Source organism: Eubalaena glacialis, chromosome 2, assembly GCF_028564815.1.
Source record: "Eubalaena glacialis isolate mEubGla1 chromosome 2, mEubGla1.1.hap2.+ XY, whole genome shotgun sequence".
Taxonomy (NCBI): domain Eukaryota; kingdom Metazoa; phylum Chordata; class Mammalia; order Artiodactyla; family Balaenidae; genus Eubalaena; species Eubalaena glacialis.
This window is the reverse complement of record NC_083717.1, coordinates 35,663,162-36,239,877: the sequence shown is the minus strand read 5'-3', so window position 1 is coordinate 36,239,877 and position 576,716 is coordinate 35,663,162. Positions and strand designations below refer to the sequence as shown.

The window sequence follows — 576,716 nt, the reverse complement described above, 5'->3', positions numbered from 1 at the left end:
AGACAAATAACCAGCACAGATTCTGAGCAGCAAACTGTTCAGATTAGAACAACCTAAAATAATGCGAAAACTGTAATGCTCATTCTATTGCCAATTCTGGGTCAGTGTGGCGTGTTGGTCAGCTCGCTGGTCTCTCTCTCTGATGTCCCAGGGCCTCAGCAGGGGCTGTGTCCAAGCTGAGGCTAGTGGAGGCCAGTGTTGCTGACTAGGGAAGGAGGCTTTGGGGCAGTGTTTGCTCTTTGTTTTGTGTCTGATTATTTTCCGAAGTCAAGTTGAATTAGTTTGGGATGTATATGCACTTTTGAGGTCAAAGCCAGAAGTCGTAACATGGGAGATTTTTTTGTAGCCTCTGCTCTTATCACCTGGGAAGTTGGTGCTGTCTGGACATTGGGCAAGGGAGGAGCAGGTGCAGAGGGAAGGAGGGACATGATGAGCTCAGTAGGGGGCATTTGGATGGGGACATTCAGGAAGCGGCTGGATATGTGGATCTGCAACTCAGGGCAGTGATTTGGGGCTAAAGATAATAATTTGGGTGCTTGATGGTAAGTGAAGCTTTTGAGAGTGTATGTAATTTCCCAGGAGAGAATGCAGGGGAGTGAGAAGAGATGAGGGAAGAGTTGAAAGCAGACCTTGGAGGACCCCTAACATTTTCAAAGTGAGAGGAGTCTGCAGAAGCTCCTAATAGAAAGCTCTTCTTTTGACCTGATTAGGTGCTTGCAACTTTCATCCCAGGTGTTACTTACAGTAAGTCCCCTACATATGAACGAGTTCCGTTCCAAGAACATGTTCATAAGTCAAATCTGTTCATTAAGTCCAACAAAGTTAGCCTAGGTACCCAACTAACACAATCGGCTCTCTAGTACGGTACTGGAATAGGTTTAGAATACTTTTCACACAAATAATACATAAAAAACAAACACACACAAATAATAAAGAAAAGATTTTGACTCTTACAGTACAGTACCTTGAAAAGTACAGTAGTACAGAAAAACAGCTGGCATCCAGGGGCTGGCATCTAGTGAACAGGCAAGAAGAGTTACTGACTGGAGGAGGGAAAGGAGGTGGGAGATGGTAGAGCTGAAGGATCGTCAGCAATAGGAGATGGAGGGCGAGCTGCAATTTCACTCACGCCTGATGTTGCTGGTACAGGTTCTGGTTCCTTGCTGGAACCAGACGCACGTTCGTATCTTTGAAAGTTTGCAACTTGAAGGTTTGTATGTAGGGAACTTACTGTATTTGCCCTGTAGTAGAACGTGCCTTCAACAACCGTGATGTAAGTTGGAGGTGCAGATCCCAAAGTGTTGGTTTTTAGGGACAGTCTCCTCAAATGACGTCTTCCACAAAAGTGATGTGGGCAGTCAGTCCACACTCCTCCGGTCCCTTCGCTGCAGGGCTGGTGGAGGAAGATGCAGGCCTTTGCTGTCCTCATTTCTGCAAGTTTCTTGGACCTGCCTTAGGCATTGCATATGCTTTGTGATCACACTAATGTCGCTGCCTTAATTTGGTTCTGAAATTGAGTTTGATCCATTGATTTTCTTTCCTTGCTTTGTCATTATAGCTGCTTTTTTTTAAAAATTAATTAATTAATTTATTTTTGGCTGTGTTGGGTCTTCGTTTCTGTGCGAGGGCTTTCTCTAGTTGTGGCAAGCGGGGGCCACTCTTCATCACGGTGCGCGGGCCTCTCACTATCGCGGCCTCTCTTGTTGCGGAGCACAGGCTCCAGACGCGCAGGCTCAGTAGTTGTGGCTCACGGGCCTAGTTGCTCCGTGGCATGTGGGATCTTCCCAGACCAGGGCTCGAACCTGTGTCCCCTGCATTAGCAGGCAGACTCTCAACCACTGCTCCACCAGGGAAGCCCCAAGCTGCTTTTTAAAAAGCAAAATTACTAAATTTTCTGAGTCAATAATTTCAGTTTGGCAAAGAAGGGACAGAATATGTGCAGGCTCTGAAATCTGCTTTGAGATCACAGAAAGGTCTTTTCCTGATTAAGGTATCCAATAAAACCTCCTGTGTGACTGTAGGAAAAAGTCTGTGTGGGCAAGAGCAAGTACAATTGAAAAAAATATTATGACTATGGATAAAATAAATAAGCTTCAAAGATATATTGTACAGCACAGGGAATATAGCCAATATTTTATAATAACTTTAAATGGGGTATAATCTTATAAAACATTTGAATCACTGTGTTGTACACAACTGTTTGTGCTAGTTGTTGTAAATCAACTATACCCCAATTTAAAAAACAAAGAAATAAAAGGGCAAAATAGAAAAAAAATTTAAAAAGCCTAAATAGTTACCTTTTTTTCCTAAACCATAGAGGTGGTCCACATTTTGGGAACAGCAGATATTCCCAAAGTTGAATTTATATGACAAATAGATATAAGGGTGATCTTTACATCATTAGGACCCTTTCATTTTGCTAAAGGATTCTTTGATGATGCCTTTAAGTAAACAAGCTTCAAAAGTGAATTAAAAATATGTTTTGAGTTATGAAAAACAGATTTACACACAATTTTTCAGGGATAAACCCCAGAAAGGAAGTATCATTGTGAAGTGTTGAGCAAGGTCATGAAAGTTTTCATGGGAAGGAAAAGAATGTAACATTCCTTTTTACCTTTTCTTTTCCCCTTATCAGCATCTCAAAATAGACCAACTGTACATTGTATTGTTACTATTTATTTGCTACAGTATCAATGACGTCTCACTTGATTTTAGTCCTTTAGCCTTGAGCTCAAATGACACTGTGGAAACAAGTGGGTACTTTAAGACATCCTGAGAAGAGTTTGGAAGGGCAGGGTTGTGCGGGAGGGTTTGTTAAGGAAGCGCAGGGTGGGCGCCCAGGAGGAGAGTGGAGGCTCTTTGGAGAAGAACGGAGAAGGTCCTGAGTTGCATCTCCCAGGAACCTGCCCGAGACCAGCTTTTCTTATATGAGGGAACAGTATTGAAGGGGGCAGGGGTGGTGGACCCAAGCCATTACAAGCAACACTGAGGCTTTCTCACCTTAATTTTTGAATTGTGACTGAGTTCACATTAGCAGTTTTTTTGTGTTCCTTGTGGCCAGGCTTGGGGAGCTTTTATGAAATCTGGCCCTCAGCTCTAGATACGGACCCAACCTTGACTTAAGCATCTGGTGTGATCTCAAGTACTTGGGTTTATTTTGTTTTGTTTTGGTTTTGCTGTTATCCTTATCTCTCAATGGCCTCCAATCTCCAAAACCAACTGAATGTGAAATCAGCGAGGATTCTTCTCCCTGAGGCCCATGTGTTGGCAAAAGCAACAACTACCCCAGCAATCACCAAAACCTTCCAATGAATGGGGAAGTTCATATTGGGTGTTCAGCAGTGTTAAATTTAACCAAACAGCTAAGGCCAAAGGATGTGACGGCTACAGAAAGGGATTATACTATATAAGGTGATTTCTTCTCCACCTGTTTTGAAGTTTCACATAAGTCTGGCTCTTGTTGGAGTATGGGGGAGTGAGTAAGGTCAGCATGAGAGGACGTGACAGTGGATCGTGTGCACAGTTAGGGAGATCTGCTGAGCCTTTGTGGCCCTGGAGGTTTTTATTTGCAACATGGTAGGTGAATCAGACTTTTCTCCTAAAAGCTTCAACACTTACAAGTTGCTGATCTATTGGCTTAAAAAAGTCTAAATACTGTATTCTTTGTTGTTTTTTCATGAAAGAGATATCTTCCCATTTCCAAAGAGAAGTCATATAGATTCATGCTTTTTACTTGTAACTTTCTGTTCAGCTGTTTTATTTTTATAGGAGGATTTTTTTTTAACTTTCTGAGATTATATTCCACATAACTCTTGTAAAGTGACCCAGACAAAATCATAAGTTACTAATTTTTTTTTCTTATCTTGACGTTACTAAACAGGTTTGCTTTCCTTCAATTAATCATCATGCTTTTCTTTTCTATTATTGCCATATAACAACTGTATGATGAGAATTTTTTTTTAAATCTTCTTAACTTAACTGAAGGTCAGGAGATCACAGGCCAGGAGATCACATGGTTAGAGATATTATGATTATTTCCTTGCTATCATTCAGGACCAAATTTTACTGGACTTTTATTGGAGAAAAGTGTCACCAATAGAAATTCAAACAATATCCTTAACGTGTCCACAGATTATTTCAGTGACCCTTCAGTACATTTTGTGGGGGCAGTTATTGGCCAGGAGGCCTACTATTTGGTATGCACTGTGCTAGTGCTGGGGATGCCATCATGAGTAGGATGGACAAGATCCTTTTCCCAAGGATCTCACAGGACACTGCAGGAGGCTGGTGGACAGTGCAGCGTGATAAGTGCTGTGTTAGCACTTACTGTGTTAAGGGGACCTGCAGGAGAGTCACCCAACTATGTCTCAGGGTCAGGCCGGACATCCTAGTGACACTTGAGCTGAGCCATGAAGCAATTATTAGGGGTTAGCTAGATGGGAAAAGCCTTCCAAGGGAATGGGAATAGCATGTACCAAGGCTGGAAAGAACAGGATGCTTCGAGGAACTAAAAATTTAGGAATGGAGGCATGTGTAATGCTTATCAAGAGGGGCAGAGAATGAGGCTGGAGAGCCATGAGGCAGCCAGATCACAGAGGGTGTGGTACACTGTGTTAAGGAGTATACGTTGGTTTTTTTAAAAATTAATTAATTAATTAACTTATTTTTGGCTGTGTTGGGTCTTCATTGCTGCTCGCAGGCTTTCTCTAGTTGCGGCGAGCAGGGGCTACTCTTCGTTGCGGTGCGGGCTTCTCATTGCGATGGCTTCTCTTGTTGTGGAGCACGGGCTTTAAGTGCATGGGCTTCTGTAGTTGTGGCACATGGGCTCAGTAGTTGTGGCTTGCGGCCTCTAGAGCACAGGCTCAGTAGTTGTGGTGCATGGGCTTAGTTGCTCCGCGGCATGTGGGATCTTCCCAGACCAGGGCTCGAACCCGTGGGCTCGAATCCACTGCATTGGCAGGTGGATTCTTAGCCACTGTGCCACCAGGGAAGCACCAAGTATGTGTTTTATTTTAAAGGCAACAGGGAGATGCTGAATCAGTGCGGGGAATGACATTATTCATTTGACATTTTGGATACCTCCCTGGCAGCAGTGTGGAGGAGGGATTGGAGGAGCCCATCTGGGAGGCACTTAGAGTAGTTCAGGGGTGAGATGATGGTGGCCTGAACTGAGGGTGTGTTAATAGAAATGGAGAGAAGGAAATGGAATCAAGAGATATTTGGGATGTATAGGATGGATAGGACTTAGTGGCTGATGAATTGGGGGTGGGGAGGGGAGGAGTGCGTGTGGGATGAGAAAAAGAAATTACAAAGGTAATTAAGGAGTGTCCAGGGAGGAAGGGGAAGAGACTTAGGTCCCACAGGCCAAGAAAAGAGGTACTTTGAGAAAGAGGTTGGTCAATAGAGTCAACATGCCCAGAGAGCCCATGTAAGTGAAGAGCTAAGATTTATTTTGGGGATTTAGAAATTAAAAGGTCATTGGTGAGAGCAGTTTGAATGGAGCCAGTTAAGGTGTATCAATTATAAGGTACATCAATTAGGAATGAGTCTGGCTGCAATTATTTGTAGCTGTATACAGATCTGGGCTTATTTTACTCATATAACCCAAAGTCCAGAGGTAGGAGGCTGTCAGTGTGTGTTCAACAGCTTAATGTATCTCTGCAGTTCTTGAAGCCTTTTCCTTACAGTCTCAAGTTGGCTGTGCAACCTTATACATCACGGTCATTTCAGAGGGACCCTTCCCAGAAATCCCCAGCCCCCAGCCAACTTCTACTTGGGTCTCATTGGCCATAATGAGTCACATGACTACAGTAGTTGTGAGGAATGCTAGGAAAACAAGGGATGGGACTACCACTTCTGGAAGAGTGATCTTGCCTGGACCGGGCACATTGCCATCTGAGAAAAATCTGGGTACTATTAGCAAGACTCGGAGATTGTATTGAGTAGGCAGCCAACAGTGCTGGCCCAACATGGCTTGAGAAGTGAAGGAAAGTGAGAAAATGGAGACAGTCTGTGTGTATGGCTCCAGGAAAGAAGGGAAGGTTACATTTTGGAAGGTGAAAGCCTTGAGCACATGTCAGTGTTGATTCCAGGGAGTGGGTGAGGTTGAAGATTCATCAGAGGTTTTCTCACCCTGGCCAATACCCAGTGAAAGGTGAGATGTGGGCTGTGCTTTTCTTTTGTAAAGTGACAGAAGGTGGGTTACAGATTCAGGAGCCTTCTCAGGCAAATCGGTGGTGGGAAAGAGTACATACAGAGGTTGAGAATCTGGAAACTGAATCCCTTAAAACTGTCCACATGCAATCTCCACAAGTTCCCAAGTTTGAAGACTACTGCCTTAAATCATGTAACACAGCCTCAATCCAGCCATTGGAATTTCCAGGTCCACGTGATTATCACAACTCAAGTGATGACTGGAGTTAATCTTCTCCCTTCCCCAGCTGGGGCAGGACTCAGGCAGGCCACTGCCTTCGAGGACAGTTTGTGCTTGCATTTTTCTCTCATTGAGTCACCTGCCCTAGAGCAGCTGGCCCTTGGGGTTTGGAGTGTGGGGCGGGAGGAGGGGAAAGCGGGGCAGGGAAGCTTCTACTTGTTTGGTGACTGTGCAGGTGACTCTTCTTGGATCCTGGTAGGTATTCAGAGCTGACTTCCTCACAGGTGCTTCATTTCCTCCCGGGGCCTCTCTGGTTAACATTTGCTTGATTGGTGCAATGAATGTACTTTAAAAATTTCTGGTGGCACTAAACTTCCTTTTTAGGATCCTCTTGGGGAGGGTCCCCTTAATACCTAGGGCCCTACTTCTGGTCCCTGGGTTTTCTGACCTTTGATCTGCCCTGAGTTTGAGGGTGCAATTACTTCTCAGAGCAGCAGTATCTCTCTTCTTCTCTCTCTCTTCCTCCTATTAACTTAAACCAAAAGACTCTGGTCCTTTTCTTCTGTCTATAGATTTCAAAAAAATTCACAGACCTGTTGACCTGTTTGTCCAACTTATAGGGGCTCCATGTAGACCAAGAAAAACGAATGAGGAAAAAACACTTGACTTTATAAAGTAGATAGTAAATTTTTTTCTAAGATGAAGACTCCTAAAAATAAATGTGTCCGAAAAAAGTTACCAAAAATTCATCTCTCAGACTTTCCTTAGCAACATTAAACAGTGAATTTGCAATGTCTCCAAAGTACTGAGGAGGGAATAGATTAACACCCAAATACTATATTTAGCTTGGTGCCTAGAGGTCAGAATGCAAAGGTCTCTTCTCTGGGGGTGGTTGCAGATAAATATGTATAACCTATTGTCAGTTTTGTAAAGTGACAGGGAATAGGGGGAACCATTGCTTCTCAATTTTTATAATTAAGTCGAAATTTTAATAAGATTTGGTAATATTTTACATTTTGTATTTTTCATTTTTTTTCAATTTTATAAAGTACCATCTATATAAAAGAAAAAAGCTATCACAGGTCAAGGCTTGGTTCTACAATTTTTTATTTAAAACAAGGGGTCCCTGCTTATTCATTTAAAAAACTCAGGTATATCATCTGTGTTAGAACTCTCTTTAGACTGGTATTTATTGGTGAGCATTAGGAATAAAACATTCTCAGTGTCAACTTCCTACCTCCTTTTGAAGGTGGTGAAATTTTCCTAGGATGGGTAGGATGGCTTAAGGAGAATGAAGTACATTTTCTTAGCTAAATTGGGTCTTATAATTTAAAGCTCATTTTCTCATTTTCTCATCTGATCTTTTGTAACTTGACTTGAGCTACTTGATACTTAGCAGATCTTTGCCTACCTAGGTCAATGAAAAGGGTACCCAACAGAACAAATCCCACAATGGAAGAAAGGAAAAGAGTAACTCCTCCCAAATCCCAGTGAATCCTTGGGTTCCCACGCTGTCCTGTCTGACCTGCATGCACGAGTGGGTTCTGGGAACAAAGTTTCCCAGAGGAAGCGTGACTTTCATGATTAATTGCATTCCCTGAAAGACTCTGCCTTAACCATGCAGGGTCTTCTACAAAGAAAATTTTACATTTTACTATGAAAGGATCAAACAGATAATACCAGTTAGAATCAAATTTTTTAAAAGGTCAGATTCATAGAAGCCTGCAACTAATAATTATTGACTTGAGTACATGTTGGCAAACTTTTAAAGAAACGTAGAGAAGTTTATGGGGAAAAATGTTAACCTCATCTATCAACCCTAATTGAAAATGGCCAGAGGAATATAAAAACGGATGGAAGCCAGCATTAGTGCTGAAAATTAGAGAAGTCTTCACCCGCATGCCACCAACTTGGAGGAAGTTCTGCCCGATATAGTGCAAACTGCAGGAGGCTACCTTGGCCAAATCACAGGTATCCTTTTTTCAGAAAAAGCTAGGGTGTGCAAAAAGTAAGTAGAAGAGATTTAACTAGTCCCCACCGTCAGTAATAACCTCCAATTTCCAGGCGTGAGAGCTGAGAGGGGTCCGCCTCTGTGCAGACTGGGAATATTTACTCTACTTGTAACCCCTTTTCCCAGAGTGGATCCACAATTCAGAATCAGCTCCTGCAGGAAGCCCAAGACCAAGCTGGGCCTGAGGACAGCAGGCCTTCCTGATGCAGTGGTGGGGCATCCAGAAGGTGGGTGTCTGGGCCAAGAGAGGGTTGGGTCAAACCTCTTTCTACTTCTCATTTTTTTTTTTTTTTCTGTAGATTCTAGGACATTTCCTCAACTCTGTCTTCTCAATAAGCAATTCATATTTCAGTTGTGTCCATGAAATGCTCACACTTTTTTATTAAGCTTTTTTTCCCTTCTGACGGCTCCTTTTTCGTTGTAGCTTTTTCTTGTTTTATGCATACAGTATCTTCTCAAGTGTATCTGTGAGCATTAATGAGAACTTCTAGAAGTTCCCCTCTATAACTTGATTATCTCTATTTTCTTTGGATCATTTTAAAGTTTCATCTTTGATGTTTGCTCTCATGCTCCTACTTTTCCTCAAATTTCTGTGATTCCTGGTTGTCAGTCAATGAGAATGAAGGACTGGGCCTGGCTCAGTAGGTAGGTAGCTTGCTTAGGTTTTTTGTTTCCCTAAGAGTCTTCCCTTCTTACTGAAAGGAGTGGGTGTGCGGGTGGGTGTGGGGACTGGTGGGTTTTACAATAGGGAGAGTGGCCATGGGGGACAAGACTGGGAGGTTGTTGGGATGTTTGGAAGGTTCTCTGGCTTCTCTGAGACTTTCATACCCACTCTGGGGCCCATCTGATTAGAGTAGTTCACTCTCTTTAGAGTGTGGGTGCAGGACACACACCCTAGCTGCTTGTTGGTCAGTTGATAATATTAATGGTTAATATTTAATGGGGCTTAACAGTGTCAGATGCTGTTCTAAATGCTTTCCATATATTAACCCTAATATATGGGTTATAAGCCATGTATATCTAATAGCCCTTATATCTCTACATTTTGCAGATAAGGAATTGGAGGCACAGAGAGCTTCAGTGATTTGCCCAGTTACTTCTCTAATCAGCAGTAGGGCAGGGGTTTGAACTAAAATGGAGTAACTGCAGAACCTGCCTTCGGAAATAGATGTGGGAACAGGGATGGGGCTGGAGGGTTTCCATTGATCCTTGTTGCTTTCTATATAGTTATTTTATCAAGTCTCCTGATGAGTCCCTGGGGGCTCACTCTGTTCTTTCTATGTTCACTTTATTTAGATTTGGAATTTCTCTGTATTAATTTTTATCTTGGGAGCAGTTTTCTACCTTGTCTATATTGGTCTATTTCTTCAGTTCTCTGATCCCATCTGCTTTCTGTCTTCTAGGAATTTCTCACCAGTTCTGATCTGCTGCTGGCACCCTTTGTGTTTTTCAGCACTGTTATGGATGTGTCATACGCTTCTCTTTCTCTCTCTGTCTCGATATATATATAACACACACACATATATATATATATATATTCAGGTTTATTTAAAGGTATTTGGTACAGCGGAGAGGAAGATGTGTGTATTCAAGCCACCATCTTGATTCAATGTCTGCAGTATTTTCTGTGTATATTTATCTATCTAATTTCTCTTCTTGACATTAATTAATTTCTTCATCCTGCTGCTGTAATGATTAAACTTGAAGTAACATTTAGGGTACAGGGAACACAGTCACCATTTAATAACCCCCAGGCTTTTTGTTCTTTTGAATATAGATTATTTAATTTTGTATGGTTTAGTCACAATTCTACTGAACAGAGACTTCCAGACATGGATAATCAGACATGAACTTTATTTCTACTATTCAGACAAAGGAGGAAGAAGTGGACCAGCATTGTTTGTTAAGCTTCCTTGTAGATAAATAAATCATGATAATATGATATATGCAAATATTGACAACACTAGATGCAGGGCTCATGGGAGGGTGAGTTAAACATTTTCTTATTGAAATAAAATATGTATACAGGGAACTGACAGATCATACATACATAGCTTGATGTATTTTAACAACGTGAACACATCCACAAAACCAGTTCCCAATATAGAACATGACCAGCTCCCTGGAAGGCTCTCTGTAACCCAAAATTAAGGGTAACCACTACATTTACTTCTATCATCATGGGTTAGTTTTTCCTGTTTTTAAATTTTATGTGAATGGAATAACACAGTATGTTTACTTTTATTTTTGAACTTTATATAATTAGAATCACACAGCATGAGCTTCTTTCATTTAATGTTATATCTGAAATCTACCTATGTTGTTGCATGTGGCAGGTGTATCTTTTTTAATTGCCGTACAGTATTGCATTATAGAAATAGCCATGATGTAGTTTTCATTCTACTACTAATAGACCTTTGAGTTGTTACCAGTTTTGGATTATTACGAATAATGCTGCTTGTACATGAATTTTGGTGTGCATATGAAGAATTTCTGCTGGGTGTTTACCTAGGAACGGAATTACTGAGTCTTAGGGTATGGCTATTTATATATTCAGTTTTAGTAGATTCTGCCAAACTGTTTTCCAAAGTAGTTGTACCAATGTATACTCCCACCAACAGTGTATGAGGGTTCCAGTTGCTCCATTAATCGCTGGAAGCATTTATATTGTTGTTTTAAAATAATTTTAGCCATTCTGGTAGAGATGTAGTGGCATCTCACTGAGGTTTAATTTGTATTTCTGTGATGATAATGAGGTGAAAATATTTCCACATGCTTTTTATCTATTTGGATATCCCCTTTTTGTGAAGTTACCTCCACAAGGATTTTGCCTATTCTAAAAAATATTGAGCGTGTTGCTTTTCTTTTAATGTAGGAATTCTTTTAAATATCTGAATGTGTTTTTTTGTCAGATGAATGTATTGAAAATATCTTCTACTCTATGGCTTGATGTTCCACTCTCTCAGTCTTCTCTTATTTTTAATGAATTTTGACATATCAATCTTTTTCTTTATATATAGTTAGTATTTGGGGAACTGGTTGAGATATCTCTTATCCCAAGGTTATGTTAATGCTTAGAATATTTAGTTTTACCTTTGACATTTATTTTAAGATCAATGAGGGATCGTTTTTGATGTATGGCATGTGGTAGGGGTCCTAAATTATTTTTAAAAATATAAGGGAATTCTGAAATCAAAGAGTTTGAGAACTGATGACTTAAAGAGCTGTTCTTCTCTGAGAACACCTGTAGTTACATCCCACAAACTTAGATATATCTGTATATTTGGTATTATTTATTTAAAAATATTTTCTAACACCCATCATGATTTCATCTTTGATTCGGGTTATTTAGATGTGTTGCTTAATTTCCAAATATTTGGAAAATTTTCAGGTATTGATTTCCATATTAATATCACTGTGGTCAGAGAACATATTCTGAATGGTTTTAGACTTTGAAATTGTTGGAGACTTGCTTTATGATTCAGCATATGGTCCGTTTTGGTAAATGTTCCATGTTTACTTGAAAACAATCTTTATTCTGTCATGTTTGCTGCAATTTTCTACAAAAGTAAATTAGATTATTCAAGTCAAGCATTTTCTGGATGGTTTCCTTGGCTGTGCAGAAACTTTTTAGTTTAATGTAGTGCCATTTGTTTATTTTTGCTTTTGCTTCCCTTGCCTTAGGAGTCATACCTAGAAATATATTGCTAAGGCCAATGTCAAAGAGTGTATTGCCTATGCTTTCTTCTAGGAGTTTCATGGTTTCAGGTCTTACATTAAAGTCTTTAATCCATTTTGAGTTCATTTTTGTGTATGGTGTGAGATAGTGGTTTAGTTTCTTTTTTGTGTGTCTGTGTGGCTGTCCAGTTTTCCCAACACCATTTATTGAAATGATTATCTTTTCTCCACTGTATACTCTTTGCTCCTTTGTCTCATATTAGTTGTCTATATATGCGTGGGTTTATTTCTGGGCTCTCAATTCTGTTCCACTGATCTATGTATTTCTTTTTCTGCCAGTACCATGCTGTTTCGATTACTATGGCTTTGTAATATAGTTTAAAATCAGGGCATGTGATACCTCCAGCTTTGTACTTTTTCCTCAAGATTGCTTTGGCTATTTGGGGTCTTTTGTGGTTCCATATAAATTTTAGAAATTTTCATTCTATTTCTGTGAAAAATGTCCTTGGGATTTTTATAGGGATTGCATTGAATCTGTAGATTGCTTTAGGCAATATGGACATTTTAACAATGTTAATTCTTCCAATCCATGTGTACAGAATATCATTCCATTTATTTGTGTCTTCAATTTCTTTCATCAAGTCTTATAGTTTTCAGTGTACAGATCTTTCACCTCCTTGGTTAAATTTATTCCTAGGTATTTTATTTCTTTTTGTTGCGATTGTAAATGGGATTGTTTTCTTTGTATTTTTTTAAACATCTTTACTGGAGTATAATTGCTTTACAATGTTGTGTTAGTTTCTGCTGTATAACAAAGTGAATCAGCTATATGTATACATATATCCCCATATCCCCTCCCTCTTGCGTCTCCCTCCCACCCTCCCTATCCCACCCCTCTAGGTGGTCAAAAAGCTCTGAGCTGATCTCCCTGTGCTATGCAGCTGCTTCCCACTGGCTATCTATTTTACATTTGGTAGTGTATATATGTCAATGCTACTCTCTCACTTTGTCCCAGCTTACCCTTTCCCCCTCTTCCCCGTGTCCTCAAGTCCATTCTCTACGTCTGCACCTTAATATCTGTCCTGCCCCTAGGTTCATCAGAACCATTATTTTCTTTCTTTCTTTTTTTTTTTAGATTCCATATATATGTGTTAGCATACGGTATTTGTTTTTCTCTTTCTGACTTACTTCACTCTGTATGACAGACTCTAGGTCTGTATGTGTCCCTAGATCTGAAGTGGGTCTCTTGTAGACAGCATATATATGAGTCTTATTTTTGTATCCATTCAGCAAGCCTGTGTCTTTTGGTTGGAGCATTTAATCCATTTACATTTAAGGTAATTATCGATATGTATGTTCCTATTCCCATTTTCTTAATTGTTTGGGTTTGTTATTGTAGGTCTTTTCCTTCTCTTGTGTTTCCTGCCTAGAGAAGTTCCTTTAGCATTTGTTGTAAAGCTGGTTTGGTGGTGCTGAATTCTCTTAACTTTTGCTTGTCTGTTAAGGTTTTAATTTCTCTGTCGAATCTGAATGAGATCCTTGCTGGGTAGAGTAATCTTGGTTGTAGCTTTTTGCCTTTCATCACTCTAAATATGTCCTGCCACTCCCTTCTGGCTTGCAGAGTTTCTGCTGCAAAATCAGCTGTTAACCTTATGGGGATTCCCTTGTATGTTATTTGTTGCTTTTCCCTTGCTGCTTTTAAGATTTTTTCTTTGTATTTAATTTTTGATAGTTTGATTAATATGTGTCTTGGCATGTTTCTCCTTGGATTTATCCTGTATGGGACTCTCTGTGCTTCCTGGACTTGATTGACTATTTCCTTTCCCATGTTAGGGAACTTTTCAACTGTAGTCTCTTCAAATATTTTCTCAGACCCTTCTTTTTCTCTTCTTCTTCTGGGACCCCTATAATTCAAATGTTGGTATGTTTAATGTTGTCCCATAGGTCTCTGAGACTGTCCTCAGTTCTTCGCATTCTTTTTTTTTTATTCTGCTCTACGGTAGTTATTTCCACTATTTTATCTTCCAGGTCACTTATCTGTTCTTGTGCCTCAGTTATTCTGCTACTGATTCCTTCCAGAGAATTTTTAATTTCATTTATTGTATTGTTCATCATTGTTTGTTTGCTGTATCGTTCTATAAGGTCCTTGTTAAATGTTTCTTCTGTTTTCTCCATTCTATTTCCAAGATTTTGGATCATCTTTACTATCATTACTCTGAATTCTTTTTCAGGTAGACTGCCTATTTCCTCTTCATTTGCTTGGTCTGGTGGCTTTTTACCTTGCTCCTTCATCTGCTGTAAATTTCTCTGTCTTCTCATTTTGCTTAACTTACTGTGTTTGGGGTCTCCACTTCACAGGCTGCAGGTTCATAGTTCCCATTGTTTTTGGTGTCTGCCCCCAGTGAGTGAGGTTGGTTCAGTGGTCTGTGTAGGCTTCCTGGTGGAGGGGACTGGTGCCTGTGTTCTGGTGGGTGGGGCTGGAGCTTGTCTTTCTGGTGGGCAGGGCTGTGTCTGGTGGTGTGTTTTGGGGTGTCTGTGAACTTAGTATGATTTTAGGAAGCCTCTTTGCTAATGGGTGAGGTTGTGTTCCTGTCTTACTAGTTGTTTGGCATGGGGCGTCCAGCACTGGAGCCTGCTGGCCGTTGGGTGGAGCTGGGTCTTAGTGTTGAGACAGAGATATCTGGAAGAGCTCTAGCCTATTGCTACTACGTGGGGCTGGGAGGTCTCTGGTGGTCCAGTGTCCTGAACTCAGCTCTCCCACCTCAGAGGCTCAGGCCTGACACCTGGCTGGAGCACCAGGACCCTGTCAGCCACACAGCTCAGAAGAAAAGGGAGAAAAAAAGAAAGAAAAAAAATTAACATAAAAAATAATAAATAAATAAAAAAGAGAGTACCCAAACAAATCCACCAATGATAACAAGCGCTAAAAACTAAACTAAGATAAACATAAATATCAGAAACAAATCAGTCACAGACAGCAAACCCCAAGTCTACAGTTGCTCCCAAAGTTCACTGCCTCAATTTTGGGACTATTCATTGTCTATTCAGGTGTTCCACAGATGCAGGGTACATCAGGTTGATTGTGGGGATTTAATCCGCTGCTCCTGAGGCTGCTGGGAGAAATTTCCCTTTCTCTTCTTTGTTCGCACAGCTCCCAGGGTTCAGCTTTGGATTTGGCCCCACCTCTGTGTGTAGGTCACCCTCAGGCATCTGTTCCCTGCCCAGACCGGAGGGGGTTAAAGCAGTGGCTGATTAGAGGGCTCTGGCTCACTCAGGCTGTGGAGAGGGACGAGTACGGTAGTCATAATTGGAATGTGCGGTGAGCCTGTGGCGGTAGAGGCCGCTGTGGCGTTGCAACACCCTGTGTATTCTCCCAAGGAAGTTGTCCCTGGATCACAGGACCCTGGCAGTGGTGGGCTGCACAGGCTTCCGGTGGGGAGTGTGGATAGTGACCCATGCTTGCACACAGGATTCTTGGTGGCTGCAGCAGCAGTGTTAGTGGTTCATGCCCATCTCTTGGGTCCAAGCTGATAGCCACGGCTTGCGCCCGTCTCTGGAGCTCGTTTAGGCAGTGCTCTGCCTTCTGTGGGCAGATGGGGAAGGAATCCCCTCTCCTCATGCACCCCAAAACAATGGTCTCTTGCCTCTTCGGCAGGTCCAGACTTTTTCCCGGACTCCCTCCCGCTAGCTGTGGTGCACTAGCTCCCTCAGGCTGTCTTCACGCAGCCCACCCCAGTCCTCTCCCTGGGGTCTGACCTCCGAAGCCGGAGCCTCAGCTCCCAGCCCCCACCCGCCCCAGCAGATGAGCAGACAAGCCTCTCAGGCTGGTGAGTGCTGGCTGGCACTGATTCTCTGTGTGGGAATCTCTCCGCTTTGCCTTCTACACCCCTGTTGCTGCGCTCTCCTCCATGGCTCCAAAGCTTCCCCCCTGCCCACCCGCCGTCTCCGCTGAAGGGGCTTCCTAGTGTGTGGAAACTTTTCCTCCTTCACAGCTCCCTCCCAGAGGTACAGGTCACATCCCTATTCTTTTGTCTCTGTTTTTTCTTTTCTCTTTTGCCCTACCAAGGTACATGGGGATTTTCTTGACTTTCGGGAAGTCTGAGGTCTTCTGCCAGTGTTCAGTAGGTGTTCTGTAGGAGTTGTTCCACATGTAGATGTATTTTTGATGTATTTGTGGGGAGGAAGGTGATCTCCACGTCTTACTCCTCTGCCATCTTGAAGGTCCCCTGGGATTGTTTTCTTAATTTCTTTTTCTGTTGGCTTGTGGTTAGCATATAGAAACACAACAGTTTTTTTTATGTTGATAATATACCCTGCAACTTTACTGTGTTTGTTTATTATTTCTAATAGTTTTTAAGTGAAATCTTTAGGGTTTTCTATATATAAAATTGTGCCATCAGCAAATTGTGACAGTTTTACTTCTTCCTTTCCAATATGGATGCCTTTTATTTCTTTTCTTTGCCTAATTGCTCTGGTTAGGCCTTCCAATACCATGTTGAATAAGAGTGGGGAGAGTGGGCATCCTTGTCTTGTTCCTAATTTAGAGGGATAGCTTTCCGTTTTTGACAACTGAGTATGATGTTAGCTGTGGGTTTGTTAATCATAGCTGTCTTAAAGATAGTTTTGATGTCAGTATTGGGATTGCCTATTGGATTTTATTTTTTCTTAATTTTCAGTTGTTTGGTTCGGTCTTCTGGCATGCTAGATGATTTTTTATTTTAATGGCAGATACTATATGTGAAGATTTCCTCCAGAGAGAAATTTTATTCTGGCACATAATGAGGGTAAAGGTCAAGAATCTTGATGCAAACAGGGATTGTAATGATTCAAGTTTACGTATCACGCTTTGTGAATCATTGTAATGATTCAAGTTTATGTATCACGCTTTCTACCTTGCAGTTAGTCCTGGGCCTTAGGCCTTCAGGGTTTGAACCAAAAACCCATTTACTGAGGTTCCTCGTTATTGGGCATCCTGAACTCTAATTTTGTCTCTTGATCACTGTGATAATGCAGAAATCCCTTCTTAGATCTTTAGCCTTCTAGCAGCCTCTTTGTATTGGTAGCTTAGCATCTTGCTTTGTGCATATACAGCTTAAGAATTATCAAAAGCCTTGAGAGGAAATTGCACAGGGCCAGTCGGGTTTACTTCTTTATGTTTCCTTATTTTCCTGGAATTTTGGCCTCTTTTATCCTGGTTTCCTAGGTTACAGCACACTTCAATTTTCCTCTCCCCAGCCCAGTGAGACTGCTGCAGGTTCTAGGCTGATGCTTTCTGTTCAGATTTTTTACTTCGTGTGTTGCAAGGCAGGAATTTCCCCAAAGGGGAAAAGCAGCTGTGAATGTATGGCTCTTCTCGGTGCATTTCCCTTCTTCATGATTTTGGCCCCTCAGATCCTGATTGCCTTGGTTGCTCTCTGAAGCCTTCAGAGATTTTTTAAAAATTTTATATTTTGAAATAATTTTAGACTTACAGAAAAGTTGCAAAACTGGTACAGAGAGCTCACAAATACCTTGTGCTCATCTCCTAATGTTATCAACTTACAAGTCTCCTTAATTATTTTTATTTATACTTGAGTATTGCCATATTTTCCAAGCTGAAAGGAGCAGAGCATAGCTACTAAGTGGTTGAAAGAAAAAAAAAAAAAAAGGACTAGTAGAGAAGGTGAAATTTTTTGTTCAGGGCTTCTCAGAATCTCCGCTGAGATTTTTCCTCGTATGAGACATCTCCCATGACCACATAAGGGTGGGAAATGCTCTATCTTATATGCACCCCCTTGGAAATCTGCAATGCCCATTTACATTTTAAAGTCTCTGAAAAGTGTTTTAGTAAAGAAATCTGCTTAATTTTGTTTATCCCCATGTTTCCAAACTTATATGGTGAAGGAGCTGTTCTTTTGTCTGACCTTTGTTCATATCCTGTGCAGCTAGGGTTTTGTGGTACACATACTGGAAAATACTGTTCTAGAGCACATTCTAAAATCCTGAGGTATAAAATTTGCGTTTTTACATTTTCTCCTAGGTTCTGGCTTTCTTGCTATTTACTTTCTTGCTTCATAAAAGGGTAGAAGGTAGAGAAGCCAAGGTTTCTTTGAAAACAGATTTTTGCACAAGAATAAGGCCAAGACTGTGTTAACATTTACCACTAAAACCCCAGCACATCTAGATGAAAAGCCAAATGCAAAAGCTTCATGTCCCCCAGATAAATTTCTTTTATATCACTGCTTGATTGTAGTCTTTGAAAATGGTTTTTATTTTCCTGTTATTGACGAAATTGGAGCCTACCAAGAAGTAGATGGTGAATGAAGATTTATCTCTGATTATAGCAACACGCAATCCTGGGATAGGTCTAATTTGCAGCATAATCCTCTTTCTCACCAGGGGAAGATCACACGAGACACATTCCCTTAGCTATGTGTATTTTAGATTCGCAACTTCCATCTAGTAAGCCCAGGTCAGAGGCAATGTTTGGGCATGGAGAAGCTGAATAGGTGAGGGCGACTTGTGTTTAAAGTTGAAGAAGATAGGAGAGTTTTAGAGTGAAATTTGGACACTATTCCCCAGTCTACCTCTTCATCTTGTGTGTGTCCCTTCTTATCTTCCAGTGGATCTCCTTTTCCACCTTCTGGTTCCCCTGCAGTGCATTCTCCCATGGACCATTCAGGTAATATTCCTGAAATGCAGACCCAGTCATATCACTCACCTGCTTAAAAATCCATTGCCCACAGGATTAAATTCAGCCTCATAATCTGACCTCTGCCTATATGCTTGTATGTTCATTTTCATTTGGGGTCAGATTTCCATGTTCATTATCTTTATTGTATTGTTATGCTGTTTCCTAAGTGCCTTCATATATATATATTTTTTTAAATTAATTTATTTATTTTTGGCTGCTTTGGGTCTTCGTTGCTGTGCGTGGGCTTTCTCTAGTTGCAGCGAGCGGGGGCTACTCTTCCTGGCGGTGTGCGGACTTCTCATTGCAGTGTCTTCTCGTTGCAGAGCCCGGGCTCTAGGCGCGCGGGCTTCAGTAGTTGTGGCGCATGGGCTCAGTACTTGTGGCTCACGGGCTCTAGAGTGCAAGCTCAGTAGTGTGGCGCATGGGCTTAGTTGCTCCGCGGCATGTGGGATCTTCCCGGACCAGGGCTCGAACCCATGTCCCCTGCATTGGCAGGCAGATTCTTAACGACTACACCATCAGGGAAGCCCATATATATATATATTTAATAAGGTATGCCTTTGCCTATGCTATTCTCTCTGCCAGAAATGCCACTTCTTCTCTAGTCTCCTTGGTGCACTCCATATATCCTTCTAGGCTCATTTCTGGAAATTTCTTGGCATCTTTTCATCCATTTAATTTGCTTTCTTCCATCTGGGTTTGAACAGCAAATTCTGCATCTCTGTTATCTGCATCTCATTGTGTTGTGGCCATTTACTTTTGCTTCTCAATGGGCCTGTAAGTGGCTGGAATGTAGATTGATTGATCTTTGTATCTCCAGCATATTGACCTAGTTGGTAGACTTTTCAGATGTTTGTTGAATTAGATTGAATATGTGTCAGTTTGAAACACTGAGGTGGTTTTTTAAAAAAATGAATTTGAAGTAATACACTGCTTTCTAAACACTGCTTTTACTGCATCTCACAGGTTTTGACATATAGTATTTTTATTGTTATTATTATTATTTTGCTAATTCCTCTTAGGATTTCCTTTTAAACTCATCGTAATTTAGGACTGAATTCTAAAATTTTATACCTACATAGTTATTTATATTGTAGATTTCTAATTTAATTGCATTATGGTTAAAAATATGTTCTATGTGGTACTGACTGATTTGTGACCTAGTAAATGGTCAGTGTTTCTAATGTTCTATCTATACTTGCAAAGACTATACATTGTCTGTTTATTGACCGGAGGGATATATGTATTTGTGCATATTTGATTAGGGTTATTAATTTGATCATTAAAACCATATATATCCCTTCCAAGTGTTTTTTTTTTTTTAATCTGTCAGTTTTCTGATAGAGTTGTGTTAAAATCCCCATAATGATTGTGGATTTGTTAGTTTCAGTTATTTCTTTCAGTTTTTGCTTTACTTTTTTTTTTTTTTTTCTGAAGTTATGCTGTTAGGTGGATTATATTATAACAGAATTTTGGTGGATTGCTCCTTTTATTATTAGGTTAAGTCTCTATCCTTATTAATGCTTTGCCTTAAAGTCTTTTTTGTTTGGTATTATTGTTGACTGGGTTTAGTTTGATTAGTATGTATAATTTATCTATTTTCACTCTTTCTGTGTGTTGTGTTTTAGGTGTGTCTCTTAAAAGCTCTATATAGCTGGATTTAAAAAATCTACTCAATTATCCTTTCATGGGTTGAATTGATTTACGTAGCTAATGATTACTAATTTATTTGGACTTCTGATTACTGTCTTATTTTGTAGTTTCCACTGGTCATCTTTTATGTTCCCCTCCATATCCTTTGCCTTTGTTTTCTTTTGGATTGGAAAACACTGATTTTCCAAATGTGCTGGTATGGATACTATGTTATAACCCACATAGTATTATATGTATATTATTGTTTTGTGCTTTTAATAGTTACCATTAATTATATAAAGCAGATACTTCTCATACATTATTATAACAATGTTACAGTTATGCCCATTTCCCACCTCCTCCTGAACACAGACAAACCTTAGCTTGTTCAAAATATCCACCGAACACCCTTCCCACTCTTTATGTTATTATTGCTTAAGGATTTAATTTTACCTTTTGCTTGTTTGTTTTTTAATCAGTAGTTACATTTACCACCATAGTTTTTCAATTCCTGTTCTCACCATTGTTTCTTGTGATCCATACTTTCCATTTTGGTTCAATTTTTATTTCCTTGATGAAGTATTTTAGCATTACTTTTATTAGTGACTGTGATAGTCTGTATATATCTTTATTTTGTTCTCTTTATTTTGTTCTCTTTATTAAACAACAGTTTAGGGAGACATAAAATTCTAGATTTTCACTTATTTCTTCTCAGCACTTTGAAGCTTTACCTCCATTGTATCCTGGCGTCTATTCTTGCCAAAGAGAAATCTGTCATTTTTATTGTTGCTTTGGTTGGTTGTTTGTTTTTCCCCCTGTGGTAGTTTTAGAAATTTTTATTCTTGAGATCTTGATGTGTCTAGGTATGAGTTAATATTTATCTTGCTTAGCACTTGAGTGCACTTTCAAACTGTAGACTCATATTTTCCTTTAATTGTAGGAAAAATAGAGCTATTAAATCAAAATATTGATTCTCTCATATGATGTCATTTTTTCTGGAATGCCTATCAGGTATATCTTGGAGCCTCTCACTTATGCTCCATATTCACTGACATTTCATATTAAAAAAGTAAAGTTTCTTTGTCCTTTAAAATTTTTTGTTCTTTGATAAGTTTCCTTAGTAATATTTTCCAGTTTGCCAGTTCTCTGATTATGCCCAGTCTGGAGTTTATATCATCTCTTGAATTTTTCATTTTCATGACTATCTATTTTTTTATTTCCAAGATTTCTAATTTTATAGAGCTATTTAAGAATCCCCTCCTTTTGTGTAATTACTTGCTCTTTATTAATAGAAGTTATTCCTTCATTTATCATATTGGTAATGTCTAAACATATAAAGTCTTTGTCAGATTGTTTCATAAAAGTATTTTCACCAGGAGTAAATTCATGTTGTGATCTGTGATTTTGTTGGCTATCTTACTTGGTGTTATGTTGATTCATGTGCCTTAGAATTTAGATTTAGAGGCTTACTTTTAATTGGGGAGGGGGTCTTTTTGTCACTTGTAATTCCTCTGTGCACCTTTCTATCTAGTGGTTGTGATTTCTTCCACCTCGCTTCCTAAGGCCCAGATGCTGAATGATGGTTTCTGTTCTATGGTGATATTGGGGATATCTCAATCTAGCCACAGAGCTGGTGGGGGGTGGAGGTGGTAACTTGATTGGTTCTTTGCTCTGCAGTCTCCATGAGCCTGAAGATTCCCAAACATACTAACCTCGGACAGTGGTTTGCATCTGGATATTTTTTCCAGCCTCCTTTCCTTCCCATCCCCTGGCTTTGAGCAGAGCTTGATTCCAGGCTCTCGTCTCATGGAACACTTTAGATCCCTTTTTACCCAAAAGGAACCAGACTGCTGGCTGCCAGAGCCTGTGGCAGACAAGAAGCTCAGCAAGACTGAGGCTTCAACCCTGCTCACCATATTGTGTTTCTGTTCCTTTTCTTGTCCGCACAAAAACTTTATTCTCTTTTTAAGCGTTGCTTATCTTTTTGGTTTTCTCTTTTGATACTTAATCTTTCATTGCTATGTATTGAGAGCATAGGCCATGTATCATAGTTGAGTTTATCTAGTCATTTTGACCAGAAGTAGAAGCTTCAGTATTTATATATAGCTTCCAACACTTAAAAGAAATAGGACTGCAGTTTCTGTAACTCTGGAATGAGGTCAGGAGCCCTGTAGTGATCACCCCTGTCTTTCTCATCTTTATGTCTCCCTATCACATAGTAGATGCTCAACAATATTTTTTGAATGATGAAGAATTAAATATCGTCAAGTGGTCTAAAGAGCTAATACCATGCGTCTATTTATACTTACTTTTCAAAACAGCTGAACATCACTGGGGAATTCAGGAAAAACAGAGGAATGATCATGACTCTTAACCATGACTCCTGTTGAAAAAAATCCCATATTGGTGTCTCCTTCCAAATAAGAAACAAATATTAATCTCATTAGTTTCTGTTCTTAAAAGTGGGAACACTCCTTCTATTAGACACTCTGATTTCTAAAAATAAGACAAGTATAACCTGAACAAGTGAGAACTGATTCAGGCTGGGTAGGTTTCAGGTCTAACTCTCAATCCTAGAAGGATTTTCAAAGGGATATTTTAAAACAAGGATATATGCATGGGCTTCTGTGGTTCCAGTAGCCCTCTAAAATTGCAGGTAATTGTATCAGTCAGTTTTGCTGTGTAACAAACCACCCCCAAACATAGTGACTTAAAACAAAACCCATTTATTTATTTATTATTATTTTTAAAAACGGAAATCTCTTTATTTGACTTGATATCAACAAGGCATACAGGAAATGGTCAGAAGATATCCGAGGAACCCCATCCATGTGTGACCACAGAGCAGTTTCAGTTCTACATTATAGAACAGACTTCAGCTGTGGACTCTTTTTTTTTTTTTCTCATTTTTTTGTTTATTTATTTTTGGCTGCTTTGGGTCTTCATTGCTGTGCGCGGGCTTTCTCTAGTTGCAGCGAGCAGGGGCTACACTTCGTTGCGGTGCGCGGGCTTCTCATTGTGGTGGCCTCTCTTGTTGCGGAGCACGGGCTGTAGGCACGCGGGCTTCAGTAGTTGTGGCACGTGGGCTCAGTAGTTGTGGCTCGCGGGCTCTAGAGCACAGGCTCAGTAGTTGTGGCGCACGGGCTTAGTTGCTCCGTGGCATGTGGGATCTTCCCGGACCAGGGATCGAACCCGTGTCCCCTGCATTGGCAGGCGGATTCCCAACCACTGTACCACCAGGGAAGCCCAAAACCCATTTATTTAGTTCACAACTCTGTAGGTCAGCAATTTGAGCTGGGATTTACTGGGTGGGTCTGTTGGTCTGGCTGATCTTAGCTGGGCTCAGGCTCACTGACCCCTTGATGGTCAGTGGTCAGGTGAGCTGTGGTTTTGGTGCTCTGAGATGGCTCAGCTGGGATGGCTATCTCTGTTCCAAGTGGTCTTTCATTCTCTAGCAGGCAAGCTCAGGCTTATTCACATGGAGATGGTCACAGTGGACCTCAGAGAGTGAGACGTATCTACCAAGTCTCTTTATAGCTATAATGTATCTATAAGGTCCAAAGTCAATACTCACACAGGGTTGTTTACATTCTATTCAATTGACTAAAGCAAGTCATGGGTGGAGAAATAAAATCCATATCTTGATGGGAGGAACTGCAAAGCATTATGGCCACTTTTGCAATTTACCATGCAATAGAATGTGGAGGGTTTTTCCTGGGGTGTGGTTGTGTAATTTTCATTAGATTTTCAGAAAATTGTCTCCAAAGTTAAGAACCAATATTTTAAATGATTTCACTACTAACAAAAAGAGATTTGGGGGACTTAATTGATGGATATCTGTTTCAAACACTGCTTGGTGTATGGCAATGGGATTCTCAGTTGTTCTTGTTGAAGGTTACCCCTGGTATCAAGGCATTAGAATAATCCTCTCTGACTTCAATACTGAGCCTGAAAACAAAAACTATTGTCTTAGTGTATCTGTCAGCTTCTATTGAGTAACAAAGTGCTCCAACATTTAGTGGTCTAGAACAATGACCATGTAAATGACCCATGCTTCCATGGGTCAGCAGATTATGTTGGTATCAGCTGGGCTTTCACAGTGTCTGCAGTCAGCTGCAGGTCAAACTAAAGAGCTCTGGTTTGGGGAATTAACTGGTTGTCCTGACTGAAGGTGTTGGGGCCACTTGTCTCTCACCACCTAGTAAATTATCTCAGGCTTGTTCACATGGTGGCAGCAGGGTTTCAAGAGAACGAGTGAAAGCACACAAGATCTTGTAGAGCCTAGGCTTGTTTTTATGGGTCAAAACAAGTCACATGCCCAGCTTGATTCATTAGGGTGGAAATAGACTCCAGCTCTGTCTAGGAGGGATGGCAAAGACATAGAAACAGGGAAGATGGGGAGTTGTAGCCTTTTTTTGGTAATCTTTCATCTCTCTTCAAGTAATTCCCTCTCACACCTCAAATTTAAGTTAAATACTGCCTGCATGTATATTCTTCCTATTAAACAGTAATACTGTATGTCTGATAGTAGTAGTGTAAGTAGTAGCAGAAAACCACACTTAACATTTAAAACAACCTACAATTTTTTTTTTTTACCATTAATTGGTGGTACCCACCTCCCTTTACTACTGAGTTTTATATTCATGTAAGTATTTTAAAGGTGTAAACAAATCCTGTAGATGTGTACTTTTCTAAAGAAAGTGACTTAACATATTTTCTACTGCTAATCCAGTCTCCTTGTTTTCTAATCCAACCCATACTGGAGCCAAAGTTGGTTTTCTAAAAGGTTTTCCAACTGCATTGTTTGATGAAGAAACTCTAGGGACTTCTCAATCATATTCTTTACCTTGGCATTTGAGAATCTGTGTGGTCTGGCCTCTGCCTACCTTTCAGCTTTTATTTTCCTTCATTCTCCCTTGAGTACCATTCATTACAGTTAAACCAAATTTCTTGCTCTTTCTTGAGCACACTTGGTCCTATACCAGTAGTTCTCAACTGTCCGGAGACATTGTTGGTTTTCACAATGGGGTTGTGTGTGCTGCTGGTTTCTAGTAGGTAGAGGCCAGGGATGCTGTTAAACATCCCACAATGCACAGGACAGTCTTCTCAGCAAAGAATGATCTCATCTGAATATCAGAGTGCCAAGGTTGAGAAACTGCCCTACAAATTGCTGCCTCTGGGTCTTTTTTCACGCTGCCTCACACCAGAAGGCCTTCCTTCAGTCCTGACTGTTGAAATGTCCCCTGTCCTTAAAAAGCCAGTTCAGATGCCAAGCCTTCTAGGAAACAAATCCTGGATGATCCCCACCCTTACCCTTTACACTGTAGGTTCGCAGAATCCTTTCTATGAATCACTGAAATGCTTATCACTTAAGATGTTTACAATAATTTGTGTTCTGTACTATTATTTTGTATTGTTCTTATTGTTTCTCCCTTGTATTTTATAAATTTATTTATTTATTTTTGGCTGTGTTGGGTCTTCGTTGCTGCGCACAGTCTTTCTCTAGTTGCAGCGAGCAGGGGCTACTCTTCGTTGAGGTGCGTGGGCTTCTCATTGCGGTGGTTTCTCTTGTTGTGGAGCCCAGGTTCTAGGCGCGTGGGCTTCAGTAGCTGTGGTGTGTGGGCTCAGTAGTTGTGGCTTGCGGGCTCAGTAGTTGTGGCTTGCGGGCTCTAGAGCGCAGGCTCAGTAGCTGTGGTGCACGGGCTTAGCTGCTCCACAGCATGTGGGATCTTCCCGGACCAGGGCTCGAACCCGTGTCCCCTGCATTGGCAGGTGGATTCTTAACCACTGTGCCATCAGGGAAGCCCTCTCCCTTGTATTTTAGTTGACTGTTGGTATATGAGCTCTTTTGCTGAACTGTGGGTTCCTGGATGACCAGGATTAATCTTATTTATGTTTCTACTAGAGCAACTACCATGTGTTTTACATATAGTAGGTGCATAATAAATATCTGTTGAATGAGTGAGGAATGTGTATCTTCCCATGTTCTTAGCTATGGTTACTCCTTCCAACAATTTTCTTAAAGGACTTAATTCAAAAAAATCCAACAAGCTGAACCTGAGATTTTTGTTTTTGTTTGTAATAATTTGGGTCAAATACTGTGATAACAAATGATTGTACAGTACAATTGTGTTTATTTCTACAGCTGTTTAGTGAAAAAATAAGTGGCGTTGAAGGAACGAAACTAGATGATGAATTTCTTGACATGGAAAGGGTAAGAGAACATTTTAATGTAAATTATCTTATAAATTTGACTTTCATTGTGATATGAGATATACTGATACTGTAAAGGATATTAGAGTGGGGATCTAGGATGTTTGAATTCAGGTGTGGATTATAGAATCCAAAAGGAAGTTCTTTCATACTTCAGGGTCCAAATAAAGACCCTGGACCTTGGGAGATGGGATATGGCTAACTGGTTCCCTCTAGTGGACAAGAGTCAGAATGCTCAAAAGATGGTCCATCTTGGCAAACAGTTTAGGCCAAAGTGATTGTGATTTAATATCTTGGAGAGTCGAAATGTATTACTGGGAGGAGGCTCTTCGAATATATAAATATTGATTTAATGTGTGGAAGACTCTGACCCTGTTCCCACGTGTTGCAGCAGCTGCATAACAAGTAATTTTTATCCACTGGAACCAGCCATGTCAATCAACTTGGATAAGCTGGTTTCAGACTTTCCTGACGGGTGACACAAGGATGATAATGTGTGCTCTGCTTGCCTCGTGTGGATGTTTCGAGAATTATGCAGAAAAATTAACGTGTATGAAAGCATTTAAAAAATACAATGAGCACGTTACAGACGTGATTGGTAACACATGACAAAGGAAGACTGTAGAGTCTCGGTCCCTGAACAAGCTTCCTGGTCAACTGTGTGAAGTAGTTTAGGTGGAGGCAGAAGTGGGACCATCACTAATTATCAGCTTCCTCAGGTCCTTTCCCCTTTGTTTAGGGACCTTTAAACATAGCCTAGTTTTAATAATTAGAGTCCCCAGATGAGAGAGGGCAGAGAGAAAGCAAAGCATCTTTCCTCAGGTGTAACATAGAGGATACAGGTTATAGTGGGTAGTAGAGCTTTCAGCAGATTCTGGGGAAGGAAGTCCAGCCCCAGACTGTGCCTTGGGGGTGTAGGGGTTACTGTCTTCAGGATACCCTGGACCTGGCCACACTGTCCTCCAGGGAGCTTCTTATTTTCTGGGTGAGCACAATTAATTTTCTAGAAATGTTAAGGCCTTGATAGAAAGCTTATTTTGTTTTGCTTTTGGAAAAAGTTAGTTTCTGAAGACTGAAAAACAAAGAACATTTAAACATCATTGGCATACCTAAAATTACTTTAAAAATCTCTTGATAAATAAAGATATTTGTGTAACTTTATTACTAATAAAATGATTCAGTTGAGATGTTAAGTTTAAAAGTACATTTCAATAATTTTAGTTTCGGTTGTTGGACTGAGACCCCTCTTGTTTACTTCCTTTCCCTCCCAAAACCTGAATGAGTGACAGAAGAAATACAAAAAGAAAATCTATTATCTGTTTTATTACAGCAGTGAAAAGCATGGAAATATTTCATAGGTCAAGAAGTTTTAAGGACTTTCTAGAAGAGGTGAATTAGGTAAAATATGAGGCCACTAAAAGGAAAAAGAAGGTTTTAAAAAATTATAGAAAGATGTATCATGTAATCTATCAGGAAATTATACCAGTTATGAACAATTATGCATCATTTAACATGGCATCTGAATATGTAAGGTAAAAGCTGTCAATGCATAGAGAACTGACAAAAATCAGAGTAGAAGATTTTGCATACCTTTCTCATAAAATAACAGATAATTAAATAATAGATAGGCTCATAGAGAATTTTCATAAAATATGACTATTAACTTTGATTGTAAATAATATAGATATCTGCATTCCTCAAATTGAGAATTCATTTCAAATTTCTTTAAAACAATTTCAATAATGAATTATTTATTGGGCTATGGGGAAAAAAACTCAACACATTTCTCAAAGTAAAATCATAGAACACAAGGATTACAAGGAAGGTATAGTTGCCAAATTCTGGATGTTTGGAAATGGAAGAACATGTAAAAATAATTCTTGTTTCAAGAGGAAATGAAAAGTAAAATTAAAGATCACTTAGTCATGAGAACTCTATATGTCAAAACCGGTGATATATGGCTAAGTCTTCAATGCATTTAATAGAAAATAAATGTTGGAAGAGAGTGAATAAGTCATTCAAGCCAAAAGCTAGGAAGATAACAGCAAAGTAAATCACTCTAGGTGGAAGGAAGAAATCAATACAGATAAATGAGAAATTAATAAAATATAAAACAATAATAACAAAAAGGTAGAATCAATAAATAAAACCAAGAACTCTTTTTTTTTTTTTTTGAAAGACCACCTCTACTAAGTGTGAGCAAGAGAGGGAAAAGGGAAAACACAAATAAACTACATAAGGAATAAGAAAGATATAATGACACATGTGGATTCTCTTTTTTTTTTTGTATTTTTGAATTTTATTTTATTTATTTTTTTATACAGCAGGTTCTTATTAGTTATCCATTTTATACCTATTAGTGTATATATGTCAATCCCAATCTCCCGATTCTTTAAATTAAAAAAAAAAAGAGATTATTATAAACAGGTGTCAGAAATCAGGGCTGCCAGCAGCTCTCTAACTTAAGGGCTGAGGTCTGGGAGTGTCAGTGGCACAGGCTTTGGGCATCTCAGGGGTAGGGTACCAACACAAATGGAAATTCCAGATTTAATCTACCAACAAAGACGCCCTCACACCAGGTAGACTTTACAAAAATAATTTTCACCTCTCTGCTTTCCCCTGTTTGTCCTAATGGTTTGCTGAGATATTTGCATTGCATTTTCTTAACCTGAACACACACACCCACCCCCCGATGTCCCCAGTTATTCTAGAAGGGAGGTTTTGTTTTAAATTTTTTTGTTTTTAAACTACGTGAGTTATTTTTTTCAGCGTTCAACTTGATTGCCTATTTTTGCCAACATGTTTAATGGCATCCTCTTTAATTTGTAAAGGGTTTATTCTTTGTATTGATTCCTGGGCTGTCCTGGAAGCACCACCAGTATGTGTACATCAAGGCCTGTGAGTTTTCAGCCATTTGTTTCTTGACATTTTTTTCCCAAAAGAAATAGAAGAGTCTAAGTAGAAAGTATTCCTGCCTCTACCTCCTCTCATCCTCACCCCTCAGAGGTGACTCCTAGATACCTGGTGGCTTTTCATGTCCAAAGAGGGTTGTATACATGGAATGACCACTCTACGTTGTGTTTTAATTAATATTGAATATATATAAATTTATAAATCTAAAACCTAGTTTTTTTCTTTTTCTTTTTTTAAAATTAATTTTTATTGGAGTATAGTTGCTTTACAATGTTGTGTTAGTTTCTGCTGTACAGCAAAGTGAATCAGTCGTATGTATACATATATCCCCTTTTTTTTGCATTTCCTTCCCATTTAGGTCACCACAGAGCACTGAGTAGAGTTCCCTGTGCTACACAGCAGGTTCTCATTAGTTATCTGTTTTATACATAGTAGTGTATATATGTCAATCCCAATCTCCCAGTTCATCCCACCCTCCCTTCCCCCCTTGGTAACCATAAGTTTGTTCTCTACATCTGTGACTCTATTTCTGCTTTGCAGATAAGTTCATCTGTACCATTTTTCTCGATTCCACATATAAGCGATGTTATACGATAAAAAACCTAGTTCTTCTTAAGCCTTAAACTGCACATATGGATTTTATTTATAAATTTAGTAATTTCAGTATAAAAATGTTGATCATTTTTAGTTAATCTTCATTTTAGTTTCCATTAAGTCATAAGCTGAACAGATGAAATCCTTATACATTTGTCACCAACTAGTTACATAATTAAGCAAATTCCCTTAATGCAAATTCCTGCAATACAAATGCAGTGCATAGGAGTCCCTCAAACTTAACATCAAATCTAAAACAGGATTTTCCTATGCACTTACATTTCTTGTATCTCTAATAAAATATAAACATTAAGTTATCAAATTTTCTTAAACATTTCAAAGATCTTCATAAACAATTGAACATACTGAAGAGAGTTCAGAGTTTACAAAACTCGTTACCAGGTCAAGTACACATACACACAGGCACATTCCCACACACACAGCTAGCACACGTGTATCAGTAATATGGGTTTGATTCATTTCTTCATTTCTGTACTGTCTTTTTAAACCTTCCTGGGGCCCCAAATTTAAGCATTCAGCTAAGGGGAACAAATACAATTTCAGGTTGGATGAGAGTGCTTCGTCGAAAGCGTCTGACCCTGAACAGATCATAGATTTTTAAATGACAAAAATGAGTTTTTTTGTATTAGAAATCACTCCCAGCTTGCTTTTTTCCTTAGCAACGCACAGTGGACGTCTTCCCAGTACATATAGATCTTCTGCGTATTTCCCCCCTGTGATTAAAGGGTATTCTTTATTTGGATGTTTTACAATTTATCAAGTCAATCTCCTATTGATTGTAATTTAAGTTGTTTTCAGTTTTTATGACTATGTAAAATGGTCTAAGAAACATCTTTTTACCTCCCTGCAGTTTACTGGTATGTTTCTAGATGCTAAGCCCCTGGAAGTATGATAGATGGTACATTAATAGGTACTTCACCTTGATCTCAAAAAGATTGTATCATTTAGCGCTCCTATTGTATATGAAAGGGCCCATTACTCCACACCTGTATAATACCTTATATGGGGTCTAGTCAATTAAAAAAGATTTTTGGGGGGTCAATCTGGTGAGTGGAAAGTATCTCCTTTTAATTTATAATTTTCCTGAATATTTTGTCAAATGTTTATAAGCAACTTGTATTTCTCTTCTTTTGTGGATTGCCTTCTTTCTAGTCGGGTTGCTTTTTTTTTTAATGGGAGTACGGCGTATAATAGATACTAACCCTTTATTTTTTTGCATTTTAGTTTCTGTTCACCACTTTTATCGAACTTCATGTATTGTGTCTTTTCACCGTTACATTTGAAATTTTATGGAGTCAGAATTTTGGTCTTTTCATCTATGATGCTTGGATTTCAGTGATACCTGGAATATCCTTTCCACCCCCGTATTTCAAAATATTCTTCTGCATAGTTTAGTACTTTTACAGTTTGTTTTTAGGTCCATATTTTTAATCCTGTATGTAGTGTGATGTATGAATCTAACTTTATTATTAATTTGCCAAGTTTTAACAAAAAAAAGAAAAAATTGAAAGTGTGATAGGCTTTGAATTACTTTTACATGGTAATTGGGGGAGGATTTACATCTTTCCAAAACTGAATTTTCCCATCTAGGAATGTGGCTTTTCAAGTATGTATTGTACATTTCTCATAATATTTCTTCCTCGTTATTGCTTATTTTTTAATTGCTGCTCTTATGAGCGAGATCTCCTGTTCCTTTAAAACATTTTCTTTTGGGCTATTGATGGTATAAAGTAAAGCTATTGAAATGTGCATAGTTAACTTTTATTGTATATTCTCACATTCGTTTTCTGGTTAACCAACAGCCAGAGTATCCAGGAATGGTTTTGAGGAAGGAAAGATTCAGTCTTAACCTGGCAGGGAAACCTTTGTTGTTAGCATCTTCTGCCCACAGAACAGAAGAATATGTATTTCAGTGATAATATTGATACTAGTGATGATGATTCTTTTGTTGTTGGCTTACTGAGGTAGTTTCTCATATGAATCCTTATTATGGCATCCTTATACAAGTACAGAAATTCAAGTTCACCCAGCAAATAAGGAAAGTTTGGCTCAGAAATGTCTAGTCTTGGTTTTGAGAGACCTTCAAGCACAACCAATAATCTAGTGGAGCATAATAACTTGTCCAAGTTTCCTAAATATTACATTAATATTCATTTTAATGTTGAATAATTAGTGTTCTTAACCATCATTGGGAGGAGCAATTATTGGAAGGATGTCCCAGAATCAAAAAGTTAAGAAAATATTACCTCTTTCAAAAATGTTGAAAATGTCCATTTGGATTAAAATCATTATAATGGTGTTATAAATATTAAATTGATCAAATTTATTTCTCTGTTTGTTTTTCTGTAGAATTCATTGTTTGTCATTTACCAATATCTTCATGTGTTTCTCTTTTTTAAAGAAAATAGACATTACCAATAAAGCTGTTGCAGAAATTCTTTCAAAAGCCACAGAATATCTTCAGCCGAATCCAGGTAAAGTTAGAAAATGTCTTGAAATATTCAATTGTTCATTCGCTGTCACAGATTCTAATAACCCAGGCTTACTGAGCGTATGGTTGACGTGATCTAGAAACAATGTCCTGTGTCCAAATAATGAAATTCAGTTTTTTTAAGTTGAGTGACTAAAGGTAGTTGCAGTGAATCCTAGCTGATGACAAACAGAGCAGACAATTCTGTGAACTATGGTGACGTTATTTGGGTGGAGTCTTGGTCTTAGCAGCAAGACACTGCTAAGCAAAGACATTTTTTATGAGATGCTTCGGAAACCCACTAAATATTTTGTCCATGTTTTCTTATTCAGCTGTTTCCTCATTTTTTTTTTTTTTTTTTTAATTTCTGCCATCCTGTTCTAACGGTGCCTGTGACTTTGAAATGGCTTTCACTTCATGGCTTAAATGCTGATGAAGTGAGGTAAGAGAAACACGAGAAACATGAGAAGGTCCAGTGTTACCGCAGCTTCTGGACAGGAAGTCTTTCACTCCTAGGTATTGAAGCAGCATCCCTTGATGAAGTTTTCCTAAGTTCCAAACTATAGAAACCAATAGAGGGCGTCCAAGCTTTGAATTCTGTGGCTTTCCAAATCTGCCTTTACTTTGTATGAATTTATTATTTGCACATAATTATCGTGATTCCCTCGGCTGTAGGGATCAGCACACATCCAACCATCTGAAAATCTAGAAAATAAATTTAAAAACATACATTGAATAAAATATTATGTCCAGGCAGGATGGCAGGTATAGAATTCTTTAAAACTGTACAGCTGATTATAGTTTTAAAAAGCATAATTATGTATCTCTTCCTGGGCCTCGTCAGTGATTGAACCACACAAGTCCCTTTTCCTGATGAATCAGTCAACACATATTTAGCAAATGCTCCCTCTAGGCATGGGACTTTCCTGGGTCCTGGGATATACGGTTGAGTTGGAAGGGAACCTGCCCTCAATGAACTGACACTGGAATAAGGTAGGGAAGTATTGGCCAACAATGAAAGTGTCCACTTGGCCAGACACCTCTGGTTATTCCTGGAGAAGAGGAAGGGAGGCCTAGCAGCCTCTCATTCCATTTAGTGGCCCTCAGTCACAGGACTGCTGCATCCCACATCCTGCCCTGATGGTGGGGAAGAGGAGCAGAGTGTGTGTGTGTGTGTGTGTGTATGTGTCTGTGTGGCAGGAGAGTGAAGCCTGTGTGCCTGGGCACCAGGAGGATAAGTGCTTCGAGGATGAGGTGGGCAAGATTCAAAAAGACTGGCACCGTGAGTGTCTAAAGCTTTGCTACTCGAAGTGTGGTCCATGGCCCAGGAGGATCGGCATCCCCTGAGAGACTGTGGGAAATGCTGAAACTTGGGCTCATCCCAGACTGACTGCATCAGACTCTACATTTTAACAGGATCCTTGGGTGCTTTGCATGCACATTAAAGTTTGAGAAGCACTAGTCTAGAATACTTTAAAATAAATGTGTAATTATTAAAATAAAAGACAATAAAAATTTACCCCTTTACAACCTAAAATTATCTCAAACACCACCTAGCCAACAGAATAAATTCCCAAATCCTTAGCTTGGTGTTCAGTTCATAGTCACATTTCCCCCTAGGTATTTCGTGATTTGTCCTGTATTAATTTCTTCTTTGGTCAAAGCAGCCTACTCTTTATCTGTTGGTTATAAACCATAATAAGCATTCCCCCTTCTGCATCTTACACTATTTCTGCACTTTTGGGGGGGCATCTTTCCATCTTTATTCAGTGTATTGTTACATTTTCCTTTCTGTACACCACATCAGACTTTATTTGCATAATTACATCTTGTATTTTCTGCCTTCCAGTAACTAGAGTGTGAGCTCCTTGAGGTCAGAGGCTGCCTTAGGTCTCTCTGGAGTCCCAGTAATTAGCGTGGTGTGTCACACAGAGCTGGGATTAGTGAACACTCATGGCCTAAGTCAGAGAAAGGACTTAGTGGCCACCTATCATTTCCCTTGGGTCCAGGAGTGGAGCTGCACCTGAGGGACCATCAACACAGACTCCGGTTCCCCATGGGGGCATCTGTCTCCTATTGGTTAGGCTTCCTAGACAGGAGTGTGCAGCGCAGTGGCCCTGTACCATGAAGTTATATATCATCAGTCTGGATACACTCTTGGGGGTGGGGGGCTGTTAACCACCAGTTGGTTTGAAACATCCACCTCAGCAATTCTATTCTTAGTTTGCATTTGGTCCCCAGGAAAATTTGTCTGCCCAGGTGTCAGCATCTGACTCAGTGAGTAAGCTGTGGGTGGGGTAATGAAAGCCCCGGTTACTATTATTTGGGAGTCAACAGTGTGTGCCATAATTTCTATTTTTCATCATGTTTGTGCAACAGTGCCCTTAGCACCCACCCTGGTTAAGAATCTAGAAAACCATGCGAGTAACTTGGTCACGCAAGTTACCTTCCTGTCTCAGGGCTCTGACATTTTGTCTAGGGCGATCTTGATTTCTCTAGCCCCGTTTGTTACATGCTATGTACCTGTCACTCCGCCGTGCCATTTTAAGGAATTACAAATGATAATGTTTTTAAGCATACAGAGCTAAGCTAGGAATGCTGAACACTGTGTCGAAGATCCGAGGACAGGTGAAAACCACGGGGTACCCACAGACGGAAGGCTTGCTGGGCGACTGCATGCTGAAATACGGGAAGGAGCTCGGGGAAGGCTCCACTTTTGGTGAGTACTCCCACATCACCTGGGAGAGCTGAGAACACATCCTTTGTCGATTTTAGGTTATGCACAAAACCTCCATTTTAACAACGCTTGTTATTTTTTTCATATTATCAAAGCAATACATGTTCGGGAATTCCCTGGCTGTCCAGTGGTTAAGACCCCGCTGCTTCCAATGCAGGGGGCACAGGTTCGATCCCTGGTTGGGGAACTAAGGTCCTGCATGCCGAGTGGCGCAGCCAAAAAATAAATAAATAAATAAAAATTAAAAGAAAAGTAATACATGTTTATCGCAGGAAGTTTAGAAAACATAGGCAAGTAAAATAAAGGAAAATGCCAGCATCACCCATAGTTACCTACCCAGTGATGGGCCCAATTACACACTTTGCTGTATATCCTTTATACCTTTTGTTTATTCTTATATATATTCACACACACCTTTAAAAAAATTAAAATGGGGTTATAATATACATACCCTAATTCCCTTTTGTAATCTGCTTATTCCCACTGGCTATAGCATGGTCCATGTCATAAGACAGTCTTCTACCATATTGTTTTTAAAGGCTGCATAATATTCCATGTATCCACAGTTTGTTCAATCAATCCTATTTAGGATATTTAGATTTTTCTTCTTTATGTGAAAAAAAAATTACATAGCATTTACGATAGCCACTTTCATGGATAAAGCTTTGGGAATATCCAAGATTATGTTCTTAGATGAAATTCCTGGTAGTGAAGTTGCTGAGTCAAGAGTATGCCCTATTTTTCAGGTTTTCGAAGCATAGTCCCAAATGACCCTCCAGAAAGGTTATACCATTTTGACACTCCTGCCAGGAAGGTATGAGAGTGTGTTTCTCAGCACAGGTACTAACTCTGGGAATTATCTTTTTAGTTTCCTTTTAAATAACTGATAATTTGATTTATAGCAAATAAAACTGATATCTGGGCGCTGTTTTAACTTTATTTTTTGGATTATGTGTGAGGTAGATTTTTTTTTTCACGTTTGTTATCATCTTTGTGAATTGTATATTTATGTCCTTTGCCTATTTTTCTATTAAGGTGTTCTTTTTTTTTTTTTCTTACTGGTTTATGAGCTTTTTCAGTGGTCAGGATACTTGCTTTTTGTCTGTCTCATATGTTGATGAAGTTTTGCCCCAGGTAGGCATATACCTTCTGATGTTGTAGGTGGAGGTCATTTTAATGGAACAAGATTTTTGCTTTTTATTTAGTGGGGCTCATTGGTCTTTTATGGTTTATGGCTTTGGTATCATGTTTAGAAAAAATTTTCCGCTCCTCCCCGCTTCACTAATAAGCTGTGTGAATGTTTATTTATACTTTATTTTCATACATATGTTTTCTTTTCTTACCTTTAAATTCCCAAGCTCCTGAATTTAATGGACGAGTACTGTGCAATAGGGTTTTAATTTTGTGTTCTCACAAATACATAGCTAGTTGCCCTAACACTTTATTGAAAAGTTCAACCTTTCTCTGCTGATTTTCTATAACATTTTTGTTATAAAATTTTATATATTTTAAGTTTGTTTCTGGTCTTTCTCTTATGTTTTCTTGATCTGTACCCTGTTTTGATCAAGTGTCACGTTTTAAATATTGTCATTTAAAAATATATTTTAATATATTTAACTAAAATTTCCCCTAGATGTTATAAGCATTTCATGGACATACTCATCTGTTTTATTTTTCCAGGTGAAACTTAGAGTCATTTTAAGTCCCCTGTACTAAAAAACAAGAAACTTATTAATTTTTTTTTTTTTGCCATGCCACATGGCTTGTAGGATCTTAGTTCCCCGACCTGGGATTGAACTCAGGCCCTTGGTAGTGAAAGCGCTGAGTCCTAGCTACTGGACCCTCAGGGAATCCCCAAAAAACTTATTAAATTTTGATTGAGATTACTTTAAATTGATAAATTATATTGGGTGTGAATCGAATTTGATGTGTTAAATCTTCCGGGAGAATTTGGCACGTTTGCTACTCATGTAGTGGTAGCAAAGCAAGATATGGAAATTGAGGATTAGGCCATAGTCATTCATCTAGGAAAGTGGGGGGAAAGTCTTTTGAAAACTTAAAAAAAAAAAATCCCATATGTTAAAACACTAGTTAGTCACAGAGGGTAACAGTATCCTTCAGAGCAGTATAATGTGAATTTTATTTTATTTCCTGGGTGAATGGGGCCAAGATGGCCTATTCCTTGTCCTGAAGGCTGACCAGTGGAGGGAACAGGAGAGACAGCCAGGCAGGCCCTGACATCCATGGACAGTCCTGCAGTGCGTCTGGTCAGGTGACAGGGCAGGGGATTTGAAGGGCAGACAATTTGGTAGCTTCCTAGGTGCCCAGCGAGAGAGAGCTGACATCAGGAGGGCATTAGGAACAGAGGGGTTGCTTGCTGTTCTGAGGAAAAGACTGTGCTGTCGGATGCTTTCTTCTTGGGGCCACACAGAAACTTCCTCAAGTGCAGAGACCTCCACTGGTGGAGGCTGAGTCCCACGTCCTCGTGGAATTGGAATCCTGAGCAAGGAGAAGGGATATCAAACCCATGGAGGTGACAGCTAATATTCAGAATGTCACCTTTGGCGCCTTCTAAGAAACATATTTGGAAATGTTTTTGTCAAAGCTAAATTAACTGACATTCTGGGGTGGGGGCACTGGTGACAGAGCGAGCAGTGGGGTCAGAAGCCATATCCTCCATTTCTGACCAGCTGGGCAGGAAAGAGTCCCCAGGCCAGGAAAGGACGTTCTCATCTCCATCTCAGAATGAGTTAGAACCAGACTCTGGGGAGTTAGTTAAGGAGACATAGCCTCCCAGGAGGAACAAAGCTACCCATGCACCAGAACGGAGTCTCGGTCAGCTGTGGTTTGGAGTAATGGTTTCCACTTACATTTTGCAAGGTCCTATAACATACACTATCTAGGCTATTTCTTAAAAAAAATAAAAAGTGAGGTGAGGTGATATTGCTATCCCTGTTTTACAGATGAATAAACTGTACATGCCTATGACTCGTAGGTGAAACAACTTGAAGGTCGGAATTAGCTAGAAATGCAAATTCTTGGGCTGGGATTTCAGGTCTTCTTCAAGCCTGGGAGTTGAGAGACCCCAAGCTCTAACTTTTTATGAGATTGATTTGGAAAACCCCAACTACAGGAAAAAGAGTTCAGTTTAGTGCGGCATTTCCCAGAGATGTCTTCTAGAAAACCTGCAACCCTCATAGTGCTCAGCTACCAGGATGCCTGCTTGCAAATTACTGCAGGTTAGCTGGTGCCAAATACCAGGATTTAATCCAGCTAAAGCTGCCCATTGCTGCCCAAGTCTGGCATGGCTGGCCTGGACCTCACTGCGAGAGCAGACCCTTCCCACCCTGCTGAAAGGCTGTCCTGTGTGACGCTGCCAGACTTTCTTTGACATCAGAAAGGGTAGGGAAATTTAGAACCATCTCAAGAATACAAGGAGTGGCCTCAAGAAGACCTAGCAGCTAGAAGCTGAGATGAGGTTTTATTCATTTATTTCTATTGTAATCTTTATTGGTTAATATTTAACCCCTGATGAATGAATCCTTTTATTGTTTACAAAGACGGATTTTGTTCTTGCGCCTGTAAGGAACCCTTGGTGCCAGTTCACAAAACTACCAGTTTAAAAAAAGAAGCTTTAACCCCATCTAGTGGCTGATACGGTAAGTGCCTCAGTCTGTCTGAGCCTCAGAGTTTTATTCTATGCGGTGGAGAAAGTGCAGAAGTAGTGAGGAAAATGTGGAAAATATTTAGAAAGACTTTCTCGTTTTTACATTTTCTTTTCTCTGGGTCAAAATTCAAAGGTCCCAGAGTTGAGGACCTTGTTACACACCATTGATCATCACAAACTTTTGGTAAAAAATTAAATAAATATCACTGTTAACTTAGAATTAGGTCTGCTAAAGAACCTTTTTTATTTGTATTTTCTATTGAAGGCAATGCACTGATAGAAGTTGGTGAATCCATGAAGCTAATGGCTGAGGTGAAAGACTCTCTTGATATTAATGTAAAGCAGACTTTTATTGATCCACTTCAGTTACTACAAGACAAAGATTTAAAAGAGATTGGGGTAAGTTTTCTAGGCTATAAATCTGCCTGTTGCTATTTAGTATGATGTTTATACTATTTAAAATCATTAGAACATTTCTATAGCGACTCAGTGGAAGCATCATCTTATTGTGGGTGGTAAAAAAATAACTCAGTTATGTTTACCTGGCTCATTGGGAAAGAGTCCCAGGATCAATTAGCCCTTTGTTTTGTACCTTATTGAAGCCAGCTAGAAGCCAAGCTCAAGATACATATTTCTACAGTCATTTCTCACATAACAAAATGACTGCATAACTTTTTACTGGATTTTTTTAAAAGCAATCTTTATTTATTTTTTAATACCTTTTTTTTTGCCACACCCCACGGCTTGTGGGATCTTAATTCCCCGACCAGGGATCGAACCCGGACCATTGGCAGTGAAAGCACAGAGTCCTAACCACTGGACTGCCGGCGAACTCCGTGTATTGGATTTTTGATTATCAAAATCATACCATACTAGCTGCATCTTTTTTTTTTTAACATCTTTATTGGAGTATAATTGCTTTACAATGATGTGTTGGTTTCTGCTGTATAACAAAGTGAATCAGCTATACATATACATGTATCCCCATATCTCCTCCCTCTTGTGTCTCCCTCCCACCCTCCCTATCCCACCCCTCTAGGTGGTCACAAAGCACCGAGCTGATCTCCCTGTGCTATGCGGCTGCTTCCCACTAGCTATCTATTTTACATTTGGTAGTATTTATAAGTCCCTGCCACTCTTTCACTTCATTCCAGCTTACCCTTCCCCCTCCCTGTGTCCTCAAGTCCATTCTCTATGTCTACGTCTTTATTCCTGTCCTGCCCCTAGGTTCTTCAGAACCTTTTTTTTTTTTTTTTTTTTTTAGATTCCACATATATGTGTTAGCATATCATATTTGTTTTTCTCTTTCTGACTTACTTCACTCTGTTTGACAGACTCTAGGTCCATACACCTCACTACAAATAACTCAATTGCGTTTCTTTTTATGGCTGAGTAATATTCCATTGTACATGTGCCACATTTTCTTTATCCATTCATCTGTCGATGGACACTTAGGTTGCTTCCACGTCCTGGCTATTACTGGACAGCTACATGAAATTAGAACACTCCCTAGCTGCGTCTTTTGATACGTTGCACTAGTGATCGTTATTTTCCATTACTTCTTAAGGAAATCAGTACCTAGGAATCAACATTTTGTATCTGGAAAATGTTAAAAATGGCCCTCCAGAGCATACATGGGAGCTTTCAGGGACCTGTAGGTAATCACATGCCACTTGCTTGGTGGTGCTTTTGCAGATATGCAAAAACAATCTTGAGACTTCTACCCTGCCAGGGACTTCTACTCTGGAGGGACAGGCTGCATCGAGACCTTGTTCGGGCACCCCCTTGAGAAGCTGCCCAGAAAACCTTCCTGGTGGTGCCTTGAGGAGTGATCTGAATGCAGCCTGGGCCAGCTTGGAAGTCATCCAAGCCTGGGGGATGTCCCCTTTTCCTTTCTTCAGGCCCAGATTCTCATGGTGTGGTCCCTGAGCAGCATCAGCTTCACATGTTAGAAATGCAAATACTTGGGCCCTATTCCAGAGCTTCCTGATGGAAAGTCCTGGATGCCCGTATAGGCATTTAGAATTTACACCAAAACCAAAGGCTATGGAGGGGAATTCGGGAAGGTTGAAAGAAAAATGAAAGCAACCGTTCAGGAACTCCCAGGACATCCTGCTACCCGGCCCTCCACCCAGCCCCCCCCCCAGCACCCTCCTCAGCTCCTTACTCCCATTGCCCTCTTCCCCTCAGGCCAGTCCTCCACTGGGCCCCAGAGTCCATTATCCTCATCTCCTCAGGGCCTTTGCCACATCTGGCATCCTCTCTCCGGAATCTCCCTTCTTCCCCTTTCTCTCTGTCGGCTTCTTCGGGTTAACGTTTAAACACATCAGCACAGCAGCCCTTGACTCCCGGCTTCACATCTCGGCCCCTCCTGTCCACTCTCCACACCACAGCCAGAGTCTTCCGAAGGTACAAGCCCCCAGTAGCTGCCCACTGACTTTGGGGGTAAAGATCCAGCACCGTAGTCCCTATTCCTGGCCCCTCCTTCTCTCTACGGGTTGATCGCTCACCCCTTCCCACTTGAACTCTCTGCCCGGCCTCAATGAATTACTTACAGTCCCCAGGGGATGTTTTGCTTTGTGCTCTCTTTTTATTCTTTGTCTTTCTCCTTTTCCACCTTCTCCTGGCTAAGTCATCTCACGTTGCAGATCTCAGCTCAGATGGTCGGTCCTTTGGGAAGCTCTTGTTCTCTCCCCGGCTTAATCAGGTGCTCCTTCTGTGCTCCCTGTGCTGTGAGCATCACTGCTTCTCTTTTTCTATTGTTTGGCAGCAAGTGCTTTGGAGTAAGGAGGCATGTTTTGTTCACTTTTGCATGACTAGCGCAGCCTTTGTGCTCACAAATTATTATTGAACAGATGATTCTAGAGAAGAGACATTCTGTGTTGTGGGGATGCCAAAACATCTTTCCCAAATGCAGAACCTTAGAACCAAATACCTCCTTTGCTGAAATACATAATATGCCTTTTCTTCTTGTGCTGCTGACCTTGAAGAAAGCTGTACAGAAAGTCCACTGGACGACATTGCTCTTCCACTTGACCTGGTTCAGTAGGGTAGCTAGTCATGGACACAAATGTGGATCCTGAGCAGTGAGCGGGAGAAATGTACAAAATACACATATCCTTAAATGTTTCTCCCTATGCAAAAAAATAATATTCTAAATGGTGTCTCTTGTTCTTCAACTCTGGTTTGATAGAGAAACTGTATAAATTTAAACTTAAATCCTATAGATGATCAAGAATTAAGAGTCTAATATTCAGAAGGCTTTTCATAGTCTCAACTGTGCTCTATATATCTTGGACATCTGGAGTGGAGAGCCTGTTCATTTAACACATGACTGACATATCTGTAAAAGGCCTTGTGGACTCAGAGTGCTTCTATAAATGTTTCGTCACCCATAAGTAGCCAGACTAAGCCTGGTTGTGCCCGTTTACAACCACATATGTGGAGGCACAGAGGGATTCAGAGACTTGCCCAGAGTCAGAAGAACATGTCAGAAGAGAGATGATTCTGACTTTTTGTCCCATATACTCTTTTCACCCAGTCATTATGGAGGTTAGAACCAGTGCTTCCCACTAAAAAGAATAGTCAAGTTACCCACATGCTTCAGTGGGACAATCTGTTTTCACATAGACTTTCAATATCAAATATCTGTTTTCCAGGGGTTATGGTCATAAACTCCCTTGCCCTGTGCGGTTATCCCTTCTATAGTATTTCTGACATGGGATCCCTCTATTTGAACACAAACTGTGATGGGGAACTTACTACCACACAAGGCACTACATTCCACGAATGGACACCTCTAATATTTATAATTGTTGTACTTTGTTAAAGAGATCATATTTTAAAAAAGAAATTCCATCATTTCAGAGGTTGCCTGTGAGCATCTGTCCTCTATATCACATTCATCGAGGGCATTTATTCAACTTGTTCTGTAATTGTTTGGGAACTTTATGGAAGATGCATAAGTATTCTAGAGGATACTAGAAATTTGTGTTTTTATAATCTACTTCTTAGTGAGGAGTTGACAATAGTACCAAAGGAAACATACTTTTTTTGGGTATAGTTAATTTGGTTGGAAATTATCTGGACATTAATGGAGCCTAAGTGAGGGGTCATATAGGGAACCTTGGAAAATTAATCTGCATACTGATACTGCATCCTTATGTTCCATATAGACACTCATTCATTCTGTCTTCCATCCATCCATCCATCCATCCATCTACCCATTCATTCATTCCACAAATATCCCTTGTAGACCGGCAGTGAAGGGAGCCTCTAATAGATGCTGAGTGCATGCAAAAGAAGTGTAAGGTGGGATCCTGCCCCCCAGAATTTATGCCAAGAAAAAGCAACGACTATTTTCACAGAAATGCTGAATATTTCTTTGTGCTGTGTTTGAGCATAACAGTTCTCTGAAGGACCCCTTTGTCTCTTAGCACCACCTGAAAAAGCTGGAAGGCCGCCGCCTGGATTACGATTATAAAAAGAAGCGAGTAGGTAAGATACCAGATGAAGAAGTCAGACAAGCAGTAGAAAAATTTGAAGAGTCAAAGGAGTTGGCTGAAAGAAGCATGTTTAATTTTTTAGAAAATGATGTAAGTATTTAAACCAAACAGGAGACTTTAATGTGAATGAAAACATTGACTGTATGACTAGGGTCAGCATGTTGAGAAGCTCTGGAGCCTTAGTTGTTACAAAGTTTCTGGAATTTTCCATAACCGTTATCTCCTGCCTAAGAAATAGCTTCAGATATCCAGCAAGTCCTGACTCAAATCTCAGAACTGGAGAAGTCCTGTTGATCCTGGAATTGCTTCAAAGATGTGCTCAGGTTGGCCCTGGGGAGGTAAGGTTGTCTTAGGTGAAGTGTGTCGTAGACCAGCCTTTGTATTTGAGGCCATAGCATTGGTGGTTTTGCAGGAGAATAGAAAGCCCAAGTCATGTGGTAATTTGCAGTTTTGCTAAGACTGTGAAGAGCGCTCAGTGAGGCAGATGCTTGAGGAGGAGCAGCTCTCTTGGCTAGTGGGAGAGCCTCACTCATCACCCAGCTGTCTGATGCCTTTACTTGTCATAGTGAACCTTTGGGATATAAAAGCATGACCTAAGTTTTTCAGCTGTACCATAGTGGTGCTTGTGAACTTGGGGGTTGTGAAGGTCTTGACACATACCCCTCAGAAATGCTAACATCCTATTGTACCGTGACTCCTGCCACCAGCTCTTATTTTATTTGTCCAAGTAAAGTTAGATTAAATGGAACTAAAGAGGATGGTAACCCCCAAGTGGGCACCGTGAAGGCTGAAGGCCACCCTTCTTTGCCTTGGCAATGAGAAGTCATTTGGCATTTTTTACTGCCTGATGGGAAGAGCCCTTGGCCACCTGCCCCGTTCGGAGTTCCCACCCTAAGTCCAGCTTCTGTGATGCCATGAGCCACCTCAGCCCAGCATTAGCTTTGGACCTATTTGTTGGACTTTCAAACCTGTTGGAACAAGTCAGAGGGTTTATTTTTCTGCAACACTGCGTTCTACTTCTAATAATTGATTAAAAGGTACATTGAGGTCTTGCATCTTTCAAGTCAAGTCAAACCAAATGTACTGAGCACCTTTTATCTGCCATGGTGCTGTGGGGGAATTATGTCCACTGTTGACAAGACATTAACCCTGGAGGAAACAATGTGAAATCCCCATGTCCATTAAACCTCAGTACCAAAAAGTGCATTCTATTATGCTTCTCCTTTAAATATCGTATCAGGTTTTTTTCTTTTACATCTTATGAGAAATGGGAAGAGGTATAACAGTTTTCCCTGTTTTTCTTTGTTGTTTTCTTTCCCTTAAAAATAGAAATTTCCTTGAAATTATCCCCTAGCAATAGACCATTTGGTTTGGTTTTGTCTTGGATTGCCGTATTTGATTTTTTGAAGTGTGAGGTATCAGATGCATGTATTCCTTATCAGGCTGCAGCAAACGTTGCCCTTCCAGTCCTGGGTCCTTTAGAGGTTGGTTTAAACTCTGAGGTTGAATCTCATGTGTCAGACGTGCTGTCTAACCCATGTGTTTTATTCATGACCTTTATTCATGATCTGTGATGAGCTATTGCAAAGTACTCCATTAGGGAGGCCTGTCTCAGTTGCTCTGGTCTTGGCAGTTGACCCAAGAGACCTCAGTTTCCCTTCAGTATCAGTCAAAATCAGAAATGATCCCTTCCTTATAAGAACTCAGTCATTTGTCCATTTGTTGACAGTGTTCTGCTTGTCACAAATGAGTTAACCCCTGCCCACCCCACCCTGGGAGAAGTAAGAGCTAGCTTATAACTCAAGCCCCACGCATGTCCTGGTGTTGGCCCTGCAGAGGCATGAATTGCAGTGTTTCCCCTAAAGTTTCCTGGGGTGGGTGGGGGGGTGCCTTCATTCAGCTCTGAGGAGCATGGGCTGCTCCCTCATTTTAGGGCCTGGGTCCACATCTTCACTGGCAGCCATGGAAACTGGCCATTGAGATGGGAGGAGATCAGAATAATGAAACGGTGGAGGACTTTCAAAGGCTGCCTTGGAAACAGGCTCAACCTCTTTCTCTTCCCACCTTTCCTAGTGCCATTTTTAACTGTAGTGGTTACCCTGCGTGCTATGGTTGCTGATTCTCAAGATAATGGCAGTGCTAAGGAGACTGATGGTGGTGAGATGATGATGACAGTGACGAAAGCTACCATTTACTGAGTGACTTATGATAGGGAGGCTGCTCTTACCTTTGCCCCTCCCAGGTTTATAGTTGAGGAGACTCACACGTTATCGTGGTAGCTCCAGAAGACTGCCTTCTGTCTCTTCTTGGGGTAACAGCAAGTAGACCTAGAAAGGGACAACCTTGTCTTTTCCCGTGACAGTGTCTGGCCATATCCAGGTGGTCTGGCAGTCCTGTTGATGAGGCGAGGTCTAGAAAATGTTCTCCAGTTCCCCTTGGACCTGACATGCTAATACTGAAACTGCCTGGTGCTTGGGGATAAATAGTGGGTGTGACTTATTGGGGGAAAGACAAAGAAGCAATACATGGTGGGATGAGGCATGCTTTGAACCCTCAGGCCTGTCCTTGGCCCTTCTCCAGCAACCAGGCCAGGCCCAGTGGCTCTGCAGCTCGCAGAACCCTGACTTCCTGCTCCCTCTGGGTCACCAACCTCATGTCCGTCCTTCGTCACGCAGACTTTTATATCCATGTCTGCTTCTTTTCATGGTGAGGAAGCTCTGAATGAAGAGCTGTGCTTCAGGATGGCTGGTGATGGCTGGGTTTTCTTCCAGGAACTAAAGATGGCTGGGATCTGTCTAATTCCCAGATTAAACACAGTGGGTGTGCAGGCCCTGCCTTTGCCCAATGGATTGGACATTCCACCTGACCTGGTACCTGCTAGAGACCAGGTATATGCCTGCTTCTTGAGGACAGACTCTGTCAAACACGTGGCCTCAGGGACATGGTGGCAGGCAGCAGAGGCCCTGGCACTTTCTCCAAACACAAGTGGGACATGCTTATCTTATTGTGGGTTATAGGTGTGGGGTATCCGTCAAAACTGATCATCCTTTTGCGTTCTGACTGATTGAGGAATTGACACAAAAACCAGATTGGAATCAAGGGGAAGCCCTTTTAACTGATGAGAACACCCAATGACTGTAAGATACAGACCTCCTGGTCACCTGTGTTGGAGGGGATGGCATGGCCAACCCATGTTCCGATTGCGCTCTCTGCTCATTGCACCCTCATTGGCAAAAGCCTCCCCGGTGCAGAGCCAGCCTGACTCTCACACCCAGACACAGGCTGAGACCCATGGCCTCTGGCCATGCAGAGCAGAGAACCCATCCTACTACTTAAGGAACATTCCTCGATCTCATCCACAGGGGGAGGAGTGAAGCTGGGCTGGGGAAAGGGCTTGCAAGTGTTCCCTCCAAAGAGAAAGTGAAAAGCAGAGTAGCGTGAAGGAAGGGAGACCATCTGAGGTGACGTGTCTGGAGCTCTGGGGCCACCTGCCCATCTCTGTCTGGCACTAACAATGCAAACCCCAAAGTCTCGCTCTCCAGGGAACAGGCGGTATCTTCTCCAGCCCTCATGTCCTATAGCCCTGGCTAAGACACGATAAAAGCTTCACCAGATACTGCCTACAAAATCTGTCTGCCAAAGATCTGTCTGATGTGAGGAGAACTCCAACCGGAACTAACAGGTCTTTCCCTGGTCAAAAAGAAAGACCCTGGTCTTTCCTGGGTCTCCAAATGCAGATCATGCAACTCTTCCTAGGATTTTCTGGAGGTTTCCAGGACGTGGTTGCTCATCTGTCCTCACATCTGCATTCTCCCAACTGAGAGACAAACAGGGCAGCCAAACAAGGGTGACAAACCAGCCTCCTGCCTAGAGGACAGGACTGTCTGGAAAATCGAGTGGGCAGCTTGGGCCCGGGTCCACACGGGCCTCCAACTACTTACCCCAGACCTCGTCTAGACCTTAGAGCCACCTTCAGGGAGAGTGAGGTGGGCAGAGCAGAAAAGCTGCTTCACAAACCCACTTTCTTCAAGAATACAGACCCCAGGGCCAGGCCCCTCTTGCCTTTCCAGCACAGGGTCCAGTCGCCCTGGGTGTCAGGGTCCCCTAATCTCATCAGTCAGATGGATCACTCCTCCTCCTATCACATGGAAAGAAGGAAGGGGTGGTGAGAAGGCCCTGAGTTGTTCACTCCAACATTCGTTCCTAAGGGAAAGTGGCAACTGTTTTTCTACCTATTTTTGGCAGAGTTGGGAATGGGGTAATCAAAGAGAAGAGTCTCCTTTGGCGCCATGCTGTCGTCCTTGGGGGTCTTGTCAGTAAGTGCTGGATTGGAGCCCTTGAGCATCACCTCACCTCTTGGCCAGAGCTGAGTAGCTTCCTATTCTACACGCAGATGCAAGCCAGGAGGTGTTTTGGTCCGTGAGATTTCCCAGGAGCCCAGAGGGGCAGGTCTAGGGCTGGTTCTTTCTGCTGTGCCAGGCTGGGATGAGGCACCCAGAGCAGTCCTCCCCTAGGAGAGGGACCCCTGTGTCCCCCACAGTTAGCTCTGAGGTGGGGGTACAGGATATTCAGCAGTTGGTTCCCAGTCTCCACCGCCATTTCTTGGGAATGCTAAATCGCCCCTAGGCCTGTTAACGCTCTCCTCTTCTGTCTTCGCAGAGAAGTTTATTCCTCACGACGCGACATAATGGAATGTAGGTCTTTGACATTGGCAGGGGCCAGAAATATCACACAGAAGATGCCATTTCAGTCAGATGAGGCCAGGCACCTGCAATATTCTCTAAGCTCTCCTGATACAAATCCCCAGCCTGGGGACCCTCCCTCTGTCCATGGGCTCCCAGAACAAGTGGAATTACTAGATTCCAGATTCCTGGGTTCTTTCCATTGGTCTAGAGTGGTGTTTCCCAAAATTCATTCCATGGGATGTAGTGTGTGTTGCATGAATAATGTCTTTATGGTCAAATAAGTTTGGGAAAGCCTGGGTTAACCAAAACGAAACAGGTTTGCTTTATCACAAGACTTTTCAGAGTCTTTATATGAATATATGAGAAATTAATCTCCAAGAGATTCCTAAAAGAGGATACACAAGGCAGTTTCTCAAACTTATTTGACCATAGAACTCTTCCACACCACTATTATTATTATTATTCTATTATTGACAAATCAAGGGACTTGTGATGTATCGAATAAGGCATTTAGGAAGTATTGGACTAGTAGAAAAAAAGCACTCCCGACAAAGAGTGAAAGACCTGAAATCTGGTTGTGGTTTTGCCTCTGTTCAGCTATATGCCCCTAGAAAGTCACTTTCACCTTTACAGTGTCAGGCAAATGAACCCCTGCATGCAAGAAATTCTTTAGAAGTATAAAGTGGAGAATAAGAGTGTAGAGGATTATTATCCATGTTATTAATTTAATACGAATTTAATGGCCTGACTCAGACTTTCTCAGCAACTCTAAATAAAGGCCTTTGCCTTATTGGAAAAGGCATCTGTTTATGACCAGACTGCAAAATTCCTGAGAAATTTTCCTCCAGCTTCTCTGAGGAATCCAAAAAGAGTGGAGTCTTTGATATGACAGAGCCAGAAATCAGTTGGATTATCACAATTCACATCGAAGGTGGCCTCCACTGGAAGTACGTCATTTCACTTGTGAAAGGGGACAGCTTGCCAGGTCCCAGGAGATGCACATTTCTGCATTCATGCATGCTGTGTGGACTGTATATTCCAAGGATCTGGGCGGGGCATTACCTATTCACGTCAAGTTCTCTCTGTTCTCGCAGTGGTCTTCCGAGTGTGCCTCTGTGCCCATTTACCTGGCTGCCGACCAGTCCCTTGGTAACTGATTGTTGGAGGGTCTGAGGAGATTTCACAGCCCTGCTCCTTCTCTGCCACCCCAATTTCCATATCCCTGTTGCAGAGAGTTGATCTTAGAGGGCCTTTACTATGTAGTCCTTTGAGCCATTCTTCCTTTGGTACAGCCAAAGTTCCACAAGCCCCCTCAATGGCTGTTGGTCCACAGGCTCCCCCAGTGGCTCAGATCCCACCCAAGTGTCCCTGGACACTTTCCACAGCTCCTGGGAACTTCTCCCGCTCTTAGTCTCTGCCCCCATCCCCAGGGCTAAGGTACTTACTTCCAAGAGCCTCAGTGGGTTCAGTAGCCCCATGAGTTTGGTTCCTATGAGTCTCAAGGTAACAACTCCCATCCCCCATAAACAGGGGTCCCTGACCAGAGCTAGTCCCATTGTTAGATTTTGCTTCATTTGAGAATAGGCCAAAGCAGCTTTGAAATGGCAGTGTCCTATTGCTGCTGAATCATCACAGATCTGTGGCTTAAAACAACACAAATCTATTATCTTAAAGACTGCAGGTTGGAAGTCCTGAAATCAAGGTATTGGCAGGCTGAGTTCCTCCTGGAGGCTGTAGGGAAGAACCCATTTCTTTGTCTTTTCCAACTTCTAGAGGCCACCTGCATCCCTTGGTTCATAGCCTCTTCCTCCACTTCAAAGCCAGCAGTGAAGCCTCTTCAAATCTCTCACTCTGGTTCTGCTTCCACTGACGCATCTCCTTTTCTTACTCTAACCCTCCTGCCTTCCTCTTAAAGCACCCTGGAATTATTTTGGGCCCACCCAGATGATGCAGGTAATCTCCTAATCCCAGATCCTTTACATAAATCACATCTGCAAAGCCCCTCTTGCCATCTAGTAATATATTCACAGATTTGGAGAAATAGGACTTGGACGTCTTTGGGGGCCACTTTTCTGTCCAGCAAAAGCTCCTTCTGGTTTCATGGTTCCATGTACCTCCCAGGTAGTGTCACAGTCCTCACCCCGCCCGTTTGTCAGCCAGCACCGCCTTTGTCTGGCCTCTGCCTCCTTCACCTCTAGCTGCCCCATAGGGAAGTCTGTTTGCATCATGAGTTTCTCACTTGAGGCGTCTGAGCTGGGTGTGACCTCATCTGTAACAGCAAGTGCACTTTACTTTCAGAGACCGAAGCTAATTCTCTGGTAATTCTGTTCCACTGTGTGTGTCACGGGAGCCCTTCCGGGGTGTGAGGTCACACTTTACTCTCAAGACGGCACCAGCCAAGTGGCAGCACAGGTCTCAGGTGGCAGTGGAATTAAGTTTTTCTTCTCATCCCAGGTGACATCTCCTGCTTCAATAGGTGAATTTGCCAAATTGAGTGGTGTGGCCAGTGGAAGAAATGTTTTACCTTCTGGACAGGTTTTGACTCTTGCAAGGCCTGGGTTTATTGCAACCTTGATTCTGCCAGTTCAGGTATTGAATTCTCATTGGGATTTGGGAAGCAGAGGCCACCTGCATGCAGCTCACTGCTCATGGCCCGGGGACAGCTGGAAGCTTCCATTTTTCTGGCAGGGAAAGGCAGATAATCCACTTGGGGCACCACATGGCTTCACTGTCAACAAGAGACTTATAGCTTCATAACCACCTCTTCAGCAGTTGCATTGAGCACCTACTATGTGCAGGCGCTGTACAGCACTGCTGTTGTCTTCCAGGTATTAAGGGACCCCAAGATCCATTTCCTTCCCAAAGTCAGCCATCCAATGAATCCAAATGCCTCTCCGGAATACATAATCTAGTATTTTAGCCACATCAGAGATGATAGCTGGTGATCCCCCCTCCCAACACCACGTGTGTTTCAAGGAATATTCATTCAACTACCTTTCACTGTTCCCTTAAAAATTATAAGATGTCAAGCATATTTCAAAGTGGGTATTAATATATAAATTAACTTTACTAAAGATAGAGAAGTGTGGTGCAGATTTTAACCAGCACACAGCTCTTACACTGTAAGGAATCCATAGCAGATTCTACTGTGATCCTGTTAGGCTGTGGTGCTGGACTTATTTAAAAGTATGTGTAAAAGCCAAAGAGGTGAAACTTAAGAAATCCTTAGGATTTTGTAGGGGCCAGGCTGTCTTTGTTTTGTTTATTGAGTTTTTGGAAATTTAAGGCTAGGCTTGTTGCTCTTCCAGCCACAGAGTGTGGTAAAGTAAATGTAATGCGGTGGGATTTCATCGTGCAGACGCTGATCACAGTATGGCCCAAGTGGAAGTCCATGTATATCTTACATGAACATGAACCCGTGTTTAAAATGGTGTACATGGGCAAGGAAAATGAAAGTATAGACAGCTAAAGCACAGTCAATAATAGCAAATGAAAATAGCTTGGATCTTTGAAGGCAAAGGAGTCCATGATTGGTTTTGCAGGGTGAGGGTGTAAGGGTGAATAAACAGGCAGACTTTCCCCTAAGCTGATTAGCAAATGAAGTAAGGAGGTGATGCATAGACTATGGGGAAGCTTAGGAAAGAGGGGGATTGATTTTGATTTGTGCCTTTGTCTGGTTCTGGAGTTCACGGGATTCATGCTGCCTCCCACCCCCTCCCCGTCCCATCACCTCAACCCAGTGGTCCTGCCTCTGAGGCTTGTGGAAATCAGCTTAATGAATCATTCTTTTCTGTAGCAGCCCCTCAAACACGTAGGGAAGCAGGGAAGGGAGCTCCAGTGCCCTACTGGAGATGGCTCTTCCTCAAATTATGCATCCCCAGGCCTTCCAGGCTTTTTTATGTAACATAACTTTTTCATTTTATTTTTTTACATCCACTGTAATTTGGTCACTAATTTCATGAATGTCTTGGTTCATGGGAAAGAGAGCTGCCAGAGTCTTTCTAGTTCATTCCTTTGGGCTGTTTTTTTCAGGGAAATGATTTTGTGCTGATAGCAACAAAAACATATAGGGGGCTGGCAAGTCTTGGCCTGGTGCGTGCCCTGCTTCCTGGCTTCCCTTCTTATCCGAGAACAGCTTAATTTACTTAGTTTCTTGATGTGACTTAGCTAGAAAGTGCCCATAGAGACACTTCGCTAAGGAAGCAGTTCATTTACTAAACCTTGGCTTCAGTTGTAATTGGAAAAGCTTTATCTCTCCGTTTTCAGATCCATGAACTTTATAGCATAAACATCTCCTGAGAAGATCATCTAATTGGAAAAGTAGACTTTTTTTTTATTGAGTTAAATCAACTTCATAATCACAAATAAATTTAAACATGTTTTTCTAGCATTTATAGCTTTATACCATGACCTGTGTGATCATTACTTCGCAATGAAATGAAATGAAATAGACCAGAGCCCAGGCAAACAGGGTGCTTCCCTGCAAAGCTGAGTCTTTGTTGCTGGTCTCTTCTCTTTCTGAACATTACACAGGCGCTGGCCTCCATGGAGTAATTTTCCACTTCTGCTGCAGGTAGAACAAGTCAGCCAGTTGGCCGTGTTTATAGAGGCAGCTTTAGACTATCACAGACAGTCCACAGAGATTCTGCAGGAGCTACAGAGCAAGCTACAGATGCGGTAAGAGCCTTCACATTCATTACAAGCCTAGGGCTGCAGAGTTAAAATCAATCGAAATCAGTCTCTCTCTCTTTCTCTCCATCTCCCCCTTCCCACTGCCCCGTTCTGTTTTGAATTTTCTTTAGCTGGCTTTCATAGTTGGGTGTGGGATAGCACTGAGATAATAAATACATGGCTTTGGCCAATAGGACAGAACTGGGAAAAGGGATCTGGCAGCTTTTCTCCTTTTTATTTTCACTCAAGCCCTTACTCATGACCTGTGTTTAGGGCAACCAAAGTTGGTCACTTGCCTTCGAATTCAGCCCTTACAGAGCTGTCCTGGTTTCACTGCTGACTTGATGAGAGTTTAGCTGAGGGTGGGATGGCATATACTCCCTCCCCAACATCTAGGGATGTGGAGAGGAGTGAGATGATATTCAGATAGTATGTAAATGTCTCGAAAAAGATGTGTTTTTACTTCACCAGCACAAATACCAGCTCATGTTCATAACATTGACTCTGAGAGATATTGAAAGAGTCAAAAATACCCTCTGAATGGTCAAAGAAACATTGCTGGGTTCCCTGTGACTTTACTGATAAGCGTATTCTCTACTTTTCTGAAAATTAGTGATATATGTAGTGTGCATGGCAAACCTATTAATTAAAATACTGGGTTAAAAAACTACCCTAATTTTTGACCAGGTTTGATAACAGAAAATTGTTTTACACAGGATGATTATAATGAATAAATTTGGAGGGATTTTTGCTTAAATCAATGCAGTAATTATAGAGGGAAGACAAAAGGTGTGTACAGTCTCTGAACCATCCACTTTTGTAGGCAGGCAGTTCATCTACTGCTCACATGAGCATCGTTTCTTAATTCTATCTTTCTATGAGGAAAAAGAGGAGGAAGCTAACATTGTTGAGTGCCCAGTTCATCCCTGGTACTTGTTAGATGCCTCAGAGACTTTATGAGAGACAAATACTTTACAAATATAGGCATACCTAGGAGAGATTGGGAATTTGGTTCCAGACTACCACAGTAAAGCAAATATTGCAATAAAGTGAGTCACACAGAGTTTTTGGTTTCCCAGTGCATATAAAAGTTATGTTTACACTAAACTGTAGTCTGGTAAGTGTGCAATAGCATTGTGTCTAAAAAAAAACAACAATGTATATACCCTAATTTAAAAATACTTTATTGCTAAAAAATGCTAACCATCACCTGAGCCTTCAGCGAGTCCTAATCTTTTTGCTGGTGGAGGGTCTTGCCTCGATGTTGGTGGCTGCTGACTAGTCAGGGTGGTGGCTGCTGAAGGCTGGGAGGCTGTGACAACTTCTTAAAATAAGACAACAGTGAAGTTTGCTGCATCGGTTGACTCTGCCTTTCACGAACGATTTCTCTGTAACGTGCAGTGCTGTTGGATAGCATTTTACCCACAGTAGAACTTCTTTCAAAGTTGGAGTCAATCCTCTCAAACCCTGCTGCTGCTTTATCAACTAAGTTTTATAATATTCTAAATCCTTTGTTGCCATTCCAACAATCTTCACATCTTCACCAGGAGTAGATTCCATCTCAAGAAACCACTTTCTTTGCTCATCCATAAGAAGCAACTCCTCATCTGTTAAAGTTTAATCATGAGATTGCAGTAATTCAGTCACATCTTCAGGCTGCACTTCTAATTCCAGTTCTCTTGCTATTTCCACCACATCTGCAGTTACTTCCTCCACTGATGTCTTGAATCCCTCAAAGTCATACATGAGGGTTGGAATTCTTCTTCCAAACTCCTGATAATGTAGATATTCTGACCTCTTCCCATAAACATAAATGTTCTTAATGGCATTTAGACTGATGAATCCTTTCCAGAAGGCTTTCAACTTACTTTGCCCAGATCCATAAGAGGAACCACTATCTATGGCAACTAGAGCCTTACAAAATGTATTTCTTCGAGAATAAGATTTGAAAGTCGACACCACTCCTTGATCCATGGGCTGCAGAATGGATGTTGTGTTACCAGGCATGAAACAACACTGATCTCATTGTACATCTCCATCAGAGCTCTTGGATGACCAGGTGCATTGTCAATGAGCAGTAATATTTTGAAAGGAATCTTTTTTTCTGAGCAGTACGTCTCAGCAGTGGCCTTAAAATATTCAGTCAGCCATGCTGTGAACAGATGTGTTATCATCCAGGCTTTGCTATTCCATTTCTGGAGCACAGGCAGAGTAGATTCAGCATAATTCTTAAGGGCCCTAGGATTTTCAGGATGGTAAATGGGCATTGGCTTCAACTGAAAGTCATCAGCTGCATTAGCCTCTAACAAGAGAGTCAGCCTGTCCTTTGAAGCTTTGAAACCAGACATTGACTTCTCCTCTGTAGCTATGAAAGTCCTAGATGGCATCTTCCAATAGAAGGCTGTTTCATCTACATTGAAAATCGGTTGTTTAGTGTAACCACCTTCATTAATGATCTTAGCTTGATCTTCTAGATAACTTGCTGCAGCTTCTACATTAGCACTTGCACTTTTATGTTATGGAGGTGACTTCTTTCCTTAAACCTCCTGAACCAACAGCTTCTAGCTTCATACTTTTCTTCTGCAGCTTCCTCACCTCTCTCAGACTTTGCTGAATTGAAGAGAGTTAAGGCCTTGCTCTGGATTAGGCTTTGGCTTAAGGGAATGTTGTAGCTGGTTTGATCTTCTACCCAGATCACTACAACTTTCTCCATATCAGCAATAAGGCTGTTTCACCTTCTTACCATTTGTGTGTTCATTGGAGTAGCACTTTTAATTTCCTTCAAGAATGTTTCCTTTGCATTCACAACTTGGCTGTTTGGTGCAAGAAGCCTAGCTTTTGGCCTATCTTGGCTTTGGACATCCCTTCCTCACTCAGCATAATCATTTCTAGCTTTTGATTTAAAGTGAGCAATATGAGACCCTTTCACTTGAAGACTTAGAGGCCATTATAGGGTTATTAATTGGCCTAATTTCTATTTTACTGTGTCTTAGGGAATGGGGAGGCCTGAGGAGAGAGAGAGAGAGAGATGGGGGAACAGCTGGAGGTGGTAGCTGCAGCAGTCAGAACACACACATTTATCAGTTAAGATTGCCGTCTTACATGGCGCAGTTTGTGGGGCCCATAATAATTACAAGAGTAACATCAAAGATCACTGATCACAGATCACCACAACAAATATAATAATAAAGAAAAAGTTTGAAATATTTCGAGAATTACCAAAATGTGACAGAGATACAAAGTGAGCAAATGCTGTTGGAAGAATGGCACCTATAGTACACAGGATTGCCACAAACCTTCAATTTATAAAAAACGCAATATCTGCAAAGTGCAATAAAACGAGGTATATCTGCATATAGTTGAAAAACTACATTCGGGATATCAAAGCTATCACTTTGGGCTACTCACGAATCAACGTGTAAAAATCACCCCCTTCACGACCATCACCTAGGACCTAAATTTGTAGGCTTATCACAGCAGAGCAAACGTAGGCTTGGAGGCTTTGCTTTCTTCATCAGCTATCTGACTGACCTTCAAATCTGTATTACAGAATATCGGCTGCATCCAACATCCCCAAACGAGAATACAAGCCACGGCCCATAAAAAGGAGTCCTAGTGAGCTCAATGGGGTATCCACCACCTCTTCAGCAAAGACAACAGGTGAGATGACCATTCTGTGGGTGCTGTGTGCCCTTCCATACGGCTCTGCTGGAAGCGTTTGCTTACTGCTTATTGCTGTATTCTGTGTGATTACCTTGAGACCTCGGATTTCTCTCTTAGGTTATTTGGTGAATTCCCTTTTCCCCCTAGTAATGCCCCTTTTTCTACTTCCTTGTTTCGAGTACTTATATCAAGGAAGAATTTCATCACTTTACTTATTGCCTTCTAATGTGTCAAACCTTGGCCATAGAAACATCATGCTACATTATCCTTTATATTTACATTTTTAACACTTTCCAAATATTTTACTAATTTTAAAAAAGTTTGAATTAGCATATGTTGAGCACCTGCTATATAGTAGGCACTGCCTTAAGTGCTGCATCATCATTTTTTAATTAGACAAATGGAACAAATATATTCCTAAATAAAACGGTCAAACTGAGAAAAATAAAATTCAAGTGGTATAAATCATGCTCTAGTTTCCTATGATCACCCACTCCATCCCAAGCCCCTCTCTAAAAGTAGCCATTGTTAAAAATTTGGTATGAACACTGTCATATCTATTTATGTGCATAGATAGATACACGATACACACACTGTTTTAGATTTTTTGCTGTTTTTTAAATGCAAGATCATACTAGATGTATTGTTCTGTGGTTAGCTTTTATAAATGTATCACTATTTCTTGGAGTTATTTCCATGTCATGCATATAGATCTATCCCACTATTTTTAAAAAAATTTTATTGGAGTATAGTTGATTTACAATGTTGTGTTAGTTTCAGGTGTATAGCAGAGTGAATCAGTTATACATATATATACATTCACTGTTTTTTAGATTCTTTTCCCATATAGGTCATTACAGAGTATTGAGTAGAGTTCCCTGTGCTATACAGTAGGTCCTTGTTAGTTATCTGTTTTATATATAGTAGTGTGTATATGTCAATCCCAATCTCCCATTTTATCCCTCCCCCGCCTTCTTCCCCCTGGTAACCATAAGTTTGTTTTCTACATTTGTGACTCTATTTCTATTCTGTAAAAAGTTCATTTGTACCAGTTTTTTTAGGTCCCACATATAAGTGATATCATATGATATTTGTCTTTGTCTGACTTACTTCACTCAGTATGACAATCTCTAGGTCCATCCATGTTGCTGCAAATGACATTATTTCATTCTTCTTCATGGCTGACTAATAGTTCATTGTATATATGTTATCCCACTATTTTTTAATGGCTTCATAGTTTTCCATTATATATACCATTTCCCCATTAATGGACATTAAGGTTGTTTCCAGTTATTTGCTAAAAAGAATGTCCTTTACCTGCCTCCACATGCTGATGGGCAAGTCTTTCTTGGAAATGAAATTACTGAGTTAGAGTGAATGCATTTAAGTGATTGTAGATATTGCCAAATTACCTGCTAAGATGGGTACACTACCATGAATGGAGCAATACATGCTTCCCCATACCTGTGTCATTAGACTTCAATTTTTGCCAAGCATTAATGGATAAACAATGATTCTTGGTTCTGTGCACAACTGTTAATTTGAGATTCCATGTTAGTTTGCCTATGGTGCTATCACTGCTGCCTATTTTCCATGGTTTTGAGGGATTAGGGATGCTCCGCTGGGTGAGGTGCACTGGTTTCTAGTTGTCTGGCTGGTTGCATTCCTCATGGCACTGTTTCAGGTCCCTGCACTCAATACTCCTTCCTGGAGGCAGACGCCTGGGCTCCCAGGTACTTGGTACAAAGCCAGGATGGGAGGACTTACCAAGCTGCTCTTTTCCCAGAATGCCAGCCAGTCATCCAGCTCCCAAAACCGCTTACTCTGAGTTTTGGGCATCCTCCAAATCCACTTTTGTTGCATCTCTCTTTGGGAACCATTTTGAGCTTCATTTCCTCCATCTGCTGCTTTCCATCTTTCAGATATTCTTTATATTCCTCATAATTTATGGTCTACCAACAGTGTTCATTCTTGTTCATTCATTGTTTGGAATTAAAGACATACCTATTTTATAATCGTTAGTCATTCGATACATGAAAGGAAGGCTGCGATCTTGCACTCAATCTGCTGGATTAATGCAAACTTCAAGTCATTCAGTGTCATATGTCCCACTGGCTGCATCTCTCTGCTGTTTGTTACCCAAGATGGCTTTAGGTGCTAAATGGATATAGAGCTAGAGAACCTTGAATCACATCATGAGAAAATTATTCTTTTCAATTCTCTTTTAGTCATTCTGATTTCAAGGAGATAAAGCTACAGCTTTGTGCTGGAATATTTTTATGTCCAGTTTTAACAGAGAAGATAGACCTCAGGCTAAAAGTCTTTTGCAGGCAAAAGTACCTACCTTGAATTTAATAAAATTGTCCATTTTTCATCATAATTAATGGTCACCGTTACAGTCTCTTTATAGCATGTAGTACTGCTTTTCAATTTACATTTTGATGTAAAGTTTTATTTAAAGTTATTTGAATAAAATTGATTTCATTAAAATATTATCAAGAGGATACTCAGGTACAGTTCTCTGGGAAGTTCTTTTGTATTGTATTAGGGTAACACTAGTTTCTGTTTAAAAAAGAAGAGACACCCAAAGTGCAACGAACGATCAACAAAGTAAGACTTTCTCACTCATGCAACAATCCAGGGAGGATATTCCAAGGGGATGGGTGGTTCTCGTCCGTGGAGTCACTCAGGAGACACAGCTGATGGTAGCTCTGCCATCTTCATCATCCTGTGGCTTCCAAGTTGTCCTAGTTGTTGCCACTCCAGCCAGAAGGAAGGGGAGAAAGAACAGAAGGTGAGGCTAGACATTTCCTCTTAAGCCAGTGAGGCAGGAATGATACACTCACATTCCAGGGATGAGAATTCAGATCCAATGACCACAGGTCGTGGCAAAGCAAGTTGGGAAGTGCAGTCTCTAGCTGGGCAGCCATACCTAGTTACATCAGGAAATACAAAGCAGGCACTAGTCTATAAAAATGATGGAATTCTGCCGGACAGGAATGGCAAGGACTGTGCCAGTGAAAGAAGATTAGACCCTGGTTCTGCTCCCTTGGAAGGTGGCAGGAGGAATCGCTCCTGTCCTTTATCCTGTAGGTCTCAGATTTGCCATCTTTCATGGCTTCCATATCTTCACTTCACATCTGAAGTGGCCTTTGGAAACCTGCCTCCTGTGAGAATTATGCTTACTGCTGCTTAGTGGCCTTGAGGGTTCTTCAAGTTTCAATAGATGCAGATGTTTTCAGGTTAGACCTGCACTTCCTTTCACAATTCAATGCCTCCAAAAACGGAATAGCTTCTGATCTGTATCTCCCAGGCAGTTCCATCTGCCGGTAATCACATCCAAGTTTCTTTCTTAGATATAGCTCTTAAGACTGCCTTACTTCTTTCCTTTCTTGTCTAACCTTTCTTAACTTATTGAGGCTACCTTGAGGCCATCTGAAACAGCCGACTTGAGTGAGAAGGCAATACCTTTAGATTAATCTTTGCTGTGGAACTAGGTGCCCTCACTGGGTTGAGAGAAGTCTCTGAGAATGATTTGGAGCACAACCTGCTTATCTTCTGTTCCTTGGGGTACAGAAGCTTTTCTAATGTGCTTGGACCCAACGTCTCATTTTTCTCTCTTCTCTTTTATCTTTGCTTGCAAACTGGGCAATTCTTCTCTTTCTTATAATAATTTGCTAGATGTACCAAGGATGGGAGGTAACATCCACTAACATTCTGTTTTCTCCAGTTCCTTCCTTTAGAGCTCCTGGTATGTGGTATGCTTTGAAAGTTATCATAGGCAAAAGTTTTACCATATGTTTTTCCACACCCTAGCAAGGGTCACCGGCTTTCACGCCGATTATATCTGTTTCTTCTTCATCACTACCTGGCCACTGAGTCAGAGCCACTAATTTTAGCTTTTATCATGACAATACCCCACTTCTGGTACCAGTTTTTGCATGGTAGTTAGGGTAATAGTAGTTACTGTCATACAGAAACTCAAGAGAGCAATGGTTCAAACAAGATAGAAATTAAGAATGGAAGTCCAGGGCTAGAGATTTCCTCTTAGGGAAATGAGCCAAAGGTGGTTCAAATCACTTCCACTCCCATCCCACTGGGGAGAGCTTAGTCACAGGACCACAACTAGCTGCAAAGGTTGGGGGGGAGGTTAGCTGGAGAGCCACATCTTAACATTATATTACTGTGAAGAAGGGAAGAGAGGGTTTTGATGGCCAGCTTGCAGTTTCCAGCACGAACATCTACTACAAATATGTTGTGGAAGAAAATGTCTGACCCCACATAATTCATTTCTGTTAGAATGTGGTACCATGTACAGGCAGTATGGGAACGTACATTAGGATAATCTAAGAGTTGGCAAGCTCTTTTTGTACTGGGACAGGTCGTAAATATTGGATTGGCCAAAAAGTTCGTTTGGGTTTTCTTACGAAAAACACGAACGAACTTTTTGGCTGACCCAATAGTTTACACTTCGTGGGCTATATGGTCTCTGTTGCAACTACTCAACTCTGTTCTGGTGTGAAAGCAGCCATAGACAATATGAAAATGGATGGGCATGGCTGTGTTCCATTAAAACATCACTTGGCCCGAAGGCCATAGTCTGCCAACCCCTGGGGTGACTCATTGGGAAATCAACTTAGCAGTATCTATCAAAATTAAGAAAAATGTTTACATACTCTCAGTGGCTTCATTCCTGGAAATGTATCCTAAAGAAATAATTTAAGCAAAAGCATATTCCTCTATCTATTACAGCACTATAGAGAGGAAGAAAAAGTTATAAGTGGGAACAGCCTAATGACCAATATTTATTTATATATATTTGTCAATAGTAGGATAATGGTTGAGTAGGCAATGGTATATCAAATGGAGTAGTATGCAGCTATTCAAACTTACTAACGTGGAAATTATGTAGCAGCATAAAAATGTTTATGGTTTGATATTAAGTTGAAAAGAAAGACACAGAGTTATAAGTGTTCTATGATTACAACTTTGTAAATCAATATCTGCATGTAGACCAGGCTAAATGATAGGATTATGGGCAATATTTTCCTGTTTTCAAGATATTCTCTAAATTGTATTTCAGTAAGAATATTTGAATAAACAGAAATGTATTTCATAATGAGAAAATTGATGGCTTTTGAAGAATAGGTGTACTTCCTTCTTTAAAGAAAATTGTGTACCCCATTATATTCTCTATTCTCCCTGCCCCCAGGAAGCTCAATGCCAGATGTGAAGTTCAAGCACAGCAGTCATTAAAATGACCTCAGCTAGTGCATGTGCTCCTCCTCCCCTTTGTCGAGGGTGACCATGCATCCTAGTTTGCTTGGGACAGTCCCAGTGTACGTCTGTTGCTCTAGTATCATTTTTAATAGTCCCCCCCCCCACCTTTACTCACAGGTTCTCGTGTTTGGATGAAAATATGTTGTTTCCCTACTTATTATGCCTTTACTTTTCTATTTCTGGTTTGTAAAACCTCTATTCTGAATACATATGTCATTGTAATCCATTTCAAAATTTCTGTTTAGAAAGAAGCTGAATATAAACAAACTAACTAAAAACTTTGAAAATGAGTCCAACTCCAGCCCACCTCCCTCCCTGTATTATATCTGAATGAAGCAGAATCAGCAGACCCCAGGACCCCAGGACTCAATCCCTAACCCACCTTCTCTGCCCTTACAGCCTGCATCCAAACAGGGGGGTAGTTCTTGGAGATGAGGCCTCCAGTCAAGCTCCCAAGATACCATGCTCTCATTTGCTATGAGAGAGAACTCAGTTTTCCTTTGATGAAGGTGTTTTCATCTACCTATACTAAACTTGACCTCGCAGACTGGCATAAAATAAAAATGAAAAAGTATTTTAATTAAAGTAACATTTAAGGGCATAAGGACATAGCATTTGAGTACCAAAAATAAGCCAGGTATTATTATTTGATGCTTTATACACATAACTCATTTCATCCTCGTAACAATATTGCGAGGAAGTGATAAAAAATAAAGCAGTAATAAATAATAATTTAACAATATAGCAGTTACACGTATTGAGTCCTTACTAGGGGTCAGGTCATGTATTAAATACTTCAGACACATTTCTAGTACCATTATTATGCCCATTTTACAGATGAGTAAGTGGAGGCTCAGAGAGGTTAAGTGAGATTTCCCTGAGGTCACAGAGCCTGTAAGTAGCAGAGCTGGGCTCTTCACCTTATAGATTTTTTATTTTATATCTTTAAGAAAGAATACTGGGGAATGTCAGTGAATGTTCAAGAGCATCGGGAATGATTTCTTTCCAAGATTCTTGATCAGAGGGAATCGGGCCAGCAAGTGGTTGCAAAGGGAGTCTGTTGTATGCATCTGACTTGGAAGAAGAAAACACTGATAGGACAGTGAGTTCCTTGGCTTCTTCATCCAGACTGTGCGTGTCAGTGCTTACGTCCCCTCCTTCTTGGCCAGTAGCTCAGTCCCTAGGCAGATTAAGTTGTTAGAAGGGTGATGGTCAGCCAGAGATCACAGATGTGCCAAAGATGGCTTTTAAGAGGGCTCAGTGTCCACAACTGGGTTCTCCATTGCGGCAAACTCCATGACATGCCTCTGCCTTTTCTAGGCTGCCTCTAGAAAGTTCCCTTGGTGGTAGCTTTCGTCCCCATTTCCAGCATCGGGCTTCATTGATTTGTGGGGAGAATTTGCAAGTGTGAAGAGATCTTGTACTGTTTGTTTCTAAGGCACAGTTTCAGAAGAAAATGGCATTTTTGTAGCCTGCATTAATGGGAAACTACCTTCCATTAGGATTCTGAATGATTTGCACATAATGTTTATAAAGTGAAGGAAAAATGTCAAGCATTTCACTAACAATTTAAAGCAAAGCTCACAGGACTCTGCCAGAAATGAATTCCAAGAACATTTTCTTCATCATTTCTTCTTTCTAAAGAAAAAAAAAAAAAGGGAGATGAAAGGACATAGATCAATTAGGCAGAATCCATTGTGGGACTGAGATGGAATCTTTGATAGTATCATTTCTAGGTACTTAGGAGAATGAATAAAGTGAGCCAGAAATGGAGAAGGGGCGGGGGGTGGTGGAAATCACATCTTGAAATGATGGATTGCAGACAAAATCCAAGTTTAGGCCCTGGCTAGGAGAAACCACCGCCTGTCCAAGCCCCTGAGTGTGGGGTCATGACCCTCAGCAGCGTGTGCTGCCTCTGTGTCCCCAAAGAGAAAGGGGGGCCAAGAAAAGTCTTCGTGCTAAAATGCGTGCCTGGGTCGTTCCCAGAAAACCCTTGGTTTTGAGGAAAACAGTATAGGAGCTCGTGACCTATGCTCAAGTATCTTCTCTACCCTGGGTAAGTTATCACTTGCTGAATTCTAAATGTAAAGACTAGAAGACAGAGTATCTTTTACATTTTTTTAATCAACTCATTTCTTTGTGAAGGTTTTTGTTTTCACTGCTGTTCTGAAAGAGGGCACCACTTTATATAATCACAACTGAGGGTTAATATGGACCAAACTGAGATGGACGTTAAGAATGTGGAAGGCTGAGATGAGTGAACAAATGTGGTTTCCAAATGTGTGCTACAGGCATTTCAGAGCGAGGCAAAATAAATCTCTCAAATGGCTTATATTAAGACATTCTAACTCCCTGTAGGTACAAAGAGACTTTTATAAATTCCTTCACACTTCTAAGGGGGCTTGGATATAATGTTTAGAGCCTAAGTCGTTCCCCTCATCGGAGTGAAATCTCTAGGATTACATTAGAAAATAAACATTTATTCAAAAGTAAAGTGTGAAGTGTGAAACTTAAAGAAGACGAGCACTCTGCAAATAGAAATAGATGTATTTTTAACCTAAATTTCCAGAGAGGAAATTAAAATTTCACACAGCAGTGTCAATGGTGATCGCTCAGTCAGCAGGTTTTCACTTTTTGTCTTCTGTTCTTTCCACTTTTTTTCTTGTTTTTTTTTTTCCCCCTGCCACCAGCCCTCCCCCAATATCCATTTCTGTATATTATCAGTAGTGGTTCAGAGTCAGAGTTATAGACAAAGAGAAATAAGCAAAAAACAGGAGTCCCATGTTGGAATTCAGACTCTGGCACTTATTCGCTGTGTGACTTTGGGAAGAGTTTCTTAACATCTCTGGACTGATTTCTACTTGTCCCTAAATGAAGTGATTGGACTTAATACATTCCAAGTTTCTTTGCCAGCTCTAAATTCTGTGGCTGCAATATTTATCTTTTCTGAGTACTCAGCATTCTTAAAAATTTGAAAAGTGCAGATTGAACATTTTTATATTTTCTGTATTTTAAAAAATATTATTAAAAATTAAAATGTGAACTGTGATTATTATTGTTGATCAGTAGCCATTGATGTGGGAAAGAGGAAGAGTCCTTGTTTTATTTTTCATCTCAAGGAACCTTTAGAGAGAAAGGTTTTCTCGTTGCAGGGAATGGTTTCCTGTAACTCTTCTAAATAGTCTGTAAAAAGAGTTTTTGAAAAGCCTGTAGGACATAATTTCTAACTTAGTTGTAGGAATTTTAATACTTCTTGGCTGAAATGGTTATATTGTCTCAAATGCATATTTTAAAATCTTAGTATATATTCTACAATGGTGTGCTTGGTCTTTAAGCTAAAATTTAAAATACCGTTATCTAAATAGTAATATATGTACTTACGTTTTAAAAAATAGCCAGCAGAAGTCAGTTTCCAGGGATTACAAACAGGGCAGCCATGCAGCACAATTCCAGAGGACTTTTCGTTTGAATCCTGGACTTGTTTGTGATACCTCCTGGACTTGTCGAGTGGGTGTGGCCTCAGGTGCAAACCCTAATGCCAGATCATGGGAATGAGAGATGAAGGAAAGTGTAAGCAAACAGTGCCAGGCCAGTGAAAGATGTCTGACAACAGACCTCCAAGTCAGGAGCACCACAGGCAGAGGAGTCTGTAGCCACCTAGAGAACACTTGCCCTGTCCAAATAGCAGCTGCTTGTTGCCTGAGAATGTGGACCTAGGATAACCAGCCTTTATGATTTTCCAAGAGAAACCAGAAATCATATATTTATGTGTAATCTCCTTATTTTTAAAATATTGTCAACTAATCCACACTGTACAAAGCAAGGAGCAGGCCAAGCAAAACACCATCTGCAAGCTGATCCCCATGCCAGCGGCCAGGAAGCCACCTCTGATTAAGGCTGTCATTTGTCTTCCCTTTTTCCTTAGTTCAGAGTGGCAAAGGCAACCCACAAGCACTGGACCTGGCTGTAGTTGAGGAGTCACCTCCCAGGAAACTTTGTTAAATAAATGGGCTGTGGCTTCTGAGAAATCTGCAAAAGTCATCTCCGTACACAAGGGAAAGCTTTGTAAGGGGGGTGGGCACAAACTTTACTAGTTAAACCCATCTCATATAACCTGTGTAAGTGGTGGAGGATTGGTATTAAGGTAAAAACAAATTACACATGCTTATTTTTATAGATTGTAATGATTAAGCTTGAGTTCCATTGACAAGTCATTTTAATAAATCACATCTCCTATGGATAAATACAGAGTTCTTATTTCTAGAAAGGTAGTTCATAGACTTTTACTAGACTTTACTTACTAGTTTACTACTTAACTGTCTTAGCTTGAGCTGCTATAATGAATACTAGACTGAGGGGCTTAAAACAACAAACATTTATTTCTCACAGTTCTGAAGTCTGGGAAGTTCAAGATCAAGGTGCCAGCAGATTCGGTGTCTGGTGAGGGCCCTCTTCCTGGTTTGCAGATGGCTGTCTTCTCGTTGTGTCTGTACACAGGGTGGCATTAACCCCATTCAGGAGGGCTCCACCCTCATGACCTTGTCACCTCCCAAAGTCCCCACCTCCAAATACCACCACTTTGGGGATTAGGACTTCAACATCTGACTACTGGGGGGACACAAGCATTCAGTCCATAGCATTAACCATAGATGAATACTTAAAATTTTCAGGTAAGGAAATTAGGGCCCAGAGGTGACCTAACCCAGAGCTAGAACCCAGGGATCTGAAGTTTCTGTCCCATATGTTCTTACCAAACAGGCAAAAATAGTACTTACAGATGTTGAACAAAATGGGTTTTGTGGTATTTATCAGAGTTATATACCAATGCTTTGTCTGGGTCAGCTCAAGGAAAAGTGTTAGCTTCAAAAAAATTTTTGCTACAAGAGCTTGAGATTTTAGATCGGAAAAAAAAAAAAGACACCTTTTGAAGGGAACTTGAACCAGATATGCTCGTTCTAATTCAAGAGAGATGGTGTCTAATATGTTGGGCGTGGTGCCTGGCCCAGAGTGCACACTCGGTGTTTGAGAATGAGTGTAAACCAGAAATAGACTCGAAAGTTCCAAGTTAGTGTTTTTGCCCCAACACGTTAAGAGATGAACTTTCTAGTTAGATGGTACAGGTATAGTAAGTCTCAGGGTGACTGCCGATTCCACCTGTTCTCAGGTGCCTTCCTCTCTGTTCCTTAGCTGCCCCTGGGTAGCAGAAGTCATGGAAATACCTCTGCATTCCAGACTTGAGACCAGGAAGTGAGCAGGAAACAAGCTCACCCAGCCAAGATAGGTGTCACCCGCCTTCCTGTTAAGTGGGCTTTGGAGTCAGAGGAAGGGCCAAATCCCGGCTCTCACCTCTGGGTCGAAATTCTGTCATCAAAAGAACAGGAAGTATCACCCCAACTGCATAGGGTTATTCTAAGGATTAAATTAGATCACGTAAATAAGAGGTGCTGGGCACGCGCGGTACTTGCTACAGAGCAAGAGCCCACGACACAGCAGCTGTTAATGTTACATAATTGGTTATCTGATTTCCCAGCCTACAGCAGACTGGAAGCAGCAGATTAGAAAGGCCTGGGGGACTGCTTTCGGAAGGCCCACTGTCGGCAGGAAAAAGTGACAGGTCGCAGCCTGACTACAAGGGAGGCAAGAGAAAAACTATAAAAAGCAGGAACAAAAACTCAAAAGGCACAGCCGTCTGGGGCATTTACTAAAAGACAAAGAGCCCTCCTCAGGTCAGTAGCTTCCGTAGACTCCATACCTTGTACCCTGATAGGCACTCATGCGGACAGCAGTTGTGTGAATTTTCCTCCTCTCTCCAGCCCCTTCCCCACCCCAACCCAAAAAATAGGAGTGGGGGTTGTAGCTTGCCTTTCAGTTGGGATGCTCTGACCAAATGCTTCCAGGTAATGAAATCCACAAAGTCAGGGCCAGCAGAGAAGAAGAGAGTACAGTGGGCTCCTTTGGTGATCTGGAAATTAGCCAAGTTCAAGTACAGCAAAACAGCTGTGATTTTTAGTGCTACGGAGAGAAGGATGTCCCCTGCCCCACTGACCATGCCTACCTCCACCTTTATCTCCTTCAAAGTCAGGATGAGAAACAGCCTTGGAGAACAGGCTCCCAGGTCCTGGCACCTGGCAGAGAGAGAGGGAGGGAGAACAGGAGACGGCCGGGCTGCAGAAACGCCAGCCTTATCTGATGCCACCTCCACTCTAGTGTCTCATCCACCACCTGGAGTAGACACCTGTTTTTGTTTGGTTATTATTATTATTTTTTTTTGATTAAAGCCTGAGTTGCTCACTTTGAAGCAGCATAGAGAATAAGTACCTGAAGGACATCCCTCAAGTGATTGGCAGGGCGAGCTGGGACGTGGGCAGGCCTTCCAGGATCAGAGAAGGATTTAGGTGGAGGATGCTTCTAAAGAGCATTCCTCACACATCCCCCAAAAACGTTGTCTTTATTTATAGATTATATGGATCTAATACTGAACTATATTGTTATGTACATCAAAAAGACACACACACACAAAATTAAACAAGATGAAGAATTTAGTCACACTCCACACAGACATAATGTTGAGTGAAACAAACGAGACACCAAAGAGTGCATACTGTATGATTCCATTAACAAAAAACTCAAAAAACAGATATAACTAATGTATAGCATAAGGAGTCAGGCTAGTGATTACCTTTGGGGAAGTACTGATTGGACGAAAGAACATGACTGAGCTCTAAGATGCTACTAAAGTTTTATTTCTTGATCTTGATGCTAGCTGCACAGATGTTTCAGTTTGTGAAAATTCATTAAACTATACACTTATGATATGTGCACTTATCTGTATATATTATACCTCATTAAAAAAGATTTAAAACAATATTTTTCTCAAAAAAATAAATAAATAAAGAGCATCCCAAGGCACGGGAACTCCCGGAGCCTGCCCAGCTGAGGACCCACAGGCTCTTTCCAACCTAGGTGATGGACCATCCCCTTGGCTGGGGTTGGCTTAGAAACTGAGTGGGCATAAACTCACCAGCCAACAATTTTCAGAGTGGATGCATGCAGTGGCGATCAAGAACACAGACTCTGGACCTAGATGGAGGTCAAATCTCAGCCCTGCTGCTTAATTGCTTTGAACCTAGGTTTCTCCATCCATCAAATTGGGGGAAATAATGGTACCTCATCAAAGGGTTTCTCTGAGAATTAAATCTGCTAACAGACACTTAGAATATTGTCCTGGCACATGGTGTTCACTGAAAAATGGAGGGTTAGTATTTCATCCCTATAGCTGACTGGGACTGCAGAATTAATTCACTGTGGGGCTATCGCTACCAGAATAAAGTGTGCCCAGCAATTCTGTACACGTGAGTAGCCCTTGGCAGCAGGGACTTTGGGAAACAAAAGGCGGGGTTGGGGGAAGGGCATCCAAAGAATTTTCCTGCTGTTAAAACAAGAGGGGGCCCAATATTGTTAGAAACCGGTCCACATTATTGCCAAGAAGGAAGTGAAATTTCTTTTAGGGTTTCCTGACCTATTGTGTGTTGCCGATGTAGTACTGACTGACCGGCCACCTTACAATTCTTGTGGTAGGGTCTCTCTTTTTTTTTTTTTTCCCCAAATGGGGTGGAACAGAGCTTGAATAATAAATATTTAGCAGGGACACTCCCTTTTCGCTGTTAAAATAATCTTTGTTTTAGTGCCTTAACAAGGAAGACTGGGTTGGGGTTTCGGCTGCCAGGAGTTCACGTGCACAGATTCTCAGCAGTTTCAGGTGCCAACTACCAAGCACAAGAAAGCATAGAGATGGAGGTGGTGGAGCAAGATGCCAGGGGAAAGGGGAGTGGGTGTTCAACAAAGATGGGGTGCTGGGTAGGACCCCTCCTTTATTACGGGAAGATCTGGGCAGAGGTGCAGCTTCCACTCAGGCACCTCGCCCATGTTTGTGCCTAGTCCAGTTTGAAAAGGTCCCACTGAGGACATGTCACCTTTTCTGCCTGCACTTTTGGGTTCCATCCTTGGTGACACTGACTTGTCTTTCGTGGAGAGGGAAAATTCATACACCATCACGCAAGTGGGCACAAACTTTATTTCTTTTTAACTGAACTTGCTTACGAGCCTCCGTTTAGACTGATGGCGGAAACAACTTAATCTTTTTTCCATTTCTACTGTTGGCCAAAAAAAAAAAAAAAAAATTTAATCTTTTTTCCATTTCTTCTAATGGTGGAAAAAAACGTAATCTTGCCATTTCAAGGTAACGCAGTCTCTTCCAATAGAAAGTACAGACTATCCATTTATTGCTTTGTCAATTCAGGATTTAAACCTAGTCATTCGGTTGAAATTTCCCCGCAAGGACTATTGGTTTTCCTCCAAGGTTCTCTCCTACCTCCTTCTCTACCCCGAGATGTTGCCTGGGTGCAGGGGGAGTTTAGGGAACATCACAGGGGCAAGTGGGGAAGCGTGTTGGGGTCTTAACTGCTTCCACAGCTGAGATAACTTGTCACTACAGGTCCAGGCCTGGGTCCGGGGCCTGAGTCTCTGCCTTTGGGTTGCTGGATCTCTGCATTCGGAGCCTGTGTACCCACCCCCAGGCCATCTCTGGTCCAGCTGCTCCTGCAGTACTTCCTCACTTCCTGCCGGGACTTGACATGTGTTCACAGTTCGTGGGGAGCCAAGGGTGGCCCCCTCAGACGCCCTCTCTGTTTAATTATACCACCCACCATTTCCACTGTGCTCAGTGCCCCCAAGTCTAGGGTACTTTGGGGGCCTGCCTTCCCCCACGGTTCCAGTGGGAAGTGGGGCTAAGAACCCCCCACCCAGGGTGGAATCCAGGGAGCAGTTCAGCCTTCTTCCCTGCCCTATTCTCTCACCAGGCCTCCTCCCTGACTCCAGAAAGAGCTCCTATCTCTTCTCTGGGTGGCAGGAAACAGCCCCTCCCTCCCCACAGCTTGTAATACAAGCCTCTATGCTCTGGAGTTCTTCAAGCTCTGCTTCCTTGGAAGCAGAAGTCTCCCCGCCCCAGAAGTCTCCCCGCCCCCCCCCCCCCCCCCACTTCTCAAATCTCATAAAAGCCTACCTGGCTCTGGCATGAAAGCCTGAAAGTCTTGGCGTTCAGACCATTTCACAACTGAAATGGCATTATTTTGGAATTTACCAGCGAAACATTGATTGCTCGTGTGCAGGTTCTACCTTCTCCGTAAAGTAAGGGCAGCCATGGCTACTTGGGTTGAGGGCCCCAGACGGCAAAAATGACCCAGCGTGACAAATGCATTGGACGATATTGCAGAATATTGTCCTGCTGCGGGTGTAGTTCAGGACAGCCAGACCAGGCTCTGGTGGGTATGGATCTGCCTGGTGCCCACACTGTTGAGAACCGTGTTCAGTGGGTGGAGGGGACGCAGCGCAGAGATGGGGGGGGGGAGCCCGGTGCTCGTGTCTTATTACCTGAGTCAGGGAACTCCTGCCCAGGGGCTCTCCACTCAGGGGTCTCAGGAGAGATGCCATGTTTTGGGTTCATATGCTGATGGAGTGTGATGTGAGTGCTTGGTCACTTCCCAGCTCTTAGGAAATCAAAGTGGGCAGTGTGGCAATGGTCCCTCGCCTGGAATAAATGAAGTGAGAAGTGAGTGATGTGTCTTACCCCCGATCTGTTCAGTGCATGTGTGCAGGGGGTGCACACGTATGCACACATAGGTGGTGGTTGGGATAAGTGCATGCCTGCCATTTAGTATTTATTTTAGTCATTGCAGGTAGCTTACAAAGTAAATGGGAGGGGAAAAAAACATATATATGTATATATACACACACACACACACAGTTAGCCCTGTAGTCAGTGTGATAGCCTGTGAAATTTCTTGGCAACCTTTGGCAGTGGCATAGATCACATAGGAGGTGACATCAGGAGGGTAGGTCATGGGCTGGGGTCTGGAGCCCTGGTGTCTCTTTCTGCCTTTGCCATTACCTCTGGGGCCAGGCTGCTGTGACCTCTTCTTCAAAAAGAGGAGGGTTCACTGAAGACCACCAAAGACCCTTCTAGCATTGACATTTTGTATTCAAGGAAATGCTTCCCAAGACCACCATGTGCTTTGGCACCTGACTCCATCTCTGTTAAAAACTGACAGTGGGAGAAATGATAAAAGAATACTAATCATTTTAATAGACCACATGGAAACAGTTATTCATTAATAAAATTGACCTTGACTCAGAGGCTTGAATTGCCACAGGGTTTCAGTGCCCAGCTCCCAGCCCCCCTGCCCACCCAGATAGGAGCTGTATTTCCAAAGGAAAATGGAAAGTTCTGCTTGGAAACGCACGATTCCCTAATGTTTTGAGATCATTGAAGGTTATTCTGTTCATATTCAAGATCATGAACTGGGCCCCCTATTTAAATCCTTCTACTTCCCAATTACCATCATTATGACAAGAGGAATATACAGACTTGGGGTGGGATGGGGGCGTCTGTCATGGAAGGAGCCATCTACATGCTAGAAACATCAGGTAGATTCTAGAGATAATAGTGCAGGGGGCCCAGATTTTAAAATGCTGACCTACCTGGAAGCACCACCTGGGAAGGAGTTTCCCACCTGCAGAGGAAGAAGAACCTCCCTCCCGCCAACCCGCCACCACGTTCTTCCCTTTCCCCACGAGCTCCTTGACACTCCCAGGCTCTGGTCAAAGGAAATGGAGGGAAAGAGGGCCATGAGTCTGGTGGTTCGCAACCTCCTTTGGAAATTGGAAACACCTGAGAAATTTTTAAAATTTCCCCCTTGTCTGGGTCCCATTGCCAGAGCTACTGATTTAATTGGTCTGGGGTCAGCCTGGGCAGTGGGTGTTTTAATGTGCTGCCAGGTTGAGAACCACTGCAGCAGGAAGGCAGTAGGTGGGAAACGCTCCTTATGCCAGCAGGGGGTTGGCTCTCACTCCCACATGGGGCGGACAGCGTGTGCAGAAGTTTAGCAGTGGGGTGGCACGGAGGGAGGACTGCCCCCAGAGAAAGGGGTGCTGCACGGTGAATTTGCTGCCACCTCCCGGCCCCTCCCCAGGACAAAGGGGCTCCTCATTTGACCAACCCAAATCTATCTTCTCTCTTTACTTGGATGGAAAAGACTTGGTGAGGAAGGAACACAATCTCTAGTAGAACTTGTTTCAACTCTTAGGTGAAGTCTGGACAGGGAGAGAAATAAGAATGCTTCATAATAATAGAAAAAGGAAATAGAAATGGAAAACATAGGATGGCAGAGGTCACACGTGCAGATATTTCAATCATGGGAAAGGATTAAGCCCTCTTCTTAAAGGCCAAAACCCGTGAAACTGGCCTGGTCTGGCTCTGGGGTGCTGCCTTCCCCGCTTTGCAGACCTCACTCTGCTCGGGTGATGTAAAGAGAAACAAGGTGTCTGCTCTTGTGGTGTGCAGGCTTCCCTGGTCTCCTCCTGGATGGCCTGTTCCGTCCACTGGTGGTGGCCTCTGTCCATGTGGTGGCCTCATGTGGATGGAGTGTGTGGTTTTCCTGGGGTGGGGTTCAGCCTCCTTCCACCTCCATCTTGACTGGGACAATCAGGTCTCCCTCTGAACTCACCGGTGGTCCTTGCCCTCCACCCCCTCTGTGAGGGGCATCACCTCACTTGGCCAGGGCAGCCCCTCAGCTCCTGCCCATGCTCTCACCTTTGGCTCCTCTGCATGGAACCATGGGAACCACTGAGGCCACATGTCCCCTTTAGGATCTGTAGGGAACTGGACTGGGGTGACCATATGTCCTTCCCAGACACACTAAGCCACTATCATAAGCTATCCTAGAAAGCCTTCTGTCTTCAGAAATCCATAGGCCTAGATAATTAGGGGCATTTTAAAATCAAGTCTTCAAGTTTGAATATTTTAGAGAATAGAGAAAAGAATTTATTTTATAAATGCTCTTATACCAAAACATGACCAGAATATAAAAAGGAAGTAATTTCATTTTAAAATACAGAGGTAAAAATCTAAAATAGTAACAAACCCAGTCTAGACGTAGGATAAATGTACAACACATAAACAAGTGTGGTTTCCTCAAGGCATGCAATGGTCATTCATTTAAAAATAATCTTGTAACATTAATCTTATTATTACTCAAAAAATATGATCCAGTTAAAGTCAAGATGAGGGTAACTCAATACATTGCTACTAAAATTTACCTGGTTGAATGATTTTGTGGGAATAGGAAATTTTTAAATACAGGCATACCTTGTTTTATTGCGCTTTGCAGGTATTGCATTCTTTACAAATTGAAGGTTTGTGGCAACCCTGTATCGAGCAAGTCTATGGACACCATTTTTCCAACAGTGTTTGCTCACTTTGTGTCTCTGTGTTACATTTGGGTAATTCTCACAATAATTCAAACTTTTTCATTATTATTGTATTTTTTGTGGTGATGTTTGATGTGTGATCTTTGATGTTATTATTGTAATTCTTTTGGGGGCGGGGACACAAATTGTGCCCATATAAGGTGATGAACTTGAAAAACGTCTGTGCTCTGACTGCTCCACCAACCTGCCATTCCCCCATCTCCCTCCCTCTCCTCAGCCTTCCTATTCCCCAAGACACAACAATATTGAAGTTAGGCCAATTAATAACCCTACAATCGCCTCTGAGTGTTCAAGTGAAAGGAAGGGTCGCACGTCTCACTTTAAATCAAAAGCTAGAAATGCTTAAGCTTAGTGAGGAAGGCATGTCGAAAGCCAGAATAGGTGAAAATCTAGGCCTCTTGCACCAAACAGTAGCCAAGATGTGAATGTAAAGGAAAAGTTCTTGAAGGAAATTAAAAGTGCTACTCCAGTGAACACACAAATGATAAGAAAGTGAAACAGCTTTATTGCTGATATGGAGAACGTTTCAGTGATCTGGATAGAAGATCCAACCAGCCACAACATTCCCTTAAGCCAAAGCCTAATCCAGAGCAAGGTCCTAACTCTTTTCAATTCTATGAAGGCTGAGGTGAGGAGGCTGCAGAAGAAAAGTCTGAAGCTAGCAGAAGTTGTTCATGAGGTTTAAGGAAAGAAGCCGCCTCTGTGATGTAAAAGTGCAAGGGGAAGCAGCAAGTGCTGATGTAGAAGCTGCAGCAGGTTATCCAGAAGATCAAGCTAAGATCATTAATGAAGGTGGTTGCACTGAACAGCAGATCTTCAATGTAGATGAAATGGCCTTCTATTGGAAGGTGCCATCTAGGACTTTCATAGCTAGAGAGGAGAAGTCAATGCCTGGCTTCAAAGGACAGGTTGACTCTACTGGTAGAGGCTAATGCTGCTGGTGACTTTCAGTTGAAGCCAGAGCTCACTTACCATTCTGAAAATCTTAAATCCCTTCAGAATTATACTAAATCTACTCTGCCTGTGCTCTAGAAATGGCACAGCAAAGCCTGGATGACAGCACATGTGTTTACAACATGGTTGACTGAATATTTTAAGCCCACTGTTGAGACCTACTGCTCAGAATAAATGATTCCTTTCAAAATATTACTGTTCATTGACAATGCACCCAGTCACCCAAGAGCTCTAACGGAGATGTACAATGAGATCAGTGTTGTTTTCATGCCTGCTAACACAACATCCATTCTGCAGCTCATCGATCAAGGCGTAATTTAGACTTTCAAGTTTATTATTTAAGAATACATTTTGTAAGACTATAGCCGCCACAGATAGTGATTCCTCTGATGGATCTGGGCAAAGTAAATTGAAACCTGGGAGGGATTCATCATTCTAGATGCCATTAAGAACATTCATGATTCATGGGAAGAGGTCAAAATATCAACATTATCAGAAGAAGTTGATTCCAACTCTCACGGATGACTTTGAGGGGTTCAAGACTTCAGAGGAGGAAGTAATTGCAGATGTGGTGGAAATAACAAGAAGACTAGAATTAGAAGTGGAGCCTGAAGATGTGACTGAATTGCTGCAATCTCATGATAAAACTTTAACAGATGAGGAGTTGCTTCTTATGGATGAGCAAAGAAAGTGGTTTCTGGTTTCTTGAGATGGAATCTACTCCTGATGAAGATGCTGTGAAGACTGTTGAAATGACAACAAAGGATTTAGAATATTACATAAACTTAGTTGATAAAGCAGCAGCAGAGTTTGAGAGGATTGACTCCAATTTTGACAGAAGTTCTACTGTGGGTAAAATGCTATCCAATAGCGTTGCCTGCTACAGAGAAAACATTTGTGAAAGGCAGAGTCAACCGATGCAGCAAACTTCACTGTTGTCTTATTTTAAGAAGTTGTCACAGCCTCCCAGCCTTCAGCAGCCACCACCCTGACCAGTCAGCAGCCACCAACATCGAGGCAGGACCCTCCACCAGCAAAAAGATTCGGACTCGCTGAAGGCTCGGGTGATGGTTAGCATTTTTTAACAATAAAGTATTTTTAAATTAAGGTATACACATTGTTTTTCTAGACAAAATGCTACTGCACACTTAACAGACTACAGTTTAGTGTAAACATAACTTTTGTATGCACTGGGAAACCAAAAAATTTGGGTGACTTGCTTTATTGAGATGTTTGCTTTATTGTGGTGGTCTGGAACCAAACCTGCAATATCTCCAACGTATGCCTGTAGAAGAGTAATAATGAGGAACTTGCTTTACTAATTACTAACCTTTACTTCAAAGCTTCAATATTTAAAATAGTGTGGTACAGTTACTGAAACGGATCAGTGGAGCAAAGTAGAAGATCCTAAAATAGATCCAAGTGCACATGATAATTAAATGTATGATATTGATAAAGATAAAAGTAGTATTTGAAATCAGTGGAGAAGAATGGGTTATTTAGTAAATCGTGTTGCGATAACTGCTTAAACATTATTAAAAGCAAATAATACCTTTATTTGCAAAAATCCAAACGGGTTGAAAGAAAACATTTTCACATTAAAAATTAATTAAAAAAAATTACTTGGATAAATTTAGTTGAATATTCATATATAATTGTAGAAGGGAAATCATGAATGAAAAGTTTCATCAGTTTGACTGCTTATGTTGTGTAAAATTTCTGCATGTATGCCAAAACAAAAGAGAAACCCCCATCCCTGCCCCATCCCCAGTGCACACTCCAAAAACAAAATATAAGAAAAAAAAGAAACAGATAATAAGCTGGGAATACTGCTTGTATCAAACATGACAGATATAAGGTTAATATTTATAGTATAAAAGTGTATAATATATTAGGGGCTCCTAGTACTTTTAAGACAAAAAAATCATAGAAAAAATACATTGATAGTAAATTTTGAAAGTCTTAGAAAAATTTATGTCTATGAACAGCCAATTTCCTTCTAGACGTTTACCCTCAGGAATTAAATGTACATATTTGTAAATACACATACATTAGGATATTTTTCAAAGAGTTATCAATGAAAGCCAAGAGAAAACAAACAGGAAAATGAAAAGGAAGGAATGGAGAAGGGAAGAGAGAGAAAGGAAGGAAGAAAGAAAGGAAAGAAGGAAGGAGGGAAGGATGGGAGGAAAGGGAAGAAAGGAAGACCTTTAAATATCCTATAATAGGAGATCGGTTAAAGAAATTATGTTATACTGATAACAGTTGACAACTGGTCAGTAATTAAAAGTAACCTGGAAAGATGTTCACAGTAATATATATAGGAATTCTTTTATGAAAACAGCTATATGTAAATACATACACAAACATAATCTTAAAGATATCTGGAAGCTTCTATGCCATAATGTTAATTTAACATTGGTTACCTCTTCATTAGTGGTTTACAGCTAACTTTTCTCAATTTTGCATGTCTTTTCTCTCTTTTTACCATGTTTAGTTTTAGTTTTGAAATTAAAAAACAATTATTTAAAAAATGTTATTCTGAGAACTTCTGGCTTAGTACAACAATCCCAAGACTGCAGTCTAGTCTGTAGAGATTCTCCTCATCCCTCTCCAGTCTCACACCCTGCCATGTTCCAGCTCCTGGTCACCAGCCTAGGAAAATGTCCCTGACCACCCAGGCCTTTCCTGCTTCCTTCCTCTCTGAGCTATAGGTGATACAGTACCTCATCTTTGATTTTTAAATGTTTCCCACGTGTTTTCCAGTCTCCAGAAAGAAACGATGAGCTCCCTGAGGGCAGGGGTTGGGCCTTGTAATTCTGCACCTCCCTTGGGCTCCAGGCAGAGCTGAGTAGCTGCTTCAAGGACAGGGGCTGGGCCTGAATTCTCTGGCTGGGAGAACTGATGAGAAAAGCCGTGGGCCCAGGAGGTCATCTAGGGCAGCTGGGAGAGCTGAGGAGGGCAGAGGCCACAAGTACAGCACTTGTGAGGTGGGTTGAGCCGGCCTCGTCCTGGGAAGGAAGGCAGGGGCCTGCTGTCGTGGTCTCTGCAACTCTCCACCTTTGCAATGCTCCCTGGGTGATTTGTCATGTTAACCTGTGCTTTTTGTCTCCATGTGATGCGGACAGGTTCTCACGTTCCCATGGACCAGCCCTGCTGTCGTGGTCTCTATGAGTTTGAGCCAGAAAACCAAGGAGAACTAGGATTTAAAGAAGGGGATATCATTACATTAACCAATCAGATAGATGAAAACTGGTATGAAGGAGTGCTCCATGGGGAATCTGGATTCTTCCCCATTAATTACGTGGAAGTGATTGTGCCTTTACCTCAGTAAATGTGTAACTCAAACTTTGGACGTACTTTCATAACGGAAATGAATTCACACCAGTGTTCTCTCAGTGTGGTGTTCTGTGGCATTCTTGCTCTTTGACCAGCTTAATGACTTTTGTATGTGTGTTCTCTTTATAATGTATTTTGTATCCATTTAATTTGTATAAATGATTTTCTTGTCTTAGCTACATGAAAATACCATTTTCGTTTTTTGCTGACTGTCCTAAAAGTCATTGGTTAAATAAATGTATGTGCTTCTTGTTGCTAAAAATAAAGGGCACCCATTGCAGTTTTGTTAGTGAATTGCCCATATTCCTCAAGCTGTGATGGAATGCGACACTTGAAACTAAGAACTGCTAAATATTTTGTTTCCTGACATTACTGATGGCATCCGGTCTTTTCCCTTCATGGTGTTTTAGCTGACTTGTGAATAGCCCAATAAACATGACACACTGTGTTGGCAAAAAGGCCTTGATTATTCTTAATGTTGAATTGATTTTTAAGCACAGTCGTGCACAGCTGCAAACTCCTCCTGTGCCCACTCTGACTCGGGGTCCAGCTTGTGACTTGTTTGGCCTGTGGGATCGTAGCAGGCTGGATACAAACGGAAACTTGAAATAGTGCTCAGCCTTCCCACCTGTGCTCTTGCACCTGCATCTTCACCAGGAGAACATGCCCAAGCTAGCGTACCGGAGAGAGACATGGACCAGAACTGAGTTACCCTAGCCAACCTCCAGACCTGTGGGCAAAGGTGAGGAAGCAGGGACACTAATCTACTACAGTTCTAAATATAAGTAAGTACTAGATATTCTTAAATGGATCAAGTTTATTTATGTGGCTTCCTCTTCCTTGAGGATATGTTCTTCTGAGATTTCTCCATCCCTCGAACTAATGGACTCCTGAGAGGCACATCTTTCAATTCAATAGGTATTGCCAGGTGTATTTGACCCTTAGCATGGACACTGCTTAGCTTCAAGCTGGGATCCCATCCTCATTTCTGCCTACTCCTTATCTCTTGTTTTGCTATAGAGGCAAGTGGAGTGAGTCCCAGGAGACTCACCTGGTGTCTGTCCTTATGAGATCATGCCTGGCCATGTGCCTGGTCTAGGTCCCAGTGGATAACTGGGTTTTGTTCAAATCTCCCCTTGGGGGTACTGAGCAAGGCCAGCTTGAGATCTGGCCTTTGGGCGGCACCAAGGGTTGGTCTCAATGGGCTGACAAGGGAAATGTGATCCTACTCAGTGTAGGTAAAAGTACAAAGAGCAGGAAGGGGGAATAAAAAGCCAAGTCTGTAAGAAATAACAAGAGATCAGCGAAGGAGATCAAATACTAACCTCAAGGCCAAGTCTAGAGGGCCGAAATAGGAGCATTAGAGAGATGTCAGAACATAGAATCAAGGGAGTATTCGAGGGCAAGTCCTAATGAAGTGTGTCCAGTAGAAAGGTGCATGGGGAATTATCTGCCTGGAAGAGGCCCCCAACTCAAGCCAAGTTCCATTGACATAAAGGTTCTTCTCTGCCTCAGAGGTAAACCGTGGGGAGGGGGCTAAGAATCAAAGTGGATGTTATGGCTCCTTTAGGAAAACTTGTTCCAGTTCCTGGGATTGTCCTGGGACCAAGGGTTCTTGGGGACATTCCTTTGGACTTGGAGTAATTCAGGCTTAAAGTGTTCCTCTCAGGAGCCACTCTCATTTCCCACCCCACGAGCAGGAAGAATCGGTTATGTTCACCTCCATGGAGGTGGAAGAAAGACCACCTTCCTGGGCCAGCTGTGTCATTTGCTTTACGTGCATTTTCTAGTTTAATCTTCACTAAAAACACTAAGGCAAGTTGCAATGTTCCTATTTTCAGGTGAAGAAATTGAGACTTAGAGAAGGCAAGTGACTTGCTGAATGAGTATCACAGAGCTCAACTCTAAAGGCCGTGCTATTTCTGTACCTGTCAGATTGATCTTTTAGTGTGTCTGCCCCACATATAACTTCTACTTTACCCACTGTGGAGGGACCCATCGGCCACCCTGAACATTGTGACCCTATCCACTGGCCACAGTTGATTGGACCAGGGATGCGCATCCACTGTTTCTTTTTCAGTAGTGATAACTGGAACCCATTTGCTACAAATTAGGTGGTCAATGTCTTAGTCCAAGGCCCCACCTTTGTTAATGTCTCTGGGAATGTGGCTACCCTGGCAACTAGAAGATCTCTTATTTAGTGTACAGCACTGTAAGTCTAAGCCCCCTTGGTGCCTCCCATGGGCCAGTCCCTGATGATAACTAATGATGTTGAGCACCTTCTCATATGCTTATTGGGCATGTGTGTATCTTCTTCTGTGAAGCGTCTCTTCAAATCTTTTGACCATTTAATTTAATTTATTTATTTATATATTTTTTGGCCACACCACGCAGCATGTGGGATCTTAGTTCCCCGACCAGGGATCCAACCCACACACCCTGCAGTGGAAGCGTGGAGTCTTAACCACTAGACCACCAGGGAACTCCATCTTTTGACCATTTTAAATTGCTTATTATTAACTTGTGAGAATTCTTTATATATTCTGTATATGTCTATATTTATATTAGTATGTTGTTCTTAGAGTATCTTAACGTTGTTTGGTCTCAGTTGTAGAACCTCTGATAAGCTATGTCGGACAACATCGTTGGACATAATTTCAGGTGGGAAATAGAATATATAGTAAACTTTAGTATTGGTGGCTGGAGTGGATTGATTAATGGCCTCCAAAAAGATATGTCCCAGTCATAACCTACAGTACCTGAAAATGTGAATTTGGAAATCAGGTCTTTGCAGATGGGGTGTTAAGATGAGATCATCCTGGATTAGGGTGGGCCCTAAATCCAATGACTGGTGCCTTTATAAAAGAAAGGAGAGGAGGATTTGTCACAGAGCCAGACACAGGGGAGAAGGCCATGGGGAAAGCATGGGAAAGCTTCCGTGGGAAAAGCAGAGAAAGATGGGAGTGATGCTCCCAGAAGCCAAGGAAGAGGCGAGGAAGGATTCTCCCCTAGAGCCTTCATGTGGAGCACGGACTTGCTGACATGTTTATTTTGGAAGTCTGGGCTCCAGAACAGTGAGAGAACTAGTTTCTGTTGCTTTAAGTCACCCAGTTGTAGTCATTTGTTACGACAGCCCTAGGAAACTAATACAGTGGTGTTCATTTAGTTATTATACAGTTTCAACTCATTTCAGAGCTTTCTAGGGGCAAAATCCACCCTGTCAATGAGGACACCCAAAAATGTAGTAGTTGGTAAGGCAGAAGTAGCCTCATGAAGATGGGAAATGTCTTCCTCCAGTTGACCATAGGCTTAATGACTAAGCCCAAGAGATAAATGGAAGAAAAATCCAAAGAGTGCTGGGGTATGTGTGGTGGACACTTCTCCACTTGGGATGCCTCCTCCATATAGACGCAGCTCTTTTCGTATGACTTTCTTTCCCTCTTTACACCCTCTAGCTCATGAGCCCTGGGTCCAGGGGGAACTTAATCTGACTGACGAGTTTAGAAAGAAGAACTGAGCAAATGTAGCTCAGTCCCTCCCCTCCCCTTCTCGGGAGCTGCTCATCAGTGGAGAGCACACGGAAAGCTCAGGAATAAAGGTGATGTGTGGTCTTCCTACACTTTGTTATTATTGCTCCATTGGTTCAAGATTTGGACAGAGGAGTTCTGTTTCTTGGTTCCCCTTGAACACCAACACTTACTATACTTTTCATCTCAGTGAGGTTTATTATCTTACCATTTTATCCCATTTTAGTCTACATATATTTATTCGATCTATATGTACATATTTATAACTGTCAGTGTGAAGCCACAGGAATGGTAATAGCTGAGAGCCCACAATGAGAGGACGCGGGGCTGCCTTGCTCTCAGCTATACCGCCTCTGCCTCTTGGCTCTCCCAATGCATCTGGGTGCAGCTCAGAAAATGACCGTTCTTCAAAGGCTCTTGTGACTCTTGAGATTCCAAAGATGAAGGGGTTAGTGCTCCCCAGAACCTTCACCAGAAAGGTGACACATCTTGCATACCTTAAACTGATCATTCTAAAAACCATAGTCTCTGGTTTACATAGCCAGGAGGAGGCTAGCAAGAGGCAGCCAGGAGGGTACCACACAGGGAGATACACCTACAGAGGGACCATTCCTGTGAGGTCCCAGGCCAGACATGGTAAAGAATCAGGTGATGCTGAGTCTCCCACAAGATACCCATGGTCTCCTTAGCTTCCTGGCAGGGTGAACGGAGGACATTCACAGTGCACAGCTCTGTTCCTTCATCACGAGGGCCATTGTCACCAGAGCAATGGCTACTAGTGTATCTCATCAACCTGCTGAGTTTCAGTTATGGGGATAATTCCCTTCCTCAGTTTCCAGCATTCATATAGAATTTTATATAATATCCATTTAGTGATTTCAGTGGGGAATGGGTAGGATGAGTGAAACATTTGAGTTCAAATCATCTTGGATCAGAAGTCTCTACCTGACCTGACATTTCATGTCAATATCAGCGTTTTTTTTTTGAAAGGAAAAATTCTTTTCCATTTTCTTTATTTATGCTTTGCAGAACACTAGCCATTTTGTTCTCAATCTTCCTGACACCATACATGAATTTGGGGATACTTGTTTCATGGAGTTCTTTTGGTTTCTTTCTTGGTTTTTAAAAACAACAATAAAAATACACTGCTCTGGCACATATTTAATGAAATAGCATTTAGCAATTTCATGGGAAAGGCTGAATAAGTCCCTCTCTTGCTTTGATGGTAAACCAGAGACCCAGGCTCGGATTGAATGTCAAGCTTGCCTTGGAGGATTCAGGGGTGGGTGTGTCTTTCAGGCGGAAGTTCACAATGAAAGAGCAAAAGAACAGAGCTGAGAAAACATCCTTCAGGCCGGAGCCACTGAACCATAAGAGCAAATGGTGAAGACAAAGGCAGAAATCAAAAGTGGCTCCCAGTGATTGCTCCTTGGTTTTTGTTTTTTGAGAAAAAGAAATAAACTTGTGATATTTTCACTGTTTAGGAGAAATTATAGACATACTACATGCACATTAGAGAACATTTAGAAATTCCTTTCCTGATGAACAGATGTATGGATAGATGGTGAATGAGCTAGCTAGCTGGCTGTTTTCACCCACACTATCAACTTCCACGGCTTCAAGTATCAACCATATGCTGAGGAGTCACAAATCTAAATCTCCAGCCCAGGCTGTCTTCCTGATTCTAGACCCAGAGGCATTTCCAGCTCAAAATGTTCCAGGTGAAGCCATCATCTCTGCACTGCCTCTCTCCAGCCAATAAACTCCTCTTCCTCTTATGTTCCCAATGTCCACGAATGACACTGCCATCACCCATGGCCCATGGCAGGAATCAGGGTATCAGCCTTGACTGTCTCTCCTCTCTACTCTTTAAGTCATTCACCAAGTCTTAACAATTCTACGTCTCTAACAACTGTCTCAAATCCATCTATTTTCTTCTATTTCCACTACTACTTGTACCAGGTTAGGCCATCATGAGCTCTTGCTTGGATTATTAAAAATACAGCCAGACAGAACATTCTCTGACATAAATCATACCAATGTTTTCTTAGGTCAGTCTCCCAAGGCAATAGAAATAAAAGCAAAAATAAACAAATGGGACCTAATCAAACTTACAAACTTTTGCACAGCAAAGGAAACCATAAACAAAAAGAAAAGACAATCTACAGACTGGGAGAAAATACTTGCAAATGATGTGACCGACAAGGGCTTAGTTTCCAAAATATACAAACAGCTCATAAAACTCAACAACAAAAAAGCAAACAACCCAATCAAAAAATGGGCAGAAGACCTAAATAGACATTTCTCCACAGAAGACATACAGATGGCCAATAGGCACATGAAAAGATGTTCGACATTGCTAATTATTAGAGAAATGCAAATCAAAACTACTATGAGATACCACCTCACACTGGTCAGAATGGCCATCATTAAAAAGTCTACAAATAACAAATGCTGGAGAGGGTGTAGAGAAAAAGGAACCCTCCTACACTGTTGGTGGGAATGTAAGTTGGTGCAGCCATTGTGGAAAACAGTATCTCATTTGCTCCTTCAGGCAGGGCTGTATCTTACCATACCGTTGTATTCCCAGGACCTAGAACATAACCTGGCAAAAATAGATTGTCAATTAATATGTATTGTATTTTGCTGCATTGAACTGAATTGTTCTCTAAACCTAAAGCTGACTGGACATAGATGGTGGCATCTGAAGGAATTTGGTTCTTCACACTCATCCATAGAACATTTTTTGCCTGAGTCTTGGTAAAGAAGGGATAAAAATGCTTAATTGGCTATCCAAACTCTCCCAAAGTTAAGTGTGTTTTGCAAAACTTAATACATAGAAATGTTTTTATTGAACTTATATTTGAAAAAAGACTTTTCAAGTATTTCTTTGTGGTGTTTCCAACCCAAATATTGCCAATCTGACAGAGTAAGGGACATGTAGGGAAGTAGACTAAACAAGCGAGTCTCATTTTGTGGTGCAGGGTGAGTGACATGCCATGCAGCATGGGAGAAAACGCTTTTGTGCACAACTCTTCTTGACGACTTGTAAGAAAACCAATATCACATTTTTAAACAAAAAAGTGTACAGAGTGCTTTGCAATCTGTTATTTTTGCTCAAATTAATCAATTCTGGAATAAAATCTTGGACTCCTAGAGTTGTCAGAGATGATGTGCTAGGTGTGAATTTTTCAGGAAGCTAAGGGTGAATCGTTAAAGGAATATATGGTGACTGCTTTTGTTTTCCTTTTCTTACAATTTAACCCTTTGGTGAGTGAATATTTTTCTAAAATGTAGTCTGTACTTCCATACATCCATCAACAGAATCTAAGGAACAAGTGAATTCATAGATAACCTGGATTCATGAGCATGAACACAGCCCTGTACAATGATACTGTGATACTCTCAGGCCCCACCAAGATGAACAAAACTGTACCAGACTTATGGTGTCTTTTATTTCTTTTGTGCCTTTTACAGTTTTTCTGTAGCACCTTTATGCTGTTAGTATCCATTTTCTCTGGAGGTATTCTGTCCCTTTCTAATTATAGCCTCTAATTTACCCTTGAAAACTAGATGACAAACATGTGAGAACTATGTGCAAAGAAAGAATCAATAGTCTCAAATGAGACATAAGTATTTGCTTATATGCAATATGCTTAAATCTGATGTCAGTTGGATGCTCAGAGGGCTTTTTTGTTCTGGTTGTGGGGAAATGAGGAGAGACTTCCAGAGCTGGGTTCTAGATTAGGAAGATGTTTCTATGTTATACAAGCAAAGTATAGAAACAATCTCAGAAGTTAAAGTGGAAGGACCTCTTAGAACTTTCTAATTTTTATATTTAACAAAATAATGGAGAAAAGTGATGCTCAGAGAGGTGAAGTGACTTACCTGGAGTCCCCCAATGTGTGGCCAAGCCTGGACAGGTAGCACATTTCCTGACCACAGCTCCAGTGTTCTCTACACTGGCCTTGTGCCTCTGAGGGGAAGAAGATAAGGTTCTTGTCAAGGGTAAAGGAGATGAATTCAAAGGCACTAGTAAATCCACTCTTCCTAGAGTACCTATGGTTTGCTCATGTTCCATGGTAGAGTCTATGTGCACATATATGTCTGTGTATATGTACAGGTTTATCAGAGTATGAGATGCACATAAAACTGAGGTCAGCACCTTCCTAGCCCTGGAGACCACGTGAAAATCAGCCTTGGGTCTGGGGCCTGGAGAGCTTTCTGGCCCTGAGAAGGGTCACCAAGTCCCAACTCTATTCCTTTGCAGCACTTTGGGGGACTATAGCTTTCCCTTGACCAATCCCAAAGATTTGGAACTTTCTAGAAAGGGTCTGTCTAACACCACCTCACCCTCCTGACAGAGATTTTGACTGGCTCAGACCTCCAGTGCTGCAGCAGTCCCAGTTCCTAAGCCTCCTGACTTGAAATGATGGATCTGGCACCTCTAAGAAGGTGTGAAATCATGGATCTGGCATGATCTGATCCCCAGCTCCTTGGGGATCTGGGTGCAGGATGAGAGGAAAAACCAGGAAGGGGAGTGTGCCAAAGCACACAGAGCCCCTCACCAAGTAGAACCACTCCTGTCACACCTCCTCCCAGGGGTTTTTTTTTTTTTTGCTTATGAGGCAGAAGCCTTGAACACGTTTTATAAAGCAAATTTTTGTTCCAAAGAAGTACTCTGGACAGGCAGAAAACTATCACCACTGGCTGAGCCTGTTTCCCACGTGGGGTGGGGCACACCTGAGAAGCCAGTTGTGGTAGATGCTGTTGGTGCCGGAGCCCTGTCCAGACCCTCGTTATTGACAGGTACACCCATCTCCCAGCTTACGTGAGTGTGGCAGCCCAGGGCTTATACCTGAGACCTGCTCTGGAGCGTTGCCTTTGGCTTATGAGAGCTGCTTAGGAGGTTCCACTGCCATCCAGCTCCAGTGGAAGCAATGACTGTCACGTGCGTACAACAACCCAGTCCTGTTGCCTGGAGACAGGGCAACTCTATGGTGTAGCTTTGGCTCCAGGATCCCTGAGGATCGGGAGAGGGCTAGACCTTCCCTGGGGCACGGGCTCGCTCTGCTCTCCGCCCTTCCCTGTCCTGCATCCCTTGCTCCCTTACAGATCTTTCCTGTGAGAGCACTCCCCTGGCAATCTTGCACCCCTAAGACACCATGCTCACCTGACGTTTCCCCTGATGCATCCTTTGTTCCTACTTCAGTCAGCTCTAACTTCTATAGGATTTGCCTCCAAGGGCTCCTTTTCTCCAAGCCTCTGACACAGTCTTCTTGAGTGTGCTTTCCAAGTCCATCTCATGAGTTCTGCAACCAGAAAGAGTAATTCTGTATCAAGAACAAATTCAGGCCCAAGCCCTGAAGGGATGTCACCTCTCTCTTAGGGTAAAATACACACATACCCCAACAGAAGCATCAGAAGTTCACTAGTAGGAACTACCCTGGTTCTGTCTCTCTCTCATACAAATGTTGCATTGTTGTGCTTGTCTGGTTGCAGTCAGTAGCAATGCAGGGAGTAGGGGTAGGAAACTCTGAAACAGATAAGGGAAACCGGGAACTCAAGAAGAAGGATTTTAGGGAGGAAACAGAACTTGGTTTCTTAGACCTCTCAGGATTGAAATGCACTGCCTTTGTCCCCAGGCGGCGGGGTTCTCATGGGGGGAGTAGTCCAGGAGCTGGGCAGGGAAGGATCTGAACCCCGTCCCCCATCAGAGATAGATCGGTTGGGCAGTCACACCCAGTGGCCTGATCAGATTTGGCTTTTTGGGGGTTCGTTCTCTTCTGTTCTTCCCACTCCCCAATCTTCCCCCACCTCCATGCCTTTGGCAATGTCTTGTTTAAATATTTGGGCAGGCTTCAGGGAAGAGGGGAGAGTGGGTGCAAATGACTGAGGGATGGCTCTGCGTCTACACTTGGGCAGGGTGATGGAGAGCCCTCTGGGGTAGTTAGATGGTGAATCTGAGGACTGCACGTGTGAGGTCCAGCCCACACGTAGAGGAGGAGCAGAGGAATTTGTGATCCTAACTCACAGTGCCTTAGCCACACACGTAGGACTGACTGCAAGACCTGCTAGGGTGAACAGGAAGGCAGAACTTCCATCAGGGAACTGGTGATGTTTTCCCTTCTGCTTTTCACTCCCAACAAACTGTTCCTTGAGGGGGCTGGCCTGATACTCAACGGCATTTGTGGGAGAGCAAGCCTCAGCCCTGGTCTCCCTACTTGATGTGGGCACTCCCTAGAGGCTCCAGAATCAAAAGTGCCCAAGGGAAAATGAGACAGGAGCCACTAATACTTTACAGCAGAGCAGCTCAGGTGTTTCCAACACCCCCACCAGCCCCCACTCCAGAGGCCTTCTCAGGGCCTTCCTGACTCACAGGAATTGCAGGGCTGCCACTGCACAAGCATAATGTCTCTTTGAATTCTCCATTTCATCTTGAATATGCATGTAATTTTTGCAATGGACTCCATTTGGGAATGTGAGTGACGTGAGAAGCGGTATAGTCTAGTTGCTAAGAACATGCAGTGTTTAAATCTTTCTACATCAGTCTCCTCATTTGTAAAGTGGAATAGAAGTTATACCTACCCCATAGGCTGGTGTGATGACTGAGTTAATACAAGCAAAGTACCTGGAACGGTACCTGGTGCATTGTAAGTGTTTGGAAATGTTAACATCATTATTCCTCTACCCTACCCTGATAGGAGAAGTGCAAAGTCAATCCTCATTATTTGCAGATTCCATATTTATGAACTTGCCTATTTGCTAAAATTTACTTGCAGCCCCCAAATCAATGCTGGCAGCACTTTCATGGTCCTCTGATGAGGGGTGAACATTTTGAGTTGCCTGATATGCATTTTCCCAGCTAAGCTCCATCAAGGCCATGCTCTGCCTTCTTGTTTCAGCTCTCATACTGTAAACAAGTACCCTTTGAGGGCCTATTCAGTGCCACTTTTCACATTTTGGTCTTTTTTCTTGGTGATTCTGCTGTTTAAAATGGCCCTCCAGAGCAGTGCTGAAGTGCTGTCTAGTGCCCCTAAGCAGAAGAAGGCTGTGATGTGCCCTGTGGAGAAAATCCTTGTGTTAGATAAGATACCCATGTTAGATAAACTTCATTCAGGCACGCGTTGTGGGTTCAGTGTTAATGAATCAATATATATTAAGTAAGATGTCTTTAAGGAGAAACACACATATGTATTGATTGGTTCACGAGAATATAGTGACCAGAGGCTGGCAGGAATCTAACCCTGTATCCTCCCCAGGAACAATGGTCTGGTATTCCCAAATTCACTATAAAGTTCCCTTTACTTTAGAAGAACATAACTGATACGGTGAATAAGGAGAATCGACTGTACATGGGTGCATTCTTCCTGGTTTAGCCCAGCCCCCCCCCCCCCCATGACTAGTCTCCCCACGGCCGCCTGCTGCTCTGCCTCCTTCATACTGAATGTCCTCTGCTAACTTCCTGCAAGATTCCAGCCATTTTACGTGGACCGTCCTGGAGATCCTCCTCTTGGCCAGAGGAAGTCACCGAGTTAAGGAAGGCAAGATAGGGGAGGTAGGCGGGCAGGGCCAGCTCCTCTCCATAAAGCTCTAACACCACCTGTAATGTACCAAACACAGAACAGGCAGGAGAGCAACTTGAGAGATGAACAAACGGAGGCTTTAGAGAGAAGAGATATGGGCTCCAACCCTGACTTTGCAACTCGCTGTGTACAAGTTATGTTATCCCCTAGGCCTCAGCTTTCCCATCAATGAAATGGGTATAATGCTACTGTTACCACAGGGCCCTTATGAAGATGAGCTGCACATAAAGAGCTTGGCACGTGGCTGTCACACACTAGGCACCCAAGGAAATGATGACTGTGGTAGGACTTAGCCGGGGGCACAGTGAGACTTTCCAAGCAATCCCGGGCCCTTGGATTTATACCTCTGAGATTAGGCCAAGGCCAGGGACAAGCGTTCCACCTTACTTCACTTCCACAAGTCCACGAGGAAATTCACCCCACTCCCGGTGCCTGACACCTCCAACCCAAATCCCAGGCCTGGGCACCCCATGGTTTGGGCAGCTGAGCAGCTCTGTTACCCAAGCTTGGCTCATAGGAAGTGGCACCAGGTACCCGCTTACGAGGCACCCCTACTGGTCGGTCGTTGGTGGTCCCTGGCAGCCAAGAGTCCGGGTGGTGAGTCCACCGGCCCCTGCACGGGGTCTCCGCTGGGCGCCTCCGGAGGCGGAGGCGGCACAGGCCGGGTGGGGCCACTGGTCTCCGACTTTGGTCATGCCTGGCCGGGAGCGCCGGAGGCTCGCAGGCACGAGCCAGCGGTTCCGGGCAAGCCTCCGTGTGGCCGCTGGGCCTGACTTAGCAGAGTCGGCGTCCGGGCCCTGGCGGGGCGGGTGGAGGCTCGGGGAAGTGCGGGGGGTGGGGGGGGCGATGGCATCCCCGCTCCCGGCTCCGGCTGAGGCGGGGCGCCCCAGCTGGCTCGCGGCGCAGCGGCCGCCTTTCCCCTGCGCGCCTGCCGGCGGCGGCGGCGGTAGCGGCGTCGGCAATCCCGGCTCTTGGCACCACGCCTGGCGGCCGGCCCAAGGCGAGGAGTGGCTTCCAGGAAGCGGGCGGCGCAGCGTTCCAGCCGAGTATCGCCGTCGCCGCGGCCCCGCGCGCTCCGAGCGGGCCGGCTCGGCCCCTCACGCTCTCCCTTCGCGCCCCCGGCGTCCCCTGCACGGGCGGAAGGCGCGGGGTTGGTGCGGGCCGGCGCGAGGGCGGGGCGGCGCGAGGGCGGGCGGGCGCCCGTGCGCGCCGTGCACTTGCCGGGCGGTGCAGGTGGCGGCGCGCGCCCTCCGCCTCTGGGCCCCCGCCAGCGCCTTGCTCCGCACGCCCGGAGGGGGCGGGAGAGGCGGGGCGGCCCCGTCCCAGCCCCATTTAACTTCTCGGCGGCGGCGGCGACTGCGGCGCTGCGGGCTGGAGGCCAGCGTCAGGGAAGGTCCCGGTCCCGGATTCCGCACGAGGTGTTGACTGGGCCGCTTCTGTCCGCCTCTCCTCCGCGCGCGCCGAGCCCGCGCGGCCCGGGCTGCACGTCCCAGACGCTTCTGCGGCGCCAGGTGGGTGCTAGGAGCTCGGCGCCCGGGGGTGGGAAGGCTCTCTCCGGGGGAGCAAGACGGGGCAGTGGCCTCTGAGCGGGGTTGCGGGGCTCCGAGCGGGAGGGTGCACTGCTCGGTTCCCGGGAGCTTCAGGACCGGGACGCTCAGCAAGGCTCGGAGACCTCGGGCCGGGCAAACTCCGTGGGGTCCAGGTGGTTTGGGGGAGAGACATTCAGGGGCGCTTGACTGCGGGGAACTCCACCGGGTTGGGGGTTTTCAGATTTGGGGCTTTCTAGGTAGAAAACGGGCTGACAGCACCTAGTGGTCTTGGGCGTCGGAAGGTCCGGCCGGTTGGCAAGTGGGTTGCGAGCGCCTAGAGCGCCAGGGGCTGAGTGACGCGCCCGCTGTGGCAAGTGGACGTGCGGGACTGGGGCGCGGCGGCGGCGGCGGCGGCGGCGGCGGGGGCCCGGGGACTGCGAGGCGGCGGGTAGTCGGAGGAGTGCGCGCCGGGACGGCTGCTTCGAGCGAGAGAGCGAGCGAGCGAGCGAGGGGGGCGCACGGTCCCAGGGCCCCGCACTGGCCGCCTCCCTTCGGCCCAGAGTCGCCGCCTCAGGTCGGAAACAGCAGCACATTTGCGGATCGCATTAGGCCAGGCCCTTAATGCTTTCTCCAGATGGAGAGAAGCCACCGACCCGCCCCCGGACACCGGCTCCGCCAAGGCGCCCGCGAGGCGAAGCGAGAGGCGAGGGTGACCTCGGCTTTTCGGCTTTTCCAGGCTCGCCTCGTTCTGATTTCCCTGCAAACTGTCAGGAGAACTCTGAAGAAAGCCCCCGCTGCCCTCCTGGTCTCAGAGGGCCTCTGCTGGTTTGCCCTCACCTACTTTTAGGAGATTGTGCTAGTATGGCTCTGAGGCTGTGCCCTCCGAACCTCCCTTAACTCAGCTCTCAGGCCTCTCTGGCTGCAGGGCTGAGGCTCCGAGGATGAACGGTGTCTTCTGGTGGGGAAAGCCTCGAACCATCAGAAGACCTGCAGTCCAGTCCTAGAAAAGTCACCGTCTTGCTGTGTGACCTTAGGCAGGTCCCTTCCCCTCTCTGGGCTGGCTTAGTTGGGCTTAGACTCATTTTTGCCTGAAGCAGCGGAAGCTGGCAGGTGCCCTAACCCTTGGCTCCATGCGGGCTTCCTGAGTCAGATGCCAATAGCCACACCCTGCTGCTGACAAATGGGCTGGGAAGTGGCTGGTGCAGAGATGGCTCAACTTCTGGACGGCTGGAGGTATGGGTTGCACACTGGAGGCTGGTCTAGCTGCTCTCCTGACTTTGATGTGGACTCCTCCTAAAGAGAGCCCGAGACAGCCTGTACCCTGTAATAGGTAGCTCCATCCTGGACCAACACAAACCTTTCCAAGACATTATGTGGGGCTCAGGGTTCCTCCCTTTGGTTGGTCTGTTAAGTCATGAGTGCTGCCACTGGGTCCAGAGCTGATTGGAAACCAAATCTTTCCTCCTTTTTAGGCTGCAAGTGAGACACCCAGGAGACCGGACCCCATGGCTTCCTGGAAGAGCCCCTGGTGGCTGCTGATATGGATGGTCTTCATGCACTCTGCCCTCCTGCAGGTAATAGGGAGGGGAAGAGGAATGGTAGGCATCCCTCTGTTTACTTAGGAGTTTCATTCTAGATCACATAAGATGTGGTATGATTAATGTTAATCTTATACCAAAGGGAATCTAATTGTTTCTTACCTCCAGCAAGTGGTATTTCTGGTTGACTTAGCTGTAAGCATAATCCAATCCCTTGGGTCCTCTCTGAGGCCTAATACCACTGTGCCTTGATACCACTGTGGATGCTATGTATGAGTGATAACTTGGGGCTGTGATGGATCCTGTCTTTTTCAGTCTGGAACGGCTGTCTGTATGTGCACTGTAGAGACTTGGCTGCTACAGGCCAGGACACAATGAATGGGCAGAGGCCAGATTGTGGCATTAGCTCAGCCACTAAATAAGTATTGTGTTTACGTCTATCAACACATATCACACTGTTTTGCAGTCCTCCCTCCCTCCCTCTCTCCCTTCCTCCCTCCCTCCCTCCTCTCTCCCTTCCTCCCTCCCTCCCTCCTCTCTCCCTTCCTCCCTCCCTCCCTCCTCTCTCCCTTCCTCCCTCCCTCCCTCCCTCTCTCCCTTCCTCCCTCCCTCCTCTCTCCCTTCCTCCCTCCCTCCTCTCTCCCTTCCTCCCTCCCTCCTCTCTCCCTTCCTCCCTCCCTCTCTCCCTCCCTCCCTCCCTCCCTCCCTCTCTCCCTCCCTCCCTCTCTCCCTCCCTCCCTCTCTCCCTTCCTCCCTCCCTCACTCCCTCTCTCCCTCCCTCCCTCCCTCTCTTCCTTCCTCCCTCCCTCTCTCCCTTCCTCCCTCCCTCCCTCTCTCTCTCCCTTCCTCCCTCCCTCCCTCCTCTCTCCCTTCCTCCTCCCTCCTCTCTCCCTTCCTCCTCCCTCCCTCCTCTCTCCCTTCCTCCCTCCCTCCCTCCCTCTCTCTCTCCCTCCCTCCCTCTCTCCCTTCCTCCCTCCCTCTCTCTCTTCCTCCCTCCCTCCCTCTCTCTCTCCCTTCCTCCCTACCTCTCTCTCTCTCTTGCTTTCTTCAAATGCTCTTTTTAATAACTGTCACCCGGAGCCACGGGCCCATGGTTTGAGCCCCTGGGCAGGGCTGGTGGCCGGACCCTATCGGCTTCCAGTGGCACCACAGGGCTTTTCTAAAATGAAGCCTGGAGTGGGCTGGCAGCGGGTCCCAGCCCCGGAAGGTCCCGCCTACTCGGGCTGCTCATGGTCCCAGCTGTAGCATCTCTCGGGCGCGGGGTTACAACGGTTACAACGTGGAATGCTTCCCGAAGGGCACTCACGGTCAGGAGTCAGCCTGCTGCCTCGTCCAGGAACCAGCAGAATTTCCCAGCTCGGGGCTGGACCAGGGCTGCGGGGAGCGGGTTTTCCTTCTTGTCGTCCAAAACGCGCTTCAGAATGTCTGCCTTGCCTGCTGTAGTCGCCACAAAGACGACACTTGGAGCTGCCTTCTACAGGGGAAGTGTGAGGCTTCTGGGGAGTCGCCGATGGGGGGGGGCCACCAAATTCTCCCGCTCCTGCAGCGGGGAGTGGCCTGGGAAGAGTGAGCAGGTGTGGCCATCGGGACCCACACCCAGAATCAGCAGGTCGAAAAGCAGAATGGAATCCCCTTGGAAGGCCTGTCTCACCTTCTTGGCCGAGTCCTCAGCCGCCTCCACGGGCAGCGCGGGGTTAATGGTGATCACCTGGTTGGCGGGGCTGGGCAGTGTGGAGAGCAGGTGGGGCCACTGGAGGCCGTCAGTGCTCTCGCAGTGCTCCAAGGGCATATCGGAGAAGCCCAGCGTCCGGCGCGCAAGGCCAGCAGGCCTGGTGGAGGCAGCGGCGGCGGGCAGCTCGTGGGCGCGCATCGATTCGAGGCTGCCGCCGGACAGACCGAACGCCAATCGGCCTTGGCCCCGCGCCAGGCGCTGCGCCACCAGTTGTGCCAGCGACGGACCCAGCTCCTGCGGGCTCGAGAAGACCAAGAAGAGGCCGCCACTGCGCCTGCGCTGCAGTCTTTTCTTTAGCATCCTGTCTTTCCCACAAGCCCCAGGGGGACCCAGCTCAAGCATCGCATCCTCATTTACCCACTGGACAGTCTCAAACGAATGGAGCTAGTGTTGCCTGAGAGACAATAGGGAATGGCGGACACTGTGGCAAAGTTGATGGTACATGCTCCATCTACTAAGAGCAACCTCTACTCAACTCCAGCTGATCAGTGCCAAGTGAGAATGCAAACTCAGGATTGCTGGATCGTACTATTTTGCAAGATAGCTGGTTATCCAGACTTCCTATGCTATCTCTCAGTTGTTAAAACATTGAAAGCCAGACATATATATTTGTAGACTAGATTCAGCCAAGCAGTTTGTACCCCCAGATCTAAAGGTGCAGGGCACATCTTAGTATTGTGTCCTGAGGTATGCTGCTAGTCCATACCGTACCTTGTGTGAATTAGAACATGCTGGTCCATACGGTATCTTGTGTGAATTAAAGCAAGGCAACCCCTCCTTGCACATGTAACTTCTCATTACATGGCTTGGTGACCTCTGTACTCCCAGGGCTGGCAAACGGCCTGGCACGTAATAAGGGCTCTAACGTCTATCAGGTGAGCATACACACATATATAAAGAGATACACCCTGGGATAGATTAATCAGACTTCTCTGCTTCTCATTTCACTCTTGTACTTAGTGTTTCTAAGGCTTCCTTCAGCTCCAGTGTCCCATGATTTTGGTGACTCATGCAGAGCTGGTTAGTGAGGTACATCTTCTCCCCCATTATTCATTTTATTGGTGCTACCCCATATTCACATTTCAATAGATAGCTTTTATTAGAACAAATGTTAATATTTTCAGGGTAACTTTAGGATTTCTGTGGTCAGTGAGGTGTAGTGTTGGGGCAAAAGGATGGAGACTTGCTTTTCCATCCCATCAGCAGATCTGAAACAGGCTGTGAGAGCTCCAGAGATTTGTTCCTGGTCAAATGACGCTGAGGCTTCAAGGCACAGAGTTTCATTTTGCCTTCTTCCACCCTATAAAATTTAAATGTGTTTTGAGGCAGTCTGTTGACCTTTGGCCAAGGGCAGTGTTTGCCCAGCTTGAATCATGCACGGACCTCTTTTGGATTTTTCCATATCTTTGTGCCGCTGCAGTGTTGTTTCCATGTATGGGGCAGTGTGCACAGAAGGCTGTAAACGGAGATTTCAGGCCAGCGGTCTTCATCATCCACAGCATCAGCTGTTGGAATCCCAGCTCCACCACTTCAAGGCCTGCTATACAAACATCTCTGCATCTCAGTGTCCACATTTGTAGAGAGGGGGTGTCTACCTCATAGAATTTTCTGGAGGAGTTAATCCATTGTGAAGAGGAAAAAAGTAACAAACAAAATGAAAACTGTCTGGCATGTAGTAAGTGTACTAAGTAAGTGCTGTTGCTGTATTAACCCTTTGAAACAAGCGAGATGCCTGTGATTTCTGCTGGGGACGTGGCTGGTCCCATCACGGGGCCTGGAGAATGTTCTAGTGAAGGCTAAGTCAGTTTGGGGCGCCCAAGGGTTGGACACTTGGTTATCTCCCTAGGGTCAGCCTGAGTTTGAGTCAAAGCTGCTCCTCCAAGGTATCTTGGGATTTGGGTGTTTGGGGGGCCCTTGGCGTCTTCTTTGGTCTCTCCCCTTCCTTATAAGTGCTGCCACCAGGAGGTTGGTGGAGAGTTAATAGCCGTGTGAGGCTGAGCTGCAAGGAGCAAGGAATGTGCCAACTCATTTAATAAAAACTAGATTTTCTTTATTAAATCAGCTAAAACTGAAACCTTTATATTCACTGGCCACAAATAATTGTGATATATTGCAGAGCAAGCCATGAGGTCAGCAGTCTTGTGTTTTTCTAACTCGTTCTTGACTGTCTCTGGAGGAGCTCACCGTTTCCCTCACTCAGGCAGCTGGAAAGGCCTCCCATCTTCCGGTTACACCCTGGCCCTGGAAGCTTCCTGTTGCTCTGGGCCTGCTCCTTAGGGACCCTGATCTTCCCTGAGAAGACAGGTGCTACTGTTCCAACTCTCTCTTCCAGCCTTCTTCATTGAGAAGTCTCAACTCAGGGGGATATAAATATGGAGCAAATCATGGGCTCCAGCCATGCTTTGCCAAATCCATTCCATTTCCATGCCTCCATGCAATCTTGGGCAGATTCACTTTCATTTATTAAAAGTCCAGTCCAATTTAAAATTTTGATTCCCTGCTTGATTTAAATCTCATCTCCCTTCTGTCTAGTCTAGGCTTGACGCGTGGCTCCAGGTACCTGAAGTGGGGTCGTACTGTGGTCCATTCTTTTCTCATCTCAACCAGTGCTAAGGACTGGTGTGGGGCTCTTTTTTCCTTTTAGTTATTCTCGGTCCAGCTTTCCTGGGGTTGGGAGCAAGGAGAAGGGATGGGGAGAAGGGCAAACAGCTCTTGACTTAACTGGATGCCTCTCTCTGGTAGTTGTCACTGTCTCTCTAGCTCTCATTGACTCTCTGCCCTCTGGGTAGCACATGTAAGTTCTTCAGAGGGCTCTGCAGGACCTGCCTTTGCTGAAGCAGGAGGTCCAGCTCCGGCTTGCCTCATGCTGCTGGGATCTTCTTGCCTCCAGGCAACCCTGTTGGGTGGGGTGCTGGCAGGATGGTTTAAACCCGGTTCCTTTGGTGTTGTCCACTTAATCCACAGGAAGTGCTGTGCAGTTGGTGGGGGTATGGGATGCTCCAGCGCTGGCTCCTCTCTCTGTCCTGCCAACTCCCTTCAGTTCTCTGGTCCTTGCTCTGCTAGGACAGATCAGTGGATCCAGTCTAAGCTTATGCCCATCTGGAGAGTGGATCGCCAGTCTCTCCTTGCAGGCATCCCCAATCTCAATGAGTGATTCTTTTTTTTCTTCAATACATCTCACTCCTCCTTCTTAGAGGGGAAGGAGTGAGGTGGTAGCTGGTATCCCTTCTTAGGGAGCTCTAAGGGAGAGGTCACCTTATGTTGGTAGCCCTCTTTAGAATGTGTGTACTTAGCTCCTCTTTATCATGAGCTTTGCCCCCTAAATTCCAATGTTTTGGCATTGGGAAGGATCAGTATCTTGATACTAAAATTAGACATGTTGGTTCTAGTCCTAGGGCCATGCTAGTCTTGGTGGTAGTTCTGGTCTCTGATTTCAGTGGTTCTGGTCTGATGTTTTAAATATTGTTACGTTAGGTGGTTCTGGTCTCAGAGGTTCTCTCTGGCATTGTTTTTGGTCTTGTCGCTGTTTCTGATCTTAATCCTTATGGTTTTCATCAGTCCTGGGGTTGGGGGTGGTTCTGTTCTCAGTGATTCTGGATATTTTGGTGGTTCTGGTCTTGGTGGTATTTTTGTCTCCGTGGCTGTCACCATGGTGGAAGCTCCGGTATTAGTAGTTCATGTCTTGGTGTTGGCTCTGGTCTTGGTGGCAGTTCTCCCCCTGTGACACCACCAACATTAATTCCAACATTCGCTTTCACTCCATCTCCTTTAAATCAGAAGTCAGAATCCACACTTGGGTGGTTGTTGTGAGTTACAGAAATCCCCTGCTTCCTCCAAACCACTCTTCTGACCCAGGAGAAGGAGATGGCAGATTCAGTCTGAGACGGTGGCCTGTGTCAGTTCCCTCTTGACTGAATCGGGTCCTCCATGAGCCTTGGTTAGAGATCCATAAACACTTGGATTCACCCTTTACGATAGCTTCTTATGATATCAATTAACTTGTGGTAGGACCTTTTGTTTTTGCATCCTTTTCATCTGTTTCTCTCTTTGTTCTCATATGCACGATCGCCATATCTTCTGATCATCCTTCCACAGAACTCTCCAGGCGAGTTCTGTGACACTTTTCCTGCTGTTCCCTATGCAGGGAAGACGTTTAAGGGAATAACAATCAATTGATTGACCTCATTGTCATCACTTGACACTCTGTGTCTAGAGGCCCTGACCGCTAGCAGATAAATTATGCAAATAAAACATTTAAATTGTAGAAAAATTGGGAGCTTCCCTGGTGGCACAGTGGTTAAGAATCCACCGTGCCAATGTAGGGGACACGGGTTCGAGCCCTGGTCCGGGAAGATCCCACATGCCGCAGAGCAACTAAGCCCGTGCGTCACAGCTACTGAGCCTGCACTCTAGAGCCCACGAGCCACAACTACTGAGCCCGTGTGCCACAACTACTGAAGCCCGTGCACCTAGAGCCCGTGCTCTGCAACAAGAGAAGCCACCGCAATGAGAAGCCCCGCACTGCAATAAAGAGTAGCCACCACTCGCTGCAACTAGAGAAAGCCCACACGCAGCAACAAAGACCCAATGCAGCCAAAAATAAATAAAAATAAAATAAATTTATTTAAAAAATTGTAGAAAAATAGAAGACATAGATAAATGAAAGGAAAATCAGAATTCAAAAAATTGCCTTAATACGACTGCCCAGATAATAATTATTAATATTTTCATTTCCAGACATTTTTTATACATAAATATGATATAAATATATGTATATGTTTAGATAAATAGAATCATGCTAAACATACTGTCTTATGCATCATTTTTCTTAGTCATTATGTCATGAACATCTTTCCGCATATATAACTGCATTTTTGTTTGCAATGGCTGTGTTCATTGCACTTTTGGATATACCACAATACTGTAATTTGTTTAAATGCATTACTTCATTACTGGACAGTTGGGTTGTTTCCAGGACGGTTTGTTCACTTCTGTTTGTTATCAGCCATTTGTAGTGAACTTTGTATACACATTTATAATCACTTATTTGAATATTGCCTTAAAATAATTTTTTTTTAGTGGAATATGCTTTGCTACACACTTGGTAGACATTGTGGCCTTCTTCCTCTTCCCCCTGTTTTATTTTGGGTAGAGTTTTCCAGCACTCTGGGTTTTATGTTATAAATGGACTTCCTGTGTGACTGCATCCTCTACAGTGGTCTTGGTTGTGTATTCCAAACTGTGCTGACACCAAAGGTGGAGTCCAAGCAGAAAGACCTAAGCTTGTCCTGGAGGCAGACTCCACCTTATTACCACGTTGCCGGAGTTATCGGATAGTTACAGAGTCATTGCATAGAGCTGGTGAGAATCCAGTGGGAGAATGAAGGGGAGCTCTTTCCTTGTTTGTCGTCTGTGACACCTGCACGCCCTTTTCTCTTCTACCTCTCTGACCTTTCCATCTCAGGCTCTTTTTTTGGCTCATCTCTGGCTCTCTTTAAAAGCTGCTTAATTCCAGAGTTCTGCCCTTCTTTCTCTCTCCACGTGCTCTCCCCAGGCAGCCTCAATCACTCTGCTGGTTCTCTCTCCAGAAGCTCCTGCCTGGGGTTGTCACCGGAGGACCCAGGTCTCATAATGATTCAGGCTTTCACATTTAGGCTTTTGATGTTCTCTTCAAATAGGATTATATATACATTGAAAAGATAAAAAACTGTCTATTATTTTACATCAACTGTTAAATGTAAACATTGAAAATAAAACGCAATTTTGATAGCTTAGTTTTGGCCTTCCTCCCTTCCTTCCTCCCTCCTTCTCTCTCTCTTTTTCTTTCTTTCTCTCTCTCTGCCTCCCTTCCTTCCTCCCTCCTTCTCTCTCTCTTTTTCTTTCTTTCTCTCTCTCTGCCTCCCTTCCTTCCTTCCTTCCTTCCCTTCTTTCTTCTCGGTGACCTCACTAAAATGGAAGACACCCAGTATCTGTGAGAGGTTTCTGTCAGCCTCTTCCATGAGCTGCAGATCAATATATCTGTGAGCTGCTACTTACCTCCACCAGGATATTCCTTGCGGGCCTCAGACACAATATTTCCTAAATGGAAATCCTCACCACCCACCCAGCTCTGTCTCAGTGCCTGGATTCTCCATCTTCTAGTCATTTGACCCAGAATCCTGGGGCCACTGTAGATGCCTTCTTCTCTGTTGCCTCTGCCCTGTACCCATCCGGCCACTAACTTCCATTTGTTCCATCTCAGAAATGTCTCTTAGGGACTTCCCTGGTGGTCCAGTGGTTAAGACTTCACCTTCCAATGCAGGGGATGCGGGTTCGATCCCTGGTCAGGGAGCTAAGATCCCACATGCCTTGTGGCCAAAACACCAAAACATAAAACAGAAGAAAATTGTAACAAATTCAATAAAGACTTAAAAAAAAAAAAGAAAGAAATGTCTCTTCAATCTGTTTTGTCCTCTTTGTTTCCACTGACACTGTATGTTTGAAGAGTAGGGTCTTTGACAGCATGGGGTATGAAATAAGGATGAACAAAGATAGTTTGTGGTTACACTGGGGAGGACCTTGCCGAGCACACTAAATAAATAAATGATAAAGAGGACTTGATTCAGTGGGCAGCATGGAGTCCTGTGGGTGTTGACCAGGAGGTGATGGGAGACACCAGTAAGAGTCCATTGGACCACTGGGAACACACTTGAGTGAAAGATACTTGGGGTGCCGCTGGCACCAGTGCAGGTTGGGAATGATGAGAACTTCAGCTCAGTTCACAAGAGAGCATGGGGCCATGGGGAGGGGGGGAGTAGTCCTCAACAAGAGGATGTGATTATGGGCACCATTTTAGAACCTGAAGGGGTAGAACTTGACAAGTGATTATGTGGGACTGAGAGAGAAAGAGGGAAGAATTGAAGATTCCTTTAGGGTCTGAGCTAGTTTTAGGGACACATGAAGGTGAAAATTCACCCTGATCTTGTGAAATTGTCAGTTATGTTTGAGAGAGTAGTTTCAGGGGAAGCTGTGGATTGCAAAATGTGAGGAACTGAATAAGCCTCTTTAATAAGTTGTGCTGGGAAAACTGGACAGTTACATGTAAAAGAATGAAATTAGAACACTCCCTAACACCATACACAAAAATAAACTCAAAATGGATTAGAGACTTAAATGTAAGGCCAGACACTATAAAACTCTTAGAGGAAAACAGGCAGAACACTCTACGACATAAATCACAGCAAGATCACCTCCTAAAGAAACAGAAATAAAACCAAAAATAAACAAATTGGACCTAATGAAACTTAAAAGCTTTTGCACAGCAAAGGAAACCATAAACAAGACGAGAAGACAACCCTCAGAATGGGAGAAAATATTTGCAAACAAAGCAACTGACAAAGGATTAATCTCCAAAATATACAAGTAGCTCATGCAGCTCAGAATCAGAAAAACAACCCAATCCAAAAATGGGCAGTAGACCTAAATAGACATTTCTCTAAAGAAGATATACAGATGGCAAACAAACACATGAAAGGATGCTCAACATCACTAATCATTAGAAAAATGCAAATCAAAACAACAGTGAGGTATCACCTCACACCTGTCAGAATGGCCATCATCACAAAATGTACAAACAATGCTGGAGATGGTGTGGAGAAAAGGGAACCCTCTTGCACTGTTGGTGAGAATGTAAATTGATACAGCCACTATGGAGAACAGTATGGAGGTTCCTTAAAAAACTAAAAATAGAACTACCATACAACCCAGCAATCCCACTACTGGGCATATACCCAGAGAAAACCATAATTCAAAAAGCATCATGGACCACAATGTTCATTGCAGCTCTATTTACAATAGCCAGGACATGGAAGCAACCTAAGTGTCCATCGACAGATGAATGGATAAAGAAGATGTGGTACATATATACAATGGAATATTACTCAGCCATAAAAAGAAACGAAATTGAGTTATTTGTAGTGAGGTGAGTGGACCTAGGGTGTATCATACGGAGTGAAGTAAGTCAGAAAGAGAAAAACAGGTACCGTATGCTAACATATACATGGAATCTAAAAAAAAAAAAAATGGTTTTGAAGAACCTAGGGGCAGTACAGGAATAAAGATGCAGACATAGAGAATGGACTTGAGGACACAGGGAAGGGGAAGGGTAAGCTGGGACGAAGTGAGAGAGTAGCATTGACATATATACACTACCAAATGTAAAGTAGATAGCTAGTGGGAAGAAGCTGCATAGCACAGGGAGATCAGCTCAGTGCTTTGTGACCACCTAGAGGGGTGGGATAGGGAGGGTGGGAGGGAGACGCAGAGGGAGGGGATATGGGGATGTATGTATATGTATAGCTGATTCACTTTGTTATACAGCAGAAACTAACACACCATTGTAAAGCAATTATACTCCAATAAAGATGTTAAAAAAAAAAAAGGAAATATGTAATACTCTTTGAGAAGGAAACAGGATCATTAGGAAGTTTCTTCTGAGCAAAGTGAACACTTCAGTATATATGCACTGCAAAGGGAGGCAGCCAGGAGAAAGGGAGGGGTTAAAGATCCAGGAGGAAAAAACCAACTGTATGCAGTTATTTCATAACAGAGAAAAAAAAAAGTAGGCACTGTTTCCCCTCTGCATTGCTAATGGATCCTAAAGCAGCAGAGCTAACATCTTTTGGAAACCACATTTCAAGGTTTATGATTGTGATTGCTCTCAGTTTATTTTTACAAAGATGCTAATTTCCATAAATAGCATGGAAGCATAAAGCAATTTCCTCTCCAAGTATTTTATGCAATTACTTTATGGAATTTGTCAGCACTGAACAGCTCCAGCTAATGTATGCTATAAATTATTGTGGTCAGATGCTCAGAAATTCATCTGTTCTCCAAGCCTTCATTTACAAATATAATAGCATGTTATTTTGAAAAAAAATGTTTAAAAGGAAGAATTACTCTATTTTATTAATAAAAACTCATTTATAGTATTAAAGGACTCTTTAAATTCTCTTCACTTTCTCTTTTGAAATTTCCATTTTCCCCCTGATTTAAAAACATAAACATATTCATTATAAAAAAATGTGGAAAACACAGGAAAGGACAAAGATGAAAAAAACCACCTTTCATTCTAACAGTTGTTAGGATTTTGTTGCGTACATTTCCAATATTCTTCTTAGAATATTAACATATATATGTATCTTTTAAAAAGTGGTTACACTGTATTTTGATTATAACTTTGTAAAGATTTAACGACATGAGGAATATTTCTACATGTCATTAAATATTTTTATATTTATTATAATATAATAATATTTAATGTCTTCATGGTATTGCATCATTTGGTGTGCTATATTTTATTAACTAATTCTTTTACTGCTGAACATTTAAGTTCATCAGTTTTTTGCTGTTGCAAATAATGCTGCTATGAAAATATGTTTGCAGATCCATCTTTGCTCACATTTGTGATTATTTCCTTTGAATACATTTCTAGGAAAGTGTATTTATTGAAGCATAATCTTGGGGTCAAAAGCTATGTGCAGTTTTAAGACCTTTGATTTATACTATCAAGTTGCCTTTCAGAAAGCGTCCGTCAATGTGTACTCTTTGCAATAGTTGGCAATATAAGATTTAAGGAAATCTTACTAGTGAGAGATTCTTAAAAATACTTTTGGGCCATTTGTATTACTGCTTTTGTGTATGGTCTCCTTGAGACATTAGAAATAGAATAAAAGATTTTATCTTCATATTTTTGCCTATTTTTCTACTGAGAATTTCTCATTAATTTGTATGTGGCTTTTTATACGTAAAGAATATGGGTCTTTTGTGTTTAATATGCTGCAAATAATTTCCCCATTTTGTCATTAATATTTTAATTTTATTTATGTTTTTGATAAACTGACATTTAAAATTTTCAAGTCGCCTACTCTAGGAGTCTCAATTTAAGAATTATTTGCCTTTGCATCATGCTTAGAAATAACCTCATACTGAGAGAAAATAGGTGTAATCTATGTTTTCTTCTAGTCTTATACTTCTTTTTAAACATTAAAATTTCTGTCAGTTGCTTCCTGTGCTAATATCATACTTTTAAAGTTCTTATAGTTTTGTAATGTGTTTAGTATCTACTAAGGCATGACTTTTCTCTTCAATATTATAGTTTTGACCAGTCCAGAAGGTCTTTAAAGTTATTTGGGCAAGTTCCAAGAACAGAAATCCTGTTGTTTTCAATGGCAATGGCATAATGGAGGTGTAACAAGTTCCTTCCCTCAAAACTATATAAAACAAACAAACAGCAACAAAAAGAACGAAGTTTATCTCCAGTAAAACAAGGAGATGGTACCTGTTTGTAAACACGAACTCTGAAGTACTGTTTTCTGAGTACTGTGAAATCTAGACCTGAGTGAGAGAGGACCCTGCAGGCTGACATGTGTCTCCTTGCGTTCTGAGCAGGACAGAGGTTTCCCTAATGATGACTGTCACAAATTGTGCCTATCTAATAAACTTTTGGTAAGAAGAGTGAAATTGGAGGCCTTGATGAGACACAAACATAAGTGGGTATTGTCCCCAAAGAGGCCTGGTTTGACACCAAAAATGGCAAGGGACATAGAGTTGAAGGGGAAAATTGCTGACACAGAATTTTTATCATCTAGGTGTACAACATAACCTCCTACAGGGAGAGACCACGGAAGGTGGAGTGGGATAACGTAGGGAGGAAGAAAACAGCACTTTTCTGACCAAAATGCTGTGGAGTAAGGGGGTTTCTTGAGAACCTCCCTGACTGTTGGATGTTGAAAATAAAAGGAAGGTGTAGCTCTAGAGAAAAGGAAAGCACATCTTTAGTAAGAGAAAGAGCCCGACAACAGTGCAGAATCGAAGCTGTGGACTAGTCTAGTTCACCCCGTCTCATACCTCATGTACTCCTCCTGCGGTTTTTCAGCAAACAGCTGATCCCATTACAAACAACAGAAATAGAGCGCATGCAATGGAATAAGCAACTGGGGACATGCTAGACAGAGTGGGTCTCCTATAAGATGAAGTAGGAAACAAAACATACACGTGATTATAGAAAAATGGTAACAAAGGAGATCTAACATACATTAATATTTCTTAAAAAGAACAGGAAAAAATTCAACAATATAATCAAAGAAAACTTTTCCCACTCTTTTTCTTCAGGTCCTTGTCAATATTGATTCTGTATTTTTTGTCATTGAGCATTACTGAAGAGAACTCTGGCCAATCTGATTTTTAACCCTTGTATGTGCCTCACTTTGTCTGCCATGATGCGTACATGATTTCTTCCTTATTCCAAAGTCCATATTTTCATCTGGACGTAATGTAAATAATTTTTAATCTTCATAAGCATGTGTGCATGTGTTTCAGGAAAGGTTTTTTAATGTGGTCCTCAAATCTGTAATGTTTTTACAATTTTTGCCATTTTTTTCCTAAGCTCACTTTTTCTGTTGTCTTAAAAGGTTTTCTTTAAATTCTTGTATTTCTTCCTGAACTTTTTAAAAGCAAGATCAGGTTGTTTATAATTTATTTGTGATTTTTTTGGAGTAATTTATCTAGAGATACATGTTCATTGATTGCATTTTGCTTATATTTGTTTCTATTTTTAAAAATTTGTATGCATTGATCTTGTGAGGGTTCTGTTCTGATAGGGATCCTCTTTTTAATGGGGCTCTGCTCCATGGGTCTCTCATCCTTTTTCTTAGACGAGCAGGCTGAGCAGAACATGTTCTTCTCATGATGATAAAAGAGACACATGAGAGCAAGTCAAAAGGCACAAGGGTCTTTCTTATGCAGTCTGCTTGTGTCATTTCTGTAAAACCCCACTGGCTGAAGCAACTCACATAGCTGAAGACACAGTCAGAGGTAGGGACAGAGCAGGTTGTATGGCCAAGTCCAAAATTATTGGGGTGGGCTGGATAAAGAAGATGTGGTACATATATACAATGGAATATTACTCAGCCATAAAAAGGAACAAAATAGTGCCATTTGCAGAGATGTGGATAGACCTTAGAGAGTGTCATACAGAGTGAAGTAAGTCAGAAAGAGAAAAACAAATATCATATAATATCACTTGTATGTGGAATCTAGAAAAATGGTACAGATGAACTTATTTGCAAAGCAGAAATAGAGATACAGATGTAGAGAACAAACTTACGGATACCAAAGGGGGAAGGGGGGTGGGATGAATTGGGAGACTGGGATTGACACATATACACTGCTACATATAAAATAGATAACTAATGAGAACCTACTGTATCGCACAGGGAACTCTACTCAGTGCTCTGTGGTGACCTAAATGGGAAGGAAATCTAAAAAACGGGATATGTGTATACGTATAACTGATTCATTTTGCTATACAGCAGAAAGTAACACAACATTGTAAAGCAACTGTACTCCAATAAAAATTAATTAAAAAATTTAAAAAATAAAACTGACTAAATTATAAGCCTCCCCCCAAAGAACCCTCACAAAATTATTGGGGTGGGCAAGTATGCTCCTCCCCTAGAGATCATATGTATGTGTGGGGTGAGGGGAAGGAGTGAATATTTTTGAAATAATTAATCTAATCTAATCTGGCAAAGCCAGGTTTTTCATTGAGGCAGTATAGCTCCAGAGAGCATAGTTTAGTTGCTACACTCACACCACCATCACAAACTAACATTACTGATTTGGGAAGAGTCGGCACTAATCAGGAATTGTAGCCAAGTCTCACCTCGTGATGTGAAGCCAGCTTTACTTCATGAGATAGGTGTTCCTCTTGGATAGGGAGGCTATGATACCTTCCTTCCCATCTTACTCATAACTTTAACTCTAGCCTTAAATCTTAGTCTGTTGCAAGTAGAAGTCTAGAAATAGATTCCTCTCAATCCCCTAGTTCAGTGTTACTTCAGCTTTTTGACTGAAAAAACCCACAGGAGGAAGTGCATTTTACATCATGACTCAATGCATGTACATATCTATGCATTCATATTTTTGGAACAAAAGTTTCAAGAAACAATGCTAATTCTTTCCATGAGTGGTTCACTTTGATACCTGTTTTTATATCCACTCCATTCCAGTTGATTCTATGACAAAATGACTGGTTAAGACCCAATTAATTTCATTACCTACTCATGGGCTATATTTACAGTTTGAAAAAAACACTGCCCTAGTTAACAGACCCCATTCTCCATCGACTTTTGTGTGTGTTGATTTTCCTCCTGTGACATTTGGCTGGAGGGAGGGGGTTGATAAATGAGGCTCCTAGCACAGCTTCCAAATTCTGATTGGCCGTCACCTAGTGTAGCTCTGCTTTCCTGGGGCGCTGTGTTCCCCCACGGAACCAACTACTGCCAATAGTGTCCATTTAAAGCTACAATTTCCAATATGCTTGGTTACTAAGGTTCTTCAGAGCTATCTAGATTATCATATTCTTTTACTTGTATGACCTGCTAACATGATGAATCATATTAATAGGTTTCCTAATATTGAATCATCCTTGTGTTCCCGGCATTAACTCTGCTTGGCCATGATATACTGTCTTTTTAATATTCAGCTGGATTTGGCTTGCAAATATTTTGTTGAAAAGTACTACATCTGTATTCATAAGTAATGTTGGTTGGTACTGTATTTTCCAGGTTTTTAATATAAAAATTTTTGTTAACTTTATAAAATGGGTTGAAACATTTTCCATCTTTTTCTCTTTTCTGGATCAGTTTAGCACAGGGATAAGCTATTCTTTGAAGGTTTGAAAGTAAAATAAATAGTAAAATTTTACCTTGATATTAAAAATAAATGGGGCCCAGAACATTTTGGGGCAAGTAATTCTTTGACAACTTTTAAAAACTTTTTATATGATTATTGGATTATTCAGGTTTTTCCCACTTCTTTAATCAATTTTGGTAATTAACCTTTTCCTAGAAACCTTCTATGCAATCAAAAGTTAGAAATTTGGTAGGACAGCAAAGGGGAGTATTTTGTAATTTTTCAAACTTTTAAAAATTATTTTGCTTTAATTTCTGATTTATTTTTCTTGAGAGTAGGCAGAAAGTTTTGTTTTTAAATGCTCAATTTTATGAATGTTGCAAGGATATTTAACAGTTTGACATTTTTCTGAATTTCCATGGATAATGGACAATACATTTTATTCTCTGTATTAAGGAATGTTGTTCTCGTATCCCCTCTCTCTTTCTTCATTGTTCCTTTCTGTCTACTCACTCCCCACACTAATTCCTATTTAGTTCTAGGGGAGAACAGTCTATCTCTTTTTTTTTTTTCCCCCTTGGCTATTACTGATCTTTGTCTTCAGGAACTTAGCAACTTCTTGTCTAGCCGGTTTCTGTAAACAGAGATGGTTCTCTCCTTAAGAGGAATAATAGGTCCAGGTGTTGGGTAAGATTGAACTAAGCTTCCCCATTTTCTGATCTTGCCTCTGGGATGTTTTTTTAGTTTTTCCAATAGGATCAATAATGAAATCTTCAACATTTTTATACACATATATTTTTCTTTATTACCAAGTTGTGCCAGTTCACACTCCCACTAGTAGCCCGGGAGAGTGCCCTTCTCTCTACATACTCACCAGCACTTGATATCACTCAAAATTGTTGTCAGTTTAGTAGCAGTCCAGACATTTTAAACTCTGTCACCCTTAAATCCAGATAGAAATGGCCACCTTGGTTATCAGAGCAGGGAATTCTGAGGGTTGGTGTGGCTCATTTAGAGATACCTTTTAAGCTAGTTATAAAGTGAATAAGAGATGAGTCTATAATTTATGAAAAGAGAGACCCATATATATTAAAGTCCCCAAATAAGGCACCAGAAAGGGAGGGGGATAAAATTATAAGCAAAACTTGGTGGTGCTCAGTGGAATCTGGGGGACAAGACTCCAGGTGAGTTTGGCAAGGAGAAAGCACGGTCCAAATCCTCTGCGGGGGTGAAGGCAGGGCCTGTGAAGACCCTCTTCCTGCTTGGTTTGGTTCTCCGTGAGGCTGGAAGATGACCTGACCCTTTGCTGGGATGGAAGGTTGAAGCCAGCCTGTACGTGAGGGGCATGACTGTCTTTCTGGAGGAAGGGTTGCTCATTTGTTGGCAATAATTGTAGTCGCCCTTCGCTGAGGTTGAGAGAGAAGAGAGGGGGGAGTTTCTGGGATGGGCAGAGTGAAGCAGGTCCAAAGCCCTGTGGCTGTTTAAATGAAATTCCTTTCAGTGCAAACACTTCACACTGAGAATGCAGAGCCTCCTTTCCATGGAGCAGTGGTTGGTAGGACACCAGCAACTATTACTCCCTCCCCCGATGGCCCTCTGATGAAAGCAGGCCCTCCCAGGACCCCGGCCAGGCCTTTTGCCTCGCTCCTCAGGACAGGCTTGATGGCGTTGCATCTCAGAGGTAGCCCAGTGGCTCTGAACTGACCTATAAGCCCTCCTTCCCATCCTTGGGAGGTCCAGCATGTGGCAGGCATCATTGTTCACGGCTTTGGGGGTGGAGCCCTTGTGCTGCACACTCTGTAAACACTTTCTGGGATGCATTAGCAGCTTCCATTGTCAGAGCCAGGAAAACATTTGGTGCATGGAGCGGGGAAGGAACGCGTGGAGTGGCAGGCGGCCGTGCTCTGGCGGGCTCTGTTCAGTCCCTGATGTGGGAGGCTGTTTACCTCGGTGGTGCCCACTATACATCTGGCTGATGCCTGGTGGATCCTTAGTGAGGTACTTAGCAACCAGACACTTTTTTTCTGCTTTTTAAAATTTTTTATTTTTTTGTTTTTTAAATTAATTTTTATTAGAGTATAGTTGCTTTACAATGTTGTGTTAGTTTCTGCTGTACAGCAAAGTGAATCAGCTATACGTATACATATATCCCCTCTTTTTTGGATTTCCTTCCCACTTAGGTCACCACAGAGCACTGAGTAAAGTTCCCTGTGCGATACAGTAGGTTCTCATTAGTTACCTATTTTATACATAGTAGTGTATATGTGTCAGTCCCAATCTCCCAGTTCATCCCACCCCACCACCCTTACCCCCTTGGTAACCGTACGTTTGTTCTCTATGTCTGTGTGTCTGTTTCTGCTTTGCAAATAAGTTCATCTCTACCATTTTTCTAGATTCCACATATAAGTGATATTATGTGATATTTGTTTTTCTCTGTCTGACTTACTGCACTCTGTATGACAGTCTCTAAGTCCATCTACATCTCTGCAAATGGCACTATCTCATTCCTTTTTATGGCTGAGTAATATTCCATTGTATATATGTACCACATCTTCTATATCTATTCCTCTGTCGATGGACATTTAGGAGCAACCAGACACTTTGAAAGACAACTGAAAGATTTGTGGGGGGGGGGGGGGAAGGGGAATAGCCCAACCCATGCTAGGGAATGAACCAGCCACACTTTATTATATAGTTAACTGATAAAAGTAATAGATAGGCACATACACTTATGTGTACACAGACAGAGCAGTACAGATGATACGCTGATATAAACCTCAGTCTTTCCTCAGTGGGGCTTTGGTGAATCCCTTGACTGTGACAGGCCACGTGTCTCTGTCCTTTTTGACCTCACTGCTGATTTGTTCCTATGTTGTCTGTTGATATTCTTTGATGCCAACCCCAGGACACAAGGTGTATCAAGGAAGCCTTGGCTCCCAAGGTTCTTCTTTGGCCAGCACAGATAGATGTTGAGTTCTTTCCACTTCAGCAATTACCAAGGGAAGCTTGTCTTTCAAAAGACACATGGCACACAGGACACGGGTATCTTTTTTTTGACTGTCATGTGGAAGTACTCACTGAGCTCAGAGCTTTGTTGTGTAATATAAGACTGTGGGATTAGCACATAATTCTGAGATTCAGTGAATGAATCCATCGACTGACAATCCTTGATGAGGTCAAGAAAGAAAGTGATCTTAATGAAAACTAATATGAGACTAGAGTTGGCAGTAATAGTGCAAATGGAGCCCTAATCTGTGTTCAATATTTATAATTCATAGATTCTTTTTTCGTTGATAGTGAGTATATATAAAGGAGTTTTCACTTCTTTGGTATGTTAGAATTCCTTTTATGGGATATGTGGTTCATGAATATTTTCTCCTGGTCTATAGCTTGATTTTTTATCCTCTTATTAGCATCTTTTGCAGAACAAAAGTTTTAAATTTTGATAGAGTCCAACTTATTATTTTTTTCATTTGTGGATGATAGTGTTTGGTGTTATGGCTAAGAACTCTTTGCTAGGTCCTGAAGATTTTCTGCTATGTTTTCTTCTAAATGTTTTATAGTTTTACAGTTAAGTTTGTGATCCATTTTGAATTAATTTTTGTATAAGGTGTGAGGTTAAGGTCAAGACTCAGTTTTGCCTGTGGATGTCCAATTGTTTCAGCATTAGAGCAAGACTGTCCTTCTTCCACTGAATTACTTTTTAAAAAAAATTTATTTATTTATTTATTTATTTATTTATTTATTTTTGGCTGCATTGGGTCTTCGTTGCTGTGCGCGGGCTTTCTCTAGTTGCGGCGAGCAAGGCCTACGCTTCGTTGCGGTGCGGGGGCTTCTCATTGCAGTGACTTCTCTTGTTGTGGAGCACGGGCTCTAGGTGCACGGGCTTCAGTAGTTGTGGCATGCAGGCTCAGTAGTTGTGGCTCGCGGGCTCTAGAGCATAGGCTCAGTAGTTGTGGCGCATGGGCTTAGTTGCCCTGTGGCATCTTCCCGGACCAGGGCTCGAACCCATGTCCCCTACATTGGCAGGAGGATTCTTAACCACTGCGCCACCAGGGAAGTCCCACTGAATTACTTTTGCTTCTTTGTCAAAAATCAACTGGGAGTATTTCTGTGGGTCTACTTCCAGACTTTTTATTTTGTTCACATTGATCTATGTGTTTACCCCTCCTCCAGCACCATGGTATCTTTTATTACTGTAGCTATATAGTAAGTATTAAAATTGAGTACAATTATTCCTCTCACTTTACTCTTCCTTTATCACAATTATTTTAGCTATTCTTTTGCTTTTTCGTATAAACTTTTGAATAAGCTCGTCTATATATACAAAAAATCTTGCTGGAATTTTGATAGGAATTGTGTTAAACCTATTGATTGGTTTGGGGAGGATTAACATCTTTACTGTGTTGAGTCTTCCAACCCATGAACGTGGTCTGTTTCTTTATTATTTAGATCTATTTTGGCTTCTTTCATAAATGTTTTGTAAAATTCTGAACATGTCTTTTTATATGTGTACCTAAATATTTCATATTTTTTGGAGTGGTTATAAATGGTGTGGGGTTTTTCGTTTCATTATCCACATGTTATTTGCTAAAACACAGAAATACAATTGAATTTTGTGTGTTGCTTTTGTATGCTGCAACCATTCTAAACTTACATATTAGTTCTAGGAGGTTTTTGGTAGATTCCTTGGGATTTTCTATGCAGACGGTGTGGTGTAAGGCCTAAAATTAAGGCCCAGTATTATGTGCTGCCTTGATATCTGGCAAACCCAGGATGGCCTTGAATGCATATCTGCCAGTTCCCCTCCCCACTCTGCTCCCATGGATATGGTCTCCTAGACAAAACAACCTTCCTTATGTAGGGGGCCAGGCAGAGTTCCTAGTTATAACTGAGTAGTGAGTTTCAGTTCCCTGCAGCCTGTGGAATTGTTCAAACAAGCCAACCACATCCTCCTGAGAGAACCAGAGGCCACCTCACTCTCTTGATACTACAAAGCCTGCCTCCCTTGTCCCTGCTTGTTTACTCTGTCCTGAGTGAAACTGCTATGGGGCCCTGTATGGCATGTGGTATGCTCTTCCCTTGGGCTGTGAGTATATGTGATTAACAGACTGTTGTCTGTCTCATCTGTCCAGTCATGTGTTGTGTATTTGTTTGTTTTATGTCCACATGTGTTGTGTATTTGGCCATTCCTATAGCCATAGGGTGGGAATGCCTCCCTCATGAATAAGGTGAATAGGAAGGTGATTAAACAGACAGTCATGTCATCTATAAATAAGGACAGTTTATTTCTTTTCAATCTGTATGCCTTTGTTTTCTTTTCTTACCTTATTGTGCTGGCTATCACTTCCAGTTCTATGAATAAGAGTGGTGAGAGTGGGCATCCCACCTTATTCCTGATCTCTGGGAGAAAACATTTAGCCTTTCATCATTAAGTATGACATTGCCTGTAGATCATTGTTCTTTACTAAGTTGAGGAAGTTCTTCTCTGTTCCTGGTTTGCTAAGAATTTTTATCATGAATAAGTGTTTAATTTTGTCAGATGCCTTTTTCTTTGTCAGTTGATAAGATCTTGTGACTTCTTTAACCTCTTGATTTGGTATATTCTACTGATTGACTTTCAAATAATAAAACAGCTTTGCATTCCTAGAATAAACCACACTTAGTCATGATGTATCATTCTTTTTTACATTGCTGAATTTTATTTTGTTAATATTTTGTTTTGAGGATTTTTGCATCTAAATTCATGAGAGTTATTCACCTGCAGTTTTCTTTTTTTGTACTGTCTTTGTCTGATTTTGACATCCAGGTAATACTGTGTTCATAAAATGAGTTGCAGAGTGTTTCCTCCTCTTCTGTTTTCTGGAACAGATTGTGTAGAATTGGTGTTAATTCTTTAAACGTGTGGTAGAATTCTCCAGTGAAAGAAACCATGTGATCCTGGAGCTTTCTTATTTGACAGGCTTTAAACTATGAACTCAATTTCCTTAATAGTTATAGCACTATTTAGATTATCTTTTTTATGTTGGGTGAATTTTGGTAGTTTCTGTTTTTCAAGGAATTGGCCTGTTTCATCTAAATTGTTGAATGTATGCATGTAGAGTGGTTTGTTGTATTCTCTAGTTATCCTTTAATGACTGCAGGATCTATAATGATATCCTGTTTCATTCCTGATATTGGTAGTTTGTATCATCTCTCTTTATTCTTCGTCAGTCTTGCTTTTTTTCTTTGTCAATTTTTTTTTTGTTGACACATTTTGTTGATCTTTTCAAATTATCAGGTTTTTCTTTTCATTGATTTCCTCTATTGTTTTTCTGTTTTCTGTTTCAGTGATTTCTGCCCTTCACTATTTTCTTTCTTCTGGTTGCTTTGTTTTTTATTTTTCCTCTTTGTTTTCTATTTTCTTGGGGTGGAATTAGATCATCAATTTGAGATCTTTCCTTTTTTCTAATGTAAGCATTTAGTGCTATAAACTTTTCTTTCTGTACCTTGTTTTGCCGTATTCCACAAAATTTGATTTGTTTTAATTTAATTCATTTCTTTGAATTTTTTTGTTTCCTTTGAGCAGTTCTCTCTGACCCATGAATTATTTAGAAATATGTTATTTAGTTTCTATTTGGAGAATATCCTGTTACCTTTTTGTTACTGACTTCTAGTTTGATTCCACTATGGTCAGAGAACACAATGTATGATTCCAATTCTTTTAAATTTGTTGAGGTTTGTTTTATGTCCAAAAATATGGTCTATTTTAGTGAATGTTCCATGGGCACTTGAAAAGAATGTGTACTCTGTTATTGTTGGGTAGAGTGTTCTTTAAATGTCAAATAGATTTTGTTGGCTGACAATATTGTTTAATTCTTTTATAGCTTTGCTGATTTTCTATCTAGTTATCAATCAATTGCTGAGAGAGTGGTATTGATATCTCCAACTATAAGTGTGAATTTATCTATATTTCCTTTCAGTTTTATCAGTTTTTGCTTTAAGTATTTTGGAGCTCTGTTGTTTGGTGCATACACATTTAGTATTCCTATGTTTTTTTGGTGGAATGTTCCTCTATGTCCCTGGGAATTTTCTATGCTCTGAAGTTTACTTTATCTGCTTTAATGTAGCCACTCCTTTTAAGAAATTACTATTAAATATGCTATTAGCATAATATATTTTTCTTTTACTTTAATATTCTTTTACTTTCAACCTGTCTATGTAATTATACCTGGAGTGATTTCTTATAGAGAGCATATCACTGAGTTGTGTATCTTTTTTTTTAATCCATTCTGCCAGTCTCTATCTGGTATATGGTGTATTTCAACCATTTGCACTGGAAGTAACTATTGCTATATTTTAATTATATGCTATATAATTACATGTTATTGATGTTATAACTATATGTTATATTTGTAGGGTTTTAGCCTGCTATTTTATTGTTTGTTTTCTCTGTCTCTTATTCCTCTGTTTCCTTTTTATTGCCTTCCTGTGGGTTTCTTGAACATTTTTTTTAGAATTACATGTTGATTTATATATAGAGGTTATGAATCTCTCTCTCTTTCCCCCACCCTCTCGTGGTTGTGTTATCTTATCACAGACACTTTGAGTGAAGTGTAGAAACTTTACCTCCATTTAGGTTTTACCTTTGCCTGTTTTTAATATGGTAATTGCCTTAAATATGTTCTCTTCATACATTGAGCACCACATCAGATGATATAATTTTTGTTTCAACTTTCAAACATATATTTTTAAAAAGCTCATGAAGAGAAGGATATTCTATTATCTTTACCCTATTTTCACCCATTACACTGTGCTTTCTTTCTTATTGAAGTTCCAAGTTTCCTTCTGTTATCACTTACCTTCTTTTTTTTTTTTCACATCTTTATTGGAGTATAAATGCTTTATTTACAATGTTGCATTAGTTTCTGCTGTACAACGAAGTGCATCAGCTATATGTATATGTATATCCCCATATCCCTTCCCTCTTGAGCCACCCTCCCACCCTCCTTATCCCATCCCTCTAGGTCATCACAAAGCACCAAGCTGATCTCCCTGTGCTATGCAGCCGCTTCTCACTAGCCATCTTTACATTTGGTAGTGTATATATGTCAGTGCTACTCTCTCACTTCATCCCAGCTTCCCCTTTCCCCCCGTGCCCTCAAGTCCGTTCTCTAAGTCTGCATCTTTTTTTTTTTTCACACACACACACTGTATTTTATTTTTACAAGAGATAAATAAACTGACACCAAGCATTGTAAATGGATGACCACAACAAAAGCAACAATGATTGCAATTACCAAACATGAAAAACACTCATACTATGTCATAATATTGTAAGTCTGCATCTTTATTCCTCGCTGCCACTAGGTTCATCAGTACTGCTTTTTAAAATTCCATATATATGCATTAGCATACAGTATTTGTTTTTCTCTTTCTGACTTACTTCACTCTGTATGACAGATTCTAAGTCCAGCCACCTCACTATAAATAACTCAATTTCGTTCCTTTATATGGCTGAGTAATATTCCATTGTATATATTTGCCACATCTTCTTTATCCATTCATCTGTTGATGGACATTTAGGTTGCTTCCATGTTCTGGCTATGGTAAACAGTGCTGCATTGAACACTGTGGTACATGTCTTTTTTTGAATTATGGTTTTCTCAGGGTATGTGCCCAGTAGTGGGATTGCTGGGTCATATGGTAGTTCTATTTTTAGTGTTTTAAGGAACCTCCATACTGTTCTCCATAGTGGCTGTATCAATTTACATTCCCACCAACAGTGCAGGAGGGTTCCCTTTTCTCCACACCCTCTCCAGCATTTATTGTTTGTAGATTTTTTGATAATGGCCATTCTGACTGGTGTGAGGTGATACCTCACTGTGGTTTTGATTTGCATTTCTCTAATGATTAGACATGTTGAGCATCTTTTCATGTATTTGTTTACCATCTGTATGTCTTCTTTGGAGAAGTGTCTATTTAGGTCTTCTGCCCATTTTTGGATTGGATTGTTTGTTTTCTTGATACTGAGCTGCATGAGCTACTTGTATATTTTGGAGATTAATCCTTTGTCAGTTTCCTCGTTTGCAAATATTTTCTCCCATTCTGAGGGTTGTCTTTTCATCTTGTTTATGGTTTCCTTTGCTGTGCAAAAGCTTTTAAGTTTCATTTGGTCCCATTTGTTTATTTTTGTTTTTATTTCCCTTTAGGAGGTGGGTCAAAAAGGATCTTGCTGTGATTTATGTCATAGAGTGTTCTGCCTATGTTTTCCTCTGAGAGTTTGATAGTGTCTGGCCTTACATTTAGATCTTTAATCAATTTTGAGTTTATTTTTCTGTATGGTGTTAGGAAGTGTTCTAATTTCATTCTTTTACATGTAGCTGTCCAGTTTTCCCAGCAACAATTATTGAAGAGGCTGTCTTTTCTCCATTGTATATTCTTGCCTCCTTTGTCAAAGATAAGGTGACCATATGTGCATGGGTTTATCTCTGGGCTTTCTATCCTGTTCCATTGATCTATATTTCTGTTTTTATGCCAGTACCATACTGTCTTGATTACTGTAGCTGTGTAGTATAGTCTGAAATCAGGGAACCTGATTCCTTCAGCTCTGTTTTTCTTTCTTAAGATTGCTTTGGCTATTCGGGGTCTTTTGTGTTTCCATACAAATTGTAAAATTTTTTGTTCTAGTTCTGTGAAAAATGCCATTGGTAATTTGTTAGCAATCACATTGAACTTGTAGATTGCTTTGTGTAGTATAGTAATTTTCACAGTATTGATTCTTCCAATCCAGGAGCATGGTATATCTCTCCATTTGTTTATGTTATCTCTGATTTCTTACATCAGTGTTTTATAGTTTTCTGAGTACAGGTCTTTTGCCTCCTTAGGTAGGTTTATTCCCAGGTATTTTATTCTTTTTGTTGCGATGGTTAATGGGATTGTTTCTTTAGTTTCTCTTTCTGATCTTTTGTTGTTAGTGTATAGGAATGCAAGAGATTTTTGTGCATTAATTTTGTATCCTGCAACCTTACCAAATTCATTGATTAGTTCTAGCAGTTTTCTGTTGGCATCTTTAGGATTCTCTATGTATAGTATCATGTCATCTGCAGTGACCGTTTTACTTCTTCTTTTCCAATTTGTATTTCTTTTATTTCTTTTTCTTCTGTGATTGCCATGGCTAGGACTTCCAGAACTATGTTGAATAATGGTGGTGAGAGTGGACATCCTTGTCTCGTTCCTGATCTTAGAGGAAATGCTTTCAGTTTTTCACCATTGAGAATGATGTTTGCTGTGGGTTTGTCATATATGGCTTTTATTATGTTGAGGTAGGTTCCCTCTATGCCCACTTTCTGGAGAGTTTTTATCATAAATGGGTGTTGAATTTTGTCAAAAGCTTTTTCTGCATCTACTGAGATGATCATATGATTTTTATTCTTTAACTTGTTAATATGGTGTATCACATTGATTGTTTTGCATATACTGAAGAATCCTTGCATCCCTGGGGTAAATCCCACTTGATCATGGTGTATGATCCTGTTAATATGTTGTTGGATTCTGTTTGCTAGTATTTTGTTGAGGATTTTTACGTCTATATTCATCAGTGATATTGGTCTATAATTTTCTTTTTTTGTGATATCTTTGTCTGATTTTGGTATCAGGGTGATGGTGGCCTCATAGAATGAGTTTGGGAGTGTTCCTCCCTCTGCAGTGTTTTGGAAGAGTTTGAGAGGAATGGGTGTTAGCTCTTCTCTAATTGTTTGATAGAATTCACCTGTGAAGCCGTCTGGTCCTGGACTTTTGTTTGTTGGAAGATTTTTAATTACAGTTTCAATTTCATTACCTGTGTTTGGTCTGTTTATATTTTCTAATTCTTCCTGGTTCAATCTTGGAAGGTTGTACCTTTCCAAGAATTTGTGCATTTCTTCCAGGTTGTCCATTTTATTGGCATATAGTTGCTGTAGTAGTCTCTTATGATCATTTGTATTTCTCTGGTGTCAGTTGTAATCTCTCCTTTTCCATTTCTGATTTTATTGATTTGAGTCCTCTCCCTTTTTTTCTTGATAAGTCTGGCTAAAGGTTTATCAATTTTGTTTATCTTCTCAAAGAATCAGCTTTTAGTTTTATTGATCTTTGCTATTGTTTTCTTTGTTTCTATTTCATTTATTTCTGCTCTGATCTTTATGATTTCTTTCCTTCTACCAACTTTGGGTTTTCTTTGTTCTCCTTTTTCTAGTTGCTTTAGGTGTAACGTTAGATTGTTTATTTGAGATTTTTCTTGTTTTTTGAGGTGAGCTTGAATTGCTATGAACTTCCCTCTTAGAACTGCTTTTGCTGTGTCCCATAGGTTTTGGATTGTTGTGTTTTCGTTGTCATTTGTTTCTAGGTATTTTTTGATTTCCTCTTTGATTTCTTCAGTGATCTCTTGGTTATTTAGCAGCACACTGTTTAGCCTCCATGTATTTGTGTTTTTTACTGTGTTTTTTTTCCTGTAATTGATTTCTAATCTCATAATGTTGTGGTTGGAAAAGATGCTTGATATGATTTCAGTTTTCTTAAATTTTCCAAGGCTTGATTTGTGACCCAAGATGTGATCTATTCTGGAGAACGTTCCATGTGCACTTGAGAAGAAAGTGTATTCTTCCGTTTTTGGGAGGAATGTCAATTAAGTCTATCAATTAAGTCTATCTGGTCTACTCTGTCATTTAAAGCTTGTGTTTCCTTATTTATTTTCTATCTGGATGATCTGTCTATTGGGGTAAGTGGGATGTTTAAGTCCCCCAGTATTATTGTGTTACTGTCAGTTTCTCCATTTGCTCACAGTAAATGCTGTTAGCATTTGCCTTATGTATTGAGGTGCTCCTACGTTGGGTGCGTAAATATTTATAATTATTATGTTTTCTTCTTGGATTGATCCCTTGATCATTATGTAGTGTCCTTCCTTATCTCTTGTAACCGTCTTTATTTTAAAGTCTATTTTATCTGATATGAGTATTGCTATTCCAGCTTTCTTGTGATTTCCATTTGCATGGAATATCTTTTTCCATCTCCTCACTTTCAGTCTGTATGTGTCCCTAGGTCTGAAGTGAGTTTCTTGTAGACAGCGTATATAAGGGTGTTGTTTTTTCATCCATTCAGCCAGTCTGTGTCTTTTGGTTGGAGCATTTAATCCATTTACATTCAAAGTGATTATATGTATGTTCCTACTACCATTTTCTTAATTGATTTGGGTTTGTTTTTGTGGGTCTTTTTCTTCTCTTGTGTTTCCTGCTTAGAGAAGTTCCTTTAGCATTTGTTGTAAAGCTGGTTTGGTGGTGCTGAATTCTCATAGCTTTTGCTTGTCTGTAAAGCTTTTGATTTCTCCATCGAATCTGAATGAGATCCTTGCCAGGTAGAGTAATCTTGGTTGTAGGTTTTTCCCTTTCATCACTTTAAATATGTCCTGCCACTCCCTTCTGGCTTGCGGAGTTTCTGCTGAAAGATCAGCTGTTAACCTTATGGGGATTCCCTTGTATGTTATTTGTTGCTTTTCCCTTGCTGCTTTTAAGATTTTTTCTTTGTATTTAATTTTTGATAGTTTGATTAGTATGTGTCTTGGCATGTTTCTCTTTGGGTTTATCCTGTATGGGACTCTCTGTGCTTCCTGGACTTGATTGACAATTTCCTTTCCCATGTTAGGGAAGTTTTCGACTATAATCTCTTCAATTATTTTCTCAGACTCTTTCTTTTTCTCTTCTTCTTCTGGGACCCCTATAATTCGAATGTTGGTGCATTTAATGTTGTCCCAGAGGTCTCTGAGACTGTCCTCAATTCTTTTCATTCTTTTTTCTTTATTCTGCTCCCTGGCAGTTATTTCCACCATTTTATCTTCCAGCTCACTTATCCGTTCTTCTGCCTCAGTTATTCTGCTATTGATTCCTTCTAGAGTATTTTTAATTTCAGTTATTGTGTGGTTCATCACTGTTTGTTTGCTCTTTAGTTCTTCCAGATCCTTGTTAAACTTTTCTTGTATTTTCTCCATTCTGTTTCCGAGATTTTGGATCATCTTTATTATCATTACTCTGAATTCTTTTCAGGTAGGTTGCCTATTTCGTCTTCATTTATTTGGTCTTGTAGGTTTTTACCTCGCTCCTTTGTCTATAACATTTTTTTTTGTCATTTCATTTATTTTTTTTTTTTATGGGTTGGGCTGTATTCCTGTCTTTCTAGTTGTTTGGCCTGAGGCGTCCAGCACTGGAATTTGCAGGCAGTTGGATAGAACCAGGTCTTGGTGCCGACATGAAGACCTCTCGGAGGCCTCACTCCAGTTAACATTCCCTGGGGTCTGAGGTTCTCTGTTAGTCCAGTGGTTTGGACTTGGAGCTCCCACCACAGGAGCTCAGGCCTAACCTCCGGCCTGGGAACCAAGATCCTGCAAGCTGCGTGGCGTGCCAAAAAAAAAAAAAAAAAAAAAGAAAAAAGGAGCAGTACAATAACAAAGAATCAAAAACAAAATAAAATTTGAATGAAAAAAATATATTAGGAAAAATGAAAATATAAATGAATCAACAATGAGTCAACAACAAGTTAAAGCAGAACCCCAATCTAAAAGAGGAAAAAAGAAAGAAAAAAAGCCTTGGCTATGGGGGGCCGAGTTTAGGCAGGGGTGGGGTTTAGGGTGGGGCAGGACCTAGGTGGGGGTGGGGGTGGGGGAGTGACCTTTGAGTGTGGGGCGGGGCCTAGGCTCAGGACCCTCCAGCCAGAAAGGGCCTTGTGGGCAGGACCTAGGTGGGGCAACAGTCAAGCATGGGGTGGGGCCTCTGCTTAGGACCTGCCTGGAAGGGGAGAGGCAGCACGTCCAAAGGGGGACCTCTGGAGTATGGAGTTCTGGAGTCTGGAGGTAAGGCCCTGGGTGAGGGTGTGTGGGTGGGGTTTAGGCCCAGTGGGTTGGAGGGGGTCTCAGAACGAGTCTCCAAGTGTAAAGGTAGGGCCCTGGGGTGGGGGTGTAGGGGCGGGACTTGGGCTCTGCACAGCAGGAGGGAAGCTCCGAGGGCAGATGATTAGGCCCAGGAGACCAACAGGCTACCCGGTGCCTAAGTGGACAGGGAAAGCACTGGCCGCGTTCCTTTCCATTCCTCCGTGCCCCTCCCACCGTCTCCCCCAGGGTCTCCCCCGTCCCTGCTGGACCCCTAATGGTGGGTGGGTCTGCTGGGTGTAGGAACTCCTCCCCTGCCCCAGCTGCCCCTCAGGGGAGCCAGTCCCATAGGTCTGGCCTTTACTTTTGCTCCCCCTTCCCTCCCTCCCACTCCCTCAGGGCCCGCACAGCTGGAGGGGGCCTTTGTGGGCAGAGGATCAGGCCTGGGATCTCAGCAGGCTCCCGGGGGGCCCAAGTGGGCAGGGGAAACCTGGCCATGCTCCCTTTTGATCCTCTAGCCTCCCAGTGGTCCCCCCAATTTCTCCCTTCTGGCATGGGATCCCTTCTCCTCCCCCAGACGCCCCTCAGGGGCGCCAGTCCCATCCCTCCACTTCTCCTCCTCCCTCACTCCCCTCCACGCCCCACATCCTACCCGGTCGCTGGGGGTTCCTCCCGTCCCCTTATGTGTCTGTGGTCCCCCACCGGTGCCTGATAGGTGCCCTAGTTGTGCGGAGACGCAAATTCTGCGTCCTCCTAGTCTGCCATCTTGACTCTGCCCCTACCTTCTTTTTAGAGCACTTCTTTTATCCTTTCTTTAAGGGTAGGTATTCTGGTGACAAATTCTGTTTTCCTTCATCTGAGAATGTCTGTATTTCCCCTTTATTCCTGAAGGGTATTTTTGCTGGGTATAGAATTCTGGTCCAAATAGTCTTTTATTTCAGCACTTGAAATGTCTGCTACTTCCTTCTGGCCTCTATGGTTTCAGATGAGAAGTCCACTATCGTTTGAATTGTTGTTCCCCTAAAGGTAATACATTGTTTCTCTCTAGTTTATTTTTAGATTATTTGTCCTTAGATTTCAGATGTTTGATTATGGTATGTCTTGTGTATTTCTTTGGTGTTATTCTGTTTAAGGAGTCAGGTTCTTGAATCTTTGGTTTTGTGCTTTTCCCCAAATTTTAGCCATTATTTCTTCAAATATATTTTTCAGCCCTATACTATTTTTCTTCTCCTTTTTGTACTCTGATAACATAAATTTTATATCTTTTGTTATTATACCATAGATCCTTGATGCTCTGTTAATTTTATTTTCATAGTATTTTCTGTGTTGTTTAGATTAAATAGCTTCCCTTGCTCTTTCTTCACTTTTATTGATCTCTCATCTTACTATGCTAAAAAACTGCATGCAGTTAATTTTCTGTAATTTCTGCTCTTTACTCCTTCTAATGCATTAAGATTATTTCCTTACATTGTTTTCTTATGCCAGCTCCCTTTTCATTTAAAACTGTTGAGTTATCAACTCATCTTTTATATCTTGTTTCTCAAAGTTCATATTCACTTTAATTTCCTTAAGTGTTCACAGCAAATGCTATCTAAAATTTAGAGAGCAGAGTAAAACTAGAGTAAAACTTTGTTTCCAAAAAACAAACTTTGTTTCCAAAAAATTATGTCTTGCATGTTCTGTTATTTTTTAATGCTGCAGATGCTTGTAGTTTCCAAGTTGGTTTTATTTATTTATTTATTTTTGGCTACATTGGGTCTTTGTTGCTGCATACGGGCTTTCTCTAGCTGTGGCGAGTGAGGGCTACTCTTTGTTGTGGTGTGTGGGCTTCTCATTGCAGTGGCTTCTCCTGTTGTGGAGCATGGGCTCTAGGCACGTGGGCTCTAGAGTGCAGGCTCAGTAGTTGTGGCGCATGGGCTTAGTTGCTCCGTGGCTTGTGGGATCTTCCCGGACCAGGGATCAAACCCGTGTCCCCTGCATTGGCAGGTGGATTCTTAACCACTGCACCGCTAGGGAATTCCCTCCAAGTTGGTTTTAATCTGTTCACTTGTCCTTGAATGAGTGTTTGCAATGGCCCTATCGCCTTTTGCATTATTCCCAAAACTAGTGATGCATCAGTCAGGACAGGCTAGATCATGCTGCAGTAACCTTCAAAAAAAATCTCAGTGGCATGATACACAGAGGGCTTTTTCTCACTCGTTTGTATATCTGTCACATTTCTCCTCAGTGCTGTTGCCATCTGAAACATTGCTGGTTGCCATTTCAGAGGAAAATAGAAAATGTGGCAAGTTGAGCACTGGTTCTTTAAAGCTTCTGTATAGAAGTGACACTCACATTTTGTTAGCCATTTGTTGCTTTGTTAGCCAAAGCAGTGACATGGCCACACCTAACTTCAAAGGGTTGGGAACATGCACTCCTACCATGAACCCAAGAGGAGAACTGGAAACATTTAGTGAACAGCGCTAATGGCTACCATAGGTTCCCTGATTGTTTGCTTGCGTACCCTAGAAATCTATTTTTAAGATTGTCAGGAATGGATCTGGGATTAGTTAAGCAAGTACCTACCAGCCATACCTACCTACCTGGCTGATCAATAGTTACGGCTGCCATCTGTTTTATTGGTTTGTACCTGGGCCTTAGCAATTGTTAAATACTTTAAAATATCACTCTTGATCATATAGTTTTTTTAAATCGCAACTTCATTCATCCAGCATCCTAAAGGACTAATTGTGGGAGCTGGGGCCATAGTCCTATTTACAGGCTCATTTTGGTATGGCCCCTGTGCCAGCTACCTTTGACCGCTGTTGGTCCCTGGTAAGAGAGAGACTTCAAGTGAAGCTGTTCCTGGCTTCCCTGTGCTTTGTCATGGTCTCCAGCTGTCAACCTTCCACATCTAGAAATTTTTGTACAATTTCATTAACGTACTCCCATAACAATCCCATGTACCACTTTCTTAAGAATGGATATTTAGAAATCTGTCCTTAGTGACTTATTCTTTGTTGGGTCCTGCCAATACTTGATCTAACACCAAAAATATCTTTAAAATTTTTATCATATGGTTGGCATCATTTCAAAATGATTATTCAAAACTATTGATATTCCCCTGTTCTGTTATCCTTTGGCCATTTGGGACAGTTTCTGGGTAGGGCGACTTGGTTACCTCAGTTATCTGAATGCTAACATCTTGACCCTGGGGCTCTGGGGGTGGAGTCATTGTAGCAGGCTTCTCTGCATCCTCTATGGCATAGTATGTGGTAGGCCAGTTGTGTTTGAAAACTCAGGGATAGGATAAACAGAGCCTCAAAGATCACGGAGCCCAAAACAGACCTAACCAAGGTCTCAGAACAGGTGAGGGTCAGAGCTAAGATAAACTTGCTTCTCTAATTCACTTGATGTCTTTCTCAGACAATGTATGGTAGCAGTGCCAGTGGCTAGTGGCTGGGTGCCTCTACCTGTCACTACTTTAGACACATCTTCCTTTACTCATTTTACTTCTTTTCTCACTTTTTCACTCTTCTCTTCCATCCCTTTTTACCCTTCTTCTCAGAATATGTTAGGTCAGCCAAAGGAGCCTACCAAAAATGTTCATCCTTGCTGTTGGCACTGAGTACTGAATAGATTACAGACTGGTGTGTTGGAAGAAGGAAGCATTTGGTATCTAGTTGGAGAACATTGGAGTTAAAGAGTAGAGAGATTCAGTGATTGTTTATTGTACAAGGAAGCATGATAGTGATATAGTCTAAATAATACTAATTGGTCTTTCTCTTGGCTTGGTCTCGATCATGCTGTTTTCCTTAAATTTTCCATCAGAGAGCAGATGTCATCTAATGACTTTCCTGCAAATGTTTGCTTTCTTAGAAGTGAGCTATGTTTATTTCTCCAGTTACAAAAATGTGTTGTTTATAACTTGTAAAGAAATGTGAATCTATTCTGATTTGCTTCCCATCCACTTTTCTCACTGACTCATTACCCAGCCTGTTGTCAGTTGGACCAAACTGCCTTCGTTATATACTGGTAGAGGAAGACATCCCAAGCAGGCCTTGTAAGGTTGCCCAATCTTTATCAGAGGTATAGAAGTATAAGGGAATTCACTTGGAAATATTTGAACTTTGGCCACAAATTCAGATTAAGATATTGCTTAATAAAACTGGTCATTCTTTTGAGTCAAGATGAAACTAGCATTAGTGGGAAGAATGAAAGGAAGTAGGTACATAATCCTTCAGTATCTGTGGGGGATTGGTTCCAGAAGCCCCTGCAGATACCAAAATCCAAGGATGCTCAAGTATTTACATGTAACGTAGGCACATCCTCTGTATACTTTAAATCATCTCAAGATTACTTATACTACTTAATACAATGTAAATGCTATGGAAATAGCTGTCAATACAATATAAATGCTATGGAAGTAGTTGCTGGTGCGTGGCAAATTCAAGTTTTGCTTTGGAACATTTTGGAAAAATTTTTCCTGAATATTTTCTATCCACAGATGTGGAACCTGTTGATGTGGAGGGCCGACTGTACTTGGTCAGAACTTCTGTTTATGATTGACATAGGTATTGCTGAGTTCTTACTCTGCCCTTGTATGTGGCTTACTGGTTCCTCCAAATAGTGTGGTTGGTCGTGTATCCACACTCTTGTCAAACAGAACTGCTGCCTCTTGCTTTCCTCTACTTGTTCTCCCCTCCTCTCAAGCCTTTCTCCACTTGCCCCTCTGTTCTTTTTTTTATTAAAAAAAATTTTTTTTAATTTATTTTTTGGCCGCACTGCATGGCATGTGAGATCTTAGTTCCCTGACCAGGGATCGAACCCGCGCCCTCTGTGTTGGAAGTGCGGAGTCTTCACTACTGGACCGCACCACCAGAGAAGTCCCACCCCTCTGTTCTTAATCCTAGCTCTCTAGATTCAATCTCTCTCAAGATTCAAGATGTTTGCAAAGTCTTTCCCAATCCTCTCACCACCATTCATCTCTCCCTTATCCTGTTTGACGTTGCAACTGAGTTTTTTCTGTACACACCCTTCTCCTCTGTTGGATTTCACCTTTGACTCTTCTCCTTCACTCCTTGAGGTCTATGTCTGCTTTACCTTTGGGCCCCTCACAGTCTAGCACAGATCCCTGGACACTGTGAGGACTCATTTGAGGACCTGCTCTCTGCCTTGGAAGAAGTTCATACCGAGTTTGGGAGACAAGTAAATAGCATGAGAAGCATAGAACGGTTCCTGACGTAGCCTTGCTGGGTCCCTGATCCAGCCATGCCCTGAATTCATCCAGTAATGAACCCTGTGCTTCTCCCATACCCTCACTCTCCAAATTCAGGAGTGCTTCATTCCCCTGACCATTCTGGGCCTTTTCCACACTTGCACCATGTTTTCAAAACCTGGGCCTCTTGTATGGGACAGCTTTTGCCCTGAGACATCTCCAAGGCCTGGCTTAGCCTTTGACAACCTGACACCATTTAATCTAACTTTTTTGTTTTTGTTTTATCATTCTGCTTTTAGGAAAAACAGTTAAGACGTCTCCTTCACAGAACAGTGCTTTATGTCCCTGGCTGCACACTTTGTGCTGATATTCCAAGTTAGGGCTTCCTGGTGGATTTGAAATCCAAAGCAAAGATTAGCTGTTTACGACTTATAAAGAACAGCATTAATTTATATTTTGGGAATCCTTGCTGATTTCTCATAAGCAAGTTCTATTTTTTTTTTTTGAGATTTATGCTTAGTTTGCTAAATTTTTTATGTAATCAGTAAGAATTAGAAAGGATTAACTAGTAATACAGTGCATACTCATGTACCTTCTCCCAGCTTAAGAAATAAAACATTATCAACACAAAGAAATGGGTACATTTTCATCTTTTCCTTTCCTTTTGTCCCCAGGTGTAGTAACTATTCTGAATTTAGAGTTTATAATTCCCTTCCTTTTCTTTATAATTTTACTACATATTCCTAAACAAAATATGTAGTATTGTTTTATACTTTTAAAGCTTTATGTAAATGGAATACTGTGAATACTCTGAACTTGGTTTTTTTGCTTAATATTATGTTAGTGAGATTCATCCGTGTAGTTAAATGTAGCTTTAATTCATTTATTTTTGCTGCTGTGTAGTATTCCATTGTATGAAGACATCAGAATGTATTTTTTCATCCTCCTGTTGCACATCTATCAATAATTAAGGTGTTTCCAATTTTGTTTTTATGGACAATTCTATTACATGTTGTTTTTATATGTTAATTTCTTTAAGGTCTGTGCCTAGGAAAGGAATTGCTGAGTGAAATGATACACCATCTTCAACTTTACTAGCTGTTGCACAAATTATTATCTAAGGTCATGGTACCAATTTACAGTCTAACCAAAAATCTAGGAATCCTTGTTGTACCATATCATCTCCAGTACTCGATATTGTCAGGCTTTTTCATTTTTGCCAGTTTCATATTTATGAAAGGGTATCTCTTTGATGTTATAATTTGTATTTCCCTGATTGCTAGTGAAGTACGCAATTTTTTCATGTTCACTGGCATGTGGATTTCCACTTCTGTAAATTGCTTGTTCATACCTTTTGCCCATGAGTTTCTTTTCTGTCTTCTTCTCACTTATTTGTAGACATCATGTATATATGCTTGATACCAATCCTTTGTTGGTAGAGGTTTTGGTCTCTTTTGTTCGATGATGGATCCCGAGTGCCTAGAGCAGTCTATGGCAGATGGCAGATGTTCAGAAGTATTTATTGAATGAATAAATACTTGGTTGTTTATTCATCTTATCATTTATAGTTTGCCTTTTTGTGTGTCTTTTAAAAGAAATCCCTTCTGACCTTGATGCCACACAGATACCCTCTTATATTTTCTTCTAGGTGTTTAGCCTCATATATTTTTTGCCCAAGAAAATGATTTTGTATCCTGTACGTCTCTGTGAGGAGGAAATAAATGAGTTTTCCAACAGGTTCTGCCACTCACTAACCATGACACTAGACAGCTGTCTTTACCTCAAGAACCTCAATTTTTCCCCCTTATTTAAAAAAGAGGGGTGATATTAACTGCCTTGCAGGGTTGATGTGAGATTAATTTAGATGAACTATGCCTAGCATCTAATACGTGCCTGGCACATAATAACCGTTCAGTAATGTGGCTGTTTCTTCCTTCTCTTGTCTTTTTACTGAGGACAGCAAAGGTAGAGCGAGGCCCCAGGAAGAGGAAACCGTCTCTCCCTGCGAGTGACTTCCCCATGGACGTGTAGAAACCCATGGTGAGCTCTTTCCAGCTTCTTCCTGGCAGCTAGCTCGTCCTCCCTCCGCTTTCTCCTGGTCTGGCCTAAGCCAAAGTCTCCACAGCCTGGGTTTCTGCCCTAAGCCAAGTAGCAGACACCTCTCTTTTACAACCTGTCAGAAACCCCTGAGTAGATGCAGGCAAGCCTTTGAGCCGCTACACCATTTTTCCTTCTAAATGCTTAAAGACACTTTCATCAGAACAGAACTGCTTTTCCATAAGGAAGGTTTGTGATTCATTTGCATTTCACTTACTCCTAAACACAACCAGTGACATCAGTCCATTATTTACTGTTGGCATTGACTCGCTGTGGGAGAGGACAAACAGATCTGTAGTAATGGTCAGCCATCCACGAAATGTAAGACTTAGATGTAGTCACACTGAATTATGTTTGAATGGCAGCTGCTGAAAATGGAAGACGTTTCATGTCTTAGGTGGCAGGCAACATCGTGGCTAGAATGTTTGTGCTGTCTTATGGTTTCTTGTTCAAGAATTAAGCTGAATTTAGTTGCTCAACTTCATTTTGGCACTGGAACGTGGGCCTTTTAAAATGCACTCTTGCAGTTAAGCCTTTCATGCTGGTTTGAGGTTGGTGGCCATTCTCATCAGAGCCAATAATTGATGTGTGGATGGGACCTCCTTCTTAGGCATGGAGTTTCTGCAATGCCTCGAGGTCTTGATTATTCCTCTCTGCAGCCCGTTTAGGGATCATCTGTTTAGTTTTGAACCCAAGACTGCATCCTGGTGAGTAAGGAGTATTGGAAACACCCACCTGTTTTAGATCAGTGGGGTTTCTTCTCAGAACTTTCAGGGAAGTAAGAACTACTCCAGAATCCTATATACTGCCATTGTTCAATAGAAATGTAACGCAAGACACATATGTAACTTTGAATTTTCTAGTAGCCGCACTAAAAAAATTAATTCTAGTAACATATTATATTTCATTTAACCTAAAAAACCCAAATATTATCCTTTCAACATGTAATCAATATAAAAATTCTTTTTAAAATTGAAGTATAGTTAATTTACTATGTTGTGTTAGTTTCAGGTGTACAACAAAGTGATTCAGCCATATATATGTGTGTGTGTATACATATATGTATATAGATGTATATAGGTATGTATATATGTATATAGATGTATATATATGTATATAGATGTATATATATGTGTATATATATATATTCTTTTTCAGATTCATACAGATTCTTAATGAGATACTTTACCTTGCTTTTTAAATACAAAATTTTTGAAATCAGGAGTTTATTTTACACTTGTAGCCCATCTCAGTTCAGACTACTCACACTTCAAATGCTCAATAGCCATGTTGCCTGATGGCTACTTTATTGGACAGTGCAGCCCTAAAGGACCTCTAGGGAAGACATGGGATCAGCATACCTTGCCCCATCTTTCCTCCCTTACTTAGACCACAACCAGCTAATTTCCTCTGTTCTCTTCTCCTTGCAAGAAGATAACCAATGTGGAGTTGAATCTTTACAAAGGCTGGAGCAGGTGAAGCTCTGTCCCTCTTCCCCTTACTGTACTGATAAGCTACTTATGATTTAAATGTGTTTTGAGTAATGTTTCAACATATCCCTCAAAATTAGTTTTTAGGTGGGGAGGTTAAGTAACCATATAATTTGCCTGTTTTAAAATTAGCGAAATTTGTCTGAAATGCTCTCATAATAATTTCTTTATTATGAATTAAACTTTATTTATTTCTTTATTTATTAAGAATTTAAACTCCTTGAGGGCAGGACTGCATCTGTCTCCTTTACCACTGTGTCCTTAGTGCTTCTTCTATGGCCTGGCACAGAGCTGGTGCTCAAAAATACTGAATGAATGAATGAATGAATGTGCTAAGCGCAAGAGTGCTTCTTCATATCCCCAGTGTTCTATTTGTATTGTAGTTTTAGCCATTTAAACTTTTAAACATGTATTTGTTCTGAGATTTTATTTGGGGTGTAGCAATTTTTGTGTACATTTTTAAAGTTAAGATTGTCACTTGTTCTTCATTTGAATTTAAACATTTGAAAGTCCAACTTGCTAAAATGTGTTTCAAACCTGATCCCTGCCAGCAGTGGGTAGTGTATTTTTTAAAATCTTTGCCAATCTGATAAGTGTTTTACCTGTCTTTCTTATTGCTAGTGATATCATAAGTTTATTGGCTGTTTTCATTTCTTCTTTTGTAAGTTTCCTATTCGTGTCTTTTGCCCATTTTTAAAATTAATCTCTTCCTCATCTCCTTACTGATTTGTAAGAGCTATTTTTATATGTAGAAGTTAAGAATCTTTTGTTATGTGTGTTTAAAGTATTTTCCTGTTTGATTACTCGCTTTTCAATTTCAATTTTAATATTAGTTCTATAAATATTTGTATGATTTCTGCCTTTAGAAGTATGTTATACTTCTAAAGATTTTCACCACATCAAGATCTGATATGTATATAAATATATTTCATTCTGTGTATCAGAATGCTATATCAGAATAATTCAGGGTCGCATAATCCTACAGCCATCTAAAGCCAGCTGCCCCTCTGGCAAAGGATAGATAGGTTCTGGGGCTGGCAAGCAGGCTGGTCTGGAGAGATGATTCAGGCTTTCCCAGCCCCTAATGAATGCTGAAAGGTGACTCAGAACTTTTCTCCCTCTGGGAAGAGAATAGGGCTTGGGAAGAGAGAGGTTTTCTCTCTCTCTCTCTTTTTTAAGATTTTTTTCGATGTAGACCATTTTTAAAGTCTTGATTGAATTTTTAAGATATTTTTCAATGTAGACCATTTTTAAAGTCTTTATTGAATTAGTTACAGTATTGCTTCTGTGTTATGTTTTGGTTTTTTTGGCCACGAGGCATGTGGGATCTTGGCTCCCCGACCAGGGATCGAACCTGCACCCCCTGCATTGGAAGGTGAAGTCTTAACCACTGGACCGCCAGGGAAGTCCCAAGAGAGGTTTTCTCTTGGTGCCTTGATAGGAGACTGCTATCTAGCCAGCTGGGTCTCTAAGGTCCCTCAGGGGCATTGATTGTGCTTCCTCCCTGCCGTGGCGGGATGGTAGCCACTTGGTTCTAGCATATTTGAGCACCAATGTGTATACACAAAAGAGTAGAAAAGCAGCACATCTAAGGGGGCTCAGCAGCCAGAAAGAGAAATAACAAGCAGCCCACTCAGATCAGACACCTCTTACACAGAACTCTTATATAGAGTGTTTCTCTTGTATAGAAATAGAACTGCTCTGGAGGAGACAGAAAGAAACTGGAAAAACCACCAACTAAGAGAATGTAAGGAGATTCCACTACAGCCCCAAATGGCTTTCCTCAACTAAAAACAAATGAGATTTTCAAAGTAAATAATTCAGTGAATGAGCTGAAGGACATCCACGTGGAGGAAATACCATCTACAACAGTGGAAACCCACACAGTATAAATCATGAGGGAAAAGCTAAGGGACTTGGCGAACAGATTTAGGAGACCTGGTATTCAAACAATAGAAACAGCCGAAGGAGAAAAAAGCAATGGATGGAGAAGGGACAACAGTGAAGCAACTATTGGTAGAAAGTTTCCTTGAATGAAGACAAACTTGAGTCTGAAAGGGCTCACTGGGCTACAGTCAGGACCAATGAAAAAAGACACAGACAGAGACATATACATATTCTGGTGAAATTTCTGACTTCTAAGGGTGAAGGTTAAAAGATATTTTACAGTTGCTACATTATATTATTTAAAATGTCCAGTTTTCAACAAAAATTTGACACACAAAGAAACAGGAAAGTGTGGCCCACATACATGAAAAGAACACAGTCAGTAGAGACTGTTTGAGGAAGCCAGAAGTTAGACTTTTTTTTTTTTTTTTTTGGGCCCTGATACACGGCTTGCGGGATCTTAGTTCCCCGACCAGGGACTGAACCTGGGCCCTCAGCCATGAAAGTGCAGAGTCCTAACCACTGGGCCACTAGGGAATTCCCTAGACTTCTTAAACAAATAACTATTTTATTTTTTCTTTTTGGATTATTAAATTTTATGTTTTCTTCCAGTTTTATTGAGATATAATTGACATACAGCACTGTATAAGTTTAAGGTGTATGGCATAATGATTTGACTTACATGTATCATGAAATGATGACCACAATAGGTTTAGTGAACACCCATCGTCTCCTATAGATACAACATTAAAGAAATAGAAAAAATTTTTTTTCCTTGTGGTGAGAACTCTTAGGATTTACTCTCTTAACTTTCATATGTAATGTACAGCAGTGTTACTTGTATTTATCATGTTGTACATTACATCCCTAGTACTTATTTGTCTTATAGCTGGAAGTTTTGACTGTCTCCATCCAATTCCCCCGCTCCCCACCCTCCGCCTCTGGTGACCACAAATCTGATCTCTTTTTCTATGAGTTTGTTTGTTTCTTTGTTTTTTAAGTATAATTGACCTACAGCACTATGTCAGTTCCTGATGCGCAACATAGTATTTCAATATCTCTATATGTTTCAAAGTGATCACTGTGATTAAGTCTAGTTGTTGTCTGTCACCACAAATACTTTGTCGGCTGTTATAAATTTGTTCAAAAATTCCAGATGAAAGGTAAAGTTACTTACAATGGGAAAACAACCAGAATGATATCAGACTTTTCTTTCACAATTCTTGATTCTACAAAATTCCACCACTTTCTAGAATATATATATTCTAGAATGTATGTATACACACACGTTCAGACACACATACACATAAATATGTGTGTGTATATATATATATATACACACACACATGCATATATATTTTAACATTTACGTTTTTTTATCCATATGGAATTGATTTTGATGCATTGATTGAGGAGGGAATCTGAGTTTGCTCTTTTTCCTCCTAATTTACCTGTTGTCCCAAAGAATTTATTGGCTAATCCACCACTTTCCCATTGATATAAAAGGCTATATTTATCTAGTGTTAAAAATAAACATGCTTACAGGTCTGACTTAAAACTTATTTTCTTATTGTATTACTATTATATAAATTATTTGATTCTAATTATTTTGCATACATATGTATTTTAAGTTTTAAAACATTATTTTATTATGATGATTATTTTGCACACACACACAAAGTACTTTATGTAACACGTTGCTTATAGGAAGATGGCCATATGCAGGGTGTGGTGCCCAACCTGCACAGCCACACATGAGGTGGCCCAGGCATGGAGCTTATGAAACAGGATGTTATCAATACCACTGCAGCCTCTTGTGTGTCCCTTCCTTACTGCATCCTCCTCTCTGCTCAGACACCACCACAGCAAAAGGTGAATTTTTTTTTAATCTTATTTCCTTAAATTTATTTATTTTATTTATTTATTTTTGGCTGCATTGGGTCTTTGTTGCTGTGCGTGGGCTTTCTCTAGTTGCAGCGAGCAGGGGCTACTCTTCATTGTGGTGCGCGGGCTTCTCACCGGTGGCTTCTCTTGTTGTGGAGCACGGGCTCTAGGCGCACGAGCTTCAGTAGTTGTGGCACGCAGGCTCAGTAGTTGTGGCTCGCGGGCTCTAGAGCATAGGCTCAGTAGTTGTCGCACACGGGCTTAGTTGCTCCATAGCATGTGGGATCTTCCCAGACCAGGGCTCGGACCCGTGTCTCCTGCAATGGCAGGCGGATTCTTAACCACTGCGCCACCAGGAAAGCCCGCAAAAGGTGGATTTTGTTTTAGCCATTTGAGTATGTATCCCCAAATAACGTATTATGTGGTGTTAGCCTTTTCTGAATTTTATATGAATGAAATCGTACTGTGTCTGTTCTGCTCAGTGTTATGGTTTAAAATGTCATCTCTGTCGATGTGTGAAGCTGAGATCATTCATTTTCACTCCTCTATTGTGTTCTAGGGTATAAACAGACTACAATTTATTGATCCATTCTACTGTTGATGGTTTCTTTTTATACGATGTTAGATTTATTTTGCTTATATCTTATTTAGGAATTTTGCCTTCATTTCAAGAGTGAGATTGATATGTAATTTCTTTCTCGTATTGCTCTTGTCTGGTTTTGTTATCAAGGTCATAATCTCGTAAAAATGAATTATGGGGTGTTCCTTTTTTTCTGTTCTTTGGAAGAGTTTATTTAAAGATTGGAATTATTTACACTTTGAACGTTTTGTAGAGCTCACCTTAAAACCATCTGAACCTGTTGTTTTCTTCATGAGAAGAATATTAAATACTGATTCTATTTCTTTAATAGTTGAAGGACCATTGAGATTTTTCTGTTTTTGTTTTTTAGAGTCAATTTTGATTATTTAGAATTTTTTCTAAAACTTTAAAATTTCTCCCGGTATTTCAAATATGCTGGCATAATTGTTTTCTTAGCTTGAGTTCTGAGATACATTATTTTGTAATGGCTCATTTTCCTCTCTCTATCCTCATTGCCACTGTCTTCTCTCTCCTGGAATAATAGGGGAGCCTAACTAGCCTCCCCGACTTCTGTCTCACTCCCTCTCCAGTTCGTTCTCCGTAATAATAGTTTCATTTCTTTACTTAATATTCCTCTGGTGCTTCCTAGGGATAAACACTGGCTTTGTGATCTCCCCCACCAGACCCCCTTTGAGATCCAGCCTATGTCTGCTTCTCCGACTTCTCTCCTCTTCCCTCCCATGCCACGCTCCAGATATGCAGGCTGTTCATCCAGCTTGCCTTTGTTGTTCATTACACCCATGTTGTTCTAGAAGGTTCTGTTCCTCCATCCTTCTCTCTGTTTTCCTGATGAGTGCCTACGTGTTCTTTCTATCACAGCTTGGCTGTTGTCTCTGTGATGCCTTCTGTGACCCTGACTCCACCCTCCCCGCCTCGAGCGTGTCCCTCTCACGTGCTCCTGTAGCATCCTGTCCTTCCCTCTCCTCAATGGCCCTCATCACATGGCTTTGAAGGGCCTGTTTACTGATCTCTTTCTCAGTCCACACCCAACCCTAGACAGTGAGCTCCCTGAGAGCACGGACTGTCTCTCGTTCAGTCTCTGATGACCAGCACAGCACCTACAGAGAGGAGATACTCAGTACATGCTTGTATTACTACTAATATTAAAAACTTGCTTTTGGAACTTTGTTTTTCTGTTTGTTTGGGTTTTTTTGGTCAAAGAAAATTCGCTTTTATTAGAAAAAGTTTAAGAAGTACATTTGAAATACAGTGGGATTGTAACAGATATTGTGCAAATTAGATTAAGATTGAAAGTTAAGCTAAGAAATTTGGATATTCCTCAATGGATTTCATACTTTTTTGTTTTTTGGTAATATGTCACCATTTAATACTTGTCTTTCAGAATTTCCTTTGGTGTTTTTTTTTTTTTTTTTTTTTTTTTGGCCGTGCAGCACGCAGGATTTTAGTTCCCGACCAGGGATTGAACCCACGCCCCCTGCAATGGAAACGCGGAGGCTTAACCACTGGACCGCCAGGGAAGTCCCCCATACTTCTTTTTTTTTTTAATTATTTTTTTAAAATTGGAGTGTAGTTGATTTACAATGTTGTGTTAGTTTCTGCTGTATAGCAAAATGAACCAGCCATACATATACATATATCCACTGTTTTTGGAACTTTGTGATAACAACAATCATAGTAGCATACATGTGTATAGCTTCTTACAAATTAAGTAATTACAATTACACAACCATATGCATTATTTTATTAAATGGTCACAGCAATTTTGGGAGGTATAAGGTTTTTAGCTCCATTTTAACAAGTGAGTCTTTGCGAGCACGAATACACCTTATCGAAATACACTTGCTACCTCTCTCAGAGCCCCCCTCTCCCTCTCCATGCTGGCTGTTGGGGGGAAGACAATGGTTAAAGTTTCCCACATTGACTCTTTTATCCTGAAGTTATTCTGTGTTTTTTTTTGTTTTTTTTTTAACCCTGGCCTTCATGGGCAGCTGTCTCTGAGGGCCCTTTTAGTTGGCGAGGGGATCACTCTGCATGTCTCTCCTGGGACTGCTTTCGGCTTAAGAAAATACAATGACCCTCATTACAAAGGCTACCAGAGTTTTACTTTTTGACTACTGGGTGTTTCTCTGCTCAGGAGACTTTTTCTAAATTCATACCAACACTATTAATTTAGTAATATAAAAAATACAGTAAAGAAACAAAAGCCCTGCCCCTTCATCTTCTAGCCCAGTTTTCCTCCTGCCCTGGGGTGTTCTGGAGCTCATCTAGCCCGGTCTCCCCCGTTTAACGACGTGGTAAGACCTGGAGACGTGAAGAAACATGCTGGGAGCCACGGAGTTTCTTGTGGAGGTGGGCTGGACCCCCGGGCTCCCCACCACAAATCTGGCCCCCTTTCTAAACTTGAGCATCCATCACCAATTATAACAGGTGTCCAGTGTCTCCAAGTTTGTCTGGCTTATGAATGTGACTTTCCATGTATCCGGTACCGTTTGTAAAACTAATCCTATGTTTATTCAGGATTTAAAACTAAGTGACATTTTCATGTCAAACAAATATGGGATGATGTGATTGTGTTTAAAGCATGCAAAAAAATTACGTGTCATTCCATATATCAGTAAGAAATTAAAATTATACCTTAAAAATATACCAACTTAAATCCCTAAACCTGTATTACACCCAACACTTTGCTTGGATCAAACACTGTAGTTTGCATTTCTCCTTTTTTTTGTTTTTAAACAGAAGACAGTCTGTTTGTACCAATTTCTTCTGATTTATGCCTCCAGTATGGCTTTGGTACCATTGAATTGTAGGGGTTAATGTTAGCATCTTAATTTTATAAAAGCATCACCTTTTGTTTTCAAGAAGTCCTTAACATTTTATGCTAAACCTCCAGAATTTTTTGATAGTTTATGGAAATTAGAGTGATGCCATTTTATACACATGGAGCAAAGACATCCTGACTGTAAATCACTATCTTCCTATCGCCTTGCTTGTTTAAGAATTCTGAAAGGCAGGAGCATCCAAACAGCAAACTTGGCAGCTCTGCTGATGCTTTAGCACTGAAGACTTCCTGCCCTGCTAAGCTTAGAAAAACAAACCGGCTTAGGCTGAATATAAATGTTTTTCGGAATATGTGCAAACAGCACATTTCTGTCTTTCTCTTCTCTTGGAAGCCTACGTTTTGAAAGCCTGTAGGATTTCAGCTACACAGACAAGCTGTTTCCTGAAAGAAAGCAAGCCGTGAGGGTGAGAAAGACTTTGAATAAACATGACTATGTCCCCGACATGGTTCTGGACTGTGTCAGGCTGGGTGGTGTCTCCTTGGCAAATCGGGAAGAGCTGGTAATGCTTTTTTTCTTTTCTCTCTTTCCTCCTTTATTTCTTTCCTTCTTCCTTCCTTCCTTCCTTCTGCCCTCCCTTCCCCCCTCCTTCCCTCTCTCCCTCTCCCCCTTCCTTCCTTTCTCCCTTCCTTCCTTCTGCCCTCCCTCCCTCCCTTTCTTCCTTCCTTCCTTCTGCCCTCCCTCCCTCCCTTTCTTCCTTCCTTCCTTCCTTCCTTCGCCCGCCCTCCCCCCTCTTCCTTCCTTCCTTCCTTCCTGCCTCCCTCCCTCCCCCTTCCTTCCTGCCTCCCTCCCTCCCTCCCTCCCCCTTCCTTCCTGCCTCCCTCCCTCCCTTCCTTTCTTTTTCTTTCACTACTGAGTTTGTATAAGCACGTGTATTGGGATATACGCAGATTTGCCTCATGCTTAGTAATGGACTCTGACGTTGGCAACAGACACCATGCCCCTGTAATCAATCTGTTGTCCAGTAATGGTGTTTTCTGCATACTTATGCCCGTGCTTGTACTATTAGGGCCTGGGCGGGGTGGGCTGTGGCTCAGCGGGAGCAGGAGACATTGGAACAGCCAGGGTGAAGTGCTGGGACCTGGGCTGTCTGCAGGGCAGGGTGGTGGAGAGGCAGACAGGCAGTTGGGGCCAAGGAGCAGAGGGTCACACCGCTGCTGTAGGTAGAAACAGATGACTCCAGAGCCTGGCAGACCCCAGCCAGGTTCCTAGAGAGACTCGACACTTTGAAGCCTCCAAGGAAAAGGGCAGGCTCCAACTTGTCTGTTTAGAAAACCAGAAAATAAAACGTGATTCCCTAAGGAACCCTGACCTACCTTGGCTTCCCCTGACCGCTCTATTTAAAAGTGCAGTTTATACCCCAAGCCCCCAGCACTTCCAACCTCTTTTTCCTATATCACAGTATATAACTTACTTATATATTATGTTCATTTTCTGTTTCCCCGAATTAGAATATAAGCTCCTTGAGAAAAGTGATTTTTGTCTGTTTCGTTGACTGATGAATTCTCCATGTCAAAAACGGCCTTGGTGCCTAGTAGGTGCTTAATAAACAGTTTGTTGACCGGGTGACTGAATAGACCCTGGGCATACTCTTAAGAAGTACCTGAACATTTGATGCTTTGGGGAGTCCCTCCCTCCGCCACCTGGGTAAAGTACAATACTGATTTGTACTCTATTGATTTTTAATTATTTATTTATTTTTAGAAATAAATAAATTTTTTTTTTTGTTTTTGGCTGCAGTGGGTCTTCATTGCTGCACGCGGGCTTTCTCTAGTTGCGGCGAGCGGGGGCTACTCTTCATTGCGGTGCGTGGGCTTCTCATTGTGGTGGCTTCTCTTGTTGCGGAGCACGGGGTCTAGGGTGCGTAGGCTTCAGTAGTTGTAGCACGTGGGCTCAGTAGTTGTGGCTCACAGGCTCTAGAGCGCAGGCTCAGTAGTTGTGGCGCACGGGCCTAGTTGCTCCGTGGTATGTGGGATCTTCCCAGACCAGGGCTCGAACCCGTATCCCCTGCATTGTCAGGAGGATTCTTAACCACTGCACCACCAGGGAAGTCCCTGTACTCTATTTTAAAAGCAAGGATGTCTTGTCTCTGCCAGAGAGGTAATCATGAGTGTCAGTGGTGAAGAGGCTGTGGGAAAATACGTATTTCGCTTTGGGATCAAAGTGCAGATTCCACTGCCCAGATTGGGCCCCACGAGACTGTCTCTTCCTCAACCCTGAATCCCTGTTGGAGTGGAAGTGATGCCTGGGAGGGAATTACAGAGATTCCCCCAGGAAACACCTCACTTCTCCACGGCACTGTTTCCGAATCGTTCCCACATACAGCACTTCTCAGCATAAACAGTTGCTCACGTTCCTCAAATAAATGATCATTCGCTTCTCTGCTGACTGGCTTTTGGGGGGAAGAGCATGACCCCTTACCAGTGTGACTGGACCAGGAGGAGGGGAGGGATTGGGAGAAGGGAAGAGTGGGTAGGGAGTTTACAATTAATTAAGATTCGCGATGACCATCCATCTAACTTTTTTCTTTACCAGTGGAGCCCTGTTCATGGAATACAATTTTCAGTTTTTCCCCCTAAGGTGTTTTAGAGTTATTTCCACATGACATTTTGCTCATTGAGTCTCTTTCCAAGGGGTCAGCTTCCTTCAAGTCCTTGAAAAATGGACTCTTCAATAAAGTTTTGTGGGAGGGGTGGGCTCCAGGGAATGAGGATCTATATTGTGTATATTGGCAGGGGCAGGCTTTCTTTCCTCTCTGCATTCAGAGTAATGGTCAAGTTTTTAAATAACCCCTTGTGAAGTGCCAGCATGTGCTTCAGCCAGAGCATTCTGGTCTTTCTGTGGCAGAGAGAAAATCAGGCATCAGTCATGCAGGGCTCTGTGGTGGTGGAAAGGGCAACCTATGTCAGTTTTTCTAGGAAAGAAAATTAATTATTGAATGTCTTCTATGCACAAAGCCTGGTGCTGAGGGCTAAAGACGGTTCAGATATATAAAGAAGTATTGTGATTTCATTTTCAGGTTTTCTCCTTTCAGGGAACTGAAAGGTGAAATCTGTTCCAGCAAGATCTTTTCACTGATTACTTTTGGCCCTGCTTGCCAGGGCTGATTAAAGATGTGTGTGTGTGTGTGTGTGTAGGGGAAGGGGAGGGAAGGAGAGAGAAAGAGAGAGAGAGAATTTGTGTTCAGTGGCAGATGGAAGAGTAGTGCTATGAATGACATTTATAAGATCCACGTTCCAGTTTGCTAAAGAGAGTCTTAATATGATAAATTTAAATTCAAGGAAAGACCTTCTCCATGGAACAGCTTGTTCTGAATATGCACACCCACAAGGCATCACCCGCCTTCCAGCACTAAGAGGGATGCAGAAGGGTCTGCTGCTCATAATTGTTCTGAAAATGTGACTCAGAGTGAAGTTGAAGTTTGAAACGACATGGTATTTTGGCTGAGATGTACTCACACTCAGATGTTCATTCAAATGTTAGGCCTTTCAACCCAACAAGATCAAGAGAATGTATTCATTAGTTGATGGTAAATAGAAAGGATGAATCTTAAATTCCTAGCATTAACTTTTTTTAAAGACTCAGAAAAAAAATGTGAAAAATCATTTTCTTTCAGCCCACCCTTTCAGCCTTGGCAAAGTAAATACATTTTATATTTAATCAGGAAGTTTGGGGACCCCCAGGACTTTGAAACATCTTGGAATGACAACATCCTACTTGAAAAACCAAAATGATCCTGAAGGTTTCTTTTTGAGTCTTTGTTTCAGGTTCAGGAAACAAAATGCACATCCTGCTTCTTGGAACAAAAATGTGTTTGGTATGCTGAATTTAAATCATATTGGTTAACTTGATTATTCCCTCATGGACTTTGGAGGGTACAAATTGTAAAGTCTCATGTGTAATCCAGGCTGGGAGCAACAACCCCCAGAGACCCTCCAGAGAATGTATTCCTGGCAGACTGTCCCCAGAGCCTGGGGATTCTCCTGTTCCACCTGGAACACACACTTTCAGACTCACCAAATATTATCATTTAAAAGGACCTTCCACCGGTAGGAGTGGTCCGCGCCTCCCATCCTGGTGCCCAACTCTCTGCTGCAGATCTTGGTTGCCATTAATTGAGATTGACTTCTTATGCATTCGTATTCCTGACAGTGACCGTAACCGTCCTCTGCTAAGCCCTGGTGTCATGGGGAATTGTTCTGCAATAGTGGCTCAGTGTTGTCCCTTCTTAGCCTTTAGCTTTTGTCCCGACCTAGGAAGATCCGTTGGAATCTCAGTTCTTCCATCTAGCATCTTACTTCCATGTGTTGTCTGTGTCACGGCAGAATCGGACAAGGTGTTTCTTGAATCCCCAGTGGCCAAGTTGGGGATATATGAAATGAGAAGACCCTAAGTGAGTAAAGTCACTGTCAGCCTGGAGACAGGCTTCTCTTGGCCTGGTAAAGTGCCCAGTTCTCAGCCTTGTTCCAGCTCAGTGTTTGTGGCAGTAACAGGGAGACAGATGGAGAGAGAGCTGCTCAAATTTGGGCTGATGTGAAGCGGGGAGAGAGCGATGCAAAAATTGGTAGATGGAGTCAGGATCCAAAAAGAGCCTTGACAGGCTGAAAGGATGGGCCAGATCTAAAGAGGGCGTGAATGACCGGGGATGGTACAGTCCGGCTCTCTGTCCCGAATACAGATATGGCTTAACAGTGGCAGGTAGGAAAGAGAACTTAGTGATCTTTATTGACCACAGTTCTGTAGAGGTCAGTGGTGTGGTGTTTGGCTGTGTTCACGCTCTGGAGGGAGACGAACGTCCACCTGTAGTGCTCAGACAAGGCTGGGAGAAGAGTTTAAACTGGCTTGTTGAAATTCAGTGAGAATCCCACTGTATTCTTTTTAATGGTGACTGCTCAACCTTCGAGGAGTATTGGGTTCTGTTCTCTGTATAGGAACACCCACTTCTCCTCCACTTGTTTCTCCTTCCATGCCATCAGCCAAGTCTTGATAGACATTCTGTATCCTTTCCAGGGTGTAGATGGAGGCTAGGACGCCGAAATCCTGTCCTTGAACCCCCATCCCATACTTACTTCCTCCTGCCAAAGTCAAAGCCTTCAGCTGGAGGGGGAGGTGGATCAGCTGCATCCTCAGGTCCCTGGAGGGGCCGTCTGGATTCCTTCTGACCCTGTCCCCGGTGACTCGGCAGCTGTGGACAGTGGCTGGTGGGATGATGCATTTTGGCAGTTGCTCTCCTCGGCCCTGGATCTGCGCCCTGGGAAGACTGCACACTTCCTGGTCCGGCCTCCCTCCCCCCACCCTGCTGTCAACTCTTGCTGCTGAAGGGGCCTGAACTCTTTGGTCACCCTGTCCTGCGAGGAGCCGCCTGACACCGAGTCTCCCTGACATTTAGGAAGTCAACCCCCATGTGGTGAGAATGTCAGCACGTGTTCTTTGCTGCCCAGGGTGCTTGCTTTCTGAAGCCATGAGTCAACTTAGCCATTTCTCCTTCAAGGAAGGTCCAGTTTTTCCAGGACTGTTTTCCACTGAGGGAGCTGGGGGACTGGGATGGGGGTGAATGTTCACTCAGCAGCTGGGACTTTGTGTGTCCCTAGTTAAATGTCCTGATGTCCTGTGTCTTGGTTTCTTCCTGTGTGAAAAGAGGCTGGTGACACATACCTCACAGCGTAGCGATGAGGACAGATAGAGGCAGTGTTCACAAATCCTAGCTCACAGTAGATGCTCAATAAACTTGAGTTTCCTTCCTTCCCAGCTTTCTCTTCAAAGGGCCTCTATTGAGTCTATGTGCATGACTGTGGAAGATGCTGCAGGAGAAATTCCTGCTCCAAGGTAGGGGTTGGGATTAGACTGTCTCTAAAACTTCTTCCAGTTATATAGCTCTGTGACTCAAATATTTGTCCCTTCCCAAATCCCACTCTGTTCAGATTCTAGAATTCAATTCCCTCTAGGGAGAGGGAAAGGCAGGGGAAGGACCTGGGGGAGGATGACAGAGGAAAGCTACCTCATTCCACCCTTGGGGAGCAATGGGCCACTTCAGACTAGGTTGGTATCTCTGAACTTCCTGGATTCTGACAGACCCCTTTTGCCTTGTAAGAGAGTGAGCTCCCCGTCACTAGAGGTATTCAAGCGGAGGCTGCAGGGCATCTGGCAGGATTGCTGAGGTGGACAGGCTGGATTAAATGACTGAGACGGTTCCTCCCAGCACTGAGCTTTCATGATCATGGGATGCTACAGGACGGCTCTTCAAACAAGCATGGTGGTGCACCCTCGCCACTATAGAGGGAAAGGACTTGGATGGCACCAGGCTGTAGCCTCGACTCCCAAATGATTGAAAAGTTGACTCAGGAGTAAGGATTTTGATAAAAAGAGGTGAATGTAAAATCAGTTTATCAGTAACACGGAGTGTGATGTGAGCCTGGAGAGAATCTGGGCTAGCCCAGGGATTAGCAGCGTTTAACTCCCACAGGAGAATGGGGGTTGGTGAGGAAGAAGGCCCCCTAGTGCATAGCTCAGGTAGTGCAGGCCAGCAATCTTTCACTCTCATGACCTTACACCAGGCATCTCCCCTGGGGAACGCAGACATGATGGAGACAGTCCTCAGCCCTGTGGAACTTCCTCCAAAATGCTGCACTGAGATGCCTTGGGCGAGAGACAGAAGCCTGGGATAGGAATACAATGAACAAAATGTAGGGCAAACATACATCATTTTACCCAGTCGAATTTAAGCAGAGGAAAAAAAAAGCTCATTGGAGCTTATGAAATGTTTGTAGTTGCTGTTGATAGTATAGAAGCACAACAGACAAAATACTCTGGGGACTTCCCTGGTGGCGCAGTGGTTAAGAATCTGCCTGCCAATGCAGGGGACAAGGGTTTGATTCCTGGTCCGGGAAGATCCCACATGCTGTGGAGCAACTAAGCCCGTGAACCACAACTACTGAGCCCACGTGCCACAGCTGCTGAAGCCCGTGTGCTTAGAGCCCATGCTCTGCAACAAGAGAAGCCCCACAATGAGAAGCCCGCGCACCGCAACGAAGAGTAGCCCCTGCTCGCTGCAACTAGTGAAAGCCCGAGTGCAGCAACACAGCCAAAAAAGAAAAAAAATTCTGGTAGTTCGAAGAGAATTTAAAAAAATAAAATAAAAGAAGCACAACAGACAAATACTCTGTTTACAGAGGCTTAGGACAGTCCCCCCTCGCCACAGAAGGCAGCAATTTGGTACGAAATGTGGCTGCACTTTCTTTCAGCAGTAGGGCGGCTGCGGCTGCAGCGGAGCCCAGGAAAGAGAGCCAGCTCAGAGGTGAGAAAGCTGAATGGGGCTGGGGTGGGTGGGGGGCGGTCGGAGAGGGTGATAGAGACAAATGGATGATCTTGGGACCGGGAGTCCCTGGGACCTCACAGAAGGGTATCCAAGGAGTAGGCGCAGGGGAGATGGAGGCTCCTAGTCTGCTAGGGAGCATGGCCTGATGAAGGCTTATGTGGGCCAAGGGCCCTCATCTGGACAAAAGCCAGAGCCTCCACAATCAATTTGGATCCCATTCCTCTTCCTTCTCAGGGGTTTTGCACCTGTAGTTACCTCTTCTGTCTTCTCCATTCTCTCTCTTGCTACTGGATGATTCCTGTAAGTAAACAAACCTGCTCCAGTGTCTCCTATCTTTAAAAATTCTACCTGTGATTCCACGTTTCCCTCCAGCTATGGCCCCTTTCTGAGTCTTTCATCACGGTCTCTACTTCCTCTTCTCCCATTCACCTCTCAAAACCATGACAGTTGTCCCTGCCGCATCACCGTAACTACTCTTGTCAAGGTCAACAGTGACCTCCTTGCTGCCAGATCCAATGGACACGTCTCTGGCCTCATCTCAGTCTCTTAGCAGCATTCGAGACTGTTGGTCACTCTGATGCTGAATCCTTCCATGACCCAATATTTGTCTTTTTTTTCATTCATTCTACTCTAATTGATTATCATTTTTAGTCTCTTTTGCTTGCTCCTCCTCTTCTACTCACTTTCAGATATTAGACTTATTTATTTTTTTAATTTTTTATTTTATTTATTTATTTTGGCTGTGTTGGGTCTTTGTTGCTGTGCACAGGCTTTCTCTAGTTGCGGTGAGCGGGGGCTACTCTTTGTTGCGGTGCGCAGGCTTCTCATTGTGGTGGCTTCTCTTGTTGTGGAGCACGGGCTCTAGGCACACGGGCTTCAGTAGTTGTGGCACGCGGGCTTCAGTAGTCGTGGCACGCAGCCTCAGTAGTTGTGGTGCACGGGCTTAGGTGCTCCGCGGCACGTGGGATCTTCCCGGACCAGGGATCAAACCCGTGTCCCCTGCACTGGCAGGTGGATTCTTAACCACTGTGCCACCAGGGAAGTCCTCAGTTATTAAAATTATTGAGGGCTCCAGACAAAGCCCTCTTGTCCGCCAAACTCATTCTCTAGGGAGGGTCCTTTCCAGTATGATGCTGTAAATATATATGTGTAGGAAATGAAAACGACGTCTTCCAAATTTCTGTCTTTAGCCTTAGACCTCCCTTATGAGCTCCAGACTTGCATGTTGAACAGCCAGCTCAAGCTTTCCACATGGATGGATGTCTCATACACATCTCAGACTTCATGTGACCCAAACAGACCCAAACTCTCTGCCCCTCCCCAGCAGATCCCTTCCTGCCTCAGGGCAACCAACCCATTGAATCTTTTTTTTTTTTTTTTCCTTAAAGAACTTTTCTTCTTACTACTTAAATCTCTTATTTATTTATTTATTTAAGCAGCGCTGGGTCTTAGTTGCAGCATGCGGGATCTTTGTTGCAGCATGCGGGATCTTTAGTTGCGGCATGCGGACTTTTAGTTGTGGCATGCGGACTCTTAGTTGCAGCATGCAAGTGGGATCTAGTTCCCCGACCAGGGATCGAACCTGGGCCCCCTGCATTGGGAGCGCGGAGTCTTACCCACTGGACCACCAGCAAAGTCCCTCATACTGAATCTCTTGTAGCCTGTTGCTCAAGCCCAAACCCAGAAGTCATCCTTGATGCCTTGCTTTTTCTCATCCGTCAGTAACTTCTAGTCTGTCTACCTCTCCCCTTCACCACGGCCATCCTCCCAGTCAAAAGAATCATCCCTTCTCAACTGGATTAGTGCAACGGCCTTCTAATTGATCTATATGATTCCATCTTGCATCCTCCTAACCTATCCTCCACAAAGCAGTCAGTGTTAACTGAAATCTATAGTTCTTCAACTCCTTGCCATGACCTGTAAGACTTTGAATGTCCCAGCTCCTCCTTTCTCTCTTATTTCCATTTCATGCACTCTCTTCCTTGTTCACACTGGATCCAGCCGCACTGACTTCCTTTCTGATCTGCAGTCCCACTGACCTGCTTCCCACCTTAGGGCTTTTGCACTTGCTCTTCTTTTCATCATGAATGCTCATCCTTGGCTCTTTGAATGACTGGTTCCTTCTTACCTGTTAGGAATTAGCTTAAATCTTGTCTTCTCAGGGATGCCTTCCTGATCTTCTTATCTAAAGTTAAACAACCCTCTCCCAACCTTATTCTCATATCCCCCTGTTTATTTCCTTTATAGCACTTAGAGCTTTAATTTTCTTGTTTATGAATTTGTTTGCTTATTTTATTATGTGTCTCTTCCCACTAGAGTATAACCTTCATGAAAAGAGGGACCTTATCTTTCTTGTACGTCATTGTATTCATAGTACTTAGAACAGTTTCAGGCATGTAGTAGGTGCTCAATAAATATGTGTTGAATGTATGGTCAACTGAAGATAAGCATCACACTGGGAGGCCCTGTGTATTCAGGGAGCTGATTTCAGGTGTTGATCCTAGGCTGCTCCCAGCCCCCACTCTTTGGTAAAACGATCTGTGTCTTTGCACATGGCCACTAACATGTTCTAGCCCTGGCTCCTGCTCTGTGGTGTTTGGCAAGTCTCTTCACTTTCAGAGCCTTAGTTTACTCATTTCTAAAAAAAAAAGAGTTTGACCTGGATGACTTCTAAGGCCTCTTCAGGCCTTTAAAACTATGATTCTACCATCTCTGAAGCCAATAGAGGCAAACAACAACAACAACTAACTTTTGTCGATTCTTCGCTAAGCATTTTGGCAATCAGTGTCCATGAATTACTTTAAGATAGAATCCATTCTTTGCCAGCAGTTATATAAAATTTGGCCCTGAGGTTTACCTAGATGTATTTTTATCCTTGGTGAGAAGAGCGATACTTTTACACATACTCAAACTTCCTAGGAAACATACAGAGACATACATTTGACCATCAAATTCACCGCTTATTTTCAGGTGGAAGTTTTTATTCCCGCCTCACCTTTTTAAACCCTGATAAATACAATGTAAAGTTTGGAACAGTGGCTCACAAAGTGGAAGGTAATCAGCTATAGTTATAATCAAGTCATAAGTGTCTGCTGTTTTTTTCCCACACTAATGAATACTGAGGGCTGGAAAGCTTTACTACCAGGAAGACTTTTTTCTTTTTCTGATATTTCATGCAGAGCCCCATAGAACACTGCTAAAGCGTGTGAGAGTCCGGTTGTCTCTGTGGAGGCTGTGGCATTAGCTCCCCTTCCTTTTCCTCCCAAGGTCACTTAGGAACAATCTCCAGTACTTGTCAGAGAGCTGGCCGGCCAGGTCTGACAGATGTATTCTGTGCCCTTGCCTGGGCCTGATCAGACCTCCTTTCCAGGCTCTCGACACCGTGGCTTTGCTGTGGACCTCAGGGTGACCATGCTAACTTTTAGAGCAGAGCCTCCCCACAGGAAGGTGACATAACAGAGAAAACCCTCCACAGAGCACCCGGTGGTGGTCTGAACACTGGGGTGACAGACCCGTGTCAAGGGTGGCTTCACAGTGTAGCAGATAGAACATCCACAGGCGTTTTTCCAATTTCCCGCACTCAGGTAGGAGTCACTGGGCCTCAAGCAAGCCATTCAGTAGGAGGGCAAAGGAGATGTGGGGCTGCAGGGCTCTGGGAAGATTCCTGTCTCTCGCTTGGTGCTGAGCCCCTCATGTGAATGAAGTTTAATGAGAAAATCTTGAAATTCTTCGAACAGGGTAGGGCTAACCCAAACACAGACTTATCTGTTCAAAGTGCCTTAACAAAGCTATCACATCTTGATTTCTTTTTTTTAACGTGTAGCATTCAAATGGCTGTTTTTGCTTTAACCACAGTTCCTGCTGCAGTTTGGAATTGTGACCCTCGGTGGAGCAGAGGTGTTAGAGGGGTACTTTTATTCCCCACTCCTCCTATTTGCAGAAGATGATTTCCTCGGAGTTACACCCGTGGCCTCTCACTCTGTTTCTTGCTCACTCCTTCTGGAGCAGGGGGAGTGAGGTACCCTGTTGGAGGCAGAGTCATGGACCCATGTTTTTGATCATGTGGGGCTAAGCACTGGGGGTTCCATCTCCTTTATCTCGTTCCTCCTTGAACCAATCAAGGCAGTGATCCGGATAAGCCCTCTACATGCTCCAGCTTCCCTTGGATGGGGGCATGGCAAGTGTTGGTAGCAAGTCCATTGGGCCATTGTGTCCAAGCCATATTCTCCAGCAGATGATGTCCTTCCTGTCTCCCCTTGACCCCAACAAATGGGGCTTACGTCTGCCGATTCAGATGCCAGGGCATGAGCTTTCCTTGAATCCAATGGAGTCTTTCTGCAAAATCCATGTTTATTTAATCTTGGATTTTTTTATATAAACATACAAAGCATTATGAGAAAAAAGTCTCAAAGGAAATACATCAAAACAATTAAAAGTGGTTATTATAGGTTGGAGGATTTATGGACGGTTTTTATTTTCTTTTGCACTCATCTAAATTTTCTAAAGTTTCTGCAAGGAACATGCACTTCTGTTATAGTATGGAAAAAATAAGTTTGTTTCTCACTCTTTCATCAAACGATCAAAAACAGAAAGAAAGAAAGAAAAGGAAAGAGAAAGAAAGCACATCCTAGAAACAATGGATTTGTAACAACAGAACTTAAGCAAGTTAACCTCACTGTGGCTGCATTGCTGGAAGGTTGTGGGCAGGAGGAAGAAACAGGTGTCAGGGAGTAAATACTGTGTGAGCTGATCTGAGGTGGCCCAGGGTGCTATCCTGGTCTAACAGCCCCTCAACACAGATACCTCGTGTGTCTCACATGGCCTTTGCCAAGAGAGGGCACTTCCCTTTTTTAAAAAATTTTTTATTGAAGTATAGTTGATTTACAATGTTGTGTTAATTTCTGCTGTGCAGCAAAGTGACTCAGTTATACATATATATATATACAGATATATATGTGTATATATACACATATATATACATTCTTTTTTATATTCTTTTCCATTATGGTGTATCACAGGATATTGAATACAGTTCTCTGTGCTATACAGTAGGACCTTGTTGTTTATTTATCCTATATATACTAGTTTGCATTTGCTAATCCCAAACTCCCAATCCATCCTTCCCCTACTCCCGTCCCCCTTGGCAACCACAAGTCTGTTCTCTGTGTCTTTTGAGTCTGTGTCTGTTTCACAGATAGGTTCATTTGTGTTGTATTTTAGATTCCACGTATAAGTGATATCATATGGTATTTGTCTTTCTCTGTTTGACTTAGTTCACTTAGTATGATAATCTCTAGGTCTGATGCCATTTGAAATAATGCAAATGGCATTATTTCATTCTTTTTTATGGCTGAGTAATATTCCATTGTGTATACGTACCACGTCTTCTTTATCCATTCGTCTGTCAAGGGACATTTAGGTTGTTTCCGTGTCTAGGCTATTGTAAATAGGCACTTCCCTTTTCTTGGTACAGCCTTTTAGTGGGTGGATTCTCTTGGACTCACCCTTTTCAGAGACTGCCTGTTGGGAGTCCTTACTGGGGCCTTATTTGTAACCAAGTGATCTTGCCTTTCAGACCACAGCAGAGAAGTCTCCTGGGGCCTATTTCCTTCCTGAGTTTGCACTCTCCCCTCAGGGAAGTTTTCTGGAAGATACAACAGGAGAGCAGTTCCTCACGTACCGCTATGACGACCAGGTAAGAACTTCATTAAAGAGCCTATTTTTGGCTTTGCCATTTGCCAATGGGCAGGAAACAGTTTCTCAAAAATAACTTCAAAATAATTATATTTCCTCCTTGGCACCACTTATATAATAGACCCATTACACCAGGAAGGACCCCAAGACCCTGGGCTGCTCACGCTTGCATGTAGCTTCCTGCACAGTGTGTGGTTCTCGCTCTGGTTGGGGCATTGCCTTGAGTGACACATTCTCTTATTTTCATCAGAAATATTTCCATATTAATATAAATATTTAAATCCGTTCATTTCAGCTACTGCCAAATTCATCATGTAATTCTGAAGTTACCAAAAGTTCTGTTTTCTGATTAAGCTTTACTTTCTTTGCCCTCTTAGCTCTTACTTTATTTCTTTTACCAGCACCAAAACTTTTCTTTTCCAAGCCCATTTTCCAGAAAGGGAAAACATATGCGTGCCTCTGTGTGAGGGCGCGTGTGTGTGCACATGCGTGTGTGTTTAAATCACTGCACGAAACCCGACTGGAGAGGGAGGCCATGCTTGGCTGAGATGCGGAAACCGCACACTCGCGACTGTGACCCTCCATTCTCGATTCACATTGATGCCCTAACAGCATGGAAGATGACATATGTCTTTGAAATCACTCACAACTCTGTTTGAAACAGAGAATGTCAATTTTGCCAAAGGCAGAGGTTTCTAGCTGATAGGGCCTGAACTTCTGAGGCAGTGGTGCAAACTGTGCTAGGATTTAGGATGATGAGTGATGCTGAAAGATCTGGTAGACCTTGGCACCTAAGGGGCCAAGTGTGGGTGAGGAATGGGGCAAGAATATCTTCTCACGGGACATGACGGGGTGGAGGAAGATGGCCCAGGGACCGAGGTCCGCTGTGCTGTCCTGATCTTTGTGGTCAAGGCTGGTGAGTTCTGGCTTGAGTCGCGCAGGGCCTAGTTAGGGGGTGAAAGATATTGCTCGGAAGGAGCAGCTCTGGGAAGGTCAGTCTGCCAGCATGGGTAGATGTAAGGTGTGACAGCAGGGAGTTGTACACGGCTCTGAGGCTGGCTTGGAGGTGGGCAGAGTGCAGATGAGGCTGGGAGGAGGATTAAAGTCTCAGGCAGCGTAACTGGTTGACGAAGGATGGAGCGTGGAGGGCGGGTAGGGACATCTATTGCAGGATGCTCTGTATCCCAGCTCAGGGGGAGGCACCATTGATTTTGATCCTCAGCGTCTAATGAGTGACCTGTGCTTGGTACATTGAGCTGTGGAGCTGGGACTGGAGTGAGGGGCAGGCTGTGAACCAGTGCACCCAGCTGTGAGCAGGATGCTATCCAGGTAGTCAGGGGCAGGGGTAGGATGAGACCAGTTTTTTTTTTTTATCAAAATTGTCAACATCGATCATTTAAGTTCCCCGAATAGCGAGTCCACAAATAGTTATTACGGGGAGCAGGGGTGGGGTGGAAGATGATTCGATATTCATGTTATAGACCCCAGTTAATCCTTTGGACAGGCATTTGGGCCTGGTTGCTAAGAGGGCCTAAACCATCACATTGCTTTTTGACCTTCTCCCTGACGGATTTTTAGAGGGCCTATGATTTATGGCTCCTTTTAATCAAGAAATTAATGCTCTAACAGGTTTTCATATGAGAGCTTCAGAGAAACTAACTGAGGAGGCAGTGAAGGATAGAAGAGAGTGTCTGGAAAATCACGAGCTCCGTGTTTTTTAATTAAAGAGTGGTTGATTCCTTCTCCAGGTTCTGCAGATAAATGATATTTAATATAATAACAATATAAAAGCTAGCAAAAGAGGAAAGTAAGCCCCTTTAGTCTTTCCAAAAGGCCTAAAGCAGATGTTAAAAGTGTGTGGCACGCCGTGGAAATTTTGTCCTGGGACACAGTGTTCCAGAGAGCCCCAGTGAATAGCATATGAAAACATTCTGTGTTGGCCCCCACTGTGTATTTCTTTTAAGGGAAAGGAACAAGGTCAAACTATAACAAGCCAATAATAGCACCTACCCTCTGCTACTAAAGGCAAAGAAAATAGGCCTTTGTACCAAACTAGGTGTATCTGTTGAATGAATCTCAAGAATGTAATCATCTAGAGACTGATAACCCATCAGCCCAAGCCTTGATTCTCTTTTCTCTTAATGCTGAGTGTGCAGACTGCACTGTCATATCAGGGAGCTTCTTAGGCTCAGGGGAGAAGTTAGATCAAATATGACTCAGTTTGAAAACTCCCCCTATCCTGTAACATACCATAAAATGTGAAGAACATCTAAGAACATAGACTCAGGAGTCAGACTGCTTTGGATTTGAACTCCATTTCTGATGTTTTATTTGCTGTGTGACTTCCGACAAGTTACTTCACTTCTCTGTGCCTCAGTTTTGTCATCTGTGAAATATATGATGGTGTCAACCTCACGGAAATGTTTTAAGGATTAAAGGAGATAATTCATATGTCTCCCTGCACAGGTTCTGGAGCATATAAGCCCTTAATCTAGCTATTGTTATTGCTAGTAGTATTATTTGCAAAGACTCAATTCAGAGAATCTCAGATATTCTTATGCTAAAGAAAAGGAAGAAGCATATTCTCCATTAATATCAAAGGACCTCACACAATATGTTCAATTTTTTATTAAGGTATAACAAGCATATAGTAAAGTACACCCATATCTGAAGTGTAGAACTTGGTAAGTTTTTAAGTAACTTTACACCTCTGTAGCCACCACCCAGATCCAGCAATTAAACATTCCCAGCACCCTAGGAAGCTCCCTGGGCCCCTTCTGGTCAATATCCCTCACCCAAGAAGTAACCACCATCCTGAATTCTATCACTCTTATAGATTCGTTTTGGTTTTTACTTTTATTTTTTATATAAATGGAATCATACAGCACACACTCATTTGTGTTTGGCTTCTTTCACACATCATGATGTCTGAAGGGTTCAACCAAGTTGCTGGATCCAACATAATTTAGGGTTTAATGTCTGTCTCTTGCGCTCTTTGGAACGAACTGTCTCATATTGGAACAGATCGCAGCGTATTGGGTGGCATGCAGCATTGCTCTTGCACAGAAGTTCCCAGGTTGTCCCTCAAAGGTTTTCAGGGCAGCACCTCCAAAGATTCCATACCAGGAGTGTGGTGGAGGCGGTTTTCCAGAGTAGCCTTTGTTCCATCCCAGCAGATGCTGGCATTTCATGGTCAGAAATAGGTATAGGTCTGTGTGAGTTGCCACCCAGGGCAGTCAGTGTCTGTGCTGTCATGTCGCTTAAGTACACCTACCTGTGGAGTTTGCGAGTATGTGCCAAAGGCACTGTCCTGCTGTCCCAACGGCCTGAAATCAGAGTGACAAAAGTGCTTATGCTGCGGGCGCTGCTGTCTGGTTACTGAAGTTGTTGGGTCAAAACTGGGTTCACTAGGAACTTCCTACCTATCAAATACTCATTTGATAAAATGGGAAGCAAGCAGATGGTGTGTTCGCTCTCTTCGACGACCCCTGTAGGACTTTTTTTTTTTTTTAAATTTAAGAACATTTTTATTGAAGTATAGTTGATTTACAATATTGTCTTAGTTTTAGGTGTACAATAAAGTGATTCGGGTGTATATATCTTATTATTTTTTTCAGGTTATTTTCCACTATACGTTATTACAAAATACTGAATATTGTTCCCTGTGTTATACAGTAAATTCTTTTTTTTTTTTTGAATTTTATTTTTTTATATAGCCTGTAGGACTTTTTAAAGTATTTTATTCTGGTGTATTTTCATGAAGACCTTCAGGTCACTCTTCAAATGTCTCCTGGATTAGGTGTCTGGAAAACTAATAACCCTGAGGCCAGTAAAGCACAGCTGTGATGTAGGCTGTGTTTAATGAGTCACATAAAAGGCACACTGTGGATTATACAGGGGGCTGAGGTGGCTTCTAGTGAAGAAAGCCGTTCTGAAGCCAACTGGGTAGCAGTGCGGTTCAGTGCACACAGGACTAGTCAGACAGCCTTCGTATTGCTTCTGCCACTAATTGGCTTGTAATTTAACAAAGTTATCCAACATCTTTGGGCTGCAGATGCCTCATTTGTCTTGAAAAACAAAGCGACCGTATTTCATGATCCGAAATCCTTCCCCCCAAAATAGTCTATTTTTCGAAACTACAAAATGATTATCCTACATTGCAGAGTGTTAATTGGATCATTCTGATTATCGAGGCAGGCTTGCCCAGCAATGCAGTAAACTGTTACTTAGAGAATCATAGAATTTTACAACTGGTGGAGACTTTGGCTCAAATGCCTCATTTTACAAGTCAAGAAAACAGAGCCTCTGAATATGCAAATGACTTACTCAAGGACACCCGGATGGTTATGTGAAAAAAACTAAAACTTACACTCCACACCTCAGGCTCCCCGACTCTGAGATACATCCAGTTGCTTCTCTCAGAAGAATCGCCTAGAAAATTATCTCTGTTCAAAAATCCCGATTCCACTGTTACGGTGAATAGGGCTTTGGAGACATTAGTAGATCCAAGGGAATGATTTCATATTCATGGGTTGCTTCATCAGCTCATTCTTAACTCCTTCGGGAATTTGGAATTAACCATTCTGATAGCATTTATAGGGAGAATTATTATCACAGTAGGAATGACATTGTTTTCAAGTTCTGGTGAAACGTGATAGCAGAGATGAAAATGGCACCGACTTCCCGTGTAGTGAGCAGATCCTTGGAATGAAAGCGTTCTGACATTCGGTTGCATCCGTGGTACAAGGTAGTTAAAATGTGTTAGTTTGGGATGACTTGCTAAGGAGCTTGTGGTGGAAAGCCTTGTTAGGCAGCCAGCCTCTGGGGTAGATTCTTTGGTCATTCCTCATGGTGGTTTTAGAGTTTTGTCCCCCAGAGGACCTGTTCACAGGCAAGCAGCTGAGTGTTGGCCGTTTCTAGGAAGTGGAGTCTTGAATTCTGCAGTTTGTTCTTTCTCCCATCGCTAATGAGGCAGAACTGAGAGCTGCTCAGTGTCTGCCTAAGTCTCTTTCTGGGAAAGAGGATGGCGAGTCTTCCCATCCTGCCCTTCAGCTCACTGAAGCTTTAGACGTGGGGCTTCATGAGTTGTCATGGGACTGACTTAAAAGTCTGTCCCAGGATTCGTGTTTCTCCGTTGAAAGTCATTTCTTTTCTTTTTTTTTTTTTAAAAAAATGTTAGGGGAACTCTTTGTTTTGCACAAATATTCTTTTCTTTTTGTGTCTTATTTTTTTAGCGTTTGTTAGGTGCAGGGAAATGTGGAAGGTACATCTTCCCAGATTTTGTGGATTGGCTATAATGTGCTTCCTCCTTGTGGGCAGCCGTGGTGGGATAAAGGGAGTTAAGCACACTTAGAAATTCATGCCCATGTGCATTTTCCTGTGGTCCAAGGATTGTCTTTTCGTGTGCACATGTTGATGTAATGTCTACCTTGCCACCTTAGGCTACAAAGCATCAAAAGGCTGAAAAACAAAAACAAAAACAAAAACAAAAACAAAAACAAAAAACACCCAAAGCATTAACTTGAATTCCAGGCATGTGGGATAAGGCTGGGTGTTCATTTAGTGGTAGGTTCTGACTTTCCTAAAACTAACCTAGGGTAAATTCTAACATAAGCTTGCGGACATTTGGAAGAGAACGACCTTGATTTCATGTCACAGAGGTCCTTTTATACTGTCTATACCCATCATCCTTTCTCCACTGTTACCTTCTGTCTCCCCTGTAACTCCAGGTAAGGAGCCCCTGGCTGATCTGGCATTTGTTTTGTCTCTTTCTGCCCACGTTTAAGTGGATTCAAGATGTTTTTTCAAGTTAACATTGCTGTTAGCTATACTCTGATCTACCGTTGCTTTCAGCGACCTTGATTTCCAAATTCTTATTGTCTCCTGCTGCTTCCTCCTCCTCCTTTTAGCTCTTAAAATCTGACTTCCAGTATCTCTTACTTCCACACCCCCCCTCACCTTAGATGGGCATCCTTTTCAAGAATTTCACTTCCTTTCCTGAAGTCAAATCCAGGGTTTGGTGCAAATCATTCTACATCTGTAAAATGCTATGTTTGTAAAATTCTGTGTTTGTCAGAATCCTAAGGCCTTACGACGTCATCAATGGAGTCATAGTTGATTCTTTGCTTTCCTCCCCTGGATGCCGTTGACTGCTTACTTGTGTGATTTCTCGTTTCAAAACGCCTCTCCAATTTGTATTTTCTTTACTGTTTCCATCACCAGGGAGGTAGAGGGCTGGATGTGCGGCCCAGCCCTGACAGGCATCTGGAATTGTAGCATGACGGAGTTGGAAGGAAGTTTAGGGACTCTGTTTTTTCAGGTGAGGAATCTGAGCCCCAGAGAGGAACAGTGTCTTACCCAAGATCACACAGCCAGGCAGTAGCAAAGCCAAGTGCCTGTTCTTTGCCCTGAAGCTCAGTTAAGACATTTTTACATCTAATCTGCGGGAAGGAAAAGTATGAGAGCAATGTTTGAATGAATTTTTAATACGAGTCGTAACAATAATATATTAATAATGAAGCCTTTGTGTAGTCTTCTTTCTAAACTTCTTTTAAATGTCTTTTTTTCTTCAACGATTATGACAAACCAAATTTTCCTCTTCCTTATTTAATTATTGATTTATGCATTCTTTCTAAGGACAAGAAATCTGTTTGCTGTGAGTCCATCTTTCTCAAAGTAACTTCTTCCGAACTTTTCATGAATATCTTGGCCGGGAGCTTCATTGTGGTTAAACTGTTGGCAGGCCTCAGAAATATCACTTGATGTTTCCAAGTTATTTATGTAATAGTTTTTAACTTGGGAAGTATATACCAACTTCTGAAGTTTCTAGTGAAGGGAAATGGCCTTAGCCCTCGGACATATAGGGTATTGTCATTGTCTTTGGGGATCTAGATCACATATTCTCCACATAGGAGAGTTTTCTGTGTTGTTTCTGGCCTATGTGTAAAACGTTTTTAAGCAGCGAGCCATTTGAGTTTGAATAGTTCATTCCTTTGTTAGTGAGTAATGTTGGTCAAATGTAGTTACGCTCCTTCGATATTCCAAAGATTTAGAGATCTAATGAGGAGGCGAGCTCATGGTCTGTTAGGAGAAGACAAGAACACACTGATTGGAATGACTTGTCCTCGATTCCTAGTTCAGGCGCCCTGCAAATACACGAACACTGTGCACGCAACCGTACGTGCTGTTCTGATCGACTTTGGCACACGTGGAGTCTGAATTTCATTATCATCGAGCGTTTCACACATCAGCTCGTGCTCAAGCATAAAAGAATTAGGTCTGTTAAATGGAGAGTCAGTTCCAGCCTCTGAAACATGCAAACATTTTCCTCTTCTAACGCTGTCTTCCTTGACTCATTTTTGGGATACCGTGTCATTTTTTAAATCACTTTCATCAGGTGGGTTAAATGGTAGATACAAGCTGGTGAAGTTCAAAATGGTCCCAAGTGCAGTATCCCCTACACGTCCCTCACTGCAGTCAGGATTGCTGAGAGACAGGGCCCTTGCTGGCTGTGCCCAGACTTCTCTCCTCTCTGAGATCTGGCCAGTCCCTGCCCAGAGATGTTCCAGGTCTTCAAACACTTTGAGACTAGGTCACTTCCAGTCATTCTACTGTGTCACCCTCAATCCTTGGATGAAAGAAAGCAAGTGGGCCCCCCTCTCTGCTCTGCTACGAAATGCGTGTTTCTCTTTTTTTTTTTTTTTTTTTTTTTAACATCTTTATTGAAGTATAATTGCTTTACAATGGTGTGCTAGCTTCTGCTTTACAACAAAGTGAATCAGTTACACATATACATATGTTGCCATATCTCTTCCCTCTTGCATCTCCCTCCCTCCCACCCTCCCTATCCCACCCCTCTAGGTGGTCACAAAGCACCGAGCTGATCTCCCTGTGCTATGCGGCTGCTTCCCACTAGTTATCTATTTTACATTTGGTAGTGTATATATGTCCATGACACTCTCTCACCCTGTCACATCTCACCCCTCCCCCTCCCCATATCCTCAAGTCCATTCTCTAGTAGGTCTGTGTCTTTATTCCCATCTTGCCACTAGGTTCTTCATGACCTCTTTTTTTTTTTTTTTTCCCTTAGATTCCATATATATGTGTTAGCATACTGTATTTGTTTTTCTCTTTCTGACTTACTTCACTCTGTATGACAGACTCTAACTCCATCCACCTCATTACAAACACCTCCATTTCATTTCTTTTTATGGCTGAGTAATATTCCATTGTATATATGTGCCACATCTTCTTTATCCATTCATCCGATGATGGACACCTAGGTTGCTTCCATGTCCTGGCTATTGTAAACAGAGCTGCAATGAATATTTTGGTACATGACTCTTTCTGAATTATGGTTTTCTCAGGGTATATGCCCAGTAGTGGGATTGCTGGGTCGTATGGTAGTTCTATTTTTAGTTTTTTAAGGAACCTCCATACTGTTCTCCATAGTGGCTGTATCAATTTACATTCCCACCAACAGTGCAAGAGTGTTCCCTTTTCTCCACACCCTCTCCAGCATTTATTGTTTCTAGATTTTTTGATGATGGCCATTCTGACCGGTGTGAGATGATACCTCATTGTAGTTTTGATTTGCATTTCTCTAATGATTAATGATGTTGAGCATTCTTTCATGTGTCTGTTGGCAATCTGTATCTCTTCTTTGGAGAAATGTCTATTTAGGTCTTCTGCCCATTTTTGGATTGGGTTGTTCGTTTTTTTGTTATTGAGCTGCATGAGCTGCTTGTAAATCTTGGAGATTAATCCTTTGTCCGTTGCTTCATTTGCAAATATTTTCTCCCATTCTGAGGGTTGTCTTTTGGTCTTGTTTATGGTTTCCTTTGCTGTGCAAAAGCTTTTAAGTTTCATTAGGTCCCATTTGTTTATTTGTGTTTTTATTTCCATTTCTCTAGGACCTGGGTCAAAAAGGATCTTGCTGTGACTTATGTCATACAGTGTTCTGCCTATGTTTTCCTCTAAGAGTTTGATAGTGTCTGGCCTTACACTTAGGTCTTTAATCCATTTTGAGTTTATTTTTGTGTATGGTGTTAGGGAGTGTTCTAATTTCATACTTTTACATGTACCTGTCCAATTTTCCCAGCACCACTTATTGAAGAGGCTGTCTTTTCTCCACTGTATATGCTTGCCTCCTTTATCAAAGATAAGGTGACCATATGTGCGTGGGCTTATCTCTGGGCTTTCTATCCTGTTCCATTGATCTATATTTCTGTTTTTGTGCCAGTACCAAACTGTCTTGATTACTGTAGCTTTGTAATATAGTCTGAAGTCAGGGAGCCTGATTCCTCCAGCTCCATTTTTCGTTCTCAAGATTGCTTTGGCTATTCGGGGTCTTTTGTGTTTCCATACAAATTGTGAAATTTTTTGTTCTAGTTCTGTGAAAAATGCCAGTGGTAGTTTGATAGGGATTGCATTGAATCTGTAGATTGCTTTGGGTAGCAGAGTCATTTTCACAATGTTTATTCTTCCAATCCAAGAACATGGTATATCTCTCCATCTATTTGTATCATCTTTAATTTCTTTCATCAGTGTCCTATAATTTTCTGCATACAGGTCTTTTGTCTCCTTAGGTAGGTTTATTCCTAGGTATTTTATTCTTTTTGTTGCAATGGTAAACGGGAGTGTTTTCTTAATTTCACTTTCAGATTTTTCATCATTAGTATACAGGAATGCAAGAGATTTCTGTGCATTAATTTTGTATCCTGCTACTTTACCAAATTCATTGATTAGCTCTAGTAGTTTTCTGGTAGCATCTTTTGGATTCTCTATGTATAGTATCATGTCATCTGCAAACAGTGACAGCTTTACTTCTTCTTTTCCGATTTGGATTCCTTTTATTTCTTTTTCGTCTCTGATTGCTGTGGCTAACACTTCCAAAACTATGTTGAATAATAGTGGTGAGAGTGGGCAACCTTGTCTTGTTCCTGATCTTAGTGGAAATGGTTTCAGTTTTTCACCATTGAGGACAATGTTGGCTGTGGGTTTGTCATATACGGCCTTTATTATGTTGAGGAAAGTTCCCTCTATGCCTACTTTCTGCAGGACTTTTATCATAAATGGGTGTTGAATTTTGTCGAAAGCTTTCTCTGCATCTATTGAGATGATCATATGGTTTTTCTCCTTCAATTTGTTAATATGATGTATCACGTTGATTGATTTGCGTATATTGAAGAATCCTTGCATTCCTGGAATAAACCCCACTTGATCATGGTGTATGATCCTTTTAATGTGCTGTTGGATTCTGTTTGCTAGTATTTTGTTGAGGATTTTTGCATCTATGTTCATCAGTGATATTGGCCTGTAGTTTTCTTTCTTTGTGACATCTTTGTCTGGTTTTGGTATCAGGGTGATGGTGGCCTCGTAGAATGAGTTGGGGAGTGTTCCTCCCTCTGCAATATTTTGGAAGAGTTTGAGAAGGATAGGTGTTAGCTCTTCTCTAAATGTTTGATAGAATTCGCCTGTGAAGCCATCTGGTCCTGGGCTTTTGTGTGTTGGAAGATTTTTAATCACAGTTTCAATTTCAGTGCTTGTGATTGGTCTGTTCATATTTTCTATTTCTTCCTGGTTCAGTCTCGGCAGGTTGTGCATTTCTAAGAATCTGTCCATTTCTTCCAGGTTGTCCATTTTATTAGCATAGAGTTGCTTGTAGTAATCTCTTATGATCGTTTGTATTTCTGCAGTGTCAGTGGTTACTTCTCCTTTTTCATTTCTAATTCTATTAATTTGAGTCTTCTCCTTTTTTCTCTTGATGAGTCTGGCTAATGGTTTATCAATTTTGTTTATCTTCTCAAAGAACCAGCTTTTAGTTTCATTGATTTTTGCTATTGTTTCCTTCATTTCTTTTTCATTTATTTCTGATCTGATCTTTATGATTTCTTTCCTTCTGCTAGCTTTGGGGTTTTTTTGTTCTTCTTTCTCTAATTGCTTTAGGTGCAAGGTTAGGTTGTTTATTTGAGATGTTTCCTGTTTCTTGATGTAGGCTTGTATTGCTATAAACTTCCCTCTTAGAACTGCTTTTGCTGCATCCCATAGGTTTTGGATCGTCGTGTCTCCATTGTCATTTGTTTCTAGGTATTTTTTGATTTCCCCTTTGATTTCTTCAGTGATCACTTCGTTATTAAGTAGTGTATTGTGTAGCCTCCATGTGTTTGTATTTTTTACAGATCTTTTCCTGTAATTGATATCTAGTCTCATAGCGTTGTGGTCGGAAAAGATACTTGATACGATTTCAATTTTTTTAAATTTACCAAGGCTTGATTTGTGACCCAAGATATGATCTATCCTGGAGAATGTTCCATGAGCACTTGAGAAAAATGTGTATTCTGTTGTTTTTGGGTGGAATGTCCTATAAATATCAATTAAGTCCATCTTGTTTAATGTATCATTTAAAGCTTGTGTTTCCTTATTTATTTTCATTTTGGATGATCTGTCCATTGGTGAAAGTGGGGTGTTAAAGTCCCCTACTATGATTGTGTTACTGTCGATTTCCCCTTTTATGGCTGTTAGTATTTGCCTTATGTATTGAGGTGCTCCTATGTTGGGTGCATAAATATTTACAATTGTTATACCTTCCTCTTGGATCGATCCCTTGATCATTATATAGCGTCCGTCTTTGTCTCTTGTAATTGTCTTTATTTTAAAGTCTATTTTGTCTGATATGAGAATTGCTACTCCAGCTTTCTTTTGATTTCCATTTGCATGGAATATCTTTTTCCATCCCCTCACTTTCAGTCTGTATGTGTCTCTAGGTCTGAAGTGGGTCTCTTGTAGACAGCATATATATGGGTCTTGTTTTTGTATCCATTCAGCCAGTCTGTGTCTTTTGGTGGGAGCATTTAATCCATTTACATTTAAGGTAATTATCGATATGTATGTTCCTATTCCCATTTTCTTAAATGTTTTGGGTTTGTTATTGTAGGTGTTTTCCTTCTCTTGTGTTTCTTGCCTAGAGAAGTTCCTTTAGCATTTGTTGTAAAGCTGGTTTGGTGGTGCTGAACTCTCTCAGCTTTTGCTTGTCTGTAAAGGTTTTAATTTCTCCATCAAATCTGAATGAGATCCTTGCTGGGTAGAGTAATCTTGGTTGTAGGTTTTTCTCCTTCATCACTTTAAGTATATCCTGCCACTCCCTTCTGGCTTGCAGCGTTTCTGCTGAAAGATCAGCTGTTAACCTTATGGGGATGCCCTTGTGTGTTATCTGTTGTTTTTCCCTTGCTGCTTTTAATATGTTTTCTTTATATTTAATTTTTGATAGTTTGATTAATATGTGTCTTGGTGTGTTTCTCCTTGGATTTATCCTGTATGGGACTCTCTGTGCTTCCAGGACTTGATTAACTATTTCCTTTCCCATATTAGGGAAGTTTTCAACTATAATCTCTTCAAATATTTTCTCAGTCCCTTTCTTTTTCTCTTCTTCTTCTGGGACCCCTATAATTCGAATGTTGGTGCGTTTAATGTTGTCCCAGAGGTCTCTGAGACTGTCCTCAGTTATTTTCATTCTTTTTTCTTTATTCTGGTCTGCAGTAGTTATTTCCACCATTTTATCTTCCAGGTCACTTATCCGTTCTTCTGCCTCAGTTATTCTGCTATTGATCCCATCTAGAGTATTTTTAATTTCATTTATTGTGCTTGTCATCGTTTCTTGGTTCCTCTTTAGTTCTTCTACGTCCTTGTTAAATGTTTCTTGCATTTTGTCTATTCTATTTCCAAGACTTTGGATCATCCTTACTATCATTATTCTGAATTCTTTTTCAGGTAGACTACCTATTTCCTCTTCATTTGTTAGGTCTGGTGTGTTTTGACCCTGCTCCTTCATCTGCTGTGTGTTTTTCTGTCTTCTCATTTTGCTTATCTTACTGTGTTTGGGGTCTCCTTTTCACAGGCTGCAGGTTCGTAGTTCCCGTTGTTTTTGGTATCTGTCCCCAGTGGTTAAGGTTGGTTCAGTGGGTTGTGTAGGTTTCCTGGTGGAGGGAACTAGTGCCTGTGTTCTGGTGGATGAGGCTGGATGTTGTCTTTCTGGTGGGTTCGTCCACGTCTGGTGGTGTGTTTTGGGGTGTCTGTGGCCTTATTATGATTTTAGGCAGCCTCTCTGTTAATGGATGGGGCTGTGTTCCTCTCTTGCTAGTTGTTTGGCATAGGGTGTCCAGCACTGTAGCTTGCTGGTCGTTGAGTGAAGCTGGGTCTTGATGTTGAGATGGAGATCTGTGAGAGATTTTCGCCGTTTGGTATTACGTGGAGCTGGGAGGTCTCTTGTGGACCAGTGTCCTGAAGTTGGCTCTCCCACCTCAGAGGCACAGCCCTGATGCCTGGCTGGAGCACCAAGAGCCTTTCATCCACACGGCTCAGAATAAAAGGGAGAAAAAATGGAAAGAAAGAAAAAAAGAGGATAAAATAAAATAAAATAAAGCAATTATAATAAAAAATAAGAAAAAAAATTATTAAGAGTAAATTTATTAAGAAAAAAAATTTTTTTTAATTTTTAAAAATAGATTTATTAATTTTTATACTAAAAATAAGAAAAAAAATTATTTAGAAAAAATTTATTAAGAAAAAAAATTTTTTAATTTTTTAAAATAAAAAATATGAAAAAACTTATTAAAAATTTTTTTAAAAATAGAAAATAAGGAAAAAATTATTAAGAAAACATTTATTAGGGAAAAAAAAATTTTTTTAAGCCAAAAAAAAAAAAAAAAAAAAACGGACGGACCTAACCCTAGGACTAACGGTGAGAGCAAAGCTATACAGACAAAATCTCACCCAGAAGCATACACATCTACACTCACAAAAAAAAGGAAAAGGGGAAAAGTTAATATATCCTGCTCCCAAAGTCCATCTCCTAAATTTGGGATGATTCGTTGTCTATTCAGGTATTCAACAGATGCAGGCACATCAAGTTGTTTGTGGAGCTTTAATCCGCTGCTTCTGAGGCTGCTGGGAGAGATTTCCCTTTCTCTTCTTTGTTCGTACAGCTCCCGGGGTTCAGCTTTGGATTTGGACCCGCCTCTGCATGTAGGTCCCCTGAGGGCGTCTGCTCCCCGCCCAGACAGAACGGGGTTAAAGGAGCAGCTGATTCGGGGGCTCTGGCTCAGTCAGGCCGGGGGGAGGGAGCGGCACGGAGGAGGCGGGGCGAGCCTGTGGCGGCAGAAGCCGGCGTGACGTTGCAGCAGCCTGAGGCGCGCCGTGCGCTGTCCCGGGGAAGTTGTCCCCGGATTACGGGAGCCTGGCTGTGGCGGGCTGCACAGGCTCCCGGGAGGGGCGGTGTGGAGAATGACCTGTGCTCGCCCACAGGCTGTTTGGTGGCGGCAGCAGCAGCCTTAGCGGCTCATGCCCGTCTCTGGGGTCCGCGCTGATAGCCGCGGCTCGCGCCCGTCTCTGGAGTTCGTTTAAGTGGCGCTCTGAATCCCCTCTCCTTGCGCGCCGCGAAACAAAGAGGCAAGAAAAAGTCTCCTGCCTCTTCGGCAGCTGCAGACTTTTTCTCGGGCTCCCTCCCGGCTAGCTGTGGTGCGCTAGACCCTTCAGGCTGTGTTCACGCAGTCAACCCCAGTCCTCTCCCTGGGATCCGACCGAAGCCCGCGCCTCAGCTCCCAGCCCCCGCCCGCCCCGGCGGGTGAGCAGACAAGCCTCTCGGGCTGGTGAGTGCTGCTCGGCGCCAAGCCTCTGTGCGGGAATCTCTCCGTTTTTCCCTCTGCGTCCCTGTTGCTGTGGGATCCGCGCTGATAGCCGCGGCTCGCGCCCGTCTCTGGAGCTCGTTTAGGCGGCGCTCTGAATCCCCTCTCCTTGCGCGCCGCGAAACAAAGAGGCAAGAAAAATTCTCTTGCCTCTTTGGCAGCTGCAGTCTTTTTCCCGGACTCCCTCTCGCTAGCACCGAAGCCCGAGCCTCAGCTCCCAGCCCCCGCCCGCCCCGGCGGCTGAGCAGACAAGCCTCTCGGGCTGGTGAGTGCTGGTCGGCACCGCTCCTCTGTGCGGGAATCTCCGCTTTGCCCTCCGCACCAATGTGGCTGCGCTCTCCTCCGTGGCTCCGAAGCTTCCCCCCTCTGCTACCCGCAGTCTCTGCCCACGAAGGGGCTTCCTAGTGTGTGGAAACCTTTCCTCCTTCACAGCTCCCTCCCACTGGTGCAGGTCCCGTCCCTATTCTTTTGTCTCTGTTATTTCTTTTTTCTTTTGCCCTACCCAACTATGTGGGGATTTTCTTGCCTTTTGGGAGGTCTGACGTCTTCTGCCAGCGTTCAGTGGGTGTTCTGTAGGAGCAGTTCCACGTGTAGATGTATTTCTCATGTATCTGTGGGGAGGAAGGTGATCTCCGCGTCTTACTCTTCCGCCATCTTGCCCCTCCCTCCGCGTGTTTCTCTTAAATGAATGCCAGGGCTTGCATTCTGTTGTGGTCTCTCTTCTTCAGGCATAGCAAAGGGAGTGGGTTTTAGTGGTGTCTTGCTATCTTGGGCCAATGCTGGGCTAGGGCCGGGAATCCCGCCTTGCAGGCTTGCTATGAGGGTGGGGAGTAAATGGCAGGTGGAGGACTCACTGGAAGCATGTTATTTCTTTCTCTTGTCAAGGACGACAGAGATTGAGAGAGCTACAAAACATAGGTGAGTTGATTTGCTGGCCGGCCGAGAGAGAGCCATGTCAGGCAAGAAAAGACTCTGCTGATTTTCTCCAAGCTGAAGTTGGAAGGGCTAGATGTCGAGGCAATAATGGAATTTTTTCCCTATCATGAGGGATTTTAAGCATTATGTTTTGATTGGCTTATTTCGAGTTTGGAAATGTTTCTTTTTGTTGGGCCAGTTCTGGCCTACATCACAAAAGTACAGGCATGCTTGCAAAGAGGTTCCTGATGGGCTAAGGCTCTGTGAGGTTTGGGTCATTCCATGGATGCTTTTGTCTGCTCATGTTTGAAGCTTCATCACTCTGCCCTGTGTTTTCTTGGGTGTGGTCTTTGGGTAGTGAAGGCATTCTTGAGGGCTCTTCCAGGTGGTAGGGAAATGGTTCTGGCACGTGGATGCCTGAGGCCGGTTGGAGAAGTACGTTGAAAGTGTCTATAGTGTTATTCTCTATCTTACCTTTTATGATACTTATAATATGAGTCTCGTGTCAACTTTCATAGGTGGCCAACTGTCCTAGTTTTCTTGGGACTGAGATAATCCAGGCAAACTGGAACAGTTGATCACCCAACTTTCCAGGCCGGACTTTTCTGTGCACTCTTGGGCTGGAGTTACCAATGGAGATCAGTGGCCCTGAGGTCGAGGTGCTGCTGGCTACTGTGCTTGGTGGGACATTCCAAGGGCAAGTGGGGGACAAGGGTGTAGGTGTTAGGGATGTCCCATTTGGAGATTCTCTCGGCATTGCCTTCCAGTGAATTTCCAGGTCTGGTTTTATTAATGAAGGTTTCATGTGTCCATTCACTTGGGTCTTCTCCATCTGCCATCTTTGCACAAATTGTCCCAGTTGCTTGGAACATCCTTCTCTGCTTCTTATCACCCCGCTCCCTCCCCTCACCTGGCATCTCTGTTGAACCCTTGTTCATCCTTCAGCTCAACTATTACTTCCTCAAGGAAGTCCCCTGATAGCATCCTCACCTTTACGGCCCACCAGGTGAGATTAGGTCTGCTTGCTTGCTTCCTTTCTTTAGCATCCAGGGAGCTTTTTTCTTGTAGCATTTTCTGCCTCTCAAGCAGGCTATCACTAACCTTCCTGGGTGGCAGGAGGGAGTGAGGAGAGAGGAGTGGGTGTAAAGAGAGAGTGTGCCTGGTCAGTGTGAATTTCTAGTGCTGGTCTGGGCGACTTATTTATCCAAACAGCAAATCCCGTGGAGATGCTGCATCATGAACTATTTCAAGAAAACATGATCCAGGATCTGAGGTTTGGAGCACTTTCGATGAGCCCCACGTCCCCAGGGTTGGCAGTGATAGCCCAGGACAGTGACGGATAGCTTTTAATATTGCCTCTTCCCAGAAACCGTTTCAATTACATTCATCATTCTGCACATGCACAAATGCACAATCGTTTTGGACAGGTTTCCACTTCTGAAAGTTCATAATATGTGGCTGCTTTCAGGAATACACTTGAGTTATGTGGAAATTAAAGTACATAACATAACAGACACCCCTCTTTCCAGAACTGGATCTAACTCATTAAGGATGTTACCAAGTCCTTAAAGAAGACTTTAACCTCTCCTTCGAGGTTCTGACATTAATTCCCCCTCTTCTGCTCCCAGCACAGGGATTATTTCCTCCTCTGACTCTCCACTGGGCTCTGAGCTTCTTCGGGGTAGGGACTGTGTCTTTTCATCACCATAGGCTCAGATCTTACTTCATGGCCTGGCACGTGGTAGACGCACAATGAACGTTTGCTTGTTGAAGGTTATGTCCCTTGTCAAAAACCTTAAGTGGGTCCCATTGGTTTACTTCTCTGAAATAGCTCATTCCTGACCGGCGTTCAAGTCCCTACATAGCTTGGTCCCTTATCCCCCATTTCTTTTTGTGTGCCCAGTGCTCTGGCCAAAATGGACTTCAGGTCCTTTCCAGCCTTTGCCTGTGCCAGGCCCTTGGCCGGCCAAGCTCTTCACTGAATGTCTGCGTTTCCTGCAGTGCCCAGCTTAGACAGCATCTCCTCCAGGTAGCTTTGAGAGAAGCTCCTCCGCGTGAAGCGCTTTCTTTCTGTTCTTTGGAGAGGAGCAGCTCATTCTTACTTAGGGCCCCAAGGCTTCATCTGGGTTTGTAATTATTTATGTGGATGTCTTATCTCTTCTACTAGAATAAGAGCAATTCTAGAGCGAGCCTGTGTAACTTCTCTGTGTCTCCCATGGACACCGAGTGGATAGAAGGCTGACTTCCAGCAGTGACAAGACTTGGAGAAATTCTAACTATACCTTTATTGCTGAGTTTTCTGTAAGGAATGGAATAAATGCTTCAAAAATGTTATTTATCCTTGGTTATAGCAAAGAGTCTATCCTGATTTCTTTCTTGTGTGCATGTGTGTGTATATTCCTTTCTATTTTTTACTTTCTACCTGCAGCTGTGGGGAAATATGTTCTTTCTTCCAAACACTGTTAGCCCAAGGCTTGGTTGGAGAATCAGATTGTTCTCTGTTTTTGGACACTGGCTGCTCTGCTTTCAATTCTCAACTTTTTCCATGTGGCAGACCACCAACAAGGACAGAACTCCTAGTCCCTTTGAGTGCATCCTTCTCTTAACCTCTTCCCTCCGGGATGTAACACTGACAAGTTTTTAATTCTGCCAAGTTTAAAATGGTTGAGAAATTTTTCCTTTCTCATTAGAAAAAGGCAAGATTTTTGACTCAAAAATTTGCCTTTGAATTAGGTTTCTGCTACATGAAAATACATGTGTATTGAATAGAGCTATGATATATTAAATATATACATTAAATACAACTATAAAAACCTAATCCTCAACACACCATTCCCATGAAAGATTATAATGCTGTGAACTTAGGCGTTTCATATTTGACATCTGTGCTGGTAGCAGCAGTAGGATAAGGAACAGTCATTCATTCATTCCCTCAATAAATGTTGATTGAATCTCTGCAGCATGCCAGACATTGTGCTGGGTGTGGGATGTAATGATGTGAAATAGTATTGCATCCAAAATAACTCCTGCAATTCCAATCTCGAAAACTAGGGAAGAGGAAGCTTTTTCTAGTTTAAATAAAACTAAGATTATAGCTGCCTTTATTAAGCAGCCTCCATATATAGGAACTGTATCAGATATTACATGTGAGTTATAACTACAGTTACTCCTCAAAAAAAAAAAATCCTCTGTGTGTGCTCTGTGCAGCACATATAGTAAAACTGACAATATGGGAAGGATTAGCATGGCCCCTGTACAAGTTGGGATGAAATTTGTGAAGAGTTGAAAAAAAAAAGTGCGAGAGAATAAGGTATAGGGGCGAGGGATAGAAGCTAAGCTTCTCTGTATACATTTGAATTTGGAATCAAGCAAATAATTTACAAAATTCTAAAACGAAATTAGATTTAAAAAGTACGATCCCTAAAAATAAAAAAATAAAATAACACAACTGAAAAAAATCTGTGTTTTCAGCTGAGGGCAGTAACCACATAGAGAAGAATTATTCCAAGTAACTTTAAGACGTATTGATTTGACTGTAAGTGGGTATATCCAAGGCCAAAAAGAACTAAAAATAAAATCATAAAACTTTTTGTAGGGATCACATTGTTGACGGTAGCATTGGCAATGCTATTCTGAGACTTCTATGGGGGTAATGTGGGATAAAGCAAATGAACAATATAGATGGATAATCTAATTTTTATTTCTGGCATTCTTGAGAACCCAGAGTCTCAGTGAAGGAGTGAGGGGATACAAATATAAGAGAGAAGAAATTAAGTAAAAACTCTATAGTCCTAAAATTGAACTGTAAGTATCTGTAAAAACTCCTGAGGTGTTTTATCTTAAACAAAAACAAAATGGAACATATTTTCTCGCTCCATTCACTGAAAAGTCCTAAAAACAGTGACCAAATGGCCAACTTACTAGCAACTTACCTAATGTCCAGATTATGGTCTCTAAATACCATTTTCTACTTAAAAGGAACCAGAACTCCATGGAAAAATGGCTTATTCCAGGTCTGTGGGGGGTGGAAATACGCAAAATTAACCTGGGACATCATGTAATTACCAGGTAGTAAGGAAGCTGTCCAGACTAATAGTCCGATCGAAAGGGCTCAGCCAACTTGTAGAGACGCTTACGAGCATAAATTGGGACAATCTGAGCATCAGTAAGAATAAAAACTGCAAAGGATATACATATATCAACTATATTTAAATTCCTAAGTCAACAATGACACTAGAATGTATTAGTCAATGCTGGCAGGTGTTAGGGTATCAACTCATGACACTGGAAACCAATAAGGGGAGAAAAAACCCCAAACATTTATCCTACCTTCTCTATATGACTGTGACCAAATAGTAGAGGAGGAGATTTTGTCTTAACAGAAATACTCCTGCTAGTAAGTAAAGACGGGGTGACAGAATGAGAATGTCATCACTGTGCAACCCCTAATGAATTTGATGGTTCTAGGCATTGAATATCAACAGCTGCGAATATCACAAGAAGAGAGACAACCAAACGTGATGCGTCGCATGCTGGAAGAGCACAGTACCATCTGTGCTTCCCACCACCTCCCTAAAAAATAAAGACTCTAGGGAATTCCCTGGCAGTCCAGTGGTTAGAGCTTGGCGCTTTCACTGAGGGGCCCAGGTTCCATCCCGGGTTGGGGAACTAAATCCAGCAAGCCACACCCCGCGGCTAAAACAACAACAACAAATCAAGGCTCTAGATCCAACTGCCCATTTGTAAGAAGTAACAGAGAAACAGGTACAGAGAAACGTTAAACTCATCCATGGGTCTGCAACACCAGAATCCAAACAGGAGGAAACTTTACAGGACAAACAACACAGTTTCTTCGACGAATACGTTGTTAAAGAGAAAAAAAAAAAAAAAGACTAGACGGGAACCAAAAAGATGAAAGGAGATGTAGAAGATATATCAACGAGTTGCAATATGTGGACCTTATTTGGATCCTGATTTAAACAAACAAGAAACCCCAAATGACAATACCATTTATGACATAAGAAAATTGGAAAATTAATATTTTATTGTCAATTACTAAATTTTAAGATGTGAAAACAGCATTGTGATTATGTTTCAGAAGTGTCGTTTGTAGAGGCACATGACAATGTTTACTGATAAAATGACATGATATTTTGCATTTGCTTCAAGATAATGGGGAGTAGGTGGGTGGTGGATGGATTAGAATTGACCTTGGGTTGCTGATTGTGGGGCGGAATGAGGGATCCTTGGGGTTCATTTTACTCTTCTACCTTTATGTATATTTGAAAATTTCCATAATAAAAATTAAAAGGGTAACAATTACACAACAACAAAATGAAACAACATTCCTGTGAGGTGGCTAGTATCATTTCATATTATTAACAAGGAAGTTGCAGCTTGGAAGAATTAATGACCTCATCAAACCTAGTCTTTCTCAAGGGAAGAGTTCATTTTTTGCCATACTAGGTTGCATACCTAAAATTAAATAATGCAAATTTAAAAATATCAAATTCACAAGAAAGAACTTGATTAGAAAAATATTTTGCAATTAGATGTTTATTCTATAGATGGTTCTTTAGTGTTTGGCTCCTGACTTCTTTGCCAGACTAAAATATGATATAAAATAGTTTTCATTAGTCCAAAATTATATGTACAATAAACTAAAGTTTAATTTATTAGTATTCCATGGGGCTTTGTAAAAGCATCCCATGATGTTTCACACGTTCTGAAACGAGAACATGTTTGAGAAGTATTGATTTAGAGGTTGGTGACAAAAGGTATTTTGGAGTTCCAGCCTTTACAAAGATAAGAATGTGTCAGTGGGCATTGCATTCTGTATGACTGTGTTCAGCACTAAAATATTTTAATAACACTAAGTATGCCCTGCAATTGCAAGTGAAACTGTGTTACCATTAACATATTTTACAAGTTGAGTCTATTTTGTGTCCTAATTTGGAGCAGCTTAATTTCCTGCCCCATTACAGGATAGTGCTCTTAGAACACAAGTATCCCAAATTCAACCCATTTTAAGACGTGGATTTATTAATGCCATGAACTTGGGGTAAATTCTTAGGGGAAATATTTTAAAAGCTTATTTTCTCTTAGTTTTAAGACAAAATAGTCACAGTTTTTAAGTTAAAAAATACTTCATTAAACTTGCCAAATTTTATTGCAGAATATTAGAATAAGAAGCCTAAAAAATAAATGCAAAAATCCTTTTGTTCTTTCCCAGGTTCAGATGAAGAGTATAGGAAGTCTTTTTTCTATACAGTTTAGTTATATATATCGATATAGATACATCGATATATATAAATGTTGCAATTTATTTAGGAGCATAAGTACTTCTTAAGTTAGCAAAGCTGACCCATTTGGCAGAGCTATCAGAGGTTGCCTTGAAGTTTCATTTTGGTCTGCCACGTGTGATCTTGTAGCGATGCTCTACATCTCTCTCTTAGGCCTCCCTCTTGCCACACAGTGCAGGAAATCTTGTTTTCAACGACCAGAATTCAGGAATTCCCTGGCGGTCCAGTGGTTAAGACTCTGGCAGTGGGCGTGGGTTTGATCCCTGGTCAGGGAACTAAGATCCCATATGCTGCAATGTGAGGCCAAAAGCAAACAAACAAACAAACATCAGAATTCATCTGATCATCAATATCATTAAATACCTGGCATACTCTAATGCTCATGAGCATTTAGTGGTGTTGGACCCCACGGTCATTTTGCCCCATATGCACCTGTTGGTGACTCCGACTCAGAGATTCCTTAGTAAAGGATTGGGGTGAATAAGGTGTCTTTCCCTACAGGTCTCTGAGAGACACCCCCCCCCCCCACCACAACATACCCTTGTTTAACTCCTGCTTGGTTCTAATCTGATTCTAGATGGATTACTCTCTTTAAAAAAGTATAAGCAAGGGATGTCACAGAACCGAAAAAATGTTCTTCAGTTTGAGAGAAAGGGAACCTCCAATTCTCTTAACCCTCTTAGATATTGCCTCCCTCCAAAATAGATTTGCAACAAGAAACCTAAGAAATACAGCACACTGACTGGTTTGTTTTTCAATCATTACCTCTCTGAAACTCGCTTAGACCATCAGGCGGCATAGCAGGCTGAGGTGAACAAAGACTAAAAAAGAGGAAAAGCATAGTTTCAAAGGAAATCAAGATGCAGGAGGTATTAAGCATTCTGGATTCAGCAGAAAATTGAATCAGTGAAAACAAATTTCAGAAATTTAGTAACAGAGGAAAAGGACAGGGAAATAAAATCGATGAGAAGGAGATTGTAGCTATGTTATACACATCTCAGAGAGCTAACCTATGTACTCACAAATGACAGAAGAGATCAGGTGGAAGAGAAGAAGAAATTAAATATATGCTATAAGACATGTTTGATTTACTAAAAGCTTTTGTGAAAAAAATCCAAAAATATCACTAATATCTATGTTGATTGTATTGCATTCTGATTTCAAAAAGAAAGTGGGAAGCAGCATTTTAGAATTTAGGAAATGCAGATATAGAAAAAATGAAGATATGGAGATGAATATAGCCCATGTTCTCTGAGTCTAAGTAATCCAAATAAACATTAAGAAAAGATGTTTAAAGCCAAAAAACTATAAACACTTAGAAATTTAAAAATATTCTCCTAAAGCAATGATTGATCAAAGAGGAAATGAGAAGTGTAATTACACACTTTGTAGGAAATAACAAAAAAGAGAATACTATCTCAAAAATCATAATTAACTATAATCTATATTGAGAAGTAAACATATAGCCTCAAATACTTTCAGTAAATGTAAACATGTAATATAGTCAACAAGTGGTATTAGAACAATTGGTTAACTATTTAGAGGAAGTTAAAAGTCCTTTCCATATGCCAAAATAAATTCCATATGGACTGGAGAGTTAAATAAAAATTAAACCATAAAAATATAATAAGACTGTAAAAATAGATGTTTCTCAAATTTCTGATGGAGAAACTCATAATGAATGGAAAATGAAGTGTATTAATGACTTTGACTACTTAGAAGGCTTAAAATGTATATTTATTGAAAATCATTCAAATGAAAAGTTAAAGGAAAATATATAATACAAATTATGTTAAAATACTTACTGTATAAAATACTTTGTAAGAAAAATTAAGGAAAATAGATGGTAAAGGAAAATAATTTATTCTTCTAAAAGGAAAGCAAAAGAACCGTTAAGTCATATGGAAAGATTCAACTTCCCTTATAATCAATAAAATGTAAATCCAAGCAATGACCAAATAGCATCACCCCCCAACTTTACTTAAAAAAGTATGAAAACCCAGTGCTGGTGATTGTGATGGGAAAGATTAGGCTTATGTGATGCTATTGAATAATAATAAGTGCAATGCTTTGGTAAGCAGTTTTGAAACCTTTATTAGGAGCCTCAAAAATATGTTTACTTTTAGACCCAGCTAATGTCTTTTCTGAGAATTAATCGAGGGAATATTTTAAGTTTAAAAAAAAGGTTTATGCAAAAGTACATTGATCTCATCATTGTTTATAATATGTGAAAACCAGGACCAATCTAAATATTAAACCATAAGGAAATGGTTGAGTAAATTATGGGATTTCTAAGATGGAATATTACAAAATTTTTATTACATATACACTTTCAAAATAACATGGGACACCTTAATATTATATCCATAAGTTGAAAGATTAGGTCACAAAATCATACAAGTCTCCAATTTTGTTCATATGTGGACAGAAAGAAAAACATCAAGAAATACCCCAAGCTGTTAACAGTGGTTATCTTTGGATTGTAGAATTATGGATTTTCAAATTTTCTTTTAAATATATTTTCCAGGTTTTCTGCAAATAACAGTATAATACTTTGATCGTTAAAACATGATAAATATTCTTTTTAAATAGTGATGAAGGACCACTCGGGGGAGTAGCTAACAATACTGGGATACTTTGAAGGTTGGGGGCAATTTTAATAAATGGAAAGGATTGGGGAATGGATGTCCAAGACTCACACTTGTTTAATAAGCGACCACCTTCTTCTATGTCTGGTGGGTCATTGCCCTTCTTGTTTTTCTTTGAAGAACTTCACTAATGAGACAGAAGACCTCACCTTTACTTTTGTCTTCTACGGAGAAACTTTATTTTCCTGTGGAAACCTTTTCCTTTTTTCACTTTTCAGAGCAGAGAAGTCTGCAGGATTCAGCCTTGGGGTATGCATATGTTTAGGTGTTCAATTTCACCTACACAAACACACACACATTGATTCCCCTCCCTCTACATTTGGGTGAAATGCATACTGTAATGTGAACATGAATACCTGTCTATCAATACAAACACTAATCAATAAAGTGTTAGTTTGAAACAGTAATTTGCATTACTCATTAAAGTTGCTCATGTTAAATCATTTAATAGAATAATTTTGTGATGAAAAAGGTATAAAAAATTGAGGTTGGACATGTTTGACAAAGGAAGAGAACCCCCTAGAAATGTTCCCTTGCAGTAACACTCAAAACCTGAGAACTTGCACCCTGGTTTGAGAAAGATTTCCTTGAAAGGAAAACCCAATCACTTTGGGTGATCCATCGACTTGAACACAATCATCAACGTAAATACAAAAGGGAACAGGGACATCCTTTGGCTATAATGTGTCCCCACCCTCAGATGAGCCTCAACATGCTTAGATTAATTTTTTAGATTATGTCTGCAGTGGAAACTCAGCATAGAAAATTCAAAAATACTGGACCTCTATGGATCTCAGTTTGAAAAAGACCACCCAGGTCTATGGTTTTTGCATTAATTTCAGAGGGACAGAATTGTCACAGAGCAGGTAACCTAGTGGTGTGGTATCTGACCTGTAGGTCTTAATTATTTTTTCTTTAAGAGATGGATAACATCTAAAAACTGACATTAAAAATCTGATGTTTAAAAATGACATGTGGGGGGAGTGGTAGTGGTGGGATGAATTGGGAGATTGGGATTGACATATATACAGTAATATGTATAAAATAGATAACTAATAACCTGCTGTATAAAAAATAAATAAATTACATTAAATTAAAAAAAAAAAAAGATATAGGAACAGATGAGGGTAGAGTAGGGGATAGGAACCCAGGCCTGAGGCCTGAGGAACACCACGGATGGAGGTTAGGTAGAGAAGAAAGAGCCAGGAATGCAAGGAGTTTGAAGAGGGAAGGACACTGCGGGAAGCTGACTATAACTTTCCCATTATCTTGTTATCCTAAAGTTTCCCATGGTTTTGCCTCCATTCCGTAAGTTTGTAAGATTTTATTTCCTTATTTTTCTCCAGTGCCATTGCAAAAGAGGAAGTTTTCTTCTTGTTTTACGGGGAAGAAACTCATTGGTTTATCTCATTTTTATATTTCTGTTTACTTTTCTGTTAAAATAAAATGAAATTCTGATATGTGTTGCAATATGGTTGAATCTTGAAAACATTTTGCTGAGATAATCCAGACATAAAAGGATAAATATTGTATAATTCCATTTATATGAGATACCTAGAACAGGCAAATTCATAGAGACAGAAAGTAGAATAGAAGTTCCCAGGGGCTGGGCAGAGAGAGGAATGGGGAGTTGTTGTTTAATGGATATAGAGCTTCTGTTTGGATGATGAAAAAATTCTGGAAATAGATAGAGGTAATGATTGCACAACATTGTGAATGTACCTAATGCCACGAAACTGTACACTTTAAAATGGTTAAAATAGTAAATTTTGTTATATATATATATATATATATATATATATATACACACACATTATAAATATATAACATAAATATTGTATATTACATATATGCAATAAAAATATAAATAAAAAATTTAAATAAAATACATACAGTAAGAGGAAAATAAAAATGACATGGAACATTTTCGAATGTGCTGGGTCACTTGCAGGTACTGATTACCCAGAGAAGGTGCTAGTGATAAGGCCAGGAGAACTGGCCACCTAGGAAGTTCCAAACCAATGCATTGTCCAAGTGGGAACTCCAGGAATAAAGCCTGCAGAGTTGAATCTGAAATGCCATCCGAAGCCTAGAATGGTGAACTAAGGACTGACGCTGGAGCATCCGCCTCAGAATGGTGCCTAGGTCACTCTGTGTGGCAAAGGGGAAAGAAGGGAGAAGGGGGTCAGAAGCTGGGATGGAGATTGGGGTTTGAAAAATCATAGCTCAGTTTCACAACCAGCCTTGAGGGCTCAAAAGCTTAGTGGTTGGGAGCAGTTAGAATCACACAAACTGACCCATTGCTTTTATAGTAATGCATATTCCCTGAAATAATGCTGAGTACCAAGAAGGTATAAAATTATTTTCTAGGTCCCTAATTTAAAGGCTTTAATGTATGCTTTCCATTTAAAAAGAGTTAAGCTAAAAATGATACTGTGGAGGGCATCCTTCTTTACCTGGAAAATTACTCATTTCCCTAATGGTGTCAGATAAATGAGTCATCTCTGTATATTTTATCCATTTAACAGATGCTTCCTTTGTCAGATCAAAACATATGAGTAAAACTGGGATTTAAAGGAACAGGTTGGGATCAACGTTCTTCCTTAAAAATGGATTTTCCAAGAAAATTCTATTCTGTTTGAATAATTGGCAATAATATATACCAGGGCTATTGCTTTTACACTTGATAATAAGTGTGAATTACAAGAAATACTGTAGAACTGTATTAGAAGCTATATAAACAATGTTCAGCTCTGTTTTAACCAGTTCGTTATATTCCATAAAGCCGTTATTTTTATTCCATTGACATTTCACAGAATTTGTTGAGTTTTCCTCATTTGTGCTAGATTATCTTTCTGCTTCTTAGATCGGGTTAGATTTTCATCAGAACATCACACATTCCTGTTTATCTTTCTTTGTGTTTGTTAAAGGGGTATGTTTCTTTAGAAATAGCCAGCTTAGGATACAGTGTTTCTCTGAATGTGATTGCTGTCAGACTGCAGTGAGCACAGGTAATGGATATTGTCATACATGACGTTTGGTTCATTAGAATCTGTCAAAATGGGTTGGCTAAATTATGGCCCTTGGAAAGAGCACAATACTGCATTGTACTGGGGAAACACACTTTTAAGGAATTCCTGAGCTGGCATTTATTATGACCTGCCACATTATTTCCATCTTCAGCATTTCATTAAATTTACTGTCTGGGTGTAATCACAAGACTGAAATGGGGAAGGTAATGTAAAATGTCTCCTTAAACCCTCTTAAACAAAAATGAACTGGATCTTTTATTCAATCCAACAAGTTGAGCACCTACTATACAGCAGCTGTCGGTGATAAAATGATAACAAGACAGTTTCTGTTTTCAGCTAGCTCATAGCCCAGCAGGGGAGACAAATGGTCAAAAGTAATCCTAATGTGATGCTATGGTAGAAGTGTTGATGGAAAGCAAAGAAGCAGAGAGGAACGTTCTCTTCCTGGGGGAGAGGGACTTAGGTGGGTGTCTACATGTTAGGTACTGACCTTGATGGAGAGAAACTGTGAGTCACAGCTTCTAAATGTGATTGGAATTCTGGGGCTGGTGCTAAGTTCATTGTCCTTTGGCATTTTTGTGGGTTGCGCACATATGAGTGGAATTTAATGTCATTTTAACTCACCAGAGAAAGTTCGTGGGTCTAGAGGTTTGGAAAATAACTTGCTTGGCAATATGCTACATTTTAGTGCAAATCTTTCAAATGATTGTGCCATGCTCGCTATGCTTTGTCTGATGGAAGCTATCTCACTGTCTGGAGAAAATGGTGTTGATTAAATTTACAGGGGGATGACTTTATTTAAAAATCTCCTCTAGTTTGTTGACAGCATTCATACTTCATAATACAGGGTGCATGATCCTGAATTTCATATGAGTAAAATTTATTAATTTTGACGTCTATTTTGAATGCTTTAGATCATTTATTTGGCTTAGTGCCCAGTAAAAGCAGGAAAGTAACTCGGACATCAACCACAAAACGGCCCAGGGACCCCTTCCCACTGTATAGACATCTGGAATGGTATATGAGGAATAGACATTGCAGGCGGACATTTAATGAAAGGTTGGTATTCAGACCGGAGGGAAGTGTGGTGAGCCTCCTAGCATAAAGGGAATAGTGAGTCTCTGAAACAAAAATTGTTAATATTTTTTGTTTTATAATAATGCTTTATAACTTGAAACTGTTTAACTATAAAATATAGACTATGAACTCATAAAGATATTAAGTCCAGATAGTAATTTTCATGGCAACAATTTATGGTGCATCTGGGTGAGTTCTTTAAAGGGGAAAAAGTTTTCGACATATATTTTGCAGTTTGCAGGAAAAAAAAAGAATTCTCTTTTGAGTTTTTGTGATCTGAGTGATTATAGCAATTGTAAGGATTTTATTGAGTCACCTATTATGCTAATTTGGATTTGTAGAGATTATTCCATAATTAATGGCATTGGCAAGAATCACAGCCTAAAAAAAACCATTCTGTTAATTAAATTATTTTTCATCCTCAAGCTGTCAGTAAGTTATTATGGGCATAATAAGGGCAGAGCTAGGAAAGCCGGGGATGGGAGTCCAGGTTCCCTGGCCATGGAGATGTTCATATTGTAGTTCCTTAACCAAACTGCTGTAACTGTTCAGCATCGCAACACCTGTGTGCCTGTTTTGTGACAAGTTGCCTCTGCTCATTTATACCTGCCAGCTCAGGTACAGGTGTAGCTATTTCTGGGAGGAAGAGATGTTCAGCAAATAGTCTCCTGGTTTATAGATATGAACACACCAAGGCACAAAGGAGTTAGAACATTTCTCCTCCAAACCATGCAAGCACAAATCACTGTTGGAGCTGAGGAGAAAGGAGTCTCCTTTTCAGACCCCAGAAAGCATCAGGGGCAGCCTGCCCCATTCTCATCTAGGGAATGATGGCTGCAGATGGTAGAAGTATCTTTTCTCCAACTTCTCCTCTGCTGGTAGGGAGGGCAAAACATGTCATGTTTGATATTACATCTCTGTTATGAGGTCGTCCAGCTTCTCTTTGAATGTCTCCAGAAGGTGGGGAGCCTGTACTCCCCATACTGGTTTTCGGATCTGAGTATGCTGTTTTCTGAGCTTCACCTGTAATTATATATATCTAGTGGGGAGTAAGACTGTATCAGGCAGCCTCACTATGCAAATGTTGCAGAATAAGGGTTTTTATTTTTTTTTAAATTATATCTAATTTTAAACAAGGCAACCCGTAAAGAGATAGAAAATCTGATATGAAATAAACCAGAAGTAGGTGACAAAGAAAAGACAAGGATAAAGGCATATGTTATAGCCAAGAATAAGACTAAAATAAATATGTTATAGCCAGAAATAAGACTAAAATAAAAATGCACACCACACAGGTCTACATACTTACTACAGGAGAGGAGGGGGTACATATTTATTGATAATTCTGAACTTTCCAGCAGCCAACTTGGAGGGATAAACCCAATCAGTTACACAATTCACAGGGTCCATAAGATAATAAACTAACAGTGTTTCTCAGGAGCAAAAACATATTCCTTACTATAAGATGGAAAAAGCTACTGATTTTATAAAAAAGTAGCTTTTAGTCCACAAAGATCAGGATATTTGACTTTGAAAAAGAAGCATTTCAATGTTGGACTTCCTTAATCTGCTTACCAGATTCATATGAATGATTATGTTCCAGAAGCTTCTCCCATTAAGAGTCTTCTTATAAGATTTATAAGGACATTTTTGGGGTCAATGAGAGATTTTTCATAAACTAAAACATATGTATGTTTTTTTACATCTCAATAACCTAAATGTTTGTTTGTTTGCTACTGAGCAGTGTTTGTCAAACCAGCTACCAAAGGACTCTTAGTAAATTAAACCGGGTTTGGGTTATTCATAATCTGCTGGTGACAGAAGGAAGCCTCACCTTTAAGGCGTACAGTAGAATTTGAAAGAGTCTTTGCCTAGAAAGAGGTTACCAATAAAGTTTGCAAGTGCCTCAGTCCCTCTTACTTTGATCTAATTACTTGGCAGAAGGGATTTGGGGAAGCTATGCATATTGTGAGAACAAGGGAGAAATATTCCCTTTTGACTTGATCTGCAGTAGGCATTCTTAGGACAGGAAGATGCAAAATTGACTAAACTTTATATTGCTAAGGCACAAATTAGCAATATTGGCAAAAATTTCCCTCAGGTTTATCTGACATATCATCTTGCATAATAATCTAGTATCCATAATAGGGGAAAGCAGTCCTTCTATTCTTTAGCAATCCTGCTGGGATTACATTGGATTTTCTATCAATCCTGGCATTGAGGTCCTCCCAATGATTAGCTGCACCATGGAAGATGTAGAATATCTAATGGTCAGATAATTATATTTAAAAAATTAACCCCCATGTGAAAACAGTACTGAGAGAAATGTTTTGGCTTAAAAAGCAGGGAAGATTTAAAATAAAAATAAATGAACACAAAGGGGGGAAAGCGGCGGGGGGGTGGTGGTGGTGGTGTGATGAATTGGGCGATTGGGATTGACATGTATACACGGATGTGTATAAAATTGATGACTAATAAGGACCTGCTGTATAAAAAAATAAATAAAATTAAATTAAAAAAAAAGAAATTTACATTCCCACCAACAGTGCAGGAGGGTTCCTTTTTCAAAGAGAAAAACAAATACTGTATGCTAACACACATATATGGAATCTTAAAAAAAAAAGGTACTGATGGACCTAGTGGCAGGGCAGGAATAAAGACGTAGACATAGAGAATGGACTTGAGGACAAGGCAGGAGAGGGGGAAACTGGGGCGAAGTGATAGTAGCATCGACATATATACACTACCAAATATAAAATAGTTAGCTAGTGGGAAGCAGCAGCATAGCACAGGGAGATCGGCTTGGTGCTTTGCAATGACCTAGAGACGTGGGATAGGGAGGGTGGGAGGGAGGCTCGAGAGGGAAGGGATATGGGGATATATGTATGCATATGGCTGACGCACTTTGTTGTACAACAGAAACACAGTATTGTGAAGCAATTATACTCCAATAAAGATCTATTTAAAAAAATAAATAAATGAACACATGTTCAACTCAAACACATAAAAGGATGTCAAAGTAACACAAAGAAAGTAAAGAGCAAAAACATTGAAATAGAAGAGTAACATTCACAAAACAATATACTTCATCAATACAGCTAAAAACTCTGCCTTTGAGAAAACCAGTAAAATACACTGGCTTTTGACAAGTCTGATTAAGAAATAAAGAAGACACAAATAAATATCAGAAACAGAATCACAGATACAAAAAGGATTATAAATTATGAGCAGTTACTATGTATAATTTTATAACAAAATTGAAAAATTGAATACAATGGATAATCTTAAAACTCAAACTCCTAAAATAAAAAATAGAAAATATAAATAGACCAATATCCATTGGAAAAGTTGAAAAAGCGGCCAGTTATCTATTAAAGTCATCAACATATTTTTCTATATGAATTCTAACAACCATTGAAGGGAACATGTATTTCCTATGTAATATAAACTATTCTAGGGTGTAGAAAGAGATAGAAAACGTTCTAAAAGACTAGTATAATACTGAAATATCAAAGATAGCACAGAGAAGGAAATTATACTTTAATCTCATGAACCAAAGGCTAAAATCCTAAATAAAATATTAATCAATGAAATCCAGGAGGGTTTTTTTGGTTTTTTGGTTTTTTTCTACATCATGACCAAGTGTAGTTTTTCTAGGAATGAAAAAATAGTTTAAATTTCAGTCATTATCAGATGAAAAATTTAGTCATTAACAGACTGAGGAATTGTCTCAAAAGTTGTCATAAAGGGATGTGATGTATTCAATATGGAATACCAATAAAATTTTTTTCAGCTCACTAGTACTGTAAGGAAAATATGTTAGTGAATATTGTCAACCAGCATCCTATTAGTGTTAAAACATCTTATTGAAATAAGGAAGGTGTAAAAGAATCATATAAAAATACTAAGTATTAAATGAAAATATCTAGCCAATGCAATAAGAAAAGAAAAATAAGTGGTATAAAGACTATAAAGGAAGAGACAAAACTATAATTATTTGAAGAAATTATGATCAATCTAAACATTTGAGAAAATCAACTCGAAAACTATTGAAAGTGAAAGGTGAAATCAGCAAGGTGATATAAATTGAAATATATTCAACATAGTTAATCTAATAGATGTATATTGAGCCCTATGCTTTCCAAACAGAAAACATGTCTTCTTTTTAAAAAAAACCCCAGGGGTCAGTTCAAAAATACAATATACTAGCTCACAAAGAAAAGTCAGTAAATGTCCCATATTAGAATATATACTACATTTTTTATCACAATGCAATAAAACTAGAAATATGTAACAAAAAGTAGAAATTAAGTCCAGTCATATGCAAAATGAAATAAGCCTCTTTCCTAAGCCAATAATTACTTGATCAAAGATGAAATAAAATCCATGGTTGTAGGTTATCTGGAAAATAATGAAAATGAAAAATAAAAATAATGTGTTATGTTGAAACATACAGCCTAAGCTGTAATTAGAGGAAACTTCATAAGAAAGAATGAATGGAAGGGAACTAAACAAACATTCAACTCCTGACATTAGAAAAGCAAAATATACCTAAGGAATTCAGAAGAAAAATTTAGTATAAGTGAAAGCAGAACTTTGTTAATTAGAATAGTTAAAAACATTTGAAAGGCTAAATTTAAACATGGTTATTTGGAAAAAAACAGCAATAAAATGAATAAACCTCTGGTTAGCCTTAGCAAAAAAGAAATGAGGAATAACACAAAATTTGGAATAACAAAGTAGAATAACAGATAAAAATAATAAAGTAATTCTTGGCCAGTAGGATTTTTCTTAGTTTGTAATCATGTATGTTTCTCCTGTCTAGAAGCTTGTAGGATTAGTTCTAAGTCTTTGTACTTCAGACAACTGGCCTGGATGTGTTTATGTAAGTGGTGCTTTTCAATGATTTTGCCTAAAATGAACCTCTGCAACCTTGGTGTGGCAATCTGACTTCAGCTCAGAAAAGTCTCTCTCTATACAATTAAAAACACAAGTTACGTGTTAGAACATTGTTCTTTGATCTCCACATGTATTATTTTCTCTCTCGTTGTTTGAATTTCCTTATCCTTTTCATCAGCATTCTGGGAAATGCTTTAAAATTTTTCTACTCCTTATGGGATTTTTATTTATGAATTATCTCTTCTGTTTGTTGCTTCTTGTACTTAGTTTTTAACTCTCCTATGGTATTGCAACTGTCCTTACATCTAACTTTATGTATATCATCTTCCTTTTGGTAAGCGTTTGTTACCTCATCATTCCATTTTTATCTCTTCTACCATTGTGTCCATTTGCCTTGAATTTACATGAGTGAAAACAGGAATCTAACATTTACCTCTTTTGATTTTAGTATATTTATTAAAAAGTGTACTTTCCTTTGCCTTTTGAGTAATATATTCATTTTTTTCCCTGCACAAAAGCATCTACTTGTGTAATGAGTTTAATGTTTACAACTATCTAATCTCTCTGTCTGTCATGATTGAGGGGAAGGGAAACTAATTAAAAAGTAGATATGCGTTACTAGAGTCTAACTAACACTGACCTGAAAATATAACACCCAACTTTATAATAGTTGTGTGAGGAGATTGGATGAGGTTACTAAAAGTGTTGCATTTCAGTCTATGTAATAATTACTGTTTATAATAATAATGGATTTAACAAGAAAAGATTTCTTTAATTCAAATAATACCAAAAGGGGTAAACAACTTTTTTCATGTGGAAAGTTCATTTATGTAGCACAGTTCATTCTAATCATCCTAGAAAAGCAGAGCACTGCCATATAAAGATTAAACCACATTCATGATTTAATATTTGCCAAGGACACCAAAAATATTTTGTTCAAATTTACATACTTTGGAATACTTCAGATTCCATGATTTTCTCCATTCCCACTCTGTGTAAGGTAGAATTCTTTCCACCTCCATTAGATATCCCATATGTGTCTCTCATGGACACTCAAGTAAATGTTGTCTCTGAGCATTAATTTTCAATCAGTGGTTTGTCAGCAAGATTTTAGTGCTCGTTATTTCCTATATATGCCTTTCTAGAGAAGGCATTTGTGTAATGTCAAAAGAGAGTGTTTGCTTCTTATATGAAATTATTTGCATTAATAAATGAAACAAAAAGTACATAGAGTGACACGATATATCTAGTGTAACTGGGCAATATATGTTAAGGATAAATGTAATTTTCATGGCAGTGAGCAGGCTTTGAAGCCAGACAAATCTAAGATGTAACAGACGCTTTACCAAGAGACTTTCATAGAGTATTTTCTTTAATCTTCACAACAACCTTTATCAGTTATGAGGGTTTTCAATTGCAAGGAACATAACACCACACCAATAGTTGTTAAACAAATAGGACTGGTACAGTAGCTCAGTGCCACAATAAAAAATGTAGGCTCCCTTTCTTCTGTTCTCTGTACTCAGTGTGTTGGCCGTTCCTCTTATCGTTGCAAGATGGTTATTGCAGCTTCAGATACCACACTGAGCTCCAAAGAGGAAAGAAGGGGGAGAAGAGGGATGGGACCACTGATGTCCCATTAATCAAGAAAGCAGTGTTTGCCCAGAACACCCAGAGCAGATGTCCCCTTACCTGTCATTGATAAGAACTGGGTCACATGCCACCCAGAATGCAAGGGAGGCTGGGAAAGTGGGAACAGGCTTAATCATATTGAATTATGATTGACCAGTTGGGATTCTGTTAGCAAAAAAGAAGGAGGACATGGATATTGGGGGTCAATCTTAGTGTCTGACACAAGTCCTGTATTATTTATACCCATGGGCAAGTTTAGATTGAGATAGGATAACTAACTGGGCCAAAACCACCAGCTCTTGTGTGACAGTACATCAACCAAGGTCTATTTCACTTTTAATCCCATGCTCCTAACTATTACCTAGTAAACCAGGGTCATTTTATGAAGGGCATTGTGTAATGTGGATGATATTTACAATGGTGGTTACACGATGAAGCTAGCCTTAGGTGAAAACAGTAGACTTCAGGTTTAAAGTAGTTTCTCATTTTTAAAAAAAGTGAAGTAAAATAGGAATTTTTCTTACTTAACATGCAATGGAATAAATAATTTTCAGTAAGACAAAGCTTTGTTGTGGATTTTTCTGGGGGAAGATAAAAGGACTGGAACTGTCTCATAGTTTATCTGTGTTTGGACACCAAGAAAATGTCCAAAGCTCACAGAAGTGACAGTCTAGATTGGCTTTCAAAGGACGCTGCCCACATAATGTGGTCTAGGTGTAATCTGGAAATTAAGTTCTATAAGGAAGTATTGGGCTGCCCTCTTGCTGCAAGCCTCTGAAATCCCTGTCAGCTAAGAGCCAGTTCTGGTCATTCCTGAGGTTTTCTGCTTCCCTGATTCTCCACTTGCATCCTGTTCCTGTTTTGCTTTCCCCTGCTGTTCATCTTTCACTTCCTCTTTCCTCACTTGGAAAGAGCATTGAAACAACATTTCATTATTTGGCACTTCAAGGCAGTAGTATTGTCCCCACTTTAGACTGTTTCTGCCCCAGCAGGAGAAATGGTTTCAATAACTTTTTCCATTTTCCACGTGTTAGATTTCCTGTCAGGTACCCGGCCAGATCTGTCCACGCGTGTAAGAGAAGGCTGGATGCTGTGCCTCTCTCATTTTCAGAGCAGTAGTGGCAGTGACCTTGGCTGGAGGACTTTCTCCGAGGTTAGCTTTTAAGATTTCTCCTGGAGGATAGGAGATTTCTCTTTCCTTTTCAGAACATGCTCATATATCACAAAATTCAAGCCTCGGCTCTAACGGCTCATAATGGGTTTTTGTTTATTTTTTGTCTACTTCGTAAGAGTTACTGCGATCCAGTTTTGTTTTAATTAAAGCAAACCCATGGCTCCCAAACATCCATTGTTCTCCAGGAGAAGGAGACAAAAAGAATAGTTTTGCTTGGCTGTTTCAAAGATGGAGAAGAGGCTCCTATTTCAGACTATGGGTCATTCTAGATGGATGAAGGCAGCTTGCGGTGGGGCGGTCATCAGATCTGGCAGACCCAGACTCCCTGGCACCAGAGCGGCAGCTCTCAGCAAGTGTCTGCTCAGCATCTTCTGGAGTGTTCTAGGCCTGGAAGAAAGACCTTGTATGACATTCCTCATATGTCATTCCCCTTAAGCAAAACATGTCTCCTCCTTCCCTAACCTCCCCTCTCATGTCTGAGAATACAAGAGCAAACTTATTCTCCTTCATTTTAAAGAGAGTACTGCATCAGAGTTGTGCTGGACATTTATTCAATGCCTGCCATAAGAGGCCTAGGGGGATAGCAGTACTCTGCTCTCTGGGAATTTTGTCAAGTAGGGGAAGGAGAATGACACATGAGTTGAAATGGATTGTCCACTCAAGATTTGTTACATCTTCATTATCACTGACACTGTCATCGTGGGTTGATCACTCACTGTGTACATGCCATGGTGCTAGTTCTTAGGGATACAAACAGGTGTAAAACATAGTGGATGCTTTCAACTTCAAGTGCCTAGGATATAATTAACGGTGTGCCGTGGTTCATATTAATGTAAAATAAGTGAAATGATCTATATGTGCTATAGAATTTCTGAAGAAGAGTGGCCTCCATTCTTGAAGGAGAATGGAGGAAGGCATTTTTGGAGATGAAATGCTGTGTGTCGGGTTTCCTGGGGAGCAGACGCTGAGCAGAGTTTAGGATGCAAGATGTGTATTTGGGAGTTCCCTTGGGATTGACACCCATGGAAGAGAGGGGAGGAAGCAGGATGTGCAGAGGGAGAAGTTCAGCTGTAATGCAGACCCAAACACAGCTTCAACCCACCTCCAGGAACTCTGGAGCAAGTAAAGCTTTTAGAGTTGCCCCAAGTTGGACCGAGATGGCCAGGACTTTATATCAATTCTTTGATTAGTCATTGGATGTGGGCTGCCCCTGAATAGGGGCATGGCCCTAAGAGAGATGCTTTTCTGTAACTGAGTCAATTCCTGAAAAGACTGAAGGTTGAAGGCTCTTTGATAACATACTCCTGCAGCTGAGGCCCCAAGAGTTCGCTGACAGGGATTCTGGGCAGCCATCAACGTGTCACCATAGGGAGAATGGCATCAGCAAATGTATGCATAGCCAGCATGATGATCAGTGATGACCAGAACAATTGAAATGTAGTGGCTGTTACATGTGGAAGCATAGAGGGAGGTAATATGGGGATGCCGGTGGAAGGCAGAAGGGGAGGGTCGTGATGGCCAAGCTGAAGACTTTGGATTTTGTCCTGTGGGTAGGACAAAAAATGTGGGTAGTGGGTACTAAATAGTTTGAGCAGTGAGTGGGTGTGACAGATGTGAAATGATGCTTTAAAGGGACACATCTGGCTTAGATGTTTAGGATGAAGAGTGGAGAAGGTAAAAGATGGGAAGATGGTGGTAGAGTAGCAATTCATGAAAGGGAGCTTTGTGCTTAGTGAGCAAGCGTCCTGGGTTGCAAGAGGAAATAACCGAATTCTCATCCAAGCCCTCTGTCACTGGATTGACTGTGTAGCTTTTCCACTTGGGCCTTTGTTTTACCATATGTAAAAGTAATAAGCCTGAGGGTCCCTTTCCAGCTCTAACACTTTGTGATTCCACGTTAAATTATCGATATTCATTTGTGTTCCTTCATTGTATCCTTGAGAAAGATGTTGAAGGCTCGTTTAGTGTAAAACCAGACTTCTGGAAGCTTCGGTTTGGATGTTGGTATGTTAATTGGTTCCTCCTCTTTCATGGCCTTCCAAATCCCCATATTTCCACACAAATTTTGAAGCCAATGGATTATGGATTTAAGCCGAACCAGAATCAGGTATCAGCTATTACAAGCCTGAGGGTTTTGTTTCTTAATCAATTACAATGAACATATCTGCTAACTCAACCCAGCTCCACAGAAAACTGAATTAGCTTTCCTTAAGCTCCTGCTTAGTCATGAAAAGAGGATTAACACTGGCAATAAAGAAACGAGCCAGTCTGAGCCCATTCTTGGTGAGAACATGGGTAGGATATGTTTCTTTCTCCCTTGTGGATTCTGTGGCATAGCTTAGTGTTGTGACCAGAATCAACAGCTATTTTAGAGAAGGACAAATGTCAGACAATAAACAAAAGAGATAAATTCACCAGTCAGGGCTGTGGCCCACTTCTCTTTCAAAATGTTTCATAGAGAAATTTTTCTGTATTGGAGAAATTTTAATTCCCTGATTTATTGTCTCAAAACATGATTTTTATCCAAATACATTTATGATTGAAACTTTATGCACTTGTTTGTTTATTAACTAAATTATTAATTCACGCCTTCATTTAGTAAATACTCTCATTAAGTGCCTCTTGTATGTCAGGTACCATGCTAAGTTCTGGAGATACACTGGCAGATGAAACCAGATCAAATACCAAATTTTATGGAGCTTACAGTCTAGTTGATGAGACAGACATTAATCAAATAATCACATGGTTTGCTCTATAATTACAGACTGAAGTCAGGTAAGGTTCCTCTGAGGAAGTGACAAGTGAGCTGAGAACTGAAGGACTAAGTTAACTAGGTGAGGTTGGATTGTAGCTTTGAGTCATTGATGAATGTAACCTCAAGATCATTAAAATTTTGGCATTTTATATTATGGGAAAGAGGGAAAAACTAATATATTGACTTAACCAAGTGTTGGGGGTCATCCAGCAGGTTAGAAGCAGAATCAAATTTAAGGTGGCCTTGAAATAAAGTCTCAAATGACAGGGAGACAGATATGATTCCTCTTGGAACCTTGTTGGCTGTTGTGAGTTAATATTCGGAAGCTCCTGGTCCAGGTAAATCAAGCACAAAAGGAGCCACGCCAAACATAAACCTGTGGGTATTTGTACCTTTCTCTGATGTAGATTTTCCCCAACATGTTTGGGTCCTTTCTAAGAAGGTGAGCAGCTGTGCCAGGAGGTTCACTTGATATGGTGTGGAGACTGGTATGAACAGGAAACTACATATGGAAATTTCATTCTTTGATGCAGCATCTTTTTTTTTTTTTTTACTTTTAAAGGTTTTTAATTTTAAAAAATTCTACAATTTTAAAGGTTACTTTCCATTTACAGTTATTACAAAATATTGGCAATATTCCCTGTGTTATAGAATACATCCTTAAGCCTGTCTTACACCCAATACTTTGTGCCTCCCACTCCCCACCCCTATATTGCCCCTCCGCCTCACGGGTAATCACCGCTTGTTCTCTATATCTGTGGGTCTGCTTCTTTTTTGTTATATTCACTAGTTTGTTGTATTTTTTAGATTCCGCATATAAGTGATATCATACAGTATTTGTCTTTCTCTGTCTGACTTATTGCACTTAGCATAATGCCTTCCAAGTCCATCCACCTTGCTGCAAATGGCAAAATTTCATTCTTTTATATGGCTGAGTAGTGTTCCATTATATATATATATAAATGTGTTCCATTTTATATATATATGACATCTTCTTTATCGTTCTTCTTTATCCATTCATCTGTTGATGAACACTTAGGCTGCTTCCATATCTTGGTAACTGTAACTAATGTGATGCAGAGGTGATATTCTTTCTTTGGGATCACTTTTAGTCTTGATTCACTACCTACTTCTCATGTATCACCTAAGCCTAGGTGTAAGAAATTTGCCCGTAGTGTCCAGGTAAGAAGTGGGAATCTGTCCATCCAACAAGAATCTGCCCCAGAACTTTCTGAGGCAACACCAGCCGAGAATAGATTTTTCCTTGTACAATGAGTAAAAATCAATAATAATAACATGAGAAATGTGAAAATATTCTGCATCATAACACAAAACTATATTCTAAAGTAGGAATACTTAGAAGGTAATTTATTGCAGGAAACAAATAGTTTAACCTTTGCTTTGGCTATTGATAAAATTGAAGAAAACATTGAGTGTATGAAAACACAAAATGAGATGAAAAAAGGACTTAAAAGTTAAGGAAAGAATGTAAACATGATGCAACAGCAGGATTTCGATAGCATTAGAAGCAACAAAATTGAACAAAAGAAGAACAAAATTGAAATTGTAGAAAACAGAATCAATGACATAGCATATAAAGAAATAAAAATGCTGAAAAGAAAATGCCCTGTTTTGTTTATACTTACTCTCATTTCTGTTACTTTTGGTTTATTTCTTTATCATGTTCATAGTTTTGGGTACAGCCCAAATCTGGGATATGTTTCTTTATTTTTGGTACTTTGCTCTACAGATCATATTTTGCTTGAGTTCATTGTCTCTGGTGATTCTGAAATTTTAAGTTCTATTATTAAAAATTCCCACTGGATATTTTTAAAGTTAATTAAACACACGATCAAATCAAATAAATGATTGATTTAATGTAAGATTGTATTATAAATCCATATATGTGTGTGTGTGTGTATGTGTATGTGTTTTATCTTCCAACTAGATGAATCTTCTTGAGGGCAGTGACTAAATTGGACTTGGTGAATATTGTTGAGTGGGTGAAAAAATTTTAACTTTGCTAAACCTGCCCAAACTCTGGCTAATGTTCATGAAAATTCAGTGGATCCAAACCTCAACCATTTAGCAGTGACCTACACAAGGCCATTGTTGTCCAACTAGGGAGACTCTCCTACCATTTTTAGTGAAGGAATTAGGAGTTTGCTGTCATCTCTCCCAGTCACAGGGCCACCAATCTCAGATATGCAGAATGTCTCAGTTTTCTCTCTTTACCTGGGGTGACCACAGGTGGCTCAGGACATGCAGACCACCAGCCAATCCCAGAAGGAGAGGCATGAGATAAAAACAACATGCTGGCTTCTTTTATTACTTACTTTTGTAGCTGTCAAATAATATTTCTTGTGGGAGTTTGTTTCAAGCCTATGCCCCTAAAATGTGGTCTGGGCAATATTCTTGATGAGTTGTTGGCACAAAACCTGTGTTTTTCTATGTGAAATGGCTAACCATGGATGGAAGTAAATCACTGAGAAAAGTCAAAAAAGAATTTTTTAAATACTTGATATCATTAAACGTGAAAGTCTATGCTTATTTTTTCCTTGGAAAGAAAAGTCTACTGTGGATTTTCAAATATGAATGCTTTGAATATGGTTTGAGGTATGTTGAAATTAGGAGCTCCTTAAGACTAGTTTGCGGTTCTTAATGTAGGGCAAGAAAATATATAAAGTAATCTTCATGAACCTGCTTTAAAACGGTAAGAAGCATTATACATATGCAGGGTATTATTTTGTTACAATGTGGGGAGTGAAAGTAAAGCATTTTGCATTGTTAAGGCTAGCTGAAGTTTGAGGATTTTAATGATGCTTGGTTGTTAAGTTGGTTTAGAAAATAGGTTTTTTTTTTTCACTTTAACCAGTATAAGACATTATGAGAGTAAAGAATCTGGGTTGTATGGACATGCATCCTTCTCGAATGGGTTTCTCAACCTCGCCACTGTTGACATTTTGGGTCAGATAATTCTTTGTTGTGGCGGGCTGTCCTATGTAGTGTAGGATATCTAGCAGCATCCCTGGCCTCTATCCATTAGATGCTAGTAGCAACCCCCTTGCCCTAGTTGCAACAACCAAAAATGTCTCCATTGCCAAATGCCCCTGGGGGATAAAAGTGCCCAACTGAGAAATATCCTTCTGTTACCGACCAGGGTTCTTGGCCTTCCCCAATCAATAGAAATTGATAAGAGGCCAGACAAGGTATTCCGGCAAGGCTTTATTGGGGCTCCTGCGGCCACAGGAGGGAGATAAACAAGTAACAGTTTCCCTTGCTTGCTTCCTGATGTGGGGGGGGTGAGCTGATTCCTTATATGGCGTGAGGGTAGGGGTGTGTCCAGGGGTCGGGCTGGAGGGGTGGCTTAGGTGTTTTGCCCACCCCTTTGGTGGTGAGTGCAGGGGGCATGATCAGCACTCTGCTTTTGCTGGTGACACGCTGTTTTTGCTCCCAGCTCTTCAGAAGTGCCGGTTGGGTGTTTTTGGTCTTTTTGTATCTTGTTGTCCATAATTTGCCCCAACTGTGCATGCACGCAGTTATTTTTAGTCCCTTATAGTTTCTTGGTATTTTGTTGCTCTAGGAGATGTTTGTCCAGGTGCAAGCACTGCAGCACTGCAGCAAAGTGTCCGAGGTCCCAGGTCCCAGCCTGTCTCACTTCTAGAACATTTGTTGAGATGTCTAAGGCTGGAAGTTAATAATCCATAGCCTCTGACTGCAGGCCTTGTTCACTCAGCCTTGAGATGCCCTGAGACAGTTTCCATAAATATTGCTCACAGGAATGCCAGACACCAATGCAGGCTTCTTGGCAAGCATTAACCAGAGAGACCCTCAATTGCCTTGGGTTTTGAAGCCACAGTGGAATGACTTCTTTGGATGCAGGTTGGATTTATTTATTTATCAGAATAATTAACATTAAAAAAAATGTATTTTGTTATTTAAAAAATCTAGCAGTACAGAAAACTACAAAGAAAACTAAAAATCACCCTATATTCCACTTTCTAGAAATAACTAGTGTTCATATTTGGTAAAGAGCATTCCTAGACATTTTCACACACATGTATGAATAGGATTTTGGATAGGATAAATAAATTGACATAATTGGATAACAATGCCATCACATGATGCATGCCATTTTATATTTAAAGTATTTAATTTTTGTGAATTTAATAGATAATAAGGAAATGAAGTGAAACTGAAGGACTTGCCAAACTTGGGATGAATGTTCCTTCACAGAATAATGATAAATTATTTCCTCAAAGATATCTCTTAGAATATGACAAAAGATTATGAAAAACATTTGGAGGTTGGAGTTATTTATTATGTTTTCAAATTTCATGTTTAAATTTTAGTCACTATTTCTTGACTTCCTTGCAACTTTCCTTCTTTCACCTCCCAATTTTTATTATATGCATACTAATTTAATATAATACATATTCTGTTCTACAACCTTAATGTTCTGTTGTTTATTCATGGTTCAGTATTTGAATCGATTAAATACACACCTTCATTCCTTTTATGTGACTTCTATAATTCTGTTTTTAAAATTTTGAATCATCTCTTGGTTGGTTAGAGTTCTTCATCTGTTTTTTTAAAGAAAGCCTCCATTTCCTGAATGTTTTTTCCTGCATTTGAAAATGTTAGTGTTGCCTTTACTCTTTCTACTTTATTTTGGTAAAATACACATGACATAAAATGTATCATCTTAACCATTTTTAAGTATACAGTTCAGAGGCATTAAGTACATTCATATTGTTGTGCAAACATCACCACTATTCTTCTCCAGAAGTTTTTTATCTTTCCACACTGAAACTCTGTACCCATTAAAGAATAATTCCCCATTTCCCCTCCCCCACCCCCTGGCAACCACCATTCTACTTTCTGTCTCTATGAATTAGAGTACTCTAAGTATCTAATGTAAGTGGAATCAGGCAGTATTTGTCCTTTTCTTGTCTGACTTATTTCACTAGTATAATGGGCTTCAGGTTTCATCCATGTTGTAGCATGTATGAGAATTTCATTCTTTTTTAAACCTGAATCATATTCCATTGTATGTATGTATTACGTTTTGTTTATCCATTCATCTGTTGATGGACATTTGGGTTGTTTCCACCTTTTGGCTATTTTGAATAATGCTGCTGTGAACATGGGTGAACAAATGTCTGAGTCCCTGCTTTCAGTTCTTTTGGATATATACCCCAAAAGGGAATTGCTGGATCATATGATAATTCTATTTAATTCTTTTTTTAGGAACCACCAGACTGTTTTCCACAGGGGCTGCACCATTTTACATTTTCATCAGGAAGGCATAAGTGTTCCAATTTCTCTACATTTTCCTCAACACTTGTTTTTTTTTGTTTGTTTGTTTTTGTTTTTAATAATAGTCAACCTAGTGGGTGTGAAGTGTTATCACATTGTGGGTTTTCATTTCCATTTTCCTAATGGTTAGTGATGTTGAGCATCTGTTCACGTGCTTATTGGACATCTGTATATCTTCTTTGGAGAAATGTCTATTCATGTCCTTTGCCCAATTTTAATTGAGGTGTTTCTTTTTTGGTCATTGACTTATTTTTATGCATTCTGGATATTAATCCCTTATATGATATATGATTTGTAAATATTTCCTGCCTTTCTTGGATTCCCTTTTCATTCTGTTAATAGTATCCCTTGATGCACAAAAGGTTTAAATTTTGGTAAAGTGCCTTTATTCTTGAATAGGTTTTGGACGAGTGTAATACAGTATTCTTAGATGGTTCTTTTTTTCTTTCTCCCTCCCTCCCTTCCTCCCTCCCTCCCTCCCTCCCTTCCTCTTTCCCTCCCTCCCTCCCTCCCTTCCTCTTTCCCTCCCTCCCTCCCTTCCTCCTTCCCTCCCTCCCTTCCTTCCTTCCTCCCTCCCTTCCTTCCTTCCTCCCTCCTTCCCTCCCTTCCCCCCTTCCTTTCTTCCTTCCTTCCTTCCTTTTCTTTCTTTTTTTGTAATATTTAGGGATTGCTTCCCTGTCTTATGTCATTAAATGTTATTGTAGAGAAGGCAGACTTTTCCCCTGCAAATGACTTGCTGTCACTACTTGAATGCCTCAGAAATTCTCCCTCTCCATATCCTCCCAGGAGTGCTTACTTTTTGTTTTAATTTGAAAAAAATATGTAAAGAAAAAGAAAAATGCAGAGACTAGTATAACAGATTCATATATATCCACCACCCAGAATTAACTAATGCTAGTATTTTGTCATGTTTGGGTCACAGTACTTTTTTATCAGTATTTTATGTGTGTAGAGTCTTAGAAGTTACTTGGCTTGAGTTCTGAGAGGCAGAGCTGAGATGAGGATTCACATCCAAGTGATTTATTCAGGAAGCATCTTCAGTGGAATCCGGTTAGGGAGTGGGAGAAGCAAGATAGGGAAGGGGAAAGGGAAAGAGCACAGCCAATGGGGGGTTTTCAAGTGAAGTCCCAGCCTTGCCTTATCCTCTGGGGCCCACTGGAGGGTAAATTATACTGTGCAGAGTTTGCCCTGCCTCAAGGCTGGGGAGCTGGGCCTGAATCTAAAGTCTGAACTACATTACCATAAAGATATTGGCTTTCATCCTCTTAGCATTTCAGTGCTTGCAGAATCTGTAGTGATGTTCCACATTTCATTCTTGGAATTGATTTTCTCTCTCTTTTTTTCTTCAGTAGTCTTGCCAAAGAATTTAGCCACTTGTTTTCATAATGAACCCATTTTTAGATTTGTTGATCTTCCTTTTTATATTTTTGTTTTCTATTTCATAATTGCTGTTTTTATTTTCATTATTTTCCTCCTCTACTTTCTTTGGGTTTTGTTTGCTGCCATTTTTCTAATGTCTTGAAATAACTGAGATCATTGATTTTTTTCACCTTTCTTCTTTTCAAGTATGTGTATATGTAAAACTACAAATTTCTTTCTAAGCACAGCTTTAACTGCTTTCTCTAAGCTTTGATATGTAATATATTCACCTTCATTTGTTAAGAATATTTTCTAACTTTCATGATGCTTTCTTTTTTGACTTGTGGGTTATTTAAAAGAAGCGCTATTAATGGCAACCTATTGAACTGGAGAAGATATTTGCAAATCATATATCTGATAATATATCCAAAATATATAAAGAACTCATACAACTCAATATTAAAAAACAAACAACCCAATTAAAAATGGGCAGAGGGCCATCATCAAAAAATCTACAGACAATAAATGCTGGAGAGGGTGTGGAGAAAAGGGAACCCTCTTACACTGTTGGTGGGAATGTAAATTGATACAGCCACTATGGAGAACAGTATGGAGGTTCCTTAAAAAACTAAAAATAGAGCTACCATATGACCCAGCAATCCCACTACTGGGCATATACCCTGAGAAAACCATAATTCAAGAAGAGTCATGTACCACAGTGTTCATTGCAGCTCTATTTACAATAGCCAGGACATGGAAGCAACCTAAGTGTCCATCGACAGATGAATGGATAAAGAAGATGTGGCACATATATACAATGGAATATTACTCAGCCGTAAAAAGAAACGAAATTGAGTTATTTGTAGTGAGGTGGATGGACCTAGAGTCTCATACAGAGTGAAGTAAGTCAGAAAGAGAAAAACAGGTACCGTACACTAACACATATATATGGAATCTAAAAAAAAAAAAGGTTCTGATGAACCTAGGGGCAGGACAGGAATAAAGATGCAGACGTAGAGAATGGACTTGAGGACATGGGGAAGGGGAAGGGTAAGCTGGGACAAAGTGAGAGAGTAGCATTGACATATATACACTACCAAATGTAAAATAGATAGCTAGTGGGAAGCAGCTGCATCGCACAGGGAGATCAGCTCAGTGCTCTGTGTCCACCTAGAGGGGTGGGATAGGGAGGGTGGAAGGGAGATGCAAGAGGGAGGGGATATGGGGATATATGTATACATATAGCTGATTCACTTTGTTATACAGCAGAGACTAACACAACATTGTAAGACAGTTATACTCCAATAAAGATGTTAAAAAAAATGGGCAGAGGACTTGAATAGACATTTTTCTGAAGAAGACATACAGATGGTCAACAGGTACATGAAAAGATGCGCAACATCACTAATCATCAGGGAAATGAAAACTATCATGAGATAATCACCACACACCTGTCAGAATGGCTATTATCAAAAAGACAAGGGACAACAAGTGTTGGTGAGAATGTGGAGAAAAAGGGAACCCTGTGCACTGTTGGTGGGAATGTAAATTGGTGCAGCAAATTATGAAAAACAGCATGGAGGTCCTCAAAAAACTAAAAATATAACTACCATACAATCCGGCAATTCCACTTCTAAATATTTATTCAAAGAAAATGAAAATACTAATTTGAAAAGATATAAGTACTCCCATGTTCATTGCACTGCTGTCTACAATAGCTAAGATATGGAAACAACCTAAGTGTCTGTCAATAGATGACTGGATAAAGAAAATGTGGTATATATATATACAATGGAATATTATTCAGCCATAAAAAGAATGAAATCTTGCCATTGTGACAACATGGATGGGCCTGGAGGGCTTTATGCTAAGTGAAATAAGTCAGACAGAGAAAGATAAATACTGTATGATTTCACTTATATGTGGACACTAAAAAACAAAACAAATGAACAAACAAAACAAAACAAAGACAGTGTCATAGATACAGAGAATGAACTGGTCGTTGCCAGAGGGGAGAGGGGGAGAGACTGATGAAATAGGTGAAGAGGATTAAGAGGTACAAGCTTCCAGCTATGAGATAAATAAGTCATGGAGATATAATGTACACATAGGGAATATAATCAATAATATTTTAACAACTTTGTATAGTGATGGATGGTAACTGGTCTTATTGCAGTGATCATTTCATAATGTATAAAAATATTGAATCACTGTGTTGTATACCTGAAACTAAATTAATATTGTATGTTAATTATAACTCAATTAAAAAAGCCCAGCTGGGTTTTTTGCAGAAATTGACAAGCTGATCCTAAAATTCATATGGAAATACAAGGGACCTAGAATATCAAAACAATCTTGAAATGGCAGAACAAAGTTGGAGGACTCACTTCCGGATTTCAAACCTTACTACAAAGCTATAGTAATGAAAACAGTGTGATGGTGGCATGAGGATGAACATATAGATCAATGGAATAGAATTGAGAGCTCAGAAATAAGCCCTCATGTTTATGGTCAACTGATTTTTGATAAGGGTATCAAAACAATTAAAGAATAGTCTTTTCAACAAATGATTTGGGTGCATAGCTCTATATACTAAAAACCATTGAACTGTGCACTTTAGATGAATTTTATGATATATAATTATATGTCGATAAAGCTCTTTAAAAATAATAAGAAAAGAATATCTCTTAATTTCTGATTATTTAGAAATTTTTTAGTTTTTTATTGACATTTAGCTTATTTGATTTGTGGGCAAAGAAAATACTTGTACGATTTCAATCCTTTGAACTCTTAAGATTCACTATATGGCCCAGCTTATGATCGATTTTTACAAATGTTTTATAAATACAAAGAGTATATAGTCTGTAGTGGTTGGTTATAGGTTTCTATACATGCGTATTCATTCTATTTGTAATTGAATTGTTTCAATACCCTATATGCTTACTGATTTTTCATCTCTTTGGTAAGTTAATGTGTTAAAACTTCCCACCATGATTGTGGAATTTTCTCTTTCTTCTTATAGTTCTGTCAGTTTTTGCTTTATATATTTTGAGGTGATGTTATAAGGTACATCCACTTTTAGAATTTTTGTTCCATCCTGGTGAATTCAAACTTCCAACATCATAAAGCGTCTCTATTTGTCTCTTCATCTTTAAGTCTACTTTAGTGCAACTAAACTAGATTTATTTTGGTTAGTAGTCTTATGGTATCATTTTTTTTCAATTTTTTATTTTCAATCTTTGTGGTCTTTATATTTAAGGAATGTCTCTTTTAAACAGAATATAATTGAATTTTCAAAATTCATCCTGATAATCTTTGTCTTTTAGTTGGTGAATTTATTCTATTTGGGTTTAATGCAATTATTGTTATATTTGCATTTAAATCTTTCATTTTACTATGTGCTTTTAAAATTTATCCATCATTTCTATGTTATTTCCCTCTTCATTTTTGCTTTCTGTTGGATTGATTGAATATGTGTCCTTATTGTATATTTTCCCACCTATTCATTTGGAAGTGTACACTCTTTTCTATTCTTTTAGTGGTAACACTAGAGATCAAAATATGTATTCTTTTTTTTTAAAATTTTTTTTATTGAAGTGTAGTTGATTTACAATGCTATGCCAATCTCTGCAGTACAGCAAAGTCACTCAGTTATACACAAATAGACATTCTTATTTTTATATTCTTTTCCATTATGGTTTATCACAGGATATTGAATATAGTTCCCTGTATATACAGTAGGACCTTGTTGTTTATCCATCCTATATGTAACAGTTTGCATCTACTATTCCCAAACTCCCAATCCTTCTCTTCCCCCCAACCACTGGCAACCACAAGTCTGTTCTCCATGTCTGAGTCTGTTTCTGTTTCATAGATAGGTTCATTTGTGCCATATTTTAGATTCCACATGTAGGTGATATCATATGGTATTTGTCTTTCTCTTTCTGATTTACTTCACTTAGTATGATAATCTCTAGGTCAATCCATGTTGCTGCAAATGGCATTATTTCATTCTTTTTTATGGCTGAGTAGTATTCCATTGTATATATGTACCACATCTTCTTTATCCATTCATCTGTCGATGGACATTTAGATTGTTTCCATGTTTTGGCTATTGTGAAGAGTGCTGCTATGAACATAGGGGTGCATGTATCTTTTTGAATTGTAATTTTGTCTGGGTATATGCCCAGGAATGGGATTGCTGGATCATATGGTAATTCTATTTTAGCAAAACATGTATTCTTGACTTATCAAAGTCAAATATTAATTGGTCCTTTTATCCTCTTCCTAGGTGATACAAGGATCTTAGGGTACTTTAATGTCATTTATCACTCTTCTGATTCACATGCCTTTGTTGTCAGATATATTAATGCCATATAAATATTTTAAACTCCACAAGCCACGATAATTGCTGTTTTATATAGTTGCTCTTTATTTAGAATTACCCACATTCTTCTTTACCATTTTATTTTTTGCTCTTCATTTCTTTCCGTATCTCCAAGCTTCCTTTAACCCTAAAAACGCCTTTTAGTATTTCCTTTAGGACTGGTCTGCCTATGGTGAATTCTCTCTATTTTTGTTTGTCTGAAAACGTCTTTATTTCATTTATGGAGGATATTTTTGCTTTTCTAGTTGTTCTTAGTGGGATGGTTGGTCCATATTACCCAGCCTACCATTACTCTCCGTCAGACTTTTATATTTGGCAACATTTGCTTCTCCTTTCTATTCAGTCTTACCTGATGTTGTGCTGTACATGCTTCATGATGACTTACCAAAGTATCATCGATAATATCCTATTAAGTATGTCTTCATGTAAAGTAGCTTTGTATTTAGGAATTTCTTTTTAACAAAAAAATACAGTCAAAACAAAACTAAACTAAACCCAATTGTATTAGGTCACTTTTATTTATGCCTCTTGCTACAATTGGAGGCTGTGGTTGTTTCCTAACTTGTCTAGTAGCCAGGAACATTGCACTAATGGAAAAAAAGTAACCTAGATGTTCTCATCCTTAATATAGGATTGTCGGGGGGTGCTGTACAGAGGTGGTCTGTGTAATTCCTGGGATGGGCTCCCTGGGGACAGTGACGATCTGTGTGTTAGTGATAGCACAGGCGTGTTCTAGAATATGATTTGTCTATGCTTTGGGAATTTTTATTTGAGCTTCTTAAATACACTAATATTTTATATCTGAAATACCCCAGAGACGAAGCCCAGGGGTGCAAAGGGAGTAGAGTTTAGACACTGAGCACTGTGGAATAACTTCTTAAACTCTGCTTCTGTGTGCACATGGCTGAACTCAGTGTCCAGTGAAGACAACAAAGCATCCTGTTTTGCTTTATTTTTGTTACTTGTGTGTATGTTTCTTACTCTTTAGAACATGATGTTCTGTAGCAAGACTGAATAATCTGACATCAGTACAAATACACATGTCTCTTGATTACCTTCAAACCAACAGTCATTCATCACCAGCAAGCTCCCAGTTGGACCCCTGGGGGTCAGGCAGATACTGTGAATTCTCATAGTGGCTGGATAGAGACTGTACAAATTGGAGGGCATATGCCCCTTCAAAACTGTGTGGCCACCCTTAGTTTGAGTTATTACCATGTTGGGATGTGGCACCTATATTGATTTCCTCTTTCCTTTTCCCAAGAAGTCAGAAATCTAGATTTTTATGTGAAATCTCTATATCTTTAAACATTAACAAATAATTCCTTTTTTTTGGTAAACCATACAATTATAGTTAGATGAATCAGACCCACAGGCCAGATTCCTCCTGGGACCACCAGTATGCTCCCTTTATCTTAGCTGTAATCTAGGCACTGCTCGCATTCTGTACCCAAGGGCACTGAGCATCTCACCTCAAGGGTGGCGCTGAGGATGGCTGTGAGGCTGAGATGAACATCTCCCACAAGTCACTTAATCCGGAAGCCCAAGAGTCATCCTAGCGCCTCCTTTCTCCCTGCATCTGGTCAGCACCCAGGTCCTATTGGTTCTAGCTCCTTAAAACCTCATGTCTGAAAGAGTAGGTCTAAAAGTTTTCCTCACAAGAAAAAAAAAAAAATGTAACCATGTATGGTGATGGATGTTAACTAGACTTATGGTGATCATTTCTCAATGTGTGCAAATAACGAATCATTACGTTGTACACCTGAAACTAATGTAATGTTAACGTGTGAATTATGTCTCAATAAAAAAAATTGAACAAATAAACAACAACAACAAAACCCCACAAGTCTATGTCCTCGTCTTCCAGGCACTGGCAGTGTCTAGCCTGGGCTCTTGTTTCTTGCCTGTCCTATACAGTGGCCTTCCAGCTCTGCACTCTCCTCCCTCAATCTTTCCCCACACTCCTGCCAGAGTAATTTTTCCAAAATACAGTTTGCCGAAGTCACTCCTCTGCTCAAAAATATTCCAGCAAGTCAATAAATTGCTGCGTCGGAAAGCTTCCCTTTGTTCTCCAGATCCACTCTCCACCGCTCCCCACCCTGTGCTGGCCCCACCCGGGGGGGCTGACCTGTACGGACTGCATCAGTGGTCTCCCTTGCCCTCTGGCTCCTGGTCGGGTTTGGCTAATGGTGAGCACTGCAGGGGATTGGAGAGAGGGAGGAGAGAAGTGTATTTGTTTCCCCAGCTCCCACTTGGTGAGGCTGCTGTGGGCTGTAATTCTTGACCAAAGGCCTTAGCTTCTGTCAACCAGCCCTTTACCTACAGCCTCTGCCTGCCCTCGCTGCATCTTGCAGACAAGGCCCAGGCAGATAATGTGAATTGTCTGATTCACAGGGCCTGCCTGGTACCAGCCCCGGTGTGTTGCACCAGCCCTGTGGTTTCCCTGTACCATGTTCTCATCTTAGTAAAGAGTGTGTGTGGGTTTTTTTAAAATTGAGGTATAGTTGATTTACAATGTTGTATTAATTTCTGCTGTACAGCAAAGTGTGTTTTTAAAATGCTTCTCAAATTATCCCCATCTGAATCTGCCCTCTTTCCCCCTGGGACCTAGTTCTCCGACCTAATATGATGTACTGGATTGCTGTATACAGAAAGCCTGTCTCACTCTCAGAAGTCTGGAGTGTTTAGTTGGTGTTCCTTCATCTTGATGTGGAGAAGACTTGGTTGCCATGATTTGGAACCTCTTCATAACATTTGTGGGAGATTTTTTTTCTTTCACTAGAACAATAGGCGGAATCAATCTCTAATCCAGGAATCTGAGAGCCAGGGTGACTGGAGTACATAACCAGGAGTACATAACCAGGTCAGTCTATGCCTGGCTAACTAGGGGAGGAGACTTAAGGAGGTCAGGGATCCCAGAACTGGGACCAGCCTCCTATGTAGTGGGGCTGGCAGGAAAAATCCAGGGAGCAGGATGCTTTCTCAGAAGCAATCCTGGACTATACTGACCTCAGCCTCAGGGAAGCAGGGCTTGTTACTTCTGTATCTTCACTCACTGGTCACCTGCAAATAGAGCTGCTCCAAGAGGAGGGTCTTGGTGTTGTTTTGGGGTTTGCCAAAGGAAGCAGGACTTAGCAAACGTGTTTGTGTTTGGGGAATAATGAGAAATATCGTGTGCTTGGAATATGGGATGCAGTGTGAGCCTGAGCTGCAGGGAATAGAGCTGGAGGATGAGGCAGAGCAGGTCATGGAGAGCCTGGACGTACAGAACATGTGTCCTGAGGAATCAGTGAAGGGCTTTAAGAAGGTGGTAAAATAATAGGTAACACATTGGCTAGGAAAGGGTAGACCAAATCCTAGCAAGTGGTCATTGACCATCAGGGTAATGATGTGTGGATATATGTACCTTCCAGTAGAGGATAGAATGGACCAAGAAGACAGAGTTGTATGCCTAACACATAGCTTTAGCTATGTTAGTGTTTTAGGTATTCTGGCTGCACTGAGTTGTTGAGTCTCTGTGACAGCTTCAGTGACATTTTATGTCATTTACCTAATTCATATTGAAAAAAATTTGTTGTTAAAGATCTTAAGGTAGTATTGACCTGAAAGAATGTATTTACTGTTAAAATCTGGGTTGTTTGTCATTTCCTTAAATAACCTTTGTGGTAATGCTGGAATAAACCTTTATTTGATGTCTGGGAAGTGACATCCCAGTGGAACCTATTTTATTTTGAGCTGTTTTTAATATGGACCTGTTAATATAGCATTTCCGATAAGTGACCTTATATGTGAAATCTGTGTTTAATTGCTAACGTTTTTGCAAGACTGGTAGAGCTGTGCTGTTCATTATAAGTCACAGATTTAAGAGCTGTCAGGGAAATATTTTATGATTTGATTTATGCATGGGGATCCAAGAAGGCAAGAAGTCCTCGAGTCTTTATGAGAATGTGAGCACACTTATTCCTACAATATTTTTGGCTTCTACCAGTCCTATTATATAATGAGTAAACAATATCTTTTCTGAATTTTTCATCCAAAATACTCCCTAGCTAGAACTTTACTTAGGAAAATATGACTTCCTAAGAGATCTTTAAGCCTGATAGTTTTAACCAAACAGCACAAAGTGCATTTTACCTCTTTGGATATATTTTCATAAGGTTCCTCTTTAGTGTTCCCCCCACCCCTTATAAAAAGAACTTTTATTCGGTGTTTTATTGCATAAAGTATACATGTTCATCGTATAAAACTGGGAAATATAGATGAGCAAAAGGAAGAAAATAGGAAAGTGTTGTAATTCCATTACAATTAGAAAATAAAGAAGAATCAAAACTAAGAATGCACTTGCAATCCCATTACATGGAGAAGCTGATGGGGACCTGTGAGGCTCTGCCAGGTGCTTCCAGCAGAATTAGTGTGTTCCCTGGAAAGTATGTGCCCCGGCATTCCTAACCGAGGTAGAAATTGCTTCTGTTTCAGCATCTCCTTGCTCTGTGTCCTTGTGTCTGTTGCTCTCAGTGACTGAGGGCTGATTCTGCCCAACCCTTCAGCCTCTCTCACCTGCTACTCACTGTCTTGAGGGCCTGATCCAGGCTCATCTTCCCCGAGCCTTGAACTTTGCAAGCCGTTGGTGTACGTTTGTGTGAGAAAACTAACAAATGCATCCCAGTCTGTGAATGTCGGTCAAGAACGCGTATTCCTCGTGGAATAACTTAGATAAAATCAAATATTTTTTGAAAAACAGAAGTGTAGTTCTGCTTGCAATATAGAGAGGGAAAAAAAGTAAAACGACTTCATTGAGATATCAAAAGAATGTTGCGGTCAAGTGAATCACAGCAGCAGCTGTATTCGATCCAAGATGTGAAATGCTAGCTACGAGTGATGATAGGTTGGCTGCTGCACTTGACTGGATTCCTGGTCCACAAGGGCAGGGGAGGAGCATCCATGAGCAAAAGGCAGGCCTTGTCTGGGTCAGACAGGAAGGGGTTCTGCCCGGGCTCCCCCACACCTTGGACACGTCATTCTGGAAGCTACAGTTGTTCAGCTATAAAACGGGGATTGGTAATATCCACCTCAAGGGTTTGTTGAGAAGGTTAGAAAGAATGTAGGAAACTTATTGGCAAGGGTGCTCACTCTGTACAGACATGGTCGCTGCTTTGTGCGGGGCCAGATTCTTCAGTTCCTTCTCCATGCCCACTTCAGAGTCTGGCCCAGAACGGGGTCACTGAGTGATAGGATGTCGGTTGACTCAGACTTGGGGGAAGAAGTCTATAGATAGGGTTCAGATAACAACTTACCTTATAAAATATTAATAACTTGGAGTTTAAATCATTACTTAAGACAGCTCATGAGGATGTCTGAAAAGAAGGAATTGGGAATTAGTGGTACCCAACTTACAAACATAGAAGTTGCCTCTGCAGGGTGACCATCAGGTCAAACATGGGGCTGATATCAGTCAACCATATTTTATTGTCACTAGGTTTCAGAGTTGGGGCTGGCCAAAGTGGGGCTGCTAAATACAATATCTCTTCTCTCGGGAGACTCACCACCACCATGCAGCCCAAGACTATAGACCCCACCCTACGGTCCCTGATCCAGTTCCTCCTAATGGCTGGTTTCTTCCCACCCCACCACTCTTTCTGCCTCCTAACACTTGGTGATGGTGATTGGTTTTTATTTCATATTTTTATTGTAACATTAAACTGTGTTCACTGATTCCAAGTCTGATTAGTTGGCTGCTTACTTGGCATTAGGGTCCACTTACTATTTTAAAAAAGCAGAAATGTGCATATGGAATTCTGTAAGATTAGGGAGCTGTGTCCAGTATGTTTATCAGGGACTTGGGTGGAGCATGGAAGCTGCAAAGCTGAGCAAAGTGGCTTGTAGATGGGGTGACAGGATCAGGGTGCAAACAGATCTCAGCAGGCTGGTATTCTGGGCCAAAACCAACAAGAGGAAATTCAGTAGTGATTAATGTGAAGCCTTGCCTAAGTAAAAATGGAAGAGAGCTGGCTCTCCTGTCATTGTTTGGAAAAAGACATTATTTTGAAGAAAGATACCTTATGCTTATTGAGACATTTACTGAGATGCTGTGTGATTCATTCTATAGATGGCATTTTACTTAAATCCTGTTGGAGTAAAAATATCATCTCCATTTTATAGATGAGTTTTAGAAAGGTTAAGAAACTTATCCAGAGTCACACAACTTTTAACCATTATGTGATACTGCCTCCATCATGAGATCCAATAAATGGTGTGACTAAAAAGGTAGGAAGGGAGGAAGGAAGGAAGGAAGGGAGGAAGGAAGGAATGAAGGAAGGGAAGAAGGGAGGAAGAGGAGAGGAGGGAAGAAAGAGAGATGGAAACTTAGATTTCATCCAAAGAAACCTGGGTAATAGGGACACTATGTAGTCTATTATTCTCATATACATTGTTATGTTCTGGATGCTACATTTTAAAATAAAAAATGTGCAGACTGCAGAGTGCGCAGAGAGAGGAGATATTCGGGAGAGAGCCGGGACAATTGAAGAAAGTTTGAAAAGGTTTCTTCTGTAGAAGAGGATGGAGACTCAGCGTCCACTGCTCTAGAGGATGTAAGTTCCAGGGAAGCAGGTTCTGTGTCGCTATAAAGAAGAATATACAAATATAAATGTTCAGAACTGACCCTGGGGACTCTTTGCTCAGCTCCAATGAGATTTTTTTTTTTTTCCTGAACGTTTGTGTTATCATCATGCTGCTGGCATCAAAGGGAAGAGATGAGAACTGGGTAGAAATTGGGGATATTATTGCTACTCTTTGGAAAATGAAGAATGATGAGAAGGGCAGGAGGACTGGCTGGTAGGAAATAGCAGTGGGGTTTCAAAGCAAAATCTGACCATCTTCATGGCCAAGGAGAGGAGAAAAACTCAAGGATCCCTCTTGAGATGTCAGTTTCTCTCTGTTTTCTTAGGGGAAAAATATCTTACTGATTCAACCAAAGAAACCAAATGCCTGCATTTATAACTTGCCTATTTTGGTTATTTTAGAATCAAGATTCTTTTTTTTTTTTTTTTTGTAAGTAAAGGTGGAGAAGTTATGGAAAGAAACCTGACTCTAACTATAAACTGAACAGATGGGATAGTGGGAATAAAAACAAATTAAAACAATATTTCAAAGAACTCTCAACTTTCATTTTAAAATATATATGATGATGGTTTTCAACTTTTCACATTCAACCTATCAGTATATCGAGTGACAAAATGAAAAATCAATTTCAGCTGTGTATATTTTAAACGTTTACCTAAATGATTTGGACTCACCAACCTAAAAGCCCAGATGAGTGTATTAAACTGCTTATTGTATTTTTTATGAATTAAAACTTTATTTTATATTAAATTATAGACAGGACACAGTTCTGTTTGGTGACGTTTAGTGTAGAAAATCGAACTGAACAGTGGTCTAATTAGAACAGTAAATAGTATGGGTTTAATTAGCCCTTATTCCCGATGACAGACTTGATCAGTTGCCAGGTATTTATTCTTTCCTTTCCCTTGACTGTTGCTGAAATATTGCCTCCAGTAGGGCTGCTTACTGTGCTATAAATAGGTAGCTTGGTAAGAAGCCAGGAAACCCACTGACCGGTGAGATGTGGGTGAAAATTATTGGAAAATCTCCTCCTTGCTTCCAGTCATTATTTATTCATTTCACATTTGAAGGTCCTTTCTACAGATCCCTCTCTTAATTTAATTTTTTTTTTTTTTTGGTTGGATGAGGTAACTTGGCCTAAGGGCTTAAGGAAATCTGTGCAATATCTAGCTGAGTCCCATGCTTCGGTTTATTAGTATGTCAGGGTTTCCTTCATAAACTCTCCTGGTTTCCAACTTAGAACTCACCTATTAAGTCCTGTCTGACTTGAGCTTTTCTGTATGTCAACAGGATGTGGTTTTGTTTGTTTCCTTGCTTGTTTTCAATTAAAATATTGAAGTGTTGGCTTAAAAAAAAAAACTTAAAATTCAGAGACAAAAGAGCAAAAGAATTATAAATTTCCTAGCACCTGGAAGTAGCCACTGCTAACATTTTAATTAACCTCTTACTCATTTCCCTAGGCATGTACACATTTACCTGTATTAAATATGATATAGGCTTACATTCTTCTCTAATGATTGCCTTTTACCCTCAAAGTGTTTTTTTTTGTTTTTGTTTTTTTTTGGCTGCGTTGGGTCTTTGTTGCTGTGCGCGGGCTTTCTCTAGTTGCGGTGAGCGGGGGCTACTCTTTGTTGCAGTGCCCAGGCTTCTCATTGTGGTAGCTTCTATTTGTTGTGGAGCACGGGCTCTAGGCACCTGGGCTTCAGTAATTGTGGCACACGGGCTCAGTAGTTGTGGCTCGCAGGCTCAGTAGCTGTGGCACATGGGCTTAGTTGCTCCGTGGCATGTGGGATCTTCCTGGACCAGGGCTCGAACCCGTGTCGCCTGCATTGGCAGGTGGATTCTTAACCACTGCGCCACCAGGGAAGCCCCCTCAAAGTATGTTTTAAAAGAAATTTCAAAATCCATAAAAGTTCAGGTAAAACTAACATCTATTATAGCACCACCTGGCTTCATCGAGTTGAATGTTCTGTCATAGTTGCTTCAGATCTTTTGGGGGAGGGCTGGGAGGGGAATAAAGCGTTCCGTTGGCATTCCTCTTGTGTCCTTCCCCAACAGCGTGCACGCCGAGTCCTGCTCCCTCCATCCTTAGAGGCAATTTGGTGGGTTTTCTTCCAGCCCACATACTTGTACTTTTACTACAGCATTTTCGTGTGGATGTTCATGCACTTATTCCTTTATCTATAGGTGAAGAGAGAGAAAATGCTATGTGTGTTTTTATTTTAATGTAATTCAATCTATCAGTCTTTTGCTTTGGGGTTTCTACCTTTGTTGACACATCTAGGACACTCTTTGCTACATCAAGCCTGTATGACTTTTAATCTATAGCTTTTTTAGTATTTTATGGGTTCCGCATTTAAAATATTAATTTCTGGAGTATATCTGAATTCATTTTGGTGTCTTTTGTGAAGAAGTTATCTATTATTTTCTTTTAAACCATTCATCACACCGACTTGTGGTTCTATGTTATGTCCTTATACTTGGGTCTGTTTCTGGACTCTTCTTTTTCTAACCTTAATAAATCTGAATGCTTATTGCTATGCCAATTCTATACTGTTTGAATTGAGGCAATTTCCCTCTAATTTCCCTTCTTGTACAGTTTTTTCTTGGCTCTTGTAGACATTTGCTCCACCAGATGAACTTTAGAATCATTTTGTTAGGGTCTAAAAAAATCCCCTTTGGGATTTTGATTGGAGTTACCATAAATTTATAGATTAATTTGGAGAGAATTAACATTTTACAGTATTGAGTCCAGCTATTTAGGACTATGTGTTTCTCCATTTATTCGAGTCTACTTTAGGCCTCTTCGTAATGTTTTGTACATCATTTCTTTTCATATCTATATCTATCTATATATTTAAAAAATTTTAACTCCCCCTGTTCTCTTTTCTTTAGAGTATCTTGATATTAGTCAATGGTGGCAAGTCCAGAAGACAAATTAATCCAAACAGCATTCATAATTGAACTTTCTCTATTTTCTTGGACCCTGAAGCTTTATCTACTTTGTTTTCTTGGGGTGAAGCCTCTCTCAGGAGGTTCCACAAATCCTCATGCAAAAAGGTTTCTTTGGAGTAAGCACCAGTCTATATGACAGACAATGGAGAGAATTTCTTAGGTACAAGCTGGGACCCTGCTATGTAAGTTATAAAAACAAAATAATAATAATAAATATTATTTATATTTAGCCAATTTATTTAAATTTTGGAATGATAAAATTTCAAATTTAAAACTGAGCTTGGAAGCCATCTGGATAAAACCTTCGTAAGGTGGAAAGGTACTCATGTGTCACAAGTTTCCATATAAAACTATCTAGTGTGTGTGTGTGTGTTTTAATGTAGCCATTCCAAAACAACGCATTTTTAGGCAACTTTAGTCTTTGTGAACAGCTTAGAGTAAGACTCTGGAAAAACTGGGAAAGCTTTTGGGATATTTCTAGCATTTTGTCTATAATTTATTGCGTTTTTTCACTTTACAGACTTCAAGAAACACTCGTTCGGATGAAGACAAAGATAGCAACTGGGATGCTTGGGGTGACTGGAGTGACTGCTCCCGGACTTGTGGGGGAGGAGCGTCTTATTCTCTGCGGAGATGTTTGACTGGCAGGTAAGTGGTGGCTCTTCCTGTTCTTCTCTGTGGGGTGTCAGCGCCTTTGGATGGGTAAGGTTGGGAAGAAAACTGGGCTTCTTGGCTTTGGAAGGTACCATGATGGTGGTGTAAGTTACCAAGTTACCATATTTAAGTTACCTCAAGTTACCATATTTAAATAGTAATGGCCGCATTTTCATGAGTGTGGCCATACCCCTCCACATGAGACTCCCAGCTCGCAGCAGCTGGGGCACTACACACTTTGGGATTTAAGGGAGGGGAGGCTGGCATGATAAGTCACTGGCCCAAAGTTGTTGAGACTTGGGGTAAGAGGTCAAGTCTTCTGTGTTCCACCCTTGAGTTGTTGCCATTTTAATCACTTTCGGTTCACTTTCTCTGAGCAACCCATTGATTAAGAAGGTAATGCAAGGTCTGTGCTCCTATCTTAGAAATGTTTATGTTAAGCAACATTTGTTAAAATGTAAGATCAGCTTCTTAAAAAATAAACATACATTGTAAGAAACCCACAGTTATCATTGCTCTTGAGACAATTTGAGGTAATTCTTCACGGGGTAGTGTCAATCCTAGCCAAGGATTTTTACCTGAGCTCTCAGGTAAGACAGAACCCCAAGTGGATGGAACCGGATATGCTGGTTCTGGACAAAAGAAGACTCCAAGATCATGGCAGCCAACTTCAGTTTGGGGATGTTGTCCAGTGAAAGAGGGAATGGACGTTCCCTGAATGTGTAAGGTATAGAGCAAAAATGCTCTGGATTCCATCAAGGTCACTGTTTTATGGCATGTTAAACAGTGACCACGTACATTCTCATTTCCTTGAGACAGCACAGAGCAGGGCAGATGTGAGACTGTAGACATGGCCTTTGAGAAGGAGGACTCTGAGTCCACTCCAGGAAAGCATGGGAAGGCTGCTGGAGTTAGTGTTGGTGTCATTATCTTAGGGCAAGTTCTGACTCAGAGCTTGGAACCCTAAGTAAATGGTGGCAGAACTGAGTCCGGGGATTAGTCTCACAATGACCAAAGTGGTATAGCTGCTTCTTCTGTGTTGTTACCTTGGTGAGGAAATAAATGCCCTCTAAGTGTGTCATACCATAGGGATGTTGCGTTGTACTGGGATGTATTTATCCTGGTGAGGCTTGTAATAGGGGGCCTGTGCTCCTGTGGGCAAGGGTCAGGGAGGGTCTTCTTAGGTAGGGAGCAAGTTCTTACCCACCGCTGGTCAGTCATTTGAGGGAGAGGTTTCCAGCATGGAGACTGGCATGGGAAGGTGAGATTTTGGCATCTCAATCCAAATCTGAGGGATCTGAATAATTTGCAATGAATGGTAGGGTTCAGGTGGGAAAAGAGTGGGGTTTATTTGTGTTTGTCTTTTCTTTATGGTATGTACCTCCCCAGTCGCCAACTAAATATAAAAGCCAAACCCCTCATATTAGAGCATTTTATGATTCCTTGACATTCATCCCTCATGCCCTGCCCTCAAAATATAAAAATCCATATCCTGTGATAAATGGCAAGGTAATTATTAGGAGTAATAGAAGGGATGAGACTACTTAAGCTCAAAATTTTGAGCTCAGTCAAGGTTCTGTTTGAATCACCGGTATAAATGTTCCTTATTCAGCATCAAGCATCACTTAAACAGCAAAAATTCCATAAATTCTACTTATCCACTGGCAAAAGAGATAAAGGCAAAATTTAAAAAAAGATGGTATGAACTTGTATCTGTTAAAAAGATTTAGAGGAATATATCAATATTAAGGACCATTAATGGCCACTTTCATCTTGTTGTCATACAACGAAAATGCTTCCATGTCTGTTATTTTATTAATTTAAAAAATTACTTTGATTTTGCCTAGAATATGACTTTGCCAAGTGATCTATCTCAGTGTGTGTGTGCATTTGTGTCTTCTGTTTCCTAACCGGGGTTGGCTGCTACTGGAAAGCCTTTGGGGTAGGAAGGCTACTGCTCAGCCTCTTCTACCCTCTCTGTACTTACTCAGAAAAGGAGATTTGGGCAAGAGGAGAGGAGAAGGAGGAGGGGAGTTCTGCCTTGACTTTAGTGACCAGGTATTGATGTTCTCTGGTTTAGGTGTTTAAAGCCAGCTTCATCTATTGTGAGCACTTTGATGGATCTTTCTGAGACAGTGTCTCCTCCTTCCCCCCAGTCCCTTGGGATCCTTGCCTGCAATTCGCTTACGATGTGGTATTCGCAATCCTCTGACATGGTAACATTGGTCTTTCCTAATTTTGGACACCGAGGCATACTCCCAGCTTCTTCCTGTTTATGTCTACTCACCCCCTCAGCGGCTGTCTTGGTATGTTCGTTCCTAGGACAATCCCATGCTGGCTCTCTTGCATGCGGCCCACATCTGGTTCACTGGAAACCCTCCTGTGAACTTTGCTAAACAAACTCCCCAGTTCTAGGAGCCAATGCAGCAACACCTGCTCTGCTTACACAGCCCACTGCAGCTGAGCTCTCAGCCCTTAAATTTCTCAGGTGTAGATTAGACACCAACCAACTGCAAGAGGCACGTGTCAGCTGGTGTCCCTAAAATTTCGTCCTCTCAATTGGGGGTTAGCAGATTGAAGCCCTCATCCCTTCTCTTTCTGTTGAAGCAGAGTGAGGGGTAGGATCATAGCATAGATTTCTCAAAGAAATCTTCAGAAATCCTTATACTATCTAAGTCTCCAGCTCCAAGATGCTTTTTATGCCTTGGTGTGGGTAAGGAGTTTAACAACTGTGAGTTAAACTAACACAGAGCCTGTCCTCATGGTTCTTATAATCTAGGGGGACAAACAATAAACAAGTATGTAATCAAATCATATGTAATTAAAATTTGTGTCAAGGGGGTAGATAACACCTATCCAGGGAAGTCCTCTGTGCCGAGGGTCTATGCTGAGACCCAACTGCTGAGAGGAAGTCAGTTATATGAAGGGTGGAGGGTTATGGGACATAAAATCCAGATAGTGAGGCCAGCATATGTAAATGTGCTGGAGCAGGAAATGAAAAGCAGCTTTTATGCCTAAAAGACAATAGACAGGGGAGAAAGCAGAATGGGCCAATGTTGAAGAAGAAGGTAAAGAATCTGATTCTCACACTTTTGGATTTCAAATACTAGTAAATTGTTCAAAAAAAGCATATTTGGAACTAATATAGGTTGTCAGTTTTTTATTTGGTCAAATAAAGACAAAAACAAAAACAAACAAACAAAAAACTCACCTATGGTCTACCATCACAGACTTTTCAGGAAAGAATTACAATCAGAATCTTTTCATTTTAACATTAAAAAGTAGGACATAATCTTAGATCGAAAGACCTGCCTTTAAATTGAATTCATGTAGCTTTATAAAAATTTACTTTTTTGCCCTTATTTGTCTCACTTCACTTTGGACCATACTTTGGATGTAATAAAAACTATTACAGATATTAACAATCTAATGATGGGTAATTGGGAACCAGAAATTGAGGAGTAAAACATAATCATGGACTTAGAACTTGAGACTGCAAGATCCCTGCAAGTAAGCGACATGCAGAAAAATGACTTTATCTGAGCCATATTTTTAATCCTAGTATTCACCAATTTTTAAGCAGTAAGAGGCAGAAAAGCCAAGCAGAAAGCAGCTGCTTAAGAGGCTGAGAAATTAAGCAGATTTATTGGCAGTTTCATAGTCCTGGGACATAAAAATTTGAGTTCAAAGCCCTGGTAAACATCTCAGGTGATCAGTTTGTATCCATGAAGGACTATACCCTAGGAGAAAGGGAAAACCAATCCTAAATAGACTAGATATTACAAAGACTGAAACCTAGTCTTGAATTAGCTCAACCCTAATTTGAGTAATAAAATTTGTTGTTATTCCAACTGCCTCCAAGAAGCTTTAAAAAAGACACCCTGGAGGAAGATGACACCAACCCAAGATTATACAAGTTTTTATAGATCATGCCAATGATTCAATAAAACATTGCCAATCTTACCATGATACAAGAGCAAGATGAAAAAGAGATGATAGAAACAGGTACTAGAGTTATTGGACCTGTGTGTTAAAAAAACAAAACAAAAACCCTGTAATAAATATTTACGAGAATAGATGACAGAATACAGGATTTCACCAGAGAACTGGAATCCATAAAATTGAATCATATGGGAATTTGAGAATAGAAGCAAGTGATAACTAAAATTATGTACTAAATAGATGGCCATAATAGCAGGTTAGAAACAGTAGAAGAGAGTATATAGAAATATCCAGGCTAAATTATAGGGTGGGGGGAAAACACAGAACATAGAATAAGGGATATATGGAACAAGATGAAAAGGTCTAAACCATGTATAATTGGAGTCCTAAAAGGAAAAGAGAGATAGAGAATAGGGTAGAAGTACTATTTGAAGCGATAGTAACCAAGAATTTCCCCAAATTTCCCAAAGTTATTGCTATAAAGATATCAAGCCACAAATTCAAGAAACTCTGCACACCCTAAACAGAATAAATATGCATAAACACATTATGGTAAAATCTTAAAAGAAGCCAGAGAGAAAAGACACATTACCATCAAAGGAGCAAAGATAATGTTGACTGCTAACTTCTCATTAGAAGATAATGAAATTACCTAACATCTTGAAAGAAAATAACTATTACAATGGAATCCTCTATCTAGCAAAAATATCCTTCGAGTGTGAAGGTGAAATAAAGATGTTTTGAGACAAACAAAAACTGAGATAATTCGAAGGAAAATGATCCTATAGGATCATTATTAAAGAAATAAGAGCAATTTTTAAAAAATCTACTAGTATGTTTATATGTATACTTAAGTGTATGTATGTATATATATGTGTGTGTGTGTGTGTGTGTGTGTTTATCTCCAAATATCAGGGATCTAGATTAGAATTAGGGTTTTATCAAGTCCTTTGTTAATTCAGTTCTCACTCTCCATGGGAAAAACGCCTTTCTTGCGTTTGGGTAAGAATCATTGCTTTAAATCTATTGCAGCTTTGTATCAATATGGAGAATGAATAGAAGCTGCAGTGGAAGGCATTTGTGGGAAGGAACATTGCCTTTCTGCTAATGAATTTTTGTGGCTTTCCTTTATTTGGAGATAGTCTCTGTAGTACCTACACTTCCCTTAACCCTTCCAGAGTACCCCAGCCCATACGGGCACTGAGTGTTTCACATGGCCCCCTATCCAGTTGGATCTTATATGCATCTACATTTTTGTCTTATACTGGCCACTCCCACGGCATTGATTGCCAGGAGTTCTGGCTACATCATCTGTCAATTTGATTTAGTGAGTATTGGTGGGTTCTCCTGTGGATCTGTTCCACTTACTTCAAAGGCAGCCTTCTCTTTTGTGTGTAGTGAATAATATATTTGTATACCATCCTTTAATTTAGTCTTGTTCGCATGCATGTTGAAGTTTCTGGCTTGTGTATAGCCTGTATGAATTTCCAGCTATGATGGAGAGTTGTTGAGCTATTAATATACTTTGTTGATCATTTCACTAGGCATTTATAAGGGAGAAAGCGTTCAATATATGTGCTTGGCTAACCATCACTATTTAAAATCTTTCATTCTCTCTTTTCTTTTATGCTTTTTTTTTTTTGCTGAAATTTTACCTCTGGTAATTTGGAAATATATATATATATCCTGTTTTTATATTACTGATGATTAAATTTAAGATGTTTGAAAGCCATACTTTAATAATTGCTTTATAACTGTCAATGCCAATAATAAAATGCTAGTTTCTTTTGATTTCTATTTGTAAGCCGATGCGTATTTTATGCTTTTCTTCTTCATTCCTACTCTCCGGGGCTTTGTTATTATAATCTGGGATCTTATACTCAGTTTCTTGGCACCATTTATTCCCTTTATAGCTTTTCTTTCATAATCATATTTCAAACTATCGTTGAAACTTAATTGTGTTTGTGTGCATACATTATTTCAGTGTTCATTGTCAGTATTTTCAGTTCTTAATTCTGAATCATCACTTTGTTGGAAGGGATGTGTTTTGAGCTGTGCTTCTGGAATTTTAATGCACATATGAATCACCTAGGGATCTTGTTAAAATATAAACTTTGATTCAGTAGGTCTGGAGTGGGATCCAGGATCTTTCATTTCTAACGAATCCCCAGGTAATGTCAATGCTGCTTGTCCATGGACCACACTTCAAGCAGCAAGACTTTATAGCCTTCTTAATTTCAGGAAGAAGTTGTGGGTCTTATACTTTATGAGTCCTTATATAATATATCTGAAAATGTCTTTCTCTTGACTTCACACATACACAGTGAATGGCTTATTTGGGTATAAAATTCCCGAGACACAAATTTTCCCTCTCAAGACTCAGAAGTTCTTTTTCCATAAAGTTTGGTATACAGTGTTGCTCACAGACCTCTCAAGCTGGCTTAATTTTTTTGTCTTCTTTGGTAGATACCCTATTTGTTCTGCCTGGCTGCCTATAGAAGGCTGTATTTTTCCCTCAGGAGTTTTACAATGTTGCATCTAGCTATCAGTCTCTTTTCATTGATTTTTCCTTGGCACATGGTGGCCACTTTTGTTGTACAGATTTAGATCTTTCTTTATTGTAGAAAAAATTTTCTTCTATTGTATCATTTACTGTTGGTTCTTGCCTCTTTGTTCTGTCCTCTTCTTCATGAACACTTGTTATTGGTTTGTCTTCTACTTCTACTCTAGTCACTTTCATCTGTTGTTTATTTTCCTGTGTGTTTAAGAGTGCTTTTCAAGATCCTTGCCGCTTGAATTTTTCTCTGATTTATTTTCTAATGATGTTTCAAAATGCTGCTGTGGTGTATTTGTTACCTTACCTTCTTTCCTTCATTTTAATCCTGGCCCTTCTTTGTGCACCTATTGTCTTAATCATCTGCATCTTATCACATATACTTTTGTGTCTTTTTTTAGTGTGATATCTGGTTAATTCTTACTTATTCTTCAAGGTCATCCTCATTTAGGAAACCTGTCTTGACATCTTGGTCTAAATTTGATGTTCCTCTTTTGTGCTTCTTATTATTATACTCCTTTTAGGGAAGGGACATGTACTTCACCACTCTAAGGTCTAACATCTAACATATGATTAGGACCCACACATTGTTAATTGAATGAGTAAATAAGTGAATGTGTTCTCACCTATCACTTCACATCTTTTGCCAATGCTCTTATTTCTGCCTAAAGCATCCTTTTTCTCCTTTTGGTTGTTAACAACACATAGTTGACCTTGGAAAGTCCTTTGAATCTCCATTTCTTCCTTAAAGCATTTGTTGGCAGTTTCTACCATTTACTAGGTTAGGTGCAGTTCTTCTGTGTTTCTATAGGATCTTGTGAACATACCTTTATCAGAGTGTTTATTTCATTGTGTTGTTTTTATATTTTTCTATTTCCACAACTGAAAAAACATTTTAGGTGGCATAGATGGTGTCTTTCTTCTCTTTATTCTGTGTCCAACATTACTACTGATGTGTAGAGGAAATTTAGTATATTTTATTCCATAAATAAATAGATGAATGAATTAATAAATCCCAAGACTGATTAAAAAAGCCTGCTTGACTACAGTATGGGTCTGTGGGATAGGTAAGGATGCGTAATTTTATGAAGAATATTGAAAGCTATGTTGGAGAATATAGACTTTTGATGAAGATATTTTTTTAAAGTTTTAATTTTTGTTGATTATTTTTTAAAAGATGTTTATGTATATATTATTCAGATATTAGACTTACTGTTTTCCTCTCTTTGCCCATTTGCCCTACTTTCTGGGAGATTTGCCTAATCTTATTTTCCAATTCTCTAAGTATTTTATCTCTCTCTTTTTTCCTCTTTCTCTATTTTCTTCTTATATATTTTTTGTTCCTTGAATTATTTTTTTTAAAAAAGCAGTCTGTCCCTGATTCTCAGATGCAGTATCTTCTCTTTTATCTCTGAGCATATAAAAAGACTTTTGTGGGGCAGGGTTTGGGGGAGTTTTCTTCTCCCTGCATAGTCTCAATTCTTTCCAAATTACTATTTTCTGTTTTGTTTTTGTCACTATATTTCATGTTAGAGACCTTTCGAAGATTTCTGGTGATCCTTATTTTGTTTTGTTTTGTTGTTGTTGTTGTTGTTCATGTTTAAGGAAAAGAGTTGCTAGCTTAATTTTAAGGAGATGTGGCTGGTCTATCTCATTGCCTGATGATGTTTTTAGGTATTTTACTTTGGGCTGCTCTGATTTCTCAAAGATCCTCTGATTCCAATATTCTAGGAACCAAGTGGGGAAGAAAGCTGGGCTCAAATTGATTTATAGGTTTATTTCACTCAAAATTCTAGCAAGATTTTTTTATGTAGATTAAACAAGATTATTCTAAAATTTATATGGAAAGGCAAAGCCACAGAATACCTAAAACAATTCTGAAAAAAAATAGAGTAGAAGGAATCAGTCTACCGGATATCAAGACTTATACAGCTACAGTAATCACAACTGTGGTATTGGTGGTAATGGCACCTAGATCAATGGGAGAAAATATTTGCAAACCACATATCTGATAAAGGACTAGGATCTATATTAAGGACTTTAAAAAATTAACAATTAAAAAACACCAATCCAATTAGAAAATGAACAAAAGACCTGAACAGATATTTCACCAAAGAGGATACACACATGTCAAATAAGTACATGAAAATGTGCTTATTATCACTAGCTGTTAGGGAAATGCAAATTAAAGCCACAATCAGACATTATTTATTACATACCTATCAGAATACCTTTTTTTTTTTTTTAAGTGACAACATGAAATTCTGGCAAGAATGTAGAGAAACTGGATCACTCATACACGGTGGTGAGAATGTAAAATAGTACAGCCACAGGCAGTTTCTTAAAAAAATAAACAAGCAACTACCATACAACCCAGCAGTTGTACTCCTGGGCATGTATCCCAGAGAAATGAAGACTTGTTTTCCCAGAAAACCTGAATGTTTTTAGCAGCTTTACTCATAATATCCAAAAAATGGAAACAACCCAGATGCCCTTTAGTGGGTGACTAGTTAAACAAACTATAGTATATCCATACCATGGACTACTACACAGCAGTAAAAAGAAATGAACCACTGATACAGGCAATGACCTGGATGAATCTCCGAGAATTATGCTGAGGTACAAAAAGCCATTCTCCAAAGGTTACATACCATATGATCCCATTTATATAATATTATTAAAATGGCAAAAATTATAGAAATGGAGAACAGATCAGTAATTGCTTGGTATTAAAGAAGAGTTGGGGGTGGTTGGAAAGAAGGTATGACTGTGAGAGGCAACTTGAGGGATCTTTGGGGTAATAGAAGTGTTCTGTGTTCTGACTGTTTTAATGTAAATATCCCGGTTGTGTTACTGTAACATAGTTTTGCAAGATGTTATCATTTGGGGAAACAGGGTCATAGGATTTCTTTTCATTATCTTACAAATCAATGTGATTTACAATTATTTTAAAATAAAGTATTTAATTTATTTAAAAAAACACCTAGAAAGGCCAGGTAAAATAGGACATAAATCTTTTTTAGGTAAAGTTGAATGGAGCGATATTCCATTTTCATGGATAGGAAGGCTAAATATGGTCAAGATGTCAGTTTCTCCCAACTTGATCTTTAGATCCAGTGCAATCTCGGTCAAAATCCCAGCATAGTATTTTGTGGATAACAGCAAACTGATTCTAAAGTTTATGTGGAGAGGCAAAAGACCCAGCATAGTCCACGCAATATTGAAGGAGAATAGTCAGAGGACTAAAACTACTCGACTTCAAGACTTACTATAAAGGTACAATAATCAAGACAGTGTGTTATTCTTGAAGCGATAGGCAAATGGATCAATGAAACAGAATAGAGAGCCCAGAAATAGACCTCCATAAATGTAGTCAACTGATCTTTGACAAAGGAGCAAAGGCAATACAATGGAGCAAAGATAGTCTCTTCAACAAATGGTGCTAAAACTACTGGACATCCACATGCAAAAAACTGAATGTGGACACAAACCTTACACTAACTCAAAATATATAAAAGAACTAAATGCAAAACACAAAACTATAAAACTCCTAGAAGATAACCTAGGAGAAAACCTTAGATGACCTTAGGTATGGCAGTGACTTTTTAGATGCAACACCAAAGGCATGATCCATGAATAAAATAATTGATAAGCCAACTTCATTAAAATTAAAAACTTCTGTTCTGCAAAAGATAATGTCAAGAGAATGAGAAGACAAGCCATAAACTGGGGGAAAATATTTGCAAAAGACATATTTGATAAAGGACTGTTATCCAAAATATACAAAGAACTTGTAAAACTCAACAATAAGAAAACAAACAACCCAATTAAAAATTGGGCAAAGACATTAACGGATACCTCACTAAAGAAGACATGTAGATGGCAAATAAGCACATGAAAAGATGCTCCACATCATCTGTCATCAGGTAACTGCAAATTAAAATAACGAGAGACCACTATACACCTATTGGAATGGTCAAAATCTGGAACACTGACCACAGCAAATGCTGGTGAGGGTGTCGAATAACAGGAACTCTCATTCATTGCTGGTGGGAATGCAAAATGGTACAGCTACTTTGGAAAACAGTAAGACGGTTTCTTACAAAACTAAACATACTCTTACAATATGAGTGAGTGTTCATGCTCCTTGGTGTTTGCCCAAGGTAGTTAAAAACTTGTGTCCACACAAAGACCTGCACACAGATGTTTATAGCAACTTTATTCATAATTGCCAAACTTGTAAGCAACCAAGATGTCCTTCGGTAAGGTGAATGGATAAATAAAATGTACATCTAGACAGTGGAATGTTATTCAACACTAAAAAGACATGGTCAAAAAAAAAAAAAAAAGACATGGTCTATCAAGCCATAAAAAGACATGGAGAAAATTTAAATGCATATTACTAAGTGAAAGAAGCCAATCTGCAAAGGCTGCATACTATATGATTCCAACTATATGACATTCTTGAAAAGGCAAAACTATGTAGACATTAAAAAGATCAGTGGTTGCCAGGGGTTAAGGGTCGGGGGTGGGGGTGATGAGTAGATGGAATACAGAGGATATTTAGGGCAGTGAAAATACTCTGTATGATACCATAATGATGGACACGTGTCATACATTTGTTCAGACCCATGGAATATCCAACTCCAAGCATGGACCCTAATGTAAACTATGAACTTGGGGTGATTAGGATGTGTCAGTGTAGGTTCATCAGTTGTAGCAAAGGCACCACTCTGGTGGGGAATGTTGATAATGGGGGAAGCTATGCATGTGTGAGGGCAGGTGATATATGGGAAATATCAGTGCTTTCCCCTCAATTTTGCTGTGAACTTAAAACTGTTCTAAAAAAATTGTCTTAATAAAAAAACAGTAAAGTTGAACATACAAGAAATTAAATGAAATCTACAGAGCCAAAAAACAAAGAGGAAACTGAGGGCCAGACCAGTAAGTGCATAACTGATTTTGTCCCTACCCTGGGGATGGAGATGGGATTTACTGGTCTCTAGAACTCAGGCTTTTGAGTTTTAATTCCTTCACAGTCACAGGAGATCAAGTCTTGTGTGTATATGAGGCACAGTATAGGAACTCCAGCCCTAATTTAAAGACAGGACTGTTGAGGTCTATATACTTACTAAACAGATGGACTGGAAAAAAATAAAAGCCATACACCAACATAGGGAATTTAAATATCTTGGTCTCAACATCAAATGAAAAAAATTTTCCACTTTGGAACAATGGACCTACTCGCCCAAGAATTTGAGGTGCATGCATATTGATCTACATATGTTGTATATATTGAGTTGGATATTTATATCCCATTTGATTGTGGAAGCCTTGAGGTGAGAAATTAATATGAAAAGTAGTCTTGTTACCCTTGACAGCCCTGAGGTTACTGCAGTAGTAAAAGATGTGGAGAGACGGGTCACCAAGCCAGGCTGTATAGGATTCCTATCCCTATCAATAGAGCCCTGCTTATGATAAGCTTGCAATCTAAAATAGATAATACACATGGAAATATTTACAATGAATAAGCACCAGCAGGCACAGCATGGAATATTTAAGAGAGAAAAGTCATACAGTTATCTAAATCGATGCAAAAGTGGCATTTGATAAAATGAACACATTCATAATTGAAATGAAAAATCTTCTCACACTAGGAATAGAGATGTACTCTCTTAGTCTATAGAATGTTACTGCATTTTCTTTAACATTAGATATGAGATAAGAATGGCTACTGTCATTGTTTATATTCATTATTGTACATGAGGTCCTAGTCAGTATAATAAGGCAAGAAAAAGAAATACAAAGTATAATGATTAGAAAGGAAGAAGCAAAACTCTCATTATTCACAGACTACCTGATTGTCTAGACAGAATATCCAAGAGTATCTACACATAAAATAATAGGACTAATGAAAGAATTCATTAAGATTATTGGAAACAAAGTTAGTGCACAAATAACAACTATATTCTTACACAGTAGGAAAAACTAATAAGAAAGCAAATTTCAAAAGGACACCGTTTTTGCTACTTAAAAAATATAAGGTACCTTGTAATAAATTCAGTAAAAGATATACAAGGCCTTTATGAAATATTTAAAAGCTCACCTAAATAAATGGAGATATATAATATGTTCATATTAGGAAGCCTCAATATCATAAAAATGCCAGTTTCTCCTAAATTATATTTAAATTAAATGTAATTTCAAGAGTCATATGGAAATGCAAAGATAATAAAAACAATCTTGAAGGAGAACAAAAGACTTGCCCAAACACTAACATTAAAAAAAAAATTTAACTATAGTGGTAGGATGGGCACAAATAGGCCAATGTAGCAAAATCAAGAGCCCAGAAACAGAAACATGCATATGTAGGATTTCAAGATGTCATGAAAAATTTGTGTAATTACACCTGAAACTAATCTAATGTTAATGCCAATTATACCACAATTTAAAAAATGGTGGAGAAAAGATGAATATTCAATACATGAGGTTCAAATATGATTATTAATATCCAAAGGAAAAATATTAGAAAATGTCAATCTATTAAAGAATAAATTCCAGGTAGATTAAAATCTACTTATGAAAAGCAAATCTTGAAAACATTTAGAAGAAGAATATATAGGAGAATATCTGTATGATCTCTGGGTAGTGAATTATTCCTTAACTAAGACAAAAAGAGCATAAGTTGGGAAGGAAAATATTTATAAGTTTAAGCAGGCTTTGTATTGTAAAAATATATACTATAAACCAAAAGAAGAGCATAGAATGGGAGAAAATCTTGATAATGAATATAACCGATAAGGGATTAGTGTCTGAGATATTTAAATACAATAAAACAAAAGCAAAGCAAACTAGTAGAAGAATGGGAAAAGGATATGAACAGGAAATTCACAGAAGGGGAACCTGCATAGTCAAAAACAAATGAAAATATTAACCTCACTAACAAAAAAAAATGCAAAAAATACAAAGTGAGATATTTCATATTCTTCAGACTGGGAAACTTTTTAAAGTTTAGAAATGCCAAATATTGCCCTGGATGTGTAAAAACAAGAACTTTTCTGTGCTACTAATGGGGGTGAAAATTGGTATTCCCACTTTAAAGGGCAGTTTGTCATTATCTGGTACTAGTGAAGCTGTAAATGCGCACAACAGAACAGTCCCACTAGGGTATATATCCCAGAGAAACGTGTGCAAATGTACCCTAGGTGATTGTATAAGATTGCTCATTGCAGAACCAACCTAAATCTTCATAGACTTTTAGGAAAATTGATCAATAAAAAATAGAAAGAATTGATAAATTGAGCTACATTTATAAATTGGATTACTCTAGAGCCATAAAAATGAATGAATTAGAGATGCGTCTATCAACATGGATATTTTCAAAAACATAGTGTTGGGACAAAAAAAAATCAAGCTGTGAAAGGTTATGTAGATTATGATACCATTTACTTAGTTACCTCTAACCAAAGGGAGGGAGGCAGGGGAATAAGATTGAGGAGGTTTGGCGGGGGGCTTCCACCATATTTGTAATGACACATGTCTTAAAAATAAATCTGAAGACAACTTTCAAGAAATGATGATGCTTACTGGTGTGTACATGAGTTTGCATCATTCTCCTGACCTTTTTTTGGACTTAAAACATTTCATAATAAAATAATTGTAGGAACCCCAAAACAGCTCTATGCTAAATATTGCTACTGTGTTTCGAGTCACCATTCCTGAAGTAGTACTTGCTTGACTTTTTCATTTTTAGGACTTACGCAGTATTCTTTAGTCTATTTATGTACACATCTTAACCTATATTTTAAAATTTACCTTTAGGCCTGGGAATCTCCAAATTTTTGCTTGCTCCCTGAGCTCATCTAGTTTGAATACATATCTGAAGCTAGGAAGATCTTAAACCAAATATAAGAAAAAAATTAAATGAGAGAATAGTGTGTTCTGAGGTATGTACATTAAGAAAAGTGTATGGTGAGGCAATATTTGTTCTCCAGCTTGGTTCCTGGCATAAGGCCAGGCCTGTGGTGCACCCACTCTTTCCATGATTCTGATAAGAAACAGGGACAGTAACGTTATTTCTCTGCATAAAAATTAAATTAGATTACTTCAAAGGAAAGGCAGTAGGGTTGTTAATAATTCTGTCTTTCCTGCTCCCCACCTTTTAGGCAGCCCCAAACCTTACATACCCACTCCCATATTGAGACGTTTCACTGTAATTTTGGAAGTACTCTGTGATTGTTAAGAAGGAAACCTACTTCCCTTGGAAAGCTTATCAGGTCTCCTTATCCTTGAACAGCTTTAGAGACTCATTAAATTCTTCATAAATATTGAGCTTTTGTGGTCGATTTTTCTTGGAAGAGGTATGTGGAGGTGGTTACATAAAAACCAGACAAAAAGCTCTCCCAAAGCTTTAGAAGGCCTTTCAATGCCTTCTCTTTTTATCAGTGTGCCCCTTTAAATTTATGATTTAGGAAAGGGGGTGAGTGTGGCTATTTTGCTCATTTATTTCTTTGTGGATAAAGTTATTTCAGAATTTGATTACATTTAAATACACACTCAGTTCTTTTGCACTGTAAACCATACGCCAGCCAGAATGTCTCTTTCTCTCGCAGAAATTTGCAATTTGATATTCTAGTCAAGTGCCAGCCATGGGAAAGACAGGTTTAAGTTAACTGCTATTTTAAAAAATTAATATATTTCTATTCTTTAAAACACATGCTTCTTAGTTTTTAAGACACTAGTATTTGAGTCAGTACATCAGCAAATGAATGCAATAAATTATACTGCTATAAACTCCAGGGAAATTTTATTAATGTTTTTAATGTATCCTCATGTGGAATCAACATATGTTTTTTATATATTCATAAATTTATGGCTTCAAAAATCTTCAATTTCAGGGTGTTATGAATGTTGTAATGGATAGAAAATACATAATTGTGAAATGATGCTCTTGAATTTTCATATACTTTTGATAACCATTAGCTCTTGCAAATAATAATTAGAATGGAATTAAAAACTTGGAAGTAATATTTCTGCAGCTCAGTTGCTTTGAGCCAAAGGAATTATTTCCAGAATAAGCTGGCAGGTTCCTGCTTGGGGAATTAGGACTCCAGTGTCCTTAACTTTAAGATAACTTGCATTTCATTTTATGCCTGTTTCATAAAGTGGCCATTCATTTTCACACTAAATTGTAACCAAAGCATTCCACATCAGTAGAGGCCAGTCAGTGGGTTCAGTGTGTTAGGTTGGACAAAATGAAGTAGAACATGGAAAATGTCCACCAGATGGTTGGGTTAAAAAAAAAACCTTACTGCTGACTTATTAAGGGAATTGAGAGATAATCCTACTGCATCTTTATATCCACATCCTAGGACAGAGTAGGTTCACCATAAGAAGTCATTGGAGAAGGAATGAGTCCAAAATGCTACTTTATATTTTGAGAATTCATGAAATGAAATGCTCCTTTTTTCATATCACTTTGCTGCAGTTGTAGTGGCATTTTTAGTAGAGATATACTTACATTTTGGGTTTAGATTTTCAGGCCCAACACTCAAGATGCAAGTTAGTGCCTCACAATTAGGACATAGCAGATGGCAGTGGGGTGTAGACTACGACCATATGGTCTACACGGCAGGCCTGAGACACAAGCTGCCATCAGCAAATATGTTCTTTTCTCTTAGTGTTAAATTTTTCATAATTGGTTTTGTTTTTCATTTAAATAACTAAAATTAAACAGTTAGTAAAAATGCATCTGAAAAATTATTTCTGAAGTTCTAATACACTTTTAAAGAAAATGTCATTCTTTGTAAGTTTCCACAGTTTTTGTATTCCAGTATTTAGATCAATTCAAATACTCTCTTAATCCATGTTTTTTGTAATTTACCTGCCCCCATGAAATTGGAATCAAAAGCTTTTTAGGGTTATAAGTCAGCATAATACAAGAAGATTTTGGTTATCACTTGACTAACCTATTAGCTGCTTTCCTCAATTGGGGCTTTTCCAAAAAAAGCAGAGTACTTCAAATTACCCTTTCACATTTTCTGTAATTTATTTTCTTCTTTTATCCACACATAATAAGCACAATGAAATAAGTCATGTAAGTAAATGACCTTGTCCACTGGCATAGCTGTTGTTTCCCAGGAGAATGGAGTCATATCCTCTTGACCAAGAGAGAGACTTCTCCACCCTAATAAATTTTTCCTGCCAGACTCCCAGTTTGGTGCTTCTGGAATGTTTAAAATTTAATGTAGCCTGGCTGAGAGTTTAATAAATTTCAAAGTCCTATACCTCTGATGAGTCACAAAGATGGAAATATACAGTGTTAGAAAATACTAAGACTGGGTCAAACTATTGCGATAATCTAGGAAGATGTTCTAAACTACAAGTCAAGAGAACTATATTAAAAAGAGGCAACTAATTGGACACTTTGTCTGTATTCCAGTTCAGAAATTTAAGTATCATTTAGGTAATGCTTTTGGAGGCAGCCGTAGTGCTGTTCTTTTCACTCCAAAATGCCTTTCTCCTGTATACTTTCTAAATCCCAATAGGGACTGCACCTCCCAGAAAACAGATATGAAGAGACTGAGGTACATGATGCAATTGGAGCAGAAAGTAAGGTGAGGATGGTATGAGATGTGGATGGAGAAGGATGAGTTTAAGAAGGATTGCAAAGAAAGAAAAAGCAGTATCCAAAAGTGTATCAGTGGAGTTCCCTGGTGGCTTAGTGGTTAGGATTCTGGGCTTTCACTTTCACTGCCATGGCGCAGGTTCAGTCCCTGGTCAGGGAACTGAGATCCCGCAAGCTGCGTGGCATGCCCGAAAAAAAAAAAAAGCATACCAGACAATAAAACACAAAATAATCACTACAGGAAAAAGAAAATCAGTCATGTGGAGGGATATCTGTAGGAGATTTCTTGTAAGTATAAGAGAAGGTCAAACAAATGAGATGTATATTAGAGAAAATCATAGATCAATAAGGAAATAATAGGAACAGAGAAAGGGAACTCTAACTTAAGAATTACAGATATTCTTGGAACAAGAGCAGTAATCAAAATTATAATCTGAGAATAATATGCAGCACTGCAAGTAAAGACCTTGAGTATTCTAGTCAAAAAGACCAACCATTTTTAGTCAAAATCAATGAAAATAAACACACAACTAGGTACACCCTGACTATAATTTTTACTTCAAATAGTAACAAAACAAAACACTATATGCTTCCAGGCAGAAAAATAAAACACATGTACAAAAGAATAAAAATCAGACTTCTCTTCTGTGAGTCTAAATGTCAAAGCACGTCTACAGTTTTGAGGAAAAAGGAACATGAAAACAGTAATATATCTTGCTGCATTGGCTTTCCTATGTGAAATACAAAGTTTAATAATAATATGGGAGACATTTACCCTTCTTGAAAAAACAACCAATCAAATAATACTTAGCCAAGCAAGAGTTAAAAACGCATACATGAAGAAGTCATAAGATAAAAGGAATGACATTTGTTATCCATTTCTAGATATGTATCCTACATGTGAACAAAAATGAAAGCATAAAGATGTTTAGCAAAGGATTATTATATAAAATAAGCAGACTCAGCAATCCTACTTCTTAGTATTTGCTCAAGAGAAATGAAAAGTTATGTTCACACAAAACCTGTATGTGAATGTTTACAACATTCTAGTTCATAATTGCTAACAGCTGGAAACAGCCCAAATATCCAGTTGGTGAATGGGTAAATAAACTGTTGTACATACACACAGTGGAATACTATTCAGCAGTTAAAAAGGAGCGAACTATGGATACACGCAACAACATGGGTGGATTTCATATGTGTTATGTTAAGTGAAAGGAGTCAGTCTCAAAAAACTATACACTGTATGATTCCGTTTACATGGCATTCTGGAAAAGGCAAAATTAATGGGGCAGAAAACAGATCAGTGGTTGCCAGAGGCTGAGGGTGGAGAGACGTTGACTACAAGGGAGCAACCGGAGGGCATTTATGGGGCGATGGAGCTGTTCCACGTGTTGATTGTGGTAGTGCTTACACAGTTGTATGGGTTTGTGAAAACGCATGAAATTGTGCACCCCCAAAAAGTGAATTTTAATGTATGTAAATTTTAAAAGTAGGGAAAAAGAAGAGGCAGCACAAATACCCACAAAAGGTAATGTCTGTAGAACAATGTGAATATATTTACAGTCCTGAAGAGTATACTTAAAAATGGTTAGGATGGTAAATTTTATGTTGCGTGTATTTTACCACAATTAAAAAAATTCAAATTCAAAACTACAAAAAAAGTAATGTCTGTATTATGGACTATTATGTAGTCATTAAACAATTTTTTTCCAAGGAATTATTAATAAAATGGGAAAAGGCTATAATATTAGATTAAAATGAATATGAAGTTGAATGGGCTGTATGATTTCACAACGGTAAATAAATCAGGGCAGAAACACTGGAAGATGAAATGCCAGATTATTAAGGGTAAAGGTCTTGATGATGGGATTTTAAAAATATTTATTTATTTATTTATTGGCTGCGTCGGGTCTTAGTTGTGGCACGCGGCATCTTTTGTGGCGGCGCATGGGCTCTTTGTTGCGGTGCGCTGCCTTCTCTCTAGTTGTGGCATGCAGGCTCATTAGTTGCCACGGGCGCATGGGCTCCAGAGCGAGCAGGCTCAGTAGTTGCGGCGCTTGGGCTTAGTTGACCAGAGGCATGTGGGATCTCAGTTCCCCGACCAGGGATCAAACTGGTGTCCTTTGCATTGCAAGACGGATTCTTAACCACTGGACCACCAAGGAAGTCCCAATGATGGGATTTTTAATGCTTGGTTTTCCTCCTTTATACTTCTTGGCACATTAGTAGTTTTCACTTACTCTTTTTGTAATTGATAAAAATAGAATCGTCAGAAAGTATGTGCAGTGAGTTATATACTGCTGAAATAGACTTGTTCAGTCATTTCATATAGGCTCATATTTAAATCACACCAGCAAAAAAGGATCTCTTTGGATCCACTTTTTAAAAGTTCTCTTCTTCCAGGGACTTCCCTGGTGGCACAGTGGTTAAGAATCAGCCTGCCAATGCAGGGGACACAGGTTCGAGCCCTGGTCTGGGAAGATCCCACATGCCGCAGAGCAACTAAGCCCGTGCGCCACAACTACTGAGCCTGTGCTCTAGAGCCCGCGAGCCACAACTACCGAGCCCGAGCACCACAACTGCTGAAGCCTTCGCGCCTAGAGCCCGTGCTCTGCAGCAAGAGAAGGCAACGCAATGAGAAGCCCGCGCACCGCAACGAAGAGTAGCCCCCGCTCGCCGCAACTAGAGAAAGCCCCCACGCAGCAATGAAGACCCAACACAGCCAAAAAAAAAGTTCTCTTCTTCCAGGACTAACTATTCTAAAACAAATTAACGCTTGACTTTTAATTCAAGATGGCGAGTTAAGCCTGTGTTTAGCTTTTCTTGCTCCAAATTTGCCATTGAATTGACCAGGGACATATAAAGGGTAAAAACATAACTCCATGGAAAAACTGGGAAAGATCCCATTCACAGATGAATTATCTTTAAGGAGTTAATGTAAAATACAGAGCAGCAAGCACTGCACTGAGGAAAGGACCTGCCAGATGGAATTCCAAACATCCAAAAGGAAAGCTTGCCTGGAAGATGAGTGGCTGGGTCCCAAAGCAAGTGGTTGGAGGGAAGGATAGTGTGTGGTCATCCCTGGAGGATTCTCAAGCATATACATACATGCGTATATGACTTCAGATCCTAGAGGATCGGTGTCCTAAGAAATCCACCCCAACACTATTTTGTAGCGTTTGTTTAATAAGGCTGGTGGCTGAAGTAAAATATAAGCATTGCCTCAGGCAAATTTCTGACAGAGACCATTGTACTGATTAGAGAGGGAGGTTATAGAGGGCCCAGCTAACTTAGTGACCTCAGTGAGTGAGGAAGAGAAATTCCCCTACAGGGACGTGCTACACAAATACTTCTGCCTGTAGCTTTACCTTCTTTTTCATAGAAAAAGAAAACATATATGCACACATTACACACACACACACACACACACAGTATACATTAATTTCAGTGGTTATATAGACCCTGGGGTAAAAATTGTGCTTAAGTAATATTATTACATTAATTCAACTAAAGAATTCACTGTATTTAATGTGACACTTCCATGAGACTTTTTGGCCTCCTGATCCTTGAAAGTTATTTCTTAGAATTTAAACTTTGAATCTTTGAGGTAATGGGCACTAATAAAAGTTTTACGTGTGCCTCGTTTTCACTTGTTTTTTTTTCCTGCTTGCAACTTCCATGAAATCCTTATTTTCTTTTTTTTCCTCAGGAATTGTGAAGGGCAGAATATTCGATACAAGACATGCAGCAATCATGTAAGTTCTGTATGTAAAAAAATTTATAATCCCATAAAATATGTTCATGTTTGAAGTTATTGTGTACCGTAAAGCTAATGGCCTCTTGGTACTCATTGTGGAAAATTTGAATATTCATTTAATTGACAACAGGTTTTGTATATCTCATACCTGCCATTTATACTACCTTTTTAGGCCACTTCACATGTATGATCTAATTTGGTAAGCATTTAACAATTTCTGAATTCATAGAAACAATACATAATACTTGTAAATGCCTTCAAAGTTCAAAGTGCTCTATGTGTAGGATTTCACCTGACCCTCACAACTGTCTCCGAGATGTTGGCATACGAGGTGTGGTTATTTCTTTATTTCATATGAGGGGACTGGGGCCGAGGGAGGTGAAATTATTTTCCAAAAGCCGCATAGGAAGCGTACAGACTTGAACTTGTCTAGTGCTGTTTCTCCTGCTCCAAAACACCTGTCCCGCTCCCTGCAAAATGTGTTAAGGAGTACTGTAGGTGACTCAAGAAAACCACACCTGAGGAAGAGTTTGTAAACCTTGCTCGCATTCTACAGTGATCAACACAAACAAAAACTAAAATTCAAATATACAAATGTGCAATGCAAGATAAAATGTCAGAAAGCACCAATCCTATTTTCCACGTAAAACATTTTGGTTGTTTGTGATGTATACCTGAATCAAAATGACAGGAATTCAAAGGAAATTCTAAAAATCTGAAGATCTAAGTGAGATTTAGGTTTTTTATTAAAAAATCAGTTTTTCTCAATTAGCTATATCATTTATTTTAAATGTTTCACTTACTGGAGGGACTGCCCATCTCTGTTCCTTCTCTGTCCTGGGCCAGTGTGAGACAGCAGTCCTGGGTAAGCATTTCTGTGCTATGGACCCAAAACTTTTCCTCATTGGACAGCCTCAAGCTCTAGACTTGGGGAGTGGAAAATAGGCAGTGTTAGCAGCACCTTTTGTCTGTGGAGCTCAAGCCACGTTTTCAGTCTATTTTAATCAGTGGCGAAGCAGAAATGTTTCTCTCTCAAACTTTGGTGGGAAAAATCGTGCTTATTTATAGGGCACTCAAAATCCAATATCACCCAGCCCTGAGGTAGCCAGATTTGTGTCCACTATGTCCTAGGAGGGATTTTGGGAGACAAAGCAAATAGGTTTCACATGTCCTGTGACAGGATGGACTTGAGGAATCGAGAGATACACATGTGCGTGGGTGCACAATTAAATGAGCTGGAATCCAGGTGGGGATGAAGGAGGGAGAGAGGTTGACCGAGCACAGACACAGGCTGGCATTTAGGTACAAGCAGAGTTTAGCAGTCGTTCTTTTTTTTTTTTTTTAATTAAATTAATTAATTTTGTTTATTTATTTTTGGCCTCACCACACAGCATGTGGGATCTTAGTTCACCGACCGGGGATTGAACCCGTGCCCCCAGCATTGGAAGCGCGGAGTCTTAACCACTGGACCGCCAGGGAAGTCCCCTAGCATTCATTCTTACACCAGCACGTGGATGTATTAGCAGCCTCAGGGTTTTACACACAAGACGTTTCCATCTACTACCTTTTGCCTGGGTACATTTTATTTTTTAATTGCTGCTGCAACACATTACCACAAACTTGGCTTACAGCAATACAAATTTTTTATTATCTTACAGTTTTGGAGGTCAGAATTCTGATACGGGTCTCACTGGGCTAAAATTAAGGTGTTGGCAGGGCTGCATTCCTTCTGGAGTCTCTAGGGAAGAATCCATTTCTTTGTCTTTTCCAGTTTGTGGAGGCTGCCCACATTCCTTGGCTTGTGGCCCCTTTTTCCAACTTCAAAGCCAGCAACATTGCATCTCTCTGTCCATTTTTATGTAGTCACATCTGCCTGTGATCACAGCTGAGCAAGGTTCGCCCACCTGGATAATCCAGGATAATCTCCCCCTCTCAGGGTCCTTAACCTTAGTCAAAGGATGCTTTGGGCAAAGCCCCTTTTGCCATGTAAGGTAACCTATTCGCAGGTCCTAGGGATTAGGTTGTGACCATCTTTGGGGAGGGTGCATTATTCTGATTAACACAATGGGACAGCTCGGCTTCTCAGACAAATTGGTCTGGCAAATTCCTTGCAGTCATTCCAGAATAAATTTCACAACAGTATGCTATCAAGGAATACTCTGTGAAGCTATCTAGGAGAATTCATTTTAAATGTCCAGATCAAGATATTACATTCTGAGATTTCATTCTAGGGTTTCTCTCTCTCTCTCTCTCTCTCTGTCTCTCTGTGTGTGTGTGTGTGTGTGTGTGTGTGTGTGTGTGTGAGAGAGAGAGAGAGAGAGAGAGAGAGAGACTGCTCTAGCTAGTTCCATTCTGAGATTTCATTCTAGGGTTTCTCTCCCTCTCTTTCTCTCTCTCTCTCTCTCTCCTCTCTCTCTCTCTGTGTGTGTGTGTGTGTGTGTGTGTGTGAGACTCTGCTCTAGCTAGTTTCAGAAAGGCAGCTCTTTTCAACACAAGTGTGATAAGGGTCTAGGAGTGTTGAGCCATGCAATGTAGAGAAAAAAATGTAATCTACTAAAATTGGTGCATATTAGTTGCAATGGTTAGAACTTTAGTGCGCTTGAGTGAAGATCTGATGCCCCTGAGGCTCCGAGGGTCTTGGGAGTACACACGGTCTCTAATTGATGGTCCCTCAGAGGAGTCTGCAGAAACCTTTAAAACCTCCAGGCTGGTGAGAAATAGATGCTTAGGAGGTGGGAGCTAGTGGGGGAGGACAGCAGTGTAAATTTCGCCCTTTTCTATTTCTCAGAGTTGGAGTCCTAAGAGAGTCCGTAGAGAGATTTCATAAGAAAATGACATTAATTTCTATGCTTGCCATTGCAAGTGCAGAGTTTCCAACAAAATTCCTTACAGGGAAATAAGGGAGCCCTGTGGCAGGTCTTTCACATCTGTAGTGTTCAGGGCACCCCTCCATCTCCATGCGCCAAGCGTCTGCAGCCGTGATACTCAAGCCCTACTGTAGACCAGATGTGGATAAAGGCAGTCCCAGCTGCAGTGCCCATGATCTGTAAGAAGTCTGTTCCTTTACAGGAGTGATTATACGGGTATATTCCGTGGAATATAACATAGAAACGTTTCAAGGGCGTCAAGCGCCGTAAGTGGATGTAACCACAGTGAACTCAGTGTATGAATATGGTCACATCTTGTTTTTTCTTTTTTTACATATAATTACTGGAGATGCTTCCTGCTTTATTAGTTAGGGATTTAGACTCTTGAAATCTTCATCTCTCTTATCACCGCAAGGAGTCCAGAGAGCAGGAGAGGGAACTATTCTGCAGCCTATCTCAAGTGGGGAGAGAACTGAGTTGTGAGCCCTGATGTTGCTTCTCCCTGCCTTCCAATGGCCTCACTGAAGATGGGCCATGCTCGTTCACTAGTCAGTGGCTCCCCTTTCCCTGGGGATGGGGCTCATCACCCACTCTTTCGAAGGAAGCTGCCTTTAGTGATTCCCAGGTCAGGCACTCTTTCGAGGGAAACTTGCTTCGTGATTCAAAGATGCTCACACCTATTCTTCTGGGGACCTGAGCGTCCCATCTGATGGGAGTGCAAGATCTCCCATTCCCATCCAAGGGATGTCACCATCAATGGCCACATAGGGAGGTGAAGTGTGCTTTACGGAGAAGCAGAAGTCACCGCCGGTGAGCCCCAGAGACCTGACATTCAGTCCTATTCCCGAGGTTGCTAATTCTTCTGTTCCTCCACGTGATTATTTGAAGGCTCAGGCTCTCAGCCTCCGGACTGGACCATGGAGTTTGTCACATGTGTATCAGCTTTCTAACCCCTAACCAAGATCAGTAATAATATTAATAGCAACAATAATAGCTCAGATTTATTAAGTACTTCTTAAATGCTAGGCATTGTTTTGAGTGCCTTTTCATGAATAAATAAATTTAATCCTCATAATCCCTACAAAGTAGGTGTTATTTTTGTCTCCACTTTTACAGAGAAGGAAATTTAGGTAACCTGCACAGGATCACAGAGCTGAATTTAATCCCAGGCAGTCAGGTTCCAGGCTCCTTGGAAGTGTGTGCTCTTGATCACTCTGCTACACCATCATGCTTCTTGGAAAGAAGTGTGAAGAGGTCTCGAGCTTTGTCAGATAATGACATGACACCCAGACAATAGCAAGGTCACTTCTAACAGCCCAGGAGCACATGAATTGCAGAGGTAATTGGCGGAACATTACACTTTCCGATACCATTATAGAAACTTCAACCCCAAGAACAGTAGGAAGGGCCTTCTGAATATTCACAGCTGGCCAGGGACAAAGGTCAGAGGAGGGCAGGGAGGGAGCTGAAGGCAGAGGCAACTGAAATGATGTCCTCCATGCCCCTGGGCCTTCTGCTCCAGCAGCCCAGGAGGGATCCCCAACACAGGGGAGGATCTGGCTTGACGACCCTGACAGCTACATTTCTGACCTCTGCCCACGTCAGCGGAAGACAGGGAACCTGGGAAAAAAGCAGGTTCCAGGCATTCAAGGAACGATTGAAAGTTCTTTTGTTATGGAGTCTGGATGTGTTAGGGACGTGCATTCAGAGCTCATAGACAAAGAAATTCCACTCGTGGTATGCAGGAACCCATGCTTCATGTGGCAGAGTGGGAGGCATGACCACGAAACGAGGACCACACTTCCCTCCCTGAGAAATCAGGCATCGGTTCAGCGGCTCTCCCTGCATTCATTCTGTCAGGGGAGATGGGGCTTTGGGCTGAAGGGCCGGGAAGGTTAGGGGAATAGAACATGCCTATGTGCAGTACTGGGGCTCCAGGTAACCGCCATCTTCAGACATGACCCTCTGATCAACACTGAGCATGGGCTCTTCCAGCCAGGGCTGGGCCCCAGAGGCCTCAGGAAAGAATTATCCTTATCAGGGGTATATAGAGCAAGTGGAGAAGTTCCAAGGGCAGTCATGCATGTCAGCAAGGAGGCCTAATGCCTGAATTCACTCACTGCTTGTATGTTTTTATACCAAGGTATATGAAATTAAAGGTAAAGCTGGAAGAAAGCAAAGGGAACATATTTTAAAAAATAAGTGTATCATAATTTGGTAAGAGTATTTTTGTAGCATGAACACATTTTTTATATGGGCACAGAGGGAGGCATGGTTAATTCTGCACAGTGGGGTCCCTGGGCTCCCTGACAACTTTCCAGAAGAGGTGACATTTGATGTGACCCTTGAAAGATCTTTTATACTCTGGATCCCATGAATGGCTAATTTCTGACAGTTTTCTCTTAGAGGTTTTTTTTTTTTTTTTTTTTTTTTTCCGTTGCCATTTCTTCTACTCTGGGCTAGGGCCACTTCGTCTCATATCTATCTGCAGAACTCCAGTCCATCCTGCTACCATACTGGCCCTCCTAAAATGCTACCTATTCTGTCCCTTTTTAATATTGCTCCCCTCTGTGGATCCCTATTGCTTTTAATTCCCCTTACTTGCATTTCAGGACCTCCAAAAGATGGTGAGATTTACATCTTATTCAACTCACAAGTTTCACCCTGGCTGGACAAGGCTGTGCCTCATAGATACTGAATTTATTTTTGCTGTTTCTTTTTTGCTTATATCGTTTCTCATATCTTGTCCTATTCACATCACATCATCCTTCAGATCCCTTCTGAAATGTCACTTATTCATGATGCGTCATTTGCTTATTCTAGCTGATAGTAGCCACCTACAATAATTTATTTTTATGCTAGAAAATTTGGCATTTGTTATATAAGAGGATCACGAAATTTAACTCATACTATAACATGGATATGAAGAAAAAATGTTCAAATTTGCTTCTACAGAAATCGTGTTTCTCCTGAGTCCCTACTCACTGCTTATCTAGGAGGAAAATTAAATACCTAACCCAAATTAAAGCTTGGTCCACTCCTATTATATAAATCATCTCTTAGGTAATGGTCTGTCTCTCTTGCATAAAAATACTCAGTTTCTTAGATAATCCTCCTGTCTTGGCTTCTCTGCCTAAGTTGTCCATACAGGTTTATGTATTCTCATGGTTTTAAGGAGGAAAGGAGACCCCTGTCTTCAGAATGGTCCTTGAATGGGTGCTGGTTGTTATCTGCTGTGCTTTACTCCCTTTTCCCCTCCCTCTCCTTCTTCCCCTCCCCCTATCTCTTCCCCTTCTCCTCCTCTTCTTCCTCCTAATCCCTCTCCTCCTTCTTCTTCTTTTCTATGCCTCCCAGGCTGGCTACCCACTCCTGACTGAGTCAAGTCTTCCTGATCTAGGATCTATTGTTTCCTTATTAGATTTACTCTTTCCTTATTAGCTCCATTTATTCACTTTTAAATTTAACTCTTGGATAACAATTTTATTTCCTTCATTGCAAAGTCCTACTGTAAGTCTACAAATACCAGTAATAAATAACCCATGGTTTCAGTGTATTCCATGCACATAGATGCTACATCTCCAATAAGATAACAAGCTCGCTAGGTAACTGATGGATTATATTCTTCTTTTGTGTTCCTTACAGCATGTCACCTAGGCAAAACCCATAAAGTATATTTAATAAATAAGTGTTGTCTTGAACTTAACTAATATGAAGAAATGCTTCTCAGGGAAAGGAAAGCAGATGGATGTTTGGCATCCAAGCTTCCTAAATGTCAACTAAACTTTAGACACAAGAATCCCTAGATTGGCTTGAGCCAGGGCATGCAACCCATCTGAACCAGACTAGACAGACTTAGTGTTGACAGTGGAAGAATGCCATGTAAATGAAAGCATTTAATGTAAGTAGTCAATGTCCCCCAAGATTACTAGAAAGCAGTATCATATAATGGAATGCTTGTTTCTTTGGGAATCAGTCTTGGCTCTGTCATACTCTAGTTGTATGCCTTTGGGCTAGCGACTAAAGACTTTTTGTATCACAGTTTTTTCCATTTATACAAATGAGGGTAATGATAATCCTGACCTACCCCGCTCAAAGGGTGGTAGTGAAGAGAGAATGTCAGTAATATTTCCTGGTAAACTAGAAAGCATGGGCTAGATATACGGCTGTCTTAATCAGGGATCATCATTTGTAAGGAACAGAAACCCCCTCAAATTAGCTCAAGCAAAGTGGGATTCACAGGATGTATGAGTGGATATTTAGCGGAATTTAGGAATAAGCACATCTTGAGGGCCTGGACCCGGGGAATCAGAAAGTGAAGCCCAGGTTACTTACTCCTTCAGCTGAAACCCATGTTTTATTATCTGACCTTTCATGTCTAATTCGTTGCTCTTTGCTGTGGGAACTGGCTCACTTTGCTTCAACATGCATCACGTAAAAGAAATGGCTAGCCCAGCCCAGACTGATGTGAGTTTTCAGCTCCAGCTCTTTTGTTGCAATTCTGAATTCCTGGGAAATATTGACCTGGCGTGGACCAGATGTTTGCCTCTGATAATCAGCTGTGGCCAAGGAGGCTAGGTCACACATACAAACCTGGCCACCCTTTCAGCAAGGGCTCAGTTTAGGCTGGCTTCTGTTAATTAACCATAGTTGATTTTGTGAAACTTCTTTGGTTTGAGGGGTTTAAGACATTCAAGAGTCAGACAGCTAGCACTTTTATTTCCTCAAGTGTGCTTAAGATGCTAAGTGAGCCTAATGCAAGGGAAGTTGTTTTTACCCTGCTCTCTTATACTCTCTGGGTTTCAAAGAGTCAGATACAGAAGAAATTGACCCTGATTGAGGAAAGAGGAGGTGATATAATTTTGTCACTGATGATCTTCTCTATGGCTAGATGGAAGACGTCCTCATTCCAAGACAGAAATGTCATCCAGTTTTAATCTTCTGCAGTTTGATACTTTCTTCCATAGGTGTGACCTAGGTTAAGGATTAATTTTGTGAAAACAAAGAAAAATGTGGATGTAATAGAAGATTTTGGAATGATTCACAGCAAAGTAATACAACTAAATTCAGGGGAAAGTCTACTAATTATATTTTACTTATTCCATACCTACTTCCAAAAAGGATTTTAGGCACTTTATCAAGGCCCAAAGCATAAACACAGTAAAATACAAAAATTAAGTAATAAAAAGGGGATAAATAGAAGAAATTATATTTTAAAATTCTGGCTGATAATTTGTTAATAACTATTTGCAGAAAAATAAAGTTAGATTTCTACCTCACCCCATAGATCAAAATACATTCCAAATGTAATAAAGAGTTAAACATAATTGCTAAACTATGAAGGAACTAGAAAAATACATTTAAGTATTTATCTGTTTTCAGGGCAGGGAGGGAAAAGCATATCTCATTAGTAAAGAAAGAAACCTTAAAAGGAAATATGAATAGAGCTGACTACATAAAAATTCAAAACTTCTTGACTTCACAAAGCACCAAAAACAAGATTAAATGGGGAAAATATTTCTAATACAAATGACAAAGAGTCGATAACTTCACTATGAAATTTAATAGCTTTAGCTGTTAAAAATAATAAAAACACAAACATTCCAATAGATAAATGAAGGACAGAAAACAAGAAATTTTTGAAGAATTAATACAAAAAGCAAATATACATGAAAAGATATTAAACCTAAATAATAAGAAGGAAATGCAAATTAAAATGTTGAAATTCTATGAAACACTTATGATTGGAAAAAATTTTAGAAAATTATAATATCCAAACTGAGAGGAGGTACTGAGAAAAGGGAACTTATATGGCCCGATGATAATAATACGACCTTCCTGGAGAGCAATGTGGTAATAATATTTTGAAAATCTCATGAAACACACTCTTTTTCTCAGAAATTTCATTTCCAGAAATTTGTCCTTGGGAAATAATCAAAAATTTGTGCAAAGATTTATGTATAAGAATCTTTGTTATTTATTGTTTTTTTGAATAGAAACTATTCCCAGAGTTTTTACAATGAACATTTATTTCTTTTGCAATTAGAAAAAAAATAATATATTGCCTTTCTGTATCTATTTTCTTTAATTGGGAAGTTTGTATACAATGAATTCATTCCCATTAATTGGGAAGTTTGTGCTCAACTTTTTTTTGTTTTGTTTTGTTTTTGTTTTTTTTAATTGAACATTTTATTTGAGATAATTGTAGATATACATACAGTTGTAAGAAATAATACATAGACGTCCCATGTTGCCTTTACCCAGTTTCCCACAATGGTAAGATTTTGCAAAACTATAGTACAGTATCAGGACCAGGATATTGATATTGAAACAGGCAAGATAAAGAATAACTCCATCACCACAAGGATCTCTCATTTCCTTTTATAGCCACACCCACTTTCCTCCAGCTTCACCCCATCCTTAGTCCTTGGCAACCACTAATCTGTTCTTCATTTCTATAATTTTATCACTTCAAGAACATTGTATAGATGTAATCATGTGAGTAAGTTTGGGGGATTGGCATTTTTCACTCAGCTTAAGTCTCTGGAAATTCATCAGGTGATATCATATATATTTATATCTGTATTTTTGCATACTAAAATGTAAACAATGTGTTTAATATTGAGTGAATCTTTGTATTTTATAAATGTATTTGATATGTTTATAGCAAAAAATGCTCTATAAATTTTAATAGAACTGTGTGTAGAGTTGCATACTGAATATTTTATTTTCTTATTTTTAAAATAAATTTATTTATTTATTTGTTTTTATTTTTGGCTGTGTTGGGTCTTCATTGCTGCGTGCAGGCTTTCTCTAGTTGCGGCGAGTGGGGGCTACTCTTCATTGTGGTTCACAGGCTTCTCATTGTCATGGCTTCTCTTGTGGCAGAGCACAGGCTCTAGGCTCGTGGGCTTCAGTAGTTGTGGCTTGTGGGCTCTAGAGCACAGGCTCAGTAGATGTGGCACACGGGCTTAGCTGCTCCGCGGCATGTGGGATCTTCCTGGACCAGGACTCGAACCTGTGTCTCCTGCAATGGCAGGTGAATTCTTAACCACTGTGCCACCAGGGAAGCCCTGACTATTTTAAATAACCTTTACGCTGAATTGTCTTATTGTTTTGCTTTGTTTGTTGCTGAGCTTTTAGAATTAATTGGCTTATTTGGAAAAATAAATGAAAAACAATTATTAGTATAATATAATCTAAAACAAGTGTCTTCTAATAATTTTAAGCTAACATTATTGTACTTCGGGGGTGATTTGTCCTTCTGGGGAAACTTGTAAAAATAATAAGCTCCCTTATCTAAAGTTTCAAAAGTACTTTACCCCTGTGTCTATTTGCAGCCCCCTATTGAGTAGGCATTATTTCTTGTTCATCACTTTCTAGTTTGGATTTAACTAGCTTTGAAGTCATTATTAGGTACTGCTGAATGGCCATTACAGCTTTTTGGAGTTGCTTCTCAATTTTTATTCTCTATGCCTAACTTACAAGGACTCGTTCCTCTTGTTGTTGTTGTTGTTTTTATTGGAGTATATTTGCTTTAAAATGTTGTGTTAGTTTCTGCTGTAGGACAAAGTGACTCAGCTATATATATACATATATCCCTTCCCTCTTAAGCCTCCCTCCCACCCCACCCCCTATCCCACCCCTCTAGGTCATCACAGTGTGCTCAGTTTTGAAGAGTAAAGTAACATTTTTATCATCTAGCATCTTGCTTTGTAAATATCTGATGAAATTGATTAGTAATTAAATAAAAAGACCCTTGAGTCATCAAGACTTATACAAACACTTTGTCCTATTATTATGAGAGCTCCTTGGGGTATTAACTTGGGATTTATTTGCTGTAGAGGGAATTTGGGATTTATTTGTTGTAGAGGGAATTTGAAAAAGCTACATTATCTCTTTCCATTCTAGAGCCCGTTGAAGGCAGGCACTGGGTACCAGTAAAGAGCGATGGCTGGGGGTCTGAAAACAAGAGAGGAAATGTGATGAACTAAATAACAATGACAAAAGCAATGAAACAAACCCAAGTCCCCACAGAGCACAGCAGTTTGGGGCCAGTTAATAACAATCCTTTATGTTGAAATGGCTCCTAAAGGCATGGAAGATAATTAATATTTCCTATGAAGACCTTAGGTCACCTGGAAAAATCAAAAACATTCCATTTTCCCTTGTCTCAAAAAGAAGGAGGTTGTGTAGTGCATTTGAAAATTTATATTCAGTATGGTTAAAATAGAGCAAAATTTGGCATTTAAGTATGGTAAGCTTTAATTAACTGGAGAAAACAACCTGGGTGGAAAAATAATCAGAATAATGAGGTGATCCCCTCCTTTATCACAGAGGTACTAGTAGAATTCCACACTACAGATTCTGTTTTGAAGGAAAAAAAAAAAAAAGTGAAGGAATGAAGTGACTTCTGGAAGAGAAGCAATTGGGGTCTGCTCTAATGGGACTCGGGTACACTTGTTCAGCCTTCTGCTGGCCCATCTCACTGGGTGATGTGCATGTGGCCCTTCTTCTCTGCCCCCAGGACTGCCCTCCGGATGCGGAGGACTTCAGAGCCCAGCAGTGTTCAGCCTACAATGATGTCCAGTATCAGGGGCGTTATTATGAGTGGCTTCCAGAGTACAATGATCCTGCTGCCCCCTGCGCGCTCAAGTGTCACGCACAGGGACAGAACTTGGTAGTGGAGCTGGCACCCAAGGTCTTGGATGGAACTCGTTGCAATGCTGACTCCTTGGACATGTGTATCAGCGGCATCTGTCAGGTAAGCCACACCTACTTCCTGTACCCCTGGTTCAAGGATGTGCCACGACCACTGTCAATAATCTTTTTCTTCTGCACTTTTGTTCACGCAGATGAAATATTGTCTTTGATCATTTTAATGTAAAAATTTTTTAGGGAGTATTACTCACCTGTAGCTTATGTTTTACTTATTTAAAATAGTGTAAATTTTGCCCCTGTAGAATCAAAAGATTGCAATATATGACTTGTGGTTTTTCTAGATCAGTGGTTCTCCAACTTGAAAGTGCATCGGAATCACATGAAGGACTTGTTAAAACACAGTGTTCTGGGCCCCAATGCCAGAGTGTCTGATCCAGTCAGTCTGGGGTAGGGCCTGAAAATGTGCATTTCTAACAAATTCCCAGGAGATGCTGATGTTCCTGGCCCAGGGACCCCACTTTGAGAATCATTGCTTTGGAAGGATAATACTTATAGGTTCTCTGACCTTTCTTATTAAAACTAATTCATTGTTTTGGGTCTTTGGGAGCAATGACATATATTAATTAATTAGCATGAATGTGTTCCAGCAGACTTTTCAGAGTGGACTTTGGAGAGCTGCAGTGAGTGTGTCTGAGGTATAATCCCCCACGGCTTGTAATGGGTCTGAGGATTCAGGGGGCTATGACAGGTTGCTGAGACAGTATGGGGATAGTAGGGAAAGGTTAGGATTCCACCCCATTCCTTTGATCACTGGAAAAAAAAATTGTAAACATAATGAATGCCTAGTATTCCATCTACCCTATTATGTTCATAACAAAAATGGTAGTAACAATAGCAAATGAACCTAACCATCTACTAAGTGTCAGACACTGCCAGGCATCTCTGACTTCATACGCTTAGACGAACCGTGGTCTTGTTCCTCAGACTAGTTTCTCCTTTCTACATCTTTTCATCTAGAAAACGGCCCCCAGTTGCTCACCATAAAAACCTGGATTCATTCTTGATTCTTCTCTTTCAATCCACACGTCTAATCCATTGTCAAGTCCTGTCAGTTCTACCTCCAAAGCCTCTTTTGAATCCACCATTTCTATCTCCACTGATTTCCTTCCTAGCCTAAGCCCCGCATTAGCTCTGACCTAAACTACAATAGCCTCCTGTCCTGATCTCCCAGCTTCCAACACTGTCCCCATTTGATTCATTCTCCACATAGCAGCCAAAGTGATTGTCTTAAAGCCTAAATCAGAGTTTTTCACTCCTCCCACCAAAATCCCTAAATGGCTTGTCATTGCATTGATGATGACATCCAGGATCCTTGCTTACCTTTCCAGGCTCTTCCTGAACTCTTCTCTCCCCTTCCCCACCTTTTTAAAAAAGGACTTAAAATTTTTTAGGTTTAGAGCAAAATTGAGTGGAAGGTACTGATGTTTCCCATATACCCCCTGCCCGCACACATGCAGAGCCTCCACCATTTTCAACACTCCCCCACCAGAGTGGTACCTTTATTACAATTGATGAACCTACATTGACGCATCATAGTCACCCAAAGTCCACAGTTTCCGTTAGGGTCCACTCTTGGATTTGGATATTCCATGGGTTTGGACAAAAGTATAATGACATGTATCTGTCATTGTGGTATCATACAGAGTATTTTCACTGCCCTAAAAATCCTCTGTGCTCTGCCTGCTCATCCCTCCCACTCTTAACCCCTGGTAACCACTGATCTTTTAACTTCCTCCATAGTCTTGTCTTTTCCAGAATGTCATATAGTTGGAATCATACAGTGTAGGCTTTTCAGATTGGCTTCTTTCACTTAGTAATATGCATCTAAATTTTCTCTATGTCTTTTTATCACTTGATAGCTCATTTCTTTTTACTGCTGAATAATATTCCATTGTCAGGATGTGCCACATTTTATTTATTCATTCACCTACTGAAAGACATCTTGGTTGCTTCCAAGTTTCGGCAATTATGAATAAAGCTGCTATAAACATCATGTGCAGGTTTTTGTATGGACGCAACTTTTCAGTACATTTGGGTAAATACCAAGGAGTGTGATTGCTGTATCATGGTAAGAGTATGTTTATTTTTGTGAGAGAGTCTCAAACTGTCTTCCAAAGTGACTGCATTTTGCACTTCTACCAGCAATGAGTAAGAGTTACTGTCGTTCCACATCACCTCCAGCATTTGGTAGTGTCATTGTTCCAGATTTTGGTCATTTTAATAGGTGTGTAGGGGTATCATATTGTTGTTTTAATTTGCAATTCCCTAATGACATGTAATGTTGAGCATCTTTTCACATGCTTATTTATCACCTATATATCTTCTTTGATGTGGTGTCTGTTCAGGTCTTTTGCCCATTTTTTGATTGGGTTGCTTATTTTCTTATTGTTTAGAGTTATTTATATATGTTGGATAACCGTCCTTTATCAGATGTGTGTTTTGCAAATATTTTCTCCCAGTGTGACTCGTCTTCTTGTTCTCTTGACAGTGTCTTTTACAGACCAGAGGCTTTTTATTTTATTTTCATTTAGTTTTTTAAGATTTTTTTTTTGATGTGGACCATTTTTAAAGTCTTTATTGAATTTGTTACAATATTACTTCTGTTTCATGTTTGGGTTTTTTGGCTGTGAGGCGTGTGAGGTCTTAGCTCCCCGAACCCGTGGGGATCGAACCCGCACCCCCTGCATTAGAAGGCGAAGTCTTAACCACTGGACCACCAGGGAAGTCCTGAAGCTTTTGATTTTAATGAAGTCCCGCTTATCAGTAATTTCTTCCAGTGATCATGCTTTTGGTGTTATATCTAAAAGGTCATCACCATAGCCAAGGTCACCTAGGTTTTCTCCTAGGTTACCTTCTAGGAGTTTTGTAGTTTTGTGTTTTACATTTAGGTCTATGATCCATTTTGAGTTAGTTTTTGTGAAGGATGTAAGTCTGTGTCTAGATTCATTTTTTTGCATGTGGATGTGCACTTGTTCTAGCACCATTCATTGAAGAGACTATCTTTTTATTCCATTGTATTGCCTTTGCTCCTTTGTCAAAGATCATTTGATTGTATTCATGTCAGTTGATTTCTGTGCTCTCTATTCCGTTCCATTGATCTATTTGTCTATTCTTTTTCCAATACCATACCATCTTGATTACTTTGGCTTTATTCGTAAGCCTTGAAGTTGGGCAGTGTTAGTCCTCTGACACTGTACTTCTCCTTCAGTATTGTGTTGATTGTTCTGGGTCTTTTCCCTCTTTATGTAAACTTTAGAATCAGTTTCTTAATATCCACAAAATAACTTTCTGGAATCAAGTTGGAAAGAGCTAACATCTTGATAATATTGAATCTTCCTATCCACAAAAAAGGGATATCTCTCCATTTATTTAGTTCTTCTTCAATTTTTTCCACCTGCTGGATCTATCCATTTCTGATAGAGGGGTGTTGAAGTCTCCAACTATAATAGTGGATTTATCTACTTTTCCTTGCAGTTCTGTGGGTTTTTGCCTCGTGTGTTTTGGCATTCCATTGTTAGGCATATACACATTAAGAATTGTTATGTTGTCTTGGAGTATTGACACCTTTATCATTACATAAATGCCCTTGATAACTCCCCTTGCTCTGAAGTCTGCTCTGTCTGAAATTAATATACTTACCCCTGCTTTATTTTTATTAATGTTAGCATACTGTGTCTTTCTCCATCCCTTTACTTTTAATTTATAGATGCTTTTATATTTAAAGTGGGTTTCTTCAGACAACAGATAGTTGGATCTTGTTTTTTGATCTACTGTAACATTCTCTGTCTTTTTAATTGGTACATTTAGACTCACTGCCATACCCCAGTACCCTGACAATGTCTGGCCCCATCAATAGGTCCTCACTTAAAAACTGGTTGAATAAATGAGTCTTGTCTACTTGCAAATGCAGAGGCTTTTCATAACTCTTGGTCTTTCTTTCATTTCTCTCTCAGCCTCCAATCCTGAATTTTCTAGTTCAAGCTTGATATCCATTCTGGGAGATTCCACAAATTCCTCCAATACAGCATCGGAATTCCTCCAATCCCGCCCCCCCATTCTCAAATGAACTAGTATTGTTCTTCCCAGATCCACTAGTTATTCTAACTGCTATTTCTATTCATTTCTGCTTATGACACCACAATTCTCAGTGTTACCTTCCTGAATTCATATTCTAGTCACTGAGTGTATTTGCTTGCATGTCCTCTATCCCGGTACCTCTATCAAATCTCTCACATTTTACTCTTCTTTCCTCTCTCACTTTCACCTTTCTACCCCAAGACTAAACTAGTCAGTCTCCCTTGGTAGCCTAACCAATCTCTCTTCCTTTCTTTCCTACTCTTAAACCATCTTATTTGATGTTTGCTGTTGCTTAATCTTCCCTAAGGTCAGAGTTTACTACTTCATTTTTCTATCTCATATGCTGTCAATGGTTTCCCTTTGTAACCACCAGTTAACTTTTGAGCTCTTCCACTAAATGATAATAATAGCTATTATTTGTCAGTAGAATTATGCTTTTTTGTTTTCCAAGTTTTTGACAATGAGTGTGTATTGCTTTTATAATGAAAAATAATTGTTATTAACAAACAATTTAATCTGGGCTAAAGAAGAGCAATGTGATCAAGGTAATGTTTTGACACTGAGGTTTTGAAAAGTTGAGTAGAAGTTACATATACCAAGATGAGGAAGAGAATCCCAAGCAGAAGGAATAGCGCTGGTGAAGAGATGTGATAGTAGGTGTGTTTAAGCATCTTTGACTCATTCTGTAGAGCTGAGGTGAAAAATACCTGTGGGATAATGCTTGAAACTGAGGCAACAGATGTATGTGGAAACCAATCATGAACTTATTCTGAAAGTTATAAGAGGAGAGGAGCCACTGAAGAATTTTATAAGAAATAGCTGAGTTGGGATTGTTTTTAGAAAGATCACTCAAGTGGCAATGTGGCAGATTATTTGGGGAAGACAGGGTTGGAGCAGATAATAATAGGTCAAGTTGGGATAACAAGAGCTTAAAGTAAGGTGGACGTAGGGTGACTGAGAAGGAGAGACAAATTCTACAGATTAAAGAAACAGATCTTTTAGGGCTGGATGTTTGATTGGATGTGGGAAGAGAGAGAGAGAAGTTGAGAATGATGTCTGGATTTCTGACATAATAACTAAGCAGATGATGAGGCCCTTCACCAAGACAGAAAATACTGAATGAGGACCAAGTGTGTGGGGAAAAGATGATGGGCCTGATGTACCCGTGGATATCCAAGTTGATACATGAATCTAGAGCTTAGGAGAGAATTCTAGATGGGGAATATAGATCTGGGGGTCGTCCCATGGTTAAAGCTAATGTATGTCCTTAGGGACTGAATGAGAAGGGCAGATTCCCAAGGACAGAGTTCAGGCCCCATCATTTCAGGGGCAAGCATTGGAAGAGGTGCACATGATGGAGACTACACAAAACAATCTTCTGTGTAATAGAAAACTGGGAAAAAACAAGATATGGGTGAGTGAGTGTTTAAGAAGGAAGTTCGCAGTGCCAAATACTTCAGAGAAGTCAAGAGGGAAAAGAACTGAAATATGCCTGCTTCATTTGGACCAAACAGAGATCATTGGTGACCTCAGCTTAAGCAGTCTCAGTGACATGGTTGGAGTGAACACTGCTTGGTGCAGGATGTATTAGTTTCTTATGACTGCTTACTGTCTCTGAGCCTTGGTCTCTTCAGTCTGTTTAAAGGAGATGTTACTCTCCTTATAGGCCCTATTTTAAATTTGTTCTTTCATTAATCAACTATACTCCAATATAAAATAAAAAGTTAAAAAAAAGAAATGGTATGGTTATTGACTCTTTATCTTATGAGGTGTGGAAGGCTCAAGAACCTGTTACATTGATAATTACAGAATTGCCTGCAAAAATAAAAAGTATTCTCAAATAAGAAGGATAATCTGAAAGGATGAAAAGTTACCCGTAGAGTACAGTTCATCATCCTCATTACCAAACTGTTGATGGTCTAATATTGCCCAGTTTTGCTGAACATGTAAACCCAGCTCATCATTGAGACACTGTCTTGCGGCCTTTCCTTTAAGGCTCTCAATGTAGCAGGAAGGGTCTGAGGACAAGAGAGGCAGACATGAGCTAAAGGTACCACTGGAAAGAAAGTAATTTTGAATCATGCTGAAAACTCACGTGTAGCCTGTAAACCATTAAACAAAGTTATGATAAATATAAACACAAAAATCCTCAACAAAATACTAGCAAACTAGAATCCAACAACACATTAAAAGGATCATACACCATGATCAAGTGGAATTTATCCCAGGGATGCAAGGATTCTTCAATATATGCAAATCAATCAATGTGATACACTGTATTAACAAACTGAAGAATAAAAACCAAATGATCATCTCAGTAGATGCAGAAAAAGCTTTTGACAAAATTCAACACCCATTTATGATAAAAACTCTCCAGAAAGTGGGCATAGAGAGAACCTACCTCGACATAATAAAGGCCATATACAACAAACCCACAGCAAACATCATTCTTAATGGTGAAAAACTGAAACCACTTCCTCTAAGATCAGGAACAAGACAAGGAGGTCCACTCTAGCCACTCTCATTCAACATAGTTTTGGAAGTCCTAGTCACGGCAATCACAGAAGAAAAAGAAATAAAAGGAATACAAATTGGAAAAGAAGAAGTAAAACAGTCACTGTTTGCAGGTGACATGATACTATACATAGAAAATCCTAAAGTTGCCACCAGAAAACTACTAGAGCTAATCAATGAATTGGGTAAAGTTGCAGGATACAAAATTAATGCACAGAAATCTCTTGCATTCCTATACACTAATGGTGAAAAATGTGAAAGAGAAAGTAAGGAAACAATCCCATTCACCATTGCAACAAAAAGAATAAAATACCTAGGAATAAACCTACCTAAGGAGGCAAAAGACCTGTACTCAGAAAACTATAAGACACTGATGAAAGAAATCAAAGATGACACAAACAGATGGAAAGATATACCATGTTCTTGGATTGGAAGAATCAATATTGTGAAAATGACTGTACTACCCAAAGCAATCTACAGGTTCAATGCAATCCCTATCAAATTACCACTGGCATTTTTCACAGAACTAGAACAAAAAATCTTAAAATTTGTGTGGAGACAGAAAAGACCCCGAACAGCCAAAGCAGTCTTGAGGAAAAAAAAAAAAAATGGAGCTGGAGGAATCAGGCTCCCTGACTTCAGACTATACTACAAAGCTACAGTAATCAAGACAGTATGGTACTGGCACAAAAACAGAAATATAGATCAATGAAACAGGGTAGAAAGCCCAGAGATAAACCCACCCACATACGGTCAACTAATCTATGACAAAGGAGGCAAGAATTTACAATGCAGAAAAGACAGTCTCTTCAATAAGTGGTGATGAGTAAACTGGACAGCTACATGTAAAAGAGTGAAATTAGAACGCTCCCTAACACCATACACAAAAATAAACTCAAAATGGATTAAAGGCCTAAATGTAGGACTGGACACTATAAAACTTAGAAGAAAACATAGGAAGAACACTCTTTGACATAAATCACAGCAAGATCTTTTTTGGTCCACCTCCTAGAGTAATGGAAATAAAAACAAAAATAAACAAATGGGACCTAATGAAACTTAAAATCTTTTGCACAGCAAAGGAAACCATAAACAAGATGAAAAGACAACCCTCAGACTGGGAGAAAATATTTGCAAACAAAGCAACTGAGAAAGGATTAATCTCCAAAATATACAAACAGCTTATGCAGCTCATATCAGAAAAACAAACAACCCAATCAAAAAATGGGCAGAAGACCTAAATAGACATTTCTCCAAAGAAGACATACAGATGGCCAGGAGGCACATGAAAAGATGCTCAACATCACTAATTATTAGAGAAATGCAAATCAAAACTACAGTGAGGTACCACCTCACCCCAGTCAGAAAGGCCATCATCAAATAATCTACAAACAATAAATGCTGGAGAGGGTGTGGAGAAAAGGGAACTCTCTTGCACTGTTGGTGGGAATGTAAATTGATACAGCCACTATGGAGAACAGTATGGAGGTTCCTTAAAAAACTAAAAATAGAATTACCATACGACCCAGCAATCCCATTACTGGGCAAATACCCAGAGAAAACCATAATTCAAAAAGGCACATGCACCCCAATGTTCATTGCAGCACTGTTTACAATAGCCAGGTCATGGAAACAACCTAAAGGCCCACTGACAGACGAATGGATAAATAAGATGTGGTACATATATACAATGGAATATTATGCAGCCATAAACAGGAACAAAATTGGGTCATTTGTAGAGATGTGGATGGACCTAGAGACTGTCATACAGAGGAAGTAAGTCAGAAAGAGAAAAACAAATATCGTATATTAAGGCATATATGTGGAATCTAGAAAAATGGTACAGATGAACCTGTTTGCAAGGCAGAAATAGAGACACAGATGTAGAGAACAAATATCTGGACACCAAGGGGGGAAATGGGGGTGGGATGAATTGGGAGACTGGGATTGACATATATACACTAATATGTATAAAATAAATAACTAATGAGAACGTACTGTATAGCACAGGGAACTCTACTTCACTTTGCTGTATAGTGGAAACTAACCCAACATTGTAAAGCAACTATACCCTAATTGAGAAAAAAAAAATGTATTGAGCAAAAAAAAAAAAAAAAAAAGAAAGAGTTGATTTTGCTGTTAAGGACAAATGTAAATAGATGGCTTTATAGTGATTTTTTTAATTTATAAGGCAGCATGAAAATAAGTACAACTAGTTTGTGTGATACATTTAAAAAACATTAAAGTTCATTTTAAAAACACTCAAAAAAAATAAATTCGTTCTTTCATGAACATTTCAGGAGCCCAGCAGAACAGCTGTCACACAGGAGCCCTGTAGGCTACACTGGTTCCCTTTCCCTGGTTTCTCCTTGTGGGAACTGACCAGAGCTCCCTCTTATTTGTCTAAAGTGCATAGTTTGCTCCAGTAGTTTCCAAGGTTTGAAGGCGATTGCAGGATAAAGTTGGTTTTCAATGCCGAATTAGTTCCTTTAAAATGTGTGCTTCCTATCATGTTTCTGTGAGTCTAATGAGTAAATGGATTCTTTGGACAGTCATAGGTGATACCTTGCTGAAAGCTGAGTGATCTTCTGGCAAAGGCTATTCAGGTCAAAAGAATTGCATGCCCTTCTTCAAAAGTGACTCAGACGCTTCTAAGTTGAATTCAGTATCTTTCCTTCCACAGGACAATGTTCACATAAATTCCCTTTCCCATACAATGTGGCCGTGTCTGTCCACAGCCATTAGGATGGGAGAAAGTAAACTGTGATTCTCTCTGATTGCCTTAGGATCAGTGAACTGAGCCCTGATGTTCACTTGACAGAGACTACAAATAATTTTTGCAGGTGTGTTTACAGTTTGCTCATTTACATGACCCTGTCACCGTGCTCCTGGGAAGAACCTCCCATGAGTCTGAGCACAGCAGACAGCATGAGACAGCTATACTCACTGAATGAAATTTGCTTCTGCTTTGGAGGTCTGATTTTTATCAGAAACAGGACCTGGTTGGAACCAGATCTGCAGAACAAGTCTGATTTATCATTCACGTTTATTGAATTCCTTGACGACTGTGTAAATGAAGAAATCACTTTGTATTTCTAGTAAAAAGAATAGCATCTAACACTGGGTGCTTACAAGGTGTCAGGCATTGTCTAAGCACTTTACCGTGTTAGCTCATCATACACTATGAAGCTGGGATAGTCATTATCCCCACTCTGTCTATAAGGAAACTGGAATTTGAAGAGGCTGTCATTTGCCCAGACGGCACAGCTAGAAAATGGTAGAGCTGGAATTTGAACCCAGGAAACCGAATTCCAAAATCTGTTTTCTTAACCATGGCGCTATACTGATGATATTTGTACGTTTTGTATTGCTACCAATATAGCCAAATTTTCTAACTGGAAGTAAGATGTGATTCTAGTAGACAGCAGTCAGCACGATAGGTGAGTGATGCTTAGACAGTTTAGTATAGAGGCTGAAACTCAAATATCTACCGTCCACTCTGGAAGAAAACTGCTCAAGTCTAGTCATAGTGAGTGATGAGGGCTGTCATGAGCTGGAGAATACATATCTGCTCATTAATATGCTCAAGGGGGCAACCGTGTATAAACATGTCAGAGTTTTCATTTGTCAGCAGGAGCCAGAAATCTGGATTTTAATGTGAAATGGCCAGTTTCAAACAACCCTTTGGTGTCAATGACCCTGCTCTATCCATGAATAGTTAAATAGTACTCCAGTATAATACAGGCTAGGTTTTTCCTTCAGTAACCAACAACCCCTAAAGCTCTGTGGCTTAAAACAATTAAAGGTGACTTTTAGCTCATGCTACTTGGCCAACGTGGGTCAGCAGGAGTCTTTGCCCTTGAACGTCTCAGAGACCCAGACTGAGGGAGGCTTTATTGGAACACGTTTTGCATAATAACTACAGCAGTGAGAAGGGGAATGTGTGACTCACACACTGACCCTTGAAGCTTCTTACAGAAGTGACACAGACACTTAGACTCATATTTCGTTGGCCAAAGACAGTCAATGACCACACTTAATTTCTAAGGGGGTGGGGAAGTGCAGTCCTCCATGGTCTGGAGAAGCTAAATATTTATGAATATTCCTAATGACTACCATAGCTCCGTATCCTCTGATTTTTCAGGCAGGAATGTTCGAATTTTTTGTAAGGTAGAATCCAGTTTTCAGAGATCTCAAGCAGAAGTTGACTCAAAAAATTCTTTGCTTCTTGAAGGATTATATTTGAGCTGGAAAATTCATGTTTTGCTTCATATGGAGTAATGACCCTTATTTAAACACTGACTTCTATGAGCTGATTAAGAAATCATATGCCAGAACTATGAAATAATCCTTAGCTGAAGTGATGATTTATATATGTGTATTTATTCCCCAAAGCACTGCTCATATATCTTAAATTTTTGTTTATATTATCCCCTATCTTGTATAACTTGTCTCATTAACTACACTGTAGAATATGAATCTTGTCTTACTAATTTATACTCTGTAATGCCTGGCTCTATAGAAATTGGTTATATATGGATGTTAATAAATTTTATTGCTATGTTTATCGATTAGTGGTTTTTAAATCATTACCACTAGAGATCTTGACTTCAGGAAAAGTCACAGAAGTTGAAAATAGTTGAGGCAATTCTTAGAAAGTTGCTCAGTGTTCATTATGATGTGAAGTGAGAGCCAAAATTCAGTAGTCCCTCAATTTCAAGGGCAGTTCTGGCTTATACCCTATGAATCACAAGGCAACCAGACCTTCTTTTCAGATATTATTTTTCTGTGATGTTTTCACATGCTTATTTTTGGCTGTAATATTTGGATGAACTGTAGCTTTAAAAATTATGAAATAAATGTCAGTGCTCAGGGGGGTATTCGATTGCCCAGGGTCTTGCAAGGCTCTAAACACTCTTCAAAACAAGCCCATCCTAGCTCCTAAACCCACACCCTTCCTGGATGACCAGATAAAGGGTGATTCTCATTCTCATGAAATGCAAAGTGCTCAGGGACACAGATGTGTGAGGACAGAGCTTGGCCTAGGAACAGTGTTTTCTATAATTTGATGGTAGAATTACTACCCTTTGAGAAAGTTGCGTGATCACAAGTTACTCACTGATTGAATCTCAACCACGCAAGTGTGTTTCCAAACTCAATCACTCTTAAGTTATTCCACATGTACTTGTAAATATTAACATAATGGCCTATGTAACTGGGTTCATTTTTGTCCATCTGCTGATACTAAAGGTGAGGAAGGTATAGCATAGTGTTAGGATTCTGCTGTCAGATGAACTGGGTTTTAAAACAGGTTGTAAGACAATACACTAGTTGTGTAATGTAGGAAAGTCATATAACCTCAGTGACACTCAGATGCCTTATTTGTAAAATAGAGATAGAAGGTATCAAAAGGTTGCTGTGAAGATTAAATGAAATAATGTGTATAACATACTTGGCATAATGCCAGGTACGTGGTAAGCATTCAATAAAAATCAACTATTATTATTAATATTTTACTATTATCTTTATAAAAATCATATAATCAGGATGAAAGGGTCTCAAAGGATTCAGCTGCTCATCAAATAATTTAATCCCCTCTCCAATTTTCCTGCCAAAAAGTCTCCTGCCTAGCCCATGGTTGAATATTTATTGTTGGATAACTCTGACTTTAAAAACTTTCTCATATTGAACTAAATTATGCCTAAACCTGTAGCTTTCACCGTTTGAAAATACACAGAACAAATGTAAACCCTTTCTTCGTGACAGCCCTTTGTGAATTTGAAAATATCTCTAATCATAGGCTTTTCCTTAAACTTCCTTGGAACTTTTCCTACCTCTCCCTGAAACTTTCATTTGATCTTTTTCCTTCCCTTCAGCACCAACATTTTGGAAAGAATAGTCTATAGATGTGGTTCCAGCTTCGTCCTGTTTTATATTCTCTTCAACACCTTGGATACAAAATCTGATCCAGCAGTTCTCCAAACCGAAGCATAGGGGCTCAACCCAGCAGTCAAAACAAAATGAAAAACAGAGAGAGGTTAAAGGGGCTCTCTTTTGTTGAGCCCTTTGAGTATTCTAATCACTGTACTAAGAGTTTCACATACATTTTCTCATTTCATTCTTAGTAGACCCTACGTGGAGTATGTATTATTGTCCCTATTTTACTCTTGAGGAAAATGAGTCTCCTAGAGTTTGAATTGTTCAACACCCTGCAGCTTGAAAGGGGTGGTAGGACAGGGCAGGTTTTGTAAGTGGGCTGTTTGCCTCTAAGGTCTCTGCACTTACACACCAGGCATATAAATACAAATAAAGTTGAATGTGTATGCAGAGGTAGAGATAAACCAGTTCATCAGTTAATATTATTGGGCGTACATCATGTAAAAGACATATTTGTAAAATAAAAAGAAATATAAGACATAGCCCTTTTTTTCATACAAGGAAGCTCACAGTCTAGCAAATACACACACACAACTCACAAAAGCAGTAATTCACAAAAGACCGAAGGATATCAGTATAAGCATATTCTATGAGATAGCTCTCTCATTAATTCCTTTCTTATATTTTAAAAATTGTTTATAAAAGTTTTTATAAAGATTGTATATATACACACACATATATATATAATGACATACAGGTAGAGATAGGTATAGGTATAGATAATGATAAACAGAAGGAAATGCAAAGATACAAATACAGAATATAGAGAGAGATGGATATATCATCAATGTTAAGATACAGGTATAGATTGAGATTAAAAACAGAAAAAAAAATTAAAATAAAACTATGGACCAGAAGGATATACATCAACTTCAGAATAGTGGTCATTTGGGGGAAGAAATGAGAGAATAGGACTAGGGTAGGGATAGAAAGAGAGGGAAGGGGTGGGGAAAGAGGAGAGAGGAAATATCTGTAATGTTCCATTCATTTTATGTACATAAAATATCTGAATAAAATTATAAATAAAACACTAAGAGTGGGAGTGTCAAGGGGCAGTCTCAAGTCTTTTTTAATTCTTTGGCCTTTGGAGAAGAATCATATAAATGACAGGGTACTGTCAAGCTTTATATATTATTATATCTTTTAAAAACTATATTCTCATAAACGAGAGCCAACTCGTACTTTTAAGAAGGATAACACCATAAATACGGTTTCTGACATACAGAAGGTCTCACATCCCCGTATCTCTACCCGCTCCTGACCGCCGTGCTTCTGTCTGCAGGCAGTGGGCTGCGACCGGCAACTGGGGAGCAACGCCAAGGAAGACAACTGTGGCGTCTGTGCTGGTGACGGCGCCACCTGCAGGCTGGTGCGGGGACAATCAAAGTCACAGGTTTCTCCTGAAAAAAGTAGGTTTTAAACCCGATACAATGTTACCATAAAACATGTGCTTTAGACCGTCTGATACTAGAATAACATTTTCCTAATGCTAAGCTTTTTCGTTGGAAAGAACTTTTGACCCGTGTTCTAAAAGACAAATTTCTTCCAAAAAGTGTAGTATATCAAATTTTTATTCCCATTACCTCTTTTTTTTTTTTTTAAAGATTTTTTTTGATATGGACCATTTTTAAAGTCTTCATTGACTTTGTTACAGTATTGCTTCTGTTTTATGTTTTGGTCTTTTGGGCAGGAGGCATATGAGATCTTAGCTCCCCCACCAGGGATCGAACCCACACCTCCTGCATTGGAAGGTGAAGTCTTAACCACTGGATCGCCAGGGAAGTCCCTATTCCAATTACCTCTTCTAAGACTACCTGTTTCTTTGAACATATGCCAATACAGAGTATAACTTTTTTTTTAATCTGCTGTTTTTTTTAAGGTAAACTATGTCATTATTTTTTTTGCCCCCCTCCGATTGCTAACAAGGTAGAAAATATCGTCATGCATTTTTTGCCCATTTATACTTCTTCATGTTTCAATTAGCTGCTGAAGTCATTTACTCTTTTTCCTATTTGGATGGTGATCTTTTCCTCACTTGTATCATGAATATATACTATTTGTTTGTCTGTTGTACCTATTTCTAATGTTCTCTGTTTGTCATTTGACTTTAAATATTGTTTGTGTTTGTAGAATCAGTAGTTTCTAAGTTCTACATATTCAGACGTTTCCATCTTTTAAGTTCAATAATATCTGCTTAAAATTTTTTTTTCAAAATTTGGGGTCAGTCAACTTTTTCTGTAAAGGGCCAGAGAGTAAATATTTTAGGGCTTTTCAGCCCATATGGTTTCTGTCTCAACTACGCAACACTGTGCTGTTACCAGGCAAAAGCAGCCACAGACAACCCGTGAACCAATGGGCACAGCTGTGTTCCAATAAAACTTTATTTACAAAACCTAGCCTGCAGGCTGAATTTGACCCTCAGGCTGTAGTTTGCTGACCCTTGCCTTAAAGGGAAAAAATTATACATGTGCACCTTCTGCCAGTGCTTTTTTTATGTTCCTACTTTATTTTATTTTTTTATAAATTTATAAATTTATTTATTTATTTATTTATTTATTTTTGGCTGTGTTGGGTCTTTGTTGCTGCGCGCGGGCTTTCTCTAGTTGTGGCGAGCAGGGGCTACTCTTCGTTGTGGTGCGCGGGCTTGTCATTGTGGTGGCTTCTTTTGTTGAGGAGCACGGACTCTAGGTGTGTGGGCTTCAGTAGTTGTGGCTCGCGGGCTCTAGAGCACAGGCTCAGTAGTTGTGGCGCACGGGCTTAGTTGGTCTGCTGCACGTGGGTTCTTCCCGGACCAGGGATAGGACCCGTGTCCCCTGCATTGGTAGGTGGATTCTTAACCACTGCACCACCAGGGAAGTCCCTGTGTGTTCCTACTTTAAACTCTTTTATTTCTTTGTGTTTATTTGAATGTAACTTATGAAATAGGGATTTTACTTATTCTTCCAAAATGGGGAGAACCTTACAGGAGGGGTGGAAGGTGAGGAGGATTTTCCAGGCAGAGGAAACACAAAGTTCATGGTGTGACCCTAGAGGGAAGCCTGGACTTTGTTGAGGAACTACTAAGATTGCACATTGGTTAGGGTGGGGGATAAGACAGAAGGCAACCATAAAGGCCTTCATCATTGTGCTTCACATTTCAGGTTAAATGGAGTCATTGAAGCCATTTAGGCAGTGGAGTGGCATGGTTAGATTTGTGTTAATGAAATAATTCTGGCTGCATGTGGAGGTGAGCTGCGAAGCAAGGAGTCTAAGCAGGATGCTATTTTTAAATACTCCAGGGTGTTTGAAATAATGAGGCCTTGGTCGGGAGTAGTGTGGTGGGAGAGGCAGACGAAGGAACAGACGGGAGAGAGATTTAGGAGAGTCAGTGGAGTTTGATAATTCTTTGAATGAAGACTGTAAGAGAGAAAAGAAAGGTAGGATGTTGCAGATTTTCCAGCTTGAGCAGCTGGGTGGATTTATTTGCTGTTCATCAGGGTAAGGAATGCATGGAGAGGAGATGCATATCAAATATAAACGTTCACCTCCTTGGGTTTTTCTTCTTTCCCGAAATTTGGCCCTTTAAGTATTCAATGCCTTGGTACCTATCTGATACCTTCAAACAGATGTTGATTGTCTTTGGAGTGGAAGAGTTGATCTGAAACATGATAGTCCATTGTTGCTAGTGGCAAAATCCCCATCTTGGTGGCCTTTAGCTATAAATTAGCTGAGTCCCTCCAAAGAGAGTATATAGAATATATCAGGAAGTCATGACAATTTAGCCAGGGAAAAAGTTTAAGGGAATTCAAGTGAAAAGATAATGAAAAGAGTAGATAAACTCAGAACTTAGCCAAAGCAGTATGGAAGCTGAAGGAATAAGTAATTCCAAAAAGGAGTTAATAGTCGGCCATGTTAAATGCTGTTTTGAGGTAAGCTGGAATTAAGGTCCAAAAATTTCTCTTTGGCAATTTGAAGCCAAATCTGTGACCTTAGCAAGAGTGGTTTCAATGAACTTCTGGCTGAAACCAAAGCCTGAGTGCAGTGGGTTTAGGAGTGAACAGAAGGTGAGAAAATGTATCAAGGGAAGGATTTTCCCAGGAATAAAGGAGGGGTACACACCCACACCATGTCAAGAACTGGATAACTACAGGCACCCTTGAGAAATTAACTGTGTTGCAATACAGTGTTTTGTCTTTTTTTTTTTAACTCTGTTCATTAGGAGGCAGAGTCAGCTGCTTAGAGTGAGGGCTCTAAAACAGATTCACAAATGGGGATAATAATTATGCTCAGCTCTTCGGGTCATTGTGAGGATCAAATTGGACTATATATGAAAAAGTGTCTGACACAGTTAACACTGGCTGAAGGATAAAGAAGATGAGGCAGATGACCCTATTCTCCAGCCATCCTTTTCTTCATTGGAAGCTATGATCTCTACATCACTTCCTTCTTCTTTAGGATAAAACATTGGCAAAGGGATTAACAGTAGAAAAAACAAAATTTTAAGTACAACAAAATATCTGTGCAAGCTTTGGGAGTAGTTGTAGCAGGAGGGTGCTTAGTGACTTGAGAAACAGGTTTAATATTCTTTCATTGCAAAAAATACTATCATATAAATTGTCTGTTGCAGACAATAAGCACGAGTGGGTGTTTTGTGAGCTAATACTATGGTACCAAGGAATTATAAAAAGATTTCAGGCTCCCTAAAATATAAATAAAAAATAAATAAAAAATATAAAAAATAAATTAAAGAAATAAAACAAATTCACAGATGTAGAAAACAAACCTGTGGTGACCAAAGGGCGGGGGGGACAAATTAGGAGTTTGGGGTTAACAGATACAAACTACTACATATAAAATAGATAAGCAACAAGGATATACTGTATAGCACAGGGAATTATACCCAATATCTTGTAATAACCTGTAATGGACTATAACCTGCAAAAATACTGAATCAAGATGCTGTATACTTGAAACTAACACAGTATTGTAAATCAACTATATTTCAATAAAAAAAGAGAAGAGTGAGGGCTATCAGGGACTCGAGAGTGCTCCCATCAAGGAAAGGAGGATAAGGAACTCATCAAAGACAGTAAGGAGGGGAATTCCCAGCGAGACTCCTTGCTCTCACTGCTGGGGCCCGGGTTCAATCCCTGGCCGGTGAACTAAGATCCCACACGCCACGCAGCGCAGCCAAAAAAAAGAAAGACAGTAATGAAGTAGAGGAGTAGCTGCAAGGGGGCCTAGGTGAGATTGGAAACCATGAGATCCATGGGCTTCCTGAAGGAGCTGGCTTTGAGTGGTGGGGTACCAGTGAGAGATGCATTCTATGGCAATTCACAGAAGACCCAACTTAGAGATACAGGAGTTTACATATCTCTTCTAACAAGAAGTCTGGAGCTGGCAGTCAAGTTTGGGGAAGCTGATTTACTATGTTTTTGAGGAACCAGGCTCCTATCTCTCCTTCAGCAGCTTAGAGTATGGCTTTCATCTGGGGTTGCTTAAGTCACTATTAAATACTCAGACAACACATCCACACAGCAGATGATAAAGAAGAAGGTGGTGCAAAAGGCATTCTTTTAATACTGTGCCCTTTAGTCAGGAAGGGAAGTCTTCCCCAGGGAGTTTTGCCTTGCTGACCAGAACTGTGGCATATGACACACTGGCTTCTAAGGAGCTGGGAAACCAAGTATATCACATTCCATCCATTCTGTTATTAGTAATATTGATCTAATGCTTTATAATTCCAAACATTCTCTTCAGGCATAACGTTTAATTCCACCAGCCCCCTTACATTGTGGTTTTGACATTGTCCAACCCATTTTACAGGTGAGAAAACTAAGGAATAGAGAAGTTAAGGAATATGGTTAAGAAATTGGAGTCTGGGGCCAGACTGCCTGGGTTTAAATCCTGGGCCTGTTGTTTACTAGCTCTGTAAACAGAGCAAGTTTTTGAACTTTTCTGTGTATCTTGACTTTCTCATTTTAAACTGGGAACAGCGGTTGTACCGCCTTTGTGGAGTTATTGTCAGGATTAAATAAGTCAGTCATGCCGAGCATTCCAAATAGTGTCTGGCACCTAGAGAGAGCTCAGTAAACACTAGCAATATTTTTATTAGAAATATTGCTCATGTGGGTACCAAAGGATGTCACACTTCTAACATAACATTAAATGTAAACAGATTTCGAAATCAACACTTGGTCCACTGGGGCATTGTTTTTGAGAGAGCTACTGATGGGTGTGGAGGAAAGTCTTGTCAAAGGTGTCAAAACACAGTGAATTGTAGGAGAAACCAAAGATAGAGGAAAGAATAAGATCCAGAGGAAGACAGTGAAGAGCCAGGCAGGGCTGTGAAGAGTTAACTAGGACAGCTTTGGGATGAGAGGACTAACGGGGGAAAATCATCACCAGCTCAGGTCTTGGGGAAGTGCCTACAGTTACTGTTGGCTTTAAAAAGTGTGGAAATCTCATCAGAAAAGATGTCATCTTGTCAGGGTCTGAGAGAGATTAGAAATTGAGAAAATTCTAATTGAACCAGAGTAGAAGCTGAGTCAAATTGGGTCAAGTAACCAGTCTTTTTGGAGAAGTATGTGGAGGAGGCCCTGGGGTGGGAGGGGATGGGATGGGGGCTGTGCTGGCTGAAAGGGGCTTACCTGCTTGACTGCATCGTTCCTCACTCTTGATAAGGTACTTCATATCCTCTCTCTCTCTCTCTCTCTCATTGAATTTCAGCTTTGGGATTATAGATCCTTTCGAGAATCTATTGATAATTATGCATTTTCTCTCCAGAAAAATGCATGTGTCCCCATAAGCCCCAAATTTGCCATTCTGATTTTTTTGAAGGGGTCTCAGACCCCTGATGCCAGTTCAGGACAATCCAGGAGAAGGGCCCCTAAAAATCTAATATTTTTGATTAATTTCTGCAAAGGAAGGGCAGCTGGAGCTCACAGACAGATCTCTGAATGCAGTGAGGAGAGCTATGCGGTGAGAGCTGGGGGCATCCCGCCGGCTGCTGGCGAGTCTTCAGGCTCTACATGCCTGTACTGGGGCTGAGGCTAAAGTTAGCAAAGATGCCTGCCTGCATGAAAACTCGGTGCTTCTCACCCTCGCTTTTCCTTACGGCCCCTTCATGTCTGTTGCTGCTCTGAATCTGGCCAGCTGAAGCTGTTTTTGGCTGGGGTTTTCCACGGGCCATATGGAAGCACTTCCCTATAATCGTGCTTTGTGTGAAAGAAATGTGGGAAACGAAGCCACGTCAATCCCTAAGTGTGCATCAGCAGACCTGTGGGGTCCACCAGGCTCCTCCGTCCTCACCTTGCCAAGCAGTCATTCCCATCTTCCCCGGGACTTAACACTGAAGGAGGCCATGGCCGGGAGATGCTATTGGCACAGCCCTGCTCTGGAGAAAGAGCACAAGGTTGCTCAGGGGCCCTCGTTTCCATCCTGCAGGGAGGCAGATTCAAGGTGTAAGAGCCTGGAGCCAAAAGCTTTGCTATGAGAAATATCAGAAATTAATCCACATACAGCATGCATATTTCCTGTTCACAGGCAGAAGGAGAGAGACTGAACTAACAACTGGCATCAATAACTTTGGCTGTTGGAACAGGGAACTGGAAGCCACTCAGTTTTTTTTTTTTTTAAACTCATTTGCGGTTTTTTTTTTTTTTTTTAATTAATTAATTAATTTATTTATTTTTGGCTGTGTTGGGTCTTCGTTTCTGTGCGAGGGCTCTCTCTAGTTGTGGCAAGCAGGGGCCACTCTTCATCGCGGTGCGCGGGCCTCTCACTATCGTGGCCTCTCTTGTTGCGGAGCACAGGCTCCAGACGCGCAGGCTCAGTAGTTGTGGCTTACGGGCCTAGTTGCTCCGCGGCATGTGGGATCTTCCCAGACCAGGGCTCGAACCCGCGTCCCCTGCATTAGCAGGCAGACTCTCAACCACTGCGCCACCAGGGAAGCCCGCCACTCAGTTTTTAAAGAGGGAAAACGCTAAAAACAGCAACACCCCTATTTGGAGCATCTTGATTTGGTACTTAGGGACTCACTTGTTTTTCCAGGTTTGCCCATTATTTTGGTCTTGTCCACACAAGGGCACGCACCCATGAGACAAATAAATAAATAAGCTCAGCTTGTCTGGTCTGAGCTGTTTATGTAGTTGACCCTTGAACAACACGGGTTTGAACTGCACGGTTTTGGATTTTCTTCAGCAGTAAATACTACACGACTAAATGATCTGTGGTGGGTTGGACCCACCCACTTGGAACTGCGAACAGATATGAGGAACTGGGTATAAGGAGGGCCAACTGTAAGTTATACTCAGATTTTTTTTTTTTTTGGCCGCGCTGTGTGGCATGCAGGATCTTAGTTCCCCAACCAGGGATTGAACCTGTGTCCCCTGCATTGAGAGCACGGGGTCTTAACCAGTGGACCGCCAGGGAAGTCCCTATAATCGGATTTTTGACCGGAGGGGTTGTCGCTCCTAACCCCCGTGTTGTTCAAGGGTCAACTGTACATTTTTCCCTGGTGGCAACTAAGCCTATTGATACAGTGCTGCCTAAGGCTGAGCTGGAACACCAGCATTACGCTTAACTTTGGACATTGTGAAGATAACCATACCTTCTTACAAAGCATCCCTGGGTACTCCTGACAGATACAGCATCCTGGGCTAGGCGGACTGTGGGGCTGCCTCACAGGGTAATTCTCACAAGGTTTTCTCTTCATACACTCTTCATTTCTCCTTTGACTGTCATTTCCAAAGATAATCTGTACATTTAACTTATTCCATAACAAAGAAGACTGTATCGGCTTGCTGACATGCTAAACAGATTGGTTTCCCTTCCTCCTGCCTTCTTATTTCATTTTTTTCTGCCTCCTTATTCATCTTTCTTGGGCAAGATTCTGATGGATAAAACTCTTATGCTAGAACTGTGTGTGGCGAAAGAATATTCAAACCAAAGACCCTGTTCATTTTATTTATTTTTGACTTTTTTACTTTTTTAAAAAATTTCTTGGCCGCGCCGCACAACTTGTGGGATCTTAGCTCCCCGACCAGGGATCGAACCCGCACCGCCTGCATGGAAGTGCAGAGTCTTAACCACTGGACCACCAGGGAAGTCCCAGACCCTGTTCTTTTTAATGGGATGTTCCCCCATTTAATTCACGAGAGAGAGCATGACATGGAAGAAGATCCCAAGACTGAAAATCTAGAGCCCTGGGCTTTCGCCCTTGCCTTGCTCTTTCCCATGTTTTTATGCTTCTTCTATGTCCTCTGCATGAAAAAAACCAAGAGGAAAATGACATGCAGGTGCTGTTGAGAAAGAGTGTTATGGAGGCTGATTTTCACAGAGTAGCCAGACTGACCAGGAACTCCCCAGCTTAATACCTCTTTTGTGAATTGCCTTTATTTTTACATTTATAATAAAATCCATACCCCTTTCCATGACTTTCAAAGTCTTGTGGATCTGGCTCTTATGTTATGTCATGTGTACCATTTTGCCCCTCATTCACTAGTCTCCAGTCATACTGACTTTCTGGATGATTTTAGAATGCCAGGTGCCCTTTTCCTCCATGGCTTTTGCATCGACCAATCCCTGAGCCTGGAACATGCTTCTCCCAGCTCTTAACTGGGCTACCTCTTTTTCAACCTTGAGCTCAAGTGTCACCTCCTCAGAGAGGTTTTCTTTGACCAATCTACCTAAAGTCAGCCCTTCTCTTTTCTATTTCCTTCTTAGCCTTTATTGCAAGAAGTAATTATTTCATTTACCGTTATCTCTTAAATAACATGGGTTTGAACGGCGCAGATCCACTTATATGTGGATTTTTTTCAGTAGTAAAGACTACAGTACTATATGATTCTCAGTTGGGTGAATCCCCAGATGCGGAGCCTTGGATACAGAGGAAACACGGGTACAGAGAGCCGACTATAAATTATACGCGGATTTTCAACTGCGTGGAGGTTCAGTGCCCTTAACCCCCGTGTTGTTCAAGGGACAATTGTATTTATTTGTTTAATTGGTCTCTCCTACTAGTCAGGCATTGCAAAAGCAGACACCATGTCTATGATTTTCACCATTTTATTGGTGAAATAAATGCTTGTATAGTGCTTGTATAGTACTGAGCACGTCACAGGAGCTCAGTAACTGTTGCACGAATGAATACAGGCTCTTTGCTGGAGACAACTCTGCTTCCTATTATGTTTTCAGTGAGACTAAATAATATTGTGCAACAGAACTGGACTGGAAGCCAAAGACTAGGGTAATAACCTCTGCTTGGCCACTATCTGTGATCTTAGGCAAGATCACAAGAACTTTGGCTTTTTCATCTGCGTCCTGAGACTGTTAGCATAGATGATTTCTAAAACATCTTTTATTTCTGAAAGTCTATTAAATATATTTGTAATTTATTCCTTATTTTCAAACACAGAGATCTTGGGATTAAATGGAGGTTAGAGAAGTAAGTCCTAGGACCTCATATGAAGAATTTTCCAAAGCTTTAATGAAAAGGTTCCACAGAGATGGCTTGTCTTCTTAAAGAGCGCAGGAGATTTTACATATTTATATTTGTTTACACAGCCTTCTTGGCCCCAAATTCCCCAAATTATCCTTTGGTGATAAGGATGCCTTCTACCCACCCTGGTACAGGGAGGGTACCTTCCCCTGAGATTTATCTCCTGCTTTCCTCCAGTGGAGGGTAAGAGTGTCCTTCTTGCACTGGCTGTTTCTCAAGTACCTTTAATTCAAAATAATCAGTATGCCAAAGTGGCATATTTTGGGGTGACATATTCTGAACCTCTACATCCCATTACAGAGTCAGAAGGCAAATGACCATTTAGTCCTCACCAGGCTCTTGATTTCTTAGATGCAGTATGAAGGGCAGAAAAGAACTGTTACACTAGGATGCTGGGGAACATCTGGACAGAAAGATGTTGTTAGATGCTGTATGTAACATAGCCCCCTCTACCGCGTGTTATTCAAAGCTAGTCCTGGAAAGGAGCACCAAAGCATACACTGTTAGGCACTCTGCCTGTTACCGTGCTCTTTTGGGGTAAAGGCATTTTAAGCCCTTAAAGAGATATACCTCCAGGTTGTTTCTACATAGACAACAGGGCTAATAGCTAAGGACACTCATTTGCGGATTCAGCAATAAGAGACATCCATGATGTAGCACATGAGCAGCTCAGGGCAGGAGTAGGGATGTCATCACAGGGCGGGTGTAGGTATGGGAATCAGTTTTCAGCGTGCAGCCGGTTGCTCTCACCGAGTCAAATCCCTGCTGTGTCCCTTCTCTACTTTTGAAAAGATGGTTGTTAATTTCTGATTTTTACTTTGCCCATCTTCGTTCCATGGCACGTCTCATTTTTCCCACCTCTGTGTCAAAAGGCAGTATGTGGACAGTCCTCCGGCTTCAGAATCCGTGTAGCCACACACTGGCTTTCCCTTCTTTCGCCCCCCTCAGTCCCCCACCACACTCACAGAGGGACCGATAGACTCAAATCAAACTTGGCTACCCTAGTTTGGAAAGTTGTCAGCCCCTGTTCTACACAATGTCGTTTTAGGTTAAATGATGCCAAGTGGTTATGGGGTGTAAGAGCATTAATAAACACCATTTTTGTGTTTATATGTTTTTCAGTTTACAAAATGAATGCTTTCACACCCATTATCTTGCTTTAAAGGAAAATAAGTATTATTTTTCCATTTTTTCCATAGGGTTATTATTAGCATTAGCATTTATTCAGGTACTTTTCTTCCTTTTTTAAAAAATAACTCCTTTGTTTTTTGGGAATGGAAAGGAGATTGGAGGGTGTGTGTGTGTGTTTGAGCCTAAAAAAGCCGAAGAAGATAAATGCAGGGTCAAGAAAGTAACAGGAAATATGCTTGACCAAAAGTTTTGTTCGGCGAAATACCCAACCAGATTTAAAAAATCAAAAAAACAAAAACCAGGAATGGAAAAGTGGGAATGAGGTTGTTGAAGTGAGAGTAATAAAAGAGTCCATCTCTTTTCTTGTGTTACCACGAAATGTGTGTATTTAGGTTGGTGTAGTTCTAGTTTGACTTTATAGTGAAAATAAGTGATCTGGTATAAATTACAGTCCTTCTGGGCTGAAACTGATGTTTATTGATTAGTTAATATTGTGTAGACAATTTATTTCCTGTACATCTTGCTACTTAGCAAAACTGTGATTCTGCGACAGGAAATGAGACATAGAAAAAATATGATGGAACAGCTGGACTTGAGCGTTTATGTGTGGGAGGGAAGTTAGTGGAAGCAAACTTTGTAGATCCTTGGGTCAGCCCAGTGATTGCAAAATCAAATAAGTGAAACCCATAAAATCAAAGTCTGTAAAGAATATACTTGTGATGGGAGAGTTTGGGTTTATACAGTTATAACTTGGTCTCAACAGTAGAAAAGTTGAGTGCAGTTTTTGGTTCTGACCCCAGCCCTACTAATTAGGAAGTCTGTGATCTTGGGCAAGTCACTTAAACTTGCAAAACTTCAGTTTTCTTAATTGTAGGAATGGGTTTTTACTAGAACAAAGGAGGCATTTATCTCAGGTTACCTAGGATTGTGCCTGGGGGCATAGTATGTGCTCAGCGTGGTTTTAATAACTTTTGCTTACCCAGTCCTACTGGTGGTTAAGTTCTCTTCTAAGCCCTTTGCCTGTATTATGTTATTAAATCCTCTCAACAACCCCTTGAAACAAGTATTCTTATTATCCTCATTCTACAGATGTAACTGAGACACAGGGAAGGTAGGAACTTGCCCAAAGTCATACAGCCATTGTAAGTGGCGGAGCTGGTATTCCAACCCACGTTGTCTGGCTCCAGTGTCTGTGATCTTAACCACGATTCCATATTGCCTCTCCCAGTAGTTTGTAGAGTAAAAATAATGCAAATGACATTTAAAATGTGATAAGAAGAAGCCCTGGAAGATGGCACAGTGAGTAGCAGTATCAAGGATCTCTTACCCCAAATTTCAATGAAAAAATTTTGAAATAGTTCCAAATAATGAAAGTGTTCCCCAGGAACCAGTTCCCAACACCACCACCAAATCTGGGTATTCCCAGACGTGGACTTGCTGTTATGAACATCGTAGGATGGGGTAGAGAAGAAGCCTTCCTCCATCTGGTATGTTCTCAACCATTGGATTCTACACCATTAGAAAGTATAATATTTTAAAGCAGCCTCAGAATCAGACCTGATTGGTGGCCTCATATGCAAACTTGTGAGAAGAGGTTTTAAGTGGTCTATACTTAACCTGTCCTGAAACACAAGAAGCAGCTTGCTCCTATGAGATCTGGGTCTAGCTCCAGACTGAGCGGGAATTAACCTGGAGGCCATTTGTCTGGGGCTTAAAAGTGTCCCATTGTAACAGGGGAGACAAGGAAAGCATGATAGCAGTATTTATATCAGAACTAGTAGAATCTCAGGCAAAAAAAAAAAAAAAAATCAGAGGAGTATTTTATATCCACCAATAATCAAAAAACAGTCTTAAAAATTTGTGAATACCATTACATCAAAATGTATAAAGAAAATAAAGCCTTATAGGTCTGTAAGAAGAAATTGAAGCAAATAAAACTGCTGTGAAAGACTTGAACACACTTCAGTCAGTAGGAGCTGCACAGCAGAATTAGTAATATTACATTAACAGGTATTACTGAGCATTGAATTTTGATGGAATGTAATGTCTTTTCAAGCATTTATGGACCATTTACAAAAACTGATTCTATGCTAAACTCCAAAGAAGATTGTAAAAAAAAAAAAAAAATCCTCAATAAAACAGAAACCATCAGAAGAGACCTCGCCCTGCAGCTGCACCCATCCATTCTTTGCTCCCTCCCATTGCAGAGGCACAAGTGTCTGTCTTCCTTTCCAAGGCTAATTAATCCCTCCATCTGTGTCCTGGATTCCAGCCCCCTCTACTTCCTCAGGGATCTCATCCCACCCATCATCCCCTCTCTCTTCTTTATCCTCTCTTGTCTCCTTTTCCCATCAGGGTTAAATGTGACCAGATGTCTTCCATCTTAAGTAGAAGTATAATTTACAAAATATGTGTGTGTGTATATATGTATACGTATATTAGTATGTGTGTGTATATATACATCTTTTAAACTCCATATCTCCAGCTACCACCCTAATCTTTCACCTACCTTTATTGACAAGTTTGGAAAAACTGTTTACATTTCCTGTTTCTACTTTTTTGTCATCATTTATTCTTCAAACCACAGCCTCCTGTGCTTACTACCCAGTTGAAACTGCCTTTACAAAGCCCATTAACAAGCTTTTTACTGCTTCATCCATCAGCACTTTAAGCCCTCATCGGTAGAACATTTGGTACAGCTGAACCCTCCCTCCTTAAAATTGTCTACCTCACAAGGGTTCTCACTTTATTTCTGGTCAGATCTAGAATTGTGCCATTTCCTGCAGAACGGTAAAGAAATGCTGAAAAGTTTGTGACTACGGAACCATCCCTGCTTCCTGTCCTAAAGACCTGGAGTTTTCCCTCACCCTGGGTCAGTGCTATTGGAAACATAGCTCACAGATGCTCCGTAGCAGCATCGTATGGAGGCTGCTGGATGGGCAAATTCTTGGGCCCCACCCTAAACTTCTGGGTCAGGATTTCTGTGGGAGGAGCAGGAATCTGTGTTTTAATAAGTTCTCCAGGTGATCCTGGGAGGCACTGCCCTGTAAAAGTACCACAGGGACGTCAGATGTATCAAACTGTTCTGTAGGAGAGTTACAGAAACAAAAGGGAATTGCAGTTTAGGAGGAGAAGGCATTTAAAACTGGACAGCATAGATTACTTTTCCATAATCTAAGGACGTTGAATCCTTTTCCTACTTTTTTTTTTTTTTTGGCTACACCGCAGCATGTGGGATCTTAGTTTCCCAACCAGGGACTGAACCCGCTCCCCCTGCATTGGAAGCACAAAGTCTTAACCACTGGACCACGAGGGAAGTCCTAATGACATTAAAGCCTTACGTGGGGACTCTTACAGGTTGCTCCATCGTAGCCTTGCCCAGCTGCCCTGCTATGTGCATTTCCCCACAAGTTAGTACTGTAGGCGACTGGGGGTTCATTGCTCTCTACACACATTTCCCCCGAGTTTGAACCATCTGGCTAAAATAAAGTGCCAGGGGTTCTAGTCTAAGAGGTTTCACTTAAGTGTGTAATTGTCAATGGATGGTAGTTGGAACACACACACACGTACACACACACACATACACACATACATGCACACACTTACACAGGATAAATGCTTCTCAAAGACACTAGAGCCTAGTTCACAAAGATTTTCTAAAAGAGTGCTTAGCCCGGTTGATCTACCCAAACAGGATTTCTTCAGCTCAAGAAAGCTTTCTAATTTATTATTTTCAAAACAATTTTTTGTTACATAGATGTCTCTTTTATTTAGACCATTTATTTTTTCATAATATTGACTTTTTAAAGCATTCATCCCAGTTGTCTTATAGCATTTCCCATATTCTGGGTTTGTCTGATTACCATTCAATTTGTTGATCTCCCTCAAGTATTTCCTATAAACTGAGCCGTGAGGTCCAGGGCTTGATTAGAACTGGATTGAACATCTGTGTGATGTCAGCCTTCCCAACATTAGTAATGCTATGTTTGATCACTTGTCTAAGGTGGGGACATACAGATCACTCTGTTATGTAGATCCATGTTTCCTTGTAAGAAACCTGCAGGATGTTATCTTAAGGTGTTAAATATTCTGTTTTGCAACAATTTCTCACATGATAGGTTTAGCATCTATTGTTACTCCTGGCTTGAAATAGTACTTACACTGGGGTTTGGTTGCAAATGGTAATTTTCTAATTCTATCATTACCTCTACATTTACTTGCAGACATTCTTCTGTAAAGAAGCTCCCCAGTCACTTTTTTCATTTCTCACTCTGTATTCAGGGATTTTTATTTATTCAATGTTTTATAATATTATAGACAGTATTCATTTGGGGCCTCACATAGTCCAAAATGTGGCCAATGGGGGCAGTTCAAGGTGACTCCTTTTGACATAATTCCGTTGGATTTTAAACACTGCCTTGCGTTCTAAAACAACAAGGTGTTTTAGGCTCTCTTTGAATTTTTTTCCTTCTCCAGACCTAGAATTGCCTGTATTTTCATGGAGCCTTGGTTCTTTTCAGTGGGGAATGGTATTTAGAGCCCAGGATATAGGCAATACTTATTATTCCTGGGGAATCATTGCTTCCAGGCCCTTTTCATTACAGAGAACTTTGAAAGTACAGAAGAGAGAAAAATGAAGACTTCACATTTTTGGGCCTATTTAAAGTTTATTTTATGGTTTCTTTATTTTTATCATTTTTAAATAGAGGTATTTCTTGACAGAAGTCAGAGCAAATAAAAAGTTAAAAAGTTGTCTGTACTCTGTGTTATTCATCAACATAATATTATTGACTCTTCTACCTTAAATAATGACACAGTGAAGTACATGTGTTTGGTTACTGGCCTTAGCATTTTGGTCAGCCTCAGCTTACTAAGAACTGTAGTCATTCTCACTCTACTTGGAGATCCTTGTCACCCTCTGTTATTGTAGATGCCATCTTAAAATCTGAAGCCACTGGAAAATTTCCTGAATAATTAAAAAAATAACATTATAGAAAAAAATCAGTGCATTTTTTATTGTATAAAATTTGGAAAATACAGAAAAAACAAAAAACACATTGAGTATGATGTTAGCTGTGGATTTGTCATATGTAACAAATATATATGCCCTTTGTTATTTTGAGATATGTTCCTTCTATGCCTAATTTGTTAAGAGTTTTTAATCATGATTGAATTTTGTCAAATGCTTTCTCTGTGTCTATTGAGACGATAATATGATTTTTTTCTTTTATTCTGTTAATGTGATGTATCATATTTGTTGATTTGTATATGTCGAACCATCCTTGCACCCCAGGGGTAAAGCCCACTTGATCATGGTGTATGATCATTTTAAAGTGCTGCTGAATTTGGTGTGCCAGTATTTTGTTGAGACTTGTTGCATCTACAATATATTCATTAGGGATATTGGTCTACAGTAGTTTTTTTCTTCTTGAATTTTAAAGTAGTTATATCATTTACAAATAAGGTTTTTAAATTTTTTTATTTCCAATATATATTCCTCTAAGTTATTTATTTTCTAATTACATTGACAAGGATAAGAATGTGGGGGGAAAAATGATGATGATAATCTTTGTTTTGTTCCTGACTATGGTGGAAATAATTCTAATGTTTCACCATTAAGTCTGCTCATGGCTTCTGATTCTTTATTAAATTGAGGGTGTTTTTTTCTATCTCTGGCTTTGAAAGGAATCATTGTAATGCATGCTGAATTTTGTTAGCTACTTTTTTTTTTTTTTTGAATTTTAGAATTTTATTTATTTTTTTATATAGCAGGTTCTTATTAGTGTTAGCTACCTTTTTTATTCATTAAAATGATCATAATGTTTAACTCATTTGATCTGTTAATATAATCAATTATATTAATAATTTTCCTAATGTTGACTCAGTCATTCATTTTTATAATATGCTCTATTTAGTCATGATGTATCATTCTTGTGATAGAGTTCTGGAATTTATTTGTGTTATTTTATTTATTATTTTTACATCCACAGTCATAATTAAGATTTAGTTCACATATTTATTTATGTGATCTCTGTGTTTGGTTTGGGTATCTGAGTTATTTTAGCTGTGTATCACCACTGGGAAACTTTCATTCTTCCTATATCTGCAACTTACTTGTTTGCTTAAGGTTTTGCGGAACTCATCCAGCAAAACATTTGGGCCCTGGTTCTTTATTTTCTTCTTTCTCTCTTTTTCTTTTGTAAACAGTGTTTTTAGCTTTTTTAAATGGTATTTTAAAAGTAACTCATCAGTACATTTTCATTATAGAAAACTCAAAACGTGTAGAACTATGTTTCCCTTCACGCACTCCTAGAACTCTTTTCTTTCCTCAGAGGTAACCACTGTCAATGGTTTGGTGAAAGAGAATGGAGACTTTTTTTTTTTTTAAAGTATTGTTTATTTACTGGACCTGGGGCAGATTAGATACACAACCAATTTTAAATTTACATCTTTTAACTCAATTTTGAAGTGTTTTCACACACACATGCACACAAATTGGCATGCAACAGTTGTCCTAAGGTAAAACACAGTCACCTTAAACTGTTGCAAGTATTTTCACCCAAGGTTGAAAAATTGTTTATCCTGAACATGAAAACCTGTAACAAATTTAAATTAATTATATAAAACTGGTTACTTGTAGTTTTCCCCTTGCAAAGATCCAAAAATAATGTACAAGTAGCTAATATACATCAGTCACAACATAATCCTGGATCATCCCCACACCAAAACTAGATGCTCCTTTAATTTTAAACCCATCATCAGAGGCCAAGAGAAAGTCATTTTGTTTTATACAAAACAAAATTCACATGTGCCAAAAAAGAAAGACCCAAGAAAAACAGAAACAAACACCCTAGTACTGACAGTAATGTTCAGTACCCTAATTAAACAGTGGCCAAAATGCCACTGATCAAAAATAAAATAGTGGCTGTATATCACTGCAAAGAAATCCAAGAGGCTTTTAACCCTTTGGCATCAGAAATCCAGATTTTTCCAATTATGTGAATGCGTACCTCCTCCGTGCCAAGAGTAGAGAAAGTGGATGAGCCAGCATAGAAAGAAAAAGAACCACCGTTCACTGCAACACCCAGAGAATTGGCTTTAATAGAGACTTCTTACAAGGTTAGGCAGAAACCAAAGAATGGTTATTAGCTGCTTGTGTCAACAATTTTAAGTGGAGGTGATTGAGTTCTAAGGTTCAAAGTAAAACTTTAAAGGGGAAAAAGGTTGTTGGTTTAAGTCTTATCTTTAAAGCAAAAACAAGATAGACAAAGTATAAAAGTACCAACCTGGTAGCATCCTCTAAGTCACAGAGCTCTGCCATTAGGCTGGACAGAAAATGTCAGGGTTCAGATTGTTGTTTCTCATAAGGACTCAACAAAATGAATCTTTAATGACTTGAACTGCAGGATAAGGGATCCCAAGAATGCAGTCATTTTAGTAAAGTGCTATCAGTAAAGTACTATCCTGAACAAACTGCATTTTATTATGAAAACAAAAGGAAAGAAGATATAATAAGGACTATGCACCTATATTCCACTTACAGTGTTTGAGTTCTGGAAGGACCTGTATAATGGAGGAAGAATTCAAATATGAAATCATGCCAATCACATGTCAAATTTCACTATAACTTTCCTAAAGAAGTGTTTTCCCCCAATATCTGTTAATCACAAAGAAACAGAAGCTGTGAATGTACAGTTTAGAAAATAAAAACATAGAAACTAATGACATTATTATGACCAAGATGTTTGGTAAACAGTGAGTTATGAGTTTGGGATCATCAGCAAAAGGCTTTTTAAACAACCCTCCGGACTTCAAAAAATCTCTTCAGGTAGTAGATCTGTCCCAGTGTCATGGCAACTAGAACAAGAGCCTCAAAGAAGGGCCAAAGGACCACTCTGCTGTTTGTGTTGTCATTGACTGCTCTGTGTATTCTCTCCCGAACTTCCATGTATTCCTGTTCATGCTTTACAGCTGTCATCGCCACTGCGAGCTCATTAATCATTTCTTCTAGCTTGTTCTGGTGAGCTTCTCTTTCCATGTCTTGTTTGGGGGCCTCCCCAATATCAATGGTGAACATCACTATCTTTGGAGTCATGGTGGACATCCTATTGCTAAAACAAAACTTATGTGTTCCATCCATGTAAGCAGCAAATGTGTATTTCCCACTGGACTCCCGGTCTCCTTTATAAATTCCTTTATTATCAGGCCCTGTAATCTCCACGTCGACGTCCAGGAAGCCGCCCTCAGCCACCTCGAAGATGAGGCCCATCTTGGTGCCCGAGGTGACCCGCTCAAGGAAGCACTCCTCGGCATGCCCGTCGATGCTGACGAAGTAGCCCGAGGCCGTGGCCAGGAGGGCGGCCCGGAGCGCCAGCAGCTCAGCGAGCGTCACCACTGTGGGGCTGGGGCAGAAGCCAGGACTGGGACTGCGGCCTCCAGAGCCGCCGTCGCTGCCGCCACCGCTGTCGTCTCAGCTGCTGCCCCCTCCGACACTTATTGTTTAGTGGGCTCAGGCTTTCAGTTTTGCAAAATGCAAAACGTTCTGGAGATAGGTTGTGGTAATCTGTCTTACCGAATCCCCTGGCAAAAACCATTCTACTTTCTGTCTCTATGAACTTGACATACCTCATATAAATGGAATCGTACAGTATTTATCCTTTTGTGACTTATTTCACTTAGCATAATGTCTTTGTGGTTCATCTATGTTACATAGCATGTGTCAGAATTGCCTTACTTTTTAAGGCTGAATAATATTCCCTTGTGTATATTTACCACGTGATAGATTTCCACTCATCTGTGGATGGACGCTTGGGTTGCTTCCACCTTTGGCTGTTGTGAATAAAGCTGCTGTGAATATGGGTGTACAAATATCTGTCTGACTCCCTGCTTTCAGTTCTTTTGGATATACCCAGAGGTGGAATTGCTGAATCATATTGTACTTTTATATTTAATATTTTGAGGAACTGTTTTCCATGGTGGTTGAACCATTATTTTGTATTTCTGTCAGCTGTTCACAAGGGTTCCAATTTCTTCACATCCTGACCAACACTTGTTACTTTATCTTATTTTTTTAATAATGGCCAGCCTAATGAGTGTGAAGTGGTATCTCCTTGTGGTTTTGATTTGCATTTCCCTAATGATTAGTGATGTTGAGCATGTTTTTATGTGCTTATTGGCATTTGTATATCCTCTTTGGAAAAAAGTCTATTCAAGTCCTTTGCCCATTTTTAAATCGGGTTCCTTTTTGTTGTCATTGTTTTTGAGTTGTAGGCATTCTTTATATGTTCTGGATATTAACCAGAACATATCTGATATGTGATTTACAAATATTTTCTCCCATTCCATGTGTTGCCTTTTCACTGTATTGATAGTACCCTTTGATATGCAAAAGTTTAATTTTGATGTAGTCCAATTTATTTATTTTTTTCATTTGTTGCCTATGCTTTTGAAGTCATATTCAAGAAATCATTGTCCATATAATTGTTTTTTAACTTTCTTTTTTCATTAATCAATATATATGTTGGCAGTCTTTCCACATCAAGTAATGTGGCTTCCACCAGTCAGAATGGCCATCATCAAAAAAATCTGCAAACAATAAATGCTGGAGTGGGTGTGGAGAAAAGGGAACCCTCTTGCACTGTTGGTAGGAATGTAAATTGATACAGCCACTATGGAGAACAGTATTGAGGTTCCTTAAAAAACTAAAAATAGAACTACCACATGACCCAGCAATCCTACTACTGGGCATACACCCTGAGAAAACCATAATTCAAAAAGAGTCATGCACCACAATGTTCACTGCAGCTCTGTTTACAATAGTCAGGACATGGAAGCAACCTAAGTGTCCATCGACAGATGAATGGATAAAGAAGATGTGGCACATATGTACAATGGAATATTACTCAGCCATAAAAAGAAACAAAATTGAGTTATTTGTAGTGAGGTGGATGGACCTAGAGTCTGTCATACAGAGTGAAATAAGTCAGAAAGAGAAAAACAAATACCGTATGCTAGCACATATATATGGAATCTAAAAAAAAAAAAAAAAAAATGGTTCTGAAGAACCTAGGGGCAAGACAGGAATAAACACGCAGATGTAGAGAATGGACTTGAGGACATGGGGAGGGGGAAGGGTAAGCTGGGATGAAGTGAGAGGATGGCATGGACATATATACACTGCCAAATGTAAAATAGCTAGCGGGAAGCAGCCGCATAGCACAGGGAGATCAGCTCGGTGCTTTGCGACCACCTAGAGGGGTGGGATAGGGAGGATGGGAGGGAGAAGCAAGAGGGAGGAGATATGGGGATATATGTATATGTATAGCTGATTCACTCTGTTATAAAGCAGAAACTAACACACCGTTGTAAAGCAATTGTACTCCAATAAAGATGTTAAAAAAAAATGTGGCTTCTTATCATTACTTTTATCAGTTGTAGAGTATTCCTTAGTATGGATATACCATTGTTTATTTAACCCCTCCCCAAATGGTGGGTATTTAAATAGTGTTCATTGCTTTTTTTTTTATGTATGTATGTTAAAAACAAACAGAAAATCCAGAAAGGATATTTCTCAAAGTGTTAGAAGTGATGATCTCTGGAAATAGTTTCATTTTGTCTGGTATGCTTTTTTGCATTTTCTAATTTTCAATAATAAAGAGGTATTTTTATTTAATAAAACTTATGAACAAGTCAACAAACATAGTGACATCCTTTGATCCAACAATTTCACCCCAGAGGCTCTCAAAACAAATTGTTCTCTGTAAGTTAAACAAACAAAACACAACATCTGCTTGAAATAATTCATATTGTTGATAATATACTAATATCATTTAATAATACACTTAATGATCAAATAGGGGACTGGGGGATAGAATTTCATATGCCCTTAGATTATTATGTGGCAATGAAAATTAATTTCAAAATGTGTAACGGCATGAAAAAAAAGTCTACAGGGACCAGGATTTCCACTAGGTAATTGTCTAGGCCAGGTATTATCGAAATTTTTTGGTGCAGGACCAGATAGTAAATATATTAGGCTTTGTGAGCCATATTGTCTTTGTTACAAATACTCACCTCTGCCTTTGTAGGGCAAAAGCAGCCTCAGATGAATGGGTATGACCTGAGGGCCCTAGTTTGTGGACTCACTCAAGTAGACCAGTGCATTTATTTAAACTTTTCTTTAATGTTTTTAAAAAGTGTATTTAAATGAAATTATGTGATTAGTATTAATATGCCTCATACACAGTAGCTGCTTTCCAAAGATTTCTTGACTGAAGATGGAAATGAAATATAGTTAAGAACACTTTACAGATGCTCCCAGTTTTGAGTTGCTTATTTTGATGGCCCTTTAGTGCACAAGTTTTATTACATTTGTCTTGTGTTCTTTCTTAGGGGAAGAAAATGTAATTGCTGTTCCTTTGGGAAGTCGAAGTGTGAGAATTACAGTGAAAGGACCTGCACATCTCTGTAAGTAGAATTTAATCTTAACATGTTTTTCTTTCCTGAAAAATTATTTAGCCAAAATATATATTTCTTTGTGTTAACGGGTAGGTAGATGAACTTCTACCAGTCTGAAATAGTCTGTATCACTAGGGAATGATCTATGACCCTGAATTTTTTAGTTCTCATGCCCTAGTGGGAAATTAATCTCCTCATGGGAGAGGAAATCAAGTTATATGTGAAATAAACTATTTTTTATGTGGAGAGTAAACTAGGAGTCTAGAGTCTTCTGGAGATCTTAGCAGTTTGGGATAAAAAATAACAAAACGAAATTTAAAACACAGAGCTGTATCAGTGAATATAGCTGACAAGTACACTCTCTGTTGCCAGCATACCACAACCTCAGGTCTAGGGGGCACTGAAAGTAAACACTGGTTTCCCAGAATACTAAGAGTCTGAAACAATAGAGGATTGAAATTGTATTGTTTCTTTGGCCAAAGTCACATGGCATCTTTCTGTCTTAGCTTTTCTGGTCTCTTAGGACCCAAAGGAACTAGAAATACCAAAGTTTGTCTGCTTCTCTCCCAAGGTTTCCTATGGCCATAGGCAGGACTTTCTTAGTCTTTTTCCCAGGAAAATGAGTTTTTGCCAAGACTGAGCCCCTGGCCTTGAAGAAGCTTACTGTGTTCAGCTCTATCTTTCTGTAAAAAGTACAAAACACTATTTGTAACTTTTAAAGCCACACAAATCAAGGTCTACTAGATTAAAATGTGACATATTTTGCCATTTTTTTTCTGAGCCACCATCTTAGATTTTCAAATCGTAAAAATTTCTCAGGGACACAAGCATTTTTGGTAGCTTTTAAATGTGTTTGTCCATGTGTGTTATATGTGTTTGTATATTTTGGCTGTAGTACCAATAGTCTAACCAGAAATGTCCTTTGAGAAAAGTTTATATCAAAATGTTTAAGGTCACCAAGGGTATAGATTAAAATCTTGGAAAAAGAAAGAAATTCTTTAGTAAATTATGACCTAAATTAGGGAAGCAAGAGAATATCTTTAGGGCAATGAGGGTGAACAATTATTGGAAAGTCTTTTTCAACCCTTACTTTATTATATGAATTATGACTAAAAGAATGTGACTGATGTATTTAACTAAAATATTGAAATGTTTATAACCATATAATGGTCAGTTCACTCAAGGCTTTCTCTACAATGAAGCATCAAAACATTTTTTAGGCTTCTTTTTAAAATGGCTTAAGGCCCACAGCTCTTGATGAGAGTAAATCTTCATCCTTGTAAATGCAAACTTGATGTTTGAGAACAGGTGAAAATCGTTTAGATCCAAATTTTGTGAATCATTTGAGTGATCACATTGTAAAATAGCATCCTGGATTCAAAACTGTGAAGTGCTGAACATTCATAGCAGCATAATTCATAATAGCCATAACGTGAAAACAGCCCAGATGTCCGTTAACTGATGAATGGATAAATAAAATGGGCATATGTGGAATATTATTTGTCTCTAACAAAGAATGAAGTACTGACACATGCTACAATAGACATGATCCTTGAAAACATTATGCTAAGTGAAAGAAGCCAGTCACAAAAGGCCACATATTTTATGATTGTCTTTATATAAAGTGTCCAGAGTAAAGCAAATCTAAGGAGACAGAAAGTAGATTGGTGGTTGCCTAGGGCTGGGGTGAGTTGGGTTGGTGGCAGGTCTGGGGTTGTTAACGGATATGGGGTTTCTTTGGGGGGTGGCAAAAATGTTCTAAACTTAGATTGTGGTTATGGTTTCCCAATTCTGTGAATATGCTGAAGCCATGAAACTACATTTTAAATGGGTGAATTTTATGGCATATCAAAAAGATGTTTTAAAAAATAAAAAAAATTGCAGTGACTGGGCCTGATTTTCTCGTGATACTACAGACAATTCTTTAACATTCAGCTCTAAAAAGAGTTTTATAAGCTCTAAAAACAGAATAAGTACACAGTAAACAGGTTAGGTAAAGATGTATACTTTGAGGTAGAATATTCATTTACATACATATATGTTCTGGCATATTAAACATAACTTTATACTCAAGACTGGCATGGTTCCAAGAACAGAGCTCAAATATATTCCCTTTTCTCCAAAGGTGACAGATCTGTTGCTTGGAATATATCTCCTTCTGAACAATCTCAAAATTGGCTCTAGAAGTGTTTCTGAAAGTTACGCTTCTCTGCCAGTGAATAGAATGAACTGGCTTCATTTACAAAGGATTTAGTTACCATTTCTGAACACCTAAATATAGAAGCGGCTTTATTTTCTTGATTTACACAAGTTGTTTTCTTAATTTTTTATTCAAAGATATATTCCTGAAATTAAACTCACTTTGCAGTAATAAATCGTTCTTTTTAAGATCCATATTAACTGCCACCCTCCAAAAGGCTGCATCGTTAAGAACTGAGAACACCCAGTAGCGTACTGTTAGTCTCTTTGCTGTGGAATGGAATTTAATTACAGAATGTCCATCTTGCATATCGCCTAGAGGTGTTTAAATACTGAATTTCTAGTCCTTTTGCAAGCTTGGCTTCAGCATTATATCAAGCACACAGCTCCAGATTTCCTTAAAATTTCAAAAATGGAAACAATAAGAGGGTTCCTGCAAAAGAGATTTTATTGTAGCAAAACGTCAGCATTAAATGTGTTTTGACTAGCAATAAACTCGAGAAGCCAAGATGCCATAAACTGAAAACCTCCATTATCAATTGTAAGAATTGGGATTTTTTTGGTCCTCTAAGTGCGGTCTGATGACCATATGTAGAGATGTATTAATATAAACATGAACCCTGAACATAATGACTAATCAAAGGAAATGAATACTGAATAAAGTATGCATACACTATAATATACAACTCGAAGCATAAGTTTGATGTATTTATAACCAAGTCAGCTGTGCTAAATGCTCATTACATGTTTACCTAACAATACTTTTGTGGCCTTCTTAGAATTTAAGGAGACCTCTTGGGATGATTAGCATGACCCTGTCTCTTTTGAAAGAAGCCTGGACGGATACTTCTCAGGGAAAGCCCTTCAACTAGAAGCAGTTAGCAGCATTCACCATTTTTCTAGTCATTTCTTTTAAAAATAACAAGTGTGGATCAAAATATTTAAAGGTACCATGGTAGACTTGAGTTGTAAAGGTTTGGGGATTTAAGAGGGTCTTGATTTCTGATCCTATTTTTTTTTGTATGTGATTTTATTTATTCTCACAACAACACTAACTTCATTTTTCAGATTAAGCAACAAAGATGAGGGGATTTCCAATATATTTCTTTGTTGAGCCAGCTAATAAATGCCAAAGCTTGTTTGTATCATTTCTTTTTTAGATTCCACATATAAGCGATATCATACGATGTTTCTCTTTTATCTATTTGAGGATACAGATCATCTCTTCCTTGGCTCTTTGCCACTTCCATCATTTTAAGCCTGAAGAGGAGAAAAAAGGCAGCAGTGGGTAGCAGGAAAGGAGGCTCTTACCCTCTGCCTTTCACAGTGGTGGGGCTGTTTATAGATTTCCTGGGGTCTCCACCCAGCACTGTCTGTCTTGCTATAGAAACCGCAGAGGGTCTGTGGAAGCTCAGAGAATTGAAGGGCTGTGTGTGCAGCTCTCAAGAGCTGTGAATTGCACATTACAACACAGGGCTGCAGTACACACATGGGGTGCTAGACACTAATAAAAACTTTAAAAACGTATCCATAAGTCAACACATCATCTGAATTGTTGATTTTCAAAAACTCCTTTTCTGCCAATTTAAGAGGCACAGGCACTAAGGAGAAGCAAGTTTACCACCGATAAAAATGACAACTTTTAAAGAGCAACACTGACCTCCACTTCACTGTGAATTCATCACAGGGGCTTTGTTAATCCAAACTATCAGAATCGTTTGCATTCATAAACCATAAAAAGGTGGCTTCATCAAATCACTTCCCTTGTCTTTATTGACCACCCACTTCTGACTCAAGTTACACAGTTGAGGTCAGAGCACCTGCTTTTGACCTCCTATGTATGCAGCCAGGGTTTGTGACCCAGAGAGTGGGAAGCCTTTTGAAATAATTGATATAAAGATATTTTATGAGAATTGGAGAAGAGTGGTTTGGATAATTCACATGCACTTGAAAACTGGTTTTGCTCCTGTGTTCTCACATCCTTGCCACTAAAGATCTTGGACACCTTTGAAGTAATAGAATAGACTCAACGTCAAAAAACAAAACATCAAAACCAAGCTAACAGGTTTAAAAGATGGATGTCACACTGGTCTTCCCTTCCCCCCAGATCGCATTTCCAGATTCTGACACCCCCTGCCATAACTCTGCAGCCAGATGAAACTTTGAGAGCTTTGATCCAGAAGGTTAGCGCAGTGGTAAAACAATCACAGCCATCGAATCCATTGCACTCTATTTGAATTTAATCAAGTCACTTCAGGCTAAATCTCGGTCTAGAAGCAGTGTTTTGCATGCCTTCTTCTTTGCGTGGATGGATTTTTTCCAGCTTCATTTTGTGTTTTGATATTACCTGAATGCTCATGATTTTTCCTCCTTTACTTTTAGAGGGCTAATTCATCCAGGGTGGATCCCTCTTACTGTCTCCAGTTTCCCATCTCATTTTTACTGACAGTTCACTTTCTAACACTGTTTTATATCTTCATTGGAACTAGGAAATGAATTTAATCTCACACTTTCCAAAAATCTACTGCGGTCATGGAGATCAGGGCCAAAGTGGTAGGGGTTTTGTGTGCCTGAGAGTACCCAGCATTATCCTTTGACTGCTAATGACTCCTGCAGATCAAGGAGCTCATGTCCAGCCTTTGAATTTTCCCAGAAAAGTTCCCAGCCTGCCTGTCAGGGATAATCAGGGATGTCTCCTAATGCCTGTTATGCAATCTGCCCAGGGCGCTTGAATTCTCTCTGCTCCGGTGGCAGAGAGAAATCGGCAAAGGAACACCACCGAAGCACAGCACATGTGGATTGCAGCCTCATAAAAGCCAGATCATTTTGTTGTGTTTTTATCAGCTTTTTAAGTTTGAGACGGAATGGAGTTCTGGTTCTGTTGTGTCCTTTGTTCGAGATGGTTAAAGAACCATTGAATACCAGTGAGTCAAGTGTAGGTTTCTGAGGAGCAGAGGACCTGGGAGATTGTCTGCTCTGACTCCTCGTTTTAGAAATAAGGCAATGAAAACCCAAGGCAGTGAGTTAGGAATAGATCTGGAGCCAGAAATGCAGGTGGACCAGGTCCACTAAGAATGGTGACATTTACAAAATGAAAGAAAAAAAAAGAGAAGGGAAAGAAAGAAATCACTGAAATAAGGTAGAAGTGGTATTTTGGTTAAACCATCGGCATTGTTCTGTAAGAGATCTAAAAGCACTACTGTTCCTTTAAAAGCTAATGTGAATAAAGAGGTGACACATGAGAGAGATCTTTGTGGTGATGGACTAGTTCTGTATTTTGGTTGTGGTCACGTGTGACAAAATGGCATAGGACTCTATGCACACATTGTACCAATGTCTATTTCTTGGTTTTGATATTGTATTATAGTTGGGTAAGATGTAACCATTCCTTTGGGTAAAACTGGATGAAAGGTACACACAACCTCTTTACTGTTCTTGCAACTTACTGTGAATCTACAATTATTTCAAAATAAAAAAAAAATTTAAGCAAATTTAGAGTTTATTGTGGTTTTGTCTAAATAAAAGTCTAGGCTTACTATCTGAATGGGTGAGAAAATGAGTAACATCGCTTTATTTTAAGTAATAGCTACATCATGAAAAAATATAAAGAAAGAGATGTTTTCTTCTTCCCCTTATTATAGAAATGACTCCAAAGAGTTGAGTAGACCTAACTGGACCTAGCACTCTTGTTTGCTTCTTTCTATAGATAACTAAGAAGCTTATATATTTATTCTACCTATTTGAATCAATGTTTGTAAACTGAGTGGATGTATTGATATTGTGTTGGTATCAGATGCTATTACTTGTAGTAAAATATCTTTTGGAATAAAATGCTTTTAAGATATTCTCTCATTGAAACTTTATTTTTAAATTTTAGTCATTGAATCAAAAACACTTCAAGGAAGCAAAGGAGAGCACAGCTTTAACAGCCCTGGAGCTTTTGTTGTAGAAAATACAACAGTTGAATTTCAGAGGGGCTCCGAGAGGCAAGCCTTTAAGATTCCAGGACCTCTGATGGCTGATTTCATCTTCAAGGTAGGATGAGCCTCTTCATAAATGTCATGCATCTGGGGCCCCGCACATCTTGAATTTTAAAAAGAACACGTTTGTTTAGTAGGCAGCCAGTGACTTTTTATACAGGGCATGTGTCATTAATATTTTCACCTTGACAGTCAGTTCTTAAAAACTGTTCATCTCTCTAAAGTAGTTTCCGTTCCCCAACCCCAATAGTTAAGAAACAAGCTTCACTTTTATAGGGGAATGATTGTTCTTGCATGTATAACATCTAGTTGCTGTGTTCGGTTTTAAACCTCCAGATGGATTTCGGTGAAAATGGTCAGTGGTTAAATGCCCCATGTCTTAAACCACGACTGTGCTATTGCCGTCCTTGCAAAGGGGAGCAGAGAAGACAGAGGCCCCCTTCCTTAACCCCCTTTCCTGCTTCCTCAGCAATGTCTCATAATGAGCCCTTGTCCGGACACCTGTCACGAGGTCCCCTCACAAGAATTCTTCTTCCCTTGTAACCACGACTCTGTGTTTCCTCTCTTGGGTACATCGGGGGCATCTTCCTTCACTCAGAGGATATGAAATGTAGTGGCCAGTATATTTCCAAGGTGACACAATCTGAAATTCTTCTGATAAAACTATAAATACCTAAGATGTGCAAAAAAGGGCATTTCAGTGGATGATTTTGTCCTATCCCTTTTTGGAAACTTCAAGATGGAAAGGGAAGAAAGAAAAGAGCTCTAATTGCCAGGGATTTCTTTACCTGTGAAAAGACCCAGTGCCTTCAAAAGAACTGTCTGTGTTCCACATTAATTTGTCAAAGAGTGTTTCATTGAGACATCGGTTGTGCCAGCAGAGAAATACATTTGGAATTAGATGAGAGTTGCAAACTGACGTCCTGTTTACCTACAGTGTGACCAGCCAAGGGTCGGTCTGGGTGGAGTTGTTGTTTTGAATCTTTGGGTTTTAAATAGTCAACCTTGAAAAAAACAAGAGATTATAATATTAAAATACCAGTATTTTTTCCTGCTTCTTTTTAAAAATGGGAAGATCTGACAACTAGCTTGCATGTTGCCATAGCGATAATTGGCTGCAGCTGGGTAACAGCAGCCTTTTTATTAGGGCACACATCCTCATTTGCCAGGGTCCACACCAGGCCCTAATGTGTTCCTGACATTGAAGGTGTAAGTGTCGGTTGCCGTTCGTAGACATTTAAGTTGCCATTCCTGGACATGACTTGCCATTCCTAGACATTGAAATGACTTCTGTGTCAGACCCTCGAAGTGTCAACCCAATGTAATTCTTTGACAGTAGCTTTGTGAAAGGCTTTTGGGGAAGCCAGCTGTCATCTCTCTTTCCTTCTATTCTCTCTCATCCATTGTTATACATAAATTCTGGGCTTGGTTTGCTTCTCTTAGGGTTTTCCCATTTGATGCTCAAGTGGTAAAACACACACACACACACACACACACACACACACACACACAACCTTTTTTAAAATTCTCTTCTCATTCCTACTCAGAAGATCTGTATTCTTCTCAAGTCAATTTGAAGATATCTGTCCAAGTAGGAGACATTAGTACAGTGATGGGATGGGACAAATAGCCACAAAGGTTAAAATTTTAAGATATTGTTTGGTGAAAGTATTAGCATGGAAAATGTACTGTTTATTGATCCCATGCATAAAAACACATATACAGGGGGCTTCCCTGGTGGTGCAGTGGTTGAGAATCTGCCTGCCAATGCAGGGGACACGGGTTCGAGCCCTCGTCTGGGAAGATCCCACATGCCGCGGAGCAACTAGGCCCGTGAGCCACAATTACTGAGCCTGCGCGTCTGGAGCCTGTGCTCCGCAACAAGAGAGGCCGCGATAGTGAGAGGCCCGCGCACTGCGATGAAGAGTGGCCCCCGCTTGCCACAACTAGAGAAAGCCCTCACACAGAAACGAAGACCCAACACAGCCATAAATAAATAAATAAATAAATAAAATTAAAGAAAAAACATACACACATAAACTGTTTACTTCTACAAGTGTATGTGTACACACACACGTGTATGTATATGAATATGTGTGTGTATACGTTTTTTTTTAGTTTGAGAGGATACATTCCAAACTGAAAACACTGAGGAAACAATGGCTATTTTAGAGGGGATTGGTGCTTTGGGGGAGTGATCTTAGTTTTACTTATAATACTTTAATACTTAAAATAATTCTTAAAAAAAGAATACAGTCATATATCACATGTGTAATTAAAAATTACTTTATACCTTCTTGCCCCAATTATATAGTCACCTCTTAATAGAATGCATTTTAGCAGCATGTTGCCACTGTCTGAATTTGTACTCAGCCTTCTATTTTCCTGTCTCGGAGTTCTAGTTTTCTCAGATTTAATAAACAATTCCGGGCTTTAACTTCAATTTCTGGAAAGGTTTTGATCTCCCTTGACTGGAAAGGTTTTCTTTTTAAAAGAAAAAATATATATATATTTATTTATTTATCAAAGAGGGTGTTACACACAGCTGTCGGACTCATGCATAAATAGAACCTCATTTTCGTGCCTACAGCCGTTGTCTTTCATGAACATGGTGTGCTTGGTGGGAGAGAAATTGGCAAAATCAGAGACACTCTGATGAAGCAAGAATGACTCTGATGGTTTTCCCTGCCTTATAAGCTTGTCCAAATATTGTGGGTTTCTAGGAAATATCCTTTTCCATTAGTTACTTTTTTTTTTTTTTCCTCAGAGCACTGTAGTATTACCCAGCCTGTGTTGTTACTAAGATAAGGAACTCTGCTTCTATTCATCTCTGCTTGGCCCAGGATGCAATCAAGGGATTGCTGTCCTTTGAGTGGGAGGTTAAAAGTGTGTGTTAGGTCCCTGATGATGGTCAGCCATGTATTTCATTGTATCTCTTTCCATTCCAATCAACCAAGAGCAGCTGAATTTTAAAAAAGGAAGACCTGGCTTCAATCTGAGAGAGAAGGTGAAAACCAGCTCTGCCCCCAAGTGCTAATTTCTCTCAGCCATGGGTGCACTGAGATATAAAGGCACCCTCTTTTATACCATTCCTAGATTAGACCTAATTTCATGGACTTTTAATAAATGGACTGTTGAAAACGACTATATTCTGACGTAGAGAGTAAAATATGAAGGCATCCATGGGATGTTAGAGTCTTTTGTGGTTATTGTGCGGATTCTGAAATCTGGCAACTCACTGCACCAATGAGACAAAATTTCTTTTTTCTACTTCTTCAGAAGCTATATTTTCATGATTGGACCATTCTTGAAAAGTGCACTTTTTCTTCTTCCCAATGGGTTTCTCACTATACATTCTTATTTTCCTGAATGATCTGTTTCTCATGGATGACTCTTGTTACTGTGTTACTGAGTCACGGGTATTTTGCATGAGAGCCCCTGAAGTATTATTTTGCTTCTGCAATATGTGCATGTTGCCACCAGGGAGCAGTAGAGAGTCTTGAGCCAGTGGTTGATGCTGTATGCTTTGTTAATTGGACTGTAAGAGGCACTATCCATTCAATGAGAATTTACTGAATATCTGTGAGTACTGATATACTGTACTGATATACTTGTGCATATCAATTTTCAGTATATGCTTATGAGAATAATCTAGTAAAATAAACTTAAATGGCTTTGAGAAAGACATCTGTTTCTGTGGTTAAGTATTTTAATTATTGCTGGTGGCTTTTCCCCTCTTTAAAAAACATATCCATCTTCAAGGAAAAAAAAAAGTTTCTCTTCCTCATGGTCTGAAATCTTCCTCTTTCTCCCATTTGGATACTTTGTGTTTCTGTAGGAAAATATTTTCTGATTTCTTTTCCCATTAGTTTTCAGCTAGGCAAGCCTCTGTCTCTGGTTTCCTCCAAACACAGCTCCAGATATTTTGTATATTTTCTACCTACAAAGTCTTTCTTTTCTTTCTGGGGAGTTATGATAGCATATCTAATTTATCCAGGGCCGAGAGGATTTGAAACTGCCTGTTTTCCTCTCTCTCAAAGAGAAGATTTCAGCCTTGCAATGTGATGCAGACACTGGCTAAATTCATATGTGCACAGGTGTTTCAAAACACAGCAAGACACAGTTTTTAGAGTCTGTGCATGTGTTAGTTTCCTGAGGCTACTGTAACAAAGCACCATAAACTGGGTGGCTTAAACAACAGATGTTTAGGTCTCACAGTGCTGGAGGCTAGAACTCTAAAATCAAGGTGAGGGCAGGTCTGGTTCCTTGTAAGGGCTGTGAGGGACAATTTGTTTCGTGCCTCTCTCCTAGCCTCTTGGAGCCTCAGGTTTTCTCCCTTTGTCTTCACACCACCTTCCCTCTGTGCATGTCCACCTCTGAGCCCAAATTTCCCCTTTACATAAGCATGCCAGTCATACTGGGTTGGACCCACCTTAATGACCTCATCTTAACTTGACTAGATCTGCAAAGACCCTATTGCCAGATAAGATCATATTCTGATGTTCTGTGAGTTAGGACTTCAACATATGTTTTTGGGGATGGATACAATTCAGCCCATAACAGTGTCTAACAGAAAAGAAAATTTACCTATTTCATCATGCCTCCCAATCAGAATTCCACCTCATTTTAAGCATTTGCCATGAATCACAAAGGTAGAAACTGTTGAAATATTACATGATAGTTACTGTAATGTGGTCTGTTGAGGGAAATTTCTTGGTTAAAGCAGTTCAAATACTGTTCTAGTAGTTACCATAATTCACAGCTAAATTATTGGTGTAATATATACACAAATATGAAAAAAAGAGTTTTACAGAAAAATCTCTTCCATAAATTTTGGAAATTATTTAGAAGTGGCCAAGTAAGGCAGTTGAGTTTGAATTCATTTTCTTACCATTGTTATAAAATCATTTTCCTAACCAAACAGGAGTAGTATACACTTGTAAATGTTAATGTACATTTCCCTTTTGCCATTCTGTACTTGACCATCTCCCTTGTCAGTGGACCTATTCACCCTGGGGGTTTGAAAGTAGTGGTTAATGATTGGGCTGTTGTTAGCAGGACTGCAAAGAGCATTCATGTTCAACTTTTGATTATTAAGGTAGGATTTTCTTCTTTTTTTTAGTTTAGACTTTTGTCTTGAACGTCAGGCTTATGGAAGGAGATAAGCCTTCTATAAATTGATTTAGTTCCCATAACATTTCAAGGACCAAGGTTGGGGGACTCAATCAAAGTGCTTCTTCTGCAATATAGAGGATGCCTCTACCCCCAGTAAGGCTGAGCTGTGGGCTTAGTGTCCTCAGCGCCCTACACTCAGGAGGAGCATCCATTGTAGGGAGACCCCAGCCAGGATGTGGAGAGTCAGCTTCCTCTGCCTCAGGGCATTGTGGGTAAAAGAAGAAAACTGGGGACAGGATGGAGGAAGCAAGGCAATGAGACATGGATCATGACAGCAGTCACTCTGCAGAGCAGGGAAGCATATTAAGTAGGTTTCAAAGCTAAAGGCAGAGGAGGAGATTTGCTTCACTTTTCATTTAGAACCCAAGAGGAAAACGCCTCCTAGGGTGGCCATCTCCATCCACCACTGGGGGAAGCTACCTTGGAATGAAATTGGCATGAGTGCCATGAAATATTTAGTCACAGGTTGCGTCTGAGTTCAGCTCCCTGGAGTCTCCCTCAGCTCCTGTGTGGCATGGAAGGTATCTAGAAAATTCCATGTACTCTTGGCTGGCCAGCCTTGACATGGTGGGGGCAAAATGACCCTGCAGTGGAGGGGTAAATGTAGAGTGACCAGACATCCTAGTTTGTTCAGAAAAGACCCAGTTTCCACCTGCAGCCCTGACTTAATTCTTAGAAGCTCCTCCTTTCATCCTCAGAAACGTCCTGGCTTGGACAATAAAGCATCTGGTCTCCTTGGTAAGGGGCTGTGACCCAGGCCAGGGACTGGGGAGGAGTCCCAGCCACACCACCGAGAAACTGAGCACAAGAGTAATGTGGACTGGGCAGGGCAACAGAGGAGCCCACCCACCCTGGCTGGGGAAGAACACAGCTGAGTTCACAGGCACTGAGGCTCCCTGTGGGCCTCCCAGTGGCCAGAGGGACAAGGGACACAGCTGTGGGCCCAAGGACAGGATGAGGACCTCCAGGCATGGATCCAAGGCCTCTTTCCTTTCCCGCCTCTGTGAGGTCCTACATCAAAGACCACCATAGAGGAGATTGGTCTGGATGAGGGCACAGCAGAAAGCCTGGATGCTTCCCCACCGGAAACAGCGATACCTAAAGAGAACTCTTTAAATGAGTGAACCAGACTGACCTCCTAGGATTGAACTCCATTTAAGCTGTTTTCCCCTCCCTCCCTAGTCAGGAGGGGGCTTGTGAAGAAGATCAGAGCAGTTATAAGGAAAGAAGCTGCATCTTTGCGATTGTCTTCATAGAGTATGAGCACTTGTTGTGGCTCTACTGCCCGGTCACAAAACACAAAAGCAAAAACAAAATCTTGGGGGAGAAAAAGTTCCCTGCAGATTTAATAACTTCATTTTTCTAAAGTTTTTAGGATTGGAGGAAGGGGCATTATTATTTAATTTGTAGTTTTTATTTACTTTGAAGAAAGAATCCTTTATCTCCCATTTTGCCTATTTTGCTCTCTAAAATAATACGATATAATGCCAGCTTTCTTGGAATTGAAGAACAAATATCCAAATATGAGTCCTTCCTGGAGTTTGGATGAAAATTCTCTTACAATAGTCAGAAATTCTCAGTGGTAGTAACAGGGACTTTTTCCAAGGAAGAATGATAATACTGCATCATGTTTTAATGACATTTAAAGATATTATAATATTAATAGACCTCTAAACAATTGCATTGTCTTTTAAAATGACAATGTGGAGAACTAGAATTGAGTAAAGTTTCATCAGTATTATAAATTTAAGCGACGAGTAGTTTGTAGCTTGAGGAAAATATATGGATTGATTGATTTTTTTTTCAGAATTGTGTTATTACCAAAAAAAAAAAAAGAAGGACAGAGGACCTGAATAGACAGTTTTCCAAAGAAGACATACAAATGGCCAACAGGTACATGAAAAGGTGCCCAACATCACTAATCATCAGGGAAATGCAGATCAAAACCACAATGAGCTGTCACCTCACACCTGTTAGCATGGCTATTATCAAAAAGACAAGAGAAAACAAGTGTTGGTGAGAATATGGAAAAAACGGACCCCTGTGCACTATTGGTGGGACTGTAAATTGGTGCAGCCACTATGAAGAACAGTATGGAGGTTCCTTAAAAAATTAAAAATAGAGTTACCCTATGATCTAGTAATTCTACTTCTGGGAATATATCTGAAGGAAACAAAATCACTGTGACAAAAAGATATCTGCATCCCCGTGTTCACTGCAACATTATTTACAATAGCCAAAACATGGAAACAGCCTAAGTGTCCATCAATGGATGAATGGAGAAAGACGATGTGGTACATATATTTATATATATATATATACAACTTTCTTATATGTACATATACACACACACACACAGGAATATTATTCAGCCATAAAAAGAAGGAAATTCTACCATTTGCAGCAACATGGATGGACCTATGAGGGAATTATGCTAAGTGAAATAAGTCAGAGAAAGACAAATACTGTATGATTTCACTTACATGTGGAATCTAAAAAAAATCGAAACTCACAGGTACAGAGAACAGATTGGTGGTTGCCAGAGGCAGGAAGAGGGTGAAATGGGTGAAGGGGGTCAAAAGGTACAGATTTCCAGTTACAAGATAAATAAGTTCTGGGGATGTAATGTATAGTACAGTGACTAAAGTTAACAATACTCTATTGTATATTTGAAAGTTGCAAAGAGAGTTATCTGAGACACCTGTGGGAGGAAGGAACCTTGGAACAAAATTAAGCCTCTGGCAGAAAGGGAAAGGGAAATGGATATTGGTAAGCAAGTAAATGCATCTGCAACAATAAGGATTATTTCTTTCTGTAAAACATCTGGGCTTAATGCCTTTTCTTTCCCTCCCTCCCTCCCTCCTTTCCTCCCTCCCTCCCTCCTTTCCTCCCTCCTTCCCTCCTTTATTCTATTTCTTTTTGGTGGTAATGAACAAGACTTAGAAAACCATTTCAGTACCTCTTAGGTTTATTGATTTATTTAGGGTTCTATTTCTGAGTCAATCTTGCAATTTATTATTTTCTCGAAAAGTGTCCAATTGATCTAATTTTTCAAACTTAACTTTTCAAAAATAATCATAGCATTCCTTTATCACTAAAAACAAACAAAACAACAACAACAAAAACAGACTCAAGTACCTATGTCTCTTTCATTCCTAAACTTGTTCACTGGCTCCTTGTCTAATTTTTGTTTTGTTCAAACCATCCAAAGATTTGTCTCTGAGACATTTAAGAACTAGATTCGAGGCTTGATAACTCTCAGAGTTCATTAAAAAATTCTATTTATGTAAATTTTAATTTTTGTTTCCTTTATCTTTACATGGTTTTATTTTGGTATTGTGTTTTTAACTTCTAGAGCTAAATTCTTAATTCATTTTATTTTCAATTTTTGTTCTCCATTAAATGTATTTAGGGCTATCAGTTTCCCCATACAGAAGTTCTTAATTTTGTTGTGGTGTAGGTTATTAATTTTAAACTTTATGTGTAAGCTATTTGTATCCTGGCTAAAAAAATCTTTGCCTTATTTAGGATCAAAAATATTCACGTATGTTTTCCTCTGGAAATCTTACTGTTCTACCTTTCATACTAAGAGCTATAATCCAACTAGAATTGATACTTGTATATGTTGTGAAGTGGAATCAATATCTTTTTCCCATGGCTATGCAATTGACCCAAAACCATTAGGTGAAAAGACAATCCCTTCCCCATTTCTCTTAAATCCCAAACTATGTATGTGTGGGTCTATTTCTGCACTCTGTTCTGTTTCATTGGCCTATTTGCACCAATACCATTGTGACTTAATTACTGTAGCATTAAAATAAGTCTTGATATCTGGTAGTGTAAATACTTCAGCTTTGTTCTTGAAGATTATCTCTGATATTCTTGACTCCTTCCATTTCCATATCAATTTTGAAATATGCTTCTAAATTTTTATAAAATTCTGCTGATTTTGATTGGAATTACATTGAATTTGTAGGTCAAATTGGAGAAAATTGACTTTCCAATATCAAGTCTTCCAATCCATAAATATGGTATATTCATCCCTTTGTTTAGTTCTTTTTAAATTCTTCTCAATAATGTTTATAATTTTCAATGTCTATGATTTGCGTATCTTTTGTTAAATTAATTCCCAAATGTTTGTTATTTTGATGTTATTGTAAATGTTTTAAAATTTTTTTCTGTTTGTTTTCTGCTGGAGTATGAAAATCTAATTGATTTTTGTATATTGACATTTTATTCTCACTATATTCACTTGCTAATACTAATAGTTTGTGAATTCTCTTGGATTATGTACATACACAGTTATGACACCTGCAAATAATGAGTTCTGTTTCTTCTTTCCAATTACTCTATGCTTTTAAACATTTTCTTGCTATATTCCGTTACTTAGGACATCTAGTATAATGCTGAATAGAAGTAGTGATGGCAGCTATGCTTGTCATGCTTCTCACTTTCAGGACAAAGATCTCTATAATTCCCCAATTATGTATGATGTTTTCTATAAATTTCTTGTAGATGTTTTTATCTGATGAAATAAATTTTTTCCTAGTTTGCATCATTAATGTATATAAGCGTGGAATTTTATTAGATGCCTTTTTGCATTTTTTGAAGTGATCATATTTTTTCTTTTTTTCCTTTTAATATAGTGAATTACATTGATTTTCAGATGTTAAACCAATCTTACCTTCCTTTAATAAACCTCACTTGGTCATTATTATTTTTTATTAGAATTTATTATTAGTATTTACTTATAAGTATTTATTTTATTATTAATAAAAAGGATTATCCTTTTATATATCACGAGGTATGATTTTTTTAAATTTCAATTTTATTTTATTTATTTTCTACATATAGCAGGTTCTTATTAGTTATTTTTTTAAATAAATATTAATGTATATATGTCAATCCCAATCTCCCAATTCATACCACCACCACACACACCACCCCCCACTGCCCCCGCTTTCCCCTCTTGGTGTCCATATGTTTTTTCTCTACATCTGTGTCTCTATTTCTGCCTTGCAAACCAGTTCATCTGTACCATTTGTCTAGATTCCAAATATATGCGTTAATATACGATATTTGTTTTCTCTTTCTGACTAACTTCACTCTGTATGACAGTCTCTAGGTCCATCCACATCTCTACAAATGACCCAATTTCGTTCCTTTTTATGGCAGAGTAATATTCCATTGTATATAGGTGCCACATCTTCTTTATCCATTTGTCTGTTGATGGGCATTTAGGTTGCTTCCATTACCTGACTATTGTAAATAGTGCTGCAGTGAACATTGGAGTGCATGTGTCTTTTTGAATTATGGTTTTCTCTGGGTATATGCCCAGTAGTAGGATTGCTGGATCATATGGTAATTTTACTTTTAGTTTTTTAAGGAACCTCCATACTGTTCTCCATAGTGGCAGTGTCAATTTACATTCCCACCAGCAGTGCAAGAGGGTTCCCTTTTCTCCACACCCTCTCCAGCATTTGTTGTTTATAGATTTTCTGATGATGCCCATTCTAACCAGTGTGAGGTGATACCTCATTGTAGTTTTCATTTGCATTTCTCTAATAATTAGTGATGTTGAGCATCTTTTCATGTGCCTCTTGGCCATCAGTATGTCTTCTTTGGAGAAATGGCTATTTAGGTCTTTGGCCCATTTTTGGATTGGGTTGTTTGTTTTTTTAATATTGAGCTGCATGAGCTGTTTATATATTTTGGAGATTACTCCTTTGTCCGTTGATTCGTTTGCAAATATTTTCTCCCATTCTAAGGGTTGTCTTTTCGTCTTGTTTATGGTTTCCATTACTGTGCAAAAGCTTTGAAGTTTCATTAGGTCCCATTTGTTTATTTTTGCTTTTATTTCCATTACTCTAGGAGGTGGGTCAAAAAAGATCTTGCTGTGATTTATGTAAAAGAGTGTACTTCCTATGTTTTCCTCTAAGGGTTTTATAGTGTCCAGTATTACATTTAGGCCTCTAATCTATTTTGAGTTTATTTTTGTGTATGGTGTTAGGGAGCGTTCTAATTTCATTCTTTTACAAGTAGCAGTCCAGTTTTCCCAGCACCACTTATTGAAGAGACTGTCTTCTCCATTGTATATCCTTGCCTCTTTTGTCATAGATTAGTTGACCATAGGTGGGTGGGTTTATCTCTGGGCTTTCTACCCTGTTCCATTGATCTATATTTCTGTTTTTGTGCCAGTACCATATTTGTTTTGATGAGTGTCGCTTTGTAGTATAGTCTGAAGTCAGGGAGCCTGATTCCTCCAGCTCCGTTTTTTTTCCCTCAAGATTGCTTTGGCTATTCGGGGTCTTTTGTGTCTCCATACAAATTTTAAGATTTTTTTGTTCTAGTTCTGTGAAAAATACCATGGGTAATTTGATAGGGATTGCATTGAATCTGTAGATTGCTTTGGATAGTATAGTCATTTTCACAATATTGATTCTTCCAATCCAAGGACATGTTATATCTCTCCATCTGTTTTTGTGTCATCTTTGATTTCTTTCATTAGTGTCTTATAGTTTTCTGAGTACAGGTCTTTTGTCTCCTTAGGTAGGTTTATTCCTAGGTATTTTATTCTTTTTGTTGCAATGGCGAATGGGATTGTTTCCTTAATTTCTCTTTCTGATCTTTCGTTGTTAGTGTATAGGAATGCAAGAGATTTCTGTGCATGAATTTTGTATCCTGCAACTTTACCCAATTCATTGATTAGCTCTAGTAGTTTTTTGGTGACATCTTTAGGATTCTCTATGTATAGTAGCATATCATCTGCAAACAGTGACTGTTTTACTTCTTCTTTTCCAATTTGTATTTCTTTTATTTCTTTTTCTTCTCTGATTGCTGTGGCTAGGACTTCCAAAACTATGTTGCATAAGAGTGGCGAGAGTGGACATCCTTGTCTTGTTCCTGATCTAGAGGAAATGGTTTCAGTTTTTCTCCATTGAGAATGATGTTTGCTGTGGGTTTGTCATATATGGCCTTTATTATGTTGAGGCAGGTAGGTTCCCTCTATGCCCACTTTCTGGAGAGTTTTTATCATAAATGGGTGTTTTGTCAAAACTTTTTGTCAAAAGCTTTTTCTGCACCTATTGAGATGATCGTATGGTTTTTGTTTTTCAATTTGTTAATATGGTGTATCACATTGATTGATTTGCGTATATTGAAGTATCCTTGCATCCCTGGGATACATCCCACTTGATCATGATGTATGATCCTTTTAATGTGTTGTTGGATTCTGTTTGCTAGTATTTTCTTGAGGATTTTTGTATCTATATTCATCAGTGATATTAGTCTGTAATTTTCTTTTTTTGTAGTATCTCTGTCTGGTTTTGGTATCAGGGTGATGGTGGCCTCCTAGAGTGAGTTTGGGAGTGTTCCTTCCTCTGCAATTTTTTGAAAGCGTTTGAGAGGAATGGATGTTAGCTCTTCTCTAAATGTTGGATAGAATCCACCTGTGAAGCCCTCTGGCCCTGGACTTTTGTTTGTTGGAAGATTTTTAATCACAGTTTCAATTTCATTACTTGTGATTGGTCTGTTCATATTTTCTATTCCTTCTTGGTTCAGTCTTGGAAGGTTATACCTTTCTAAGAATTTGTCCATTTCTTCCAGGTTGTCCATTTAATTGGCATAGAGTTGCTTGTAGTAGTCTTTTATGATGCTTTGTATTTCTGCGGTGTCTGTTTTAACTTCTCCTTTTTCATTTCTAATTTTATTGATTTTAGTCCTCTCCCTCTTTTTATTGATGAGTCTGGCTAAAGGTTTGTCAATTTTGTTTATCTTCTCAAGGAATCAGCTTTTAGTTTTATTGATCTTTGCTATTGTTTTCTTTGTTTCTATTTCATTTATTTCTGCTCTGATTTTATGATTTCTTTCCTTCTGCTAACTTTGGGTTTTGTTTGTTCTTCTTTCTCAAGTTCCTTTAGGTGTAAGGTTAGATTGTTTATTTGAGATGTTTCTTTTTTCTTAAGGTAGGATTGTATTGCTATAAACTTCCCTATTAGAACTGCTTTTGCTGCATCCTATAGGTTTTGGATCATCGTATTCTTGTTGTCATTTGTCTTTAGGTATTTTTTGATTTCCTCTTTGATTTTGTCAGTGATCTCTTGGTTATTTAGTAAAGTATTGTTTAGCCTCCGTGTGTTTGTGCTTTTTACTTTACTTTTTTTTCCCTGTAATTGATTTCTAATCTCATAGCATTGTGGTCAGAAAAGATGCTTGATATGATTTCAATTTTCTTAAATTTACTGAGGTTTGATGTGTGACCCAAGATGTGATCTATACTGGAGAATGTTCTGTGTGCACTTGAGAGGAAAGTGTAATCTGCTGTTTTTGGATGGAATGTCCTATAAATATCAATTAAATCTATCTGGTCTATTGTGTCATTTAAAGCTTTTGTTTCCTTATTAATTTTCTGTCTGAATGATCTGTCCATTGATGTAAGTGAGGTGTTAAAGTCCCCCACTATTATTGTGTTACTGTTGATTTCCTCTTTTATAGCTGTTAACAGTTGCCTTATGTATTGAGGTGCTCCTATGTTGGGTGCATATATAGTTATAATTGTTATATCTTCTTCTTGGATTGATCCCTTGATCATTATGTAATGTTCTTCCTTGTCTCTTATAACATTCTTTATTTTAAAGTCTATTTTATCTGATATGAGTATTGCTACTCCAGCTTTCTTTTGATTTCCATTTGCATAGAATATCTTTTTCCATCCCCTCACTTTCAGTCTGTATGTGTCCGTAGGTCTGATGTGGGTCTCTTGTAGACAACATATATATGGGTCTTGTTTATGTATCCATGCAGTGAACCTGTGTCTCTTGGTTGGAGCACTTAATCCATTCACATTTAAGGTAATTATTGATATGTATGTTCCTATTACCATTTTCTTAATTGGTTTGGTTTTGTTTTTGTAGATCCTTTTCTTCTCTTGTGTTTCCCACTTAGAGAACTTCCTTTAGCATTTGTTGTAGAGCTGGTTTGGTGGTGCTGAATTCTCTTAGCTTTTGCTTGTCTGTAAAGCTTTTGATTTCTCCATCGAATCTGAATGAGATCCTTGCCAGATAGAGTAATCGTGGTTGTAGGTTCTTCCCTTTCATCACTTTAATATATCATGCCACTCCTTTCTGGCTTGTAGAGTTTCTGCTGAGAAATCAGCTGTTAACCTTATGGGAGTTCCCTTGTATGTTATTTGTCGTTTTTCCCTTGCTGCTTTTAATAATTTTTCTTTGTCTTTAATTTTTGCCAATTTGATTACTATGTGTCTTGGCATGTTTCTCCTTGGGTTTGTCCTGCCTGGGAGTCTCTACGCTTCTTGGACTTGGGTGGCTATTTTCTTTCCCATATTAGGGAATTTTCGACTATAATCTCTTCAAATATTTTCTCTGGTCCTTTCTCTCTCACTTCTCCTTCTGGGACCCCTATAATGTGAATGTTGGTGCGTTTAATGTTGTCCCAGAGGTCTGTTAGGCTGTCTTCATTTCTTTTCATTCTTTTTTCTTTATTCTGTTCTGTGGCAGTGATTTCCACCATTCTGTCTTCCAGGTCACTTATCCGTTCTTCTGCCTCAGTTATTCTGCTGTTGATTCCTTATGGTGTATTTTTCATTTCAGTTATTGTATTGTTCATCTCTGTTTGTTTTTTCTTTAATTCTTCTAGGTCTGTTAAATATTTCTTGCATCTTCTCGATCTTTGCCTCCATTCTTTTTCCGAGGTCCTGGATCATCTTCACTATCATTATTCTGAATTCTTTTTCTGGAAGGTTGCCTATCTCCACTTCATTTAGTTGTTTTTCTGGGATCTTATCTTGTTCCTTCATCTGGTACATAGTCCTCTGCCTTTTCATTTTGTCTGCCTTTCTGTGAATGTGGTTTTCGTTTACAGGCTGCAGGATTGTAGTTCTTCTTGTTTCTGCTCTCTGCCCTCTGGTGGATGAGGCTATCTAAGAGGCTTGTGCAAGCTTCCTGATGGGAGGGACTGGTGGTGGGTAGAGCTGGGTGTTGCTCTGGTGGGCAGAGCTCAGCAAAACTATAATCCACTTGTCTGCTGATGAGTGGGGCTGGGTTCCCTCCCTGTTGGTTGTTTGGCCTGAGGTGACCCAGCACTGGAGGCTACAGCTCTTTGGTGTGACTAATGGTGGACTCTGGGAGGACTCACACCAAGTTGTACTTCCCAGAACTTCTGCTGCCAGTGTTCTTGTCCCCGTGGTGAGCCACAGCCACCCCCTGCCTCTGCAGGAGAACCTCCAACACCAGCAGGTAGGTTTGGTTCAGTTTCCTATGGGGTCACTGCTCCTTCCACCTGGGTCCTGATGCATACACTACTTTGTGTGTGCCCTCCAAGAGTGGAGTCTCTGTTTCCCCCAGTCCTGTCGAAGTCCTGCACTTAAATCCTGCTAGGCTTCAAAGTCTGATTCTCTGGGGATTCCTCCTCCCATTGCTGGACCCCCAGGTTGGGAAACCTGACGTGGGGCTCAGAACCTTCACTCCAATGGGTGGACTTCTGTGGTATAGTTATTCTCCAGTTTATGAGTCACCCACCCAGCGGTTATGGGATTTGATTTTATCGTGATTGTGCCCCTCCTACCGTCTCACTGCGGCTTCTCCTTTGTCTCTGGATGTGGGGTATCTTTTTTGGTGAGTTCCAGTGTCTTCCTGTCGATGACTGTTCAGCAGTTAGTTGTAATTCTGATGCTCTCGCAAGAGGGAGTTAGCACACGTCCTTCTACTCTGCCATCTTGAACCTCTGTTGTTCCCTTTCCCAATGATTTTAAATTATTTTATTTATGATTCTTTTTCGGTATTTGTTTCCAGGAGAGGTTTTTGTTTTTTGGGTTGTTTTTTCCTGTAATGTGTTTTTTGGGTCTTGGAATTAATTTTACACTAGGTTTATAAAACAAATTGAGAAGTATTTCCTCTGTTCTTATTTTCTGTAACAGTTTGTGTGAGATTGCTATTACTTGACTAGTCAGATGTTTTATTCCCTTATGTGTCAGTTTTGTTTCAAGGAATTTGTCTATTTCAACTAGCTTTTTGAAAGTTATTGGCATAGATTTTTTTATAGTATTGTCTTATTTCTTCATTGTGTGGAGAATCTGTAGCGAGTCTTCTTTCTCATTCCTAATTTTGATTATTTGTCCCTACTCTTTTTTTTCCTTAATCAGTCATGTTGGAGGTCTATCAATTTTATGAGACTTTTCACAGAAACACCTTTTGGCTTTATAAACCACTTTAAAGTAGTTTCATTCGCATATCATTAATGTTTGCTCTTATCTTTATTGTTACCATCTCTCTACTTTCTCTGGATTCAATATGTTATTCTTCTTCTAACCTTTTTTTATATAAATTTATTTATTTATTTTTGGCTGCATTGGGTCTTCATTGCTGCACCCGGGCTTTCTCTAGTTGTGGCGAGTGGGGGCTACTCTTCATTGCAGTGTGCAGGCTTCTCATTGCGGTGGCTTCTCTTGTTGCGGAGCATGGGCTCTAAGTGTGCACGATTCAGCAGTTGTGGCAGGTGGGCTCAGTAGTTGTGGCTTGCAGGCTCTAGAGTGCACGCTCGGTAGTTGTGGCGCATGGGCTTAGTTGCTCCGCGGCATGTGGGATCTGCCTGGACCAGCGATCGAACATTGGCATTGCCAATGCCAATCCCCTGCATTGGCAGGTGGATTCTTAACCACTGCACCACCAGGCAAGTCCTTTTCTAACTTTTGGGGATGGCTGTTTAGATCAGTGATTTTCATCCAATTTTTCCATAATATATGCTTTTAACTCTATAAATTTCTCTCAAAGTATGCTTTAGATTTTGTTCCACAAAGTTTGATATGAAATCTTTTTCTTCATCATTCAGTTAAGTTGTATTGTAATTTCCATAGTGATATATATGATATAGTGATATAGTGACTTATAGAATATTTAGAAGTGTAGCATCCAAGTATGTGGGAATTTTCAAGTAATCTCATCATTTTATACCTTAATTCTACTATAGTCAAATAACATTATATTATTTTAATGTTTTGAAATTTGTTAAAACTTAATTTGTGGCTCAGAATGTAGCAAATTTTGGAAGACTATGATATGTAGTCTTCTGATGTTGGACACAATGTTCTACATATGTCAATTAGGTCATATTTATTAATGGTTTTATGCAAAATTATAGCCTTACTGATTTTTGTCTGCTTATTCTCTTAGTTACCACAGAGACCTGGTAAAACTACCACTATGACTGTGCATTTGTCTATATTTTTTCTGTTTCTTGTCAATTTTTGAATTATATATTTTGAGGTTAGGTGGTTAGGTACACTCACATTTAGAATCATTACCTCTTCTAGTGACTTGACCTCTCTATCATTGTGAAACTATTTTCTTTCAGCACTTTGAAGATATTGCTTCATTGTCTTCTGGCTTCCATTTATTCTGTTGAGAATTCAGCTGTCAGTCTTATTTTTGTTCCTTAGAAAGTAATGTGTCTTTTTTCTTTGCCTGCTTTCAAGTGTTTTCTCTTGTTTTTGGTTTTCATCAATTTGACTCTGATATAGTTAATAACTTTCCTCTGCTTGAGGTTCCTGGTGCTTTGTGAATCTGTAGCTTGATACCCATCATCAGTTTTGGAAGATTTTCTCATTTATTACCTCTTCAGATATAGCTTCTATCTTATTCTCTTTGTTCTCTTTTTCTGGGACTACAGTTATACCTTTATCTCAAATGTCTAATTTCCATTTTCTTTTTATCTGTCAGTTTGCTAATTCTCTGAATAGGTGTATATAATCCAGAAGTCAGCAGATTATGACCAGCAAGCTGACCAACTGTCTTTGTAAATGGAGTTTACAGCTACCCCCATTTATTTATATATTACTTGTGGCTGCTTTTGCACTACACCAGCAGAGTTGAATAATTGCAACGGAGATAACGTGGCCTGAAAACTCACTTTTACTATCTGGTTCTTTAAGATAATATTTGCGGAACCCCAGTCTAGTCTACTAACTCTATTCATTGAGATATTTATTTAAATTATTTTGCTTTTTATTTCTACAATCACATTTTATTTTTGTTATAGTTTCTTTGTTTCTGGTGAAATTCTCCATCTTGTCATTTAATTTCTTGAACATTTTAGTCACAATGTCTTTGTCTAGGTTTTCTTAAAAACAGAGCCTGAGGCGAAAGCTATGTGCTAACACATGTTTTTTGACCGTGGGAATAGAATGAGGTGTTGCTAGGCCCTCAAGCAGGGAAACAAGACATGAAGCCAAGGCCAGAGTTACAAGAAATGGTAGTGGTATACTTACATTTTTAAGTTTCTATCAGTTAATGCCCATATCTGGATTTCCTATTTTTCTGATTATATGTCTATTTTCCCACTTTTTTGGTTGGTGTTAAATTTTATCTTTGTTGTATATCTAGGGTTAAAGTTTTGCTGCATATAGTAGAGGAAAGATTATAGATACCATTTGAGACTGGATTAATTATTGCTTCTAGAAGACAGGTTAGCAGCCAATCACCTTCATCCAAGGGACTGAAATAATTTGAATCTGGGCATCATTCCCTTTGAAAACGAATATTTCCAGTATTTTTTTTTGGCTGCGTTGGGTCTTCGTTGCTGCACGCGGCCTTTCTCTAGTTGTGGTGAGTAGGGGCTACTCTTCGTTGTAGTGTGCGGGCTTCTCACTGCAGTAGCTTATCTTGTGGCGGAGCACAGGCTCTAGGCACGCAGGCTTCGGTAGTTGCAGCATGCGGGCTCAGTAGTTGCTGCACACGGGCTGTAGAGCACGTGGACTTCAGTAGTTGTGGTGCATGGGCTCAGTAGTTGTGGCTCATGAGCTCTAGAGCACAGGCTCAGTAGTTGTGGTGTACAGGCTTAGTTGCTCCGTGGCAAATGGGATCTTCCCAGACCAGGGCTTGAACCCGTGTCCCCTGCATTGGCAGGCAGATTCTTAACCGCCGCACCACCAGGGAAGTCCTTTCCAGTCTACTCTTATTCCTAGGATACAGCTTTCTGGGGTCCCAGCTGGGAGCCTGGGCTGTTTACCAACACTCCTCACCTTGGCGGGCCTGGAGCTCCAGGTTTTGCTGCCTCAGCCACCTGAGTCTGATGACAGGCCTGCTCAGCTTCTCAGCTGCTCAGTCACCACTTGTAAAATGGAAAATGTCTTGAGCAGAAAGGTGGTACTAAAGGTGGTACCAAATGTTATGATCACATGTCTGGGCTTCCTTTGTGTCTGGGATATTGGCCCTGCACATCCTCACTACTACGGTAGTTTTCTGATGCCTTCAAATACATTAAGAAGTATTTTATGCAGCACTTTTACTTATTCTCAGTGGGAGGATTCATCAGAAACAAACAGTTCTTCCATAGCCAGAAGCAAAACTCCTTAGAAGTCTTTTCTGTGCTATCCTCATCCCATCACTGTAACCCTGCCCCTCCCTTCCTCCACACACATCTCTTGTCTGGAATTTTTCACCATTTTATAATTTTACAATTTTTTTTTTACCATTTTATAATTAAATACATCAAAGTTTTCTTTTTCAGTCAACCCTTATTTAGATTTACTAATAAGGTTTACTGATTTATTTCATCATTACTGCTTCTTGCATCTCACTACTTTCTTGTGGATTTATATTACTTCTTTTTCAGTATATCCTTTCATAGTTTTTTTTTTTTTCCTAGTGAGAGTTTCTGAGTGGTAAAGTTTCTGTCATTTTGTGTCTGAGAAAAACTTTATTTCACTGATTACTGATTGATAATTTGATCATAGATTGTTTATAAGATGACAATTGATAATTGATTAGCAATGAATAATTTGGTTGTAGAATTCTAGATTTAAAAACTATTGTCCCTCATCACTTTGAAGGTATGCTTTTGTTTTCTTGCATCCATTATTGCCTGTGAGAAGTCTGATGCCATTCTGATTCTCACTCCTTTGTAGGGAATCATTTTTTTTCTTTCTGATAACTTTCAGAATTTCTCTTTATCCTTGTTGTGTTTTTTACAATGTCTGCTCAGAACTTTATGAATATTTTTAGACTGAGTACTTCTGTTGTTCTTAAGGTCTAGGAAATTCTCAACAATGATGTAATCAAATATCACCTTTTCATTATTTTTTCTATTCTTTCTCTTGAACTCCATGTGATGCTGGCATTTCTGGATCTATCTCCCACAGCTTAACCTTTGTTTTCCCTCTCTTTTTCTCTTTGTGTTGTGTTTTGGGACTTTTCCTCAATTCACTCATTTGTTCAATCAGGAGGGAAGGAAAAAAAAAGTAGGGAGAGGACTTGCTGCCTGAGTAAAATAACCTGAAAGTAAACTTACCTCTGTCTATAACTGCTTGCTCACTCTCAGTGGTGCCCCTCCTCTATTTTAATTAGATACTGGAAGGCTTCTATGCAAACACCATGGACTTGTGTACATTTGAGTTTCTAGAGTTGTGCTTTCAGAAGGATTTTTCAGAAGGATCTGCTTAAAGATGCTTAAAGATGTTGTTATTATAAATGTAAGAATTGCAGTTATGTGCCATGTTGTAAGCAAACCCAGATTACATTTCCTGTCTCATTTCCTGTTCTCACGGAAATTAAAATCAAATGTATCGGGAAGAAAAATAAAACTTAAATAAATAAACTAAAAATGCACCTACATTTTTGTGAACTCATTCACAGGCATAGAATTATCTGGAAAAATGACTCCAAGGAGATTGGTCAAAGATCTTCTGAGATCCCATTTATGACAAATCTAATCGAAATGCTGTCACGTCTTAAAATTCTGGGAATCTTCATGTACCAGAGTTTATTGTGATAGATGTGTTTGTCTACGTAGGTGACTTGTGTTCACCTGATGTTGAAAGATGTGGAAGGCACTAGCTCCTTGCATGCGAATATGTTATCAAAGTTGTCTCCGTCCAGACCAGGTACACTGCGGCCAAGGACAGCGTGGTCCAGTTCTTCTTTTACCAGCCAATCAGTCATCAGTGGAGACAAACTGACTTCTTTCCCTGCACTGTGACATGTGGAGGAGGTGAGGCACAGACTTTGTTCATGAATATTTAGAGCTCAGAGTTAGAAATGACACATTTGCTTTTTTGAAGCTGACTTTAAAGTTAGCGTGGTACTACCAAATGTAAAATAGATAGCTAGTGGGAAGCAGCCGCATAGCACAGGGAGATCAGCTCGGTGCTTTGTGACCACCGAGAGGGGTGGGATAGGGAGGGTGGGAGAGGGACGCAAGAGGGAGGAGATATGGGGATATATGTATACGTATAGCTGACTCACTTTGTTATCCAGCAGAAACTAACACAACATTGTAAAGCAATTATACCCCAATAAAGATGTTTAAAAAAAATTAGCATGGTAATTAGAGACGTGTAACCACACAGGATCCTACTCAGTGGCCTGGAATGCAGTGGTTTTAATGAATGTGTGTTTGCTTTATTCTTGAACATAGGTGAAAACTGGATTTAGAAAGCACCCTTTACTTTGAGCAAAGAGCTGGAAACATGTTTGCATGTCTCTCATGGACTCCAAAATAAAAGCCAAGAGATAGGGGGGATTTTTAATTCTTATCCATCAGAATAACAAATATCTCTTTCTTTTTAATTTATTCCCTAGCTCTCACACACAGAGAGACGTTCTCATTTGGACACCTAAGTTAAAAGAGAAGCTTTCCGTTCTGGGAGGGACATGTATAATGGGACTAAGCTTATTAGTTCAGTTGGTTCAATTCTTGGGAGAAGAATAGATGTTTCTCATAGCTGGTGCCCAAGGAAAGACATGATCAGTCCTGCTGGAACCTTCAATGGAAGCACCTGGCTGTGTGACTGTCCACCAAAGATAGCGTTGGCTGTAAGAACAGAAGGAACATTTTAGGCTCCTTTTGGGGGTCCCCCAGTATCCTGCCACTTTCTGTACACCGGCAGAATTTCAATACATTTGTTCATAATGTAGGAAGGCAGTCTGCCTTATTTCTTTCTCTTTTAGCTATCTCTGTACTGCTGCAAAATTAAAGAGAAAAATTAATTTTGTCTCGCCCCAAATTATAAACACCTGTATGCTCCTTGTCTCCTCCTAGAAATATGTTTCCATTTAGAGCAAAGATTATTTTCTTTAACTCAAGGAGCTGTAATCTCATTCTGTTATTGTCTTGGGGAAAAATAAAAACATACACATAAAACCCACAAGGAAAGCATTACCAAAATTTAATTATGTTAGTAATCAAATCTACATGATTTGTGTTAAATGGCATTTCAGGGTTTTTGGTGTAATCAGGAAAATTAGCTCGCTGGTCTCCAAGGTATTTGGATGGACTTTCCTGGTCTTGTCTGCAATCATCTATGTGGGACATTTGAGATTAGTTTGGAGAAAGTACCAAGATTGCCACTGTCATCTGATATTGCAGACTTTCTGGCAGATATTGGCACCCAAGTAATATTTTATTGACTCCATTTGGATTTTCGTTCCTGTGGTTTTGACCTTGCTTTTTATAATGCATACCAGTCTGTCCTTCTACACTCAGCTTACATTTAAGCCTTGACTTGTAGAAAGCTGTCTATTGGTTTATCAAATCAGATTCCTCTCAGCAATCAGGCCTTTAAATGTATTTTAGAACTTTAGACCAGTTGGCTGAGGCTGAGAACTTAACTTTGGGGTTTTGTTTTGTTTTGTTTTTTTTGTGGTTTTTTTTTTTTTGGTGAAGAGCTCATTCTGGTTTTGAAAATTACTTTTTTAAAAACTTAACATGACACTTATGTAGTGACAGGAAACCTGGAATCAAATCTTTCAGGAAGTTAGAAGCATCATTTTGTGAGTTGTTTTTTAAGTTTATAGCACTCATCCTCGTGGAATGTTCACTTTCCTCAGAGACTGTACAAATTGAATTTAATAGAATCAGGAATAAGTCTTCATTCCTTCTTCTTTGAAAGCTTATGAGGCAGAGTGAGATGTAGGCGGGGAGGGTTTTGTTCCTCTCTGTATAGACAATGTTTATTTTCCTAGTTAGAAAGTTTATTGTCATCAGAGGTACCCCTAGGTACCCCAGGACAGGAAATAAGTAAAATGTACAAGCAATGGAATATTATACAGAAGAAAGAAGCAACAGTACAAGGGTAGTTCTCAGAAATGTAATGTTGAGTGAGAAAAGTAGAAAACAGAACAGGACTTAAAACACAGTATCATTAATTTAGTCAAAACAGATACACACAAAACAAAATTACATAAGACAGATATATATTTAAGGACATAGAAACAATAAATAGGTGTCTCTGGGGGATTGTAATGGGCGTGGTGATGGGAGAAGAGAAAGTATACGGAAACAAGAGAGCCTTGCACAGTGCCAGGATGACAGTGAGGAGACGTGACAATGAATAACTACCTTCTTTCTGTACCTGAGCTCCAAACGTTTTCAAAGGCGTCTATTGTAACTTTTAGTTACAAGTGCTAAGAGTAACACAGTCAGTTCAAGTGGTCATTCTCAATCTTGGCCACACATATTAGTCATCTTAGAAGAACCTGAGAGCCTTTTTTAAAAAGTCTTTTTTTTTTTTTTTTGCTACTGCTGCACCATATCACCTAGCATTTGTCTAGAGATTTACATTGTTAACAAAGCTTTGACACACATGATCTTATTCGCTCCCCACAACAACTCTAAACCTAAAGTAGTTCGGGAAACTGAAAATAGTACTCAATGCAATTGTTAGCTCTCCATAGGTGCTTTGGCTAAAGAGCCTTACACCCCCTCGGGATTAAGCAGTGGGCCTCTGCTGCTTCTACTACCCCGCAACCTGGGAATAAAGGAACAACTTTATTTCTTTGGTCTCAACGCAATCATGGCAACAGAAAGCACCCACTCCTTCCGCTTTGACCAGTGGAAATGCTGATTTCTTGGCTGCAGTGCTTCTGATTTAATTGAACCAGGAAGGGACCTGGGCGTTGGTGTATACTAAAGCCTCCCAAGTGGTTCTGTTATACACCCAGGGTTGAGAACCACTGAGTTAAGTTTCTTAAAGAGGAATAAAAAAGTGTGTGGCAAGTGATAACTTTGCCAAGTAAACCCCAAACGGATGCGATCTTCAGACTTTCTTGTTCTGCTGCTTTAGGGTATCAGCTCAATTCTGCTGAATGTGTGGATATCCGGTTGAAGAGGGTGGTTCCTGACCATTATTGCCATTACTACCCTGAGAATGTGAAACCAAAACCAAAACTGAAGGAATGCAGCATGGATCCTTGCCCATCAAGGTTTGCATAACTGCCCATACCCTTTTTCCTTTAAAAAGAAACAAATCAACTGCAGCTGTGACTGATCCACCCTTGCCAGGCAACACATTGCCATTGCATGACCTTGAACGTACACTGGTGGCAGGTACCTGTATTCACATTTATAACCGTGGTCCATAGGAATTAGGCTCATCAGCTTACTCAGTCTAGTTCTCTCTTGCGGGCTATGTGCCCATGTGCTGTGATCTTTGACTGTTGATAACGAACCTCTTTGAGCATCTCCTGCACGTACAGCATGAACATTCTCTTCATCCAAGTACAGTGTCTAGTCCATCTTGCCAGCCGTAAATATCAGTAACTCACCATTTTAGCTTTTTAAACTGGGTCACCGATCACCACGTTTTGACTTTTGAAGTGTACGCATTAAATTCAGTATAAATAATGCATGGTGCAAGGAAGTGAAGAGTTTTAATGCCAGAGCAGTAAAGCTATGCATAAACTATCCTGCTGCATAATTTAGTACCTGATGACTTGGATTGCCTGGGGAAGTTTCCTGGCTTTACTACAGTATCTTAAAATAACAGCATACTGTCAAGTCCCAGAATTCCCCAGTTATCTGCCAGCTGGCTAAGGCAGAAGTGTGCAAGTGGAAAAGGAAGCATTCTCAGTGGATTTCATTTCCTATCACGAAGCTGTGCATTTCCTGTAATCCCAGGTGTATGTAATTATTAATAGAGGCCTTTTCAAAGGGCAAATTCTGTGAAACAAAATGGTTTTCTAAAGATCCTGCTAATATGACAGTGTGTTAATATCATTAATATATTTTATCAGACTAACCTGCTAAGATGATAAAAGGGAATAAATAGATTTATCTAAATTAAGAGAAACTCTTTCCTTTGATGAATACATATTACTAGTTCCATTTTCTACATTTTCATATAGAATTGGGGATGTTGTGTGTCAGAGATTTTCCTAAAAATTGAGATCGTGGCTGAATTTTGGGGGAAATGGTTCATAACACTCAGCATATTTAGTTTTTAATTTGAAAGAGCTCTGTCTTTTGGAATGTCACATCTGTACTAGTCAAATTAATAAATGTGTTAATTGATTAGAAATTATATTCTCACAATGATTTCATTTGTAGTGATGGATTTAAAGAGATCATGCCCTATGACCACTTCCAACCTCTCCCTCGGTGAGTTACAGGTTTCCTTTTTCTTTCTGTAATATGCTCTAAGTAATTTGCAAGGAACTGTAGTATCTGTAGCAATAGACCAAAATGTAAGAGGGACAGTTATTAGACCTTTCACAGAGAGATAAGGGAACACAGACTTCAAGTCCATAATAAGAAAGATCTTTCTAAGAATTATATGGAATAGGCTGGCTCAGAGGGTGATGTTTTCTGTCACTGGAGATGTCAAGCGTATCTTGATAACTGGGTATTATAGAGGGACCTCAAGCATTGCAATTGATCAGAAATTTGCATTCCCTTTTATACCTAGATGACTAGGATGGTTCTTTCCGACTTTGAGATTCTATGATGCCCTAGTAATGTTGTGCATTGGTGTTTTATAGTTTAGAGACTGTTTGAAGATGCTTTCACACTCCATAGTTTAATTTATTTGATTCTCACAATGGCCCTGTTGTGGTAATACACGAGGGCAGGTGTCTTACTCCCATTTGACAATAACCTTCGGGTCAAAGGAGTTAAGTACCTCGTGACTGCAGACTGTGTGTAGCAGTTAAGATTAAAGTCTTAAGGTTCCAATTCTGTGCTCTTTCAACCGAACCACAACTGTTATCCCAAGGCTGTACTTTTTGCAATCAACTTTGCAAACTTGAAACAAGCAACAAATAAATAATGTGTTTTCGTTTGTTTGCTTTTGAGCTGGGAACATAATCCTTGGACTGCGTGTTCGGTGTCCTGTGGAGGTGGGATTCAAAGACGGAGCTTCGTGTGTGTGGAGGAGTCCATGCATGGAGAGATACTGCAAGTGGAAGAATGGAAGTGCATGTATGCGCCTAAACCCAAGGTTATGCAAACCTGCAATCTGTTCGACTGTCCCAAGTGGATTGCCATGGAGTGGTCTCAGGTAAGATTTGAGTATACGCCACTTTTTTTAGAAATTAATTAATTAATTAATTTTTAGCTGCATTGGGTCTTGGTTGCTGTGTGTGGGCTTTCTCTAGTTGCAGCGAGCGGGGGCTACCCTTCGTTGCGGTGCGTGGGCTTCTCATTGTGGTGGATTCTCTTGCTGCGGAACACGGGCTCTAGGCGCGGGGTTTCAGAGTGCAGGCTCAGTAGTTGTGGCACACGGGCTTAGTTGCTCCGCGGCATGTGGGATCTTCCCCGACCAGGGCTCGAGCCTGTGTCCCCTGCATTGGCAGGTGGATTCTTAACCACTGTGCCACTGGGGAAGTCCCGAGTACACGCCACTTTTTAATTCAATCTCAGATTTTAATGATTATTTGCTATGCTCCCAACACTGTACTGGGCAACTTGAGGGAGGCAGAAGTTGTATATGAACGGAGTTCCTACTCCCAAAGAGCTTAGGAAGAGCCAGTTGGAGGACAATGTAAGAGAGAACATTGCAGGCATCAACACAGGTAAGAACAATTAATTAAGAACCATGGTACATCTGAACGGAACAGGCATTGGAGCAGAGTTGATTGGGAAGTCTTTGTTGCCCTTGTATTGCTTGACCCATCTTTAAGATTTAACCAAACGAGAGCCTAGTGAAGATATAACTGTGAGGTAGGGCCAAGCCGAGACGGCTGAGCAAAGGCAGAAATGACACAGAATGACTAGATGTTGAAAAAGGCCCTAATTCATCTGGGTTAAAGAGAGAACCCACGTTACTAAGAATTGGAAGATTGGGGCTTCCCTGGTTGCACAGTGGTTAAGAATCCGCCTGCCAGTGCAGGGGACACAGGTTCGATCCCTGGTCCGGGAAGATCCCACATGCCGTGGAGCAGCTAAGCCCGTGTGCCACAACTACTGAGCCTGCGCTCTAGAGCCTGGGAGCCACAACAAGAGAAGCCACCACAATGAGAAGCCCACACACCGCAACGAAACGTAGCCCCCGCTCGCCGCAACTAGAGAAAGCCTACGCAACAACCAAGACCCAATGCAGCCAAAAATAAATTAAAAACAAAAAAAGAATTGGAAAATTCAGATGGAGATGATAAAATTGACATTAGAGGTATGTTCTTAGTCTGGTGGTTACTAAGAAGCTTTGCTATTTTTGTTGGAGAAAATAAATGTAATATATTTTAAGTAATTGAGACAATAGACTGATGCTGGGAAAGACCAGAGGCAGGCAGCCTATTTGGAAGCCATTGAGGTGTCAGGTGGTGGGAAAGGAGAAAAGGGCAACATCACAGAGGTGTAACAAGGCCTTGTGTTAGATTAGCTTAGTTTCCTCTCTAGGGAGACGAGCAAGTAAACCTCTAGAGCAAATAAAGTGCAGTTGGATTAGTCAAAAAATTGCAGGTATTGGTATTTAATATTTTAAGCTTAAACTTTTAATTTGCTAGAGGGTGAGACATAATTGACTCATGTTTCTTTAGCTCTTTTGAGTGATCCCTACATATTTAGTTCAACACACACATGCATTTATCTATTTATTTATTCAGTGTGCCAGCTGCCATCCTAGGGAGTAAATAAAACCTGCTTCTACCCCCCCGCCAAAAGCTCATAATGCAGTTGCAGAAACCATACACGCAAATGAACAGTTGTGATGCAGTGTGACACTGCAGTGAGCGGTATGATGTCCTGTATGGCCGGCGCACAGAGGTGGGGTGATTCACTCTACTTGAAGGTGTCAGAGCAGGCTTCCAAAAGGAGGAAGCACTTGAACTGAAACTTGAAGAGTAGAGATAAGTGAGTTTTCTGGGTGAAAGACCCACTTCCAGCCCCAGTTTACAGATGCTATCTCATCACAGTCCTTTTCCGATATCCCTGGCTCAAAATCATCACCCCCTACTGCTTCATTTGTATTTAGTAGGGCAGTAGTTATCCATCCTTTTTTGCTCACATACCAAAAGAAGTTTGGAAAATTACATACCCCTTCATATATATTTAGGTTGACATCTAAAATTTTTATCACAAGTTTAAATTAAAAAAAATCAAAGAATGTCATTTCTAACATGTCTTGAAGGCTGACATTTTAAAATAAAAGTGTTATAGCATTAGAAAAAATATGTCCAGTAGAATGTGAGTGCCATGATGGTTTCTATCCTTGCCATCTTCCATTTTTAAAAAACATATGAACAAGCTCTTGAATAATTTGAATGTTTTGCATTATTTTCCCCTTGAACTCACATTTTCAAACCACTCCCATCCACAGAATTTATCCTAATATAATGTACTTTTATGCTTTGAAGTCTTTTATTGGTTACCCTATTCTACTTTTCTCTAAGAAAATATGTGTAGCAGTTGAAATTAATTTATTTTAATTTCCTATAGCCGTAAGGCTTTAAGTATTAGAAATGTTCCCCTGGATTAAGTTATTATTAAATTTAATCTTAGTACACAACCAAAACAACAATTAAATGTATTTCGATTTCTCGTGAATGATTATTATACATAAAAAGTAAATTTTCCTTTGAAATTAGTCTTCCAAGAAGATTAGTGGGGCTTTAAAAAATAGTCCATTGCCAGAAAGAAACATGGGTTCAGCAGTAATTTTATTCTTAATTTTAACTGTTGATTTCTTGTTTTAGCTTGTTTTGCATGTACACACTGGGAAGCCTTGTTCACATAAATCAATAGACTGAGATGGAAGGATTTTATTATGGCAAGGTCGTTCGGTTCTTTGAACTCAAGTTATATGCCAAAAATCATATTGTGATCTCTCCTCAAAAGTCAACATTACTTCTACAACCTGCAGAGCTTGTTTTCCACTCTTACAGGTCTTACCCATATGTTTTGTGTTGTCTTTAGAGCTTTTATACCACCCCCACCCCATCTATATCATGACTTTATTGTCACTTACAATACCCAAATGAAGGATTGTTAACCAACACATTCATCTTTCTTGGCTCTTCATACTTTCCACTTTTTAAAAAATCAAACACATTCTCAGTGATGAGAATTTGCTATCATTAAGGATGTATTCAGCTTGAAAGAGGAGTTCTGGGAATGTTGTAAACACTGACCACATCATTGGGGTAAGTGTCCAGCTTCCTGAGAAGCTATTGAGGAAATAATATTCCTTTGGATTGACCAGTTCTAGGGTAGTTGTACCTTATAATCATATTGTTTTCTTTCTCTTTGGGGCAGAATTTTTTTTCTTTCTTGGCCAATATAAAATAGCCTCTTAAGATCACATATATTTCAAATAGGTGAATGTGGGGGTAGGTGAATCAGTTTCCCAGACATCAGATATAATCTCAAACCTCACTAAATTCATTCAGTATTTGTTCAGTGGTCATAAGAGTGGCATGAGGGAATAAGAGAGGTTTCCTGCTACTCTGCTCTTCTTGGAGATGGGTCTGTGCTGAAAAAGGCCTCCATATCCTCTGCAACTCATCTGTGACAATTGAAGAAGCATCCATGGACTCAGGAAAGAATCTTTAAGCTTTATGAAGCAGTGGTGAAGTAATTATTTTGACAACAGGAGGCTCTGGGATGGATTTCCACTCTGCCTCTTAGGAACTGCATGACCTTGAGCAAGATCCTTAGGTGGTGGGCTGTTCATTTGCTCATCTGTTAAATGGGAGCGAAGCTGCTAACCTGACAGTGTGTCAGGATGGTTAGTGAGATCACATCTGCAGAACAGTGTGTGTTCTGTAGCACATGCCCAAGGCTTCTTGACCTCTCCCAGGGATGGATCCAGGATTGGTGGGGCCTGAAGTTTATACCATATGGAAGTGACTTTTTAAAAAAATCTATTTTATTCAAGTATAGTTGATTTACAATGTTGTGTTAATTTCTGCTGTATAGCAAAGTGTTTCAGTTATACGTATATATATATATATATATATATATATATATATATATATATATATATATATATAAAATACATTCTTTTTTGTATTCTTACCCATTATGGTTTGTCACAGGATATTAAATATAGTTCCGTGTGCTGCACAGTAGGACCTTGTTGTTTACCCATTCTGTGTATAATAGTTTACATCTGCTAATCCCAAACTCCCAATCCATCCCTCCCCTACCAAGGAGGTGACTTTTTAAGAAGAAAGAATACAAAACACAAATATTGGGTATCTAAGTAAATGTTTATGTACAATAATAAAAGAAATTGTAAGAAATTACAAATTTTTTTACGCTGACAACCCTAATGTGAACTCTGGACTTTAGTTAATAATAATGTATCAGTATTGGTTTATCAGTTTTAGCAAAGGTACCACACTAATGCAAGATATTAACACTAGAGAAAACTGTATGTAGCAGAAAGGGGGCATATGGGAACTCTCTGTACTGTCTGCTCAATTTTTCTATAAACCTTAAATAGTCCTAAAAAATAAAGTCTTGATTTTAAAAAAACCCACACACACATATACATACATATATGCTCACCAACATAATGTACATAAATTGAAACCATATCCTGGATGTTCATGGCATGAAAATATTCCATTCATAGACAAGAGTACCTTCCAAATCATAAACAAATAATTCAAGAAAAAAAATACAACACAAAGTTCATAAAAACTCAGAGGAAATAGCATAATGTTTTTATTAATTTTAAGTGCCTGATACATCTATAATATTTTTTTCCTAAACTTTTTGGCTGAATACTCTTCGATGGCCCTTTCATATGACAACAATTTTGGAAGATCGATTTCTATACACAGAATAGAAAGATAATCCTCTAGCATGGTTGAGCAAAGTTTGATATTTTTTTAAATTAATAGTTTAGAAAAGTTTCTTTTGTCTTCACAAATTGTTTTGGATGATGTCATGTGAATTTTTAATTAAATTTGAGAAAACCTATATTAAGTTTCTTGCATATTTGCGTAGAAAGATTTCAGGGCATTTCAATTTTTCTTGCTCTGTGACCTCACCTGAAATACTTCTCGAATGGAGAATGGGAAGGAAGCCTTGCAAGGGAGGGGCCCTGAAACATAAGAATCATGGGAGATCAGCCTCCACCCCCTTCCTTACATAATGTTTATCTAACGGTCTTTTGTGTTTAACATTCATGTAGATTAGTGACTCTCCTGTGCATGAGACCTTAATACCTTTGTGGATCTCTTCATGAACAAGAATTTCATTGGCTTCTCTTTTCATCTTTGAAGTGCACAGTGACTTGTGGCCGGGGGTTACGTTACCGGGTTGTTCTGTGTATCAACCATCGTGGACAGCACGTTGGTGGCTGTAATCCACAACTGAAGTTACACATCAAAGAAGAATGTATCATTCCCATCCCGTGTTACAAACCCAAAGGTAAGTTTGTGGTGCATTTTAAAGTTAAATCAAACGGTGTTTTCCAGCTCTCTTACTAATATTGCAGCATTTGAATTTCAACGTACTAACTTTCTTATAAAAATTGTTTTACTGACAGATTACAGTAGACCCATCCACCTAGATAAAGAAGTTAGACCTATGTGATTAATTGGTCTGGAGAAGAAACTGAGCTCTTATTGATTCAGTACATATAGAGTGGCTCCTGTCTAGGCTTATATTAACATTTCTTGGTGGGCATAAAATAATTTGATGCAGTCCCTGCTTTGAAGAAAAAGGAGAAGGAGGATGAAGAGAAAAAGGAAAAGGAAAATTCCCACATGCCTTCCACCAGAGTGTACATTTCTTGAGGAAGGAACAATGCCAGCTTCATCATATGTCCTATTGCCTACCATGAATGAATGAAGACTTTCAGTTCCCAATCTAGATTTATAGATGCACTTAGAAATTCTTTTGTAGTTCCCACTTGTTCCACATGAATTAGCAGAAATGGGTAGCATCCATGGGTAAGGAAGTCTTGGCATCATCTTTTGGATGTATGTTCCTCTCTAGACATGATTATTTCCATATACGTACTTTTGTAAGGCATTACCAGTCCTCGTGACAAGTATTTCCTTTTGGAAATGGAAAAAGAATTACTCCCAAGTGTCAGTGCCAAGGAGTCTTCCTTAGTACTTTGGAGAGGATGATAAAATTCTTCTTCATTATTTCTGGGTGCATTATTTACACAAATAGCCTCATAGGCAACTAACTATTCAAAAAATATTTATTTGATGACGTCTGTCTTCCAGAAAAATCACTGGTTTCCATGCAAGGTACAAACACTGATTATACAACTTCGTCAGTGAAGTCTTTTCTCCTTATTTCTGCAGTCAGTGGTACTTTTATAGCCACTTTCTTAGTGTCTGTGATTTCCCTGAAGCAGTCCAAAATTATTTCCTTTCTCATTTCATAATTAGATTGTTTCTTTCTTCACATCTTAGGAAGCTTCAAAGGACAGAGAGGGGCACCAGCTCGCTCCTGCAGGCCAGTGGTAATTGGTTAATCATATCCCTCAACAATTATAGGAATTAAAGTTTGAGTAAACCATAGCACTGACTCTCCTCCTCCCAACTTTCTAAGCCTTCTATGTTATTTGCTTTTCTCTATTAATTTCCTCATTCAATGGGCAAAAAAATTTGTGGAAAAAGAAAGCAAACTGATAACGGTTGAAGTAAGAGCTTTAATATGCAAACAACAGATATTGGTACTGATTTATAAAAGGCATTTTTATGCTAAGTTGGAGAATGTATTCAACTGTGTCATGGGGTTGTTTGGTTGCATTTTGATAATGTGTTAATTAAAAAAATGTATGACAGAAATTTTTGGTTCCGTCCAGAAGCCACTTCATGTACTGTGCATTTGAAAAGCGTGACCTCTTTATTGATGAAATCTTCAGCAAATAATAATCACATATCCAACTCTTGAATGAGTAACAATAATTAAGCTTGTTGTTTATGTTCCCTTTTTGTCAGAAAAAAGTCCAGTGGAAGCGAAATTACCTTGGCTGAAACAAGCACAAGAACTAGAAGAGACCAGAATAGCAACTGAAGAACCAACGTGAGTCCAGGACCTTTTATGGAAGTAATCAGAGCATAGCCAGCTAACATGATATATGTAATTTTTGTACTCATTGGAGTACAGTGATATGTTTCAAATCCAAATGACCTGGATTTGCAGACTCCAGAGAGCTTGAGCTGGCTAGAATTCTTCTTTATTTCACAATTCAGCAGTCCTGCTTTGGCAGTATCTGTGAGAAGCACAGAAAAGAACAGTGCTGTTTAACTCAAAGCAGACCCAGTGGTCTGTTACAGTTAAGAGATTGGGGATAATTCCTAGATCTAGATTAACACATATGATTTGACCAAAGACCATCATTAAACAAACAGACAGTATTAAACAAATAAACCAGTCATTCCATGGTTAAGTCATGGCCAATGTCTATAAAACCAGTTAGGCCAAAATGTATCGGGGTGGCCTGAGTGATTAAAAGGAGAAATCCCAGAGCTGCTGTGGTATGGGGCAATGGAAAGAATATGGCGCTACAAATCTTGGAGCCTAGTACCACCACTTTTAACGATGTGACCTTAGAGAAGTCTTTAATTTTTCTGTGTCTCATTCTCCTTACTTATAAAATGAGCAGGCTGGGCTTGATCTCTCTAGGGTTCGTCCCAACTCAAAAATCCAATGACTTCTATCCACATGGGGTTTGGCAAGTCTGGACTGTAATGGTATCCATGGAAATAAAGTATTAAGAGCATATCAAAGAAACATTCTGGAGGTGGAGGTATAGGGACCTAAAAGGAACAAGGAATCAAAGATGTTGAGTCTAGCCCAGCAATCTAGAAGAACAACAGCATGAATGGTAGACTTGAGGAATTGAATGGGACGGCTGATTCCCCATCAGGCGTGTGAAGTCCGTGGTGCTGACAGGCTATCACAGGGAGAGTGATTCACAGGGTGTCAGAGGAAAGGGGATCTCAGAGGTGGTATGGCTGGTCTCCCTCTCAGAGCAGGCATTTCTTCTTCAACACCTTCAGCAAGGGCAGAGTTCACTGCATTGAGAGACAGCTCATTCTTTGGTTGAACAACCTGAGTTATTTGCAAGATTTATTTTCCTGTTAGCCAAAATACAACCTCCTTCAAATTTCTGCTTTCTGAAACAGAGAAAAACACATCTATGCTGCATCCCACGTGACAAGTTTTCACAAATTTGCAGAAAGCTGGATCGCAAGAGCACTGTCTTTCCCAAGCTCATCATTCCTAGCCTTTTCAGCGGTTTTCACATGTTGTTTTTAGATCCCTTACCAACCCCATTGCTCTTTTCAGAACATTCTCTCATTTGTCAGTATCCTTTTTAACTGTGGGTCAGCCCAGCAGTGAGCCCCAGGAGCACATGGCTTCCTTGTCTTTGAGAAGGCTCCGTGCCTCTAGTGATGCGGGCCAAGAGAATTGGCACATCACACTTATGACACGTGCAGAACTTTTCCACATGGACTACTGTCCGATCTGGATGTGAACCCAGAAGACACTGTGGACACTGTGAGGTGAATGACCCCAGAGTAACTGATTGAAGAGAGAAGAGTGTTTGGCTCATGATGGAAGCATGGAGATCTAGAATTGGAGTCAGAAGAAGTGGAGCATGAAGGAGTAAACCCAAGGAAAGCTCACTGTTAGGAAGACCAAGGGAGCAAAGCATTTAAGGAGAGGTATAGCAGATAGTATTCAAACCTCACCGAAAGCCAAGGAACAACTGTGGGGACTGAGAAAAGGCTGTTTTGTTTGACAAGAAAGTCTTTCTCAGTTAATTTTAGAGCAGTAGCATTCAAAGTGTAGAGAAGTAAAACGTTGCAGAGCTTTAAGAAATGAATTCTGAATTGGAAGGAAATGGGGCAATGGGTATTTGACTACTAAAGAAGGAAGACTGGTAGTCAAGTTGATGGAAAGGAATGGTTATATGTATGTGCTTGATTTTTTTTGTTTGTTTTTCATCTGAAGTTTGGACAGCCTTAAACGTATTAAAAAGATAATAAAGATTTTAGACAAGTCAGTTACCGTCTCTAGACTTCCCAGCTGTACAAGGCGGGTGTTAGGCTAAAAGCTACTGGAACCTTCTCCCAGCTCTCATCTCCTATGATTCTGTAAGGGAAGGAACCTATAGAAGAAAAGGGACTTGAGACACCTGCAAGGGGGTTTGTAGCTGTCACATAAGGACGGTCATGGAGTTCTCAGTCTTGAATGATGCATCCTACCAGGATCTCTTCTCAAAACACAGTTAGATCACAATTGCTAGTCCTTCTGTGTGTCCTCTCTTGGTTGAGTGGTTTGCTCTCAGTTCCCCAAACTAGAAGCCTGCAGTCATCCTTGCCTCTTGCTCATTCTTTCCTTATCTGTAATTAACTACTGAGTTGTGCAGTCATATCTACTAAAATCTTTCTCCGTTGCAGCTCCTTCTCTCCATGCCTACTACCATCCTGTCCAGGTCCTGAAATCACTATCAGGACACTTACAACAGCCTTCTAATCTGCTCCCCACTCGATCCCCTGAAATCTATCCTCTAACCCAAAGTAGTGTAGCTAAGGCACAAATCTGATCTTTCTTACAACGTTCAGAAATTCCCAATGTTTCCCCATCGCTCAAAGACTTACGCTCGTTCACCAGGCTCACAAGCTGTAGCAGGGTGTTAGCCTTCCCAGCTCCCAGCCTCATCTCTGACCGCTTCCTTAATTTGCCTTGAATGGGATGCTCCAGCCACACTGAACTGTTGGTTGTTCCTTGCCGGCAACAAGCTGTCACTCACCTCCATCCCTTTAATAATGTTTTCCTCTCTATTGGGAATGCTCCTCGACTGCTGTGTTTTTAAAAAATATTTATTTATCTATGTGGCTGCGCTGGGTCTTAGTTGCAGCACGTGGGATATTTTCGTTGCGGCGTGCGGGATCTTTAGTTGCGGCATGCGGAATCTAGTTCCCTGACCAGGGATCAAACCCAGGCCCCCGGCATTGGGAGCACGGAGTCTTAGCCACTGGACCACCACGGAAGTCTCTCACTTGTGTTTTTGTTGTGTTGTTGTCACTGTTTACTCTTTATTTATTTATTTTAACATCTTTATTGGAGTATAATTGCTTTACAGTGGTGTGTTAGTTTCTGCTTTATAACAAAGTGAATCAGCTATACATATACATACATCCCCATATCTCCTCCCTCTTGCATCTCCCTCCCACCCTCCCTATCCCACCCCTCTGGGTGGTCGCAAAGCACCGAGCTGATCTCCCTGTGCTATGTGGCTGCTTCCCACTAACTATCTATTTTACATTTGGTAGTGTATATATGTCCATGCCACTCTCTCACTTTGTCCCAGCTTACCCTTCCTCCTCCCTGTGTCGTCAAGTCCATTCTCTACGTCTGCGTCTTTATTCCTGTTCTGCCCTTAGGTTCTTCAGAACCTTTTTTTTGTTTTTTAGATTCCATATATATGTGTTAGAATACGGTATTTATTTTTCTCTTTCTGACTTACTTCACTCTGTATGACAGACTCTATATCCATCCACTTCACTACAAATAACTCAATTTCGTTTCTTTTTATGGCTGAGTAATATTCCGTTGTATATATGTGCCACATCTTCTTTATCTATTCATCTATCAATGGACACTTAGGTTGCTTCCATGTCCTGGCTATTGTAAATAGAGCTGCAATGAACATTGTGGTACATGACTCTTTTTGAATTATGGCTTTCTCAGGGTATATGCCCAGTAGTAGGATTGCTGGGTCATATGGTAGTTCTATTTTTAGATTTTTAAGGAAACTCCATACTGTTCTCCATAGTGGCTGTATCAATTTACATTCCCACCAACAGTGCAAGAGGGTTCCCTTTTCTCCACACCCTCTCCAACATTTATTGTTTACACATTTTTTGATGATGGCCACTCTGACCGGTGTGAGGTGATACCTCATTGTAGTTTTGATTTGCATTTCTCTAATGATTAGTGATGTTGAGCATCCTTTCATGTGTTTGTTGGCAATCTGTATATCTGCTTTGGAGAAATATCTGTTTAGGTCTTCTGCCCATTTTTGGATTGGATTGTTTGTTTTTTGGATATTCAGCTGCATGAGCTGCTTGTATATTTTGGAGATTAATCCTTTCTCAGTTCCTTCATTTGCAAATATTTTCTCCCATTCTGAGGGTTGTCTTTCATCTTGTTTATGGTTTCCTTTGCAGTGCAAAAGTTTTTAAGTTTCATTAGGTCCCATTTGTTTATTTTTGTTTTTATTTCCGTTGCTCTAGGAGGTGGGTCAAAAAGGATCTTGCTGTGATTTATGTCATAGAGTGTTCTGCCTGTGTTTTCCTCTAAGAGTTTGATAGTGTCTGGCCTTACATTTAGGTCTTTAATCCATTTTGAGTTTATTTTTGTGTATGGTGTTAGGGAGTGTTCAAATTTCATTCTTTTACATGTAGCTGTCCAGTTTTTCCAGCACCACTTATTGAAGAGGCTGTCTTTTCCCCATTGTATGTTCTTCCCTCCTTTATCAAAGATAAGGTGACCATATGTGCGTGGGTTTATCTCTGGGCTTTCTATCCTGTTCCATTGATCTATATTTCTGTTTTTGTGCCAGTACCATGCTGTCTTGATTACTGTAGCTTTGTAGTATAGTCTGAAGGCAGGGAGTCTGATTCCTCCAGCTCCATTTTTCTTTCTCAAGATTGCTTTGGCTATTCGGGGTCTTTTGTGTTTCCATACAAATTGTGAAATTTTTTGTTCTAGTTCTGTGAAAAATGCCAGTGGTAGTTTGATAGGGATTGCATTGAATCTGTAGATTGCTTTGGGTAGTAGAGTCATTTTTCACAATGTTGATTCTTCCAATCCAAGAACATGGTATATCTCTCCATCTGTGTATATCATCTTTAATTTCTTTCATCAGTGTCTTATAGTTTTCTGAGCACAGGTCTTTTGTCTCCTTAGGTAGGTTTATTCCTAGGTATTTTATTCTTTTTGTTGCAATGGTAAATGGGAGTGTTTCCTTAATTTCTCTTTCAGGTTTTTCATCATTAGTGTATAGGAATGCCAAGAGATTTCTGTGCGTTAATTCTGCATCCTGCTACTTTACCAAATTCATTGATTAGCTCTAGTAGTTTTCTGGTGGCATCTTTAGGATTCTCTATGTATCATATCATGTCATCTGCAAACAGTGACAGTTTTACTTCTTCTTTTCTGATTTGGATTCCTTTTATTTCTTTTTCTTCTCTGATTTCTGTGGCTAAAACTTCCAAAACTATGTTAAATAATAGTGGTGAGAGTGGACAACCTTGTCTTGTTCCTGATCTTAGAGGAAATGGTTTCAGTTTTTCACCATTAAGAACGATGTTTGCTGTGGGTTTGTCGTATATGGCCTTTATTCTGTTGAGGTAAGTTCCCTCAATGCCTACTTTCTGGAGGGTTTTTATCATAAATGGGTGTTGAATTTTGTCGAAAGCTTTTTCTGAATCTATTGAGATGATCATATGGTTTTTCTCCTTCAATTTGTTAATATGGCATATCACATTGATTGATTTTCATGTACTGAAGAATCCTTATATTCCTGGGATAAACCCCACGTGATCTTGTTGTATGATCCTTTTAATGTGCTGTTGGATTCTGTTTGCTAGTATTTTGTTGAGGATTTTTGCATCTATGTTCATCAGTGATATTGGCCTCTAGTTTTCTTTCTTTGTGACATCTTTGTGTGGTTTTGGTATCAGGGTGATGGTGGCCTCGTAGAATGAGTTTGGGAGTGTTCCTCCCTCTGCTGTACTTTGAAAGAGTAGAAGGATAGGTGTTAGCTCTTCTCTAAATGTTTGATAGAATGTGCCTGTGAAGCCATCTGGTCCTGGGCTTTTGTTTGTTGGAAGATTTTTATCACAGTCTCAATTTCAGTGCTTGTGACTGTTCTGTTTATATTTTCTATTTCTTCCTGGTTCAGTCACAGAAGGTTGTGCTTTTCTAAGAGTTTGTCCATTTCTTCCAGGTTGTCCATTTTACTGGCATATAGTTGCTTGTAGTAATCTCTCACAATCCTTTGTATTTCTCAGTGTCAGTTGTAACTTCTTTTTCATTTCTAATTCTGTTGATTTGAGCCTTCTCCCTTTTTTTCTTGATGAGTCTGGCTAATGATTTATCAATTTTGTTTATCTTCTCAAAGAACCAGCTTTTAGTTTTATTAATCTTTGCTATTGTTTCCTTCATTTCTTTTTCATTTATTTCTGATCTGATCTTTATGATTTCTTTCCTTCTGCTAACTTGGGGTTTTTTGTTCTTCTTTCTCTAATTGCTTTAGGTGTAAAGTTAGGTTGTTTATTTGAGATGTTTCTTGTTTAGTAAGGTAGGATTGTATTGCTATAAACTTCCCTCTTAGAACTGCTTTTGCTGCATCCCATAGGTTTTGGGTCATCGTGTTTTCATTGTCATTTGTTTCTAGGTATTTTTTGATTTCCTCTTTGATTTCTTCAGTGATCTCTTGGTTATTTAGTAGTGTATTGTTTAGCCTCCATGTGTTTGTATTTTTTACAGATTTTTTACTATAATTGATATCTAGTCTCATAGCACTGTGGTCGGAAAAGATACCTGATGTGACTCAATTACCTTAAATTTACCAAGGCTTGATTTGTGACCCAAGATATGATCTCTCCTGGAGAAAGTTCCATGAGCACTTGAGAAGAAGGTGTATTCTGTTGTTTTTGGATGGAATGTCCTATAAATATCAATTAAGTCCATCTTGTTTAATGTGTCATCTAAAGTTTGTGTTTCCTTATTTATTTTCATTTTGGATGATCTGTCCATTGGTGAAAGAGGGGTGTTAGAGTCCCCTACTATTATTTTGTTACTGTCGATTTCCCGTTTTATGGCTGTTAGCATTTGCCTTATGTATTGAGGTGCTCCTATATTGGTTGCATAAATATTTACAATTGTTATATCTTCTCCTTGGATTGATCACTTGATCATTATGTAGTGTCCTTCTTTGTCTCTTGTAAAAGTCTTTATTTTAAAGTCTATTTTGTCTGATATGAGAATTGCTACTCCAGCTTTCTTTTGATTTCCATTTGCATGGAATATCTTTTTCCATCCCCTCACTTTCAGTCTGTATGTGTCCCTAGGTCTGAAGTGGGTCTCTTGTAGACAGCATATATACGGGTCTTGTTTTTGTATCCATTCAGCCAGTCTGTGTCTTTTGGTTGGAGCATTTAATCCATTTACATTTAAGGTAATTATCGATTTGTATGTTCCCATTTCCATTTTCTTAATGTTTTGGGTTTGTTATTTTTGGTCTTTTCCTCCTCTTGTGTCTCCTGCCTAGAGAAGTTCCTTTAGCATTTGTTGTAAAGCTGGTTTGGTGTGCCTAATTCTCTTAGCTTTTGCTTGTCTGTAAAGGTTTTAATTTCTCCGTTGAATCTGTATGAGATCCTTGCTGGGTAATCTTGGTTGTAGGTTTTTCCCTTTCATCACGTTAAGTATGTCTTGCCACTCCCTTCTGGCTTGCAGAGTTTCTGCTGAAAGATCAGCTGTTAACCTTATGGGGATTCCCTTGTATGTTATTTGTTGTTTCTCCCTTGCTGCTTTTCATATTTGTTCTTTGTATTTAATTTTTGGTGGTTTGATTAATATGTGTCTTGGTGTGTTTCTCCTTGGATTTATCCTGTATGGGACTCTCTGTGCTTCCTGGACTTGATTCTTTCCTTTCCCATTTTAGGGAAGTTTTCAACTATAATCTTTTCAAATATTTTCTCAGTCCCTTTCTTTTTCTCTTCTTCTTCTGTGACCCCTATAATTCGAATGTTGGTGCGCTTAATATTGTCCCAGAGGTCTTTAAGAGTGTCCTCAATTCTTTTCATTCTTTTTTCTTTATTTTGCTCTGCAGTAGTTATTTCCACTATTTTATCTTCCAGGTCACTTATCTGTTCTTCTGCCTCAGTTATTCTGCTATTAATTCCCTCTAGAGAATTTTTAATTTCATTTATTGTGTTGTTCATCATTGTTTGTTTAGTTCTTCTAGGTCCTTGTTAAATATTTCTTGTATTTTCTCCATTCTATTTCCAAGATTTTGGATCATCTTTACTATCATTACTCTGAATTCTTTTTCAGGTAGACTGCCTATTTCCTCCTCATTTGTTAGGTCTGGTGTGTTTTTACCCTGCTCCTTCATCTGCTGTGTGTTTTTCTGTCTTCTCATTTTGCTTATCTTACCGTGTTTGGGGTCTCCTTTTCACAGGCTGCAGGTTCGTAGTTCCCTTTGTTTTTGGTGTCTGCCCCTCGTGGCTAAGGTTGGTTCATTGGGTTGTGTTGGCTTCCTGGTGAACGGGAGTAGTGCCTGTGTTCTGCTGGATGAGGCTGGATCTTGTGTTTCTGGTGGGCAGGACCACATCCAGTGGTGTGTTTTGGGGTGTCTGTGACCTTATTATGCTTTTAGGCAGCCTCTCTGCTAATGGGTGGGCTTGTATTCCTGTCTTGCTAGTTGTTTGGCATAGGGTGTCCAGCACTGTAGCTTGCTGGTTGTTGAGTGGAGCTGGGTGTTAGCGTTGAGATGGAGCTCTGTGGGAGAGCTTTTGCCATTTGATATTACGTGGAGCTGGGAGGTCTCTGGTGGACGAATGTCCTGAACTCGGCTTTCCCACCTCAGAGACACAGGCCTGAAACCCGGCCGGAGCACCAAGACCCTGTCAGCCACATGGCTCAGAAGAAAAGGGAGAAAGAAAGAAAGAAAGAAAGGAAGAAAGGAAGAAGGGAGGGAGGGAGGGAGGGAGGAAGAAAATAAAAAGAAATAACGTTATTAAAATAAAAAATTAAAAAGTAATAAAAAAAAAAAAGAAAAAAGAAAGAAGAGAGCAACCAAACCTAAAAACAAATCCACCAATGATAACAAGCTCTAAAAGCTATACTAAAGAAAAAAAAAAAAACCGGACAGACTGAACCCTAGGACAAATGGTAAAAGCAAAGCTATACAGACAAAATCACACAAAGAAGCATACACATACACACTCACAAAAAGAGAAAAAGGAAAATATAGATATATATATATATTAAAAATAAAGGTAAAGAGCAACCAAATCAATAAACAAATATACTAATGATAATAAACTCTAAATACTAAACTAAGATAAATTTAAAACCAGAAACGAGTCAGTTGCATACAGCAAACCCCATGTCTACAGTTGCTCCCAAAGTCCACCGCCTCAATTTTGGGATGATTCGTTGTCTATTCAGGTATTCCAGAGCTGCAGGGTACATCAAGTTGATTGTGGAGATTTAATCTGCTGCTCCTGAGGCTGCTGGGAGAAATTTCCCTTTCTCTTCTTTGTTTGCACAGCTCCTGGGGTTCAGCTTTGGATTTGGACCCGCCTCTGCGTGTAGGTTGCCTGAGGGTGTCTGTTCTTCGCCCAGACAGGACGGGGTTAAAGGAGCAGCTGATTCGGGGGCTCTGGCTCACTCAGGCCGGGGGGAGGGAGAGGTACGGAGTGCGGGGCGAGCCTGCGGCGGCAGAGCCCCACGTGACGTTACACTAGCTTGAGGTGCGCCGTGTGTTCTCCCGGGGAAGTTGTTCCTGGATCGCAGGACCCTGGCAGTGGCGGGCTGCCCAGGCTCCCGGGAGGGGAGGTGTGGAGAGTGACCTGTTCTTGCACACAGGCTTCTTGGTGGCTGCAGCAGCTTCCTTAGCGTCTCATGCCCTTCTCTGGGGTCCACGCTGATAGCTGCAGCTCGCGCCCGTCTCTGGAGCTCGTTTAGGCGGTGCTCTGAATCTCTTCTCCTGGCGCACCCCGAAACAATGGTCTCTTGCCTCTTCGGCAGCTCCAGACCTTTTCCCGGACTCCCTCCCGGCTAGCTGTGGCGCACTAGCCCCTTCAGGCTGTGTTCACGCTGCCCACCCCAGTCCTCTCCCTGGGATCTGACCCCCGAAGTCCGAGCCTCAGCTCCCAGCCCCCGCCCGCCCCGGCGGCTGAGCAGACAAGCCTCTCGGGCTGGTGAGTGCTGGTCGGCACCGATCCTCTGTGCGGGTATCTCTCCGCTTTGCCCTCTGCACCCCTGTTGCTGTGCTCTCCTCTGTGGCTCCAAAGCTTCCCCCCTCTGCCACCCACAGTCTCTGCCCGCGAAGGGCCTTCCTAGTGTGTGGAAACCTTTCCTCTTCACAGCTCCCTCTCAGTGGTGCAGGTCCTGTCCCTATTCTTTTGTCTCTGTTTTTTCTTTTGCCCTACCCAGGTACGTGGGGAGTTTCTTGCCTTTTGGGAGGTCTGAGGTCCTCTGCCAGTGTTCAGTAGGTGTTCGGTAGGAGTTGTTCCACATGTAGATGTATTTCTGATGTATTTGTGGGGAGGAAGGTGATCTCCACGTCTTACTCCTCCACCATCCTGAAGGTCTCCCCCCTCACTTGGTTTTTAAGAAGGTTTTTTTTTTTTTGCTTGTTATAGAAAATTTCAAGGCTGTATAAATGAGGAGAGAAGAGTGTAACGAACCCCCATGTGTCCATCACCCACCTGCAACAGTTATCAACTTGGGGCCACTCTTGCTTCATCTACACTACTACCTCCAGCCCACTGGGCCATTTTGGAAGCACACCCAGACAGCATATCATTTCATTCATAAATATTTCAGTATGTAGCTCTAAAATAGAAAGACCTTTTTTTGATAACCACAATACCACTTTTTAAAGTGTGGTTCTCAAATTGCTTCCTGTAGAAGCATCTGTGGTGCTATTTAAAATGCAAATTTCTGGACCTCACCAAGTCAGACATTCTGGGAGTGGGTCCCAGTCACCAGCACTTTTTTTTTCTTTTGGCTCTGCCAGGTATTTTTTAAATTGTGGTAAAATGTACATAACCTAAAAGGGACCATTTTAACCCTTTTTAAGTGTACAGTTCATTGGTATTAAGTACATTGACATTGTTGTGCAACCATCACCACCATCCATCTCCAGAATTTTTCATCATACCCAACACAAACTCTGTACCCACTAAACACTGACTCCCCATCCTCCTATTCCTACCCCCAGCCCCTGGTAATTTCTGTTCTACTTCCATCTCTATGGATTTGTCAGCCGCATTTTTAGCAAGCACGCTGGGTGACTGGGGGTGGGGTGCATCCAAATTTGGGAACCATTGGATCAGATAGTCCTGAGGGTCCCTTTTAAGTTCTGAAAATACGGTTTGTTTTACTTAACTGGAAAAGACCCATATCGTGTAAGCTTAGCAGGTTCCAGCCCCGTATCCATCCCCAAGCCTGCATGAACTGTCAGCCCCACCTGACTTTGCTGGTGGCTCGTCCAGTCTGTATTCACTGTGCAAAGCTGGTTCACCCTCTCTTCCTGTAGGACACCACTTCTTTCTTCCCATCATGGAAAACCGAGGCCCCAGCACCTGTTCCCGGGCCTGAGCGACTGCCTCTCTCCACCTTCCTCCCCGTCTCCCTCTGTGGTCTCTCTGCAGTTTTCCTTTATAATTCACGCTGCCTGGCAGCTTCTGGCCTGTTCCTGGCTGTCTAGTGTGAAGTTTATGGTTTCCTCCTACCACTTCTGACTCTAGTCATTGCCTTGATTTCCAAACAAAACCACAACCTATCTCAGCTTCCAGTTCATCCTTTTATTACCCCTGTCTCTTGTGGTTTGGGGATGCTTGCTTGTTGACAGTGAGCTGTATTTCAGATCCCTTGAGGAAAGCCTCCCAAACCCTCCTGGAGAAGATAAATATTTCTGCCTCTGTGGTTGACTATGGCCTGAGCTCTGAATTTACATAGAAAGTGGATGTGCAAAAGGCTTTTCTTTTTAATTAGAAAAATACAAATTATAGCTTATAAAGCTAAGCCGGGGAACTGCAGTTTTGACCTTCTTAACTTTCAGCTGTGGAATGTGTTGACAGTTGATACAGTTCATTGTTGTTTTAAAAGTTCTTCCCTGGAGCCTTCCTAGTTTCTACGGGATTCACAACACTTCCTTAGTCATGCTGCCCTCCCTCCCATTTTTCATATATGAGAACCAAGGATTTAGAACACTTTGTGTATTTTCTTCACTGCTATTTTAGCTTCTGCATTTGTGCCATTTGTATTTGCTAAAATCAAATTAGGTTATGTTTCAGGCAGCTGTTTTTCTCACAACAACAGCAGTAAACAACTAATATTGAGGACTTCTTTTGTGCCAGACTGTGTTCTATGTGGATTAACTGATTTAATTCTCACAATGACCCCATAAGGAGGCATTATTATTAGCTTCATTTTAGGGATGAGGAAACAAGGCATAGATTAAGGAATTATCCAACATTTCAGAGCTATTAAGTGGTGGATGGTGATTCTCTGGCATGTGATACTAGGAAGAGCTCCAACTTTATGTTAGGAGACCTGAATTCAAGTCTCTCCCATCCTTAGGTTGGTCTAATAGGGCAGGTAGAGAAGTTAGCGATTATATTATGGTATTGTAAGGCTTAGGGGGTCAGGGATGGCTTCCTGGGAGAGATGGTACATGAAATGATGCCCTAAGATGTACACAGATGTCAGAACAGCATGTCAGGTATTGAGGTTGCATGTTGGCCAACTGGCCCATGGGGGCCACACCTGGACATTGAGGTACTAAGCGTGGAGAGGGGGCTGGAGGAGAAGTAGGTGGTAATGGCAGCTGGGAAAGTAAGCAAGTCTTGGAGGTCTTCCGTGGTTCATAAAGGAATTTGGACTTCATCTGGAGGCAGTGAGAGCCATTTAAGGATTTTTAACAAGTGATGTAATCACGATTACATTTTTAGAGAGATCTTTCTGGATGTCTGCAGTTTGTTTCTAATTATTTACTATGATAAATAAAACTGTAGCAAATCTCAAATTTCCCATCTCTTCATCTCTAAATGTCTCCTTAGGACACATTTGCTGGGGTGGAATTTCTGGGCCAGAAGATAGGCACGTTGAAGGCATTTAATTTCTACTGTCAAATTTCCTTTTTAAAATTTAAACAAAAGATACTATAGTGTTCAGGCAGTGCTGAATCTTGTTTTGTTTTTGTTTTTCCCCCATAGTAATTTTAAAAATTAAATTCTCATTAAATTGGAGTGGATCTTTGTGCATTTTTTTCTGGGAGATTATACAGATGGCATACTCTCTAAGACCCTCTATATTTAAGGATGCCTTTCTTATACCCTCAAATGAGCAGGAATATGAGCTCTTGTTTAATAAGCTATCTTCTTTTTTTTTTTCTTAAAACTGTGGACATATGGCTCTGGATATTGAAAAGGAAATATTTGTGCCTAAACTGTCCTTTCTCCTTGTGTTGTGAACCTTTTTTTTTTTTCCTGCTTAGATATAAGATTTTCCCCATATACTTAAAATTAGAGGACTTTTCTAGAATAAGTCCAGGTTCTATTTTCTTTTCAATAATTTTGGTAAACAGTGAGGGCTTTTAGGACATAGATTCAAATCTTTCTTGGGTGCATGAAAGTTTTCTTCTGTTGTATTTATGCCTCTTTTCTGTTATTTTTCTTATTTATTCTAAAGGTTCACCAACTGTCTGTATTGCATCTCTTCTCTATTTTTAACATGTAATATTTCCCCCCACCTCTTTGTCTTTTTTCCTCCATGTTTTGGAAGCACACCTCCCCTTCAAACAAAAGCACTTGCCCTCCTCATCATTGGATGTATTTCCTACTATTCATTTGGATTTTCTTCTGTCATAGAGCAAACTTTGCATTATTTTTGTATTTTTCAGTCTTTTCTCAACCAAGCCAGAGGTTTTTTTTCCAGCCATGTTTTGACTTCTTAACCCCATCATTTATCTTTTGTTTTGTAGAATGCTTCCTTGAATTTTATTGTCATTAAATTTTAAGGAGATGCTATACATTTCCTTCTGTTTCTGATAATATTTTCCCCCAAATATGCTTTTCTTTCACTAATACAGGTTACATTCTTCTTCTTTTAGAGTGAATAATTATTTTATCAAGTGGATATTGGTGTTTGTTTATTCATTTTTGAAATAAGAAAAGTAAATGCCCCCAAATAGTATTGTTGAATTTTACTGGCATCCTTTTATTGTCATCTTGGATGATCTTAAAATGCATCTCTCACCTATGATACTGCTGAGGCAGGGTAAAATAACGCCAGTAGCTACTTTGTAATCTTTGACAAATTACCCTCAGTTTCCTCATCTGTAAAATGGGAATAATAACAATACTTCCTGATGGGGTTGTTGTTATGAGTAAATGATAAAATATATGTGAAGTACATAGAACAGTATCTTACATGAATAATAATGCAATGAATGTTAGTTGTCATTTTTTATTGTATTGTAATTATTGAACTTTTCACTCTGACATCTCATTTAATCCTTACCTAACCCCATTAGGTTGGTACCATTACTGTTCCTATTTTACAGAAAATTATGGCCTTTGTATTTGAATAACAATTTGACTGGACATAATATTCTTGGGACCCAGATTCCCTCTCTCAAAACTTTTGCTCCATCCTTTTCTGGTTTTGAATGTTGTGAGTCTGAAGTCCACCTGACTTCTTATTCTTATAGGGGACTTTTTTTTGTAATGCTTATACAATTCTTTCTTCATCCTCAAAGTTTTACTTTTTTAAACCAGGTATATTCATCTACACAAACATAGTGCTTTAAGACAACACAAATTTATTATCTCACAGTTCTGTAGGTCAGAAACCCAATAGATTCACCTGGTTTCTCTGGATCCCACTTGGCTAAAATCAAGATGTCTGTCAGCCTGAGCGCTTCTCTGAAGGCCCTAGGGTAGAATCCACTCCCAGGCTCATTCAGGAAGTTGGCAGAATTCAGGCCCGTGCAGTTGCAGAGCTGAAATCTCCATTTCCTTGCTGGCTGTTGGCCAGGAGTTGTTCTCAACTTCTGGAGGCCTCCTACATTCCTCAGCTCCTGGCCTCTTCCATCTTGGAGCCAGCAACAGCGGGTTGAGTACCTCTCAGGCTCTGAATCTCTCTTGCCTCTTGTTCTGCTGCATCTCTCTAACTCCAGCCAGAGAATTTTTTCTGTTTCTAAGGACTCATGTGATTAGATTAGGCCCACTAGGATAATCTCCCTATCTTGAGGTCATAACCTTAATCACATCTGCAGAATCCCTTTTGCAATGTAAGGTAACATATTCATAAATTCTAGGAATTAGGGTGTGGACATCTTTGGGGGGGGCATTATTCTGCTGAAAGCTCTAGATTTTTATGTTAATCATTTTTTCATCACTTTTTCCTGGAAGACAGCGTACCTTTCCAAGCTGTATTTTAGGCACATTTTTCGCATATTTTATTTACGAACACTTTTTTTCTGTTTCATGTGTTGAAACCTCTACTTGAAGAATCCAGTTGTCTTCAATATTGGATTATTTAGGTTCTCTCTCATTTTATCTCCAAAAACTGCATTAAAAATCAATTTTAGAGAGGTATAATTTACATACAAAAGCTGTCTATTCAAAGTGATGAGTTTTAACAGATGTACACAACCATAAAACCCCAGCCCCATTCAAGATACAAAACATTCCCATCACCCCAAAAGCTTCTTTTGCAGCCCATCCCTCCTTTCACCCCTCTAATTGCTTTAAAAGCTTCTCTTTCTCTCTCTCTCAACACTGCATTCACTTCCAAGTCTTGCTTCTATGTCATTAATTTGATTTTCAGCCATATTTCTTCTGTTTTTCCTCTTAGTTCTGAATTATTTGTTAGTTTCTAATAATGTTATGTTTCATAGTTTGTTTCTTCAGCTCCATAGTTTTCCATTTTATTCTTTTATCATCTTGTGTCTAAGCTCTCATGTTAGTGAATTGCTCTTCTTTTAAGTTCTTCTATTGTGCAAAGACATAGGGAACATGCTCTGTTTCTCTGGTTTTGTTGTGCCCAGACATTGCTCTTCAAATGCTTGTGTGCAGCTGTGCTCCATTCTTTTCTTTAAAAAAAATTACTGTGGGAGAGAAACAAAAACAAAACAAGATTCAGAACTGCATGAACACTATACTATCTTTCCTTTAAATAAAAAATAATACATAGAAGAAGATCATGCTAGAAGATGCATACATTTTGGAGTTGCCATGGCTCCCCACGTCATCTCCCCCAAATCATTCATGGCTAATTTGGACAGCTCTGACATTTGTTTTTTAAGAGGACCCTTAAAGGGATCTTTGAAAACCAACTTGAGGAAATTCCCTGGTGGTACAGTGGTTAGGACTCTGTGCTTTCACTTTTGAGGGCCCGGGTTCTATCCCTGGTCTGGGAACTAAGATCCCACAATCCCCCAAATTTTTTTAATTAAAAAATTGAACAGAAAAACAACTTGAAAGATCCAGGACACCTAGAAAAATATCAAGTGTAACCATCATTTGCCCTGTTGGGAATTGAGGTGAGCCTTCCTCTCAGGATTCTGAATCTACAAGACACAGGGGTCCAATCTGAATGAAAAAAATCTACTTTCCATTAAAACATAATCCCAAATTTTAAGTTTTTATTACAAAGGCGAAAAGAGAAAAATATTAATGATCATAGAAGTACCGTATTCATATGGTTAGAAAGTTCAAACCTTTTAAAGCTGCAAAACAAAAAGTAAAAGCCTCCCTCTACACACTCCAGTTCCCAACTCTTGCAATTGCTTCCTGAAAAGAGAAATTATACGTAAATCAACATATATAGACATATAGCTATAAATATATACTATATATATAGTATATACACTATATATGTATATATATGCCCTTTTGTGTATTTAGACAAAAGATCATAGTATATATATCCCATACTTATTTCATTTAACAGTCTTCAAGAGAAGACTATTCCTTATCAATCACATAGACTCACCTCCTTCTTTTAAATGACCTCATCTTATTACATTGTATGGATGCATCATCTTAAATTTAATCAGTCTCCTCCTTTCCAGTTCTACCGTGGGAAAGCAGCAAGCAAAGAAGAGAGTAAACATGCAAATATTACTCCAATACCACTCCATCCTGAGAAGTTAAGCAAAACCTTTCATGGAAAATGAGGATTAGAGAATAGAGTTTCCCACTAACAATTTTCAACCCAGGAAACAAAATGCAGAAAAGGAGGAGTTATTGATATTTCTTTATTGGGCTCATCTAGAGCAATGGTGTTTCAATTCTGCTGATTGGTATGTGCTATTGTGTACAACTGTAATGAAGCCTTATCTAGGGAAAGAAGCTTAGATGACTCTGAGAGACCCTTGTAACCATATCATTCTGAGATTTTAAACATTAAGCCTTGGAACTGCATTTTAAGCAAACATCTCAGCAGCATTTTCTGAAGTTAGTACAACATTATCCCATGAATAGAGGCGTATATTCACTTAAATTTAGGAAATGATGCACTTCATATTCCCCTCTTAAATATGTATGGTATGCATTCATATCATAGTTTTTGGGAAAGTTTTGCAGTAAATAAACCTATTCAACCTTATTGAAAGCAAAGTTTCCCAGACTTATTCTATTACAGCACTCTTTCCAGCCTATTACTTGTTAATATCTTATGATGCAAATGTTCCTTCAGAGTATCTTTAAAATATATGTCCCTATTGAATCTATGTTTTAAATTCAGTGCAGGAATCAGTAAACATTTTCTGTAAAGAGCCAGATAATAAATATTTTAGGTTTTGAAGACCAAACAGTCTATATTGCAAATACTCAGCTCTGCCGTGTAACACAAAAGCAGCCATAAACAATGGGTGAACAAGTGACCATGGCTGTATTCCAATAAATCTTTAATTACGGACACACATTGAATTTTATGTCATTTTCACATGACACAAAGTATTATCCTTCTTTTTTTCCCCCCAGCCATTGAAAACTATAAAAATCATTCTTAACAGGTAGGCTGGATTTGACCTTTGTAGGCCTTTGGTCTACAGACCAAAGGGTGACACCCTATGATTTAGTGGATAATGATTCAGGATAAGAAATAAATGCTTTTATTCAGTCAGATTGGGTAACACCTGGGATATTTTCAAGAAGATTCAGAAGTTTTGTGTATTTATATATTAAATAGAAACAAATATTAAAGCTTCATCCACTTTTCAGAAAGCATTTGTTATCCTACAGCTTAACTCCTAAATATCGAGACATTTTAATAAAACTCTGCCTGTTAAGAAAGGGTAAGCTCAATAAAGATTTCTTGAATAAATACTGGTGAACATCTCCATATTATAAAAGAAATCAGAGTAGAAATGATCTCTACACAATGGTTTATTTATTACCAGATCTTAAAGAAAACCTTTTAGTGATGATCTGCAAAGGTCAGAGCACAGAATTTGAATTATAAAATGGGCACAAAAGTTCAGTGTATCTCTGGTGCAAATTTCTTTCCGTGGCTGACGGGGTTGGAACATTTGTCAACGACACATTTTTGAGCACCAACAAAAGGACAGCATTCCAAACATATTGAATTCCCTCTGGATGAAGTTACTTTTTTCCTTCATAGAATGCTTGTCACTCCTTTTGTGGCCTCTCTTGAATGATTGCCCGTGTCCTCCCCCGACCCGGGGCTCCCCCGTTTCCCGCAGGTTCATTCCGGAGCCCTGGTCCGCCTGCAGCACCACGTGTGGGCCAGGCGTTCAGGTGCGAGAGGTGAAGTGCCGCGTGCTCCTGACGTTCACGCAGACGGAGACCGAGCTACCCGAGGAAGAGTGTGAAGGCCCCCGGCCGCCCACCGAGCGGCCCTGCCACCTGGAACCCTGTGATGAGAGCCCCATCTCCCGTGAGCTGGCCGCCTCCCAGCAGGAGCAGGACAGTGAGATGACTTACGACTGGGAGTATGCTGGGTTCACCCCTTGCACCGCCACGTGTTTGGGAGGTATGTGATTTTTTGTTTAAGGGACAGTTAGGTCTTGCATTGCGGGTGGTTTGAGAAATCGCTAAATCGGTTAAGCCAAATATGCAAATTAGCAGAAGTCAAAAGGAGGTTAAGGTTGAATAATTGAAAACTATGCCTTTTCTTTTTTTCAGTTTTCATCGTGATTATTCTAGAAAGATAAAGGACTAGTGGCACTGTAGCCTATGCTCCTTGGCCTAAGCATCCGCCTAACTGAGATGGAGCGAGAGGTCACTGATTAATAGAGAATAAATAGGAAAATGCAGAAATGATTAGTTAAGGCAATCTTGTGCATAAAACAGAATTACAGATTGAGGCAGCCTGGGATTGCCCTATCTGATGCAACTCTTGGTCAGAAGGCATCCTCAGAAAATATTTAGGCCCATACCTGCACATTGGACCAGAAACCAGTGCAGAGCACACTGATCACCATGATTTATGTGTGTGTACGTGTGGGGTAACACGCGTAGCCAGGGGACCCTGTTAGGATTAGGAAGTGGTAATATAGTCAGGGGACCCCACTGGGGTGGAAGTTGGCCCCAAGGTGCTTTAAGCCTTCCAGGATCCAAAAGGGAGTGGGTGAGCAGGGGGCGGGAGTCCAGATAGTCATTCTTTCTCTGTTGGAAGGAAAAAGACAGAAATAATCAATGGGAAACCTAGATCCTCTACTAACATGAAGGAGACTCATCTCATCAGGAATCCAGGCCCCTGACATCCTATCACTGACTCCTGACTGTGCCTTCCTGCCAGCTGTCATGGCTAAAGTTGGGGGCTAGCAATGCTCTGACTTCAGTCCCAGCCAATGGTGGAAAAGATAAGGAAGCTATTGCCATAGGAGGCAATTGGCTCAAGAGCAGGCTCCACTCCTCCTGGCAGCCCCACGCCCATTACTAAGAGCTCGCGATCGGGTCTTAGAGCTCACAGACCAGTCATTGTGCCCGAGCCTCTCCTCTTTTGCCCCTCAGGCTCTTGAGTACATTCTCAATCCTTGCCATCCAATCACTGTGACTTCATGGTATCTGTCTTTCTCCTTTCTTGTCTAATCAACCTGTCAACCCACCTATCGTAGACACCAGCCTGTCAATAAACCCAGATGAGGTGGTGTGTGCTTTACCCCCAGGTTTCAGCTAAGCTACTGCCTTTCGCCTGGAGGTACACATGTGCAAGTTAGGAGAAGAACCCTTATCTGCCTCCAGATTCTCTCTATCTCTTACTTGCTTCTCCCTGGTTCCTAGAAGCCCATCCCAACTAGCCAGGAATTTAGCCTGGTTCACTTGGACCCTAAATGTCTGCTGTGTCTCTTCCCTTCCGGGCACATAAGTCTCAGTTACCTGCACACTGCCACATGTCTGCTGTTGCCCCAAAACCTAACTCCTGCTCCCTCTGGGTTCAGGGTCCTGGACACGTCTTTTGTTGTATCTTGGAAACCTTAAGACTGATATGCCCTTGGCAATCTGGGAGCTAGTACTTTCTTGATGAATCTGGGGAAACCCTCTAGAGATAGTCACTGGGATGCAAAAATGTTCTCCTATTCAATTACAATTATAGATGTCTAGAACTTTCTACTACATGACTACAAAATGCAGCTATCTCTACCACTTCTGAGCCACTACATTGCTGTATTTTCACCAGAGACTTGGAGCTTTGTCTTTCATTATGAGAGCAGAAATAAGCCCTGCTATTCCTTGCATACCCCCAAACTACCGTGTTAATCTCAGGCTTTTAAATACTGCCATTGATAGAATTACTGTTGCATCTAGTACTCTGTCATCCTTGACTTCAGTTCTTTTCCTGACTGGGAAGGCCCTCTCCAGATGGGAAAATATGGCTTGTTGGGTCCTTGGAACTCAACAGGCCACTAGGAGTTGCCCAAGGAAAATTGACCAGGTAAATTCTGATTCAGTTGGGAGAGTCTATTAGACCTCATTTTTGGAGACTGATGCCAAAATGTTAGGATCTGCTGTGTTCCCAGTGTCCACTAAGACAGCCCTAGTTTCCACCTCCAGGATGCCTGGACCCCCTGGAATGATTTTCTATTTTTTTGGTAACAACTTTATTAAGATATTAATTCACATACCATACGATTTATATATTTAAAGTATACAATTTGGAGTTTTTAAGTATATTCACCAAGTTGTGCAGCCATCATCACAATCAGTTTTAGAACACTTTCCCCCCAAAAGAACCCTGTATCCTTAAGAAATCACTCCCCATTTTCCCTCAAGCCCCCATTTCCCTGCTAGCAGCAGCCTCTGGCAACTACTAATCTACTTTCTATTTATTCTGGACATTTCATATAAATGGAATCACACAATAAGTGATCTTCTGTGACCCCTTTCTTTAGAGTGTTTTCAATGTTCATCCATGTTGTAGCATAAGTCAGTACTTCATTTCTTTTTAGGACTGAATACTATTCCATTGTATGGCTATATCACATTTATCCATTCATCAGTTAGAATTTGGATTATTCTCATGTTTTTGGTATTATGAAAAATACTGCTCTGAACATTCATGTTCACATCTTTGTATGGACATATGTCTTCATTTCTCTTGGGTATATACTTAGGAATAATAGCATGACCAGGATCTGTTTAAAACGTAAAAGTTTTTGTGAAACTTGACTAATTCAGTTTATCCTTATGGGCACTGTGGACCTTTTGGCCTATTGTGAGGAGAAAAATGCCTTGCACATGTTAGAAATGCATTTCAGTATTCAGATGGTTGATGGGAATGTGTCCATTTGTTTCTGACATCCTTTTGTGTATCTGGAACGCATTTTACAAATTTTAATAGCCCTCAACTTGGTAATCTTTCAACTTTCAGTTAAACAGAATTTAGCCTTGTGAGGGTGCCTTGAGTTGTGTAATTCAGAATTATATCATTAAGATGAACCTTGGATACCCACTAACCCAAATTTTACAGTTGGGGAAGCTGAGGATCAGAGGGCATCACACAGTCCAAAACAGAAAACGAACAGCTTAATTGTCGTTCTTTAGAGAGGGTTGATTGAACTGTCAGCGCTTATAATAAGCTTCTTAACTTTGTAAAAAGTAATGTTTTTAATTTCTTGGGTTCAAGCTTAAAATTTCCTTTTAAATACATAACTAAATTCTATAAAAACTGGAAAGCTTGGAGGATTATAAAATCCTCTATAAATGCAGGAAACCGGACACCTGCTCTGCGCTAGACTCCATGCTCTGCACTTGCTTCTGGGCTCAATATCAGGGTATAAAATGAAGGCACAGTCCTTGTCCTGATGGAGTGCAGCTTTTGATTATTTGGGCTTTACTGTCTCTACTGCATTACTTATAGGCAGTGATACTTGCCTCTCTGTGATCCATTTTAATGTGGTTTTAGAGGCTTGGCCTCTACAAGTCCACTTATGTGTGGTTTTGAATGTGGGTTTTTAACCCTCACCCTGGATAATAGGGAGGGTAAGTCTGCAGTGTCTGAAAACCACAGGAAAGTAGAATTTCCACAGGCATATAGTTATTTCTTCAACATTCCTGTTTCTGGTAGAAAAATAAGATACGCAAATTATAGATTTCCAAAAAGATAAACTTTCGGTCACATCCTGATATTGTGTATTTGTATATTCTAACTTGCCTTCACATCATACAGGAAATAAAAGTAAATCCGTTTGTTGTCATTACTGATGATTAAGAACGTTGTACAAATCTGCTTTCATACTGGAGTGGCAACAGAGAATTCTTTTTCAATTCCCAAAAGTGTGAAGCATGCAGACATATTCAATTTCCATCTTCCAGAGTGTGTGTATGTATGTATGTATACAGCATTGTGTTGTGTGTGTGTGTGTATGTGTGTGTGTGTATGTGTGCGTGTGTACATACATGTACATTCTAGAAGTTATGCTTACCTTTTTAATACCCTCTGGTAAGGTTTTGTAATTTACTACATCATAAACATTCCTCACTAAAGTTTTCTTTGGTATCTTATATTATTTGTTGCATTTATGACCTTTCATTTTCACCCTTGTATTTTCTAAAAGCACAGGCTAGTAGCATACACATGGACTTTGAGGCCTGGCCCCATTTTTGAACCCTAGTTCTGCCACTCCCTTTGGGCTAGTTATTTAAGTTTGTAGAGGTTTATTTTTGTAAAATGAGAAGAGCCATATCTACCGTATTAGGATTAATGAAAGGATTAACTGTGATTCTTTTTTGTTTTTAACATCTTTATTGGAGTATAATTGCTTTACAATGGTGTGTTAGTTTCTGCTTTATAACAAAGTGAATCAGCTATACGTATACATATATCCCCATATATTGCTCAGCCATAAAAAAGAAACGAAATTAACTGTGATTCTTAAACAAGGTTATGTTGGAGAGATGTTTAATCACAGTGCCTGACACATGGTATATAATAAATATTGGTGGGATGATTGGTTTATAATATAATAATAATAGGTTATTCATCTTATATTAGAATACTGTTTTTTTCCCCTTTTTAAAAAAAATCTGACTAAACTGCTGAAGCCCTTAATCCATCTAACAGTTTCCTAGTGCATTCTTCTGAATTCTTCAAGTAAATAATCATCTGCAATTAATGATGATTTTTCTCTTTCTATTTCCAGTAGTTATTTATCTTGTTTATGTTTTATATCTTACTGCATTGTCCAAAATTTCAAAAACGATAGTAAATAATGTGGATAATGCCAACTTTGCCTTGGTCTTGACATTAGCAGAAATCTCTCTATTGTTTCATTCAAAAACAACATCCTATAAATATTTAGTGCACGTTTCTTTGTGCCAAGCACTTGCCTAGGTGATAGGGACTCAGTAGTTCCTACCTTTGGAACTCAAATCTAGTGAGGGAAATGTGTTACTCACATAATCACACACACATGTATGTAAAGTTACAGCTGGTTATAGCAGCTACAGAAGAAGTATGTGGTGCTATGAAAGCATATAATAGGAGGAATTTGACCTAATTAGGGAAGTCAGGGAAAGCTTCCCTAAGAACAATTACACTCGAACTTAAATCTGAAAGATGAGGAATTAATTAAGCAAAAGAGAGGTTGGAGATGGTGGTACAAAGAGAATTTCCAGAAGAAAAAAGATCATGTGGAAGGGCCCTACGTGGCAGGAGGGCACATGGGACATTCCAGGAGCTGAAGAAGTCGGGCACAGCTGGGGTACTGAGAAAGACGGAGTTTAATGTGAGATGATGCTAGAGAGGAATGCAGGGGCCAGACAGTTAAGGCCTTACCGGCCGTGTTGATTTGGGTCTTTATCCCAAGATCAGTGAGAAGCCATTCAAGTCATTAAAGTGGGAGTTAATGATCAAATGTTTATTTATTTCAAAAAGGTTAGTCCAGTTGTATTGTAAAAAAGGGATTAGAAGGGTTCATAGCAGATGTAAGAGAGACCATCAAGGAAGCTTTTGCCTGGTCCAGGCAAGAGCTTGGGCTGAAGTGGTGATGATGATGATGGAGATGGAGTGAGCAGGTGACTTTGAGAGATGTTGAGAAGGGAAAAAGTCTGTCAGTGGAGTGGGCCAGTGGGAGTGAGGTGGCAGTTCTGAGTCCTAATATTCTTTTCTGAGATGATGAGTGCTGACAGGCGGTCCAGTTTGGCAGAAAGAAATCATGATTTCAGTTTGGACATAATGATTTTAAAGTGCCTTTAGACTTCCAAATGGAGATGCTAAAGAGACAGTTGAATGTGTGAATCTGAAGCAAAGTGGCAAGATCTAGTCTGGAAATATACATTTATGAGTCATCCGTGTACGGGGAGAATTGAAGCCAGGGGCATGGATGCAAATCTTCAGGAAGAGAACACCTGTGAGCTGTGGGGAGGGTCTAAGAATGAGCTCTGAGGAAATTCAACATCCACTGGCTGGGTGGAGGATACTGAGCCACAAAAGTCAATGCAATGAAGAGGTCAGCCAGATAGGAGCAAAACCAGGAGGGAGTGGTGTGGTGGGAACCGGAGTCGGCTGCGTTGGGGCCACTGAGAGGTGAAGTGAGGTAAACTGAGAATCAACACCAGGTCCAGCAAGGGGAAGTCACTGATGACTTAGAGGGTCAGTTCCATGGAGTGGTGGAGATGAAGTCAGACTTGAAAGGATGGAGGAGAGTGATAGGTGATGAAATGGAGATGAATAGATTCGATTTTCTGGTGGCAAAACTTATGATAAAGAAAACACAGAGAGGTAGAAGGCTAGAAGGCACAGTGGGTTAAGGGAGAGGTGTGTGTGTGTGCTGTCATCTAATGACAGAGAGCCTTGAGTGCATTTAAAAGGCAAGGAGAGGGGAAATTGACAGTAACACAATCATAGTAGGGGACTTTAACACCCCACTTTCCGCAATGGACAGATCATCCAAAATGAAAATAAGGAAACACAAGCTTTAGATGACACATTAAACAAGATGGACTTAATTGATATTTATAGGACATTCCATCCAAAAACAACAGAATACATTTTCTTCTCAAGTGCTCATGGAACTTTCTCCAGGAGAGATCATATCTTGGGTCACGAATCAAGCCTTGGTAAATTTAAGAAAATTGAAATTGTATCAAGTATCTTTTCTGACCACAGTGCTATGAGACTAGATATCAGTGACAGTAAAAAATCTGTAAAAAATACAAACACATGGAGGCTAAACAATACACTACTAAATAACCAAGAGATCACTGAAGAAATCAAAGAGGAAATCAAAAAATGCCTAGAAACAAATGACAATGAAAACATGATGACCCAAAACCTATGGGATGCAGCAAAAGCAGTTCTAAGAGGGAAGTTTATAGCAATACAATCCTACCTTAAGAAACAAGAAAATTCTCAAGTAAACAACCTAACATTACACGTAAAGCAATTAGAGAAAGAAGAACAAAACCCCCTCAAAGTTAGCAGAAAGAAAGAAATCATAAAAATCAGATCAGAAATAAATGAAAAAGAAATGAAGGAAACAATAGCAAAGATCAATAAAACTAAAAGCTGGTTCTTTGAGAAGATAAACAAAATTGATAAATCATTAGCCAGACTCATCAAGTAAAAAAGGGAGAAGACTCAAATCAACAGAATTAGAAATGAAAAAGGAGAAGTTGCAACTGACACTGCAGAAATACAAAACATCATAAGAGACTACTACAAGCAACTATATGCCAATAAAATGGACAACCTGGAAGAAATGGACAAATTCTTAGAAAAGCACAATCTTCTGAGACTGAACCAGGAAGAAATAGAAAATATAAACAGACCAATCACAAGCACTGAAATTGAGGCTGTGATTAAAAATTTTCCAACAGACAAAAGCCCAGGACCAGATGACTTCACAGGCGAATTCTATCAAACGTTTAGAGAAGAGCTAACACCTATCCTTCTCCAACTCTTCCAAAGTATAGCAGAGGGAGGAACACTCCCAAACTCATTCTACGAGGCCACCATCACCCTGATACCAAAACCATACAAAGATGTAACAAAGAAAGAAAGCTACAGGCCAATATCACTAATGAACATAGATGCAAAAGTCCTCAACAAAATACTAGCAAACAGAATGCAACAGCACATTAAAAGGATCATACACCATGATCAAGTGGGGTTTATCCCAGGATTACAAAGATTCTTCAGTATACGCAAATCAATCAATGTGATACACCATATTAACAAATTGAAGGAGAAAAACCATATGATCATCTCAATAGATGCAGAGAAAGCTTTTGACAAAATTCAACACTCATTTATGATAAAAACCCTCCAGAAAGTAGGCATAGAGGGAACTTACCTCAACATAATAAAGACCATGTATGACAAACCCACAGCCAACATCATTCTCAATGGTGAAAAACTAAACCATTTCCACTAAGATCAGGAACAAGACAAGGTTGCCCACTCTCACAACTGTTATTCAACATAGTTTTGGAAGTTTTAGCCACAATAAAAGGAATCCAAATCGGAAAAGAAGAAGTAAAACTGTCACTGTTTGCAGATGACATGATACTATACATAGAGAATCCTAAAGATGCTACCAGAAAACTTCTAGAGCTAATCAATGAATTTGGTAAAGTAGCAGGATACAAATTTAATGCACAGAAATCTCTTGCATTCCTATACACTAATGATGAAAAACCTGAAAGAGAAATTAAGGAAACACTCCCATTTACCATTGCAACAAAAAGAATAAAATACCTAGGAATAAACCTACCTAAGTAGACAAAAGACCTGTACTCAGAAAACTATAAGACACTGATGAAAGAAATTATAGATGATACAAACAGATGGAGAGATATACCATGTTCTTGGATTGGAAGAATCAACATTGTGAAAATGACTATACTACCCAAAACAATCTACAGATTCAGTGCAATCCCTATCAAACTACCAATAGCATTTTTCACAGAACTAGAACAAAAAATATCACAATTTGTATGGAAACACAAAAGACCCCGAATAGCCAAGGCAATCTTGAGAAAGAAAAACAGAGCTGGAGGAATCAGGCTCCCTGACTTCAAACTATACCACAAAGCTACAGTAATCAAGACAGTATGGTACTGGCACAAAAACAGAATATGGATCAGTGGAACAGGATAGAAAGCACAAAGATAAACTCACGCGTGTATGGTCACCTTATCTTTGATAAAGGAGGCAAGAATATGCAATGGAGAAAAGACAGCCTCTTCAATAAGTGGTGCTGGAAAAACTGGACAGCTACATGTAAAAGAATGAAATTTGAACACTCCCTAACACCATACACAAAAATAAACTCAAAATGGATTAAAGACCTAAGTGTAAGGCCAGACACTATAAAACTCTTAGAGGAAAACATAGGCAGAACAGTCTAGGACATAAATCACAGCATGATCCTTTTTGACTCACCTCCTAGAGCAGTGGGAATAAAAACAAAAATAAACAAATGTGACCTAATGAAACTTAAAAGCTTTTGCATAGCAGAGGAAACCATAAACAAGACGAAAAGACAACCCTCAGAATGGGAGAAAATATTTGCAAATGAAGCAACTGAGAAAGGATTAATCTCCAAAATATGCAAGCAGCTCATGCAGCTCAATATCCAAAAAACAAACAACCCAATCCAAAAATGGGCAGAAGACCTAAATAGACATTTCTCCAAAGCAGATATACAGATTGCCAACAAACACATGAAAGGATGCTCAACATCACTAATCATTAGAGAAATGCAAATCAAAACTACAATGTGTCACCTCACATTGGCCAGAATGGCCATCACCAAAAAATCTACAAACAATAAATGCTGGAGAGGGTGTGGAGAAAAGGGAACCCTCTTGTACTCTTGGTGGGAATGTAAATTGATACAGCCACTATGGAGAACAGTATGGACGTTCCTTAAAAAACTAAAAATAGAACTACCATACAATCCAGCAATCCCACTACTGGGCGTATACCCTGATAAAACCATAGTTCAAAAAGAGTCATGTACCACAGTGTTCACTGCAGCTCTATTTACAATAGCCAGGACATGGAAGCAACCTAAGTGTCCATCGACAGATGAATGGATAAAGAAAATGTGGCACATATGTACAATGGAATATTACTCAGCCATAAAAAGAAACAAAATTGAGTTATTTGTAGTGAGGTGGATGGACCTAGAGTCTGTCATACAGAGTGAAGTAAGTCAGAAAGAGAAAAACAAACACTGTATGCTAACACAGATATATGGAATCTAAAAAAAAAAAAAAAAAAATGGATCTGAAGAACCCAGGAGCCGGACAGGAATATAGACACAGACATAGAAAATGGACTTGAGGACGCGGGGAGGGGGAAGGGTAAGCTGGGACTAAGTGAGAGAGTGGCATGGACATATACACACTACCAAATGTAACATAGATAGTGAGAAGCAGCCGCATAGCACAGGGAGATCAGCTCAGTGCTTTGTGACCACCTAGAGGAGTGGGATAGGGAGGGTGGGAGGGAGACGCAAGAGGGAGGGGATATGGGGATATATGTATACATATAGCTGATTCACTTTGTTATACGGCAGAAACTAACACAACATTGTAAAGCAATTATACTCCAATAAAGATGTTAAAAATAAAATAAAAATACACACACAAAAAAAAAGGCAAGGAGAAAGTTCAGAATGAAAGCAAAAGGCGAAGTATCAACAAATGTCCTAAGATGCAAGGGAGTGAAATTCAAAGCCTGGTTGTGGAGCTCAGTCTTAAATAGTTGGAGGAGCAGCTCCGAATGGAAACTGGCAAGGGAAAGGCGAGGATGGATGTGAGGGTAGGTGGGTTTATCTGCTTGATCGCAGGAAGTTCCTATCTGGTTGTTTCTGTTTGAGTGTGTGTGAATATTTGTGTGTGAGTGATTTTGTATGTGAATGCCCAGTTGTTTGAGGTCACATGTAGTATTCTTTTATGATACTTTTGACTTGATTACAATGTGCTAGTATTTAATTTAGGGTTTTCCATGCATGTATGAATGATATTGATGCACGTAGGTATCATATATTGAGCATGGTGGAGTACAAGATTGCCTTCCTGCAAATGGGAAAGTAGGACTGCAAGCTGATTTGGCCCACTATGGGCTCATTTTAGCATACTTCCCATGGAGATGTGTTCCCGACATGTTACATCAGCAATAGCTGTTTTGTTCTCTTCAAATCCCTTCAAATCATAACAGGCCTCTAGCTGTAGTTTCTTCCAGCTACTCTTGATATAATTGGTCACTTCCTTTCAGGCTCCAGTGATGTTTATGATGCCCTTCATAAGGCCAAATGGCTTTCAACCGTCCTTAATTTTTACCAGCTGTCTCCTCATCTGGCTCCTAAAAAGAACTCACCTATTTGGAGTGCTATAAAACTTGCATTTTCATACCAAAATGGCACTCATCTGGGTCCATACCATATTATGGTTCTACTTTTTTTCATTACCTGGGAGTTCATAGTAGTATTTATTCTATCATACTGGCTAATCAGCAGAGGGAAAAACCTATGCTAACTGTTCATTTCAATATGGCCCTAGGCTTTCATCTATCATATAGCATTGTATAAGGCAACACTATATGAAGTAGATCTGGTTTTTTTTCTTTTATAGATTTTTGTCATCAGGTTTGTACTAGTTTTGTGAGATGAATTGGAGTTTTCCATACCTTTCAATAATTTTAAATAGTTCATATCATAGATGCTATCTGTTTAAAAAGTTTGAAAGAATTTGTTCCTACAACTGTCTAAATTCAGTTCTTGCTTTTCCCTCTTGGGGGCAGGATTGAGGGGGGAGCATTGTGGCTGGATCTTTAACATCATTTTCAAGTTTCCCCCCTGCTTATTGTTATATACAAGGTCTTAATTTTAAAGTGAATTTCATAATTTAGATCTTCTTGGAAAAAAGTCATCTATTTCATGATATTAAAACCATCATCAAGAGATGCTCATCTAGTCTCAAGTTGCTTTAAGGCTTCCTCTTCTCTTTTTTCTTGTCACAAATAATGTGTAACCTAGTCACTCTTTTTGACCTAGGAGTTTTATAGGCAATGACTTTTAAAAAATTCTAATGTTTGGATTGGGGGGTGGGTTAATAGTTTATTATTCATTTATAGTTGGACTCTATTATGGTCAAGAATGTTACTTGCATAATTTCTGGCTTTTGGAATTTAGTGCAGTTTTCTTTATAGACTCATATAGGATCAATTTTTGTTAATGTTCCACTGGTGCTTAAAAAGAGCATATTACATCTGTTTCTAAGGGCCAAGGCTATTTGGTTATTTTATCAACATAATTTTCTTATTCAAATCATTTTCCCACTTTGAAAAATAATTTGATATGTTAAATAGTGGGTGTCATCTTAAAGGTTCTGACTATAGATTTTTTTATTGCTCCAGGTATTTCTTACTGGGTGTGTGTGTGTGTGTGTGTGTGTGTGTGTGTGACGTTACTTGGCATGTTGAATTTGTCAAGATTTGTTTGCAAGAAATCCAACTCAAACTAACCTTAAACCAACAAAAGGGAATGTATTAGCTCATTTATTGGCTCTGCTTCCCCTCATAGAGTCTGTGTTTTTACCCTTTAATTATGAATTCATTTCTTGATGTAGGCTTTGGATATTTTTTTGCCAAAGAAAAACAACCTTCTTACTATGACACTGTAGAAGTCAAATGTGAAGTGAAGGATGTTGCCTCATGCTACCAAAGGAATTTATTAGAAAAATTACATCGAAATTTCAACACTTGATTTATTTTATGACTTCTAAATGCATATTTGTGATTACTATCCACATTTTAAGTATAAGATGAAGTAAACTTATTTTTATAATTTTTACTTTTGAGGATAAAGGTTTGCTCAAACCTCTTGAAGTGAGAAGTGGTGAAGTCATGTTGTAGGTCCAGTACGTGGGAAGGGAGATATTCTCGTGGCCGTCTTTGGAAAAGGCATTCTACCTCAATAAGTATCCTAAATCGCCTATTAAACTTTTATATTTTTTTGAGTAAAGTTGCTTTAAGACCCAAAGATTTGTCACAAATGTTGTGAAATTCCATCAAAATGGTTAAAATGAGATAACTTTGGTGCTTTCAGACTCACCCCCTCAATCTCCAGAAAACGTTCCAGAATAGTCTCTAAGTGTAGTTTCTAAATAATTTTGATTACAAATTAAAATATATGTGAAAGATAACTGAATTTTTCTCAGATTAAAAAGAAATGAAACCTGCTAGAAAATGAACATCTATGTCCCTGTAAAATCACTAAGAAAGTTTGACATTTGCTGGTGAGAACCCAAGGTGTGATGTTGTAGGAGTGTCTCCTTGTATTTCAGGTTAGCCAGTGTTTATTTAAAAAAAGAAAAAGGTTCATGGAAGATGCATGGAGATTTAAGACTGCATCCTGCCATGGACAGGAGCATAAGATTACAACTGAAGAAAGCAAAAGAAAATTTAGTGAAAAGAACTGAACATCTCAAATACATATTTTATACATACTTTTGGCCTGTACTGCATTCTGCGAAATATTGTAAAATGGTTGAATTGAAACATGGCATTTGGAAAAAGAACCACAATCTTATAACATAATGGAACACACATTTTTGCATGAAACTGAATACATTTGCGTATTTCAAATAGCATAGTCAGTCGCTATTACAATTTTCATTTGATTTTTTTCATCAAAAGTTTCATTTATATTTTGTTCAGTTCTGATTTTCCAATAATTTTTTTTTTTTGTCTCAACAAAAAAAGAAGAGTGGTTGAGACATGGGCTTTGGGGTCAGACAGACCTGTCTAGCCTCAAAGGAAAAATGTGCCTGTGAAAGTTCATATTTGAACAGGGAAGCTGGTTGGCTGTATTGCATTTTGGAATCCCTCGGGTACAAAAGAAAGACCACTGAATTAGGAAGCAGGAAATCTGATTTTCAGTGTTGAATCTACCACTCTTTTGTGGTCTTCATTTCTCTCTCAACTGTTTCCTTATGATTAAATTAATAAAATGGAGATAATGATACCATTCTTTTGACCTCACAAGATTATGGTGGGCTCAAATAATGTATTTGAAAGTACTTCATACACTGCAAATCATTTTCCCAATGGGAGGCATTGCTGTTGTTTTTGCTAGTAATAGAAATATTACTAATGATAGTATTAGTGAACAGGAACTCCAACTCTAATGAAAATTTTAATAAGGGTTATGCATCCAATTTAGCACATATTCAATGATATAAAGAAAGTGTTATTCTTTAGGAGCTGATGTGAAAATTCCTCTTAGGGAAATTATTGTATATGTTTGGAAGGAACACTTCGATGATTCACTTGAGGGAACTCCTAGCTTTGAGTATATTTGGAATGCAGATCAGTCTGAAGGTGGATGGGGAGTCGGGATGCTCCTTAATGGCTTAAAGTGAGTATATTTGGGGGAGGGACGGTAGAGGGACTAAGTTTAAAAGGTGATGGAGAGAATATCAAAGACTGGGAGACTTTGCAAAATGCGAAGTCGTTTGCTCCACGTGTATCCTGAAATTCAGCCTGCAGCCACATAATATGGTCAAAAGGGCAGTAGCTTAAGCATGAGAAGTCTCAAGACCCTGTTTTCTTTTTTCCCCACAATGAGTTATTTTAAGTCATTTGCACTTTTTCTCTTTCCAACCTCCAGGCCATCAAGAAGCCATTGCAGTGTGCTTACACATCCAGACCCAGCAGACGGTCAACGACTCCTTGTGTGATATGGTCCACCGTCCTCCAGCAATGAGCCAGGCTTGTAACACGGAACCCTGCCCGCCCAGGTATGTGCTGTCTCATGCTCCCAGGACACACCGTCTGAATGGTAACACCCTCCCTTGCAGAGAAACACTTGTGTGCATTGAGACTGGCGGGTCCACCCAAAGTAGATCAGCCTAGCCTACTTCGGAGTTCTCCCTTCTCTGTTCAAGTTATGCCCCAGCCAAATTCTTGCTAAGGTGCACAGATACTGCCAGGTTCAGCAGGAAACCCCTTTAGTCTGACTTTTGTTTGCATCACACATGAATGAACATGAACTGGCCTGCTGCTGGGTCAGCAGTTTTGTTCTGTCTCCTGTCTGTCTCCTCAAGAACATTTCTTTGCCTAAAGCCACATCCAAGAGCACAGGATCTGAGTTTGAGTTGGCACTGGTACACAGTAGGTGCTCAATCCATATTTGTTGAATGACTGAGTGATCTCCTATTTGTTACCTAGAACTCACACCAGTGTGTTCTTACCTTCCCACTGATTTACCATAGATCTCAGATGATGGGGTGTAATGTTACAGGCCCCAAAGAGTAGGCGAGGTTGACTTATTTTTGGTCTCCTTGGTCTGAAAGTTTGAACTTAAAAGTTAATCTGCTTCCTTTCACAAGTCCTTTTAAGATCCTGGGGAATTTTATCAGAAGGAAGGGTAGGTTTTCCCCCTGTTCCTCTATCCCTGCGTGTTGCTGGCTACAGAGGATTATAACTCAGCATCACTGGTCTCTCACACAAGACCTTCCAAAATCCAGGCCCCATTTTTTTCTCTTCTCTGTCCTTTACCTTTATAATCTTGACCACTCTTCTGTGATAAATTTAAAACCAAACATTTAAAGCCCATTCCCAATCACCTCCTCTCTCTTGTTGCCAGATTCTTTTTCCTGCCTCTTAGTAATTATATCACCCATCTAATGAGGAACCTGTATTCACTAAAGGTGAGTTTAGTTATGTCTAGGACCCTAAGTAATTGAGGAAGTTTATTGTGTCCCATGCCATACGGGAGTAAGGATAGGTTTTTATGTTTATTCAGGAAATAAGTTGTGCTTCTGGAATTCTCTTGATCTTTCTGATTTTGATTCCATGAGATGTGTTGGCTATGAGGCAGAAACTCCTGCCTTCGTGGTCTGAAAGTGGTGAGGGTGAGGATCAAATAAGTCAGGGCATCCTGGAGATCCAGTCTTATGTATCCCACAGATGGGCCCTTTCCTTGTGGGTCTTGGTCTCTAACCTGCAGAGTCTTGGGAAGAGGCCAGCTCAATGCGTGCTTCATCCCTGGGGAGACCACACCTGCAGTGAGCCAGGCACAGGGTTTTATATAGCCGTGTTTCTTTTTTTTTTTTAATTTTTATTGGAATATAGTTGCTTTACAGTGTTGTGTTAGTTTCTGCTGTACAGCAAAGTGAATCAGCTATACATATACATATATATCCCCTCCTTTTTCCTTCCCATTTAGATCACCACAGAGCATTGAGTAGAGTTCCCTGTGCTATACAGTAGGTTCTCATTAGGACATGGAAGCAACCTAAATGTCCATCAACAGAAGAATGGATAAAGATGGGGTCCATTGCCATATTTCTGACTTAAGTTGTCGGCTAAGGAAATACGGGGAACTTCTCGACTTGTGTTAGAGCCATCTTGCTGTGCTCAGCTGAGAGGAGGCAGTAAAGACGTACAGACTTACTTTGGTGAGCAAGGCCCAGAAACAGCATAGGGAAATCTTCTTTCCTGGACATCCCATTTCCACCTCCAGGTTTACTGAATTCCAGAGTCATCCGTACCAGAACACTAGCAGAAAATTGCAGAAGAGACAATACAGTATGACTATTAGGATCTAACTGGGCGTCAGGATGCCCACTTTGTCTAGTCTGTCAGGAGCTTTCCAAGAACATCAAGCATATGGGAGGTGGTGCTGAGGCTATATCCATTTGGAACATCCCTTTCATCTTTTTTTTTTTTTAACACCTTTATTGGAGTATAATTGCTTTACAATGGTGTGTTAGTTTCTGCTTTATAACAAAGTGAATCAGTTATAAATATATCTCCATATTACTTCCCTCTTGCGTCTCCCTCCCTCCCACCCTCCCTATCCCACCCCTCTAGGTGGTCACAAAGCACCGAGCTGATCTCCCTGTGCTATGCGGCTGCTTCCCACTAGCTATCTATTTTACATTTGGTAGTGTATATATGTCCATGCCACTCTCTCACTTTGTCCCAGCTTACCCTTCCCCCTCCCCGTGTCCTCAAGCCCATTCTCTAGTAGGTCTGTGTCTTTATTCCCATCTTGCCACTAGGTTCTTCGTGACCTTTTTTTTTTTTTTTTTAGATTCCATATATATGTGGTAGCATACGGTATTTGTTTTTCTCTTTCTGACTTACTTCACTCTGTATGACAGACTCTAGGTCCATCCACCTCACTACAAATTACTCAATTTCGTTTCTTTTTATGGCTGAGTCATATTCCATTGTATATATGTGCCACATCTTCTTTATCCATTCATCTGTCGATGGACACTTAGGTTGCTTCCGTGTCCTGGCTATTGTAAATAGAGCTGCAATGAACATTGTGGTACATGACTCTTTTTGAATTATGGTTTTCTCAGGGTATATGCCCAGTAGTGGGATTGCTGGGTGGTATGGTAGTTCTATTTCTAGTTTTTTAAGGAACCTCCATACTGTTCTCCATAGTGGCTGTATCAATTTACATTCTCACCAACAGTGCAAGAGGGTTCCCTTTTCTCCACACCCTCTCCAGCATTTACTGTTTGTAGATTTTTTGATGATGGCCATTCTGACCGGTGTGCGATGATACCTCATTGTAGTTTTGATTTGCATTTGTCTAATGATTAATGATGTTGAGCATTCTTTCATGTGTTTGTTGGCAATCTGTATATCTTCTTTGGAGAAATATCTGTTTAGCTCTTCTGCCCATTTTTGGATTGGGTTGTTTGTCTTTTTCATATTGAGCTGCATGAGCTGCTTGTGAATTTTGGAGATTAATCCTTTGTCAGTTGCTTCACTTGCAAATATTTTCTCCCATTCTGAGGGTTGTCGTCTCGTCTTGTTTATGGTTTCCTTTGCTGTGCAAAAACGTTTAAGTTTCGTTAGGTCCCATTTGTTTATTTTTTTATTTTTTAATAAATTTATTTATTTATTTATATTTAGTTTTGGCTGTGTTGGGGCTTCGTTTCTGTGCGAGGGCTTTCTCCAGTTGCGGCAAGCGGGGGCCACTCTTCATCGCGGTGCGCGGGCCTCTCATTATCGCGGCCTCTCTTGTTGCGGAGCACAGGCTCCAGACGCGCAGGCTCAGTAGTTGTGGCTCACGGGCCCAGTTGCTCCGCGGCATGTGGGATCTTCCCAGACCAGGGCTCGAACCCGTGTCCCCTGCATTGGCAGGCGGATTCTCAACCACTGCACCACCAGGGAAGCCCCCATTTGTTTATTTTAGTTTTTATTTCCATTTCTGTAGGAGGTGGGTCAAAAAGGATCTTGCTGTGATTTATGTCATAGAGTGTTCTGCCTATGTTTTCCTCTAAGAGTTTGATAGTGTCTGGCCTTACATTTAGGTCTTTAATCCATTTTGAGTTTATTTTTGTGTATGGTGTTAGGGAGTGTTCAAATTTCATTCTTTTACATGTAGCTGTCCAGTTTTCCCAGCACCACTTATTGAAGAGGCTGTCTTTTCTCCATTGTATATTCTTGCCTCCTTTATCAAAGATAAGGTGACCATATGTGTGTGGGTTTATTTCTGGGCTTTCTATCCTGTTCCATTAGTCTATATTTCTGTTTTTGTGCCACTGCCATACTGTCTTGATTACTGTAGCTTTGTAGTATAGTCTGAAGTCAGGGAGCCTGATTCCTTTAGCTCCGTTTTTCTTTCTCAAGATTGCTTTGTCTGGGGCTTCCTTGGTGGCGCAGTGGTTGAGAATCCGCCTGCCAGTGCAGGGGACACGGGTTCGAGCCCTGGTCTGGGCAGATCCCACATGCCGCGGAGCAACTAGGCCCGTGAGCCACAACTACTGAGCCTGCGCGTCTGGAGCCTGTGCTCTGCAACAAGAGAGGCCGCGATAGTGAAAGGCCCGCACACCACGATGAAGAGTGGCCCCTGCTTGCGCAGCTAGAGGAAGCCCTTGCACAGAAACGAAGACCCAACACAGCCAAAAATAAATAAATAATTAATTTAAAACTTTTAAAAAAAAAGATTGCTTTGGCTATTCGGGGTCTTTTGTTTTTTCATACAAATTGTGAAATTTTTTGTTCTAGTTCTGTGAAAAATGCCGGTGGTAGTTTGATAAGGATGCATTGAATCTGTAGATTGCTTTGGGTAGTAGAGTCATTTTCACAATGTTGATTCTTCCAATCCAAAAACATGGTATATCTCTCCATCTATTTGTATCATCTTTAATTTCTTTCATCAGTGTCTTATAATTTTCTGCATACAGGTCTTTTGTATCCTTAGGTAGGTTTATTCCTAGGTATTTTATTCTTTTTGTTGCAATGGTAAATGGGAGAGTTTTCTTAATTTCACTTTCAGATTTTTCATCATTAGTGTATAGGAATGCAGAAGATTTCTGTGCATTAATTTTGTATCCTGCTACTTTACCAAATTCATTGATTAGCTCTAGTAGTTTTCTGGTAGCTTATTTAGGATTCTCTATGTATAGTATCATGTCATTTGCAAACAGTGACAGCTTTACTTCTTCTTTTCCGATTTGGATTCTTTTTATTTCTTTTTCTTCTCTGATTGCTGTGGCTAAAACTTCCAAAACTATGTTGAATAATAGTGGTGAGAGTGGGCAACCTTGTCTTGTTCCTGATCTTTGTGGAAATGATTTCAGTTTTCAGCATTGAGGATGATGTCGGCTGTGGGTTTGTCATATATGGCCTTTATTCTGTTGAGGTAAGTTCCCTCAATGCCTACTTTCTGGAGGGTTTTTATCATAAATGGGTGTTGAATTTTGTCAAAAGCTTTCTCTGCATCTATTGAGATGATCATATGGTTTTTCTCCTTCAATTTGTTAATATGGTGTATCACATTGATTGATTTGTGTATATTGAAAAATCCTTGCATTCCTGGGATACACCCCACTTGATCCTGGTGTATGATCCTTTTAATATGCTGTTGGTTTCTGTTTGCTAGTATTTTATTGAGGATTTTTGCATCTATGTTCATCAGTGATATTGGCCTGTAGTTTTCTTTCTTTGTGACATCTTTGTCTGGTTTTGGTATCAGGGTGATGGTAGCCTCGTAGAATGAGTTTGGGAGTGTTCTTCCCTCTGCTATATTTTGGAAGAGGTTGAGAAGGATAGTGTTAGCTCTTCTCTAAATGTTTGATAGAATTTGCCTGTGAAGCCATCTGGTCCTGGGCTTTTGTCTGTTGGAAGATTTTTAATCACAGTTTCAATTTCAGTGCTCGTGTTTGGTCTGTTCATATTTTCTATTTCTTCCTGGTTCAGTCTCGGAAGGTTGTGCATTTCTAAGAATTTGCCCATTTCTTCCAGGTTGTCCATTTCATTGGCATATAGTTGCTTGTAGCAATATCTCATGATCCTTTGTATTTCTGCAGTGTCAGTTGTTACTTCTCCTTTTTCATTTCTAATTCTGTTGATTTGAGTCTTCTCCCTTTTTTTCTTGATGAGTCTGGCTAATGGTTTTATCAGTTTTGTTTATCTTCTCAAAGAATCAGCTTTTAGTTTTATTGATCTTTGCTATCGTTTCCTTCATTTCTTTTTCATTTATTTCTGATCTGATCTTTATGATTTCTTTCCTTCTGCTACTTTGAGGTTTTTTTGTTCTTCTTTCTCTAATTGCTTTAGGTGTAAGGTTAGTTTGTTTGTTTGAGATGTTTCTTGTTTCTTAAGGTAGGATTGTATTGCTATAAAATTCCCTCTTAGAACTGCTTTTGCTGCATCCCATAGGTTTTGGGTCATCGTGTTTTCATTGTCATTTGTTTCTAGGTATTTTTTGATTTCCTCTTTGATTTCTTCAGTGATCTCTTGGTTATTAAGTAGTGTAATTTTTAGCCTCCATGTGTTTGTATTTTTTACAGATTTTTTACTGTAATTGATATCTAGTCTCATAGCGTTGTGGTCAGAAAAGATACTTGATACGATTTTAATTTTCATAAATTTACCAAGGCTTGATTTGTGACCCAAGATATGATCTATCCTGGAGAATATTCCATGAGCATTTGAGAAGAAAGTGTATTCTGTTCTTTTTGGATGGAATGTCCTATAATTATCAATTAAGTCCATCTTGTTTAATGTATCATTTAAAGCTTGTGTTTCCTTATTTATTTTCATTTTGGCGGATCTGTCCATTGGTGAAAGTGGGGTGTTAAAGTCCCCTACTATGATTGTGTTACTGTCGATTTCCCCATTTATGGCTGTTAGTGTTTCCCTTATGTATTGAGGTGCTCCTGTGTTGGGTGCATAAAAATTTACAATTGTTATATCTTCTTCTTGGATTGATCCCTTGATCATTATGTAGTGTCCTTCTCTGTCTCTTGTAATAGTCTTTATTTTAAAGTCTATTTTGTCTGATATGAGAATTGCTACTCCAGTTTTCTTTTGATTTCCATTTGCATGGAATATCTTTTTCCATCCCCTCACCTTCAGTCTGTATGTGTCCCTAGGTCTGAAGTGGGTATCTTGTAGATAGCATATATACAGGTCTTGTTTTTGTATCCATTCAGCCAGTCTATGTCTTTTGGTGGGAGCATTTAATCCATTTACATTTAAGGTAATTATCGATATGTATGTTCCTATTACCATTTTCTTAATTGTTTTGGGTTTGTTATTGTAGGTCTTTTCCTTCTCTTGTGTTTCCTGCCTAGAGAAGTTCCTTTAGCATTTGTTGTAAAGCTGGCTTGGTGGTGGTGAATTCTCTTAGCTTTTGCTTGTCTGTAAAGGTTTTAATTTCTCTGAATGAGATCCTCGCTGGGTAGAGTAATCTTGGTTGTAGGTTTTTCCCTTTCATCACTTTAAATCTGTCCTGCCACTCCCTTCTGGCTTTCAGAGTTTCTGCTGAAAGATTAGCTGTTAACCTTATGGGGATTCTGTTGTATATTATTTGCTATTTTTCCCTTGCTGCTTTTAATAGTTTTTCTTTGTAGTTAATTTTTGATAGTTTGATTAATATGTGTCTTGGCGTGTTTCTCCTTGGATTTATCCTGTATGGGACTCTCTGTGCTTCCTGGACTTGATTAACTATTTCCTTTCCCATATTAGGGAAGTTTTCAACTAGAATCTCTTCAAATATTTTCTCAGGCCCTTTCTTTTTCTCTTCTTCTTCTGGGACCCTTATAATTCGAATGTTGGTGCATTTAATGTTGTCTCAGAGGTCTCTGAGACTGTCCTCAATTCTTTTCATTCTTTTTTCTTTATTCTGCTCTGCAGTAGTGATTTCCACTATTTTATCCTCCAGGTCACTTATCCATTCTTCTGCCTCAGTTATTCTGCTATTGATCCCTTCTAGAGAATTTTTAATTTCATTTACTTTGTTGTTCATCATTGTTTGTTTGCTCTTTAGTTCTTCTAGGTCCTTGTTAAACGTTTCTTGTATTTTCTCCATTCTATTTCTAAGATTTTGGATCACGTTTACTATCATTATTCTGAATTCTTTTTCAGGTGGACTGCCTATTTCCTCTTCATTTTTTAGGTCTGATGGGTTTTTACCTTGCTCCTTCATCTGCTGTATGTTTCTCTGTCTTCTCATTTTGCTTAACTTACTGTGTTTGGTGTCTCCTTTTCGCAGACTGCAGGTTCGTAGTTCCCATTGTTTTTGGTGTCTGCCGCCAGTGGCTAAGGTTGGTTCCGTGGGTTGTGTAGGCTTCCTGGTGGAGGGGACTAATGCCTGTGTTCTGCTGGATGAGGCTGGATCTTGTCTTTCTGGTGGGAAGGTCCACGTCTGCTGGTGTGTTTTGGGGTGTCTGTGACCTTATTATGATTTTAGGCAGCCTTTCTGCTAATGGGTGGCATTGTGTTCCTGTCTTGCCAGTTGTTTCGCATAGGGTGTCCAGCACTGTAGCTTGCTTGTTGTTGAGTGGAGCTGGGTCTTGGTGTTGACATGGAGATCTCTGGGAGATTTTCGTTGTTTGATATTATGTGGAGCTGGGTGGTCTCTGGTGGACCAATGTCCTGAACTTGGCTCTGCCACCTCAGAGGCACAGCCCTGAAGCCTGGCTGGAGCACCAAGAGCCTGTCATCCACACGGCTCAGAATAAAAGGGAGAAAGAAAGAAAGACAGAAAGAAAGAAAAAGATAAAAATAAAATGAAATAAAATAAAATAAAGTTATTAAAATAAAAAATAATTATTTTTAAAAAATTTAAAAAGTAATTTAAAAAAAAGAAAGAAAGAAAGAAGAGAGCAACCGTACCAAAAAACAAATCCACCAATGATAACAAGCACTAAAAACTATACCAAAAGAAAAAACAAACAAACAAACAAACAAAAAAAAACCAGACAGACAGAACCCTGGGACAAATGGTAAAAGCAAAGCTATACAGACAAAATCACACACAGAAGCATACACATACACACTCACAAAAAGAGAAAAAGGGGGAAAAAAATATATATCGTTGCTCCCAAAGTCCACCTCCTCAATTTGGGATGATTCGTTGTCTATTCAGGTATTCCACAGATGCAGGGTACATCAAGTTGATTGTGGAAATCTAATCTGCTGCTCCTGAGGCTGCTGGGAGAGATTTCTCTTTTCTCTTCTTTGTTCGCACAGCTCCCAGGGTTCAGCTTTGGATTTGGACCCGCCTCTGCGTGTAGGTTGCCTGAGGGCGTCTGTTCTTGGCCCAGACAGCACGGGGTTAAAGGAGCAGCTGATTCGGGGGCTCTGGCTCACTCCGGCCGGGGGGAGGGAGAGGTACGGAGTGTGGGGTGAGCCTGTGGCGGCAGAGCCCCATGTGACGTTGCACTAGCTTGAGGTGCGCCGTGTGTTCTCCCGGGGAAGTTGTTCCTGGATCACAGGACCCTGGCAGTGGCGGGCTGCACAGGCTCCCGGGAGGGGCGGTGTGGAGAGTGAGCTGTGCTTGCTCACAGGCTTCTTGGTGGCGGCAGCAGCAGCCTTAGCGTCTCAGGCCCGTCTCTGGGGTCCGCGCTGATAGCCACGGTTTGCGCCCGTCTCTGGAGCTCCTTTAAGTGGCGCTCTTAATCCCCTCTCCTCGCGCACCAGGAAACAAAAAGGTAAGAAAAAGTCTCTTGCCTCTTCGGCAGCTCCAGACCTTTCCCCAGACTCCCTCCCGTCTAGCCGTGGCGCACTAGCCCCTTCAGGCTGTGTTCACGCCGCCAACCCCAGTCCTCTCCCTGGGATCTGACCGAAGCCCGAGCCTCAGCTCCCAGCCCCCACCCGCCCCGGCGGGTGAGCAGACAAGCCTCTCGCGCTGGTGAGTGCCGGTCAGCACCGATCCTCTGTGCAGGAATCTCTCCACTTTGCCCTTCGCACCCCTGTGCCTGCGCTCTCCTCCGTGGCTCCGAAGCTTCCCCCCTCCGCCACCCGCGGTTTCCGCCCGCGAAGGGGCTTCCTAGTGTGTGGAAACCTTTCCTCCTTCACAGCTCCCTCCCACTGGTGCAGGTCCCGTCCCTATTCTTTTGTCTCTGTTTTTCCTTTTTTCTTTTGCCCTACCCAGGAACGTGGGGAGTTTCTTGCCTTTTGGGAGGTCTGAGGTCTTCTGCCAGCGTTCTGTAGGTGTTCTGTAGGAGCTGTTCCACATGTAGATGTATTTCTGATGTATTTGTGGGGAGGAAGGTGATCTCCACGTCTTACTCTTCCGCCATCTTGAAGCCTGCTCCCTTTCATCTTTAGGGAAATAGCACTCATGTTAAGTATTGAACACCTTAGTAATCCAAATTACTTATCTTAGGTTTCTCAGTTTTTTCTTATTCTAATATTGGAACCAATGATTCAGATATTTTTGGAAAAGCCGGAGTTTCTGTTTTCCTCCCCTGCTCCATCCCTCCTCTGAGGCCCTGTAAGATGGAGACTACCCATCTGAACTGGGGTAAGAGACAAGGGGAAATACAGGAAGTGAAAAACATAGTTTAATATCTCAACATATTTTCCCACGAAATTGGAATCATGCTCTATGTGATATTGTAAACTGGTTCCTTAAACTTGAGTCTTGGAATGGGGTAGAAGGAAGAGTTAAACAAACAGAAACATAAATAAGTATATTACTTAAATTATAATAAATGCTATAAAGAAACAGAAAAGGTCTCAGGAACAAGAGTAACGTGAGGACCTAATATAGATTGGTGGGGGCTGAGGGTTAGGTGCAGGTGGTCAGAGGAGCCTTTCTAAGGAAGTTCTATGTGAGTTGAGAAGTGAAAGCGGAGTGGAAGTTGGCCAGGGGAAGTGTAGAGGAAGGTGTGTTCTACGCAGAAGGAACAGCATGTGCAAAGACACCGAGGAAAGGAAGAAGTTGGTGTGTTCAGGAAACTGGACAGAAAGGAAGTCAGTGTATCCTGAGATGAGATCAGACATGGCAGGGCCATGGTAGGCATTTAGACGTGATCCAGAGAATCAGTGGGGAGCCATTGGCGGCTTTAAACAATGAAATGATAAAGTCACATTTTTGAAAGACTGCTCAAACCCTGAAATGGGGAGAACAGTGATAGAGATGATGAGATCAATTACAAATTTTTAATAAATGTCCTTAAACGAGGTACCCAACTGGCCACAATTCCACTTGAGTATGCCCCATTTAAAGCCTGCTTCCATGTGAATCTGCAATAGTTTTTCCTTAGCTTGTCATTTCCTTTTTACTGTTTATATAGTGCCGCAAATATTCTTCATCAAGATGTTGACTCTGCTTTTAGATTTGTAGCCATGAATATCATTGCATCTCTGCTGTCTGTTCCAGAAATGCTCAGAGCATCCTTCAAAAATACTGCTTCCCAAATCGTGCCCCTCTGTGCTTCAGGGTTTTGCAGAGGTGTTTTTGTTTTGTTTTTACATTTCATTGAAGTATAGTTAATTTACAATGTTGTGTTAATTTCTTCTGTACAGCAAAGTGACTCAGTTATACATACATATATATTCTTTTTCATATTTTTTTCATTATGGTTTATCACAGGATATTGAATATAGTCCCCTGCGCTATACAGTAGGACCTTGTTGTTTATCCATCCTATATATAATAGTTTGCATCTGCTAATCCCAAGCTCCCAATACTTCCCTCCCCAAACCCCTCCCTCTCGGTAACCACAAGTCTGTTCTCTATGTCTGTGAGTCTGTTTTTGTTTCATAGATATGTTGATTTGTGCCATATTTTAGATTCCACATATAAGTGATATCATATGATATTTGTCTTAGTATGTTAATTCCCAGGTCCTATCCATTCCTAACTGCCTTGATTCAGATGTTTTGACTGAACGGTTTCTTAGTTCCTAAATAAACTCCTGCTTCTAGTGTTTCCCTGATCCATATGCACACATGTGATTATGAAAGATCCTTCTAAATTGTAGAATGACCGTGTGAGCTTCCACAAAAAACCCTTCAATGACTTCCCTTTACCTGTGGAAAATCCACATTCTCTACTTTGGCATAGGTATTTGTTTCCTTGGGCTGCCATAACAAAGTACCACAAACTGAGTGGCTTAAAAAATAGAAGTTTATTGTCTCACCAATCTGGAGACCAGAAGTCCATAAACAAGGTGTTTTGGCAGGGTTGGTTCCTTCAGAGGGCTGTGAGGGAAAACCTGTTCTCTGCCTGTCTCCTAACTTCTGGTAGCTTGAGCATTCCTCAGCTTGTGGGTGGCATTCCTCATGTGTTTTCATATCCTCTTCCTTCTGTATGTCTCTGCATCGAAATTTCCCTTTTATAAGGTCACTACTCATATTGGATCAGGGCCCAATATCTAACGACCTCATCCTAACTTGATCATCTGTAAAGACCCTATTTCCAAATAAAGTCACATTTCTAGGCACTAGCAGTTAGGACTTCAACATCTTTTTGAAGAAAAGAGTTCAACCCATAACAGCAAATAAAGTCTTTGTTACCCTGGTTTTAGGTTCTTGAACCACATTTCCTGTCATGACCACTCTCACCTCATCACACGCTATACACACACACACACACACACACACACACACACACAGGCACTCAAGCTGAGGAACTTGCCCAGCAGCCACACTAAATTATTCACTATGACCCATGTTCATGCTCATGCATGCCTTCTGGGCCTTTGCACATACCGTGCCCTCTGCCTGGAGCCCTCCTCCAGGAAATAAGCTAATACTCTCCCATAAAAGTAAGCAGTGGCTCACTTCTCACTGGTATAATGAAGCCCAACAATGTGAAATGGGACCCTAACCTTAGACACTTGATCGGGGTAAGTCTTAATAGTCCAGAGAGAAGTGGGAATGGGTCAGGGGAATGGGATAGAGCCCTAGTTCTACCTCCATCAAGGCATTTCAGACATGTTCCTTAGCTCTCTGGGCCTAGTTTCTTAATCTGAATGTTGACGAAAGGTGTCAGACTTTATGATCACCAAGGTCCGTTTCAGCTCTAGTCTTTCATTGTTGACTCACGCTTTCAGGTTGCATTTTTCACTCACATCTCTAGGACTCTGCCTAGTGTTTTCGCAATTATCCTCATACCTACTCATGAGTTGTTTGAAATGCTCAGGGTTTGTTTTAGTTCTAAGAATAACAGCCTTTGCTTGACCTGCCCAGGAGGCCAAGGCAGGGTTGAGTTTGTTTTGCAGTGCTGTCCTTCCTTGGCTTACCAATCAGGGCAAGATTTGACAACAAGTCTATAAACTGTTCCTTAAGGCTGCCGATGGAAGCATGCTGGTTTATTCACGCACCAGCCCATGTGCAGGATCCCTTCCTTCCCTCAGCCTCAGAGAGAGATCCTGCACATTATCTTCTTCAGCAGCATCTTGCTCACAGAGCTTTCAAGCTAGGACTAAGGCAACACACAATATATCTTGGCCACTTTGCAAAATTAAGGGTCTGCTTTTATGTGAAGAGAAATACTATTCCTCATTTTGAAGTTGCAAATTTAATAAACTTTTTGAAGGTTGAGAGTCATATTGGAAAAAAACCAGCAGAGACAAAGGGTTGATGCCAAAATAAAGGTAATTTTACAAAAATGTTTTAGGTTCTAGAAACCAGTGGTGTAGGAATAACAGGAACAGGGTGTTGCACAATATTTCCATACAAATATTTACTGACTCCAAGGGCAATAGCAGTAAAATATTACCCCAGGGTGAAACTTACCAGTGAGATTGGATTGGACAGTCAGTAGATCTTTATTTACCCAAAGGCAAATGTATTTGATGTATTAGCCTGAACTCTCCAAGGTGGGGTGTTGTATGTTTATTTGCTTTTATGGGGTTACTCCCCTTGGTCTATCCTATAACTGCTGAGTGTCTGCTATTTATGGAGTTTGCTTTTTCCAAGAGAGAGCCAGCGGTTCATAGAAACATGTGGGGTTACTTAATGGTCCCACTAGTCCGAGAAGAGCCTTCTTCTATGACAGGATTCAACACAGGGAAGTAGGGAAACAGGAGGCAAGAGTAATGTGTTTCTGTACCGACTTGTTACCCAGTTCTTGAATTAAAAAAAAAATTCTGTGTTTAGTTCATTGTCTGTTAGTAAATTGTTATCCATTTCTTGAATAAAAATGGTTCCACTTCTGGTTCCTTATGGCACTAATTGATTCTTCTAGTTACATACTTTCTTGAAAGACTGATCATCCTGAAGTCACTTCAAATAAATTACATAGTTAAGCTGAGTTGTTTTAATAGTGCAACAAAAGCCTTCTAATTATTTAGCCATGTAGTCTGATTGTCATCAAAGTATGACCTATATATCTACTATTGGTGATTTCCCTCACCTCTAAAGCTCCTGGAAATTTAGATATTAATAGGCTAATTAATAGGTTAACTTATATACTTCCAATTATATCCAATCCTATGGATAGCAGGGACTTAACATCTTCCTTTTAATTCGTGGGAGAGGACCCATGTTCTTTGCTTCTTTGTGAAAAAAAGAACAAAAGCTGCTGCTAATCACAACCTGAAGCCATTGTTTATCTGAGGCTGCTCACTTGTGGAGAGGAAGGACAGACACAGATAGAGCCCTGGGACCAGATACCCCACCAGATTACCTGTTGGCTCGGTGGTTGGATCGTCAGTGACCTTATAGTGCTTCTGTGCCACGTTGTCCATATAAGACCTCGTTCTAGACTGGAGACCCTGGAGGGCTAGATGGAGGCAAACAAAACTGAGACAGGAAGGGTTAAGAGACAGAGAAAAGGATTGAAGGAGGTGGAGGGAGAGAATACCCTCTTCCAGTTGAGGCTGCAAAATGAAGTTCCAAAGCATGTAAAAAAATCTAATACTTATGAAGATAGTCCACAGATTCAATAGTTGAAAGATGAATTCACTCCAGAAGAAATTAAAATATAAGAACAATCTGAAAAATACTTTAAACTAAGTATTATTGGGATCTTTGGAGAAATAACTAATAAATAATATCCATGTAAAGAACTAGAAATTTTGAAATAGAAATAGGCAGGAATGTGGTAAGAATAGATGTGTATTATAAAGAAAGCATTAGAAAACCTAGAAATGAAAAAAAGTCAATGAAATAAAAGAATAAGCTATAGACAATTGAAAGAGTTGGTGACTTGAAGATAGTGCTGAGGATATCAAATGAATCAAACCACAGAAGGTTGATGATTTGGGGAAAAGAGAAGAAAGTGCAGAAATAGGGAAATAATGGCAGAGAAGCAAGATATTAAACTGTTTACTAAAACTCAGGAAAAAATACTTCTAGTATCAAGAGACATAATTGGAAACAAATCCCCACTTTGATAGGGCATAGTGAGACTGCAGAAAATCAAGGATGACAAGAAATTCTTAAAAGCTATAAGACATGAAAGACATATTAACCCCAAGAACTTATTAACAAGTGGAGTTTCCAGAAAACAAAGGAATAACATCTTCAGAGAACTCAGGGAAAGTCATGATCATCCTAGAGCTAAACTTGCTAAACTTTCAAGTATATGAATGTGGATGTCCATTTTTAGCCTTGTGATGGACTAGATATCCTGAATGCCCTTTTGTTAAAGCTCCTAAAATGCCAGGTAAAATATGTAAAAATAACTTGAAATGTAGAACTAAGCTTGTAAGAAAGTAGGGGAAATCCTCAGTAGCCAAAACGAAGCTGAGGCATGAATCTAGAGTGGTAACCCAGTATAAAAGTTAGTACCTCCCTGGGGACAGCTACCAACAGCCCTTTATGCAGGAGGGGGGGTTATATCCATCTGACTATGTGATCTGAAAAATTAATTCACATTGGTTTTGACAGACGTAATGCAAATTCTGTGTAGAGGAATGATGTAACTTCCACCTAGAATTTAAAATTCCCACAAAGACCTAATGGGAATGACCTCATAATCAAAAATCAAAAAACTCAGGAATAAACAACGTGGGAGAATCAGTGGGGAATCAGATACACAGAGCATCAGATAATTGGAATTATCAGATACATAAAATAAAATAAGTTTGTTTAAAATACTTAAAGGTATAAAACTGGAAATGAAAGCCTAAGCTAGGAACAACCTATCAAAAATACTTGGACAGATTTTTTAAAGAACCAAATATTAGGTTGAACCATATAAAACTTAAATTTCATTGGTCAAAAATGGTCAAATATTGGCAATTTCATATGGTTCAACCTAATAGAATATCTAGGTTAAATATAAAATCACTGACATTTAAAAGTTATGGAATGGGGCAAACAGGTGAAGTAGAAGAGAGATCTGAAGAAATTACCTGGAAAAAAAGCACAGAGAGCAAACGAGATATGTAAAATATGCATTAGAGGTAAGAAATACAGAGGAAATATTGAGAAGGTATATATCTAAATGAAGCTACAAAAAGATAGCAGGTAATATTCAAAGAGATAATGGCTGAGAATATTTTGGAGTTAATGAAAAATATGAATCCTGAGAATCTGGAGTTACAACAAATCCCAAGCAGGAAAAATAAAAAAGAAATACACACCTAGACACATGCTTGGGAAGCCTTGGAACTCCGAAGACAAAGAAAATATCTCAAAAGCAATCAGAGAAAAGAGATGTATAAGAAGAGCAGCAAAAACTGACAGTATTCTTCTCATTAGTAATAATGGAATATTATCTTCAGATGGCTCAGAGGAAATAACTGTCAGCCTGGAATCGCATACTTAGTGAACAATATATCAAAGATGAAACAAGGGTATTTTCAGATTGTAATGGGGTCAGCAAACCGTGGCCTTACAGGTGATGTGAGGATTAAGTGTGTTAATACATGTAAAGTACTCTAAAAAGAGCTTGGCCCATGGTAAGTGATCGATAAATGTTAACTACTATTATGTTAGAAATTCTAGGTGAGCAAAACCAGGAGACTTTACTATCAGCAAACTTTCACTAAAGATAATTTTAAAAGAATGTGTTTATTAAGCAGAAAACTGATCCCAGAGGGACGGTCTGAGATATAAGAATGAATACTGAACAAAGTACATTGTAAAGACAGCTATCTAAAAAAGAATCACTGACTGTGCAAGTCAATAATAATATCTGAATGTGGATTTGAAATAGATATTGGACAGCAAAGCCTAGTAAAACTGGGTCAAAGGTTGATTGTGGAGTTAAAGTGCTTTAAGCCCCTTGTACTATTTGTGAAGATGGAAATAATTTTGATCAACTCTAGAGATGTTAAATAGGCCCTTTAAATTTCCAAGGGTAACTCTAAGGATAAAAGATAGCAGAGGAGAAAGCAGAATAAAAAATATAATGAACTCAACCAAACCCATGGAAAAATAAGACAAAACAGGAATGATTAAAATAAGTATGGAAAAGTCAGGAGAAACAGAATTCTAGACAACAGTAACAGATGAGAGTAGTTCAAGAAGCCCTTTCATCTTGATCAAGAAAAGGAATAGAGACACCAAGAAACTCTAGACTTTGTTATCAACATTTATAGTGATAGACGCTATAATTTAAGGGTAAGTGCTAAAGGAATATAAATGCTAGTTTATATATTCATTTCACTTTTTGCATGTTAATTGAATTTTTTAATTTCTGAAGTTAAAAAAATCCAATTTTTAAATTTATTTAAATTTATTTGTTTGACATAATGTTTTTCATTTTACACCTATTATACTTTTATTATTTTTAATGCCTTTGAGATTCCCCTTAAATTACTTATATTTATGCTGTCTCTTTTTTTGTTCTTCATAGTTCACCATAAATTTATCAATTTTATTTGTATTTTGAACAGCCAACTTTTGTTATCTAGTTTACTCATTTCTGTTCTCATCTCTTTTTTTGTTTCCTTTACTTTTTTTGGTCTAATATACTGTTTTTTTAACTTCTTGAAATAGATTATTGTTTTCAGCCTTTCTTTCATTTTAATATATGCATTTAAGACATTGATTTTCTTCTAATCATGGCTTTAGCTGCATCCCACAGATTTTGACATTTCATATTTTTTAACATGCATTTAAAAATACTGTCTAATTTTCATTGTGATTTCTTCTTTGACCCATGAGTAATTTAAAAGGTTATTGCATAATTTCTAAATATTTAGGGGATTATCTAATATAGTTCCACTGTGGTCAGAAATGTGATAGACTAGGTGGCTTAAACAACAAAAGTTTATTTTCTCACAGTTCTGGAGGCTAGAACTTTTAAGATCAAGGTGCCAGCAGGGTTCAGTGTTTGATGAGAGCTCTCTTCCCAGCTTGCTGACAGCTGCCTTCTCACTGTGTCCTTTTATGGCAGAAAGAGAGAGAGAGAGCAAGCTCTCTGGTTTATCTTCTTACAAGGGCACTAGTCCCATCAGGAAGGCCCCACCCTTATGGCCTCTTCTAACCCTAATTTCTACCTAAAGGCCTAATTTCCAAACACTATCACATTGGAGGTTAGGGATTCAACATATGAATTTGGGAAGGGATACAAACATTCAGTCCATAGCGTGTACTGTGTATTATTTTAATCCTTTGATTGACTTGCTTCCATTTTACTTAGGATTTATATTTCTCTTTTATTTAGAATTCAGAATATATAACCATACATAAAAAATATTTTCTTTATATACATTTGTCAGATTTTGTGCTCAGGTTTTACCGAGCTTCATAATATGCATTAAAATATTTAATCCTCTTCTTTACTTTGGAACATTTTAAATAACATAGGAATTCACTTGTTTCTTAGAAACTTGTAGGCACTCAATCACACAATTAGCAAGCTCTAGTCCCTTTCTTGAATAGAACTTTTTGTAGTTGCCTAATAACATGTATTTCATCAAAATTTTCAAATGTATTATTCAGTTCTCTATGTTCTTATTAAAATTCATCTTTTTGATAAGCCAGGAGCTTAGAGAAGTATTTCACAGCTTAAAAATTTTTTTATTACATATCCTTCCATTTTTCTTTTATCTAACATCTCATATTTCATACATATTTGTGCTTGTTATTCAGTCTCCGTATTTGTTATATCATCATTGTGAACTCTTGCCTTCGTAAATTAAGATTTTACTCTTTTTGCCCTATTTGTCTTTAATACTGTTCTTCATTTTTTCTCTTAGTCACATAAGTAAAACATGTTTATTATAGAAAGTTAGAAATCAGAAAAACTGAAAAATCACCTTTAGATAAACACTAATATTTTTCAAAGAACTAACTTATTTTTTCTGATAATGAATGTTTATTATAAGAAAAATCATGAGAAAGATACTAGCAAGAATAAAGAAAATAAAAATCCTATCACTTAGAGATCATCACTGTTAACATTTCAATGTGTAATTATCCATATTCTTTTTCTGCATGCGTTTATAGTGCATAAAATAACATGGCTATTTTATGACCTATTTTCTAATAAAAATACATGAATGTATTTCCATGTCAGTAAGTATATATCTACTTTACTTTTAATGGCTGCTAGCATGGTGCTTTATGAATAGACAATTATTTATTTTGCCCTTTATTATTAAATCTTTAGATGGCCTCCTTCCACTTTGTAAAATTTAATTAATTAATTAATTAATTTTTTGCTGTTACAAGCTACCCTGGAGCAAGCATTTTTTTATTAATGTACATTTTAAGCATTTAAAAATTATTTCCTCATGATATATCTTTACAGTAACTAGTTAAAAATTCATGATTACTAAGAATTAAATATCCACAAATTAAAATAATCATTGTATACAATTTTTCACCCATCAGATGGGCAGAGACTTTTTAAAATGATATTGTCCAGTGTTGGTGTGGCTGTAAGAAACCAGGCCGTCTCACTTGCTTTTGGTGAGAGTGTGAATTGAGAGAATCTTTTTTGAAGGCAACTTGGAAATATGTATCATGAGCAGCTGCCCTGGGTTTTAATTTTTATAGATGTTTCATGAGAAAACCTGATTTTTCCAAGATCTTATTGGAAAGGAATCACATTTTGTATACATATATATATATATGTGTTGTAATCCTAACATAAAAGAATTTTCTTAGGGACATTCCAAATAATGAATCCAGGTGCCCTGAAATTTTCCTGAAGTGTGCTTTTAAGCATTTAAAATTCTTTTGGCACCTATATAAATCACCCTTGCCTTGGGGCTCTATTCAAAACAAAACTAAGATTTTATTATTGCTGTAGGGTGGTAGGTTAGGATGGAGAGAAATCTGCTTCTCTTTTACTCTGGACTTTCCCAAACAGGTAAAATCTTTAAACCCTTTCCTGATACTTCTTGCCTTGAAACATTGTATTTCTGTACTTTAATTGCCTATGTTGATGCTGTGACTCCAGGATCTGGATGTGGCGGGTAGAGTCTGGAAGTCCAGAGAGGAACTTGTCCATGCTCTGGTTGTTGCACAGAGTCCATTGGACAGTTAACGTTGCCCACTTGCTTTTTGGTACAGGTGGCACACGGGCTCTTGGGGACCCTGCTCAGCTACCTGTGGTGTTGGAATCCAGACCCGAGAAGTGTACTGCCTGCACCCTGGGGAATCCCCCTCCCCTCCTGAGGAATGCCAAGATGAGAAGCCCCATGCCTTACAAGCATGCAATCAGTTTGATTGCCCTCCTAGCTGGCATATTGAAGAATGGCAGCAGGTATGGCAGACTGGTGACTCCACGGCCGCCAGGCTGATGATTGTAAGAGCCCTACATTGCACTAAGTTGAAGAGGGCCAAGCCCGTTGACTCACCTCCTTCTGTCTTCTCAGTGTTCTAGGACCTGTGGTGGGGGAACTCAGAATCGCAGGGTCACTTGTCAGCAGCTGTTAACGGATGGCAGCTTTCTGAGTCTCTCAGATGAATTGTGTCAAGGACCCAAGGCATCTTCTCATAAGTCCTGTGCCAGAACAGACTGTCCTCCGTATCTAACTGTGGGAGACTGGTCAAAGGTAAGGGCCATTGCAAATTTTACAGTCCCTTCTTTTCTGCTCCTCCCTTTTTTCACCCTTTCGATATTTCCTCCCTGAGATGAGAGCTGGGGCTAGTTTGAGGTGAGTGGAATGTCTAGGGTGAAAATTTCAGGAGGCACTTACTCACTCTCTGGGTTGTGTAAGTGCCCTGGTCCAGACCTACACATAATGATCCGTTTTCAGTTTTTACTCAATATTACTTAAACTGTACTCAACACGTTTCTCCTAAACCAAATCCGGCTACTTCTTTCTTTTGGAAGAACCAAAGTCATTGTATCCCAGGATTAACTCAAAATCGGTTTGGTTCTTCTCTGCCTTAGGTCTCCTTATATAGAATTATTTATTAAACCCTGACATTTCAACTTTCTCAAAATTTTCCACACCTTTACTTCCTCTGCATTCCGTTGATACCATTGCTGATTTTACCATTTACCCTCTCAAGTTCACATTAATTGCAATAAGCAGAATTCCAAACTATCATTTTAGTGCTGGCAGGACTTAATATAGTCTAGTAGCAATGCCTCATTTTTCAGGTGGGGAAAATTAAACCCAAATAGCTGAAATAAGCTGCAAGGTAGGAGCAGAATCCACGACTTTTAACCTTATTCCAAGGGTCCTCTCTTTGATATTACACTGCCCACCAGATTCCCGGCCTCTGTACCACTCTCGCATCTCCACACCATCTAACACCTCAAAGTATTCCCATCACTGCGTCCATCAAGTCACCTCCTAAAGGTCGGAAAAATCAACTTTCAGTTTCCCAGAATACCTTGCAGGGCTTTCCTTGAACTGATGGGACTCATATTCCGGCCCCTTTTATTCTTATTCCAGCTCTTTCTTCCAGTCTTGCTGCATCCTTACTGTCTGTAGACTGAGGTTTTAGCAAAGATTCTGAAGCAGGTAGTTGAGGTCCCTAATGAGGGTCCTCTAATCTCCAGTCACTGCCCCAAATGTATATCTTCTGGGAGCAGAGGGGCAATCTAACCTTAGAAATAATCTCAAGAAATAAGAAAGGGCAGTAACTGACATTTATGAATTTCCCTGAGTCCTAAATTCAGTGATGGTATGGTTGCAACCTATTGTATGATACTACTCCCATCTCATCCTGCGACGGCCCTGGGAGCAGATGTATCCATTTCTGTAGATGAGAAAACAGAGGTACATTCAGACTGAAGTCGCCTTCCCAAGGGTAGAGCTAGGATTCAAACCTGAGTTTGTGTGACCCAAGTTTAGTATAAACTGTGTACACTCATGTCTCTCATGCAAGAACAAGAGCTTTTGAGCCAAACAGACCCATGATGGAACCTACAAGCTTTAATGCCTGCAAGTGACCTCGTTCCATATCCTTAACCTGTGTGAGCCTCCATTTTCCTTTCTTTTAACACAATGGTTGTTCTGAGGATAACATGAGATATTAGGTATGGAAACACCTAACAGAGTGGACCCTTCCCATCCCCCTGAGCATCCTTCTGGCATAGGTTGGATTGACAGTACTTTTATCTGCATGTTCTACAGTTTTATATTTTTCCTGTTTTAACTGTCTAGCTCAATTAAGTGCTAGTATGTATAAACTGTCTTAACTGACAAGCCACAAGTCATGGTCCTCATCCAGGTCACTGAGGGTCTACCTAAATGTTTCCCCAAACCCTCATTAAATGCTTCCGGTTACTGTCTCCATAAGGTTAGGGGCAGAACTTCAGGGAGGGGATAGCCACACATTTGTGGAGAGAAGTCTTGGCATCGTGAATGCTTGGTCACCTTACTACACTCAGTGTGACACAGGGACCAGCCAAATGGGCATCTTTTTAGAAGCTGGGAACTTGTAAGAGATGAGGATCTCAAGTCCCACCCTGACCTAAGGAATCAGAATCTGCATTTGAACAAGATCCCCAGGTGTTGTCAGGCACATTACCATTTGAGAAGCATTTCCCTACCTGCCCCTCATCCTTGGGAGGGTTGCTTAGCCCTTCAATGTGTCCAAAGTAGGGATGGCTCTGGGAAATAACTTCTTTGAGCAAGTGCTACCCTAACCCAAGAGGAAGAGGCAGGAAAAGGGAAAGACAAGGCGTGAGCGGAGGAGGTGGGCACCTTGTTTCTGGATGCAGCCCGGGAGCACCTAGAACCCCTGCCGTGCTCTAAAATACCACACCCTCCTCATCTCTTTTCTTATTTCCTCTGAGAAAAAAGAGGCCTTCACAGTTCCATCCTACCTCCTGAACAAACTCTTCTCACTGGCCTTTTAGAGGAGAGGCTGGGGCTGACATCCTTGCTTTCCTCTCCTGTCCATTCCCTCTGTGAATAACAGAATTTGTAGTTGCTGGGTATGTTTCACTAAATTAACACCCTTTACCACGTATACTCAGGCTTGCCTTGTGTCTTTGCTCTTGTTGTTACCCTCAAATCCTGGGCCCAGCTCTAAGCTTCCCTCCTCTGTGAAGTCTTCCACTCCCTAAAATCATACAGCATTTCCCAGCTTTAACTCATAATGACCCCGGGGTTTTTTTTATTGCGTTTTAATGGGGAGCTACTTCCTGAGCATCCACATGGTCTTCTCATCTGGCCTATAGTGTCCTTGAGGCCAGTGGCCATGAGATTGCTGACAGGTCCTTGGGCCCTATAGACCTCTGAGCAGGTAAATACTCTTCCTCAAGAGCCTTTGCAAAGACAGGGGAAATGCAAAATGGTGTTGAAGTAGTGAGCTGTAGTAAAGCTCAGGCCAGCTAACAGAGGACAGGAAAATCATTCACTGGAAGAGATTCTGCTGGAAGAAAGAGGAGACAGAAGAGGTTAGCCACGTGAGCTGGGCTGGACCTGAGGCAGATCAGTTTCCTAGGCAACCATTCACCAAGGCGAGAGCAAGCTTGTGCACACTCCAAGAGGTCAGCCCAAGCACAGTCAAGACATCTTCCTGCTCCTAGCCAAGGCCACATCTCCAGGACACCTGCATCTGGGAGGAGGAGCAGGTGTGCCCACGTGCACAGGAAGGCAGAGCCAGCGTTCAGACTTGGGTCCAGTTAGGCCCACGTGTCGCCCAGCAGTTTGTGTTTCCTATGGAATTCAGCTTTTCTCTTGATGGCTGAAATTTTCTCTCATTTCTGAGTTGCTTTGTTTTGGCAGAGACTCTGATGCCAAATTGCCACCGTCCCTAAAGCTTTTTGCCAGGCTCGTCCCTCTGGCATGGGATGGCTCATTCCAGGGCAGCCGTCCATCTTGTGGTTCTGGATGAGGCCCTTCCACATTGGAACTGGCCACTACCCCTGAACCCAGAAAGACTGAAAAGCCACACCAGAATTTCCGCTTTTCGCCGAGCCAGGTCTCTCAGGCTGCAGCTGGAATACTCCTCTCTCCCCGACACTAGCTCTATTCACGGCATGTTTGGGCTTTGTTCATTCATTGGCTCATTCCTTTTCCTTGATTTCCTTAGATCTGAACCCAGTTTTAGGCAGAAAGGAACCTTCAATTCTCACACTGCTTTTCTAGTTACCAAAAAGGAGCATTGGCTTCCCTGGTGGTGCAGTGGTTGAGAATCTGCCTGCCAATGCAGGGGACACAGGTTCGAGCCCTGGTCCAGGAAGATCCCACATGCCGCAAGGCAGCTAAGCCCGTGCACCACAACTACTGAGCCTGTGCTCTAGGGCCTGCGAGCCACAACTACCGAGCCTGTGTGCCACAATTGCTGAAGCCCACACGCCTGGAGCCCGTGCTCCACAAAAGGAGAAGCCACCGCAATGAGAAGCCCGTGCACTGCAACCTTTGAAGGGTAGCCCCCGCTTGCCGCAACTAGAGAAAGCCCGCGCACGGCAACGAAGCCCCAACGCAGCCAAAAATAAATAAATTACATAAATAAATAAATTTGGAGAAAAAAAAAAGGAGCATTGACACTTCTATGGGGCAGTCTTCCCTAAAGGTGGATTTCTGCAATCCACATACCCCTTGTGGACTGTTTTGTGACCCTATTCCTTTGACTGAAATCCAGTAGCCTCTCCTCATTCTTTGTTCTCTCTACTTTGATGGAGCATTTGGCCATTTTGTCCACTTTCATCATTCTCCTTCAGGGTGTTTCTTGGTGTTATTTATTTTTCCTACTTACCTGACTGCATCTTTTCTATTGGTTTGCCTTCTTCCAAATCTCCAAAAAGCTCAGTATTTGACCCTTTGATTTTTATCACTGCATTTTTCCTCCATCGATGATTCTGTGGTGGGACTTCTTCTCTGACATCTGTAGGTGACTCTCTGTCTCCAGGAACAGTTTCTGACTTTCTTTTCAGTACCTGTCCTTAGCTCCCCAAGTAGGATATATCCTCATTATGGGAAAGCAAAGGGACACCCTCTTCATTCCCAACCAGCTCCCCCACCTACTTCCTGTCCTCAGTGCACCAGCATCTTTTCAACACTTCTGATCATCTCTGACTTTGCCTCCTGTATTCAGTTACCTATACCTGCCAACTCTTCAATTCTTGAAATATGTCCATATGCTAAGTAAAAAGGGAAGGATCTCTATACATGAGACATTTTACAAAGTACAGCTCAAGATATGTCCAGGACACATGGATTTCCAAATATGGCTTTCCAGTTTTCAATAGATTTATTAATTATGACTCAGGAAGGCAGTAGTGTGTTGGAGCCAGTTCATACTAGCTTTCGAGAACCAATTGTGATCTCTTCCTACCTTGTATTCAATGACATTTGGACGACAGCTTGAAATCAGCCCTGATGGGAATATTTACACCATAGAAATTGGCAAATGTTACAATCAGGGCCCTCTTTTCCATGAACCTGTTGTGAAACATTTACTAGCACACAACTGCATGAAAGGGATATTCACACACACACACACACACACACACAATCTTATCAACAAGACAGTTTCAGCTTATTGATAAGACAGGTACTTAGGATAGAAACGCTCTTAACTTGTTGACTGAAATAAATAGACTTGTAGAAGCTTCTTCTAAATTGAGTATGCCTATTGCCACAGCTCAGCATCTTCACAGTCATTTACTGAGCACTGCTATGATTGATTACTCCAGGTACCAGGAATCTGGGACAATCAAGAATACAGTCTTCAATGAGCTCACAGTTGAATGAGGCAGACCGATGAAAAAAATTGTATATAAAGTCCAATAAAGTTGTCCCATCTACAGGAATAAGTGAAAATTGAGGGGAAACATCTGAGTCTGCCTGAGTCCCAGGAAAGTGTTGCAGAAAATGCAGCTTTAGAGTTTGGTCTAAAGGATGAGACCCGATTAGAGTCCTGAGAAAAGAAAACCGAAACAATGTAACAGAACAAAACTATAAATAAAAGATTCCAAGCACCACACTGAAAGGGCACACCATATACCTGGGAAAATTGACCCAGAATAGTCAATATCAAGACATACTCTACTAAAGACACTGGATGTTAAAGATTAAAGAATAATGTGTTAGTGTTTCTAGGCAAAAGGACCAAGTCACTTACTAGGGAAAGAAAATCAGGTTAGCATCAGACTTTGCAACAATACCACTTCATAGTAGAAAACAGTGGAGCAACATCTTTAATGTACTAAAAGAGGAAATGTGAACCAAGGATTTTCTGTCCTGCCCAACTGATCTTCAAGTTTGAAGGTCGCAGACAAATAGTTCCAAAGTTACAAGAACTCAGGGTATGTTGTTCCCATGAGCTCTTCCAGAGGAATCTACCGTATTTCTATGGAAGAAATCATAGAAGCTTTGGCATAAAGTTGCTGTTTTGTGAGTCATAATTAATGGCACTGGTCCTGTCATCTCTGCTGTCTCAGCTGTGAACCTTCTCTAATGGCACGCTAACCTTGAACTTAGCAGATGCAAGGTCACGTAAGACCTCCATCCAGAAGAGGGGTTTACAGATGGTCTTCCCATTCATAATGGGGAGAAAAAGTCAAATACTGATCATGAGAAATGGCTTATGAGTGGTGATTGGCAATTATGTAACTACTGTTTTAATATTATATGGAAAACTCCTAGATGATGATTTGACGTGTTAAAAAAATACATCATAAGTTGCTAAATGGTAATTTTTAATTATTTGTTCAAAAGCTTACGAAAAGCTTCCCTCTGTACTGAAAAACTATTAATAATTAGGGCTTTCTGTTAAAGAGGACAATAAAGGCATTTAAAAAAATTCCATTCCCCTCTGTGAAACCCAACAAAAAACCCACAAAGAGAATGAAAGAGCGGGAACATCCTGTCTTTAATGAACAATGAAATGGCCACAAGCCCAGACTATCAATTTTGAGACACACCTGCCAAAGACCGTAAAATCTGGACCAAAATGAGAGAGGGAAGGCTGAGGGCTGACAAAGATTTCCTCAGGCACGAGCAGGATATAGATTTCCCTAGGAGTAAGTGTGATGGTCCTGAAAGGCCTACTCAACGGTTCTTTGATTACAGACACTAGATGGGGGACCATGCACTGACCCTGAAAACACCGTGATTGTCCCTGCAGAGCCGTGGGGGAGATGGAGCTGCAGGAGAAGCCACATGTTTAGGCTTCCCAGCCAAGGAAGGCTGCAGAAATGGAGTGGTGTGAAGGAAGAAGGGCAGCAATTGCTGGATGATTACACAGTGAACGAGTTACTTAAGAGGCTGTTCCCTGAGTCACACCGACCCTTCCAATGCCAAAATCTGAAGAGATATATGGGCAAAGGACATAAAAATTTGGTGACAGACTGTTGAAGACAACAAACTTATGGAAATGCCCTAGCTCGTTCCCCAAACCCGTGGTATTCACAAACAGCCAGCTGCATTTAAAAAGCTCTGGCATAAAAACTATGCATCAAAACTGGGGGAAAAAAATTGAAGGGGAAGAAAGAAGTTAAGGTGTGGGGAAAAGAACAGGAAGCAAGAGTCACATGAACAGCATAGTATCACAAAGGTATTACCCAGAGAAAAGTTCTGAAAAATAGGCTCCATATTCCCAAGGAAATTATAGTCATGATGTCTGGGGGGAAAGTGGCTTTAAAATGAGGTTTGAGTTCAGAAAGAGATTATGAGTCAACAGAAGGAGATGAAAAGACAACTTGGAATAGTCAGGGAAAAAAAAGTGAAAAGAAGAACTTTAGACAGCAGACGTAAAAGTTACTTTACAAGCAACAAAAAGTAATTAAAACGACTGGAAACAGAGAGCTATGCTATACAAGCTGGAATAACTCATATAAAATGATATGAAAAAGAGTAAGATGTAAAATTGGTTTTTAGAGGCAATGATGGATATGGAAAGGCAGAGAGAGGAGATTAGACATAAGTGTAATTGGTATTTGTGAGAAGAACAAAACAAATGAAACAGAAAAATATTCAGAGATAATTAAGGGGAATTAGTTTCCTTTAATAAAAGCTTTAATTTGCAAGTCATAATGGTATACCACGTGCCACTAAAGTATGACCCACTAAGACATAGCCTGCTTAGGTGCTGAACTTCATTGGTAAAGAAAGGAGCCAAAGGCCTCTGAGCATAAAAGGCAAACAAATAAACAACAAAAATTCCCTGCTTGGCCTCCTACACCTTCACAGTAGCATTAGATGCAAGAAGACAGTGAAGCAGTATCTGCACAATTCAAAAGGAAAGGAAGTATGACCCAAGTATTTTCTCTTCATCTTGTTTGTTCTTCATGTGGAAAGGCAAGAGAGGCAGTCAGAGCATACATACCCATAAGCCCGTCTCGAAAAACTTGCAGGGCCATGATGAAGCAGCAAGATGACTAAAAATAAAAAATCCAGGAAGGCACAGATGCTGGTGAAAAAAGATGGAAGATGAATCGTAAATTCACTTAAGCACAGAATTAAGAGTAATCAACCAGCAATTGCATCTCAGAACAGAACGTAAATATCAGAAAATCTTGACATTAGCTAAATAATTTAACAAAAACAAATTGAATGTTTGCAGAGGAGAGATGGGTGAGAGGAAATGTAAATGTGCTTACCAGATACTCTCGTTAAGTCAAAATATGTCAGTAAAAATAACTACCCAAACCTCTTGTTGGTTTCTTTCATCTTCTTTCTTACCTTCGGAGAGTTCTTTTGGGAATTAATCACTTAATAGTGGAAAAAAATCCGCCATTCAGCAACTCTTTTAATCTTATTTTAGTTTATATTTTTCTAATATACCTAATAAAATTGCAGTAAAATTTTAAATTAAAATTGCATGTACACATGTAATTATGACTACCAAATATCAATGTTATAGACACAGTGATTATCAAATACTAATGTTCTTTTACATAGAGCAGTTTGGGTGTTTTTTCCCTTTTTTTTTTTTTTTTAAATATTCCATTGGCTGGATAGACCACACGTTTTTTTTTTTTTTTTTTTTAATTTTATTTATTTATTTATTTATTTATTTATGGCTGCGTTGGATCTTCGCCTCTGTGCGAGGGCTTTCTCTAGCTGCGGCAAGCGGGGGCCACTCTTCATCGCGGTGCGCGGGCCTCTCACTATCGCGGCCTCTCTTGTTGCGGAGCACAGGCTCCAGACGCACAGGCTCAGCAATTGTGGCTCACGGGCCCATTTGCTCCGCGGCATGTGGGATCCTCCCAGACCAGGGCTCGAACCCGTGTCCCCTGCATTGGCAGGCAGATTCTCAACCACTGTGCCACCAGGGAAGCCCAGTTTGGGTGTTTTTTAAAATGAAAACTTTCCTTTTATACTTTTCTACTCCTTGAATTCTTGATCATGGGTGTATGTCATTTTTTAATTTTAATTTTTTTATTGAACTATAATTGGCATATAATATTATATTCGTTTCAGGTGTGCAACATAGTGATGCAATGTTTGTATACGTTATGAAAAGATCACCACAATAATTCTAGTCACCATACAAAGTTAATACCATATTATTGTCTATATTATGTCATTTTTTAAAAAGCAAAGTCATCCTACTATATTAATAAATAGCTAAAAAATAAATTAAAATAAATTAGATTAGACATCTAAAAAATAAATTAGACATCAATTACAAGACCATAAAACCGCACGACAATAAATTACTAGAAATTAGTTACTATCTCAGAAAGAAAGAAAGAAGAAAGTAAGGAGGAAGGAAGGAAGGAAGGGAGGGAAGAAGGGAAGAGAGAAAAGAAAAGGCAGAGGGGAGGGGAAGGGAGTTATGGGGAGTGGTGGGGTGAGGGAAAATCTGCATCTCCTAAAAGATGTTCAAGCCTAGGAAATGCTTACTTATTGGTGCACCCATACATAACACCCCTCCTGTTTCACCGTAGGAGACGTCGCTGTTGCTGCGGGGGATGTGTCTGCTCACACTCCGTTTGACTCTGTCGCCCAATTCTCATTACAGTGTTCTGTCAGTTGTGGTGTTGGAACCCAGCGGAGACAGCAGGTATGCCAAAGGCTGACGGCCAAAGGCCGACGTGTCCCCCTCAGTGAGACCGTGTGCAGGCATCTTCCTGGGCCCCCTCTTGCGAGATCTTGCCGAATGCCTGTGTGCAGGAGTAAGTATGGAAAGTCCGCGCTTCACCAGATATGCCGATTCTGTTCCTCTCCCCGAGTGGCTTCATCTTCCATAGAGCAACACGTTTCTAATCTGTAGGTAAAGCAAATAAAGCAGAATTCAGGATTGTTATAAGCAGCAAATGGTATAATATTGAAGACCAAGATACAGCTCTAAGAAAAGTCAGTTTGAAGAAATATCCACCTGCTTAACAAATGCATCCTGTGTATATACATACATATACGTACATATATGTATGTACGTATATGTATGTATATATACTACTAAATTTACCAGCAACTTTCCTGAAGAAACTTACCAAGTAAGAAAAACGATAGTAACTTTAAAAAATGTCATAGCATTCATGGCATTTATTGAGCACTTACTCTGTGGAGTTCCTTGCAGGCATTATTGCACTGTCTTATTTAGTCCCCAGCAAGATTGTGAGCCAGGTATTATCCCCATTGAGAGATGAGGAACCAAGACGTAGAGAAGGTCCTAGATTTGACCAAGGATCTGTAGCTGCCAGTTGGGCCTCTTGGCCTCTTTGACCACAAATCTGTCTGATTCCTGAGCCCACGCTCTTAGCCACCTCTCTGTGGTGATTCATAGACAACATTAATTTTTTTTCCCTGGGAATTCTTTGAGAACAAGTTTTCAAAATCTTGAGATTCCAAAAATTCGAGATCCCAAGTTTTATCGTATCCTGGAATTCAAGAATGTCTGTGGCGTGTGGCGCAGTGTCATGCTTCAAGCTGCTTACCTATCTGATTTTTATTAATTGTGGATGGTTGCATAGCAATGTGGCTGGACCGTAAACTGTCTTAGAGGAGAGTGAAATTAAATTCTGGCAGCTTCCTCTAAAATAATAACAGAATAACATGTGGGAATACATCGTGGTTATTAGGGCATGCAATGTGGTAGAAGATGAAATTGTAAATTATTATGGCATGTGGTAGAAAGCAGAGTAAAAGGATAAGTTTTAGGGAGAAAAAAAAGCAGGAAAAAAAGACAGTCATATTTCCCCTTGACCCTATCTCATTCTCTAGCTTGCCAACATGTAGGTCATGGAAGCAGACAAGAGACAGGAATGCATGCTCCCAGCACAGCCAAGTCACCCCGAGCTGGGCCTCCACTTCAGCCGTAGCCTGGCCTGATGCCATCACCTTGGATCAATGGCCCTGGCTTGCATAAATTTGGCTTCTCCCTCTGCACGCTCCTATGGCATCCTCTTCCCCCCACCACCGTATCAGAGCCGAGGGATGAGCTTGGCACAGACCCATCCTCCCTACCCCTCCTGCCTCTGCACCATTTTCCCTCTGTCATCACACACTAAGCATGTACACCGCCCTCGTCCCACCTTCAAATGCATTGTGTGCCGACCTCCAGCATCCTTTCTACCTTTCGCCAGGACACCCCACCACCAGGTCCATTCTTTCTCTCCAACATCTGCCAACACCTAGGACAACCAGCATCCATGCAGATGACTTTCTCACACCCTGATAGCCCAATTTCCCAACATGGTCAATTTCACTGACAACCATCCCCTTGGCAGGGTGACACCATAGACTTCCTCATTTCTTGGTACTTAAATAGCTTCCTGCTCTTCTACTGTTCCCCACCTGGCCCCTGCTTATTTAGTTAATGCTTCACTGTGACCTCTGGTTCTTCCTTCCCTGTTGTCCCCAAACTTCCTGCTCTTGCACTAGAAACCACTCCTATTGTCTGGCCTTTCCTCATCACTCACTTAACCAATTCTAGAGTCAGATCACTATGCCCTTCCTTAACCCACTACCTCAATCACCCTGCTCATCTTCAACTCTGGTGGGTTACCTTTTAGGTGATCTTTTTTTACTGTGTCATCATTTTTAACTTTAACTACAACCATGTATATAAATGATAACACACAGGATAAGTTGAGAGAACAAGGGGATGTAAAGGAATTAATGATTTTATCTTGTATCACAGATCAGATAACAGCTGAGTAGGGCTCCTATTTCACAGAGTTGACTGTTTCAGATAATAAAGCATGGTAATTTATCACATCCACATGATTTTAAAACCTAAGAAACCTCTTTTATATTTTAATCAAAATAACACAAAGAACAAACATTATACAAAGATCGGTTTGCATGCATATTTAACAAATATGCATACATAATATTTTTAACAGTGTACAAATCAATGCATTTCACCATGTCAATTCAAGCAGAATTCCATCTTTCTAGATATAAACTGAACATCTCTTGTCATACATACTTTCTGACCTACCACTTCAGATCACACGCAGGCTTAGGTACTTTGTGAAATCTCCTTTAAAAGAATCCATAATGTCATGTCTCAAAGCAATTAGGATGACATCACCTTTTAGGTGATTTTTATTTGCTTGTTTTTTAGTTCCCTGACCTGAGCTACTGGGATTTGCTGAAGAAAATAATATCACCATCCTGATTAGACATACTTCATATTCATGCTATCTGATTTACCTGGGCAATAATGTGTGGGTGTTTTTCCTATTCCTAAGAATTCCCAAGAAATTCATCATAGCAGCTATTTCGTAACCACTCTACTGGCCCCAAGTTCCCATTTCTCTGTGGATAAACTCATCTTTTATTCCACTATTCTGACTGTCCTCTCTCCTTCATGTCACATCCACCCCCTTTGCTCACCAGACTGGAAAAGGATGGTCTTCTTTATAGGCCTAATCCCTCAGTTATGGAAGAGGTGTGAAGACAAGAAAGATCAAGCCCAACTATGCTGTGATCTTTATTCCCTTTCAAGGCTCCACTTCTAGAAATGTGTCCTAATCAGTGCCTTGAGTTTAAGTAAAACCCATCCTCTATGGAGGAGAGACTCTTCTTGCTCCTCATTTTGACCCTTTTAATGTGCAGTGGGGTGGAGGGCGGGGGGTGGGGGGTGGAGGCAAGATGTCTTGAGCTCCCCCTAGAGGCCAGCGGTGCACCATACAGTCCAGTTATACCCCCTGCCTGCTTCTCCCCAGACCTTCCCTGCATTCTCCCACCTCCAGCTTTTACCCCTTGCTTAAATTCTTCCCTCCGCCATATCTAGCAACTGACATTCTTCCCATTCTTGAAGAACCAGTACAAACCCTACCTTCCCCAGTAATCTTTCTCAGTTGCACTTAATCTCTGAAGAGTAATATGACATTGTGGTTAAGCCAACTTGGGTTCAAATCTCATTTCTATCAGTATCTCATCATGTGACATTGGGCAGGTTATTTAATCTCTCTGAGTCTCAGTTTTTCATCTATAAAATGGGAATAGTAGTTGTACCTACCTCATGGAATTGTTTTGAGAATTAATGCCTAGAAAGTGCTTAGAAACAGTGCCGGGCACATACTATAGGCTCAAAAGTATTAGTTATTTTTAATGTCATTACCACTTTCCTCTAATTCCTATTATAGCTTTAAGATAGGATAAAATGTAACTAGTATTGTGTCTTCTGGCTTACTAGGGTATAAGTTTATATGGGGTAGCTAGACAGTAGCTCTGGACAGTTTTTCCGTGTAGGCCCCCAAAGCACTTATCATAATGAGTTGTACCCAAAGACATGCTTTTCAAATATGTCAGGCTTGGATCATCCTCAAATTGCTATTAAAAGCCTACCTATCTTGGCTTCCGATCAAGCATCTAAAGAAAACAAAAGATAATAGGAATACAGTGTTTGAGTTTAGACTTTTTTCAATTATGGCTCCTGGTTTTAAAGGTTCCCAAGTTTTGGTGAAGAATTCTTATTTTTCACCCAAGTACTGACATCAAAATAGTTGGAGGACTTCCCTGGCGGTCCGGTGGTAAGACTCCACGCTTCCACTGCAGGGGGCGTGGGTTCGATCCCTGGTCGGAGAGCTAAGATCCCACATGCCACATGGTGCGGCCAAAAAAAAATTTTTTTTGAGGGAGGGGAGGCACCCAGGTGTGTACTATATGATGAAAATGTCAAGAAACATATGCCTCATCCCCTTCCCAGGTTATCTCAAACCCACTCACTTCTCTCCAGCTCTTGGTCTTCCTCCTTGTACCAGCCCAGCGTCTGCCTCTTCAGCTCTCATTATAGAGAGCTTCTACTCTTCCTCTACGCCTTCTCAGATTCCAGTAACACCCACCCCTGCCTGCCTGACATAGCTGTAGCCCTTGGAAACCCAGACAGGCACAGGGCTACCTCGCCAGCACCCCTCTTGGGCTTGTGTCACCTCCTGCAGCATCCAACAGCGTACATTTATTTTATCTTTTGCTCAGTCATTCATTTGTTATTCATTCAATAAACAGTAAGAGTTTTCTCTTACTGTTTACTCTTACTGTTTACTCTTGTTTACATGTACCAGACACTATGTTGTGCCCTAAGGACAGAGATGATCTCTCTGCCTGGGCATATATTGTTTTCAGTGTCAGAGGATAGCATTTCCTTATTAATTCTTTCAGGAATCATTCATCAAGTGCTACTGTGTTTTAGATGTTATGATACAAAATGAAAAGGATCCCTTCTCTTGTCTCTAAGAACTCATAGTCTAGTGGGAGAGAGACATATATAAACAAATAAGGAGAATAAAGTGCCAATGATATCATAAAAGGATGCAGAAGTGCTCACTGCTGCTGGGGGATGTGAGGAAGAGTTTCAAAAAGGAGGAAGCTTTGAGCAGAATTCTGAAAGCTGTGTCCATTCATCAGACCCACACGGGACACAGGAGAATCTGGGAAAAGAGAACAGTGTCAGCAAAGGTGGGGTATGAGTGGTATGTTTGGGGAAACTGCCGGCAATTCCATAGGATTAGAACTGAGGTTGAAGGTGGGTTACGGTGAAAGGGGAAGCTTGAGAGGTGAGCTGTAGAGCATCTTGAACCCCATAATGAGGAGTTTAGATTTTATCAAAGAAGGAGTGACATAGTCATATTTTATTTTGGTTTATTTACTCAGACAGCTGTCTAGATATATTTTTTACATTAATTTTTATTGGAGTATAGTTGCTGTACAATGTTGTGTTCATTTCTACTGTACAGCAAAGTGAATCAGCTATACGCATACATATATCCCATCTTTTTTGGATTTCCTTCCCATTTAGGTCACCACAGAGCATTGAGTAGAGTTCCCTGTGCTATACAGCAGGTTCTTATTATATCTGTTTTATACATAGTAGTGTATATGTGTCAGTCCCAATTTCTCAATTCATCGCAGCCTCCCTTCCCCCACTGGTATCCACACGTTTGTTCTCTACGTCTGTGTCTCTGCTTTGCAAATAAGTTCGTCTGTATCATTTTTCTAGATTCCACATGTAAGCGATATTATACGATATTTGTTTTTCTCTTTCTGACTTACTTCACTCTGTATGGCACTCTCTAGGTCCATCCACGTCTCTGCAGCTGGCACAATTTCGTTCCTTTTATGGCTGAGTAATAGTCCATTGTATATATGTACCACATCTTCCTTATCCATTCTTCTGTTGATGGACGTTTAGGTTGCTTCCATGTCCTGGCTATTGTCAATAGTGCTTTATATACAGATATATTGGAAAAACATGAGAGTGCAGGCAGGGAGTCTAGTCAAGGGGATATGACGATCTCTAGGTGAGAGAGTGTGAGGATAGAAGCAGTGAGGCTACATTCTAACAATGTTTCAGATGTCCCATCTAAGTACCTGATGGCTGGCTAGAGTTGGGAGCAAAAAAGGACAGCGGTGTGCTTTTCAGTGTTTAACAAGCAGCTCTGGGGCAAGGTGGGTGGCGAGGAGGGAGAGGTTGCTGTCATTTGTTACCTTTGCTGATTTCTGTGGTGTAGATACTCCCGTCATGGCTGGTTTCTGGCTACCGACGTGGCATCATTGAATGCAGAGTTGGGAATGGATAGTAACAGTGTCACCGACCTGTGAGTCTGTGAGAGGAAGGGCCAGCATGCCAGTGGACAGGGAAAAATCGAGATGACTCTAGAATCTGCCTTGAGGAGGTTGGTAGAAGATGAAGCCATTAACTTAGGGCATATAGGAAGAGGAGGACTATTGGGATGGGTTAGGGAGGCAGAGATAAAGTGTTTAGGTTACAATATTTTAAACTTGAAGTAGCAGGAAGAGATTTCCAGTCAACAGTGGACTATTAGGTCTTGCGCTCTAGAGAAAGGTCTAGGTTAGACAGATCAACTTGGGAGGCATCAACCTAGAGTTGTTAGTTACAACTCCAAGATCATCCAAAGAAAAGTTTAGAGCAAGAAGAGAAAGGGAGGAAGTGGCCAAGCACTGACACCTGAGGGGTGGTAGCAACAGCCAGCAGCGTGCTGGCAACGAACAGTGGTGGGAAAGGACCAGAAGAAGGGTTTAAAAAAATGGTGGGGAGGCGAGACTTTTCCATGAACTGAGTGATTACGGGCGCCATGTGTCCTAGAAGGGTCAAGTACGAATACTGAAGGGAGACATTGTATTTGTCACTAGGGGACCATCGGTGGCCTTTCCCTGAGAGCTTTTAGTGCGGTGCTGTGAGCAGAAGCTCATCTACCCTCGGTTGAAAAGTGCATGAGAACCAAGTGTGGAAGCTGTTCTTTCAGCCTGATGAGACACTTAACTGTGTAATCTTCATGGGGCTTCACAGCCCATTTAACCAGTCCCGCCTATAGCATCCCTTGTAGCCTCCTCTCAGCTACCTGTGTTTCTACCCTAAAGAGAATCTGAAAAAAAGCTGCCCGGGTTCTTGATAGAGCCCCAAAGGGGCTTGTGAGATCCTCCATGCCAGTGGGAACAATGGGAGTCAGCACCAACCAAGCAGCCCCATCCAGGGCTGGATTCTGATGGGCCTGGGTTCCACAGGGTAATAGGAAGGCTTAGAGGCTGCTTTGCAGCCAAAGCCCATTCGGGAGTGGCAGGAGTCAAGTGATGGTGAGACCAAGTGTAAACATCCAGCGCAGATGGCTTGGGGCAGAAACCTGGCATGGCGCCAAGACTTAGCATCGTGGCAGAGACACAACTGGAATTAGGGCCGGACACGAGCAGGCAAAGAGCAGAGGCAATTGTGATAAACAGCCTCGGGCACCAGAGCTGGCCTTTACTGGGTAGGGCAGGCTGACACTGAGGCCAGAAGGAGGACCTCCAGAAGAAAGATCTTTTCGTTTTCTAGAAATGCCAGAAGATGTGGCATTTCTCCTATCCAGCACAGTGGGAGAGTGGAGGGATGGGTTGGTACCCTCGCACTGCCCGCAGGCCCTCCAGGAGGGTGCCATCGCTGCCTGGCCACTCTCTATCTCATCAGGCTTGTCCAGTGTGGCAGTTTGGGGGCATATCCAGATGCAGGAGGAAGCAGTCACCCGAAACCAGACCAGTTTCTTGCCCAAGAACTGTGTCTGATGAGGCCACGCTCCAGGCACTGCTCCAAAGGAACTCACCGGCGTCCCAAGAGAGGAATTGGCCCACGCCGTGGGACCTGGCAGCCTGGCAGAGCCTGATCCCAGATCCCTCCCCAGGCATACCTGCTAACTGAACTGCTGCATACCCAGCGTGAGTAATTGCTAAACAGGCCTGGTTGGGAACGGAGCTGGGGCCACAGGGCCTGCCTTCCAACAGATGGGCATGCGGCCAGAGGGAGCCTCTGAGCTGCTTGTGTGGCTCAGCCAGCCATGGGCAGGCCCTTTACCAAGGCTGAACACTGCCTGTCACCTGCAGACTCCCCAGCCTGCTTTTGAAGGAGTCAGGTCCCATCTGCTTTAAGCCCCAAGCTCAGCTGAGGGACATCTGGCTACCAGTGGGCCTGAATGTAATTAGAACCCTTCTCCATGGTAATTAGAAACCATCTCCATGGCAATTAGAACCCATCTCCGCACAGGATGCTGTGTGGGCTTATACCAGCCGCAGATCATCTCCAGCCTGAAGCATCGAGCCAGGCATGTGCTGCATTCCCCATGTGGGCTTCTGCACCTTCCCAGTAAGAGCAGGAACGTTCAAGCTATGGCCTCATCTGTAGCAGCCCTCAGAGTCTGTCTCCACACATCTCTCTCAGTTGCATGAGTTCAGAAGTCTGACTTTGACCCAGCTTAAACTCTGATTTTGAAGAACAAGTTTCAAAGCCATCCACGTGCACATTTATCTTTCCCATTGTCCGCCACTGAGGGATCAATGACCAGACAGGGTGTTCAACTGAATCCTTTTAAATGGTAATAAACAGAGATCTTTATAGGTGCATATAAACACATATATGTAGATATTTTGGATATGTATGTGTATAGACATACATACATACCGTCCATTGTGACAACAATAGGCCACTGAAAAGTATTCATAAAATGCAACCAGATAAGTAAAATTAGAAACCAGTGAGTAATAAAAAAGGAAAACAAACAAGGCTAATATAGGATTGTGTCTTGAATTTTGCACTTCTGTTATGTGTGGGCACAAATTTAGCTCTAAACTTGGTAACATAACTATCTTGGAAAAGGCAACCTGGTCGATTACACGGTTCAGTGTTTATTGGGTAGGAAATGGACTAATTACTCAGAGGAAAGTATAAGAGTTCCTGATGGTGAGACCACAAAGAAATCCTCCTACCTCCTCCTTACAGAGGACAATGCAAGTTATAAAGACTTTGGCAGGGTTTGCACAGGAAGCACAGATGCTCTTTCTGATTTTCCCTTCCCTCTTCACCAGTAGCATCCCATCAGATTGCCTTTGAGTTAATGCAGTGGGACGCTGCGGGGCAGTGGTTCTCAACCTTTGCTGCCCATCTCAGTCACCTGGGGAGCTTTTAAAAAGTCTGATGCCCAGGCTGTTCCCCATAAGTCAGAATTTCTGGAGGTGGGACCCAGGGTATTGAGATTAAAAAACAATAATAGCAGGTGTTTCGAATGCGCAGCAAAGTTTGAGAGCCACTGCCTATAGTCAGAGTTGATATTGAAACTCTACACACCAGAGTTGTAACTGGTTGTTAAAGTAGGGAAATACTTCCCAAATGGTTAGTAAGTAGCCTCTGCCTGAACCCCACGACTGTCTCCCAGCTGCTGGGACCCTCCTGCCGGGAGCCGTCTGACCTCCTCATAGTGTACCAATGTTGGGAGAGGGGACACTGCAAAGACCTGGTCCAGTGCTACAGCTGCCATCTGCTCTGGTTGACTGCACCCTCGCCATGCAGATTGTTAAGTATTTGGCATAGCATCTCTGCCTATAATAATAGATGAACCGTAAATTTACCAGGAATCCTCCTTCTGCTTTTGATCACTGTTGAACAGCAGTAAGTCCAAAACTCTATATTGCCAACCGAAAGAAAATCTGTATGCCTTAACTGGCTGAGGGGAGCTTGACATCCTCTGTGAAGGGTCTGTGTCCCACTAGGGAAAGGTGTATGCATGACAGGCCACCCGGCTCCACTTAGAGATGAGCCGAGGGGAGCATTCACAGGCAGAACTGTGGACAAGGGGCCTGGCCTATTAATTGCATCTCTGTGGAATTTGCATGCAAACTCATTATGCCTGTCCCTCACTTAGAACATTCTCTACCACAACCCTGTTGTTATGCACCCAACCCTGTTGCTTTTCTGAACGTACGGGCACCACCACACCCCAGCAGGCAGGCAGACCCTAAAGGGATCATGAACCACCCGAGAGGAGTCCAGGAGTTATTCTGGCAAACCAGGGTACTGGTGAACACACTCTAGTTCGTGCCCAGGGCCTGAGAAGTCCATCTAAGCAGAGTCTTAATCTGGTTCTCCTCCCAGCGTATCCCTGCCAGTGCTACAACCAGGAGGAGCCATAACCGGGGTCCTCCAAGGTTCTGATTCCCACCCTCCCCCCCACCCCGTCTCATGACCTGAATTCCACAGTGCCATTTCTGTGGATCCAGTCTCTCTTCTGTCACTTCCACCTTCCAGGCCCTCTAGCCCACGCTCCACCATCTGCCCAAGGACCTAAGTACATCTTCAAAGAGGAATCCATCTCCCACCTGCATCAAGCCCCCCTACTCACTTCAGAATCACCCTAGGACGCATTGAGGCCTTCCTTCCCGCAGGTGGACAGAGGGAGAGAGCCACTGCTCTTGGGGGATGGGATCTGAGGAGTGTCCTCTTTGGCCTTAGCCCATTAACTGCAGCCAATGCCCAGGAACAAGCAAGAGTCAGCCGACCCTTGATCCGTCTCAGCTTGCCCTGTTGTTTGCTGGCTGGACCTGCCTTTGTCCGCTGACAATAGTCATATATGAGAGCTTTTAAGTGCCCGCTAATGTGCTGTGCACTTGATATAAATGCTCTAACCTGTCACATTCCTCTGACGAAGCTGCTAACATTACCCACATTTTATGAGTGAGAAAACTGAGGCTCAGAGAGATTAAATGACTTGTGCAAATGGCAGTGCTAAGATTCAAACTCAGATTCATCTGGCTTCCAAGTGCCTGTCCTACCTTTTCTTCTTTGATCACTCGCTTCTTTAGGCCCCCATGCTGGTTTAACTGACCCGCTTGGGTTATCTGCTGCAGTTGGCCAGCTTCATCCTCCTTTTCAGATCCTTCAAACGCATTCACTCATCTCCCCAATCACTGCCTCCCTCAGACTTGGGGTACCCCTGGCCAAGCCATACTAGATTCTCAAGGGCCTCCTCCCCTAGGTGGTGGAGGCCCCACATATCAGACATCCCCTTACTGATGGAAACATTTAACCACTTAACCTCATGCCTCCCCAAACCGGAGCTTTGTAAAATAATTTACATGCTTCCGTGCAATTCATTCAAACGTGCATTCTTTGCTGCTAAAGTACCAGATAGTTGTGAAATTTACCCCCATCTAAGGATGTATAATATATATATATATAGATAGATAGATATATCTCATTCCTTATGTTTTAGTTCTCAAATGTTTTAAAAGAGGAAAAAAGAATTTGTTGACTTGTGCCAGCCTTGGAAGATTATAGTCAAAAAGTTTTCATTATTGAGATATTTGTGTTTTCTTTTCTTTCTTTTTTTTTCCTACAGAAATGCAACCAGAGATGAAGACCAACCTTGGCAAGCAGGGGCCTCAGATCCTTGGTGTCCAGAGAGTCTACATTCAGACAAGGGAAGAGAAGCGCCTTAACCTGACCGTCGGGAGCAGAGCCTATTTGCTGCCCAACACATCTGTGATTATTAAATGCCCAGTGCGACGATTCCAGAAATCTCTGATCCAGTGGGAGAAGGATGGCCGTTGTCTGCAGAACTCCAAACGACTCGGCATCACCAAGTCAGGCTCACTAAAAATCCACAGCCTTGCAGCCCCCGACATCGGCATGTACCGGTGCATTGCAGGCTCTGCCCAAGAGACAGTGGTGCTCAAGCTCATTGGCACTGACAACCGGCTCATTGCACCCCCAGCCCTCAGAGGGCACACAGGGGAGTATCCTGGGATGGACCACAACGAAGCCAATAATTTGGGAGCCACATGGCATAAGATGAGGCGGAAGTGGAGTAACAAAAATGAGCTTTATTTGGACGATGGCCAAATTCATCACCAGCCTCTCTTAAGAGCTCTGTTGGGTCACTGCAGCCATTCTGCAGGAAATGCCAACTCCTGGGAGTTTGAGAAAAAGCAGTTTGAATCCGCAGTTAAACAGGGAGCCTACAGCATGGATACCGCCCAGTTTGATGAACTGATAAGGAACATGAGTCAGCTCATGGAGACCGGAGAGGTCAGTGATGACCTTGCGTCCCAGGTGATATATCAGCTGGTGGCCGAGTTAGCGAAGGCGCAGTCCACACACGTGCAGTGGAGGGGCATCCTGGGAGAGGCGCCTCCCGCGGCTCACCTAAGGGGGGAAACGGGAAGTGTGCCCCAAAGCTCAAATTCGAAAAACTCAGGCAAGCTGACATTCAAGCCAAAGGGACCTGTTCTCTTGAGGCAAAGCCAGCCCACCTCAATTTCTTTTAATAAAACAGTAAATTCAAGGATTGGAAATACAGTCTACGTTACAAGAAGGACGGAGGTCATCAATATACTGTGTGAGCTTGTTACCCCCGGTGAGGCCACATATACATGGACCAAGGATGGAGCATCGTTACGACCCTCCAAAAAGTAAGTAAAATAAGAATACAGTGTTTCCTCTGTAATACCGTCTTAATGGTTCTTCTTCCGGCTTTCTTGAAAATATTTTCAAATCCCTTCTCCTAAGAATGTGTTTCCAACAGGATTCTTTAGGAAAGAAACTCAAAAATGTTAGGGTATGGAATGTAAAATAGCTAGTGGGAAGCAGCAGCGTAGCACAGGCAGATCAGCTCAGTGCTTTGCGACCACCTAGAAGGGTGGGATAGGGAGGGTGGGAGGGGATATGGGGACATGTGTATGCATATGGCTGATTCACTTTGGTGTACCACAGAAACTAACACAATATTGTGAAGCAATTATACTCCAACAAAGATCTATTTAAAAAAAAAAAAAGAAAGAAAATCAAAGTAGTCTTTACTTCACCATCATTTTAAAGTGGAGGGCTAAGTGGCTACCAGTTCTAGGAGAACAGTTACTTTCTTCTCAGCCTATTATAGATAAGATTGTTTTCTGGCTTCCATTTTTGTTGTTGAAAAGTGTGTTGCCAATGTAATTATTATTCATTGGTAGGTAATATGTCCTTTTTCTCTGTTTATCTTTCAAAATTTATTCTTATCTTTGGTGCTCTGCAGTTTTATGATGATAAATCTACATGAGTGTCTTGTTTTATTTATCTTGCTTGAAATTTGTTGCACTTTCTGTCCTGAGGATACATGTATTTTATCAGTTCTGGAAAATTCTCAGCCCATTTTCTTTTTTGAATATAGCTTTTTCTTCTTTCTTTCTAGAACTCCAAATAAATGTATGTGAGAATTTCTCTGTCTCAATCTTCCCTGTATTTTAACCTCTCTTTCATATTGCCTCTTTTATTTTCTAGTTTGCTACTCGTCTCTTCAGCATTGTAAAAAACTAAGTGGATATTAGCCCACCCACTTAGTTTTCCATTTCAGTGACCACATATATAACTTTTAGAAGTTCTGTTTGGTTATTTTGTGGATTGTTGAATAATTTTTGATAGTTTGTCAAGGTGTTCTTCTATTTATGTATATATTATGTAAAGTATAAGATTATACATTAAATATAAATAATCCAAAAGCTCCAACTAAAAGCCAGAGATTGTCAGATGATAACAAAGCAACAACTAAAATATAGGTTGTCAACAAGAAGTGCACTTCAAATGTAAAAACACAGATAGGTTAAGAGTAAAAGGATGGAAAGCAGCATATCAAATAAATGCATACTTGAATGTTTCTAACAGCCTTATTCATAATAGCCCCAAACTGGAAATAGGCCAAATGTCCATCAACTGATGGCTTTGTAAACAAATTATGGTATGTCCATAAGATGGCAAATGCTCATCATAGATAAGGAAGGAGGTACGGATATATACATCAATATGGATGAATATCAAAACCGTTATGTTAAGTGAAAGAAACCAAGCATAAAAGACTACATACTTTATAATAATTCCATTTATATGAACTTGTAGCAAAGACAAAATTACAGTGATAGAAAGAAGGTCAATGGTTGTCATAGTCCTAAGGTTTTGGGGGAGGGGACTTGACTGCAAGGGAGCAAAGGAAACTTTTTGAGGTTATAGAAATGTTATCTATCTTGTTTGTGGTGGTGGCTACACGAATGTATACATGTGTCAGAAATCAAATTGTACACTTAAAGTTAGTGAATTTTATTGCCTGATAATTACAGTTCAATTTATAAAATGTGTCTCAAAACAAAAAAACTTAATAGTATTATACTTCCTTTTCCCCTCTCTCATGTGCTATTTTTTATCATACATTTTACTTCTACTTACATTATATACTCTAAAATGTGTTGCTACTGTATGTATTCCATACAATCACCTGTCAATTAAGGGAATTTTAAAATGAAAAAAAAAAAAAAAAGTCAGGGTATGGTTTTCACATGTGCATGGGAATTCTCAAAATGAAATCGTACTGTCCCAATCACTATCACATAGGTGTGATACAAGACTGGTTACCGTTAAGATTGAATTTAAGCATGTACAGACTCTCTTTGCAGGTCACTTAACGTTTAAAAATAAAATCAACATAAGGCCATTAAAAAAGCATACTTACAGTAATCTTACATTGTGTAGGAACTGTAAATCAGAATCTTCCATATCTAGGAGATGTGGTATCTCATTTGAACTCACACCAGCCCCATGAGTTTGGCAGGGTAGGGGTTAATACTTTTCTGATGAGGTCGTTGAAAAACAGAATTTCATGACGAATTCATGGCCAGTCAGAACCAGTGACCTTATCTCCTGAACACTGCCAGTGATGTTTGAAGATCACACAAATAATAGCTTTGGTAGAAAGATTGAGAATCTGAAGTAATTTTCTATATCATGCAGTTTTTCATGTCACAAAATCCAAAAATAAGATGATAAGGATCAAAGTTTTTTGAGACGTTCGAAACACAATATTAAGTCACCTTATTTTATTGTGATAGTTATCCATGTCAGTGCAAAAATATCACATTTCATTCATTTTACACAAAATAACAGGGGATAACAGAAATATTAATTCGCTTTTGTGTTCTTTACTGTCTCCAAATCTTGCTGTTTGTACACATAGGGTTATAGACCTTTTGCTTTCTTTCAATTTGAGTTTAAGAGCTCAAGCTGCACCTTATCTGCCTCTAGGGATTGTTGAGAGACACAAAACACCAGATGTTAAATTGTTTTGCAAACCATAAGTTACTTTAAAAATGCAAGTTTTATTTTTATCATGTCGTTTTTTTGTGCATCACCTAACATGTGAAACATTAAAAGAAATGCAGGTAAAATTCAAATTTTATATTAAATTGTTAGGCTATGTCTTAGAATGAAAAGATAGAACAAATCTAATTTTTTATTGTTTTGCCTGGAACGCTGAACACAAGAGTATAATGAAGTTTTTGAAGTGGAATTAACCTTCCAGATCAACTAACTTAGCAGTTCTCAAATCTTTTGGTCTTAGGACCCCTTTAAACTTAAAAAAATGATGAGAAGCCCGAAGAGCTTTTGGTAATGTGAGTTATATCTAGTGATGTTAGAAATTAAAACCATGAAACATTTAAAAGAGCTGTTTATTAATCCATTTAGAAATAAGTAATAAGCCCAATTCATGTTCACATAAATAACAATTTTTGAAAAGCAGTATTTTAAAAATTACTGATAATGGCATTGTTTTACATCTTTGCAAATCTCTTTCATGTCTGGCTTAATAAAATATAGCTGGATTCTCCTAAATGCTTCTACATTCAATCTGTTGTGATAGGTTGTTTTTTTTTTTTTTTTAATTTTCAAAGGATAATTTAATAATTTAGTTCCCAGCTGGTCAAGTAACCAGGATCATTCTGACTTCACACCCATTTGAGAAACAGTTGGGGGCATAAATTATAAATGGAAACAAAAAAATTAATGATTTTCTTTCCCTTCTCAGACCATTTTTCCGTAAGATTGGGGTATAAGAAGGCTACAAACAAATGCATCATGACATTACACTAGCTTCACCTTTCATTCCTACAGCCCGAGTTAACGAAAGGGAAACAAGACGATTTCTAAAAAACACATATATTCTAGGAAAGTCTCTAGTAAAGTGTGACTAGTATGACGGTGTGTGTGCATGTGAGCACTTCTGGGGTATTTCCATGCCTTTGGGGTGCCATAAGGTTCCCCTTTAGAATTAGTAAGATGGGGATCTATCACCTCACATTGGATTTCCTGGTGGTTTTTCCCATAGTTGAAAAGAAGTTATGAAACTAATATACTATGGTAAATCAACTATACTTCAATTAAAAAAAAGAAGCTACACCCTATTATTCCTGACACTGAGATCTTTCAAGTACAAGTGCAAATACAGATTTAAAACCTGTTTTTGTTTTTTTTTTATAAATGTATTTATTTATTTATTTTTGGCTGTGTTGGGTCTTCGTTTCTGTGCGAGGGCTTTCTCTAGTTGTGGCAAGCAGGGGCCACTCTTCATCGCGGTGCGCGGGCCTCTCACTGTCGCGGCCTCTCCCGTTGCAGAGCACAGGCTCCAGACGCGCAGGCTCAGTAGTTGTGGCTCACGGGCTCAGTTGCTCCGCGGCATGTGGGATCTTCCCAGACCAGGGCTCGAACCCGTGTGCCCTGCACTGGCAGGCAGATTCTTAACCACTGCGGCCACCAGGGAAGCCCTAAAACCTGTTTTTCTTTGGTTTCTTCACTTGAAAATTTTATTTCCCTGAAATATTCTGTTGGCTTTCTCTTTTTCCTTAGGTGTGCTATTTTCTTTTTTAAACATGTGCAAGTGGATTATCAGAAAAAGCCAGCACAATGGATATTTCCCTTAATTTGCATTTTTGGTTTTTCTTTGCATACAGTATTTCTTTTGTTCTGAATACAAATGATTTTTTTTGTTTTTTTTTTAACATCTCAGCTCGGTGCTTTGTGTCCACCTAGAGGGTTGGGATAGGGAGGGTGGGAGGGCGACGCAAGAGGGAGGAGATATGGGGATATATGTTTATGTATAGCTGATTCACTTTGTTATACAGTGAAACTAACACACCATTGTAAAGCCATTATACTCCAATAGAGATGTTAAAAAAAAAAAGATAAAAAAAAAAGATATGTTGTTTTTATTGACGTTTATAGAGAGAATTTGCCTTCATACAGATATGTCAGTTGGAAAGAGAAGGAATATTTTCATAGCCCTTTCAGGTAATTGTGGCTATTCTTTTTTAATGCTACACTAAAACTAGACAGGTGGTAGTTTCTTAAAGGTTAGCTGGAACGTGGAATCTAAAACCATATTAATGAGATTTTGGTACTCTGTTACAATGAAATCTATTGGTTTGTCTTGCTCTTTGAATGGATCTTTTAACTATACTAGATTTTATAACATCATACATTGGTCATTTGGAAAATACTGGCTGACTGAGTTATACGCATCTTCCAAATGTTGACACATTTCATTATACAGTACAAAAAAGACGTATATTCTTTAATATTACTACCCAGCTTTTCAGAAGAGTCTTTGAGTTTTCAAAAGCAGTCAAACTCACAATGAAGGTTACTGATTTTCCAAAATTCTAATTTTCCCTTGAAAGCTCGAATTTTATCATTGGCAACAAATACTGTCAGTTGTTTTCCTTGAATTGGCCAGCTCGTTTTTGTTCATTTAAAAAATTATCTTCCGAATAATCATGGTTTGTCTGTCAGTCATTCTTGCAAGTAAAGTGGTATGCCATGAAAAAGCAGCTAGTTCAGCTAGCAGTTCACACAATCACACCAACACACTTGGGCATGCAGCAGAAGTGCTTTGTATTTCCCGTTTTGTCGTACAGAATATTTAATAACTTACACTCAAGGGTCGAGTTATAGTAAAATTAATAAGTTCTACTGCTTCATTAAGGACATTCTTAAGGGAAACTGGCATTTTTGTTTTTACTGCAAGTGTGTGGTACCAAGAATACAGTGACTACTGGTACCCTTTGGTGCCATTGCCTTGGTTCCAGTTCAGGTACCAATAGTTTTACCCACCACTGCTTTTACTATGAGTGCAAATGTCAACACAGTGAAAAATGCAAATAATGGCTTTGTATTTACTATTATGAGAATCGTTTTGAGCTCACGGACCCCTGGCGTCCATGGACTACCCTTTGAGGACGGCTCAACAGTTTCACTTTAGAAATTATAAGGAAACAGAGGCTGAGAAGATTGATCAGTTGACTTGTGGCCATAAAGTACTACAGGGATGTAGTAGAGCACGGTCAGTTTAAGTCAATGTTTGTTGAATTGAGTTGATTTTAGATTGTTTGACTTGTTCAAATGGAATTAACATTCGTTTCTGAGGCTGAGACTCCTGGAAATCCTATTAAGGTTCTGACATCCCACTCAGATGTGTTTCTGCATACTCCGAGGATCAACCATTTGATACTGAAACAATCCTATATGGCTATTAAGAGTTTTTGTTTTTAATGTTTTAAGGGAATTTTTAAAAGATCTATTTTTATTTCCATTTTTTTCTCAAATTTACCTAATTAATTTTTTCAACTTATGTTTAAATTCCTTTACGCAACAAAGGTTCTCACCTTTAGCTATATTTTTCTGAATTTCACAAATCTTCTCAACTGAAGTAATTCTGAAATGGAATTATGTTTCTGAGAGCCTGTCTCCAATAAGAGGAAACAGCGTGGGCGTGGAGTATGTTTGGACGCCAGCTGAGTAAGAAATCTCAGCTAGGAAGGGAAGGCTGGGGGTGGATTCACTAGGATGATGTCTGTGGAAAGATCAGCCTTGTTGTTACTTCAAGTTAAGAATAAGGTTATGCAGCAAAGGCCAAGATCAGATTCATTAAAGAACTTTCAGCCCACAGACTGGTCTAGGCTGGATACTGGGTGGCACCACCTGGCAGGAAGGTTCACATGTGCTCGACTATTTCTAATCTCAGTGATTTCTCACTGTGCTGTAAAACTGAGGCCAAGAAAACAAAGGAATCATCTGAGAATTGCTAAGTCATACAAACGTACATATGAAATAATTTAAGAAAACATTTTAGTGTATAAACATTTGTCAAGTAGAGCTATTAGTTTGTTCTTAATCAACTATTCCTTAGTAGGGATTTGACAGTGCAAGTCTAGCCCTAGTAATAGCTAGGTCTGCCATATTCCTGTTTTTGTTCTGGGCAATTCAGCTGTTTTGGTTTCTGCCCACCCTTGATTATTTCATTTCTAGGTTGCAGGCGAGCTTGCATCTTCCTAGTACATTTATTCTCTACCATTATTCTGTTCTGTTGTAATCATTCATGCATTTAGTCACTGAATGTTTTTGAAAACTTGCTGTATACAAGGCACTGTGCTAAGCATAGAAAATGCACAGCTGTGAATAAGATTTGGTCCCTGCTCTTGACAAGATCACAGTCTGGTGGGAATAAAAAGATATTTTATAAATATCTTTTTAAATATATGAACCAGAGCAGAAGGAGCCCAGAGGGGGCAGAAGATAACTCTGGGAGTATTGGGGAAAGCTTTACCGGGGAAATTACATTGGCTCCAGGACTCAGTGGATAAGTCAGCGTTTGCCTGGAGCGGGGAAGGGCATTCCAAGTAAAGTGAACAACGTATGCAAAAGCTCGGGGTGATGACAGATCATGGAATGTCCTGGAACCTGTTAGAGGTTCATTATGGCTGGAGCATAGGATGAGCGAGCAACATGAAGTGACAGGAAATGAAGTGGCCCCGTTCAGTTCATGAAGAAACATGGTATTTAGTGGTCAGAACAGTCCATATTGCTAACATCTGTAAAGTGCGAAGGGGCAGGGAAAAAAATAGTATATGGACCACTGATCCAGACAACCTATTAGCAACTTCAAGTCATTAAGAAAAAATTAAAATAAAATTAAAGCAGAACAAGTACTCTTTCTCATCTCCTGAATAATTATGTCACCTGTGAGGATACACCTGCCCAACTCTGATTCTCCAAGTGGTATTTACATGCAGGTGTTTGTGAATATCAAGTGGTATTTACATGCGGGTATAATATTGGGAGGCCATAAGGAACTCACACAGTGTAGTCCTGATTCTTAACTGCATGGTCAAAATCCAATATAATGCAGCTTGAGCTTTGTTACCTCCACTGACTTTTTCATACCGTGATAGTGAGATAATAACCATTGCCAGGCAGCAGTAACTAAAGGTCCACTCACTTCCAGTGTGAAAATCTGAAATGGAAAGTCCACGTGTGCAGTTTGTTCGGAAGGAGCGGGGCAGAAAATGAGGGCTTAACATCCGGCGAATTAAGGTTTGCTCATTTGTCTTTTTTAAAACGTGGTAGATTAAGCATTGAGTCCATCCAGAAAAGTCTGTTCTCATGCAAAGTGAGATAGGATGATAGGATCTCCAAGCACAGTCCAGCTCTACCATTTCACTGAGTTTCAGCCGAGACGAAGGACTTTTCCACCCTCTAGTCTATATAGTTGTCCGCTTATAGGCAGGAAGCTTGACAACATCATCTTCTGGGATCCTTGCCAGCCCAAGGTCAATCATTTTGCTGTCTTCATTCTCCGTGAGTTGCTGTGGTTCTAGAACAGTTCGGTGTGTTACACGAGTGCATCCTCTTTCTGACTGTTCTACAGAGTCATTGTGGATGGAATGGGGAAAATACAGATACAGAAACCTACAAAGAAAGAACAAGGAATATATGGATGTTCTGTCGCTAATCATCTCGGTTCGGATGTGGAAAGTTCTTCTGTGCTGTATGCAGGTAATGCCTATTGTTGAAACCTGGAATGCCTGGGTTTTGTTTTGTTTTGAACATTAAACTCTGGAGCAGCAGTTTTCACACTTCATGCAGCAGAGTAACCGGGGGGTGGGGTTAAAACACAAATCTCTAGACCCCATTCCCAGAGGTTCCGACACAGCAGGCTTGGGATGGAGTCTGAGAATGTGCATATTTGACATGTCCCCAGGTTATGCCAGTGCTGCTGGCCTGAGGATCACACTTGGAAAACAGCTGCTCTAGAGTTTGCTTTCTAAGAATTGGGAATTAATGAGACAGGGTGTAATCGGCAGTGTTGATAGTATGGACTTTTCATTTTTAAAGCGCAACTAGCCAGCAAAAGAGCGTAAATATCCTTTAAAGGTTGATGTATACCTCGTAATGGCATACCCCCCAATCCTTAGAAACACTTTCAGGAAATTGTCATCGTAAATTAGTGTAAATTGTCCCAGGATGTAGACAAAGTCACTTTAATATTAAAGTGTGCTTTTTTTATGAAGGAACATTTTTAGGTGGCAGAGTTGTAAGCAATGCTTCCTTGTGTCAGGCTCATGTTCTGGGATTAAAACTAAAATAAGAAAGTTATCCTCCAACTCTCTGCTCTGTGGTTTCTGGTATCTATGGCTCAAATAAGCTAAGGTGAGGAGAAAGACAATATCAGGGATTGCAACCCAGCATTTAGACAACTAAGCATTGATGTAGCCAGTACATCACATCTCTAAATAGAGGAGGTTGGACCAGTTGATTTTAAAAGCTCCTTGAATGTGCAAGGCTTGATGCTAAGTCCCTCTCCTGGCTGCATTCCCAAGGTAGGGCCTTCAGGCCTTGATTTTCTGTGCCTTGATCCTCCTGGACTGTTCTCTCCTGTGAGCATCAGCTCTTTTCCAGAAAACCTCAGTTCCAGGGTTCTGGAATTGCTGGGAGGAATAGAAGTCTCTCTTGCAGCTCACAAATTGCCCCGTTCAGTCCATCCCAGAACAGCTCAGATTCATGGGAGAGCTGGTGCAAGGTCCTCAGGGGCCAGAGGACATCGGACAATGACAGCCCTTTCCCAGCCCAAGAGTTCCTATCTTTTCAATTCTCAGGATAGCATTTCAGTGCCCCAAGCACTCCAGGAGCAAATGGAACATTTTGTCACCCAAACATGGTCATTCCCAAGCTCTCTTCTCCAGAATACATGGTTACCAAACACCAAAATGTTGTTATTCTTTCATGTCCTATGCATTGGTGATAAAACAGTTTAAAGAAATACGATGTGGCCTCTCCCTCCAAGAGCTTACCTGCTAATGGGGTGGAGGAGGGAAACCAACCGTGGTGATAGTTCTGCAGTAGAGGAATGTGGCCTTCCCTGACCCCCACATGCTCCTGAGAGACACCTGGGCAACCAGCACCTTTCTCTACCTCAACAGCCATCACCCTGTAATGATAATGGTGTCTCCCACCAGTCTATGAGTTGCTTGAGGGCAAGAATGGTTTTTTCCCCAACTTCATATTCCCATTGTCCAGCCCAGGCACAAAGTATGTTTCCTGAGTGAGTTCATAAATGAATCTGGTAAAAGTACATGGTTCTTAAAATCCAGGAAAATAAAAGTCTGTGAATGAATTCCTGATTCTTTATGACCTCGTTTTTATTATTCATCTTTTCCATGCAAGTGTTACGCAGGTTTGTTTCAAATTTTCCTTCCAGGAAAAGAGTCAGGTGGTCCCAAGCCCTCGTGTGTTTTGGTCCTGCTTTAACTCATCCAAGGCTGCACTGCAGAGATGTTATTCCTGCCGTGCCATGTCTTGTTTGCATGAACTTCTGAATTCCTTCTTTTTCAAAGTATCAAAGAGGACTTTATCCTCAATTTTGGTTATAAAACCAAACTATCCTCACAGTCTGTATACGGTTGTTGCAACGCCTCTTTGTAGATACCTCTTTGAATGCATCCATCTGTCCATCCATCCCCTGAGCACCTCCAGGCTGTGGATGTGCAAGTCTCCATGGGGCACCACAAGGGATACGGAGAGAGCCAGGACCCCGCCCCTGCTCTCAAAGAACTCAGCAAATCTTACCAAATGCAGCACGGTTTACTCAGAGCAAAAGCCTGAACCTAACGTAGTTTCCTGCTCCCTTTGAATTAAGAGGCACCTGTCATCTTGTCTACTGGAAGAAATATCACCACACCGGAGCACAGCCATCTCTCCGTCGTGATTGGAGGCATCGTGGAAGCACCCCAGCGAGCAAACGTGACCATCCAATGTCCTGTAAAAGGTGAGCGTGGTCATTTCCAGTGGGAGAGCACAAGGCCAGCCCAGTGTGGCCGGGAGTCGCCAGCTGGCATTTTGGTAGCTCAGACAGCCCTACAAGCTTAAAAATCTGATTTTCCAGCACCCAACAGAGGCTCTATCTCTCAAGGGTGAGCTGACACCAGCTCATGAGACCAGTGTGTAAAACAGAATGCAGTTTAATCATTCTCATTGAGGACTATGAGGACATGTACAGGACCTGCCCTGTACACTGGCATGCTCGTATTGGCAAGACCAGAACACCCTGTCCCGGTGGGCAGATCTGCACAAAAGGCCAGCTTCTAGCAGGTGATTGCTTGGTGAGTATGGAGTCGGAGCAAGGAGGTTTGTTGGAAATCATTAGCTGTGTCCTCCAGCTGGACAAAGGCTGTGCTAGGCAAGGCCAGGTCGGAGAGTGGGAATGTCAGGGTCCCGTGGCCTAGACTGTCTGTCCTGGACTGTCCTTGGGTGAGCATCACCAGTCTGTGCCTCAGTGGCTCTTTCTGCTTTGTTTACAACAGCAGCTAAACCTTCTTTCTAACTGACTCATTCTTTCTTTAATAGAAATGCCATTTTCAGTCTGACGTTGTCTTAATCTAGGGCCATTCTGTCTCTTTAAGCCATGGATTCTTAAGTCTTACCCCGGGCCCATGCATGCCCCAACTGAGATTAGTATTATACGCTGTACACACATACATTTTATGGGGGCCAGGGGGCCTGTGTGAATAGCTTTGATCAGTTTCTCAGAGAGACTTATAAACTCCTCAAAATTAAGATCTACTATATTAGGGTAACCTTGCATGTGCCTGTCATTTACTGTACGTTGATTTAATTCTCTGGGCAACTGTATTTGCCTGGTTTCCTAGTTCTAACGGGGTACCTGTAGTTGCAGCCACTTAAGATGAATCTTGCCGAGGCCAGAGAGCCCAGGGTAACCGGAGGAGCCCTTACGGCTGGTCTCGGTACCAGAGTAAAGGTGCACGTAATGACAGGATCCTAGGACACAGCCATCCAGCTCTAAGGCTCTCCCTCCCTGTCATTGTCAGTTAGTTAACTTGCCATGTTTCCAGAGCTGCACCTTTGGCTTCACAAGCAGTGGAAAGTTGCTAACGCCCAAGGTATTATTTTTCACCCCTTGGAAGTCCCTGCAGTGTTTGGCCTACGCAGACTTTTGAAAAATCCCTCCAGCCTCCCAGCTGAGTCCACCCACAAATATGTGCGTTTTCTGGCAAAACACACCTACCATCACAGAACGGGCGGCGTTCTCTGGCTGCAGCAAGGAGAGAAGCAGAACGGAGCTCTGTAGTTGCCAAGCCACAAATGTCTAGAGTTTCTACGGCTCTACACCTGCAGAGGATTCTGCAAAACAGATCTGACTTCTATTAAGAGAAACCTCAGCTTTTAACATTATTTCTAAATTTCCTACTTCCCCACAATAGTTTACAATTAGGCTTTTGGGGGGACGAGCCATTGAAAGGACTGTGGTGTACTGTTTGCTGTCGTAAGTCAGGGACTGGATTCAGTGGAAACTGTTTTCGTGAGTGAAGCCTCCAGCTAAGACCATTAAGCTTGTCTTGGTTTATTCTCTGGCCAGGCCCAGTCAGCGTGTGTGCCGTCTCTGACCACTCCTTGACTCTTGCAGTCCCGTGGACCCTGTGCTGTGCCCCCTCGGGCCCGCGATGCAGCTCGGTGTTGGCAGTCTTCCTCTGCCTCTTCCCTCCCCCCCCCCAACCCCCCCCTTTCAGCTCTTACTAGGAATGGGCCCATTTGGTCTTGCTTTACCTGGCAGTCATCCCCTATGGCCTGCACCCCAGGAACTCATCAGGAGGTCTTTCCTTTTCAAAATAAACACCTCATTTTGAGTTATGTGCCATTTTAAATAAGCCTGCAGTGAACTTACTGTGTTTTCTTATGGGCAGATGTCATAGCTAACTTTGCTTTTTATGGAGATTCATCTTTTTAAGTGAAGATGATGTAATGATGAAGTTGATGAAGTGTCGGAAGACTTGGATTTTACAGACAGATCCGTCACTAGCTAGTATATGACCATAGGTGAGTCCCGTGTCCGTCCTACTTTCATCTCTAAAATAGGAAATACACTATATTAGTGGAAGAAGGGACCTGGGTTATCATCTAACTCAGCCCCATTTGATAGAGGAGGGCATTATAACATTTACAAACTTGAATACTGCTTTCCAAAATTACATTTTCATATTGCAAACTGAGATTAGATTATTACTGTCAGTCAGTGGAATGTATCAATTTTTCTCGTATTTTTCAGTTACCCTTAAAATATTTTCTACTAATCAGAGTGAGCTTATCTATTCATACCTTTTAGACAGATTCATAGTTCTTTGTTATACCCAAATATGTTTTATTTGACACATGTGGTATAGATATCAATAGTGATTGTCCCTAGTTACTCTTATATGATATTTCTAATCATGATATTAAGTAATAGAACCTGAGAATCTGCATTTCTAAGGGTTAAAAGTTCTAAGTTATTTGCGAGAGTTATTTGTCTTATTCTTTAAAAAAAAAAAGTTTCTTCTAAAAATGAGAGCGGTGGGGAGTTTAAACTGTACCCTCTCTGCCACCTTCTGGTAAGAAAGGAAAGCTTGTCTGAGGAAAATGACCAGTAAATATCAAGAGCTGCATATTTTATTTTTGCGTGTGTTAATGCTTAGTAAGAACATTATTTATCCTATAATTTCGTGTTAGGTGTGTGTTGGGTTGCTTGTTTTTCTTATTCCTTAAGCTCATTAGAGGTGCAGCTGATCTGAGTCTCTGCTCTAAAGTGTTCTTGTGTGTTGGGCTCCTCTTTAGTCTCCAAGAAACTCTTTTGGCCCACAGGTTGGAATGGAGTTAAGCTAGGAAGATGCTTTGGAAGTTTGGCAGTTTCCCTAAAAGTTAAACATATGACCCAACAATTCCACTCCTAGTTATATACCCAAGACAAATGAAAACATATGTTCACACAAGAACTTGTACCCAAATGCTCATAGCAACTTTATTTTTAACAGCCAAAAGGTGGAAACAACTTAAATATCCATCAGCTAATGAATGGATAAAGAAAATGTAGTATATCCATACAATGGGATTTTATTTGGTCATAAAAAGGAATGAAATATTGATACATGCTAAAACATGGATGAATCTTTAAAAATGATGGTAAGTGAAAGAAGCCAGACACAAAAGATCACACAGTGTATGATTACATTTCCATGAAATGTCTAGAGTAGGCACATCCATAGAGACCGATTAAAGGCTGCCAGTGGCTAAGAGGAGAGGAAAATGCAAGAGAATGGAGAGTAATGACTAATAGGCACGGGTGTCTTTTTGCAGTGATGAAAATGTTCTGGAATTAGATAGTACTGATGGCTGCACAATTTTATGAATACACTAAAAAAAAAAAACATCGAATTATATACTTTGAGAGGGTGAATTTTATAGTATTTAAATTATATCTCATTAAAATCATAATCATAATCCTCACAATATATTAGCATGTAAAGTTAAAACTTACGGCACAATCATATATTTTATCTCTGAGTGTATGACTGTATGGCAAAAATATACAAACATTCATGGGAAGGACATATACCAATGTCAGGATTGTTGGTACTCCTGGGAGAGAAAAGAAGAAAGCAAAGTTTAGGGACAGAACTTTAGCTGTAGGTGTAATGCTCTATTGCTTAAACAAGAACTAAAGCAAATAAGGCAAATTGCTTTCTCGAAAGTCTAAACTTACTAGCGATATAGATTTAAGCCCTACACCTCTGTCATTTCTGAGTTCCCCATTGATAGGAGAGGATGGGGGAATAAGTAGGTAGAAGATACAAAATTGAGTGCACACAGTGTGTGTACAAGCAGATGGTGGGAAGCAAGGGTCTAACCAGGTAGCAGCAGGGTGCTTGCTGCTCCATGAGATGAATAGAGAGAAGGTAAGCCATTCATACCTAAGAGATGCTGGTCAGTTTCAGAAGAAACGTATTACATAAATTTAAAAGTATCTTCTTAATCCAGAGAATTTTTTAAGCTTACGACGCTGTGAAATATACCTAGAGTTTTGTTGATGTCTAACTGAATTATTAGCTTTCTTTACTGGCTTTAATGATTTCCCTTACAGGGGAGGACTTTGAGAAAATGTTTGTGGTGCAGCAAGTTTATATGCTTAAATTCCTGAACACAGCCTCATGTGTCTGACAATTATTTTCCTCCGACAACTACTGGTTGACATTATGCAGTGTGGAACTCAGTCGCAGTGATTTAACATCTTTAAGTCACAAATCCCTTTGACCACCCCCCACCCACCGCAAAAAACTCTCTCTCCAGAAAAATACATTTACCCACAACATTTTCCATATAACTTTCAGAATACTTAAAGAGAAAACCTGAGGATAATCTGCTTCCTCTTGTTTTATGAACCGAACATTTTAGTGCTTTTGACCATATTCTAAATTAAAGCTAATTTATTTTGCTTCATCTCTAGTTTTTGAAATGTATCCCCTCTTCTGTACTATGTTTATCTCTTATTTACACCATATACAATCCTTGAAATAGCTAATATGTTTTAAAGTATGTTTAAAACCTCTTCTGCCACTCAAAAAGCCTATCCCCCTCCCTTGTTTTTCCTACTTCTGCCTATGATACAGAAATTTTCCCACCATTCTCCTCTCTGAACCCTATATTCAATCAAACAATCAATCACAGATGGTTGGAAATTCCATCCATCTTTCCATCCATTTAGCAAGCATTCACTAAGCATCTACTAAGCCCAGTCTAGTTTCTTAGTGTACAGAGATGAATAAGATCTTGTTTTTGCAGATATATAGACACGGAAACTATGATATAGCAAATGCAAAAGTATAAGTGTTTATGAAGACACACGGAAGAGAGAAGAGTTAAGGCTCCCAAAGGATCGGAGAAGGTTGACAGAAGAGATGACACTATAACCAGGCCACTTGGAACAAAAAGGAAGGCCATTTTTGTTGAAACAGCATATATGCAAAAGCACAGAAACATGAGAGCTCCTGGCTTATTTGCAAAACCATAAGCAGATCCACGTGACTTAAAGCAGAGGGTGTGAGGGAGAGTGGGAAGAGGTGGGTTTGGAAGTATACATTGGGACCAGATTGTGAAGGGCTTTTAATGTCACGCTAAAACCCTTGGACTTCCTTTTTTTTTTTTTTTTAAACATCTTTATTGAAGTATAATTGCTTTACAATGGTGTGTTAGCTTCTGCTTTATAACAAAGTGAATCAGTTATACATATACATATGTTCCCATATCTCATCCCTCTTGCATCTCCCTCCCTCCCACCCTCCCTATCCCACCCCTCTAGGTGGTCACAAAGCACCGAGCTGATCTCCCTGTGCTATGCGGCTGCTTCCCACTAGCTATCTATTTCACATTTGGTAGTGTGCATATGTCCATGACACTCTCTCACCCTGTCACATCTCACCCCTCCCCCTCCCCATATCCTCAAGTCCATTCTCTAGTAGGTCTGTGTCTTTATTCCCATCTTGCCACTAGGTTCTTCATGACCTTTTTTTTTAATTTTTTTTTTCCTTAGATTCCATATATATGTGTTAGCATACTGTATTTCTTTTTCTCTTTCTGACTTACTTCACTCTGTATGACAGACTCTAACTCCATCCACCTCATTACAAATACCTCCATTTCATTTCTTTTTATGGCTGAGTAATATTCCATTGTATATATGTGCCACATCTTCTTTATCCATTCATCCGATGATGGACACCTAGGTTGCTTCCATGTCCTGGCTATTGTAAACAGAGCTGCAATGAATATTTTGGTACATGACTCTTTCTGAATTATGGTTTTCTCAGGGTATATGCCCAGTAGTGGGATTGCTGGGTCGTATGGTAGTTCTATTTTTAGTTTTTTAAGGAACCTCCATACTGTTCTCCATAGTGGCTGTATCAATTTACATTCCCACCAACAGTGCAAGAGTGTTCCCTTTTCTCCACACCCTCTCCAGCATTTATTGTTTCTAGATTTTTTGATGATGGCCATTCTGACCGGTGTGAGATGATACCTCATTGTAGTTTTGATTTGCATTTCTCTAATGATTAATGATGTTGAGCATTCTTTCATGTGTCTGTTGGCAATCTGTATATCTTCTTTGGAGAAATGTCTATTTAGGTCTTCTGCCCATTTTTGGATTGGGTTGTTCGTTTTTTTGTTATTGAGCTGCACGAGCTGCTTGTAAATCTTGGAGATTAATCCTTTGTCAGTTGCTTCATTTGCAAATTATTTTCTCCCATTCTGAGGGTTGTCTTTTGGTCTTGTTTATGGTTTCCTTTGCTGTACAAAAGCTTTTAAGTTTCATTAGGTCCCATTTGTTTATTTGTGTTTTTATTTCCATTTCTCTAGGACCTGGGTCAAAAAGGATCTTGCTGTGATTTATGTCATAGAGTGTTCTGCCTATGTTTTCCTCTAAGAGTTTGATAGTGTCTGGCCTTACACTTAGGTCTTTAATCCATTTTGAGTTTATTTTTGTGTATGGTGTCAGGGAGTGTTCTAATTTCATACTTTTACATGTACCTGTCCAATTTTCCCAGCACCACTTATTGAAGAGGCTGTCTTTTCTCCACTGTATATGCTTGCCTCCTTTATCAATGATAAGGTGACCATATGTGCATGGATTTATCTCTGGGCTTTCTATCCTGTTCCATTGATCTATATTTCTGTTTTTGTGCCAGTACCAAACTGTCTTGATTACTGTAGCTTTGTAATATAGTCTGAAGTCAGGGAGCCTGATTCCTCCAGCTCCATTTTTCGTTCTCAAGATTGCTTTGGCTATTCGGGGTCTTTTGTGTTTCCATACAAATTGTGAAATTTTTTGTTCTAGTTCTGTGAAAAATGCCAGTGGTAGTTTGATAGGGATTGCATTGAATCTGTAGATTGCTTTGGGTAGCAGAGTCATTTTCACAATGTTTATTCTTCCAATCCAAGAACATGGTATATCTCTCCATCTATTTGTATCATCTTTAATTTCTTTCATTAGTGTCCTATAATTTTCTGCATACAGGTCTTTTGTCTCCTTAGGTAGGTTTATTCCTAGGTATTTTATTCTTTTTGTTGCAATGGTAAACGGGAGTGTTTTCTTAATTTCACTTTCAGATTTTTCATCATTAGTATACAGGAATGCAAGAGATTTCTGTGCATTAATTTTGTATCCTGCTACTTTACCAAATTCATTGATTAGCTCTAGTAGTTTTCTGGTAGCATCTTTTGGATTCTCTATGTATAGTATCATGTCATCTGCAAACAGTGACAGCTTTACTTCTTCTTTTCCGATTTGGATTCCTTTAATTTCTTTTTCTTCTCTGATTGCTGTGGCTAACACTTCCAAAACTATGTTGAATAATAGTGGTGAGAGTGGGCAACCTTGTCTTGTTCCTGATCTTAGTGGAAATGGTTTCAGTTTTTCACCATTGAGGACAATGTTGGCTGTGGGTTTGTCATATACGGCCTTTATTATGTTGAGGAAAGTTCCCTCTATGCCTACTTTCTGCAGGACTTTTATCATAAATGGGTGTTGAATTTTGTCGAAAGCTTTCTCTGCATCTATTGAGATGATCATATGGTTTTTCTCCTTCAATTTGTTAATATGATGTATCACGTTGATTGATTTGCGTATATTGAAGAATCCTTGCATTCCTGGAATAAACCCCACTTGATCATGGTGTATAATCCTTTTAATGTGCTGTTGGATTCTGTTTGCTAGTATTTTGTTGAGGATTTTTGCACCTATGTTCATCAGTGATATTGGCCTGTAGTTTTCTTTCTTTGTGACATCTTTGTCTGGTTTTGGTATCAGGGTGATGGTGGCCTCGTAGAATGAGTTGGGGAGTGTTCCTCCCTCTGCAATATTTTGGAAGAGTTTGAGAAGGATAGGTGTTAGCTCTTCTCTAAATGTTTGATAGAATTCGCCTGTGAAGCCATCTGGTCCTGGGCTTTTGTGTGTTGGAAGATTTTTAATCACAGTTTCAATTTCAGTGCTTGTGATTGGTCTGTTCATATTTTCTATTTCTTCCTGGTTCAGTCTTGACAGGTTGTGCATTTCTAAGAATCTGTCCATTTCTTCCAGGTTGTCCATTTTATTGGCATAGAGTTGCTTGTAGTAATCTCTCATGATCGTTTGTATTTCTGCAGTGTCAGTGGTTACTTCTCCTTTTTCATTTCTAATTCTATTAATTTGAGTCTTCTCCCTTTTTCTTTTGATGAGTCTGGCTAATGGTTTATCAATTTTGTTTATCTTCTCAAAGAACCAGCTTTTAGTTTCATTGATTTTTGCTATTGTTTCCTTCATTTCTTTTTCATTTATTTCTGATCTGATCTTTATGATTTCTTTCCTTCTGCTAGCTTTGGGGTTTTTTTGTTCTTCTTTCTCTAATTGCTTTAGGTGCAAGGTTAGGTTGTTTATTCGAGATGTTTCCTGTTTCTTGATGTAGGCTTGTATTGCTATAAACTTCCCTCTTAGAACTGCTTTTGCTGCATCCCATAGGTTTTGGACCGTTGTGTCTCCATTGTCATTTGTTTCTAGGTATTTTTTGATTTCCTCTGTGATTTCTTCAGTGATCACTTCGTTATTAAGTAGTGTATTGTGTAGCCTCCATTTGTTTGTATTTTTTACAGATCTTTTCCTGTAATTGATATCTAGTCTCATAGCGTTGTGGTCGGAAAAGATACTTGATACGATTTCAATTTTCTTCAATTTACCAAGGCTTGATTTGTGACCCAAGATATGATCTATCCTGGAGAATGTTCCATGAGCACTTGAGAAAAATGTGTATTCTGTTGTTTTTGGGTGGAATGTCCTATAAATATCAATTAAGTCCATCTTGTTTAATGTATCATTTAAAGCTTGTGTTTCCTTATTTATTTTCATTTTGGATGATCTGTCCATTGGTGAAAGTGGGGTGTCAAAGTCCCCTACTATGATTGTGTTACTGTCGATTTCCCCTTTTATGGCTGTTAGTATTTGCCTTATGTATTGAGGTGCTCCTATGTTGGGTGCATAAATATTTACAATTGTTATACCTTCCTCTCGGATCGATCCCTTGATCATTATATAGTGTCCTTCTTTGTCTCTTGTAATAGTCTTTATTTTAAAGTCTATTTTGTCTGATATGAGAATTGCTACTCCAGCTTTCTTTTGATTTCCATTTGCATGGAATATCTTTTTCCATCCCCTCACTTTCAGTCTGTATGTGTCTCTAGGTCTGAAGTGGGTCTCTTGTAGACAGCATATATATGGGTCTTGTTTTTGTATCCATTCAGCCAGTCTGTGTCTTTTGGTGGGAGCATTTAATCCATTTACATTTAAGGTAATTACCGATATGTATGTTCCTATTGCCATTTTCTTAAATGTTTTGGGTTTGTTATTGTAGGTGTTTTCCTTCTCTTGTGTTTCTTGCCTAGAGAAGTTCCTTTAGCATTTGTTGTAAAGCTGGTTTGGTGGTGCTGAACTCTCTCAGCTTTTGCTTGTCTGTAAAGGTTTTAATTTCTCCATCAAATCTGAATGAGATCCTTGCTGGGTAGAGTAATCTTGGTTGTAGGTTTTTCTCCTTCATCACTTTAAGTATATCCTGCCACTCCCTTCTGGCTTGCAGCGTTTCTGCTGAAAGATCAGCTGTTAACCTTATGGGGATTCCCTTGTGTGTTATTTGTTGTTTTTCCCTTGCTGCTTTTAATATGTTTTCTTTATATTTAATTTTTGATAGTTTGATTAATATGTGTCTTGGTGTGTTTCTCCTTGGATTTATCCTGTATGGGACTCTCTGTGCTTCCAGGACTTGATTAACTATTTCCTGTCCCATATTAGGGAAGTTTTCAACTATAATCTCTTCAAATATTTTCTCAGTCCCTTTCTTTTTCTCTTCTTCTTCTGGGACCCCTATAATTCGAATGTTGGTGCGTTTAATGTTGTCCCAGAGGTCTCTGAGACTGTCCTCAGTTATTTTCATTCTTTTTTCTTTCTTCTGGTCTGCAGTAGTTATTTCCACCATTTTATCTTCCAGGTCACTTATCCGTTCTTCTGCCTCAGTTATTCTGCTATTGATCCCATCTAGAGTATTTTTAATTTCATTTATTGTGCTTTTCATCGTTGCTTGGTTCCTCTTTAGTTCTTCTACGTCCTTGTTCAATGTTTCTTGCATTTTGTCTATTCTATTTCCAAGATTTTGGATCATCCTTACTATCATTATTCTGAATTCTTTTTCAGGTAGACTACCTATTTCCTCTTCATTTGTTAGGTCTGGTGTGTTTTTACCCTGCTCCTTCATCTGCTATGTGTTTTTCTGTCTTCTCATTTTGCTTATCTTACTGTGTTTGGGGTCTCCTTTTCACAGGCTGCAGGTTTGTAGTTCCCGTTGTTTTTGGTATCTGTCCCCAGTGGCTAAGGTTGGTTCAGTGGGTTGTGTAGGCTTCCTAGTGGAGGGGACTAGTGCCTGTGTTCTGGTGGATGAGGCTGGATCTTGTCTTTCTGGTGGGCACGTCCACGTCTGGTGGTGTGTTTTGGGGTGTCTGTGGCCTTATTATGATTTTAGGCAGCCTCTCTGCTAATGGATGGGGCTGTGTTCCTGTCTTGCTAGTTGTTTGGCATAGGGTGTCCAGCACTGTAGCTTGCTGGTCGTTGAGTGAAGCTGGGTCTTGATGTTGAGATGGAGATCTCTGAGAGATTTTCGCTGTTTAGTATTACGTGGAGCTGGGAGGTCTCTTGTGGACCAGTGTCCTGAAGTTGGCTCTCCCACCTCAGAGGCACAGTCCTGATGCCTGGCTGGAGCACCAAGAGCCTTTCATCCAGACGGCTCAGAATAAAAGGGAGAAAAAATAGAAAGAAAGAAATAAAGAGGATAAAATAAAATAAAATAAAATAAAATAAAATAAAGCTATTATAATAAAAAATAAGAAAAAAATTATTATGAGAAAATTTATTAAGAAAAAAGTTTTTTTAATTTTTTAAAAATAAATTTATTAATTTTTATAATAAAAATAAAATTATTAAGAAAAAAATTTATTAAGAAAAAAATTTTTTAATTTTTTAAAATAAAAAATAAAAAATTATTGAGAAAAAATTTATTAAGATAAATTTTTTTAAATTTTTTCAAATAAAAAAATTATTAAGCAAAAAAATTTTTTAAAATAAAAAATAAGGCAAAAATTATTAAGAAAAAATTTATTAAGAAAAAAAAATTTTAAAGTAAAAACAAACAAAAAAAAAAAACCAGACGGACCGAACCCTAGGACAAATAGTGAAAACAAAGCTATACAGACAAAATCTCACCCAGAAGCATACACATATACACTCACAAAAAAAGGAAAAGGGGAAAAATTAATATTTCCTGCTCCCAAAGTCCACTTCCTGAATTTGGGATGATTCGTTGTCTATTCAGGTATTTAACAGGTACATCAAGCTGTTTGTGGAGCTTTAACCGCTGCTTCTGAGGCTGCTGGGAGAAATTTCTCTTTCCCTTCTTTGTTTGTACAGCTCCCGGGGTTCAGCTTTGGATTTGGACCCGTCTCTGCGTGTAGGTCGCCTGAGGGCGTCTGTTCTTCGCTCACACAGGACGGAGTTAAAGTAGCAGCTGATTAGGGGGCTCTGGCTCGCTCAGGCCGGGGGGAGGGAAGGGTACGGAGGAGGCGGGGCGAGCCTGCGGCGGCAGAAGCCGGCGTGACGTTGCAGCAGCCTGAGGCGCGACGTACGTTCTCCCGGGGAAGTTGTCCCTGGCTCACGGGAGCCTGGCAGTGGCGGGCTGCACAGGCTCCCGGGAGGGGCGGTGTGGAGAGTGAGCTGTGCTCGCACACAGGCTTCTTGGTGGCGGCAGCAGCAGCCTTAGCGTCTCATGCCCGTCTCTGGGGTCTGCACTGATAGCCGCGGCTCGCGCCCGTCTCTGGAGCTCCTTTAAGTGGCGCTCTTAAGCCCCTCTCCTCACGCACCAGGAAACAAAGAGGCAAGAAAAAGTCTCTTGCCTGTTCGGCAGCTCCAGACCTTTCCCCAGACTCCCTCCCCGCTAGCTGTGGTGCACTAACCCCCTTCAGGCTGTGTTCAGGCCGCCAACCCAAGTCCTCTCCCTGCGATCCGACCGAAGCCCGAGCCTCAGCTCCCAGCCCCCGCCCGCCCCAGCGGCTGAGCAGAAAAGCCTCTCGGGCTGGTGAGTGCTGCTCGGCACCGATCCTCTGTGTGGGAATCTCTCTGCTTTGCCCTCTGCACCCCTCTGTGGCTGCGCTCTCCTCCGCGGCTCCAAAGCTTCCCCCCTCCGCCACCCGCAGTCTCTGCCCGCGAAGGGGCTTCCTAGTGTGTGGAAACCTTTCCTCCTTCACAGCTCCCTCCCACTGGTGCAGGTCCCGTCCCTATTCTTTTGTCTCTGTTATTTATTTTTTCTTTTGCCCTACCCAGGTACGTGGGGAGTTTCTTGCCTTTTGGGAGGTCTGACGTCTTCTGCCAGCGTTCAGTGGGTGTTCTGTAGGAGCAGTTCCACGTGTAGATGTATTTCTAATGTATCTGTGGGAAGGAAGGTGACCTCTGCGTCTTACTCTTCCGCCATCTTGCCCAGACCCCTCTGCCATGATGTTTTATAGCAGATTTAAAATAGCTTTTACTGGGTTTCCCTGGTGGCGCAGTGGTTGAGAATCTGCCTGCCAATGCAGGGGACACGGATTCGAGCCCTGGTCTGGGAAGATCCCACATTCCGCGGAGCAACTAGGCCTGTGAGCCACAACTACTGAGCCTGCGCGTCTGGAGCTTGTGCTCCGCAACAAGAGAGGCCGCGATAGTGAGAGACCTGCGCACCGCGATGAAGAGTGGCCCCCACTTGCCGCAACTAGAGAAAGCCCTCGCACAGAAACAAAGACCCAACACAGCCATAAATAAATAAATTAATTAAATAAATAAACCCAAAGATTAAAAAAAAAAACCTGTCATCTTTAAAAAAAAAAAAAATAGCTTTTACCCCCATGGTTTTTTCATTAACCACAGTTCTGATATGAAGACGCATTAAGCGCACCTAAATTGTAATGACTCGGTCCTGGGGGAGCCTGCTGGATACTGATCCTGTAGGCAGGGTTCCTCCTGGGCTCCTCCTCTTTGCTTTCCGACTTCAGGTCTTCTCTTGGGTGATCTTCTGAAGCTCAGGTTTCTAATGTGACAAGTTGCTTCACTCCCCCGGGTCTCTGAGTGGTGCCTGGGGCGGGCCCTGTGTCCTCTTGGCTCCTCAGATGCTGTCGGAGCGGAAGCCAGAGTGGTCGTTGCTGAGCTCCCCAGACCTGTCTGAGATCTGCTAGGGAGCAGTTGGGGAGCTTTTCTTTAAAGGCAGTAAGAGGCAACGCCTCAAACCAATCGTATCTGCTTATCTTGTTAGAAAGGCCCTACTTGCTCTCTGCCCCCCAGGGGTCTCAACTTTAGCTCTTTTATGCTCTGAGATCCCCTGGACATGGATGGAGAGCTCAGGATAGCTGTGGAGGCTGGAGGAATCCTTCTCATGTTAAACACACAGAACCATCAGAAGCCCTCGGATGACTTGTTTGTCCATGTTCACGCCTCTGCCCTATTGCGCCTTCCTAGAGAGAGAGCAGGGTGCACAGGACCCACAGAAGGTGGGGACTTGAGGATAGGAAATTTAGTTGGAATTCAACCTCCAGAAATTTTAAAAAGCTTCTCGGTACAGCCTGAAAAAGGCATTCAGGAACTATTGATGTCAGAAAAACAGTCACTGTGAGGAGAACACTCCACATTAGGGTGCGATAACAGAGGACCGGAATAGAATTTCAGCATCTTTAGTAACATCCCAATTTAGGAGCCCCTCTGTTTCTTCTTATTTTTCATTCATTTATTCCCGCTAGTTATGTATTTGATAATTGAACACCCATGTGTTCATTTTCATGACTGACAGACAATCTGCTCAAGCCATTTTATTACCATGGATAGTGTCAGTTCAGGCCTGGACATCACCTCCGACCCCACCCCACGCTGCCCTGAGAGAGTCTGATTTAATTTGTCTGCGGTATGGCCTGAGAATCAAGGTTTTTTAAAGCTCCCGAGAAGATTCTAATGTGTAGCCAAGGCTAAGGTTAAGAGCCAGTGCTTTAGCCAGTAAGTGGGGCCAAAGTGTCTCCTGGAACTTATCTCAAATGTTATCTCAAAATGAGAGACTCTCCCTCAGGAAACAGTGGGTAACAAGGAGTGAACCAGAAACTGGGGTTAAATGGCAGGGCCGGGGCCATGCTCTGGGCTCATTCTGAAGGTGGAATAGGCATGTCAGCATGTTCAAAGGTCCACAAAGGAGGAATCAGCTTCAGTGTCAGAGGGGGTCATGGAAGAGCGGCCTTAAGATGGCTCTTTAAGAATTAGTAGACATTTTCCAAGTGATAAAAGAGAATAGCAACTAAGTCCCCAGTGGAGAGAAGGCACGTAGAAAAGCTTAGCGTTACCCACAGCGAGGTGAGAACGGTGAGGCTCCCGGGGCCGGAGGATGAGCTGTTGTGAGCAGTGGTACCCGTACACTGAAGGGCTTTTGTGCTTTTCTCCTCCAAGAAGTGTCAAAGCTATGGAGCTAGGAAAACTGAATCTTACTCCCCATCACTCCTAAGGAGAAAGGAACTGCTCAACAGGGTAAGTGGGGCAGCTCAGAGACACAAGAGAAGCGTCAGTGCCTTGAGGGACGAGGAAAGGGAGCCTTGGGGAGTCAACCAAGCCTTGAGAGATCACCCCGGGACTCCCACTGACAGCAGCCCACACGTAGTTCCCAGGGTTTGCTGGTGGCCGCAGCAAGATCAACTTGTAGGTCATGGTGTATGACTTCCAAAGAAGCCATACATTGAATGTAGCTTTTAAGGAACGTATCAAAGCTATTTGTCCATCCACGTCCCAACGTTACATTGATAGATTACCAAAATTGATGTTTATCAGGAAGGGCCTCCGAATGTCGCAAGATTATCCCCATTTGAGCTGCTGTTGAGGAATTCCCTGTGCTGGGCTCAGTGGTTGTCACCACTTGTGAACTCCAGCATGCATCCCTGCGCTTGATTTGCACCAGCTTTGACTTTGAGTCTTGTTCTTCAGGGAACCACTGGAGGTTTTTGGTTTTCAGATAATATATAGAATAACTCTCAGGGGTCCTTTCTAGCCTATAAACGGGACCCCAGAGGACACTATCCAACATTGAACTGTGTAGTGCTTGTAAGATACGACTGTTGGAGTTAAAGAGAACTGCTCAGTCCCAAGCAAAGCAGGAGTCCAGGGTTGCTGAGGGGTCAGGGATGACCACACCAGGAAGAGGACTTGCTGGCACCCTTCCTCTATGGCAAAATAAACACGTTTTGAAAACCTTTGAGGAAAAACTCTTGATTATGGAATTGGGGATCGATGCTATGACCCAGATTGTTTCTAAGGTCCTCAGATCAGATTACTTGGGGACCTGATTATGCCAATCTGTTAACATAATTCTACTAAAGAGGAAGTACTTCCATAGCTATTCAAGAGAATTCTGTGAATGGTAAAAGCCAGAGCCTTATATTTGGAGGAAGTTCTGGATATGGCCTCATTGAAGGATAATCCTTTATATCCAAAAAACATAGTTACATATCTATTGCCAAAAGAACAAAAGGGTATGCAGTGAACTCAAAAGAGGAAAATGCCTTGCAAAATGTACTGCATTGTGAAGATTGACCCGCCAGTCAAGAAGGGTATGTACCTTTTGTGCTAGTAGCTTTGAGATATTCTCGTTGACACTGAAACCGTGAACTCTTGTTCATTTGTTTCATCGATTAGTAATGACTCCCTTTGTGCTTTGCCTACACTGTGTTCAGTTTGCCTCTAATCTTATAAACTGGCAACATCATTTCTTCCCATTCCCTGGAGGTGACTAATGGTAGCTTAAATGTTCAGTTTTCATCTGTGGAAAAAATACAGTATGAGTGTTGAGTAGCTGGAGGAAACAAACCAATGAACAAAACATACAAGTGTAATATATGTGATACATTGACAGAAAAATCTAGCATTTTAGAGCCGTCTGAAGAGGCCAAGGATTTTATAGTATAGACTATTTCATGAGCCCTTCAAGGGTGAAGGAAATTTGTCTTTAAACAGTGACTATTTTAAAGACACCCCAGAGGTGCAGACTTTTTGCAACACATGTTTTTCACAGCCCCTCCAGATCTGAACTTTTTTTCTATAACATTTGCCTTTCAAAAACGATTTCAGCATTGTGGAAACAGAACGTTGAATGTTTCAGAGCTGTTAAGTCTTGGGGGAAATAGCCTGTCTTTGAGGTTAGATAAATAAGTTTAAACTATTTCTGACATTTTATGGCTGTTTCAACAGAGCAAACATTTGTAGGTTTGAAAGACCATAAAGAATTCCATCTGAGTTTCCTCTGGCCTCTGCAGTTCTTTGAAAACATTCACAGGTGCAGTGATGCTCTAGGTGTTGAGTTGCAGGGTCAGCTCCTTTCCTCAGCACTGGAGACCTTTGTCTCCCCCTTTACATCTAAAAAGTTGCCAAGTTTAGTTTTGTTTTCTGAAATTCCTTATCTGTGTAGAACATTACTATCTGTGTAAACTCAGTATCATACCCTTGCCATGTGGAGGTTTAGGTTTAAATTGTCTCTGACCCCTGTCAGTTCCAGAAGGGTTTGGAGATTCCAAAGCCCTCTGGAAGTGACTTTGGATAGTTCTTGGGGGCTTACACTGCCCCGGACCTTCTGCTTCTCACTCTCTCTTGCACCGACCTGGTATGGTCTCTCTTTTGCCCTCCATCAACCAAGGATGAAAAACTCACTTCCTTGACTGGTTTCTGCTCATAGGAGGACATCCATTAATACCAAGCACTTGGTGAGGTTTTCAAGCCAGGCCGAAGATGCAGGGATCATGGCAAAGGCATGTCATGACTCAGCCCTTCTTCTCCCTGTTCTCCTTCACCCTCAGCCTTCCTGTCCTCACCCCTAACCTCCTGGGATCGCCATAGGAACTCTAGATTCTTCTCTCCCTCTTACGCAGCCCCTGCCTACAAATGCACCCATCTAAACCTTGCAAGATATTCTGAAGGAGAAGCATCACCCTTTTTAAAAGACAACCAGAGGGACTTCCCTGGTGGTCCAGTGGTTAAGAATCCACCTTCCGATGCAGGGGACACGGGTTCGATCCCTGGTCGGGGAACTAAGATCTCACGTGCCGCGGGGCAGCTAAGCCCGTGTGCCACAACTACTGAGCCCGTACGCCTCAGCTAGAGAGAAGCCTGTGTGCCGCCACGAAGAGACTGGGCACTGCAGCTAAGACCCCATGCGGCCAAAAAATAAAAATAAATAAATTTTAAAAAATAAATATTTTTTAAAAAATGAAATGAAAGAGCTCTAAAGCTTAAAAAAAAAAGAAAGAAAGAAAAAAGAAAACCAGAGTTATATACTGTAGATCAGAACAATTCCTCCGACCTGTAGTTTGTTCCATTCAATTTATTTCAACATGCCTGCTGTGTGTAAGACACTGCTCTGGGGTTCCTGAGGTCAATCTGCATGTCTCAGCCCAGAGGAAACTCACTGACTGATGGTTGCCTGAGGCCTCATACAAAGTGAGAGGCCCATAGAGTTTGTTTCCTCAGATTGCTGAAAAAAGATGCCGACTCCTGAGAGGAGTCTTACCCTCCTTGTACTCTGCTGAAAGCCTAACGGTGGGAGAAGCTGATGTTCAGCATGCCAGCAAAGCTAGGACCCCAGCACCTAGAGGAGTGCGGGCACATAGTAGGCACTTCCAGAGCATTCAGTGGATGGGTGGATTCTTGTCTGCGTAAAGGTGGAGGCGATTGTTGGTGGGGGGACAGTCTGAGTGGCAGATGTGTCGTCTCCTACACCAAGTGATGTAAGCACAGGCACGGGAGACTGAAAGCAACTAGGAAGTCATAGAGAATCAGAATAACTAGTGACCAAAATGGACTCCAAAAAAATCATGCTGGGCGATTTCCCCTTTTTAAAAAATTTCTGCTGAACGGTAAGTTCTGCTGAGATGAACCGCAGAATTCCTGAGCACAGCGTTCACACCACCATCCTCACCAGCCCCTGCTCTGCGTTTCAGAACGACTGAGGTGGGGTGTCTTCAGGGAGCACCCTGAAACGGGAGCTCATTCCCCTCGTGGAATCACCTGCAGCTCAGACTTCGGGTCGGCTGAACTGCGGAGAGGCTCTGGAGGTTGTCAGGAGCCCTGGGTAGCCAGAGGAGCCTGGTCACTCCGAGCTGGTGCGGCCAGAGCAGGACGGCACTGCAGGAATTGAGACTGTGCCCCGCTAGATGCTCTAAGGTGACGTCCTTCCCTTAGGGTCTCAGCCAGCCAGGGGTGTGAATGCAGCAGAATCTGTTTCCTAAGGCCTTGAGGACCTTGGGGTGAGCCCCATGACAAGCAACAACCCCAAAGTCAAGTCCTCCTCTACAGCTGCCTTAGCTTAGGCTGTTATACCAAAATACCATAGACTGGGTGGCTAAAACAACAGACATTTATTTCTCCCAGTGTTGGAGGCTGGGAAGTCCAAGGTCAAGGTGCCTGAAGGCTCAGTGTCTGGTGAGAACTCCTCCTGGCTTAGAGACAGCCATCTTCTCATTGTTTCCTCACATGATGGAAAGAGAGAGAGATCTCCAGTATCTTCCTTTTGTTTTTTTATAAGGGTACTCATCCCATCATGGGAGATGCACCCTCATGAACTCATCTAAAGCTCATTACCTTCCCAAAGCCCCATTTCCAAATGCCATCCTATGGGCGGTTAGGGCTTCAACAGATGAATTTGGTGGTGGAGGTGGGAGGAATGAAGCATGAACATCCAGTCCATAACAAGAGCCTTGAACGCTTTTTTTAAAATTATTATTATTGGAGTATAATTGCTTTACAATGTTGTGTTAGTTTCTGCTGTACACCGAAGTGAATCAGCTATATGTATACATCTATCCCCTCCCTCTTGGACCTCCCTCCCACAGCCGCCCCCATCCCACCCATCTAGGTCATCACAGAGCACCAAGCTGAGCTCCCTGTGCTATATAGCAGGTTCCCACTAGCTATCTGTTTTACACATGGTAGTAGTGTAAATATGTCAATCCTAATCTCCTAATTCATCTCCCCCTCCACTTCCCCCTTCGTGTCCGCATGTCCATTCTCTATGTCTGCATCTCTATTCCTGCCCTACACATAGGTTCATCGGTACCATTTTTCTAGATTCCACATATATGCGTTAATATACGATATTTGTTTTTCTCTTTCTGACTGACTTCACCCTGTATGACAGACTCCAGGTCCATCCACATCTCTACAAATTACCCAATTTTACTCAACATCACTAATTATTAGAGAAATGCAGATCAAAACTACAATGAGGTATCACCTCACACCAGTGAGAATGGCTGTTGTCAAAAAGAGCCTGAACACTTTCAATTCGACACACTCTTACTGAGCACCTCCTACCTGCTCAGCTGACAGCAAGGAGCTCCCAGAAAGACGTGATACTGACCATGACATAACGTGGTCAATGCGATAGTGTGCGCACGAATAAAACACTGTAGGAACTGGGAGGAGTAGACAAGCAGCTCAGTGTGGGAGGTCCCAGGAGGTGTGACCAGGCCCATGAAGATGAAAAGGTAGGAACATTCCAGAGTGAAGAGCATGAGTGAGGACAGCTGGCATGCAAGGGCAGGCTTGCTGCAGGACACGGAATTGGCTACAGTGTGAGGTCTGTGGAAGGAGAGACCGGGCAGGAGGGCTGGAAGGTGAGGCTAGGAGTGTGGCTGGAGCTAAGTGATGTGGAACTGACAATGCCAGGGCCACAAGCTTCTGAAGGCAGTCAGGGCCCAGCACTTTGCTCCCTCTGACTTTGCATGAAGAATTGTTGGCCCAGGAGTGGGATTGCTGGATCATACAGTAGTTCTGTAATTAGTTTTTTAAGGAACCTCCATACTGTTCTCCATAACGGTTGTCCCAATTTACATTCCCACCACTGGTCTAGGAGGTACTCAATACTCTATAATGACCTATTTGGGAAAAGAATCTAAAGAAGAGTGGATATACATATATGTATAACTGTTTCACTTTGCTGTACACCTGAAACTAACAGAACATTGTAAATCGACTATACACCAATAAAAATTAAAAAAAAAAAATTGTTGGCAAGTAGGGAATCCAGCTAAGAGGTTGTTTCAGTAACTAAGGCAGGAACTCTGGCCCTGAGCCACAGCACTGACCATGAGAATGGAGAAGAGGAGATGATCCAGGAACATCCTAAGTTAGAAGTGATTTTTTTCTAACTTGGTGGCAAATGAAACATGGAGGATGCAGAGGCGAGATCCGAGCGTGGCTCTGAGGCTCCGAGGTGGGGAGGCTGGATAGATGTGGTGCTGAAATGATGATGCGGAAGAAGCCTACGGGGAGGTAAGAGGAGAGGGAGAATGAATTTGCTGTGGGACTTACTGCGTTTGAGGCACCTTTGGGACTCGCGGATGGCAGACGTCCAGGAGCTGTTGGTGTTGAACTCGAGGGAGAGGTTCAGGTTGGACAGGCAGATGTGGGCGTTGTCAGCATAGGAATTATCACTGTGTTCTTAAAAGCTGATGAACTTGGCCAGGTTAGTTGTGTAGAGTGAGGAGGAAGAGGTCGGGCCATATTCTGCTTGGTCTCACCCTCTTCATTGCAAACTTATCTCTGACATTTTCTTTTGGAACACGATGATGCCAGTTTGTTCCCAGAAGTGCGTGCTGCTGTGGCCATTTGGCCATCTGGGTTGTTTTCATACCTACGTTTTTAGTCCAGACGCCCATAGTTACAAGGGTGAGAGAACCACCTCGAACTGGCTTAAGAAAAATAGAGAAGTTACTGGCTCTGGAAACTGAAAAGTCCTAGGGTGCAGCTAACTTTGGACACATCTGGATTCAGGAACATAAATGATTTCATCAAGAATCTGTCTCTCTGGCTCTCAGCACTTTTTTTTTTTCCGTTTTTTTTGAGATGATAGAGGCAGATCACGTAGCGCCATATAAGCCATCATAAGCACTTTGTTTTTTATTCTGAATGAGATGGAAGCCATTGGAGGAATGACATGATCTGACCTACGTTTTAGGAGAAACACTCTGGCTACCATGTTGAAAATAGACTGTAGGGAATCAAAGAGTGAAAGGAAGGCCAGTGTAGGAGCAGGGAGAACAGTTAGGAAGATTTTGCAAATTCCAGGTGAGTGAAGCCACCGTTAGATAGGCTGACCTTGACTCCACTCCCCCCTCCAGCTACTGCCTCATTCCTCGATTTCCATCATAGCAAAACGCCTCAAGAGTAGTTTGTACAGTCTCCAATTTCATCTCCCCTCATCCTCTCGTGAGCTCACTCCAGCCAAGTTTATCCGCACCACTCAACCTTCAGAGCTGTCGTCAAGGTTACCAACAGGCCCACCATGTAAGTCTGTGCATTGCCAATTCATTGGTCAATCCTCAGACCTTTTACTTGGCCCTTTGACAGTGATTGCATTTGACAGTTGCTATTCCCTCCTTCGTGAAATATTTTCTTCTTAGCTTCTGGGAAGCCACACTCCCGGTTCTACGCCCACCATATCACCTGTTCCTTTTCAGCCTCCTCCGCTGGCTTTGCCTCACATCTCTGATCTCTAAGTCAGGGTACCTCAGGACTAGTCCTCAGACATTTTCTGCTCTCTAGCTGTACTCACTCCCTCATCAATCTCATTCATGCTCAAGGATTCAAATGTCATCTGTATGCTGACAACTCCTAGATTTGTATTTCCAGCCCAGACCTTTCCTCTAAGCTCTAGGTGAACAGATCCAAGTGCCTGTTCAGCATCTCCCAGTGAATATCAGATGTTTCAAACCTAACTTATCCAAAACTGAATGCCTGAGTTTTGCTCCCAAAATTGCTTCTTCATGGATTTTTTCTCTGAGTCTCAGAGAATGGCAGTGCCTTTATTTCAGTTGCGTGAGCCTAAAATCTTGACATCATTTTTGACCTGCATTTCTCTCTGACATAGCCCTCTATCCATCAATCCCCCATTCCCCAGAGAAATCCTTCAAAATATATCCACCTTCAAAATATATCCAGAATCTGAACATTTCTCACCACTTCAGTTGTTACCAAGCTGCTCCAACCCACCATCATCTCTAGGCTGGATTGTAATCACAGCCTCCCCGCTGGTCTCCCTCTCTGCCCTTGCCCCCTACAATCTACTCTCAACGTAGCAGTCAAAGTAACCCTTTAAAATCAAGAGTCAGAACACACAACTCTTCAAAGCCTTTAGAGTAAAAACCAGAGCCTTACAATGACCTATAAGGCTCTCTGTCATCTGAGCCTGCACCCGACCTGCCATTTCTCTGGCCTTGCTCACATCCCTGCAGCCACAGTGTTCTTTTATCTTTTTCCAAAATAAGAGAAGCATGCCCTGAAGTCGAGTCTGATGAAGCCTAGGGGACTGCTTCTCAGAACAATGTTTTCAGATGCAGACTATATATTATAAAGAAAACCAATTATAATCAAAATACAGATATCACAATATTAATAAAGCAAGTATGCGATCTAATAATATATGTGTTTCTTTACTAATGCATTCAATTGAAAAGCTAACATTCGTCCAATAAATACCATAGTTTTGAAGTAGTGATGGTATAAAAGATATTGTGAGATATCTGTAAGAATTATAATGTGATATGAAAATATCTGTGATTTCCATTGGCTGCAGCGTCCATGGTACTGCTACCTTGGTTTGTTGCTTATGTTCATAGTTGATAGAAATGCTAAATCTCAGCTGGAGTAAGTGGAAAGGTCACAAACCCCTGAATTCCGTCTGTGGACCTACATGAGGTTCAGGGACGCCATGGTAAGAACCCTGCTTCAGGGCTGAAGCGTGAGCTGTTCTCTCTGCCTGGAGTGCTCTTCCCCGAGGACCCCGCGTGGCTTGTTTTACCTCGCTGAAGGGCTTTAGTGCACCTCTTTTCAATTTAGAATTCACAGCACTGTTGCTTGCATGCTTCTTATGATAAAGGCATAATGAATAAGCCAATACGTGTGAAGTGCTTCAGGGTCTCTCACTGTAAGAGGTTTTATAATTTGAGAAAACTCCCCTTAATTGGGACTAGTTGGAGGAGATAAATCTGAATATCCTTAAATTGTAAAATATTTTCAAACTTAGTGTTGCTTTAAAAAATGTTCAGTTACTCAAGAGAGAATGACTTAGCAGAGGTCTTAAAGGAATCCCTTTAATTAATAAATAACAATTTAAATTCACATATACAGAGGCCAGTTAAGTGTTTGAAGGGATTTCTGAAATGTTTCACATTTTTCGTCTCAAAATATTTACGGAGGTTATTTTCCTCCCAGCTAATACCGCCCTTTTGTAAATTACCACAGATTCCAAAATAATAGCATCTGAACTTAACGAAGATTTTTAATAATAGAGTCAGCATTTTATCTTTGCCATTTGGAAGAGAACACTGGGGTGAATAACCAGGAAGTCATGCTGACGTATCTTTGGGATATAATTTTCTTCTAGTAGGTCTGTTCCCCAGTTCACTCATTTATGCATTCAGCAAATATTCATTTGTCTACCCTTTGCCAGGCGCTATCCTCATGATCTACTGGAGAGGTGAGAGATTAATGCAGTAATAATGCTCAAGAAGAGTGCTGGTCATAGGAGGTACATAATAAAAGTGAGTTGAATAAATATATAAAGTGACAGGTGGGTGGATGGATGAACGGATGAATTTATCTCACACATATCTTTCAGCTGAAAGGAATCCCAAGAGGAATTTAACCTAGTCTCTCATCTTTACTCTTGACATTTTTGAGCAGTATGGTCTGAGGCTTTCAGGAAACCGCAGATTTACTTCTGTGGTCTTTAGGCAGAAAAGAGGCAGACCTGATTTGCTCTTCCTAATGTTACCCTTTGAAATAAAAATAAAGTGTGTAAAAGAGATACCAAGTATAGTCAGCACTGGGAGCAGAGATGTTGGTTGGGATCTATCTAGATGGGGCCAGGAGGAATTTCTGCTTATTAGAGCTCTGAGTCAGAATGCTGAAGTTAGGCAGTAAAAATGGCATTGAACTAGCACTCAAGAAGCACACGAGAGCATCCACTATATCACCAAGGTCAATCTTAGGTAGTGTATGTGCTATGTCCCCAAGAAAATCTAGAAAAGCAAGATGATCCATTGGTTGTTCAGTAGCATGTTTTTCAATCTCCACATCTGTGTGATTTTCCAGGTTTCCTCGTGAAATTAACTTCTAGTTGCATGGGATATCTTTTTGCATCCCTTCACTTTCAGTCTGTGTGTATCCTTACATCTAAAGGGAGTCTCTTGTAGGCAGCATGTGGATGGGTCTTGTTTTTTCATCCATTCAACCACTCTATGTCTCTGTGTTGGCTTCTATAGAGATGAAGCAACAAGCTTACTCAGTTTTGAAGGAGTAGCCTCATGAAGATGAACATTGTCATTGAGCTCTGCTTTAGCTCCTGGTTGTCTCTCTAACCTTTGTGCTTGTCCAAGCAACCTACTACAGTAAGTCCCCTGCATATGAACGAGTTCCGTTCCAAGAGCGCGTTCGTAAGTTTAATTTGTTGGCAAGTCCAACAGAGTTAGCCTACGTACCCAACTAAGACAATCGGCTATATAGTACTGTACTGTAATAGGTTTATAATACTTTTCACACAAATAATACATAAAAAACGAACACAAAAAGTAAAGAAAACATTTTTAATCTTACAGTACATTACCTTGAAAAGTACCAGCTATATCACTGCTGCTTTTACGCTTGCTTCCAGACATCCTGGGCTTGAAATAAAGATACTGTACTGCTGTCCTCTATACAGTACTGTACAGTAGAGTACACAAAAGCACAACCACTTGTAGAAGATGCATGCAATGTGTCAATGTTCTCTAGACACGTGAACTAACTTATGTGATTGAACACGCGAACGCACGTTTGCATCTTTGAAAGTTCGCAACTTGAAGGTTTGTATGTAGGGGACTTACTGTATGTATTTAATAACTCCTCATAGTTGAGGATGTGCTAAGACCTGTCAGTGTCTCAGACGGGAGGCTCTCAGAACCTAGATTCAGGCTGACTGCAAGCTAGACACTCAGGATCAGTTTTTCCTTTAAGTATGCAGATATATACAGTCCTGTGGGACTGTACGTGTAATCCCTGATGCCCACGAGCGTCAGAAGATTTGGAGGGGTCCCCTGGGTGGCAGCTGCCGAAATCAGGGCTCCAAATGAGTGTATAACTTCCTTTTCTGGGTGATAGTTGTGAGCTGGCGCGAGGCGGAGGGAGAGCGCCAAGGGGCGCTACATTCTACAGCCTACATTCCTTGAAAGCAGCTCCATAAGCCACTAAATGTGAGCCAGACCTGAAGCCAGCCCCTCAGGCCAAAGCTCCAGGACAAGCAAAGAGACCTCCTTCATAGAAAGACTGGGGGTGTGTTTCAGTCCGTTGTCTGTGCAGTGCCCTGGCGGTGGTAGCCTGCCAAGAACTACCTCTCTGATTGGCACAGTCCTGTGGGACCCAGGAATGCAAGCCACCACCCCCTGCCTCCTCCCTACCCTCCCACCCCTCCACCCCACCCCTAACCCTACACCCACCCCTTCCACCCCTGGCCACCAGAGCCACCAGATCAAGGAACATCCCTTGGGTGGCAGTCCCGAAAACCAGGGTACCAGATACAAATGAACTGACTTACAAAACAGAAACACAGTCACAGACTTAGAGAATGAACTTATGGTTAGCCTGGGGAAAGCGTGGTTCGGGGGAGGGATAGATTGGGAGTTTGGGATTGACAGGTACACACTGCTATATTTTAAACGGACAACCCACAAGGACCTACTGTATAGCGCAGGGAATTCTGCTCAGTATTCTTTAATAACCTAAATGGGAGAAGAATTTGAAAAAGAATAGATACACGTGTATGTATAACTGAATCACTTTGCTGTACACCCGAAACTATCACAACATCGTGAGTCAACTATACTCCAATATAAAATAAAAAATAAAAAAACAGGATACCAGAGGTAAAAACCAGGGCACTGGATGCACATAAAGCTTGCCTGCAGGAAACACTGGCACCCCGGAGCATGGCAGAGGGTGAGCATGAAGACAGCTCCCACCCTCAGAGGTCTCTGGGAGGGATCACAGTCAGCCCCAAGATGCATGTTTAATCAGAAGCCTGCCCCTCGGGCGCAGTCATGATGCTTAGCTAATAGGCCTCCTTCACAGAAAGAAGGAGCACCTGCGTCTGTGGCCTCTTGCTGTGCCCTGGGGGGTGGTAGCTGTTTAAGAACTCTTTCTCCATTGGTCACAGTCCTGTGGGACCCACACGTATAAGCCCCATTGGCCACCAGAGCCACGTGATACAGAGGTGTCCCCTGACAGCAATCACAGAAATCAGGGTGCCAGATAGGAATATGAGCTCTTTTCTGGGTGACACCAATTATTACGGTCTCAAGGGACCAGGAACACAGGCTCCCCTGTCCTCCAGAGCCGGGCGAGCCAGAGGCATCCGCAGGTGGCAGCCACAAAAATCAGGGCAGACTTGTGTAAAAGCTCTCTTCTGGGAGATTCTGAAGCTCTGGAGCACAGCAGAGGGAGAGCATGACAATGGCGCCCACCGGTCCTCGTCCCCGGAGTGTTCCCGCAGGCTCCTAGGAGTATGTGTTAAATTCGACGCCTGCCTCTCAGGCCGCAACATGCTTATAAGAATTTATCATGCAGGTCTGCTCTTCCTCTTATTTTCCCTGTTTCAATGAATGGCACCACCCTCTATCTGCATGTCATCCTTAAATCCTTTTTCTCCTTCACTCCCGCGTAGAACATCAGTCACCAAATCCTACTGATTTTTCTTCTTTAATATTTACTAAGTGAATCTATTCTCTCCAGATCCCTTGCTCCCACCATTGTTTCAGCACCCTTTGCGTCTCACCTCAATTGCTTCCGTAACCACCTAAGTGGTCCTACTGACCCTTGCCTCCCTCGTCCCCGTTTTACCTCACATCCAGAATGATGTTTCTGAAGCAGCAATCTGATAGTTTTAACCACTGCTTAAAAGAATGAATCTATTTCCTATTTCCTTTAGGATAAATGCCACCAAACTCCTTACTGTGGATAATAAATTTTCATTTTATGGGTACTTGCTGACCTCTGTAGTCATCTCTCCTCACTCCTACTCCATGTACTTTAAGCTCCAGTCATAAAAAATCAATTTATGATTCCCCAAATGCACTATATTTTCCTTCGTGTCTGTGCCTTTTTGCACGCTGTTCCCTCTACCTAAAACAGTCTCACCGCCACATCCACCCCCTTCACCTGACGTGTTTCTACTTGTCCTAAAGTATTAGCTTAGATGTTCCTTCATGTGGGAATCTTTCCCCTCTCTCCAGTCTGCATTAAATACAGCTTTTACGTGCCAGTGGCATCCAGTGTTTACGTTTATCATAAGCCCTCATGTCCTTTTATTGCAATCATCTGTTTCCCTCCAAAGGAGGGAATTAAAATTTAAAAATTAAGGCTGGGACTTCTCAGGGAGCTTGGAGAAGGCACTCGAGAATCAGACATGTTAAGCCTACCCCATTTGTTGACAATCTTCCATCTTAAGATCCTAGAGGACCACAAAATTAAGGCTTCTAAAATCAAGTTTCGTAAGGAAACTTAGTTCACATATCCTTAGCACCAGCATAAAGTCTCACATATAATAAGCACTTTGTAAACATTTTTGAATGAGTGAAATAATGGTAATGGTTTATTTCATCTCAAAATATAAGATATATTGTCCAAGCTGTACTCAAAGGAAAATTAATAACTTTAAACACTTTAATTTTTTAAAAAGCCAATTAAAATAAACTAAATATTAGCTCAAAGGTTTAGAAATTTCCACGTTAGAAACAGAAGGAAATTTCTTTGATTTGACAACAGCTAACAGAAAACAAAAGCAAACAACATGCTTAAGGATGAAACATTAGTAATGTTCCCTTTAAAGCTGGAAACGACAAATTTGCCTGGTGTAACATGATTCAGCATTGTTCTAGAGACATTAGCTAATACAGTGCAATAGTTAATAGAAATTATAGGTATAAATATAGGAAAAAAGAGATAAAATTGTCATTACATGTAAGTGATGTGATTGTTTACCTGTAAAAAAACAACAAAATCATTTGAAAACTATTCAAAATAATAAACTTTAGTAAGATGATTAGATACAAGATAAAGACACGAGTGTTCGTTGCTTTCCTAATTGTCAGGAATAAACAACTCTAAAATATATTTTAAAAGAGCCTGCTTACTATGGCCATAAAAAGTATAAGATGCCTAGGAATAAATCTATCAAGAAATATGCAAGACCTACCTACATTGTGGTTAAAAGGTAAGTTCTGGAGTAAACTGCGTGGGTGTGGATCTCAGATCCAGTGCTTACTAGCTGTTGACCTTAGGAAAGTTTAACCTCTCCATGTGTTTATATTTGTAGAAGAAACTACAAAACTATATATATGCACTTGTGATTAGCACTGCTCTGTGTATTTAGGTTCTGAGCTAGTTTTGACTTGACCAGCTTCCTCAGCTGTAAGACAGAGCTAACAATGACTGCTTCCCAGGAGTTGGGAATAACCGTGAGAATCAAAGTGTCTCAGTGTTCATGGAGCATGTGTTTTGCCCCTTGTAAGGTGCATTGCAGATGTCATGACTAGAGCGATGACATCTCTTTCTTGTCAGAAAGCCTTGCCATGTCTGCCATAGCCTCTCTAGCCAGAGCATTGCAGGAAGAAAGGACATCCTCAAAACCAGTAACCCTGCTGGATCACCGGAGGCTGCCCCAGCTCTTAAGAACGAAATGAGATTCCTCTTAGTTTCACGTCCCACAGCCCAGTAAACTGGCAAGACTTCTCAAGATGTGGGGGAAGAAATTCCTTCAGTTCCTCACGCTTCTCTCTGTGTCCAGAGATGTCGCTTACAGTCTGCTCACCCCTACGTTGACCCAAACTTAAAATGCAACACTTCTTTTTGTTCCCTGAAATTATCCTCTTTCACAAAAGCATGGATGAACAAAATCTACTTCCCTAAAGATTTTGTATTCTGCCTGAAGGGAGGAACGTTGCATTGCCTTTTGCACAGCGAACAACTTAAACATCCATATTCGATATTTTTGTTTCCAAAAGGCTTCTTTGTGACAACCCACTGCTAGGAATTCCTCTCTGTGTCTCTGCCTCCACATTCATCTGGCTTGATCAGCTCCTCTGTTCCAACCACTCTCCCGTTACCCCCACTCAACTTCAAAATTTCTCTCCCTTCCCAATACAGAGCAAGCCCACCCTCTTTGGCTCCTATTCCTTGACTTATATACATAAACCAACCTGGTGCTCAGTAGACCAAAGCCCTTTGCTTCAGCAGCATTCCCCACCTGCCATAGAGGAGCTATAGAAATAGAAGGAGCCGTTTTTCTTATTATATGTGATTAAACCCATTTCCTGACCTGTGGTCAAAATGCTAAATGGTATTTGCATATGGTCCTGTGGCCCTATTCTTAAAGGAATTTGTCTTTGTCATATTTGTTTTTCTTCCAAAGGTGTCCCTCAACCTAATATAACTTGGTTGAAGAAAGGAGGATCTCTGAGTGACAATATTTCCTTGCTTTTCAATGGATCCCTGTTGTTGCAGAATGTTTCCCTTGAAAGTGAAGGAACCTACATCTGTACAGCCACCAATGCTCTTGGAAAGGCGATGGCATCATCCATCCTCCACTTGCTGGGTAAGCGTCAAATTCCTGTTGTCCTTCAAGTGCTTCCTATAATATGTACAAAGTAGGACCTGGTTTTGTTGATTCTGGGGTCGAGGAGTAAACAAGTGGACATTAAATGGTTTTAACTATTGCTGCCACTGCCCACTTACAAACGAGCACTAAATCTAATACTCTGTCTTACCAGTTCTTCTCTTAGAAGGCTGTGACTTTCTTGCTGCTCCTTCTCTGCCTAAGAACCGACATTGGGATATAAACTTTCTGCCCCGAATCAAGATCCTTCATATTCTGCCTTTACATCTGCTTAATTCTTTTCCCTGACCTCCACTGTAAGCTAGCACTAAACTCTGTTCTAGGCAACATGGTTTCCTGCCCTGTGTTCCAAACCCCCCTCCACACACACACCCCACGCTGCTTCCCTGGAAGTGTGGCTTCCATTCATATTGCTTACCCAGGAAAAGTGCTCATTGCCCTCATACTGCTCACTGCCTTTATCATGTTGCCCCAATACCTCCCATCCTGTAGGGCCAACTGAATTCCTATTTCCCGTGTGAATCCTTCTCTGATTTTTTTGGACCTCTCCTTTCTGTGGTCTCACCCCTTGGTCCCTAAGTCCTAACACACATTGGTCTCCAATTGTTTCCTCTTTCATTTGTGTCTCCTCAGCTAAACTGTGGGTCCCTTAATGGTACAGACCATGTCTAATGTTTCTTTTGCAGTCCTAAGAATATAATAGAGTATGAGGCACACAGTAGGTGCTCAACAAATACTAATCAATTGAGTCTTAAGACACCTTGTAGTGGGGTCAGTATTGTAATTTGGGGAAGGTCATTGCAGTGAGCCCCCGGCACAGGGTGATAAGCTGGCTTCTTCTGCTGCTGTCTGTCAGGGATAAGATCTGGAGCTCACGGAAGTCTTGTCACCAGAATGAGCTTTAAGTTGCAGGGGTTTGAGGACTCAATAAATAATACTCCTCTTTCCCCCCCAGAGTTTGGAAGTGATTGAGAGTTAATCACAGAAGTCAGTTAGACTGACATTAGGGATCATTTATTATTGTCCTTTGTATCTCCAGCACCTAACACAGGTGTAAGTATTAAATAAGTGTTTCATAAACGAATAAAACTGAGTCACTGGCAGAACTGGTATGAGATTATAGAATCCACTGCCAAACTAAGCGGATGATGGAAAGAGCTTTCTCCATGGCTTTTCTTGTTGGCAGTTAGAGGAGCCCAGAGACATAAATAGATGGGGAGTTGGAATAGGTGTCATGCACAAAGCACTTTGATGTTCATGAACTCTTTAGATATTTACAATAGCACAGTGTTAGGGGCAGTAATCTTTTATCCCGTTGTATAAATGAGGAAACCTGCTACTCATTGAAAGTTTGTACTAGAGGAATTCTCTGGTGGCGCAGTGGTTGAGAATCCGCCTGCCAATGCAGGGGACATGGGTTCGATCTCTGGTCCGGGAAGATCCCGCATGCCGCAGAGCAACTAAGCCCGTGAGCCACAACTACTAAGCCCACATGCCACAACTACTGAAGCCCGCGTGCCTAGAGCCTGTGCTCCGCAAAAAGAGAGGCCATCGCCATGAGAAGCCCGCGCACCACAACGAAGAGTAGCCCCCACTCGCCACAACTAGAGAAAGTCCGTGCACAGCAACGAAGACCCAACACAGCCAAAAATAAATGAATAAAGAAATAAACTTATTAAAAAAAAAAGAAAAAGAAAGTTTTTACTAGAGCCCAAATATATAGTCATCTCTTTCAGTGTTCTCCATACTGCCCTGCTTGACTCTCAGTGCTGATCAGAAAGGCACTGGTGTACCTCCATGTGGCCCTTCTCAAAGAGCCTCTGTGGTCCTCTAGGATCTTAATATGGAAGATTGTCAACAAATGGGGTAGCTTAACCTGTCTGATTCTCGAGTGCCTTCCCCAAGCTCCTTGAGAAGTCCCAGCCTTATTCCTTGCCTCTCCCCCTGTCCACTCATGAGTCTGTGTGGGTGTCTCAGTTCTGCCCTGCACGCCTCTTCTCTCAGAAGTCTCTCCAGTCAAGCAGCTCGTGACTCTGGTCACATGACTGAGGAATCAAGAATGTCTTACATCACACAATACACAGCATTCCTCCACCATCCTTCTGCTCTTACACTCATGCGCTCCTCACCATGTGAGGTGCCCTGTAAAACATCACCCCTTCTTCTGTTCCCAAAGCTGTCTGGAGGGGAAGAGCCCTATAAGCCCCAGCTGCTTCCTCCAGTCCCTTTTGGAATTCTGGTGAATGTATTTTTTCCTACCTTGTTAGTTAGGCTGTAAACCCTGAAAACATGCAGAGATGCTACATGTTAGCGTAGTTAAGAACTCTAGCTAAGCCCCTGTGGCACTCCGCACACCCAGCCCCACACATAGCTCCCAGATCTGTGTGAGCCTGATGTCCTGGGACAGAGCATTCTATTGCAAAGGAATTATTTCCCAGGAGTTGTCGTCTTTCAGAACACCCAAGATGGAACAAGAATTAGATAACTTCTAATTGGTAAACAAGTGTTCCTTTTTTTTTTCTCAGAACAAAGACAGTCAGGCAGTAAACTTTTATTTCCCAAGGACCATAAACAGCATATGCTCCAGGCATCCAACACTGGAACCAACAGTAATGGGCCAACAAGAAAACCCCTACCTTCAGGTCTAGGATTTGGGCTTTTTTGGGGGATTTGCTGGTGGTAAGGCATGTGCTAAGAAAAGGATTTAGTTAAAAGACCCTCCATGTTTTGCACTTTGCAATAAGTAAAATTATTCCTAGGCGTCCAGCCAGCTTTTCCCTTCCCCCTCAACCTTCTGGGGTTCAACTTTTTCCTTCCATATTGAACTTTTTTTAAAAAAATTCACTCCTGAGGAAGCCCACAAAGGTCATATCTCAAATCTGCATCATTATTTGTGGTAATGCAGACATTGGTTTTCTAGTTGCAAAACAATTGCTAACTTGGTAAATATTAATAGAGGGAAGATTTGCTAAGAACAGTGCAATCAATTCTTTCATTTGTCTTCTTTCACAAATATTTTTTTCCACGCATATCAATACTTGGTCACAAGAACCTAATCTAGGTATTTCCAGCTTGCAAAACTCTTTAGGAGGCCAAGGGAGAGAGGTAGAGTTAAGAAAATCAGAAATGTTTATGAGAATAAGGTGTAACTTTATGGGTGTATTCATACAATGAAATATTATTCAGCAATAAAAATAAAAGAATGAATGACTGATATACAGGACAATATGGGTCTATCTCAAAAACATTATGTTAAGCAAAAAAAGCCAAACACACAAGAGTACGTATCGTATGAAGTCCGAGAACAGATAGTACTGATGTATATTAATGGAAATGAAGAAGTTGTTGCCTGGAGGAGAGGGAAATTGATTACAAAAGAGGCAGGAGGAAATTTTAGGGGTGATGAAATGTTATATACCTTGCTTTGGATCATGGTTACATAAGTGCATACAATTGTGAAAACTCATAGAACCACATGCCTCATATCTGAGCATTTTATTGTGTATGAATTATACCTCAGTTAAAAAAATACATATTTTTTTTTAAAGAAATGCACGTGTGTCCTGCCTTGAATCATCAAGGTGTCTTTGTGAAATGTGACAGACTAGAAAGAGTTAGGTTTGGGGACAGACACACTGGGCTCCAATCCAGCTGAAGGACCTTGGGAAAGTCACTTAGCTTTTTTAAGTGTCCACCTCTGCAAGTAAAACTAATCTAATTCACAACATGGCCATAAGGATTAAATGGAAAATTGATTTTAAAGTGTTTAACTCAGTACCTATCACCTGGAAAATTCTCAATAAACTTAGCTATTTTTAAAATTTGTATAAAATAAACTGTAATCCGGGGGGCAACTAAAAATATATTCTCTTCTCCTTTGCAAATGATACCATATGCAACTTAGGACAAAAATTCCAAAATCAAAAGGAAAACCGGGAAAACAATTCAGTTAAAGAAATCTGTCCTTCTGTGAGGGAGCCTGTGGGCACAGCTGGTAGCTATCAATTACTTGTGATTATTACAAGAAATCTGGCACTTTCTGTGATCATACACAAATGTGTCATCATCGTGTCCTACCTCATCTTTTTACCAAGTGTCAAAAGGGAAGGGAAAGGCTGCTTGGAATGGGGATTAAAGAAAAATCCGCTATAATTATTGGAGGGGGTCAGCTTCAACGTTTCTAAAGGAAACTCCCATTTTCACCTTTCCAGATGTCTCCAGGACAAATTATGTACGCAGTTGAAGGACTAATCTGAAGCTTAGATTCAGAATTAATGGAAAAGTAAGAATAGAATTGAAATGCAACTTTAACATTTCTGCTTAATCCCTGCTCCCTGCTAAACATCTTTCATTTCTCGGCCTGATCCCCTTTGGAGAAATAGAACCCATTAGGGCATCCCCTGAGAGACCCTCCACTCTTGTCCTGTTGGCTCTGCTTGGAGAGTCCGGAGGAGCCAGCGCACTGCACAGGATACCTCCTCCTTCTCTCTGGGGTTTTTCTGCCAGATCCAGCTGCTCTGCAATAGCCCCTCTCCCAGGCTGTGGTCCAAGGGCCCCATTCTGGCTGCCATTCCCACCAGTTATTACAATAAGCTAGTTGAGGGAAAAGGAGATTTAAAGGACTCCCTAGCACTGTATGATGGCTTATTCTCGGTGTGCTACTCAGAGCACCAGACAGGCAGCTAAGCAGAAAAACAGCTGGCGGTGGTCTTTGGCCGGGTTGTCTCCAGCCCCTCATCATTTCTCATCTGTCATGACATTCATTTTCTTTCCGCAGAGACTTTCTGGGAGCTTGGTAGCTGGACACAGTGTTCTGCCACTTGCGGCCACTTGGGAGCCCGAGTTCAGAGACCCCAGTGTGTAATGGCCAACGGGCAGGAAGTGAGTGAGGCCTTCTGTGAGCACCTCCAGAAGCCGCTGGCTGGGTTCCAGCCCTGTAACATCTGGGACTGCCCCTCGAGGTATGTGTAGTCATCTCATCAGTACCAGGTTTTGGCTTGTTTTAAAATGCCCAGTCACTTGGATTTAATAACTCGACCACTATGATTTGTTTAGCATGTACCATACAAGGCACTCTGCTAAGTTCTTTATGTGGCTCACTTCACAGTCACGTATGAGGTCGATGTCGTTCATTTTCTATTTTACAGATGGCACAACTCCCCTAGGCTGCACAGTTACAAGGGCCAGAATTCAAATTGAGATAGTCTGATTTCACAGCTTGTGCTCTTAATTGCTACCCAAATCTGTTTCCTGCACTCACAATGTACCTTAAGAGCACAGTGAAGCTGATTTCATGGGTTTACCCAGGAGATAAGGCAGTGAGTGGGCCAGATCATGAGAGGCACTAGCTAAAAGCACAGTTCCTTAGACTCTACCCCCAGGGGTACAACCATTAATAACCTTTCTGTGTCACAGAAAACACAAATCAATGGTTTTTAAAATGTCCAAAGTCAAACTCATGATCTCCACCAAATCTGATCCGTCCCCAATGTTCCAGATCACATTGACAGCATCCTAAACTCCCCCTTTCCTCTCACTTCCATCCGTTCTTGTCAGTTTCCCACTGTTACCAATGGAGTCCAAGCCACCATCATTCCTCACTAGGACCACTCCAGGAGTCTCCTGAGTTTTGTCTCCTTTCTAGAGTGCCTTGTCCAATGTATAAGCAGAACCATCTTTGAAAACACAAACTCATGGGACTTCCCTGGCAGTCCAGTGGGTAAGACTTTGCCTTCCAATGCAGGGGGGTGTGGGTTCGATCCCTGGTCGGGGAGCTAAGGTCCCACATGCCTTGCGGCCAAAAAACCAAAACATAAAACTGAAGCAATATTGTAACAGATTCAATAAAGACTTTAAAAATGATTCACATTTTTAAAAAAACTTAAAAAAAACCCAAAACACAAACTCATCACGATGCCCTTCTGTTGAAAAGGGAACCCTCTTGCACTGTTGGTGAGAATGTAAATTGATACAGCCACTATGGAGAACAGTATGGAGGTTCCTTAAAAAACTAACAGTAGAACTACCGTACGAGCCAGCAATCCCACTACAGGGCATATACCCTGAGAAAACCATAGTTCAAACAGAGTCCTGTACCACAATGTTCATTGCAGCTTTGTTTACAATAGCCAGGACATGGAAGCAACCTAAGTGTCCATCGACAGATGAATGCATAAAGAAGATGTGGCACCTATATACAATGGAATATGACTCAGCCATAAAAAGGAACGAAACTGAGTTATTTGTAGTGAAGTGGATGGACCTAGAGTCTGTCATACAGAGTGAAGTAAGTCAGAAAGGGAAAAACAAATACCGTATGCTAACACATATATATGGAATCTAAACAAAACAAAACAAAATGGATCTGAAGAAACTACGGGCAGGACAGGAATAAAGATGCAGACTTAGAGAATGGACTTGAGGACACGGGAAGGGGGAAGGGTAAGCTGGGACGAACTGAGAGAGTGGCATGGACATATATCCACTACCCAATGTAAAACAGATATCTAGTGGGAAGCAGCCGCATAGCACAGGGAGATCAGCTCGGTGCTTTGTGACCACCGAGAGGGGTGGGATAGGGAGGGTGGGAGAGAGACGCAAGAGGGAGGAGATATGGGGATATATGTATACGTATAGCTGATTCACTTTGTTATAAAGGAGAAACTAACACAGCATTGTAAAGCAGTTATACTCCAATAAAGATGTTAAAAAAAAAAAAAAAAAAACCCTTCCATGCCTTCCCATTGTTCTTAGGACAAAGGTCAAAGTTCCTGGCATAGGGACTGTGTCTATGTTGTTCATTTTGTCCCCCAATGTCTAAAATAATGCATTGCACATAGTAAGGGCCCAGTACCTATTTGCTGCCTGACCGAATACGTGAGTGAAAGAATAAAAGTCCCTCCGTGCTTGGGTCTCAGGCTGCCTTTCTGCCTCATGGCTGTCTCTCCCAGCCTGGTTATTGGATCTCCATCCACAATAGTCTCTTTCGTCCCTTCGATACACCGTTCTGTCTCCTGACTCGGGGCCTTTGCACATACTGCTTACTCTCGTTTCACTTAGTTATTCCTATTCATCTATTTTCAGGGAAACCTTCTAGTCCCCAAACTCACCCAGACCCCTGTGCTGTATGTTTTTCTATTTCCATGTCATTCTTCTGCACAGCTCTTACCACAATCTGCCTGTCTTGCCCACGTACTGGACCATCAGTTCTATGAGAACAAATCCACAGCTGGTGTGTTTAACAAGTTATCCCCAGCACTCAGCACAGCGATTCCCCATTGCACACTCTCTAAAAATATTTGTTAAAAGAATGAATGAATGATTGAATAGCATAGTCCCTAGCAGATAATTGACCAATGATGCCGTCGACTGAAAATACTGCACAACCTAAAAGTCGAGAGGTATGTTTTATTCGACAGACATTCTGAGGACTTCAAGCTTGGGACATAGCATCGCAGATAATGCTGAGAAACTGTTCTGAAGTGGCAAGGCGGGGATTGGGGAGCCAAGATATATGGGAGTTTTTGCAACAAAAGACCAGGTAGTTGGAACATCAAAAGATTACTGTTAATTAAAGAAAACCAGCTATCTCAAGTTAAGGAATTTAGCGCCTTTGTCTGTATGGGAAGATGCAAGAGTCTGGGCTTACCGAAATCATTCCTTTGATGTGCACCTCCACTATCTGGGGCCAGTGTCCTGTGCTTTCTCATCCTGAGTCTCCTCGGGGTGGTGCACCATCAGGGCGGCCGTAATGTGATGGCTTGATGGCTACAATATCCTTTGTTTACTGATGTGGCAGGCAATATTTTAGTTCACAATGCCAAAATTCACAGTGAAAAGAAACAAAAAACCAAACCAAGACAAAAACCAAACAGTAGTAGCACTTACTGAGGACAAACCTGTGAGGCAGACACTATTATCAACCTCATTTTACTGAGGAGGAATCGGAGGTGTACATAATGTTGTACAGCTCACTGCCCTGTGCAAATGCCCACCCCGGATCCATGATCTGTGCCTTGGAGGAGAAGTGGGAGGCATGGTCACACCGTGAAAAAAAAGAGATGCCTCAGAACACATTCTTAGAAGAGCCATGGATACCGTAGGCACCTTGACCTCTCTTCCATTGCCATAGGCACCGTGACACTTGCATGAGCTCTTCCTGTCCTTCAAAGGAAGAGCTTGTGCAAGAGTCATCTGTCCCTCAGGAAGCAGCAAACTGATGCTAAAATAACTAGGAGGAATTTGATCCAAGAAAACTGGTTTATGTCAATTCTTGATTCTCACAATGAGAATTCACATTGGGAAATTTATCCTTATTTATTAAGTACTCTCAACCCTTTAGCCACTCCTAGAAAAAATAGAGTCATACACTTTCATACCTAGAAGGAACAGTAGAGATCATCTAACCCTAGATCCCTCTACATCAGGGGTCCTTCACACTTCAGTGCCACAGACCCCTCCGTAGTCTAGAGAAGTCTATGGCTCCCTTCTCAAACAAGGGTTTTAAATCTATAAAATAAAATATACTTGATTGCAAAGGAAGCCAATTAATTATATTGAAATATAGTTACTGATGTAGTTTTAAATGTGTGATGTAGTAGTAAATTTGCTTCTCTATTAACACACTAAATAATAGGATCTAGTAGTACAATTGATTTTGAAATGGTGATGAATATAATTGCTGTTTGAATGCCTGCCACAATTTTCATGTCATGTGAAAACAGCTATGATTTGTATTGGTAACAAAATCACAGGTATTGCTACTAATACTATATGTTGTTGCCTACATTTTTACAATTGAAGGCAATACTCAATTGCCGTTAGAGCTTAGTGACAATGAAGATGTAATCCTTTGCCCATCCAAGTCCATGGTTCCCTTGGAGAACAATGGGGCTCAGGTTAGGAACCCCTACTCTGCAGTATCCTGGTGGCAGCTCGAACATCTTGAGTGACAGAGCACCCAATATCTCCAAGGTGTCCACTTCCAAGTTCAGTCTCCTATAATCATTATGAACTTTAGGGTCAGATAAATCTAGAAGCAGTCCCAGCTTTGTTGGCATGTTAGTTATGTGACCATAGCTATTTAACCCTGTGGACATCGCTGTCTTCATTGCAAGAATGGGAACAAGATGACAATTACATAAGAAAACATGCAAATATCTCAGAGCACAAAGAGCACATAGGTGCTTTAGTAATATTTTCTTCCCTTTGGTTTCAGTGAGTTGAAATCCACCTTTTTGAAGTTTCCACCTAATTTTGCCCTAGCTCTACTCTATGAAGCCACACAGGTCATGGCTCCTTACATACTTGAAGATGGCTCTATCCCGCCCCTATGTTGGTTGTCTCTACGTGGTGATTCTGTTGCTTCTCTGAGTAAAAGCAAATCTGAGCATATGGCTGGGAGTTATCTGTGCTGCTGCCCATTCCCAGAGAGACGTGTGAGGGCCCTGAAACAGTCATCATGTTAGGATCGATTTTTCCTTTGGAAGGCACTTCCTGTAGGATCTGTCCTACCAGTCCTTACTAAGCTCCTGTAGTTTTTGTTCTTAGGTGGTTCACGGGCACGTGGTCAGAGTGCTCTGTGTCTTGCGGTGAAGGATTCCGCAGTCGACAAGTGACCTGTAAGCGCACGAGAGCCAATGGAACTGTGCAGGTGATGCCTCCGAGAGCATGTGCCCCCAGAGAGAGGCCTCTGGGAAGAAGACCCTGCTCCAGTCACCCGTGTGTTCAAGGGCTTATTGAACCAGGGAACCAGGTAACGCTGACAAATCTAGTGTTTTGATAGTATGATCATCTAGTATAATCATCCACTCCCTGTGGTGAAACCCATGCATCAAAAAACTAAAATTAAAAAAGAGACTTCCCTGGTGGTCCAGTGGTTAAGACTTCGCCTTCCAGTGCAGGGGGTGCAGGTTCGATCCCTAGTCGGGGACTAAGATCCCACATGCCTCGCGGCCAAACAACCAAAACATAATACGGAAGCAATATTGTAACAAATTCAATAAAGACTTTTAAAATGGTCCACATCAAAAAACTAAACTAAACTAAACTAAATCCATGCATCAGGGCCCCTCCGCACAGGGGAACAGGAGAGCCCAACTGCTGCACGACAGTCATGAAACTCAGCTGCACAGGGACCTTACCACACCGCGCACAGGCTGGTCCACGGGACCCTGTTATCCTATTAATGGGCCTCTCTGTTGTAATTAACACAGGCCGCAGGGACCAAAAGTTCCCCTCGGCCCTTCTGAAAATGTTCGGTAGTGTTAGTGCAGGAAGGTAATACACACTTTCTGCATTTCTGCCCTGCAGTGCAGCAGTTGTTGCTGTTGGGAGTCATTGTGCTAATTCTCTTAGGTCATTTTTCCCTTTAGTTGTTCTGATTAACTCCAAGCACTACATGGCTACACACTGTCTAACTGGAAAATGCACAGCCCCAATTCTGTGCAGGGACGATGCAAAGCAGAGTGTGATACATCTTTCTGGAGCATCAAGTTTACTAACTAGAATTGGAAGAACCAAGGAGTTCTTGGAACAAGAACTATCCCCCTCCCCCACCAACACGGAAGACAGAAGAGTAGGGGAGGGGAGACGTGCCCCAGGAATGACAGTCCAGTCTCTGAAGTTTCACCCAGGTGGGGGTTGAGGGGCAGACCTGCAGCCACGGTGGCCTCGCTTTCGGTCGCCCGGGCTGCTCCGGATCATCCTCTGAGCTGGCCAGGGTCTTGGATACGATGCTTCTGAAGGCCGTGCAGAGAACACACTCATCTTCCACCGGACCGGGCCCCAGGGAGCGCGGCGGCCTGACCTTCCTGCCTCGGTCATCCATGGGGTTCACATGGGCTCACTTTATTATGACGCCTCTTGCTGGGCAGCTTGCAACAAAGATGTTTTAAAATAAAGTTCCAGATTCTCTCAGCCACGCCTTGCTTTTTCTGGCTGTGGCCAGAGAGAGTGGATGAGGACACACTCTCAGGCTGCCCAGTGTGGGAGGACCTTCCAGTGTTGGACACACCCAGGGGGCAGCTGGTTCCCTCTGGGGCTCCAATCCTGCTGCTGCTGGAGGTGGATGTCCCAGTGCCACACTGGGGGGCTGGGCTGGGAGTGGCAGTCCTCGACTCCAGGCTGGGTGGGGGACAGGCAGACTCACCGGTCTTCTGCCCTGCCTGCTGGTCTTCCTGCACCTGCACATTTTTTCTCTGGTAGAGCCACCTGGTTTGCAGGGAGGACACCACAGGGCTTGGAGAAGGCTCAAGTTCACTGCCACTGAGGTCCCCGGAAGAGAAGGGCTTCACAGTTATGATGGAGACCCCCACCTGGGTTTCTTGGAGCTCACACTGCCTGTTCCAGTGTCCTGGATCTGGTCGCAAGTCAAGCCCAGAGTCCTCACCATTGTCACCTCCAGGTCCTCTTCACAGGGTGGGTGGAGTGGCTCCTTCTGGCCCATGTTCACCCATGGATACCTCATGAGGTCAGGTAAGATGCCTCTGTCACTGGGGTTGAGGGCAATCATTTTTTGTAATAGATCCCTTATCTCCAAAGACAGATACGGTGGGATGGGGTATTGCCCTTGTAGGATTTGCTTCCGCAGCTCCTGGAAGTCTTTTCCCACAAAGGGCCGGGACCCAGTTATCATGGTGTAGAGCACTACTCCCAGGCTCCACACGTCCACCGCAGGGCCGCTGTAGCTCTGCCCCAGCAAGAGTTCTGGGGCAGCATAAGGGGGTGTGCCGCAGATCGTGTCCAGTTGGCCAGTGTCATCACACTTGTTGCTGAGCCCTAAGTCTGTAAGTTTGATATTCATGTTGGAGTCAAAGAGGAGGTTCAGTGGCTTCAGGTCCCGGTGCACGATGCCCCTCTGGTGGCAGTGCTGCAGGGCGGAGACCAGCTGCTGGAACTGACCTCGGACCTCCGCCTCTGTCATACGGCCATGGATCTTCAAATAGCGGTACATGTCCCCCCCCACTGAGGTACTCCATCACCAGGAAAAATGTCTCCTCCGTGTCAATCACGGAGCCTTCATACTGCACACTTCCCGGAAAAGTGCCTGGACACTTAGAAGCTCTGACGCCTTTTCTTAATGACCTTGACAGCCACCTGTGTCCCGGTCAGAATGTGCCGGGCCAACTTCACTTTACCGAAGATGCCTTCACCAATGGTGTGGAGGATCTCGAAGTCATCAATATGAGCCTCCTTGTCAGCAGAGTTGGCTGTGAGGCCCTGCATCATGGTGATCTGCTAACTACACTGACTGACAGCACTACCTAGCAATGCTAACTATGCTAACTAACAATGCTAACTGTACTAACAGTGCTAAGTATGCTATCTCTACTAACAACGCTAACTATGCTAACTGTACCAACAGCGCTAACTAGTACTAACTACACTAACTATGCTAATAAACTATTAACTATACCAACTGTGCTAACTATACCAACAATACTGACTATGCTAACTGTAGAAAGAAAAATGAGACAAATAAAAAAGAGTAGAGAAAAGAGAAAAAAAAAAACAACAAAATGGCAGAAACAAGGAAAAAACAAGCTAACTGTAGGTCCAAGGCCATCAGGTCACCAAAAGCAGCTTCCTGGGCTCTAAGGACCAAAAACCTGGGCCCACCTTTCTCTTTTATAGGGCTTTGTGAAGTACATCACAGTGGTGCACTCTGAGGTCAGAGCAAGAAATGGACCCATCACAGCTGGGGATAAACCACAGTGGTTTTCTCACTTTTTGAGTTCAAGGCCCCTTTACACTTAGGAAAAAGGATCCCAAAGAAATTTTTCTTCACGTGTGTTATTAGATATTGGTATTCACTTTGTTATAAATTAAAATCTGTAGGATACTTCAGTGGCCTTTTTATTTCTAGTTTGAAAATGTGTAATAATTTTAAAGACCTCATAATGTCTACACTTGAAATATTCAATTCCTTTTCCTTAAATTCTGGTCTCAAAATAATGTTACAACTTAACTGACTTCACGATACAATACAAAATGTTCTGTTGCATAAGACACGATAAGGTACATTATGAAAGTCTATGAAGCTGAGAGAAAATGTCCCAGGAAGGTAGGTCATGAGCAGATTTCTCATCAGGAGCCTCGGAGGCCAGATGGCATGGCTCAATGTACTTGAAGTGTTGAAGGAAAGAAACCGTCAACCAAGAATCCTATATCTAGCAAAACCTTCCTTCGAAAATGAGGGAGAAATCAAGACAGTCCCAGTTAATCAAGAGTTGACAGAGTTCTTAACCACCAGACCTGCCTGCCACAGGGAGTTCTTCAGGTTGGAGTCAAGGACCCTGGACAGTAACTCAAAGCCTTATGAAGAAATAAAGACCTCTGGTAAAAGTAGATAGACGGGCGATGAGAAAAGCTAGTACTATTGTAACTTTGGTTTGTAGCTCCACTTTTTGTTTTCTGTTTGATTTAAGAGACTAATATATAATAGAACACACACACATACAAATCATCACCTTGTCTCTAATACTGTCTTTTTTAATTTGGGGGAAAAGTCTGATTGGTCTCTAAAATGAATATATGCATCTGACCTCAAGGATTGCATTTGGAAATCATAGTGTCTCTATCTTCCAGTACAAAGGTTAACCAAGGTCGGGTCCCTTTGAATGCAGCAGCTCAATAACAAGCTACAAGATAGACGGATTTGAGGCAATAGGGACAAGAGCAGGCTTCAAGAAAAGGAGCAGAGGAACACTAGTAATATGTGCACAGAAGTCTCAGAACCGGTATTCCAAATACCACCTTGAATGCTATTATAATAAAAAATACCTGGGAAAAAAATTTAAGAAATGTGTAGTAGACCCTGTCTTAGCCTGCAGGGCACCATTAGAGGAAACCACAGATTGGGTGCCTTAAACAGCAGAAATGTATGTTCTCCCAGTTCTAGAGGCTACAAGTCCAAAATCAAGGTTCTGTCAGGGTTGGTCTTGGTCAGACTTCTCTTTCTGGCTTGTGGACAGCCACCTTCTAACTACATCCTCACATGGTCTCTTCTCTGTGCACACACACAGAGAGTTCTGGTGTCTCTTCCTCTTCTTATAAGGACACTATTCCTATCAGATTAAGGCCCCACCCCTATGGCCTCATTTATCCTCTAACCTCCTTAGAGACCCTATCTCCAAATACAGTCACACTGGTGGTTAGAGCTTCAATATATAAATTTTGAGGGGATACAAACGGGTCCATAACATTATGCCCTTTGGTCCCCCCAAAATTCACGTCCTTCTCATGTGCAAAATACACTCACCCCATCTCAATATCCCCAGAGGTCTTAACCCATTCCAACACCAATTCCAAGTCCAAAGCCTCATTAAGTTTCACCTGATCAGGTATGGGTGAGAAATGACACATAAAGTTAACCATCACAGAACTTATAAGGAAAATTTAACACATTATTGAAACACATAACAGAAAAGTTGAGCAGTCCATTCCTTTAAATGAACTGAAACATGTAATGTTATTCCAATTCAGATTACAGGAGAATTCTTTTTTCGGAACTTATGATAATTTTGACATTCATATGGGAGAATGAGTGAGGACAAGAAATTTTTAGAAAAACAAATTACTAGAGGTATAGAAAGACTTTCCTTATCTGATGTCAGAGCGTGCCGCAAAGCCGTTGTGAGTAAAATAATGCAGCATTAGTACAGGAATAGACGTGAGTCATGGAATATAATTAGAGTACAGAAACAGACCCATGTAAAATGAGTTTAAAGTTCAAAGGCAGCTCATCATAGAGGGAAGAATAGTTCAAAAAAAATAAATAGTATAAAACTACAGAAAGTTTTTTTCCCAGACATTAAAGAAGATCTAAATAAATGAAAAGACATCCTATATTTATGGATCAAAAGACTTAATATTATTCAGATGACAGCACTCCCCAAGCTGATCTACAGATTCAACACAATCCCTTTCAAAATCCCAGCTTCTTTGCAGAAATTGACAAGCTGATCCTAAGATTCATATGAAAATATATAGGAGTCAGAATAGCCAAAATAATCTAGAAAAAGAACAAAGTTGGAGGGCTCAGACTTCTCAATTTCAAAACTTACTACAAAACTGTAATAATCAAGACAGTGTGGTACTAGCATAGCAGAGACACATAGATTGATGAAATAGAATTGAAAGTCTGGAGATAAATCCATGTATCTATGTCAACTGATTTTCTGCAAAGGTGACAAGACCATTCAATGCGGAAAGAATAATCTCCTCAACAAATGGTGCAAGACAACTGAATAGCCACATCTAAAAGAATGAATTTGGATTCCTAGCCTACAACATATACAAAAAATTAAGTCAAAATTTATCAGAGACCTAAATTTAAGAGCTAAAACGATAAAGCTCTTGGAAGAAAATGTAGCCATAAATCTTCATGCTTTGGATTAGGAGATGGTTTCTTAGATATGATGCCAAAACATAAGCTAAAACAACAACAAAAATAAATTGGACCACATCAAAATTAAAAACTTTTTTTTGCTACGAAGGACATGATCAAGAAAGTGGACAGCCCATAGAATGGGAGAAAATATTTTAAGATCATACATATGAGGAGGAGCTTCAACATGGCGGAAGAGTAAGACATGGAGATCACCTTCCTCCCCACAAATACATCAGAAATACATCTACATGTGGAACAACTCCTACAGAACACCTACTGAATGCTGGCAGAAGACCTCAGACCTCCCAAAAGGCAAGAAACTCCCCCACGTACCTGGGTAGAGCAAAAGAAAAAACAGAGACAAAAGAATAGGGACGGGACCACACCAGTGGGAGGGAGCTGTGAAGGAGGAAAGGTTTCCACACACTAGGAGGCCCCTTCGTGGGTGGAGACTGCGGGTGGCGGAGGGGGGAAGCTTCAGAGCCACAGAGGACAGCGCAGCAACAGGGGTGCAAAGGGCAGAGCGGAGAGATTCCTGCACAGAGGATCGGTGCCAACCAGCACTCACCAGCCCGAGAGGCTTGTCTGCTCACCTGCCGGGGCGGGTGGGGGCTGGGAGCTGAGGCTCGGGCTTCGGTCGGATCCCAGGGAGAGGACTGGGGTTTGCGGCGTGAACACAGCCTGAAGGGGCTAGTGCGCCACAGCTAGCCGGGAGGGAGTCCGGGGAAAAGTCTGGAGCTGCCGAAGACACAAGAGACTCTTTCTTGCCTCTTTGTTTCCTGGTGAGTGAGGAGTGGGGCTTAAGAGCGCCACTTAAAGGAGCTCCAGAGACGGGCGCGAGCCGCGGCTATCAGCACGGACCCCAGAGACGGGCATGAGACGCTAAGCCTGCTGCTGCCGCCACCAAGAAGCCTGTGTGCAAGCACAGCTCGCTATCTATCCACACCGCCCCTTCCGGAAGCCTGTGCAGCCCGGCACTGCCAGGGTCCCGTGATCCAGGGACAACTTCCCTGGGAGAACACACGGCGCACCTCAGGCTGGTGCAACGTCACGCCAGTCTCTGCTGCCCCAGGCTCGCCGCACACTCCGTACCCCTCCCTCCCCCCAGCCTGAGTGAGCCAGAGCCCCCTAATCAGCTGCTCCTTTAACTTCGTCCTGTCTGAGCGAAGAACAGCCGCCCTCAGGCGACCGACACGCAGAGGCGGGGCCAAATCCAAAGCTGAATCCCAGGAGCTGTGGGAACAAAGAAGAGAAAGAGAAATCTCTCCCAGCAGCCTCCGGAGAAGCAGATTAAATCTCCACAATCAAGTTGATGTACCCTGCATCTGTGGAATACCTGAATAAACAAAGAATCATCCCAAATTGAGGAGGTGGACTTTGGGAGCAACGATATATATATATATATATATTTTTTTTTTTTTTTTCCCTTTTTCTCTTTTTGTGAGTGTGTATGTGTATGCTTCTGTGTGTGATTTTGTCTGTATAGCTTTGGTTTTACCATTTGTCCTAGGGTTCTGTCTGTCCTTTTTTTTTTTTTTTTTTACTTAAAAATTTTTTTTTCTTAATAATTATTTTTTGTATTAATAACTTTATTTTATTTTATTTTACATTATTTTATTTTATTTTATTTTATCTTCTTTCTTTCTTTCTTTCTTTCTTTTTCTCTCCCTTTTATACTGAGCCATGTGGAAGACAGGCTCTTGGTGCTCCAGCCAGGCGTCAGGGCTGTGCCACTGAGGTGGGAGAGCAGGTTCAGGACACTGGTCCACAAGAGACCTCCCAGCTCCACATAATATCAAATGGCGAACATCTCCCAGAGATCTCCATCTCAATGCCAAGACCCAGCTCCACTCAACGACCAGCAAGCTACAGTGCAGGACACACTATACCAAACAACTAGCAATACAGGAACACAACCCCATCCATTAGCACAGAGGCTGCCTAAAATCATAATAAGGCCACAGACACCCCAAAACACACCACCAGACTTGGACCTGCCCACCAGAAAGACAATATCCAGCCTCATCCACCAGAACACAGGCACTAGTCCCCTCCACCAGGAAACGTACACAACCCAGTGAACCAACCTTAGCCACTGGGGAGAGACACCAAAAACAATGGAAACTACAAACCTGCAGCCTGCGAAAAGGAGACCCCAAACACAGTAAGTTAAGCAAAATGAGAAGACAGAGAAACACACAGCAGATGAAGGAGCAAGGTAAAAACACACGAGACCTAACAAATGAAGAGGAAATAAGCAGTCTACCTGAAAAAGAATTCAGAATAATGATAGTAAAGATGATCCAAAATCTTAGAAACAGAATGGAGAAAATACAAGAAACGTTTAGCAAGGACCTAGAAGAACTAAAGAGCAAACAAACAGTGATGAACAACACAATAAATGAAATAAAAAATTATCTAGAAGGGATCAATAGCAGAATAACTGAGGCAGAAGAACGGAGAAGTGACCTGGAAGATAAAATAGTGGAAATAACTACTGCAGAGCAGAATAAAGAGAAAAGAATGAAAAGAATTGAGGACAGTCTCAGAGACCTCTGGGACAATATTAAGTGCACCAACATTCGAATTATAGGGGTCCCAGAAGAAGAAGAGAAAAGGAAAGGGACTGAGAAAATATTTGAAGAGATTATAGTTGAAAACTTCTCTAATATGGGAAAGGAAATAGTTAATCAAGTCCAGGAAGCACAGAGAGTCCCATACAGGATAAATCCAAGGAGAAACACGCCAAGACACATATTAATCAAACTATCAAAAATTAACTACAAAGAAAAAATATTAAAAGCAGCAAGGGAAAAACAGCAAATAGCATACAACGGAATATCCATAAGGTTAACAGCTGATCTTTCAGCAGAAACTCTGAAAGCCAGAAGGGAGTGGCAGGACAGATTTAAAGTGATGAAAGGGAAAAACCTACAACCAAGATTACTCTACCTAGCAAGGATCTCATTCAGATTTGATGTAGAAATTAAAAGCTTTACAGACAAGCAAAAGCTAAGAGAATTCAGCACCACCAATCCAGCTTTACAACAAATGCTAAAGGAACTTCTCTAGGCAAGAAACACAAGAGAAGGAAAAGACCTACGATAATAAACCCAAAACAATTAAGAAAATGGTAATAGGAACATACATATCGATAATTACCTTAAATGTAAATGGATTAAATGCTCCAACCAAAAGACATAGACTGGCTGAATGGATACAAAAACGAGACCTGTATATATGCTGTCTACAAGAGACCCACTTCAGACCTAGGGACACATACAGACTGAAAGTGAGGGGATGGAAAAAGATATTCCATGCAAATGGAAATCAAAAGAAAGCTGGAGTAGCAATTCTCATATCAGACAAAATAGACTTTAAAACAAAGACTATTACAAGAGACAAGGACACTACATAATGATCAAGGGATCAATCCAAGAAGAAGATATAACAATTGTAAATATTTATGCACCCAACATAGGAGCACCTCAATACATAAGGCAAATACTAACAGCCATAAAAGGGGAAATCGACAGTAACACAATCATAGTAGGGGACTTTAACACCCCACTTTCACCAATGGACAGATCCGCCAAAATGAAAATAAATAAGGAAACACAAGCTTTAAATGATACATTAAACAAGATGGACTTAATTGATATTTATAGGACATTCCACCCAAAAACAACAGAATACACATTCTTCTCAAGTGCTCATGGAACATTCTCCAATATAGATCATATCTTGGGTCACAAATCAAGCCTTGGTAAATTTAAGAAAATTGAAATTGTATCAAGTTATCTTTTCCAACCACAATGCTATGACACTAGATATCAATTACAGGAAAAAATCTGTAAGAAATACAAACACATGGAGGCTAAACAACACACTACTTAATAACCAAGAGATCACTGAAGAAATCACAGAGGAAATCAAAAAATACCTAGAAACAAATGACAATGAAAACACAATGACCCAAAACCTATGGGATGCAGCAAAAGCAGTTCTAAGAGGGAATTTTATGGCTATACAAGCCTACCTTTCGAAACAAGAAAAATCTCAAATAAACAACCTAACCTTACACCTAAAGCAATTAGAGAAAGAACAAAACCCCCTCAAAGTTAGCAGAAAGAAAGAATCATAAAAATCAGATCAGAAATAACTGAAAAAGAAATGAAGGAAACGATAGCAAAGATCAATAAAACTAAAAGCTGGTTCTTTGAGAAGAAACAAAATTGATAAACCATTAGCCAGACTTATCAAGAAAGAAAAGGGAGAAGACTCAAATCAATAGAATTAGAAATAAAAAAGGAGAAGTAACAACTGACACTGCAGAAAAACAAAGGATCATGAGAGATTAGTACAAGCAACTATATGCCAATAAAATGGACAACCTGGAAGAAATGGACAAATTCTTAGATATGCACAACCTTCTGAGGCTGAACCAGGAAGAAATAGAAAATACGAACAGACCAATCACAAGCACTGAAATTGAGGCTGTGATTAAAAATCTTCCAACAAACAAAAGCTCAGGACCAGATGGCTTCACAGGCGAATTCTATCAAACATTTAGAGAAGAGCTAACACCTTTCCTTCTCAAACTCTTCCAAAATATAGCAGAGGGAGGAACACTCCCAAACTCATTCTACGAGGCCACCATCACTCTGATACCAAAACCAGACAAAGATGTCACAAAGAAAGAAAACTACAGGCCAATATCACTGATGAACATAGATGCAAAAATCCTCAAAATACTAGCAAACAGAATGCAACAGCACATTAAAAGGATCATACACTATGATCAAGTGGGGTTTATCCCAGGAATGCAAGGATTCTTCAATATACGCAAATCAATCAACGTGATACACCATATTAACAAATTGAAGGAGAAAAACCATATGATGAGAACACTCCCAAACACCGTACACAAAAATAAACTCAAAATGGATAAAGATCTAAACGTAAGGCCAGACACTATCAAACTCTTAGAGGAAAACATAGGCAGAACACTCTATGACATAAATCACAGCAAGATCCTTTTTGACCCACCTCCTACAGAAATGGAAATAAAAACAAAAATAAACAATTGGGACCTAATGAAACTTAAAAGCTTTTGCACAGCAAGGGAAACCATAAACAAGACCAAAAGACAACCCTCAGAATGGGAGAAAATATTTGCAAATGAAGCAACTGACAAAGGATTAATCTCCAAAACATACAAGCAACTCATGCAGCTCAACATCAAAAAAACAAACAACCCAATCCAAAAATGGGTGGAAGATCTAAATAGACATTTCTCCAAAGAAGATATACAGATTGCCAACAGACACATGAAAGAATGCTCAACATCATTAATCATTAGAGAAATGCAAATCAAAACTACAATGAGATATCATCTCGCACTGGTCAGAATGGCCATCATCAAAAAATCTACAAACAATAAATGATGGAGAGGGTGTGGGGAAAAGGGAACCCTCTTGCACTGTTGGTGAGAATGTAAATTGATACAGCCACTATGGAGAACAGTATGGACGTTCCTTAAAAAACTAAAAATAGAACTACCATACAACCCAGCAATCCCACTACTGGGCATATACCCTGAGAAAACCATAATTCAAAAAGAGTCATGTACCAAAATGTTCATTGCAGCTCTATTTACAATAGCCAGGACGTGGAAGCAATCTAAGTGTCCATCAACAGATGAATGGATAAAGAAGATGTGGCACATATATACAATGGAATATTACTCAGCCATAAAAAGGAACTGAGTTATTTGTAGTGAGGTGGATGGACCTAGAGACTGTCATACAGAGTGAAGTAAGTCAGAAAGAGAAAAACAAATACCGTATGCTAACACATATATATGTAATCTAAAAAAGAAAAGAATAAAGAAAATGGTCAGAAGAACCTAGGGGCAAGATGGGAATAAAGATGCAGACCTAGTAGAGAATGGACTTGAGGATATGGGGAGGGGGAAGGGTAAGCTGGGACAAAGTGAGAGAGTGGCATGGACATATATACACTACCAGGCGTAAAATAGCTAGCTAGTGGGAAGCAGCCGCATAGCACAGGGAGATCAGCTCAGTGCTTTGTGACCACCTAGAGGGGTGGGATACGGAGGGTGGGAGGGAGGGAGATGCAACAGGGAAGAGATGTGGGGACATATGTATATGTATAACTGATTCACTTTGTTATAAAGCAGAAACCAACACACCATTGTAAAGCTATTATACTCCAATAAAGATGTTAAAAAAAAATCATATATATGAAAGGGAACTTGTTTGTAAAATATATAAAGAACACTCAAACTCAATAATAAAAACACAAATAACCTAATTAAAATATTGAAAAGGATCTGAATAGACATTTCTCCAATAAAGACTTACAAATGGCCCATACGAACAGGAAAAGATACTTAGCATCATTAGTCATTAGGGAAATGCTAATCACAAAGAGAGATAGTAGTAAGTGTTGATGAGGACATGGAGATATTGGAACCTTAATACTTTGCAAGCGGGAATGTAAAATGGTCTAGCCACTTTGGAAAACAGTCTGACAGTTCTTCAAAAGGTTATATGTATGGTTACCATATGACCCAGTAATTCCACTCCTAGGTATGTACCGAAGAGAATGAAAACAGGGTCACACAAAAACTTGTACATGAATGTTCATAGCAGCATTATTTATAAGAACCAAAAAGTGGGAACAACTCAAATCAAACCCATAATAAAATTCCACAAATTGGAAATAACTGACAGATAAATGTGGTATATTTGTACAATGGAATATTATCTGGCCATTAAAAAGAATAAAGTACTAATATGTATTACAGGGTGATGAACCTTAAAGACTTTATGGTCAGGGAGGTAAGGCAGACACAAAAGACCACATATTGTATGATTCCATTTATATGAAGTGTCTACAATAGGTGAATCTCTAGAGACAAAAGTAGCTGAACAGTTGTCTAGGCCTGAAGGGGAGAGGCCGTGGGAGGAATTGGGAGTAGATGCTAAAGGGTACAGGGTTTCTTTTGGGGATGGTGATAATGTCTTAAAATTGATTGTGGTGATGGTTGCACAACTCTAAAAACCATTAAATTGTATACATTAAACAGTGACTTGTAGAGTATGTGAATTGTATGAGGGAAATTGGTCAGCTAATGTAAGAAAAATAAGTAAAATGAGAGCCCAGACTCACAGCGTACATCAGAATAAATTCTGACTTGATTAAAGTGCTCAGTGTAAAAGTAATTAAACTCAAATAGAACTATCAGGACGGGAAAGACCTTTTCAAGCATAAAAGAAATTATAAGAAAAATTAATAGGTGTTATGAGTACAGAAAAATTTAAGAACTGCTGCATGTCAATTTTTTTTTTCTGTAATTGAACTCACCTCAACATATAGCCTTCATTTTTGCTCTGAGCAGGAAAATGCAAACTTGGCCATGGCTTATGGTTTTAAGCACAGTCATTTCTGAACCTAAGCCTGGTCAATTACAGATTGGCCCTGTCCTTTTCCCTTCTGCCCAGAGGTGGTCTCAGTTTCTGGGGGAAAAGAGGAAAGGAAACTTCTGGCTCTGAAGGAGGGCTGTCTGGTCCTTAGAGCTGGGCTTCCATCCTCCCTAACTTCCCTTGGGGACAGCTGATCCCCTGTAGCTAGTCCTTAGCAATGCCGCCGCAGCACATGGTTTTGGAACCCCAGCATGCATGAGCTCACAATGTTGTTTACACTGCATTGTGCTTTTGTTCCAGTGTCCTGGACGTTGCCTGGGTCGCGCTGTGAGGATGCAGCAGCAGCATCATATAATTTGTCAACACCCCAACCGTTCTGAGTCCGGCTGTGATGACAGGAGGTACCGGCCCCGCCCTAGGGCAGCACACAACCTCTGCCACCTCAGATAGTGACTATGACCGCCTGAAAGTGGCATCATCTGTCCTCTATACCACCTCTCATAATGGACAGTTCCTACTAAATTATGATTTCTCATGATGCCATCCTCAATAGTATGTATTATACCAAAATACTCATTAACATGTACTATTTATCATTACAGATTATTTGGATGTTCAACATATAGCGACACCCCAAAGAGAAAGGAAAAAGTAGCATTGAGAATAGACAGGTATTTTTCCCTCTATATACAAAGTTGATGAAGCCTAATCATATTTCATTTAGGTTTACAGATTAAATCTGTAACCCAGTGTTTTCAACGAACTACTTTACTCCTTTGTTTAGAAACTGTTTGATTAGGACGTTGGCACAGAATAACGTCCAACGTTATTAGCAGAGAATAAAATTAACTTTAGCAGAGAATAAAATTAACTTTTATCTTGTTAAGGAGCTTACACAAGAAAAAAAACTGCTTCCCTCTTTTATAAAAGTCTGAGCTGATAGATGATTTAGGGGTAGAAGAACTTTGTTCCCTGAGGTCACTCAGAGGTCACCCAGACCCCTTCCGTCTGGCGACTCCACCACCCCAGAGGAGCGTGCTCCAGCCAGAGAAAGTGAGGAGAAAGCCAAGAGGGCACACTAATGGGGAAGTGCGGAGTTCTGCCACTCTCTTCTTGTGTAACCTTGGACTACCTAACGTCCTACTCTGCACAGTGGGGTGTCCGTGTGAAATTCTGGTTTGGAGGTTTGTTTTTTTTTTTAATTGAAGTAGAGTTGATTTACAATGTTGTGTTATTTTCTGCTGTACAGCAAAGTGATTCAGTTATACACATATACACGTTCTTTTTTTTAAATAGTCTTTTCCATTATGGCTTATCATAGAATATTGAATATAGTTCTCTGTGCTATACAGTAGGAACTTACTGTCTATCCATTATATATACAAACGTACATCTGCTCACCCCAGCCTTCCACTCCATCCCTCCCCCAACCTCCTCCCCCTTGGCAACCACCAGTGTATTCTCTTATGTCCGTGATTCTGTTTCTGTTTCAAAGACAGGTTCATTTGTGTCATACTTTAGATTCCACACATAAGTGATATCGTATGGTATTTGTCTTTCTCTTTCTGACTTACTTCACTTAGTATGATAATCTCTAGTTGCATCCATGTTGCTGCAAATGGCATTATTTCATTCTTTTGTATGGCTGTGTAGTATTCCATTGCATGTAGGTACCACATCTTCTTTATCCATTCATCTGTCAGTGGACACTTAGGTTGTTTCCATGTCTTGGCTATTGTGAATAGTGATGCTCTGAACATAGGGGTGCATGGATCTTTTTGAATTATAGTTTTCTCCAGATATATGCCTGGGAGTGGGATTGCTGGATCATATGGTAATTCTATTTTTAGTTTTCTGAGGAACCTCCGTACTGTCTTCCAGAATGGCTGCACCACCTTACATTCCCACGAACAGTGTAAGAGGGTTCCCTTTTCTCCGCACCCTCTCCAGCATTTGTTATTTGTAGACGTTTTAATGATGGCCATCCTGAATGGTGTGAGGTGGTACCTCGTTATAGTTTTGATTTGCATTTCTCTAATAATTAGAGATGTTGAGCATCTTTTCATGTGCCTATTGGCTATCTGTATTTCTTCTTTGGACAAACGTCTGTTTAGGTCTTCTGCCCATTTTTGGATAGGGTTGTCTGTTTTTTGTTGTTGTTGTTGAGTTGTATGAGCTCTTTCTTTATCTTGGAAATCAAGCCCTTGTCGGTCGCATCATTTGCAAATATTTTCTCCTAGTCTTTAGGTTATCTTGTTTGGGGGAAGTTTTGATTAATTGGTTTAGTGTGAAGCACTTAAGCAGCCTGGGTCATAGAAGGTGCTCACTCTATGGCTTTTCCTTCCTCCTCCACATCCTAAGTCTTGCTGGAGAAAATGAGATGACCTTGACAACTGGCTCTGCTTCTATTTTGAGCCTTCAGTAAGGTTTGGCAGTGTAGGGTCAGTTGCATTTCCTATTCCCAAAACAATTCCAGCCAGAACCATTCTCCTCGAATGGAAAATGTCTGGAACAGCTGCCCTTATTCTCAACAGAAAACCCAGTTTCCAGTTTTGTTCAGAAGATGGAGACCACACACAGATTGATATGTATCATCCCAGATGTTTTACTTTGCACGCTCAAAGATATATTTATATTACAAACACCTACGTGGTTTGAGCTTTCTTTATAACATACTGGATATGTTTTTCTGAAACTTGTTTTTTCTACTTATCAATACATTATAGACCTTTTTCCCATCCGAGTACATGAGTCACTTTATTCTTTTGCATTGTTGTACTTAATGTTACCTCACTCCATTGCTAATGGACATTTGATTGTTTCCAATTTTTTTGCTATTACAAACAAATGCTGCGGTAAACATCCCGGAACATCTTTATGCACAAAGGGTAATATTCTTATGGGATAAATTTTAGATATGGACTTGAATTGACAGACATGCTCATTCGGACACTACTAAATTACCATCAAAATGTCTCTACCAACAGTATATGAGAGTCCCCCTTTTCATCAACTTTATATAGGTTTTTCAGTATTTTAATAATTTTGCCAATCTGATGGATGAAAAAATATCTTATTGTAATTTGTACTTTTCTGGTTACTTTTTATATGACTTTTGGCTCTTTGTATTTTTTCTCCAACCCATCCATTTTTTCCATCTTTACCACCATCACCCCTGGCCAAGCCATCCAACTGGTCTCCCTCCATCCATCCATGCTCCTTTCCAACCCAGTCTCCCTACTGCAGCCAGAGTAATCTTTTCCCAAATGCAAATCTGATCATACCACCACCACACCCCGTCTCCCTGCTAGATTAACATCACTTTAGAGGCTTCACTTGCTCTTAGGGAAAAGGTTGACTAAAATCCACAATGTGCCCTATAAAGTATTGCACGGTCAAGTCCTACTTCCCTGCACAGCTTCGTTCGAGACCTCACTCTGTCTCACTCTTTGTGTTCCAGCCACTGTCCTTCTTTCAGTCCCTTGGATATGCCATGAACTTTCCAACCAAAACAAGAAGCAAAAAATAGAATAGAGAGGATAAAAGGCATGGAAGGATCTATCAGGATGATATCTGATTAAGTGGGGTTTTAGAGAAAGTGAGATGGAAATGAACTGAAAGGGTAGACATAAAAGAAGTAGTAGAAGAAAAATTCCTAGACCTGAAGGGGGAAAACAGTCAAGTTGCCTTTCATTTTCTCTATTGTTTCTGCTTCCTCCAGGGTTGGCTGTTCAGCTTTTAGTACCAGTGTCCTAGTACTTTTCTTTCATGCTGTTAGTTTTCCCCAAATATCTGGTGGTTTATGGAAGAAGGACTAGGTTAGTTTAGAGAGCTTCTGTGGGTTTCTTTTGCAGTTTTCTGGCCTCATTTTCCCCCACAGGCCTCTTCTGCTGACTGGGCATGCTTCCTGTGGGCTCGCTGAAGGTAGGTGAGGTACTAGATCTCACTTTACAATGCAGTGGGCGGGCTGGAGACCCCCAGTTGCCATAGTAGGGCCTCAGTAAATATTAGAGGGTGTGTTACAAGGAGTAACATTATTAGTGGCCACTGGTAGAGAATCAGTGGTGAGCAGGCTATCTGCTAGCCTCTGTTATTGGCCCTGGGAAGGGTTTGGGAGGTGTGGCTTCCACTGAAGAGAGTTATAAAGGGAGTGAGCATTATCAGGGTAAACTAGCCCACATTATGGCAAGAAGACAACACAGGGATCTGAGGAAATGCTGGAGGACCCAGAGGGTTTGTTCCCCGAAGAGGTAATTCCTAACCTCAGCCAGGAGTCAGAATTCCCTGGGAAGTTTCTTTAAAGATTCTTGGGCCTCAACTGGCACTTAATGAATAAGAATCTTTCGTAGGGAGTGGAACCTGGCAATCTATATCTCTTTTGTTTGTTTGTTTATGTTTTCTTTTGTTTTTAATTCTTTCTTAATCTACATCTTTTGAAAGCTGCCCACATACCTCTGATAGTAAGCCAGACTTGGAATCTACTGCCCTACAGAATCAGTAGTTCCATCTGGCTGATGATGAAAAGGGTTCTTTGAGGTAGGAGCAGAGCTGGACTGAATAGGAATGAGAAATTGAGAAAGACTAGTAGAAACAGGGTTACTGTTATGATTTCTGCTGCCATTTCTACTTTCATCTTTTACATAGAAAAACACATGAGTTCCAATTGTGTGCACAGTGTTGGTGCCCAGACTGTGGCCCCCTAGCTCAGGCATCCCCATCCCCAGTCCCATCCCTGCCCGGAAGGAAGTGATGCTCTCTGCTGGACCGATCTTGCATTCTTTTACTGCATCCTCAATGACCAGCCTTTTGGGTTTCAGCATCTGCCTTGGTCTCTAGCTCCTTGTGCCTCTCTCATCTTTCATGCTTAGGAAGCTAAATAGGTTCTTCTGACATCCCACTGGCCCTGTCTTCTAACGAAGCAGAAACAGAGGCTGTATTAGTTAAGGTCCTTTGGGCTGGAAACAACAAAAGTCAACTTGGAATGAGTTATACAGAGAGGGTGGGAGATTTCTTATGAAGATAGGACCACCATTCTCACATAGAACAATTTGGTAGATTTTAAAATGTCCTCTTTGAGTATTCTTGGAATATTTGTTCAACTGTTTTCAGTAGAAAAGCTGATCTCTGCATAGGGGATGGCTGAAGAGTACTCAGTCTCTGCCCTCTTGTCCAAAGCAACTCAACTTTTGGCCCCCTAAGGTTCATACCCACTGGAGAAAACAAAAACCCTGCAGTTAACAGGACACCCTCATCCCTTTTCCTCTTACGAATCTTATAAACAGCCTGATGGGACAGTATTAAGTAAACCCTTTGATAGAGTCTCCCCCTACTGGCTAATCAAAGTATTGCTTCCAACTATGTGTAATAGTCTCTTAGAGAAGTTCAGGTGATCAGAATTTTCTCCACCTTATTACATTTCCAGTGGTGTTTCAACACTCCTTATGGATTATGTGCGCTGATAGGGAGCCTTTTATAGGAACACAAAAATGTCTCGATCCAAAGGGATAATGCCGTGAGACCTCAGGAAGGACTGTTACCAAGAAATGAGGAGTTATTTCTCCTCTCAGCTCTGCAGCTCCGTGTGTTTCTGCTTCATTCTTTGTTCTTTCTGAATGTTATTTTATTCTACTTCTCTGGCCCATGTGGCAGAGAATGGCCACCACTACTCCGGCCTTCAGGTTTATATGTCTTGTTCCAGCAACTTCCAAGTTCCTGGGAGAAAGACAGTGATTGAACCAGCTCAGGTTAGGGCCCTCTTCCAGTCCTCTTAGGGGATGGGGAGACATTCTCATGTGGTACAGGTACATCAGTTCCAGGAGCCCTGCCCTAGGGAACAAGAGCAGATACCCCAAAGTGGGTCCACTAAGGTGGCTCACCCTCCAGGGTAAATATCTTTTCAAAAATCAGAGGGCATTCAACAGGCACATGAAAAGATGCTGAACATCACTAATCATCAGGGAAATGCATATCAAAACCAGAATGAAATATCACCTCACACCTGTCAGAATACCTGTTGTCAAAAAGACAACAAATAATAAATGTTGCTGAGGATGGGAAAAGGGAACACTTGTACACTGTTAGTGGGAATGTCAATTAGTGCAGCCGCTATGGCAAACAGTATGGAGATTCCTTAAAAAGTTAAAAAGAGAACTACCAGATGATATAGCAATTCCACTCCTGGGTATAAATCTGAAGAAAATGAAAACACAAATTCAAAAAGATATATGCACCCCAATTTTCAGAGCAGCATTATTTATAATAGCCAAGATATGGAAACAACCTAAGTAGCCATCAACAGATGAATGGATAAAGGAGATGTGGTACATATACAGTGAAATATTACTCAGCCATAAAAAATGAGATTTTGCCATTTGCAACAACATGGATAGACCTGGAGTGTATATATGCTTAGGGAAGCAAGTCAGACAGAGAAAGACAAGTATCATATGCTGTCACTTATACGTGGAATCTAAAAAATAAAACGAATGACTATAACAGAAACGGACTCACAGATACAGAGACAAACTAGTGGTTACCAGGGGGGGAAAGGCATGGAGGAGGGGCAAGACAGGGCTAAGAGACTGAGAGGTGCCAACCAGTAAGTATAAAATAAATAAGGTACAAGGATGTAATGCACAGCACAGGGAATATAGTCAGTATTTTATAATAACTTTAAATGGAGTATAAAGTATAAAAATATTGAATCACTACGTTGTACACCTGAAGCTAATATAATATTGTAAATCAACGATACTTCAATTAAAAAAATTAACTAGCTACTGTGTAGGGTAGTTGTGAGGATTAAAGGAGTCAATCTATGTAAAGTATTTGGAAAATTCTCTGGCACATGGTTGTCAAATAAATATACACATACAGTGGACCCTTTTTGACAACAACAAAACAGAGGGCATTAACTTTCTGTTCTGTTTTAAAGGGTAAGAAGGCTAGAGAGAGATCCCTCTTCCCAAAAGGTCTTTGTTAGCTCTCACTACGAGTTATAGTGTGTCCTAAATGTAAACTAGAGCACTCCTCATAGCGGAGAAGATTGCTCACAAACAAATGCATACTCATAGCAGAATATATTTCAAGTGCTTATATAAACGGAGCTTACAGGTTGTCAACAAATGTGTCATTCTTCTCTTCCTTGCCTAAATCGATCTGCTCCAGCTCATCAGGAGAGTGTGTCTTTTGAGGTGCGTGCCTTGATGTGGTGCCGGAGGCTCATGGAAACACGTGGTTTGCTTGCCTCTATTGAGGTTGTGATTCCTCCACCACTTTGCTTAGTCAGCCAGGAACAATGCAGATGAGTTTCCTGTTGAATAAGGTCCTAATTGTCAAGGCTTTGCTATACTGAAAGTACAGTACAGTAAAAGGCTTGATCCCAGCAAGAAGTGACACCCCACTTTCTCCCATTGTCCACTTTTTTGTTTGTTTTTCTCATTTCAGACCCACCTTTTGGAGGAACTGCTCGTCGGGGGCTCGTGATGCATGTTGGCACGCAGGCCCTTGGAGGCCCTGTACGTCAGCCTGTGGTCAGGGCTTCCAGTCTCGGAAGGTGGACTGTGTCCACACAAGGAGCTGCAAGACGGTGGCTGAGAGACGCTGCGAGCCGGGGAAGAAACCCTCTTCCTGGCGGCACTGCCTGGGGCCTTCCTGTGATAGTACGTACCCCTCTCAGGTATTGCGACCACCCCGAAGCCTTGTGCAAACCGGACCGCATGGAGCCAACCTTGTCAGGGTCTCGTCCGCAGGGCCATTCTGAACGTATGTGGTATCTTGGGACATCAGGAGATTAGCTGCTTTGATGTGGGTGCAACTTGGTGTTCTTTAGAGAAAAACATAGTTGAGTGAGTAGGGTGGACAGTGGCCTTCTAACAAGCACTGGGAGCCTGTCCACAGCCTCTTTCTGCCTTGGAGTTTCAGCCCCTCAGACAAGGCTTCCTTGGATGGGATTGGGCAGGTGTGTAAATGCCCTGAAGTTATGTGGGAAATGTAATCATATATATATTTCTAGGGAGAGGTCCACAGCTTTGATAAGTTTTCCCTGGGGTTCATGACACCCCAGAAGCTAGTGCTGCTGTCAGCACTGGGAGGAGCAGGTGGCCTGAAGGACTGTGATGTGCCCGGAGGGCATCGAGAAGCCACTTGGCCCAGCTAAGAAGTGAGTCCAGGGCACTTCTGACTCCAGTGCCAAGCAGTGGCCCTAACCCAAGCCTAGCTTCTTCGCTTCACTGTGATCTCAGTTTCCGCTTTTCATAAAATCATGCACTTTTTTTTAAACTAGGTCTCTAATGAGCTATGTGTTAAATGGATATATATATTTTTTTTTTGCAGGAGGCTGCACAGACACAACTCACTACTGTACGTTTGTAAAGCATCTTAATTTGTGTTCGCTAGACGTCTACAAACAAAGGTGCTGTCAATCGTGTCAAGAAGGATAAAACTTTGCAGGGGGGTCCTAATGCTGCTGTGAAGATGAAACAAAATGTAAAAGCTCTCTTCCCCACGTAGCTGGCACAAAAACATGTATTTCTTTCCAAAAATCCCTCTAGATTCTACAGTCAGACAGAAGTCGATGCAAAATCACCACTGTTAAAATTTGGGACTGTCATTTCCCCATGGCCGGTTTTTAATTCCAACTCTTTTAAATGATATGTTCCAGGACTAACATAAAATACCATAGCAGGTACGCCATTGCACTTGGGACCTCGTCGTGTCCTTCTAATCAGGAAATCACCAAGATCACCTGTGCATTGTCAGGAGCTGCCTCTTCCTGTGATTTATAGACTAGTACAGAGTAGGACATCCTGAAGGCTTGAGAAACACGGCAACTGATGACTTCTCTCAGTTTTAGGGTTGCAACAGGTTTATAAGGCATTTACATTTTAGAAGCTCTGGCCAATAGTTGTTAAGATGTTGGCTCTAATGGCATTTTTATGGACCCTTACGTTTAGTCTGTGAAAAGGAGACAATCACTGTGGACAGGCTTGTGACTCTTGACTGATCCAGGCATCCTTGGGGAATGGCATCTTATCCTTGCTCTTCGAGAACTTAGGGAAGAAAACACAGAGTAAACATTGCTGCCATTTTCACAACTACGGAAATCGATCTGTGACCAAATGAGGCATCTTGGAAATTAAAGGAGAGGGAAAGTAACCTCTTCTACTGATTTTGAAGTATATTCAAAGCGTTCTTTTAAGTGCTGTGAATGAGAGTTTTCTCAGCACTATTCTCTTGCACAAAAACAGAAAAACCAAAGCCTTGTTAGACCTAATTTATGCATAAGATAGTATTCGTAAGGATCTTTATTTTGGAAAAATTATGAGAAAGTAATCTAACTATGAAACATGATAGCTGAAAAGAGCTGTTTATAGTAAATAATTGTTTTAATTTGAACTGATTTTTCAGTAAATCCAAAGCGAATTAGGGTTAGGCTGGAAGGTACAGTTAGGATGAGGGGTTAGAGTTAGGATTTGGTGAATAAGTTTAGGGTTCAGTTTAGTTTTAGCCTTGGGTTAGGTGAGAAAAATGGAGGTTAAGTTAGGGTTAAGGCTAGAGTTGGCTTTATGGATTAGGGTTAGGTCAGAGTTGGTTTGGGTTTGGATCGTGCCAATGCTGGCATTAGTGATGGCATCCAGGTGGAGGTAAAGTTTGGATAAGATGTTGCTGCTGAAGGAGTTGGGAATAGTATTTAATTGTAAGTTCTAAAGCTGATTTGGTTAGAGGGCTCTTACCTTACATTCTACCAGTTATGGCTTTGGATGGCACACAACCCCAAATAAGTGGTCATACTTCTTTATTCGGGGTCCCAGCTGCCTGTGCGCATGTTGCCTATAGCCTGTCGGCAGCAAAGTTACCTGAAGCAGGTGTGCTGGCCCTAGTCCCTGGTCACTCGTAAGTGAGCAGTGCGTTCTGGCTTTGGATTTGTCTGTGGACAAGCTTGCTGAGTCTCTCTGCCATCTCCTGAGCACCAGGTCTCTTGTTCTAACTGCAGCCTCACTGACACTGGGATGAGCACTACTGTACGTGGAGGGTTTGGTGGTTGGGAACGGGTGCGGGGACGTGACGAGGACACACCAGCCTGTGAGTTGTTCATCATCAATCACACTTGATTGTTGAAGGCTTTTTAAATTAAAGAGAGATCATTTGTACAATACTCTTTGTATATATTTATTATATGACTTAAAGGTGCAATATTTTATTTTGTACAGTATGTAATAAAGACAGGGGACATGTATTTTTCTTATTAACAAAATTTCTTATTAAACTGCTTCACTTTGTATTTAAAGTTGCTATTTTTCATTTGCTGTTGTACCTTTTGTCTTGTTATCATTCAAATGACCTTCCTGTGTACTGTATTTTACTACTGTTTCTATCACCTAAGAGTTAATATTTCTCTTTCACGATCCTGACTAGGAATTCAGAAATAAATGTACTTTGATTATTCAGTGGCATCCTTACAAAGGCAGGTGACTTATTTGCATTCGGGTTTTGGTGGCCTTGGGTATGGTCACCTTGGCTGCCTCTCTGAGTCCAGGAGCAACCCTGCTGGGCTCAGTGCCCTGGGCTGTCTTTGGGGTGTGGGTTACAGGATTCAGAGCGGATCACACAGAGATTCACTCTCACTGCCTCATCCCAGTCATTTACTTCCTGTGAATCACACCTAAAAGAATGTCAAGGGCAGGAAAGAGTGGCAAGAAGTTCCAAACGGACAGCCTGAAGCAGGTATGGAAGTGGGTGGTAGTTGGGAGAGCAGGAGCAGGAGGCACTAACACACTTTTATTTTTGGCTATTGTGAGGAGGTTAGGGATGGATTTGAGATGTCTGCACAGAGAGACTTTTTAGCAGCGGTTGGTGAGTAACCGCTTTTAATAGCTTCCTTCTCTTATACAGTTGATGGGTTTGAACTGCTTGGGTCCACTTGTACACAGATTTCTATGACTAGTAAATACTGCACTATCCAAGGTTGGTTGAATATGTGGATGTGGAACCTCGGATACAGAGGAACTGAGTATACGGAGGGCCAACTACAAGTTATACGTGGATTTTCCATGGCAGGGAAGGGTGGCGCCCCAACTCCCACATTGTGCAAGGGTCAAGTGTATAGTGCTTCAAGGTTAGCAGTGAGTCTTTCTAGAAAACATTCATGGTGCTGGAATTGAAATTCCCCTTCATTTGCTACAGGCCTTGGAGTTTCCAAGGTCACTTGATGAAGACAAAAATCAACCATTTTACAGTAACTTGTAAGACTATGTTAACCTAATGAGGCTGAGCCACACAGAAGATAAGCAATGGGACACTTCAGATATCTCAACAGTGTACTTCCTTCTTTCCTTTTCTTTCTTTCCTTTCTTCTGTCCTTTCCTCCTTCTCTCCTTGACTCGTTCCCTCTTTCCCCTTCCTTCCCTCCCTCCCTCTTCCTCCCTTCCTCCCTTCCTTCCTCCTTCTTTCCTCCCTTCCTCCCTTCCTTCCTCCTTCTTTCCTCCCTCCTTCCCTCCCTCCCTCCCTCCCTTCCTTCTCTAAGGCCTACATAGGTTACAAGCAGTGGAGAGCATTATCGGGACAGTGGAAAAGTTACAACTTTATTTCCAACTCAGATAAATTTTTCTAGGAAATCCCCTCTATTTTCTTGGCAGTTTGAAATATTTTGTAATCTTTAGTAACTACGCAAGGACACCGAAAAAAGTCCGCATTTTACAATCTAAACACTAATGTAAGGCTTGGGTCCTCTCTCATGTACAGTGTGATGAAATCCCAAATATTCTTTTACATATCAACATTTTGGGACTTTACCATTTTTCCACTATTGTCCATTTTTCTGCCCGAGTTCTAATCCAGGATCCCACATTGCATTTTGTTGCTTTGCCTCTTTAGCCTCCTCCAATCTGTGATGCTTCCTCAATTTCTTCTTGTCTTTCATGACCTTGACACTTTTGACATGACACTGGCTAGAGGTTTTGTAGAATGTCCCTCAATCTGGGGTTATCTAGTGTTTTCTCAAGATTAGAGTGAGGTTATGCATTATTGCCCTTCTTAATGCATACTATCAGGGGGAACAATATGTCAATAAGTCTTATTACTAGTGACTTGATCCTTGGTTCAGGTAGTTTCTGCCAAGTTTCTTGTCTATTAAGTTACTATTTTCCCTTTGTAATTAATAAATACTTATTTTAGAGACAATACGTTGACACTGTGCAAATATTCTGCTTCTTCTTAAAGTAGTGTCCCTTAATTTTAGCGTCCACTGTGGATTGTGCCTACAACAATTATTACAAAGATGTTCTAATTGTGACCTTCTATTTTCTTCATTCCTTCTACTTTTACTAATTGGAATCCTTTGGAAGGGAAGAGTTGTCCCTTCTTCCCCATTTATTCACTTTATGTATATCCGTATGGACTCCAGGGGATGCATATATATCTATATATCTAGATATAGATATATAGATATAGATATCTATAGCTATATACCTATATATAGATATATATTTAGGGGTTGAAATCCAACACTATCATTATTTTGTTGCTCAAAGCCTTCTAGCTTTGGCCATTGGGAGGGTTAAAAGGTTGATTGCATATACACCAATCCTTGAATGTGCGCGCACACGCGTGCGCACACACACACACACTTTTTTTCCTGTATCTATGCATTCATACTGAAACCTTGAATGCCAGTCCAGCACCATAGGGTCATTATTATAGTCTATACCTTTTTCTTGTTTGTAAACTTCTTTCTCTGACAGGGAGAAGCCTGGCTTTCATTATCTGCAATATATTTTCTTGGTTTGACCTTATTATACATGTAGTTTCAGAGCTGCTAACGCATACCCCTGTGAAAGGAAAAAAAGAAATTACCAACTAGAGTACAGTATTTGTATAGTATTCTTTTTGTCTACTGCCTTATGGTGTCCAGTGAGAACCCTCTTCCAGAGTGACTTAGGTCATCCCCTTCCATCCCACCCCCTGCAGTGTGGTTATGTGATTCATTCGTAGTACAGTCATCCTCATTTGTCACAGTCTGCATTCCTCCTTGCGTTCTCCCCACCTCCCGGGTGATGGTTTTTATAATTTTACATGCAGTCAAATTGCCTCTGTGGTTTACAGTTCTAAGAGTTTTGACAAATTCAGAGAGTTGTTTGTCAACCAGCAGTTTCTTACATAACGGTTCCATCACCTCCCAAATTCCCTTATCTTGATTCTTGGTAGTCAATAATTTCTCCACCCCCCACCCCCTGGCAATTATTTATTTTCTGTCCGTATAATTTTACCTTTTCCAGAGTTTCATGCAAGTGGGATCATACATTATGTGGCCTTTGAGGCTTCTTTCACTGACCAAAAGACATTTAAGATTCATGCGTGATATTGGGTGAATCAATAGTTTGTTCCTTGAATTGGCTTTGTATGGGTATACTATAGATGTGTATCATTTTTCCAGTTAAAAGACCTCGGGGTTGTTTCCAGCGTGGGGTGATCATGAATAAAATTCTATAAACATTCACGTACAGGCTTTTGTGTAAAACTACTAAGTTTTTCATTCTTCTTTGATAAATACCGAGGAGTGGATTTGCTGGCTCATATGATATGTGCATGTTTATAAGAAACTAGCAAACTGTTTTCCAAAGTGGCTGTTCCCACTAACGACATACAGTGTTCCAGTTGCTCCAAATCTGTGTCATTTGTCATTATAGTTCCATAATGGCTACAAATAAAGAAGTATTGATGGGGACATTGGAGGTGATGGAGAGATAGCCCTGGCAGCTATCAAACTGTGTGCCCTGTTGAAGGGGAGGATGGCGAGGGGTGACATTGGTGAAAGTCCTAGGTCTGTGACATAGGGTGAAAATCTGCCCATCCACGTAAAACACCATTGAGTGGAGAGAGAAGAAAAGCTAAAGCCTTAACAAAATGGACGTTTCTTCATGTTATATTGGACACTGTGACCCTTTGAAAGGTACATTATCAGCACTCTTTTTTTTTTTTATAAACATCTTTATTGGAGTATAATTGCTTTACAATGGTGTGTTAGTTTCTGCTTTATAACAAAGTGAATCAGTTATACATATACATATGTTCCCATATCTCTTCCCTCTTGCATCTCCCTCCCTCCCACCCTCCCTATCCCACCCCTCTAGGTGGTCACAAAGCACCGAGCTGATCTCCCTGTGCTATGCGGCTGCTTCCCACTAGCTATCTATTTTACATTTGGTAGTGTATATATGTCCATGCCACTCTCTCACCCTGTCACATCTTACCCCTCCCCCTCCCCATATCCTCAAGTCCATTCTCTAGTAGGTCTGTGTCTTCATTCCCGTCTTGCCACTAGGTTCTTCATGACCTTTTTTTCCCCCTTAGATTCCATATATATGTGTTAGCATACTGTATTTGTTTTTCTCTTTCTGACTTACTTCACTCTGTATGACAGACTCTAATTCCATCCACCTCACTACAAATACCTCCATTTCATTTCTTTTTATGGCTGAGTAATATTCCATTGTATATATGTGCCACATCTTCTTTATCCATTCATCTGTTGATGGACACTTAGGTTGCTTCCATGTCCTGGCTATTGTAAATAGAGCTGCAATGAACATTTTGGTACATGACTCTTTTTGAATTATGGTTTTCTCAGGGTATATGCCCAGTAGTGGGATTGCTGGGTCGTATGGTAGTTCTATTTTTAGTTTTTTAAGGAGCCTCCATACTGTTCTCCATAGTGGCTGTATCAATTTACATTCCCACCAACAGTGCAAGAGGGTTCCCTTTTCTCCACACCCTCTCCAGCATTTATTGTTTCTAGATTTTTTGATGATGGCCATTCTGACCGGTGTGAGATGATATCTTTGTAGTTTTGATTTGCATTTCTCTAATGATTAATGATGTTGAGCATTCTTTCATGTGTCTGTTGGCAATCTGTATATCTTCTTTGGAGAAATGTCTATTTAGGTCTTCTGCCCATTTTTGGATTTGGTTGTTTGTTTTTTTGTTATTGAGCTGCATGAGCTGCTTGTAAATCTTGGAGATTAATCCTTTGTCAGTTGCTTCATTTGCAAATATTTTCTCCCATTCTGAGGGTTGTCTTTTGGTCTTGTTTATGGTTTCCTTTGCTGTGCAAAAGCCTTTAAGTTTCATTAGGTCCCATTTGTTTATTTGTGTTTTTATTTCCATCTCTCTAGGAGCTGGGTCAAAAAGGATCTTGCTGTGATTTATGTCATAGAGTGTTCTGCCTATGTTTTCCTCTAAGAGTTTGATAGTGTCTGGCCTTATACTTAGGTCTTTAATCCATTTTGAGTTTATTTTTGTGTATGGTGTCAGGGAGTGTTCTAATTTCATACTTTTACATGTACCTGTCCAATTTTCCCAGCACCACTTATTGAAGAGGCTGTCTTTTCTCCACTGTATATGCTTGCCTCCTTTTTCAAAGATAAGGTGACCATATGTGTGTGGGTTTATCTCTGGGCTTTCTATCCTGTTCCACTGATCTATATTTCTGTTTTTGTATCAGCACTCTTTTTAAACAGCCTTTTTGAAGTTTGCTAACTTATGATGACAAGGTTCACCTTACCTTTCTCTGATGCATGTTCAGAGGTCTCCTCTTCGCTTCATATTACCAGACTCCTCTCACACAGCGATTCTCAGAGAGGGCCTTAGATAGTTTTGTATGAAAGAAAGTCTGTAAATCTGATGTATTCAGGGGCTGGGGTACGGGCTTCCCAACCTCTGACTGGTGAACACTACCCTCCTTTCTTTCTGCCATGCAGTCTTTGTTTTTAATATTCTGTTTTTTAGAGCAGTTTTAGGTTCAGAACAAAATTGAGTGGAGAGTACAGAGAGTAACCCTGTACCTCCTGCCCCCACAGATGCACAGCCTGCCACTATTAATAGCCTGCACCAGAGGGTACATGTGTCACAATGGGTGACTTGACACTGACACAGCATAATCACCCAAAGTCCATGGTTTACATTAGGGTGCACTCTTAGCGTTGTTGTCCCTGCAGGGTTTATAAACTACAAAGCCTTTCTGTCTCATTCTCTGGTCTTATTCTCCACAACAGGGACATGCAGGGAGACAGGATGGAGATGGGACGGGGTGGGGGTGGAAATTTTGTCTCCAAATGCCCTCTTTCCTTCATCCGATTTATCCAAGTTTGGCTTAGTGGAAATTCATTCTAAATCTGGCAGATGGTTAAATAATAATATTACTAGTTTCCAGTGCTGTTAAAATGTTGTGTGACTGTGTGTGTGTGTGTGTGTGAATTATGTAGAGTTTATCCTGGAACATACTTTATTAACAAGTTCTCTTTTCCAGAGAATATTTGTTGCAGAAATGATTTCATGAAAATTCATTTAATGATGCTTTATTAATATGACTAATATATCAATTCAACATAATTTTCCCTAATTAATATGAAAGTAAATAAAAACAAACCACTTCCACATAATGAAAAATATTTTAACCAAATGTTGACGGACTTGTTCTCAGTTAAGTATATATTTTGAAACAGTTCTAAAGCTACTAAAGACTAAAAAGATAAAATAAATCATATTATCCCATAATGCATCATTGATCAAAGAAAAAACACCCACTAAGAGTTTAATTCATTAGGGAAGTCTCAGCATTTATAACTGCAGTCTGTTCTTTCTACTTCACTTAATGGCACCATTCCTTCCCTCCTTCCCTTCTTGGCATTTCTCTTCACACTGGAGGAGGAGGAGGACATAATTGTGCCCATACCAAGCTTGATTCTTCTTCTGCACCGTGATTCTGGGAGCAGCAATTAGGTGCATAATTACCTGAGGTTACCGTGAAAATTTTCTTCAGAGCTGTCAGTCATTCCTTAAACTACTCTCACAAATGCTTTTTCCTTTTCGGCAGTACTGTCATTTGAACCACATTATTCCCCCCATCCAAGCTCTCCATTCTCTGTAACAACTTCTAGGGTGCTTGTGAAGCTTTAGAGGGCAAGTCTCGTCTCAGAAATCATACTACTCGTAAGCTCGAAGCAGATTAGGTTATTTTACAATCCTTGCTACAGGACAGAAAGTGAGTGTTGAGTAGGTAATTCTCCTAATTTGAAAACAGAGAAACAGGTACAGAAAGAGATTGAGTGACTTATTAACAATCCCTGACATTTGGTTAGCACTTTTACTTTATGCATTATGTTGTATCACATGACCTGATGCTCAGAGCAAAACTTTTGAGAGGTAGGCAGAGCAGATATTCTTTTACAAATGAAGACATTGAGCCTCAAAGACAAGAGTCACTTGCCTAGGATGGCACAAGTAGAAACTGGTGTCATTGGAACTTGAACTCAGGTGCTTTGATTCCCAACCCACAGAGCCTTTACTTGTCACACCACAATGCCTCTTTCTAACTTGAACACAGCGAGGAGTGGTGCAGCCATCTTGACACTGCCAACCAAAACTTGACTCAGGGTACACTATGCAGATGCCTTGAAATCTAAGGAAAAAAATACTGTTGTCTTGAAAAAAGAATCCATGTATCATTTTCAATGAAAAGAATCCATGTATCATTTTCAATGGTGTTCTATTAGTCCTAAGGCACTTATAAATAACTCATATATGAGTAACCCTATAATTGCCATAATTATAAACACACGTACAAATGATAGTAGATTGAGACAAGCTACCAGAAAGTATGTTTGGATTAAAATAGTTCGGATGGGAATGTACAATATGCAACTCTCAGAACACATATTAAAGAACAATCTTGGTTAAAATATTAATACAAAATGGGTTTTAAAATCCTGATTTCCTGTAACAAAATTTCTAAATCTAAAAATTTAAAACATGATTTTTTTCCAGCTCTCATAAACTTTTTTTTCTACCATAGAAAATTGGTTTTGCCCTTGGGAAACCAACGTTCTGTTAGTTAGCTTCCTTTTAAACATGATTTGATGATTAGAAGGCCTTCGCCGTGGGAGCAATCGTGTGGAAGAATTTATGACCTCGGGAATTTGTATTTTCAAAGATATAACCTGGAGGAGAAGGATAACTAGCAGGGCAGATTTCCTGTTTCTTTGGTGCACACTCGGGAGAGTACACGGTTACATCATCAAATGGAATAGAGCTCTTAAAGGGAACATTTACAGGTTTGCAACTCTCTGTTGGAATCAATTCATGTGGCATATAGTGAGATCTGAAAGTGCTCAAACTATCAAATTTTCCAGATGGGTTGGGGATCTGCTGCTCCTGCTTAATAAGTCTTTGACAACAACTTTCCCGCGCTGGAAAATCTTCCTTCGTGGTGCTTTTTCCTTGGAAAGGAAAACTGTTATTTCTTCTACGAGAAACTGGCCTGATGGGAAGGAACAACACGTCTGGCCTCATATGGAACATAATCGATGTGGCTTGTGCTGTGTAATTGCACGATACCTGCGGGAGGGACATACTCTTGTACTTTCTTGACTTCGGGTGGTGGGATTTCCCATGGTTGAAAACTGTCACGGAATTCAGTGCTTCCTTCAAATTCAGCATTTTGGAACACTCTGGTGTATGGAGGTCTGCAGATGTTTCCATTTTCACCAACAAGACCCTGAAAGTCATATCGGTGAGTTGTGAGATCCTCAAGAGGTTGGTTGGTTGGTTGGCTTGTAAACTTCTTTTGGCCTTGCAAACTTGAACTCTAGCTGATGAGGTACATAATCAAGGCGATGACTTGTATCACCATTAAGGGGACTGTAGAACGTTTGACTGCAGGGCTGGGTTTAAAGCTTTGCCTAGGCTTTATCTCACAAGGAACACAGTCATCCTGAAATGTAGTTGTACTTCCCAATTTCACAGTAGGGGGATAGTAAGTTTGTTCTTGTTTATAAAGTTCACTTTTCCGAATGTCCCAAGCTCTATAATCATCTTGAAAATTAAAAAACACAAAAAGAGCATGTTTAAATACTGAAGAAAACCACCACCTTCTAAAAATCATGACTGACTTTTCTCATTGCCATCCTTTCATTTCTTTTAGAAATCTGAACACCAATCAAGCATGAAGTTTCACTGATTCCCGAGATTTACTCTTTTTTCTTCACTTCCACTTTCCTTTCCCTATCTCTCCACTTTAATACGTGTAACTTTCCACTTTAAGATTCTTGTGATTACATCAGGGAATGGAACATCTGAGACTGATTGTTGATAGTTTTTGAAAGCCAAGAAGGTTGTGTTTTGGGTGAAGACAGAGTTTAGGAGATTATGGTTGTGTTCCCAGGAACTCGCTGGGATTTTTGCTCTAACTTACAAAATGCTAAAGTAAAACATGAAATCTAGGGATTACCATAAAATCAAGGGCCCTGATGTGTGGGCGAAAATGATGTAGGTATTACTCCTTGCTTTGGAGGGACTCCTCAAAGAAGAGAAAATTTCAACTCCATTGTACCCTAGGAAGCCTACTGGACTCCCTGAGCAAAGACACAGGCTACAGGGTAACTTGTACTGTCCCAGAAAGATCACTGGCTTCAACTTTTCCTCTGGAGGAAACGGGCTTCAAGGCATTCCTGAACGATAAAGGGTCATCTAGAGGTGAGGGGCCAAAACTGAGTGCTTTCTAAAGTGTTAGAAATTGTATGTGGAATTTAGAAATGAACATCAGAGCTGAGTCTGGTATTTAGTGTTAAATACCTTAATTCTGCTTCTTGCAGCTTACCTAGACCATGGATGGAAAACTGAAGAGCTTATATTTCAACTGAGGGTTATTTAGGTTTTCCATTTCTAGATAAGAAAGGTGGAAAGCTGAGAAATACTACAGAATTGACTTCACCCCAAAATATGTATTTCTAAATACCAAAAATTAATTTATAAAAGGCAGAAGATATACAAAATAAAGAATTAGAGTCTAGGCTAAAGTCCATGCACTGTTTATTGGAAAGGCCAAAACTCAAATGCTTGTTATGTGGATACCTCCTTTGAAGAGACAAAGTCCTCAGCCATAGGCATTTCTGCCAAGATTGCCAAGTCTTAAACCAAATGATTACTCCCACCACCCTCAAGCTGCAAATGTGTGAATGAGAGTGGATACCTGACCTAAGAGCAGGCGATCTGTAGGATAGTAGAGACCTGGCAAGAAACAACTTGGCAAGAAAAGATGATCTAGGTCAAGCTCATGCTCGTTCTTGTGAGCCTAAATTTGAAAATACAGAGCCAGATAAAAGTGGGAGAAGAATGTAGAAGGATGCCATGAAGCAGAAGTGGAGAGCTATGGTAAGTTGAAGACTTCAAAATAGACTTGTAAGGAAACAGAGATGATACATAGTCAGAGGAGGCCAGTTAGTAGAATGGCAGTCAGAGAAGACGTGTAAAGGGAAGTGAAGATGCTGTGAGAGAAGCCATGTAGCTCATGGCAGAGATGGAGGGAGCAGCTCTTCCCTCAAGCTTCCTCTGTACCCGATAGCTTTCCGTTTCCAGTTCACATAGAGCTTTACCATAAACTCGCTTTTTCTTGAGGCACCAAGAAGGAATCTCTGTTGTTTGCAATCTAAAGTATAAAGTTATAGCACTATTTTTCAGTAACTAAAAGGAAACCATAGGATGCTATTGAAGACCTATGGTTCCCTATAAACATACAGGGAGAGCCTTTGTTGCCAAAATGTCTACAAGAAAATGATGTTAATTTCATGAGAGAAAAAGAGAGTATTTCTCCCTTAACAAACAACTTTGGTTTTCAAAAAGGAAGGAAGAATTTGGAGACTGAGAGACAAGATTTGACAGCATGTATTAGCAAGAATATCAATTTCAGATAACTGCAGAAAATTGATTTGCCTCTCATAAATATTCCTATGCTCATATGCCTAGAAAATTTATTATTTGCTCTAGAATATTTATTAATAACAATCTATAGCAATGCCTTAAAACATCACAGTCTTTATTAACATCATCTATTCTTAGTATCTTATGACACTTATGGAAAGAAAATATAATGCCATCCACATCTAACAATGCAGTCTGCTCATTTGGCAGCTACAGTATTACCCTTGTTAGATAAGGGCAATTCAGTTTCCTCAGCTCATTCTTTTGCTTTCTAGCCACTAAAATCTAGACAGGAAGCTTGCTTTCCTATGAACAGTTTTAAGTCCATGAGGTGCTTGCATGTGTTTGCTCACCATGAACATTTCTATGCAGAAGTCCATCTCCATCCTTATATAGCGAGCTGTTCTAGGTTCTTCTTTGAGGACAAAAGTCCTCAGCTGCATATGTGAGTTCTTTCTTTTAGTAGTTGGGACTCTGTTCCCTGTGTTGTCTTATGGCACCAAGGAATTGGGGCCAATTTTTATAAAGTCAGAGGGCTCTATCCTTTCTTTCTCAATCTACACATCATCAAACGAACCTCACAGTTTTAACCCTACCTATAAGCTGATGACTCCCAAACTTGAATCTCCACTCCAGACCTCCCTTCAAATCCAAACTAACATATCTATCTTCCTACTAGACATCTCTATTCAGATATCCAAGAGGTAAACTGAAGTTTAGTATGCCCCAACTGAATTCACCATCTTGCTCAGACTCATATTCCCCACAAATAATACAACAACAAGAAAACACTATTTTGAATTTGGTATCTCAGGTAAACGTTTCACCCAGCTAATCTTCTCTCCCTCACTCCCTTCTCCCTGTTTCAAGTGGTTTTCAAGTCCTGTCAATTTTACTTCCTAAATTTTAATTTTTGCCTTCTTGAGGCAAACATGGAATGAATAGCAACCTGATGAAATCATCAAAGATAAGAATAATAGAAGAAACAATAATGTAAGATAAGGTTCTACAGAGTCTATAGTGAGATCCTTATTTTCATTCTTGATATCTGTAATTAGCGTCTTTTTTTTTCTTGGTCAGTGTGGTTAGGGTTATTCAACTTTATTATCTTTTAACAGATTCAGCTTTTGGTTTCATCGATTTTCTCATTGTTTTTCTGTTTACAGATTCATTGATTGCTGCTCTTCATTATTTCTTTCCATCTACTTTGCTTTGGGTTTAATTTGCTCATTTTTCTAGTTTCATAAGATGGACCCTTAAGCTATTGATTTAAGACTGTCTTCTTTTCTAATACATTTAATGCTATAAATTTCCCTCTAAGCATTGCTTTAGATACATCCCACACATTTTAATATCGTATTTTTTCATTTTCATTAATTAAATATTTAGGGCTTTGTGGGCCATATGGTCTGTGTTGCAACTACTCAGTTCTGACACTGTAGCATGAAAGCAGCCATAGATAATATGTAAATGAATGGCATTGCTGTGTTTCAATAAAATGTTACTTTTTGTGCAATTTATAATTTGTATTTGAAAGCTGGATATTGTGTGTAGCACAGTAGAGACTGGGATAAATAGTATTTATGTCCAGAAATGGATATACATCTTCATTTGCCAGGCCTTTAGTGAGGGGGGTAAGTCAGCTCAATCAGTAGTTGAGCTAGGTTTGGCTTTTGTTGTTGCTAGGCTTACCTTCAGTGTACCATCAGCTTTAAATTCCTTTGGCATTATCTTGTGCTTTGGGGCGGGGGGGGGGGGGGAGGGCTGGTTTTCTGAATTTCTGTGCCATCCTCAGCTTTAGGCATTCTCTTTGCACCTGCACCTCAGAGAATGTCTCTCTGTAACCTTGCGTCTCTCCAATGGTACACTGTTGTTGCTTGTTATTCAGTGCTCAGTAATCTGGTGGGTGTGTGTGTGGAGGGGGTGTTCCTCTGTTGTCCAGGTCCAGGCTCAATCTTTTTATTTTTTAATAAATTTATTTATTTTAGTTTTGGCTGCATTGGGTCTTTGCTGCGTACAGGCTTTCTTTAATTGAATTTATCTTTAGAATTTATAATTTCAGAATTTATCTTTAGTTGGTTTTCAGAAGTCTGACGACACTTGCCAGACGTGGCTTTGTGTTTATTTTGGGGTTAGTTGAGCTTCTTGAATCTGGAGTCTGATTCCTTCATCAATTTTGGAAATTTCTTGACCATCACCTCTTTAAATATTTCCTGATTCTTCATAGGTCTCATAATGTTTTACTCTATGCTGGATGTCATGTATAAGAAAACCATAGAAACTAAAATCGATGTTATTTTCAACAGAAGACAGCTTGCTCTTTCCTATGTTACAAAGATAAGATATGGGGCAGGTCACCTTGATCCAGTCAGGAACCGAGCACGGCTGGCATTTGGCGGCACCTTCAGTTAGACACAGTCTTCCTCTAGTTACAAGTTTCTCAAGGACAAGACCTGTGATGTGTTTGTGGTAGAGCCTTCATTCTAGTGGGACTTTCTCCCCTAAGCACCTGCTCCCAAGTGAGACTGGGATGTTTCTGTGGGCTCTTTCTAGCCCAGTCCTCTAGCCCACCATGCCCACTAATCACTCAGCAGACACCCCACATGGGAAACCAGCCACACATCTGGGGTATTTACAGATTCCAGTTGGTCACACCGGCCTACATGTCAGGTGCTCCACTGGTTTCCCTTCCCCTAGGAGGGTTCCGCTGCTGATGCTACCCTAATCTTCAGCCCTGGCCTAGACTTGACAAATGCTCCCAGAGAAGTACACAGTTGGCCATCTCAGCTCATCTAGGAAGGGCTCCCCTGTCTCTGTAATTTTAGTTCTTTGCTTCCATTAAAAAAATATTTTTTAAAATTTATGTATTTTTTTAGGCTGTTTCAGTGGAAGTAATGGCTTTCTGCCATCTGCTATATCCTATCTGGTAGCAGAACTCAAAAATTTTTAGTGGCTACGAGAAAAATGTTAAGCTCCTCAGTCTGACAACCAAGACTTCACAATCTGACCTCAACCTACATTTTTAGAACTATACACCAATCTCTCAGGTCCTGAAATTCTCTGGTTCCCACCATGTTCACTGAACCCTCTTATTTTTCTGGCTTTATGATTTTTTTGCTCATCTCATCCTAGTTTTTAGGATGTCCCTCCTCTTTCTATATATCAATACTTACTAGTCTGTGATGCATTCCCAGACTAGCCTGCAGTGATATCCTGCTTAGTCTAAGTGTTCGAAGCCCTAATTGTTCCATTAATTTTCTAGTGAATTATTCGCCCCTCCTTGTGATATCTCATATTTTTATTTCTCGTATGACTATTTAATTCTTCAGGCTAGTATTGCTCTTTTTTCTCAACTCAACTGTAATGTTTCTAAATGTCAACAACCATGCTCAATTCAGATCTCTCTTCCTTATAGCGTCCAGCACACAGAAGAGTAATCCCTAAAAAGTATCAAATCAAATACTGACCTATTTTCATTACCTACATTTTAATCTGAATGAATTTCTAAAGCAAGGCTGCTAGGGGCAGGTATGTTTCTGTCTAAGAGTCACCAGTTTCATAGAACCACATCTCCAGAATCTAGATGTCACCCTTCTCACCATCTTGTAGAGTTTTTCGTTTTTGTTTTTAATCATATCCCATTTCTGCCTTTGCTCTGTTCTCTAATTCTTAGGTGACAGTGAGAGAGTCTCTTCCCATTGTGATTTCTCTTCAGCTACAGACCTGTCCTTCAGTAGGTATCTACAAAACCTGCAGTACAATCATCACGTAGAATGACGAATTATTCCCTTGGCCCTTAGTATTTGTTGTCTCATGCCTGAAAACCTGGAAATACAAGGATCACTTTTCCTCACCAGGGAAGATGAGGAGAGGGAAGGCCAGAAGGAACCCAGGAATTCTCAACATTGGATTACGGAAGTGGAAGTACAGGAATCTATAGGAAACCCAGGTAATGAGAAGCCAGACCTAGTGTTGGTGTGTATGTGTGTGTGTCATATGTAAATAGTCACAGTATCAAGGAATATCAATATTGTTGTATTTTTAAATAGACTTGGTGGGGAAAAAAAAAAAGAAAATCTTACTATGGTTGTTTAAAAAACCTAGTACAGACATTTCACCAATTATCTTTTATGTTGAATTATTACACAATACACTATCTCCTCTGCATACCAATAAATATATACCTTAGCAATTACTATATGCTATATTAGATTATAACAATATATTTGTTCACCATATGCATTGTCTTAAAAATGTGTCCTTTGTATAGATCTCCCTCCTGGGCTGACATATAGATCACAGCATACTGATACCATATACTTTATAGTTACCCATTAAACTGGTAAGAGTGACATTTAAAGAAAAAGTATGTATTCAGCTATTACCGGTTTAAAGTATAAATCATTACTTTTATTGTGGATGGCATCACTCTTACAAAAGGGTTTTATATTAGGACATACCCATTCAGTTATATCACATAACTAGTGAAAAGGCTTTAAGCCTAAATATGCAATTACGTTATTAACAAACAAAAAAAAAAAAATAGAAAAAATATGAACTAACAAGATAGCCTATTGTTTAAAAATAAAGGACCCCACTCCCTGCCAAAAAGCAACAGACTATTATAAAATCAGATTGATTTTTGGAAAGAAACCGGTCATACGTTGTACAGCCCTTACTCTTCCAAGTCAGTTGCCAGGAGGCAGAAGGTATTCCATGCTGGAAGTCTTGGAGGAGCAGGTTGACTATGTGGTGCTCCAACACTGTCTCACTGGGTGGACAAGCCTACTGTATTCTGAGGTTCAGTATCAGGGACCATCTGCTAATAGATGCAAGCTTCATCCTCTATTCCAGCCTTTATCAGTATAAAGGGAGTATTTTGGTTCTCTACCTGCTAACTCTTTTGCTTTATCGGTTGGTTCAGAACTTGAATGGAGAAGAGGGTTGCTCTTAATTTGACTTTCTCAAAGGCTCCAGTATGCTCAGTAAAGTTTCAACTCATTCTGGGATGGAAGGAAAGGAACAGTGCCGACTAAATGTGGCATAATGTGACAAATATGACATAATGCTTGTTCAGTGGTATCCTTTGTTTTCATGGTTTGAGAGAAAACTAATTAAGTGTCTGAATTTGGACAAGAATCCAGGTCTCTTAACTCTCCATCAAGCAGTCTGTTTTTTTCTCCTATACAATATTATTTGGACAACAGAGAAAAAAGTTTTTTCCTAAGCCACGGAGACTTACGTTTGGTAATGCACCAAAATCATGATTTGATGTTAGATCTCAAAGCTGGAAGTAAGTTTTTGTTTTTTGGCTCTTTAATTTTTGAAATGGCAAGTTACCTTTATAGGTTGGGACAGTATCCCACTTCCCTTTTTTAACTTGTCTCTCCAAAGGCCGAGCTATTGCCACACGCTGCACTTTACAAGAATTAAGATGCCGTTTGTAGGTAGTACCAAGATCAATCTCCCCCTGCTTTGGTTTATACTCTTCTGGTGCATGGCGAGGCTGTTTGACTATTTCATAAGGACGAGAATCCGACCTGAAATATATACATTTGAAACATAGCTTCACAGGTTCTTTTATTTCTAAGTATTTCAATGCAGTATGAAAATTTTCCAGACTTTTTTTTACTTGAAAAGTCTAAGAAGATATTAAAATGGTCATGGTTGATAAGCTACTTGAAAGAGATTATTGAATTCCTTTATGTCCTATCCAGTGACTAAATATAAGAAAAATAAATGTCAAAAATCCTAGTTTTCAAAACATCTTTACAGTGGATCCTCAGTTAATTGGATCTTACATAAATAAAATCTTCAAATAATTGAATTTTTTCCTAACCTGGAAGGAAATCTCAGGTTAAAGATTTAATGAATTGAAAACAATTTTAACTATATCGCCTGGGTCCACTTTGTCAAAATCCTTATTCATCCTATTAAAGACTGTAATAAACTATTTGGGCATGCAAGAGTTGCCTGAAATGTTAAAGGTACAATTATTGGAGTAAAAGTTTGAAGGTCTCCACCGTTGCTAGGTAAGTAAAATAAGCTCTCTCTGAAATGAAAAGAAAATGGATAGCACTAAAAATTAAAGTGGTTACAGAGCATTTCAAAAACCCTAAATTATAGAAAGCTGATGTATGAGTTCCTAGAAAGCAAGAAACTCTCTTTATTGATATTTTTATACTTAATGCCTAAGATTGTACCTTGACTATAGTGTACACAGTAAGAAAATAGAGAAAAGAACCCAATGAATTGACAAAGATCAAAAAAGCTGAGTCCAAACGAAAAGTTTAGGCTTAAAAGGACTTTTTTGTCTTTCACACACTGAATAAATAGTGAGTGCCTACTATGAGCTAGTAGGCATTGTAACAGGTTTCTGGAAATAGAGTGCTGAGATAAGAATAGACATAGTTCCTGCTTTCATGGAACACTGAAACTAATCTAATGATAAATAATAGGCAGATGCTTTGAGAACGTACATAGGGGACTTTTACCTAGCCTGAAAACTGAATGAGTGTCAGTGAAGGCTTTTCAGAGTGATAACTGAGTTGAGATGTATAGGTTGAATAGGCATTAATTAGGGTAAAGAGGCAGGAAAAATTCCACGCAGGTAACGTAGGATCTTGGAAGGCTCTGTGACAAGAGAAGCCTGGTGCTTTCAAGAAATGAAAAATGTCCTATGAGGTGTAACCGTAAGAGTGCAAAGGGCATTACAGTGAAAATAAATCAGAGAAGAAAGCAGGGAGCAAACAATGAAGGGATTTTGGTATACATTAAATATAATGGGAAAATATAACAGCAGTTTTAGCAGGGAGGTGACAGGATTAGATCTGCATTTTAAAAGGTCATCTTGCTCAACATCACTAATTATTTAGAGAAATGCAAATCAAAACTACAATGAGGTACCACCTCACACCAGTCAGAATGGCCACCATTAAAAAGTCTATGAATAAAAAATGCTGGAGAGGGTGTGGAGAAAAGGGAACCCTCCTACACTGTTGGTGGGAATGTAAGTTGGTGCAGCCACTATGGAAAACAGTGTGGCAGTTCCTCAGAAAACTAAAAATAGAATTACCATATGATCCAGCAATCCCACTCCTGGGCATATATCCGGACAAAACTCTAATTCAGAAAGATACATGCACTCCTATGTTCATAGCAGCACTATTCACAATAGCCAAAACATGGAAACAACCTAAATGTCCATCGACAGATGAATGGATAAAGAAGATGTGGTACATGTATACAATGGAATACTACTCAGCCATAAAAAAGATCAAAATAATGCCATTTGCAGCAATATGGATGCAACTAGAGATTATCATACTAAGTGAAATAACTCAGAAAGAGAAAGACAAATACTATGTGGTATCACTTATATGTGGAATCTAAAGTATGGCACAAATGAACCTATCTACAGAACAGAAACAGATTGACAGACATAGAGAACAGACTTGTGGTTGCCAAGGGGGGTGGGGGATGGGGGAGGGATGGACTGGGAGTTTGGGATTAGCAGATGTAAACTTTTTTTTTTTTTTTTTTAATTTATTTTGGCTGCACCGGGTCTTAGCTGCAGCATGCGGGATCTCCAGTTGTGGCATGCAGGTTTCCCAGTTGTGGCACGTGAACAGTGAGCTGCGGCATCCACGTGGGATCTAGTTCCCCGACGAGGGTTGGAACCCGGGCCCCCTGCCCTGGGAGCACAGAGTCTTACCCACTGGACCACCAAAGAAGTCCCAACAGATGTAAAATATCATATATAGGATGGATAAACAACAAGGTCCTACTGTATAGCACGGGGAACTATAGTCAATATCCTGTCGATAAACCATAATGGAAAAGAATATAAAAAAAGAATGTCTGTATGTGTATAACTGAGTCACTTTGCTGTACAGCAGAGATTGGCACAGCATTGCAAATCAACTATACTTCAATAAAAAAATAAAATAAAAAATAAATAGTACATAAAAAGGTCATCTTGGCTAAAGTTAGAAAACACATCAGAGATGCAAAAGCTAGAGTAGATACAAACATAACCATTAGGAAGCTGCTGCATTCCTCTAGGTTCTGCTCACAATGAAAAGCAGATAAACACAACAGATTTTAGGAGGTTAAGAAAAACAATCAATAGAACTTTTTTTTTTTTTAATTTTATTTATTTATTTATTTATTTTATTTTTGGCTGTGTTGGGTCTTCGTTTCTGTGCGAGGGCTTCCTCTAGTTGCAGCAAGCGGGGGCCACTCTTCATCACGGTGCGTGGGCCTCTCACTATCGTGGCCTCTCTTGTTGCGGAGCAGGGGCTCCAGATGCGCAGGCTCAGTAGCTGTGGCTCACGGGCCTAGTTGCTCCGCGGCATGTGGGATCTTCCCAGACCAGGGCTCGAACCCGTGTCCCCTGCATTAGCAGGCAGATTCTCAACCACTGCGCCACCAGGGAAGCCAATAGAACTTTTTATATATCCCCTTTCCTTCTCATTTTTCTCATTTAACTTAATTCTCATCTTTCTGTTTTCCTCAAGTTGTGACTCAACTAGTCTCTTGCTTCTTACACTGGTTCAACTTAAATCAACTAAATAGTTTAAAGAGTTAAAAACAAAAACAACTTATTAAAACCAGAAGAGTGGGACTGGGATTGACATACACACCCTAATATGTATAAAATGGATAACTAATAAGAACCTTCTGTATAAAAAAATAAATAAAATAAAATTCAAAAATTCAAAAAACAGAAACAAAAAAACCCAGAAGAGTGGGGAGAAAAACAGGTAAAGCAAACAGTTTCTTGATATTTACTTAAATGTTGTTATTCCTTCCATTTTACCACGATATGCTCGAAATTCTTCCTCGGGCTTCAGACTCTGAGGTGGAAGAACACTGCCATACATAGGATAGTTTTCCAAACATTCAGCTGTGGGACAAGACACATCAGAATTTTCATAAATCCTTGTGGTTCCATGTGGGCAATGATGTCGCCTATGCAAACATAAATAACTTATCATAGTTTAACTCACATGAGCAATTGTATATACACATTGCAGAGAAAATGATGTTCTGAGATAGATGGTTGTTTTGACTGATGTAGTGAAAGAAACAGACATTTGAAAAGATTTAGTTACATAGTATGGAAAAAAAAAAAGATTCAAACAGCAAGATGAAAAAGTAGCAGATGCAGGTCAAAATTTCCCTGAAGGGGTCTCTTGACAATCTTGATCCTCCTGAAGAGAGGCAATGTATTGAAATATTAATGCGTTTGTTCTCCTTGTTTTTTTCCCCTCCTTTATTTCAAGCAGGTAGTCAGGACCCTGATATTTCCTTCTTGCAGGACTTTTGGAAGGGCCGAGGATATAAGCTGCCTGAAGTCAACACGTTCTCCTGTCTTTTTAAAAACAATTCATGAAGAGAAGAAATCAGATGTCCTTCTGGAAATGAGGTCCTAAGAGGAAACAGATGGTCCTGGACTGCAAAAGAGGGAAGAGGAGATGATTCCCCAGAGAGAGGAAGGAGGTAGAGGATGAGGGGGAGGGAGTTCTTAGAAGAGCGGGGGTCTTTGCCCCATTCTATCAGTATTCCAGGAGGTGGCCGGATATCAAGAGTTGGCTAGGTGGAACCCTACAACAGTGGCTCCCAGCTTTGCCAAGATTCTTGTACCTCAAACATAAACTTGAAAGCAGCGGTGGCACCACTCTTGAAGGGATTACGTGAACTTCAGCAAGAGACATTTCAGTGGGAAGCATTACCAATGTTTAAAGCCCAGAGAAGACTCCTCTTGCATTGGCAATGCCTCTGCTCCCTGGATCATTTTACTGCTTGGAGAAAAGGGAGCCTCCAACATAATGAAGACTGAAATTTCCTGATAGCTGGATGGGAAAGGAACTTAGGTTGGATAGAAATTAATTTAAAGATTAGAAAAAAAATTAATCAATTTTCTTGCACATCAGGGTTTTCAGATATGAATCAAATCCTCAAAGGTCGACTTACCTTTGAATCTACATCCGATTCGTAATTAAAAACAACATTTACCATGAAACTACGGGGAAACTGCTTTCCATCACCATGTGAAGTGTTTTTCCTTTGGAGGGGATTACTGTACGACAGGACTGACATATTCATAATATTTATTTAGCAAATAGTGGTCTAATCCTTGGGTCAGCAAGGAAGCTGAGGAAGGAGATGACTGCTCACAGGTTAGGCAGGACTCACTGACCAATTCTGGGTTTCAGGAGACTACCTACTACCTTTTCAGTCCGTCAGATCCCAAAGGAAAGCAGTTTGGATGGGACTGGGAACGGGAATATGGTCAGGCCGGGATGGAAAGCTAGGAACAGAAGACAGCGTTAACGCGGGTCGAAAACTCATAGACGTGCACACCGTTCTACTCCCCTTCCGTTTCCTTTTATTTATGTTTTTTAAATTTTGTAGGCATAGGGACTTCCCTGGTGGCGCAGTGGTTGAGAATCTGCCTGCTAATGCAGGGGACGCGGGTTCGAGCCCTGGTCTGGGAGGATCCCACATGCCGCGGAGCAACTAGGCCCGTGAGCCACAGCTACTGAGCCTGCGCGTCTGGAGCCCCTGCTCCGCAACAAGAGAGGCCGCGATAGTGAGAGGCTCGCGCACCGCGACGAAGAGTGGCCCCCGCTTGCCGCAACTAGAGGAAGCCCTCGCACAGAAACGAAAACCCAACACAGCCATAAATAAATAAATAAATAAATAAATTTTGTGGGCATACACTCTCCCCGTCGGATCAGGTCTCCCCACTTGGCAGCCTGACATCCAGCCGCTGCTACACAGGCGTATATCATCCGCCTGGCGCCATAGCATTTCAGTTTGCGCCCCTGGATAGGAGCCGACAAAGCAGAACTGCTTAACCCGCGGTAGCCGGCGGGTGCGCAGCGAGCATCTGCGGACCCGGGGATAAGTGGGACGTCGCTGGGCCCGCGTCCTCCACCTTGGCGGGGCGGCCACTCTGAGGGCTCCGTTCCCCGAGACCCCAGCTCGCTTCCAAGCCACGTCGCGGCCGTTTCTTACCCGCAGGTACAAATCTGACACAGACACCAGGTCCTCATGCTCCCGGCTCCCGGGGTCGGCGCCATAGCTCCTCCGCACCCGCAGCTTCGGCAGCTCCACCGCCCGGGCCTCGGCAACCGCCGGGGCGCGGCTAACGGAGGCACCGCCTGCTTCCGGCGGCACCAGAGACGCGAGCGGGCCAAAGGTCGTGCGTCCTCAGCCCCGCCCCCGGCGCGCGGGCGTTAGGTGGACGCGGTGGTGTGGGCGCCTGCGACGCGCGTGGTGTGGCCGGGCGCTGGCATCCGAGCGCGGCTGGCTGGGCGGCGGGAGCCGGTAAGCGGGCCCGCAGGCGTCCGGACGTCCTCTTCCGCCAACTCCAGGCAGTGGCGGTCCCGGGTCGTCGCGGCGGCAGGGCGGGGACGGGGCTAGGGGCGAGCCCGGGCTGGGAGCGGCTGCCGCCCGAGCGTAGTGTCCGGGCCTAGCCGGCCGTTTCTCAGTGCGGACCCGGGATCCTCAAAGAAAAAGAGAGTGAGGATAAAGGGAATGTAGAGTTGAGGGTTTGTTTTTTCTTTGTTTCCCCAGTGTGGAAAGGAATGGAAGACGTTCAGTGCACCTGCACGTGACCCCAAAATTTAGTCGGGAAGCTGGGTGTTTTACCTCCAGTGAAAACAAGTGGGAGTGATAGGAGAGGCTTGGAAAAAGATCGAGCAGGGGAAGAGAGAGATGTCGGCATCTTCTCTCCCTCCTGCCTAAGACCCTTCCAGTATGTAATCACCGACCTGGAGAAATAATGCCCGTGTACAGAGTATGGGGCAGAGTTCCAGGTGTCACTGTGCACCCAACCCCCACGAGCTTTGTGATTCATCGCAAAGGGCCGATCCGGAAGGATGAGTAAACTCCGCAAGTACAGTCGTGGTACGGTATTTGTTGAAGTGCTCAAATTGGACTTTGGCCTGGGTGGGTCTGTCCCTTCAGTAAGCATCCGTTGGGTTCTTACTTTAAGGGACTCGAGAAGTCTCATCAGCTCCCAGCAGTAGAAACTTTTATCTTTTAACGCCCGGATCTTCAGCCATTTGTAATACATGTTTAATTATTAGTCACAGGAAATAAGTGACCATGGTGCTCAATAGTTTGGATAAGATGATTCAACTCCAGAAAAACACTGCTAACATCAGGAATATCTGTGTTTTGGCTCATGTTGACCATGGTAAGAATCCTTTCTAAATGGCTTATTTTCAGTAATTAAGGGGGTGTGTTTCCGCATGTGTCAGTGGAGTGATGCTGTGGGCAGTTGAGAGTGATGCTTGCTAAGTTGCAAGTCTTATTTCCTTTAAAAGTTTGCTGTGGGAGGAACACAGCTAACTAGTGATTGTTATTCTTCTATGTAGTATATTTTGTTGTCTTTTAAACGAGAAGTTGAGTTTTTACGTATTTGTCAAGTATTTTGAAATGGCTTTGTAATATAACACATCTGTAGTCTTGACATAATGTCCTCAGAACCTGTGTTATGTGATACTGTTTAACTCGTCAGATGTTTATTGAACATCTGCTAAGTTCGAGGTATTTTGCTAGCTATGTCAGAAGGTAGAGATTTATGCACAGGGCACCAGCCCAGCTATATAGAGAGGCGATTTGGGGGTTGAGGCAGCACAACATGAGACAGGCAAAAAGTAGACTCTTAAGGGTTGAGAGAGCTGGAGGGTCGGGAAGCTAGTAATGGGTTAAGAAAAGGGCTTTATAACAGTGTTAGAGATGACCCTTGAAGGGTGATTCAAGGTGGCAGATGGGGACACACATTTCAAGTGGGAATAATGGCAGCAAGGGGAGAATGAAATGTATGTGACCAAAGCACGGGATGTGAGAGGGGGGCAAGGACGCATGGTGCTTAGCTTCTCACAGACATTGCTTTCATACCACAGCATTGCCTCCTGCTAAGCCCGCGTGCTTGGTTTCAGACTGCTTCTTAGTTCACGTAGCCACAGCAAAGTGATAGGATTGGGAGTGTGAAATAAAACCTATATACCATCCTGCAGGTGAGGGAGTAAGAGAGAAAAGTGAAGAGGTAGGCTGGGCTGTATCTTAAAGAGCCCTTGCTGCCAGCTAGGCACTAGGATATGGGTTAAGTGCTCCAGCTCTGGAGTTAGACAACCTGAGTTCAAAACTCCATTTCAAGTTACTTTGCCTTTTTGAGCTTCAGTATACGGCCTCTGTGTACTGGAATAAAAACCAAACCTACCTTATAGCATTGTGAGGATTAAATGATGATAATGAGAAGCCCTTGGCAGGTACGTGCTTTATCATGAAGATGATCATTGGCATTTATTATTAGGTAATAGGAAGCCATTGGGAGAACAGAATAAAGCAGGGATGTTGTAATCAAATAGTACATTAGTAAGAATGGTCCGGTGGAAGTGTTTAGGATGGATTGAAGGGCAGAAAAGAGGTTAGGTGGCTATTGCCATTGATATAATAGTTGAAGTGAAGTAGTTACGGGAACTAAAAGCAGAGGTGATGGATCCCTTTGTAGGTGAAGGCAACTGAGAATGAGTTTTGTATACAAATCTGGTGACTAAGCCTACCCCATGAGTTTCTATAATTATGCTGCTCACGTTTTGAGGACATGAAGTTTGACAAAGGTATTTTTTTTTGCTTTGTGAATTAAATCATGCGGCAAGTCAGTGGCATGTGTGTGTACAGCAAATTACTTTAAAATTTACTATTTAAAAGTATGTTAAGATAATACTGTCCTAGAAAACCTGTGATTCATTTATTCATTCAACAGATAATTCATTGAATGTTTCTTATATGCCAAGCCTTGTTCTGGTCCTAGGGATACAGTTGTGAAGAAAGCAAAGTCCCTGCTTTCTTGACACTTGCATTTGGGGGGATATATGCTCGCCGTACTTAGAATGTTCTACTCCATTGGAAGCAGGAAAGTGACGCTCTAGGGTTATATGCTAATACATAATGTTTAAATGGCAAGCACGTAATACGGTATTAGAGGTCCAAATGGGTACTTGAGTATCGTAAGAATTTCTTTTATTATTAGAGTAGATTCCTGGGTTTATGTTTGGATACTGGGGAGCACTGGTCACTGCAGTGTAGCTGATGCCCTCCATTGGCTTGCAAACAGTAGGAGATATGGGTAAATTTCCTGAACTTCTTTGCCAGATGGGTATTTTCTTCAGACAGTTTAACTGGCAAAAGCCAGCTGAGGCCATACATGGGGAAATATGGCAAAAGATAATGTTCCATTGTTTTGTGGCGATGTTTTACCCAGTATATCATTCAGAGGAAAACGTGATTGCTGTGCTATCCTTTTGCCATGCTGAGCTATCAAGAGTTTAAGTTTATAGGCCTGGACACAGTTATGGATATCTGATGACTGATGTAATAATTACAATAAACTTGATCAAATTCTTTGTCGGACAGATTTGAGTAACTGTAAAAGTTGTTTGTCAGATGTTTTATATTTTGATTGGCACAGTGGTTTGTCTTATCACTTAAGAGTCTGTGCATTTTGCTCTGTGTAAATTACGCCTCAATTAAAAAAATTTTTTCTGTCCTTAAAAAAAATGTTGCTTGACGGATTTTAAAGTGAGGTTGATCCGCAGGGTTGGCAATACAGATTACAGCACTGTGGAGTGCTGGAATCTGTGTCCTTCCCGATGATGTTTTGTTCAAAGTTCTAATTAAAATGCCCGTTGTATCTCGCTTCACTTAGTATAGGTGAATAGGAGATATTTGCTAAACCACTTCTATGGTTAGATGTTAAATTTGTCGCTACAATCTACCTGCCTCACCCTTTAGAAAAAGAAATCGATTTAAATTAATACTGTTACTTTAACAGGAAAAACTACTCTGGCTGACTGTCTTATATCTAGCAATGGCATCATCTCCAGCCGCCTGGCAGGCAAGGTATGTTATATTTGATATATACTTGCATTTCAGTAAGTATTAGCAAATCTACAACGTGATGAGTCCTTCGTTGTGTTCTTAAAGATCGAAAAAGTATAAAGCATAGTTCATGCATCTAAGAAGCTGCCAATCCATTTAGCAAGATAAAATAGATTGTTGTGAAAAAGTTATTTCTATATTGCTTTATGTTACTTTATATTAATATTTTATAAGTGCAAGAATGAGTTTTTGCAACCAATCAGATGATAACCTGGCATGATTGTGGAAAATTTCACAGGTGGAAGAGATGCTTCACAGTGGGAAATAATGTGGATAAAATGCATAAAGGCTAATTTGTGGATTGTGCTTGATTTGAGTGGAGCGTTTGCCTATACTGAGAGAGAAAAAGGTGCAGGTAGAAAAAATGTATCAGATTACAAAGACCTTGAAGGCTAACCTGAGTACCGAAGGAAGGCTTCTGAAGCCTGAGGGTCATGATGAAGATCATGTTTTAGGAAATGAAATGATAGAGACCTTTCTTTCTAGCTGTGAACTGAAAGAAATTGGAATAATTTATTTGCAGTAGAAAGGTAGAGATGTTGCTCCCTTCAGTGAATTTAGGATATAGTCAGCAGGATTTATCAGGTGACTGGTAATATAGAGAAGAGGAGATAGAGAAGCAAAATTGAACTAAAAAAGTAGGAGGACTTGGGCATTTGAGGCACATTGGGTGGGGAACTGGCCCAAGATACTGTCTATAGAAGGCTAAAAAAACTGGGTTGAATGAAGTAATAAAGTGCTTTTATTTTTCCCACTTAAGAAGTGAGAAAAAGTACAATAACTCTAAAGTGAGTAGATGAAAGGAAATAATAAACCATAAATTAATGAAGTAGAAAAGATCAATGAAGCCACAATTTGTTCCTCAAAAAGATTAATACAGCTAACAAATATGATACAGTGATGGTGGACACGTCATAATACATTTAAAGAGTGAATCCTAATGTAAGCTATGGACTTTAATTGATAATAGTGTATTGATATTGGTTCATTAATTGTAACATGTACCACCCTACACACTAATATAAGATGTAAGTAATAGGGGGAACTGTGTGTGTAGGAGGGGAGGGGATGCTTGGGAACCTCTTTACTTTCCAGTCAATTTTTCTATAAACTTAAAATTGCTCTAAAAAGATAAAGCCTATTAATTAAAAAAAAATTACTAGCAATGTAGACAGTTTATGATTGTCTTGCATTACAACTGATAAAAAGTTAGAAATTGATCAGGAGAAAGGAAAGGAGGAAGAAATAAGTGGTACTAGGAAAGAAAAATGCTGCAGAGATTAAGAAGGTAATAATGGGACATAAGGAACAACTTCATGGCAATAAGCCTAAGAATTTAAGTGTTTAAAACAAAAATCCAAATCAGTCCATTTTAATATTACATTTTAATTCATTGGGAAATAAGGATGCATATGTTGCATTTTTACAGTTACGGTACATGGACAGCAGAGAGGATGAACAGGTCCGAGGGATCACTATGAAATCCAGTGCCATTTCACTACATTATGCAAAAGGTAAATCGATCTGTGTTTTAAAGAACAATGGTTTTGTATCTTTTGTGTCCTTCTTTCTCTTCCTGAATTAGTTTCAGGCCTCAGGTTTTTTGCTTTACATTCCACAAATTTCATTCTGGCCTTTCCAGATGATCTGTTGTTAGATCAGAGTCAGGCTGTCCAGATTTGAGTACAGATGGGGACCTTTGACTGGCTTGAGGGCAGAAGAACTGGCAGCTCACACTTGCCCCCATCCACCCAGGTGATTGTATAGATTTCTTCAGAGGGAAGGTCTGGAGTCTTAGGACCTTGCTGGTTCAGCCTTATTGTCCCATTTCCTCGCTAGGTCCTCGTTCTGTCCTATGGCCTGCCTATTAGATCTAGAGTCTTATTTACTTGACTGTGTGCGCATTGCCATGATCACTATGGTTTTTATCCCCAGATCAGGATGCCATTTTGACAGTAACACTTCTAGGAATTTATCTGACTGAAACAGTCATACAGGCACATGAGACATATGTTCATTGACATTCACCCAAAAGTTTGTATTAGGGAAAAGAATGCCAACAACCTTAATGTCTGTCTTTGGAAAATAGTTAAGTAAACTGATACATCCATGCTGTGAAATGCTATGCAGCTGTTCAAACAACTGTTTGACCTATATGTAATTATATAGAAAAGGTAAAGTAGGAGACAAAAAGCAAGTTGCAGAGTAAATACTTATAAGATATGAATGTGTTTTAGTAATAAGAATATATTATGTATACAGATAAAGATGTCTGGAAGGACACATACCAGAACCTTAACTGTAGTTATTAGGGGCTGGATTATGTGAAACTTACACTTTTCAAAATATTTATTTTGCACTGTTTGGAAATTTTACACAAAATGTGAATTTGTATAACTAGAAGAAAATAATAAAGCTATATTTCATTTTCCTAATGGACTGACCTGTGATTTATCCTTCATATCTCTGGCACTGACACCAAGGGTTATAGTATGTGGGACATGACTCTTCTCTTTGAGGTCAGTCTTACAGTGTTTTTGAACTAAACCAGTTTTGAAGCTTTTAGGTACATGAATTCCCAGTGTTTAGTATTTAAACTGATGCCTTATTTTTTAAAAACTACCTCTCACCTTTTAAACGTCCTCATTCTGTGATCCAGTGAATGGGTCAGTGGTCAGTTTATTTCTTTCCTCTCCTTATTTTTATAGAGTTCAAGACATTTGTAGCCTTCCTTTTTCCACACTCATATTATTAGTCTGTTTTCATTTGAAGATTACTTTAGTGTGAATTTTAGTTGCTCTCTGGACTTTGTCTCCAGTTCCTTCACCCCTTTTTAAACCATTTTATTAAGGTTTACTTTATGTATCATGACCTTCAGTCATTCCAGTTCCCTTTTGTCTTTGTGGTACAGTGTTGCAGGAAAATGGCTATAGGTCCCAGGGAATTGAATGGTCTAATCTTTATTTTGTTGAACTGTATGACCTTGGGTAACTTGCTCTCAGACTGTCCTAGATATACTTTCTTGATTGCACAGAGCAGAGGCTTAAGCTAGCTTGGGTTGGGGTGGGATGGCTTGTTGACAGAATATGTGTGAAATGATACTGGAAACAGTATTCATGAAAATGCAAAAGCAGGAGCATTATTGGAGTGACATCTCAAAGAAATTGAAGGCAGATGTTGATTCTGGATCCAGGATGGCTCTAGAGACCATCAGTAAAAGTTAACGGATCTTCCCTCTGGAACTCCACTGTCATCCTTGGGTTGAGTTCTCTGTTTTTACCCTGTAAGTCTTTTCTCTGTTTTATAGCTTTTGCCTACCCTTAGTGCCTCCATCTTCATGAACTCCCCTTTCCCTGACCCCTCCTCTCAACTCCTGTTTTTTTCCCTTAGTTCTGTTGCTTACTGCTGCTTTCTCCTACGTTTACGAGCATACATCTCAAGAGCAGGATGTTGCTCAGCTTGTCTTTTGATGCCAGGCTATGGCAGAGGTTGCACCTGTGGACTGCCGGTCTGGGGTTGGATGGTCATCTCCTAGTCTGATCAGTGGTGATTGGAGTGGAGCCATAAAGTATTCAACATGTTTCTTTGTGACCGTGATGGCCTAGAAGGGGCTGTGGGTTAGGCAGTCAGCACACTTGGCAGTTAGAGCCTTGCTTTCCACATCTGCAAAATGGGGATGGAAGTTGGGGATGTTGACTGAGACATGTTCTCAAAACATCCGAGAGATGAGATACATTGTCCTCCCTGTCTCAGCATTGACTCTCTGGAATGGGGCATTTCCTGCTGTGAAGGTGGGACAACCTGAAGGGGATCTCCCTTCTGGAGGAGGGAAACCTGATGGTTGAAGAAACTCCGCAGGTGATTTTTGTGTTTACCACTTCTTCCCCTCCTTCCCATGCCCCTTCCAAATGCCCTGTTAGCTGAGGATCTTTGTACTAAATGTTAATGAAGTGCTTTCTGGTTTTGACTCTTAATTTAACCAGCTTTCAAAAATTTTTTCAAATCCTCACTTGGATTGAAAGATAAGGTATTTTTCTAGTTTAAGGTAAACAAATAAGCTTACCAAAACTATGCATATTACAGATAGAGTGTTGAAAACCATCAAGGTGATATTCTTATCTTAGCATTTTCCAGGGCCCCAGTTCTTCCTTGAGAAAATGGAGCCTCTCTCATCTTTACATTTGTGACTAAAATTTGGTACAAATGTTGGGACCATATTGTTAAATCTTGTTATTTTCCTATTTCTTAGCCACCTCTCTTTGTGCCCTTCCCACAAGGATACTATGCATTTATCTGGTCATTTCAAGAGTTAGGAAATAATCCCAATCCTAATATACGTTCTATAAAAAATCCTAAGAGGATGTAATACCTTGAATCCTTTAACCTAGGATGCAACTATAGATGAGAGAAATGTATTCAGATGGATTAAATACTTAGAAATTCCTGGACTGTTGTTGTCAGAAGGCCTGTTGTTGTCATTTCTACCCTGTAGCTGTTCTTTATACCTGTGAGCAAATACTGCTATTGCAGAACTTCTGAAATGAAGTTTTCATTTTAATTCGTCTTTTTAAAAATTTTAAATAAATTTACGTTTATATGTATTATAGGAAATTCAGTATGTTGTAGAATATACATTAAAACACAAGACTGAAATAAAAATTACTTCTAGTTTCCCACCAGTTCTTTTATCCTTTCAGTTTTTACATTTAATCCTACCATAATTGTACACGTGAATGTGTATACATGCAAGCTGTGAGGTAGATAATCTAACTTAAATTTCCCCCCAAAGAGTTGACTACTTATTCCAACACCAGTCTAATTGGATTATTAAGTACTATATTATTAGTTCTTGACGCGGTGCTGTTGTCAACAGCTCTGCATGAATGAGGCAGTCTGGGTGGGACTGTTATGAGTTAGAGAGCAGACTCTGCCCACCCATGAAACACCCCCCACTACGTGGCTGGGGGCTAGTGCTCATCAGCTGCAGCTGACTGATGCCCTGTATTTTTCTGTTTTTTTTTTTTTTTTCCCAAGAAAAGTTGGCATCAAGATTTTTGGTAAAATCCTCCAATTTTTAAAATACTGGCAACTTATTAAAAATTTGTAAAGCACTATGTAGAACAAACTGCAGTGGGCTTTAACTTACAGGCTTTCAGTCTGTATTTCAGGCATATGTGCTAGCTAGCTAACAGCCTGGTTCAGTGGGATACTCAGTATTTACCCAGGTGGCAGCCACACTGTAGCTCGGATGTACTCCAAATGTGGAGACCAAGGATATGGCAGGGCTTTCTGCAAAGAGATCCATGTGCAGGTTCACCTCTTTGTAAACACCTCCATAGGGGTTTGTAGTTGTGGGCAAGTGGAGAGTTTACACTCATGTTGGTTTCAACTCTGTGGCTCTCTGGTCTTAATCTCTTAAAACTAGGCCGCCGTGGGGAAACTGATTCATGCCATCCAGATTCACACAAGGCCAGCATGTATCAGTCGCTTCCCTTGCCTTCCAGATATGTGAACATTAACCCGAGGTTCTGATTTCTGTCCTCTTCCTTTGGGACCAGGGCTGGGAGGGAAGGGTTCCATTGTCCCTTGTTTGACTAAAGATCAGATTGTTTCCTCTTAAGATAATGAATGCTTTACTTTGTGAAGCATTCAGTTGATGCCAGATCTAAGAAAACGGGTGCACGATAGTTGGATTCTGAGCCAGATGCCTCATATGCGTGATTTTGTTTAATCCCCACAGCAATCCTGTGAGATGGATGTTATCCTCATTTTACATGTGTGCAAAATGGAGTTCACAGGGGCTAAGAAACTCCCCTGAAGACAGAGTAGTTAGCATGTGGTAGTAGTCCTGGGAGCCAAGTAATTACATTTGCAGACTCCTCGTTTGCACCAGGAGTCTCTTGGAAATCAGTCAGTCCTGGCCACGGCTGATTCCCCCTGAAGCGTAAATGTCTCCTGTCCACCAGGGATTGCTGCGACTACTTACAGACATCTTCTTGTGGCCAGCATTACCCGCATCCCTGTTGTCTTTGGTCACTGCCCAAGATGGAAATCCTGTGATCTGGCCTCTCAGTAATCTCTTCCCCATGTTTCTCTGTGATTCTAATACCTGCTCTGCCCTCAACCTCTCACTGTTCCCTTCCTTCCCAAAACTTTCTCTGAAAACATCCCAAGGTAAACAAATAACCCCTGCATCCGCAACATCTTTTGTTGCTGTTCCCTCCTCCTCCTGCTGGCTGTTTTCTGAGGACACTGCTTTTCTTATCCTTCTTTCAAGTGAGTGCTACTCATTCTTTCATGCTCCATCTACCTCTGGGTTAGGACATGGGATTGCCATTCCCCTTGTTCACTAGTTCTGGTTCAAAGCTTAATTCTTCCACCCTTGCTTTAAAATTCCATCTCGATAAGGGCTGAGAGGACAGATGGCCCTGGTTGCCTTTAGTCTCCTTTCTCTCCAAACTTAATCTACAGCAATGAACATCTAAGGAATTCCCACCCTCCTTTACAGATACATGAGAAATACACCTACACGTGGAACTGCTCCTACAGAACACCCACTGAACGCTGGCAGAAGACGTCAGACCTCCCAAAAGGCAAGAAAATCCCCACGTACTTGGGTAGGGCAAAAGAAAAAAGAAATAACAGAGACAAAAGAATAGGGACGGGACCTGCACCAGTGGGAGGGAGCTGTGAAGGAGGAAAGGTTTCCACACACTAGGAAGCCCCTTCGTGGGCAGAGACTGCGGGTAGCAGAGGGGGGAAGCTTCGGAGCCACGGAGGAGAGCGCAGCCACAGTGGTGCGGAGGGCAAAGCGGAGATTCCCGCACAGAGGAGCGGTGCCGACCAGCACTCACCAGCCCGAGAGGCTTGTCTGCTCAGCCGCCGGGGCGGGCGGGGGCTGGGAGCTGAGGCTCGGGCTTCGGTGCTAGCGAGAGGGAGTCCGGGAAAAAGACTGCAGCTGCCAAAGAGGCAAGAGAATTTTTCTTGCCTCTTTGTTTCGCGGCGCGCAAGGAGAGGGGATTCAGAGCGCCGCCTAAACGAGCTCCAGAGACGGGCGCGAGCCGCGGCTATCAGCGCGGATCCCACAGCAACAGGGACGCAGAGGGAAAAACGGAGAGATTCCCGCACAGAGGCTTGGCGCCGAGCAGCACTCACCAGCCCGAGAGGCTTGTCTGCTCACCCGCCGGGGCGGGCGGGGGCTGGGAGCTGAGGCGCGGGCTTCGGTCGGATCCCAGGGAGAGGACTGGGGTTGGCTGCGTGAACACAGCCTGAAGGGTCTAGCGCACCACAGCTAGCCGGGAGGGAGCCCGAGAAAAAGTCTGCAGCTGCCGAAGAGGCAGGAGACTTTTTCTTGCCTCTTTGTTTCGCGGCGCGCAAGGAGAGGGGATTCAGAGCGCCACTTAAACGAACTCCAGAGACGGGCGCGAGCCGCGGCTATCAGCGCGGACCCCAGAGACGGGCATGAGACGCTAAGGCTGCTGCTGCCGCCACCAAACAGCCTGTGGGCGAGCACAGGTCATTCTCCACACCGCCCCTCCCGGGAGCCTGTGCAGCCCGCCACGGCCAGGCTGCCGTAATCCGGGGACAACTTCCCCGGGAGAGCGCACGGCGCGCCTCAGGCTGCTGCAACGTCACGCCGGCTTCTGCCGCCGCAGGCTCGCCCCGCCTCCTCCGTGCCGCTCCCTCCCCCCGGCCTGACTGAGCCAGAGCCCCCGAATCAGCTGCTCCTTTAACCCCGTTCTGTCTGGGCGGGGAACAGACGCCCTCAGGGGACCTACATGCAGAGGCGGGTCCAAATCCAAAGCTGAACCCCGGGAGCTGTACGAACAAAGAAGAGAAAGGGAAATCTCTCCCAGCAGCCTCAGAAGCAGCGGATTAAAGCTCCACAAACAACTTGATGTGCCTGCATCTGTTGAATACCTGAATAGACAACGAATCATCCCAAATTTAGGAGATGGACTTTGGGAGCAGGATATATTAACTTTTCCCCTTTTCCTTTTTTTGTGAGTGTAGATGTGTATGCTTCTGGGTGAGATTTTGTCTGTATAGCTTTGCTCTCACCGTTAGTCCTAGGGTTAGGTCCGTCCGTTTTTTTTTTTTTTTTTTTTTTTTGGCTTAAAAATTTTTTTTTTCCCTAATAAATGTTTTCTTAATAATTTTTTCCTTATTTTCTATTTTTAAAAAAATTTTTAATAAGTTTTTTCATATTTTTTATTTTAAAAAATTAAAAAATTTTTTTTCTTAATAAATTTTTTCTAAATAATTTTTTTCTTATTTTTAGTATAAAAAATTAATAAATCTATTTTTAAAAATTAAAAAAAATTTTTTTTTCTTAATAAATTTACTCTTAATAATTTTTTTTCTTATTTTTTATTATAATTGCTTTATTTTATTTTATTTTATCCTCTTTTTTTCTTTCTTTCCATTTTTTCTCCCTTTTATTCTGAGCCGTGTGGATGAAAGGCTCTTGGTGCTCCAGCCAGGCATCAGGGCTGTGCCTCTGAGGTGGGAGAGCCAACTTCAGGACACTGGTCCACAAGAGACCTCCCAGCTCCACGTAATACCAAACGGCGAAAATCTCTCACAGATCTCCATCTCAACATCAAGACCCAGCTTCACTCAACGACCAGCAAGCTACAGTGCTGGACACCCTATGCCAAACAACTAGCAAGAGAGGAACACAGCCCCATCCATTAACAGAGAGGCTGCCTAAAATCATAATAAGGCCACAGACACCCCAAAACACACCACCAGACGTGGACGAACCCACCAGAAAGACAACATCCAGCCTCATCCACCAGAACACAGGCACTAGTTCCCTCCACCAGGAAACCTACACAACCCACTGAACCAACCTTAGCCACTGGGGACAGATACCAAAAACAACGGGAACTACGAACCTGCAGCCTGTGAAAAGGAGACCCCAAACACAGTAAGATAAGCAAAATGAGAAGACAGAAAAACACACAGCAGATGAAGGAGCAGGGTCAAAACACACCAGACCTAACAAATGAAGAGGAAATAGGTAGTCTACCTGAAAAAGAATTCAGAATAATGATAGTAAGGATGATCCAAAGTCTTGGAAATAGAATAGACAAAATGCAAGAAACATTTAACAAGGACGTAGAAGAACTAAAGAGGAACCAAGAAACGATGACAAGCACAATAAATGAAATTAAAAATACTCTAGATGGGATCAATAGCAGAATAACTGAGGCAGAAGAACGGATAAGTGACCTGGAAGATAAAATGGTGGAAATAACTACTGCAGACCAGAATAAAGAAAAAAGAATGAAAAGAACTGAGGACAGTCTCAGAGACCTCTGGGACAACATTAAACGCACCAACATTCGAATTATAGGGGTCCCAGAAGAAGAAGAGAAAAAGAAAGGGACTGAGAAAATATTTGAAGAGATTATAGTTGAAAACTTCCCTAATATGGGAAAGGAAATAGTTAATCAAGTCCTGGAAGCACAGAGAGTCCCATACAGGATAAATCCAAGGAGAAACACACCAAGACACATATTAATCAAACTATCAAAAATTAAATATAAAGAAAACATATTAAAAGCAGCAAGGGAAAAACAACAGATAACACACAAGGGCATCCCCATAAGGTTAACAGCTGATCTTTCAGCAGAAACGCAAGCCAGAAGGGAGTGGCAGGATATACTTAAAGTGATGAAGGAGAAAAACCTACAACCAAGATTACTCTACCCAGCAAGGATCTCATTCAGATTTGATGGAGAAATTAAAACCTTTACAGACAAGCAAAAGCTGAGAGAGTTCAGCACCACCAAACCAGCTTTACAACAAATGCTAAAGGAACTTCTCTAGGCAAGAAACACAAGAGAAGGAAAACACCTACAATAACAAACCCAAAACATTTAAGAAAATGGCAATAGGAACATACATATCGATAATTACCTTAAATGTAAATGGATTAAATGCTCCCACCAAAAGACACAGACTGGCTGAATGGATACAAAAACAAGACCCATATATATGCTGTCTACAAGAGACCCACTTCAGACCTAGAGACACATACAGACTGAAAGTGAGGGGATGGAAAAAGATATTCCATGCAAATGGAAATCAAAAGAAAGCTGGAGTAGCAATTCTCATATCAGACAAAATAGACTATAAAATAAAGACAATTACAAGAGACAAAGACGGACACTATATAATGATCAAGGGATCGATCCAAGAGGAAGGTATAACAATTGTAAATATTTATGCACCCAACATAGGAGCACCTCAATACATAAGGCAAATACTAACAGCCATAAAAGGGGAAATCGACAGTAACACAATCATAGTAGGGGACTTTAACACCCCACTTTCACCAATGGACAGATCATCCAAAATGAAAATAAATAAGGAAACACAAGCTTTAAATGATACATTAAACAAGATGGACTTAATGGATATTTATAGGACATTCCACCCAAAAACAACAGAATACACATTTTTCTCAAGTGCTCATGGAACATTCTCCAGGATAGATCATATCTTGGGTCACAAATCAAGCCTTGGTAAATTTAAAAAAATTGAAATCGTATCAAGTATCTTTTCCGACCACAACGCTATGAGACTAGATATCAATTACAGGAAAAGATCTGTAAAAAATACAAACACATGGAGGCTACACAATACACTACTTAATAACGAAGTGATCACTGAGGAAATCAAAGGGGAAATCAAAAAATACCTAGAAACAAATGACAATGGAGACACGACGATCCAAAACCTATGGGATGCAGCAAAAGCAGTTCTAAGAGGGAAGTTTATAGCAATACAAGCCTACATCAAGAAACAGGAAACATCTCGAATAAACAACCTAACCTTGCACCTAAAGCAATTAGAGAAAGAAGAACAAAAAACCCCAAGCTAGCAGAAGGAAAGAAATCATAAAGATCAGATCAGAAATAAATGAAAAAGAAATGAAGGAAACAATAGCAAAAATCAATGAAACTAAAAGCTGGTTCTTTGAGAAGATAAACAAAATTGATAAACCATTAGCCAGACTCATCAAGAGAAAAAAGGAGAAGACTCAAATTAATAGAATTAGAAATGAAAAAGGAGAAGTAACCACTGACACTGCAGAAATACAAACGATCATAAGAGATTACTACAAGCAACTCTATGCTAATAAAATGGACAACCTGGAAGAAATGGACAGATTCTTAGAAATGCACAACCTGCCGAGACTGAACCAGGAAGAAATAGAAAATATGAACAGACCAATCACAAGCACTGAAATTGAAACTGTGATTAAAAATCTTCCAACACACAAAAGCCCAGGACCAGATGGCTTCACAGGCGAATTCTATCAAACATTTAGAGAAGAGCTAACACCTATCCTTCTCAAACTCTTCCAAAATATTGCAGAGGGAGGAACACTCCCCAACTCATTCTACGAGGCCACCATCACCCTGATACCAAAACCAGGCAAAGATGTCACAAAGAAAGAAAACTACAGGCCAATATCACTGATGAACATAGATGCAAAAATCCTCAACAAAATACTAGCAAACAGAATCCAACAGCACATTAAAAGGATCATACACCATGATCAAGTGGGGTTTATTCCAGGAATGCAAGGATTCTTCAGTATACGCAAATCAATCAACGTGATACATCATATTAACAAATTGAAGGAGAAAAACCATATGATCATCTCAATAGATGCAGAGAAAGCTTTCGACAAAATTCAACACCCATTTATGATAAAAGTCCTGCAGAAAGTAGGCATAGAGGGAACTTTCCTCAACATAATAAAGGCCGTATATGACAAACCCACAGCCAACATTGTCCTCAATGGTGAAAAACTGAAACCATTTCCACTAAGATCAGGAACAAGACAAGGTTGCCCACTCTCACCACTATTATTCAACATAGTTTTGGAAGTGTTAGCCACAGCAATCAGAGACGAAAAAGAAATAAAAGGAATCCAAATCGGAAAAGAAGAAGTAAAGCTGTCACTGTTTGCAGATGACATGATACTATACATAGAGAATCCAAAAGATGCTACCAGAAAACTACTAGAGCTAATCAATGAATTTGGTAAAGTAGCAGGATACAAAATTAATGCACAGAAATCTCTTGCATTCCTGTATACTAATGATGAAAAATCTGAAAGTGAAATTAAGAAAACACTCCCGTTTACCATTGCAACAAAAAGAATAAAATACCTAGGAATAAACCTACCTAAGGAGACAAAAGACCTGTATGCAGAAAATTATAGGACACTGATGAAAGAAATTAAAGATGATACAAATAGATGGAGAGATATACCATGTTCTTGGATTGGAAGAATAAACATTGTGAAAATGACTCTGCTACCCAAAGCAATCTACAGATTCAATGCAATCCCTATCAAACTACCACTGGCATTTTTCACAGAACTAGAACAAAAAGTTTCACAATTTGTATGGAAACACAAAAGACCCCGAATAGCCAAAGCAATCTTGAGAACGAAAAATGGAGCTGGAGGAATCAGGCTCCCTGACTTCAGACTATATTACAAAGCTACAGTAATCAAGACAGTTTGGTACTGGCACAAAAACAGAAATATAGATCAATGGAACAGGATAGAAAGCCCAGAGATAAGCCCACGCACATATGGTCACCTTATCTTTGATAAAGGAGGCAAGCATATACAGTGGAGAAAAGACAGCCTCTTCAATAAGTGGTGCTGGGAAAATTGGACAGGTACATGTAAAAGTATGAAATTAGAACACTCCCTAACACCATACACAAAAATAAACTCAAAATGGATTAAAGACCTAAGTGTAAGGCCAGACACTATCAAACTCTTAGAGGAAAACATAGGCAGAACACTGTATGACATAAGTCACAGCAAGATCCTTTTTGACCCAGGTCCTAGAGAAATGGAAATAAAAACACAAATAAACAAATGGGACCTAATGAAACTTAAAAGCTTTTGCACAGCAAAGGAAACCATAAACAAGACCAAAAGACAACCCTCAGAATGGGAGAAAATATTTGCAAATGAAGCAACGGACAAAGGATTAATCTCCAAGATTTACAAGCAGCTCATGCAGCTCAATAACAAAAAAACAAACAACCCAATCCAAAAATGGGCAGAAGACCTAAATAGACATTTCTCCAAAGAAGAGATACAGATTGCCAACAGACATATGAAAGAATGCTCAACATCATTAATCATTAGAGAAATGCAAATCAAAACTACAATGAGGTATCATCTCACACCGGTCAGAATGGCCATCATCAAAAAATCTAGAAACAATAAATGCTGGAGAGGGTGTGGAGAAAAGGGAACACTCTTGCACTGTTGGTGGGAATGTAAATTGATACAGCCACTATGGAGAACAGTATGGAGGTTCCTTAAAAAACTAAAAATAGAACTACTATATGACCCAGCAATCCCACTACTGGGCATATACCCTGAGAAAACCATAATTCAGAAAGAGTCATGTACCAAAATATTCATTGCAGCTCTGTTTACAATAGCCAGGACATGGAAGCAACCTAGGTGTCCATCATCGGATGAATGGATAAAGAAGATGTGGCACATATATACAATGGAATATTACTCAGCCATAAAAAGAAATGAAATGGAGGTGTTTGTAATGAGGTGGATGGAGTTAGAGTCTGTCATACAGAGTGAAGTAAGTCAGAAAGAGAAAAACAAATACAGTATGCTAACACATATATATGGAATCTAAGGGAAAAAAAAAAAAAAAAAGAGGTCATGAAGAACCTAGTGGCAAGATGGGAATAAAGACACAGACCTACTAGAGAATGGACTTGAGGATATGGGGAGGGGGAGGGGTGAGATGTGACAGGGTGAGAGAGTGTCATGGACATATATACACTACCAAATGTAAAATAGATAACTAGTGGGAAGCAGCCGCATAGCACAGGGAGATCAGCTCGGTGCTTTGTGACCACCTAGAGGGGTGGGATAGGGAGGGTGGGAGGGAGGGAGATGCAAGAGGGAAGAGATATGGCAACATATGTATATGTGTAACTGATTCACTTTGTTGTAAAGCAGAAGGTAGCACACCATTGTAAAGCAATTATACTTCAATAAAGATGTTTAAAAAAAAAAAAAAAAAAAAAAAAAATCTCCATCTCCTTTGAGACTCTTACTGTCCATCCAATTATTCTCGACCTTTCTTACCACTGTCAGCTTCCGGTTACAGTCCCCGGTCCCCGTTCATTAATGACTTTGGCACCTGGCTCATCGTTTTCCTTTTTGCCCAAATCCACCAAGGTAGCTTTTACCGTTTCTGAAAATGACCTCTCCAACGGCATGGCTTCAACAACAGTGACGTGTAGATCTCCACTTCACCCTCCCTCTGGCATGGCTACTTGCTGGATTTTAGCATCATCCAGAACTGTTCATCTTTGACATTTCAAATTCAAATACTCCCTTCTCCACAATCTTTACTCTTCCCAGCTCTCTCGCCTGTGTAGCGAGGTCACCATTCTTTGATTTCAGAAAGCCCTTCAGTCTCTCGAGCCGCATCACTGTCCTTCATTTACTTCCTGCCTCATACAACCCAGATTTGTCTCTTTGCTGACAGTCTTGCCAAGGTCCTCAGTTTGCTTTCTTCACCTTCTGTCCTCCCAGTAAAACTCTAACCCTTGGTAGAGCTAACTCTCTACACTTTTTTCCTCCTTATACTTGGGCTGGGTTCTCGGCTGGTCCTCGGGCTGCTGGCCGACTTCCAGTATGTTGTCTGTCAGGCCTTGCTCATTCTCTCCAACAGCTCTCTTAAACCTTCTAGTCTCTTCCAGTCCACGTCTCAGTCCCTCTCCCACAATCTCAGCAGACATTTTTACGTTCTGTTTCACAGAACACGGGAGAATTTTCTCAACTGTTTGCCACTGCCCCTCAAAATGTAACATTATTAGTATCTTTGCTTGCCTCCTGTCACTGTGAAAGACTTGTGCTCTGGACTTATCTCCTTTGTCCTGGTGCCTAACTGTCAGCTCTTGAGCATGCTAAAGTCTCTCATCTTAAGAGTGTGTGTGTGTGTGTGTGTGTGTGCGCGCGTGCGCGTGTATCTCTCTCGCTGTCACTCTGAGTGTTAGTCAAAGGTGCGCTGCTATTACCGTTTCAGTTGCTCTGACAATAGGCCCCATGCCTTATGGTAATGGCACATATTAGCCATGTGAAATTGAGTGAAAGATAGTTGGTCCTTGATCTTTGACTTTCTCTCCAGGGTGATGTGAACATAGAGAAGTTCCGAGTAGGTTGCAGAGGTTTAGAACCCTTATATGGGTTCCAGGAAGTGAACGTCAATCTTTTTTCACTCCAGGGTTTCTTATTCTGGTTCTTAGCCAAATGAACAAACAAGTGTTGTTTCCTCAGCTGCAAAGTGTAGAGGCATCTGTGACCTTCATAGGAAGTGACTAAGGTGGTAGATAGACCCGGGTGTGTTTCTGTCTTGCAACTGCTTTTGTGACCTGGGGTAAATCTCTTCCCTTTTGGGGGCTTTAGCATGTTTATGAAATGAAGGGTTGGGCTGCAAAAATGCTGAATGATTTCAAGAATCTCATAACTTTTGTTTTATGTGATGGGAGCGGATAGAACCCTGAACCTTGCTAGCACTGCTCATTTTTCTCTGGTTTATTTGGTTGGGACCCTGGTGCTTATCCTAAAGGGTAGCTGTGAGACTGGTGCTGTGAGACCTGACAGTAAAAGACTCGATTAAGGAGGCACACGGGGCCATTGTTCCAGGGCACTGGTTCTTTGACTTTGTTTAGAGATGTCCACAGTCCTCTCTGGTTGGAGTCTTCCCTGGTGGGTGCATCAGAGCCAGAATTCCTTACAAAGCAATTTGCATGAAAAGAGGAAGCAGGGGAAAGAGTGGTATTGAAGAAGGCAGTCTTGCTGATTGGTGGCAGTCTTTCCCACTGAGCCCATTGCATTTTGGAATCCTTAACCTAGTGTTCAGAAATTCACTACTAGTGGAATCTTGGCATGTGAGATTAAATATATGCCATCTTGAGGATCGGGGTTAAAGGTATGACTTTGGAGGTAGATGGGTTTGAACTTTCACTCGACCATTTTGAATTCTTTGATCTTAGGCAATTTACCTTAGAGTTGGATTCTAGCTGGATGTTCTTCAGAAAGATATTTTACTTTTCCGTGCCCTAGTGTCCTGCTCTGTAAATTTGGCCTAATGGTAGTAACTACTGCAAGGGTTGTTGTAAGTAAACATTAGATAATGTCTATAAAATGTTTAGAACAGTGCCAGATAGTGCCCAGATAGGCACTCCACAAATGTGAGCTCTGGCTTTGGTTACTGCAGTGTTGTTGTTTTATCATTATGAGTATCACACAGGGCACTAATCAGGTCATCAAGTTGTTAACATCACACTGGGGAAATTCCTTTAAATGGCCCCATAAGTTATAACATTCAGCCCTGTTGTAGTTCTGGAGCACACAAAAGTTGAGAAACACTGAGTTAAGAGGAGGAGCAAAAGTAAAGTATAGGTATATTCAGGTGTTTGATCATTTTAGTAATTATTATGCCATTAAAAGAGAATTGTATCAAATTTAGCAGTGAATGGGGAATGAGTGTAGAATTCTAATGAACTACCGGTTTTCTGGCTGGTTTACTTAATTATGTTTTATTGATAATATGAGGTCTCTGTAACCTAGGGTGGCCAGTAGTTCTGGTTTGCCTGGGACTGACTTAGGGCTTAGTGGGACGTGGGACTGACGTTGGCGTTTGATGGGATGTGAGACTTTCGGTGCTAAAACAGGACACATAGGCATGAGTCATGCTCTGAGCTTACAACTTTGTTGTGAGGATTAAAGAATACAGAGAGCACATAGCACACTGCTTGGCACATAGCAGTTGCTCTTTAAATTTGTGACTTAGAATTGAGTGTAAGTCTTGCTGCGCATATTCACACACTGCTCTTTGAGAAGTTGTAGGGAAGTAGTTGGCCACCTGCTTTGTGTCTTTTCCATTAGTTTCCTGTAGTCCCAGTTTCCTAATCTGCACAGTGAGTAGAGGAATGTTTATGTTGTATGGATATTTTAAGGGCTCAATCATGTGTGATTAGCACAAGCGTTTAGCACAGTGCCTGGCTCACAGTAGCTCTTGATAAGTGGTTATTGGATTATTAGAATAATAAAATCCTGTAACCTTTTATACCGATGCTATTTGGAATCGATAGTTCCATCGTTGGGAATTCCTAAATTGGAATGGTAGCTGTTGATTGAGCTTTTGTCTTCTTTAGCTTTATTCAGTCATTTCTTAGAAGCTCTCTTACTCTGGGTTGCCTGAGGAAGAGTACTGTATACCTGCACGACTGAAAATGTGTGTCTTCCAATTTCATTTCAGGTGAGGAGCAGTACCTGATTAATCTGATAGACTCTCCAGGACATGTGGATTTCTCCTCAGAAGTATCGACGGCTGTTCGCATTTGTGACGGGTGCATCATGGTAGTGGACGCTGTGGAAGGGGTCTGTCCGCAGGTAGTGGATTGTAACATGGAAATATTTAACTGGTTAAAGAAGGTGTGGGGAGAGAGGAGGAACTGACTGTCGATGACTCTGTGCCACTTGAGACATTTCACTGACCATCAGAAAGCTGGTTTTACATTTCACATTCGGTAGTGTTCTGGTCTGTAATGGAGTTAAATCCCCCAAGTTTTGAAGGGATAGTAGAGAGAATGACTTTAAGGTGCCTTGACGTGTCTGTCATGTCCTCTTGGAGAGGGACTCAGCAAAAATGGGAGAGGTGTTTAGTTAGGAGGATCTGGAGGTTTCACTCCAGTGGAAAAGTTTTTGAACCATGAGAGGTAATTGATAGCAAGATACTGAGATGGGAGAGTCTCTTCTGTTGGTTTCTCAGTCTACCCCCCTCCCACCTACACACGCTGTCTCTCTGCCTTCTTCCTCCCCTCTCTTACTCTTCCAGATCCTTAACCTAGACTTTCTTCTCTTTCCCACCAAAGTTCAAAAAGTTCACCCCAAAGGCCAGAGTGAACATATAACTCCGGTCAACGTGAAAGTCAGAGTGGCTTTCTAAATTCAGTTTTTAAAATAACTTTTCTTTGAAACCTTATGTGTTATCTTTAAAAATGTTGTCACCTTTGTGTCCTACTTCTTAAATGCCCTTATTTGTTTTAATGTTTTTTAAAATGAATAAGAAAAGGTTTAAATTGCAGACATACCTCTGAGATATTGCAGTTTTGGTTCTGAGCCACTGCAGTAAAATGAATATCGCAGTAAAGCGAGTCACATGAATTTTTTTTGGTTTCCCAGTGCATATAAAAGTTATGTTTACAGTATACTGAAGTCTCTTAAGTATGCAATAGCATTATGTCTAAAAAACGAATGTACGTACCTTAATTAAAAAAATACTCTATTGCTAAAAAATGCTAACGATTTCTGAGCCTTCATTGAGTTGTAATGGTAACATCAAAGTTCACTGATCACAGATCACCACAACAAATAGATGCATAATGAAAAATGTAAAATATTGTGAGAATTACCAAAATGTGACATAGTGACATGAAGTGAGCAAATGCTGCTGGAAAAATGGTGCTAATAAACTTGCTTGACGCAGGGTTGACACAAACCTTCAGTTTGTAAAAAACGCAACATCTGTGAAGCACAATAAATCAAAAGCCCAATGAAATGACGTTTTCTTATAGAAATGGAGAAAATTTGATAATTCCAGGAAGACATGCTGTAATTATTCTGTAACTTCCCGTCTGATTGCCTGTAAGGGCGCAGGTCCCCCAACTGGAGAAGCACAGCCTTAGTCTTTGTAGTGTCTTAGGTGTCCTGACAAGACAAGTAAAATGAACAGACCTGACTTTAGAATAGCAGAATAGTGGTTAATGCTGAGAGGTTGTTTATGATCAGGAAGGTGTACACAGGGGACTTCTGGGGGAATGTTCTGTTTCTTGACCTGTGTGTTGGCAACATGAGTGTTTGTTTTCTGATTATTTACTGAATAAAATTCAGTAAACTCTGTGTGTGTATGTGTGTGTGTGTGTGTGTGTGTATAGTTCCACAAAACTCTTCACTGTCTTTTACATAATTTTATTTTTCCTCCTTAAATAAATTATCAGTTCCATAAAGGCAAGGACGATTTCTTGTCTGTAGTTCTTTGCTTCTGTGTTATATACTTTGTGAATGTCTGGTGAACACCTGTGTCTGACTGGCATGGTCTGAGTTGTGATCAAGGAGTATGGAAATGAGCTGCTTATTAATCAGGATTTTCTAATGTGCTTTACTTATTTCAGATCACGAGCTTTACATTTTCCTTTCTTTTTTAATCAGACACAGGCAGTTCTGCGACAAGCCTGGCTCGAAAACATCCATCCAGTTTTAGTGATTAATAAGATAGATCGCTTGAGAGTGGAACTGAAATTCACCCCACAGGAGGCCTATTGTCACCTCAAGAATATTTTAGAACAGGTATTTTATCCTTTACCTCAGTATTTGAAAAATTGTGGCTCAAAGAAGAGTTGTAAGGAAGTTGCTGAGTTGAGTATGAGGCATTGCTACAGAAAATTCACTTACTTAGATTCACATGTGTCACAGTCATCATACCACAAGAGAGGCAATAGAACAAGTGTCATCTTAGGAGTCCCCTCCATCTCCTGGCAGCATCCTTGAATGTAAAGCTTGGACAATAGGTTTCAATGTTCTCTTGTTTAAAATCCTGTAGTTTGGTTTCACAGTGAAGCAATATTAGGAGACTCTTTGGCTTTTTTTATTACCTGTCTTTAGATGAAATTTTACCAAAGCATTCATTCGTTTATTCAGCAAACATTAACATACCTATATGTTGAATGAATGAGTTCAAATTTTATTTATAAGAACCAAAAAGTGGGAATAACTGAAATCAAACCCATAATAAAATTCCAAAAATTGGAAATAACTGACAGACAGATAAATGTGGTATATTTGTACAATGGAATACCATCTGGCCATTAAAAAGAATAAAGTACTAATATGTATTACAAGGTAATGAACCTTAAAGACATTATGGTCAGGGAGGGAAGGCAGACACAAAAGACCACATATTGTATGATTCCATTTATATGAAGTGTCTACAATAGGTAAATCTCTAGAGACAAAAGTAGCTGAACAGTTGTCTAGGCCTGAGGGGGAGAGGCCGTGGGAGGAATTGGGAGTAGATGCTAAAGGGTACAGGGTTTCTTTTGGGGATGGTGACAATGTCTTAAAATTGATTGTGGTGATGGTTGCACAACTCTAAAGACCATTAAATTGTATACATTAAACAGTGACTTGAAGAGTATGTGAATTATATGACAATACTGTTGTTAGCAAAAAAAAAAAAAAAAAAGATTGTATGAGGGAAATTGGTCAACTAATGTAAGAAAAAAAAGTAAAATGAGAGCCCAAACTCACAGCGTACATCAGAATAAATTCTGACTTGATTAAAGTGCTCAGTGTAAAAGTAATTAAACTCAAATAGAACTATCAGGACGGGAAAGACCTTTTCAAGCATAAAACAAATTACAAGAAAAATTAATAGGTGTTATGAGTACAGAAAAATTTAAGAACACATGTCAAAATATATTTTTTCTGTAATTGAACTCACCGCAACACATAGCCTTCATTTTTGCTCTGAGCAGGAGAACCCAAACTTGCCCATGGCTTATGGTTTTAAGCACAGTCATTTCTGAACCTAAGCCTGGTCAATTACAGATTGGCCCTGTCCTTTTCCCTTCTGCCCAGAGGTGGTCTCAGTTTCTGGGGGAAAAGAGGAGGAAAGGAAACTTCTGGCTCTGAAGGAGGGCTGTCTGGTCCTTAGAGCTGGGCTTCCATCCTCCCTAACTTCCCTTGGGGACAGCTGATCCCCTGTAGCTAGTCCTTAGCAATGCCGCCGCAGCACATGGTTTTGGAACCCCAGCATGCATGAGCTCACAATGTTGTTTATACTGCATTGTGCTTTTGCTCCAGTGTCCTGGACGTTGCCTGGGTCGCGCTGTGAGGATGCAGCAGCAGCATCATATAATTTGTCAACACCCCAACCGTTCTGAGTCTGGCTGTGATGACAGGAGGTACCGGCCCCGCCCTAGGGCAGCACACAACCTCTGCCACCTCAGATAGTGACTATGACCGCCTGAAAGTGGCATCATCTGTCCTCTATACCACCTCTCATAATGGACAGTTCCTACTAAATTATGATTTCTCATGATGCCATCCTCAATAGTATGTATTATACCAAAATACTCATTAACATGTACTATTTATCATTACAAATTATTTGGATGTTCAACATATAGAGACACCCCAAAGAGAAAGGAAAAAGTAGCACTGAGAATAGACAGGTATTTTTCCCTCTATATACAAAGTTGATGAAGCCTAATCATATTTCATTTAGGTTTACAGATTATATCTGTAACCTAGTGTTTTCAATGAACTACTTTACTCCTTTGTTTAGAAACTGTTTGATTAGGACGTTGGCACAGAATAACGTCCAACGTTATTAGCAGAGAATAAAATTAACTTTAGCAGAGAATAAAATTAACTTTTATCTTGTTAAGGGGCTTACACAAGAAAAAAACTGCTTCCCTCTTTTATAAAAGTCTGAGCTGATAGATGATTTAGGGGTAGAAGAACTTTGTTCCCTGAGGTTACTCAGAGGTCACCCAGACCCCTTCCGTCTGGTGACTCCACCACCCCAGAGGAGCGTGCTCCAGCCAGAGAAAGTGAGGAGAAAGCCAAGAGGGCACACTAATGGGGAAGTGCGGAGTTCTGCCACTCTCTTCTTGTGTAACCTTGGACTACCTAACGTCCTACTCTGCACAGTGGGGTGTCCGTGTGAAATTCTGGTTTGGAGGTTTGTTTTTTTTTTTAATTGAAGTAGAGTTGATTTACAATGTTGTGTTATTTTCTGCTGTACAGCAAAGTGATTCAGTTATACACATATACACGTTCTTTTTTTTAAATAGTCTTTTCCATTATGGCTTATCATAGAATATTGAATATAGTTCTCTGTGCTATACAGTAGGAACTTACTGTCTATCCATTATATATACAAACGTACATCTGCTCACCCCAGCCTTCCACTCCATCCCTCCCCCAACCTCCTCCCCCTTGGCAACCACCAGTGTATTCTCTTATGTCTCTTATGTGATTCTGTTTCTGTTTCAAAGACAGGTTCATTTGTGTCATACTTTAGATTCCACACATAAGTGATATCGTATGGTATTTGTCTTTCTCTTTCTGACTTACTTCACTTAGTATGATAATCTCTAGTTGCATCCATGTTGCTGCAAATGGCATTATTTCATTCTTTTGTATGGCTGTGTAGTATTCCATTGCATATAGGTACCACATCTTCTTTATCCATTCATCTGTCAGTGGACACTTAGGTTGTTTCCATGTCTTGGCTATTGTGAATAGTGATGCTCTGAACATAGGGGTGCATGGATCTTTTTGAATTATAGTTTTCTCCGGATATATGCCTGGGAGTGGGATTGCTGGATCATATGGTAATTCTATTTTTAGTTTTCTGAGGAACCTCCGTACTGTCTTCCAGAATGGCTGCACCACCTTACATTCCCACGAACAGTGTAAGAGGGTTCCTTTTCTCCGCACCCTCTCCAGCATTTGTTATTTGTAGACGTTTTAATGATGGCCATCCTGACTGGTGTGAGGTGGTACCTCGTTATAGTTTTGATTTGCATTTCTCTAATAATTAGCGATGTTGAGCATCTTTTCATGTGCCTATTGGCTATCTGTATTTCTTCTTTGGACAAACGTCTGTTTAGGTCTTCTGCCCATTTTTGGATAGGGTTGTCTGTTTTTTGTTGTTGTTGTTGAGTTGTATGAGCTCTTTATCTTGGAAATCAAGCCCTTGTCGGTCGCATCATTTGCAAATATTTTCTCCTAGTCTTTAGGTTATCTTGTTTGGGGGAAGTTTTGACTAATTGGTTTAGTGTGAAGCACTTAAGCAGCCTGGGTCATAGAAGGTGCTCACTCTATGGCTTTTCCTTCCTCCTCCACATCCTAAGTCTTGCTGGAGAAAATGAGATGACCTTGACAACTGGCTCTGCTTCTATTTTGAGCCTTCAGTAAGGTTTGGCAATGTAGGGTCAGTTGCATTTCCTATTCCCAAAACAATTCCAGCCAGAACCATTCTCCTCGAATGGAAAATGTCTGGAACAGCTGCCCTTATTCTCAACAGAAAACCCAGTTTCCAGTTTTGTTCGGAAGATGGAGACCACACACAGATTGATATGTATCATCCCAGATGTTTTACTTTGCACGCTCAAAGATATATTTATATTACAAACACCTACGTGGTTTGAGCTTTCTTTATAACATACTGGATATGTTTTTCTGAAACTTGTTTTTTCTACTTATCAATACATTATAGACCTTTTTCCCATCCGAGTACATGAGTCACTTTATTCTTTTGCATTGTTGTACTTAATGTTACCTCACTCCATTGCTAATGGACATTTGATTGTTTCCAATTTTTTTGCTATTACAAACAAATGCTGCGGTAAACATCCCGGAACATCTTTATGCACAAAGGGTAATATTCTTATGGGATAAATTTTAGATATGGACTTGAATTGACAGACATGCTCATTTGGACACTACTAAATTACCATCAAAATGTCTCTACCAACAGTGTATGAGAGTCCCCCTTTTCATCAACTTTATATAGGTTTTTCAGTATTTTAAAAATTTTGCCAATCTGATGGATGAAAAAATATCTTATTGTAATTTGTACTTTTCTGGTTACTTTTTATATGACTTTTGGCTCTTTGTATTTTTTCTCCAACCCATCCATTTTTTCCATCTTTACCACCATCACCCCTGGCCAAGCCATCCAACTGGTCTCCCTCCATCCATCCATGCTCCTTTCCAACCCAGTCTCCCTACTGCAGCCAGAGTAATCTTTTCCCAAATGCAAATCTGATCATACCACCACCACACCCCATCTCCCTGCTAGATTAACATCACTTTAGAGGCTTCACTTGCTCTTAGGGAAAAGGTTGACTAAAATCCACAATGTGCCCTATAAAGTATTGCACGGTCAAGTCCTACTTCCCTGCACAGCTTCGTTCGAGACCTCACTCTGTCTCACTCTTTGTGTTCCAGCCACTGTCCTTCTTTCAGTCCCTTGGATATGCCATGAACTTTCCAACCAAAACAAGAAGCAAAAAATAGAATAGAGAGGATAAAAGGCATGGAAGGATCTATCAGGATGATATCTGATTAAGTGGGGTTTTAGAGAAAGTGATATGGAAATGAACTGAAAGGGTAGACATAAAAGAAGTAATAGAAGAAAAATTCCTAGACCTGAAGGGGGAAAAGAGTCAAGTTGCCTTTCATTTTCTCTATTGTTTCTGCTTCCTCCAGGGTTGGCTGTTCAGCTTTTAGTACCAGTGTCCTAGTACTTTTCTTTCATGCTGTTAGTTTTCCCCAAATATCTGGTGGTTTATGGAAGAAGGACTAGGTTAGTTTAGAGAGCTTCTGTGGGTTTCTTTTGCAGTTTTCTGGCCTCATTTTCCCCCCACAGGCCTCTTCTGCTGACTGGGCATGCTTCCTGTGGGCTCGCTGAAGGTAGGTGAGGTACTAGATCTCACTTTACAATGCAGTGGGCGGGCTGGAGACCCCCAGTTGCCATAGTAGGGCCTCAGTAAATATTAGAGGGTGTGTTACAAGGAGTAACATTATTAGTGGCCACTGGTAGAGAATCAGTGGTGAGCAGGCTATCTGCTAGCCTCTGTTATTGGCCCTGGGAAGGGTTTGGGAGGTGTGGCTTCCACTGAAGAGAGTTATAAAGGGAGTGAGCATTATCAGGGTAAACTAGCCCACATTATGGCAAGAAGACAACACAGGGATCTGAGGAAATGCTGGAGGACCCAGAGGGTTTGTTCCCCGAAGAGGTAATTCCTAACCTCAGCCAGGAGTCAGAATTCCCTGGGAAGTTTCTTTAAAGATTCTTGGGCCTCAACTGGCACTTAATGAATAAGAATCTTTCGTAGGGAGTGGATCCTGGCAATCTATATCTCTTTTGTTTGTTTGTTTATGTTTTCTTTTGTTTTTAATTCTTTCTTAATCTACATCTTTTGAAAGCTGCCCACATACCTCTGATAGTAAGCCAGACTTGGAATCTACTGCCCTACAGAATCAGTAGTTCCATCTGGCTGATGATGAAAAGGGTTCTTTGAGGTAGGAGCAGAGCTGGACTGAATAGGAATGAGAAATTGAGAAAGACTAGTAGAAACAGGGTTACTGTTATGATTTCTGCTGCCATTTCTACTTTCATCTTTTACATAGAAAAACACATGAGTTCCAATTGTGTGCACAGTGTTGGTGCCCAGACTGTGGCCCCCTAGCTCAGGCATCCCCATCCCCAGTCCCATCCCTGCCCGGAAGGAAGTGATGCTCTCTGCTGGACCGATCTTGCATTCTTTTACTGCATCCTCAATGACCAGCCTCTTGGGTTTCAGCATCTGCCTTGGTCTCTAGCTCCTTGTGCCTCTCTCATCTTTCATGTTTAGGAAGCTAAATAGGTTCTTCTGACATCCCACTGGCCCTGTCTTCTAACGAAGCAGAAACAGGCCGTATTAGTTAAGGTCCTTTGGGCTGGAAACAACAAAAGTCAACTTGGAATGAGTTATACAGAGAGGGTGGGAGATTTCTTATGAAGATAGGACCACCATTCTCACATAGAACAATTTGGTAGATTTTAAAATGTCCTCTTTGAGTATTCTTGGAATATTTGTTCAACTGTTTTCAGTAGAAAAGCTGATCTCTGCATAGGGGATGGCTGAAGAGTACTCAGTCTCTGCCCTCTTGTCCAAAGCAACTCAACTTTTGGCCCCCTAAGGTTCATACCCACTGGAGAAAACAAAAACCCTGCAGTTAACAGGACACCCTCATCCCTTTTCCTCTTACGAATCTTATAAACAGCCTGATGGGACAGTATTAAGTAAACCCTTTGATAGAGTCTCCCCCTACTGGCTAATCAAAGTATTGCTTCCAACTATGTGTAATAGTCTCTTAGAGAAGTTCAGGTGATCAGAATTTTCTCCATCTTATTACATTTCCAGTGGTGTTTCAACACTCCTTATGGATTATGTGCGCTGATAGGGAGCCTTTTATAGGAACACAAAAATGTCTCGATTCAAAGGGATAATGCCGTGAGACCTCAGGAAGGACTGTTACCAAGAAATGAGGAGTTATTTCTCCTCTCAGCTCTGCAGCTCCGTGTGTTTCTGCTTCATTCTTTGTTCTTTCTGAATGTTATTTTATTCTACTTCTCTGGCCCATGTGGCAGAGAATGGCCACCACTACTCCGGCCTTCAGGTTAATATGTCTTGTTCCAGCAACTTCCAAGTTCCTGGGAGAAAGACAGTGATTGAACCAGCTCAGGTTAGGGCCCTCTTCCAGTCCTCTTAGGGGATGGGGAGACATTCCCATGTGGTACAGGTACATCAGTTCCAGGAGCCCTGCCCTAGGGAACAAGAGCAGATACCCCAAAGTGGGTCCACTAAGGTGGCTCACCCTCCAGGGTAAATATCTTTTCAAAAATCAGAGGGCATTCAACAGGCACATGAAAAGATGCTGAACATCACTAATCATCAGGGAAATGCATATCAAAACCAGAATGAAATATCACCTCACACCTGTCAGAATACCTGTTGTCAAAAAGACAACAAATAATAAATGTTGCTGAGGATGGGAAAAGGGAACACTTGTACACTGTTAGTGGGAATGTCAATTAGTGCAGCCGCTATGGCAAACAGTATGGAGATTCCTTAAAAAGTTAAAAAGAGAACTACCAGATGATATAGCAATTCCACTCCTGGGTATAAATCTGAAGAAAATGAAAACACAAATTCAAAAAGATATATGCACCCCAATTTTCAGAGCAGCATTATTTATAACAGCCAAGATATGGAAACAACCTAAGTAGCCATCAACAGATGAATGGATAAAGGAGATGTGGTACATATACAGTGAAATATTACTCAGCCATAAAAAATGAGATTTTGCCATTTGCAACAACATGGATAGACCTGGAGTGTATATATGCTTAGGGAAGCAAGTCAGACAGAGAAAGACAAATATCATATGCTGTCACTTATACGTGGAATCTAAAAAATAAAACGAATGACTAGAACAGAAACGGACTCATAGATACAGAGACAAACTAGTGGTTACCAGGGGGGGAAAGGCATGGAGGAGGGGCAAGACAGGGCTAAGAGACTGAGAGGTGCCAACCAGTAGGTATAAAATAAATAAGGTACAAGGATGTAATGCACAGCACAGGGAATATAGTCAGTATTTTATAATAACTTTAAATGGAGTATAAAGTATAAAAATATTGAATCACTACGTTGTACACCTGAAGCTAATATAATATTGTAAATCAACGATACTTCAATTAAAAAAATTAACTAGCTACTGTGTAGGGTAGTTGTGAGGATTAAAGGAGTCAATCTATGTAAAGTATTTGGAAAATTCTCTGGCACATGGTTGTCAAATAAATATGCACATACAGTGGACCCTTTTTGACAACAACATAACAGAGGGCATTAACTTTCTGTTCTGTTTTAAAGGGTAAGAAGGCTAGAGAGAGATCCCTCTTCCCAAAAGGTCTTTGTTAGCTCTCACTACGAGTTATAGTGTGTCCTAAATGTAAACTAGAGCACTCCTCATAGCGGAGAAGATTGCTCACAAACAAATGCATACTCATAGCAGAATATATTTCAAGTGCTTATATAAACGGAGCTTACAGGTTGTCAACAAATGTGTCATTCTTCTCTTCCTTGCCTAAATCGATCTGCTCCAGCTCATCAGGAGAGTGTGTCTTTTGAGGTGCGTGCCTTGATGTGGTGCCGGAGGCTCATGGAAACACGTGGTTTGCTTGCCTCTATTGAGGTTGTGATTCCTCCACCACTTTGCTTAGTCAGCCAGGAACAATGCAGATGAGTTTCCTGTTGAATAAGGTCCTAATTGTCAAGCCTTTGCTATACTGAAAGTACAGTACAGTAAAAGGCTTGATCCCAGCAAGAAGTGACACCCCACTTTCTCCCATTGTCCACTTTTTTGTTTGTTTTTCTCATTTCAGACCCACCTTTTGGAGGAACTGCTCGTCGGGGGCTCGTGATGCATGTTGGCACGCAGGCCCTTGGAGGCCCTGTACGTCAGCCTGTGGTCAGGGCTTCCAGTCTCGGAAGGTGGACTGTGTCCACACAAGGAGCTGCAAGACGGTGGCTGAGAGACGCTGCGAGCCGGGGAAGAAACCCTCTTCCTGGTGGCACTGCCTGGGGCCTTCCTGTGATAGTACGTACCCCTCTCAGGTATTGCGACCACCCCGAAGCCTTGTGCAAACCGGACCGCATGGAGCCAACCTTGTCAGGGTCTCATCCGCAGGGCCATTCTGAACGTATGTGGTATCTTGGGACATCAGGAGATTAGCTGCTTTGATGTGGGTGCAACTTGGTGTTCTTTAGAGAAAAACATAGTTGAGTGAGTAGGGTGGACAGTGGCCTTCTAACAAGCACTGGGAGCCTGTCCACAGCCTCTTTCTGCCTTGGAGTTTCAGCCCCTCAGACAAGGCTTCCTTGGATGGGATTGGGCAGGTGTGTAAATGCCCTGAAGTTATGTGGGAAATGTAATCATATATATATTTCTAGGGAGAGGTCCACAGCTTTGATAAGTTTTCCCTGGGGTTCATGACACCCCAGAAGCTAGTGCTGCTGTCAGCACTGGGAGGAGCAGGTGGCCTGAAGGACTGTGACGTGCCCGGAGGGCATCGAGAAGCCACTTGGCCCAGCTAAGAAGTGAGTCCAGGGCACTTCTGACTCCAGTGCCAAGCAGTGGCCCTAACCCAAGCCTAGCTTCTTCGCTTCACTGTGATCTCAGTTTCCGCTTTTCCTAAAATCATGCACTTTTTTTTAAACTAGGTCTCTAATGAGCTATGTGTTAAATGGATATATATATATTTTTTTGCAGCAGGCTGCACAGACACAACTCACTACTGTACGTTTGTAAAGCATCTTAATTTGTGTTCGCTAGACCTCTAGAAACAAAGGTGCTGTCAATTGTGTCAAGAAGGATAAAACTTTGCAGGGGGGTCCTAATGCTGCTGTGAAGATGAAACAAAATGTAAAAGCTCTCTTCCCCATGTAGCTGGCACAAAAACATGTATTTCTTTCCAAAAATCCCTCTAGATTCTACAGTCAGACAGAAGTCGATGCAAAATCACCACTGTTAAAATTTGGGACTGTCATTTCCCCATGGCCGGTTTTTAATTCCAACTCTTTTAAATGATATGTTCCAGGACTAACATAAAATACCGTAGCAGGTACGCCATTGCACTTGGGACCTCGTCGTGTCCTTCTAATCAGGAAATCACCAAGATCACCTGTGCATTGTCAGGAGCTGCCTCTTCCTGTGATTTATAGACTAGTACAGAGTAGGACATCCTGAAGGCTTGAGAAACACGGCAACTGATGACTTCTCTCAGTTTTAGGGTTGCAACAGGTTTATAAGGCATTTACATTTTAGAAGCTCTGGCCAGTAGTTGTTAAGATGTTGGCTCTAATGGCATTTTTATGGACCCTTATGTTGAGTCTGTGAACAGGAGGCAATCACTCTGGACAGGCTTGTGACCCTGACTGATCCAGGCATCCTGGGGCAATGGCATCTTGTCCTTGCTCTTAGAGAACTTAGGGAAGAAAACAGAGTAAACATTGCTGCCATTTTCACAACTACGGAAATCGATCTGTGACCAAATGAGGCATCTTGGAAATTAAAGGAGAGGGAAAGTTAACCTTTTCTACTGATTTTGAAGTATCAAGTACACCAAGTTGATTGTGGAGATTTAATCCGCTGCTCCTGAGGCTGCTGGGAGAGATTTCTCTTTCTCTTCTTGGTTCCCACAGCTCCTGGGATTCAGCTTTGGATTTGGCCCCGCCTCTGCATGTAGGTCGCCTGAGGGCGTCTGTTCTTCGCTCAGACAGGACGGGGTTAAGGGAGCAGCTGATTAGGGAGCTCTAGCTCACTCAGGCTGGGGGGAGGGAGGGGTACAGAGTGTGGGGCCAGCCTGCGGCGGCAGAGGCCGGCATGACATTGCACCAGACTGAGGTGCGCCGTGTGTTCTCCCTGGGAAGTTGTCCCTGGATCACGGGACCCTGGCAGTGCCGGGCTGCACAGGCTCCTGGGAGGGGCGGTGTGGATAGTGAGCTGTGCTTGCACACAGGCTTCTTGGTGGCGGCAGCAGCAGCCTTAGCGTCTCATGCCCGTCTCTGGGGTCCGCGCTGATAGCCGCGGCTTGCGCCCATCTCTGAAGCTCCTTTAAGTGGCGCTCTTAATCCCCTCTCCTCACGCACCAGGAAACAAAGAGGCAAGAAAAAGTCTCTTGTGTCTTCCGCAGCTCCACACTTTTTCCCGGCCTCCCTCCCGGCTAGCTGTGGCGCACTAGCCCCTTCAGGCTGTGTTCACGCCGCCAACCCCAGTCCTCTCCCTGGGATCCGACCGAAGCCCGAGCCTCAGCTCCCAGCCCCCACCCGCCCCGGCAGGTGAGCAGACAAGCCTCTCGGGCTGGTGAGTGCTGGTTGGCACCGATCCTCTATGCGGGAATCTCTCTGCTCTGCCCTCTGAACCCCTGTTGCTACGCTCTCCTCTGTGGCTCCGAAGCTCCCCCCCTCCGCCACCCGCAGTCTCCACCCACGAAGGGGCCTCCTAGTGTGTGGAAACCTTTCCTCCTTCACAGCTCCCTCCCACTGGTGCGGGTCCCGTCCCTATTCTTTTGTCTCTGATTTTTCTTTTGCCCTACCCAGGTACGTGGGGAGTTTCTTGCCTTTTGGGAGGTCTGAGGTCTTCTGCCAGCGTTCAGTAGATGTTTGGTAGGAGTTGTTCCACATGTAGATGTATTTCTGATGTATTTGTGGGGAGGGAGGCGATCTCCACGTCTTACTCTTCCGCCATCTTGAAGCTCCTCCTCATATATATGATTTTAAAATATTTTCTCCCATTCTGTGGGCTGTCCACTTTCTTGATCATGTCCTTCGTAGCAAAAAAAAGTTTTTAATTTTGATGTGCTCCAACTTATTTTTGTTGTTGTTTTAGCTTATGTTTTGGCGTCATATCTAAGAAACCATCTCCTAATCCAAAGCATGAAGATTTATGGCTACATTTTCTTCCAAGAGCTTTATTGTTTTAGCTCTTAAGTTTAGGTCTCTGATAAATTTTGACTTAATTTTTTGTATATGTTGTAGGCTAGGAATCCAAGTTCATTCTTTTGTATGTGACTATTCAGTTGTCCTGCACCATTTGTTGAGGAGATTATTCTTTCCCCATTGAATGGTCTTGTCACCTTTGCAGAAAATCAGTTGACATAGATACATGGATTTATCTCCAGACTTTCAATTCTATTTCATCAATCTATGTGTCTTTGTTATGCTAGTACCACACTGTCTTGATTATTACAGTTTTGTAGTAAGTTTTGAAATTGAGAAGTCTGAGCCCTCCAACTTTGTTCTTTTTCTAGATTATTTTGGCTATTCTGACTCCTATATATTTTCATATGAATCTTAGGATCAGCTTGTCAATTTCTGCAAAGAAGCTGGGATTTTGAAAGGGATTGTGTTGAATCTGTAGATCAGCTTGGGGAGTGCTGTCATCTGAATAATATTAAGTCTTTTGATCCATAAATATAGGATGTCTTTTCATTTATTTAGATCTTCTTTAATGTCTGGAAAAAAACCTTTCTGTAGTTTTATACTACTTATTTTTTTTGAACTAGTCTTCCCTCTATGATGAGCTGCCTTTGAACTTTAAACTCATTTTACATGGGTCTGTTTCTGTACTCTAATTATATTCCATGACTCACGTCTATTCCTGTACTAATGCTGCACTATTTTACTCACAACGGCTTTGTGGCACGCTCTGACATCAGATAAGGAAAGTCTTTCTATACCTCTAGTAATTTGTTTTTCTAAAAATTTCTTGTCCTCACTCATTCTCCCATATGAATGTCAAAATTATCGTAAGTTCCGAAAAAAGAATTCTACTGTAATCTGAATTGGAATTACATGTTTCAGTTCATTTAAAGGAATGGACTGCTCAACTTTTCTGTTACGTGTTTCAATAATGTGTTAAATTTTCCTTATAAGTTCTGTGATGGTTACTTTTATGTGTCATTTCTCACCCATACCTGATCAGGTGAAATTTAATGAGGCTTTCGACTTGGAATCGGTGTTGGAATGGGTTAAGACCTCTGGGGATACTGAGATGGGGTGAGTGTATTTTGCACATGAGAAGGACGTGAATTTTGGGGGGACCAAAGGGCATAATGTTATGGACCCGTTTGTATCCCCTCAAAATTTATATATTGAAGCTCTAACCACCAGTGTGACTGTATTTGGAGATAGGGTCTCTAAGGAGGTTAGAGGTTAAATGAGGCCATAAGGGTGGGGCCTTAATCTGATAGGAATAGTGTCCTTATAAGAAGAGGAAGAGACACCAGAACTCTGTGTGTGTGCACAGAGAACAGACCATGTGAGGATGTAGTTAGAAGGTGGCTGTCCACAAGCCAGAGAGAGAAGTCTGACCAAGACCAACCCTGACAGCACCTTGATTTTGGACTTGTAGCCTCTAGAACTGGGAGAACATACATTTCTGCTGTTTAAGGCACCCAATCTGTGGTTTCCTCTAATGGTGCCCTGCAGGCTAAGACAGGGTCTACTACACATTTCTTAAATTTTTTTCCCAAGTATTTTTTATTATAATAGCATTCAAGGTGGTATTTGGAATACCGGTTCTGAGACTTCTGTGCACATATTACTAGTGTTCCTCTGCTCCTTTTCTTGAAGCCTGCTCTTGTCCCTATTGCCTCAAATCCGTCTATCTTGTAGCTTGTTATTGAGCTGCTGCATTCAAAGGGACCCGACCTTGGTTAACCTTTGTACTGGAAGATAGAGACACTATGATTTCCAAATGCAATCCTTGAGGTCAGATGCATATATTCATTTTAGAGACCAATCAGACTTTTCCCCCAAATTAAAAAAGACAGTATTAGAGACAAGGTGATGATTTGTATGTGTGTGTGTTCTATTATATATTAGTCTCTTAAATCAAACAGAAAACAAAAAGTGGAGCTACAAACCAAAGTTACAATAGTACTAGCTTTTCTCATCGCCCGTCTATCTACTTTTACCAGAGGTCTTTATTTCTTCATAAGGCTTTGAGTTACTGTTCAGGGTCCTTGACTCCAACCTGAAGAACTCCCTGTGGCAGGCAGGTCTGGTGGTTAAGAACTCTGTCAACTCTTGATTAACTGGGACTGTCTTGATTTCTCCCTCATTTTCGAAGGAAAGTTTTGCTAGATATAGGATTCTTGGTTGACGGTTTCTTTCCTTCAACACTTCAAGTACATTGAGCCATGCCATCTGGCCTCCGAGGCTCCTGATGAGAAATCTGCTCATGACCTACCTTCCTGGGAAATCTTCTCTCAGCTTCATAGACTTTCATAATGTACCTTATCGTGTCTTATGCAACAGAACATTTTGTATAGTATCGTGAAGTCAGTTAAGTTGTAACATTATTTTGAGACCAGAATTTAAGGAAAAGGAATTGAATATTTCAAGTGTAGACATGATGAGGTCTTTAAAATTATTACACATTTTCAAACTAGAAATAAAAAGGCCACTGAAGTATCTTACAGATTTTAATTTATAACAAAGTGAATACCAATATCTAATAACACACGTGAAGAAAAATTTCTTTGGGATCCTTTTTCCTAAGTGTAAAGGGGCCTTGAACTCAAAAAGTGAGAAAACCACTGTGGTTTATCCCCAGCTGTGATGGGTCCATTTCTTGCTCTGACCTCAGAGTGCACCACTGTGATGTACTTCACAAAGCCCTATAAAAGAGAAAGCTGGGCCCAGGTTTTTGGTCCTTAGAGCCCAGGAAGCTGCTTTTGGTGACCTGACGGCCTTGGACCTACAGTTAGCTTGTTTTTTCCTTGTTTCTGCCATTTTGTTGATTTTTTTTTCTCTTTCCTCTACTCTTTTTTATTTGTCTCATTTTTCTTTCTACAGTTAGCATAGTCAGTATTGTTGGTATAGTTAGCACAGTTGGTATAGTTAATAGTTTATTAGCATAGTTAGTGTAGTTAGTACTAGTTAGCGCTGTTGGTACAGTTAGCATAGTTAGCGTTGTTAGTAGAGATAGCATACTTAGCACTGTTAGTACAGTTAGCATTGTTAGTTAGCATAGTTAGCATTGCTAGGTAGTGCTGTCAGTCAGTGTAGTTAGCAGATCACCATGATGCAGGGCCTCACAGCCAACTCTGCTGACAAGGAGGCTCATATTGATGACTTCGAGATCCTCCACACCATTGGTGAAGGCATCTTCGGTAAAGTGAAGTTGGCCCGGCACATTCTGACCGGGACACAGATGGCTGTCAAGGTCATTAAGAAAAGGCGTCAGAGCTTCTCAAGTGTCCAGGCACTTTTCCGGGAAGTGTGCAGTATGAAGGCTCTGAATCACCCCAATATTGTAAAACTGCTGGGGGTGATTGACACGGAGGAGACTTTTTTCCTGGTGATGGAGTACCTCAGTGGGGGGGACATGTACCACTATTTGAAGATCCATGGCCGTATGACAGAGGCGGAGGCCCGAGGCCCGTTCCAGCAGCTGGTCTCCGCCCTGCAGCACTGCCACCAGAGGGGCATCGTGCACCGGGACCTGAAGCCACTGAACCTCCTCTTTGATTCCAACATGAATATCAAACTTACAAACTTTGGCCTCAGCAACAAGTGTGATGACACTGGCCTACTGGACACGATCTGCGGCACAGTCCCTTATGCTGCCCCGGAACTCTTGCTGGGGCAGAGGTACAGCAGCCCTGCAGTGGACGTGTGGAGCCTGGGAGTAGTGCTCTACACCATGATAACTGGGTCCCAGCCCTTTGTGGGAAAAGACTTCCAGGAGCTGCGGAAGCAAATCCTACAAGGGCAATACCCCATCCCACCTTATCTGTCTTTGGAGATAAGGGATCTATTACAAAAAATGATTGCCCTCAACCCCAGTGACAGAGGCACCTTACCTGACCTCATGAGGCATCCATGGGTGAACATGGGCCAGAAGGAGCCACTCCAGCCTCCCTGTGAAGAGGACCGGGAGGTGACAATGGTGAGGACTCCGGGCTTGACTTGCGACCAGATCCAGGACACTGGAACAGGCAGTGTGAGCTCCATGAAACCCAAGGTGGGGGTCTCCATCATAACTGTGAAGCCCTTCTCTTCCGGGGACCTCAGTGGCAGTGAACTTGAGCCTTCTCCAAGCCCTGTGGTGTCCTCCCTGCAAACCAGGTGGCTCTACCAGAGAAAAAATGTGCAGCTGCAGGAAGACCAGCAGGCAGGGCAGAAGACCAGTGAGTCTGCCTGTCCCCCACCCAGCCTGGAGTCGAGGACTGCCACTCCCAGCCCAGCCCCCCAGTGTGGCACTGGGACATCCACCTCCAGCAGCAGCAGGATTGGAGCCCCAGAGGGAACCAGCTGCCCCCTGGGTGTGTCCAACACTGGAAGGTCCTCCCACACTGGGCAGCCTGAGAGTGTGTCCTCATCCACTCTCTCTGGCCACAGCCAGAAAAAGCAAGGGGTGGCTGGGAGAATCTGGAACTTTATTTTAAAACATCTTTGTTGCAAGCTGCCCAGCAAGAGGCGTCATAATAAAGTGAGCCCATGTGAACCCCATGGATGACCGAGGCAGGAAGGTCAGGCCGCCGCGCTCCCTGGGGCCCGGTCCGGTGGAAGATGAGTGTGTTCTCTGCACGGCCTTCAGAAGCATCGTATCCAAGACCCTGGCCAGCTCAGAGGATGATCTGGAGCAGCCCGGGCGACCGAAAGCGAGGCCACCGTGGCTGCAGGTCTGCCCCTCAACCCCCACCTGGGTGAAACTTCAGAGACTGGACTGTCATTCCTGGGGCACGTCTCCCCTCCCCTACTCTTCTGTCTTCCGTGTTGGTGGGGGAGGGGGATAGTTCTTGTTCCAAGAACTCCTTGGTTCTTCCAATTCTAGTTAGTAAACTTGATGCTCCAGAAAGATGTATCACACTCTGCTTTGCATCGTCCCTGCACAGAATTGGGGCTGTGCATTTTCCAGTTAGACAGTGTGTAGCCATGTAGTGCTTGGAGTTAATCAGAACAACTAAAGGGAAAAATGACCTAAGAGAATTAGCACAATGACTCCCAACAGCAACAACTGCTGCACTGCAGGGCAGAAATGCAGAAAGTGTGTATTACTTTCCTGCACTAACACTACCGAACATTTTCAGAAGGGCCGAGGGGAACTTTTGGTCCCTGCGGCCTGTGTTAATTACAACAGAGAGGCCCATTAATAGGATAACAGGGTCCCGTGGACCAGCCTGTGCGCGGTGTGGTAAGGTCCCTGTGCAGCTGAGTTTCATGACTGTCGTGCAGCAGTTGGGCTCTCCTGTTCCCCTGTGCGGAGGGGCCCTGATGCATGGATTTAGTTTAGTTTAGTTTAGGTTTTTGATGTGCACCATTTTAAAAGTCTTTATCGAATATGTTACAATATTGCTTCCGTATTATGTTTTGGTTGTTTGGCCGCGAGGCATGTGGGATCTTAGTCCCCGACTAGGGATCGAACCTGCACCCCCTGCACTGGAAGGCGAAGTCTTAACCACTGGACCACCAGGGAAGTCTCTTTTTTAATTTTAGTTTTTTGATGCATGGGTTTCATCACAGGGAGTGGATGATTATACTAGATGATCATACTATCAAAACACTAGATTTGTCAGCGTTACCTGGTTCCCTGGTTCAATAAGCCCTTGAACACACGGGTGACTGGAGCAGGGTCTTCTTCCCAGAGGCCTCTCTCTGGGGGCACATGCTCTTGGAGGCATCACCTGCACAGTTCCATTGGCTCTCGTGCGCTTACAGGTCACTTGCTGACTGCGCAATCCTTCACCGCGAGACACAGAGCACTCTGACCACGTGCCTGTGAACCACCTAAGAACAAAAACTACAGGAGCTTAGTAAGGACTGGTAGGACAGATCCTACAGGAAGTGCCTTCCAAAGGAAAAATCGATCCTAACATGATGACTGTTTCAGGGCCCTCACACGTCTCTCTGGGAATGGGCAGCAGCACAGATAACTCCCAGCCATATGCTCAGATTTGCTTTTACTCAGAGAAGCAACAGAATCACCACGTAGAGACAACCAATATAGGGGTGGGATAGAGCCGTCTTCAAGTATGTAAGGAGCCATGACCTGTGTGGCTTCATAGAGTAGAGCTAGGGCAAAATTAGGTGGAAACTTCAAAAAGGTGGATTTCAACTCACTGAAACCAAAGGGAAGAAAATATTACTAAAGCACCTATGTGCTCTTTGTGCTCTGAGATATTTGCATGTTTTCTTATGTAATTGTCATCTTGTTCCCCTTCTTGCAATGAAGACAGCGATGTCCACAGGGTTAAATAGCTATGGTCACATAACTAACATGCCAACAAAGCTGGGACTGCTTCTAGATTTATCTGGCCCTAAAGTTCATAATGATTATAGGAGACTGAACTTGGAAGTGGACACCTTGGAGATATTGGGTGCTCTGTCACTCAAGATGTTTGAGCTGCCACCAGGATACTGCAGAGTAGGGGTTCCTAACCTGAGCCCCATGGTTCTCCAAGGGAACCATGGACTTGGATGGGCAAAGGATTACATCTTCATTGTCACTAAGCTCTAACGGCAATTGAGTGTTGCCTTCAATTGTAAAAATGCAGGCCACAACATATAGTAGTAGTAGCAATACCTGTGATTTTGTTAGCAATAGAAATCACAGCTGTTTTCACATGAAATGAAAATTGTGGCAGGCATCCAAAACAGCAGTTACATTCATCACCATTTCAAAATCAATTGTACTACCAAATCCTATTATTTAGTGTGTTAATAGAGAAGCAAATTTACTACTACATCACACATTTAAAACTACTTCAGTAACTATATTTCAATATAATTAATTGGCTTCCTTTTTAAGCAAGTATATTTTATTTTATAGATTTAAAACCCTTGTTTGAGAAGGGAGCCATAGGCTTCTCTAGACTACGAGGGGTCTGTGGCACTGAAATGTGAAGGACCCCTGATGTAGAGGGATCTAGGGTTAGATGACCTCTACTGTTTCTTCTAGGTATGAAAGTGTATGACTCTGTTTTTTCTAGGAGTGGCTAAAGGCTTGAGAGTACTTAATAAATAAGGATAAATTTCCCAATGTGAATTCTCACCTTGTGAGAATCACGAATTGACATAAACCAGTTTTCTTGGATCAAATTCCTCCTAGTTATTCTAGCATCAGTTTGCTGCTTCCTGAGGGACAGATGACTCTTGCACAAGCTCTTCCTTTGAAGGATAGGAAGAGCTCATGCAAGAGTCAAGGTGCCTACAGCACTGGAAGACAGGTCAAGGTGCCTACGGTATCCACGGCTCTTCTAAGAACGTGTTCCGAGTCACCTCTTTTGTTTCATGGTGTGACCATGCCTCCCACTTCTCCTCCAAGGCACAGATCATGGATCCGGGGTGGGCATTTGCACAGGGCAGTGAGCTGTACAACATTATGTACACCTCCGATTCCTCCTCAGTAAAATGAGGTTGATAATAGTGTCTGCCTCACAGGTTTGTCCTCAGTAAGTGCTACTACTGTTTGGTTTTTGTCTTGGTTTGGTTTTTTGTTTGTTTTTACTGTGAATTTTGGCATTGTGAGCTAAAATATTGCCTGCCATATCAGTAAACAAAGGATGTTGCAGCCATCAAGCCATCACATTACGGCCGCCCTGATGGTGCACCACCCCGAGGAGACTCAGGATGAGAAAGCACAGGACACTGGCCCCAGATAGTGGAGGTGCACATCAAAGGAATGATTTCGGTAAGCCCAGACTCTTGCATCTTCCCATACAGACAAAGGCGCTAAATTCCTTAACTTGAGATAGCTGGTTTTCTTTAATTAACAGTAATCTTTTGATGTTCCAACTACCTGGTCTTTTGTTGCAAAAACTCCCATATATCTTGGCTCCCCAATCCCCGCCTTGCCACTTCAGAACAGTTTCTCAGCATTATCTGCGATGCTATGTCCCAAGCTTGAAGTCCTCAGAATGTCTGTCAAATAAAACATACCTCTCGACTTTTAGGTTGTGCAGTATTTTCAGTCGACGGCATCATTGGTCAATTATCTGCTAGGGACTATGCTATTCAATCATTCATTCATTCTTTTAACAAATATTTTTAGAGAGTGTGCAATGGGGAATCGCTGTGCTGAGTGCTGGGGATAACTTGTTAAACACACCAGCTGTGGATTTGTTCTCATAGAACTGATGGTCCAGTACGTGGGCAAGACAGGCAGATTGTGGTAAGAGCTGTGCAGAAGAATGACACGGAAATAGAAAAACATACAGCACAGGGGTCTGGGTGAGTTTGGGGACTAGAAGGTTTCCCTGAAAATAGATGAATAGGAATAACTAAGTGAAACGAGAGTAAGCAGTATGTGCAAAGGCCCCGAGTCAGGAGACAGAACGGTGTATCGAAGGGACGAAAGAGACTATTGTGGATGGAGATCCAATAACCAGGCTGGGAGAGACAGCAATGAGGCAGAAAGGCAGCCTGAGACCCAAGCACGGAGGGACTTTTATTCTTTCACTCACGTATTCGGTCAGGCAGCAAATAGGTACTGGGCCCTTACTATGTGCAAGGCATTATTTTAGACATTGGGGGACAAAATGAACAAGATAGACACAGTCCCTATGCCAGGAACTTTGACCTTTGTCCTAAGAACAATGGGAAGGCAGGGACGGGTTTGTTTTTTTTTTTAACATCTTTATTGGAGTATAACTGCTTTACAATGCTGTGTTCATTTCTGCTTTATAACAAAGTGAATCAGCTATACGTATACATATATCCCCATATCTCCTCCCTCTTGCGTCTCTCTCCCACCCTCCCTATCCCACCCCTCTCGGTGGTCACAAAGCACCGAGCTGATCTCCCTGTGCTATGCGGCTGCTTCCCACTAGATATCTGTTTTACATTGGGTAGTGGATATATGTCCATGCCACTCTCTCAGTTCGTCCCAGCTTACCCTTCCCCCTTCCTGTGTCCTCAAGTCCATTCTCTAAGTCTGCATCTTTATTCCTGTCCTGCCCGTAGTTTCTTCAGATCCATTTTTTTTGTTTTCTTTAGATTCCATATATATGTGTTAGCATACGGTATTTGTTTTTCCCTTTCTGACTTACTTCACTCTGTATGACAGACTCTAGGTCCATCCACTTCACTACAAATAACTCAGTTTCGTTCCTTTTTATGGCTGAGTCATATTCCATTGTATATAGGTGCCACATCTTCTTTATGCATTCATCTGTTGATGGACACTTAGGTTGCTTCCATGTCCTGGCTATTGTAAACAAAGCTGCAGTGAACATTGTGGTACAGGACTCTGTTTGAACTATGGTTTTCTCAGGGTATATGCCCTGTAGTGGGATTGCTGGCTCGTACGGTAGTTCTATTGTTAGTTTTTTAAGGAACCTCCATACTGTTCTCCATAGTGGCTGTATCAATATACATTCTCACCAACAGTGCAAGAGGGTTCCCTTTTCAACAGAGGAGCATCGTGATGAGTTTGTGTTTTGGGTTTTTTTTAAGTTTTTTTTTTAATGTGAACCATTTTTAAAGTCTTTATTGAATCTGTTACAATATTGCTTCAGTTTTATGTTTTGGTTTTTTGGCCGCGAGGCATGTGGGACCTTAGCTCCCCGACCAGGGATCGAACCCACACCCCCCTGCATTGGAAGGCAAAGTCTTACCCACTGGACTGCCAGGGAAGTCCCATGAGTTTGTGTTTTCAAAGATGGTTCTGCTTATACATTGGACAAGGCACTCTAGAAAGGAGACAAAACTCAGGAGACTCCTGGAGTGGTCCTAGTGAGGAATGATGGTGGCTTGGACTCCATTGGTAACAGTGGGAAACTGACAAGAACGGATGGAAGTGAGAGGAAGGGGGGAGTTTAGGATGCTGTCAATGTGATCTGGAACATTTGGGACGGATCAGATTTGGTGGAGATCATGAGTTTGACTTTGGACATTTTAAAAACCATTGATTTGTGTTTTCTGTGACACAGAAAGGTTATTAATGGTTGTACCCCTGGGGGTAGAGTCTAAGGAACTGTGCTTTTAGCTAGTGCCTCTCATGATCTGGCCCACTCACTGCCTTATCTCCTGGGTAAACCCATGAAATCAGCTTCACTGTGCTCTTAAGGTACATTGTGAGTGCAGGAAACAGATTTGGGTAGCAATTAAGAGCACAAGCTGTGAAATCAGACTATCTCAATTTGAATTCTGGCCCTTGTAACTGTGCAGCCTAGGGGAGTTGTGCCATCTGTAAAATAGAAAATGAACGACATCGACCTCATATGTGACTGTGAAGTGAGCCACATAAAGAACTTAGCAGAGTGCCTTGTATGGTACATGCTAAACAAATCATAGTGGTCGAGTTATTAAATCCAAGTGACTGGGCATTTTAAAACAAGCCAAAACCTGGTACTGATGAGATGACTACACATACCTCGAGGGGCAGTCCCAGATGTTACAGGGCTGGAACCCAGCCAGCGGCTTCTGGAGGTGCTCACAGAAGGCCTCACTCACTTCCTGCCCGTTGGCCATTACACACTGGGGTCTCTGAACTCGGGCTCCCAAGTGGCCGCAAGTGGCAGAACACTGTGTCCAGCTACCAAGCTCCCAGAAAGTCTCTGCGGAAAGAAAATGAATGTCATGACAGATGAGAAATGATGAGGGGCTGGAGACAACCCGGCCAAAGACCACCGCCAGCTGTTTTTCTGCTTAGCTGCCTGTCTGGTGCTCTGAGTAGCACACCGAGAATAAGCCATCATACAGTGCTAGGGAGTCCTTTAAATCTCCTTTTCCCTCAACTAGCTTATTGTAATAACTGGTGGGAATGGCAGCCAGAATGGGGCCCTTGGACCACAGCCTGGGAGAGGGGCTATTGCAGAGCAGCTGGATCTGGCAGAAAAACCCCAGAGAGAAGGAGGAGGTATCCTGTGCAGTGCGCTGGCTCCTCCGGACTCTCCAAGCAGAGCCAACAGGACAAGAGTGGAGGGTCTCTCAGGGGATGCCCTAATGGGTTCTATTTCTCCAAAGGGGATCAGGCCGAGAAATGAAAGATGTTTAGCAGGGAGCAGGGATTAAGCAGAAATGTTAAAGTTGCATTTCAATTCTATTCTTACTTTTCCATTAATTCTGAATCTAAGCTTCAGATTAGTCCTTCAACTGCGTACATAATTTGTCCTGGAGACATCTGGAAAGGTGAAAATGGGAGTTTCCTTTAGAAACGTTGAAGCTGACCCCCTCCAATAATTATAGCGGATTTTTCTTTAATCCCCATTCCAAGCAGCCTTTCCCTTCCCTTTTGACACTTGGTAAAAAGATGAGGTAGGACACGATGATGACACATTTGTGTATGATCACAGAAAGTGCCAGATTTCTTGTAATAATCACAAGTAATTGATAGCTACCAGCTGTGCCCACAGGCTCCCTCACAGAAGGACAGATTTCTTTAACTGAATTGTTTTCCCGGTTTTCCTTTTGATTTTGGAATTTTTGTCCTAAGTTGCATATGGTATCATTTGCAAAGGAGAAGAGAATATATTTTTAGTTGCCCCCCGGATTACAGTTTATTTTATACAAATTTTAAAAATAGCTAAGTTTATTGAGAATTTTCCAGGTGATAGGTACTGAGTTAAACACTTTAAAATCAATTTTCCATTTAATCCTTATGGCCATGTTGTGAATTAGATTAGTTTTACTTGCAGAGGTGGACACTTAAAAAAGCTAAGTGACTTTCCCAAGGTCCTTCAGCTGGATTGGAGCCCAGTGTGTCTGTCCCCAAACCTAACTCTTTCTAGTCTGTCACATTTCACAAAGACACCTTGATGATTCAAGGCAGGACACACGTGCATTTCTTTAAAAAAAAATATGTATTTTTTTAACTGAGGTATAATTCATACACAATAAAATGCTCAGATATGAGGCATGTGGTTCTATGAGTTTTCACAATTGTATGCACTTATGTAACCATGATCCAAAGCAAGGTATATAACATTTCATCACCCCTAAAATTTCCTCCTGCCTCTTTTGTAATCAATTTCCCTCTCCTCCAGGCAACAACTTCTTCATTTCCATTAATATACATCAGTACTATCTGTTCTCGGACTTCATACGATACGTACTCTTGTGTGTTTGGCTTTTTTTGCTTAACATAATGTTTTTGAGATAGACCCATATTGTCCTGTATATCAGTCATTCATTCTTTTATTTTTATTGCTGAATAATATTTCATTGTATGAATACACCCATAAAGTTACACCTTATTCTCATAAACATTTCTGATTTTCTTAACTCTACCTCTCTCCCTTGGCCTCCTAAAGAGTTTTGCAAGCTGGAAATACCTAGATTAGGTTCTTGTGACCAAGTATTGATATGCGTGGAAAAAAATATTTGTGAAAGAAGACAAATGAAAGAATTGATTGCACTGTTCTTAGCAAATCTTCCCTCTATTAATATTTACCAAGTTAGCAATTGTTTTGCAACTAGAAAACCAATGTCTGCATTACCACAAATAATGATGCAGATTTGAGATATGACCTTTGTGGGCTTCCTCAGGAGTGAATTTTTTTAAAAAAAGTTCAATATGGAAGGAAAAAGTTGAACCCCAGAAGGTTGAGGGGGAAGGGAAAAGCTGGCTGGACGCCTAGGAATAATTTTACTTATTGCAAAGTGCAAAACATGGAGGGTCTTTTAACTAAATCCTTTTCTTAGCACATGCCTTACCACCAGCAAATCCCCCAAAAAAGCCCAAATCCTAGACCTGAAGGTAGGGGTTTTCTTGTTGGCCCATTACTGTTGGTTCCAGTGTTGGATGCCTGGAGCATATGCTGTTTATGGTCCTTGGGAAATAAAAGTTTACTGCCTGACTGTCTTTGTTCTGAGAAAAAAAAAAGGAACACTTGTTTACCAATTAGAAGTTATCTAATTCTTGTTCCATCTTGGGTGTTCTGAAAGACGACAACTCCTGGGAAATAATTCCTTTGCAATAGAATGCTCTGTCCCAGGACATCAGGCTCACACAGATCTGGGAGCTATGTGTGGGGCTGGGTGTGCGGAGTGCCACAGGGGCTTAGCTAGAGTTCTTAACTACGCTAACATGTAGCATCTCTGCATGTTTTCAGGGTTTACAGCCTAACTAACAAGGTAGGAAAAAATACATTCACCAGAATTCCAAAAGGGACTGGAGGAAGCAGCTGGGGCTTATAGGGCTCTTCCCCTCCAGACAGCTTTGGGAACAGAAGAAGGGGTGATGTTTTACAGGGCACCTCACATGGTGAGGAGCGCATGAGTGTAAGAGCAGAAGGATGGTGGAGGAATGCTGTGTATTGTGTGATGTAAGACATTCTTGATTCCTCAGTCATGTGACCAGAGTCACGAGCTGCTTGACTGGAGAGACTTCTGAGAGAAGAGGCGTGCAGGGCAGAACTGAGACACCCACACAGACTCATGAGTGGACAGGGGGAGAGGCAAGGAATAAGGCTGGGACTTCTCAAGGAGCTTGGGGAAGGCACTCGAGAATCAGACAGGTTAAGCTACCCCATTTGTTGACAATCTTCCATATTAAGATCCTAGAGGACCACAGAGGCTCTTTGAGAAGGGCCACATGGAGGTACACCAGTGCCTTTCTGATCAGCACTGAGAGTCAAGCAGGGCAGTATGGAGAACACTGAAAGAGATGACTATATATTTGGGCTCTAGTAAAAACTTTCTTTTTCTTTTTTTTTTAATAAGTTTATTTCTTTATTCATTTATTTTTGGCTGTGTTGGGTCTTCGTTGCTGTGCACGGACTTTCTCTAGTTGTGGCGAGTGGGGGCTACTCTTCGTTGTGGTGCGCGGGCTTCTCATGGCGATGGCCTCTCTTTTTGCGGAGCACAGGCTCTAGGCACGCGGGCTTCAGTAGTTGTGGCATGTGGGCTTAGTAGTTGTGGCTCACGGGCTTAGTTGCTCTGCGGCATGCGGGATCTTCCCGGACCAGAGATCGAACCCATGTCCCCTGCATTGGCAGGCGGATTCTCAACCACTGCGCCACCAGAGAATTCCTCTAGTACAAACTTTCAATGAGTAGCAGGTTTCCTCATTTATACAACGGGATAAAAGATTACTGCCCCTAACACTGTGCTATTGTAAATATCTAAAGAGTTCATGAACATCAAAGTGCTTTGTGCATGACACCTATTCCAACTCCCCATCTATTTATGTCTCTGGGCTCCTCTAACTGCCAACAAGAAAAGCCATGGAGAAAGCTCTTTCCATCATCCGCTTAGTTTGGCAGTGGATTCTATAATCTCATACCAGTTCTGCCAGTGACTCAGTTTTATTCGTTTATGAAACACTTATTTAATACTTACACCTGTGTTAGGTGCTGGAGATACAAAGGACAATAATAAATGATCCCTAATGTCAGTCTAACTGACTTCTGTGATTAACTCTCAATCACTTCCAAACTCTGGGGGGGAAAGAGGAGTATTATTTATTGAGTCCTCAAACCCCTGCAACTTAAAGCTCATTCTGGTGACAAGACTTCCGTGAGCTCCAGATCTTATCCCTGACAGACAGCAGCAGAAGAAGCCAGCTTATCACCCTGTGCCGGGGGCTCACTGCAATGACCTTCCCCAAATTACAATACTGACCCCACTACAAGGTGTCTTAAGACTCAATTGATTAGTATTTGTTGAGCACCTACTGTGTGCCTCATACTCTATTATATTCTTAGGACTGCAAAAGAAACATTAGACATGGTCTGTACCATTAAGGGACCCACAGTTTAGCTGAGGAGACACAAATGAAAGAGGAAACAATTGGAGACCAATGTGTGTTAGGACTTAGGGACCAAGGGGTGAGACCACAGAAAGGAGAGGTCCAAAAAAATCAGAGAAGGATTCACACGGGAAATAGGAATTCAGTTGGCCCTACAGGATGGGAGGTATTGGGGCAACATGATAAAGGCAGTGAGCAGTATGAGGGCAATGAGCACTTTTCCTGGGTAAGCAATATGAATGGAAGCCACACTTCCAGGGAAGCAGCGTGGGGTGTGTGTGTGGAGGGGGGTTTGGAACACAGGGCAGGAAACCATGTTGCCTAGAACAGAGTTTAGTGCTAGCTTACAGTGGAGGTCAGGGAAAAGAATTAAGCAGATGTAAAGGCAGAATATGAAGGATCTTGATTCGGGGCAGAAAGTTTATATCCCAATGTCGGTTCTTAGGCAGAGAAGGAGCAGCAAGAAAGTCACAGCCTTCTAAGAGAAGAACTGGTAAGACAGAGTATTAGATTTAGTGCTCGTTTGTAAGTGGGCAGTGGCAGCAATAGTTAAAACCATTTAATGTCCACTTGTTTACTCCTCGACCCCAGAATCAACAAAACCAGGTCCTACTTTGTACATATTATAGGAAGCACTTGAAGGACAACAGGAATTTGACGCTTACCCAGCAAGTGGAGGATGGATGATGCCATCGCCTTTCCAAGAGCATTGGTGGCTGTACAGATGTAGGTTCCTTCACTTTCAAGGGAAACATTCTGCAACAACAGGGATCCATTGAAAAGCAAGGAAATATTGTCACTCAGAGATCCTCCTTTCTTCAACCAAGTTATATTAGGTTGAGGGACACCTTTGGAAGAAAAACAAATATGACAAAGACAAATTCCTTTAAGAATAGGGCCACAGGACCATATGCAAATACCATTTAGCATTTTGACCACAGGTCAGGAAATGGGTTTAATCACATATAATAAGAAAAACGGCTCCTTCTATTTCTATAGCTCCTCTATGGCAGGTGGGGAATGCTGCTGAAGCAAAGGGCTTTGGTCTACTGAGCACCAGGTTGGTTTATGTATATAAGTCAAGGAATAGGAGCCAAAGAGGGTGGGCTTGCTCTGTATTGGGAAGGGAGAGAAATTTTGAAGTTGAGTGGGGGTAACGGGAGAGTGGTTGGAACAGAGGAGCTGATCAAGCCAGATGAATGTGGAGGCAGAGACACAGAGAGGAATTCCTAGCAGTGGGTTGTCACAAAGAAGCCTTTTGGAAACAAAAATATCGAATATGGATGTTTAAGTTGTTCGCTGTGCAAAAGGCAATGCAACGTTCCTCCCTTCAGGCAGAATACAAAATCTTTAGGGAAGTAGATTTTGTTCATCCATGCTTTTGTGAAAGAGGATAATTTCAGGGAACAAAAAGAAGTGTTGCATTTTAAGTTTGGGTCAACGTAGGGGTGAGCAGACTGTAAGCGACATCTCTGGACACAGAGAGAAGCGTGAGGAACTGAAGGAATTTCTTCCCCCACATCTTGAGAAGTCTTGCCAGTTTACTGGGCTGTGGGACGTGAAACTAAGAGGAATCTCATTTCGTTCTTAAGAGCTGGGGCAGCCTCCGGTGATCCAGCAGGGTTACTGGTTTTGAGGATGTCCTTTCTTCCTGCAATGCTCTGGCTAGAGAGGCTATGGCAGACATGGCAAGGCTTTCTGACAAGAAAGAGATGTCATCGCTCTAGTCATGACATCTGCAATGCACCTTACAAGGGGCAAAACACATGCTCCATGAACACTGAGACACTTTGATTCTCACGGTTATTCCCAACTCCTGGGAAGCAGTCATTGTTAGCTCTGTCTTACAGCTGAGGAAGCTGGTCAAGTCAAAACTAGCTCAGAACCTAAATACACAGAGCAGTGCTAATCACAAGTGCATATATATAGTTTTGTAGTTTCTTCTACAAATATAAACACATGGAGAGGTTAAACTTTCCTAAGGTCAACAGCTAGTAAGCACTGGATCTGAGATCCACACCCACGCAGTTTACTCCAGAACTTACCTTTTAACCACAATGTAGGTAGGTCTTGCATATTTCTTGATAGATTTATTCCTAGGCATCTTATACTTTTTATGGCCATAGTAAGCAGGCTCTTTTAAAATATATTTTAGAGTTGTTTATTCCTGACAATTAGGAAAGCAACGAACACTCGCGTCTTTATCTTGTATCTAATCATCTTACTAAAGTTTATTATTTTGAATAGTTTTCAAATGATTTTGTTGTTTTTTTACAGGTAAACAATCACATCACTTACATGTAATGACAATTTTATCTCTTTTTTCCTATATTTATACCTATAATTTCTATTAACTATTGCACTGTATTAGCTAATGTCTCTAGAACAATGCTGAATCATGTTACACCAGGCAAATTTGTCGTTTCCAGCTTTAAAGGGAACATTACTAATGTTTCATCCTTAAGCATGTTGTTTGCTTTTGTTTTCTGTTAGCTGTTGTCAAATCAAAGAAATTTCCTTCTGTTTCTAACGTGGAAATTTCTAAACCTTTGAGCTAATATTTAGTTTATTTTAATTGGCTTTTTAAAAAATTAAAGTGTTTAAAGTTATTAATTTTCCTTTGAGTACAGCTTGGACAATATATCTTATATTTTGAGATGAAATAAACCATTACCATTATTTCACTCATTCAAAAATGTTTACAAAGTGCTTATTATATGTGAGACTTTATGCTGGTGCTAAGGATATGTGAACTAAGTTTCCTTACGAAACTTGATTTTAGAAGCCTTAATTTTGTGGTCCTCTAGGATCTTAAGATGGAAGATTGTCAACAAATGGGGTAGGCTTAACATGTCTGATTCTCGAGTGCCTTCTCCAAGCTCCCTGAGAAGTCCCAGCCTTAATTTTTAAATTTTAATTCCCTCCTTTGGAGGGAAACAGATGATTGCAATAAAAGGACATGAGGGCTTATGATAAACGTAAACACTGGATGCCACTGGCACGTAAAAGCTGTATTTAATGCAGACTGGAGAGAGGGGAAAGATTCCCACATGAAGGAACATCTAAGCTAATACTTTAGGACAAGTAGAAACACGTCAGGTGAAGGGGGTGGATGTGGCGGTGAGACTGTTTTAGGTAGAGGGAACAGCGTGCAAAAAGGCACAGACACGAAGGAAAATATAGTGCATTTGGGGAATCATAAATTGATTTTTTATGACTGGAGCTTAAAGTACATGGAGTAGGAGTGAGGAGAGATGACTACAGAGGTCAGCAAGTACCCATAAAATGAAAATTTATTATCCACAGTAAGGAGTTTGGTGGCATTTATCCTAAAGGAAATAGGAAATAGATTCATTCTTTTAAGCAGTGGTTAAAACTATCAGATTGCTGCTTCAGAAACATCATTCTGGATGTGAGGTAAAACGGGGACGAGGGAGGCAAGGGTCAGTAGGACCACTTAGGTGGTTACGGAAGCAATTGAGGTGAGACGCAAAGGGTGCTGAAACAATGGTGGGAGCAAGGGATCTGGAGAGAATAGATTCACTTAGTAAATATTAAAGAAGAAAAATCAGTAGGATTTGGTGACTGATGTTCTACGCGGGAGTGAAGGAGAAAAAGGATTTAAGGATGACATGCAGATAGAGGGTGGTGCCATTCATTGAAACAGGGAAAATAAGAGGAAGAGCAGACCTGCATGATAAATTCTTATAAGCATGTTGCGGCCTGAGAGGCAGGCGTCGAATTTAACACATACTCCTAGGAGCCTGCGGGAACACTCCGGGGACGAGGACCGGTGGGCGCCATTGTCATGCTCTCCCTCTGCTGTGCTCCAGAGCTTCAGAATCTCCCAGAAGAGAGCTTTTACACAAGTCTGCCCTGATTTTTGTGGCTGCCACCTGCGGATGCCTCTGGCTCGCCCGGCTCTGGAGGACAGGGGAGCCTGTGTTCCTGGTCCCTTGAGACCGTAATAATTGGTGTCACCCAGAAAAGAGCTCATATTCCTATCTGGCACCCTGATTTCTGTGATTGCTGTCAGGGGACACCTCTGTATCACGTGGCTCTGGTGGCCAATGGGGCTTATACGTGTGGGTCCCACAGGACTGTGACCAATGGAGAAAGAGTTCTTAAACAGCTACCACCCCCCAGGGCACAGCAAGAGGCCACAGACGCAGGTGCTCCTTCTTTCTGTGAAGGAGGCCTATTAGCTAAGCATCATGACTGCGCCCGAGGGGCAGGCTTCTGATTAAACATGCATCTTGGGGCTGACTGTGATCCCTCCCAGAGACCTCTGAGGGTGGGAGCTGTCTTCATGCTCACCCTCTGCCATGCTCCGGGGTGCCAGTGTTTCCTGCAGGCAAGCTTTATGTGCATCCAGTGCCCTGGTTTTTACCTCTGGTATCCTGTTTTTTTATTTTTTATTTTATATTGGAGTATAGTTGACTCACGATGTTGTGATAGTTTCGGGTGTACAGCAAAGTGATTCAGTTATACATACACGTGTATCTATTCTTTTTCAAATTCTTCTCCCATTTAGGTTATTAAAGAATACTGAGCAGAATTCCCTGCGCTATACAGTAGGTCCTTGTGGGTTGTCCGTTTAAAATATAGCAGTGTGTACGTGTCAATCCCAAACTCCCAATCTATCCCTCCCCCGAACCACGCTTTCCCCAGGCTAACCATAAGTTCATTCTCTAAGTCTGTGACTGTGTTTCTGTTTTGTAAGTCAGTTCATTTGTATCTGGTACCCTGGTTTTCGGGACTGCCACCCAAGGGATGTTCCTTGATCTGGTGGCTCTGGTGGCCAGGGGTGGAAGGGGTGGGTGTAGGGTTAGGGGTGGGGTGGAGGGGTGGGAGGGTAGGGAGGAGGCAGGGGGTGGTGGCTTGCATTCCTGGGTCCCACAGGACTGTGCCAATCAGAGAGGTAGTTCTTGGCAGGCTACCACCGCCAGGGCACTGCACAGACAACGGACTGAAACACACCCCCAGTCTTTCTATGAAGGAGGTCTCTTTGCTTGTCCTGGAGCTTTGGCCTGAGGGGCTGGCTTCAGGTCTGGCTCACATTTAGTGGCTTATGGAGCTGCTTTCAAGGAATGTAGGCTGTAGAATGTAGCGCCCCTTGGCGCTCTCCCTCCGCCTCGCGCCAGCTCACAACTATCACCCAGAAAAGGAAGTTATACACTCATTTGGAGCCCTGATTTCGGCAGCTGCCACCCAGGGGACCCCTCCAAATCTTCTGACGCTCGTGGGCATCAGGGATTACACGTACAGTCCCACAGGACTGTATATATCTGCATACTTAAAGGAAAAACTGATCCTGAGTGTCTAGCTTGCAGTCAGCCTGAATCTAGGTTCTGAGAGCCTCCCGTCTGAGACACTGACAGGTCTTAGCACATCCTCAACTATGAGGAGTTATTAAATACATACAGTAAGTCCCCTACATACAAACCTTCAAGTTGCGAACTTTCAAAGATGCAAACGTGCGTTCGCGTGTTCAATCACATAAGTTAGTTCACGTGTCTAGAGAACATTGACACATTGCATGCATCTTCTACAAGTGGTTGTGCTTTTGTGTACTCTACTGTACAGTACTGTATAGAGGACAGCAGTACAGTATCTTTATTTCAAGCCCAGGATGTCTGGAAGCAAGCGTAAAAGCAGCAGTGATATAGCTGGTACTTTTCAAGGTAATGTACTGTAAGATTAAAAATGTTTTCTTTATTTTTTGTGTTTGTTTTTTATGTATTATTTGTGTGAAAAGTATTATAAACCTATTACAGTACAGTACTATATAGCCGATTGTCTTAGTTGGGTACCTAGGCTAACTTTGTTGGACTTGCCAACAAATTAAACTTATGAACGCGCTCTTGGAACGGAACTCATTCATATGCAGGGGACTTACTGTAGTAGGCTGCTTGGACAAGCACAAAGGTTAGAGAGACAACCAGGAGCTGAAGCAGAGCTCAGTGACAAGGTTTATCTCCTTCATGAGGCTACTCCTTCAAAACTGAGTAAGCCTGTTGCTTCATCTGTATAGAAGCCAATACAGAGACATAGAGTGGTTGAATGGATGAAGAAACAAGACCCATCCACATGCTGCCTACAAGAGACCCCCTTTAGATGTAAGGATACACACAGACTGAAAGTGAAGGGATGCAAAAAGATATCCCATGCAACTAGAAGTTAATTTCACGAGGAAACCTGGAAAATCACACAGATGTGGAGACTGAAAAACATGCTACTGAACAACCAATGGATCATCTTGCTTTTCCAGATTTTCTTGGGGACATAGCACATACACTACCTAAGACTGACCTTGGTGATACAGTGGATGCTCTCGTGTGCTTCTTGAGTGCTAGTTCAATGCCATTTTTACTGCCTAACCTCAGCATTCTGACTCAGAGCTCTAATGAGCAGAAATTCCTCCTGGCCCCATCTAGATAGATCCCAACCAGCATCTCTGCTCCCAGTGCTGACTATACTTGGTATCTCTTTTACACATTTTATTTTTATTTCAAAGGGTAACATTAGGAAGAGCAAATCAGGTCTCCCTCTTTTCTGCCTAAAGACCACAGAAGTAAATCTGTGGTTTCCTGAAAGCCTCAGACCATACTGCTCAAAAATATCAAGAGAGTAAAGATGAGAGACTAGGTTAAATTTCTCTTGGGGGCTTCCCTGGTGGCGCAGTGGTTGAGAATCTGCCTGCCAATGCAGGGGACACGGTCCCCTGGTCCGGGAAGATCCCACATGCCGCGGAGCAAATGGGCCCGTGAGCCACAATTACTGAACCTGTGCATCTGGAGCCTGTGCTCCGCAACAAGAGAGGCCGCGATAGTGAGAGGCCCACGCACCGCGATGAAGAGTGGCCCCCGCTTGCCACAACTAGAGAAAACGCTCGCACAGAAACGAAGATCCAACACAGCCATAAATAAATAAATAAATAAATTAATTAATTAAAAAAATTTTTTAAAAAAACTCAGTATTTTAAAAAAAAAAGTAAAAAAAAAAATTTCTCTTGGGATTCCTTTCAGCTGAAAGATATGTGTGAGATAACTTCATCCGTTCATCCATCCACCCACCTGTCACTTTATATATTTATTCAACTCACTTTTATTATGTACCTCCTATGACCAGCACTCTTCTTGAGCATTATTACTGCATTAATCTCTCACCTCTCCAGTAGATCATGAGGATAGCGCCTGGCAAAGGGTAGACAAATGAATATTTGCTGAATGCATAAATGAGTGAACTGGGGAACGGACCTACTAGAAGAAAATTATATCCCAAAGATACGTCAGCATGACTTCCTGGTTATTCACCCCAGTGTTCTCTTCCAAATGGCAAAGATGAAATGCTGACTCTATTATGAAAAATCTTCGTTAAGTTCAGATGCTATTATTTTGGAATCTGTGGTAATTTACAAAAGGGTGGTATTAGCTGGGAGGAAAATAACCTCCGTAAATATTTTGAGGCGAAAAATGTGAAACATTTCAGAAATCCCTTCAAACACTTAACTAGCCTCCGTATATGTGAATTTAAATTGTTATTTATTAATTAAAGGGATTCCTTTAAGACCTCTGCTAAGTCATTCTCTCTTGAGTAACTGAACATTTTTTAAAGCAACACTAAGTTTGAAAATATTTTACAATTTAAGGATATTCAGATTTATCTCCTCCAACTAGTCCCAATTAAGGGGAGTTTTCTCAAATTATAAAACCTCTTACAGTGAGAGACCCTGAAGCACTTCACACGTATTGGCTTATTCATTATGCCTTTATCATAAGAAGCATGCAAGCAACAGTGCTGTGAATTCTAAATTGAAAAGAGGTGCACTAAAGCCCTTCAGCGAGGTAAAACAAGCCACGCGGGGTCCTCGGGGAAGAGCACTCCAGGCAGAGAGAACAGCTCACGCTTCAGCCCTGAAGCAGGGTTCTTACCATGGCGTCCCTGAACCTCATGTAGGTCCACAGACGGAATTCAGGGGTTTGTGACCTTTCCACTTACTCCAGCTGAGATTTAGCATTTCTATCAACTATGAACATAAGCAACAAACCAAGGTAGCAGTACCATGGACGCTGCAGCCAATGGAAATCACAGATATTTTCATATCACATTATAATTCTTACAGATATCTCACAATATCTTTTATACCATCACTACTTCAAAACTATGGTATTTATTGGACGAATGTTAGCTTTTCAATTGAATGCATTAGTAAAGAAACATATTATTAGATCGCATACTTGCTTTATTAATATTGTGATATCTGTATTTTGATTATAATTGGTTTTCTTTATAATATATAGTCTGCATCTGAAAACATTGTTCTGAGAAGCAGTCCCCTAGGCTTCATCAGACTAGACTTCAGGGCATGCTTCTCTTATTTTGGAAAAAGGTAAAAGAACACTGTGGCTGCAGGGATGTGAGCAAGGTCAGAGAAATGGCAGGTCGGGTGCGGGCTCAGATCATAGAGAGCCTTATAGGTCATTGTAAGGCTCTGGTTTTTACTCTAAAGGCTTTGAAGAGTTGTGTGTTCTGACTCTTGATTTTAAAGGGTTACTTTGACTGCTACGTTGAGAGTAGATTGTAGGGGGCAAGGGCAGAGAGGGAGACCAGCGGGGAGGCTGTGATTACAATCCAGCCTAGATATGATGGTGGGTTGGAGCAGCTTGGTAACAACTGAAGTGGTGAGAAATGTTCAGATTCTGGATATATTTTGAAGGTGACTATATGTTGAAGGATTTCTCTGGGGAATGGGGGATTGATGGATAGAGGACTATGTCAGAGAGAAATGCAGGTCAAAAATGATGTCAAGATTTTAGGCTCACACAACTGAAATAAAGGCACTGCCATTCTCTGAGACTCAGAAAAACTCCATGAAGAAGCAATTTTGGGAGCAAAACTCAGGCATTCAGTTTTGGATAAGTTAGGTTTGAAACATCTGATATTCACTGGGAGATGCTGAACAGGCACTTGGATCTGTTCACCTACAGCTTAGAGGAAAGGTCTGGGCTGGAAATACAAATCTAGGAGTTGTCAGCATACAGATGACATTTGAATCCTTGAGCATGAATGAGATTGATGAGGGAGTGAGTACAGCTAGAGAGCAGAAAATGTCTGAGGACTAGTCCTGAGGTACCCTGACTTAGAGATCAGAGATGTGAGGCAAAGCCAGCGGAGGAGGCTGAAAAGGAACAGGTGATATGGTGGGCGTAGAACCGGGAGTGTGGTTTCCCAGAAGCTGAGAAGAAAATATTTCACGAAGGAGGGAATAGGAACTGTCAAATGCAATCACTGTCAAAGGGCCAAGTAAAAGGTCTGAGGATTGACCAATGAATTGGCAATGCACAGACTTACATGGTGGGCCTGTTGGTAACCTTGACGACAGCTCTGAAGGTTGAGTGGTGCGGATAAACTTGGCTGGAGTGAGCTCACGAGAGGATGAGGGGAGATGAAATTAGAGACCCTACAAACTACTCTTGAGGCGTTTTGCTATGATGGAAATCGAGGAATGAGGCAGCAGCTGGAGGGGGGAGTGGAGTCAAGGTCAGCCTATCTAAAGGTGGCTTCACTCACCTGGAATTTGCAAAATCTTCCTAACTGTTCTCCCTGCTCCTACACTGGCCTTCCTTTCACTCTTTGATTCCCTACAGTCTATTTTCAACATGGTAGCCAGAGTGTTCCTCCTAAAACGTAGGTCAGATCATGTCATTCCTCCAATGGCTTCCATCTCCTTCAGAATAAAAAACAAAGTGCTTATGATGGCTTATATGGCGCTACGTGATCTGCCTCTATCATCTCAAAAAAAATGGAAAAAAAAAAGTGCTGAGAGCCAGAGAGAGACAGATTCTTGATGAAATCATTTATGTTCCTGAATCCAGATGTGTCCAAAGTTAGCTGCACCCTAGGACTTTTCAGTTTCCAGAGCCAGTAACTTCTCTATTTTTCTTGAGCCAGTTCGAGGTGGTTCTCTCACCCTTGTAACCATGGGCGTCTGGACAAAAAAGGTAGGTATGAAAACAACCCAGATGGCCAAATGGCCACAGCAGCACGCACTTCTGGGAACAAACTGCCATCATCGTGTTCCAAAAGAACATGTCAGAGATAAGAAGTTTGCAATGAGGACGGTGAGACCACAGCAGAATATGGCCCGACCTCTTCCTCCTCACTCTACACAACTAACCTGGCCAAGTTCATCAGCTTTTAAGAACACAGTGATAATTCCTATGCTGACAACGCCCACATCTGCCTGTCCAACCTGAACCTGTCCCTCGAGTTCAACACCAACAGCTCCTGGACGTCTCCCATCTGCGAGTCACAAAGGTGCCTCAAACGTAGTAAGTCCCACAGCAAATTCGTTCTCCCTCTCCTCTTACCTCCCCGTAGGCTTCTTCCGCATCATCATTTCAGCACCACATCTATCCAGCCTCCCCACCTCGGAGCCTCAGAGCCACGCTCGGATCTCGCCTCTGCATCCTCCATGTTTCATTTGCCACCAAGTTAGAAAAAAATCACTTCTAACTTAGGATGTTCCTGGATCATCTCCTCTTCTCCATTCTCATGGTCAGTGCTGTGGCTCAGGGCCAGAGTTCCTGCCTTAGTTACTGAAACAACCTCTTAGCTGGATTCCCTACTTGCCAACAATTCTTGTTTTTTTAAAATTTTTATTGGAGTATAGTTGATTTACAACGTTCTGTTAGTTTTAGGTGTACAGCAACGTGAAACAGTTATACATATACGTATATCCACTCTTCCTTAGATTCTTTTCCCAAATAGGTCATTATAGAGTATTGAGTACCTCCTACACCATTGGTGGGAATGTAAATTGGGACAACCATTATGGAGAACAGTATGGAGGTTCCTTAAAAAACTAATTACAGAACTACTGTATGATCCAGCAGTCCCACTCCTGGGCCAACAATTCTTCATGCAAAGTCAGAGGGAGCAAAGTGCTGGGCCCTGACTGCCTTCAGAAGCTCGTGGCCCTGGCATTGTCAGTTCCACATCATTTAGCTCCAGCCACACTCCTAGCCTCACCGTCCAACCCTCCTGCCTGGTCTCTCCTTCCACAGACCTCACACTGTAGCCAATTCCGTGTCCTGCAGCAAGCCTGCCCTTGCATGCCAGCTGTCCTCACTCATGCTCTTCACTCTGGAATGTTCCTACCTTTTCATCTTCATGGGCCTGGTCACACCTCCTGGGACCTCCCACACTGAGCTGCTTGTCTACTCCTCCCAGTTCCTACAGTGTTTTATTCGTGCGCACACTATCGCATTGACCACGTTATGTCATGGTCAGTATTGCGTCTTTCTGGGAGTTCCTTGCTGTCAGCTGGGCTTGTAGGAGGTGCTCAGAAGAGTGTGTCAAATTGAAAGCGTTCAAGGCTCTTTTTGGCTACGGCCATTCTCACTGGTGTGAGGTGATACCTCATTGTAGTTTTGATTTGCATTTCTCTAATAATTAGTGATGTTGAGCAAAATTGGGTCATTTGTAGAGATGTGGATGGACCTAGAAACTGTCATACCGGGTGAAGTAAGTCAGAAAGAGAAAAACAAATATCGTATATTAACGCATATATGTGGAATCTAGAAAAATGGTACCGATGAACCTATGTGTAGGGCAGGAATAGAGATGCAGACATAGAGAATGGACATGCGGACACGAAGGGGGAAGTGGAGGGGGAGATGAATTAGGAGATTAGGATTGACATATTTACACTACTACCATGTGTAAAACAGATAGCTAGTGGGAACCTGCTATATAGCACAGGGAGCTCAGCTTGGTGCTCTGTGATGGCCTAGATGGGTGGGATGGGGGCAGCTGTGGGAGGGAGGTTCAAGAGGGAGGGGATAGATGTATACATATAGCTGATTCACTTCGGTGTACAGCAGAAACTAACACAACATTGTAAAGCAATTATACTCCAATAATAATAATAATAAAAAAAGCGTTCAAGGCTCTTGTTATGGACTGGATGTTCATGCTTCATTCCTCCCACCTCCACCACCAAATTCATCTGTTGAAGCCCTAACCGCCCATAGGATGGCATTTGGAAATGGGGCTTTGGGAAGGTAATGAGCTTTAGATGAGTTCATGAGGGTGCATCTCCCATGATGGGATGAGTACCCTTATAAAAAAACAAAAGGAAGATACTGGAGATCTCTCTCTCTTTCCATCATGTGAGGAAACAATGAGAAGATGGCTGTCTCTAAGCCAGGAGGAGTTCTCACCAGACACTGAGCCTTCAGGCACCTTGACCTTGGACTTCCCAGCCTCCAACACTGGGAGAAATAAATGTCTGTTGTTTTAGCCACCCAGTCTATGGTATTTTGGTATAACAGCCTAAGCTAAGGCAGCTGTAGAGGAGGACTTGACTTTGGGGTTGTTGCCTGTCATGGGGCTCACCCCAAGGTCCTCAAGGCCTTAGGAAACAGGTTCTGCTGCATTCACACCCCTGGCTGGCTGAGACCCTAAGGGAAGGACGTCACCTTAGAGCATCTAGCGGGGTGCAGTCTCAATTCCTGCAGTGCCGTCCTGCTCTGGCCGCACCAGCTCGGAGTGACCAGGCTCCTCTGGCTACCCAGGGCTCCTGACAACCTCCAGAGCCTCTCCGCAGTTCAGCCGACCCGAAGTCTGAGCTGCAGGTGATTCCACGAGGGGAATGAGCTCCCGTTTCAGGGTGCTCCCTGAAGACACCCCACCTCAGTTGTTCTGAAACACAGAGCAGGGGCTGGTGAGGATGGTGGTGTGAACGCTGTGCTCAGGAATTCTGCGGTTCATCTCAGCAGAACTTACCGTTCAGCAGAAAGTTTTTAAAAAGGGGAAATCGCCCAGCATGATTTTTTTGGAGTCCATTTTGGTCACTAGTTATTCTGATTCTCTATGACTTCCTAGTTGCTTTCAGTCTCCCGTGCCTGTGCTTACATCACTTGGTGTAGGAGACGACACATCTGCCACTCAGACTGTCCCCCCACCAACAATCGCCTACACCTTTATGCAGACAAGACTCCATCCATCCACTGAATGCTCTGGAAGTGCCTACTATGTGCCCACACTCCTCTAGGTGCTGGGGTCCTAGCTTTGCTGGCATGCTGAACATCAGCTTCTCCCACCGTTAGGCTTTCAGCAGAGTACAAGGAGGGTAAGACTCCTCTCAGGAGTCGGCATCTTTTTTCAGCAATCTGAGGAAACAAACTCTATGGGCCTCTCACTTCGTATGAGGCCTCAGGCAACCATCAGCCAGCGAGTTTCCTCAGGGCTGAGACATGCAGATTGACCTCAGGAACCCCGGAGCAGTGCCTTACACACAGCAGGCATGTTGAAATAAATTGAATGGAACAAACTACAGGTCAGAGGAGTTGTTCTGATCTACAGTATATAACTCTGGTTTTCTTTTTTCTTTCTTTCTTTTTTTTTTAAGCTTTAGAGCTCTTTCATTTTTTAAAAAATATTTATTTTTTAAAATTTATTTATTTTTATTTTTTGGCCGCATGGGGTCTTAGCTGCAGTGCCCAGTCTCTTCGTGGCGGCACACAGGCTTCTCTCTAGCTGAGGCGTACGGGCTCAGTAGTTGTGGCGCACGGGCTTAGCTGCCCCGCGGCACGTGAGATTGTAGTTCCCCGACCAGGGATCGAACCCATGTCCCCTGCATCGGAAGGCGGATTCTTAACCACTGGACCACCAGGGAAGTCCCTCTGGTTGTCTCCTAAAGAGGGTGATGCTTCTCCTTCAGAATATCTTGCAAGGTTTAGACGCGTGCATTCGTAGGCAGGGGCTGCATAAGACGGAGGGAAGAATCTAGAGTTCCTATGGCGATCCCAGGAGGTTAGGGGTGAGGACAGGAAGGCTGAGGGTGAAGGAGAACAGGGAGAAGAAGGGCTGAGTCATGACATGCCTTTGCCATGATCCCTGCATCTTCGGCCTGGCTTGAAAACCTCACCAAGTGCTTGGTATTAATGGATGTCCTCCTATGAGCAGAAACCAGTCATGGAAGTGAGTTTTTCATCCTTGGTTGATGGAGGGCAAAAGAGAGACCATACCAGGTCGGTGCAAGAGAGAGTGAGAAGCAGAGGGTCCAGGGCAGTGTAAGCCCCCAAGAACTATCCAAAGTCACTTCCAGAAGGCTTTGGAATCTCCAAACCCTTCTGGAACTGACAGGGGTCAGAGACAATTTAAACCTAAACCTCCACATGGCAAGGGTATGATACTGAGTTTACACAGATAGTAATGTTCTACACAGATAAGGAATTTCAGAAAACAAAACTAAACTTAGCAACTTTTTAGATGTAAAGGGGGAGACAAAGGTCTCCAGTGCTGAGGAAAGGAGCTGACCCTGCAACTCAACACCTAGAGCATCACTGCACCTGTGAATGTTTTCAAAGAACTGCAGAGGCCAGAGGAAACTCAGATGGAATTCTTTATGGTCTTTCAAACCTACAAATGTTTGCTCTGTTGAAACAGCCATAAAATGTCAGAAATAGTTTAAACTTATTTATCTAACCTCAAAGACAGGCTATTTCCCCCAAGACTTAACAGCTCTGAAACCTTCAACGTTCTGTTTCCACAATGCTGAAATCGTTTTTGAAAGGCAAATGTTATGGAAAAAAAGTTCAGATCTGGAGGGGCTGTGAAAAACACGTGTTGCAAAAAGACTGCACCTCTGGGGTGTCTTTAAAATAATCACTGTTTAAAGACAAATTTCCTTCACCCTTGAAGGGCTCATGAAATAGTCTATACTATAAAATCCTTGGCCTCTTCAGACTGCTCTAAAATGCTAGATTTTTCTATCAATGTATCACATATATTACACTTGTATGTTTTGTTCATTGGTTTGTTTCCTCCAGCTACTCAACACTCATACTGTGTTTTTTCCACAGATGAAAACTGAACATTTAAGCTACCATTAGTCACCTCCAGGGAATGGGAAGAAATGATGTTGCCAGTTTATAAGATTAGAGGCAAACTGAACACAGTGTAGGCAAAGCACAAAGGGAGTCATTACTAATCAATGAAACAAATGAACAAGAGTTCACGGTTTCAGTGTCAAAGAGAATATCTCAAAGCTACTAGCACAAAAGGTACATACCCTTCTTGACTGGCGGGTCAATCTTCACAATGCAGTACATTTTGCAAGGCATTTTCCTCTTTTGAGTTCACTGCATACCCTTTTGTTCTTTTGGCAATAGATATGTAACTATGTTTTTTGGATATAAAGGATTACCCTTCAATGAGGCCATATCCAGAACTTCCTCCAAATATAAGGCTCTGGCTTTTACCATTCACAGAATTCTCTTGAATAGCTATGGAAGTACTTCCTCTTTAGTAGAATTATGTTAACAGATTGGCATAATCAGGTCCCCAAGTAATCTGATCTGAGGACCTTAGAAACAATCTGGGTCATAGCATCGATCCCCAATTCCATAATCAAGAGTTTTTCCTCAAAGGTTTTCAGAACGTGTTTATTTTGCCATAGAGGAAGGGTGCCAGCAAGTCCTCTTCCTGGTGTGGTCATCCCTGACCTCTCAGCAACCCTGGACTCCTGCTTTGCTTCGGACTGAGCAGTTCTCTTTAACTCCAACAGTCGTATCTCACAAGCACTACACAGTTCAATGCTGGATAGTGTCCTCTGGGGTCCCGTTTATAGGTTAGAAAGGACCCCTGAGAGTTATTCTATATATTATCTGGAAACCGAAAACCTCCAGTGGTTCCCTGAAGAACAAGACTCAAAGTCAAAGCTGGTGCATATCAAGCGCAGGGATGCATGCTGGAGTTCACAAGTGGTGACAACCACTGAGCCCAGCACAGGGAATTCCTCGACAGCAGCTCAAATGGGGATAATCTTGCGACATTAGGAGGCCCTTCCTGATAAACATCAATTTTGGTAATCTATCAATGTAACGTTGGGACGTGGATGGACAAATAGCTTTGATACGTTCCTTAAAAGCTACATTCAATGTATGGCTTCTTTGGAAGTCATACACCATGACCTACAAGTTGATCTTGCTGCGGCCACCAGCAAACCCTGGGAACTACGTGTGGGCTGCTGTCAGTGGGGCTCCCGGGGTGATCTCTCAAGGCTTGGTTGACTCCCCAAGGCTCCCTTTCCTCGTCCCTCAAGGCACTGACGCTTCTCTTGTGTCTCTGAGCTGCCCCACTTACCCTGTTGAGCAGTTCCTTTCTCCTTAGGAGTGATGGGGAGTAAGATTCAGTTTTCCTAGCTCCATAGCTTTGACACTTCTTGGAGGAGAAAAGCACAAAAGCCCTTCAATGTACGGGTACCACTGCTCACAACAGCTCATCCTCCGGCCCCAGGAGCCTCACCGTTCTCACCTCGCTGTGGGTAACGCTAAGCTTTTCTACGTGCCTTCTCTCCACTGGGGACTTAGTTGCTATTCTCTTTTATCACTTGGAAAATGTCTACTAATTCTTAAAGAGCCATCTTAAGGCCGCTCTTCCATGACCCCCTCTGACACTGAAGCTGATTCCTCCTTTGTGGACCTTTGAACATGCTGACATGCCTATTCCACCTTCAGAATGAGCCCAGAGCATGGCCCCGGCCCTGCCATTTAACCCCAGTTTCTGGTTCACTCCTTGTTACCCACTGTTTCCTGAGGGAGAGTCTCTCATTTTGAGATAGCATTTGAGATAAGTTCCAGGAGACACTTTGGCCCCACTTACTGGCTAAAGCACTGGCTCTTAACCTTAGCCTTGGCTACACATTAGAATCTTCTCGGGAGCTTTAAAAAACCTTGATTCTCAGGCCATACCGCAGACAAATTAAATCAGACTCTCTCAGGGCAGGGTGGGGTGGGGTCGGAGGTGATGTCCAGGCCTGAACTGACACTATCCATGGTAATAAAATGGCTTGAGCAGATTGTCTGTCAGTCATGAAAATGAACACATGGGTGTTCAATTATCAAATACATAACTAGCGGGAATAAATGAATGAAAAATGAGAAGAAACAGAGGGGCTCCTAAATTGGGATGGTACTAAAGATGCTGAAATTCTATTCCGGTCCTCTGTTATCGCACCCTAATGTGGGGTGTTCTCCTCACAGTGACTGTTTTTCTAACATCAATAGTTCCTGAATGCCTTTTTCAGGCTGTACCGAGAAGCTTTTTAAAATTTCTGGAGGTTGAATTCCAACTAAATTTCCTATCCTCAAGTCCCCACCTTCTGTGGGTCCTGTGCACCCTGCTCTCTCTCTAGGAAGGCGCAATTAGGGCAGAGGCGTGAACGTGGACAAACAAGTCATCCGAGGGCTTCTGATGGTTCTGTGTGTTTAACATGAGAAGGATTCCTCCAGCCTCCACAGCTATCCTGAGCTCTCCATCCATGTCCAGGGGATCTCAGAGCATAAAAGAGCTAAAGTTGAGACCCCTGGGGGGCAGAGAGCAAGTAGGGCCTTTCTAACAAGATAAGCAGATACGATTGGTTTGAGGCGTTGCCTCTTACTGCCTTTAAAGAAAAGCTCCCCAACTGTTCCCTAGCAGATCTCAGACAGGTCTGGGGAGCTCAGCAACGACCACTCTGGCTTCCGCTCCGACAGCATCTGAGGAGCCAAGAGGACACAGGGCCCACCCCAGGCACCACTCAGAGACCCGGGGGAGTGAAGCAACTTGTCACATTAGAAACCTGAGCTTCAGAAGATCACCAAGAGAAGACCTGAAGTCGGAAAGCAAAGAGGAGGAGCCCAGGAGGAACCCTGCCTACAGGATCAGTATCCAGCAGGCTCCCCCAGGACCGAGTCATTACAATTTAGGTGGGCTTAATGTGTCTTCATATCAGAACTGTGGTAATGAAAAAACCATGGGGGTAAAAGCTATCATGGCAGAGAGCTTATATATTAGTTTGGGAGTCATAAGCCCTATGCTAGTGTTCCAACCAGTGGCTTTCAAACAGTAGCAGAACCGATTCTTAACTTTTTTTTATATATATATATAAGGAAGTCCAATTCACAAAACTGCAGAAACGTGGAGGTCTCTTAGTTGTACTGTATGCTGTGGGAGAGGGTAGGTAGGGTTGAAAGGTAAGTTTGGGGTCCCTGACAAGGCTCCATGGAACCTACAGTTTGAAACTCGGTTTCTCCACTGGTCTATTTATGGCGCATAGAAGTAAGGTGCATGGTTATTTGGAGGACAGAGGATAAACGGGCACAACGTGAAATCACATGATAAAAAGCCTTGTGGGTCAGCTGTTTTTACAATGTGAAGGGGTGAAGGTTAACACGGGGCTGGGTGTCTGTGAAGTTTTCAGGGCAGAGAAACATTTTGGTGCGACTGACGACACGAGTGGGGAATAGATATTTGGGGAGGAAAGAAGTGTTGCTGATGACAGGACTGGCCCACGAGAGCTGTGGTCTGAATGCTTCAAGAGATGGTGGGGGGCTTCCCTGGTGGCGCAGTGGTTGAGAATCTGCCTGCTAATGCAGGGGACACGGGTTCGAGCCCTGGTCTGGGAAGATCCCACATGCCGCGGAGCAACAAGGCCCGTGAGCCACAACTACTGAGCCTGCGCATCTGGAGCCTGTGCTCTGCAACAAGAGAGGCCGCGATAGTGAGAGGCCCGCGCACCGCGATGAAGAGTGGCCCCCGCTCGCCGCAACTAGAGAAAGCCCTCGCACAGAAAAGAAGACCCAACACAGCCAAAAATAAATAAATAAATAAATTAATTAATTTTAAAAAAAAGTTAAAAAAAAAAAAAGAGATGTTGGGACTCAGTCTCTGCAGACACAGAAGCCCAAGCACATGGCTTTTTGCAATAAGTATGAAATTTGATAGGTGCTTGAATAGCCCTTTCTGTTTTTCATTCTGCACATCTAGCTACCTTATGCCAGCATTTCCTTCTACTTCTTGACTGTGTAGAGATTCATGTTTCCTCCAAATGGGAAATTGAGATGGATCAAAGGAGAAGAAAATCATGTTCCAAGGAGCATTCAGAATCTTCAGAGGATCTTCAAAGAATAGACAATTGCTTTACATAATCCAAGTATGAGTACAAAGAGGCCTGGGGCAAGTATATCAAGGGTTAGGTGAGGCAGCGGGGAGTCATTACCGCACGGTGCATGACTCGCCATGTTCCTTTCCTGCTACAGCAGTGATGGGCGAGGCATGCATCAAGGTGGGGCCTCAATCCTCCTGGGGACAGAGGGGGCACTCTCAGGTAGACCTCTGGCCTAACACTGGCTGGCATCCTGCAGTCTGGCGAGAGGCCAGCCTCTCCGTGGACTCTGCCTGGATCCTAGACCTCCCACCATGGGACAGTTCTCCAGTGGGCCCTGGCTGCTGCTCATACCTGAGCCTCTGACACCTGGTCCCTAAGCTGCAGCACATCGTAAGTCCTGCCTCAGACCTCTGCTTTGACACTCTCCTCTCTGATTAGACCACCTGGGTCCCCATTCTGCTGTCTCAAGCCCAGAGCCTCCTTCTCCCTCCAGTTCCTTTGGAGTCACACAGACTTGGGATTAAATCTTAGCTCCCACACTCGTTACATATATACACAAGGGTAAGTAACTGCACGTAGGGACTTTGCTGGCGGTCCAGTGGTTAAGGCTTCTCCTTCCAATGCAGTGGGGGCGGGTTCGATCCCTGGTCAGGGAGCTAAGATCTCACATGCCTCGCAGCCAAAAAACCAAAACATAAAACAGAAGCAATATTGTAACAAATTCAATAAAGACTTTAAAAATGGTCCACGTCAAAAAACAAAAAAATCTTAAAAAAAAAAAACGTAATTGCACATCCCTGAGCATGTTTACTCTTTAGCAACACAAAGATAATGATAATATCCACCTCATAGCCTATTCAAGCTGACACATATTAGGTACTCAAGTTATTGTTATCTGGGGTGATGAGTGTTGATGGTTTTTCAATATGTTTCTTACTGAGATGCTGCCTGTCAGCATATAATCCTTAGCTCTTTGCAATGTAGTTTCTCTCCATGTTTGACTTACCTCTGTGCCAACGTCCCAGCCCTAGCCTGGGGACGACTGTGTCCCAGATCCTCAATTAATGACACATCCATTGCTAACTGCTTGATATGCCTGCTCTCTCTTGGATAAGCTCTCCAGAGGCATGGAATCCTAATTTAATATCTTGAGTGACTGGCTCCACAATCCAATCAATGACCAGCGATGCGATTTCACTGAGCTTAATTGATGGCTTTCTGCAGTTTCTTTTCCCCCCAACTTTGCATCCATACTGTAGACAGAATGTTCTTTTTAAACACAGATTGGAAGATAGCCTCGTCCACCAGAGGGCAGACAGCAGAAGCAAGAAGAACTAAAATCCTGCAGCCTGTGGAACAAAAACCACATTCACACAAAGACAGGCAAGATGAAAAGGCAGAGGGCTATGTACCAGATGAAGGAACAAGATAAAACCCCAGAAGAACAACTAAATGAAGTGGAGAGAAGGAACCTTTCAGAAAAAGAATTCAGAATAATGATAGTGATGATGATCCAGGACCTCGGAAAAAAAATGGAGGCAAAGATCGAGAAGATGCAAGAAATATTTAACAGACCTAGAAGAATTAAAGAACAAACAAACAGAGATGAACAATACAGTAACTGAAATGAAAACTACACTAGAAGGAATCAATAGCAGAATAACTGAGGCAGAAGAACGGATAAGTGACCTGGAAGACAGAATGGTGGAATTCACTGCTGTGGAACAGAATAAAGAAAAAAGAAGGAAGAGAAATGAAGACAGCCTAAGAGACCTCTGGGACAACATTAAACACACCAACATTCGCATTATAGGGGTCCCAGAAGGAGAAGAGAGAGAGAAAGGACCTGAGAAAATATGTGGAGAGATTATAGTCGAAAACTTCCCTAACATGGGAGAGGAAATAGCCACCCAAGTCCAGGAAGCACAGAGAGCCCCATACAGGATAAACCCAAGGAGAAACACACTGAGACACATAGTAATGAAATTGGCAAAAATTAAAGACAAATAAAAATTATTAAAAGCAGCAAGGGAAAAACGACAAATAACATACAAGGGAACTCCCATAAGGTTAACAGCTGATTTCTCAGCAGAAACTCTACAAGCCAGAAGGGAGTGGCATGATATACTTAAAGTGAAGAAAGGGAAGAACCTACAACCAAGATTACTCTACCGCCAAGGATCTCATTCAGATTTGATGGAGAAATCAAAAGCTTTACAGACAAGCAAAAGCTAAGAGAATTCAGCACCACCAAACCAGCTCTACAACAAATGCTAAAGGAACTTCTCTAAGTGGGAAACACAAGAGAAGAAAAGGACCTACAAAAACAAACCCAAAACAATTAACAAAATGGTCATAGGAACATACATATCAATAATTACCCTAAACGTGGTAAATGCTCCAACCAAAAGACACAGGCTTGCTGAATGCATACAAAAACAAGACCCATATATATGCTGTCTACAGGAGACCCACTTCAGACCTAGGGACACATTCAGACTGAAAGGGAGGGGATGGAAAAAGATATTCCATGCAAATGGAAATCAAAAGAAAGCTGGAGTAGCAATACTCATATCAGATAAAATAGACTTGAAAATAAAGAATGTTATAAGAGACAAGGAAGGACACTACGTAATGATCAGGGGATCAATCCAAGAAGAAGATATAACAGTTATAAATATATATGCACCCAACATAGGAGCACCTCAATACATAAGGCAACTGCTAACAGCTATAAAGGAGGAAATTGACAGTAACACAATAATAGTGGGGGACTTTAACACCTCACTTACACCAATGGACAGATCATCCAAAATGAAAATAAATAAGGAAACAGAAGCTTTAAATGACACAATAGACCAGATAGATTTAATTGATATTTATAGGACGTTCCATCCAAAAACAGCAGATTACACTTTCTTCTCAAGTGTGCACGGAACATTCTCCAGGATAGATCACATCCTGGGTCACAAATCAAGCCTCAGTAAATTTAAGAAAATTGAAATCATCAATCATCTTTTCTGACCACAACGCTATGAGATTAGAAATGAATTACAGGGAAAAAAACGTAAAAAACACAAACACATGGAGGCGAAACAATACGTTACTAAATAACCAAGAGATCACTGACAAAATCAAAGAGGAAATAAAAAAACCTAGAGACAAATGACAATGAAAACACGATGATCCAAAACCTATGGGATGCAGCAAAAGCAGTTCTAAGAGGGAAGTTTATAGCTATACAAGCCTACCTCAAGAAACAAGAAAAATCTCAAATAAACAATCTAACCTTACACCTAAAGGAACTAGAGAAAGAAGAACAAACAAAACGGTTAGCAGAAGGAAAGAAATCATAAAGATCGGAGCAGAGATAAATGAAATAGAAACAAAGAAAACAATAGCAAAGATCAATAAAACTAAAAGCTGGTTCTTTGAGAAGATAAACAAAATTGATAAACCATTAGCCAGACTCATCAAGAAAAAGAGGGAGAGGACTCAAATCAATAAACTTAGAAATGAAAAAGGAGAAGTTACAACAGACACCACAGAAATACAAAGCATCCTAAGAGACTACTACAAGCACCTGTATGCCAATAAAATGGACAGCCTGGAAGAAATGGACAAACTCTTAGAAAGGTATAAGCTTCCAAGACTGAACCAGAAAGAAATAGAAAATATGAACAGACCAATCACAAGCACTGAAATTGAAACTGTGATTAAAAATCTTCCAACAAACAAAAGTCCAGGACAGATGACTTCACAGGTGAATTCTATCAAACATTTAGAGAAGAGCTAACACCCATCCTTCTCAAGCTCTTCCAAAAAATTGCAGAGGAAGGAACACTCCCAAACTCATTCTATGAGGCCGCCATCACCCTGATACCAAAACCAGACAAAGATACTACAAAAAAAGAAAATTACTGACCAATATCACTGATGAATATAGATACAAAAATCCTCAACAAAATACTAGCAAACAGAATCCAACAACACATTAAAAGGATCATACACCGTGAGCAAGGGGGATTTATCCCAGAGATGCAAGTATTCTTCAATATACGCAAATCAATCAATGTGATACACCATACTAACAAACTGAAGAATAAAAACCATATGATCATCTCAATAGATGGAGAAAAAGTTTTGACAAAATTCAACACGCATTTATGATAAAAACTCTCCAAAAAGTGGGCATAGAGGGAACCTACCTCAACATAATAGAGGCCATATACGACAAACCCCCAGCAAACATCATTCTCAATGGTGAAAAACTGAAAGCATTTCCTCTAAGATCAGGAACAAGACAAGGATGTCCACTCTTGCCACTATTATTCAACATAGTTTTGGAAGTCCTAGCCACGGCAATCAGAGAAGAAAAAGAAATAAAAGGAATAAAAACTGGAAAAGAAGAAGTAAAACTGTCACTGTTTGCAGATGACATGATACTATACATAGAGAATCCTAAAGATGCCACCAGAAAACTACTAGAGCTAATCAATGAATGTGTTAAAGTTGCAGGATACAAAATTAATGCACAGAAATCTCTTGCATTCCTATATACTAATAATGAAAAATCTGAAAGAGAAATTAAGGAAACACTCCCATTTACCAATGCAACAAAAAGAATAAAATGCCTAGGAATAAACCTACCAAGGGAGACAAAAGACCTGTATGCCGAAAACTATAAGACACTGATGAAAGAAATTAAAGATGATACCAACAGATGGAGAGATATACCCTGTTCTTGGATTGGAAGAATCAATATTGTGAAAATGACTATACTACCCAAAGCAATCTACAGATTCAATGCAATCCCTATCAAATTACCAATGGCATTTTTTACGGAACTAGAACAAAAAATCTTAAAATTTGTATGGAGACACAAAAGACCCCGAATAGCCAAAGCAGTCTTGAGGGAAAAAAAACGGAGCTGGAGGAATCAGACTCCCTGACTTCAGACTATACTATAAAGCTACAGTAATCAAGACAATATGGTACTGGCACAAAAACAGAAACATCGATCAATGGAACAAGATAGAAAGCCCAGAGATAAACCCACGCACCTATGGTCAACTAATCTATGACAAAGGAGGCAAGGATATAGAATGGAGAAAAGACAGTCTCTTCAATACGTGGTGCTGGGAAAACTGGACAACTACATGTAAAAGAATGAAATTAGAACACTCCCTAACACCATACACAAAAATAAACTCAAAATGGATTAGAGACCTAAATGTAAGACCAGACACTCTAAAACTCTTAGAGGAAAACATAGGAAGAACACTCTTTGACATAAATCACAGCAAGATCTTTTTTGATCCACCTCCTAGAGTAATGGAAATAAAAACAAAAATAAACAAATGGGACCTAATGAAACTTCAAAGCTTTTGCACAGCAAAGGAAACCATAAACAAGACGAAAAGACAACCCTCAGAATGGGAGAAAATATTTGCAAACGAATCAACGGACAAAGGATTAATCTCCAAAATATATAAACAGCTCATGCAGCTCAATATTAAGAAAACAAACAACCCAATCCAAAAATGGGCAGAAGACCTACATAGACATTTCTCCAAAGAAGACATACAGATGGCCAAGAAGCACATGTAAAGCTGCTCAACATCACTAATTATTAGAGAAATGCAAATCAAAACTACAATGAGGTATCACCTCACACCAGTTAGAATGAGCATCATCAGAAAGTCTACAAGCAACAAATGCTGGAGAGGGTGTGGAGAAAAGGGAACCCTCTTGCACTGCTGGTGGGAATGTAAATTGATACAGCCACTATGGAGGACAGTATGAAGGTTCCTTAAAAATCTAAAAACAGAATTACCATATGATCCAGCAATCCCACTACTGGGAATATACCCAGAGAAAACCATAATTCAAAAAGACACATGCACCCCAATGTTCATTGCAGCACTACTTACAATAGCCAGGTCACGGAAGCAACCTAAATGCCCATCGACAGATGAATGGATAAAGAAGATGTGGTACATGTATACAATGGACTATTACTCCGCCATAAAAAGGAACGAAATTGGGTCATTTGTTGAGACGTGGATGGATCTAGAGACTGTCATACAGAGTGAAGTAAGTCAGAAAGAGAAAAACAAATATCGTATACTAACGCATGTATGTGGAACCTAGAAAAATGGCACAGATGAACTGGTTTGCAGGGCAGAAATTGAGACACAGATGTAGATAACAAACGTATGGACACCAAGGGGGGAAAGCGGCGGGGGGTGGTGATGGTGGTGTGATGAATTGGGAGATTGGGATTGACATGTATACACTGATGTGTATAAAATTGATGACTAATAAGTAAGAACCTGCTGTATAAAAAATATATATATTATTCAAGTCAAAAAATAAAATAAAATAAAATAAAATGAACATATTGTTCAAAAAATGAAAAAAAAAAAAATGAACCACAGACCTAAATGTAAAACACAAAACTATAAAACTCCTAGAAGATAACATAGGAGAAAACCTAGATGACCTTGGGTATGGCAATGACTTTTAAGATATAACACCAAAGGCACAATCCATGAAAGAAAGAATTGATAAGCTAAACTTCATTAAAATAGAAAATTTCTGCTCTGTGAAAATCACTATCAAGATAATGAAAAGACAAGCCACAGAGTGGGAGAAAATAGGTGTAAAAGATGCATCTTGTTAGGATAAAGTGGCAACTTTCAAGCTTCTTACATGTGTAACTGGTGTAATTTATTTTGGTATGTAGTGTGAGGTACAGACTTTAGTTTTAAATGGGTGTGCAGTTTTCTAGGCATCAATTTTAAAGATTATAACTTCACTTTATCACAATCAAACTTCCCAGACAGACTTAGAACTATTTGTGGATATTCTTTTCTGTTTAATTTGTATATGTGTTCATTCATATAGTAATGCTACAATGTTTGAATTGTAGTGGCTTTATAGTAAGTTATATAGCTGCCTGTTAATTAACAGATACTCAACTTCTAATAAAATTTATTACTTGTAAAAAAACAAAAAAACAAAAACACAGATTGGGTCATACCATTACTCTACTTAAAACATTTCTTGGGACTTCCTTGGCGGTCCAGTGGTTAAGACTCTGTGCTTCCAATGCAGGGGGTGCGGATTTGAGCCCTGGTCAGGGAACTAAGATCCGACGTGCCGCGCAGAGGAGCCAAAAAATAAAAACAAAAAATTTTTGCCTCCCCGTCTCCAATAAAAAGAAGTCCAAGGGTTTTAGCGTGGCATTAAAAGCCCTTCACAATCTGGTCCCAATGTATACTTCCAAACCCACCTCTTCCCACTCTCCCTCACACCCTCTGCTTTAAGTCACATGAATCTGCTTATGGTTTTGCAAATAAGCCAGGAGCTCTCATGTTTCTGTGCTTCTGCAATATATGCTGTTTCAACAAAAATGGCCTTCCTTTTTGTTCCAAGTGGCCTGGTTATAGTGTCATCTCTTCTGTCAACCTTCTCCGATCCTTTGGGAGCCTTAACTCTTCTCTCCTCCGTGTGTCTTCATAAACACTTATACTTTTGCATTTGCTATATCATAGTTTCCGTGTCTATATATCTGCAAAAACAAGATCTTATTCATCTCTGTACACTAAGGAACTAGACTGGGCTTAGTAGATGCTTAGTGAATGCTTGCTAAATGGAAAGATGGATGGAATTTCCAACCATCTGTGATTGATTGTTTGATTGAATATAGGGTTCAGAGAGGAGAACGGTGGGAAAATTTCTGTATCATAGGCAGAAGTAGGAAAAACAAGGGAGGGGGGTCGGCTTTTTGAGTGGCAGAAGAGGTTTTAAACATACTTTAAAACATATTAGCTATTTCAAGGATTGTATATGGTGTAAATAAGAGATAAACATAGTACAGAAGAGGGGATACATTTCAAAAACTAGAGATGAAGCAAAATAAATTAGCTTTAATTTAGAATATGGTCAAAAGCACTAAAATGTTCGGTTCATAAAACAAGAGGAAGCAGATTATCCTCAGGTTTTCTCTTTAAGTATTCTGAAAGTTATATGGAAAATGTTGTGGGTAAATGTATTTTTCTGGAGAGAGAGTTTTTTGTTGGGGGTGGGGGGTGGTCAAAGGGATTTGTGACTTGAAGATGTTAAATCACTGCGACTGAGTTCCACACTGCATAATGTCAACCAGTAGTTGTCGGGGGAAAATAACTGTCAGACACATGAGGCTGTGTTCAGGAATTTAAGCATATAATCTTGCTGCACCACAAAAATCTTCTCAAAGTCCTCCCCTGTAAGGGAAATCATTAAAGCCAGTAAAGAAAGCTAATAATTCAGTTAGACATCAACAAAACTCTAGGTATATTTCACAGCATCTTAAGCCTAAAAAATTCTCTGGATTAAGAAGATACTTTTAAATTTATGTAATACGTTTCTTCTGAAACTGACCAGCATCTCTTAGGTGTGAATGGCTTACCTTCTCTCTATTCATCTCATGGAGCAGCAAGCACCCTGCTGCTACCTGGTTAGACCCTTGCTTCCCACCATCTGCTTGTACACACACTGTGTGCACTCAATTTTGTACCTTCTACCTACTTATTCCCCCATCCTCTCCTATCAAAGGGAACTCAGAAATGACAGAGGTGTAGGGCTTAAATCTATATCGCTAGTAAGTTTAGACTTGCTAGAAAGCAATTTGCCTTATTTGCTTTAGTTCTTGTTTAAGCAATAGAGCATTACACCTACAGCTAAAGTTCTGTCCCTAAACTTTGCTTTCTTCTTTTCTCTCCCAGGAGTACCAACAATCCTGACATTGGTATATGTCCTTCCCATGAATGTTTGTATATTTTTGCCATACAGTCATACACTCAGAGATAAAATATATGATTGTGCCGTAAGTTTTAACTTTACATGCTAACATATTGTGAGGATTATGATTATGATTTTAATGAGATATAATTTAAATACTATAAAATTCACCCTCTCAAAGTATATAATTCGATTTTTTTTTTTTTTAGTGTATTCATAAACTTGTGCAGCCATCAGTACTATCTAATTCCAGAACATTTTCATCACTGCAAAAAGACACCCGTGCCTATTAGTCATTACTCTCCATTCTCTTGCATTTTCCTCTCCTCTTAGCCACTGGCAGCCTTTAATCGGTCTCTATGGATGTGCCTACTCTAGACATTTCATGGAAATGTAATCATACACTGTGTGATCTTTTGTGTCTGGCTTCTTTCACTTACCATCATTTTTAAAGATTCATCCATGTTTTAGCATGTATCAATATTTCATTCCTTTTTATGACCAAATAAAATCCCATTGTATGGATATACTACATTTTCTTTGTCCATTCATTAGCTGATGGATATTTAAGTTGTTTCCACTTTTTGGCTGTTAAAAATAAAGTTGCTATGAGCATTCGGGTACAAGTTTTTGTGTGAACATATGTTTTCATTTGTCTTGGGTATATAACTAGGAGTGGAATTGTTGGGTCATATGTTTAACTTTTAGGGAAACTGCCAAACTGTTTTCCAAAGCATCTTCCTAGCTTAACCCCATTCCAACCTGTGGGCCAAGAGAGTTGCTTGGAGACTAAAGAGGAGCCCAACACACAAGAACACTTTAGAGCAGAGACTCAGATCAGCTGCACCTCTAATGAGCTTAAGGAATAAGAAAAACAAGCAACCCAATACACACCTAACACGAAATTATAGGATAAATAATGTTCTTGCTATGCATTAACACACGAAAAAATAAAATATGCAGCTCTTGATATTTACTGGTCATTCTCCTCAGACGAGCTTTCCTTTCTTACCAGAAGGTGGCAGAGAGGGTGCAGTTTAAACTCCCCACCCCTTTCATTTTTAGAAGAAACTTTTTTTTTTTAAAGAATAAGACAAATAACTCTCGCAAATAACTTAGAACTTTTAACCCTTAGAAATGCAGATTCTCAGGTTCTATTACTTAATATCATGATTAGAAATATCATATAAGAGTGACTAGGGACAATCACTATTGATATCTATACCACATGCGTTAAATAAAACATGTTTGGCTATAACAAGGAACTATGAATCTGTCTGAAAGGTATGAATAGATAAGCTCACTCTGATTAGTAGAAAACATTTTAAGGGCAACTGAAAAATAAAAGAAAAATTGATACATGCCACTGACTGACAGTAATAATCTAATCTCAGTTTGCAATATGAAAATGTAATTTTGGAAAGCAGTATTCAAGTTTGTAAATGTTATAATGCCCTCCTCTATCAAATGGGGCTGAGTTAGATGACAACCCAGGTCCCTTCTTCCACTAATATAGTATATTTCCTATTTTAGAGATGAGAGTAGGACGGACACGCGACTCACCTATGGTCATATACTAGCTAGTGACGGATCTGTCTGTAAAATCCAAGTCTTCCGACCCTTCATCAACTTCATCATTACTTCATCTTCACTTAAACAGATGAATCTCCATAAAAAGCAAAGTTAGCTATGACATCTGCCCATAAGAAAACACAGTAAGTTCACTGCAGGCTTATTTAAAATGGCACATAACTCAAAATGAGGTGTTTATTTTGAAAAGGAAAGAACTCCTGATGAGTTCCTGGGGTGCAGGCCATAGGGGATGACTGCCAGGTAAAGCAAGACCAAATGGGCCCATTCCTAGTAAGAGCTGAAAGGGGGGGTTGGGGGGGGAGGGAAGAGGCAGAGGAAGACTGCCAACACCGAGCTGCATCGCGGGCCCGAGGGGGCACAGCACAGGGTCCACGGGACTGCAAGAGTCAAGGAGTGGTCAGAGACGGCACACACACTGACTGGGCCTGGCCAGAGAATAAACCAAGACAAGCTTAATGGTCTTAGCTGGAGGCTTCACTCACGAAAACAGTTTCCACTGAATCCAGTCCCTGACTTACGACAGCAAACAGTACACCACAGTCCTTTCAATGGCTCGTCCCCCCAAAAGCCTAATTGTAAACTATTGTGGGGAAGTAGGAAATTTAGAAATAATGTTAAAAGTTGAGGTTTCTCTTAATAGAAGTCAGATCTGTTTTGCAGAATCCTCTGCAGGTGTAGAGCCGTAGAAACTCTAGACATTTGTGGCTTGGCAACTACAGAGCTCCGTTCTGCTTCTCTCCTTGCTGCAGCCAGAGAACGCCGCCCGTTCTGTGATGGTAGGTGTGTTTTGCCAGAAAACGCACATATTTGTGGGTGGACTCAGCTGGGAGGCTGGAGGGATTTTTCAAAAGTCTGCATAGGCCAAACACTGCAGGGACTTCCAAGGGGTGAAAAATAATACCTTGGGCGTTAGCAACTTTCCACTGCTTGTGAAGCCAAAGGTGCAGCTCTGGAAACATGGCAGGTAACTAACTGACAATGACAGGGAGGGAGAGCCTTAGAGCTGGATGGCTGTGTCCTAGGATCCTGTCATTACGTGCACCTTTACTCTGGTACCGAGACCAGCCGTAAGGACTCCTCCGGTTACCCTGGGCTCTCTGGCCTCGGCAAGATTCATCTTAAGTGGCTGCAACTACAGGTACCCCGTTAGAACTAGGAAACCAGGCAAATACAGTTGCCCAGAGAATTAAATCAACGGACAGTAAATGACAGGCACACGCAAGGTCACCCGAACATAGTAGATCTTAATTTTGAGGAGTTTATAAGTCTCTCTGAGAAACTGATCAAAGCTATTCACACAGGCCCCCTGGCCCCCATAAAATGTATGTGTGTACAGCGTATAATACTAATCTCAGTTGGGGCATGCATGGGCCCGGGGTAAGACTTAAGAATCCATGGCTTAAAGAGACAGAATGGCCCTAGATTAAGACAACGTCAGACTGAAAATGGCATTTCTATTAAAGAAAGAATGAGTCAGTTAGAAAGAAGGTTTAGCTGCTGTTGTAAACAAAGCAGAAAGAGCCACTGAGGCACAGACTGGTGATGCTCACCCAAGGACAGTCCAGGACAGACAGTCTAGGCCACGGGACCCTGACATTCCCACTCTCCGACCTGGCCTTGCCTAGCACAGCCTTTGTCCAGCTGGAGGACACAGCTAATGATTTCCAACAAACCTCCTTGCTCCGACTCCATACTCACCAAGCAATCACCTGCTAGAAGCTGGCCTTTTGTGCAGATCTGCCCACCGGGACAGGGTGTTCTGGTCTTGCCAATACGAGCATGCCAGTGTACAGGGCAGGTCCTGTACATGTCCTCATAGTCCTCAATGAGAATGATTAAACTGCATTCTGTTTTACACACTGGTCTCATGAGCTGGTGTCAGCTCACCCTTGAGAGATAGAGCCTCTGTCGGGTGCTGGAAAATCAGATTTTTAAGCTTGTAGGGCTGTCTGAGCTACCAAAATGCCAGCTGGCTACTCCCGGCCACACTGGGCTGGCCTTGTGCTCTCCCACTGGAAATGACCACGCTCACCTTTTACAGGACATTGGATGGTCACCTTTGCTCGCTGGGGTGCTTCCACGATGCCTCCAATCACGACGGAGAGATGGCTGTGCTCCGGTGTGGTGATATTTCTTCCAGTAGACAAGATGACAGGTGCCTCTTAATTCAAAGGGAGCAGGAAACTACGTTAGGTTCAGGCTTTTGCTCTGAGTAAACCGTGCTGCATTTGGTAAGATTTGCTGAGTTCTTTGAGAGCAGGGGCGGGGTCCTGGCTCTCTCCGTATCCCTTGTGGTGCCCCATGGGGACTTGCACATCCACAGCCTGGAGGTGCTCAGGGGATGGATGGACAGATGGATGCATTCAAAGAGGTATCTACAAAGAGGCATTGCAACAACCGTATACAGACTGTGAGGATAGTTTGGTTTTATAACCAAAATTGAGGATAAAGTCCTCTTTGATACTTTGAAAAAGAAGGAATTCAGAAGTTCATGCAAACAAGACATGGCACGGCAGGAATAACATCTCTGCAGTGCAGCCTTGGATGAGTTAAAGCAGGACCAAAACACACGAGGGCTTGGGACCACCTGACTCTTTTCCTGGAAGGAAAATTTGAAACAAACCTGCGTAACACTTGCATGGAAAAGATGAATAATAAAAACGAGGTCATAAAGAATCAGGAATTCATTCACAGACTTTTATTTTCCTGGATTTTAAGAACCATGTACTTTTACCAGATTCATTTATGAACTCACTCAGGAAACATACTTTGTGCCTGGGCTGGACAATGGGAATATGAAGTTGGGGAAAAAACCATTCTTGCCCTCATGCAACTCATAGACTGGTGGGAGACACCATTATCATTACAGGGTGATGGCTGTTGAGGTAGAGAAAGGTGCTGGTTGCCCAGGTGTCTCTCAGGAGCATGTGGGGGTCAGGGAAGGCCACATTCCTCTACTGCAGAACTATCACCACGGTTGGTTTCCCTCCTCCACCCCATTAGCAGGTAAGCTCTTGGAGGGAGAGGCCACATCGTATTTCTTTAAACTGTTTTATCACCAATGCATAGGACATGAAAGAATAACAACATTTTGGTGTTTGGTAACCATGTATTCTGGAGAAGAGAGCTTGGGAATGACCATGTTTGGGTGACAAAATGTTCCATTTGCTCCTGGAGTGCTTGGGGCACTGAAATGCTATCCTGAGAATTGAAAAGATAGGAACTCTTGGGCTGGGAAAGGGCTGTCATTGTCCGATGTCCTCTGGCCCCTGAGGACCTTGCACCAGCTCTCCCATGAATCTGAGCTGTTCTGGGATGGACTGAACGGGGCAATTTGTGAGCTGCAAGAGAGACTTCTATTCCTCCCAGCAATTCCAGAACCCTGGAACTGAGGTTTTCTGGAAAAGAGCTGATGCTCACAGGAGAGAACAGTCCAGGAGGATCAAGGCACAGAAAATCAAGGCCTGAAGGCCCTACCTTGGGAATGCAGCCAGGAGAGGGACTTAGCATCAAGCCTTGCACATTCAAGGAGCTTTTAAAATCAACTGGTCCAACCTCCTCTATTTAGAGATGTGATGTACTGGCTACATCAATGCTGAGTTGTCTAAATGCTGGGTTGCAATCCCTGATATTGTCTTTCTCCTCACCTTAGCTTATTTGAGCCATAGATACCAGAAACCACAGAGCAGAGAGTTGGAGGATAACTTTCTTATTTTAGTTTTAATCCCAGAACATGAGCCTGACACAAGGAAGCATTGCTTACAACTCTGCCACCTAAAAATGTTCCTTCATAAAAAAAGCACACTTTAATATTAAAGTGACTTTGTCTACATCCTGGGACAATTTACACTAATTTACAATGACAATTTCCCGAAAGTGTTTCTAAGGATTGGGGGGTATGCCATTGCGAGGTATACATCAACCTTTAAAGGATAATTACTCTCTTTCGCTGGCTGGTGGCGCTTTAAAAATGAAAAGTCCATACTATCAACACTGCCGATTAAACCCTGTCTCATTAATTCCCAATTCTTAGAAAGCAAACTCTAGAGCAGCTGTTTTCCAAGTGTGGTCCTCAGGCCAGCAGCACTGGCATAACCTGGGGACATGTCAAATATGCACATTCTCAGACTCCATCCCAAGCCTGCTGTGTCGGAACCTCTGGGAATGGGGTCTAGAGATTTGTGTTTTAACCCCACCCCCCGGTTATTCTGCTGCATGAAGTGTGAAAACTGCTGCTCCAGAGTTTAATGTTCAAAACAAAACAAAACCCAGGCATTCCAGGTTTCAACAATGGGCATTATTACCTGCATACAGCACAGAAGAACTTTCCACGTCCGAACCGAGATGATTAGCGACAGAACATCCATATATTCCTTGTTCTTTCTTTGTAGGTTTCTGTATCTGTATTTCCCCCATTCCATCCACAATGACTCTGTAGAACAGTCAGAAAGAGGATGCACTCGTGTAACACACTGAACTGTTCTAGAACCACAGCAACTCACAGAGAATGAAGACAGCAAAATGATTGACCTTGGGCTGGCAAGGATCCCAGAAGATGATGTTGTCAAGCTTCCTGCCTATAAGCGGACAACTATATAGACTAGAGGGTGGAAAAGTCCTTCGTCTCGGCTGAAACTCAGTGAAATGGTAGAGCTGGACTGTGCTTGGAGATCCTATCATCCTATCTCACTTTGCATGAGAACAGACTTTTCTGGATGGACTCAATGCTTAATCTACCACGTTTTAAAAAAGACAAATGAGCAAACCTTAATTCGCCGGATGTTAAGCCCTCATTTTCTGCCCCGCTCCTTCCGAACAAACTGCACACGTGGACTTTTCATTTCAGATTTTCACACTGGAAGTGAGTGGACCTTTAGTTACTGCTGCCTGGCAATGGTTATTATCTCACTATCATGGTATGAAAAAGTCAGTGGAGGTAACAAAGCTCAAGCTGCATTATATTGGATTTTGACCATGCTGTTAAGAATCAGGACTACACTGTGTGAGTTCCTTATGGCCTCCCAATATTATACCCGCATGTAAATACCACTTGATATTCACAAACACCTGCATGTAAATACCACTTGGAGAATCAGAGTTGGGCAGGTGTATCCTCACAGGTGACATAATTATTCAGGAAATGAGAAAGAGTACTTGTTCTGCTTTAATTTTATTTTAATTTTTTCTTAATGACTTGAAGTTGCTAATAGGTTGTCTGGATCAGTGGTCCATATACTATTTTTTTCCCTGCCCCTTCGCACTTTACAGATGTTAGCAATATGGACTGTTCTGATCACTAAATACCATATTTCTTCATGAACTGAACTTCATTTCCTGTCACTTCATGTTGCTCGCTCATCCTATGCTCCAGCCATAATGAACCTCTAACAGGTTCCAGGACATTCCATGATCTGTCATCACCCCGAGCTTTTGCATACGCTGTTCACTTTACTTGGAATGCCCTTCCCCACTCCAGGCAAACGCTGACTTACCCACTGAGTCCTGGAGCCAATGTAATTTCCCCAGTAAAGCTTTCCCCAATACTCCCAGAGTTATCTTCTGCCCCCTCTGGGCTCCTTCTGCTCTGGTTCATATATTTAAAAAGATATTTATAAAATATCTTTTTATTCCCACCAGACTGTGATCTTGTCAAGAGCAGGGACCAAATCTTATTCACAGCTGTGCATTTTCTATGCTTAGCACAGTGCCTTGTATACAGCAAGTTTTCAAAAACATTCAATGACTAAATGCATGAATGATTACAACAGAACAGAATGGTAGAGAATAAATGTACTAGGAAGATGCAAGCTCGCCTGCAACCCAGAAATGAAATAATCAAGAGTGGGCAGAAACCAAAACAGCTGAATTGCCCAGAACAAAAACAGGAATATGGCAGACCTAGCTATTACTAGGGCTAGACTTGCACTGTCAAATCCCTACTAAGGAATAGTTGATTAAGAACAAAAGTATAACTAATAACTCTACTTGACAAGTGTTTATACACTAAAATGTTTTCTTAAATTATTTCGTACATACGTTTGTATGACTTAGCACTTCTCAGATGATTACTTGGTTTTCTTGGCCTCAGTTTTACAGCACAGTGAGAAATCACTGAGATTAGAAATAGTCGAGCACATGTGAACCTTCCTGCCAGGTGGTGCCACCCAGTATCCAGCCTGGACCAGTCCGTGGGCTGAAAGTTCTTTAAGGAATCTGATCTTGGCCTTTGCTGCATAACCTTATTCTTAACTTGAAGTAATAACAAGGCTGATCTTTCCACAGACATCATCCCTAGTGAATCCACCCCCAGCCTTCCCTTCCTAGCTGAGATTTCTTACTCAGCTGGCGTCCAAACATACTCCACGCCCACGCTGTTTCCTCTTATTGGAGACAGGCTCTCAGAAACATAATTCCATTTCAGAATTCAGTTGAAAAGATTTGTGAAATTCAGAAAAATATATCTAAAGGTGAGAACCTTTGTTGCGTAAAGGAATTTAAACATAAGTTGAAAAAATTAATTAGGTAAATTTGAGAAAAAAATGGAAATAAAAATAGATCTTTTAAAAATTCCCTTAAAACATTAAAAACAAAAACTCTTAATAGCCATATAGGATTGTTTCAATATCAAATGGAATTGGGGCCAATTTTTATAAAGTCAGGGGGCTCCATCCTTTCTTTCTCAATTGACACATCATCAAAGGATAAAGAAGATGTGGCACATATATACAATGGAATATTACTCAGCCATAAAAAGAAACGAAATTGAGTTATTTGTAGTGAGGTGGATGGACCTAGAGTCTGTCATACAGAGTGAAGTAAGTCAGAAAGAGAAAAACAAATACCGTATGCTAACACATATATATGGAATCTAAGGGAAAAAAAAAAAAAAAAAAGGTCATGAAGAACCTAGGGGTAAGACGGGAAAAAAGACACAGACCTACTAGAGAATGGACTTGAGGATATGGGGAGGGGGAAGGGTAAGCTGTGACAAAGTGAGAGAGTGGCATGGACATATAGTCTCACAGTTTTAATCCTACCTGTAAGCTGATGACTCCCAGACTTGAATCTCCACTCCAGACCTCCCTTCAAATCCAAACCAACATATCTATCTTCCTACTAGACACCTCTATACAGATGTACAAGAAGTAAATTGAAGTTTAGTATGCCCCAACTGAATTCACCATCTTGCTCAGACTCATATTCCCCACAAAAAACACATCAACAAGAAAACACTATTTTGAATTTGGTATCTCAGGTAAAGGTTCCACCCAGCTAATTTTCTTTCCCTCACTCCCTTCTCCCTGTTTCAAGTCGTTTCCCAATCCTGTCAATTTTACTTCCTAAATTTTAATTTTTGCCTTCTTGAGGCAAACATGGAATGAATAGCAACCTGATGAAATCATCTAAAATAAGAATAAGAAAATAGAAGAAACAATAATGTAAAATAAAGTTCTATAGAGTCTATAGTGAGATCCTTATTTTCATTCTTGATATCTGTAATTAGTGTCTGTTTTTTTTCTTGGTCAGTGTGGTTAGGGTTATTCAACTTTATTATCTTTTAACAGATTCAGCTTTTGGTTTCATCGATTTTCTCATTGTTTTTCTGTTTAGATTCATCGACTGCTGCTCTTCATTATTTCTTTCCTTCTACTTTGCTTTGGGTTCAATTTGCTCATTTTCCTAGTTTCATAAGATGGACCCTTAAGCTATTGATTTAAGACTGTCTTCTTTTCTAATACAAACATTTCATACTATAAATTTCCCTCTAAGCATTGCTTTAGATACATCCCACAAATTTTAATATCGTACTTTTAAATTTTCATTAAATAAATATTTAGGGCTTTGTAGGCCATATGGTCTGTGTTGCAACTACTCAGTTCTGACACTGTAGCATGAAAGCAGCCATAGATAATATGTAAATGAATGGCATTGCTGTGTTTCAATAAAATGTTACTTTTTGTGCAATTTATAACTTGTATTTGAAAGCTGGATACTGTGTGTAGCACAGTAGAGACTGGGATAAATAGTATTTATGTCCAGAAATGGATATACATCTTCATTTGCCAGGCCGTTAGTGAGGGGGGTAAGTCAGCTCAATCAGTAGTTGAGCTAGGTTTGGCTTTTGTTGTTGCTAGGCTTACCTTCAGTGTACCATCGGCTTTAAATTCCTTTGGCATTATCTTGTGCTTTGGGGCCGGGGGCGGGGAGGGCGGGTTTTCTGAATTTCTGCGCCATCCTCAGCTTTAGGCATTCTCTTTGCACCTGCACCTCAGAGAATGTCTCTCTGTAACCTTGCGTCTCTCCAATGGTACACTGTTGTTGCTTGTTATTCAGTGCTCAGTCATCTGGTGGGTGTGTGGGTGTGGAGGCGGTGTTCCTCTGTTGTCCAGGTCCAGGCTCAATCTTTTTCTTTTTAATGTATTTATCTGTTTATTTTAGTTTTGGCTGCGTTGGGTCTTTGCTGCGCACGGGCTTTAATTGCAGCGAGCGGGGGCCACTCTTTGTTGCAGTGCGTGGGCTTCTCGTTGCGGTGGCTTCTCTTGTTGCAGATCACTGGCTCTAGGCACAAGGGTTTCAGTAGTTGTGGCACGCGGGCTCAGTAGCTGTGGCTCACAGGCTCTAGAGCGCAGGCTCAGTAGCTGTGGCACACGGGCTTAGTTGCTCTGCGGCATGTGGGATCTTCCCGGACCAGGGCTCGAACTCATGTCCCCTGCCTTGGCAGGCGGATTCTTAACCACTGCGCCACCAGGGAAGCCCACCAGCCTCAATCTTAAGCAAACCCCATGTCCCTGGGTCCCAGTGGTGGGGCTCTCTCAGTGCGTCTGTCCCTCTCCTTGATGTAGATCTCTAATGGTTGGGCCCAGGATAATTTCCTGTTCTTCCTTCAGG

The 576,716-nt window shown here is 40.9% G+C and overlaps 5 protein-coding genes, 2 long non-coding RNA genes and 1 pseudogene across 11 annotated transcripts; 3 read left to right on the top strand and 5 right to left on the bottom strand.

Annotated features, from left to right (window-relative positions):
- Window positions 1-32,566: 32,566 nt before the first annotated feature.
- On the top strand, window positions 32,567-78,469 carry SH3GL3 (SH3 domain containing GRB2 like 3, endophilin A3). The gene is made up of 7 exons (XM_061181735.1): window positions 32,567-32,582; window positions 35,161-35,297; window positions 39,248-39,381; window positions 43,419-43,577; window positions 52,746-52,849; window positions 56,394-56,503; window positions 78,193-78,469. Exons 2-7 carry the CDS (start codon window positions 35,174-35,176, stop codon window positions 78,396-78,398), a joined length of 837 nt encoding a protein of 278 aa, XP_061037718.1. The 5' UTR covers window positions 32,567-32,582; window positions 35,161-35,173; the 3' UTR covers window positions 78,399-78,469.
- Window positions 78,470-90,999: 12,530 nt separating this feature from the next.
- Window positions 91,000-465,427, top strand: ADAMTSL3 (ADAMTS like 3). Its single transcript, XM_061179848.1, has 30 exons — window positions 91,000-91,027; window positions 92,518-92,619; window positions 150,746-150,865; window positions 211,141-211,268; window positions 232,110-232,155; window positions 243,549-243,785; window positions 257,553-257,679; window positions 279,273-279,347; window positions 285,415-285,572; window positions 306,580-306,691; window positions 309,765-309,903; window positions 311,027-311,077; window positions 311,771-311,975; window positions 317,146-317,293; window positions 318,826-318,910; window positions 337,362-337,651; window positions 351,744-351,873; window positions 371,765-371,957; window positions 372,070-372,249; window positions 381,575-381,728; window positions 392,664-393,735; window positions 401,826-401,953; window positions 404,094-404,222; window positions 433,831-434,013; window positions 436,560-436,676; window positions 438,812-438,995; window positions 443,584-443,788; window positions 457,177-457,277; window positions 464,323-464,537; window positions 465,211-465,427. The coding sequence occupies exons 2-30, from the start codon at window positions 92,551-92,553 to the stop codon at window positions 465,315-465,317; spliced, it is 5,088 nt and encodes a 1,695-aa protein (XP_061035831.1). The 5' UTR covers window positions 91,000-91,027; window positions 92,518-92,550; the 3' UTR covers window positions 465,318-465,427.
- On the bottom strand, window positions 93,856-94,657 carry LOC133085746 (6-phosphogluconolactonase-like; annotated as a pseudogene).
- On the bottom strand, window positions 275,621-276,475 carry LOC133085745 (transmembrane emp24 domain-containing protein 2-like). Its single transcript, XM_061182936.1, has 2 exons — window positions 276,454-276,475; window positions 275,621-276,350 (listed from the first exon to the last, which is right to left on the bottom strand). The coding sequence occupies exons 1-2, from the start codon at window positions 276,473-276,475 to the stop codon at window positions 275,674-275,676; spliced, it is 699 nt and encodes a 232-aa protein (XP_061038919.1). The 3' UTR covers window positions 275,621-275,673.
- LOC133083970 (uncharacterized) lies at window positions 463,786-465,918 on the bottom strand. Its single transcript, XR_009699344.1, has 3 exons — window positions 465,825-465,918; window positions 464,329-464,701; window positions 463,786-464,188 (listed from the first exon to the last, which is right to left on the bottom strand). It is a non-coding gene; the product is annotated as an uncharacterized LOC133083970 (long non-coding RNA).
- Window positions 465,919-474,651: 8,733 nt separating this feature from the next.
- LOC133083957 (stabilizer of axonemal microtubules 2-like) lies at window positions 474,652-488,796 on the bottom strand. Its single transcript, XM_061179856.1, is given in 7 exon segments — window positions 474,652-475,200; window positions 475,202-475,480; window positions 475,482-475,570; window positions 475,573-475,743; window positions 482,968-483,167; window positions 486,421-486,600; window positions 488,653-488,796. Coding segments are annotated over 7 exon segments (1,392 nt in total). The 5' UTR covers window positions 488,718-488,796; the 3' UTR covers window positions 474,652-474,792.
- A 63-nt stretch (window positions 488,797-488,859) lies between these two features.
- Window positions 488,860-566,257, top strand: LOC133083891 (elongation factor-like GTPase 1). Of its 5 annotated transcripts, none has more exons than XR_009699325.1 (8): window positions 488,860-488,964; window positions 489,729-489,838; window positions 492,482-492,549; window positions 494,018-494,102; window positions 509,943-510,076; window positions 511,895-512,032; window positions 520,692-520,923; window positions 566,219-566,257. XR_009699325.1 is itself a non-coding variant. In XM_061179828.1 (7 exons), exons 2-7 carry the CDS (start codon window positions 489,748-489,750, stop codon window positions 520,728-520,730), a joined length of 555 nt encoding a protein of 184 aa, XP_061035811.1. In that variant the 5' UTR covers window positions 488,860-488,964; window positions 489,729-489,747; the 3' UTR covers window positions 520,731-522,631. The 5 variants fall into 5 exon arrangements, 1 of the variants encoding a protein (XP_061035811.1); XR_009699324.1 differs by lacking the exon at window positions 566,219-566,257 and adding an exon at window positions 553,381-553,430; XR_009699326.1 differs by lacking the exon at window positions 566,219-566,257 and adding an exon at window positions 531,390-531,747.
- Window positions 565,140-569,853, bottom strand: LOC133083934 (uncharacterized). Its single transcript, XR_009699328.1, has 4 exons — window positions 569,526-569,853; window positions 567,798-567,930; window positions 566,675-566,822; window positions 565,140-565,717 (listed from the first exon to the last, which is right to left on the bottom strand). It is a non-coding gene; the product is annotated as an uncharacterized LOC133083934 (long non-coding RNA).
- Window positions 569,854-576,716: the final 6,863 nt, after the last annotated feature.

What these genes read in the sequence shown, in the direction of transcription:
- SH3GL3 (XM_061181735.1), top strand. Translation starts at nt 35,174, where the DNA reads ATGCTGAACACTGTGTCGAAGATCCGAGGACAGGTGAAAACCACGGGG. An exon ending in AAGATTTAAAAGAGATTGGG is followed by an intron (nt 39,382 to 43,418) that starts GTAAGTTTTCTA and finishes TTTGTCTCTTAG; the next exon opens with CACCACCTGAAAAAGCTGGA. An exon ending in CTCTTCAGCAAAGACAACAG is followed by an intron (nt 56,504 to 78,192) that starts GTGAGATGACCA and finishes TGATGCGGACAG; the next exon opens with GTTCTCACGTTCCCATGGAC.
- ADAMTSL3 (XM_061179848.1), top strand. Translation starts at nt 92,551, where the DNA reads ATGGCTTCCTGGAAGAGCCCCTGGTGGCTGCTGATATGGATGGTCTTC. An exon ending in GTATCAGCGGCATCTGTCAG is followed by an intron (nt 243,786 to 257,552) that starts GTAAGCCACACC and finishes TTCTGTCTGCAG; the next exon opens with GCAGTGGGCTGCGACCGGCA. An exon ending in TCCGGCTGTGATGACAGGAG is followed by an intron (nt 457,278 to 464,322) that starts GTACCGGCCCCG and finishes TTCTCATTTCAG; the next exon opens with ACCCACCTTTTGGAGGAACT.
- LOC133085745 (XM_061182936.1), bottom strand. Translation starts at nt 276,475, where the DNA reads ATGGTTTTTGCCAGGGGATTCG. An exon ending in GGTTTTTGCCAGGGGATTCG is followed by an intron (nt 276,351 to 276,453) that starts GTAAGACAGATT and finishes GCAGCAGCTGAG; the next exon opens with ACGACAGCGGTGGCGGCAGC.
- LOC133083891 (XM_061179828.1), top strand. Translation starts at nt 489,748, where the DNA reads ATGGTGCTCAATAGTTTGGATAAGATGATTCAACTCCAGAAAAACACT. An exon ending in TGGAAGGGGTCTGTCCGCAG is followed by an intron (nt 510,077 to 511,894) that starts GTAGTGGATTGT and finishes TTTTTTAATCAG; the next exon opens with ACACAGGCAGTTCTGCGACA. An exon ending in TCAAGAATATTTTAGAACAG is followed by an intron (nt 512,033 to 520,691) that starts GTATTTTATCCT and finishes TTCTCATTTCAG; the next exon opens with ACCCACCTTTTGGAGGAACT.